At 39.0% G+C, this 512,488-nt stretch overlaps 21 protein-coding genes and 4 non-coding genes across 48 annotated transcripts in view; 7 read left to right on the top strand and 18 right to left on the bottom strand.

Annotated features, from left to right (window-relative positions):
* Positions 1-25,730: 25,730 nt before the first annotated feature.
* On the bottom strand, positions 25,731-55,064 carry tfeb (transcription factor EB). Of its 5 annotated transcripts, none has more exons than XM_077530198.1 (12): positions 54,825-55,064; positions 41,434-41,499; positions 37,005-37,109; positions 36,758-36,925; positions 35,874-35,972; positions 35,605-35,793; positions 34,870-34,959; positions 31,763-31,880; positions 30,536-30,592; positions 30,151-30,226; positions 29,738-29,885; positions 25,731-28,370 (listed from the first exon to the last, which is right to left on the bottom strand). In XM_077530198.1, exons 3-12 carry the CDS (start codon positions 37,032-37,034, stop codon positions 27,801-27,803), a joined length of 1,545 nt encoding a protein of 514 aa, XP_077386324.1. In that variant the 5' UTR covers positions 37,035-37,109; positions 41,434-41,499; positions 54,825-55,064; the 3' UTR covers positions 25,731-27,800. The 5 variants fall into 5 exon arrangements, with proteins under 5 accessions (XP_077386324.1, XP_077386327.1, XP_077386328.1 ...); XM_077530201.1 differs by having other exon boundaries at positions 30,536-30,586; XM_077530202.1 differs by lacking the exon at positions 54,825-55,064 and adding an exon at positions 43,956-44,090.
* A 733-nt stretch (positions 55,065-55,797) lies between these two features.
* tmem183a (transmembrane protein 183A) lies at positions 55,798-60,631 on the bottom strand. Of its 2 annotated transcripts, none has more exons than XM_077530636.1 (8): positions 60,413-60,631; positions 59,904-59,993; positions 59,651-59,821; positions 59,420-59,579; positions 59,049-59,229; positions 57,668-57,748; positions 57,443-57,595; positions 55,798-57,324 (listed from the first exon to the last, which is right to left on the bottom strand). In XM_077530636.1, the coding sequence occupies exons 1-8, from the start codon at positions 60,474-60,476 to the stop codon at positions 57,145-57,147; spliced, it is 1,080 nt and encodes a 359-aa protein (XP_077386762.1). In that variant the 5' UTR covers positions 60,477-60,631; the 3' UTR covers positions 55,798-57,144. The 2 variants fall into 2 exon arrangements, with proteins under 2 accessions (XP_077386762.1, XP_077386761.1); XM_077530635.1 differs by having other exon boundaries at positions 57,443-57,598; positions 60,413-60,630.
* Positions 60,632-62,526: 1,895 nt separating this feature from the next.
* ppfia4 (PTPRF interacting protein alpha 4) lies at positions 62,527-133,073 on the top strand. 6 transcript variants are annotated; one of them, XM_077528895.1, is made up of 31 exons: positions 62,527-62,854; positions 63,000-63,289; positions 106,319-106,420; positions 106,589-106,753; positions 107,998-108,072; positions 108,655-108,738; positions 110,120-110,341; positions 110,743-110,877; positions 111,967-112,101; positions 113,388-113,471; positions 114,079-114,210; positions 114,307-114,369; positions 116,014-116,111; positions 117,136-117,265; positions 117,638-117,834; positions 119,445-119,673; positions 119,741-119,776; positions 119,889-120,010; positions 120,147-120,268; positions 121,490-121,571; positions 121,677-121,758; positions 121,870-122,070; positions 123,708-123,770; positions 124,105-124,131; positions 126,331-126,506; positions 128,222-128,319; positions 129,051-129,226; positions 131,450-131,518; positions 131,599-131,785; positions 131,887-131,984; positions 132,439-133,073. In XM_077528895.1, exons 2-30 carry the CDS (start codon positions 63,032-63,034, stop codon positions 131,943-131,945), a joined length of 3,609 nt encoding a protein of 1,202 aa, XP_077385021.1. In that variant the 5' UTR covers positions 62,527-62,854; positions 63,000-63,031; the 3' UTR covers positions 131,946-131,984; positions 132,439-133,073. The 6 variants fall into 6 exon arrangements, with proteins under 6 accessions (XP_077385021.1, XP_077385025.1, XP_077385022.1 ...); XM_077528896.1 differs by having other exon boundaries at positions 62,528-62,854; positions 108,655-108,726; XM_077528897.1 differs by having other exon boundaries at positions 62,528-62,854; positions 117,659-117,834.
* A 1,432-nt stretch (positions 133,074-134,505) lies between these two features.
* Positions 134,506-136,481, bottom strand: myog (myogenin). Its single transcript, XM_077528902.1, has 3 exons — positions 135,629-136,481; positions 135,271-135,370; positions 134,506-135,171 (listed from the first exon to the last, which is right to left on the bottom strand). The coding sequence occupies exons 1-3, from the start codon at positions 136,133-136,135 to the stop codon at positions 135,053-135,055; spliced, it is 726 nt and encodes a 241-aa protein (XP_077385028.1). The 5' UTR covers positions 136,136-136,481; the 3' UTR covers positions 134,506-135,052.
* A 23,811-nt stretch (positions 136,482-160,292) lies between these two features.
* On the bottom strand, positions 160,293-167,867 carry mdm4 (MDM4 regulator of p53). The gene is made up of 11 exons (XM_077529670.1): positions 167,685-167,867; positions 166,746-166,833; positions 166,574-166,648; positions 166,243-166,376; positions 166,100-166,149; positions 165,770-165,834; positions 163,677-163,773; positions 163,434-163,594; positions 163,156-163,338; positions 162,868-162,936; positions 160,293-162,020 (listed from the first exon to the last, which is right to left on the bottom strand). The coding sequence occupies exons 2-11, from the start codon at positions 166,815-166,817 to the stop codon at positions 161,475-161,477; spliced, it is 1,452 nt and encodes a 483-aa protein (XP_077385796.1). The 5' UTR covers positions 166,818-166,833; positions 167,685-167,867; the 3' UTR covers positions 160,293-161,474.
* Positions 167,868-168,332: 465 nt separating this feature from the next.
* Positions 168,333-185,114, bottom strand: LOC144024113 (sortilin-like). The gene is made up of 21 exons (XM_077530203.1): positions 184,787-185,114; positions 179,646-179,708; positions 178,779-178,852; positions 178,584-178,686; positions 177,605-177,766; positions 177,404-177,477; positions 176,655-176,704; positions 176,459-176,586; positions 175,268-175,412; positions 175,010-175,165; positions 173,881-173,993; positions 173,699-173,801; positions 173,459-173,627; positions 173,199-173,383; positions 172,927-173,116; positions 172,607-172,723; positions 172,325-172,433; positions 170,655-170,767; positions 170,443-170,575; positions 170,331-170,339; positions 168,333-170,182 (listed from the first exon to the last, which is right to left on the bottom strand). Exons 1-21 carry the CDS (start codon positions 185,021-185,023, stop codon positions 170,177-170,179), a joined length of 2,439 nt encoding a protein of 812 aa, XP_077386329.1. The 5' UTR covers positions 185,024-185,114; the 3' UTR covers positions 168,333-170,176.
* A 1,538-nt stretch (positions 185,115-186,652) lies between these two features.
* On the bottom strand, positions 186,653-189,296 carry psma5 (proteasome 20S subunit alpha 5). The gene is made up of 10 exons (XM_077529407.1): positions 189,165-189,296; positions 188,874-188,924; positions 188,462-188,528; positions 188,171-188,297; positions 187,967-188,034; positions 187,792-187,899; positions 187,654-187,712; positions 187,467-187,569; positions 187,273-187,359; positions 186,653-186,992 (listed from the first exon to the last, which is right to left on the bottom strand). Exons 2-10 carry the CDS (start codon positions 188,900-188,902, stop codon positions 186,915-186,917), a joined length of 726 nt encoding a protein of 241 aa, XP_077385533.1. The 5' UTR covers positions 188,903-188,924; positions 189,165-189,296; the 3' UTR covers positions 186,653-186,914.
* A 337-nt stretch (positions 189,297-189,633) lies between these two features.
* Positions 189,634-200,855, top strand: LOC144023364 (matrix remodeling-associated protein 8-like). Of its 2 annotated transcripts, XM_077528682.1 has the most exons (12): positions 189,636-190,133; positions 190,879-190,905; positions 191,309-191,617; positions 192,882-192,983; positions 193,064-193,197; positions 193,364-193,543; positions 194,196-194,337; positions 199,525-199,683; positions 199,919-199,943; positions 200,044-200,132; positions 200,210-200,278; positions 200,348-200,855. In XM_077528682.1, exons 1-12 carry the CDS (start codon positions 190,082-190,084, stop codon positions 200,368-200,370), a joined length of 1,311 nt encoding a protein of 436 aa, XP_077384808.1. In that variant the 5' UTR covers positions 189,636-190,081; the 3' UTR covers positions 200,371-200,855. The 2 variants fall into 2 exon arrangements, with proteins under 2 accessions (XP_077384807.1, XP_077384808.1); XM_077528681.1 differs by having other exon boundaries at positions 189,634-190,133; positions 200,210-200,855.
* A 46-nt stretch (positions 200,856-200,901) lies between these two features.
* Positions 200,902-218,154, bottom strand: per3 (period circadian clock 3). The gene is made up of 22 exons (XM_077528680.1): positions 218,002-218,154; positions 213,594-213,990; positions 212,618-212,778; positions 212,420-212,538; positions 211,958-212,156; positions 209,875-209,926; positions 209,593-209,741; positions 209,407-209,485; positions 209,212-209,318; positions 208,980-209,136; positions 208,782-208,890; positions 207,850-207,978; positions 207,657-207,765; positions 207,450-207,561; positions 207,226-207,362; positions 206,981-207,145; positions 205,946-206,197; positions 205,009-205,856; positions 204,324-204,513; positions 203,853-204,039; positions 202,209-202,359; positions 200,902-202,120 (listed from the first exon to the last, which is right to left on the bottom strand). The coding sequence occupies exons 2-22, from the start codon at positions 213,866-213,868 to the stop codon at positions 202,007-202,009; spliced, it is 3,801 nt and encodes a 1,266-aa protein (XP_077384806.1). The 5' UTR covers positions 213,869-213,990; positions 218,002-218,154; the 3' UTR covers positions 200,902-202,006.
* A 515-nt stretch (positions 218,155-218,669) lies between these two features.
* Positions 218,670-225,715, bottom strand: vamp3 (vesicle-associated membrane protein 3 (cellubrevin)). The gene is made up of 5 exons (XM_077530299.1): positions 225,384-225,715; positions 224,066-224,144; positions 220,550-220,708; positions 220,348-220,399; positions 218,670-220,143 (listed from the first exon to the last, which is right to left on the bottom strand). Coding segments are annotated over exons 1-5 (309 nt in total). The 5' UTR covers positions 225,386-225,715; the 3' UTR covers positions 218,670-220,126.
* Positions 225,716-225,841: 126 nt separating this feature from the next.
* ccdc3b (coiled-coil domain containing 3b) lies at positions 225,842-239,803 on the top strand. Of its 3 annotated transcripts, XM_077530188.1 has the most exons (6): positions 225,842-225,914; positions 227,389-227,498; positions 227,637-227,696; positions 227,868-228,240; positions 234,177-234,351; positions 239,420-239,803. In XM_077530188.1, exons 4-6 carry the CDS (start codon positions 227,891-227,893, stop codon positions 239,711-239,713), a joined length of 819 nt encoding a protein of 272 aa, XP_077386314.1. In that variant the 5' UTR covers positions 225,842-225,914; positions 227,389-227,498; positions 227,637-227,696; positions 227,868-227,890; the 3' UTR covers positions 239,714-239,803. The 3 variants fall into 3 exon arrangements, with proteins under 3 accessions (XP_077386314.1, XP_077386315.1, XP_077386313.1); XM_077530189.1 differs by lacking the exon at positions 227,637-227,696; XM_077530187.1 differs by having other exon boundaries at positions 227,637-228,240.
* On the bottom strand, positions 227,058-227,130 carry trnar-acg (transfer RNA arginine (anticodon ACG)). Its single transcript has one exon. It is a non-coding gene; the product is annotated as a tRNA-Arg (tRNA).
* A 9,345-nt stretch (positions 239,804-249,148) lies between the features above and the next one.
* On the bottom strand, positions 249,149-285,396 carry camk1b (calcium/calmodulin-dependent protein kinase Ib). 4 transcript variants are annotated; one of them, XM_077529100.1, is made up of 13 exons: positions 281,462-281,569; positions 278,870-278,882; positions 275,809-275,922; positions 258,292-258,423; positions 254,796-254,870; positions 253,544-253,682; positions 253,255-253,381; positions 252,841-252,916; positions 252,634-252,746; positions 252,480-252,558; positions 251,798-251,885; positions 251,427-251,568; positions 249,149-251,329 (listed from the first exon to the last, which is right to left on the bottom strand). In XM_077529100.1, exons 2-13 carry the CDS (start codon positions 278,878-278,880, stop codon positions 251,235-251,237), a joined length of 1,191 nt encoding a protein of 396 aa, XP_077385226.1. In that variant the 5' UTR covers positions 278,881-278,882; positions 281,462-281,569; the 3' UTR covers positions 249,149-251,234. The 4 variants fall into 4 exon arrangements, with proteins under 4 accessions (XP_077385226.1, XP_077385225.1, XP_077385227.1 ...); XM_077529099.1 differs by lacking the exons at positions 278,870-278,882; positions 281,462-281,569 and adding an exon at positions 285,055-285,396; XM_077529101.1 differs by lacking the exon at positions 278,870-278,882 and having other exon boundaries at positions 281,462-281,618.
* nek4 (NIMA-related kinase 4) lies at positions 282,948-290,339 on the top strand. Its single transcript, XM_077529098.1, has 16 exons — positions 282,948-283,266; positions 283,954-284,220; positions 284,298-284,495; positions 284,562-284,669; positions 284,804-284,958; positions 285,106-285,250; positions 285,886-286,458; positions 286,535-286,585; positions 286,693-286,833; positions 286,914-287,045; positions 287,211-287,277; positions 287,405-287,505; positions 288,467-288,543; positions 288,639-288,856; positions 288,930-289,063; positions 289,213-290,339. The coding sequence occupies exons 1-16, from the start codon at positions 283,180-283,182 to the stop codon at positions 289,309-289,311; spliced, it is 2,553 nt and encodes an 850-aa protein (XP_077385224.1). The 5' UTR covers positions 282,948-283,179; the 3' UTR covers positions 289,312-290,339.
* On the bottom strand, positions 290,256-291,243 carry spcs1 (signal peptidase complex subunit 1). Its single transcript, XM_077529103.1, has 4 exons — positions 291,077-291,243; positions 290,740-290,799; positions 290,572-290,658; positions 290,256-290,495 (listed from the first exon to the last, which is right to left on the bottom strand). Exons 1-4 carry the CDS (start codon positions 291,110-291,112, stop codon positions 290,370-290,372), a joined length of 309 nt encoding a protein of 102 aa, XP_077385229.1. The 5' UTR covers positions 291,113-291,243; the 3' UTR covers positions 290,256-290,369.
* A 1,024-nt stretch (positions 291,244-292,267) lies between these two features.
* On the bottom strand, positions 292,268-292,339 carry trnag-ucc (transfer RNA glycine (anticodon UCC)). The gene has a single exon. It is a non-coding gene; the product is annotated as a tRNA-Gly (tRNA).
* A 676-nt stretch (positions 292,340-293,015) lies between these two features.
* Positions 293,016-297,153, top strand: glt8d1 (glycosyltransferase 8 domain containing 1). The gene is made up of 9 exons (XM_077529329.1): positions 293,016-293,302; positions 293,414-293,512; positions 293,800-294,010; positions 294,160-294,277; positions 294,353-294,437; positions 294,529-294,641; positions 294,803-294,969; positions 295,052-295,164; positions 296,218-297,153. Exons 1-9 carry the CDS (start codon positions 293,293-293,295, stop codon positions 296,400-296,402), a joined length of 1,101 nt encoding a protein of 366 aa, XP_077385455.1. The 5' UTR covers positions 293,016-293,292; the 3' UTR covers positions 296,403-297,153.
* A 104-nt stretch (positions 297,154-297,257) lies between these two features.
* On the bottom strand, positions 297,258-303,641 carry gnl3 (G protein nucleolar 3). The gene is made up of 15 exons (XM_077529326.1): positions 303,474-303,641; positions 303,290-303,348; positions 303,056-303,196; positions 302,741-302,860; positions 302,584-302,664; positions 302,373-302,508; positions 302,178-302,281; positions 301,198-301,351; positions 299,932-300,019; positions 299,639-299,816; positions 299,427-299,569; positions 299,096-299,232; positions 298,868-299,022; positions 298,629-298,686; positions 297,258-298,548 (listed from the first exon to the last, which is right to left on the bottom strand). Exons 1-15 carry the CDS (start codon positions 303,484-303,486, stop codon positions 298,448-298,450), a joined length of 1,668 nt encoding a protein of 555 aa, XP_077385452.1. The 5' UTR covers positions 303,487-303,641; the 3' UTR covers positions 297,258-298,447.
* On the bottom strand, positions 299,309-299,384 carry LOC144024593 (small nucleolar RNA SNORD19). Its single transcript, XR_013284812.1, has one exon. It is a non-coding gene; the product is annotated as a small nucleolar RNA SNORD19 (small nucleolar RNA).
* Positions 301,442-301,577, bottom strand: LOC144024595 (small nucleolar RNA SNORA47). The gene has a single exon (XR_013284814.1). It is a non-coding gene; the product is annotated as a small nucleolar RNA SNORA47 (small nucleolar RNA).
* Positions 303,642-304,315: 674 nt separating the features above from the next.
* Positions 304,316-307,623, top strand: LOC144023651 (uncharacterized). The gene is made up of 2 exons (XM_077529327.1): positions 304,316-304,555; positions 305,549-307,623. The coding sequence occupies exons 1-2, from the start codon at positions 304,336-304,338 to the stop codon at positions 306,460-306,462; spliced, it is 1,134 nt and encodes a 377-aa protein (XP_077385453.1). The 5' UTR covers positions 304,316-304,335; the 3' UTR covers positions 306,463-307,623.
* Positions 307,624-327,911: 20,288 nt separating this feature from the next.
* LOC144024012 (adenosine receptor A1-like) lies at positions 327,912-337,085 on the top strand. Its single transcript, XM_077530030.1, has 3 exons — positions 327,912-328,486; positions 331,542-331,836; positions 333,705-337,085. The coding sequence occupies exons 1-3, from the start codon at positions 328,158-328,160 to the stop codon at positions 334,095-334,097; spliced, it is 1,017 nt and encodes a 338-aa protein (XP_077386156.1). The 5' UTR covers positions 327,912-328,157; the 3' UTR covers positions 334,098-337,085.
* Positions 337,086-337,672: 587 nt separating this feature from the next.
* Positions 337,673-342,040, bottom strand: LOC144024014 (uncharacterized). Its single transcript, XM_077530031.1, has 4 exons — positions 341,701-342,040; positions 340,684-340,802; positions 339,299-339,526; positions 337,673-338,794 (listed from the first exon to the last, which is right to left on the bottom strand). Exons 1-4 carry the CDS (start codon positions 341,846-341,848, stop codon positions 338,762-338,764), a joined length of 528 nt encoding a protein of 175 aa, XP_077386157.1. The 5' UTR covers positions 341,849-342,040; the 3' UTR covers positions 337,673-338,761.
* A 10,271-nt stretch (positions 342,041-352,311) lies between these two features.
* On the bottom strand, positions 352,312-441,422 carry cpne5b (copine Vb). 5 transcript variants are annotated; one of them, XM_077529142.1, is made up of 21 exons: positions 440,944-441,422; positions 418,171-418,211; positions 417,834-417,880; positions 412,041-412,144; positions 410,772-410,811; positions 409,538-409,552; positions 407,367-407,443; positions 388,268-388,331; positions 381,602-381,705; positions 377,983-378,087; positions 370,991-371,032; positions 370,825-370,900; positions 368,829-368,882; positions 368,206-368,267; positions 366,229-366,275; positions 364,704-364,885; positions 364,489-364,616; positions 363,086-363,188; positions 358,778-358,835; positions 358,276-358,349; positions 352,312-356,659 (listed from the first exon to the last, which is right to left on the bottom strand). In XM_077529142.1, the coding sequence occupies exons 1-21, from the start codon at positions 441,063-441,065 to the stop codon at positions 356,468-356,470; spliced, it is 1,737 nt and encodes a 578-aa protein (XP_077385268.1). In that variant the 5' UTR covers positions 441,066-441,422; the 3' UTR covers positions 352,312-356,467. The 5 variants fall into 5 exon arrangements, with proteins under 5 accessions (XP_077385268.1, XP_077385269.1, XP_077385270.1 ...); XM_077529143.1 differs by lacking the exon at positions 409,538-409,552; XM_077529144.1 differs by lacking the exons at positions 409,538-409,552; positions 417,834-417,880; positions 418,171-418,211; positions 440,944-441,422 and adding an exon at positions 413,331-413,467.
* A 12,732-nt stretch (positions 441,423-454,154) lies between these two features.
* kif21b (kinesin family member 21B) overlaps positions 454,155-512,488 on the bottom strand; it is a 66,959-nt gene continuing 8,625 nt past the window's right edge. Inside the window, exons 2-35 of one of the 4 annotated variants that reach the window (XM_077528763.1) lie at positions 498,288-498,510; positions 496,227-496,409; positions 495,024-495,173; positions 494,012-494,149; positions 492,641-492,823; positions 492,433-492,548; positions 491,985-492,180; positions 489,750-489,939; positions 489,418-489,481; positions 488,135-488,365; positions 486,638-486,752; positions 486,428-486,563; positions 485,645-485,833; positions 485,358-485,557; positions 485,169-485,276; positions 484,231-484,547; positions 483,970-484,153; positions 483,674-483,877; positions 483,475-483,576; positions 482,682-482,847; positions 481,605-481,665; positions 481,465-481,513; positions 480,874-481,130; positions 480,586-480,654; positions 480,377-480,487; positions 476,121-476,159; positions 472,403-472,539; positions 472,138-472,318; positions 470,796-470,960; positions 469,870-469,987; positions 469,622-469,792; positions 462,969-463,168; positions 461,416-461,539; positions 454,155-459,693 (exon numbers count right to left, since the gene is read on the bottom strand). In XM_077528763.1, the coding sequence (XP_077384889.1) occupies positions 461,440-461,539; positions 462,969-463,168; positions 469,622-469,792; positions 469,870-469,987; positions 470,796-470,960; positions 472,138-472,318; positions 472,403-472,539; positions 476,121-476,159; positions 480,377-480,487; positions 480,586-480,654; positions 480,874-481,130; positions 481,465-481,513; positions 481,605-481,665; positions 482,682-482,847; positions 483,475-483,576; positions 483,674-483,877; positions 483,970-484,153; positions 484,231-484,547; positions 485,169-485,276; positions 485,358-485,557; positions 485,645-485,833; positions 486,428-486,563; positions 486,638-486,752; positions 488,135-488,365; positions 489,418-489,481; positions 489,750-489,939; positions 491,985-492,180; positions 492,433-492,548; positions 492,641-492,823; positions 494,012-494,149; positions 495,024-495,173; positions 496,227-496,409; positions 498,288-498,510 (5,053 nt within the window). In that variant the 3' untranslated portion in view covers positions 454,155-459,693; positions 461,416-461,439. The remainder of the gene's footprint in view (positions 459,694-461,415; positions 461,540-462,968; positions 463,169-469,621; positions 469,793-469,869; positions 469,988-470,795; positions 470,961-472,137; positions 472,319-472,402; positions 472,540-476,120; positions 476,160-480,376; positions 480,488-480,585; positions 480,655-480,873; positions 481,131-481,464; positions 481,514-481,604; positions 481,666-482,681; positions 482,848-483,474; positions 483,577-483,673; positions 483,878-483,969; positions 484,154-484,230; positions 484,548-485,168; positions 485,277-485,357; positions 485,558-485,644; positions 485,834-486,427; positions 486,564-486,637; positions 486,753-488,134; positions 488,366-489,417; positions 489,482-489,749; positions 489,940-491,984; positions 492,181-492,432; positions 492,549-492,640; positions 492,824-494,011; positions 494,150-495,023; positions 495,174-496,226; positions 496,410-498,287; positions 498,511-512,488) is intronic. The other 3 variants (XM_077528765.1, XM_077528764.1, XM_077528766.1) reach the window with 3 other exon arrangements.

Genomic DNA, 512,488 nt, shown 5'->3' with positions numbered 1-512,488 from the left:
GTCATCATTTCACTTTAGTGACCACATTCGCTTCCTTGTCAAGAAAACTTTTGTGATTCCAAACGAGAAGCTCAGAAGGCAATTTCAAATTCTAAAGAAGGTGAAGAAGCCGACTAAAGCCTGTAAAGGTAGGGGGCCTGGCTCAGCTCCCATGGTGCCCCCTGTGGCGAAAAGGACATTGCAGATAGGCGCTGGGCCCACTCTATTATTCTAATCCGTGGTTGTGTCTCGGTGACCTTTGCAGGGATGATTGTTTCTCATTTAGAAGTGTAAGGCGTGATCTTCCCACCCGTTTGATCCCGCTCACCTGACCTTTGTAAATTGCCTGTTAAGCATATCGCGCCTTGACCCTCGTGTCTCACACATTGCCTATTAATACACAGTGGCCTCGGAAGTATTTCGACACTCATACACGCCGCCCACATCAGCATGCAAGTTTCGAATTACAGAAGCGTAGATGTGGATTTTAAATGTGTTGCATGCAACATTTTGGTGCTAATATTTTGTTTATATATTATATTAATGTTACAAATAGATATGTGAGAAAAGTAGGCATTATTATTTGAATGTGGTCGCTAAAGTGTGAGCAGCACTGCATTTGGTTACAGATTGACGCACACATAATCGTGCCTTCATAAAGAAAAATGGGGGCGAAAGGAAAGGCAAAAAAAAAAAAAAAAAAAAGATGTAATTGTCCATTGTGCCCGGCACCTTTGTAGGCTTGCTTTTAATGAGGGCCGGAGCTGAAAGCAGCGAGGTGATTTTTCCATCAGGTTGATGAGAAGAGAATTAAACGCCCTCAGCTTGGTGTCTGCAGCACCATTACACAAAGAAGGTCTAAATTCATTTGGCCTGGCCACCGTTCTAATTAACAAGTCAATGCCACATAGGAAGCGGGAGAGGGAGCATATAGTGTGGATTCAACTTAGTGGAAAAATGTCAAAAAGATTGGTCAAATTCATCTTTAATCACAGAGCGTGGCGACACTCGACGAGTGCAATTTGCGCCTCCTCCTTCTTCCCCTTTCAGACTCGCGGTCTTTGTGTTCTTCCAGAACTTTCTCCTGGCCTGCCGCCGCCGCCGTCGTGGTGTCCCGTGGCTCTTTAAAGCTGTGGGCTTACCACGGACATTTCCCCCGGATTAAAAAGATGATTTCATTAGCCTCCTCTGGTGTCAGGTTTCATTCCAGGGATTAAATTCTGCAGATTAGAAGACGAGGCTATTCTCCGGCATCTCATTAATATCTAATAGCGCAGGAGATGTAATTTGGAAAGCCTGCCTTTCTGATTATTAAGCAAATGTATGCTTTGCCATTTAAGAGCATCAGTCGGGCTGAGAAAAGTGTGTCTGCCCATCGTTTGGTCCACATCCCCAGGAAGAGGAACAAAGTACATGCAAAGTACATGCGCCAACTTTTAGCTCTTTGCCTTCCAGCCATACATATTTTGTTCATTATATAGCTGCTAAATTAATCGATCGATTACTTACAATTTTATTCTGCAAAATATTGGATTCAGCAGTGGCGGCTCATTATAATAAGAGATAAATATCAATACAACTTTCATTTCAATAAATACTTGCCTGTGAGCACATTTTCAAATGACCACTACTACAACATCCCTAGGAAATCACAATTATCTCTTCACTGGTGAGCTATTTTCAGAACGGGCATAATCGCGAGCACCAAGTTGGTGACCCCTGTCCTTTCGATAATCCTGCAACTACTGTACACAATAATGAAAATGAAAATCACGATACTCGAAAACAAAAACCTTTGTTGCCTTTTAATTGGCAGAACCAAGACACGCCCCTTCCACCTCTAAGATTTTATGACTCAAATCCTGAATTAATACAACCATAAGGGCTCTGTGTTATTATTTTTGATTGAATAATTATGGAAGAGGATTAGGGCCAGTGAAGAGAGAAAAAAAAAAGTTTGGCAGGATTCTCACTCTCAAAGCCAGAATTAACTTTAAAGTGAGAATAATAGTAGCACTAATAAAGTCAGAATTCTGACTTCATTCTCAGAATACTGACTTTAAAGTGAGAATAGTAACAATTCTCCCTTTAAAGTGAGAATAATATTAGCACTAATAAAGTCAGAATTCGGACTTTATTAGTGCTAATATGTCAGAATTCTGACTTTATTCTCAGAATTCTCAATTTAAAGTCAGTATTCTGCGAATAAAGTGAGAACTTTTCACTTTAACTTCTCACAGTTAAAGTGAGAATTCTCACTTTGAAGTCAGAATTCCGAGAATAAAGTCAGAATCCTGCCAACCCTTTTTTTCTCTTCAATGGCCCTAATCCTCTCCCGTAATTATACTTTTTTTTTTTTTTACAGAATTTTTTTTTTTTTTTACATGTTTTTCGCAAGCCCAACCTAATGTGTGTCATGATTGTCATCTGACTGGCATGAGCAAAACTGTGGCTACTGCTAATGCTAGATTTGACAGACAAAAAATTAATAAACTTGGCTAATCTGATCAAATGGCTAATCAAAAATTCACAAAGCATCCTCAAGTCACGTGAACGTGTTAATGCACCTTTCAAGACACAATCCAAACTTATAGAAAACTGAATTATATATGTAACTGTGGGTCAGAAATCAAAATAAATCAACTTTGCCATAAAACAAGTTAAACTATTTTTACAAATGGCAACCGAAGAGGACCTAAATGACCACCCAAATATTGCTAAGCGTCAGGTCTCATCTGATTCCCGGGGATCCACGCAACGATCACGACCCCCCTCAGGAGGACCCCGGTCACATCAGACCCGCGCTGGCCCGGGCCGGTCCCCACAGATGGGCGCTCCGAGCGCTCGCGCGCCTCCTGTCAGTCACATGCCCCTCAGCTGCCTCCCTCCCTGATGGCGTGTGGACAATGGAGAGCAAGGTGGGCGCAAGGGGAGGCCGCTGACTTAATGAGACAATTTTGCAGATAATAAGATTGCTAGATATGCTAATATTTCTACCTTAAGGAGATAATTATGATGTAGAAGATAGAATATTTTATCTTAAAGCGACAGTACGTTGGTCCCAAACCGAAGCAGATTTTTTTTTTTTTTTTTTTTAGTGGAGGGGGATGATGTTTGAGGCGGAGTGATGCTCGGTTTTGGAGCAGTGGGACAGTGGCAAAACAATGCCAGCAGAGCCTGAATGCTTTCAGTGTGATTTTTGGGCTGATGCTTTGATCATGCTGAGCATTTGACACAAGCAGGAGAGGCAGGGGACCTTCATAAGCCTTCATAAATATTTATCTCATTACTGCGGGCCAAAAAAAATCACAGAAGAAAGGATGAGGAGATATCAAGTGATCTTTTATTGTTAATTGACCCAAAAGTATACTCATCATAGAGTGATTAAAAAAATGGAACAACAAAAACATTGTCCCCACTCTCTTGTGTCTTGCAAACTTGGTCTTTCCTCTGCAGGCTCTTGTAATTATAGTTCATAACAATTTTGTTTTGGTTTAAATTACTCATCGACAAGGCTGCAGTTCGTCAAATTCAAACACGCGCTGCCACCTTGATGGCTCGAACCGGAGGTGAAATGATTCAAGTGTGTTATTGAAGCCTGGTGATTGTGGCCCCTGCTCAACAGCCGGGGGCCAACTGGGGAGACACGCGGGGACCTTAAGAGGAAAATTGCTGCAAGTCGCTGTCACTTTCTGCACTGATTGCATTCTCTCTACCGCGCTCTCTCTCTCTGCCCTTCGCTTTACCACTTTAATTAGGCCAGAGCGAGCTCAATCATGTAATTAAGAGCTCAGCTGGACCAGAAAACAAGTCAGCCATTAGCGACGAGCAACCCAGATTATCCAGAGCAGCTGCTAAGCACACGCACGCACGCGCACACACACCTGTCACCAAAACGGAGAATTCTTTTTATGCATAAATCTTAACTTCCATCTAAAAAGAAAACAGAAAAAAAATGTCCTCTCTCACTTGTGCTTTTTGGATACATTTCAATGTCAATGACAGTGACAGGAGTCTCCTTGATGTTTTTATTTCGAAAAAGTCGAAAAGGAGAGAGTGATAGAGTGACACTTTTATTTTTTGTACAGATCCCAAACTTAAATGTCTTTATTAAGTCACTTTTTCTGTGTGCATGGCAGCTATTTTATCTATAGTGGAGCAGCCAATATCAACGTTGGAAGCTACTGTTAAATAACCAAAATGTTCAGGAAATGTCCAGTAAAACGTCAAGCCATCATCATGCTTGACATCAAATCTTATGAGGCTTTGGCACAGTGAGCAACTAAATTCCGCAGGTTGCAAAGAAGAATATAGTGTGATGGTCAAGAAATGCTGGCTTGTTGTGGGAATGCTAAAATCATCCCACATATGTTATCCTGATTTTTATTCTCATCACTTTTTTGCCGAGAAACAACTCCTACATTATACTTCCGATTTACAGCATCCAAATTTCAACTTGTTTAAAAAATTTACGCCTTCCGGGGTATATATGGCCTGATTCCACATTACTTACAGTACTCACACAATTTAACGTTAAATAACTTTTCCCCATTCATTTTCAATGGGACTAACATTGAACGTTTTCTAAGTCCCACTTTCCACGCCCACTTCCATACGTACAACTGATCATCATCAGCACTTGCTTAAGTGTTCTGTCCACCAACAAGGAGGTTCCGGGTTCAAATCCCACCTCTGACTGGACATTGCAAATATGTAAAATGGCAACTGAAATGATTAAATGCAAGTTGGCTTTCATCAGATGACTATTTTTAAAATACAAACAACATTAGCCATGAATTTGAACAAGGCAAGCTAGCTCAGTCGTTAGAGTAACTGCTTCCTCCACGGAGAACCAAACCTTGCTTGGACCACATTTTAGTGCATTCGATGGTTTGGTAGCAACTGACTATCGTATCAGGAAAATGAATTATAATTTCTCTGAAATGATTAAATCCCACCTTAGACAGATCGCAGCTCGTTTTCCTTTATTCATTTATCTTTCAACTTCAATGAAAACTGTAATTTTCACATAATTTGTCTTGCGATTTACTTCATAAGCATTCAACTTAGCATTCAGCTATTAGCATTCAGCTTTCAGCATTCCCATGCAATTTCTCCAGAAATTGCACTTAGTCTAGTTAATATTTTATTTTTCGTATTACAGTATACTGGATGTTATACAGTGATTTAACTGGCTGCACAATTAATCAAGGTTTTATTACAGTAGCAGTTGCAGGGGAAAATTGTTTTGACTTCAGGACAACTTAGTGCTGTCACTATCGAATATTTTTAGAATCGATTAATCGACTAATCAGATTCATTTTAATTTTGCATTAAAGAGTATTACAAAAGCGTTTTCCCCCTGATTCCTGTTTGGTGGTAATTCCGTACTTTGTATTCGTATAGTGAATACTATGTTACGAGTCCGTTCATTGTTTTCCAAAGTGAAAACAGAATGTGTCAATGTCTTATATTGATTAAAAACAGCAGATAATAGTCTTCTTTTATAAAAGACTACCGAAATCAGTGAACAATTTCTGTTGATATGCTGAATCAGGGGATTTGGACAATTAAAAAAAAAATATATATGGCTCAAAATGATTACCGTTACTTGATTATTAAACTAGGAGGCTCGCTAAAGCTTCTCGCATCCTATCATGTATAATAACAATAACTGCATGTGTGCACTTTATCAGAGGCAACACCTGGTGAGTGGCACAATCTGCCTAACATCCCCTCTTCAAATGCAAAGTTGATTTAGTTAGACCCCATTCAGAGCCCCTCATGTAAGCTATCATGTTGCACTGGCGTGTGAACAACTATTTCATATTCACAGAAGGCCTGTCTGGGGGAGTTGTCAATTGCACTCTCGCCGCACGCCGCATTACAATGCAAACAAGGTTAGTTTTCAAACGGCTCATTTGAATACGCTCAACAAGGAAACATATCAGGTGGTGCTGCTTCAATGGACTTTGTATTGCTTCCAGGAGGGGTGAGACGAAGGAAGAGGGATGTGTGGGGGGGCGGCTAGTCGCGATACTGGGGGCCGATAGCGGCGCAGGAATGGCAGTTCATTTGAATATGGCACCCGCAGCCACAATGATTATTATCATCACCAAATCAGGCAGATAAATGAGAAGAGGGGCTCCAAAAATAGCGCTGAGAGCCTTTTGTGCATAGCAGGTAGGCCCAGTGGGGAGGGTGAGGGGAGAGGGGCGGAGGGTGCGCGCTAGCTCATTATCCAGGGCTGGGCAGAGGGAACGGAGGGATCGAAAAAAGAAATTGCATTAATGTGACCACGGACACTCTTGTCATAAGCGCGTGCGCACGCACACACATTCTATATGTCTCCTATATGGTCTGTTTAATTTGACTAGCAGCAGGAGGTAATTTAGCCGCACTGCTGTCACCTGCAATGAGGCCACAGATCGAGGCGGGAATGGTGAGAACAGATTGAAACTAGTGAGGCTTGAGACCTTTCCCTCCATCCGTGCCCTGTGCACCTTCTTCTCACCCCTTTCCTCAATTTGCTTCCGTTTTCTTACTTTCACTTACACGTTCTGCATCCATCTTATGTGTTTCTACTCATGTCACCGTCTTCATCCCTTTCAGTCGGAAGTGTGCTGCTGCTGCCGGTGAGTCATCCCCGCCACTCATTTGATTCATGCAGCTCCAGGCTTTCATCTCCCCGGAGAAATTACCAGTCATTTTAATCGGGCCTACGTCTCTAATTCATTACACAACCGCTGTCCTGGCACACACACACAAGCTACCTGCACAGTCACCTCCGTCTTTGGTGTCAAACGCCACTTAACATCGCTGTCATTCACAAAGAGTCAGAGGAGAGCTGAAGGAGAGAATGAGAGGGCCATTTAGCCTCCAACTAATATCTCATCACTTTACCACACCAACTATTAGTTCTCCACTCTGTCTGCAGGCCTCCCTGCTTCACTTCTGCTCCGCTCTCAAGCTCGCAATAACATGCACTTTCTTTCTTGAAACCAGGGGTCGCCGAGCTTTTTGAAACTGAGAGCTCCATCATGCGAAAGGCAACAAGTTTGATACATACTTCTGTTCTGAAATAAGATATTTGCTCTAATTACCTTTAATTGTATTACTATTCATAATTAATGATGTTCATCTATGTGAAGGTACTGAGCATGTCAACATGGTCAATAGCAATGTTTAATCCCTTAAAGTATTTTTGATGCTGAGTTAAAAAATGTTTTTCCTTAACACATCAGGTTTATTATTATTATTATTATTATTATTATTATTATTATTATTATTGAAACCAGATGTGCTTGTGAAAAAAAATAATCAAAAAAAGTTTACTATCATCTCTGATTTAAAAAATATTTTATTTTATTTTATTATGTGTTCACTAGGGATGTAACAATATCCAAACATCACGATACGATAATATCGCAATATAAAGGTCACGATACAATAATTATCACGATATTGTGGGGAGGTAGGTGATACAAAAAAAAAAAGGTCAATGATGCTGCCACCTGCTGGCCATAGTTAGTGGGCGTTTTTGATTCCACAACCCATTGACCTGGCAGCGCTCCATTAGACATTGCAATAAACAACAACAACAACAAAAAACATAGTTGACATCAATTAACGTTTATAGCGGCATACATCGTGATTTTACTAAACGGTGGTTAAACAGTTAATTTTAAACATTATTAAACATTCTTGGCAGTTAAAGAGTTAATATTGAGGCACTTATTTGCTAATACAAACACACAATGAGTTCCTCCACATACTGACTCGTTTTAAAAGCAGATTATGTTGCCTTTCAACTGACCATTAGTGGGCCAAAACATGCCTTGTGAAAGTTAAACTGCACTAAAAAAAAAGAAAAGTAGCCAACAGAGGGTGCTACAACTGCACAAATGGAAATCAACCGGCCTTTTTTTTTTTTTTGATGTGCTGCTTTTAATATTGTGGCATGACGACGACGACATATTGTGGAAATCTTAATATCGCGATATCACCGTTATCGATACATCCCTCGTGTTTACCAGTCATAACAGTGACTTATCTAGGTAGGAAATAAATACATATTGAATGCAACACTTTATTTCTCCAATTCTCTGCAAATGTATAAATCTTCAAATCATTTCATCAACATCATGTCTACACTCTAAAAACAGTTGGGCCAAAAACAAACCAATTTGGGTCAAAAACGGGCTAACCTGCTTCTTGGGTTAATTTGAGTAGTGTGTACACTCTAAAAATAGTAATAATCCAATACAGGTCAAAAAGGGACTGACCCAACTTTTTGGATTTTGATTTAACCCGAAAAATTGGGTTGTTTTTTTGAGTTGTTAATTTGACCCAACTTTTATGGTTTAATGATTAACCTAAAAAAAAAGAAAAATTGGGTTGATAACTTGACCCAAATTGGGAAATCACAATATCCCATCACTGGTGAGCTATTTTTAGAAGTCACATGGTGCATAGTTGCATTACAAGAGGAATGTGCAAACAACAACTCAACAAATGTTATACAACTTGGGAAATGTTTTCCTTCACTACGTTTTGTTTGGTGTCAGCATGTTTGTACTCCATGGCAACAAAACAGACAGGCTGTTATCAGGTCATTGAGTTCACAACTGTGAGTGTGAGTTTTAATTTTCACGGACACTTTGCAGCTGTTGGGAGTCTAGACTACTTTCACAATTTTGTTAGAATACTATTAGAATACACTATTTTGTAGAACAAACATAAAAAAAAAATCTTTATAGTTTGCTCCTCTTCAAAAAAACTCAAAACAAAAACCCACCCTTCTACTTCCTTGTTTAAAGATTCCTAAGAGCAAAGCAAGGTACAGCATTGACAGCAGGCTCTAGTGATTACGTCCTTTCATTGGTTAATTAGCCCCTGCAGCGAGGCAAACAACCACTGACTCACCAAGTGATCAAAGACACAGCCTGTCAAGAGGCTCCAACTCTTGCAGTACCTGTGGGACATACACACACAAAGTTGCACCTATGGGACAGTGTCTCTGCCGAACACATGCAGCCATGTCTTCTTACCTGTGGGAGATTCCCCTGTGCTTCCTCCTGAGGTGGAGTGAGATGCCACACTTAAAGACAGACATGCAGACATGTTGGGGAGTTCGCACGTACACATCCACGCAGAACCTGCGAAGGAAAGGGGACAACAGAACCCAATCAAAGAGGGAGATTTGCCTTTTGGGAGATTGGCCTGGATAAAACTGGCTATATGTATGTCGATGTTAGGAAAGCTACATTGGGTTAAATGGTAAGCTTGAAAAAAAAAAGTAACGTTTTACTTCGGAGAAGAACCTCCACCAAGGCTGAAAACCTGTGTCCTATAGGGGGCAGTATTGATAAGCATCAGCATGCCTTCGTTTGTTTCTCTTTAGATCCGATCCTACTGGCACGGCAGGATCAGGGGCATTTTATACTCATCCGTCCTCCATGCTCCTATACTTGACAAAAGCGCAGATTGCACCATGCCGAGTGCAGTGCGAAAGAGCTTTTTATTGACTAACAAAGCAGTCGGCCAGTCATTCATTACAGGCAAAACTTGTGGCTGGGCAGTTTGTCACTTCATTTTCAATCTAGACGTTGCTTAGTAGTACCATACTTGCCAAATTTAGATTTTCATTGGCGCCCTGGCCCAAGGTTTCTTTGGCCTTGGTGCTAATGACAGAATCCTATTCATTGACGGGAAATCTCTGCAACAACTTGTCACCCACCAAAAATGGTTTGCAATTGTCAATAGGTCCCACAAGATGGTGGCAATGGTGTTTTTTTTCTAACTAAAGCTCCTCCCCTCAGTTCCATGTAGTTCCTTAGTATCAAAATGCTTGTAAATGGCACCAAAGCAATATTTTTAAATTAAACATGACTTTGGCCAGAGCACAAAAAATGTCATAGATTAAAGGGATGTTTTTTTTCTTTGATTTATTCTTTTGTTTAGGTTTACCTGTCCTTTAGATTTCACTATTTCCTTCTTGATCAACAAACCGAGGCTAACAGTATCCACAGCACAAAGAATGTCGACTTTGCTCAGAAAAAGAACAACCAAATTTGACAGCAGCAGACAAGTCAAAATGGCCCAAAGAACATAATTTCCGAGGCTTGTTGTGTTTCAGCAAAAATTAAAGACACGTTAACCCACTTTGTGTAAGATGCCGGCGGTTACATCAACGTCACCTGTGACAAATTAATGGTTTAAAACTTAAAATTTGAAGCTTGTTGATGGACACCACAAAGCGAAGGTGCAGCAGCGTGCGAGCGCTCGTGGCTGGCCCACAGCACGAAAGAGCAGTAATGGTTCTAATTCCAATAAAGAGAAAATCCAAGGTCACACTGTGAACTTCCTCGCCATCAGAAGACCACAAAGACTGTCTGGGAGAGTGCATAATATCCTCACAGCTATTTTTACCCTCAAATTAAAATCTATGACATGTTGAAATGACTGCAGTGAGCAAGAGGGGTATTCAAAGCAGACACTAATGGCGCTTATTAATGGCATGAATGAAGTCTTGACAGGTCGTGTGTCATTTTGCAGGCAATGCTCCACTGGCATAATGGCTAATGTAAGTGGGGATAATTATATATATTATACCCTGTCTTGTGGTATTTTGGCAGGAGTGTGAGGAGCCAGGCAGTTAGAGAGGAAGAGTGAAAGTACTTGCTCTTTTTTAAGATATGCACGTGTGTTTGCGGACGTGCTACATCTTCATTGCTGCTCAAGCCAGGTAATGGTAATTGTGAGACAACAGCACCAAACTGTGGCTGAACATAACGTTTGTATTTCCAATAAATAAATAAAATGTGCTTATATGGACAGACACAAATGCCCAACAGAACATTTACAGTCACATTGGAGTAGGACATGAATGGATGGCCTTGACGGACCACAGTGTGCTTATTGGAGAAGACATTATAGCACATGTCCATGATGCATCATTCTTATATAGCCATGAGATAAACAGTGAGCAGTTAAATGACACTTTAAATGGTGTGAGACTCTGATTTGTGAGGAAGATAAAATAAAAAAAATAAAAAATAAAAAAAACTTCAGTTGACTGCTTGAGTTGAGTGCAATTGTAGTCACTTCATTACATTAACAAACCTGTCACAATACAAGTAATATTATATAAGTAGCAACATTGTTTTGTTTTATTCGCAGAAAACTCATAAATGTAAAGCTCCATTAGTAATAGGCCTATTCCCAACCCGTGTTTTTTTTTCCCCGTAAATATACAATATAAACTAATAAAGAGGTGGGTAATAATCTCTGAAAAACCTGCAAAATTGCGATGTACAAGCCAAGCTAAACCCTGTAATGTATGAATTTTGTATTCAAACACAAATCCATGATATAGTGAAACCGCAAAAGGGTAGCGAGGGACCACTGTAAATAAATAGATCCCTATAGTTTTTTTTACAGCAGTTTTCCAAAATACTGAAATGTTAAATCTTCACTTTAATTTCAAACAAAAACAGACGGTGCAGAGAGTGCCCACATAGCAAATTCTGTAGAGTAAATTTGACTCTATTTAGAGTGGGACCAAATTGACTCAGTTTTAGAGTAGTATTTACTCTAGGAAGAAAGTAAAATAAAGAACTGAAATATAAATAAAAGTCACTCAAGCGTTGCGGAACAAACTCACGACCTTCAGCTTGATTTACAACCTGAGCCACGCAGCTCCTGCTGTGTGTTAGTATATCGCTCGTGTCAGGTGGAATCTTCGCAGCTCCAAGACCAAAAACAATGTTTGGTCTCCTCTTGCATATAAGCAAACAGTAGGAGGGGCATAGCTCAGGTGGTAAGTGTGGCAGTCTCCCAAGCTGAAGGTCGTGTGTTCATTCCTCAACCCTTGAATGACTAATTCTTTATTTTACTCTCTCTTCCAAGTGTAAATATTACTCTAAAACTGAGTCTATTTGGTCCCACTCTAAACAGTCAAATTTAATCAAAATAAAGTCAAATTTACTCTACAAAATTTACTGCGTAGTAGGAGTGTGAATTGCCTAGTACCTGACGATTCGATTCGTATCACGATTCACAGGTCACGATTCGATTCGATACCGATTAATCCCGATACGAATTTATAAGTCGATTGTTGCGATTTTTTTTCATTCAAATTTAGAAAATACTAATCAGTAAGCTTGTAGAGTGTAAGATTTATATGAAAATGTATTATTTATTTATCTGAAATTTCAGTCTTATAGAGGTTGTAATCTGTTTCATGTTTAAACAGCATTAAAATAAAATATTAAGGCTTAATGTTCCGTTCATATAACATTCTTCCATGCTTAAGGTGTGAATCCTAAAAAAATAAATAAAAAAAAAATAAATAAAAAATAAATTAAAAAAAAATCAATTTTGCCTATTATTGAATCGATTCGAGAATCGCGCGATGTAGTATCGCGATATATCGCCGAATCGATTTTTTTTTAACACCCAGCAGCAGCAATTTTCAGCAGCATCTGAAAATTTAAATAAATGGTTCCTTGAAAGCAGTTTCAAGTTGATCTATTTTTTTATTTTATTTTATTTTTTAAGGCCAATGGCCATATTTGCGATATAATATCGGTGCCGATAATCAGCCCGGCCGGTAATCGGCCTATCCCTAAAAGTATGTTGCGTTAAAATTACTCAAGCAAGCACAATTTGTCCAAAAAGTTGCTTAAGTAAATGCAAAGAAGTAACACATTATACTACCCACTTCTAGGATGGTGTTGTTGCTGGTAATGGTGGCAATAGTGGTGGCCGCCAATGTGGGAATGGGTGGAGGTGACGGTACTGGTGGGTGTGGTGGAGGTGGGCCGGCAGGAGCAGGCACGCCTGAGTGCATCTTGGAGGATGTCGCCTGTCTCCTATGTTGGCAGCAGAGGCGACTAATTGGAGGCCCGCTGGTAAAATATGTTCATTAACGCCTCTGCCTTTTGGTCCTCCCTCTCTCAAATACTTCCCCTCATTTATCTGCCTATTTACCCACTTCCCCCCAAAGCCGACACAGGACCTGGGAGCAGGTTCAACACCGAATAAGAGTAAGAAGCGTGCAGAGGGAGGGAGGGTTAACGTATGCTCAGTGGGAATTAACAAAGCACTGAGTAATTAAATCTAAATTGACATTCTGGTAATTAGCCCCTTGATTAGGAGCAATAACACAATTAGCCAACTAGTCTTTGCTAATTGTTAATTAGTATAAGCAAAGTTATTGTGTGAGTGCGAGAGGGAGGCATGTAAAAGAACAAATGTTAATCTGTCTCTCTTTCAACAGCCTTTCTGGCTATTGAGCTAGCTGGCAGGCGGCTTCATTGTCTTTGTCTCCATTCACAGGCGAGCGCTGGCTAATTAGCTGAAAGTCTTATCCAGGATGTGATCAGAGAGCAGGCTGGCACATCTCCACTTCTTTCTACTTTCTACCCGCATGCCTCTCCAGCGCCCGCGCCCACCGACGCACGCATCACACGGAGGCTATTTGTTCCGAATGAAGATATGATGTGGATTAAACGCAATCGAAAAAGCAAAGCGGTTGAAGCCGCTGGGCTGCAGATCAATCTGAAGGAGATGTAATTCATCTAAAAGGTTTTGGTTGATGAGGGAGAGGAACAGAACGACTCATTAAAGGACGCAGGGGGGGGGGGAAAGATGTAGGAATATTAAAGACGCTGCAGGAAGTGAGATTTAGTTGGCCACAGGTGAAACATGGGAATCTTTTTCAACAATGGTTGAGCACGGCACTCTCACAAACTTGACTAAATAATTGATATGCAATTCTGAATATGTTGTTATTGAGTTTTATGTAAATGACATCTTGGAAAGAAAACTAACTACAGTAGAATAGCAGTAGAGGTCCATTTTTTCATGTTTAATTGCAACATCTGCTGCTTCCTTCGCCACAAAACCAAATTCAGATGTTCTTTCAACCATGGCCGTGCTCTTAGGAAAAGTTTTTTTTTTAATCCATGTTGTCAAAAGTTTTTTTTTTAATCCATGTTGTCATTATGATTAATATTAAAATATATTACTGTTATAAAATGATTACTTTGAGTAGATACCGTAAATCTCCTCCATTTCTTTCGCCAGCAAACTACTTCCGATTGGATTAAGCGCTCCTTCTGTTGGTTGCAAACAAGTATTGACCTCCATTTTGCTCCCATCAGTGCCTGAGAACCAAACATAGCATTAACACAACAAATTCATTGGATTGAGCCAACTAAGGGAAAACATTTTGAGAAAATGAGGAGGGGCAAAACTGGGTGCCATCCAAAAATATTAGTGGCTTCACTTGACTGGGAGTGAGTGTGTACATTCAAACTCTCAATTTCTTCCTTAATGAAATTTGTTTTGTTGATAGAACATAAAAATGACCAAATGTGACGGTTTGTGTGTGTCTAAGTGTTATAAGGCAAGTCTTGCAGTGTCTCCTGCCGTGTCCCACCCAGTGTGCCTCTAATTGGATCCTTATTACCAGGCCAGCCTCCATCTGAGGAATGATGGATTCATACCACGCACAATTCCATTAATCATTCCTTTTTCTCAGTCCACTCGGAGGAGAGGGCAAATTCATTTCTTTGGCGCGCCGAGCGGGCCGGCATAATGAATATTCATGAAAGGAAATTTGGGGTCAGGCCTAATAAGGGAGGTAATTTGTAATTTGTCCTGTTCCCGCTCGGGTCTTGTTCGGGAGGTTAACCTATAGAATAGTCACACCCATGCAAATAGGCGCTGTCGGAACATTCAGCATTAGGGGTGTGAATTGCCTAGTACCTGACGATTCGATTCGTATCACGATTCACAGGTCACGATTCGATTCGATACCGATTAATCCCGATACGAATGGTCACGATTCGATACCGATTAATCCCGATACGAATTTATAGGTCGATTGTTGCGATTTTTTTTCATTCATATTTAGAAAATACTAATCAGTAAGCTTGTAGAGTGTAAGATTTATATGAAAATGTATTATTTATTTATCTGAAATTTCAGTCTTATAGAGGTTGTAATCTGTTTCATGTTTGAACAGCATTAAAATAAAAATATTAAGGCTTAATGTGCCGTTCATATAACATTCTTCCATGCTCAAGGTGTGAATCCTAAAAAAAAAATAAAAATAAAAAATAAAAAATAAAAATAAAAAATCGATTCTGCCGATTATTGAATCGATTCGAGAATCGCGCGATGTAGTATCGCGATATATCGCCGAATCGATTTTTTTTTAACACCCCTATTCAGCATACTGTATTCTTGCTCTGCCACAATGTATGCACATTTTGTACATTTTACAGCCCACACAATGAGGCAACATTCAAAATAAACACTTTCTCTTATATACACTGTTTGCTGAAAAGAAAGATAAATCATTTCAGTACAATAGCATAATTATCTAATATAGAGTTGAATATTTTTGTAAAAGGGGGGAAAAAAAAGTCCAGTTATCTTGATTCAAACTGCATGACTGAGAATCTACAGCCCGACACATTTCAGCAAGGACATTAAGTTAAGTTACAGTAAGTTAAAAATTGACTTGGGCAATAATGCTGTCGAAAAACATCGCAATCATTTCATTTTATGTTAAATCCACTATAATTATCCTATATTACATTTCATTTTTAAGATGTAATTCTAATTCATCAGATAAGATGTGTCCGAAAAGTTTCAGGACTGCTTAAACATTAGATGTAGGCTACTGCATTTAAAATCCAAACTATATTTTTTCCCCTTTAAAGTCCTCCGACTGGAGTCTAACACACTTCACCACTATGACTCCATGCACTCTTGATTCTTGACCCACAGCTCCATTGTCATGACCATCTTAATGGTGATATCAAAAATTCGAACCGAGGCCCAGAACCGGCCACTAAGGGTCAGAGAGAACACAACACAAAATGTCTGGTTTTCACTCAAATTAACTGTTGTTGGTAATTTTGTGAACTGGAGGACTCAGGACGCACTGACAACATTTTAAATGACATTCTGAAATTTGACTGTTAGTCAGTATTTCCTCTCATTTTTGTGAAGAATTTTCAAAATGCTCTGGAATAAGACAAGAATAAACGGGAATATTTTAAAATGTACTTGTAATTGTTTGCATCAAAAGATTATAGTTTATTAGGCCCTGGACATACTGGTGAAAGTGGCCCTTGATCTAAGATGAGTTTGACACGCTTGATCTAAAAAAAAAAAAAAAAAAATGCATGCAAAATTGCATTTAAAAAAAATCTGCGAAACAGTGAGGCCATGAAAAGTGAACCGCTTTAATAGCAAGGGAACACTTATTCATTTAAAAAAAAATATGTCCTCCTTTTTGACCTTATGAAGTAGCCAGCCTAGGAGCAACTGAGGGTTCAGTATCTTGTGCAAGGATACTTTGACGTGGTCACAATGGCATTGGAACCCACAACCTTTGGATTGCGAGACGACCACTCTACCTATGCCAAATATTTATTTTGTACCAATAAAGAAAGGCAGTTATGTAAATGAGCATCCCGGCCATTATTGTGGGAATGCTGCAGCATGATATTGTGATTTTTATTCTCCACACTTTTTTTTGCTGTGTAACAACTCCCACATAATATTTCCAATTTACACTGTTCAAATTTCAAATAGCTTAAAAAATTGACGCCTCCTGGGGTATTTATCGTCTGATTCCACATTACTTACAGTATTTACACAGTTAAATGTTTACTATCAGCTTTTCCCCCATTAATTTTCAATGGGACAGACAATGAAGTTGTTTCTAAGTATCACTTTCCACACCCACTTCCGTACGTATAACTTATCATCATGACCAGGTGTCTGATACTGCTTGGTGGCACAGTTGGTAAAGCCCCATAACCAGGAGGGCATAATTTCATAATTCATCTCTCAATTTACTTCATAAGCATTTCACATGCATTCAAATCTTAGCATTCAGCTATTAGCATTCAGCATTCTCACACAATTTCTGTAGAAATTGCACTTAGTCTAGTATACTTTGTAAATGATTGGATAGCTCAACACATGATTGACAAGAAAAGGAAGACAAAGAGGCAAAATCAGGCCTGTGAGACACACTTAAACACTCAAGTGTCATCGAAGCGTAACCGGAAAAATCATCACTTCAAGCATCACTTAAAGTCACTTAATTAATAATTGATCAGTATATTTGAAGTGATTAAAATTCATGACTTGAAAGTGAATAGTGCCCCAGTACCCTCAGGGCGTCCAATCAGTGCACTGTGCACGTCAGATCAGGAATGAATTCTTAATTGTACCTGGATATTTAGTGGGGTCAGCTAACTCCTCTGGTGTGCGTGCAGGTTAAGTGAGGCGTGCGCACGCACGCACGTGCGCACACCCCTTCCTACAGCCAGTCATAATTTGTCTGTCACCCTGTCATCACCTTCTTGTCATCACTGCCCTTCCTCTTTGTCTCCATCTTCCACCTTTGTTGGAGACAGAAAGAATCATTAAGTCATCATGATTGAGACGTCGCGCCCGAGCCCTGTCACTCACACACACACAAGCACACGCACACGCACACATTTGTACATTGTCAGGCTGCTCGCTGGTTAGCACAAGCTCGGTATATGTTCAAAGAAAGAAAATTAGAATGAATTCATGTTGTGACAGTTATCGTACATGCGTCGTATACGCTCTTTTTGATGCTGATTTTAAAGCAACATAACTAATTAAGCATTATAAGTTGCTCCAAACAAGCATTGTTATTCAAATTCATGTTTAAACACTTAGATACATTACCGGTAATTAAAATGGCCAACCAATTGTGGACTGTTATGTATTGTTGCATTTACTTAAAATATATGAATTCAGGCAAATATTGAGTTCATATTGTGTTGAAATAATACAAATGCATGCAAAAAGGACAGAGGTTGTTAACGGAATTAATACTCATTAAATAAAAATAATCAGCATGCTTTCCTATTTTTTATGTCATCATTTTCAGATATACTTTGTGTTTAAATTCTAAAATGCGTTTAAAATCGATTGATACGATTTAGGGATAATGCTATTTTCAACCGATACCGATAGACCAAAAATTCAGAAAGTTTTGACGTTGATAACTGATAAGTAATTGTTTGCAAAATTAACTTGAATACAAATATACTTTCAAGGCGTACTATAAGTCTAGCATGTACAAATACATTGAAACATTGTGTAACGCACCATGAAGCTGAATTTTATCGCTATCTCTGCTTCAAAGACAAACAGTAAACTATTTTCAGTTTGCCAAAGCAAAACAGTCATGTTTTAACAATGCAACAACTGTGAGGGTAACATTTGGGGAGACACAGTAAAGAAAATCCACACTGTTAACCGCCATGTCGCCATGATGCATCTTCTGGGAATACAAAGCCGCACACATTATGATGTCACTAATATGTGACACGACCACAGGAGAGGGGAGGGGTTGAGGAGTTGGGGACAATTTGAGCCACAACCACAACAGATGGATGTCAATTATTATCGGCAAATTTCTTTATTATCTGGTTTGTCTGTATGATGTCAATTTGGTCGATAATTGCCGATATTATGGCGCATCCCTAATGAGAATGAAAATTTAGCATCCAATAGTTCTCAATATAGAGAACCTATAACAAGGTCATGGAAATATCTATTTTAAAATGAGAAATACATCAAATGACGTATTATGTTCAAAGTTGGCCCCACAAGGATGACCTAAACATTAAAATGCTGCATCATCAATAATTTAAGAAAGAACAGTTTGTATAATGTGTGTTTTCACTTACTGCAACTCCACCCCAAACACATTAGTGTTAACTCCTATTTTTGTTACACCTTAAGCATTGGAATAGAAAACCTGGGAAAACAACGTGCGTATTACAGGGAGCACTAACTTGAATCCCGAGACACCAGAGAAGGGATTGTGCCCCCCTCCTCCCCGCCCCCACCCCTGCAATTGAAGGTCTAAACACGGAACATGATGCGTCTTTCTTACTGTGGAGGTGAGCAAAGTGGCCGGTGTTTCTCCGTCCTCTCATATATTAAACATCTCTCTCTGTGCCCCCCTCCCCAAGGTTCACAAGCCCCAAGCACCCCCAGAGACCAGCACGCTCTTTTAAAGATATGTGCTCACTTAATCACTGAAGAAAAGAGCCCCAGAGCTAGCCTAATATTATAATTAATTAATTCAACCAAAAAGGGGGTATTAAATTTCCTGCCTCTTAGGATGCCGTGTTGAATATATTGACCTTTGTAGAAAAGCCTCTCACTGAAATCACATTCACACGCACAACCTGTTTCTTTTACTTCCAGTTCCCTTGCAAAGTGCATTGTACATGGACAACATTATTATTTAAAATTGACAGTAAATGTAAATCACACATCATGTTATCTTTATTGGACAGTAAGGTCTTATTTTATTTGTGTGTGTATTTTCTTCATTTTTCTAACACATTATTACATCAATTTATTGTAAGTCAAACCTTATTATTATCAATTAATTCAATTGGAATGGGTTGGGGTGCGCGTCGTTAGTTTCCCCCAGAGTGTAAATTTCTCTACATAAACTCTCCAATTTGGTGTGTCAAGAAACAGTCGCCATGTACCCTATTTAACCTCATTTTTAGACACTGTAGTATTTTTCTGTGTGCATTTTCCAGGCGTCAAAGCAGTACCTTGAAGTCCTTTTCCATTCACCTCAATATGCCTCAACACATAATTAACACATTTCCCTTGGCAGAACAAGGCGTCCGCTGGTTGGCTCCTGGCGAGCTCGCCAATTTTATGTAACACTTCTGAATGACAATTAATTACCTCAATGGACTAGTAGGTTTGGTTGCAAAAGCTTAGTGGAGTGTTCAAATGACAAACAGAAACTAGGTGAATGATGTTTTGTGGACAAATGAAGGAAAATAGCTAACTGTGCTGCTATGTGGTGTGGAAGAATTTGAGGGAGCTGTTGTTCTCCTTTTACATCAGAACATTTTTAAAAAAAAACTAACCTGAGACATTCGCTATTAGTGTAGAAATTTCCATTCATTTTTTACTTAGTTGGAGCCATGAGGTACACCCTGGACTTGTCACCAGCCAGACTTATGGCCAGTAGGGGTGTTAAAAAAAAATCGATTCGGCAATATATCGCGATAATACAGCACAGAATTCTCGAATCGATTCAATAGGCAGCCTAATCGATTTTTTAACATCCATTTTTGATGGAAAAATATTCAACAAAACGTCTAACTTTCACACTTTAAGCATGGAAGAATGTTATATTAATGGAACATTAAGCCATAATATTTTATTTCAATGTTTGTTAAATACAGCGACTCACAGTTATAAAACTGAAGTTTCAGATCAATAAATAATACATTTTCATACAAATCTTACAGTGTACATGTATAAGTTTACTGAATTGTATTTTCTAAATTTGGGGAAAAAAATTGCAACAATCGACTTGTAAATTCGTATCGGGATTAATCGGTATCGAATCGAATCGAATCGTGACCTATGAATCGTGATACGGATCGAATCGTCAGGCACTAGGCAATTCACACCCCTAATGGCCAGTATAGACGGTTTGATGAACCAAACAGTTTTGCAACGTGTGGACAAGAGAGAACGCAAACTCCAATCAGATCGACCCAGGCCAAGATTGAGTGCCCCAACACTATAGTCCGCAAAGTGTTTATGTGAACTGGTGTAAAAGTGTATGTGATCTCCGTGCACACACAAGAAAAGAAAGTTTTCTTATTAGTGGAGAAAGTGGGGAAATAGCAGTCAGCTAAGTCTGTGTCTATCTCGACTCCCCAGTGTACTCTCAGTCTTCACTAACTCTGACTGAAGTTCAGAGGGGTTAGGTGGTATACTCAGGAGGGGGGAGACAAAAGGGAGGAGGCAGAAGGAGGGGGGTTAAGTAGGATTGGAACAGTGGCAGTTTTAAAACACAACTTTAAATCTCCACCTACGAGAGAAAGTGTAGGAGGGGTGGGTTGGGGAGGGGGGGGACAATGGCGTCATGTGGCGCGTCGTTATCTTCGGGGAGACGGCGGTATGAGACTAAAAAAGAAGCTTGAAGAAGGGCATAAATGTGATAACAGCTGTAGGCTGTATAAGCTTCTTCTCATGGAGTGATGCGGATAATAAAATGAAAATCTAATCTTTGCGACCTTCACATCATAAGTTCATTGAAACATACTCTTACTCACCGCATCGCAAATGGATTTGCAAGATGAATGGATGAGTGCCTGGTGGAGAGAAACAAACACGGCAACAGAACAAATAGATGTTAATAGGAGCTTACAGGCTAGAATGAATCCTATGTGCCACGCCATTAGCTTGCACTCTTCCATCAAGGACAATGAAATTAGCCATCATTTAGCCAGTATTTGTCCCCGAGATAAATTTATCGCCAGAAGAAGGCTGCAATCAGGAGAAGGTGCGGGTATGATACATCCCTCTCAACAGCCGGAGAAAAGATGGAGTCTGTAACCTTCAAAAGGAGACAAATTCTGCCAGATGCATTATTTATCTTAATAATGACGAACTGAAATTAGCAGCCACACAAATCTAAATGACGGCGGCATATTTGTGTTCCCTCATTGATCATTTGAACAGACAATACGAGAGCTGTCTGAACACGATGTCTTGCTTAATTTAAGGTATTGCACTCGCAGTTGCCGATTCTGGTGGCAGTTTTATGACATAATGTCATATGCCGTTTTATAGCATATATAGGGCTTTCTTAAAAAAACATCTGTCATTGTTTTCAGGGGGAATTTTATGAACTCGTGATATTCGCATTTGGTGTCGGCGACTACTCAACGAGTTAAGTACTTGAACTGGTATCGGTCCGAGGTAAAAAAAAAAAAAAGAAAAAAAAAGTGGTATTGAACATCCCTACTATTAAAAAGTCACAAAAGGTGGACACACAGGTTTCTGCCACAAAATGGAAGAGATTACCGTATATTTGTTCTGCCATAGATGGATAACCAAATACCGGCTATATTATTTGTACTAAAAAACAAAAAAACTCAGACCAATTAGGTGAAATTGCAAATCACTACAAGAAGAGCAAAGGTATTGAGATACCTGTCGACTACAACCAAAGTAACAAAAAAAAAAAAAAAAAAATAGAAGACAGGATTTTTCACCTGCGTCTTTGCAGGGCAGACTTCTTACAATATTGTGGAACGTGTATGGGATTGGGAATGCAAAAAAAACTTCATCCCAAAAGTCTTTTTGATTGAGTTCAGGTCAAGTTCTTCCACGACCTTGCTTCACGGACTGGGGCACAAAACAGTCGCCACTAAACTGTTCTCAAAAAATTGTCCAAAATGTTCCGGAATGCTAAAGATTCACATTTCAGGAGGATGTACTCTCTGACTGGTTGTAAATGTTTATTGATTGTTGTCACTGCAGCAACAAGTTTCATCAGACCTAGTTAATCATCTCCTCAATGTTTGCTTACGTGGCGGACCACTAACTCCACCTACTGGGTAAGATGAGTAAAACACCATGGTAGTAACACAAGAATGGTTATGCATGGACTTCATTTTGGCGCAAAAAAAAAAATAAAGCTATGCAAAAGTAAGTGAAAATATATATTTCCTTTCATTTTTGTCATCACTGACCAACACACCATCGGACCTCCTCATCTCATCACCTCCACATACATGAAAAGACCAACCCTTTCCTTTGCCGCTGTTAATGGCAGGGACATTATTCATCTCTCCAGCCAATTTGACTTCCTTTTTCTTTCAGGAATGGAAGCACCGGAGGTTGAGGGGAGTCAGTGAAGAGTATTAAATATGTAGAAGAAGATGGACAAAAGGAGCGGCAGAATAAAGAGGGCAGCGGAGGTGGGAATGAAGGACGGGGAGGTGTGCGGCGCTGATGTCGAGGTAGTTACAGTGAAAGAATGTGAAGACGGCAGAAAGAAAAGAGAAGACGCTTTGCCTCTCTGACGGGTGGCTGCGTCTGCTCTCTCAGTTTTGACCTTTCAGAAAAAGGACACTTCTTTTCCACATTTGAATGTAGAGCCAATGAGGAGGGCTCATAACTGACAATGTCTAATGTGGCTGCTGTCACAGTGGAACCTCCAAGGTCGAACGGCATACATTCTGCGATGATGGAATTCTTTTTGCCGTAGAAAATTTTAAAAAGTCTCCTTGAGTGGCAAAATGTATCACAATTAAGTCAAATTTTAATATTCTTAGCTGCAATCCAAGTGTAAAAAATGATAATAATGGTGTCGGTATAGTTATGCAAAATTAAAAATAGAATCGACAGTGGTGGAGGTAGAGTGAATGAGCAGTTATGACGGAAGCTTGACCTAAAAAGTTTTGTGTCATTTCATGATTATCAATTTAAAGGCTTGGCTAAAACTTGGAAACTTCAATCCACAACGGTGATGAAGAATGTCTCTCAAATCAATTTTGCTTCATTTTCTTTGGGAGGAGCCACACGACAATGTACGGCCTCAGAAGCTATAAATTGTGCCTCCAATCTTCATCATGTGGTGGGCTCCATTATTTTTGGTTGCCCAGGAGGATCGGCCCGATGCAGAGCAGATCGTAAAGCGGGCTGTGATTGACGGCAACTTAATGGAGGAAGATGGATCAATGAGTAATATCGGCAAGGCAACACACATAAAACTTACTAACTTCTCAATGTCACTCATAAAAGTTTGCTTTCATATCCCCTAAGAAAAAAAAGATAAATCCATCAAAAAAAAAAAAAGTCTTCCCGGTTTTATAGTCCTTCTTCCCGTCCTTTCATCAATCCTCCTCATCTCCATTTTGATGTCTGTCTATTAGCACGAGGTGAGGCCTTGCCTGCTCTCACATCCAGGGGCTAAATTAGCTCAATCAGCCCCCTTTCACCTCTCTTCCATGGGCTTCCAGCAAAGTGACACACTGCTCCCCTGAGGAGGAAGGAGGGAGTGAGGGAGGCGGAGGGGGGGGAATCCAAGCCTGGTGGCCAAGAGGAAGAGTGTGAAGCGGGGGAGCAGGTGTGGGCTGGATGAAGAGTGATAGTTTTAATTTTATGATGAGCAAATGACATGTTTTCTGTTTTGCCTGCAACCAATTGCTGCAAGTAAAAAGCCACACGCACGCAAAGTGCAACTAGAGTGCCAACGACTCAACTTGCTCCTTCATGTTTGATTTGTCTCAACCTTTCCCCTTGCCTCTTCTTACTAAACAGCCTCCCAAGTATCAATGGAAGTGCAAGGCAGGCACTTCTGCCACAGTAATAGCCACGCATGTGTGCGTGCGCTGGAGTGAGATCGGAGGTGGTGATCGGAGTGAACCATAAGATCTACTCTATGCAGCTCTACAGGGATTTATTAGACCGGGGAGTACATTAGCATCATAAAGACCCTGGAGAATGGGCCTGCGGATGGGCTGCACACACCACTACTACACTCTAACATGCTCTCAGTGCATGCGTGTGTGTGCATGTGTGTCTCTATGTGAGGATTAGAAATAAGATTACCTCTATTTAAGTTAAGGAGTATTAAAAAGTTTATGGTTCACCCTGAAAGAGACTAGGACTAATACATCATAAGAAGATAGAGGAAACGGGACAAAAGGTGATATTGCATTTCTGCTTGAAAGGTGTGATGTCTTGCTGCAACATTTATATTTTTATTTCAACTGCATGGCACAAAACATATAATTCAAGCATTCATTTTTGGGGTTGGGAATTAATGCACAAATGACATTGTGCATCTTTCAAAACGACCATTCTATATTTCATTATTGCATTTTAATAAAATAAATGAGTCAACAACTCACAGGTCTCTAGTGTCCCCTGGTGGGCATTAATATAACGACATGGAGAAAAAGGTCCCTTTAGAATGGTTTTATAAATTTGGTATAAATAGGTTGCGAATGACTTTACAAGCTAATTTAAAGCCAGTAAGCAGTTGTAATTGACCTACAACAGATCAGAAACAGAACGTGTTTGTTTACTCACTTTTATTTATTTATTTTGAAGAACACCAAATATTAAAGTGGTATGTAAGTGAAAGCTTATTTTGACTATTTTACCTACCTTTGACTGGAGCCAAGCACACGAAGAGTCATATCCACCTCAAAACAAGACAAAAAACTTCTTAACACAAAACCTTCACATCAAACACACCACACAATAAATCATTTTTGGTGAAGATTGCATTCTTTCATTGGACATTTACACAAGTGAAAATATACTGAAAACGTGCGTTACATTATGTAACGGGGTAACCACTCATGGTCTATCCTGTCTGTAGCTTTTCAGTAATGTCTCACAATGAGTTGCCCTGTGGATGAAATGTGCAAAACATTAAAGTTTTCTTGCCTATTATTTGCCTCAGATATATTCAACTGAATAAAAACGACAATAAAGGTTTACAACCGCAGTGTATATGTTTATCACAAAAGTAAAAAAAAAGTTAGCCTAACGTCTACGTTAAGTTCGTCTTCCTCTACTGACCGTCATTGTATTTTTGGGCAGTCTGTCTGGTTAACCTGGGCACTCTGCTACCACCCATAGGTACTACGTGGTACTACATCAGACATCTTGTGTGGCTATGACTAATTATTGTCGGTATATGTGTGGGTCATCTCAAGTACACATCATAATATAAGGGTCTCTCACAAACACACACAAAAGTGAAGATGTTTAAAATCTATATGTGTGTATTGTGCACCCCACTCCACCAAAGCATTCCATCTACACAACAGAAAAATAAACACAAACACACATAACCAGACAAACAAAACACTTGAAGCAAATTCTTGGATTCTGGTAAAACATTTTATAACTTATTTCAAATCAGGACATGTCTCCTGTGTATGTTGTGCTTCAGTGCACCCTCTAGTGGAATATTAGAGGGGTTCTGAGCGGTACTTTGGAGTGTGGGCAAGGTTGTCAATGACGGTCAAACTGTGGTTGAAATGGGAAAAGGCACAACTCTGGTGGAAAAACAAACACGGTCAGGCACTGATAACTCTTTAGCACACATTTGAGGTGAAGTCAGTCTTCCAGTTTCCATGGAAACGGCTGTTACAAAGAAAGGGAAATGGCACAGCAAAACTGACTTTCCGCTGACCAGACACTCTGGTAAACTTTGAAATTTGAATTAAATCACTTCAAAGAATCACCTTTCATCTACTATTTTGGCCTTAAAAGTAAAAAAGAAAAAAGTGAAAATAAATGCCCAATTATTATTATTATTTTTTTTTTTAAAGAAAGGGAAAAAAAAGGTATCAAGATGTACAAATGGCTCCCAAATGGCTCTTTGCTCCATCGCAAGTAACACAAAGGTGGCTTTAACTGGCCTTAAAGAGGGGTGGAAATGGTTGTTTTGGGGAGAAAATGGGAAAAAATGCATGAAAAGAACATAAACCAAATACTTAAAAGCTGCTTTGTGGCATAAAACAGCACAAAAATAATAATCATCAATTGTACAAAGTGAAAACAATAATATACTTTCCAGTGCTTTGGGAAATAGAATAAACAACAAACTACAATAAACATAACTTATTTAGGGATGGGCATAATCATGTATTGATAAAGTGACAATAATCAACAATTTGGTTGTGTGGAATTGATTGTTGACGAGTTGCGTTTTGAAATATTTGCGCTAATATTACGAATTGTAAAATTATTTATTACAATTTATAATAATAATAATAATAATAACAATAATAATAACAATAACATTATTGTAGCATTATTTGGCTAAAAGCAGCAGAGGTGCGCTGTCTATTCAGTCACAACTGGTTTGAGGGCTTAAGAACATGCCATCACTGAGCCATTGGAAACAGGAGTTCTGAACAATCAATCAATCAAGGAAATGGAGTAAAATGCCCATCCCTACTTATAATACAAAATATATCACCACATTTCCTTACCAACCATAATGCTCAAACAGCCATGACAACAAAATGAACTAAAAAGATGGCTGACATATTGCTCTGATCGATTGGACACCGATCGTGATTGGCCGATTTCTGGAAAAGTTCAAAAGGCATCCTGTGTGTGGGCTACCTTCTACCATAGAATTTTTTTTTTTACAGTATCAACTTTTGTCATGCCTTAAAAAAAAAAATCATGCTAAAATCATGGCCCAGGTTCAAGTTCCGATCAGCACTTATTTAAATTGACCCTGCTTGTGAATTCCGTTACGGTACCTGAGTATGATAGATATAGATGACATGGTTTTAAACGGCAAGGAGCACACTAACAGAAACAAGGAGTTGTGTTGAAAGATGCACTGGGGCATGTGTGAGTTAACAAAAAGTACACCGAGCGTGTGGATTAGAAAAGAAGCCCACAATGTGCATGTCAACGTGGCCACTTTAAAGACACGCTAAGCTTAGCGTGCTAGCGTATCGTGACGACAAAGTGTGTGATTACAGACATGCCGAAACAAAAACGAGACAAAGCAGCATCGCTGCAGGCTACCTGTGAATCATACAAACAGGACCATAAAGCTGCTCCTTCGGTATTTGATTCGGAATCATTCAAATCATTTATGGTGATGCGACAAATGGGACAATGTACAAGAATTTCATCGTGTGAATAAAAAAAATGACCACCACCTTCGTGAAAACATACAGTCGAACTCTCTGACCTCAGTATTTGTTTCTGCCTTGAGAATGTTCTTTGAAAGATCCTCAGTTCATGTTTTATCCGTTTTTTGGTTGTATGCGTGCAAGCTTTTTATTTGTTCAGAATTATTGGATGCATTGTGGGACTCTGATACTTGTATTGATTTCCTTTTGATGCTGTTCATAGTGGGGTTTTTTTTTTCTTTACAAAGCGTGTGCTTGCAGGAGTGTATATGCGTACGCATGCGTTTACAGTATGTCGCCATCCTCTATGCTGAAGCTGGATCTGCGACTGGAGTCGATAGAGGCCTCGGGCGACATGGTGGAAAGCAGGGGGTCGCCGCCGATGGGGGACAGCGGCTCGTCCATCATGAGGAAAGCCATATCGCTTCGACGGCCTTGCATCTCCAGCCCCCCCAGATCACCCAAGCCCGACATGCCGTCCGAGAACGCCTGCATCCCGTCGCACAAGTCCAGCGACTGGGCAAAGTCAAAGGGCTGGGAGCTGCCCACGGCTGGGTACTGGATGGGCGGCTGGGGCTGGAGCTGCTGAGGGAGCATGCCCAGCTGTCTAGGCTGTGGAGGCGGAGCCTGGCTTTGAGGGGGCAGGTGGGTCTGCGGGAGGAAGTGATGCTGCTGGGGTTGGGCCGGAGCCTGATTCTGGGTTAGGTGGTGGTGAGGGGCTTGTGTCTGGGGGTGGGCAAGGGTCTCCTCTGGGCTGGTCTCTTGTTTTATATATGGGGCCATCACGTCAACTGGGTTCAGGCCGGATGGAGAGTTGCTGGGTAGGCCATGCAGATGAGCTTGCATCTCCAACTCCTGTTATAACAGGGAAGTCAACCCCAAAACAATATCTTTACAATAATATTTTCTATGCACCTCCACTAGTCTCAACACGGAAATCTCATCAACTCATTTGCTCCCAGCCATTTTCACAGAAGCAATCCTGTGCACTCCCGGCTGTTTTACTGGAGTTTGACTGATTGTGCAAGGACCAACGAATATTGTGTTCGATCAAAAGAAAGAATTAAGTATCTTCTTTCATCAGGAAATTTTTTTTATATTTCTATCTGTTTCCGTTTTACAGCAATTTGCATTAGAATATACCTAAGTTTAATCAATTGTCAGTAATCTACTTAGAATTGTGAGTAAGGAGCTTTTTTTCCAACATGGCCCTGGTCGATCTCCTTTCGTCTGCTGCCAGCTGCTGGCCGTTTGTGTATGATAACATTTCTGCAACCGTTCTTTGCAGTTGAGAGGCTGCATCAAAGCCTTCTGTATGCTCTAGCATAGATAAATAAATAAATAAATAAATAAATAAATACCGCATAAATACGTCTTTGGGACACTTAAAACATTTTTAAAAACGTATTTATATGTTTTTGGGAGCAAATGAGTTAATATTTTGTTTGTGAAATACGTATTAATCAACAAAAGCCACCCTGTTTTTATCCATCTCAGGGGCGGACATTTAGCCACTTGCTGTCAACTGAAATTTACATCACAGATGCTCCAGGCTCAGGTAACGACCAATCACGGCTCACCTGTTTCCTCAGTTTGGTCATGTGACATTTGCAAGCTGAGCCGTGATTGGTTGTTACCAGAGCCCGGAGCAACTGATGCCAATTTCAGTTGGAAGCAAGTGGCAAAATGGCCGCGCCCAGAGAGATGGGTCAAAACAAGTATTTCTATACCCAATATGAATCATCCTGTTTTGTCTTGTTTGTAGGTGAAGAAATATGTACTTTTCCACTTTAATTTAGGAAAATATTCTTGAGAAAAAAAAAAATAATCCTATAATGTGATTTCCAAGATTTTCTCTCACAGTAAAAGTGTACATATGATGAAAATTACAGACCTCTGTCATCATTTTTAGCTGGAGAAATGTATCTCTTAAAACATTGTCTTTTGGTCTATTATTTACTTTATGTGAATTCTGGCAAAAAGATCTGCACCCAATAACCATTCACAATGTATGAATAGTGTTGGCCTTTACTAAATCGTCACTATGTGAAAAACACTTATGTCCTTTTTTTTTTCTTTTTTACGTTTTTTGGAATGTCTATATTCCGTAAAAACAAAAAAATGTAATAATAATAATCATCATCATCATAAAATGGAAATAAAAAAAAAAGACAAAATGGACAGGTTTTTCCACATAGCAGTATGGTTGGCATGTTAATTACCTGAATGCGAAACATCAGCTGTTTGTTGGCCATTTCCATCCTTCTAAAGTTAGTCTCCACCTCTCTGGTCCTCTGAACATCCTTCTGCATACGTTTGATGTAGTCCACAGACGCTCTCAGGATGGTGCCCTTGTTCCAGCGAACATCACTAAAGGCAAATGAAACGTTGAAGTAGATACCAATGACACTGTGGCTCCTGAAACTATTTATGTCCTCAAGTAAATAGGAATGTAAAATGATAATCATCTTTGATTTGACCACATGTAATTAACCCTAAACAGTATCTGATTACCTTTAAGAAAAATGGCCTTACTAACTGAACTAACATTTGATTGCTCATCTAAAGATACTTTTCTAACTTAAGTCATATAAAACTACACATGCATAACTGTAATATAGCAAAAACTACTTACAGATCATTGGTTTTGGGAATCATTGTGCCAAGCTCTTTAATACGATCATTGATGTTGAACCTCCGTCTTCTTTCAACTGTAAAGGAGGAAAGACAAAAGAGGATGAATAAAACAAACAAACAAAAATACACCATGCACATTTGCACACACTCACTCAAGCTCACCCGGTTATGGGCAATTAAATCAACTTCAGTGCCAGAAGCAGCAAAAAATTTACAGGTTCTCTATCCACCCATTCTTTGCACTATGCTAAATCAGCAAGACAGGACATAAAACTGTACAACAGTTGTTTGCATGCATGTGTTGCCCTGTATAAGATTATGCAATGCACAGTACAAAATGATTACATTTGGAGGAAAACTTGCTAGAAGCGGGAAAGACTTACTCAGATTGTGGTTGTCTTTCTTTTGTCTCTCCTTGGCCAGGGCACGGGTTTCTGTGTCTTTGCAAAAACAAAAAGTCATCAACGAGTGGCTGACGCAAACACTGTCCAAGTACAGATGGAGGTACAGATGGAGGCCACTGAGGTACTACGATTCTGGAAATGACTCAAATGTTTGGGGAGATTACGCCGCTTTTAAGTCGCACAAAACTTCAAAGTTCAAACTCTCCCTGCATGTTGTGGGAGGCCTGACAAGCATCAAAGAATTTGCCCTGTGCCTTCAGATTTTTACCTTTTATACAACACATGTTCAAAGGAAAAAATAACATAAAATCCAATCCAATGTAACCAAAGATTTTCACATTAACCTGAGAAATTGGCAAATCAACTTAACATTACTCCTCATGTACACTTTGATGAGTTTAGCAGTTTTATTTATTTTTAAAGTAGCTAACTTCATTTGCAGTTGTGTAAGAATGTAAAAATGCTAATGAATAAGACATTGCCAGGTCATGAAAATATTACGGCAACAAGTAGGCATGGGCTGAGTACCAATTGGATTGTTTAGCATGATGTTAAAAAGCCAAGGTTTCAATTACCCTTAAAACTGTCCATCACCGGAAATGAGCATTTCTTTTCTTTTTTGAGGAGACTCCAAGTCCCGCTGCAATATGATTGACTACTTGCAGAAATTACTAAACAATCCGCACTTTGAAAATAATAGGAGCAGCCAGCGGCTTTTTCCCCCTCTCCTTCTCGGCTGAGCACAGAGGGGAGGGGTGAGCAGTTGCACACAGGCGGAAGGAGTAGAGGTGGGGCAAAGACATACACGGATAGCTTTTTGCGATATGGATTATTGAGGATTGTCCAAAAACAAACAAATAAAAAATGTGGTGCCAGTGGGTACTAGTTAGCCCGAGGGCAACATAAGCAGTCAATGGGTCTGTTCTAAAAATAGTTCACCAGAAATGTGACATTGTGACTTACTAAGAAGAATTACAACTGAAAAAGGTTAATAATTTTCTTATTTTGGTACACATTTTGTAACGTACTAAAAATGCTCTATATTCTGTTTAGAAATATAAAAAAAGGCTTTTATTTACCCAAATATTAAAACAAAAATACAAAATATATAAAAAAAAAAAAAAAAGATATTTTAGAACTGTAAAATTAGTGGCGTCACAAAATTAATCATTTAACATAATCAAGAAGTATGCAAAATTCTCGCACCTGAAATTTCTCTTTTGATGGTCAAGTTGGCAGGACAGGAATTGCTGGTCATTGCAATGGCTGGCCCTTTCATCCCCGGACCTGTGTACACATCCAGGTGGTTGCTGGACAGAGGGAGCTGGGGAGGACGCACACAAATACAAACACAATCAAAAGTGGTAATTTAGCTTAACAAATACAGTCACGATCCAGTTTTGCTTAATTGGTTCCAAATATATTTGCTTACTAAAAACAATGTCATTTTGTTCAGTTATCTATGCCAACAAAATATAGGGACAGGCAGAACAATTACCTGTAAATGCTCTTCTGCTTAATAACAACTAACCTGCAAACTTGACTTTTGTCACATTTTGTGAGACTTGCTTCTAATACAAAATATGTACCTTGGCCTAATAAAGGGAAAAGCTGCTGAATACTATAATCCACATAATAGCAAACCTCCTTCCTAAATATAATGTCAATCATAAAAACTTGAAAAGTCAAACACAGGTCAAACGGGCGTAACTCCAGATGATTTCTCTATGGGTCCGAGGCGACTCATTTACGGCCTCGCTTAAGTACCTTTATGAAGTGTCCATGTTTAGTGCACTGTAAAGAACGCCTAACTAAGGATAGTGCAATATTATCACACCTAAGGACTCCCTGACAAGTGTACAGCAATGATTGACTGTCATCCTCTGGCCAGTATCTTATCTATCTCTAATGGCTTTATTCTCTCCTCGGCTGTGTGCAGACATTCCTCAATGCTCATAAAGGTTGCACTTCAACACCAACACTGACAACTGTGATCTAGCTACTTAAAAAGTACAGACTTCCTTTCAATCGATTAATCTATTGATTTTCTCCTAAATTTCTTGTTGCCTATTGTGTTTTACTCGCTGGCGCGAGGGCAAATGGGCCCGCACTAATGAGGCCTGAAAGATAAAGATGTCAAAAGGAAGCGATAGGTTATCTGCTGGCTACTGTGGGAGCACAACATCACACGCATGCACGCGCAAACAAACACACATTCCTCTGTATGTAAATTGCATGCTGTGAAATGTAAATAATGAAATTAACCAGATCCTATTCAAATTAATTTGGTCTGTTAAATTGTATGTTAAAAGGTAAGATATCCATTAAGTTGCACTGCAGAAGCATTGTAAACAGCTAAAACTCCATATCCCACAAGAAATGTCATTTCATGGGGCACTGTATGGCTTCATGTTTCAGTCCACACGTAAACACAGTGAGGTGCCTGGTATTTAATGGTGTTCCCGGCTCTTACTAAACTTTGAGATTCCAGGAATTCCAAAAGTATGCCTCTTTAATCCCCATCAGGATTAGCAGGTGAACTATTTCAATGGTTTGTCAGTGGGGAACAAAAGAAAACGTTTTTTTATGCAATGTATAATATAATATAATATAATATAATAAATATATATTCTTGTGTCTTTATTTCTTGCCAGCATGAGTTCATTCAGTGCATAGGCTTCACACCTCTCGACGCGTCAGTGTCGATCAATGTCCTAATATAATCAATCTATTGTGATGTTAGATTACATGTTGACACACAAACATATGCAGACAAATATGCTCGCTCAGATGAAACCAATCAAGGTCAGAAGAAATTTACACTACCAATACTTCATAGTGAGATCAAATCAAACAACAACATTCATGCCATGGAACCGCAGAGCGACAACCGCAAAATGCCTTCCACCCCCACACTCATGTGCGTTCACGTGTTATCAGCGACCCGAGGCTGGTAATTAAAGTCTTTCAGCGAGAACCATGAGCACCAACCAAACAGTAAAATCTTACCAACTGAATTTGTTCTCCTTCAAAAACTTCCACAATGGCATACGTCTTACTCATCTCTTTCATCCTCTAATCCGCCAGCGAGGTCGGAGGGTTCTTCCTCCTCGCTCCAAGACAGACTGTGTCGGGACGCTACCTCAGCAACACTGATCCAATTTTCGTCTAGATATTCCTCACCCCACCACCAACACAAGAGTGAACTTTCCCCTAACTGGACTTTCAGCCTGTTTTCCTTTTGCACAAATTGCCCTCATCCCCCTCCCCCTCCTTGTCCTCCTCCCATTTTCCAAATATCTTGTAAACAAGTTGAACTCTAACTCCTGGCAATTTAATTGTTAATTCTTACTTTGGCCCTCCCCCAGTCTTCAATTGACATGTTTTTTGTTGGCATGTATACCCTTGCTCAGCATGTTCAAATCAATATAACCGGTGTGCAAGGAATTGCTTGTTAAATCACAGGTTGTTGCTTGGGTCTGGACACAAGAAATTAAAAACACAAGTATGATAAAGACTTTCAATTATAGTCAAATTTAAGTCGTAATGACAAAATCACATTTTTATTGAAAACGTTTTTAACATTATTTTTTTTTTTTTTTTTTTTTTTTTTTTTTATAATTATTGTTCCTGGATAGCCCATTTATCAATAATATAGTGAAAATTAGTGGGATTAATATTTACTTTGCAAGTCAATTTACATTGTGTGTCCTTAAATCTTTTACTTGCTCCCCTAAAATTTACAATTAGGGGCCACGGTGCTCGTTGTTTAAAAAAAAAAAAAAAAAAAAAAAGTCTGGAGCCCTATTTTGTAAATATAAATAAATACAAACCCAGGAGGTTTCCTAACATTGTAAAAAAAAATATATATATATACAGTATATGTACGGGGAAAAAAACACAATAATGTATTAACTTAATGTTACTGTGCAGTAATTTGTTTTAATTTCATAATATGCTTTCAAATCATTATGTTCAAATTGTAACATTAAAAAAAAAAAAAGACACTATATGGACAACATTCTTTACGACTAGTTATTACTCATACAACACATAAAATGGAAGTTATGAATGTATAAAGGCCTCCAGTCTTTTAAGAAGGACGTCTTCAATATTTTGGAGTGAACCTTTGAGAATTTTTAGACCAATCACTCAGAAGAAAAGACATTTCAGAGCTGAAGAATGAAAAAAAAATCCTGAGAAAACTAATCAGTGTAGATGAACTCTGCACTAAATTGATGAATGAATTGATCAATAAGACTGTGTCAACACTTTTATGCAGTCATTCACTAGTTTGTTTTGGCCTGACTTACTGTGTTGGGCATCTGGACGGGATCTATGTAGGCCTGAACATCATCGTAACTGGACTGCATGCTGATGATGTCATCAATGACCTCATCCATCTGAAAAGAGACGGGAAAACGTATGTGAGTAATGAGCATTATTATAGCCTATATGCAACTGAGCCACATTGATTTACTGAAAATTCTCTTATGCTGTTTACATGTCAAGGCCTTCAGGTGAACTCACCTGTAGACGCATTTTTCATGAAGATGACTTCTCCATGGAGACTAACTGTTTAGACTACCGCTACCTCCTTTCCGTAAGACTGACAAAACCGAGGCTGAGAGCGACGCGAAGAGAGATTTTGGTCAAAGTCTGCCAGGTTCAAAGGGCCTTGGCATAGTAAACTGTTTGTCTGTCACTTGTTAAGTCGTAATTGCTGCTACAAGGCCATAATGGAGCATTTAAACTTCAATGAAAGCCAGTGTCAGTTAGTCAACACATTTATTCATCTACTGTGCGCACGACACAAATGGCTTTTGGAATGCCGCCTCAGCTTATCAAAGGCCAATTAAATCATTACGATGCTTTCATAAAATGTGACGATAATGGGGATAATATTCAATCCTCATAATGTTATATGCACGCAATAAGGTCATATTTCAGAGGTATTTGTTCAATATGGTTGTTAGTGTGAACGACACCATTTGACATGACCTACAACAAATGTTTACAGGCTTTTGCCACTCTCTCGAACTCGCTACCTCTTGCTCATGGTTGGATCCAATGTTGAGCATGGCCATTGGGCTGTTGGGTGCACTATTGCCAGTCATGAGCTGCTCAGTGCGCCTGTGTGGAGAGTGCAAGGGTGGGGGTAGAGACGCTGAACCCCCTGTGGGCCCAACGGCCGCAGGGGGTGATGGCGGCATTGGCCCTGCTACTGCGTGAACCATCTTGAGACAGAGAGAACAAGAAGAGCGGCTTAGCAACTTCCGATTAATAGTATTGATGACAGATGATGATTGGCCGATACCTGTTTGGTGGCAAAGGTAGTGGAGAGATATTCTTTCACCTGTTGCCTCCGAGACTGACGGATGTGGTAGTCTGTAGGATTCTCAAGGTGGGTCTGTACCTGTATTACAAAGGAAATTACAACTCTAGTTCTTTTTAATATTTTTTTTGTTTTGATTGTATATCGTCGCTGTCCTGTGAAAAACACTTATTTTTTTCTTGTCCGTTTTTGGGATATCTGTATTCTACAACTGTATATTTAGGATATAAATATACATATAATATATTTATACATTTTTTAAGAGGACGGGGGCAAATTCTGAGAAAAGTACTCGTAATTTTGCGACTTTATAAACTGGCAGATTTGCGAGAAAAAAACTCAAACTTACAATAAATGCATGTGCGTAGCTATCGTCTAATGTGAGGATTTGTTGGTGGTTAATGGGACACTTTTTATTAAATGAAAAGGCAGGATGGAGATGGATTCATTCTTAATTTAATCTTTACTCGTCATACACAGCAGCTAGAGGGCCAACACTTCCTGATCTCATATCAGCTGACTAACAATAACCAATCATAAGCTAGCATACTTCAGGTAAATGCAAGTGAATGACGGAGAGCAGCAGTTTGGACACTTCAACTTAGATACTTGTCCAAAAAAATAAAAAATAAAAAATACCAAAATGTATGAATGTGTAAACATAAATGTACAAGTAAATATACATTTTAACAAATTAACTTAAATGCTTAAAAATTAAAAAAAAAAAAAAAAAAAAAAAAGACAAAAATGGACATAGATGTTTTTCACCGGACAGTGCCGATATATTCATTTTAAAGAGCTCTAATAATTATAGTGTGAACTGGTATATCTACATTGAATATGATCAAATGCAGCTCTCCACTGACCTTAAGAACTTCCACGGGCACCTGCATGCTTTGGTAGTTCTGGGGGGTGCTAATGGCTGCAGTGGGGGCAGGTGGTCCAGCCATGCGGTGCTGCATGTAATGCAGAGCTGCATTTTGCTGCTGTTGCCGCTCGCGCTGCTCCTCCTGCTGCAGCTGGTCTCGCATCAGCTGAGGAAGTGAGCAAGTGCAATCACAGAGCTCTTAACAACTAATAACTGAAAAACGACAAGTCACTCGTATCGTTTACCTGCATGCGCAGACCAATGCGTGAGGCCATTGCTGGGGGGCGAGGGGGCAGGGGAGGGCGAGACGAAGTCAACGCACCGCAGTCCAGTCCGAGAGGTAGAGGATGCTGTGAGGGAACGCAGGTAGAACGAATTTATAGCAATGTAATTTGAATTGTTTCCACTGTAGCCATATAGCATGGATGGCGATAGATGCATACTGCATCTGTAGCATCTCCAAAATCCACAGCTTTATTGTTTTGACAAAGCAACCCATAAAGACTGTGTTTAAACAAAAATAATCACTAAATCATTAAAAATACAAAATACCCACCAACACTGTTTTTCAGTTGTGAAGCAAGGCCAAATGTTTGGTCAAGTAGGTGCCTCCTTCAATAAATTGTTATTTCTCCAAAGAAACAGACACCCTTGGTTACTACACTGAAAAAAAAGAAGCTAATTTTCTGCAACTGATGTAGGCCTACATGTTCAAATTACATTTTTTTTTCCAGTGTGATCTTTCTATAGTAATGTACAGAAGCCAGATTTAAATTATATAGTATGGGGGAAGAAATAAGGGAAGGGACAAATGTGTGATCAATGTGGTACTTTTATTTTGTTTGTTCACAACTGAAATTTAATTTATTTGCTCTTTCCCCCCCTTTTTCAAGACTGCAAAATACAAGAAAGTAGTAAGAAGTAAGACTATAAAAAATATTGCACAATACCTTTTGATCAGATCGTAGCACTATGAGACAAATGAGATATTGATGATATATAACATATATATGTAACACAATTCCCAATTTACACTATTTGTGAAAAAATGCCTGTCAACCTGGAATATTTCCCGAAGCAAATCACGTGTCATCGGATATGACCAAGTAGAAAGTTTCGCTTCCTTTTTTCCTCAACTTCTTTTCAGGATGATTAATAATTTCCCAAGCAGTGCGGCGTTATTGTGTTTAGCACATCTGCCACACTGTTCTGACTTTCTGCGCTCAAATATCAGCTCTTGCACGTTCTCCCTGTACTTGTGTGGGGTTTATACAGTTAATCCAAGCTTCCTGACAAGTTCCTAAAACTTGCTTGTTAGGTTAAATGAAGACTCTAAAACAGGTGTGATGTGTGAGTGTGATGCTTTTGTGTCGATACAATATGTGCCATGCTATTGGCTGGTGTCCAGTCCAGTATGTACTCCGTCTCCTGCTATAGAAAATATGGATGGATGGATGGATGGATGGATGGATGGAAAATCTCTTGGTGATCATGTTTGACTTCACAATATCAATAAAAACTCATCTGATGATGATGATGATGATGATGATTATGGGTTGCTAAAACAAGTACCACAAAACATGCTGACTCTGGTCATGTGAGCAATGGGATAATGGGGAAACACCCTGACCTCTTTACAGCACCTCCTTCTGTTTTCTCTCACGCATACAGTCTTGCAACATGCAGATACAAACATTCAGCGGGGAGTCCCAGTTCCCCTTCTGCAATGACATGTGTTCATTTCCCTGCATGACTAAGCTCGGCTGGAGTCTACAAATGGTGTGCTGGGAAGTGACTGATGGTTCCTACTTCATTTTCCTTTCTCAGTGTTGTTTTGAGAGCCACACACGCAGTCACATGAGGTTCTAAACCACCAATCAGAGCCAGACTCACACATTGGACGTTCATGGTCACGAAGAAGGGAAAGAGACAAAGAGAGAGAAAAGGTCATTGTGCGTGAGGTACAATAAGAATGGCAGCTCCTATTGAGAAAGGCTCAAGCTGCCTGTTGTCCAAAGTGTACATTTCAGCACCAGAGGGGGCATACACTGCCCGCTTTGTGCCTGTCGGATCGCCCACATGAAAAAGACACACCCATGCAGAACGACAAATTGAAACACTCACATTCAAACACATCCAAGTATATCAAAGACCCTCAGAGGACAAAGAAATGACACTATCCAACTCACACTTTCTTTCATATTTTGGCTGCTCTTTCTGTGCAACTTTTATATCTAAAACTTTGAGCTCGGACAGGCACACAAAATTACTCCCGAATTGTGTGGACTTTGGCAGTTCACAAATACTTTTGGTGCATCACCAGCGGTGGCCACAAGGTGGTGGTAATGCACCAAAAGCACCTGTCAACCAGCAAAAGAAAGTAGAAGAAGAAATTAAAGCAGAAAAAGAAGCAGTAGTCATGGCAACTAATGTGTGGTGAATAATTTAATAACTTTAGCATGTGGCTTTTTAGGCCACAACAAAGATTTACAGCACCAATATGCGCAAAAACTGACCAGGATGCACGCTGGGATTCTGTTTTCTGTTTGAGGTAAGCCATCTTTTTCATTGTTTCGTGTGTGGTTTGTTTCTTCATTTTTGACTGGTTCAACTTATACTCCAGAGTGAGTTTTTTATTATTAGATCTCTGAATTATACATACTGCAGCAAAGCCCAGAATGATTAATACCTTGTCTAAATATTTAAATTAAGTGAATTCTTATTTGTTGAATGTGTAATGGTAAGAACAGGAAATTGAAGTTATGAAAATAGAATTATTTTCATTTGTGCAGGAGGCCTAAAGTATATCACAACATCCAACATCGTTAGGACAAAATCACCACCAGAAATTAAGAGAAGCCCAGATCTGTAAATTGAGAAGTAGTTTGTTTGTTTAAATCCTGTCTTTAAAAAATGCATTTTCCTGAGTGAAACCGGCAGACTTGGCCTTTAAACTACTTATTAGTAATTAGTAGCTTAACACCTTAGCTGTTCCCAATGGGCACTCCTGCAAGCCTCTGTTAGTTTTCATACTGGTGTGTGTGTGTAGGTCAAGAAGGGAGTGTACAGTTTCATTTTTTGTCCACATGTGGCACTAGTGAAATTCAATTTCCTGTATTGAGCAGCTTTAAAGTTAGCATGATGAGACTTAAGTATGTTTTTTTAAGATTTATTTTATTGTCCTCATCCTATCAACTTTAAATGTAATCGTGCAGACTTTAAATCTCATCTTTTTTTGTGGTGGGTGACTCATTTTTGTGTCATTTTTTGACACATACCAATAAATTTTAGTAATCTCATTTATATGCATTATATGTAACAGATTGTTGTAAATCAGTCGTGACTTCTAACACGTTTACTGCTCCTACAAATTGATATCATGATGACATTTACATTCCACAGTTCTGCTGTTCGTTTGTTATTGATATGCACAATGGAAAAAAAACAGGATTACAAGACAAACAATTGTGCAGGAGAGGAAAAGAAGCCCATGGGCTTATATGAGCTGTTAAACAATTATGTAACTAGTGTGTGGCTTCCAGCTAACACACATCGACACACACAAAGTGGGCTATCACTTCCTGATCTCATATGGTGACACACGGCTACCAGGCAGTAGAACATCCCACACTAGCCTTCCCATCGCCAAGCATCCACCGGGGGAAGCAGGCATGTGTGACGCAGTGCAGGGACAGCACGGCCATTGTGTGTCCGACGCTGTGACGTCACAAGCCCCGGCACTTCAAACACCGAGTGCCAGTGGGAAGACACGGAACGGAGCAAGCCGGGCTAACTCTGCAGATTAGTCACCAACATGCATGTCAACAGAGGTGTTGACATGGACAGTTGGACACCATTCAATTATTACAAGGAGTGTTTTTCTTCCGTGGAATACATATTTGAAAGTGTGCACAGACATACACTTGGGGGCAGTGTGGGGCCATGGAACCTGTGCTCACAGATATGGTGTTAATATGTGTGTGTATTTTTAGACGTGTGCTATGCCACCCAAGGGCTTTTAGCAGCCAAAAGGCAAAGAGGTAAAAAGTGCACAGACACAAAGGTGGACCCTCTAAATAAAGACACGAGCGTAAAAGTATGCATTAATAATAATTGACGTGTCGTTTCAGAAAAGCTGCAAGTCCAAAACGCTCCCAAAAACAGAAAGATAACATTGGAGTCAATAAGCCTGCACACACAGTCACAATATGAGCAAGGACCAAAATAACATGCTTGCTTTCTCTGTTCTCCTTTTCAGGAACACGTTGCAACATTCCTTTGAAACATGCATTTGTTTCTTGTCTTACTATCGTGCACATATGTCTGTGTTTGGCTCGAGGTGAGCCTATGAGCATGAACACAAAGTGTCTTCAGTTACAGGTTATGTTTGGTAAGATTATGTGACTCGGCTGGCACGGCAAATATGACCTCACAAACACAAACAGCAATAGCCCTTGGTGACAAGAACACACCAAACATTCTGCATGCAGACAGACAGCTCATGTTCATACTGTACACGCTTCCCAATATTGTGTTGGGAATATAAATGAATTAAAGATATGGGTGATTATCAGCATTGAAAATATGCAAGCGCAAAATCAAAGAGGCCTTCTGGTCATTTTAGTCTACATTTGATGATGTTCACATATAACTCGAGAGTGCAGACATATTTACCTTGTTAGAGAGGAAAAATAAGCTTGCAAACAGGAATACGCTGCGCTTCTGCTGATGATTACATGACTGGAAGTTGAAGCATGATGACGCCGATGATGGGGGTGAGAGATGATAGGACGAAACAAGAACAAAAGGAAAGAAAAGGGCAGAAAACGTGCTTGGTTACAAAATGTAAATGTATAAATTAGTAGTTTTGTGGGACAGTACTGCCCCCTTCAAAGAACATAAAAAAATAAAACTTGGGCCTGACAGATACACTGTTACTCTACACACTGTTAGTGTTACATTAACACTATTCCTGTTGTCGCAACCCTGTGGTGTACACTAAAAGATTTTTAATTGAAAGTTTAAAAAAAACAATATTTTGCAATCAACCCAACATTTTCCAATTCTGACACTTAAGTTGCAGGATATCTTACTTAAATGGTACTTCATTTATATCGCGCTTTTCCACCTTACATTTTGATGACTCATTCGTCAACTGATGACACAGCAACTGGGGATTCGGGATCGAACCCACAACTTCATTGTTGCGAGACAACCATTCTACCACTGAGCAGGGTTGGACTGGCAAAACAACAACAACAACAACAACAACAACAACAACAACAACAAAAACGGCCCTAGCATTTGGAATTCGGCCCACCGGTCCGGCCCAGCCAGTCTTGCCTAACATGTAGTTCTGCCACGGATGTTTATTGATGATGTTTGAGTTTGCTATCGATATTCGAAATGGATGAATGGACTGGCCCTTCTAAATTGCGGGCCAGTCTCTTGTGGTCATATAATCATGAAAAAGCACTGCACCGGTGCCAAAACAGGCCGGCCCACCAAGCATCTGCCCTGTATGCCAGATGGCCAGTCCAGCCCTGCTACTGAGTCATGCTCCCTTAAGATACACTGTAAGGCCTAGACCTAATTGAAATTCAATTCTGATAATTAAAAAAATATCGCAGTGGTTATGACATTATTTCGTAGGTGTTCACCATAAATGTTTTTGCATTAATGATGCTAAATTATATCGCTGGTGTTGGGCCTTGCACCTCGAGTAGTCACTTTTCAGGAGACCCCCCCACAACAGTATGTTTGTTCAACTATGAACATTATGTCATAAAAGAGAGCAATAGAACTAGAATGGTTAATAATTTGTAAAATGAATAAATAACATTGGTGTGAAATGGACAGGGGGAAGAATTTAGTGCAATCTAATAGTGACCTTTGTAATATACATAACGATTAGACCTACAATTATAGTTAAGTGTTAGGACACTTTTTTTTTTTGCTTGCATAATACTCAAATTAATAGTTTTTTTTAAGAACAATGAAAAATCGAAATTTCTACACACTGTCCCTTTAATGAAAGGCTAGTAGAGCAGATGCAAGAGCATAGATTGGCAAAAGCATTATGAGTGAGTGACATGTTCAAATGGGGAACATAGTGCAACAGGTGCACAACCCACAGAACACTTGAAGACGCTTAACAGAGGAAGCCCGAAATCAACAGACCATGGTTTTGTACTGAGCATCTAGAGGTGCTGAACAGAGCATGTTCAAACATACGGTAAGGCAAATACAATATGAAGCTCTTTGGAAATAGTCGGAGTTAAATATAAAAGTGGCTTAGTATACATGTGAACGAGTTGCAAAAAGGTGTCTGCAGCTAGTTGAACCATCTACTTAACATAACAAATAGTCGCACACTTTCACATGCAATTATCCAGATGAGCATTTATGCTAACCAGCATTCTGAAGGCCACCACAATTAAATAGCAATAACCTGCCAACATCAGTGAATCATAATGTCACAATGCAAAACAAATGTCTATATTTAGTCCACCTCAAGTGAATGTGTAAACATTAGATCCCACTGAGGAAAAGTCAAAGATGATCATCATAGCAAAACAAAGTGCATCACTTCCCTTTTCTACTCTTCAGTTATCACAACTCCCACTTTTGTCAGAGTTGAAGCAACTTCCTCTACAGACAACACAGGAAAACAACCAAAGTTTTTATATTTTGTGTTCTAAAACAATAGAGGAACTTTTCTATATACAAACATTTTAAAACAGATAAGGTTGGGATTTTCTTTTTTGACTGTGAGCATGATTTTGACAGAATTGTGTCCAATTTGAATCCCGAAAATGAAAGCAACCATTCCTCGAGTCTAACCAAACTGGTTGGACAAAAATTATTTTGCGAACATTTTGTGCAAAGGTAGTCACACTCAGATGACGAGATATGCAACCTGTTGTAGCAAAAACGTTATCACCACACACCGTTCACTTGGGTGTAACAAACTACACGTATTCTTTTCAGGAGGCTGTTGTAGTCAAATGATAATCTTACTTACTCAATTATTACATAGGCTACCGCCACATATCAATCATTACCAAATAATGACAGGTGATTATATTGTCGTTTCTAAACGTGTTCCTGTTGTCTAGCTACCTTCATGTCACTTCACAAGTACCACAAAATCAACTTTCTTGCCAAGTGCAGAATGTAGGAGCTCAAATTCTTACCGGCAAGTGTCCAACTAGCTCAGAATGAACACATCCATGTGAACGCTTGCTCCTCCACGTGCCGGCAGATGCGGCTTTTGCTTGTCGAGCCTCACAAACTATCACTTGCAAAAGCAAGTGCAGTGGTTGTGTTGCCACCCCTCCTTCAACTGGCGGAGTTACAGTCACTATTCATCATCTTCCTCACTCAGTTTCCCCCTCCCACTCTTACTATTCCCCTAAATGTGTCTGATAGCTGGAGTCAACAGGAATAACAAGAGGAACCTTGTCTAGAGAATTCATCCCCACAGCTTTTTTTTTTTGTCTTCTGCGGAAACTTCAGCCCCATTACTTGTGTGCGCCCGATATATGCACACACCACATATAAGACATGCGCGCTACCCCGTGCTCATTTCAAGAAGCAGAGCTGTCAAAATTAATCGATTAATCGACAAGTAATCGATTCGCAAATTAATCGACAACTATTCGAGTAATTGTTTGGAGATATTTTTTCATTTAAAATAGTCCAAATCCTCTGATTTGAGCATATCAACATGTAATTGTTCAATAATTTATGTAGTCCTTCATGAAAGAAGACTGATTATCTTCTGTTTAATCAAAAATATGACATTTACAAATTCTGTTTTTACTTTGGAAAACAATGACCGAACCGGTAACATAGTACAAGATCAATCAACCCCCCCCCCACCCCGCTTTTTTTTTATTTATTTTTTTTACACTATATAAATACGAAGTACGAAATAAACACCAATCAATGGTTAACGTAATAAACAGTAATCGGGGGAAATCCTTTGTAATGCACTTTATTGCCAAATTAAAATGAATCCGATTAGTCGAAATCGATTGAATAATCGATAGATCAAAAGATTCTGGAAAAAAAATATTTTTGATAGTGACAGCACTATTAAGAAAATGTTTTTGTTCTACAGCATAGGGCAGTGAATCAGCATATTTACAGCCATTTAATTATACTTCCTGTAGATTTCAGAATTCAACCAGATGTTTTGAGAAAAATAGTGAACTGTGATCTGACAGACAGACATGTATGTATAGAAATGGCTGCTATGATGATTAATTTAGTAGTGCATGTAATCAACAGATCGGAATAAACAATGTCACACGTAAACAGTTGACCAGAGATGTTCAATGTAAACCCGGCTATAGGGGGCTTGACCAATACAGCTGAAAAAAAAAATTATGTATAAATATATTTTGCAACCCCAAGCAAGCATTGCTCAATGAGAATCATGCCACGTACAAAAGAGCTCCTAGAATGACTAAAATAAAATAAAATAAAAAAATTAAAAAATTAACATTTCCATCTTGTGCTAAAAGTAAAAAAAATAAAAATAAAAATATTTTTTTTTTTTAAATAAAAATACAATAAAATAAAATAAAAAAGGTGTTAGTGTGATATTAGCTTTAAAAAAAAACCTGCATTTGATTTGTCTATTGTAGTGACTTATGAGGAAACATTTTACGGAGAACTTGTCATTTAATGTGGCTATAAGTGATAAGATTGCATAGAGCTCTGCAAGACGGCACAGTAACTGTAACCCAATCTGAATCGTTGACTATTTGCCAGGGGGCAGTATGCCTGTGGTAACTCGGTGAGTGACAAAAGAACACTGCTTGACACCAAGATATATTAAAAGTTAAAAATAACAATGTCAAGGAGAAAAGAAAAAAAAAGCAAGGCAGTTTTACTCAATCTGATGACATTTTTTCAAGAAATCATCACCATCTGTTATGAGCAAACATCTACGCAGGACGGCTAGCTGAGTGTCATGTTAATAGAATATTTACAACAAAACTATGTAACCTACCTAACAGTATTTTGTGTCCATGAATGCACGCAAACATTGGTATCAAAGTGCCTCTCCGCGAGAGGTTGGCGCCTATCACAACAAAGGGCAACATTTATAGGCCTGCATGGTTCAGCAGTACACGGCTGACAAACATGCCTTGTTTGTACACAAAGCATTCATCAGCTGGGCCAGCTCCAGTTCTCATAGTGCCTGCAGTGTATTTACAGGGTTATTTTGGTCTTGGGGCAGGACCCCTCCAAGCCCTCATTTTATCGGCTGGGAAACCTGCATTCCTGTCAATACCAGCCAATCCTAAAAAGTAAGTGGAGGCAGAGAAATCATCACTGACCAAGACAGTCTTCTACTCTTTTGACAATGGCTCACACACACACACACATATAAAGATGTATATACTAGGGCTGGGAATCTTTGACTGTCTCACGATTCAATTCGATTACGATTTTTGTGTCTACGATTCGATTCAGAATCGATTTTCGATTCAAACGATTTTCGATTCAAAATGATTCGATTGACAAATTATTTCTGCTTCAATTTACAGGTATGCACAACATTGTCATGCTCTACTCCAGTCTGCTTTTAAGACAACATGACAAATAGAGACATTAAAGTGTCTTTTTTTTTTTTTTTAAACATTTATTAATTTTGTATTGTAAGTGCCTTTTTCCACAAAAACAGCATGTGGGCTACAACTGCCTTTTCCCCTTCTTCTTCATTTGTAATTTAAAGAAAATAGGTTTTTGGATATTAATATCAATTCGATTAATAAATGAGAATCTCGATTCTTTTAGAAATCGATTTTTTGGCACACCCCTAGTATATACACTATGCAGTACACATATAAATACAGTAGGACAAAAAATAATAATTTTGTCAACCACTGATTGTGCAAAGTTCTCCCACCGACAAAATGATGACGGAGGTCTGTAATTTTGATCACAGGTACACTTCAACTGTGAGAGACAGAATGTAGAAAAGAAATTCAATTAATAATTAGCAATTAATAGAAATTCAATTACAATTTCAAGGATTACGCTCCACAATTACAAATTCAGCATAATCGCAAAAAAAAGATTATTAATAATAATTTTGAGTCGTTTGAATTTATACATTTGCGCCTTTTTCAAATTTTTAAAATAACTAATTTAATAAACTTTCTTTCATCCAAAAGGAGCTTGCATAATTATTGTGTTTCAAAGAATTATATTTGTCTTAATATTGCTTACTTAAAAAATAAATTATTGTTCTAATCTTTTTTCAATTATTACCAAAATAATCGTGATTAATATTTTCTTCATAATCGAGCAGCCCGAAGCTCAAGTAAAGTTTAAAGGGGTTTCTCCCATTTTTGCCCTGGGCAATTTCACTCACAACATCAGGATTTAATGATGCATTAAAACTGTGAACCAAGTTAAGAATTATGGTTTCATGTTTTTGTTTTTGTTTTTTTATAAGGAAATTGCAGGTACAAGAATAAATAAGAGCGCACACACAAGAACAGGCTTTAATTAGAAATTTGCCAAATCTCATTACGTTTACTGTCAAAAAAATATATGTATTTCCATTCAGAACGTATCCGGTGTCCATTATTAACACTATGTAAACAAATGGAGAACTACGAATGAGCCGGTGTCAGAAAGAGACCACGTGCGAAAACCTGCGAAAGCCACCCTGCAGCATTTCTCTCTGCATGGCTGAGAGTCACCATGACGGCCAAATGGAATGAGAGGCATTTGTGAGATCACTTGGCAGATAAGGGTCACACAAAATTAATGCGATTCACTCTCTGCTGCTTTCAAATACGGTGTTTGCCTCTTGAACTGTTGCGAAACAAATAACTGAGAAATCTGTGTGTGTTCTCATCACAGATAGAAAGTCTTGAAATCTTTCTGCAATTAAAAGGACACATTTTGAAATGACCAACTCATTCATTCAGGTCCCAGTAGTTACTGTTTTGAGAATTACTAATGGCAGAAATAGGGCTGCACAATATATCGAGAAAATATTGATATCGCGATATTAGTCTATGCAATATGCATATCGCAAAGACATGCAATAAGTTTGATATGGAATGATATGCTTTTATCTGAATTTGACCAGGCAGACTGTCAGGTTTACCTTTTTGACATTTATTAAACATGACAAAAAATGAAAGAAGACACTTAGTTCAAAGCTCGCAAGGAGAGAGGTGAGGAACTGACTGATACAATTCACGACTGCACTCTCTGAAAAAAATCCCTTCCTCACCCTCTCTTTTTATTTGGTTTCCACGGCCCTTGTTACATGGGTGTTCCAACCCTAATAATGCAAACGCAAAACAAAGTTGGAACACAGTGTACTTAACGAAAATGTGCACTACCATCCAATAGTTGAACATTATCGAGAGGTAATTACAATTAAGAATATATTGAGTTTGATTATTTTGCCACATGAAAAAAAAATGTAATTCTTTCATGAGCTAATAAAAATGTCATTTCTTTAGGTACATTAATATCGCAATAATATCGACATCGCTATATTCAGCAACTATATCGCATATCGCATGTTTTTCCAATATCGTGCAGCCCTATGGCAGGTACATGATCATTTCCAGAAACTTTCTTTTATCATCTTTTTGATATTAGTAATGGGAAAACTAATCATGACATCACAACGTGGTCTTTTTGGAAACATTACAGGTTACTTGTGGTTCTTAGTGATGGCTTCCGTCCGATGAATATTCATCGGCCAGTCATTTCAGAAATTGCCTGAGTTAGTCTGGGGCCCATGATATGACAAGTGAAATCCAAGTATTTCCTGACCTAGCGACACACACCCATGAATCATTGGTGGATCATTTCAAAAAGTGCTGATTCTGCTGAATGCAGGAAAGAAGCGACTTTCTTTGAATCTTCAACCACTGTTAGTCTAAATTTAAAATAAAAGCATTTTTCTTCCCCTTTACACCTGTTTTAGGAAACTAGAGATTTGGCAGGGTAGCAAGAATGTAATGTAGAGAAAATAATGTTCAATGTAAGTAGAAGTACAATTCTCGAAGAATTGACGGCCTTAAATTAAATTAAAGAGAGCTACGAACACAAATCACCCCTGTGGTTCATCCAAAACAACAGGCCAGCTGCAATATGTGTGCGTGCCCCTCAGCTACAAGTCAGACCCCATCTTCGCTCACCAAAAGCAAGTTGTGTAAGGAAGAGGCTACAGTCTGCAAGTCAAAAGAGGATATGAGACAGTAGAAATGAGCTAAGATGGGGAAGTGGAGTCACACATTCAGCACATGCCCCAAAATATCCCACCCACACTCACCTCTGCTAGATCATGGGTCGTCTTGTCAAATATCACATGTCAATCTGTCATTCCGCCGGTTTCTAAGAAGCACCGTTTAGTGACATACTCCGCGCTGTTTTTTTTGGTCCTTTGTTTAAGTCAAATCCAGTAAATCACGCAAGACGCTTCCTCACCCTGTCACGAAGTGAAAGAAAACAGTCCCTATCCATATGGCAGGTGAAGTTGTATTTACACACACCTGATGCGCTTTCACACTAGAGTAGCCTCCATCGGACCAAGCTGGCCGCTGTGTGTTTGCATGGATGCTTCTGTTTACTTGAGGAAAATTAGCCCCATCACCAACACTTACAGGCAAACACAAGCCCAATGAGGCTGAAATATGACCACTCACGCAAGCACACTTTTCCACACGCATTGCACACATGCTTGCCCTAGTTTGTAAACTGTTTACATGTGTCACGCTATGACCCACTGCCTGACAACGATACAGTAGGGTCGGCATAATTTATACTTTTTCTGCCACGGACCGGCTTCCAGTCCTCCAGACATCTTGCCGACTGGCAATCATCCGTTCACTCTATGCTCCCACAACATTAAAAGAACATTAATAACGAACATGTATGCTTTACTCCAAGATATAAACCTAACCATCAAGCATTATTTGACAGGGTAGGGCGGGAGGGGCCACCTAGTGGACCCGGGCCATGGACTGGTGTGAGAATTAGATCGAGGGGTGGGGGAAAATAAAAGTCAACTAAGTCAGATAAGTCGACTTGAAAAATAGATCGACTAAAAATGTCTGCCTCGAAGCTCCGCCGGAAACATGTTTGCGCCGCTGTCCATGTTTTGGCACTGACCTTTTTTGCAGACGCATGCAGTGGACAGGAAGCTGAGCTCACTCAGACACAGTTCCACTTTTGATATATGTGTGAACTAAATGGTAGTTAGTGTTTATTTACCTTAAATGGTAATCGCTAGCACATTCATACTAATGGCGATTGCTAACTGTTTACGTTGGCTAATTTTGTTGGTGTTAAATAATGCTCATGCACAATTGCTAATAAATAAGTAGTAGTTATAGCCACTCAATTCAACTAACGTAGATATAATGATGTATGTGTGACCTAAGTGGAGTTTTATGTTTTTTTACCTTAAATAATCATCACTAGCGTGCTAATGCTAATCGGGATTGCTAATTGTTTAGCACAGGCTATTTTTGTTGTGTGTATAACAATGCATCCATCCATCCATTTTCTGAACCGCTTGCTCCTCACAATGGTCACGGGGGTGCTGGAGCCTATCCCAGCTAGCTTCGGGCAGGGCTGGTTATAACAACGCATATGTACAGAAAATAATAAATAATGAGTACTAGTGATATCCACTCAATTCAACTCACATTCAATATACTTTTTTAGGGGCGGGCGGAGGGGCGATTATTTGATGGAATAATCGATAGGGTAATTGATTTTAAAACATTTCAATAGTGACAGCACTAATAAGATCAAAGCAATACGCTGCTGTTTCTGCTGCTTAATATACTGGTCAACCTCTCACCTGTCAGACAGCGACCATACTGTCAAGTAAGAGTGTTTACCAACCCCTGACCCCTCTGACGATGCGCACTCTGCAACATCACATACAGGTCTCTGTCAGCTGCACTGGTTTTGGAAGAGAAAGGGAGTGAGCGCAATGCAGTGGAAAATCTAATCCAAATTCTAAGAGGCCAAAACAGGTTTGATGTCATCTTCGAGGAAGATTAAATTGAATTTGACTAACTCATTAAAGAATTAGACGGTAACCTGATCATCAGATGCAGATCAGCATTGTTGTGCTGAAACACTTTTTGTCAACGAAAAAACTTCAAGAATCCAAGAAATATCCGCATATCACCACAGTAGTGGGAAATAATTATAGTGGTCCCTTGATATACGAGTTTAATTCATGATCACAGTTGTAAAACAAAACACTTCTACCTCAAATAATCTTTCCACATTGAAACAAAAAGAAAATCCATTAATTTGTTCTAGCTACCCAAAATAATATTAATTAAAATTAAATGAAAACAACACTGTGATAATATACTTTATGAAATCACAGAGTAGAACTAAAACCATGACCAACAACTCTAGATGTTAGCACACCAAATAATTAGGGGTGTGCCAAAAAATAGATTCATAAAAGAATCAAGATTTCTCATTCCCAAAAATTGATTTTATTTAAATTAGACATGAAGAAGAAGGGGAAAAGGCAGTTGTAGCCCACATGCTGTTTTTGTGTAAAAAGGCACTTACAATACAAAATTAATAAATGTTTAAAGAAAAAAAAAAAAAAAAAAAAAACACTTTAATGTCTATTTGTCATTTTGGCTTGCAAAGCAGACTGGAGTAGATCATGACAATTTTTTGCATATCTGTAAATTGAAGCAGAAATAATTTGCTAATCAAATAATTTTGAATCGAAAATCATTTGAATCGAGATTCGAAAATCGATTCTGAATCGAATCGTAGACCCAAAAATCGTAATCGAATCGAATCGTGAGACAGTCAAAGAGTCCCAGCCCTACAAATAATGGCCTTTAGCATTGTTTGTTAGCATTAAGCTAAGTGGGTTTTCCTAAGTTAAAGCGATGTCGTAATTTTAAAACTGTTTGTTTTATATTTGTTTGACAGTAAACTTCAGCTGGGAGTGCCATTAAATAGCTTGAAGCGTCTTTTTTTGATGACTTGCTCAATATTTGCTAAACTGCTGCTTATTGTGAGTGAGTTGAATTGAGTTCACTGCCACTAGTATACAGCGAGTATCTCCCGTTTGCACTCACAGGTCAAAGCACAAAATTGGTCGAATGATGGCTCACATAAAAAAAAAAAAAAAAAAAAAAAAAAAAAAAACTTGTTTAAAAAAAAAAATAATAATAATAATAATTCTTAATATCTTCGACTGACCAAAAAGACTCAGAGAAATTAAAAACACAAATCTTCATATCATATTTGCTCAAATAGAAGCCAGGTATTTAATTGTACAAATGTTAGAAGTATACACCGACTGGTTGACAACTCCTTGATCCAATAATGTACACAATGCCTCACAAAAGTGTGTGTTCTTCTATTCTTGGTTCATTTCCATAGTGCAGAACAGTTGGAGATGCAAAGTAATTGGCCCTTGCTCAAGTTTTTACGCAGTCAACTATGATAGACACAACTGCCTAAATGTGATCGAAGCAGACATTGCTCTAGAGAAGTTACATTTATTCAAATTTGCTTAAATATATTTGTTTCTTTTACAACCCAGTTCAGTTTGATTAGTCTAAACAAGTACAGGCTCGGTGCGTGAGAATTACCCCCACCATTAAACTCAAAATTTTAATGGGAGTGTTGATACCATCTCTAAAACTCAGCTTCTTTTTCCCTTGAAAGTTGTCTGCTTTTCGTCTTCCGTCTCATCATTTGGCTTTTTCCCCTTTCCAAAGGCATTTGTTTATTACTCATATTTCCTAGCTTGTGGGCTTTATTTGTTAGTACTGTAATGAGACAAGCTGTACAGAGGCACCTGGTTTTAAAAAGTAACTTTTTTCAGACTGTGCTGATCAAGAAATAATTGCTTTCTTCTTTCTCTTTGCATGGCCCAGTACCAAATGCCGTAGGGACCTATGCCGATCCATGGTTTGGTGTTTGGTCACCGCTACTCTAGCAAAATAGCAAAATGAAAAGCAGCCTAATTTTTTTTAACCAACTTCATATGCACTTTTGGATTCAAGACAATTGGAGTAAATAATAACATCATAATAATTCCATACTCTAATTTGTGAATTTACTGGCGACACTGTCCTGAGCTATGATGTCATGCTATTTAAGCAAAGGCAGTACAGCAGATCATCAGCTGCACCCATTGATGGACATTTACGCTGCCTCAACCGAGCAAACATCATCATCAAGGACACCCTGGCAGTGAGCTGTTTGACTTGTTGCCCTCAGCAAGGAGCTACAGGCATACAGCAAGGACAAAGACTCAAGAACACCTAGTCTTATTTTGATGAAATACAAAAATAATCAGTCTGCTTTCATGAAGAGCTACAGAATTAAAATAATATGTACTGTTGAGAGACTGATATCAGAGGATTTGGACAATTTTAAACAATTACTCTAAACAATACAACAATTATCAAAATGGTGTCAGTTATGATGATCGATTAGTTAATTAATTGATTAACTGAGACACCTCTATTTTAACTAAAAGGACAACACAGGCATTACATAAAAGTAACAGCAAAAGTCAGTATTTGGGAAATTACAGTAATTTAGTACCTAATTTGCCTTTAGTTTTAAGCAATTCATGTTCCCACAAAACAAGAGAAACCACTAATGAAGCAAAAAAGTGACAGAGGCATGTGATATTTTGAAAATTTTGGATTTTTTTTTTCTCCTTATCAAACAAAGCATTATGAACAGAAGCACAATATGGGCATGTCTGAATTCAGTTTATATGTTCCCTGGGGCATAATTGTTCTAAGCACAGCTCTTGTGCAAGTGGATGCCAACTTTTGCCCGCAGGCCTTCAGTCAACAACAGACGGAAGTTTTAAAATCTTGTAGTTTCACATTTTATCTTTTGCCAGAAAGCATTACAGACAATGCATAAGTCACCAAAAAAACACAATGCCGCACAGTAGTCAACTGAAACTTCCCGAAAAGCACAACTTACTGTAAATACAGATTTCCTTACTACGTATTTCTGTACTGGATTTCCTTACTGCTCTCATCCATCCAACACTACAGTTTAAAACTAATACCTCATTGTCAAATCTATAGTACAACCACACATATTTACGTCACTTTTGATCCAGTTTTATACTATATGGGAGAATGCCATGATGTCATTTTTCTTGGAAACCGCAAAAGGTAAGGGCAAGAATGATATTTCCACGATGCCACTGAAACCATACCGAGTTCTCAAGAGTCTAGAATAGCTTTGTCATGTTCACAGTTATGGATCAATGTGTAATTTCAGCACAGATGAACTGTTGAAAGGGGATAAAAGTTAAACCCTTGCTGAACAATACGAGAATGCATACAAGATATTATAAATGATCCTTATTAATTGATTTTTAAAAATCACATTCCAATTTCCATGTAAATGAAAACACTCACGTCCTATTTAAACCACACTAAAAATGTATCACATTTCATTTTTGTGCAGTGATAGCAACCAGCATGACAAATTATATCTCCATTAATAATAAACACATGGTTCATGATTAGTCTGAGGTCAAAGAGGAGACCTACTGGCACCGTGCACAATTTACCTTAAGCTGCAAGTACTTGGAGTAGGCAATATAGTTTATGTAGTCACAGCTTATACATAGCAACACAGCCTGGGGTTTAGGTGTTGTTACTGATACTGAGCTGGCTTCAACTCAGAAATGGCAAGCGGCTGACTAGGGGTCATTTTCAAATGACAAAAAAAAATATTTAAGAGCCGAGTCAAAAAGAGAGTTCAACATTTAATCTATGTTCACAATAACATAGTATTACATTTAAAATTTGATTGAATAGTTTTATGAAATGTATGAAAACTGATCAGAGCATCTTAAAGTTCTTGAACGTGTCTGTCTTTTCTATGCAAATACGTGGTCTAAATACAAAGGCAAACAACATTTAAAAAAATAAACACGAACACAAATGTAACTAAAATACGTTTGGGCAGAGTTACGCTAGTGTCGGTGTTGTTTTAAAAGTGAAGTGTTGGTGAAATGTCACACTTACCAGCACTGAAGGTCAGACAAAAAAAACGCAGTTAAGAGAAGCTTGGCGACAACTTCTCTGGTGCACTCCACAGAGGGGAAACAGAAACTACCTCTCCCACATAAAACTTCTGCGTTTTATTAAGTAAACGGCGCCCCGAAAAGATTATGTTTCTCGCCACTTCCACATGTTGCTACGCAGCGTGCAATGTTTTGACCGTCGAGCTTTGGTGGCCTCTGCGCGCGCCTACTGTCACCTGTGCCGTCATCAACGGCATAGGTCTTGCGGGCTTCTGGGTAATGTAGTTCTCGCCTAAAAGAAGCCGGAAATGACTATTATTAGACAGTGACGTGAGAATTGTTGTCTACGGAACGAGGTAACAGGTCATCCAGCTAGACCAAAAACAAAAGAGGTAAATTGGTTTATATATAGCTTCTATTTTAGGTGCCTCCAATGTTATATAATCAAGACTCTGTATATATTATATTCTTCTATAGTAATAAGGTTCCCAAAGAGCTTTTGTAACAGTGGACAGTGGGATTCTTACCATATTTTAACTTCAACCTTGACTTACATCAGCTTGAATTGGTTTATGAACGGTCTTAGTGCTCATTTCATACTGCACATTTCTTTTATATGTAGGCTAGTTCTCAAAAAAAAAAAACATGGACAAACTCAAAGTTTCACTTTAGAGTGTTATGTGATATTCCATCATTTACACCTGCAATTATAGACTCAATGCTCATTAATGGGAGGCTTTTTGGCAAAAAAGTGTATGTTTTTACATTCAACAGACCGCGGTGTACCTAATGTGTAAAGCACACACTGTACTGAAACAATTATGTATGCCTGGCTGCTAGAAATGTAGAATGTCATGGCAGTCAGATGTGCTTACAGTACCACGTGTTACCACAAGAGGGAAGTAAATACTTGACGATGCACTCCTGTTTTAAATAAAATTTTGCATTAAAAAAAAATCTGTATGGCAATCAAATGGGGCATTTTGATTTTTATTGATTTCAAGACAATTAATCAATGGTGGGGAAAATAGTTGATCCCAACTAAAACACTCAGCTGTCATCTACTACCAAAGTTTGTCTCTACTGAGCATTATCAAATGAAGAGACACCATGTTTTTTGTTTTTAAAGCTGCAGAACAAATCAGATTTAATCATTTTTCTGAGGTAGCGCCTTCCCTCCACTGTACATTACGATCAAGTATGTGATATGTATCATTCAACATTCAATACACTAAACAAGAGTATACAGAGGTGGAAGGAAGAGACAAAGTTAACTTTCCAAATGTGTGTGCGTGTCTCTAAGATCAAGACATCAGATGTAAGTGTTCTTACTGGCCACATCACAACATACATTATGAGCATGTCTCCAATTAAATAACCTAATAACAAAAACATAGTTGGGCTGATAAACAAATCAATACATGTGGGTGGAAAGAAAATACTAATTCAATCCACATTGTATTGAATGTGAGTAACATCTGAAGTAAATGCAAAACATAGTACTCATACATATGGATTGGAAGGATACACAACAACTGCAATGATCCTCACATACATACATAATTGACAGAATTTAATGACCACATTAGGTTTTCAGCCAATAACAATATTGTGAAACATTTTGCCGTGCTGGTTTATTGTATGCTAATCAGTTTTACTCAACTTCATTAAAATAGCAGACTTTTTTTTTCATGCTTAATTGTAAGGCCTAATTAGCAACCACAATTAATTTAGGTATGATGTGACGGTGAACTTCACTTAAATATCCACTGCTCCAAAGCACAAGTGGTCACTACTTTCCTACCACTAAAAGGATGTGGATGGGACGTGAACTGTTTAGTGTGCATGCAGTTGCAACTTAACTGAATTCACTCTGCCGGTAATCAATTGGCCTTGTATTATGATTAGCTATTTAAAAAAAAAAAAAAAAAAAAAAAAAAAAAAAAAAAAAAAAAAAAAAAAAACTACTAGTTAAAGCGGATACTGGAGAGTGGCTCCATCTTACGTTATCTGTTGTGACTTTCAAGACTACCCAACAGTGATTCTTCTATTTGAAGTGAATTTTGGGAGGCCATCTTTATCTACAGATGAATAATGGTCAGTGCGTGTAGTCAGGAGCTTAGAACAAATTTCTATTCTGGGTGTGATGTTCTGCTGTAGTAATAGCAAGCCTTTTTTATGTAGAATGTTGATTGGTTGTGATTGTATTGTATTGGTGTTAATGTTTTATGTTTGTTTGTTTTTTGTGTTACTGTAAAGCGCTTTGTGACAGCTCAGGCTGTTTGAAAGCGCTATATAAATAAACTTGAGCTGAGTTGAGTTTAGTGTGACAAAGGGTACTGTGGATGCCACCAGTCCACAAGCCTCACACTGTGTACAGGATCCAGCACAACCTGCGTCCCGCCATGATCGCCTCTTTTCTTCCCTCTCAGGATCGGCGAGTCCTGGAACATGAGGCGAACGCGATGATGGCGCATGTCCGTGCTGACGTTGATTGTGAACTACGACAACAGCAGTAAATGTCACGTTAACGGAGTAACATCTTCCCAGGTTTTAGTAGCCATACTTTCCGAATAGCAAGAGCAAAATCTAAATATTTCAGCGGGTATAAAGACCAACCAGGGTGAGTGTCATGCCCATGACCACAGGGGTGAAGATGAAGTTGAACGTTGACACTTGAAGCATGTAACAGTCCGAGTCCGAATTTCGGTGGACGTCTTCATACTGTTTGGGCATGCGCAAGGTCTTTGCGCGCCCGTTCTTAGCGTTTCCCTGCTAGGGAGCAAAAACGATGATTAAAAACTATTGAGCATCGATGTAGCTGTTTTAGGCAACGCTCATTACCTGCTTTAAAAACTTGAAGTTGAACTCCCACAATGCTTCTGGTCGAGTCCCAGTCACCTTTTTTACCCCGAACAATAAACACTGCAGAAGAAAACAAAGTCACAAATTTACTACAATGAGATACTGTAGATCACGTGTCAAGATCCGATCCTCAAGGGCCAGAGTCCTGCATGTTTTTGAGGTTTCTCTACTCCAACTCCAACGATTCCATGATCAGGATAATTATCAGGCTCCTGCAGAGCTTGCTGATGAGCTTAAATATGAATCAGCAGCTGTGTTGAAAGTGGGGAAACCTCCAAAACGTGCAGGACTGCGGCCCCCGAGGACTGCAGTTTGACACCTATGCTGTAGATGCATCAACAATAGAAAATGTAAAGATGAAAGTGTCTTAAGTAGAATAATTCAAAAACAAAACATTGTCAGGGATACACCTGTTACATCTGCTAAAGTTAGTACAATATGACAAAATATTATTTCTATTCTTAACATTTGTTTGACATATTAACTGGAGTTAACTTCTTTCTTAGGGATGTAACGATGTCCAAACATCACGATACGATATCACGATACAATATGATAATTATCACGATATTGTGGGGAGGTTGGCGATATTTCAAACGGGCACAATATTGTAAAAAAAAAAAAAAAAAAAAAAGCACAATATCATGCTTTTGTACATAACAGCAATGCATAAAAACATCCTACAATATCTAATAGCACTTAATATTGAGGCACTTGCTCATGCTAGTACAAATTGAGTTCCTCCACATATTGACTCGCTTCACAAACATATTACTTATTATTCATCTGACCATTAACATGGATTTTAAATGTAGAAGGGCCAAAACATCCCTAATGAAAATTAAATTGCACTAAAAAACTAGCCACCAGAGGGTGCTAGAACTGCACAAATGTAAATCAACCTGACTTTTTGAACAGATGTGCTGCTCTTAAATACCGTGAACATGACAACGACAATATTGTGGCAGTTTTAATATTGCGATATTGCCCGTTACATCCCTATTCTTTTTATCCAATTGTAGAGTGCTAACAATATTAAAAGGTTTACGATGGCACCGACTTAAGAATCAGTTTTTGACAAATTGTTTTAATTTCCGTGATTTCCTGTTTAAAATTGTTTCATAATCCTAACAAGTAAGAGATTGACCAGCATTCTGCCAGGGATGAGGGTCCACCTTCTACTGTACGCCAATTTAACTTAGTAAAAGAGAGAGATAATAATAATAATAATAATAATAATAATAATAATAATAATAATAATAATAATAAATTTAAAAAATCAAATTAAACTAGAAACAGAAGTTAAACTAAGAATAGAGAAGAAAGAATTGGCTGAGAGCAAACTGACATAGCAATTTACCTTGGAATTGAGCAAAGTTGTAGGTGTAGATTCAGGCAGGGAAGGAATTTTGGATACACGTGAGCTGAATGGCTCGTACAAATGGAAGAGGGAGCGAATCACACGTGCCCTGAGATTCCACATTCTGCCAATGCAATCAGGCTGGAGACGAAATGGCAGGTCAACATCCATCTGGTAATGTCTTTCAATGAAAGAAGGGGGGGGGGGGGGGGTATCAGGTATGTTGTTATACTTGAGCCACAATGCTACACAGCCAATACTCTGTAAACAATGCCAGATAATTTAATCAACTGAAACACAAGCTTATAAAAAAAAAATAATATAACAATCAGAGACTTCAAATAGTGAATGTGCGACATAAACTAGCACACCTTCTGTATAGCCTGGTCCAAAAAACGGCAGTGCATGTGACCATCCATGCGTTCCTACAAATTAGTGAGAATCTGCAAATGTCTTCAGGTCGAATATAGGAGGAAAGCACAAGCCAGATGTCTACCGGATACTCCTGTCCATCACTGCTTTGACTGCTCTCTGAAAGTACACAACGCAAATAGAACGAGCCCACTTCTCACTTCTTCTTCCTCCACACAGTAATATCATACCCTTTCTCCTTTTGCTCTTCTTCTTGTGGATCACTTTAGTTTCACTGTCGCCATCATCCTCTGCATCTAAGTCATCACTGCTGTCCAAGCCATCTATTTTGATGGTATCAGCAGACGAAAGGACTTCTTCTACAGCACCGTGAGATGCTTCCAGCCCACACAGTAATTTGACTGAAAGGCAAAGTGCTTAAACTGATCAGTTCAGATGCAAAAGCTTGGAAAGAAATGTGTGCATCAGTCAGTGTATAATTACCTTCTTTTTCAACTGCATTTGCAACAGCCTTTTTCACCCTACCAGACTTTACAACGGCCGGATCAGCGTCAGCATAATCAGCCACAGTCACTGAGGAAGGACACAAAATTGCAGAGTCATGTTGAATATTTATTTAAGATAACATGCACAAGACCTCTGGGTTATATTTAACCTGCAAGCCACTAATGCTCTAATCCTGTATGGAAGAGAGAATGGTAACTTATAAATAATAGGTATATATAATTAATAATCAGTAACTGACGCTTTTAGAACATGCAGGCAGGTATGTCTCTTACACCATGCTATTTGTCTAACTTTCAAAAAACAACAATTGACGTTTGTATCGATGCAATGCACACTGAAAATGGTAAATTGTGCATAACTTAATTTGTAAGACTTGTCAGGATAACCTAATGGTCATAAAAACTCGGATGTGTTAAATTATTATTTCTGAACCACAGTGTAGCAGAGGACGAGCTAGCTTGTTGGCTATAATGGAAAAGACCTACCTGATTCCGAGCAAACGTCCCCAGCCCTAAATTTCAGCCGTTTTCGGTTCCCTTTCTTGGGCATGTCGACACTAAAGTTCTGTGGGCGCTTAACGTAGCTGCGAATCCAGCCATGGCTCTATGGCAAGCTGGAACAGAGAAAAAGAAAAAAGAATGAGAGAGATATTGAAAATAACCCCGCCAGGATCTTCAGCCATTATGGAATGACGAATGATGCCAAGTATCGCGAGAATACAGTTGCCTCATTCATGATGTGATGCTACTTTGCTGACCCCTATCGGCGAAATACAGCTCAAACGTTATTTAAAGTTGAAGTGTTGTTTTTATTTTTTATTTTTTTTAATGTACGTACATCAAGATATTTTGGGAAGTATTTAACGCTGGATTTCGGAGGAGGACAATGATTCACCCATGCCGGATTTCAAGGTTATTAAGTTTGGGAGAGTAATTCAAGACAGAAAAGGAGAAATTATGCTCAGTACTTTGATAATAATGGCAAAACAGTTTATTTACCGGTGTAGATGTATTAAATGTCGTCCTTTGTTTTGATTCTTTTTTTTTCTTTTTTTTTTAGAAAATTGAAGGGTTTGGAAGGACACTGAGGATGGTTAAGACAAAGCAAGCTTAGTTGGTATTAAATAACTTTTTATAGTTTTATAGAATTTATAGTCTAATTAGACCTTTTTTTGTTTTTATTTTTTGTTTTGTTTTGTCTGTGTTTTTTTTTTCTCTCTTGTGTCTTGTTCAACAGCACGGTTCTGTTTTGTGTGCTCAATTTGAATTGGAGGGTTTTTTTTTAATTAATAAAGAAAGTAAAGAAAACAAAACCTTGCCAGCAAGCTGTGGAAAAAAAGTAGCACACAGATTTAAAAAAAGTTAAAGTTATTAACCTCTTGCTCCTCACAAGGGTCACGGGGGGTGCTGGAGCCTATCCCAGCTGGCTTTCGGCAGTAGGCAGGGTACACCCTGAACTGGTTGCCAACCAATCGCAGGCCACACAGAAATGAACAACCATCCACACACGCACTTAAGGACAACTCGGAGCACCCAATTAACCTGCCATGCATGTCTTGGAATGTGGGAGGAGACCGGAGTACCCGGAGAAGACCCACGCAGGCACGGGGAGAACATGCAAACTCCACCCAGGAAGGTTGGAGCCTGGACTCGAACCCGAGTCCTCAGTACTGGGAGGCGGACGTGCGCTTGTATATCAGTGCTTCTCAATTATTTTTTGTTATGCCTCCCCAAGAAGAAAATATTTTGTTGCAATATATTCTTGCATGGATTTTTCTCCCAGGTACAGTTGACCTACTGGCTTTTTCTCACATTCCAATATAACTCAAATTAGGTTAATGACAACTCTAAATTCACCATATGTGAATGTGAGTGAATGTTTATCTCAATTATCTGTTTATGTGCAATTGGCTGAAGACCAGTACCGACTGCCTCATGCCCAGACAGCTGGGAAAGGCTCCAGCTCGACCCTCGTGAAGATAAGCAGTAGAGCAAAGCAATAGATGGATTGATGGATGAAATTGCGAACAATGTCATTTATTAGGGTTCCATTCCATTTAAGTTTAAGACAGTCAGGCCCTTGCTACTACACTATAAATACTTTACACAACTTTAGCCTAAAGGAGCTGTTTTTATTGTATTTTCTGGTTGGTTGGTGAGGTTATTGACATTGTCCCACAACACTGTATAGTATGCGAAACGTGGCACACGTTACAACAGTTAAAAACAAAATAAACTTGCAATATCATCCTTTTACGACTTTCATTACAAACGCGTGGCGTGATCTCATTTCCATTGAAGATCCTGCAGGGAGCGCTGTGCATCCAAGTGTGCAATCATGCACAGCAATAATGAGCGTGCGTGGTGATGATGGAGCAACTGGGACATATAGTCATGCAAATAGCGCTGCACAAGTATACGTGAAGCAAGCATATGTGAAGCAAAGAAGCAGACGACCAACGTGACCTTGTAGGCGAAGTGTACATCATGGTAGCCGTGTTAAGTGTAAGTGTGGATTGTACGCGTGTGGGGCGGGGGGGGGGGGGGGGGGGGGGTCGCGCGTGTGTGCGGTGGGTGGGGATGGAAGCAGAGAAGGCGGATACAGATAAGACTCCCTCTCTCACACACACAGACACGCATACACAGTACACACACATTGACTGGCTCATATGAGCAGATCAGACCTTCTGTCACGGATCTATTCTAGTATTTTGGATTTGTTCCGTACTATGATCTCCGCCTTACTCGTGGACACCGCCCCTCCGAGCGGTCGCGCGCCTGAGCTGTCAATCACGTCACGCCGGGTTTGGTACATGTGAGCGAGGGAGTGCATGGCGCACCGGTTCTGCACACGGAGAGAAACGACGGTGGTTAACGAGGATGAAAGGTCGACAGTTATTATAGCATCGTTACGATCACCCTGAATAGGTAAGATGGTCGATGCACTATATGGAAGAACGCACGCACGCGTCCCCAAATGCATGCTGTTCCTTTTTATTTCTCTCGTGGCCTCCAATCAGTTTATGCATATGTTAGTTTATATGTAATACACGGACCCGTCTTGAACCGACAGATCGCGTCGCCCCTACATCCAGCGCAGCAGAGATGATGTGCGAGGTGATGCCGACCATCAGCGAGGGGGACTCGGCCGGTCCCCCGAGAGGAGCCGGCAGCGTCCCGAATGGCTCCGAGCAGGAGGCCAACTTCGAGCAGCTGATGGTCAACATGCTGGACGAGAGGGACAAGCTACTCGAGTCCCTCAGGGAGACCCAGGAGACCCTCATCCAGTCGCAGACCAAACTGCAGGGGGCGCTGCACGAGAGGGACGTGCTGCAACGGCAGATCAACGCAGCCCTGCCTCAGGTGAGGAGCAGCCGGTCTCAGGAGGAATCCGGGTTCCATTTATATTGAGCAATTAGTTGGTACTCTGTGATAGCCTGTTTGGTTAAGCGGCTGTCATTGAGGAATTGGGGTTGGTGAATTTAGAGTTCTCATTGGCAGTCTTGTGAAAAAAAGATGTCAGTATCATGGTTGCCTTGTTTCTAAAGGATTCTGTGAATCACTTGGAGCGAGTGATCTTCAAGTTGTATGAAAATAGGTCAGAGTAAGTGAGTGGAGTCCTTCCACACAGACCTTGCAAGAGTTGACTTCCCTCCAGTGACCACCCAGGACAGTGACTATGCGGATGTTTGGCATACATATTGAAATCGAAATGTAGCTTATCATAACTAAATATTTACTATGGTTTTCTTAGAAAATAAAGCGAGCAGGGTATTGACAAACACACATTCCATTCTTATGATACAGCGAGAGTGTAACGATAGAAAAATGACAAGGCAAATATGATGTTTTCTTCTTGTATATTTAAGTAAGAAGCAGCTGATAAAGAATATAATCACATTTAAAATACAACAGAAGCTTAACACTGTCCAGTATTTACAAAGGATGTACTGAGCATGTTGAACAATATGCATTCTGTAACAATGGACAAAAGAATGCATGGCAGGTCAGTAGTGACCAAGAGCTTTTCCTCCCTCAAGAAACAGCTTCGTAGCTGTATATGTGATATGTGAATGAAGACAAACACTGCTGCAATGCTGTTTCACTCATACTATTGTGATTCATTTGTGATTGTGACATACTCAATGTGAAAAAAATAGGATTGTTTTATGGTTTTTATGTTTTATTGTGTTATGTTTAATGGTATAGAACTATATTATATTATAGTGACTGCAGTAGTAGACAGCGCATCTGCATCATGGCTCAAATTATTTTTGGAGATGAGTCCAACAAATTGACAATTTGGTGACAGACAGTCGATCTAAATTTACCCTTAATCAGACCATGTCTAAATACTGATGGAGATGGTCTACTGCAATTTTAGTGAATTTGATCAGGGCATAGGCAGACAGAATTTAAGCTCTGCTGACATTTGTGATGGATGTCAGCGTATTTCATTCATAAATATGTGAAGAGTGGGCATCAAACCTTCTGAATTACTATATTATATATTTGCTATCATCTTACTGTGCAACAAACACAGCTATCTGAGTCTAGTGTCCAAGTCTTCTTCCACCATGTCGAGGCTCTAGTCAAATGAAATGAATTAATGAGCTACCATTCAACAGTTTTCCCCTGTAATGCTATTGTGATTGCAAAGGACTACATTTAAATTTACGCATTGATCCGAGCAGCAATGAGCGTTCTCCCAGGTCAAAACATCCCTTATGAAAATTAAAATACACTAAAAAAAAAAAACAAAAAAAAAACTAGCCACCAGAGGGTGCTAGAACTGCACAAATGGAAATCAACCTGACATGACAACAACGATAATGTGGCAGTTATCCATTTTGCGATATCACAATATTGCCATTATTTTTATTATTATTATTTATGGAGTTCACAAAAATACCCTAGAGAGATACATGTGCAAGTTCAGGATGATGCAGAAGAGTTCTATACCACCGGGGGCGGTGTGGTTCAGTGGTATGGTTTTCGTCTCCCACCCCAGAGGTTGTGGGTTCGATCCCATGCGTTGTGACCACGTCGAAGCATCCTTGAGCAAGATACTGAATCCGCAATTGCTCCTGATGCTGCGTCATCAGTAGGTGAATGGGTAGTCAAAATGTAAAGCGCTTTGAGGGCCTTGTAAGGTGGAAAAGCAGTATATAAATTAAGTGCCATTTGCCACTACAACCACAATAATGAACCTACCTGACAGTGTCAATCAAAATTGAACATTATCATCTTTGTTAAGGCAAGCATATCTTGAATTAGATGCAAATATACCCTTTTAAGTAGTCATTATGTTGTTAATATTGTGGCTGCTTGGTGTATGGCAATTCTCTTTCAAATTGTATTTTTTGTGAGTTTGGCTTTACAATTCAGGTGTTCAAATGAAAAGATTTGGAAAACCTTGCAGAAATGATCTTTCTCAGTAAGAGCCTTACAGAACAGGAAATGGACAAATAAAGGTTATTGAAAGTATAGTAATGTCTACCAACAACACCAAATGCTTGTAATATGTCAGAGAAATCATCCGAAGGCAGTAATTAAGCAGTGAAAATCAGTTTCCCTGCCTGTGAGTTACTTCTTGTGATGTTTCAGATGTAGGTCGTGACTGGCATCATGTTGCCTCCTTTAATGGGTTGCTGTTTTTCAGCCCTTGATCTTGATCAGCCATGCTTGGCTAACAAGAAATATGGAATAAGTGGGGCCCACATTTTGCTTGGAAACCCGGCAGAGAAAAGCTCAAGGCCCACCTTATCATTAATGTGATTGGAACAGCCTCACGTGGTGACCTGCCTGCTCCTCAGGGCCGTTCATGTGCTTATGTTGACCTGGAATATTTCTGACGATAGCCCCGTGAGTGTGTTTGAGCGAAAGAGAGCTGAATAAGCGATGCTGCAGCCACCTAGCATGGCGACAATGAGGCCCCAGCACATAATACTGTGTTATCCTCTCCGACCCGCAGGTCTAAATGTGTGGCGTGATGTCACACCGAGCATGATGGTGTGCTGCTTGTAAGTGTGTATGTGTGAAAGGGAGGGAGCGAGTGAGAGAGAACCATGCTGGAGACGACAGCATCGCTGCAGTCGCTTGTGGGAGAAACATGGCTGCTTGCTAGTGTACATCGCCCTGGGCTGCTTGCTTCCACACATGCACTTACGTGTGTGTGCAAGAGAGAGAGAGAGAGAGAGAGAGAGAGAGAGAGAGAGAGAGAGACTGTCATGCCTGTTTGCTAATCTTGCTTCAGCGTAATATGTAATTGTAGCAGTAATGCAAGTATTAGTTATACTGTCATACACCTCAGGGACATTACACACACATTACGACTGGCATGCTTGGTTATAAGCTGACTGTGCACACATACTTCAAAACCAGGTCTTTCGCACACCAATATTAGTGCATATAGCTGGTGCAATGGGCCAGTCTGGTTTCTCAAACTCAGGTTCAGAAGAAAAAATGGGTCATGACTCAAGGGTCACTTTTTATTGGATTGTGGATTGTCAGAGTGAAATGCTGTAGGAAGCTTTTTTTGTTGATCATCAAGCAGGGACGCACTTGCTTGGCAAAGGGATTTTTGATCTATGTTTGATGATAAATTGTGTTCTTTATAAGTAGTGTATGTACAGTATACTGTATGTACATGTCATGGCAATGTGGCGTAAAATAGTTTCTTACGTTTTGGTTGCGTGAGGAACCAACTTCAAGGTCCTGAGCTGCACTGTTTAAACAAAAAAAAACAAAAAAAAAAAACGATAAATTTCCGGCAGCTGGGGCACCAAAAAAATAAATTAATAAATAAAATAAAATACAATTAAAATACAGTGAAATAACATTTATTCTTACTTACTTCTCATAAAAATCCCCATAATTAAAATACAGTTTGCCATTGTAATTTCAACTCGATTTTGCTTATTTTCAGGCTATTTTTTATGTTTAATTAGAAACATTTTCACATTTTAAAACAATTATATTACCAAGAAATATAGTGGGTAAACCTTATATTTCCTTTCAAAATAAATGTTAATACAATGTCAATGAATGTTACCCTCTAGGACATTCCAGTAACTGTAGTTATTTTCAACAATAAACATTAGTCAATTAACAAAGAATTTATTGTAAAATTACACATTTTTAATATTTAATTTCTCATTAATTTTAAATGTTTAAATTTCCTTCCCTCCTCCAGAGTTTTAAAGTTGTATTTTACAGTTTATTCCCTTAAATAACAGAGTCAGACAAATATTTGTGAAATTAAGATTTATTTTTATGATAATGATAACGTTAACATATTTTAACAATAAATGTATGCATTTCTTATGTGTGCGGGTTTTTTTTTGGGGAGGGGGGGGGACAGAAATGTTATGTTTTCATATTTACAGTGATTTCATGTTATCTTACATTCAGTATATAACATCACAGTCTATTTTTGAAAATTCAACATTTTAAAAATATAGGACAAATGTATAAAATAAAATAAAAATAAACATTAGTAAGCATTTTGTTATTTATTTATTTATTTATTTATTTATTTTACAGTGTGGAAATTTTTTGTTAAATCCTACAATGAACAATAGGTAATATGAAATATATATAATTTGGAATTTATTCCAGGTTTGGTTTGCTGTGCTCTCTTGAAGAATGGAGGAAGTCTGGCCTTGACACGTTTAAAAAGTGTAAGAAAGAGAACCGAATCACATCTTTGGATTCACTGTATTATGAGAGCAGTGTTACGCTCTTTGCTGTAGCCAGCAATGCTGTGCAGCCCTCCGGTCGGAAGTGTCTCAGTGTGTTTTTCCTCTTCTATATTCAGTTCCCTCTGTTCTTAAGGTGGTGTAGCTCAGGCATGAGTATTAGCATGGCAGGACAACATTGTTATTCCTCAAACCAAACACTAGGTCCTCTGCTGATTTTGCCAAATAAACATTTGTCTTCTAACATGCATCATCTCCACCTACAGCATGTGTGCGCGTGTGTGTGCGTGTGTGTTTGGTGTGTGTGCGCTCTGACAGTTCTGGGCCAGTGTGCTCCCAGAGAGTCAGGAAACACTGAAGACAGAACAATAAACAGGCACAAAAACACAGCGGACAAAAATATATTGTTAAATCAATACCTTTCTGATGGTGTTTATCAAAACCGAGTGTATTGTTTTGTGAAGGCTAAATTTGTCACAAAGCTCTCAATAAATTTGGCACCTCATGTCTGGTGACTTAATTCAAATGACCACTACACACACAGAGATCTCAACTTCATTGTTGTGTTCAAAAAGGGAGGAGAATATCTTTGTAAGACATAACAGTAATTATTAACATCGACAAAGTCAGAAAACAAACTGATAAGACATTATTATGCCACAAAAGAACTAACTTTTCCACATTGCATATTTTTTAAGAAATTTACAAAGGGGAAGTCAACTTCCAAATTTTCTTAACAATATGTTCTATTTGGCCCCACAAGGCTAAACACAGAATTCTTATCAATATTGCGTTTGTGGAATAATAAGCATCAAAATCAACCTATTTATATCCATCTCAGGAAAAGGCCATTTTGGCACTTGCTGTCGACTGAAAATTACAACAGAGTCGTAATTGGTCGTTACCTAAGCCGTGAGCAAATGTAATGTCATTTTCTGCCAAGAGCAAGTAGCAAAATGGCCACCAACTGAGATGGATGAAAACGGATGGATTTTGCTCCTTAAAGGGACAATGTGCATTATTTAGCACCATCTAGTGATGAATTTAATACTTTTTTTTTTTTTTTTTTTTTTATGTATTCTGTCACATCAAGGTCGTGCTGCGCATTAAAGGAGGCTGACATGTTTCACTGCCATCTTTTTGCTAAGGATGCCCAAAGGAAAAGAACTCAACAAATGTAGTTAGCCTCTGGTGGTAGCTGCAGCTCATGCCGGACCCAATGGGTCGACCACCGCTAACTTCCACAGCTGGGGCCTGCAAGTGGTTATTACTGAGTCCCGTGATTCAGACTCCCGCCGCTTGTCTCACTCTGCTTTGCTTTTGCTAGCTTCTCCTACTAGCTAGCCACTCTTGTAGGATGGTTGCTTTAAAGTGCAGTCATCCATTTTCTATAAGATGAATAGTATACAGCGTGTCCTCATTAGGGTCACGGGTGAGCTTGTGCCAATCTTAATTTACTTTGGGCAAGATTGGTACACCCTGAGCAGGCTGCTAAAGCTAGCCAATTGTGAGTCTTCAATTCACCTAACATGCAGATTCAGTGAGCATGTGCAACATCCTCACAAGAAGGCCAGAGCCAGCCAAGATCAAACCCGAAACTTCAGAACTGCAGACATGCTAACCATTAGTTCCGCATGCCTCATTTAGTTGTTCTTTCTTCGAAAAAGTAAAAGTTACGCAAGCTAGATGAAATCCTGCTCTCTTAAGATCAGCCTATATCGATATTATTGCTTTGAATATAATGTTTCCTGGCTCAGGCAGGTAAAAGTCCCTTAGTTTGTTTTGTTCCGCCATGAAGTTGAAAGTATTGCCATTTAAACTGAAAATATTTTGAGAATCAAGCCAACTGGTGTTCCTGCTGAGATTGAGGTTGGCACCCTTGCTCGAACGGCATCCATTTTTAAATTGTCCATCATTACGCTCTCAGCTACTCACCTGCATCTGTCATGATGTCAATTGTGACTATTACAACAATCAAAAATGTCCACGGACGGATTTATTAGCAAGCAGCACGTCAGTGCAACAATATTCATTTATTCATCCTATCGACAACTGCTATAGCGAAAAATTGAAAGCCATGCCCTCATGCCCTCACTTTTCAAAGCGTTTGCGCAACATTGTTTTTAACTAAAAGATTCAGTATCGGTAGGTTGTTTCCTTGGCAACAACATTTTGAGCCTGGAAACATTTGACAACAAGTATTATCATTCCTGTGCAGAAAAAAAAAATAACAGTGAAAAAGGAGAACACTCACTTTTGTGAACAGTGAATGTTCTCACGTTGTCTCCTACCTTTTTTTTTTTTTTTTTTTAACGAGATTGTTGTCATTTAAATATACTTTTAATTACTTTGGGCTCCTTCCTTCCCAAGCCATTAAAAGTGGTGCAAAAAATGTACGCTGTCGTTGATATGTGTGCTGAATTGATATTTTCATAAACCCCACAATGGGAGGTAGACACTTCAACCTTGCAGTAATTTGATACCCCCTATTAGTTTGGAGTGTAGATTATGAGGCATTAGCTGGTTTTCAAGTGTGGAGCACTGTGGGTAGCCTCGAGACAGGAATTAGCAAGAAACAGCAAGGATGGTTTTCCAAACATTTAAAACCAGCATGCTGATTTTAACTTGCTGGTTTTCACAAAGCAATAGTACAGTTGGGTGGCTTCAGCATAGGAGGCGATTTGTTTTGCGTTTCTATCGTAAAAAGTACGGTAGTGACAGGGTGAATTTGGATCACTGTGTTGGTTTTTTCCTTTCGTTTGTCAGCATCTATAGTTAGTTATTATGCCGAGCAACCTCAGAGCGATGACGGGATTGTTAGGGAATCCTGCGGCCTGTAGTTCACACTCCTTGCCATTAATTTTACAATGCCAAATCTTTTAGCGCTTGCACAGTGAAGATTTACAATGGAGGGAGGCTGTCCCGTTTTTACCTTTATTCCAAGAACAGTTATCCAGATCTCTGCATGAGGTCTCAGAAGGTTATAAAAAGTTTGCCACATTCATCTGTGTGTTTGTGTGTTGTGATGCTTGGACACCTGTTCCAGTCAGATGCAACACTGGCTATTTTTTGCTAGCATACAAATATACATAGAGGACACACACGCGTGTTGCTGCCATTCCAAAACAACAACCATCTCTTGTATTGAATTTTAGTGGCTGCAATTGATTTTGTGCTCACTCTCTTGTCTTTATTTCTCCATAGTTTATTTATATTTATAGTTGTTTATATACAACAACAACAGCGCTTATAGTTTTATTGACAGTATATAAATGCATTGCCAGTATGAATGTGTCTCCTAAAAAAGCAAAATGATTTGATGCAATATGATTTGCAAATGAGGTCCTAAGTCTGCAGTGAAATAATATCTTCTCACACCTGAAGGAAAAGCAAGTTACGTGCAATGTTGTTGCCGTGATGATGCAAAGAGAAAACCAACACATCCCCTTAGCATACTATTTTTAAGATGGTGAGGCTGGTAAATGAGGTGCATTTATTTTGTACCTTAACTGTGCTCAGAGCGCACTGAGTCAGAGCTAATTCGAATTACAGCATTTTAGCCCTGATTTTCCACTTGCCGGTAGCGTTTTGAGCTGGCAGACAGGAGGCACATTGGCCCCGGCTGCGCTGACATGAGACGAGAGGCTCGCTGATGCGTCAGTGACACAATCCAGATGTCACAAGAGGTTTAGTATCTGGATCTGAAATGTTAAGGCCACCATAAATTACGATTAACCCATGTAAGTTTTAGTGTTCATTGTGAGTAATGCATTTAGCAGGTTTTCAAATCAGCCTTGTAAAAAAAGAAAAGTACTAGTGGTATTGGTACTGGTGACTACTCAAGAATGGAGTACTCCTACGGGTATGGTTTAAAAAAAAAAATGGTGTTGAATAGTTGTTGTTTTGAGAGCTAAAGGAGAAGTCAACCTTAAATATTTCTTGACAATAATATGTCATATGTGACCTCACTCGTCTAAACATGACATTCTTATTAATATTACATTTGTGGAATATGAGTTGTGAAGCAAAATCCAGCTGTTCTTATCAATCTCAGAGGGCGGCCATTTTGCCACTTGCTGTCAACTGAAGATGACATCACAGTTGCTCAATCACAGCTCACCTGTTTTCTGAATCTGAGCTGTGATTGGTTGTTATTTGAGACCTGAGCAACTGTGATGTCATTTTCACCCGACAGCAAGTGGCAAAATGGCCGCCTTCTGCTGGATTTTACTGCTTAACTCAGACATAGTAGGGCTGCATAGAACATATATTGTCAATAATTTTTGGGGGTGTTGACTTTCCCTTTTGCTACATGTTTCTGTGACGACATGTTTTCATATTTTTATTTTTACAAACACATTTTAGTTTCGCGATTAACACTGCCAACTGCATAAGGTCATCCAAAAAAAGCTCCTGTTTGTTTTTGTAAGTTCCAACATGTTCACTTGGCGCGTGTGAAGTTTGCTATCATGAGCAGAAAAGACGCCACAGGTTGGAAGTGTTAAAATGTGGCATAGCGAAATCATAGACTTCTCATTTGGCTCAGCAAATACACTTCCTACCATTCGGATAAGACTTTGTTTTGCCGTACATTATCCAGACTCTGTCAATGTAATTCCCACAGTAGCGCGTGCTGGCAGGCATAACAGCTAGAAGCGAAGTATGGCTAACTGGAAACAAACACACATGTTGGTGCTTGGGCAGCCTGCCAAAATGCCTGACAGCTTAACAAAATTAGTTTTTCTTCATAAAGAGTGGTAAATAAACGGCAGTATTTTCAAACACTCACGGACATTTTTTTTTTTCTGTGGCAACCTAAGAGACGCAGGTTTGGGAGCCTCTGGCCACCCCCCGTGCGTGAACTAACGTCACAGAAGCATTCTGTTTCCAAATCTTGCAATGTGTTATAGATACTGTATGTCAGAGTTTGTGAGCGAGGGAGTATGCCCACAGCTAGTGTTGTTTACACATGATTGGTAGAGGCAGCCTGATAGGACAATATTGGTGAGGGTGAGTGAAGTCACTTAAAAAATGTGCCCATTCTCATTGGTGAGCTGCCGATGCCCAATCTTTTCGCTGTGTTACGTAAGCCCCAAACAGGGGAATTTGGGTTGATGCAGAGCAAAGTGGAGCGTAAAGTGAGCAGCTGAATGCCACCAAGAAACCCTGTTAGAGGAAGAGAGGGAGGCAGCGAGAAAGAAAGGACAGAACATGAGAAGTCAAGACAAAAGGACATGAAAATGTTCTCAAGGGCCTTCTTGGGATGCTATCTGCATTTTCAATCTGTTCTACCACCAGTGTTTTTAGGTGGGACTTTTGGTACTTATAGGGCACAATATATACTGTAAATATATTTTTGTGCCCCCAGTTTCCACCGAGAGTTGTTTCGTATCGTGAAGTTTCAACACATAGCAGTAAATGAATCAACATAATCCAGATTCCGTCAAGCTAAGACAGTTGGTCAGACCATTTGCCGTTGTTTGAAAATATACAAGGCGCTACTTGGTTTAAGAGAGAGCTATCTTGTGAACAAATGGCTTTGGGCTTAAAATGGGTGGGGTTTTCTTTCTATTTGGTATTTGGCGTGAATTTGTGGGATGAAAGACAACTGGCTCCTGGCCAACTCTCATTTTTCGTCGAAGCGCACGGTGTTTGATATTGCAGAAGAAGAAAATGACTCGCTGTGGCCCGTGCATGAGTTGGCCCACGCAACAGGTTACTCTGAAACAGATTATTTCGATGACCATTATTTACTATGAAAGAGTCAAGGCAAGTTTATTTATATAGCCCTTAATTACAAAAGAGTCAAAGGGCTTCACATGCCCACAGTTGACAAATATTAACGACATCCCCTGATCGAACCACAAGAGGGCAAAGGAAAACTCGAGAAAAAACAAAAAACAAAAAAAACATCAGGGGACAAATTTGAAACCTGAGAAGGGACTGCAAATAGAGAGAAAATTATATTATTATCTCTTAGAAAAAAAAAGAGAGAAAATTATAGGAGGATATAATGATACCGAGAATAAAGGAGAAAAAGCATCATATTGCACACTGTAAAAAAAATTTTTTTAAAGTAACATTTACTTGAAAAGAACTCGTAAAGTTTAAAAATAACATTTTACAAGGAGAGTTTTGACTACAGTTTACCAGTTTTCTCAGCCCTTGAGTCGCTTTTTATTTTTTTATTTTTTTTCAAATAAACTGGTAAAATGCACTCAAAACACTCCTTCTAACATTGACTTCTAATTTCTGGGTGGAAAAAAAATAACTGGGTGTTTTCAAGTTTGTTTTTTTTTTTTTACAGTGATCGGCACCAGGCACATGATACGCAACCATCGGCCAACAGATTGACATAAAATAAAATGTACATAAATTATCAGCTATTTAAAAATGTAATTACTATGCATACTGTACTATCCTTTCTTTTGGGACGCGTGCCTTTAAGGGTTGTAGCCATGTGAGTGATGAGCAACTTGTTACACGTGAGTGTCTGGGGGGCGTGAGTAGTGGCTAACAGCAGCTCCTTGAGCGTATTCTCACTTTGTGTTTGTTTGACTGTTCAATAAACGGCTGAAATTGCGCCGTTTATTTTCATTTCACTTGAGCGGGAACTTATCTGCTGCTCACTCTTAACTTGGTTCGTAACACGAAACAGAACAAAAACCTAGTGACGCTCATAAAAAAAAAAAAAGAAAGAAAAACTAAACCTAAAGCCCTTGAAATAGATAGTGATGTGACTCCTGAATACAGTATCTATGTACCTCTAGCAGAAGTCGACTAACATCACACTCTTCTCTCTCCGGCATTTTGACAGCTTTACATAATGTGTCATTCTCTTCTTCTCAGCAGCTTGCAATCCTTTTTGCTTGGTAGCTATTCGGCTTGATTCAAGACCTCCTCGAAGCTCAGCCTGACCAGGTCGCACAGCTTTTAGCCCCCTGAGTACTAATGGATTATAATTGTGCGTAGCTATCACCGCCATGCTGCCCTGTCACACCATGGCTTCGGCGCTCCATCTTTTAGTAGCATCCATCCTTCACTCTCTCCGTCCTGTGCCAGTGCCATCTGGCCCTCGGCACCAGGCGATTTAGCTCAGCGGGGCGCCAATTTGTCCCCTCCGCATCGTGGGAGATCAAGGGAGACGCGAGGACTGCGGGAGAGAGCGAAAGATATACAATATAGATTTAGAAAGGCTGAGCAGTAAGACTGTAAGTTTGAAAGGAAACAGATTCAAACTGTCTCTTTAAATATGGGACGTGCCCTGGTAAATGCTGAGAATAACTGCCATATCTTCAAACTAAGGGTGCAACCACATACTGATGCGTTGAATATAATGTTCATATACAGTTCATGCACATACACAAGGGTACATCTTCAACATCCCCCCCCCCCCCGCCCCTTTTTTTTTTTTTTTTTATCCAGCAGAGACATAAAGTGTGGCATCAGAGGCTAAAGTCCATAGTTCGACTGTTAAAGGGATTTAAGAACTTCATAATACTAAATGTGCTCCATGAAATATAGTTTGTCAGCAACTAGCCCCCATTCTGCTTCCAAACACACACACGCACACACACAAAGCTCTCTGAGACCGTGACATGCAAGTAAAATAGAGGATTTAGGAAAAGGACACACAGTTACAACACATACAGTTTAACCATGAAGCCATATGGATTTTTTGCCATTAATTATTGCTAGATACAAAAGAACCCTTAAGTAGGGTAACACGATGTATCGTTTTACACGGGACAGTACAAATTTTGAGCCTTGTGACCTGAATCCCGGTGGATTTCGCCAGCTACATTGTTTTGTACCACTTTTTTTTTTCTTTTTTTTTTTTTTTTTTTAAGTCCAGTCAGCAAGCCAATTGTTTGGGCCATGTGTATGTCAGCCACACAGTTGTCATAGCGATTCATATAATAAACCAATTTAAACAGTTAAATTCTTCTTATTCACATTTCTATTTGCGTCATACCAGAACTAAGAACTAGAACTATTTCCTGTTTTCGTGTCTAAGAATCATGGGAAACGTAGTCAGCCAGAATGCGAGCAGAGCATTACTAGCGGCACATTTCAGAAAAAAAAAAAAAGGTTGGATAATGGTGAGTATATTAACTTGTTTAGTGCTGTTGCTGTCAACCAAAATAGCATTTAGCATTAGCTAATGTGATAATCAGGATAACATTTTTAAATAGTTCCTGGTGAGAATTTATTTTATATTTACTTTTCAGTAAAATTGTAGTGTAAAATTTGGCCACCCTACCTTTAAGGCTTAACACTATCCATTTCTAGGACACTGGTCAACCGGCTAATAAATTCATATTTAGCCTATAATGCATTTTCCCATAGGATTTAATGGATATAAAACCATTTCGTTCAGGGACCAACTGTTAACATTACAAAAATGTTATCAACTGCACAGACAATGATTTAGTAGCATCTTAAGAGTCATAAAAGAGTAAAAACATGTTGAGCATCAATAAAATGTGTACTTAACTCCAACTTTTTATGGGTGATGGTCACAGTGACAAACTCTGCTCAATTTCTGATCCGATAGATCGCTTCTCCAATTCCGGTCCTCGAGGTCCGGAGTCCTGCAGGTGTTAGATGTTTTCACCCACTAGGACACCTGATTCATATAACTAGCTCATCAGCATGCCTGATAACGATCCTGATCTTTAATATCAGGTAGGCAGAGGACCGGAATTGTTGAACCCTGCTATAGATGATTTCTGATCCTGTTAGTTGTGAGTGTTAAATATTGCACATCCAAAGTAATGACTACAATGAAGAGTATGGATTGCATTTTGTATGAGAAAAAGAGTCATCATTGCTAAATTGCCCAGCCAGTGTGCAACTGGCTTGATACATCCTTCACACACAGCCGCGTGGGGATAAACACGCACGATGACTGCTGCTCGCACACTAAAGTGTCTTTCCTGATGCGAATGAGATATTAGCCACTTGAAAGCGGAGTCATGGCCGGTCACACACCAAATTAATCCATGTTCTGAGGGTCGTCGGTGATAAATACAAGATGACGTGCACTGACTTTGCTCCATAGGCCACATCATGGTTTTATTTCAAGAACTTAATACAATCTTCCAGAGTACTTTTGCTAAAAATCCCTTTTTGTCATATTTGTTAAAACTGTCAGTAAAAACCTGACAGTATTACAGTAGTGAATAATCTGTGAGGGGGGAAAAAGTCAGCCCTTTCTGGTCCCGTTTTGCAATCCTAATATGATTTTTAAGAGCCCACCATGCCACTGAGCAAAATCAACCAATCAGAGACAGAAGGCGTGACCGACGTGGTGTTTATTAGTCATGCAATTGTAGGCACACTCATAGCATAGCTTTGCCTTAGCAGGCACAAATCCGCAGCCTAACCTGACCTTGGGCTTCAGTAGCATTGTTGAAACTATACCGGAATATATAAGCCTCTGGAAAATTAAAAAAAAAAAAAAAAAAACTTATCCCTTATTTGTTATCAACTAGGAAGCAGAAGCAGAGAAAGGGACTTCGGGCAGCTACAGAATCAGAAGTAAAGTGACACTAGATTGTAATCATGCTAGCCATTTTGAAACTGATTTTGACTTGAGCTACATCAAATCATTTTTTTCCCACTTTTTTTTCTGCAGTGCGCACTAGCTAACCGATAGCTGGTCAAACACTAACTAAGCTTAATATTGGTTATATGTTTAATTTAGAAGTCATTAAAGTAATTGACAATACAGAGAGTGATTTGGGAAGATTAAAAACTAGATTGGGAATGTGTTAGCCCAGCTAACTAGTCCAAGTAGAGAGTGAAAAGTAGCTAATGTGCGAATATACTGTATATTGTGACTGAGCAAGATTGTATAACTTGACTTATGACTCAGCTTGCTCGAAATTTAGTGTGTATTTGAGTCGACTCACTTGATTGTTGCCGCAGTAGCTTAGGACTTGCTTGACACTTCAAGGGTAAGACTTGAAACTTACTTTAAAGTATGACTTGTGCACATGACTCACTCCTACCATCCTTGAGAAAATATGTCTGTTGGTATAGATGTACATCCAGCATTGCGTCCTACCGATACCCTGCTTACTTCTCACACTCCATCCATCCATTTTCTCGACCGCTTATTCCTCACAAGGGTTGCGGGGACTGCTGGCGCCTATCTCAGCTGGCTCTGGGCAGTAGGCGGGGTACACCCTGGACTGGTTGCCAACCAATCGCAGGGAAGCTTCTCACACTCGGATCTCATTTTAAAAACACGCAGCGACTTTGTGAAGATCACATCTCCACGTCAACCAACAGTGGCGTGTCCTCTCGCCATGCAAGCTTGGCTCTCCTTAGATCCGCTCTCGTGTCTCGGCGTCTCGGCTCCTCTCGCTCTCTGCCTTATCAGCGGCGTTCGCTGTAAGCGTGCGCGCTGAGAGGCCTATTAGTTAGCTATCGGCCTGTCAGATAATACTTCATATCTCTTTGCTCACTCACACAGCTTTGCTCTGACTCCATAAGGTGGGCAGTGTATGTTCGTGCGTGTATGTGCGCAAAGATGTCCTTTAGCAATTGCATGTGTGCAATGAATCGACCCAAATCAGCTCATTAAACTAAACACTACGTCTCCTTCATAGCCGGAGAGCATGATTTTTAAATGAAGGTGTATGTTGCAACCACACATACTTTCTTTCATTGGAACAAGGTAACATTTGTGGCTATGTGCCACCATTGGCACCTTTTAATCTGTATAGCCCGAGATCACATATTTTAATTGTATGAATAACTGCTGTTCACTTGACGATGAGGATGAGGGTCAGTAAGCATTGCGGCGCCCCATTAGAATACTTGGGGCTCTGGCGTGCCTCAATGCACACTGAGCTGCCCTCCTCTCCTTCCACTGTCTCGTCCTGCCCTAGTTGTAACTTCATCTGTATTAGAAGGGGGACTGTTTCCTATCAATCGGGTACACAGGATCGCAATTTTGCCCCTTCCTGACCAAGGGTGTTAAATGCATAACCATCTTATGTCTTAAGAGATTGTCTTAAAAGATTATGTCAGGTTACTAATCATTATGGAGATCAGGTGTGTGCCAGGCATTGAAAAAAGAATGAAACAATTTTACACAAGACACAGGCTCATGATGTGAATGTTGAGCAACATTATAAAGTCCATGTTCCATACTGTACACACAGCACAGCACATTTTAGAACAGTTGACATTTTAGATCAGCACTATTAAGTAATATGAATATTAAAAATATAAAACCTTTGATGGATATTGCTTGATTGTAGGAGTGGTATTATATTGTATTCAATGTACACACACAACAGCAGCTGACTCCAACCATGCTAACCGCTATTTAGCCTTGGAACAAATGTTAGCGCCTCTCCACTTTGACCATTCTTTGGTTCTTGCCCCTCAGCACATACACAATGAATGGGTTTGACGACGGCATGCTGTGCCCTGCTAAATGCAGTGTTAAAAAGGGGTTTAGACTGCCCAAAACAACACCGGTATGGAAATAGGACAGAACAACTTAGAGAATGATACTCCCTTCCCTTGTTTGCAACGCTATAATGAGTTCACCCAGGCTAATCAAGTTAGCACTCAGACTGGCACTATTAGCACAACAATAGCTGGACTGACTGTGTCAAAATTGCTTGAACTCTATGTTTGATTGTGATTTTACTGTTTCAACTAAGCACATGCTTGACTGAGAATTTACAGCAGTAACAAGAAGATGGAATTAAGCAGCTAATTGGAGCCACTCTGCTTTGACGAGTTGTTTGTTAGATATGGAGACCAAATGTCCTGTTTTGCCGGATGTGTCAACTTTTTTACATTGTCAATACATGAACATGTCCTGTTTTCATTGTGTCACAAATGGAAGGAGGTCATTGTGTTGTTACCGCAACTGGTAGACCGCGGATTTCGCACAAGTAAATTGTGAGGAGTGTAGGGGTTATGTTAGCATTTTTACATACCTCAGTTTAAATAAGGTCCTAAGGCAGTGGTCCCCAACCTTTTTTCTAGTGTTGTTCCGATACTGTTTTTTGGCCCCCGATACCGATTCCGATACCGATTCCGATACCTAGCTTTGCAGTATCGGCCAATACCGATGCCGATACCGATACCTACGTTTTTTTTTTTTCCTCAACATGAAAAAGCTGTCCTGCCATTGGTTCAGAGCATTCAAGGGCCAATAGGAAATCTTAGATGGGCATACAGTGAGCATGTCACATATTAGTGAATGTCATGCACGAACAAGACACAAGATGCTGCATCCAAAATCCTATACTAGCGTTCGAATTAATGGTATCGGCATGTTACTTGTGAGTAGTCACCGATACCGATACCACTGTTTTAATGCAGTATCGGGGCCTCTGCCGATACCACTATCGGTATCGGAACAACACTACTTTTTTCCACCACAGATCGGTTTATACAAGTCCACAACTTTGTGTTTGGTGGTGGGGTGTTGTCGGGGTGGGGGCTGGGAGGGGGGAGGGGGGGGGGGTGTTAAGGAGCCGGTATATTTCAAAATAAAACATTTTGCGAACTTATTTTTTGCAAGGGAAGCTAGCTAACTACATAGCATGACATGAGTCAGACAATTGAGACAAAAATTGAGCTCAGAATAAATTAAACTTGACAAAATGACACTATTGAAAGACAAAACATACTTATCCATGGTAGAAGAACCATGCTGCAAGTCCCAGAAATAACGGTCAAAAAGCATATCGATGTGACAACAGGTAACCGTAGCTATTGTTTACAAACGAGGACTCTCTCTATACATGGTTGTTATTGCGTGAGCTCAACTCTCCAGCGTGAACCCCTGTGATCTTGTGGTCTGGCAGGTGTAGATTTCCGGACAAGTAAGCAAGTAAGACTTAAAAAAAAGTGTTGTTTTTTGTTTTATTTTCTACACATACAAAGGAGGTATGCACTCAAATAGTTGTAATGTATGACATCTTTGAATAAATTTTGAGTATCATTTAAGTATCTCAAGGCCAGTCTGAGCATCCTCTTTTTTTTATGGAAATCAAAATGTGACCACCCTATTGTTCACCCATCTCGGCATATAAATCATGTTTTGACTCCATCAATGTGTCCACTTGCAAATGAGCACTGGGCCAAAGCGACTGTGAATGAGAGATGGAGAGGAGGGGCCTGTAGTTGCGTTACATAAAGGTCACTTGAAGCTGTGCTGCTTGCATCCCACGACGGCATCTCCAATCGCACGTCCTAAACCTCCTCCCCTCCTATCCCAGCCTCTACCACACACACTTCCGCTGCCATCTCCTATTATTCCTCCCCATCCGTATCCAGTTTCCACTTGCACCCTTTTGTCATTGTGAATTGTTCCCTTTTGCCTGCTCCAGTCTGATCTACAGTTTCGGTCTGCATGTACTGACATTTCTGCATCTTGTGTCACTCACCGGATAACCACTTTTCTCTCTCTTTCTCCTCTCGTGTCTTGCGTTAGAAGAGTAATGGGGGTGGGTACCCTGGAGGGAGCGCACACACAACGTCACAGAAATATTGTATTTTAATTGGTCTGGATTGGATTCTGACATTGAATGTGGCATTTTAATTGTCTGTAACCACGGAACGCCCTCACATGCATTGTGCAATGTTACACTGTTGATATGTAGCAATTTACTGCAGCAGATTATCCTGTTTAAACAAACCAGCCACCTGAGTCATTGCTGAGTTTCACATTAACGGTTAATGCTGCACTTTCTTGATTGCAAACCTCCTTTAAGAGCTGCTTAAGTCTGTCCAGTTTGGCTGATTTAGAGCGTTTAAAGCGACAAACCCTGGGGAGGACTCTAGAGCTCTGCATGTGTGAGTCAATTCTCTTTTGTTATATTAATTAAAATCCGCTATTTTTGTCCTAATGTGAAACATTAGCATGTGATCAAGAGGGATAAGCGCTGCCCTTGCTTCCACAGTCAAATAAAGGCCATATGTTGTGTGAATGTGTGCCAAGTCAGCACATACAGTATATTCCATCATCTGTCATTGTTGTCAGGTTATTTTTAATCCTCTCATTTGTCATGATCAACTCTTCTTTCCTCTCTGTCTCAAATTACACTGACTTATCTTGTTAGCTTACACACAAGATCCCAAAAGGAATACACCCGTCATCCAGTTGGAGCATGTTTAATGCTGACCCAGTGGGATGCAAGTCCCTTCAGAATTCACCCCAAGGGCACCGCGGGGTCGGGTTCCACAATCGCACACATTAAGCGCACACAATACACGTCAAATCATCTGGCCTCGCGCCTCCCGCAACATCAAACTGTCAAGTCAATCAGGCTCCATCAGCCGATGTGCGTCTGTGCTTGCCCGTGTGCAGACTCAGACCTTTCTCTTACCACCTCAACCTCTGAGAGCTCTGCACATTTGGTCTCCATAGAAACGGGAGGATGGGGGTGAATGTTGACTTCCTGACACCTTCTGTCTCATGGGATGCCAACTGACAGCAACACTGCGCGCATGTGTGCGCGGTTAATTGAAGCTGTAAGTAATGTGATGAGGTAACAACCAAAACCATTTTTTTTTTCTGTTTTAAAGATGCTTTAAAAGGCTGGCTGTCTCACAAATTTTGGTGTGCGTGAATCTGTCACATGCAGCTTCAACCTTGGTGGTTGGTTCTGATCGGCTGCCAAAGCTGAGCCGCTCAGTGTGTTAGTGGGTCTGGCTGAAGATCAGTGTGAAGGAATTCCCTGTTCAATGCGGTAGGAAGGATGAAAGCCGTGCTTAACCAAAGGGAAGAATAAAAAGCTTGTTTCATTTGTCTCACTAGGTGAGGGAGGCAGGAAAATTAACTTTGACTTAAACGGCGGTAATCTGGTGTTTGGTTTTGTTTAAAGGGGTCTCGATGGCTATCAAGAAGATTGTCCTTTCATGAATTCTAACTGTGTATTACCCAGTTTTAGTCTTTTATATAATAATGCTACCACCTTGAGGTATTGGCACTAAAAGTAAAATGTTGTGAAAAGTATGTACAAATGGGAAAGAGTCTGTAAAACATAAAAATAACACAGGGTGTTTTTTGTCTTTTGGTAAAGATTTAAAATGTCGCCCATTCCTGCGTCTGTCTTACAAGCTAGCTTGCGCTAAGCTAACCTAGCAGCGTCCAAGTTTGCAAAATCCATTCATTGCTAGGATGGGTTTCAGAGGCCAACCAAACTAATAACAAAATGATGATACACTTCCTAGATGAGTTTTATTGATTGGCTGCTAAAGAAGTTTAATATAATTCTCATTAGATGGCTATATTGCCACACAGGTTATTTCACCTTGAGGTTCTACTAAAAGTAATCCAGTATGAATTATATTACATAGATAAAGAAGTAAAACAAAAAAAGGCAAAATGTTCTTAAGAGAATTACTTTTCAATAAAATAAAGTTCTATTTGTATTGTGACTGTGGTAAATTTGGCAAATTGTTATATGGATTTAAGGTTACATTACTAATGCTGAAGTCACCTCTGCTTTTCTCACTTCGGCTTCCCTTGTGAATGTCAAGGAGGCGGCATGGATGCACGCTGTTGGACAAAATGCAGTTTTAACACTCTTGAGAAATAAAAGAAAAGAGGACAGGAGACGAAGAGAAGACAATAAAGGATCAAAAGGGAAGTTTGAGTCTCTGCATCACTACATACCACACCCACAGTTGCCATGGTTATTGGGCCTTGGCAGCAGGCAGCATTGTGTGAGTGTGTCCTCGTGAGTGGTGTTCCTGGATGACATCATACAGTAGCTTGCTGAGAGGTTCGACTGCAGGCATCTACAATATTTATAGACCCCCCTGAGTACAGATGAGCTCACTCCGTCACTGTGTGACTGGTCTGACTTGGCACACCCACAATGAGTAAAGTGGCACACACAAGTTAGCACGCAAGCCAGGACACACCCAAATATGGCACCTTTTGCAGGGTTTCAGGTGCAGCACGCTTCCTGACATCCGTGCCAGCAAACTCTGATGATTGAACAGTTCCATACACACGCATACACACTGTTTTTAAAGCATTTATATATCCAGGGAAAATGAGCTGCCACTGCATGAGTCATAAGGAGAAGGACTGGTTCTTTGTGAGGGATTAAACCAGCGGGAAAATAAGGGACCGCTACGGTAACTACACACACACATAAACACACGCATGCAAACACACATAAACACATTTATGCAAACATGCGCGCACTAAAATGACCTCGTTCCCCCTAAACATCTGCATACTACACACACGGGCTTTAAATCCTCATTTCTCAAAATAAACAAAATCATCTCGAGGGAGAGACGTGTGCGTTTGTGCATGTGTGTGGCATCCATCACCAGATCACAAGGACCCCGATGATTTATTTATGAAATGTGATTTTTCTTCTGCTGCTCTCTTGCCCTATAACTCACATGCACACACACACACGGCTCTAAAAAAAAAAATGATTCAACTCTAATCTGGTTCATAGTATGATGGCCATTCTGTGTCTGTGAGTGGTTGTGCTCCAAACATAATGCATCCCCTGTAGACAAATACTGTAGTAGACTCCACTATAATAGACGCCATGCGTCAAATAATTGCCACATCCATTGTCCACTTGATAAAACATCTTAAATTGACACTTTTTTCCCCTAAAAAAAAACCCCAAAAAAACACTGTCACAACTTAATTGACTTTCCTGTAACTGTTACCAGGATGTGGAAAAGGTCCTAACCCCAAAACGCACTGCCTACGGTGCAGACGTGGCATCTGTAAAGCTGAAGCTTACAGAGGAGTGTCATGAAGCCTCAAAACATTTTAACCGCTGACTTGAAAAGATTTAATGATTGAGGGAAAATGAAAGACAGATCTGATGTCCGCTCACAAGAGAAGAGCATCTTTCGCTGGAGGGGCGGGAAAGTAAGTTAGGGAAGAGTTGGACAAAAAGCTTCTAGAGTGGATTCTATTACATGAAGTACAAACGCAACAAAGTCGTATCTAGAGAAAAAGTGTTGTTTTTTTTTTTTAAATAAAGCCACAAAATCTAAGATACTGTATTATTATAAAATATGCATTAAAATATATTCATTATAATGCATATTATCTTCGATTGACTGGCAACCGGTCCAGGGTGTCCCCCACCTACTGCCCGAAGCCAGCTGGGATAGGCTCCAGTGCCCCCGCAGCCCTTGTGAGGAAAAGCGGTCAAGAAAATGGAGGGATGGATGGATGGATGGATGGATGGATGGATGGATGGATGGATGGATGGATAATGTATATCATATTTTAATAATATTACAAAATGTAATGTATTTTTTTAGATAAAAAAAAAAAAAACTTGATAATTTTGACTCATTTGTTGCCATCGTTGGGTGTACTCATCAGACCATTTTTTCCATTGGGAGGGGCAGAGGAGCCGCTGTTGTAGCTCCAAAAACCGAAATAGAGCTTAGGTATAATTTTAATGACATGCAATCGCCAGCAGACGGCAGCATTACTAATGAACGAAAAATGGTAGAATCTCTTTTATTTCCCGGTGTATATACAGTGATACGATATGTACAACACAATATTCTGTGGGTCTTGAAAATCTCTAAAAATGCTCAAAAACAGCTCGCACACAATGGCACATTGTATATGCATTCTTTTTATATAAATCTAAAATACTGTATATGTATTAATATGAAATGTGGGGATGTGTGTGATGACAGTATGAAGAGTGCGATGTGTGCAATGTTGCTCACTTTAATATGCATCCCTGTTTTTGTCTTTAATATTTGAGTCAGACGTCCCACTGAGTTTGTGTGTATGTTTATGTGTGTGTGTTTCCAATACAAAGACAAGCAGAGTATTTTAGGAACCCGTGTGTGATAGGAAGGTATTGCAGCGCGCACACAGTCGTCTGTCGCACGCTGGCTGACACTCCCTAAAGGCTGCGATGTTGAATGTGCACATTTATGAGCTTCCGCTGGCACGCCATATATTTTTAGAGGAGGCAGAGCAAAAATGAAGTAAGATCGGGGGAATACGTGATGGATAGGTGCAAATTAATTAAACAGCTCATGAGCCCCCTGCCCCCCGCCCCCCTTAGTGTGTCACTTAGAAGCAATGTCATCTAGCAACAGCCAATAGAAAAGCACATTCATTCATGTTGTTCCTAGCCGACAATTTTGCATGCTTGTCTTTTGGTTCCAATGGCTCGGCTCGCCTGCTTTATCATTTAACTCAGCTGAAATGTGACTTTAGGTAAGAAATGTGTTACTTTTTTCATTTTACCATGGTGTTTATTAAATATTGCACACAAATCATGCATTTAAAAAAATAATAATACTGAAACTAACTAAAACCAAACCAAAAACTTGGCATTTTTGTTTTTAAACTAAAACTAATAAAAATAGAACCGCCATGAAAACTAATTAAAACTAACTCAATTAAAAAAAAATAATAATAAAAAATAAAAAAAAATAAAAAAAACATAGCTCAAAACGAAATAAAAACTAAAATGAAAAATTCAAAAAGTATAACCCTGGATGGAATGCAGCCGAAGGGCGGCACGGTAGTCGAGTGGTTAGCACGTCCGCTTCCCAGTTCTGAGGTCTCCGGTTCGAGTCCAGGCTCGGACCTTCCTGGGTGGAGTTTGCATGTTCTTACCCGTGCCCGCGTGGGTCTTTTCCGGGTACTCCGGTCTCCTCCCACATTCCAAAGACATGCATGGCAGGTTAATTGGGCGCTCTGAATTGTCCCTAGGTGTGCGTGCGTGTGAGTGTGGATGGTTGTTTGTCTCTGTGTGCCCTGCGATTGGTTGGCAACCAGTCCAGGGTGTCCCCCGCCTACTGTCCAGAGCCAGCTGAGATAGGCGCCAGCAGCCCCCGCGACCCTTGTGAGGAATAAGCGGTCAAGAAAATGGATGGATGAATGCAGCCGACTCCTGGGAAATCGAAGCATCTCCCTCATTCAATGGAAGCTGGTTGACACTGAGGAAGCGGAAATTGAATCTCTGGGAGATGAGATTGGCGGGCGCAAAATGCATTTATTTTGCATTTGACGGCAATTGGAGAATGCATCTTGGGGTTCCACTAAAATATTGTTTTGATGATAATGATAGTAATTTGCTCAATGAATTAATTTCTGCGATGATTCAGAAGGATTGTCTTACACGGTTGTCATATTATGAATGCACCTCGATTAAATCCAGCCAAATTGTGGCAAAGTCAACCAAATTCACAAAACATGAAGAACTGGACTGGCAAACGGGAAACTGGGAGGACCAGACCCAGGACAATTACAGTTAAATTTGAAAAGTACAAAGATAAAATAAAAATTCTACAAAAAACAAAACATCTTAAGGGCACAAACATATACATAAATGAGGATTTTACTGATATTGTTCGAAAAAAACGGAAAGAACTTATACCAGAAATGAAAGCAGCACGGGAAAGAGGAGATATTGCCTACCTAAAATACGACAAGCTTATAATTCATCCCCGTACAAGCACACCCAGACACTTGCACCAACACAACTCATCAATAAAATGAAGGAAGACACAGTACACTTGATGACGAAAAGTTGACAAATACTAGAATGGAAAATCTATACCCAAACACAAAAAAATTACAAATATTTGATTATACGGAACATAAGACATCTGATCCAGAAAATGGCATTGATCCAGATAAATTTTTATGTAGTAACAACTATGACCTTGCCTGCGAGTACCACACTGATGAGCAATTCAATGTAAATGTAAGTAAGGATTTTCGTGCATTCTCAATCATACATTTTAATAGTAGAAGTCTATATAAAAACTTTACAGAAATTAAAAAATGCTTGAGTAAAATAAATAAATTCCAAATTATAGCCATATCAGAGACATGGCTTGATAATGAGAAAATAAGCGATATAGAAATGGAAGGATATGAATTGTTTACAATGAATAGGGAAAACAGAAGGGGAGGAGGAGTTGCAATATATGTTGATAAGGTTTTCAAATGTAGTAAAATTGAACATCTAACTACTACTGTGGATAATGTAATGGAATGTGTAACTATTGAAGTTCACATAAAAAATATATCAAACGTAATTATAAGTTGTATATATAGGACACCAGGATCATGTCTTGATACATTTAACGATAAGTTAACAGATATCCTTAGTTATACAAATGATAAAAAATTGCGAATATTGTGTGGTGATTTTAACATTGATTTATTAAATCCTAATGGACATCAGAAGACAACTGATTTTATAAATATGATGTATAGTAATAGTTTATTTCCTGTTATTATAAAACCTAGTAGAATAACAATCGATACAGCTACACTAATTGATAATATATTCACAAATAAAATTGACCTTAAAATAGAAAGTGGACTCCTTATTAACGATATAAGTGATCACCTCCCGATCTTTGCAATTTTTTATGATTATTTTGATAAAAAAATGAAGCCGACTACTTACACATTTGAAACTAGAGTAAGAACAACACGCTCCATGGCTGCCTTTAAGTTGGATTTAGAGAAACACAACTGGTCTGAGGTTTATTCAAATAACGATCCTGATATTGCATATAGTGAATTTCAGTCAATCATTATTTCTTTATATAATAAACATTGTCCATCAATTAAAATTACAAGAAAGTATAAAGGTCCAAATAAGACATGGATGACGAAGGGAATACAGAATGCATGCAAAAAGAAAAATAATTTATATAAAAGATTTATTAAATTGAGAACTGTGGAAGCTGAAACAAAGTACAAGATCTATAAAAATAGATTAGCAAATATTATTCGAATAAGAAAGAAAGATTATTACCATGAATTATTAGAACAGAATAAAAGCAATACACAAGAAATATGGAAAACACTAAATCATGTAATTAAAAAAAGTTCTAAAAAAACAAATTTTCCACAATATTTTATAAAAGATAACGATATGGTAATTGATGAAATTTCTGACATAGCTAATAATTTTAATGAATATCTAGTTAACGTGGGCAGTAACTTGGCAAACAAAATCCCAGAGCCAAGAAACAAACATGAAATAGATATGAACATTGTAAATAATTCATCCACAATGTTTCTTAATGATGTTAATGATATAGAAGTATTAAATGTTGTGAAAACATTAAAAAATAAAAAGTCTACTGACTGTCTTAACATTGATATGACATTAGTTAAAAGTATTATGAAATATATTGTACAACCTTTTACATATATTTGTAATTTATCATTTAAAACTGGTATATTTCCATCAAAAATGAAGATAGCCAAAGTCATTCCTGTTCATAAAAGTGGAGAAAGACACACGTTTAATAACTACAGACCAATATCATTGTTGCCACAGTTCTCAAAAATTCTAGAAAAATTATTTTCATATAGATTGGATAATTTTATTGAGAAACATAAGCTCTTAAGTGAAACCCAATATGGGTTTAGAGAAAAACGGACCACCTCAATGGCAGTCATGGAGCTTGTAGAAGCAATATCTACCGAAATAGATAATAAAAAATTTACTGTTGGGATTTTTATGGATTTAAAAAAAGCTTTTGATACTATAGATCATTCTATATTAATGAATAAATTAAATAAATATGGAATAAGAGGTTTAGCTTATAAGTGGATGAAAAGTTATTTGGAAAATAGATATCAGTATGTGCAGTTTAATAATGTACAATCAGAACACATGAAGATCACTCATGGAGTTCCCCAAGGGTCTGTGCTTGGCCCTAAATTATTTATACTGTACATAAATGATATTTGCTATGTCTCAAAAATATTGAAAAGTGTCTTATTTGCTGATGATACAACTTTCTATTGTTCAGGAGAAAACCTGAAGCAGCTTCTGACTACTGTGGAGTATGAATTGAATATAATAAAAAAATGGTTTGATGTAAATAAATTATCATTGAATTTAAATAAAACCAAGTTCATAGTTTTTGGCACTAGACAAATCACTCATCAAGTTAAAATTATGGTGAATTCAATTGAAATAGAAAGGGTGAATGAAAATAAATTCCTTGGAGTTATTATCGTTGATAAATTATGTTGGAAGCCACACATAGAAACTGTTAAAAGGAAAATGTCAAAAATCATAGGGATACTCTATAAAAGTAAGGATGTTTTAAACATGAAATCATTATATATATTATATAGTTCACTATTATTACCATATTTGACCTATTGTGTGGAATTATGGGGAATGGCATATAAAACAAATACTAACACCGTTTTCAAATTGCAAAAGAAAGCTATAAGAATTATTAATGGATCAAAATATACAGAACCAACACATCCACTATTTATTAAATTAAATGCAATGAAATTTTATGACTTGGTGGATTTTAAAATAGCACAAATAATGTATAAAGTTTATAACAATTTACTCTGCCACAGTACTCAGAAGTTATTTGAAATTAGACACAGTCCTTATGATATAAGGGGTACAAGTGTGTACAAAAAACCCAAAACAAGAACAAATATTAAGCAAAGGTGTGTATCTGTAAAAGGTGTTGATCTGTGGAATCATTTGGAAATTGCTCTGAAAAATTGTGACTCAATGCTGGAGTTTAAAAAAAAGTTTAAAAGTAAAGTTCAAAAAAATTATCTATGTCAGACCAGAATATGAAAAATGTACATGTGAGTATGTGTAAATGATCTAGATAGGTATTATGGTATATGTTTAGTAAATTTATGTATATATGTTTTTGGTAAATGTGAATATGTTAAGTGCACTTGTGTATATGTGTGTATATGTATGTATGTATATGTGTATATGTATATATATATATATATGTGTGTATGTATGTATATATGTATATATATGTATATATAACTTGGATTATATATATCATTTATTATTATTATTATTTTTTATATATTTTTTTTTTAATAATTAGTAAATTAAAATTGTATTAATAATGAAATAAGTTTAAATATATTGAGTAAAAGGGGTAGGACTAGATAAGTTTTTAACTTCTTCCTACTCCCTTTTGAACATGTAAGTTATGATTGATTGAATGATTATTTTATTGGGATTTTCTTCTCTTTTGATTGTTGTTGTTTTCTGTTTTATTTCTGCTGTTCATTTGTTTATATGTTCAAAAAAATAATAAAAGGAAAAAAGGAAAGGGCCCTCAGGATCAACTAAGTAAATATTAAATTCAATTCAATATTGATCAAGTGATCAAAGTGAAAATAAATGTCTTTAAAAAGCCAGCCAAATTCGAGTGAATCTCCAAATGAGGCTTCAAAATGGTGAAAATCAAGTCGTTCTCTCCAGTCAGACGCTGTGTGCATATCTGCTGAATGTGTTGAAACCATGCCCCACTCAACTGTCAATCAAATACCTCGACTACAACCTGGAAAAAGAGATGCCACTTAACTACGTTTGAGCCGTGAAAATGTATTCGCTTAAAGGGATACTTGATTCCTTGAGCCATTTTCACCAGTAAAGAAGACAATATTTTGCCTACAATTAATGTGATAGTCATTATTTTTCATGTACACTTAATACCTTTAAAAACTCATTTTGCCACTTGCTGTCAACTGAAGATGACATCACCCTTGCTTGACCAATCAAATCCAGAAAACAGATGAGCCGTGATTGGTCGTTACTTGTTTCCTCAACACAGCTGACGTCATCTTCAGTCGACAGCAACGACAAGGCCACGCCAAACCGAAGCCCCGGTCCACATCTTGGTTGTCAGGATGGACTTTTTAAGATCAATTTCCCCACTGCCGGTGCGTCCGATTTTTTTTTCTCGCAGTGTCGTGCGCGTACTCATGACCAACAACGAGGCACTCTAAGCAACCACAGCCCCGTGAAACCAAGGCCCACAATTGTTGCCTGTCAAATCAGACTTCTTTATTTTGGGTTTTTTCCCTTCAAGGCACTTCTGCTTTTTTCTCCGTGATGTGCACACACTCATGGCTTACAACGGGGCGTTCTAATGTGGCCACACCATTTTCTGAGTAACCGGACAAAGGTGGTCAAGTTCTTATAAAGTGGGGGATGGGCCCATTTTAAATGTGGATCATTTAAACAGTGAAAACAGTTTCATGCTATTGCTTCACAATTGAATCCGCAGACTTTGCATGTTTTCAGCAAATGTGTTCAAGCATGTATAATGTATTTAGAATCAAATCTTTGAATTCACTTTCATAGAGATACTGTATGTCTGTATAGTTTTGAGCATATTCTGTCTTTATAATCCCTGAGTCACCACAGTTTTACTCTTGAAGCCTTCCTGGAGACACACACACACTTACACACACAGAGTTGTGTTAAGTTACATCCTGCCATTGCAGTTTTCCATGTGAAGGTCAAGGGCAGCATGCCTGACCTTCACACAAACACAAACACACCCCTTCCTGTCGTTGCAGAGTGTGAGAGAAGATCACTGCCACACTTGGAGTAGTTTGCCTTATTTACCCTTTGATTCAAGAAAATGTCCATTAATATTAATACAGCTGTCTGCTGTTTTCCTCTGCTGACATGATCCACTTTCATCTGCCACAGCACACTGATTGGACGAGTGGGTCTCATGTGTACATGTGTGTCTTTTCGCGGACTCTTCGGTGGCTGCCGGAGACTGGTTCCTCGTGTGTGGTGTGACTGCATATTCAAGTAATCAGCCAGACTTGTTTGTATGCAACTGGGTGTCTATCAGGAACCGGTTGTTTGTAAATTAACAGAGCCTAAATTATGTAGTTTTATTTAGATGCACAACAATGAAAGATGGTTATAAATAGAAGCATTTCTGGGGCAGACTATTTTGTGAACATCTTGGCACACACATTGCTTGTGTGCATCCGTTGCGACGGCAGTGCGGCCCCAGCGCCACGCTGGGATCGAACAGAACGTGCGGGCTGAGGCTGCAATGAGGGCGAGAAGGGAGGGAAACAAAGCTGACGTCGCTGCTTTCAACAGGCAGGATGGCACTGGAAACAAATCATTCTGCTTGGTAAGAGGAAAGCAGCTACGAGTATGAGGGAAAATTACCTTGAGGTTTTCTTTTTAATGTCCTGTATTACTTAAGAGCACTTTAATAGTGATAATGGTAATGCGCATGATTTATCAGCTGTCATTACCTATATATTTCCAAATCAATAAGGGTTTCACTTTACCATAGAGATCCTCCTCACTGTCTCAGCTTGGAGTGTTTGTGTACGTCACAAGGATTTGCCCTTCGAAATCTTTTCACGGCAAACATTTTATATGGAAATGTTTTACTTGGAACATGTTCACATTTTCAGTGTTCACGTTACTATTTGGCAACGTTTAATTTTTTTTTATTTTTACAGCGGCACCTTGGCATACGAGTATAAATTGTTTCATGACCTTACTCATAACTTAAAACACTTGTACAGTATATCAATCATCTTTCCCCATTGAAATAAATGTAAATACCATTAAATTAATCTGATACAGCCACCCTAAAAAACATTTATGATGTTTTGTTTTGTTTTGTTTTTAAACAAGAAAATTGCACTCCATAACACTGTATTGTACACCCATTCAAAAAAATCTAAAGAATTATTTTTTTTTAAGTGTTAAGCTGCATTTTTCCTTCAATTCTATTGACGTTATGATGCTCTTTCCATGGCCAATAGGGGCAGTATAATACAGATTTTAGTTGTGCTTCCCAGAGGATAAAGAATATGTATCCCTATGTGTATTGTACTTGTATGAATTGTGTTCAAACAACCATTGCTTAGAGGTATTCAACACTAAATCAAATGTTTTTTGTATAAACTGGTGTCTACTAATGCTGTTGGCGCCATCTTAAGGATAAGCAGGCTATTTGTCCTCTCATTACACAAGAAATCAGTTACTATGTCACTTATGAAGTGCGACGTCGTCGCTCTGCCACCCACCAGCCAGCATTTGGTTAATTTAGCATAGTTTGCCGTAGTATAGAAATGATTTAGATCGTAGTTTTCACTGCTACTGTCAATCACAGCCAGACCACGCTTAACCCTCTCCCAATTCACAACCCAACAGTCCGCCTGGCAACACTCCCTTTGAGCGCCAATTTCAAATATTGGTGAGGGAACGCCAGTGCTATTTGATAGCTCTTCTATACCATTTGCATTATTTGTTAGCTTGAAGTTAAACAGACTTTTGGAAGGCAACCTACGTGATTGTTTTAAACACACAACAATCTCTGTTTTATCAATATTTTAACAGCAAACTTCAACTGAGAGTGGCAATAAAGAATCCTCGTTTGAAGAATTGTTCACAATCTACTAACATGCAAGCAAAGATTGTATCTCAAGTCTTTGCTTCTAAAACAAATTTAAAAAAAAAAATCAGACAAATAAAAACAAACAAGGTTTCATAATGTTTCAAATTTGCTAATGAAACTGATGATTTCTATTTCTACATTTTGTAACTCCCAAGTGTTGAAATGTGTGATACAATTGAAATAAACATGTTGTATCAAGTGGACTATTGTGGTCATCTACGACTATATATTTATAGTTTATTCATTTGTTGGGTGGTTAACTATAGTACTTGGCATATATTTGATTTATAAAAGCAAAAGTAGCATTTAATTTCGTGATAAAACTGTTTTCCCGGAAATTAGGGTGTCATTATTTTTTGCATGGCAATGCATTATAGCGTGTGGATGATGATGATGATGGGGGAAGGGTTGTGCGGGCTTGCCCTCTGCTTTGTATGTTCTGACATAAAATGGCTGCTTTCCATCAAGTAAAGCTGAGATGATTTTAACTGCTTGAAAAAAAAAAGAGTCGCTGGAGTGGATCAAGTATGAAAGAAAGATTTGTTTATGAGTGCTTGTATTTTAGAATGAATCTTCATCCTTTCTTGTTATGTCAAAACATCGGATATCCAGTAGCAATCATGTTTCCAAGATTACAGATCTGAATTGCTGTTTTGAAGTGTGGCTTATGCGCACCACGCGGCCAGTAGGGGACGCTGCATCCTCACAAAGCTGGACAGGAGTGGCGCCTGGTCCAGTCGGTTGCTGAGTGGAACCACACTGAAGCTCCAGGGTGCACTGCGATGCTGTCAGTTAATGGTGGAAGTCACCACAATCGCTAAAGGACGTTATGATGTGCGGCGACTTGTCTGTCTCGCTAATTCAACCTCTCTTGCACGAGCACACGCGTTCTTTGTGGCCAACCCTTGTTTCCGTGACAACCAGGTGCAAGCAAGTCGACTAGTTGTCATGAACTATTTTTGCTTCTTTTTCCATAGCACAACAGCAGTGTAATGATGGGCATTTAATTACAATTTTACAGATTAAACATGGAGGTGTAAAGGAAGACAACACAAGATGAATCAAGAGACAGCAACATCAGTATAACAAATCGATTGTGTTTCATCACAGAGCAGTTTTACTGCGTGGACAACACACATCTGTCATCTTTTCTCATTTACCGAAACATAATTTAATTTCATTTACTGCCAGTGAATGTACTCAGGCTAAGGCACACTGATATGGAGCAAATGCTTCCTCGAAAGATTACACCCCTCATGGCTAGTTTGAGATTCATAGAAATATATTGTAAATTTATCAGATTGAAAGCCATAAAGGTGGTACATGTTAACATGAGCCAAATGCTGAATTTGCATGATTTATTGATAATAATTCACTGAAAGGACATATTAACATCTCATAAAATTAATTGAAAAGGCCAGAGTGTTTTTTGTTGTTGTTTTTTTTGTATCTCGTTGCCTTCTGTATTTGAATGTGTTGAGGATGTGCTACAGTTGGTGTAGATTTGGTGCTTTGGAAAATCTTTTTGCGCACATCTCCTCTGAGACCTTTGAACAGTGATGTCTTTCTGATAGTGTTGAAGCTCTCTGCAGACCATGGTTTACAAAAATGTCAGCTCAAATTTATTTGGGGTTAATCAGAGGCTCTTTATTATGACGACAATTATATACTGACTGCCATTCAACATTAGTTTGAATGTGTTGGTGAATCGTAAATTCAATATGGTAATTAAATAAAAAATAAAAAAAAACTATTCTATTGAGTCATGCAGGTTACAAGTCACATTAATGTGGAAATAGATTTGAAATCACAAAATTCTGGCATGTGAGCTTCACATTAGACAATCGTCAGGGCTGGACTGACCAACTAGCATAGAGGGCAGATGCCCAGTGGGCCAGCATCAATTGGAGCCCATGTGGTGCTATTTATGATTTTCCTCCATTTCACCCCATTTCATCAATGTCAATTACATCCATTTTTCTCATACTATAGTAGGAAAACAACATGGCAGTCATGGTTTTATGCAAAACATTGCACATATATGCATAACCTTGCTCAACACATTCATAATACAAGCAGAAACAAATATGAGTCAAAAGCCTCGTTTAGAATTGTGAAGAATTAAGAGAATGTGTGTCATTGCATGCTTTTCAGATATGATTTGAATGAATGGGCCATTAAGCGCAGTATGCAAAAAGGTGCCAGCTCTGATTGGCTGTTAGCTAGCAAATGCACGAGATAAATATGACAAAGCAAGAACAAATAAAATGACATTATCTCGTAAATTAAGATCAGCAAAGCTTACTTTTTACTTATATTATTATTATTATTATTATTGTTATTATTATTATTATTATTATTGCCAAATAACTATCGTGTTCTAGCATAGGCAACGAACCAATTGTAATTTGATGTTGTGTCTCACTTTGACAGCAGTGGTTCATCAAATTTCATGCTAGTCATTCAGTTAGCATTGAATTAGGCATTAAATGAAATGTATCAAATAACAAAAAAAAAATCTCACCCTTCTGTTCATTCCAGATGGCATGTCGTGGGATTACCAAAGCTGCTCGCTTTAATTCTCCTTTTCAATGTGAACTACATTTTGTTGCACTTGAGGCATTTTAAGCAGAACCTTGCTTGAAACTAGCCAATGTCCTCTTCCCAACGAGGCTCAAAGTGACACGCGTTGTTTGCAGACATTGGCTGATTATTCTTGAGACTAGCAAAACTCCGGAAGCGCTTTCAGACTGCAGTCGTGCACTTTGAAACCCCACAGAGAGCAGAGGAACGTTTATAAATAGAAAGAATCAGTAGGCACAGCAGTGTCATAGTGGATGAAAATAGAGCTCTTGAATTTGGGTTGAGTGAGCACTGATTAGGCTTTTTATTAAGAGGAACTGGTGATGACGCTTTTTAATTATTTATTTTGTTCGCCTTCTCTGCTCTAATTCTTGGCATTCATTCATAAAACTTCACATCTACAGTAAGAAACCTCCAATGTGGGTGAAGGTCAAACCCATTTTTTTCCCACTAAAAGAAATATTGCAAATTTGTTTCAGGATTAGCGTTTTGCGGTAATAGAGCCTGCCCTTGATTAACTGTGCAAACAATGTTTTTAACAAGGATGTTCGATACTAGGGGTGTGAATTGCCTAGTACCTGACGATTCGATTCGTATCACGATTCACAGGTCACGATTCGATTCGATACCGATTAATCCCGATACGAATTTCTAAGTCGATTGTTGCGATTTTTTTTCATTCAAATTTAGAAAATACTAATCAGTAAGCTTGTAGAGTGTAAGATTTATATGAAAATGTATTATTTATTTATCTGAAATTTCAGTCTTATAGAGGTTGTAATCTGTTTCATGTTTAAACAGCATTAAAATAAAATATTAATGCTTAATGTTCCGTTCATATAACATTCTTCCATGCTTAAGGTGTGAATCCTAAAAAAAAAAAAAAAACAAAAAAAAAATCGATTTTGCCTATTATTGAATCGATTCGAGAATCGCGCGATGTAGTATCGCGATATATCGCCGAATCGATTTTTTTTTTAACACCCCTATTCGATACCACTTTTTTGCAGACCGATATTAGCACAATTACTCAACTCTTGAGCAGTCATTGATACGATGCCATTTTTACTTTTGGTACAGAAAATTTCCTCCAAAAAAAACAACCAACCATTACCAATCCTATATATCACAATATACCAGTTTTGCTTGAAATTGTGTTAAATTAATGGCAATTTTCCATTCTTCTAATTTCTAATTCTGAGTATCGATACTATGCACCATGCCATACCATGCCGATATCCATGCCGATTTGTGACCATTTTACAAGTAGGAATTAGAAATAAGAATAGAAAATTGCCATTAATTTCATGCAATTTTAAGTTAAATGCTATATCGGCCTGTCTTTAAAATTATCTACCATAAAGAAATTTTGTGTATAAAAAATACTAGTGATATTGGTGACTACTCAAGAGTTAAGTAAAATAAAAAGTGGTGTCAAACATCCCTAATTAAACTACCATATAAGTGTAAACAGATGTTGGCTTTGAAATAACTAAAAGTAAAACAATCTGATCTGATTAACATTGCATGCTATTTACATCTTCGTTATTGTCATTTTTATTTATGTATTTAAATTAGTGCTGTCAAAGTTAAAGCATTAAGTAATTAATTTCAAAAAAATATTGCATTAATAATGTATTCACGCAGATTAATCACACCATTAATTTAGACCACAGATTATCCTTTATATCAAAATATTTGTTCATGTCAAACTACTGGGGTCATTTTTTTTTTTCATTTTAAATTATGCAAGTAATTAACTGATTAGAAAGAAGAGGAGGATGAGAGCGTGCAGTGGATCAAAAAATGTTGAGGATAACAGGTGCTCTTCAAATTTGGCGGGCAAAAAACGTTAATTTAAAAATCCTTAATTAAGCGATTAATCATGATTAATCAAAATTCTAAGACGTGATTCATCTGATTTAAAAAGGTAATCATTTGTCAGCTCTAATTTATATACAGTAATTGTTGCTCGATCATATGTATTGCACACAATACAGCCAGATCCTCATTTTTTATTTTATTTTGTTTGTTTGTTTTATGGCATATATTTTGGTTGAACACCAAATTGTACCACTTTGACTTTGGCTCAACTGTGTCAGTGTACGTGTGCGAACAACACGTGTGTGATGGAGAACAGGTGGCCGCCTCCTCTGAGCCCTTCCTGTCATTTCCTCCATCAGCTGATCACTCACCTCCTCCTCCTCCCTCCATCCTCGAAATGTTGTCCAAAACCCAAATGCACCTCAATCCCATTGACTCTGCCTGCCCTTGTTCGTCTCTCTCTCTCCTCCCTCTTGCTCTGGCTCGCTCTCCCTCTCCCAGGCCAGCTAACAGAGTGTTGTTGCGGTGTCGGAGGGCAGAGGGAACAGCTCGCGAATCCACTTTTGGTCATCCTCTCCTGCTCTTTTTCTCTCTTTTCATGGGGGTTCAGTTTGAGGGATCTGCTATGTTTAGGCTCCACCATGAACCCAACGGTGAAGATCCACCTTCAGAATGGGACCCACTTTAATACCTACATGTACCAGGTAGGGAATGACGTGCAGAGAAGTGAAGGATGGTCTCCAGTGGAAATGAGTCACACGTCCTCGGTTGTATCGCTGATGACGCTTTGTTTTGGAACTTTGACATGGCCTCCTTTCGTCCTTTTCTCCCTTTCCCACTTTTCACTGCATGCTTTAGTCAGCCTGCCATGAAATGATTGATGTTTCAAAGAGATGCGGAAAGAAGTTGCTCCACTAAGGCTTCCTCTCTCGTTGATGAGGGCTCTTGTATCTTGTCGTATTCCGCTTTTACAAAACGACAAACTCAATATGTCGTGCAATGAGCGGGAATCTCTCTCTCTCCGGCTGCGCGTTTGTCGCGCACAAACTGATGCACAACAAAAAAGTCTTTGTGTTTCTCCTCTCGGCCGAGCAGAGGAAGACTTCCCCACTCATGCTCTCTTTCCGTGTCCTTCTTTACGCTGCAGGTTTTGTTTAATGAAGGAACACTGGGACACATGAATGGATGCTATTCTGGTCTCGGGCCTTCAGTGGCCGCAGAGGAGACACTTTTAGACGAAAACTTCTGTGCATGTTGTGCTTTCGGAAAAGTAATGTGTTGTTACAAGGGTAAGAAAGCTTCCAAGAATATTTTTTTATATTTTAATAATTAGACAGCCAATTACATGCAGTTTGTTTCGTATATTGTAAGAGGTTATTAAGTCAACTGTCTAAACAACCTACACTGTAAAAAATAATATAAAATGAAACTTTAAATACAAAAACAGTGAAGCATTGTATAATTTACATTAATATGATGTAAAACAATGAACCAAATGCAACTGTTGATTTGACAGTCAAATGTTAAAACTAAATAAAAAAATTAATTAAAACAAACAAACAAACAAACAAAAAACATTTTTTAGTGAATTTATGTCGCCTGGATCCCAAGCACCCGCCGTTACACGGGTGCCACATTTACAAATTACTGTAATTTAAACACATATTCATAATGTACTGTTGGAGGAAGCCGAAGTGGCTCTCGAGAAAAGTTTTTTTTAAAGTGGAAATAAACCACCTCAAAATTTCTTGTCAATAATGTTATATGTAAACTTACTCGTCTAAACATGACATTCAGATTAATATTACATTTATGAGTTATAATGTGTGTGTATATATATATATATATATATATATATATATATATATATATATATATATATATATATATATATATATATATATATATATATATATATATATAATATGTATATGTATTAAGCAACAAAATCCAGCAAATTATCAATATCAGAAGGCAGCCATTTTGCCACTTGCTGTTGAGTGACGTTGGCATCAAAGTTGCTCAGGTCTCAAGTAACAGCCAATCACAGCTCAGCTTCAGAAAACAGGTGAGCTGTGATTGGTCGTTGCCTGAGTCCTGCGCAACAGTGGTGTCATCTTCAGTCGACAGCAAGTGGCAAAATGGCCGCCCCCTGAGATAGATAAAGATGATTTTGCTTCATAACTCATATTCCACAAATGTAATATTCATCACAATGTTATGTTTAGACTAGTGAGGTCACATATAACACATTATTGCCAAGAAATGTTCAAGGTTGACTTATTAAAGTTTTAAAGTAAACATTTTTAGCAATTGGCTGGCAACCAGTTCAGGGTATACCCCGCCTACTGCCCGAAGACAGTTGGGATAGGCTCCAGCAACCCCGCGACCCTGAAAATGGATGGAAGTAAACATTTTATGTGAACATTTGAACCGCTGCATCCAGTCGCTCATCCCTGCAGAGAATACATCTCAGCAGCCTTGCGCATGTTTGCATGTGTGAACATCTGCAGTCGTTTGATAAAACTTGCTGTTGCTATCCTGCTCAAATGCTTTCCCCATGCCCTGTTGCCATGGCAACGGAAGTGTGCAAGGCGGCGTCATAGCAGCAGATAGCTCGCTACCTATTCACACCCAGGAAAAGTGTTAGGGCGCAATTTGTTTGCTGTTTAAGAACTGCTGCTGCAGAGAAGTTTCAAACTTATTTTTCTTATGGATGTGAGAGATGTGGCCTTTATTTTTCTCATCCTTTCCTCAAGTTTCGTGGGGCGTTTCTTAGCCCGTTTCACCAGCAAATCTACGTACTCTGCGCTGGACTTACTTGGTCTTAGGTGTTAGTAGGTAGTTAGGTGTTAGTGGGTGTTAGTAGACAGATTTTCTGCCACCAAATTATGAGATGCGACGGGTGCATGTCAACGGACACACCCTCGCTAGATGCTACAACGCCCAGCATGGCACAGAGCAGTCTGCCAAATAGACAAACAGGTGCAGTAAGCCTTGTGGGGGAAAAAAACAAATTGGGATATGCCAGCATTCTCGCAGGAGCTGTCTACAAAAATAGAGCCCTTAATGATATTGGTTTGAGGCTTTATTGTTGGTGAGGCTGCAGAGCTGCCCATGAGTACACAATAAATGATTGGCACCACAATAATTGCAACGGCTGCCTCTGATTGGTTCCTTTTACTTTGTGGTTTCTTGCAGACGAGAGAGAGACACAAAAAGGGGCTTGAGATGATTTATCATATATTGTGATGACAGTTAAAATACAGGGAGTCCTCGAGTTAAGCCTAAGGTGTTTTGACTTTACAACGGTTACGCCCAGTCCGCCATTTTGGCTCCTCATCCGCCATATAGCCCACAGTGTTTTCCCCTTGTCCGCTATTTAGCCCTTAGCTAGTGCTAGCGCTTGTGCTAGCACAAAGCGCTAGCTCTTGTGCTAGCGCTTGTGCTAGCGCTTGTGCTAGCGCTTGTGCACTTGTGGGAGTATCTTTGGCTTTTTCGCCCTCTTTTTTCCACATCATGGCCCCAAAGAAGAAAGCTATGTCTTCTATCAATGTTGGTTGATCCAAAAGAAAAGCAATTACCATGGAAACGATGCTATACGTCATAAAAAGATTGCAGAAAGGAGAGACGCCGACGAACATCAGCAAAGACTTGGGCGACAGTCGGACAGCGTCTTGTTTTTTTTTATTTCTATTTTAATGTAGGCCTATTTTAGATGTTTTATGCAAATTATTTTGATGTAAATATTGACTTTAATGGGGAAATTCGAAGTCGAAATTCGGGTCACATCGCTAGCGTAGGAATGGTACTGCGACGTAACTCGAGGACTCCCTGTATGACTAAAAGAGATTTGTGTTTTTTTTAAATTGCAAACCCTTCCGTTAAGTTTACTACAGCACATAAAAACAAGTTCACAGATTTTAACTGTAGTGTAAAATGTGGATGAACTGAAGCTCGGTTTATTAGCAAATATATCTTGGACTTTTCAGGAACTACCGAATGAGGTGAGGGTGACATACATTGACAACCTCTCAGCAAATGGGAAACACACAAATGCACACACAAAGGATGAGCACTTTCAGAATTTTTTTTTTTTTTTTTTTTTTTTGGAATTGCATGTGTCTGATTGAAGCTTTTTTTTTTTTTTTTTTTTATCCTGCTGCACTCCAATCTCTCTCCCTCTCTTTGCACACACACACATACACATACACTGACACACACTTTTTTGTTCATCCTTTAATCCCAAACTGCTTAAGGAAGCGAAAGAGAGCAATCCTTTTACAATGTCTGGGCTCAGCAGTGTTCGCTATCTCACAATGTGGTTGGAGGCAGAGGCCCAGAACCGTCTCTCTGCTCGGTGTGATATACCCTCTGACAGATGTCGACGTCACCTTGTCAGCCGGCTACGCTTGTTGTGAAGTAGAAGAAATAGCCTTGGATTCTTCCGATCTCACGTGGTTTGCAGGGGTTCGGATTGTATCGTGCGCACAATGACGCATGTTTGTATGGCTTTTGTGCCAGAGGGAAAACCCTTCTGCGAAATTAAATGGAGATTTGTATTCGTCCGGACAGTGATGCATCGTTTTATGTTATATAGGGGATATGCTTCCTATTCAGTTATAAGAGTGAATTGTTCATACCTTTCTGTGTGTATTAGCGTTTTGGGTAAGTACATGTGCGAAGTGGAGCGCTCCCAAAAGGCAGCAGGACGAGGGGATGAACTGGCGAGTCAGTGGCCCGTTGAGCCTTTTTGCGGTGATTGAAAGAGACGGTGAGCGCCAACATCTGTTGGTGGATTTGGCCTGAGCTGTCGTCTCTTTGTGCACCCCTGTGGAATAAGGCAAAGTCAATCAAACACGCTGACCTGTTTTCTCTCCCCAAATTCAATTCCCTCACTCACCTCATTCATCGGACTGTTTTTGAACTGAATTACGATGTGTAGTTTTGGAATTCTAAGAAAAGGGTTACCCCGGGTTTTCACTGGATGCGGTTGCGGTGCGGTTGCGGTGCGGTGCGTCTTGACTGCGTGCTCCGGACGGGTCAATTTTTTTGTCAATCCACACCGGGTCCGCACAGCTGCGGTCCGGCAGCTCCGTCGCCGCCCACTTCCCAACGTGTCTCGCGGGACCGCGCGTGCGCGATCATGTGGCATTTCACAACGAGAGGTGGACTTCTTTTGATTTAACTTTTTCTTCTTCTTCTGCTATGAGATTCCATGCAGCATCCTTTTTTTGGTTGTCCTTGTAAAGTATATTAATAACGAGAGTCGGGTCAGTGCGGGTCCACTCTTTATTTCTGTCTTCCCCGTCCGGCTGCCGCTCAGTACGGCAAGCGAGACGGGCACAACCAGCAATCGCGAACATCAAACTCACAATACATTACAGTCCTTATAAAAAGGATGTGCCGTGTCATATATTATTTTGTGGTTTTCCACCTCCAATATAAACCTCTCCTCGTCCATGTTCGCTGGTGTCTAAACCGTGAATGAGCACATGGCCCGGCGACGCCCACGTCACGTTTTGCTGAAAAACTTGCGAAATAAGAGCTGGCGAGTGTTTTATTCTGAAAGGTAACCGGAAATTTATTTTGAAACTGCCTCGGTCTTCCTGTCCCGCTCGATGTGTTTTGTGCTAGCTTGCCATTTGCCGGAGGCCTACCGCTGCGGCGTCCGGCAAAAATAGAAAATAGGTCTATCCTTGCGGAAGGCTTGCGGCACGCCGCAGGCCTTCCGCAGTCGACACGCAACGCACCCGCAAGCGGTGTAAACTGCACCATTCGAATGAATGGAATCTAATTGCTTGCGTCGCCGGACCGCACCGCAACCGCACCGCAACCGCAACCGGTGAAAACCCGGGGTTAAGTGTGACCTTTAGAAAGATAGATGGATGGATTGGATGGGTGTATAAATGTCAAACAGGCTTTTGACTCATTCATTATCACAGTTAATCATAGCGAGAGTGGAGGATACATTCTACTAGTGCCACTTTATCACATTAACATTAGATTTCAACATGCATTTCAGGGCGCATATGTTTATTATGCAGGTGGCATTTCATAGTGAAAGCCATGGCTGGCCAATTGACATTGGAACAGTGTTGCAAAATTGCCATCTGGCAAAGAGTTTTTCTGTCCTCAAGTGCAGATTAGCATCAGTTTGAGAAACTTTATGGCTGTCACACTGATCCAAGACATCGTCTTCTAATTTTTCAAAACTGGTTCTGCTGCTACCACCGCTGATAAAATAAATAAAAAAAAAAATAAATAAAAAAAAAAATAAATAAAAATAAATTAAAAAAAGCAAAAAGAAACTCCTACGGCAGCAAGATAATGTCAACAAAAGTTTGATCCAGTGGATGTTTTGTTCTCTTTTGACTTTTCTTCTGGTTTTTCAAAGGCTTCAAGTGGAAGATTATGATGCTTAACAAGCTGAAGTGTAAATTGTACAAGGCATTGGAGTAGCTAGATATCCATACAGTTTCTCATACTAGTGCTGACCTGCAGTCGGGACAGGAAAATTTCCAAAAATTTTGCTATGCGGGTAAAAGTGTTAAATTATTTGAAAGAGGAAATATACAACATTGTCACAACATGTGAACATGCGGAAATTTTTCGTTATCATAAAGTTTTAATAATTAATTTTATATTTAATGTTATTTATTTATTTATTTATTTATTATAATTTATATAATCTTATTTTATTTTAAATTATGTATTATTATTATTATTATTATTATTGTTATTATTATTATTATTATTGACAGGAGCTAAAAAAAAAGAAAAGAATCTAATAGTGAGGCAGTTACACATGCCATTGCCCCATGAGTAATAATTCTCTATTGATCAATTTGTACAAATAAAGACATCCTCTAAACTAGACACTGCTATTCTTTGCAGATGAGTAAATAAACGCTCCAGGCTACTATTGGAGGAAATATAGACACTTCGTAACGCATGCTTTGCAACTATTGAAATGGGAAATGTAAATCTATATTTGCTGCTGATACATTAGACTGAATGACTTAATGACCTGAGGCGGAAGGCAGGTCACATTGAAATAAATCATTACAATGTAGGATGAAGATATATGTAAGGTTACAGGAAGGTTAGAGTAAATTTAAGGTCTGGGTAAATTCCAGGAATTGATTGTGTAAATGTGTATGTGTGCATGTCCTGAGACAAGGAGGGAAAGCATAAGGCACACTGGAATAAAGCCACAAAAGCACAGGAAGATGAAACGACTCACTCAAACTAGACTAAGTGCAATTTCAGGAGAAATTGCGTGGGAATGCTGAAAGCTGAATGCTAATAGCTGAATGCTAAGATTTGAATGCATGTGAATGCTTATGAAGTAATTTGAGAGATAAATTGTGAAACTATGATCTCCTGATTACTGGACAATGCAGTTTACCAACTGTGCCACCAAGCAGTACCAGACAGCTGGTAATGATGGTAAGTTATATGTACGGAAGTGGGCGTGGAAAGTAATAGAAAAAGTTCAATGTCTGTCCCATTGAAAATGAATGGGGGGAAAGTTGACGTTAAACGTAAAATTTTGCAAATGCTGTAATTAATGTGGAATCAGACAATATATACCCCGGGTGGTGAGAATTTTTGAAGCTAGTTGAAATTTGAACAGTGTAAATTGGAAGTATTATGTGGGAGTTGTTACGTGGCAAAAAAAAAAGTGTGGAGAATAAAAATCACAATAACATATTCCCACAACAAATAGAAGCACATGGTGACAACCAGTGCAAATGTATTGGTAAGATCAAACTATAAAAATGATTGTTACTGCCATCTAAAACTATAACAAGGGCAGGCAAAGGGAAGGGCAAACTAATCGTCAGAGCACTTTTTTATTGTCACAACAACTGACTGGTTACATTTGATATATGAAAAATCCCTGTAGGTAAACATTGCAACACTATCAAACTCAGCTGCCAAACTCATAAAGTTCACAGTACGTCTCGTTACCCAGATGCACGAAGCTTCACGAGATGAAAGCCTGCCAGGCTGATACAACATTAACCTCAGATGCATGTTTGTGTGTGTTATGTAGGAGTTTGCCACCCTTACCAAGGAGCTGAACATATGTCGAGAGCAGCTGCTGGAGAAAGAGGAGGAAATATCGGAGCTGAAAGCTGAAAGGAACAACACCAGGGTACGTGCGCATGAGTGGACTCGTGCGTTTGTGTCTGTATGTTTCCGTCAGCACATGTCAGATTGAACATAATCTCTATGATTTAAATTTACTTTGTATGTTACGTGCGTACCTCTGTTGGTACTATAAAAAAATGTGTAATATGGATTTACTGTGTGTACTGTCTAGCTGCTTCTGGAGCACCTGGAGTGTTTGGTGTCTCGTCACGAACGCAGTCTCAGGATGACGGTTGTGAAGAGGCAACCTCCCCCGCCATCTGGAGTCTCCAGTGAGGTTGAGGTCCTCAAGGCCCTTAAGTCGTTGTTTGAACATCACAAGGCTCTCGATGAAAAGGTGAACAACTTCACAATTACCACGACACTATATCATAATAAGGGAAGCACATGAGGAGTGAATAAATTGTTAATAGTTTGTTAACTCATTTGCTCCCAATAACGTGTAAATACGTTTTTTTTTATGTTTTAAGTGTCCCAAAGACGTATTTATATGTTTTTTTTTGTTTTTTTTTTATGCTAGTGCATACAGAAGGCGTTGATGCAGCCTCTCAACTCCAAAGAACGGTGGCAGAAATGGTAGTTATTACACAAACGGCCAGCAGGTAGCAGCAGAGCAAAGGAGATCAACCAGGGCCATCTAGAAAAAAAAAAGCTAAATTACTTAGAATTGTAATAAATTTGTGAAAACTGATGAAACTTAGCTCTCTTCTAATACTAATTGCTGCAAAACGGAAACAGGTAGAAACATAGTTTTTTTTTTCCTGATAAGAGAAGAGACTTTAATCTTTCTATTGCGTTTATAGCAATTGAACACAATTTTCTGTGGGCCTTGCAAAATCAGTCAAAATTCAGTAAAACAGCCGGGAGCGAACGGGATTGCTTCTGTGAAAATGGCTGGGAGTGAATGAGTTAAAGAGGAACCCCTAAAAAAAAAAAAAAAAAATAGAAAGAAAGAAATCTTGTTTGTGTTTTATGCAGCCCAACTAGTCTTAGTAGTCTTAAATACAATATTTTGGTTATTATTGTGTTAGTGGAATATGTTAAGTTAAGCAGCAAAATCCAGCTGTTTTGATCAATGTCAGAAGGCAGCCATGTTGCCACTCTGTCGAGTGAAAATGACATCACAGTGGCTCAGGTCTCAGGTAACAACCAATCACAGCTCAGCTTCAGAAAACAGGTGAGCCGCGATTGGTCATTGCCTGAGCCTTGAGCAACTGTGATGTCATCTTCAGTCGATAGCAAGTGGCAAAATGGCCGCCCTCTAAGATGGATAGAAACAACAACAACAAAAGTAATATTATTAATCAGAATGTCATGACTAGTGAGGTCGCATATAACATATTATTGTTAAGAAATGTTTAAGGTTGACTTCCACTTTAATTGTTTGTTACTGTTTAATGTCTGGTTGGGATATGACCTACTGTTTGCCAAATATTGAACCCACCTGTAAATGGATGATTTTGTTTCTGTCATGTTGTGAACGTTAAGTTGCTTTTATTACAGTAATACAAATATAGTCTCACACTAGTCTACACTGTACAAAGTCTTGTAAGGAATCCTGCATGTGTGTTTGCCGGTCAGGTTCGTGAGAGACTTCGCGTGGCTCTGGAGAGGGTCTCCACCCTGGAAGGTCAGCTATCAGCTACCACACAAGAGGTGAGATGATGTCAATTGTTTGATCGAATGTGGGCTGTTCGGCCAACTAAAAACAAATACAAATGTGTCCAGTATGGAAGCCTCCAATTTTTATTTAGTATCTGGTAGACAGGAAGCGTGTGTCCTGATGTCACCATTGATGCCGGTTAGAATCTATGGCACGAAGCAGGAGTCGTTCAGTAAAACATTAAAGAGGTGCAATCCGAGGTCCATTATATTCTAAAGTTTGTGGTCATCGGATAAAGTGCTTTTTAATAGTGTGTCCTAAAGTGCCTGAAAGTGGAAACTAAACGAACATAAAGGTGATTCAATTACAAGATTGGCGTCAAAATAATCTAATAATAGTATTGAAATGTCTGGTTCCGGATGTGGTCTACGGTGAATGTCCTATACGAGGACTTTTAGCAAATATTTAACAGGCTCAGTCAAAGCATATTACATTAGTTTTATAAGATGTTTTAAAGTTAGAAAGGCATGCAGCTACTGAGTTTTGTTGTTGTTGTTGTTTTTTTAGTTTATGGATTCACACAGTAAGAATGAAATGTTACTTTTTTATTCATTTTTCTTCTTTTTACATTACAGCTGAGCATGGTGAAACAAAGGAAGGATGGCGACTCAGTGGAGCGGTCAGATGGATCCAAACCTCCTTGGAAGGTCTTCCTGACTGTGTGATTGTTTTTCTGCTCTGTGATTTATTTTATGACAGTCTGTCGACTGGCTTGACTTTCCATCACACTGCATCACACTCACTTTATTCCGACTTGAACTTTAACTAATAGTGATTACTGGACCATAAATCACACTTTTTTTTTTTCTTCATATTTTGGCTGGTCTTGCAACTTATACTCAGGTGTGACTACTGAATATCAGAGCTCTGTCTGGATTCGAAAATTGCGCTTCCAACTATGGAAAAGTTTTTCTTTTTAGTATAAAATGGCTTACTTTAGCTTTGAATAGAATTAGTAGAATGCTGGTTGGTTATTTCGCATTTTGCTGCTGTAAATATTAAATCCTTATTGTAGCAGATGTCTCATGCTTAAACTAGCGAAGTAGCTGGGAAGTCGCACATTATTTGCCATGACTACTTCTTCCTCTTTTTTTTTTTTTTTTTTTTTTTTTTTTTTTTTTTTGTGGCTTGCAAATATTTTTGGTGCATTACCGCCACCTTGTTTAGCATGCAGTATCTGCCACATAAATGATTTACCGTTTACAGCACCAAAAGGCCCAATAACTGACAAGGATTCTACCGACGCCACAATGTGGATTCAAGTTGTTATGTCATTTTAAACTAAAAAGAAACATTTTTCCATAATTGGAAGTGGAAATTTTGAATTCAATTGGAACTCCTTCCTTCCTCCAACACGATTAGCGAACGGTAATTTTGGGTGTGAGTCCAAGTTCAACTTGGTCGATTTTTGCAAAATAAACCTCATTTCCCGACCCCCACCCCCCCAAAAAAAATGTACTTACAGACAGTCAAGTCTGACTAAGATATGGTTTTTACTTCTTGGCCTCAGCTTCAGTAGCAGGGTGATGTCTCAATAAAAAAATATTTAAAAAAAAAAAAAAAAAAAAGAAGGAAAAAGATGAGCTAAAGCTCATGGGCATTTTAAGTCAGTTTGGAACATTTGATTCTCTAAAAGCAAAGTAGTGAGAGAATCACCTGGTGTGTTTAATTGCATGACTTCAAACAGTTCGCTTGTATTTTTATTTTTTTTCTGTGCATGACTGTTTCTGTGTTCATGATCAGGCAACAGAGTCCAAATAACTTGGACTGCCCACTGGGTTGCCTGTCTGAATATGTGTCCCTGAAGGTCTGTCCAATTAATCCACTTCACTTTGAGTTGTAAAAAGAGGAGAAACATCAAAACAACAACATGGCAGCATAACCTCAAACATCCACAGTGTTATCTAGGTCATCCATTTTCATCAGCTATCTTTGTTGTTGGCATTAACATGTTAAATTCACCACCACCTCAGACCACAACTTATTTTTGCCACCCGAATATGTTTGCATGTCCATTAATTGTGCACGTCCACCTTGCAGAGACTGCCCAATGGCTCCATCGACGTTCACGATGATGGCAGCCGCGTGTCTGAGCTCCAAGAGCTGCTGGACAGAACCAATAAGGAACTGGCCCAAACCCGCGAGCACTCCGCCTCTCTTAACGGTCGTGTGACCGAGCTGGAGGCCGAGCTGGCGAGCGCACGGCGAGAGCTGAGTCGCAGCGAGGAGCTGTCAATCAAACAGCAGAGAGAGCAGAGAGAGGTGAGAAATGTCAACATAAAATCTATAATGTTTTTGTAGTGGAAACAAGGTGAGGTGCAAGGTAAAGCAAAATCAGATAAAAGGTTAATAAAATATAATTTATTATAGTTCACAGGAGGCTAATAGCAATCAGTCCCACTAAAGTTTTGAATATTGAGAGTTGAACCTTGATTTTCTAACCTTGAAGGGCTCATTAATCTTGAGCACCATTCATCACTTAGATTAACCTTTAACTCTTCAGCCAATAACTAGAATAAATTGATATGTATAAAACAAAATAATGGGCCTTTAAATGATAGCATCCATTAAAACGTGGACATTTGAAATACTGTACATCTGAAATGATCATTTTGTCAACCATAGCTACTTGTATTTTAGCGTTTGTGTCGCTGTGCTCGCAGAGAGAAGACATGGAAGAACGAATAACAACGTTGGAAAAACGTTACCTTGCTGCCCAGCGAGAAACCACGCACATCCACGACCTCAATGACAAACTGGAGAACGAACTGGCCACCAAGGACTCCCTGCACAGACAGGTAGCATGCATGCAAATAGCCAAGCAGTACTTAATATTGAACTTTACTACTGTGTCCTAGTACATATATACTTTTAACTCACTCACTCCAAGCCATTTTCAAAGCAATCCCCTTCACTCCCGGCTGTTTTACTGGATTTGGACTGATTTTGCAAGGCCCACAGAATATTGTGTTCTATTCCTATAAAAACATGAATCCTACCAAAAGAAAGATTAAAGTCTCTTCTTTCACCAGGAAAAAAAAAGTATATTTCTATCTGTTGCCATTTTGCAGCAATTAGCATTAGAATATAGCTAAGTTTCAGCATTATTCACAAATCTATTTAGAATTGTGAGTAAATGAGTTTTTTTGTTTTTTGTTTTTCAAGATGGTCCTGGTTGATCTCTTTTGCTCTGCTTCCACCTGCTGGCCATTTGTGTAATAACTACCATTTCTTCAACAGTTCTTTTGTAGCAGTTGTGAGACTGCATCAAAGCCTTCTGTATGCTCTAGCATACAAAAACAAAAAAACGTATAAATACGTCGTTGGGACACATAAAACATTTAAAATACAACATATTTATACGTAATTGAGAGCAAATGAGTTAAAGATGAAGTCCAGAGTTTTGACTGTTTCAGTTTGCAAACAAACCGTTTCTGTTTGTAAACAAACAATTCAAAATGGACCCCTCCCATGGCTCAACCCACACGAGCTCAACGTTCACACCCCCTGCACACAGCGATCGCTGACAGGGTTAATAAGTCAAAACAACATTAGCCTTTTAGCTTAGCTTTAGCTTGTCTCCGTTAACCACATACATGTTGTAGTTGTATTTTTTAAACAGTTAACTGAGCAAAGCTAACTGTTAAATCCCTTTTCTGTTTTTAACATGCTAAACTAACAAGAAAATCTATGATTTTATGTGACACTCTTACTACTGTACTATCGAGAAGGTTCATGTGAAGTGCAGGGTGAATCTGAGTTCAGGTCTCAATAGGGAATTCAAGCAACATCCACTGCGTGAGCGTCCTCACTGGCTGCACGACTGTCTCCTGTACACCGCTGTCACACTTAGCTCCAATATGCGTGTATGTTTTTTTGTGAGTCAGAGTGAGGAGAAGGTGCGCCAGCTGCAGGAGATGCTGGAGATGGCCGAGCAGAGGTTAGCTCAAACCATGAGGAAGGCTGAGACGCTGCCAGAGGTGGAGGCTGAGCTGGCACAGCGAGTCGCAGCACTGTCCAAGGTTACACACATACACATACTATACAGGGTTATAACAATTTGTGATTTTTCACAATAGTTACTCTTTATTTTTTTTAATTTAAAAAAAAAATTTTTTTTGAAGAGGTGTCAGGCGATTAAAGTTTAGAATTATAATTAATCACATGATTTCAATAATTAATCGCAAAAAAAAAAGGTTTTGAAAAAATGTCAAGGCTGCATCTTTTAGTCATTGATACAGTAATTTCATAATAATTAAAATTAAAAAGATGTACTGTACTATTAAAAAAAGAGTGTGATATTTGATTTGTGTGGAGGTCATTTTTCTGCCACTAGATGGCATAATTACATTTGTAAGTCATTGGTGACAGCTCAGTGCATGTTTCTTTTCATATTAAGAGCTATCTAATCTTTAACATGAAGTAATTTTGCACATTTTTAAAATTGCAAAATACAACTTGACCCCAGTCTCCACAAATATATGCAATATTTATTTATTATTAAATTTATTACTTCTGAATTTTCGGTGTGTGGGGACGTGTCTGCTGGAATTCCTGCAGTACTTGCTTTCGAAGTAAGAGGCAGTCATTAATCGTGTGTTTAAAAAAAAAAAAAAGTGGCATTAAAGGAACTTTAAATTTCAAACAATTTGTATTTTTTTTTCATAATAGTTACTCTTTATTTTGTTTTGACTTTTTTTTTTTTTTTTTAGAGGTCAGGGGATTAAAATTTGTAATTTTAATTAATCACATGACTTCAAGAGTTAACGCACAATTAATCGCAAAAAAAAAAAAAAAATTCGGAAAAAAAATGTTAACCGAATAGAAATATGGCAGCATCTTTCTTGTCACTGTTACAGTAATTTCATAATAATGGTTAAAATAGAGTTAAAACTAAAAAGATGTAATGCACTATATAACATTTGATTTGTGTTAGTTATTCTTCTGCCACTAGATGGCATAATTGCATTTGTAAGACGGTGACAGCTCAGTGCATTTTTCTTTTCATATTAAGAGCTATCTAATCTTTAACATGAAGTAATTTGTGAAATTCTGCACATTTTAAAAATGCTAAAATACAACTTGACCTCATTCTCCACAAATATATGCAATATTAATTTATTATTAAATATATTACTTTAAAAAAAATACATATATATATATATATATATATATATATATATATATATATATATATATATATATATATAAGAGCTAAAGAGTTTTTAGAGCAGGTTTGTTAGTTTTTAGTTTTACTTTTAAAGAGCAACCTGTGTGCAGATGCTTGAATAAGCGTCTCCCCTTTCAGGCCGAGGAGCGTCACGGCAACGTGGAGGAGCGGCTCAGACAGCTGGAGTCACAACTGGAGGAGAAGAACCAAGAATTAGGAAGGGTGTGTATGCGTGTTTGTGTAAAAGAATGTGTGTGCGTGCCCTGCAGGATCTTTCTGACCTCTCAATGTGTGTGGGGGTGCACATGTGTGTGTGTGTGCGTGGACTGATGCTTCCTATTAGTTGGATGCCTCGCCTCTGTGTTCCCTCATGCATACACTCGCACACACATCATTTTCCTTGTTCATTGTTGCATGAATTTGAACCAAATCCACATATCGTCCCTGCGACACGTTCGCCCTCAACTCCCTCCCTCCAACTATAAAGACTGATTTGCTGCTATCTTTAGATTCGCAAGAATTCACGCTAGGCTAATTTTTCCCTGCCTATTGTTTGTCTATATTTAGTTGATGGCGTTATCTGAGAATGTGTTGTTGTGAGTCTCGCTTGATTGACTTCAATATGCATCACTTTTCATTGCCGCCAAAAAAAAGGGCTTTAATTTAAGCGAGATGCATTGTTTACCGAGCTGACCCACAGTTGATCTGGCAGCTTGTCCTCTTTGACTAAGCACGCACGTCATGTTTTTAATCCATGCAGAAAGGTCTCGATTAAGCAGCATAAACAATTAAAAGAAAATGAAGTCATGGTCTTGGCTGCGCTTCTCAGGCTCGTCAGCGGGAGAAGATGAACGAGGAACACAACAAGCGTTTATCCGACACCGTGGACCGTCTCCTCACTGAGTCCAACGAACGGCTGCAGCTCCATTTGAAGGAACGCATGGCTGCGCTGGAGGACAAGGCGAGGCCGATGCACTTTTTTTTTTTCCTTATGGCATCAAATTAATATGCGCTTTGGATAGACGTTTTGACATAACTTCATCATCTTTGTGTCTAGAACTCTCTTATTCAAGATCTGGAGAACTGTCAGAAACAGCTGGAAGAATTTCATCACACACGGGTCAGTGCGCTTGAAAGTCAATCCGAAACTGAAGTATTCAAATAATTAGTCATTTAGCCAAAGGGAGGAATGAAATACTTGGTGTTGTTTTTCTATATGTAGATTAACCAACACATCTGTTCAATTGACGTTTGTTAGGTTCTGATTTTGGATCCCAAAAGCGCAGACACAAATAAGATTTTAACTCTTTATTCGCATAACATCGAGAGGCGTAGAACAAACTTGACTAGACAAGAAACAATGAGAATGCTTCGAGAATCACGAGTCGCCAAGCCCCCTTGGGCTGTGGAGATGCACAGAGGAGGAACAGTAGCAACAGAAGCGATAATCCGACAAAAACACACTTCTCAGTTTGGCTTAGACAGTGAATCGATCTCATTGGTTGTGGATAGACATGTGGGTAACAGTACTGACATGGAAACATCTGGTTGGCTGTTCACCCATTAAAGAGATTAAAGATTCTTGACATCACATAGCTCCTGACATCACATAGCATCACATAGCCTAAAACCTGTTGAAACTAGATGCTGATTACATCAGTTCAAAACAGACACTTGTCACATCAGTACATAACAGACACTTGACCTCACGGTCATGACCCCAACATAACCCTGGCGTGACCCATTCATGACATCGTTGCTATGTGAAAAACACTTAAGTCCCATTTTTGTCTTTTTTTTTTTTTTTTTTTTTTTTTAACATTTTCATGTTTTTGGGATATCTGCATTCAGTTTCACCACCAAAACATGAATAAGGAGACAAAAATTGACATGTTTTTCACATAGCAGCGACAATATGTATTATTTTTACCAGAAAACATAAAATTAGCCATTTCCTCTGTTTTGACACGTTTTCTTCAGAGGGTCACATACAGAAAATTTGAAGGATGCCAGGGACACTTTTTATAATTTAATTGATCAAGTCAATCAAGCAATTGCATATTGTTCATATTGACAGAGTTAAAAACAAAAAAAACAAAAAAACAAACAAACAAAAAACTGCTGCCTGAACAGCTTTCTATAAGGCAAATAGATTCTGCAAGATTTTGGGGTGGTCAGTATCCAGTAAACCACCAGAAAATATCCGCCCCTGAACTGAACAGTAGCCGAATCCCATTTCTACATTCAGAACAAAATCAGGTGCAGTCTCACGTAAGATGACCATTGCTAAAGCAGCTACGTACTTGGAAATTATTTATGTGATATGGTCACCATTTGGTGAAGGAAATAGAGGAAGCCATTTTTGCTTGTGAATATTAATTATCTATTCACCATAGTATAATGAAGAGAAATGTTGTTACTTGTTTAATTGTAAATACCGTTACTTCATTTATATATTTAGGAACACTACAATATTTAAAACAAACTTATTAGCAGCAGATGTCATTTTTAGCATATGCACCGGGCCGCTTAAAAAATAGATGGTGGGCCACAAATAGCCCGTGAACTAACTGGCTAAAGGCTATAATATTTCAAAACTCACAATGAATAATGACGTTCCCCAAAACCTTTACAAAACACTGTGAATGCAGGAAACTTTGGACAAGTGTCCACTTCATTTGAAAATACTTGTATTTATGTTTTGAATTTAATTGTGTTGTTTGAAAAATTGCACTTGAAGTTAAGAAATCCTCTTTTCATGTAGGAACGTCTGATTGGTGAGATTGAGAAACTGAGGAACGAGATTGACCATTTGAAACGTCGCAGTGGGGCATTTGGAGATGGAAGTTCAAGTCACCCACGGTACACACATTACAGTATACAAAGTATATGCAGTCTGTGTACAATCTAATGGAATGATTTCCATTCACTGTGCTGTGGTACATAGTGTACCATGATAGATCATGAGTGCCACGAGAAATAATATAATTTCACTCAATTGATATGAAAGTTGTTTTTTTACCACAAATTTATCTTCATCTGTTTTATGCAGTGACTATAAAGACACAGAACAATTAAATGCTCTTCCACTAGATGGCGTAAGGAACATTAGTAGGGCTAGGTATCGATTCTAATCCCCTCAATTGAGTCGATTTTGATTCACAAGAGTTCAGTTCGATTCGATTCACTTCAATTCAATCTGATAGATTAATTATGGAACATCAATTCTTCTTAAACGTCAAGAACACAATAAAAACTCCACAAATATTAAGTTCCAAAATAAATTTTGTGGAGGCAGTAACTGCTCAAATTATTTAGTTGATTAATGAAAGTAACACGTGTTATGATCAGTTACGTGTTACACAAACATCGACATCAGCAAGGAGGAGATGAAAATATTTTCATTATTCTAATTTAATTGTAAATATAAACTTAAAATGATCAATAAGTTGGGTCTTTCGTAAATTTAAGAAAATACTTTTAAATTCATGTGAACAAGAAAACAGGAATATACAAAAAATTGGCCTTTAAAATTCTATTTTCTTAAGAATTTATGGGGGGAAAATTGATATTTAAATAATCAATTTATGGTTTTATGGAAAATTGATTCGATATTGATTTTTTGAAACCCAGCCCTAGCCAGTAGCTACTTCTTCTTGAAATGTTAGGTGTGTGCTGAGATTTTTCCAATGCACAAATATTACTTGCCAAAGTGTGAGAGGTGCTTGTACTATTTTGGTTACCCTACTTAAGAACATGATTGACAATTTGACAGAGATGATTTTGTCTGTTTGTTTGTTTGTTTGTTTGTTTGTTTTTTTTTTTTGTTTGTTTGTTTGTTTGTTTGTTTGTTTGTTTGTTTGTTTGTTGTTTAACATCACCTCAGGTCTCATTTGGGCAGTGCAAGCGACCTTCGCTTCTCGGTGGTGGAGGGCCAAGATGGCCACTACAGCACAACTGTGATCAGGCGGGCACAAAAAGGCAGACTCTCAGCACTGCGAGATGATCCAAACAAGGTGCAAAGAACTTTTTGCCAAACCATCATGATTCACCTTTGAAGGCACACTAAGCAGGGTGGCCAAAATGGAGTTGACATGCCCGTGTTTTGACCACATTTTGCTTTGCTCGTAAGCTTCTGTGCGCCGCTGGCCTATGATGAGGAGCTTCATGCAGTGATCTTCATGCCTAACTTCATTCTCTACTAACCTCTCTTTATCTGTCCCTCACCTGCTGACATGGACATGTTCTCTAATGTAAGTCTCTCGTTCATTCATGTTCATAGCTACCCTCAAGTGTGCCAGTTATTATTATTTTTTCTAATAACACGACTATCCACCCATGTTGTTGTTTATTTGCTGAATGTATTACCGCTCGTGTGTTGCATCTAGGTTTGCGGCATGTTCGAACAGGACTACCCTTCGCTGCGAGGGAGCGTCAGCCACCTCCTCGGCAGCGACATCGAGGCCGAGTCCGACCTTGATGACGACGTTAGCTCGGCCATGCTCTCCCCAAGCGGTCAATCGGACGCTCAGACTCTCGCTCTGATGCTGCAGGAGCAGCTTGATGCCATTAACGAAGAGATAAGGTGACATTATAACTCCCAAGTTTCTACCCCTTAACCGTGTCCAGTAGTCGAACTGTGTGCATGGGTTGGTATTTTCGTAGGAATTACCAATTGCACCGGTGTGGGAGTGAACACAGCCGATTTGCAAGTGACCCTATTTGAGCTCCTACATGTTTATCAGGGTTGTAACGATAACAGCAATATCGCAATGTTGCGAGATTGCCACGATATCATCGTCGTCACATCACTCACGATATTAAAATGCAGCATGTCTATTAAAAAGGCGAGGTTGTATTCAATTTGTGTAACTCTACTACTCTCTGGTGGTTAGTTAATTAGTGCAGTTTAATTTTATTTTTGGCCACTGCAGTGGTTATCACTCCATACGAGGCAGCAAATATTCAACATCTCTTAAAAAAATTTTTAAAAAAAATCATTAGTTCTTGCCCGCTTCAGCTGAACACACCTTTGTGAACTACATAGACCATGATGCTTTGCGTCATTGAGCCAATAGGAGCACATGACAATGACGTAACAAGACATGACATGGCCAAGCCTATTTTCTTTTTCCCTTATGTACAAAAACACAATATTGTTTTTTTTCCCAATGTGACCCTTTTTATTTTATTTTATTTTATTTTATTTTATTTTTTTTAATATCGTGAGTTTTATGCAATTTTGTGAGCTTTTTTATCTTTATTTTTTCTTTTTTCTTTTAAATATATCACCAACCTCCCCACAATATTGTGATAATTATCGTATCATGAGGTTCATATGGTTAATTTGAGATAGATTTATTGTCATTTATGCATAAATAAATGCAGCTTCTAGAACACGTGTCAAGGTCCTTGAGGGCCTGAGTCCTGCATGTTTTAGAGGTTTATCTACTCTAAAACACCTGATTCAGACTCCTACAGAGCTTGCTTAAATATGAATCAGCTGTGTTGAATGTGGGAAACCTCTGAAACATGCAGGATTCAGGATCTCGAGGAACAGACTTTAACACCACTGTTCTAGAAAAATAAACATTTTATTTTACAGTAATGGTAATGCATAAAGTATGAGTTCTGTTTTGTAACAATTTACTTGTATAGCAAGACCAAGGCCAAACAACCCTTAATAAAGGAGAAGTCAACCCCCCAATTTTTTTTGACAATAATATGTTCTATGCAGCCCCACTGGTTTAAATATGGTATTCTGGTTAATATTGTGTTTATCCATCTCAGGGGGCGCCCATTTTGCCACTTGCTGTCAACTGAATATGACATCACAGTTGCTCAGGTCTCAGGTAACAACCAATCACAGCTCGGCTTCAGAAAAGAGGTGAGCTGTGATTGGTCATTGCCTGAGCAACTGTGATGTCATCTTAAGTCGACAGAGAGTGGCAAAATGGCCGACCCCTGAGATGGATTAAAATGGCTGGATTTTTCTTCATAACACATATTCCACAAATTTAATATTAATCAGAAGTTATGTTTAGACTAGTGAGGTTACATACAACATATTATTGTCAAGAAATGTTTAAGGTTGACTTTCCCTTTAACCGGACCAGCACCAATTAAGTGAACACCTTGATGGATGCGAGTAAAACATCCAGTGCTAAACTAACATTTCTGGTGTCCTATGCACAGGATGATCCAGGTGGAGCGAGAGTCGGCTGACCTGCGCTCGGACGAGATTGAGTCACGCATGAACAGCGGCAGCATGGACGGACTCAACGTGACGCTTCGGCCACGGGCGCTACCCACGTCGGCCACGGCCCAGTCCTTGGCGTCGTCCTCCTCGCCGCCTACCAGCGGCCACTCAACACCTAAACACCACGCACGCAACGCCAGCCACCATCTCGGCATCATGACTCTGGTGAGAATCACACAGGTTCAGAAGAGGTGGAGCCCTTTTTTTAATCATGTGTTTAATTTATTGATAGCCAAGCGACTTGAGGAAACACCGGAGGAAAGTTGCAGTAAGTCTACAAGCATAAATTAACTTTACGCTTTCCCTTTTCCTACCACATCCATAAATCTCTTCGTCCTAAATTTCTACTTTCCTGTTGCTGAGATTTGCTACTTTTTCAGTCACCAGTGGAGGTGGACAAGGCGACGATCAAGTGCGAGACGTCGCCTCCTTCCTCGCCGCGCAGTTTACGTCTGGAAACCAATTTTGCGCAGTTCACAGGCAGTCTGGAGGATGGGCGAGGGTACAAAAACACTCTTGCATAACAGGAAGTGATGACAATGAGCTCATATTTTGCAACCCACAGGATCATGTTTGTTTCATATGGACACATTTAAGTCATAGCTGACGTTATTATGTCTCATTCAAACTGATTGCAGAAAGCAGAAGAAAGGTATTAAGTCATCTATTGGCCGGTTGTTTGGGAAGAAAGAGAAGGGCGGTCGAATGGAGCAGACCAGAGATTTTACCAGGGATGGACAACCTCTACCAGCGTTAACAGGTAGACTCACTTTGGAGTATTGCTGACACATATCATGCTAATTATTTTTCGACTATAGTGTCATATGTCATCTTACAACAATGTCCAACATCACTGGTGCAAAATATTCCTCTAGGTCAGTGGTTCTTAACCGTCAAGGCACTGAACTCCACCAATTTCCTATGCGCCTTCACCGAACCCTTTTTTGTTGAAAAATAAAATGTGATTTTTTTTTATTTTTTTTTTAAATTCAAGAAATCGGTACGGTTTACTGGTGAATAAAAGGAACAGGGAGAGTAGCCTTTTCATCAAATATCGCTCCCTTCACCTTGAATTCAGAAATCGTTGTGTTCTTGTATTCCCATCTCCATGCATTTCAAAGAGAAGTCAACCTTAAACAATTCTTGACATTAATACATTACATGTGACTGCACTAGTCTAAACATTCATTCTGATGAATATTACATTTGTGGACTAGGAGTTAAGCCGCAAAATCCAGACGTGTTTATACATCTCAGGGGCGGCCATTTTGCCACTTGCTGTCTACTCAAGATGACATCACAGTTGCTCCAGGCTCCGGCAATGCCCAATCACAGCTCACCCGTTTACTGAAGCTGAGCTGCAATTGGTAGTTACCTGCGCAACTGTGATGTCATTTTCACTCGACAGCAAGTGGCAAAATGGCCGCCTTCTGATCCTTATAGAACCTGCTGTATTTTGCTGCTTAACTCATATTCCACTAACGCAATATTAAGCACAATACCTTATCTAGAATAGTGGGGCTTCATAGAACATATTATTGTCAATAATTTTTGGGGGGTTTGACTTCCTTTAGTTTTGCTAGATAGCTAGTTGTGCTGGACTAGAATTCCTCCACTTGGCATTGCTAATGCTGACTCACATCACTCAACTCAACTACAGTATATATTTATAGAGCACTAAAAAACAACCATCGCTGTTTTCTTAACATAGAACTCAGCTGATACAATGAAAACTGCAAAGGCCCCAGAATTGAACCCTGTGGAACACCATATGTTGTGTTTTACATGTGAATTGATATTGCACATATTCGTCCAACCAATTCCTTTTTTTTGCTCGACATAGTTACAAACTCCGTCTTGGAGAAAGCCTTCCCAGAAATGTATATACATTTTTTTCCTTATTTGACTTTTCATAGGTCTGTCCCAATAATTTTGCCAAGTCACTCATCAGTGCAGACTGTTAACTGTAAATTTATTTCAGACTTTGACATGGCTGTTGGAGACACGATGACCCTGGGAAAACTGGGCACCCAAGCGGAGAGGGATCGCAGGATGAAGAAAAAGTACAAGCTTACGTTTATCTCCAGACATTTGCTTTATTTTTTTTCCAACTTGTATTTGTTGTTTAGTCACCCTGCTTTTTTCTTTGTCTTAAATTCCATCTTTAGACACGAGCTCCTGGAAGACGCCAGGAAAAGAGGTTTACCGTTTGCGCAGTGGGACGGCCCAACAGTTGTCTCTTGGCTCGAGGTTCTGATTTCATATCTTCATACTCGGGAGGCATTTCTCCTCCACCTGACATTCTTCTGCCATCACGCACACCAACGACATAACAGTATGACCTGTGGATCGTTTCTCCAGCTGTGGGTGGGCATGCCAGCTTGGTATGTGGCGGCGTGTCGCGCTAACGTGAAGAGTGGCGCCATCATGTCCGCCCTGTCGGACACGGAGATCCAGAGGGAGATCGGCATCAGTAACCCGCTGCATCGACTCAAACTGCGCTTGGCCATCCAGGAGATGGTCTCCCTTACCAGCCCTTCTGCACCTCTCACCTCCAGAACGGTAAATACGCATCTCTTGTCAAATGGGCGTAAGGACAGTAAATATGCATACAAACCACAAGTAAGATTAAGTACACAGAAAACCTCTTTTAGGTTCACCACCCCCTGCACCTTTTGGTGATAAGTTGACAACGGCTCACTTTTTTGGTCTATAACGTCACCAGGTTTTTTTTCCTGCTAACGTGAATCGCATGGAGAAGACAACAGGTTGGAAAGCCAGTTGAGCATTTATTTGATATCCTTAATTTGCAGCTTCAGGTCCATGCAGGAATATGTTTGCTAGTAGCATGACTGTGTCTTACAAGTAAAAAAAAAAAAAATCCACTAATCGTACGCAATTAAACCTTACTAGTCGACTGTGCAACACTGCTAGGCGAGCTAGGCACTATTGTTAACTCATTGACTCCCACCCATTTTCATTGAAGAAACCCCCTTTTGACAGATTTTGCAAGGCCCACAGAACATTGTGTTCTATTGCTATCAAAACATGGAACCTACAAAAAGAAACATTAGTGTTTCTTCTTTCATCTGGAAAAATGAAGTATATTTGTATCTGCCATTTTGCATCCATTAGCATTACAATATAACTAAGTTTCGTCAATATTCACATTCCTGGTGAAAACACTGACAAACAGAGGTTGTTGCAACATGGCCCTGGCAGATCTCTTATGCTCTGCTGCCACCTGCTGGCTGTGTATTTAATAACTATCATTGCTTTAAGCCACCTCTTCATGTCAGAAGCTGCATCAATGCCTTGCATTACAAAAAAAAAAAATAATAAAAAAAAGTGTAAACATGTTTTGAGAGTGAATGACAAAGTACTGAAAAACATTTTTACACGTTTTTGGGCTTGAATTAGTTAATGTTGTAACAGTATTTTTAATGTGTTCGTGGTATCAAAACTTTGAGAACTTTCGGACGAGGACTGTCAGGATTTCGGGGGAGGTTGCGGACCCAAGTGAAGGGAGGCAGAGCGAGGAGGCCGAGGTAATGTCCAAACAAAAGGGTTTTATTACTTTTACAAAAACAATGTTGGTGGAAAAGGTGCCGACAGGAAACAACGAAAACAACGAAGTCCTAAATCCAAGCAAACTCAAATAGCATGACGAGGAACTGGCAAGACGGGGAAAACAGCAAACCGTGGAAACAACAAAATGTAGAATCAACAAAGAACAACCAAAAAACATGAGACTAAATACACACCAACTAATTACACAACAAGTGACACCTGGACAGGGCACAGGGAACTGATTGGCTGAACACAAGGGTGTGGGGGTGACAATCACAGGTGTACATGATCCCACTAAACGAGAGACAAAACAAAGAAAACACAACTGAAGTGATCAAAGACAAAACATAACAAAAATCCAACCCAAACCATAATAAGGACTTTCATTTTGGATATCAAAGATATTGAATAAACGCTCAAATGGCTTTCCGTACAACACACTCGTATAGCCTGAAATACACTCCATCCCTTGGCATCACTCAACACAATAAATGTTTGTCTGTGTGGTTGTGTGTTTGTATGTGGACGGGGGTGGGGGTCATCATGTGTGGAAAAATACACACTGTGTGCGTGTCTGCGTGTTTGTTTGTGTGTGTATGCGCTGCGGCGTGTTCTCGTCCTCTGAGCAGTCCTCCGGAAATGTGTGGGTGACTCATGAAGAGATGGAGAACCTGGCTTCATCCACAAAAGCGGTCAGTACCATCTGGGTGCTCCCCCTGCCTCTACCCCACTCGCACCAAACACTCTCACACACACCCCTACTGTCTCTGCCACCACACACATATGTCCGCTCAGAACACACACACACTACTAACGCCTCTCTGTGCTTGTGCTGGCACTTGTGTGTGTGTGCGTGGTTGTGGCGTGTAACCTGTGCTTCATGTGATATGTGCGCTGGGGTTTGTGTTTGCGGCAAATCACGTCGATGTTTGAGGTAGTTCCCAGGGAAAATATGACGCTTTGTGTACAAAATGTGCTGGTTTAATCTTTCAACTTGTTTATTGTTCCTGTCATGCTGCCACTCAGGCGAATGAGGAGGGCAGCTGGGCGCAGGTGAGCTTGCTGCTCTCTCGAAATGCGTCCACAAATTTCACACTCATCTACGACCCGCACACATGAAAGCAATTTGGCACACCTCAGCTCAGTGAATGATAGTTGTCGGTTTCCTCAACGGTGCAATATGTACGGACATTTCTTCTAAATAGAGCGGCCATCAGTAAAATGGGACAAAATGTGTTGTGGGAAGTTGTCAGTTTAATGATTCTGGTTCAGAGTCAAAATGGAAACTCTTTATTGGCAATGTTTTAAGTAACATTCTAAAAAAATAAGTTAACCACGTTTAATGTTCAGACACACTTGTCATTCAATTTGAATTTAGTTGCTTGTCGCTCTCATCCCAGAGTGGTTCAAACTATCGCTACCAGAGGAAAATTCCTTGTCTGTTTTTCAAAGGGATGTTCGATACTAGGAATGTAACAATATCCAAATGTCACAATACAATATTATCACGATATACGATACGATAATTATCACAATATTTTGGTGATGTTAGCAATATACATATATTAAAAAAAAAAAAAAAAAAAAGCTCATTAGGTATATATCAACCACTTTTTTCTGCTCTATCCATACCACTATGCCAGTATGGTCGCCACCCTCCGCCATCTTGAATTACATTGTAAACTAGGGATGTAACGATAATGGCAATATCGAAATATTACGATATTAAAACTGCCACAATATCGCCGTTGTCATGTCAACGATATTAAAAGTAACACATCTGTTTAAAAAAAGTTGGGTTGATTTCCATTTGTGCCTTTCTATCACCCTCTGGTGGGTTTTTTTTTTTTTTTTTTTTTAGTGCAGTTTCATTTTCAGAAGGCATGTTTTGGCCCTTCTATGTTTAAAAATGTGGAGGAACTCAATGTGTGCTTGTATTTGCAAGTAAGTGTGTCAACATTAAATGTTATTAGAGATTGTAGGTGTTTATATGCATTGCTATAATGTACAAAAGCACAATATTGTAATTTTTATTTTTTTTAGTATGAGCTCATTTTTTGACAAAATTGTGACCCTTTTTTTGGATCGCCAACCTCCTCACAATATCGTAATGATTATCGTATCGTGACCTTCATATCATGATAGTATTGTATCATGATGTTTGGATATCGTTACATCCCTATTGTAAACAATGCACAGCATATGTTACTATTGGCTCAGCAGCATAACGTACAACAGTATATGTCGTTCATAATGCTGTGCTTGGCTGAAGGAGGTGAAAAGTAAAATTGTGATGCTGATGTGGTGCTTTAAATATCGTAGCATAGCGTAGAAACAGCCAAAAAAGTGAGTACAGATACCTTAAAATAAGTCCAGATATTGGCCCCATACTGATACCGTACTTGGCCAATAAAGACAACTCTGATTCTGATTAAAGAGTAGACTAAAGTTCAAACTGGAAAGATTCTCACATTCAACCCTGAACAAACCTGGTGGCCCTTCTATTAGGACAACTAGTGCAAAATAATGAACTGAGGTCTCGTCATTTGCGGTTCGAATTTGATTTGTGCAATGGCACAATGGCCATAGGTTGCCAATTTTTTTGTCAAATTTTAATAAATCCAAACTTCCATTGTTGCGTCAAACTTACAATGCTGAGCATTTCCCTACTGTACTTTTTTGTTAAAATCACATGTATTATGCATTTGTTTGATTTTTGCAATAAGCAAACAAAGATAATATTCATTGTCAAAATATTGTTTTGTTTAGCCTATCCAAATGAATATTTTGTATTCATGTTTATTCATTATTAATTTAACATTATTTTTAAATTAAAAAAAAATAATATAATGTTTATAGAACGTTTAAAAGCATATCGTTTTCATAAAAAGACCAAATTCCACCAACAACATTATTCATGGTTCTGTTGATTTTATGATTTCCATTCGGTCAGGACAGCAAGTCAGCATCCACACTATCTGGACCTTGAATCTGTAACAGCTAAATGGATTGCAACCATGTTTAATGCCATTTGCTACGCTTGCATTACCCCTGCTGGCGTGTGAAAATGTTTGTGACTGTAAATAATAAATCAAAGAGAGACCACACAGGGTGCTATAACCCAGATCCACATTTTGAGGTGAATCCCCTCAAGCAGTTGTTGCCAACCACACAGGCTGTGACTTATTAATCACACTTTCCCATATTGAGGTCTTGAATTGTCGAAAATCAATAACGACCCTCTCCTTGCAGACGCTGGCATATGGAGACATGAATCACGAGTGGATAGGGAACGAGTGGTTGCCAAGCCTTGGCCTGCCTCAGTACCGTTCCTATTTCATGGAGTGTCTGGTGGACGCGCGCATGCTGGACCACCTGACCAAAAAAGACCTGAGGAGCCACCTCAAAATGGTGGACAGCTTCCACAGGTGTGCAACACGGACGTGTAGCTTATTAGCGGTTAGGCGTGAGAAGGAGGTGGGGGGGGGACTATCATATGACTTGACTTGAGTCACGCTTAAAAGGGAAGTCAACCCAAAATATTTCTTGACAATAATATAGTCTATGCAGCCCTGCTAGTCTAAATGCGGTATTGCGTTTGTGAAATATGAATTAATCAACAAAATCCACCTGTTTTTATCCATCTCAGGTAGCAGCCATTTTAATACTTGCATTCAACTGGAAATGACATCACAGTTGCTCAGGTAATGGCCAATCGCGTCAGAAATTCAGAAAACAGGTGACCCTTACCTGAGCCCTGATTAACTGTGATGTCATTTTCAGTCAACAGCAAGTAGCAAAATGGCCGCCCCCTGAAATGGATAAGGTGGATTTTACTGCTTCACTCATGTTCCATAAATGCAATATTCATTAGAATACTAATATAAAATGTTTGTGAACTAGTTATAGACTAGTGGGGCTGTACAGAACTTTTGGGGGGTTGACTTACGCTTTAAATTTAGGACTTATTTGACGAAAACTTATGACATGACTTTGACTTGTTTAGGACTCTCAACATTTACTTAGACCTCAACTGCATGACTTGACGGGTTTACATTTAAAAATGTGTATCTTCAATAGAGTACTGTGGTTTTATTTTGAAAGAAAATTATTTATTTATGTATCTATTTATTTATTTATTTATTTATTTATTTATTTATTTATTTATTTGTAATATATTTAGAGTACAGAGGGCACTTCATGAAGCAAATATCATGGCAGGCTGGCCTAAGATTATGAAATTCAGATTCAAGGATATTTTTTTGCTACATTTTGAAAAAAGGAGAATGTCAACATGAGAGGTTTGCCACTTCATGATTGGAGACACAACAACTCTGATTAAGTAACTTCACCTTCAATCTAAAAGCCACAATGACAGATAAGCTACATGTAATTCACAGTATAGCTAACTAATAGCTATTCATATTTTAGCTATGCTTCATGTCAGTTATGCATTAAATTGGTGATTTAAATTAATTATTAATTAATTAATTAAAGTGGAAGTTAGCCTTAAACATTTCTTGACAACTTAATATTACATTTTTAGAATATGAGTTATCACGCAAAATCCAACCGTCTTTATCCGTCTTGGGAGGCGGCCATTTTGTTACATGCTGTCGACTGAAGATGACATCAATATTGCAGGTAACAACCAATCATAGCTCAGCTTTAGAAAACAGGTGCGCTGTGATTGGTCCTTACCTGAGCCCTGAGCAACTGTGATGTCATCTTCAGTTGACAGCAAGTGGCAAAATGGCCGCCCCCTGAAATGGATAAAAATGGCTGGATTTTGCTGCTTAACGCAATATTAACCAGTATGCCATATTTAGACTAGTGGGGCTGCATAGAATATATTATTGTCACAAAAAAAATAAAAATTAGGTTGACCCTTTAAATCATAATAGACTATTCAACAGCTGGTTTAGGATCATGGAAAATCTGTAATTGCTGATGTTTTAGTACAGCTGACAAACCAAATACAGATTTTTGACTTGACTTCTAACTTTCTAAAACCCAAGTAATGACTTGACTCAACTTTCTTGAAACATAGGGCCGTTTTAGGAAGGTGACTATACGTGTCTTCCTCCCCCCCTCTTGTATGATGATTATTATTTTCCTCCATCTGCTCGTGTGTGTTCACAAGGGCGAGTCTGCAGTATGGGATCATGTGCTTGAAGAGACTCAATTATGACAGGAAAGAATTGGAGCGCCGGAGAGAGGACAGCCAACATGACATGAAAGGTAAAATTTGCATCCAAGAGAACAATAAAGCGAGCACGTGCGCGTTTTCGCACATTGACGGGCCTCCTGGGTGCCAGCGTACCGCCTAGTGGCCGACGGTGACCAAAGCATGGCAACAGCTGCACTTTCATCTGTCCTATAGTCGAGCCAAAGAAGGCCAACAGTCTCCAGTTGTGATGCCAGACCATACATTCTTTTACTGCAGAAGTCTTCTCACTGAAATGTAATGATGTAAAAATGACGATACAGCAACTATCATTGCCATCACAATATCAGTCGACATGAAGAATTTGAACACATCTGTCAAATCTGAACGCAACCAAAAATAGACTGTTCATTTAAAAGCCTATTGTGTCCAAAACACAAAGTCACGTCGCCTGCCCTCTCACCCTTTCCGACCTTAAGCTGTGGACATGAACTTGATTCAGCTGTTGTTCAAATCAGACCCCCGCCTGGCCTGTTTAGACACGCACACGCACGCCGCCTGTTCCAGCGTGGAAAGTTTACCGACAGCTGGCCTGCAAACCAACAAAGGGAGTGTGCCAGGCACTTGACACTGCGCGGACACGCACATTATCTCTTTATCTCGCCCGCCCTCCCGCTCGCTTTCTCTCCCTGTCTCCTCCTAAGCTCGCTCCCTCTTTATCGTGGCGCCCGGCGAATTGCTCAAGCCTGTCTATGATCCTCGTTCCAGTACGTAAGCACAATGGGTTCACTCTTGTTCACTTTAGACGTGCTGGTGTGGACCAATGAGCAAGTGATCCACTGGGTCCAGTCCATCGGTTTGAGGGAGTACAGCGGCAACCTGTTGGAGAGCGGCGTCCATGGGGCGCTCGTCTCTCTGGACGAGACCTTCGACTATAGCAGCCTGGCCCTCATCCTGCAGATCCCCATGCAGAACACACAGGTGCCAACAAAAACACTCATTCAAACCCAAAAACGTCGAAATGTTTTTTAATACTTTGTCCTGCACTCCCAAAAACGTATTTATATGTTTTTTTTTTTTTGTTTTTTTTTTGTTTTTTGCTAGAGCATACAGAAGGTTTTGATACAGCTTCTGACATGAAGAGGCTGCTTAAAGCAATGGTAGTTATTACAAAAAATGGCCAGCAGGTGACAACAGAGTATAAGAGATCAGCCAGGGCCAGGTTGCAACAAGCTCTTTTACCAAAATTTACTCTCAAAAATGTAACTCTAGAATTTTAAAAACAAGTCAATTTTTGCTGTGAAGCAAAAATAACTCATTAGTTGGTGTCATTCATATGGATCAGGGACTAACATAATTTGCAATGAAACACGGTGATAATGAGTCGAGTCCCACTTTAGTTGAGTTCAACCAGACTGGATGAAGCAGCAGTATGTTTGAAACCAGTCTCTCCTTCTGCTGGCTTCATTCTGCCAGCACTTCCTTCTGCTCCAGTTGCTCTCTGATCCACAGTGAATCCACCTTAAATGATTCCCCAATCGTAGGCTGTAGAACAAATGACTCACAGGAGTGGCGTTGAAAAGAAGTTATTTAAGGACACGCTGTCATTTCAGCAGAATTTTAGTGGCTTTAATTCACAGAAAATAAAGTATTGAGACATTTATAGTTGCCATGCAATCATTTTCTAAAGAGCTGGAGCCTCTCCTAGCAAGAGGCAGGATACACTTGTCACTATAGAATCTTTTTAGAATCGATTTTTCTATTGGCTAGTCCAGGGTTTAGCAGCATTTAGTGTGAAAAGAGATATTTTAGGCCAAATAAATAACCACAAAATCTGTCTGGCGCCGTAAAATTTTTGAACATTTGAACATTGGGATGAATAAAACAGTCTGTTAATATTAGTCTAATGTGAGAGCTCAAGAGATGCATTTTTTAGATGCATTTTCTTCTACCTTTCATCTTCTGTTTTGGGATTTTGTTTTTCATGCTTAGTTATTCATACATTTTTAAACATTTCTGCCTTTCTGTAAAAATTTTGGACATTTTGGATTATTTTATGAACCTATTATGGTAATATTCTGCATCTCCTTCCTTTTATTAGACTTTTTTTTTTTTTTTATTCTGCCTTTTTGCTATCAATTTTATAACATATTTTTTTAAATTCTGTGAGAATTTTATGGTTATTTGGTTTTTGGACATTTTATTTTACATTTACTTTTTAAACTTTTTTTCTGACTTTTCTTTCTGACTTTTTAAAAATTATTATTATTATTATTATTATTATTATTATTATTATTTTTATTATTATTTGGCTATTCCAGTATTTCATGGTAATTTTCCGACTTTCTTCTTTTGTTTTTGGACATTTTATGTTTACTTTTTGAACATAATCTTTTCTGACTTTTTTTTTTTTTTTTTTTTTTTTCAATTCTCTGACATTTTTGGCATTTTGATGACCACATTTTTAGGTAATTTTTAAAACAATTTTATCTCTCTTTTTCTGACAACTGAAAATTTGGACTGATTTTTTCATTATTTCATTATTCATCATTAATCATCATTAATTAATTTAGGCAATATTTTATCTAAGAAATTAAAATAAATATGTAAAAAAAGTCATGATAATTTCTACTAATTTTTTTAGAGATCTATAGTGAGCCACAGGAGAGGTATTAAAGGGCCGCATATGGCTCCAGAACCACAAGTTGAAGACCCCTAGACTAGTCCATCGATTAATCGAGTAATTGGATGGATTTGTACCCTAACACCTCACACGTGGCTAACACCGCTGAACATCCTAACTCCCAGCCACTACCAGTTCTAAACCTCGATTAAAAATGGGTTGGTTGTATCAGGAAGGGCATCCAGTGCCAAAGATATCATCGCTGTGGCAACCCTTGACTGCAATATCAACTTTCCACCAACAGAGGGTTCAAATAGACTTCTAACAGGTAGTTTGGTTACAATAAAACGGGGGTTTATGCTGACTGGAAATGTCTGTATGAATGGCGTACAGCCATTATGAGCCACACAGATTCGCATATTTCTCTATATTTTTTTAAGCTTACCTGTTAGCATCAGGACACCAGTTAGTAAGCCAAAGTAAGTTAGCATGAGTAGGTCCGCACCGTGACGCTCAGCCGTGAAGCACGGTCATTTCACTCTTGATTCATCCAAATGTGACTGTTGTGTGTTGTTTGTCAGGCCCGGCAGGTGCTGGACAGGGAGTTCAACAACCTGCTCGCCTTGGGGACCGACCGACGACTCGAGGAGGTCACAAAACATGTCATGTTGCCGAGTGGATTCAAATGTTGTTTACCGTTGTCCAGCCTCATCTTCTCCCTGCCCCGCAGAGCGGAGACGACAAGTCTTTTCGCCGCTCTCCATCGTGGCGGAAGAGGTTTCGGGCCCGAGAGGGAGGGGCGGGGCTGGGGATGATGGCGGGCTCCATGGAAACGCTGCCCGCTGGCTTCCGCATGCCCTCCATGTCCATGCCGCCCTCCATGAACCTCATGCCCAAGAAGCAGCTCCAGCCTGAAGGTGCGGACTGATCACGTGACCGAAACGTTTGGACACGAGTGTGCATGTTGTCTCTACTAACTGCATGCTGTGTTCTCTCTTGATAACCCCTTTGTGCCAAGCTCCGCCCCCGGCATCCCCGAGGCTTGACCCCTCTACGGTGCGGACCTACTCATGCTAACTTACTTTGGCTTACTAACTGGTGTCCTGATGCTAACAGGTAAGCTTAAAAAAATATAGAGAAATATGCGAATCTGTGTGGCTCATTATTTATTTGATTATTAGCACTTGATACCTCAAGTCAATAATTATGGATGACTAAAAATGCCCAAAATAATAAATAAATAAGTACATAAACAAATAAATAAATAAATAAATAAATAAATAAATAAATACACAAATTAAAAAATGGAAATAAAAACAATACTATATATATGTATATGTGTGTATATATGTATATGTATATGTGTGTATATATGTATATATATATATGTGTGTATATGTATATGTATATATATATATATATATATATATATATATATATATATATATATATATATATATATATATATATATATATATATACAGTGCTCTGTGAGGCCATGATTGGAGGAATGAAGTATTTCTAACATGTATTCAAGTCTGACTTTCTTTTCCAATCGTCTGCCCCCCAGTGCATTGTCATTACCTGTATGGACACATGCTTGCGGCCTTTTGAGAGTGATATGCCAAATGTGAAGAGCGTGCTACCAGGGTGCCCAGTGGGGTCGGGGCTTCTCACCTCTGATTGCCAGCCCCGCCTCGCACCGTTCACCTCTCTTTCGGACACGTGCAATACCGAGGCCAGGCCTGCTGACCCTTGAACTCTTGAGAGCGGCCGCAGGGCCGCGCTCGCTGCTGTAAAGGAGACCCGCCAGCGGTCTCTTCCCAGTTTGAACCCAGTGCTCCCAGTAGCCTTGTCATCGTGGTTTTCGTGCTCCCCCGAATCTCAGCTGTGGGTCGTCGTCCTCCCGTTCCCGAAGTCTCAACATGGCCGCCTCACCACTACACATTACCCTTCTCTCGGTTATGCAAGGTATTACTCAATGATCGTATCTGTACTGTATATAGAATGGATGACTACGTTTTTTTTATAAAGTATATAAATCTATATATTGGAAATATATATGGAAAAGTGATATAATGGCTGTATGAAACTTATCTCCCTGTATTCAGTAGTGACTGTTCTCTCACTTTTTCTTTGTCTTCGTGTCGGACCTCGTGTGTCTTTTGCTGTATGATGTAAGTGTGTGAATTATCAATGGGAGGAGCTCACTCAGAAGCTTCTCGCAGGTTCATGGGTCCAATTTCAATTCAATTTGCTGCCCTCCTCTTTTGACAAAACCCCCCCCCCCCCTCCCCCTTCCCTGTATGACACTGTGTAGCGTAAAGTCGAGAGGGTGCCGTGATATGGGAAGCGTGTGTGTGCGTGAGTGAACGATACGATCATCTGGATCCGTGCTATGTGGCTGTTCGGTGTAAACACTGTAGCTCCTCTCCGCTGCTGCTCTGCATCATTTCAGTGATATCACGTGATGATGTGAATTTGCTCCAACCGATTGGCGGGTCCCGTCCAATCACTTCCTGTTTCGTTGCCATGGAGACGTGCCAGTGAGAAGTCAAGACTTTTGGCTGCCCTCATTCAGTGAAAACACAGCATACGAAGCAAGTGAAGTATGCTGGATGGGTGTGCAATCTTTTCTTTCTTTTCCTTTTTTCTTTTCTTTCTTTTCTTTTTTTTTTTTTTTTTTTAGGGTTTTCCGAGGTGTCTAAAAGGTGTAATGTGCTATGTGGCAGCTATGAGTACTGTGTCTTTATTCCAGGTGTGAAACAATGCTGACATATCAAGATTTTATTATTTGGCTATTTAAAAAAAAAAAAAAGTACTGTATCTATGACAATATATAGACATGAGTAAAGCTGTTTTTTAAAAACTTAAGTCTTGTGTTTCTTTTTCCATTGCTTTGAGTCCTCGCATGAATGTCCCTCAGAATTTAATCCAAATTATTCCGAAAAATATTAAAAGGTTGAATTGTCATCACTCACCCAATACATCAATATTTTGCTTTTCATGACTTTTTTTTTTTTTTCGCTTTTTTCTGTGTGATTTTGCCGCACCCCAATATACCAATGTGATGATAACCATAGATCCAAAAACTGAATTGACTATGTGACACCAACCGCTGTCTTGGCTTATCGTTAGAAAATGGCCAAAGGGAAAATAAGATGACATTGATTAAAAAAACAAAAAAAAAACAGAAGAATGGAATGTACCCAGAAAAGTCACCTGTGTTGAGATAAGAGGAACCTCCCAGGCACTCAAAGTCATTGTGGTCATTTTGTTTTATATTCTTTATCATATAAAGGCCCGTGCTTTATGACAGTACTGACGTATGGAATTTTGTGGTTATGGTTGTCATGTAATTGACTAGTTTGTACAGTAAAAAAATAGGCCGTCATCCAATTTAATGTGTTTTTTTTATGGCCAAGGCTAGAAGTGTTTTTCATACAAATATTTGCTGTTGCAATTGTGACTATTACTGTGGTTATTGATAGCCTATGATGCTTTCTGACTTACATACAAATTCTAATACTATACTATACAAACTAATTATTATTATTTTCATTGCAGGTTTAGCTGTATCAAAAAAAATACTGCAGTTGTATTCAAAATGGTCTTTATTGCAAGGTCTGGTCAGGAAATATCACATTTCCAAACATCTACAAATACACAACAATCATAGTTATAAAAGTCAAAAATAAGTTAGCAAAAACAAACAAACAAAATAGAAAATAAACTGGCAAAACCACTCTGTAGAAAAAAAGGAACGTATTTACATCACTAGCATTTGTAACCAGTTTAACATTAAGCAGATCTTGGTCAAAACTGCCATGGTACATGTTGGCCCCGCAAATAAACTCATGGTTCTTTGTTTGCATAAAAACACACACAAAACAAGAATGAAAGATCAGGGAAAGGTTTCGAAAAGAGGAAAGCTTAAATTAAGTAAGGAGGAAAAACTAGGCCTTGTTCATGCAAAGTTTTTTCAACTGCAATCTTCCGACTGACTCTTTGGACTGTGGCTTAAGGCAGGGAATCAAGGAAATAAGGCCAAAGGTGGAATTTGTTTTGTCTAGCAGATCTTTTGAAACATTAGTTACTGTCAAAGTGGATTGTAATTTAAATAGGAAAACAACAGCCTGTTTTTCCACTTGAGTTCTTCCTCCGGGTCCGCCCTGTGGAAGTTCTTATTTGGGAATGTCCACAGGAAAGGTCACTGCTCCGTTTGCTGCGGCCATGCCCTCCACAATGGAGCTCAGGGTTTGAATTGTGGCCTGCTCTGGAGAATTGGTGGCGCTCAGAAGCTCTGTGGAGAGTCAAACATTTGATGTGAGTTCTGGAAATTCATCATCCTAAACCTAAAAAAGACGGTTTCTGTTTATGTCTTGGCGTGAACCGGACTCACCCTCGCTGCTGTAGCTTTGCGTGCACTGCTCCGGGGTGCTGCTCCACTCGGGGCTACTGCAGCAGGTGCTGCCCGAACTGGGCTCGCTTGATGACGACACCTGTTGCCGTGGAGACGCGCACAAGCAGAAGTCGCTGTCAGTCAAAGTGTTATGACACAGATCACCAGTACAGAAACGCGAGACCCCACACGAAGGCAAATGTCGATGGTGAGGAAGTAAAAGCGTAATTTACATTTTGAAGTCCTCTCAACGTGAGACAAGATAAAACTACTGAGACTTTCTCATGTTATAAAATCTTCCATTCCATGACTTATCACTTTGTTTAGATCTTAACATCCCCCTTCTTGCGCTACTCACTCTAGGTTGGTTCTGGTAGTGTGCCATCTCGGTGTCCTGCTGGTTGAAGGAGGACACCAGGGCCTGTAGCCGTTCAATATACTGGATGGCGCTCCTCAAAATCTCCACCTTGGGCAACCTCTGGTTGGGATTCATGAGGGTGCTCCTCTTCAGCGCCTCGAAAGCCTCGTTGACCTTCTTCAGGCGTCTCTTTTCCCTCAGCGTCGCCGCTCTCCTGCGGTCCATCGTCACCGTCTTCCGTTTGCACAGTTTGCAGGCCCACGGCAGGCACTGACCCGGGCAGTGGGGCTCGGAGTTGGGCGACAGGCCGGACGGCGAGGGTTTATCCTCCGGCTGAATCAAACCCACGCCCCCGGAGAGAGTCCCGCACAAGCCCATCACTGAGTTCTTGTCCTGGAAGCCGGTTTGGTCGTAAGTACCGGGTAGACGAGTGGGGAAGTAGTTGTCCCCTCCTTCGTAAAAGCGTTGGTCTGGGAAGAAATAAGGGTTGGTCTCGAAAAGCTCCATATTGGACGTTGTGGTGCGCGAGTCTACAAGGATCCCTTGCTTCCCTTGGAAGCGCTCTAGCTAGCGTATGCGGTGTTGGAGTCCTGCGCCTGGAGCGTGTGTGTCGGAGTGTACGCGTGCGTGCGCGGCTGCCTTCGTCCTTGGCCTGTTTGTGATGAGTGGAAGACGTGTGGGGAACAACTGGTGTGGAGCAACTGTAGGCTGGCATTTAAACCCCTCTGCCTGCTGTAGGATCACCGAGATAAATTTAGCACGAGCCCCCAGAAACCTGACACGACGTTTAGCTGTTGCTGCACATCTATGCTTCATATCTCAGTCGGGCCCTGATCTCTGGAGCTTTCGAGGCCCGTGCGTGTGTGCGTGTCAAGTGGGGGTCTTTTTTGCCTGCGTGTGTCTCAAGAGCCCAACATATGATCGAGTTGCTGGGGAAATGGGAAAGATAAGCGTGCATCAAAGATGTCCGTCTTAATGAGCTAATCCCAGCCTCACGTCTCCATCCATGACACCATACATGAGGTCCGCCAACAATAGGGGCGCCGGGTTGGGGATGGACAGTCTGGTGGCAGCTGTCACTTGGACCAATGATATGCAATGACAAAAAGTTGCTTGACTAAGTGCTGTTTATACAGAGGAAATGAGGTTGCTGATTGATGTTTACCTAAAACTAGGTCAGAGATTAATAGAAGACTTTTCATAACGTCTGTAAATACAAGGCGCCAAGATACTTCGAGGTACTCTATCGCCAGAGGTGGGCAAATTACAAAATGTTGCTGGTCCGTCATCTTCCTTGGCACCTTTTTGTTATCGTCAGTCCATCATTTTTTCGAGCCAAATCAAACTGCAATCGTCAGTCCGTCATTTTATTTTAACCACGCATCCGTCATCACCTTGTCACCACTATTTTAGGACCGAAAGGCAAAAGTGAGGATTCCTTCAGTCTGTCATCCACCAATCATAACAAAGCTGCCAGATAAACCCCCACATTTCTTTTTTCTATTTAATTAAAAAATAAATAAATAAAATACAAGCAGCCGAACCTGTGGGGTGATGGGGATAAATTATGTGAATATCATAAGTTTTCATAGTTGCAAAGTGAGGATCACAAGAATATCTGATAATGTAGAAACCACTTCTAAGAGGATAAACTAAAGAAGAAGAAAAAACAAAAAACTTCCATCATAAGGTCTGCGGAAGACATTTTCTTACAGGTATGAGGTATACAAAGCTTGAAATAAGCAGTTTCACATCAGTTTGCGAGGCAGAATTTGTAGTTTGCAGCTTGTACAACTGAGTATCAACTACTGAGACAATTGCCAATAGTCCTACAAAGAAGAAGAAGAAGAAGAAGAAGAAGAAGAAGAACAAGAAGAAGAAGAAGAAGAAGAAGAAGAAGAAGAAGAACAAGAAGAACAAGAAGAACTGACAAGATGGTCCCATAAAGCTGGGTAGTCAGAGGTCAAGGGAGGTTCTGTGCTACGTATGCTGCAGCAGCTAGCTAGCAACAACTTTCATTTGCCTACTTGTTCCCGAGTTGCTCCTAATACCGTAATCATCGCCTTGAATAAGCTACATTTCTGACAAGTATCATTCTTAAAAAGGGATGCCGAGAAAATACGCAGAAACCATGCTAATTAATTGCTAAGCTAACCTAAGATTGGCACAGCTAGCACGCTTAACACCGAAATGAAGTCTTGGGTGGTGGAGTCTACTTTTCACAGCCGTCTGGCTGGAATCGCATAAAACTGCAAATTAGCAGGCAAATGAATACGTGTCTGGACTCTGGAGAGAAAATCATACTTTAGAACTGGAAATGAATTAACTTCCGTTCAGGTGAACATTTGCCAGGAGGAGCGACCTATAAGCATCTATAATATCAGTAATGCTATTTGTTTGTTTTCAGAATAGAACCCTGAATCTTGTTGTTGTTTTTTTAAGGTCTGCATAATAAATGTCCACTAAATTACATTACAGTACAAACCTTTTAATCACTTTAGGTGCTTAATAATAACGGATAACCTCTAGTTATCCATTTCACCATTAAAAGTCCATTCCAATGGTCAGAGCAGAAAAGTCAACTTATTAGCCAGTCCCTCATCATTATTTCCACCACATCTACTATTCACGTAACATCTTTTCAACTCACATTTCACACATTCAATTTATGGTGAAAGAGTACAAGGCTAAATCATCATCAAAAACCATTTAGTTGGGTTATTTTCTTAATCACTCTGCTTTGGGGGTTTGGTTTGGTTTAGTTTAGTTTAGTTTAGTTTAGTTTAGTTTAGTTTAGTTTAGTTTAGTTTAGTTTAGTTTGGTTTGGTTTGGTTTGTTTTGGTTTGTTTTGTTTTGGTTTGGTTTGTTTACTATTGTTGCCATCTGAGAAACCTCTGTCTTGTCCCAACTCAAACTAAGCTTATTATACTTAATGAAAACTTTAAAACAACAACAATAACCAAACCTTTTCAGTCACAAAATACACTTCATTTTTAATGAGTCATACACAAACAATATTTAACTTCATAAAAACATATTTGAGTCTCACTTTTGCTGTGAGACTGTAGTGACCTTGCGAGAAGCAGACAAGCCCGTGCAGGAACCGGCAGAGCTCAACGCCGAGTTGTCACCGGCTCCTCTTACTCCAGCAGATCCGGGAAGAGTGATGAAATGAACATGCAGAGGTGGAAATGTTCTTCCTTGTCCTGACCTCCTCCGGCCAGCATCGAGTGCAAATCCTTCCAGGAGATGTCTCACCTCATGGCTCATCGGCTAATTCAGACTAGCTTCCGCTGGCTTGGATTCAAACGCACACTCTACATTTAATAGTGGTTAGTGGTGCAAAGTAACAAAGTACAAATATGTCATTATTGTACTTAGGCGAGTGAATTTTTCCATGTAGCCTATATGCACTTTACTTGAGTATTTGTTTACATCCAATATTTGAAACTTTTCTGCACCTTGCTTTGTGCAAACCAGGCAGAGGTTTGAGTGGTTTCTGGCTTCTAGCTGCTCGTGTTCTCGTCAGCTTCAGGCTCGACGCAGAGCTGCAGCGGCCTGTCAGGTTAATCTGTGATGGATGGCCACTGATGGTGGAGGGAGCACAAAGACGCCTCTGTGTTGGTCCGGCAGAAGTCTCAGTCACTCATTCGCCTCTCACATCTTAACCCATTGTCAGCACAACTACGGACGCGTGTGCGTGTGTTTTGGTACGTCGGGTCGGCACACTTGTGCCTTTTGCGGGGATAAATCCCTCCTCAGCAATTTGCAAGTGAACACTTGACATGCAATAAATCGGAGCGGGGGGGTGCATGGGGTGGTGTTCGCTTACTGTTTACTTTGAGCTAGAGATGGCAAAACCGAAACAGTATTTCGGAACGTACCGAAATCTAGGCGCAGCATGTGATTCAATTAATTAAAGTGATACTTGACTCATTGAACAATTTTCTTCAGTGAAAAGTGAATATTTTGTCCAGAATGAATTTAATAACGTCATTATTTTTCATCTAGAATGAATACTTTTCAAAAGTAATTTTTCTACTTGCTGTCGACTGATGATGACATCACCTATGCTGAGGAAGTAGGTAACAGCCAATCATGGCTCACCTGTTTTCTGGGTTTGATCAGTAAACTGAGCCATGATTGGTCGTTACCTACTTCCTCAGCATAGGTGATGTCATCATCAGTCGACAGCAAGTAGAAAAATTTGTTTTTGAAAGGCATTAATGGTACAGGAAAAATAATGAAGTTACCACATTAATTAGAAACAAAATATTAACTTTTTATTGCTGAAAATTGCTCAATCGGTCAAGTATCCCTTTAAAATTGTAATTATCAAATAACAATTTTCTGTAATTAATCACGATTAATCAAAAAAAAATTAACTCCTATTTTCTCCGAAGCTTGTAACAGATATTTACTCGAAATTTTGGAATTAATATAAAACATCAAATACAAATTATATTAAGATTCAAGATTCAATGCATTAATGCATTGTGACCGGATGTATCAAATATGATACGAATCAAAAGACAAAAGTTGAAGTTGATATTCTTTTTTTTTGTTATTTGTTAAAAAGGACCAATAAATACTCTATTTATAAAGCAACAGAATTTTCTCTCATTAATGTCATAGTTCAGGCTTTAATCAGTTTGGCTGTTTAATTACATACACACTTAATGTAAATGTAATTTAGCTGTTGGTAGTGTAGTGTGTGTTGGGGGTTACCAGGGATTGCCCTGTAACTGGAAACACTGCTCCACTTCTCCTCAGTGACAAGAAGCAGCACATTGCAGGACAGCTGAGCAAGAGGATGGCAGGGGAGGGGGGGGGGGTTAAAGGCATATTAGTCCCCATCAATCCCCAAACTCGCCCTCACCCCCAACTCCAGGTTAACCTCAAGATCATCGCCGACCTGCGTGTCTGTCATGTGAGTACAGTCAGGAAATCTCATACATGTAAGTGGAGAGTAAAATAACAAAGTGGAGGGAGTGCCGATTAAAGGTAGATAAAAGCTAAATACATTGTCGCGACATACAAGACTGGAATAGATGAATTGGCCTCATTTGTCCAATTACACTGACGGAAATTATCTAAAATGTTGCGGAATCAATCACTTTTTTTGACAGATGAAACCAAGGTCAGCTTGTATCAAAACGATAGCAAGAGAAAAGTACAGAAAAGGAAAGAAGTAGCTGTAGTGTTACTTTTAAATTCAACTGGGAGTGTCAATAAACAGCTTGAAGCTAGCACGTTGACTGTTTTCCTAACTGCATGCCACACACAGAGGACAGGCTCGTATAATATATGGCACGCTGGTCAAGTGGCATCAGGTTTCTTAGCGACAAAGCATTTTTACAAGTACGGATGTATAGCATTGGTATAGATGCTGACTCCGGTACCTCTACAATTAACCCATGTCAGCACTTTTTTGGGACAATTTAGTTTGATGGTATGCCGTGAGAATTGTGTCATATACAAGATGTGCTTTAGCTCAATAAAGGTTGGGCAACAGTGAATTATTAGAGCAGCTATTTCATCTGTGTTTGCAGGTAATTAAATACACACGTGATTTTTGTAATTTACCTCTCCAGAAACCTTAAAGCTGCACTTTGTAACAATTTGCTACAAAAATATCTTTACAATAGCCTTTTTACTTGACTATTTATGACTGAAACATTTTTTTCTTATTATTAATTAATAGATTAACACCATAGCTGTTCATAATGGGAACTCCTGCAAGCCTCTGGCCAATAGTTTTCAGATTGGAATAGGGTTTGATTTTTCCACCCTCTGTCTGCGGATGTGATGTCCTGTGCTCATTGCTGTTAAAGTTTTGTTATGTTTGTTTTATGTTTCGGCAAAGCTTTGTGACATTTAAGGCTGTTTGAAAGCGCTATATAAATGCAGATGACTTGACTTGACTTGACTTGACTTGACTTGGCTTGGCTTGACTTGACTTGACTTGTGTACATGAAGAAGGGGAAATGCAGTTGCATTTTTCGGCCACAGGTGGCAGTAGTGATTTGAAATTCAATTTTCTGGATTCTCTGTATTTACCTGTAGTTTGTGTGTTACATTGTAATTTGGATTTTTTGTGGCTTTTTGTGTCAGGTTTTGTGATATTTAGTGATGTTTAGCACTGTTGCCAGTTTAATTTCAGTCTTGCTATTTTAAAATTGTCTTCCTATTTGCCAGTAGCCTATACTTAATAGGCAACTTTTGTAAACAACGGATTTTGATTGGGATCTTCTGTTAATGGTGTTATGCAGTTGGGTAAATCTGTTTGCGTTTTTTACTGAGTGAAAATGTTGACTGCTACATTAGCTTCTTATGACAGCAATAGATAACTGTAGCTACTATATGGTTGTCACTAGTTTTAAAAAGGTAAAAAGTGTTATTAGATTAGTTTGTGTGTGTAATGTTTTCCTGTTGACTCGTTTATGTGTTGTTTTTCTGCCACTTTTTGTCCTGTCCAGGGTCATTGAGATGCTGACACATACAGTATTATTATTACGCATTATGCAAATTTTCCCTTTTCAGGTCACAATGACACGATGACACAGACAAAACCGGAGATGGTTCCTACACGTCTCGCCTCTCGTGGCCCAGTATTTGTGTTGAGTAATGGTCCCTTACATAAGCTGTCCCATTTGACTGATGTCTAGGAGACGCGCTAGCTAGCTTCTACTATGGCTGGCTTAATCACAGGGAGAATACTCCCATTCATTCTTTTTTAGAATGAAGTGGCCCACCTGTGTTTTCACAAGGCTCTGGAGGCCTGGAGAAAGCTTTCTAAAGTCAGCGAGGAAACAGTAGTTGCGTAGCCCGGCCGTGCTGCTGCTCACTGGTGCTTTTATCGCACAGTAATCCCGACAACAAACAGAATGGGCGGCATGTGCATGCGCAGCTGTCGCCGTCTTAGTGCAAGTGGTGTCAGGTTAAGTCACAGGAATGGACGCCGGACCGTCCGCTGCCCTTCCCTTCTCTGGCACGCCGCTCGCTGCAAGGCGTTCGGCGCATAGGAAACAAACGCACAAACACGCGCATGCATTCATAACCCACTTCCTACAAACATGCTTTGCAGCTCAAGCATAGCACAAAAGTTTATGATAACAGCACGATATTCAAATAAGCGATACCACTTAGGTATAATCATCAGGTATAATCATGGTCACCTTGATATAAATAATAATAATAATAAGAAGAATAATAATAATAATGATAAATAAATAAATAAATAAATAAATAAATAAATAAATAAATAAATAAAAAAATAAAAAAATAAAAAAATAAATAAATAAATAAATAAACAAACAAACAAACAAATAAATAAATAAATAAAGCTATTTTGAAATAATAATCATACAGGAAAATGTCTAATTATAATTTCAACACCAAACTACAGATATGGTTTTAAATAAGTCCTAGTTTGTTACTTAAACAAATACAACTCAGATTGTTATTCTAGTCTCAGGTAACAACCAATCACAACTTAGTGGAATATGAGTTAACCAGCAAAATACAGCAGTTTTATCAATGTCAGAAGGTGACTATTTTGTCACTGTCGAGTGAAAATGACATCACAGTTGCTCAGGTAACAACCAATCACAGCTTACCTGAGCCCTGAACAACTTTGATGTCATCTTCAGTCGACAGCAAGTGGGAAAATGGACGCCCTCTGAGATGGTTAAAAACAGCTGGGTTTGCTTCATAATTCATATTCCACAAATGTAATATTAATCAGAATGTTATGTTTAGACTAGTGAGGTCACATAGAACATATTATTGTCAGAATTCTTTTTTTTGTGGGGGGAAGATTGACTTCCTCTTTGCGTTGTGTTGATATGCTGCTTCAATGCACCAGTGTAGTCAAATACATGTACTGCAAGTGAATATAGAAATGTAAACATATGATCAAGATAAAGCGCTATATAAGTGCACCACATTTATCATTTGGATCAAATTGTATTTCTTGGATTACAATGTGTTTTTTGACAAAAACACATTGAGTATCCCACACACATCTACATTTTCTGAACCGTTCAAGTTAATTTGGTCATTTGGTGGCTAATGTCAATATAGTTAGGGAATGCTCATCTTGGGTGCGAGTTAAAGCATACATACAAGTTCCAGTACATACAGTATAGTATATATACAGTATATGTCATTTATATTTTGCCTCAGAGCACAAAGGAAAAGGTCGACTAATTGACAGCCTGTAACACGAAAACCACATTGTACATGCGCTGTATTTTTGTTCCTGTCAACCATACACATTCACACTCACATTCACACCTATGAACAATTTAGTCATAAATGGACCAAAAATGCTTGAAATGCGTGAGGAAGCCAAAGTACTGTACCTGAAAATAACCCGCGCATACATGGGACGAACATGCAAACTCCACCCATCAAAGCCAGAAACTGAGGCAGATGTGCTAACTATTCCACCATACAGCCTATCGTGATTTTTAAATCATATGCTGGAAATGAGGACCCATACTGTAAATTAAAATATGAATCTGACTCTCTTTGTGCCTTACCCTGCATTCCCATCTTTGTTTTTTGTTTTTGTGTGTGTGTGTGATTCCACTGACCTTCTCCCATGTCGGCAGCGGGACAAATTTAGCAACCTGGTTTCTGGAGCGACAAAATAGACGGACACAACAGAGGGAATTCGTGTGTGCGTGTATATGCTACTTATACACTATGAATAAGAACACTAATAATATTCAGTAGTAATTCAGTACATAACTATAAAATAGTCAATCGTTTTCATGTATTTGAGGTCAAGAACTGTTGTGCAACGGCACATTAGTGAAAAGGGAGCAACCATTATGTGTGCCACATGCAAACTCCACCCAGGAAGGTCCGAGCCTGGACTCGAACCGGAGACCTCAGAACTGGGAAGCGGACGTGCTAACCACTCGACTACCGTGCCGCGCCACATGAAACCATCCAATTTATTTTAATTGTTCCAACAATAGTTTAACTACAAATAGTACGTCTTTGTTCAACTTTCCATGCCAGCGCCCCTGTCTATATAAAGACAAAGAATTAGTGAGACCATTCAGTACTTTCCCTCCTCCAAGTTTATGAAGCGAGAATATGCAAAGTTATTCTGGGATGTTGGAACGGAGGTAGTGTCACTGTGGAATCATCCAGAGAGAGAATATTACAAGGCCGCTTCTGTCAAAATTTGATGGATGACATTCTTAATTAGATTAGGGGGGTCATGTATGGGTCATGACCCCTCCCTAATGAAGATTAATGACCCTTTAATGACTTCCAGATGTCATATAATGAGGGTTAATGACCCTTAATGACTTCCTGATGTCATATAATGAGGGTTAATGACCTTTAATGACTTCCTGATGTCATTTAATGAGGGTTAATGACCCCTAATGACTTCCTGATGTCATTTAATGAAGATGAATGACCCTTAATGACTTCCTGATGTCATTTAATGAAGATGAATGACCCTTTAATGACTTCCAGATGTCATATAATGAGGGTTAATGACCTTTAATGACTTCCAGATGTCATATAATGAGGGTTAATGACCTTTAATGACTTCCAGATGTCATTTAATGAGGGGTAATGACCTTTAATGACTTCCGGATGTCGTTTAATGAGGATGAATGACCTTTAATGACTTCCGGATGTCGTATAATGAAGATGAATGACCTTTAATGACTTCCGGATGTCGTTTAATGAAGATGAATGACCTTTAATGACTTCCAGGTGTTATATAATGAAGATGAATGACCCTTAATGACTTCCTGGTCATTTAATGAAGATTAATGACCCCTTAATGAAGATGGATGATGTGTAGGTGGTGTTCCTACCTGTTTTTGCAGATATCATGGCTGACCCGGGTTCAAATGCTAATTGTTTGGTTAACTTCCGGATCCGGTGCACGCCCCCTAGATTGAGTGAACAATGAATAATAATGAGATTGAATGACGTGATCGGAGGGAGTAGTTTAGTATGGGTAAAACCGCCGGGGGGAAAAGTACTAGCCATTTCTATTATGGTGAAGGGGGAAAAGTATGCGCAAACACGGCTCAAAGATTGTATTTTAGAGGTTGTAAAACAAGAAGTATAAGGTAAGGTTAAACTGTGATACGCTGGTTGGTATTATGAAATTAAAAAACATGAAGTTATACATTATATGTAAAAATGTTGTAAGAGTCGTTCGTGACTGCTGGGGTTGAATCTGAAAATAAACGGATAAAACTATATAATTTCCCCTTACTGATATAGTTACTATCTGACATTTTTGTTCAATATTTCTGTGAGTAGGGGGAAGCATATGCAGTCAAAGATTCATGGGGAGGTCAAATGTATGTCTGTGCTTGTGTGTGCGTACGCGCATGAATGGCTGCATGGGGGTCAAAGAAGTGTGAGGACAGACGGGCGGCTGAAGAAGTGTGAGGTTAGACGGTGGCTATAATGTTGTTAGTTTGAAAAGACAACGCTTCCTAAAATATATTACAAAAATATGCATCTACTTAGATCTGATTCTATTTATAATGATAATTTTATGTAGAAATTGGTGAAAAGCCATCATCAGCGATAGTCTCCTTACCCCTGCGAGGACAGGGGTTGCTGGTCATAAAATTAAATTAGGCTGAAGAAGAACGGATACGCAGCTAATTGCGAGGGGCCATTTTTGGTCTGAGAAAGGCGATTGTTCAATATTCCTGTGAGTAGGGGGAAGCAGAGGCAGTCAAAGATTCACGGGGAGGTCAAATGTATGTCTGAGGGGCCTGTGTATGCGTGTGTGCGTTTGCATGAGAGCTGAACAGTGTAAGATTAAACGGTAACTGTAATGTTGGTTTTCAAGAAGACATTTCCAAAACTGCTTCTTTAAAAAAACATCTACACAGATATCCATTTATGATAGTTTTATGCAGCAACCGATAGTTGAAACATCCTAGCTAACATTTTCTCAAGGATTTGAAAAGTGGTGACAAGTGAAAACTAATTAAGCTTACCTATAGGCGTAACGGTGTGTGGCTTTGAGTCCATCACATACATGCTCTGCATAGAGCATATATGCGTAGCAGCGAGGTATGCGCAGCAGAAAGGGGAGATGTCCCTACACTCGTGAGAATTTTCTGAGGCTTGTTGGAGACACTAGGACTCTGTCACAGTTTGAGTGTGTGTGTTTCAATGACCATAATTGTTGGGGGGCTGGTGGATATGAGCGAGGGGGTTGGTTAGACGTCTGCCAGCGTGCTCTCCTTGGGATATTTTCTCAAATACTAAAACCCAAATGCCAGTCCTCTGAACCGAATGACCAGTTGTCTAAACACATTGAATAAATGTAACCCCTCATTTTCCAATGCCATAAAAACATTTTACATGAAGACACAATTCACAAATTGCTCTCATGCGATACAAAATGTTTACCACAAGTCAACAATATTTGAACACAACGGACTTAACTGGCGTTCACACAACAACTCAAAAATTGAATACACTTGTTGCTAATGATGTGACCACACCTATAAACTCAAGTTCAGAGTGTACAGTTTGCTGGAGAGTCCAAACAAGCGCAATGGATAGAGGCAGAGCCAGAGGAAGAGGAATTAGAGGAGGGAGAGGAGCAGGTCGAGCAATGCAAAAGTTATAAAATAGTAACATGGAATGGTAAGGGTATTCGTAAACACGAAAATAAAAATAATAATTTAACCATCTTATTACAGTCTTTCTCAATTGCTAATACACATTTCTTGAAACCTGTACCCATTTTCTCAAAACCTTAAACACAAACACAAAAATTCAAACAATTTTCACAAAAGCCGTGACTTTTCACTTCAAAACCTATTATCCGGTATTCAAATCCGAACAATATATTCAGATCATACACACAGTAAGTCAAAATATATTCACCATGAGAGCATTTGTTAGACACGACATAAAATAATCTAACACAGAGCATCCAGGGTAGGTAGTCAACAGAGGTTTATTTTACATACATCAATAAACATAGTTTTTGGCACTAGACAAATTACTAACCAAGTTAAAATTATGGTGAATTCAAATGAAATAGAAAGGGTGTATGAAAATAAATTCCTTGGAGTAGTTATTGATGATAAATTATGTTGGAAGCCACATGTAGAAAATGTTAAAAGGAAAATGTCAAAAATCATCGGGATACTCTATAAAACTAAGGATGTCCTGAACATGAACTCATTATATATATTATATAGTTCATTATTATTACCATATTTGACCTATTGTGTGGAAATCTGGGGGACTGCATATAAAACAAACACTAACTCTGTTTTCAATTTGCAAAAAAGAGCCATAAGGATTATTAATCGTTCAAAATATACAGAATCAACACATCCATTATTTATCAAATTAAATACAATGACATTTTATGACTTGGTTGAGTTTAAAATAGCACAAATAATGTACAAAGTATATAACAATCTACTCTGCTATATTACTCAGACATTGTTTGAAATTAGACACAGTCCTTATGATATAAGGGGTACAAGTGTGTACAAAAAACCCAAAACAAGAACAAATATTAAGCAAAGGTGTGTTTCTGTAAAAGGTGTTAATTTGTGGAATAATCTGGGAATTGACTTGAAAAGATGTGACTCACTTGTTGAGTTAAAAAAAAAACGTTTAAATGCAAAGTTAAAAAAAATTACTTTTGTCAAATAAGAGCATGAAAATTGTATATAATGAGTATGAGTATATGATTTATAAATGTATTACGGTATATGTTTAGGAATTTCATGTATATATGTTGCTGGATAATGCACGCATCATTTTATTTTTAAAAATATTAACCTAGTATTGTATCAATAATGAAATAAGTTTAAATGTATAATGTATGAGGGGTAGGACTAAATAAGTTAACTTCTTCCTACTCCCTTTTGAACATGTAAACTATGATGAGTTTGTTTTTTGTTTTTTCTTTTCTTCTTTTCTTTTTTAACTTTTGTTTCTCTGCTGTTTGTTTTTATGTTCAATAATTCAATCAAAAAACGTGATAGAGTCAAAATGGGTACTTTTAACAAAAAAAACATGCATTAGTCTTAGGGCAAAATAATTTAGGAATAGTGTGAAATGTGTTTAAGTTTTATCCAAAAAGAGTGGATGAGTTTTGAGAATTGGGTCTAAGCCTGAACCGTGTGTAAGGTTTGGTCAAAAAAGTGTTTCATTCCAGAAATTAGTCTCGGAAACTGATAATTTGCTTCATCGAACGGGGTTTGGTGTTTTAGCAACTGATAAAAACTGTTAAGTTAAAAGCGGACATGACAATACAATAACCACACATAACAAAATCAGAACAACCCTATCTCAATTGTAAATAATACATTCAAATATTCACACCAACTTCTAGGCCGTGGGGTGAACCCCCAAAAAGTGCCTAGAAAATGAGTTTCGCTCCACTGTCTGGGCACTACTTGTTCAATGCATTTTTTGATAGATAATACCCTTCTGAACTTTGGGTTAAATGTTCACCCAATGTTTTCCTGCCCCAATTTTGTTACAAGCCAGAAATGCATATATAGGTAAATAACAAAAAACGAAAATCTTGTGCTACAGTTTTTGGTTGTAAAACGTCTTACATTAAATTTGGCAACAGAAAATCATTCCCAGATGTTATAAATACATGTACCTAACATCAGAAACAAGTATTGGTGGTTTGGTGCAATCATGTGAATTTAGATAATTAAATATATTAAATTTGTGCCAAAAAAACAAAAAACGCTTCAACTAGAAGTGAAACCAGCACACAGATGTTACATTTAGCTATGTTTATGTTTCATATATGAAAACAATTCACAACCTATTACGTAATGAAAGGTACACAAGAAGCAGCATACATCGGCCAAAAATACTACCATGCACCACAAACCTGGAACAAGGCAAAATGGACTAGATGGAAATAGATGCATTCAGAGCCCAGATTATTATAACATATAGAATATTTATTAAAGTATCAGATTGTGTCATCACAGCATGTCATTTATACCCCCCGTCCCCTACCCAAAAAATATTAATAAAAAAAAATAATAATAATAAAATAAAAATCAAATGTGCATTCACAATAAAACCTTTGGAACTTCATTGGAACAGCTCTCTTTTTTTGGCAGACCAATTTAACAAAGGTCTGTGTTGTGGAAAAATGGAATACAGACATTTTGATTTTTGCTTGAAAAGTGTTAAAATGGAGAGTTAACATCTTGATAATGAAACAAACAAAATGGCAGATTTTACATAGATTTTACAGCCCTGCACTGTAAAGTGTCCTCGCATGCCCTGTCATTTTCCAACCTGATGTTGTACCAGCCATGTGTTAGTGTCACTTTCTTGGCTTACATCAGTAGACTCAGTAGTTGATGTATCTGATGAGTGAGGTACCCTGTCTAAAAGTTTGTCAGTTGTTGATAATGTCTCTACAAAAACCATTTCAGAGTTGTTGCTGGAAAGGGGTGTGAAAAACCAGCTGGGGGAAATCACACCTCAATCTTCGTTTCAGTATTTGCTGCCTGAAATAGAAAATTGAAGGGAAAGATGAGCACAAGATACACATATTCACATCACATTAGGGCTGCTCTATTATGGAAAAAAATAATCATCACAATTATTTTGGTAATAATTGAAATCAAGATTATTCTAAACAATTATATTTTGTTCAAATCAAGAAAATATTTCAACATTTGAAAATAAGACAATCACAATCATATGAAACTATAATTATGTAAGTTGCTTTTGGATCCAACAAAATTTTTAATATATTATTATTATTATTATTATTATTATGACGTTAGCAAAAATTTGAAGTTGGGGTGCAGTGTGTGTGTGTGTGTGCAGTAAGCTAGTTTTGACATGGGTGTGTGGTAAAATAACTCGTGTGGGCGTGCCACAACTCAAAATTAGTATTATTAGTGCTGCAGCTATCGAATATTTTGGTATTTGGATATCCTACTGAAAATTCTAGTGAATAATCGTATATTTGGATAGAAATACAAATATACCTATAGGCCTATATACTTTCTTGGTCAAAGAACAATTATAAATACAGAAGACAAAAAAAACACATTTGCATGTAATAATTAACAACCAACTGGTTTTCATTTTTAGAGAATCAATTGCATTTATTTATTTATTTTTAACTTAAATTGAGCTTGTCAGAAAACTATTTTTCTCTGAAACAGTGAGATTTTAGACAAATCTCTCCCCATAGATTTCATAAATGTGTTTCAATGTGAAGATTTATATGTTACCTGTAGTCTGAAGCATCAAGATCCCCGTGTTTATTAACACTGTTCACAAACCCCTTAGCTTGTCCATTCTCATCACATCTTTGTCAACTATAATCCTTTGACGGATTACTTGTTCACAAAAAGAATTTGTAGCTCTCAGCATTGGGTTGTCTAAAACACACACACACTCACTTAATATGTGCAGAGTCATGCTTTCTAATTAATGCTGTCTCGAAATGTAAACAGAATACAAGTGACATATTGCTGACCAATGCTTTACTTTTGAAATGTGTAATTTTAGCAAAGTGACAATGAAATAGTGCAATGTAACAACTCACATTTGTTCGTCCCTGGTTGCTGTTTCTGTTTCTGTTGACTTTAAGAACCTTGTGTAATCTCTGAAACAAAACTGCACCTCCATTGTGACACAGTCTTTTGTCTTGAATATGCAGAAGAATGGAACAGTCTTTCTTCATCTCAGCGGCCTGCAGCAACCAACCCGCTTTTAGACAAAAAAGAATTACATTATAAGTGTTATTGTCACATCACCTCTTTACAGTATATGCACATCACAGATTTAAGTAAAGTAAAGTGTTTGTTGAGGTTGATGAGAGAGAGTTTGGGCTGGCCCCGTTCTTCCAGCCATCTGCATCATTTGTAAAAATAAATTTCAAAGTAGACTCGTCTGTGATTGGAAGGCACACGGAAGAGGGATCATCTCGCCAAAGCAGAAACATTGTCAGCAGGTATGTGCTACACACACGTGTGCCCATTTCTGTTATTAATGTGACCGATATTTAGTATAGGGTTGAAAATAATTTTTTGCTATGTTAAGTTTTAAGGCTATAGTTTATTAAAAACGCGAGCTGCTGAATGATTTATCGAGTGAATCCAACAGTTGTTACCAAACTCGAGTTACCTGTGCCCATCAGTCATAATAGAGTCACAGCTACACACTCCCTTTTCCCCAAACTCTCTCTCATCAACCTCAACAAACACTTTACTTTACTTAAATCTGTGATGTGCATATACTGTAAAGAGGTGATGTGACAATAACACTTATAATGTAATTCTTTTTTGTCTAAAAGCGGGTTGGTTGCTGCAGGCCGCTGAGATGAAGAAAGACTGTTCCATTCTTCTGCATATTCAAGACAAAAGACTGTGTCACAATGGAGGTGCAGTTTTGTTTCAGAGATTACACAAGGTTCTTAAAGTCAACAGAAACAGAAACAGCAACCAGGGACGAACAAATGTGAGTTGTTACATTGCACTATTTCATTGTCACTTTGCTAAAATTACACATTTCAAAAGTAAAGCATTGGTCAGCAATATGTCACTTGTATTCTGTTTACATTTCGAGACAGCATTAATTAGAAAGCATGACTCTGCACATATTAAGTGAGTGTGTGTGTGTTTTAGACAACCCAATGCTGAGAGCTACAAATTCTTTTTGTGAACAAGTAATCCGTCAAAGGATTATAGTTGACAAAGATGTGATGAGAATGGACAAGCTAAGGGGTTTGTGAACAGTGTTAATAAACACGGGGATCTTGATGCTTCAGACTACAGGTAACATATAAATCTTCACATTGAAACACATTTATGAAATCTATGGGGAGAGATTTGTCTAAAATCTCACTGTTTCAGAGAAAAATAGTTTTCTGACAAGCTCAATTTAAGTTAAAAATAAATAAATAAATGCAATTGATTCTCTAAAAATGAAAACCAGTTGGTTGTTAATTATTACATGCAAATGTGTTTTTTTTGTCTTCTGTATTTATAATTGTTCTTTGACCAAGAAAGTATATAGGCCTATAGGTATATTTGTATTTCTATCCAAATATACGATTATTCACTAGAATTTTCAGTAGGATATCCAAATACCAAAATATTCGATAGCTGCAGCACTAATAATACTAATTTTGAGTTGTGGCACGCCCACACGAGTTATTTTACCACACACCCATGTCAAAACTAGCTTACTGCACACACACACACACACTGCACCCCAACTTCAAATTTTTGCTAACGTCATAATAATAATAATAATAATAATAATATATTAAAAATTTTGTTGGATCCAAAAGCAACTTACATAATTATAGTTTCATATGATTGTGATTGTCTTATTTTCAAATGTTGAAATATTTTCTTGATTTGAACAAAATATAATTGTTTAGAATAATCTTGATTTCAATTATTACCAAAATAATTGTGATGATTATTTTTTTCCATAATAGAGCAGCCCTAATGTGATGTGAATATGTGTATCTTGTGCTCATCTTTCCCTTCAATTTTCTATTTCAGGCAGCAAATACTGAAACGAAGATTGAGGTGTGATTTCCCCCAGCTGGTTTTTCACACCCCTTTCCAGCAACAACTCTGAAATGGTTTTTGTAGAGACATTATCAACAACTGACAAACTTTTAGACAGGGTACCTCACTCATCAGATACATCAACTACTGAGTCTACTGATGTAAGCCAAGAAAGTGACACTAACACATGGCTGGTACAACATCAGGTTGGAAAATGACAGGGCATGCGAGGACACTTTACAGTGCAGGGCTGTAAAATCTATGTAAAATCTGCCATTTTGTTTGTTTCATTATCAAGATGTTAACTCTCCATTTTAACACTTTTCAAGCAAAAATCAAAATGTCTGTATTCCATTTTTCCACAACACAGACCTTTGTTAAATTGGTCTGCCAAAAAAAGAGAGCTGTTCCAATGAAGTTCCAAAGGTTTTATTGTGAATGCACATTTGATTTTTATTTTATTATTATTATTTTTTTTTATTAATATTTTTTGGGTAGGGGACGGGGGGTATAAATGACATGCTGTGATGACACAATCTGATACTTTAATAAATATTCTATATGTTATAATAATCTGGGCTCTGAATGCATCTATTTCCATCTAGTCCATTTTGCCTTGTTCCAGGTTTGTGGTGCATGGTAGTATTTTTGGCCGATGTATGCTGCTTCTTGTGTACCTTTCATTACGTAATAGGTTGTGAATTGTTTTCATATATGAAACATAAACATAGCTAAATGTAACATCTGTGTGCTGGTTTCACTTCTAGTTGAAGCGTTTTTTGTTTTTTTGGCACAAATTTAATATATTTAATTATCTAAATTCACATGATTGCACCAAACCACCAATACTTGTTTCTGATGTTAGGTACATGTATTTATAACATCTGGGAATGATTTTCTGTTGCCAAATTTAATGTAAGACGTTTTACAACCAAAAACTGTAGCACAAGATTTTCGTTTTTTGTTATTTACCTATATATGCATTTCTGGCTTGTAACAAAATTGGGGCAGGAAAACATTGGGTGAACATTTAACCCAAAGTTCAGAAGGGTATTATCTATCAAAAAATGCATTGAACAAGTAGTGCCCAGACAGTGGAGCGAAACTCATTTTCTAGGCACTTTTTGGGGGTTCACCCCACGGCCTAGAAGTTGGTGTGAATATTTGAATGTATTATTTACAATTGAGATAGGGTTGTTCTGATTTTGTTATGTGTGGTTATTGTATTGTCATGTCCGCTTTTAACTTAACAGTTTTTATCAGTTGCTAAAACACCAAACCCCGTTCGATGAAGCAAATTATCAGTTTCCGAGACTAATTTCTGGAATGAAACACTTTTTTGACCAAACCTTACACACGGTTCAGGCTTAGACCCAATTCTCAAAACTCATCCACTCTTTTTGGATAAAACTTAAACACATTTCACACTATTCCTAAATTATTTTGCCCTAAGACTAATGCATGTTTTTTTTGTTAAAAGTACCCATTTTGACTCTATCACGTTTTTTGATTGAATTATTGAACATAAAAACAAACAGCAGAGAAACAAAAGTTAAAAAAGAAAAGAAGAAAAGAAAAAACAAAAAACAAACTCATCATAGTTTACATGTTCAAAAGGGAGTAGGAAGAAGTTAACTTATTTAGTCCTACCCCTCATACATTATACATTTAAACTTATTTCATTATTGATACAATACTAGGTTAATATTTTTAAAAATAAAATGATGCGTGCATTATCCAGCAACATATATACATGAAATTCCTAAACATATACCGTAATACATTTATAAATCATATACTCATACTCATTATATACAATTTTCATGCTCTTATTTGACAAAAGTAATTTTTTTTAACTTTGCATTTAAACGTTTTTTTTTTAACTCAACAAGTGAGTCACATCTTTTCAAGTCAATTCCCAGATTATTCCACAAATTAACACCTTTTACAGAAACACACCTTTGCTTAATATTTGTTCTTGTTTTGGGTTTTTTGTACACACTTGTACCCCTTATATCATAAGGACTGTGTCTAATTTCAAACAATGTCTGAGTAATATAGCAGAGTAGATTGTTATATACTTTGTACATTATTTGTGCTATTTTAAACTCAACCAAGTCATAAAATGTCATTGTATTTAATTTGATAAATAATGGATGTGTTGATTCTGTATATTTTGAACGATTAATAATCCTTATGGCTCTTTTTTGCAAATTGAAAACAGAGTTAGTGTTTGTTTTATATGCAGTCCCCCAGATTTCCACACAATAGGTCAAATATGGTAATAATAATGAACTATATAATATATATAATGAGTTCATGTTCAGGACATCCTTAGTTTTATAGAGTATCCCGATGATTTTTGACATTTTCCTTTTAACATTTTCTACATGTGGCTTCCAACATAATTTATCATCAATAACTACTCCAAGGAATTTATTTTCATACACCCTTTCTATTTCATTTGAATTCACCATAATTTTAACTTGGTTAGTAATTTGTCTAGTGCCAAAAACTATGTTTATTGATGTATGTAAAATAAACCTCTGTTGACTACCTACCCTGGATGCTCTGTGTTAGATTATTTTATGTCGTGTCTAACAAATGCTCTCATGGTGAATATATTTTGACTTACTGTGTGTATGATCTGAATATATTGTTCGGATTTGAATACCGGATAATAGGTTTTGAAGTGAAAAGTCACGGCTTTTGTGAAAATTGTTTGAATTTTTGTGTTTGTGTTTAAGGTTTTGAGAAAATGGGTACAGGTTTCAAGAAATGTGTATTAGCAATTGAGAAAGACTGTAATAAGATGGTTAAATTATTATTTTTATTTTCGTGTTTACGAATACCCTTACCATTCCATGTTACTATTTTATAACTTTTGCATTGCTCGACCTGCTCCTCTCCCTCCTCTAATTCCTCTTCCTCTGGCTCTGCCTCTATCCATTGCGCTTGTTTGGACTCTCCAGCAAACTGTACACTCTGAACTTGAGTTTATAGGTGTGGTCACATCATTAGCAACAAGTGTATTCAATTTTTGAGTTGTTGTGTGAACGCCAGTTAAGTCCGTTGTGTTCAAATATTGTTGACTTGTGGTAAACATTTTGTATCGCATGAGAGCAATTTGTGAATTGTGTCTTCATGTAAAATGTTTTTATGGCATTGGAAAATGAGGGGTTACATTTATTCAATGTGTTTAGACAACTGGTCATTCGGTTCAGAGGACTGGCATTTGGGTTTTAGTATTTGAGAAAATATCCCAAGGAGAGCACGCTGGCAGACGTCTAACCAACCCCCTCGCTCATATCCACCAGCCCCCCAACAATTATGGTCATTGAAACACACACACTCAAACTGTGACAGAGTCCTAGTGTCTCCAACAAGCCTCAGAAAATTCTCACGAGTGTAGGGACATCTCCCCTTTCTGCTGCGCATACCTCGCTGCTACGCATATATGCTCTATGCAGAGCATGTATGTGATGGACTCAAAGCCACACACCGTTACGCCTATAGGTAAGCTTAATTAGTTTTCACTTGTCACCACTTTTCAAATCCTTGAGAAAATGTTAGCTAGGATGTTTCAACTATCGGTTGCTGCATAAAACTATCATAAATGGATATCTGTGTAGATGTTTTTTTAAAGAAGCAGTTTTGGAAATGTCTTCTTGAAAACCAACATTACAGTTACCGTTTAATCTTACACTGTTCAGCTCTCATGCAAACGCACACACGCATACACAGGCCCCTCAGACATACATTTGACCTCCCCGTGAATCTTTGACTGCCTCTGCTTCCCCCTACTCACAGGAATATTGAACAATCGCCTTTCTCAGACCAAAAATGGCCCCTCGCAATTAGCTGCGTATCCGTTCTTCTTCAGCCTAATTTAATTTTATGACCAGCAACCCCTGTCCTCGCAGGGGTAAGGAGACTATCGCTGATGATGGCTTTTCACCAATTTCTACATAAAATTATCATTATAAATAGAATCAGATCTAAGTAGATGCATATTTTTGTAATATATTTTAGGAAGCGTTGTCTTTTCAAACTAACAACATTATAGCCACCGTCTAACCTCACACTTCTTCAGCCGCCCGTCTGTCCTCACACTTCTTTGACCCCCATGCAGCCATTCATGCGCGTACGCACACACAAGCACAGACATACATTTGACCTCCCCATGAATCTTTGACTGCATATGCTTCCCCCTACTCACAGAAATATTGAACAAAAATGTCAGATAGTAACTATATCAGTAAGGGGAAATTATATAGTTTTATCCGTTTATTTTCAGATTCAACCCCAGCAGTCACGAACGACTCTTACAACATTTTTACATATAATGTATAACTTCATGTTTTTTAATTTCATAATACCAACCAGCGTATCACAGTTTAACCTTACCTTATACTTCTTGTTTTACAACCTCTAAAATACAATCTTTGAGCCGTGTTTGCGCATACTTTTCCCCCTTCACCATAATAGAAATGGCTAGTACTTTTCCCCCCGGCGGTTTTACCCATACTAAACTACTCCCTCCGATCACGTCATTCAATCTCATTATTATTCATTGTTCACTCAATCTAGGGGGCGTGCACCGGATCCGGAAGTTAACCAAACAATTAGCATTTGAACCCGGGTCAGCCATGATATCTGCAAAAACAGGTAGGAACACCACCTACACATCATCCATCTTCATTAAGGGGTCATTAATCTTCATTAAATGACCAGGAAGTCATTAAGGGTCATTCATCTTCATTATATAACACCTGGAAGTCATTAAAGGTCATTCATCTTCATTAAACGACATCCGGAAGTCATTAAAGGTCATTCATCTTCATTATACGACATCCGGAAGTCATTAAAGGTCATTCATCCTCATTAAACGACATCCGGAAGTCATTAAAGGTCATTACCCCTCATTAAATGACATCTGGAAGTCATTAAAGGTCATTAACCCTCATTATATGACATCTGGAAGTCATTAAAGGTCATTAACCCTCATTATATGACATCTGGAAGTCATTAAAGGGTCATTCATCTTCATTAAATGACATCAGGAAGTCATTAAGGGTCATTCATCTTCATTAAATGACATCAGGAAGTCATTAGGGGTCATTAACCCTCATTAAATGACATCAGGAAGTCATTAAAGGTCATTAACCCTCATTATATGACATCAGGAAGTCATTAAGGGTCATTAACCCTCATTATATGACATCTGGAAGTCATTAAAGGGTCATTAATCTTCATTAGGGAGGGGTCATGACCCATACATGACCCCCCTAATCTAATTAAGAATGTCATCCATCAAATTTTGACAGAAGCGGCCTTGTAATATTCTCTCTATCCAGAATCCCCTTCTCACTCTTTCCCACTCCCCGGGCGGTGCCATTCTACAGATTGCCAAACTGTACCGGGCGCCAAGTCACTAGTTGCGTGCCATTCTTCTTGGATGCCATGTGACGTGTTTGACGGCGTGGACAAATCGGTCAGAATGACACGCTGTGAGGATGGTGGGGCACTGTGATGTCTGTCGGGTGAGTCATGTTGATGGGTGGGGGGCAGAAAGACCTCCACCATACCGCGCGAGGTGTTGTTTAGTGAAGTAAAATTGTTAAATCATAGTAGAAGGCATATATACAGGACTGTCTCAGAAAATTTGCATATTGTGATAAGTCCATTATTTTCTGTAATGCAATTAAAAAAACACAAATGTCATACATTCTGGATTCATTACAAATCAACTGAAATATTGCAAGCCTTTTATTGTTTTAATATTGCTGATTATGGCTTCTTTTTTTTTTTTCTTTTTTTTTACTTGGTCAAAGGAAATATTCTAATATTTTGGGATAGGATATTTGAGTTTTCTTAAGCTGTAAGCCATAATCAGCAATATATATATATATATATATATATATATATATATATATATATATATATATATATATATATATATATATATATATATATATGTGGGGTGATTGGCGATACAAAAAAAATGTCACAATATTGTAAAAAAATGAGCTCATACTAAAAATAAACACACAATACTGTGCTTTTGTACATTACAGCATATAATGCATATAAACAACCTACAATCTCTAATAACACTTAATATTGAGGCACTTACTTCCTAATGCAGACACACAATGAGTTCCTCCATATATGACTCGGTTCACAAGTTTATTACGTTCCCCCTTCATCGGATCATCAGCGTGGATTTTAAACAAAGAAGGGCCAAAACATGCCTTGTAAAAATTAAACTGCACTAAAAAAAAGTAGCCATCAGAGGGTGCTAGAAATGCAAAAATGGAAATCAACCCAACTTTTTAAACAGATATGCTGCTTTTCATATCGTGACATTTGACAACGATATATTGCGTCAGTTTTAATATCGCGATATAAGGATATTTGCTTTATTCTCATTACTATTTACATTGCAGATTCTCAGGCGTCAAAACTAAGAATGAACATGTGCAGTTGCCTACTTAACAAAAAAAAAAAAAGGTGAAATAACTGAAAACATGTTTTAGATTCCAGTTTCTTCAAAATAAGAGTACATAACTCCACGTGTTTATTGATAGTTTTGATGCCTTCAGTGTGTGTGCGTGTGTTAGGAAGGTTCAATGTGGTGCAGAGGTCACAGGGTTCACTTGATGGACGACGCCCCCTCGGAGGACAGAGCAGTGAGTAAGCAAAGAAAGGAGAGACCCAGGTGCTGCTCACCAGTCAAAAAGGAGAGGACACAGGACAGCTGGCCTGTCATACAATGACTTATTCTTTGGCCATCATGCACACACGTATGTATGTATGTATGTATATCAACTATCCATGTGGTTGGAAAGCATTAGACATAGAAAGTGAACATTTTCTATAGTGCTTGTCTTCAGTGGGGTTGTGGGTGATATGGAGCAAATGTCAACTACCCTTTGGATGAGTGGTGAGGTACCACCCTGGACTGGAATTTCTAAAATAGAACATTTATTGTGTTTACTTTCTAGAGCAACTGTACGCAATTTAAAGACCAGCCTTTTCAGTGCTGTTTTCTGTTAACTGGTAGTATGGTAGCTTCAAAGTGAACATATTTCACGCAAGCATTTGTATATATTGTTAATGTTTATTTGTCAGACGACAGCAAGCCACATTCATTTCATCTGTATTATAAACTCTAAGCTAATTTCGCTATCGCTTGCTTTCATTATGGATCTGTCATTACTATCGAAATGCATCCATCGACATTTGCTTTATGGTGTTAGTGCTAATGTACAGCTTGCCACCACCATCACGCAGGACTTATCGCCCCCTGCAGGCAGACAAAGGAAACACAAGCCACAAGCCAAATATGATAAACTTCACTGAAGCCTGGTGACATCTGTATAGATTATGTAGAAGGGTCAACATCATCACTCAAAAAGTAATGTAAGTGTGCGCGTGTAGAGTACAATCTCCCAAATATGGTAACAAAGTCTGCTAATACAAATGAAAAATGCTTACATGGCAGTGAAAAGCTCAAATCAACTCTCAACCTCCCTTTAAGCCTTTTATATTGACTATAATTCATATTTAGCCTCCTTTAGATTCCACTTTGACAGGTCTTTAACAGAACAAGTGCAGGCTTTAACTTCAATTTAAAATGATCATACATAAATTAAATACATCATCATGAGAGAAACTGTTAAAACTTGTCACATTGTTGTTACTTTGTAAATATATATATATATATATATTTTTACAAAAAAAAAAAAAAGGTTCAGAGGGGTTGGTGATATCAATTTGGACAATATTAGATGGTAATTGAAAATTCTTGGCTAACAAAGTAAGAGCTGAGACAGATGATTGTAACAAGAGCATTGTGGTTCCATCCTTCAGCTTCTACACACACCTGTGGCCCACACAGCACGCTGAAAACAAAACACAGAGTTTAAAAAATAAAAATAAAAAATAAAAATAAAAAAAATTAAAAAAATTAAAAAAAAGGTTCTTGGGCAAGGCTGAAATCTGTAGGGAAAACCAAACGAGACCAAATATATATATATATATATATATAATTTTCGGACAGCACCTTTCAAAAGATCTAATCGTTTTACAATAAGGGCACATAAAGCTGCACAATTTCATAAATAAATATATATCTCTGCTCTTATTGATCCCTTGTGAGAACATGGCACCCCAAAAAAAAAAAAAAAAAAAATCCGTCCTTCAGAGGCGCCAAAGTGCTAAACTGTGATGGTGCTAAAAACATGCACAGAGTGCATGCACATCAACACGCAGCTGGAATTCTACATCACGAATATCTTGACGACTTTCTGGATAATCTTTCCGCATCCCGGGCAAGGAGCGTGGAACTTGTGAAGCCTCCTGGCACACGGGAAGCAGGTGAGCAGATGGGCCGTGCGTCCGTGAATGATGTTGCCGTTGCGGGGTCGGACCCGGCAGAGCTTGCACGGCTCCAGCAGTGCCTCCGGTCGGCATTCCACCTCCATGCCCAGACCCTCCTGACCTTCCCCGCCCGACGCCTGCTCGCGCTTGTGGCCGATGCTGCGTCGAGCGGCGGCAGCGGGCGACGGCAGCGGTCGGTCGACGGTGGAGTGGGAGGGCAGGATGAGCGGGTCCGAGACGGTGCGGCTGCAGTCGGGGATGTCGATGCCGGCGTCGTCCTTGTGGTGCGCGCTCAGCGAGCTGAACGCTGGGATGTCCGGGACTGAGAGGGAGTGGGCGAGTCGCGGGACGTCTTTGTACCAGTTCTTGCGCAGGGCCCAGCAGCGCACGCAGTAGCGCTGCTGGGGAGAGTTGTACTTCCTGCACTCGCTGCACTGCCACGCGTCCTGGCGGGGAGAGCATAGACCACAGTTAGAATGTTTGGGATTTTTCATTATAGTTTGTATTTATTATTTTGATTGGTTTATTTAATAAAATAATTGATATTATTCTTGTTATTATTATTTATGTTTTTATCAGGTTAGTTTTATTTTTTTGAAAATGCATGATTTGAAGGGGGAGGAAACAAAAAAAAACAAAAACAAAAAAAAGATGGGCACCTTTCACATTTGAACCAGCACTGTTCCAATATTCGGTACCTGGAAATTGATATCGGTGCTCAAATGTACCAATTTTCAGTACTTCTGTACTCTCACTCCTTTTTTTTTTTTTCCCCCGCATTTGTTAAATTGTGTTCATGAATTCATTTGGGTGGTAGTAAATGTTCATCATTGTTTATTTAATAGTAAAATTTGTTACAAATCAATTTAACAATTATCTTTCAATATATAAAACTTGATAAATAAAAAAATATATATAATAATAATTTGGCATAGAGTGAATCACCAATAAGTGAACAGCAAAGTAGTGAGGGACCACTATACAGGTCTTTCTTTAAAATTGTCTTTTTTTGTGTGTGTGGAAATGTTATGTATCAAAAGTACTAGTAGTGGTATCAATATTTGTTATCGGTGACTACTCGTACTGGTATCAATAAAATAAATAAAGTGGCATCAAAAGCTAAACATACAATGTAGTTTCAGTTAGTTTTCGTTTTTATTTGATTTTGTTTAAAGTTGTTTTTTCAAATTTAGTTGTAAGCTATTTTGTTCGTTTTCGTGAACTTTATTAACCTTGGGACAGTGAAAGTCAAAAATGATGTTTGAGACGAGCAGAAGAGAAGTTACGAAAAACCTGTGTGGAGATTTCGGTGTCTGTGTCATCGCTGAGACACTGAGACTCTTCGTCTGGCTCCTCCTGCATCTGAAGACACAACCACAACAATTCATCTGCAAGACTTCCCACTAGAAATTATATCGATTATAATTAGCCGATTATTGACCTTCAAACATCGGCAAAAACAATCGGCCATTTACGTTCTCGAAGAAATGAACGGAAATGCCATTAATCTGTTACAGCCTTTTAAAAAAAAAAAAAAGTAATGTGTATTTTAATGAGAAACAATCCTTAATATACTCATACCTCTCGATCCGTCTTGTCCTCCTTTCCCCCTCCTTCCTCCTCATCAAGCGGAGCGTCACCTTCTCCTGCACTTCTCTCCTCCAGCGCCGCCTCCTTCATCTCCACACTCACTTGCTCACTCTCGCCCTCCGTCAGGAACCACAGGTCGTCCGTGGTGTCCGACACGATGGCCGTGTCCTCCTCCTGTGCAGGGAGGGGACAGACGACGCATCCGTCAGACCAACGCTGTTGCTCTTAAAAAATAACCACAAGATGACATGACATGGCGGGGTTCGTACTTGGTTGGTGTGAATATCAGTTGAGCCGTTGCTCCTGCGGCTGTCGCTACTGCGGAGATTGCCCAAAAACCACCAGGGCAAGCCAGAGAGATCCCAGTCATCAAGAGTGACATCTAATTTGGGCCGTTTGCAGGCAGAGTGGGGCAAACCTTCAAGGGAGTCTTGAATGGGTTTGGAAAAAGTTCTTTTGAGTACTTTGAGCAGTATACAGTCCAATCCTGAGCACACAAACCATTTATTTACCGTCATCAGGCTCTCGAGGTCTTCTTTGAGAAAAGGTCGGCAGGGGAGGCCTGTCACTGGCAACCTCCAGTCCTGCTTTGACCACACCCCCGCACATCTATGAGGGGCAGGGGGAGGTGGGAGGAAAAAATACACATTAGACCACATAGCTGCAACTGGTTTACTTGGAGGATTCGCAGCTCCTTGTCAAGATGGCCTCGTGGAGCATTTAGTGTGGCAGACAAGGCAGAATTTGATAACCAGGACAAAAGAAAATAAGAATGAATATGTAAGGGCACACTTGTGAATGAAGAGAACAAAAATTATAGACATGGATTTTTTTTTTTTCAAGGGAAAAAAAAAGCATCTAGTCATATTTGAGTGATACGGATATCTGAGCAGAAGTTACGCAAAGATGAGCTATGTAGACAATGTCAGTATGAAGCATGGGAGGAAATACATGAAGGAAGGAGAAGAGGTTTGTGCGGTTCTTGTTAGGCCAGTTTCTGATTGGGAGCTGCGACCCTCCATTGTGAAGCAGAGAAGAGAACTCTGAGACAAGACAGAGACAGTGACTCTGTCCCCCATCCAGAGTGGAGCTGGTGGGGCGCACAAAAGAGGCGGGGCCTTCCACCAAACCAGACCGAGGATGGGGTTGTACAGAGACGGTGCCACTCTGTACAAAAGGACACCAACGAAGACAGCAGCCCCGACCAACTCATCTCACTACACAACAGCCGACAGGGAAATTACCAACATTCTCTTAGACATCTATTTAATGTGTGTGGAGAATTTAGTAATGGAATTGATCTTCTATTTGGTTTTAATTAGGGGTGTCAAAATTAGTACATTAATTTGGAGTTCCTTTAATGCCACTAATTCTTTTTGACCAGCATGACCTGGTCCTTGGAAATTCTGTACTGGTGGAATTCCAGTCACAATGCAGGAGACACGTTCTCGGCAAGATTTTGCAGTAACACATTTAATAATAATGCATATATTTGTAGACACTGGGGTCAAGTTGTGCAGAAAAAAATGTGCAGAATTTCACAAGTTACTTCATGTTAAAAATTAGCTCCTAATATGAAAAGAAAAATGGACTGAGCTGTCACCGTCTTACAAGTACAATTATGCCATCTAGTGGCAGAAAATGACCAACACAAATCAATATGACTAGTTTTTACAGTACATATTTTTAATTTTAACTCAATTTTATGAATTATTATCAAATTACTGTATCAATGACTAAAAGATTCAGCCATATTTATATTAGTTTAACATTTTTTCCCACTTTTATGTTAACAAGAGTACGAAAACTTAGAAAAAAAATGTTAATGTCCATTTAGTACATACAATTGATACTAATATCACATCCTAAGTGGTGAAGTAGCTTGAGAGCAAATCAATGAACTATCTTTCTATAATAAACATTGAAGCAGATGTCAAGTTATTTTTTTTCTTTACAATATGTTTATGTGCACCCATTAGTCTAAATCAGATATTCTCATTAATATTTCATTTATGGAATAAAAAATAAGCAGAATAATCCACCTGTTTTCATCCATCACAGGAGGCTACCATTTTGTCTTGCACTGACACCTGCCGTACCAACGGGCTCATCTTGCAAATGTCATGTGACCAAACAGGTGAAAAAAGGTGAGCACAATCGCAAGCTGAGCCCGTGGACACTTTGATGTCAATTTCAGTCGGCAGCAGGTGGCAGTAAAGGAGAAAACGGCAGCCGCCTGAAATGGACAACAACGGATGGATTATTCCGTTTCTTCCACAAACGTGGTATTAATCCAAATACTGTTTAAAAATATGATTGCATTTTTTTTTTTGACTGGCATATTTTTAGCAAATTAATGTAGTGAGTTCAACATCTAGTCCAGATACAGCAACTCAGCTTTTGAACAGCATTCCCGTGAACTTTTTCTAGTCGGCGGTTGTAAATTTCATACTTCCCAGTTTACTGCAATGCAGCAAAAAGCCTCCTGTTTCAATCAGTCACCCTTGTCGGTATGAGCAATTTGTACTCAGGTTGCTAGTTGTGTGTAGTAAGGCGAGAACGGTTGGGGACTCCGTTTCTTCTAAGCACCATGTTTCAGTTTTACCTGACCACGATCTTCCACTCCGCCCTCAACACACTCATGGCCCACAGAAAGATTCTCTGCAGCGTCTGCATTTCAGATGAGACACAGTAACAGAAACAAGAACACCACACACTCCTCACTAAGGCCTGCTTTCCTTGATTTGTTCTTGAAATGTTGTTCTTATCCTTCTGCCCTGACCCTCAAGAGACACGCATCCATCACAAGCACACTTTTGGATGTAAAATAACCACCATAGTCCACAGGATCTAAACTTTGAATCAATTAAATATTGAGTTACAATTCAGACAATGGCAATGAGTAATCACTAATTGACATTTCTGTGTCACTTACCAGCATTATCGAGTATAACGACGTATTTCTTGAGCATTTCATACACTGGGCTGTTAGATTTAAAAAAAGCCACAATACTGTTAAAAAAATACTAACAAATGTCTAGATTTTGAACAAAAGTGAACCAAAATGTTGGTGTGTACCTTGGGTTCTTCACTGAAAAGCTCTCCACTTCCAGCAGCTCTCCCAAAGGATCATCTTGGCAGTGGACAATATGCTGCCTCTGTTTGTCATACAGCTGCTTTCCCATAATGTACTGGCCCAAGTAGTGCATCACCTGCATCAACACAAAACATTAGACACAATGGCACATGCAAGTACAGTGGAAACTCACTTCTCTAATCCTGCAATGCTTGAAAAATGTCTTTTTTTTTTTTTTTAACTTCCTGGTTGGCTGCTGAGTCAGCACTTCCAAATATGAGCAAGCTGGCAACCGAACATTTCACAATGCCGCATGCTCGCTTGACAGCCAACCTCTTTGAGTGTGAAAACATCCTCCTGGGCTCCAGCAAGGCGCAGTATTTGCAAGAGTGGGGCCTTGGGTTGAACCTGGAATACATTTGTTACAAATAAAAAATAAATAAAAATCATGTATGTATAATAATTAAACATGCAAATTTAGATTGATGTTGTTCATCCAGTGTACCTGATTTCCCTCTCCAGGCAGGGCCCTGATCGGTGTGCCTGAGGCGGAAGCCTGGGCTGATAGGGAGCTCATAGTAAACTCTTAGTAACTGAATCAATCAGAATTGAAAATTAGGTACGTCTTAGAATATGAATCATACACACCAGGGCAACTCCTAAAAATCCACAAAGTCTCCTTACAAATGGACACATTTGTTACAAAAGTAAAGGAACAGACTGGATTTTTTTTTTTTTTTTTTACTTTTGTAGGACATGCAGAGGCAGGTGCCTCGACGGCGGCAGCCATGTGGCATTTGCCGCAACATTAATTAAAGCGAAAGTGGCGTTTAAGCTGCCTAGACACATGCCACTGCCGCAAATGGCGCTCGCCCATTCTTGAACTGTATTATGAGCACCATGATTTGCATGAAGCGCATCTTAATTTATTTGTTGTCGTCTTATATCAACGAAATACTGTACACAATTGTCACGGGTTTAATTTAAAACTTTGACAATCAATGACCGAGCACATAAAACAAATCCGATTCACATCTCATCAATTGCTTTTGTGGTTTTTACGTGCACTGTCGATGCTTTTTAATAACCTACTATTGCCCTTTATCTAACAGAAATCACATGATAGAGAAGGGCTGCATATCAAAACCAATAACATTAACTATAATCCTTTGATAAAATACTGACATTTGCAAATATGCAGCGTTAACGTTACACAATTGTACCCGATTTCTGCCGCGGCAACAAATAACGTAAACAAAGCAAAATACATCACGCAAGTTAAAAATTACAGCTAGCTACTGTTGCATGAACTAGTTTATCAAGAGCTATTTTTGAACTGTTAAAAACCTGCCGAACGTTACTAACAAGCGTGTCAATAAATGTAACTAACATTTAGCCTTCGGTCCCCTTTCTGAACAATATGTTGGTTCAAAAATGGCCTCACCGATATGAACTGGCATCACTTTAAGGCCGTTACATCGCTCCATGTGTATTGTAGCTTTACGACGCAAGTAGACATTTTTGAATTTAAAAGATTGAGTCCAAATCCTGTGTTTCAGACGCTAGCTAAGTGGAAGCTAATCAGTTAGCCTAACTGCATTTCAAAACGGACGAATTTCCGGAAGTACTGTTACGTTGAGGAAGTAGCGCCGCCTAGTGTTTAGGAGACGCACTTTTGGTACGTTCGAATCATGTTGTCGCACGCTTTCTTTTCGTAAGCTACTCTTTATTTATTGTGTGTTTTTTTAGGTTACCTATTTTGTTTGTAAATGCTTTAAAATGTCGTACTCTTAATTATGTGAAGCCCAAGTTACCTTGTGTAAGAAATCCTCCATCCTATACAATATACCTTGCCTTGTGTGCCGGGAGAGATGGGGTTGGAAATTATCCACTTTCAACTAATGTGTTAAAATTTGATTAATCAATTTCCATTATAATTCTCACCTGTTCATGCAGAAATGGCGCTATACCTGCGCTAGGGGGCGCCAGAGCCCTGTCAGAAATATCTGCAGCCCCAGTTAAGCGCCTCAGACATTTAATTTTATATTTTAAAATTATTCATAAAAAAAAAAAAAAAACAGGGCACAAGATGTATGTGAAAGAGACATTTAATTTATAAACACTTTCATTAAAAAGACACATACAGATGTGAATGAAGCTCTACTATGAGATACTTTTACTTCAAATACTCTTCCTCCCCGGTCTTATTGTCAAAAAACATGACACAGATTAGTAACTCTCAACTGTCTCAAATATACAAAAACAAGAGGAGCATGGTACCATATATGTATGTGGCAAGAATGCAATTTTTCACAGATGTGTATACAGTGCAAAAATATTAATCATGATCTCCAGTAAATAGCTGTTGAGTGTATATATAGACATCAAGCATGTGTAGCTGCTCTCATACCTGACGAACATTCCTTGAGAATATGCGTATTAGTTGTACAGCGTGTAGCTTATCTGCTGGGATATTAATCAACTCTGCTCGAGGAGACAGGCCTTACATCTTGCCTGTAAGTTACGTTTCAGCTCTTATTATTTCTGTAGAAGATGCACGCATTATTAAAAAAAAATACTGGATTTAAGTGTTGTATGTATATTGTCGTAACAAACAGGTGAGACTTGCTTATTTTTTGTACCTGTATCCAACTTTATATGACACACGATGTGGGAAAATATAAAAATATGGTGCATTTTTATTTAAAAATAATTTTCAAGTCAAGTTTTTGAGTTTGCATTACCTTCATGTTTGTTAATTGCTGGGCTATGGTAGATTTATCTCTACAATTAGAAAATGCAACAATAAAAGTGCTTTGGCAATAATTCAAGTCTTTTGTTTTTACTGCACAAAATGGGGGGCGAAAATTATCTGCAACACTGTGATGCTTCACATGGCCCTCCAAATTATTTCAACTTTTACTTCAAATGTCATTTTTGATTGGCACAGTAGGATTTTTTTCCTTCTTCTTTCTATTCAGGATGGTTCACGTCACTCAAAAATGTTAGCGATTAAGAGTAAATTAAACTAAATATTTGTTAAGCATAATACTGGACAAATGAAATGTTATTTCATTCTCTGTTTTGCCTACATTTAGGGTGCATTGCTGTACGAAAGAAAAATATATGTAGTAGTTTTAGCATTATATATTACAAGCAAACAGTGTGCACTAAAAGGTTGACATCTAAAGTGCGTCCCTCAATGTGATGATTTCAAAAGCTTTAAAAAAAAAAAAAAAAGTCAGCTGTCTACAGTCAAAAGTGAAAAATCATGACTCAGTGGGAGAGGTCATTAAATGCTACTGCTTACAGATGTTATTCGAATTAAAAGTGCTAGTTTCGAGGGAAAAAAAACAAACAGAAAACAGCTTAGCTATGAACATGAAAAATAGTTTTTAAACATACCACAGCCCAATTGAGGTGAATCTGTGAAATGAAATGTCGATATGACTATATTAATGGACAAGTTTTAAATGTACAGAATAAAAATATTTTGAAGATGGCAAAATAGAAGTAATTATATTCAGGATTTTTTTTCTCCCAGCAGCTGTATTCTATTACTTGATTGTTCCATAACACTGTTAGCTAAAACATCTCAAATTCTTCTGCAGTGCATTGTCAAATGCCAAACGTTGTCTCTAAGAGAACAATTTGACACTCCGACGACCTCACGGAAACAATAAAAGCTCTGCTGGAACGTCAGAGCTTTTCTTTTGTTCTGTGCTGAGTTTTTTCGCCCCATGCCCCTCCAACGTTCCATTGGTTTGTCGCTATGCTCTTGTCTTAAGATGGGAACCTCAACCATGTGATCATTCAGCCCATTGCTGTCGCGTCATCCGGCCACCAGGGGATAGTGAAACTTGAGAAGCAGATGTTGATCAGCATGTGGGGACAAGCAGGCATCAATGCAGATTGGAGGGGGTCAAAATGTCCAACTTATTCTTTTTTTTTTTTTTTTTTTTTCTTTTTTTTTTTAAAGAGCTCAGAATTGTTCATTCGGTAGTCTTACCGATTCAATGTCTTGTCATCATTGCTCTTTAAAAAAAAAAAAAAAAAAAAAAAAAAAAAAAAAAAAATGTCCAACTTATTCCAAGAGGTCCTGTGAGGACAACAATCAAATTCCAGAAACAGTTAAAAAAAACAAAAAAAAAAACAAAAAAAAAACATGACCTAATAGGAACATTTCACATTGTCTGAGATACCTGATCTGAATCTTCATTGTACTGTGCTACATGTATTCCCGTTTCCATGTACTGAGCATCGACGTCATCAACACCTTCTATTTTGTTAGCTTCAGCGTGTTCCCTCATAACGGAGTAGCGGTGCACAAGGAACCTGACAAAGACATCAGCACATATCAGAGATGCAGTAAAATATTATTTAATGGCCTGTAGCAAAGACGTAGCTGACTGACCGTCCACCACAGACGTATTTCTTGATCACCCAGACGCCCACGACAGCACTCATCAGCAGCATGGCTATGACAACCACGGCTGTGATTGCGGCATTTGATGAGCCGCTTTCACTCTGACAGAAAGGAAGGAATAGAATGTGAATAGTGAACTTTTAATGGCATGTTGCCCTAATACTGAAAAAGTCAGGCTGAAGAAAAGTTACTGCATTTCCTCATTTAGTTATCGGGGTTTTTTATTTACTCAGCTGCAGCGCATTGACATATATATTTTGGTATTTATTTAGCAAGTACCAGACATTCACTAAAGACTTTTTTTTTTTTTTTTTTTTTTTTTTGAAGGGATGCCATTAGAAGTGAATTCTGACACTAATTGGAGTAAAATGTGCTGTATTTGTTTGTTCTTCACAAATAATCAGGGATGTTCGACAGGGTTGCTCGATTATGAAGAAAACATTAATCATAATTAATTTGGTAATAGTTGAAATCACGATTAGTACAACCATTTTTTTTTTGGACAAAACAAAAAATGTTTAAATATATATATATATATATATATATATATATATATATATATATATATATATATATATATATATATATATATATATATATTTATTTATTTATTTATTTATTAAGACAAATACATTTCTTTGAAACGCTAAAATTATGGACCAAACAAGATTTATTAAATTAGTCATATTAAAATAAAAAAAAAGGAAAATATATCAATTTAAACAATACAAAATTAGTATTAATAATCTTTTATTTTTGTTTATGCACATCCCGAATGTTTGATACCTTTTTTTTTTTTTTCAGACCAATACAAGTGCTTAAATCGAGTAGTCATTGATAACACAAAATAAAATTTAAAAAAACAACAACCCAATGATAGATCATTTTAAAGAATGGCTTATATCCTCCCGACTACCAGGGAAAAAAATATTGTCCAATCATTTTTATTGTGATATTCCCCAATCTTTGTGAAGTAACTGGAATACCACAAAATTTTTTTTTGAAAAACAAAAAAAGTTTGTATTTTTAAGCTATGATTTGTCCACTACAGAGGACATTTTGTAAAACTTAAATGCTAGGCTCAAATACAGTTAAAATAATTCAAACAATAATTTAATGTGTTCTTAAGAGTCTTATAGAAAACATGCTAACAACATTTAAAGCCGAAATTTGTTCAATAAAAAGTGTTATACACTTACTTTTCCTCTTTCTTAAAAAGTGCTTGCACTGAGGGAAGCCATTTTCTATTATGATGAAATCAAAGGCAGCAAAGCCCCAACCCGACACATTTGGTATCATTGGAAAGCTCTAAATGTCCTCTATAGAGCACAGAAGGAGTTAATTCAATCTTATGCACTGGGTGGGAGATATTCAGGGTTAAAAATGTCCACTACAGAGGACAAATTTGAAGTGCTGGTAGTCAGGAGGTTACATCTCAATATACAATTAAAACAAAACATACATATAATATGCATTTTAAAATATGTAATCAATACAGTATTTCAATTACATTGTCATACTAATATATCATAATATCAACAAATACATTGTTTATGGTATCTAACCTTGGAACAAAATAAAGTGTGGGATGATGTACCTGCTACAGATAAATCATGACAGTATTTTGATTTTAAATAAATAAAATGAGTGGCACCAACCAGAGAAAATGGATGAAGAGCATCACTGGTGCAACCTCTCCTCAAGTCAGTCTCCTTTCTGACAGGCTGGAAACCGCCCGCACACAGGTCCCCTGGAATCTTCCGGTAACTTATAATGGAAGACAATAACACAACATCAAAAGTAAAACACAAATGTGCCCGATGGTGAAGGTTGCGTATTAGAGGCAACTAATGTTTTGGAACTAGAACTCGAGTGCAGTGTAAATATGCTGCTGCCTTTTTGTTTTATTGTTAAAACAAAAAATAGGAAAAGATTCTCACCCACTGGTCTGCAACTCTTCCGTGGTTCCATTGAGACAGAACTCTAGAGGATGGCCCTTCATCTCCTCCTGCTCCACACATTCTGAGCTGTTCTCAGGTCGGTAGTATCCGAAGTCACTGTGGGGACAAAGTAGAGCAAAATGTGCTTTGATTCCCAACCACTGTGCGGCTGCACATTAAAATGTGTATCACAATTTCTATTATCAAGAAAAAACAAGGAGAAAACAGAGGATGACTACACATGACATTTTTTGAGTGATAACAAGCACCAAACTTTGGTGTAAAACATAACTTGGTCCACAGGTGGCGATGTACAGTACCATTGATAATCATCCAGTGTGCAGGCACAAGGAGACAGACGCTGCTTGCCACTGAACTGCCTCCCGTTCCAGCAGGCCGAGTCTTTCCTCAAGCGGAGGAACGTCTCCTTGTAGCCTAACACACAGCCGTCATTGGAGCTGTCAGCGTCAGCAGAGTGAGCCAACCACGGCACGTAGTCCTCGTCAACACCTGCATGCACACCAGGTGTATTCAAAAATTCTTGCCCGTGCGCAACCACCTTCTTGCTCTATCATCTCAGATAATAACCCACAATCTCGGGTGAGGAGATTCCTGAAGTCGACGGTGATCACGACCCACTTGGTAAAGTCATTTCTGTATCCCCACAGGCTGACGTTCAAGGAGCGTGAGCCCGGCTCACTGTCCATTCCGCTGAAGTGGAAGCGGTCACTGGTAAAGTTATAAGTCCGCCAGCAACGTCCTTCATCAGTGGAAAACCTGTATTGAATGGAGACGGACCTATTGTGATAAGTGTTGCAAATGACTAAAATTGCTGCACCGCATCTTCCTCACTTGATTTGATTGACGGGGAAGTTGGTGTGCTCCACAGCCACGAGAAGAGCCCCTGAGTCCAGGATAGCATAGTGATGAGGGCCAGCAAGCGACAGCAACCACGAGTAGCCACCGTCGTCAGATACATAAACGTCAGGCACCGTAGCCGACTCGGCATCCCCCACACTGCCTGAAGAGAGGAACATGTTATGGAAAACTCAAGAGGACGAATATCCATTAAGTTGTCGATGTTTTTGATACCATGAGCAAGAATAAGGCCCACTGCACTTGGCTGTGAGAGTGGCAACATGGGGACGTTCATCTTCATGGCCGTGCTGTAAGTGGCGTGGATGTGAAGTCTACACTGTAAAGACACGTGGAGGTGGAACGGGCCTAGTTGGGTGTATGTGTGCGTTATAAGGGCTGTGTTTGCGCTGTCTCACTCTGTTTGGCCTGTTAGTGGACGTCTCAATGTCGCAATGGCTGTTTTGTGGTCGACGCAGCGTCTGCCATCTCGCTCCTTGGTCAAAGGTGATCACCGTCTCGACTGTTCCGTCTACATAGACACAAGTTCACAATGCATGGTTAAGTCATGAAATACATCCATTTTACTAAAGACTTATTGAAAACTGCGGGTGGGAGTTTTTCAGCATTGGCGGAGGTCTGTAGTCTAATAATTACGGTCTCCAGGATTCTGACTGACCAAAATGGTGTTTATAGCACGACCAATTTCTATGTCATTCCCTTGACAGCCCGCGCATTGAAAAAATATCTGAAAAGGAAAATGGTTATATTTTACACAATTACTGTAAAATCTCCCATAAATAACCTCCCCCCTCCCAATTTTTATTTTTGTTTGTGTTGGGGGGATGAAATTATCCCAAATTGGTGGGGGGGGGAGCTTAAGAAGACCGTATAAAATGATAATAATCATAATAATATAATAAAAATTATAATAATAATTAATAAATACATCAATAAATAAATAATAAATAGTTAGTTAAACTTAATATATTCACTGTCAAGTCATCTTTGGATTAACTTAATCGTGTGTTGCCACTTGAAGCAATTTTATTAAGTTGGTCAACAATTCTCTGTTTAATCTTAAATTGGTTCGACAATTCTCTTTTTAGAGGGAACAATGCATGAACAACATTTTCAAAAACATGATTTTTTTTTTAAAAAGACTTTGGTCATAGGTATGGGAAAAGAGCATCACTTTTAACTAGCATGTAAAAGCATTTGAACTCCATTGGTATGCTTTGAATCTTTTTTCTTTTGTATTATTAAAAGTATACCAGCAAATCCGTGGACTGTATTATATACAAGTATAGAAAAAAAAGTCACAGGTGATTTTTTTTTTTTTTAATTGTACAGTGTTATTCACAAGATTTTACAGTAATAATTAAAATAAGCTATTTAGTTGAATTAAAAGCACAATCTTTCATTTTTTTTTCTCATTTTTTCGGGGGGGGGGGGCTATATAAAGTTTTTATGTTTGTTAGTATGTTTTATAGACCCCTGTACAAGGCAGTTTCCACAAATCTCCTCCCCAAAGGTGCTTTGGCTTACCCTCTGTGAGCACGCTGGTCATATAAACACCCCTGAGTGACGTAATGGTGGTGAAGTCAGTGTCACTTCCTGTGGTGGTGTAGAGATGGCGCTCTAGAGACTTTGAGAACACTGTTCCTCTGTCATCAGACACATACACTGTTCCAATACCTGAGTCTGGGCGACACGCGAATACATCATTTGGACACTATCCTATGTTGAATCATTCTCGTTCTGTCGTAGCAACTTGATATAATTAATCAGCAAAGTGTGTCTGACCTTCTGGGTCATCCACATGCATGAATATCATGTTTTCATTGGCTGCCAGGATGGAATAAAATTGCTCATGGTTGACTGCAGGAAGCTGGGCTATGTTCCATACTTCTCCTCCATTCACCGAAACGTGGATCATGCGCTCTGTGTCCTGATTAAAAAAAAATAATAAAATAAAAAAATAAGCAAAAACCAACTTAGGACACAAATTGGAATGGGACCACATTTGTCCACATCTTACACGCAGAAAATGATACACAACAAATCGTACAATGTTAAATTTCCAGTGTTCGATCAAAGTGAAAAGCGCCTTGAGGGCCTTGTAAAGAGGAAAAACAAACATTATATAAATTAAGTACCATGTACCAGAGTAAAGTGTAGTCTGAGTTAATTTTTTCAACACTGCCACTAGAGAAGAGTACTTTCAACACTCACTGTTTAACAGTGTAGATTTTTAACGCTATACAGATAGATTTTTAACGCTTTTTAAGGCATAAATACGTTCTATTTTAAGTATTACCATGCTCCCAAAGACGTATTTATAAAATAAAATGTTATGGGGTTTTTTTTCATGCTAGAGCATACAGAAGGCTTTGAGGCAGCCTCTGAACTGAAGAGAATGCTTGAAGCAATAGTAGTTATTTTTAAAGAAATGGCCATCAGGTGGCAGCAGAGTATAAGAGATCAACCAGGGCCATGTTGCAAAAGGTTTTCTCCCCCACTGTTTTAAACAATTAGAGAATTATGATGAAACTTAGCTATATTCTAATGCTAATTGCTGCAAAACGGAAATAGATAGAAATATACTTTTTTTTTTTCCTGATGAAAGAAGAGACTCTAATCTTTCTTTTGGTAGGTTCTATGTTTTTATAGCAATAGAACACAATATTCTGTGGGCCTTGCAAAATCAGTCAAAATCCAGTAAAACAGTTGGGAGCGAAGGGGGTTGCTTCAGTGAAAATGGCTGGGAGGGAATGAGATAAGTGTGGAAAAAGGTAACAGTTTGAAAAATGTCACATTTGCACTCACTGATGTGCACACATAAACAGTTTTCTAGTGTTAGATTTAACACTCTCAGTGTTATTCTAACACTGGTGATTTTGCTGTGTACTGTTAAAACCTTGCAAACAATCATTGTCAGGTAAAAGAAGAACTTGTGACACTGTTGACAAAGTGGCAGGTACTGCAGATGCTCACCTTTCCAGTCATGATGGATGCAAAAAGAAAGCGTCCGCCCAATACGAACGAGTAAACTCTAGTTGCGATCGTCTGGAAGCTTTTGCCGTAGTCTACCGTTTTCCTTAGCTCCAGCATTCCTTTGTCATCTGGCAGATACAGAACGAGCTTATGAAGCTTCCCTGAATGTGTGTGTGCATGTGCAACTATCACTTACTGCATGATCCGTTGTAGTTTGTCGTGAAGTATAAGCTATTCTTCGCACCCCTGCAACATGAGAACAAGGAACAGAGATTTGTCAACATGTTGTAACCTTTGGCAGATGTCTATGTTTAAATCAGAGTGATTATATTTGTGGTTTTTGTAAGACAAATAAACATTCCAAAGTGCTGTCTAAGTATAAGCAGGGGAATGGGAACCAGGATTTTCTTGGACAGTGGGCTGGATAATATTTATAAATTGCAAAACCTGTTGCTGACTCATGCTCAGTCTAACAGAAGCCTCTGTTCCCTCCCTTGGCAAACTATTTAGGGCCCAAAATGACAGCTGCGGTCAGGCAGCGCTATCGCAATGCTCCCACAAAGCAGTGAATACAACCGCAGGTTGACACCACAACCCCATGTTGACTGCGGTGCACAAATGCAACCATAGTTGGGCGGGCGGCGCAAATTGTGTGCAGCTGGAATAACAACACAGGACAAGAAACACATAAACACGAAGATACAAGAATGTCTCGAGGAAACCAACTTAAACCAGACTGACACTGTGTCAGTGAATGGATGATTACATTTTTTAAATGTGGTTTTCATTGTAGTGCAATTGAGTGGATAATTAAATATATTCTGATGAATAGAATTGAATCTGAAGAATTGTTTACACAGTTTATGTACTGATGTGACAAGCTTGTTTTTATCTGCCTCCTAATACTGTACGTGTAAAGGTGACAATTTGGAAAACAATTCTCACCATCTGACAAGACAAACGCTGTCATGAATCTTCCGCCAGGTGGCACCAAAATCCTCCGACAGCCACAAATCCCACTGGCAGGAGTAGAAATATATTGTTATATAATCAAGTGTAATCTTCTGACTTTTATTTGAAAATAAACGCATTGATCCAATTGAACACTCGTGCTCCAATTTAATATTTTGATGTGTTTGCCGCTACCTTGATGCTGAGAGTCAGAAGTACGTTGCCATCTCCAGGGTTGTACAGCATCTGAATGAGGGGCCGAAAGGGCAGTTCTGACATCTCAAAGGTATGACCGAAGGTCCGTGAACGAAATAGTCGAAATCCCCCAATTTCAGACACGTCAGCCATCAGGATCACCTGAAAGAAAATATGCAAAGGCCTATTTTTCAATTTACATTCATTTTTTTTCTGAAAGTAAAAGAGATTTTAGATGGTTGGGTTAATTCATGTAAATCCTTATAACCCAAACCATTAGTTTACATACAACTATACTATCCCAACTTAATTTGCAGGCTACAGTTAGTTCCATTCATTTTCTACCACTTATTGTGATTGGAGTCACAGGTGAGGTGAAACCATCACAGGGCATTACTTATGTTCCTTCTTGGTCAAATACAAATCTCACTAGTGACAATTTTAAATATTTAAAGGGGAAGTCAACCGATTTTATTTTATTTTTTGACAATAATAAGTTCTATGCAGCCCCACTAATCTAAATATGGTATTCTGGTTAATATTGTGCTAGTGGAATATGGGTTAAGCAGCAAAATCAGCCGTTTTTATCCATCTCAGGGGGCAGCCATTTTGCTACTTGCTGTCGACTGAAGATGACATCTCAGTTGCTCAGGCAACAACCAATCACAGCGCAGCTGCAGAAAACAGGTGAGCTCTGATTGTTTTGTGCCTGAGCCCTGAGCAACTGTGATGTCATCTTCAGTCGACAGCAAGTGGCAAAATGGCCGCCCCCTGAGATTTTACTTCATAACTCATATTCCAAAAAATCTAATATTAATCAGAATGTCATGTTTAGACTAGTGAGGTGACTGAGGTCAGATATAACATATTATTGTCAAGAAATGTTTATGGTTGACTTCCACTTTAGATCCAACACAGCGCTTCATCAAAAACTTTAATAGAAAGATAATGATTTGACAAAAAAAAAAGGGAGAAGCACCTTGCCAGAGTGATCTGGGCTGACAGCGATGCCAAACTCTGTCTGGATGAAGGTGTGGTTGATCAGGTGGGTCACGTCAGTGAACGTCTTCCCGTAGTCTTCACTGACACAGACACAAAGTTGCATTGAAATTCATTCAGTTATAGAAGGGGGCGTGGCTAATTCCTGAGTGTCCGTATTTAGTGTAGCGCTCACCTCCTGTAGAGGTTGGACTGGCCTAATCGCAACATGAACAGAGGCACCTGGAACGTGGTCAACACCAGAATCACCTGGCAGGGGAGAACATCTTGTGACATCAATGAAAAATCATTATCAATGGAAAATTTGGCGGGAGGAGGGGTTTATTGTAAGTATTGTGGAAAGGCTGAGTGATGGAAATGAGTCAGATGATAAGCAAAGAACTGGTAATAGAAATGTAAGTAAATTTCATTGTATTTTCTCAACTTCTTGTTTTACTATACAGTAGGTAGGTTCTGTTTACATTGGATGGACACTTGACAGTTAAAACAGGTGAAAAATAATTACATTACTGGTAAATTAATAGTTTAAACCCTAACTATTACCCCCCAAACTGTGATCTCAAAACACTTCTACAAACTAATCTTACTGTTACACTTAAAAATACATTATTTATATAGATTAACTTATTTTAGAAAAGTGCATTGGCGGTGCCTCACACTGGTGTACATCTTGCATTCACAACCCATACAAAAATAAATAAATAATAATAATAAGTATATATATATATATATATATATATATATATATATATATATATATATATATATATATATATATATATAAAAATAATAAGGGGGGGGGGGGGCTTGTGAATGGTGAATCGCAAATCACTGTATCATTTTATTTCATATTATCCAGCTAACAACTTCATTTTTTAATATAATGCTGTACAGTCATTCAAGGTTTTATGCTGGCAACAGTGTGACCTTGAATTTCTTGAAACAATTTTATTTTACATAATTTCATCATCTAAACTAACGGCGATTGAGCAGAATTTGACATTGTGATCATATCTAAAAGCTACACTGTAAGCAGACTCACCCCCGTTTCATCTCCCACCCAGGCAAGAGATAAAGAGCCCATGGTCCTCACTTTAAAGTTGAACTGCAGAAATAAAAAACAAAAAAACAATGTAAATATATAAATGTACAGTCATAGAAATTTGCCATTAATTTCATGCAATTTTAATGAAAAAAATAGTCTCTTTTGGTGGGAAACTTTATGTACCAAAAATCTATCTGTAACAGTCACTACTCAAGAGTTGAGTATTCGTATTGGTCTGAAAAAAAATTTTTTTTTTAAATGTGGTATCGAACATCCCTACTAAGAACATGTGTGCACATATTCCATGATAGCCCAGTGAGAATGGTCCTGGCTGTACAAAGTAACTTGGCTCGATACATGTGTTAGTGTTTGTGTATGTGCAAGTGTGCGTGCGTGCGACCTACATTCGGCTAAATGACAAAGCCGCAGCCAGACAAGGAGACAATCGGTTACGTCCCGAGCACAGCAGGAACACAGACGCACACACACGCTCCGCAGCAGGCTGCACCAATTACTATAACGTTCTCCCGAGCGAACGTAAACGTTTGCAATTCAGACATTTAAGTCAAAGAGGATTTATAGTTCTCTGAATTCAAAGCAACTTGTTGCATAACATACAGGCTAATGACCATCTTGGCAGCAAACAACATCCCCAGTTTAGTCATCCAAAGTTGTGTTCAAGTGTGTGGGGATTCAAGCAACAAATCTGGCAACGATCCAATTTGGGGTTTTTAGCAGTAGGAAGTTGCCCTCCTTACTTCTTTTGCTGGAGAGGCAACAATGTTTATGAGGTAGTCGGGCACTATAAAGCCACAGGACATATTCTGTTCAGTCTGCCGGAAATTGCCCGCAAACCGGCTTAGTGCAAAAGTGTGGTTGGTACTTTGCGTCACACATTCACTGTTGTATTGATTGAGATCACATTTTAACAGGAACAAATCAAGGTCATCGTCTTTGCGTTTGGAATATACTCATCAGAGATCCTCTGATCAGGACTGGTCGATGTTTCAGTGTAAAGAGAAAAAAAAAAGTCACCATAATTGAGGTGATTATCATTGCGATAAATAATGTGGCAATATTAATTATTCAACCCTCAAGAAATCAATTTGTACAGTTTGACTTTTTGAACGATACTGGCAAAGTAATTTCTTTTAGGTTTTGATCCCCCCCAAGGCTAGGAGACACTTTGAATACATAAAATCTATGTAAGGTGGAGCTCATTAAAAATTTTGACAGATAATGGATTGTGGCTTTTCATAGCTTGTAGAAAATCCTTAAATCCTTCTTACACAAAATTGTATCATTTGTTTGTAAAAATGTATTTCACAAAAAAACAAAACACTTATCTATCTCTCTGTCCCTCAAGCAACATGGCTCCTAAAGTATTTATTTCTACAAATCCCAAGTGAGTTTAAATGTAAACCACTTGCAGAATAAAAAAACTTCCATGTTGTAATTTGTCTTTGCTTCTTTCCCAATGTTCCTGTCTGACAGATGCTTTCACACCTGTTTTGTGTTGAACCAGCGAGGCACTTGGAAGTCACCGTGGACTAACGCTGACATCACCAGCAACAGTTCGCTGAAAGCCAAACAATGGAAATCCCTGACATGTGCTCACAAATGAGCTTGAATCCCACCGCTTCACTGGTGGTGCAGTACATGCACAACAATGCAGGTACACAGTAAATACTTGGCAGTGGGAGGGTGCCCGCTGAAGTCGTCCTTCAGAGGTCGGACGCTGACAGTGACACAATGAGCTACTTGTTCCTGCTCCCTTCGAGCGTTGACCTTTGCGCTCCGCCAATGTTTACGCACATAAAACATCAGAAGAGGAGGTCAAGCACCGGCCTCTGATCTAACACACCAACGTTCGCAGGTTGGACCACATCATAGCGAGGACGGATTGTACTTGTGTCACATCACGCAAACTTCCTGTATGAACTTAATAGTAAGTCATTCCATTTAAAATTCACTGCAAAGCAGTAAGTTGGTGTGGTTCCATCCTCAATTCATGAAATATGTTGAGTTATATTAATTTCAAACAAAAAAAATGGCTAGCCACTAGCTAACATTAAAAAACACTTTAGACATGTATCACATTTGTAAAAAACAAAAACAAAAAACATATATTTCCTTCAGGTACGACTATCATTTAAATTAAACAAAGAATGACTTTTCTTTTCTGTGCTCTTTTTTTTCCTCTCAATTCTACTGCTGTTCTTGTTTCTCCAACAGCTGGCTGCAACCCAGCTTCACCTCTCCACTGTTTTTTGTCCTCAACATTTTTCAGCTGGAGGGGATAGACGACGCGGCTTTTGGAGTGAGAAGTGGAGGGAGCAACAACAAAAGGGGGAAAAGCCAGTTAGTAGAACAGTCAGTCTTTTTAACTCTTTTGCTCCCACAAACATATAAATATGTTCTATTTTAAATGTTTTAAGTGTCCCAAAGACGTATTTATACATTTATTTTTATGCTAGAGCATACAGAAGGCTTTGACGCAGCCTCTGAAATGCAGAGAGCGGGTGAAGCAATGCCAGTAATTACAAAAACGACGAACAGGTGGCAGCAGAGTATAAGAGATCAACTAGGGCCATGTTGCAAACAAGCTGATTTACCCACAGTTCTAAACAGATTTGTGAATAATGATGAACCTTAGCTATTTTCTAATGCAAATTGCTGCAAATTTTCAACAGATAGAAATATATAAATAAAAAAATCCTGATGAAAGAAGAGACTAATTTTTCTTTGGGTAGGTTCCCTTTATGACTTTTTATGGTGTTAATGGAGACTTTTGAAGACTCCCTTCCAGATGTAGTCATATAGCAGAAGAGCTTCACCTCCTCCAGTCAAGTCAAGTCAAGTCAAGTCAAGTAAAGTCAAGTCATCTTTACTTATATAGCACTTTCAAACAGCCTTAGTTGTCACAAAGCCTTTTACATCTAGACTGCAAGTCTTACACCTTGCGGCTTTCACAGTCTCAGACTAAAAACTGCATATCAGAAGGAAGGAAGTTTTAGAGTTTTACTAGAGTCACAGGGCACTCCCGTCATCTGGATCATTTAGTATAAGATGGTAATCTCAACTGTTTTAGATCAGTCTTATCCTAGTCTTGGCCTTATCACAATATCAAATGTGTCTGATGTGATCACAAGCCTTTCAGTCTTTGCAGTTATGTGACACAACCAACACAAACCACAAGTAGAATCTGTGTGTACTTCTTCATACAGTGAAGAGAAGATAGGAATTATCCCTGTAGTGCAGGTATCCATGACTTGAATTTTGGAGTAGCAGACATAGCTCGGTCTGGAGCCTCAAGCAGGAACGGCTAAAACTCGGATCATCTGTTTGATTTGAACAAAGATCCAATACTGCAGCCAACCTCAATTTATGAGTCAGAGTCTTGTGAATATTGTGAGCTCAAATCCAATAAAATCATATTCTGGTGATTTCACTTAGCTAAAAATCAACACTGATCTATTTGTCCATGTCACAATCAGATGGAAAGTAAACATGTTTATGAATTTGTAATTTCTTTTTATGTTAAAAAGATATATCTATTCAGGACTCAAAGTAGATTTAAGATAGAAAAACATTATTCATTGTGTTTATTATTTCTATTAGATTATTTAAATGAGAGATAAATACATTACTCAACTCAACTTTATTTATATAGCGCTTTTGAACAGCCTGAGCTGTTACTAAGCGCTTTACATAAACACAACAAACAAATACAAATGTAATGTTTACTTTTCTTTCAGTAATACCATGATAATCAAGCAATGAAAACACTCACACGAGCTTGTGCAAGTGGAAGTGTGCAGCACTGACAGGGTACCATTCAACCCAAACAGTGAGCGGACGTGGGAGTGTGCAAGCTTGGCCAATTCTTTTCATGGTCAATACCAATATGTGACCCAGACAGACACATTGGTAATAGAACTCACACACACACGAGCAAACAGGAAGACAAACCAGCCGAGTTGGACCTCAAATTCCTCTGAGCACGAAGGCTATTCAGCTCGCGCTTTCCTTTGCAACACAAGACGGTGTGTTTGGCTCAGTGGAAGTAATAATGAAGGCGCATATGATTGAAGACTGAGGCTGTTAAGTTGGTTTTGGAAGTACAACGAATACCACCATGTCTTTTTGTCTCTGTCCTTCTTCCAAGAGCCTCCAATTACCAGACTGCGACAACATTTGTGTTGTCAAAACTCCATGCTTTTTGGCTGCTAATGGATGTGATGTGGACCAATGACCTACATACGCTCACTGGCTAGTTCATTAGGCATACCTGCACAACCCACACCAATATAAGTGCTACATTTGCAAAAACAAGAATTATTAAAGTTTAAATTGACACATCCAATGTTAATCACAATCCATTCTGTGACACTGGTCTGACTTGTGGGTTTATCTCATTTCAAAACAATTTTTCCACAGGATTATCTTTTAGTTCAATTATCTATACCAGCAATGTATAGTGACAAGCAGAACAATTAAATAGTCTTCCATTAGATGGCAGAAGGTACTGGTAATCGACAACAGTCACTGTTACCACTTGAGGTAGCACTGCTGTCAGTGTCAAGAGAGGATACAGTATAAATAAAGTGGAGAGTGATGCATTTTATGACAAAGATGTTATGGTCAAAATTTTCAAGTCAAGTCATCTTTATTTATATAGCTCTTTCAAACAGCCTAAGCTGTCACAAAGCGCTTTACAGAAACAATATAAAACAAACATAACATGCATTACATTAACAGCAGAAACTTAATTAAATCATTATCAATTACAAGTTGACATCTTGATAATAATAATCCTACAGAAGTTTTTTAAGGACTATAGCTCATTAAAATTGAATTTTTTTCTGAAATGGACTTTGTTGTTGATGGTTAATATTAATATTCCAAACCTTTTCAGTCCATGGATGACAAATGAGCATTATAAGAAAAAAAAAAGTGGACTTGTGCATAATTGTGACTTCTGAGTTTACAAGTTTCAAATGCATTCCAAAATAATGGACGTCATCTCTGCTCGCGCGGTCTAAAAGCATGGTTTAAAAAAACAAACAAAAAAACACTTTCCGCGGATAATTATGGCTGTTTAAAAAAAAAAAAAAAAAAAAAAGTGGTGAACTTACAGTGTGGGTGTTGTTTAACAGCGATGACTCGACTCCAGGAAAACTCGGGCATGAGTGTTCATTCAGTCCTGGCGCTCCGCGTTCCGACATCTCCAACTTCTCCCAAATGTGTCGCTCTTCATCACCGCTCAACTCCCTCCGTCGCCTCGCTACAAACGACTTTTGTCCCGCGTGGAAATGCCTCGCCAGCGCGCACGCAAACAAGCACCATGTGAAAACGTAAGTCGCAGATATCATTTTTAAATCGGCTGGTCAGTTTTGTTGGCGCTCACTCGCGGTGCCGCATTAAATCCCAAACACTGACTCCTCGTGCCCCCCCTCATCCCCCAGAAAGTATCTTTCATTAACGTCCCCTCCACTGCGGCGCGTGATTGGTCAGGACGAGAATAACCTGCATTTTCATTGGACGACAGGACTCTTCCTCGATGAGATGATATCAAATCTTTCCTGGGGTTTTAGCGCCTGTTAGTGGTCTACCGAAACCCAGCAAACCTTCATAAAGTTTCCCCCCCTTTTTCTTCCTGTGAATTAACGATTCCAGGAAGCACTAAAAATGAAGTACTCTGCAAGGGAACAAAAGTCCACTAACCTTAAAAACTGCCTCTGGTATATTATTGGGGGATATTAAACGGCAAACGCTTAATCCCAAATTTATTTGCAATTTTTGTGTGTTCACGCTACTTTAAAGTACAGTATAGTTTAATATCACTTGCTGAAAACGTAGTCCAAAAAGTAATCAAATAAGCATGGTCTTTAGTTTTTCAATGTATTTGATCAATTATAAATATACACTTTTCTATTTTTTTATCACTAATTTATCTTTTCCAACATTAATATATATATATATATATATATATATATATATATATATATATAATAAAAAAATATATATATATATAATATATATATATATTTATTTTTTATTTTTCACAGTAGTTGAGATAATTTAAACACGTAGTAATACACAGTGATACCTTATTTAAAGTTGTGAATTTTAAATGCCATTTACTTTTGGGTTCAGTCTGCACATATGATACTGGATTGCATAATACTTATGTAATCACTGAAACAAACATTTCCAATTCAATCAAAACACACAAAACTGGAGATGCATTTGTGTTGTTTGCCAACAATACGTAAAATGCTCAATTCAGCCAGCACCGTTTCAGGATTGACCGAGCTTGAATTGGTGAAGAGTGGAAACTATTAACAATTAAAAAGAACATCTGTCCAGTTTTTCCACAAGGCCTGGCCTGTTGGTTTGGTATACAGAGACATTAATGGAGCTGCTTATACTGTACTTACATTCCAAATCGTCTTTTATCCTCACAGAAAAGCTAAATATTAGCGCATGTTAACAATGCCAATGGCACAAAACTAGAATGTGCATCATGGAAAATCATAGATGCATAACGAGAACTTAGTTTCTTTTGAGTGCAGACAAAAACTTTCCACTGGAGAAAAAAATATTTGGTGCACTATAAAGGGTAAAACCTAAAATGAAGCCACACAAAAATAAACATGTTTATATGACAGGAAGAGGACGTTCAAGAGTTCATAACAGTTGTGTTGTGGGTGAATGGTTAGAAAATTAACGTACCTGTAGTATATAACCCATTATATATGGGGTATATACCACGGAAGAGGCAGGACTGTTTTTTTTGCACATCAGTTTGTTTCCGGTTCGGTTTGCGACATGTGGGGCTGCGTCAAAAATACTTGTGCTTCCGACTTTGTGCCCCTGGGTTGCGCGTTCGCAACCCGGACCGGAAATAAACTGATGTGCAAAATCACGTCCCGCCTCTTCTGTGGCATATACCCCATTATAAATCCGGAATGTGCACGGACAAACATCAGAAAAAGTCATTTAGTTGTGGAATACAACAGTTTAATTGAAGTACTGATTTGTTAAAAAAAAAAATCCCCTCCCCCGTGTTCTTCCTGCTGCTGTACAGATGCTGATAGGCAAGAAGTCCATTAGCACATCACACAGAAAAAAAACCTCTGATGCAATCCGAACAGATCTGAACGCAGCGAGTTGGATGTGCTGATGGAAAGTTGGGTTTTGTTGCTCGAATCTTGAGGCCAGGCGTACTTCCTGTTCTCTCGTGCCTGCGCTGAAAATCATCTAAATATCCTTGATCACATCCTCCAACTCTTCTTTGGTGTACATGTGGAAGGTCTTCCCTGGCTCCACCGTTGCAAGCTAAAGAGAAAAACAAACTTACTATAACTTGGGCATTTAAATCCAAACATCCAAAAGTATTGAAAAATTAAGTTAATATGGCTTGCTGTATTTTTTTTATGTAGTAGCCTGGGGCGATTCCAATTTTGAACTACCGCAAAAGTTGTGGCTTTTGGCCAGCATTTTATTGAAACACCTGTGGCTAAAGCCAAACTGAAGGTTTTTACTTTCTAGACCAGGATTTGACACCCCTCGTCAATCAGAATGGAGGAGAGCATATGATCAAATAAGGCACACACACCTCAATGTTGGTGGCGTTGAGCTTTTCCTCCATCACCTGCTTCAGAATGGTGAGTGATGACTTGATAGCATCTTTTAGCGTCATGGACTACAAGATTCAAAAACAAAAGGCAACTGAGTGATTTATGTTCAAAATGAAAAAACTCCATAGCTGGGTTAATCAATTGAATAACTGCAGCCAATTAACAGCTCTACCTTGTGGTAGACTTCTTGCAGAGAGCTTTGTGCGCCCTCAGACGCTGAGCCAATTGCCCGAGCGTCACACTGCACAAATGTTCCTGAAGGGTCCATGTGATACCTGGAATTAAAAAGAAAAAAAAAATAATCTGGCATTTTTAACATTCCGATATCTTCTTGTCCATAAACACTAAAAATGACATACAGTTGAGGTCCTTTTTCATCCACCCCTCCAAAAAGAAGTGCCACTCCAAATGGCCGACTCTGTAGAGGAAACAATAAAAGATAGAAGATTTAAAAGCATGTCTCACAGTTAGAACAGCTAAAGAGCAAAGAGACTTACCATTGCACCAGGGTCAGCGTCCTCCTCCCCGAACTGCAGCGCCAAGTTGGACACCGCCTGGGTCACACTCTCCACCGTCATGGTCTCGTCATAAGTGAACCAGTGGTTCTATGGAGGAGCAGACAATGCAGATAAGACAAAGCTGATTAACAAGGTAGGGTACAGACTTCCATACCTGTGTTTCCACTCTGGCTTTGTCAATTAGAGTCTTGGCATCAGCTATCAAGCCACTCATCGCACAACCTTTGAGGCAAGACACAAAACATTCCATTATTTCCCATTATTCTTAATTTGACCAAAAGGAACACAATACTTTCCAGTGGTTCCACACTCCTGCAAAAACTTGGTAAGTGAAAGTGACATTCATACAACTACTCACCAATGTGACTGTCGATCTCCACAATCTTCTCAATGCTGTTGGGCTCCATCAGCGGAGAGGTAATCCTCTTCTCCACAGCCAGACATACCCCCTCTAATGTCTGGATACCAATTGCTGTGGAGCCAAGCTACAAAACAAAATAAATAAACAAATAAACAAGTATAATGACAGACCAATACAAAAAAAAAATTCTGACCGTTTCCAAAGTGTTTCCGTGTCCAAAGAGACATTAGCTGTATAATATCAAAATATAGGAGGTAATAATGCAATAAATAAATAAATGTCACTTACTTTTATTGCCTCAATAGCATATTCGACTTGAAACAACCTTCCTTCAGGTGAGAATGTGTTGACACCTCTGAAAGACAATGATGCAGGAACGGTGATTATTATTGAGTGTAAAGAACGGGAAATAACATTCTGATTTACAACACACAAAAACTTCAACTTCAACATCGACAAGAAAAGATGTCTACGACGAAAGTGAAAGTAATGTGAAAGACCAGCGACAAGACAAACATTGGAACATAGAGAGACAAAGTAGTTAAGATTACATTTAACTCCATCACACTTTAACATTATGACTGTCGGTACAACACAATAAACATGATTGTGTTACTTCTTGTTTGTTTTCTAATCGTAGCGCGAAAAAGTAGCCAACAAATGACAAAGCAGTTTGTGTTGCAGCGTTGTTTTCACCAACCTGTCGTATTCCGATCTCGTCAGGAACATCGTTCAACTTTGAACAGGAGACCTACAAATAAAGAAGAGAGAAGAAATAACACTATGTAATTTAATCGTATTTAAGTTCGCCCCTGGCACCCAGCTAGCTATAGTTAGCAGTGCGCATGCTAGCAATCCCTCAAACATAATTGCAACACTGGATAAATTTAAAACCCATCATATCATCTTCAAACAGTATCGCATTTGATTAATATAATTACAAAATAACCAACGTATAACATGCTTTTAAATCAATGTTCAACTAATTTACCTAGTGTTGAACAAACCCTTGAATGAGTTCGCTAGTTTCTGGGAAGCGGCGAGTGTGTAACACCGGAAAAGGTCCGTGTCTTTACAAAAATAAAACAAGAATTCCTAGATCCATCCATCCATCCATCCATCCATCCATCCATCCATCCATCCATCCATTTTCTTGACCGCTTATTCCTCACAAGGGTCAAATACAAAAATACAAGAGTAAACGTTATCTATACAATTTTTAAATAGGTCCTTAGCTTACAACAATTGTGATATGAATACACCTCGTTGTAAGCTAAGGAGGTATTTAAAAATCGTATAGATAACGTTTACGCTTGTATTTTTATTTTTTATTATTATTAATATTTTTGGGGTCACGTCAGCCAGACCGCCACACGATGGCACTATTACTCCGAGTCCACTACTATGGGACAAGCCAAATGGGGCAGTGCTCTTTGGGAGTTTGTTGGAACCCTTTTAAAGCAGCATTTATCTTGCTGCCTCATATTTCTGTCAATAGTCCGGTAGTCGTGCTTTACAATTTATAGGCACCACAGGGAACCAGCATCACACTTCACTCATTGACCAAAAAAGGGCTTTTCATGTGTTTGACATGGCTTGTCTTACTGGCTGCTACAAAATAAACTCACTGAAACTGGTAGGATTTTCCCCCCTTTCCCCCTGGGATGTCTCGGGTAAAGTTATGAGAGGAGGGGTCTGCTTGTGTCAGGTTTCATTTCACCGGATGGGAAAGCTTCACTTTGGTTCTGCACAGAAGTCTCCACTGCAGCTGAAGCCGGGTCTCTTTTAAGACTAAAAAGAAAACGGCCAAGTTGTGTTGGTGGATGAATAAACAAGACTGATCATTTCTTTGTCTCACACGGACAGTGTTCAACTTGAAAAGCAATCTTCTTTCTAAATAGAAGCAACATGAAGAGCCACCGGGAGGAGTTCTTGTTGCAGGCTCTACTCTTAATCCACAGTAAGTTTGGCTTCTCATGTCTTAATTTCCTGTTACATTATTACTGTATATGGTAGTAATTCACATTATTTATTCTTGCAACCTATTCCTTGCCTTCTAAAGGGCATGCAAATTGTTTATTAATAGATTAATGATGGTCTACATCTTTGATATTTTTTTTATGTGACATACATTTGTACTGTTAACTATACAGAAAAAGTTGTACAAGAAAGCAAAATGTCAGTTCACTCTATGTTGAAAACAGCAGTTAGATTTTGTTGTGTTGTTTTAATAACATAATAACGTGGCATGAATTTTAACAAAATACATTTTAAGCGATTCATGATTGTAATAAATCATTGCTTAGGCATACATACTGTACATTAAAACTGAATACAAAGTTATATTGTCAGATAAATATGATTTTTTTTTTTTAATTAAGGCAAGACTTTTACCTAATGTATACATAAAAGTTACACTGATCATCCATCTTCCGCCCACATTCCAAAAAAGATGCATGTTAGATTAATTGAAGATTCTAAATGTTCCATTATGTGTTTTGTCAATAAATTGTCAATATGTCCAGAGTGTACCAAGCCTCTTTCTTGCTCACATTCTTGCCCAAATTGTGGTTCTTTATATAACTACAAAGAATGAGTATAGAGTGACTAACTAAATCAACTGTGACATTACATTAATGCCTTTCCCACGTTGCAAATAGATAATTATGGCTTTTTTATGTGATTTAACTGCGGTTGTCTTTCAGTGTCTGTGGTCTACTTCTTCCCTGCAGGTATGTTACAGCCGTCCGTGCATGTGGTTTTTACCAGAGGTTTTCAAATTGTGTGATGTGGGCGCCAGAGGACTTCAGCCGTGACACAGCAGCTTGTGAATAATAATGAAAAAATGTTGTTGTTCTTTAAACCTGCTGACCAAACTCAAGTTAAAATGAGTCATTTTTTTTCTTCTATCTCTGCAAATGCAACGGAAAATAGTCTTCAGCAAATCTTTTAAAGAGTAATAATTTACACGCAACGTTCGGACAGTAATACAAAATCATTGCTATGCAATGATTCAGACAGGACTCACTGATCAGAAATGAAATGAAGGCTCACTGTCCCACACTTTGAAAACCATTATTTTGTCCCAATTTGCATTCCTAACTTTACATTTACATGTGCTTCTGTGGCCCTCAGTTCGGGGCCAGTCAGATAGCAGCAGCAGAAGCATTGTATTGGGTGGCTACAATGTCAGCGCCCCGGCTGGCTCCAGCGTGACATTACAGTGCGTCAGTGGCCGCATGGTGTGGACCAGGGACAACCTTAGGGACAGACAGAGGGTTCTCCACTGGGACATCTACCGGGCCCATGTGGATAACGGCATGGAGAGAGTTTTGGACATGTACTCTGCAGGAGAGCAGAGGATTTACAACTCTTACAACCTGAAAAGAGTCAGCCTCAGTCAGAAAGCATTCAAGGATGGAAACTTCTCACTGGTTATCAAAGGTTACACTCATAAACTTTGTAGTTGTTGAAATATGAATCTATCTATCTATCTATCTATCTATCTATCTATCTATCTATCCATCTAGAGCTAGCAAGCTAGCTAGCTTGAGTTAGCAGGCTAACTAGCTTGAGCTAGCAATCTCGATAGTTGTCTGACTATCAAGCTAACTAGCTAGCCATTAGGCCTACATTAAAGTATAAGCTTTCCATCATTGAGCATGGTTTCTTTGCTAGGATTATAAAATTCCCAATATTCTTACAGCCTAAATAGCACCTGGCAACCATTTTAGCCTTTAAACTTCTTAGTTTATGTTGACTAAATATATTTTAGTGCCCCATTTGAAGAGATGCCTGAAGTGTTTACTTTGACAAAGATGACTAGAAAATAGCAACTGGATACATTGCCATCATGTGTACAGTGTTCCCTCGTTTTCCGCTGGGGTTAGGTTTAAAAAAATACCCGCAATAAATGAAATCCACGAAGTAGTTAGGTTTATGTTTTACATTTATTATTAGGGGTGTTAAAAAAAATCGATTCGGCGATATATCGCGATACTACATCGCGCGATTCTCGAATCGATTCAATAATCGGCAGAATCGATTTTTTTTTTTTTTTTTTTTTTTAGGATTCACACCTTGAGCATGGAAGAATGTTATATGAACGGAACATTAAGCCTTAATATTTTATTTTAATGCTGTTCAAACATGAAACAGATTACAACCTCTATAAGACTGAAATTTCAGATAAATAAATAATACATTTTCATATAAATCTTACACTCTACAAGCTTACTGATTAGTATTTTCTAAATTTGAATGAAAAAAATCGCAACAATCGACTTATAAATTCGTATCGGGATTAATCGGTATCGAATCGAATCGTGACCTGTGAATCGTGATACGAATCGAATCGTCAGGTACTAGGCAATTCATACCCCTATTTATTATGAACGTTTTAAAGCTCTAAAACACCTAACCATACAGTTTATACACTTTTCTCATACAGACATTCACATTTTCTCACATTTCTCTCTTGTTTAAACATTCTCAATGTTCAAACCTTCATAAATTTTAGAAAATCGGTACATTACAGTAAAAAAAAACAAAAAACAAAAAAAAATTGCACCAAAAAAATCTGCAAAACAGCGAGATCATGAAAAGTGAACCGCGTTATTATAGCAAGGGAACACTGCATTTGAAATTAAAGCTAGGTTTTTAGTATTTTTCAGTTTTTCCTAATACAAAAATCATCTGCTGTTGTTAGATGTGACAATGAACGACAGAGGCTTGTACTCTTGTAACCTCCACCATCTCTACTGCCACTTGTACGAGACGGTCCGAGTACAACTGAATGTCACCAAATCACGTATGTCGCCATCGCCAAGCCTGATGTGTCATGTAAAGTCGTGGTACATGACCTGTGACCTTCCTGTTGCGCTACTCCAGGTCGTAAAGAGCAGCGCTACTGGGATGGCCACAAAGCGGTGTACGTGGTGCTGTTGGGGAGCACTGTGGTGCTGCCGTGTGTCAACAGGAGAAACGTGTGGACAGACTGGAGCAATGACGAGGCAGATCAGCAGGTGGGTCTGACATCATCTTCTAGGCCAGGGGTGGGCTGAGTATTAATGCAGCCCAATGAGCATTTATGACGCGAGTCAAGTTCCAGGACTGGTGACAAAAAAGATCTTTACTTTGACATCTACAAATGGCCTGATTCATCTGACTGATAAAATTTGTGACCCACAGGTGGTCCATTGGGACCGTCAGTCCCCGGGAATCTACCACGATCGTGCGGATCGCTTAGTGGACATGTACGCCTCAGGGGAGCAGCGTAGCTACGGACCCTCGTTCCTCCAGAGAAAGATGAACATCAGCAACCAAGCCTTCTCAGAGGGAGACTTCTCACTCACCATATCTGATCTGCAGGTACAATATAATCTCACACAGAGGCAGTGTGCCTGTGCGAGTATTTTTTCTACTTGCTGTTGACGGATGATGACATCACCTGTGCTGAGGAAGTAGGTAACGACCAATCATGGCTCAGTTTACTCACCAAACCCAGAAAACAGGTGAGCCATGACTGGCCGTTATCTACTTCCTCAGCACAGGTGACGTTATCATCCGTCAACAGCAAGTAGAAGAAATACTTTTTAAAGGTATTAATTGTATAGTATAAGCATACTTGATTTATGTTTCAATACTACAGCAGCTTAATAATAAATTTTTGGCACGTGTATACAATGTTTCTACAGTCTTTTCCTTGTTTATACAGCCCTTGTCTAGTCCAATTTTGTTGCTCGATTGAGGCGGATCTTGCATTAAGTTTAATAAAGAATAAAAAGAAAAGCAAAACGTCATGTGTTTCTTCATAAAAGTCTCAATGAATAAAAAATATGGACAAAAACACCCCCCCCTCCCCGCCGCATCAAACTGGAGCATGTGTAACAAATAAATACTTTGGTACCATGACAACCACACTGATGCATTAATTAAAGTTGAAAAATAAAAATCATATGTTACCGATAATTGACATGTTGAACTAAGTTTTTAGTTTTGTGCGTGTGTGCTGACTGTTTAGGTCACTGACCAGGGGATGTACTCGTGTCACCTTCATCATCATTACTGTGGTTTGCATGAGAGGAGACAATTTCAGGTCACCGTGGAACCGCCAGTGATTCATGCCACTGTCCCAGCCAAGGCATTGCCCAGTGCAGACAAAGGTAAACTATTATTAATAAGTTAAAAAAAAAGAAAGAAAAAAAAAAGATTTTCGCACTCAAAAATTAAGTCTTTACTTTAATAAATACAGTATTTTGACATAAACCAGTCCCATACAATTCCAATGTGTTTGTTACAACAAAAAATATATATTTGATGTTGAACAGCCAAATATAGTTCAGAAAAAAAAAGTACTGTAATTGCATGGGACTGCTTGTCAGAAATATATTGAGTACTAGGGGTGTGAATTGCCTCGTACCTGACGATTCGATTCGTATCACGATTCACAGGTCACGATTCGATTCGATACCGATTAATCCCGATAAGAATCTATAAGTCGATTGTTGCGATTTTTTTTCATTCAAATTTAGAAAATACTAATCAGTAAGCTTGTAGAGTGTAAGATTTATATGAAAATGTATTATTTATTTATCTGAAATTTCAGTCTTATAGAGGTTGTAATCTGTTTCATGTTTAAACAGCATTAAAATAAAATATTAAGGCTTAATGTTCCGTTCATATAACATTCTTCCATGCTTAAGGTGTGAATCCTAAAAAAAAAAAAAAAAAAAAAAAAAAAAAAAAAAAAAAAACATCGATTTTGCCTATTATTGAATCGATTCGAGAATCGCGCGATGTAGTATCGCGATATATCGCCGAATCGATTTTTTTTAACACCCCTATTGAGTACTGTAATTTTTTTCCCATACTAACAAGTGGTTTCTTAGTTGGTGTGAGTTAACTCTTTGACTGCCAAAAATATCAAATAACAATTAGTAAAATCACGATGTATGCCGTCATAAATGTTAAATGTTGTCAACTACGTGTTGTTGTTTTTTTAAATCAATGGCCAGTGCAACGTCTAAGTGCAGCGCTACCTGGTCAATGAGTTGTGGAATCAAAAACACCCACTAACTATGGCCAGCAGATGGAAGCATGATATCTCTTTTCAATGGGCTGCCGGTGTGTGAAATTACAATGAAGCATGATGGAATCTGATGAAATGGAATGTTTTCAAGGGTGACTTGAATTATCAAACTGTTGTGGAGAAAATGTATCTTTTCACAAGAAGCTTATTTTCTCCTTATTTTTTCAATTTTCGCTAAATGTCATTCAAATTATGGAATAAGGTAGAAACATACTTTTTTTTGTTATGAAAGAATGGAATGCGATCATTCATTTGGTACCCACATTGTATATGTAGTAAAAGCACACAATATTTTTTCTGTTTGCCTTGAAAGTTGAGTTACTCAAAATCGGCTGGTACTGTGGGGACACTGGGGGTTGTTGATTTGGATAACGTGTGGCAGTAAAAGACATTTTACAGAAAAGTGTCAATTAAATTAAACCTTTTTATTTGTGCGGCGATCACAGCTAAATGACATTTTTTTTGTCCCTTAAAAAAATGACTGCTCTGGAGAAGGAAAAAAAAACATTAATTTAATTTTGTGGAGTTCACAACTAAATAATCTGTTTGTTTGTTTGTTTTTTTTTTTTTTTTTTTGGTCCTGAAAAAAATGTCTGGATAAAAAAAAAAAAAAAAGAAAAGAAAAAGATCTTAAATAACACAGCAAAGCCTGTGGTACATTTAGTTTAATTTTTTTGTATGCCCTTTCTGATTGGCCGGGACACATCCATTTTGAACTATCACTGAAACAAAAATGAAACAGCCTTTACCCTCAAACTGACCCTGAAAAACAAGTGCAGTAAAAGTGATAACTCACCAGTGTGTACTCACTCCCCCTCACTCACCAGCTCAGCGTGAGTGCTTTAACAGACTTGAACTAAAAACTATCATGAGTACAATTAGGAGCAAAAAGAAAACAAAACTTCACATCTGTTCTTCACCACATTTCCTTTCCCTGTATCAAACTGCTGTGACGACTTCACCTTCCATCTTGTCAACGTGAGAAAGCCCCTTTTTCTGTTTGTTTCATTTGTTTTTCTTGCTCTCTCAGCTTGTCTGACGCCAGAGCCCCCAAAACCGCACACGCACCACCCAGTCACCATGTCAAGCCGCCGCCAAAAATGCCTTTCTCTTTGTGGACTTTTCATTTGCCTCCTCTCATCCTGCATGAGTCTGTTTGTGTACAGTTTTTGTCTGTGTATGTTACAGGAAATGGTGATGTTTTTAGTGCATAAAATTGCGCTTTTCTGAGTTCGTATTTCGCAGTAAGAAGCGTGAATGCAGATGGTCTGTTTTGATTCATAGCTGATAATGGTAGATGTATAAATGTGGCAAAATCATTTGGAAGGTTTTGGAGCAATTCCTGTGGTTGAGCCTGTGCGTGAGCGTGTGTGCCAATATGATCTCATTCCAGTGGAATTTCATCCACAGGAGTTGAAATCCATCTCTCTACCCTCACAGCTAATCTCCTCTCTCAGATGTACAGACGGATCTCCAACCGCCCTTTAAAAACGTCTTTTTCACATATGATTTAATTATAATGGAGAAGTTTAATTTCCCCTTTAAGGATTATAAAAGTCTTCACACAATAACAAATAATCTGTTCCGGGGTCAACTTTAAACTCTTTACAGGCAAGTAAGTCGTTAACATTCTTAAGAGCCACGCAGTACAAGAGTAACAATAAGTGAACCATTGTTAATAAAAAGCAGAACCAATAATATGTGTACTGAAAATTATGATGGCTATAAAAAGTGTACACACCCCTGATTAAATGCCAGGTTTTTGTGATATTAAAAAAATGAGACCAAGATAATTTTATTTTTTTTCACCACCATTAATGTCAAAACTGCGATAAGATTGCACAAGTGTAAACATCCTCCATAACAAAATTCCCCATGTGATTTTCTTATGGTTCAATGAAAAGGTTGAGCTTCTTCAATTTAACTCATCCACTCCCAGCCATTTTCACTGAAGCAACCCCCTTCGCTGTTTTACTGGATTGCGATTGATTTTGCAAGGCCCACAGAATATTGTGTTATATTGCTATAAAAACATAGAACCTACCAAAAGAAAGATTAGAGTCTCTTCTTTCATCTAGAAAAAATATATATTTTTGTATCTGGTTCCATTTTTCAGCAATATTCACATTCCTGGTGAAAACACTGACAAAAAGAGCTTGTTGCAACATGGACCTGGCTGATCTCTTATACTCTACTGCCACCTGCTGGCCATTTTTTGTAATAACTACTACTGATTTTAGCCACCTCTTTGTCAGAAGCTGCATCAAAGCCTTCTGTATGCTATTGCATAAAAAAACACAAAAAAAAAAACATGTAGCTACGTTTTTTGGAGTGAAGGACAATATTAAAAATGCATTTACACGTTTTTGGGGTTTGAATGAGTTAAAAAGTGTGTTTGGCCCACAGCACTAGATGGTGGTGGCTGCATCATGCTTTCGGAGTGTTTTTCTTCAGTCCTTAGAAAAAGGGTGGAGAAATTATGAAGTGTTCCAAAGCAGTTAGTTTTAGCACAAACCTTTCAGGCTTTTACTGGGAAGAGAAAAAAAAATGTCAGGAAAAGTCTACTAGAAATGCTGCGCTTTATTTGGATTAATCAGTGGCATTAATAATGGGGTGTGTAGACATTTCCTATCTATCATACGCTGTTATAACTATCAACCTATGTCACATTTACACTGCACTTACCAGCTCACTCGACTCCATAATGTGAGTTTTCCACTTCAGAATCGTACCACGGGAAACTGAAGAGGAAAAAAAACAAAACGTGTTGCATTGAAGGCTCTTGTCAGAATACGACAAAGCAACAATGATTGAAACAATGATGAGTGGTTAAAGGAAACATATGCAACATTCTTTCAACAATTTAAAATAACAGCTTATTCAGAGACACTTTTTATGATATAAGCAGATGCAACAATGTGTATGTGTATACAGTACAAGCAATTAAAAACTAATTTTCCCATAATATGTCCCTCTTAACACAGCTGACTTTAAGTTAATTCTTTTATTATTATCAATAATGTTCTGACCAGATGGTTCCGAATATCATCACACATTTGTGATGGCATGTTGTTTAACCTTTAAGTTGTAGAAGCTTAATGAACGTTTCCTCAATCTTTTGGTGAAATTTCAGATTGTACAACAAGGAGGTTGCATTTATTTATATATATATATTTTTTTTAAACAATGACCCAAACGTACAGAGTGACAGAAAGGCTGATCATCTCATGTCTTCTTCTCTCCGACTGTCTGCTGCCATGTTGACTTTGGCTCACATACTTTTTTTTTTTTTTTTTTCCCCTCTCCCTGAGAGTCCCACATACTCAGGTTTATTTTCCTGTCTTCTTTATTAAGGAAAGTATTTTTGGTTGGAAAAGAAAACAAAAAAAAGGAGTGTGTTTCATGTGTCTAGCAGCTGGTGAAAAACAGACAGGGGAAAGAGAGTTGAATGAAGGAGATAATTTGATGTAGGTCAACTCTCCTTTTCTTCATCATCCCCTCAAATGAAGTAGCGGGCAGAGCAGCGGATCCACAAACACAAACATACTCTACAGTGTCTTGCTATCAGGGATCAAGTATGTAGGGAATTAGAGTAAATAAACAAATGCTCCCTCTAGACAAGACAAGCAGTTCAGTATGTCTCGAAACGCCCTTTCGTCAAAGGCTCGTCATTAAAAAAATAAATAAAAAATTATATGGCTTAACCGCAGAAAACGAGTCATATGGCGTGACTGTTTGCTTTTGGCTCACATATGCTGAGTGTAAGGTTCATAACCTCATGCCATCCGAATTTAGTCCAACTGGAAATGAACTCAACATTTTAGTACAGTACAGTCGGGAGACGTGCGTTTGCAGAGAAGACTTGATAATGCAAGTTTGAAATAAAATACACTTGTGATTAAATACTAAGTACTTAGTGTTTGCTATTCTGTCATGTTAGCATGCTACTTCCTACCATACTGGCAGGGAAACAAGATTGTACTTTTTTGTTTGTTTTCTTAGGCAAGGGGGCACGTTTAAGTTCAGTTATCACTGTGCAACTTGATAAATTTCACATTTTAACGTAAAACGTATGTTAAAATATGATAGTTTAACTTCCGGTTCCGGTCACTACCGTTTAAAAAACAAACAAAAAACAAACAAACAAACAAACAAAAAACCCAAAACAATAAGGCCAGGTTTTTAAAAAGGTTTAACTTTTACCCATTGCTTGATTGGGTGATAAGTAGCTAGCCTAAAGGTTGTTTTCGTCACCTTTCAGATACCAACAAAGTGGAGTCACCACGGATCATCAACGTCGTCCTCCCCGACCACAGACATCACTTTCTCCTGCCTCTGGGTTTCGTCCTCACTGCCTTCCTCCTTTTGGCGTTTGTCATCCTCATCATCATTCTCATCACACGCAGACGTAGAAAAACAGGTCAGAATTCAACTTGGAGTTTTAACAGGTTTTCATTTAAAACCCCTTAAAGATGTTTTGATGTAATAATATTGCTCTGACAACTCTGCTCTCAGCATTTCATGAATGGTGAAAGTGCAAATCAAAACATCTTTTCTTATGCACCATTTGTTTGTAACACATCAAACACTAATGAAGCAGTTGGTGATTGGCTACTTAAAATACAAAAACAATTTTATTATTTTTCTGGTTTCAGATTTATATTCAGTGGCGTCCACGAGGTGAGTATGTACCGGTAACATCACATAATGCACACACACACAACTTGAGGTTGAACTGATGTGACTTTTAATCCCAACTTTACACAATATTTGTCTTTAGGTCCAACAGAAGTCACAGCAGTTCAGAAGAGTTTGAGATGGATGTCGCAGAGGCAACGCTGCCCATCAGGGAGCCGGACGACAGATTCGGTGAGCGAAAAGGAACCAAGCACCAGCTTGCATTTTGAGCGAATGAACATTTACACGTCCTTTCGTGTGATTTGAAGACTTTAAGAACAACCTGCTGAAGGAGGTCAACATGAATACGCCAAGCAAAGTCATCGATCTGGATAAAGGTAAAAACAAAAAGAATGTGAACAGAAAAAAAGCCTGAAATGAATTGAGCTGTGTGTAAACTTTTGCAGAGATGCAGAAATGTCGCAAGTGAGAGAAGTGGCAAATTGGGTCACTGGCTGGTCCAGAGGCTGCGCTCGTCACACCCACATTGTTGGAAGTTCTGGCGGTGGAGACTCCACAGAGATGCGTGTCATCCAAACAGCACACAAAAACCCAAGCCCTCTAAAGACACAAACAGAAAAGAATGTTTTTTTCATCATGTCACATAAAGCCACAATACTACAAGGCACCACAGTGCCACCTTGATGTTGTTAAATGTAGGTGCAATACTGTATTTTAATGCCTGACTCAGTTGTAAATTACTGAATCTAAGTTCTATTACAGCTTTGATGTATGTCAAACTTACATTCCACTGTTTTTCCTCTAGACTAAAGCAACAATGAAGAGCTCCTTATAGTGGATACTGCTCTTCTAAAATGTAGTTGTTACACAGTATGTTGCAGTAACACAAAAACAGTTACATGCCTTACTATGCGTGGCTTGTGGATTACATGTATTAAAACTATTTTGTTTTTACTACAGGTCTTTCATTGTTGATAAGCAAATATGCATACTAAAATGCTCAGACATCATAGTTCATTTATTCATTCCTTTGTGTCACAAACAGTCCCTGAATTCAAGACAAATGGCTTTTATACACAGACGTTTTGTGTACATCTTTCCTACAAAAAACATGTTACCGTTATATATCATGTCAATCTAAAATTGGTAAGAAAACCAGGTTGGTTTCGCACAGATGGGCCGCTGTATATGGAAGATAGTAGCAGTCACGCTCACAGCAGCACATAACTAGCTACGACATTCAGAGTCGAGTGGAAACATACACGCACACACGTGAAGGAAATGTCAGTCATCCCATGATCACATGTACTTAGTACAATGACTTTAGGATAGGGCAGGATTTTTAGAGAGCGAAAGAGGATATTAAAATTGTTGAAATGATCATCATAGTGTATTTGCTGTTCTTGCGGAGTCCGTATAACTAACAGCCATCTCAACAACAGACAATCAACCGATGACACTCCAGCAGCAATTCATCCAATAAGATTAAAAGCATCATTTTACATAAAGCAGCACATCTTTGTATCCAGATAACCATCTAAAACAATCTACTGTGTATCCGCCATTGTGTGACATCATGTCACAGAAGGAGTTAACGTGTACAAAGTACAACAAGTGCTTAGTTTGTGTTGGGATTCACAAACTGGGGCAGCAATGTCATTGTGCGCACAGTGCTCATGTTCAGGGGGTGTTCAAAATGAGACCCACTTCCTGAAATAGTCTTTCAGCCTGTATTCCATTGTCAGTGAAGAGTGTCCGTGTCTTCTGATACTTGGACCGGGCCAGTATGGTCTTTGTGCTATCACACAGTCACATCTGACCTACAGGCCGAATGCAAGTGCAAAGGGTACATGTTCAGGGGGCAGGAACCATTTGAGGATATACTTTACACAACACGAAGAGTGGTACAATAGTCATGGTCCCATGACAGCAGTCACTTGAGGCTGGCTGAGCGTCAATACCTGTAAATTGAAATGCCCATCGCTCTTGCCCCCTTTCCAAAATCAAGCTAGACTAGCGTGTAGAGAACGAATCCTCTGGCCTGCTCAGACAAGATGCATGGTGGGAGTTGTCAAGGATGGATGGTAGTTTGTGGGGGTCACAGCTCAAGTGTCCACAATGGAGTCCGGCTCCAGGACCTCCAGAGGGGACGAGCTGTCGGGGTCTGGGGGCGGAGGCGAATGGGCTGCTCCAGCGCCGGAGCTGCAGGTCACACAACCCTGAGGGACACGGGGGCGGAGTCACGGGGATGTTTAGGTGAACAGTAGACATGAATGACGTGACATGAGCTCGTGCGCACATTCCCACCTGAGTGTCAATCTCTTGTGGGATGGTGTGCTGCTGGATCCAGGGATGGACGAGGGCCAGCTCCTCTCGCTGATCTTGGCTGAACCAAGGCTGGTGGGGCTGAAGCACTCGCAGCTTCTCCCTGTCCTCAGCCAACACCTCACTCTGGTCCCTGCAGGAGGTAATGCATCAAATAAATACTAGTACTATCAAAGTTAAAGCGTTATCTTATTAATTAATCACAAAAAAATATCAGATTAATCATGTATTAATGCAGATGAATCAGACTATTTAATTTTGACCACAGTTTATCCTTTAGCTTGACAGCGGATGGCTACGCTAAAGCTAGCGAAACTACATCTATTAAAAGCAATTAATAATTCAGAATATTTGTTCCTGTCAAAATATTGGGGTCATTTTTTTTTTCATTTTAAATTACGCAAGTAATTAACCGATTAGAAAAATAGGATGACCGTGTGCAGTGGATGAAAAAATGTTGACAACTTCATAACATTAAATGTCAAAAGAATTAACACATAACAGCCTAGGTGCTTTTCAAATTTGGCTGGCAAAAAATGCTGATTAAAAAAAAAAAAGCCTTTTTTATTAAGCGATTAATCGTGATTGATCAAAATTCTACAATGTGATTCGTCTGATTAAAAATTTTAGCTCCAGCATAAAACATACAAAGTCAACGCCCCCCCCCAAAAAAATCTTGACAATAATATGTTCTATGCAGCCCTACTAGTCTAGATATGGTATTTTGGTTAATATTGCATTCGTGGAACATGAGTTGTGCAGCAAAATCCAGCTGTTTTTTTTTCCCTCACGGGGCAGCCATTTTGCCACTTGCTGTGGACTGAAGATGACATCACAGTTGCTCAGGGCTCAGGCAACGGCCAATCACAGTTTACCTGTTTTCTGAAGTTGAGCTGTGATTGGTTGTTACCTGAGCAACTGTGATGTCATCTTCACTCGACAACAAGTGGCAAACTGGCTGCCCTGTGAGATGGTTAAAAATGGCTGGATTTTTCTGCATAACTCATATTCCACAAATGTAACATTAATCAGAATGTCATGTTTACACTAGTGAGGTCACATATAACATATTATTGTCAAGAAATGTTTATGGTTGACTTCCCCTTTAAAATATTATTGAGGTCTAATAGTGTGTTTTTCCAGTATTTTTGTTCATTATTCTCTAAATATTGTTTTACAACATTATTTATACTGTATATTTGTCTCATAATAAATACATTTTACATTAATTTGGGCTGCTTGAGTTACCAGTACTGCTTTTAATCAAGTCCTGATAATTTTATTTTTGTAAGTACAAATGACAGATTTTTCTTAAATGTCAGCGTCTCTATAAAACGCTTTCTGGTCTGCGGCTAAAAAAAAAAGAAAAAAAAAAAAGTGAAATTTAGAGTATACGCACTTCTCCAGGGACCACAACACGCCACTGCCTCCACCCCTACATACCTAATTGAGTTGAGTATATTTACCATTCAAACTACTAATATGGGTAATTGTAAACATTTTTAGGGAGGCCGTCAACTTTCTTCGCCATTTGCGGGGTCCCTATCCCTTCTGAATGTTTTTTTTCTTCAAATCATCACCATCAACAAGAATGAAAAGGGTCGACAACTGTTTGCATGTGTGTACCTCGTACGGATCTGGTACGTCATCATGACATGCTCCGACGTGTGCTGGATCATGCCCCACAGCGAGCTCTCCACCTGATTGTCGAAGCTGCGTTGGTGCTCTGCTGGCACTTCCTGGCTCTTGCGGGCTTTGTGTGATGTGTCGGAGGAATCGTTGCTGGCAAAGTATTTGCTGCTGTTGCTGCTACCTGTTACCAAAGAGAAAATGGGAATCATTCACCTCTACGCAGTAAATTCTGGTAGAGCAAATTTGACTCGATTTAGAGTGGGACCAAATAGACTCAGTTTTATAGTAATATTTACACGGGTTGCTCAACTGATTAATTTCCCTTTATTTTTGCAGTGGTTAAATTCTATTTATGATGTCAGTCAGCCATAATTGTTTTGAAATTAGAACAGTTTAAAAGTTCAACAGAGTCAAAGAGTTTGCGTTTTGGAACGTGAAGTTAAATCTTGTATTCAGGATTCTTACCAGTGTGTGAGGTAGAGGTTCCATTAGAGCCAGATCCAGACCCAGATCCCAGTGATCCTCCAGACTCCCCTGACCCAGACCCAGAGGCATTGGAGCCGGTCCCTGACCGTGCATCTTCTTGCAGCAGGTCGAGCAGCTCACTGGATGTGGTTTGTGCATCATGGTTCCCAGAATCACTCGGGACATCACCCTGGAGAGCGGGAACGTGTTTGGTTAGAACCTCAACTAATTCACTCCTTGCCATTTTCACTGAAACAACCCCCTTTGCTCCAGTTTACTGGATTTTGACTGAGTCTCTTCTTTCATCAGGAAAAAAATATTTATTTTTATCTATTTCCGTTTACCTGTTTCATCATTATTCACAAACCTGTTGAAAACACTAGGGAAAAGAACTTGTTGCAACATGGTCCCGGCTGTTATACTCTGCTGCCACCTGCTGGCCATTTTTTGTTATAACTACCATTGTTTTAAGCGACCTATTCAGGTCAGAAACTGCATCAAAGCTTTCTGTATGCTCCAGCATAAAAAACATGTTTTTGTGACCATGACAATATATCAAATAGAATGTTTTTACACGTTTTTGAGAGCAAATGAGTTCATGTGACTGCAACAGAGATGCATACAAGTGCCAATGACGATCTGTACTACAGGCAATCGTGTTAATCGTGAATTTCATTGCTTTCACCTCATTGACACCCTGCTCATGAAGGCTTTCTGCTAGGTTGTGCCCTGTGCTGCTCTGTCCTTCACTCGGTTTGGGAAGCTCCTCCTGCAGCAAGTTGAGCTGAAGTGGAGAGCTTGAGCGCGAGCTGGAGAATAATGCGCGCGGGTCTGCCGTCTCCTCTTCTTCCCCGACAGAAGAGCAGGCTCTGGGTGAGCCGATCAGGGGTCCGGGGGAGGTCTGAGCTTGGGGCACAGGCTGGGCTTGAAACTGGGGTTGCCGGAAGGGGGCAGCAGGGGCGAATCCTGCCATGGTGATGGGTGCCTGCGGTATCATGGAGGCAGTGGAGGGGGAGTAAATGGATGGATAAGTTGGGTAGTTGGGCAGGATGACAGCCATGACTGGTGTCATGAAGGGACTGATATTCTGGACTGGAGCCATGGGCTGCATATTTTGAAAATTGGGGATATTCTGCAGATTCTGCATGGGTTCCATCTGTATATTCTGCATGCCCGGCAGGTTCTGGTTTTGCTGCATGAGGTGGAAGTTGTAGTTGAGCTGGTCAGGGGGCTGTAGCACCATAGGAGGGGCTCCAGGTAGCTGTTGCAGTCTTGGTGGTTGCTCTGGAGCCGGTTGGGTTGCCAACATGGGAAAGAATGGGGCCTGAAGTGGAGATGTTTGACCATAGGGCATTGCCATCTGCGGCTGAGAGGATTCTGAAGAGGGCCAGGAGGAGTCCGGGACCCGACGTGGAGGTCCGGGTGGAGAGGCATAGCTGTCTGATGAGCCCACGGGTTTGGGACGCCTAAGTCTGGGTTTTACTCTTCGAGAGCGGTTAAGCCCACCGACATTCACTGGGCGTGGATATTCACCTGTTGCAAATTAAAATGTAACCACAGCATTTTAGTACACACAAAAGCTTAGTACTGTATATCATATATTCACATTTGTGAATGCAAACCTCTGTGTTGTGAGTGAGCCATGGAGCTGTTGTCCAGCTGAAGATAGAAACTGTAGGGACTCTGCAGAATGCGATTGCGGAATCGGTCCACATACTCTTGCTCCTCCTTCTGCGTGTGAGCTGAAAGCACCTCCTTGGTGAGACCAACAAACCTTCGCTCCTCAGGGGCAGGGCTTGGTGCAGGACGGACCGGGGCAGGAGCAGCGTCTGTGGGCTCGCTGCCCATTGGCACATCTTCTAGAGCTGTAGCTTCTGTTGAGAAAAACAAAACAAAAAACAAGTCAACCCAAAAATTCTCTTTTCAATAATAATGGTATATGTGCAACACTAATCAAAACAAAGCATTTTTGTTAATACTGTGTTTGTGGAGTACGAGTTAAGTAGCACAATACACCCGTTTTTATCCGTCTCAGGGGGCGGCCATTTTGCCACTTGCTGTCGAGTGAAAATGAAAACAGTTGCTCAGGGCTCAGGCAACGACCAATCACAGCTCACCTGTTTTCTGAAGCTGAGCTGTGATTGGTTGTTAGTGAGACCTGAGCAACTGTGGTGTCATCTTTAGTCGACAGCAAGTGGCAAAATGGCCGCCCCCTGAGATGGATAAAAATGCTACTTTGTGCTACTTAACGCCTATTCTACAGATGCAATTTTAATTAGGATAGCGTGTTTTGACTAGTGGGGCTGCATAGAATGTACTGTAAACATTATTAATGTCATGACAATATTTGAATTTGGCTTCCCCTTAAACAGGCAGAATTTTGAGTGTTGAAGTGAATCGGCAAAAATCAAAATCAAATCAAACTGAATGAAGTGAGGAAATTAAAATCGATACCCAGCCCTAGAACACATACATTATGTACAATATATGGATAAATATTTTGAGAAACCGCTAAAAAATATATAGAGGACTGTGTCCTAGTATGTAAAGCATTAAAACCCATCAAAGCAGACGAGAATGAGTTGAGTGTGGAAGAAAAGGAGAGCCCTGATATCGACACCACCGTTTGGATCAACTAAAACGTGTTCTGTACATGCCTGATTCAGGTTGCGGCACATGGACGATGGTGCTGCTGTATGAACACTGACTGGTGACAGAGACCACACTCATTGCCTTGGTGGACATGGTGATGTCTGTTAGAGGAGCTCCAACAACAGCTGCTGTGCTAGGCCCGATCGACACCTCACTTTCCAACATCGCCACTGGACAGAGAGCACATTTCAGGAAAAAAAAGAAGAAAAGAAAATTCATCTAACAGACTGAGACGTGTACGTGTGAATACCATCTGAAGCAGCTTGAGCTGCGTCATTGGCTCTGGCAGGTTTGTCATCTTCAGAGGTAGAGGACGAGGAAGAAGTGGCTAGGAAATGAGATTCGCTTTTTCGTTTCAGAGCTGGCCCAGTACAGCTCTCCAAATACCTGTAGGACGCCGCCAAAGACACACAGTTGATAAAGAGATGGACATGAATTTGGGCATTCAATAAAGATGACAAGAACCACACATACCTAATAATGTTGTCCACACAGTTGATCTGCTGGTAGGAGGGAATGTGTGTTTGTTTCCTGCTATCTTCAGGATCCCCCACCTCAGGATTGGATGCTACCGGAAGCAAGTGTGCTATGGGACGAGAACATCAATTCAGCCAACATTCAAATAAAAAACACTTATTAGGACTAAAGATGTTGCGTTTTGCATTTATTAGTTTACGTTACCTGAGGCTGGTTTACCAAGAACAGCAATTTTGTGGCTGCTATCAAAATAGGCCTGTTTTCCCCAACTCCTGACTCTATTCACATCTGCACAGATTTGCTGAAGAGTCATCTGGAAGGACACAAAGATGCAACGTCATTCACTTTAACTGCAGCATTGATACTTCACAGCAAATGTGATGATTACGTGACTTACGGGTTCCCGGTGAGAGTCCTCCCACAAGTTACCATTGCTGTCGCTCGAAGAAGCTACGCTGATGTAATGCTCGTGAGAACCGTTACTTCCCAAACTTCCATAACCACTGGAACCGTTGTTATGGACAGGCTGAGGGGAAAAAAAGACTCATTAGCTCATTCATTCCCAGACATTTTTACTGAAGCAACCCCAGACACTCCTGGCTGTTCTACTGGATTTTGACTGATTTTGCAAGGCCCACAGAATATTGTGTTCTATTGCTATAAAAACCTGGAACCTACCAAAAGAAATGTTAAAATCTCTTCTTTCATCAGGGAAAAAAAAGTATATTTCTATCCGTTTCCGTTTTGCAGCAATTAGCATTAGAATATAGCTAAGTTTCATTATTCATTTCATTATTTCATTATTCACAAATCTGTTGAGAACTGTGAGGAAATCAGCTTGTTTTAACATGGCCCTGGTTGATCTCTTATACTCTGCTGCCACCCGCTGGCCATTTTTAATAACTACAATTGCTTCAACAGTTCTCTGTAGTAGAGAGGGTGCATCAAAGCCTTCTGTATGCTCTAGCATAACTACAAAAACCAAAACCGTATAAATATGTCTTTGGGACACTTAAAATATTTAAAATAGAACATATTTATACGTTTTTGGGAGAATTTCTTAAGCGAGCAGTATAATAAACTCCAATATGTAGATCAGTGCTTTTCAACCCTGGTCCTCAGGGCACACTATCCAGCCTGTTTTACATGTCTCTCTATTTGCAACACAGGTGATTCCAATGACAGCTCATTAGCAAGCTCTGGAGAAGCCTGATAACGATCCATCCTCACCTGCGTTGGAATCGGGAGACATGGAAAACAGGCTGGATAGTGTGCCCTGAGGACCAGGGTTGGGAAACACTGATGTAGATGAATAGTAGCAGCAATCACCTGCAAGAAGAGCTTATAGATCTTGGCTTGCAAATCCTTAATTTCTTCATGGGTCACAGTTAAATCCACTTTACTCGGAGCAGCAAACACATCCTCATTCAGTGGAGTCCTACCCAGAAGGCAAACAAGCAAAACAGTTACCTAAGTCTACCTGAGGACATGATCGTGTGATTGCGAATATATTTTGTTGCTCCATACGTTCTGACTTTATGGCGTCCTATGATGAAGGCCACTTTGCGGCTCCAAGGGTTGATGAAGCTGGACCAGCTGGTGTCCAGTGTTATGTAGTCTCCATTCTGACAGCGCAATCGGACAGGCGAGTGTTCAAAGGGTGGCTGACCAGCATACTTCAACACTATAAAAAAAAATAGAAATAAGTTGAAGTCGTCTAGGAATTGTAAGATAGTAGATCACGCAAGTCAAACCTTACCCTTTCGGTGCATAGACAGCAAGAGGGCACGGTCTTCTGGATGAATGCTGGTTAACAACGATGTGCCAATTAGATCTTGAGGGAGGTATCCTAGCAAAGGCACAGCCCTGTGGGAGGTCACCAAATGAGTTGCATTAAATTGAAGTTTAACTGGTCAAGTCAATTCCCAACGTGCACATGTGAATTGGTAATGACCTGTCGTCCACTTCGAGGAACACACAGCCAGGTGAATGGGTGGTGGTGAAGATACGCTTGTCCATGGGGATTCGAGGTGCTGGGGGAGAAAATAATACACCACTCTTGTAGCAAATTAACTAGCTATGGACAATTATTTTGTGTATTATTATGTAGTGCATCAGGTGCTAATGATTATAGTATTACCCTCATATCCTGAAATGATGCGTTCAGCAAGTGCCAAGCAGCACAGCTCCTCCTCCACCCCACTGCTCCCCATTCCCTGCACTTTCAGCAGGTAAGGTGTGACGCGAAACGGGTTGTAGCGCATCTCCCCCTCACGATCCTTGCCACCTCTGTAACAAGTGGGAAACTTCAATGTCTTGTAAAAGTCACTATACAAAAGTTACAAAATTGTGGTTTATGTAATTTTCTACTAACGTTTTGTTATTATTTTTTAAAATCACAGATAGCAACATAAACGCTGACCTGATTCTGCAGAAGAAAGACTTCACCTGGGCAGAGTCAAATAGAACCCCCGCTGTGGAGGTAGCCACAAAGAAATGACATTTATTTGCCACTTGTCATTCAGTAAGATAGATGCAGTCCAGTACAATCACTTTACAGTACAATAGAAAACATACGTAAGAGTGAAACACTTATCCTTTCCATTAGGCAAACAACCAGAAGTTACAGAATCTTCAATATTCTGCTCAGCAACCGCATTGAGTCAAATTAAGACATTCCAACAGAGTTGAGTTCTTAAATTAAGCTTAATGGCTGGCTTATTATCCTTATTGTGTTTCAGGCAGAACATTTTGTTATTTACGTCTGCTTCATTGTTGCTTTAAATAACTGAAGGGCAAAACAATTATACAATAGCAAGGTCAACATAGATGTTAAAAAATAATGTCTCCAAGTCGAAACACATTGTTCCCACCATCATTATGATTCTACAGACTGGTAATACCGGTCAAAATGTCTCTCTTAATTAACAACCAAGGGTGGGTGCTGTAAATGAGTTTACACATTCTTTTTTTTTTGTTTCCTCTTTCTGGTCCATGGAGGATGACTCAAGCTGTTTGGAGAGGTTGTCAGTTTATTTTGGACACTGTACGATTCCATTCACGCCCTATTAAACAAACGGTAGAGTCTAAACATGGTATTCTGATTAATAGTGTTTCTGGAATACAAGTTAAACAGCAAAATCCTCTTGTTTTTTATCCATCTCAGAGGGCGGCCAATTTGCCATTAGATGTCGACTGAAAATGACATCACAGTGGCTCAGGACTCAGGTAACGACCAATGGCGGCCCACCTGTTTTCTGATGCTGAACCGTGATTGGTCATTACCTGAGCCCACAACAACTGTGATGTCATTTTCAGTTGAAAGCAAGTGGCAAAATGGCTGCCCTGAGATGGATAATAACAGGTGCATTTTGCTCTATTTTTCTTGATGATAATATATTCTGTGCAGTCCAACTAGTCTGAACATGGTACTATGGTTAATATTGCAGTAGAATACGAGTTAAGCAGCGAAATCCAGCCGTTTTTATCAGTATCAGAAGGCAGCTATTTTGCCACTTGCTGTTGAGTGAAAATGACATCACAGTTGCTCAGGTCACAACCATTTACAGCTCAGCTTGAGAAAACAGGGGAGCTCTGATTGTTCGTTGCCTGAGCAACTGTGATGTCATCTTCAGTCGACAGCAAGTGGCAAAATGGCCGCCCCGAGATGGATAAAAACGGCTGGATTTTGTTGCACAAATGTTAATATTAAACAGAATGTCATGTTTCGACGAGTGAGGTCACAATACCATATTATTGTCAAGAAATGTTTAAGGTCAACTTCCCCTTTAATTATAATTCTCAAATGCAATATTAATCAGAATGCTGTGTTTAGACTAATGGGGGCAACATATTACCATCAAGAACATTTTTAGGATAACTTCCGCTTTAATGGGTTATTCCATGTTTCACATCGCTGGTGCATTTGTGTTTGGTGGAAGTACCAGTACAAAAAAATAAAATAAAATAAAATTAATCAATTATCAACTCAATATTAATAATTAATATTACTAATAAGAATAAATAAATAAATTACCGGTAATAATAAATAAATTAATAATAATAATAATAATAATAATGATGTTAGGGCAGCACAGTGATTGAGTCCACCTCCCAGTACTGGGGACTCGGGTTCGAGTCCAGGCTCAGGGCTTCCTGGGTGGAGTTTGCATGTTTTCCCCATGCCTGCGTGGGTCTTCTCCGGGCACTGCGGTCTCCTCCCACATTCCAAAGACATGCATGGCAGGTTAATTGGGTAATCTGGATTGCCCCTAGGTGTGCTTGTGTGTGTGTGTGTGTGTGTGTGTGTGTGGATGGTTGTTCGTCTCTGTGTGCCCTGCGATTGGCTGGCAACCAGTTCAGGGTGTACCCCGCCTACTGCCCATAGCCAGCTGGGATAGGGTTAAGCACCCCCACGCGACCCTTGTTAGGAGCAAGCGATTCCGAGAATGGATGGATGGATAATAATGTTAAAAAAATAATAAATACTTGTATCCCAAGCGCACCTGTGTGCGAGTTGGTCCAGGGTGGGAGATGCGGCTGTGCCGTGTGAGAGTAGAAGACGTTGACATCCTGGGGGAAGAGCAACTCCACAAACTTGGCCGACTCAAGGAACTTCCTCTTGCAGCACAGGATGCTGGGCGCCTGTTCGGACGCATGCAGAACACGGCCGCTCGAGAGGGAGAAGACCACCACAAAGGAGTCCTACACGGGGATACAGAGGCGCACGCACACACGCAAGCCAAGTCACGCACACACAAAAGCAGTAAACACATATACACTCACACACCACCCAGTTGTAAGGCAAATATAAGGGACACATGCAAATGTGTGCTTGTATGTTTGCACCATATGCACAACTATGATGAAATTCTCAATTAAGCATCAACTTAAAAGAAATGGTCTATTGTGCAGAGTACAGACTGTGAGAATGATGACGAATGAGTGGTAAGAGTTGGCATGTGTACCGTGTTCTTAAGGGTGTGTTCCGAGGTGACTCTTTCCAGCTCTTCACGAGTACAAACGGTGGCATTACTCTTCTCATCCTGACCATTTCGCATCAGCAATTTGTAATACTCGCTATTGGCTGCAGAGAACGATAAACCCAAGTTAGAAAGGCTTTTCCTCTGATTGAGAATCAAGAGTTTTGTTAAGCAACATGCTACCTTGTACTTGCTTGACACACTTGAGGGCATAATGTAAGGCTTCTACAGTGCTGGCTTTGCTACGGCTGCGTTTGTCAGATGGAAGCCTCTTCTTCATCTCAGCTACTGCGTTTATCATCTCTTTGTGAACCTGACCTTTACTCCCATCTGCATTCACACTGCTGCATGGAGACACGTGAGCAGGAGGCGGGGTAAAGAAGCTCCTCAGATCATTCCAACAATCGCAGATGGTGTGCACAGACCAAGGTTATTTTAGTTAACAAAAACTAATGAAAAAACTAAAACAACAATTCAAAAATCTATTTTGTTAACGAAATAAAATAAAAACAAAAATGCTATTTTGTAAAAAACCTAAACTAACTAAAACTATGTTTTTTGTTTACATGGCAAAAATATCCTTCGTTTTAGTCTTTGGTAATTTATTTAGTACATGAGGCTTTGGGGATGTTTTTAAATGTAATTTAAGCATATTTGTTTAGATATTAACCAGAATAAGGACGTTGAAATGTCTGTCACACGAAAGTGACCTCATCTTACAGAAGCCAATAGAAAAGCACCTTCAGATGAAGTCGCCCCTAGGCGACAATTCTGCATGCTTGACTTTTGGCTCCAATGACTCGGCTCACCTGCTTTCTCATACAACTCAGTCGAAATGCAACGCTAGGAAAGAAATTAAGTTTTTTTTCTCTCCCATTTTACCATGGTATTTATTAAATATTGCACACAAGTAATACATTTCAAATAATAATTAAAAAATAATACTGAAACCAACTAAAATTAAGCATTTTTAAATAATCAAACTAATAAAAACTTAACAGCACCACTCTGAAAAAAGAAAAAAAACTCAAAATGAAAAATAAAATAAAATGAAAAATTCCCAAACTATAATCTGGTGTAGACAGATTTGAAAGGATGACAATGTGATTCTAAAGTATTGAGTCTTTTTTTAACTTTGATTTTGTCACTGTCATAATACCTCTTTGTGGAGGCCGAGGTGGATCCTGTGGCGCTTCCAGTGCTGTGATTGTCTGGGGACGAGAGGTCGTGCGACCCACTAGTCATCTCCTCGTCTTCCTGTCCCACCTCTCCACAGACGTGAACCCTGACGCTCGTAGAATGAGCCCGTCGGACCTTCTGCCCCGATGACATCCCGTCTTCCCTGCCACCTCCTCCTGTTGCCGATGGCATCAAGGGCTCCTCTCCATCTGGGCCGCTGTCGCCAGCGGGCATCTCTTCGATTTGGTCACACATCAGTGGTAATTCCGCCAGTCACCTTGGTCAATGGTGGTTTTCATATGATCAACAACAGGAAGTGGTTCCATGGGGTCCTTTAATTTGTGTGGAATGCCGGAGGAGGTGGTGTGTCTTCAGTACTGCAGATTTGGAGGATAGAAATTGATTTTAAGAGCAATGGTTTAATTGTGGGCAATTGGTTATGGGACACCCTATGGGACCGGCGTGTGTGTACTAAGCATTGCTGTGATGATGTATTATATTGTGAAAAATAACTACTCTCAAACTTTTCCAGTGGGATCGGCAGAATGGGGAAATGAAATGAAAAAAGTGTGCATCTCCAACAAAACAACTCTTCCAAGAGTGGAACTATTTGCAAAGGATGTTACAGGAAAGCTTCTGAAAAATATGGGAAAACTAAAAGCATAATTTATGCCCATATCTGTAGACAAAAAGTGTGATGTTAAACTGTGTTTTTTGATGTTTAAAAAAAAAAAAAAAAAAAAAAAAAAAAGAGAGAGAGAGACCAATCAAATCACCTCAAAACTTTCCCATCATTGATGTGACCTATAAACTATATAACTCAATTGGGAAAAAAAAAAAAAAAAAGACATCTTTTTGAAATGGGGAAAAAAATAAACAACTGTTTTTTACATAAGCGTGGCTACCTTTTCATAACTGGGGACGAGTTCAACGAGTCTGTGTTCTCCAGAATTAACCAATCACATTCAAACATGTTCAATGGGAGTCAGCAGCACACCTGCTAGACTGATACAATTTCGAAAGTCATGTAACAAAATCGCTGGGGTATCTGGGGCCCAGACCTTACGTCACATATTGGCAAATATCAGGTATTCTTCAAAAATCTATACTTGGTCAGTCCACATGAATTATTGACCAATCTAAAGCATTGAAAATGGCTTTTTCTATTTGATGACGTGACGTTAACAGCTAAACAAACATCCTGTTTTGGGGGTCTCCTAAAAAGTGCCGATTTTGGAGGTACAGTACAAGGCTTTTTTATATTATTTAGAACGATGTATTCTATTGATTATCCCATTGATTAATCCTGTTAATTTTTTTTTTTTCCATTACTAAACAATACCAAATTGTGCATAAAAGAAATGAGCGTTTAACAGATTGAGCAATCATTGTTTTTTATTTCTGAAAATAAAACAACACCAACCTGTGGTAAAATGTTGTGCTTTTTAGTAGGGCTATCACTCACTATTGAATATTTTCAGAAGTGAAAAAGATTAGGTATTTGGAATGGCAGAACCAGAGTTGAAACCTGAATTAGAATGAACATCTGAGGGGTCAGGGTGATCTGCAGACGGTGTGCAACCGTGCACAGGAGGCGCCCTTGCAATCGGACAGATTTGGAGCAATATTTTGTCACATTAGACGTGCCACACTGATAAATTTCTACCCCCAAAGACTGAGTGATGTAATAAATCTTAATGCCAAAAATCTGCAACAAACTTTTATTTGAGTGTTAGCATATTTATGCAACCAGGTAACTCAAAGTTTTCCTCATTATTTTTTTCTGTTTGTTTTTCAATTGAGGTGTCCAGGTTATAAGACACATTAAAAGTGGAAAAACGTTAGAAATGAATTAGCTGGGTTACACTTCTTTACATCAAAAAAAAAACCTGGCCTTTGGACAGGGGGTGTGCAGTCTTGTTAGATCAACTGAACACTGAAAAGACAGCAGCTAGTGAAAATATCCTGCACAGTCTCTGCAGGATTACATAATCAGGGAGCTCAGTTTGGAAGAGTGGAAGAGTGGAAGACATCTTGAGCTATTGGAACCCTGCTGTTTAGAACTTTTCTTTTTTTTTTTGGTGCAGGGTGGCGGAGACCTTGAGGCCTAAAGCAGGCCTGTTAAAACCACACATAAGTCTTACCTCTTCAATAAAACCACCTGTTCATATACTGTGTAATTCATGGGTTCATAACAATTAATCATAAAACTAAAACAATGACAATCACAAAACGGCATTATGGAAATCCACCATACCTATTAGCATAACCAATTTAGGATTTACGAGTCACATGACACTGTTCTTTGGCTGACTCTCTACTCATCAGTATGCTGATAATCCAGACTTCAGTGATCAGTCATTACCTTATATTAATTCCAAACATTAAAGTCACACTTTTTTTTCATAGTTTGGCTTGTTCTGCGACTTTTATCAGGTGCAACATGTATATACTTAGAGCTCAGACTGACAACACAAACCCCCATTCCCTAATCATGATTCGTGATGACTTTCGCATGGTGGTTGGCAAAACCTACAAAAGTATTTGCCAAATACCAAAATAAAGTAGTAGTAGTAGTAGTAGTAGTAGTAGTAGTGCATGATGCCATAACACCGTATTTAAAACAAAGTACAATAAGAAATGGAAGAATTAGTAGAAGTAGTCACAGCAACTAATGTGTGACATATCCCTAGGTTAGCATGCGGCTTCCACCAAGATAATGATTATTTTACAGCATTAAAAGGAGCAATAACAGACAAGGACTCTTGGCAAAAAATGCAATACAGAATTCTATGTCATTTTAAACCACCCGTGACCCTTGTGGGGAATAAGCGGTCAAGAATGGATAGATAGATGGATGGATGGATGGATGGATGGATGGATGGATGGATGTCATTAAAAAACAAAAAACAAAAAAAAGTATTAGTTAGAAGCAGACGTTAAAACCAACCGGAACTTGTTTGCTGCAGTCAGAAATATGAACTGCATGTAAACATAGTCTATGTCATAAACCAATCAGCAGCTCATGCTTGAACTGTTGTCATCTCTACTGCCAGATGCACTGTGATCCGGCGCTTCTTTTTTGGGGCACACTAAATAACCAAATGGCACATCTGAGCATCGGAGAGTTTCCAAACACACCCACGATTAGGGAACGGGGATTTTGGGTGCAAGTCTGAGCGCTAATGTTCTTGGTCTCGGTTTTTATATAAATTTCCCCCAAAATTGTGTCTTATACCCCATAGTGACTTATATATGTAATTAAAAAACGAATAATATAAAGATCTCAAAATTTTTGGGGCGCTATTATTCTCTATAGGGGTGCCCCTAAAAATGGGCTCGATACGCCTATGGTCATAACAGAAGTTCTTACTGTTGCCGTGGTTGTGAGCTCTTCCCCTTGGCATGACAGTGGGCTGTTGTTTTATGTTCATCGTTAAATTGGCCAATTGTGCTCAATACTTAATGTTGTTCGATCTGGTGCTAAAGAAGAATTCTGACAGTCTCTGATGCGAGGTCATTATCATGCACATTCAAACATGTCCCTGGAGACCTTGCAATGTATAGAAAATGTAAGGATGGAGTCAAAAGACTGAAACCAAAATTACAAGAAAAAAAATGCAAAATTACTGCCTTAATTGTGAAAATTGCAACCTGTATACCTGCTTTTTCAAAAAAAACAAAAAACAAAAACCAACAGCAGCATAATGCACTTGAGGCTGACTCAAAGCAATCCTGACCCCCTCTTTAAAGTTCAAAGCCACTTCAACACATTAACCAAGACAACCGGAAAAAAAAAAAAAAAGAAAAAAAAAAAAACTCAGTCACCGCCCAAACGGCCAAGCCCCCTCGCATTCAGCAGTTAACTAGCAATTATATTTTAATTACATTTGTTTACAACCCAACATACATACAGCATTACATTTTGAAGAGATGTTATTACAACACGGTACGCGACATATATCGTGAGGAACGTCAGATGAAAGTTTCTTGTCTACTTCATCGTCAGGATTACTTAAATTACAGTAACCAATGCATAAAAAAGTATGTTAGAGTTAGTTGACATGGTTTAAAAGTAACATCTTGCTACAACCCGCTGCGTTATGGCAGACATGTTACTCAACGTTAACTACTTATCGGCTTCACACCGAAGACAATCGACTACTGCCGCAAGAACGCGCTCGATTTAGTTAAAATGATTACTATGATTCCCGACGATAGCAACAAGATAGTTAGTTTATATACAATGCTGATCACCAGACAAATATTATTTTTCAAGATTTACTTCCTTATTTGTGTGGGGTAAGTGGACGAGATGGCTAGCTAGCTTAAACCAGTAGCAATTTCCAAAAAACATAGCCTAAACACTTTTTTGTAAAATATTTTACCTTTTATACTGCACGCGTTCCTCCACTTGAATGTATTTTGCCGTTAACGGTTCGTCTGGTCGCAATTAACCTATTTTTGATGAGATCTCAGTCACAAACGTAAATCGCCAAGTATTCCCGTGCGCTTGACACATTTGTGCAACGTGAGTCCGGTTGGGTATGGCCCCGCCCAGTACACGATGATTGGACAAATAAATTTGCATGTGTTCTTTGAATGGCTGATACATCGTTTGTGGGCGTGTCTCCAATATTGATTTGTCAAACGACTGTGGTGGTTCACGTGGACCGCCATGTTACATAACAGAGGGAAACGTACGTGCTGTACAGTGAAAATTGCGCACGCGCAAACCATCACAGGCCTTTTCATCACCGCAGGAATGAACACTTGAGACACCTCATTCATCAGATTGCTGTTAAAAACTGTTTATACATCACACATTACGTTGCAGTTAATACGTTATTTTATTGGTGTAAATCAAAATACATTTTAGTATTAGGTCCACATCTGATATTACATTAATTACTCGAAATGAGTATCAAGAATAAAAGTATAAATAATTTATAGTGTAGAAGTAGCAAATGCATGAGAATGGCTAAGATTAAAAAAATAATAATAAAAAAAAGAACTGTAGAAAAAGGGCACTAAAATATAACAGAAAGTAACAAGACACCATTTAACGCATTTTAATCAGATGCAACAGCAGGGTATGCAATCATCCAGTGTTAGCACAATACATGTAATTTTCACTGTAATTCCCCAAACTAAGTGTTTCTACAAATTCCAACAGCTGCAATGTTTAGCAGCAGTGGACATAAAACAAAAAGCATTCAAGATTAGCTCCACATTAGTATTAAAACTATAGCACAATAAAATGACATAACAGACGTGTACACTTTGATTGGATACATCAGTGTCATTATACACTCACTGAAGTTAATCTAGTATTTTGGTGCATTCTGAAGGCCCAACTGACTCCATCAGGTAGATAATTATCATTCATTATGTGGAACAAGTATCTTTTTTTTTTTTTTTTTTTACACAGCCAGGCCATTTCCATTTCTACAAAGTCCTTTGAGGGCCATACTGAATACTTATGAACTAATCTGTTTGTTGTGTAGTGTGACAATTTGTGGGTTAAATGCTAACAGTGGACATTACATTTAATTTACCTTGCCTTCTAGAACTGGTTCTTAAGTTTTCAGAATTGCATGGCGGGCTATTGTGGCCATAGGTTGCCCATCCCTGCTGTAGAAGTTGATCCCCATCGAAGCACAAATTTGTTTTAAACTACACACCAAGCACAAGTCATTCCTGAGACAGTGATGCAAATTTATGAACTGACACAAACGTGTTCCTCCTAAGATATCTTTGATATAAGATGATTAATTTAATTATGTCATATATTCACAATTGAATTCACTCCAAGTTCAATTTACTTAAGTATATAACTAACAATTGATATCTCTGCAAAACAGAAGTACATAAGCACTAAGTCGTGTATAAATAAGTTAAGGCATTGGGTCGTATTATCATACAATCGAACAACTCTTTGTCTTTTGAAGTCAGGCAGAAGCAAAATACAGTATAGGAGTACTCTTCCAAAGTTGAAAAATGCTGAAATTGCTTCAATGGTAGGCACAATACATTTCCAGAAAATTTTTAACTTTTTCTAAAGGCACATTCTTACCTTGGCACACACACTGTTGGCTAGTTGGCAAGCATAAAAACAAAATACAAGAGGATTTCACAACTATACACCATATTTTGTGTTGTATTCAAGGACAATGGGTACGTTTTGATATAAGTTACAACACGAACTGGAGAGGAGGCACCATTTTTTTGTTTCCAACATTTGACACCAATTTAGTTTTAGTTTAATTAGCTAATCATCTGTCAATATGTCTTTGGTATGTGGCACTGCATAGGAAAGGCTTGTAGTTAGCCCGTCCTTTACTGAGGCACATGCCGGCACACATAACAGGACAAGGAATGAAGACCCCCCCCTCCCGTTCCACGGACAAGAAAATGTGGAACTAAGAAGCCACTCAAATGTGACCTCTGCCTTCAAATGATGCATGTTGCTCATCTCTTCCTCACGCAGTTCCTCCTCCTCTTGATGTCGTTTTACGCTTGTGACCAAACTGAAAAGAAAACAAAAGAAGAGTAAATAGTTTGAGCATATCAGTGAAATTTCAGAAAAGAAATGCACACCTGAAATGTCATATGTGTATAGGGGTGCAAATATTTAGGGGAGGGGCAAAAGGGCATGCAGGGTGTATTACATTCTCGACGGGCAACTTCTTTCTCAACATTTTCTTGGTAATATTTTGCTACGTGATACTCACTAATAATGATGACCACGATAATCACTAGGACGGCTATCAGGATGGCCCACATCTGCAAGGCAGGTAGGCAAAGAATGAAAGAGCTCAGCTCAAATTCAAAAACAGCTGCAAGATGTTAAAAAAAAAATAAAAAATAAAAAAAAAAAAAAATAAAAAAAAAAATAAAAAAAATAAAAATAAAAAAAAAACTTAATCATTGTACCTTGCAGTTCTTCCACCAGTACTTCCTCTTCAGCTTGGCAGCGCTGGTCTCAAACTGGGATGCTCCAGCTTGGAGTGCATCTGCTCGGTCGTCCAGTTCAGATAACTTCTGGTCACGTTCCAGCACTTTGTCCACATTCACACGCATAATATCCACCACCTGGATGCAAACGCCACGTTTGATCAATTGATTAATTCTCTTAGGGCTACAAAAAAGAAAAAGTGACTTAAATCAAATGTCTGGGACCGCTTAACAACACCATATTGGAGCCAAATATTTAAATAGCAAAAAGAGAGTTCCAAATACTGTTTGCTGTGTTTACAGATCTGAATTAAGTAAGACCCATTGCACACTCAGAGACTGGGGGGGTCAGTGTGTCGGGGGGTTAATCTAATGCATCGATTTATTGCCAAAATAAATGGACAGCTTAATCGATTAAAAAAAAAAAAGTTAATTGCAGCCCTACATAAATGTCATCGTAGTACCAACTTGTATGAACAGACATCAGACAGTATCAGGAAACACCCGCACATAACCCACATGTTCCACTGATCCACAAACCCTACTAGTGCCACTCCCCTCAGACAGAGCGTGCAGAGGAGTGTGCAAGCGTTACATAACCACAGTGATTATATAAACCTCCGGCAACCAATTGGAGGCTCTGCGGACATGCTTAAAGTTACTGTTCTGTGTAGGAGGGGCTAATTTCAGCATTTAAAAAAAAAAAAAAATTGGAAGAGCATGCTGTCATACGTCATTTCAAAGCAATCTTATCACAAAGTATTCTCAGGCCAGTAAATTAACATGTGAAACGTATTTGCGGGCAACACATTTCCTTGTACTGGCGCTTCATAAGAGCAATGTCAAGGGTTATGCAATTCTGTTTGAGACACACATCAAGAAACAATGAGTCATCGGGTAGCCAGGGACAGCGAGAGGGAGGAACAATCAATGGAGGCTCTGAACTGACGTCAGTACAAGAAGGAATAATTTTGATGAAAGCAACTTTCACTAGGCAGTGATGATGTGCAAACATTTGCATCAGGCCTAAAATTATGTCATTTCATTAATGCAATGGATGGTTAAATGGGTGCTATGACTAATGTTTTTTAAACTTGGACTATGGTGAAACTCTGAGTTTGAATAAAATTAATTTCAGTAACTTAATCCCCTTCAATTGAAGGGCCAGTACCTGCTGCCCTCGGTAGTGTTGACCACGTTGTTTTCAAGTTGAACGTCTTTTCCATCTTTGGCTATTTTACTTGTTTTTGTGCATGGTATTGCATTGGCAGGTGAAATTAAAACTGCTTTAATAATGACTGAAAGTTCATGATCAGATGTTGTTTGGAGGACGCATGAAGCACTGACAAGTGGTGCCGGCTAGCGCTGCGCCGAGAAGCTGATTCCGACAGGAGGTCTGCAAAAATAGGTGGGCATGTCCAACATGGGCGATTCTCCTGCTTGCCATGATTACTTTCGAATCATTACTATTTTCAACCTGCAGTGGAGCACCTCAGATTGAAGTTTCAGGAAGCTACCCTCCATTATTTGCAGAAAAACTGGCCTATCATGAGATTTTATTAAATGGCAAAAAAAAAAAAAAAAACACTACCGCAATTAGTTTTCACCATGAAAAAATATTTTTTACATTGTATGAACCTTAGGAGAACAGTTTGAAATGACAGTGCTTAAAATTTCCTGGTTTAACAAACAGTGTCTGGATGTGCTGTCTCGGATGTGAACAGTCAGCAGCATGAACACAATGCTCAACCCTTGATAGATAAGGTCTGCACTTTATCATCAGCATTTTAATGGTCATAAAGCAAATATTTCTCAAACACATGAACATCTGCACATCATCTGTTGTTAATGTAGACGCGCCACGTTTGCTGCTCGCTTATATGTGAGGAAGTTGTCATTCTGTGCAGGAGACAGTAAGGCCCAGTATACACAAAAGGTTCCCGAATAGCCTGCAGTGTAAAAATATTAAATGCGTTTCAGTATTTACGGCTATTAATCACGGAAATTCCCTTTTCATGAAACATCCACTAACTTGAGGACAACATAGAGAGGATAGGGTCACAAAAGTTAGCCTGTTTGGGGGAGGACGGGGGGGTGCAAAGAAATTAGGGCTGCACAATATTGGAAAAACATGCGATAGGCAATATAGTTGCTGAATATAGCAATATCGATATTATTGCTATATTTAATATGTACCTAAAGACATGACATTTTTATTATCTAATGAAAGAATTACATTTTTTTTCATGCGGCAAAATAATCAAACTCAATGTATTCTTAATTCAGTGTAATTACCTCTCGATAATGTTCAACTATTGGATGGCAGTGCATATTTTCGTTAAGTGCACTTTATTCCAACTATGTTTTGCATTTGCATTATTAGAGTTGGAACATCCATGTAACTAGGGGAATAGAAACCACATAAAAAGAGAGGGTGAGGAGGGGATTTTTCTCAGAGAGCGCAGTCGTGAATTGTATCAGTCAGTTCCTCTCCTCTCTCCTCGCAAACTTTGAACTGAGTGTCTTCTCCATTTTTTGTAATGTTTAATAAATGTCAAATAAGTAGACCTGACAGTCCACCTGGTCAAATTCAGATAAAAGTATAAAATTCCATATCAAACTTATTGCATGCCTTTGCGATATAAATATTACATAGGCCAATATCGTGATATCGATATTTTTTCGATATATTGTGCAGCCCTAAAACAAATCCTGGTGGGCCGCTGCCGGGCTAATAAAATGCTAGGGGAAAGCCTGAATACTTTGACAACACATTTCTGAAAGGTCATTGCAAAGGTTTCCACAACTCATGCAGTGAACATATTGAGAAAAAGCATCACTGCAACTAGGGGTGTGAATTGCCTAGTACCTGACGATTCGATTCGTATCACGATTCACAGGTCACGATTCGATTCGATACCGATTAATCCCGATACGAATTTATAAGTCGATTGTTGCGATTTTTTTTCATTCAAATTTAGAAAATACTAATCAGTAAGCTTGTAGAGTGTAAGATTTATATGAAAATGTATTATTTATTTATCTGAAATTTCAGTCTTATAGAGGTTGTAATCTGTTTCATGTTTGAACAGCATTAAAATAAAATATTAAGGCTTAATGTTCCGTTCATATAACATTCTTCCATGCTCAAGGTGTGAATCCTAACCCGAAGTCAGACGTTTTGTTGAATATTTTTCCATTAAAAATGGAAGTTTAAAAATCGATTCACACACACACACACACACACACAAAAAAAAAAAAAGGCAATGATGATAAGACGTTGAATCGGTAAGACTACCGAATGAACAATTCTGAGCTCTTTAAAAAAAAAAACAAAAAAAAAACAAAAAAACAAAAAAACGATTTTTTTTATTGAATCGCGCGATGTAGTATCGCGATATATCGCCGAATCGATTTTTTTTTTTTTTTTTACACCCCTAACTGCAACCAATATGTCATATTTTTATATAAGTTCGACCTGTGCAGTTATCTTACCTCATCGACCTGGGCTTGGGTCTGCTGCAAGCGCTTGTTGCTTGACCCTGCACCAGAACCTTCTGGAACTAAGCCTGACCTGGAGAAGCACAATATTGAACATACATGTTATTTTTTGCATAAATCTGGACGTGGCAGACAATATTTCTAAACATAAACTGGTCATGTGTTGTGTAATGAAACCGTGAAAGAAAAATTGTCAAGTGGGAGACTATTACAGGAAGTGAACTTTTTATTTCCTTGTTTGTTATTGCTTTTGAATTGTGGTTCAAAAGAATGACTTAAAAAAAACAATTCAAGAAACAAGCCTAAAAAAAAATGCTAGAATCATTAGAAAAGACGTGTTTTTGCTACGCGTGCTTGTATTTTTTTTAATGTTGTAAATTTTATTTGTATTGGAATCCGTGATGCTGTTACCACACTTTCATATCACTGTTCGTTTAGAAAAGAGAAGGCTATTTCAAGAACAAACTGGAGAGTGACAGGGTGAGTGTATGAACATTCTGTCTGTCAAATCCCTTACTAGGCACCGTAGCACAGATTAACAAGTAAACTTGTGACACTGGATAAGGCCTACATGCAGCCAGTACCATGCTACTACATTCCAGTTTCGCATACACAAGGCGATTAGATAATTTGGCACGCCGGAAGAACACCGGAAAATAGACATTACTCAACTAAAACATTAACAGACCACTGAAAACGTGTTTGCATTCCGCAGCTCATCGATTATCTCAATATTTTTATTGTATAATTTGGCTGAAATATTTCAAATCGTTAAATACATAAATACATAAATAAATAAATACATAAATAAATAAATAAATAAATAAATAAATAAATAAATGTACCACAGCCATTCAAACAACACTTTAACCAGCAGCTGTTTAGTCTGTGTTATGAATCGACTCGCCATTTGATCATTTAATTTATTTTTTTGTGGTTAGAAAAAAAAAAAAAAACTTATGTAGTTTTGACGTCTATACGCTAACTGTTAGGTTAGCTGTTCGGGGATGCTAAATCAAACTGAAGTGAACTTCAGCGAATGTTTGAAGAACAATACAACGTATGAGCTATTAACAAAAACTAGGTTAGAGTTTACTCGGCAATGTAGAATGTTTACGGCTAACGAAAACTTATGAAGAATTCGCCTGGTTAACAAACTAGCACTTGTTGCGCGCTAACAGCTAAGTTTAGGGCGTATGCTACGTTCCATTTTTTTCCGCAACGTAACCAGATCAAGTGTTTCACACTTATTTGACCCAACAACACAATCGACCAGTAATGCGTGCATATACTGTATAGATTTAAATCTTACATCGTGAAGTGAAAGTTGCTTTATCTTGCACCGGATGCTTCTTGTTTGTAAGCGAGTTTCAGAGTTGAGCTGCGTTGCCGTTTCAATGGGAAGTTGGAAATTCGAAGTTCCCAGTCATTTAAAAAAAACTGCACCACCCACTAACCTCGGGAAACTAACTGAAAATATGACAGTTTAGCTGAAGTGAACTAATCACCAACCGTTTGGAAATTGATTAATTTAAAACCTTGATTATTTGTGAAGTTGATTCGATAGCGTCATGTGGCTTATAGCTTTGATTACTTCTGTTTACACATTTCGCATAACACCGGCATTAGTTGTACGTGCGTTAAAAATCTAGATTTAAGCAAAAGTAAGCGTTAAAAATGTTATGTGACGTTATAGTGTTGACGTAAAATACACGAAAGTGTTTTTTCCTCGATGAAAACGTCAGTCTTTGTTGTCGGATTATATTTTTACCTGGGAGCACTTGAATGCAACACTGAACAGGCTACAAAGACATACTTCCGCCAACAGTGATGACGATGACAAGTAACGGCCACATCGAAATACAATATATTTTGAAATAATAACAAATGTTGTATTGCAATGCTCTCTCACTCAAAGCAACACACATAGCATATTAAATAACTATTTGAATTGCATATGTACACCCAATTAAAGACAAGGAGAAAAGCCCCGTGATGAGCATGTGACATTTGGGGGGAAAAAAAAATAAAAATAAAATATTGACTTAAATATCCATCCATCAATCCACCTATCCATTTTCTTAGCCGCTTATTAAGAGAGAGAGAGGTCATTAATTTCCACTTAACCAATGGAAGTCAAACAAATACTAGGTTTAAAGTAATTTAATAAAAAAGTGGTGGGTCTAATCATCAAAATTCAGAAAAAGATTGTGTTGACCAAAAACTTGAAACATACATTTCAATTTATTAGAATAGAAATTATGTGAAACTGTAATTATAATTCCATTTACAGTTATACAAGCCAATGCCATACTGCCTCCATCTCATTTGACACTTATTTTATTTAAATTCCTGCCGTTTCCAGACCTTTCTTTGAAGTTTCACAAAGAAACATGCTACTCACTTTGAATTTGACACCATCGTGATGTCTTTAGTGCCTGATTTAATTTTCACATAAATTGGAAACATGTACCATTTATGCGAGAACATTTGTGTAATAAAAAACAAAACATATCAGTATTGATCTTGATGAGTAACCTCTATCGTGATTTCAAATTGTGACAATATAAAACAGCATGTGAACATTGAGGCATGAGACTCAAACAAATACTATACAATGCTTCCCCCTAGCGGTCATAGTTTAAACTGTTTAGGCTCCATTTTAGATAACAGTACATTGGATGTGATGTGAAGCGTTCAGCGATTTGTGATTTTACATCTTAACAATGCGCCTGTGTCTCCTTGCAAACGAGCATTTAAAGTAAAAATGAAAAATGAAAAAATTTTACGTAAATAATACGTCATTGCCGTTTCATTTAATCTGGCCAAAATGGGTTCTTTAAATTTTTTTAACTCATCCGTTGTCTTACATATTCCAACGTTTTTTTTGTTTTGTTTTGTTTTTAGCTACGATTATTTTGGTTGAAATTACGTCATTGCTTGTCTTTTGTTTCATTCAGTAATAAAAGAAAAAGAAAAAAATTCACGAGCCAGCCAGGAGTCGAACCTAGAATCTTCTGATCCGTAGTCAGACGCGTTATCCATTGCGCCACTGGCCCGTTGTACAACAGCACCCAGCATGTTTATATATATTAAAGAAAGAATGTCAAGGTAGCAATTTGGCTCTTGGTTTTTATTCGTGTCAAAATAATGTCTAGTTGAGAAAATCGCATTTCGAACTGCGACCAAGAATTGCCAACAATGCTTCATTTCCCTCCGAAAATTGACTAAAGACTGTGTTGCATTTGCTTTCGTGTATTACTTGCGTGTCTAAACACTGGGGAAAAAAATTGTATCACTCAATGGTCTTTCCAAAGGTTTGACTGAATAGGATTCAACAGTCTCGGACCAGAGTTGATACTACTAGTAGCACAAAACACTGCCACAAGAGGGCGCCATTACCATCTCCCCAAATCCACCTCTTACGGTAAGCGTTTTTCTTTTGTTTTAAAATCTCATCCAATTTTCTAACATCGTGTAAGAGTAAAATTATAATCACTTTTAAGGTCCAATGCGATGTTTTTAGCAGTGGTTTTGTTTGCCCCGCCTAAATTTGTGTTGAAAGGTGAGAGGGAATTGCTGCAGCTGAGAGAAGACTGATGATCCTCCTCCTTCAAAATTACAGGTATCACTTCTGCAGGCTGGAGACGACAGAAGCACAAACGAGTTAATGTTTGTTTTTATGCTTGTTTATATTTTTTCCTCACATACAAACCACCCGGATAATTCATTGAAATAGACTATGTCCACTGCGTGAGCGCATCGCTCTTACTTTGCAACTTCCATCCATCTTCAGCTCACGACTCTTTGCGTGGGATCATGTGGATTATCGTGCTTTTTCTCCTGACTGTGGCCGGTCCTGAGTGGAGCGAGGGGTGCCAGCTGCCCCACGACTGGAGACCCCAGACGGAGGCGTGCCGTGCCGAGCTGGCCGAGATCATCGTGTTCGCAAAGGTGCTGGCCCTGCACAAGGAGCCGTACAACTACCTGCCGTGGCAGAGCCACAGCGACCTGCTCTACTTCGCCGAGATCGAGCTGCTGTGTGACCAGGCGTGGGGAAGCATGCTGGAGGTGCCCGCGGGCTCCAGGTTTAACATCACTGGCCTGGGCTACTTCTCATGCTTCTCCTACAGTGTGACCCCAAATAATAATTACTACTTCTTCCTAAAGTGAGTAAACCCCCTCCCTCCTCTTTAATTGCTGAAGTAGCCTAACTGACTGACTGAATGAGTCCATCACATATCATGTAAAATGCCCACCTCATGGGTAGCCTATATCAGGGGTGAGCAAAGTGTGGCCAGTGGGCAACATACGACACGCTCCATTCTATAAGGATTTGCATGAAATATAATATAAATGTTATATGTTGCAATTTATCAATTTTCGCCCATATTATAGTTACTTATTAGACACAGGCTAATATTAGATTTAGACGGTAAAATAGCCTACCTGTGAGAAAAAATATTGCTGTAGCCTATCACAGTGAAATTGGTATTACAATTACAGCTCTAAGATGACTTAAAAAAAAAATTAAAAAAAATTGGTAAATAAAAACAGCAGATTTTTTTATTTTTTTTTGCCATTGAACACAATCAGTTTATTTTTAAACAAAACATAGAATGTTTGGTACAGAACAAACTGGTATCATGTTAAGTTTCAATTAATAAAATAAACATTCTTCTTCTGTTGTAATATTTTATATTTCATAGTAAGTCCCAGTGTCCCTGCTATTTTTTATTTATTTATTTTTTACCACAGACCCATGAGCCACTCATGTTGTCCTTGGGGCAAAGTATTGCCCGCTGGCACTATTTATTTATTTATTTATTTATTTATTTATTTATTTATTTATTTATTTATTTATTTATTTAGTCATTTATTTATTTATTTATTTATTTATAGAACAATGCACATTAATCACTGAAAAATGCATCATTGTTTGCAGTGTCTCTTTCTCTTGCTCAACCCCTCTCGCATGCATAACTGCTTTGTGCTTGCAGAGCAGGATGGGAACTATTTTTTATTTGGAGGCAATAAACTTCAAAAAGGCAGCTCTTTTTTTTTTTTTTTTTTTTTAAATGTTCCAAACAGACAATCATTTATGTCATTAGACATCCCCTCAAAAAAGAGAAGAAAAAAAAAAGAAGAGCTCATTACCGGTGACAAGCCCATATTAGTGGTTATTGAAACCTTGACTTTTTAAAATAAAGGTAAGCTGTCAAACTGGTAATCGTCCCATGCCTAATTACAACGTATTTATTGATTTTAATCATTAATTTAATCTGTTCCTTGACCAATTTACTCATACAAAAAAAGAGGGGTGGATGCCTTTTATGTCTCAGTACCCAACAAACCACCACAATTTTTAGTGATATAGCACTGTGATGTATAAAAGCATAATAACAGAGTGTAAACAAATAGTTAAAAAAAGTTATTACCGTAAAAATAAAACAAACCGGTACGTACGTTACATACCTTTCTAGTCACATACTGTAGGTGAGGCAATCTGTCCATCTTAGGCAAGGCAAGGCAAGTTTATTTGTATAGCACATTTCATACACAAGGCAACTCAATGTGCTTTACACAAAGACAGACAACACATAAGCATCAACAAACACAGTAGTTAACACTCACAGGAAGAATTTACTAAGAGAACATGCAATGACAATATTAAAACATTATTCATAAACTTTAAAACATATAGCATAAGGAAGTTTCTAATAATAATTAAAAAGGAAGGGGGGGAAATTAATTAAAGCTGTTTAAAAGTCCTTAATCAAAAGTATGAGAAAAAAGCAAAGTTTTTAACCTGGATTTAAAAAGCATTTACACTCGGGGCTGACTTCACTTCTGTTGGCAGCCTATTCCATCTGTGTACAGCATAATAGCTAAATGCAGCTTCACCATGTTTGCTTAGCTGTCGCTTTGCAAATGCAATGGGCATTGGATATGATGAGCTTTCATAGCCCTTGAAGATAACTTGTGTAAAACAAAGACACTGCAAATACTTTGGGACAGAAGGACTTCATCCAGTTTTATTGAATGTGAAAGTTGGTGGCACGTAACGCCTATAAAAGATTGAACGTTTGCTCCTTATTTTTTTTGTTCACTTTGCTCAAAAATCATCAACAAACTGTTGAGTTTGCATATTCTGTATACTTCCAAGTGTGGGATTTCTTTGGGTCCTCCCAAACGTCAAAGACATGCAAGTTAGGGTTCAGTGACGACTCTTTGCTATGCTAAGTTTCTTTCTCAACCGTTCAACTGCGTACAGCAGCACTTTCTCTTTGAACGCCACAGTGCACTTTGGGTTTACACATGTCATGTCTGCTCTCCAGGCGGCAAGTGTTATGATAAAGACATCTACTGCATCACCATGCAATATGGTCATAGAAGTAGATACACGTGTTGTTGATGTGCTTCAGTTAAATACTGATGTAACTTGAAACTGACAAAATGGAATTTTCCCAAAATCCATAATTAAAAGCCCTAATGCTTCTGGGAGAACGTCCTTTGGACAGAGTGGGCAAAACTGCACATTTTTTGGCAAGTCACATCAGTTCTATGTTTACAGATGCAAAAAAATGATGCATAAAAAGAAAATAACAGTGTCCGTTACTGTAACACGAGGAAGGCATGGTTTTATTCTGGGGCTATACTTCATCCATCTTGAATCTAAACTCGCAGGCCATTCTGGAGTGAAATGTGCTCCCCAGTGTCAGAAAGCTTGGACCCAACTGCAGGGCATCTGTCTTCCAACAGGATAATGACCCAAAACACACAGATAAAAACATCCAAGAATGACTAAGAACAAAACATTGAACTGTTCCGAAGAGCTAAATCCTGTTGAACATCTGTGGAGGGAGCTGAAACATGCAGTAGAAGAAAAAAAAAAAAAAGGCTGAGTTTCATTACCGGTAGTTAGTTTTCTGTATATTTTCTAAAAATGTATTATGAGGTTTGTCATTTATTTTACTGGCATTTGTTTGGTTTTCTTTCTATATTGGCACGGTAGCATTTTTGACTAAACCTGAAATTACTGCTAGCTAAACACCACCTGTATTTTTTTCCGCGGGGAAACGAGGGAATTTGAGGTGCTCGCTTATTTATGCAAGAATCTATGCAACTGGAGATTAATTGGGCACAGATTCAATGAGACCAGCATTTAGGGAAGTATGGTATATCAATCACTATGAAAAGTTACACGTAATTTTGTTAATATTTAGTATGCTTTGATGCAGTTGATTCATTGACTTGAACACATCTTTGGAAACTTTGCAATGAGAAATGTCTTTCTCATATCCAATAAAAAAAAAAGTGAAACACTAATACCCTAGCATGTTTACCCTTCTACGTTTACTTAATAGATGTTCTTTTGATTTATGAGACGCATGACTAGTGAAACGCATCCATTTGGACACAGCTCTTGGTCAAATCTCACACAGTGCCAGATAGTGTAACTGGGAAGAACTCAGTCGCAAGAATATCTGAAGAATGTTGTGGTATGCACCCCGAAAATTAAAAAGTATACTCCCATCAGTCCATTTGCTGGTAATTATGTTCAAGTAAGCTTTCAACAAGGGCAAAAAATCTTAAGTCTTCTGAAGTTTCTGTTCTGTTTTTCCTGTTCTGCATCAGCTCTTCAGATGTGCGCCATAAACATGAGAAAGGATTCTCAAAGGACTCAATCAGTAAAGAAACCGAAGTTCACAAAAACAAACTGTTGACGCCCACCTCCTATGTTATCCCAAGTTAATTTATGTTAACTGCCATACTTTCCATACACATTGAAAAACGTGTTCTGTACTGTATGTTCAAACGTTGCATTCATGCACATATAATTATAGAGACAATCAGAATAGCAAAAGTTTATGAAGCCCACTGTTTGTGGACCCAGCACTGATGAAAGTCTCCTTGATGATAGCGAGCATGTGCTAACAAACAGGTGTTACCAATTTTTCCTTCACATTTTTTTTTTTTTTTTTTGTACTTACACAGATGAGATGTCAGATATTGAGAAGGGGCGCTGGAAAGCATTCCTGGTGTGTAATGTTTTGCAGTCCCTCATGAGGGTCTGCACAAAGCCAACAACACCAGTGCTTTTTTTTTTTATAATGCATCTTTCAGAAAGATGTGTGGACATGTGGTTAGACAACACTTTTCTCCCTCGCTTTTGTTGGTCAAAGCATCAATCATCCGTTTCCATTTATCAGGGTTAACGGGAAGAAATTATTCAATTTCCTCTGCATAATTGCTAAACTGTAAAATATAGAAAACAATAGTTAATTGTCTTTTTTTGACAACAAGGTAACATTCACAAACAGTAACAGCAGATTAAATATTGCCTGAGAACATTTGAGAAAGCCTCAAATGTTGTGGGACAGATCAGGTTGACGTGTATCAGACTGGTGGGAGGAGAATGAAAAGAAAAGATAATGATCCAAAGCATACCACATCATGTGTTGCGACAAGCGCATAAGGTTGTTATGGGATGGCGCAACTGTTGTTTATTAATGATGTGGCTGCTGAGAAAAGTAACAGATGAGGCTTGGGCTGTCTGTGCTCAGTGGGTGGTTATATAAGAAGAATGATAGCACTTGCATGGGGTAAGAGAAGACAAGTCATTTAGTCAAACTTTAAATTGGGAACAGATTAAGTCGAAACAAAGCCTCCTTTGTTTTACCCTTGAAGTGCAAATCGGTACAAATTAAAAGGGGAAAGTTAAAGAAAAAAATCTTGACAATAATATATTCTCTGCAGCCCACTAGTCTAAATCCAAATGGAATATGAGTTAAGCAGTAAAATCCAACTGTTTTTATCAGTGTCAGATGGCGGCCATTTTGCTACTTTCTGTGAAGTGAAAATGACATCACAGTTGCTCAGGCTTCAGGTAACAACCTATCACAGCTCAGCTTAAAAAAAACTGGTGAGCTCTGATTGGTTGTTGCCTAAGCAACAGTGATGTCATCATCAGTCGACAGCAAGTGGCAAAATGGCTGCCCCCTGAGATGGATAAAAATGGATGAATTTTGTTAAACCCTGCCACAGTATGGATTTAGCCCCTAATGCTAGCTAGCTAGCTCCCTAGCAGGTAGCACTATGGGAGCTAGCTACCTAGCAAGCACCTGGGGCTAAAGACAAACTGTGGCAGGGTTTTTATTTTCTGGACCTGGATTTGCCACCTCTGCGCATAACTCATATTCCACAAATGTAATATTAATCAGAATGTTGTGTTCACTAGTGAGGTCACATATAACATATTATTGTCAAGAAATGTTTAAGGTTGACTTCGCTTTTAAAAATGGTATTTCATTTCTATACAATAAATTTTGAACTTACAAATCAAAATCAAATCGCATATTTGAGTGTGTCTAGTTAGTAGACATATCTTACGATGCTTAAGTATATATTGACACAAATATACCCAAATAGGAATGTTCAGGGCTCACATTCACATACGTTTACTCTTTGTTTCATGAGACAACAAAGATGAAGAGATGGAGTTCTCATTCTCATCGCGGTATCCAGTGGACATCCATTTCCTCTCCAACAAAACCACAGAGAGACAAAAATAGTTGTTTCAATCAATCATGAGCAAAATATTCCCAGGATAGGGCGAATGAGCAGAATATAGCGAAGAATGCAACCAGAAATCTCACATGGGATCTTAAAATGAGTCAGATTGAGTGTTAGGCTAGTTCTCATGTGCACTGGAAAAACATTAGCCTATATGCTACCCCTTAAATATTCTGTCAGAAGAATAACAAACACATCTCATACAGATGGGAACCATGCACTGACATTATGCCAGATCAAAAATGCTGATGCGATATTTTTGGGTGTTGCATTTGTGTTGTGTAGCTAATACAGCGAAGGCAATTCTTACGCATACCCACATCGTACCTTCACTAACTCTGTCACTTGTACAAACAAGCAAACTTTTGATGTCTTCTGTGGAGACGAGATGGACTCCAGATGTCCATAAGTTCTCCCTCACACGTTTCACATGACGCTATACGTTAATCACACTCATAAATCTGCCTTGGCTGGAGAGAGTTGAAAAGTGAAAATGTGTACAATATATATTTTCTTTCTTGTCATGCAGGATGGATGAAAACTACAACATGGTCCCCCATGGAGTGAACTTCCAGGATGCCATCTTCCCAGACACGGCGGACAACCATCGCATGTTTGCCAGCCTGTTCCAATTTGCCAACTGCACACCTGGTACTCAGGTCCACAGCTATACCCCCGAGTGGGAGGCTCAAGAGGACAGCAGGGTACGTAGATGGCAAAAACGCTCCCGTGTGTTTGATTTCCCATGCGAACAGTTGAACAAGAAACTCTGAATCAGCACATTGCTTTAGGGAATAGAATGCAAGAAGCCACAATTGCTTGGATTAATGTGGGGGCACACATGGAGATTCACGATTACTATATCCTTTTGTTTGAAGAGGAAGCATGCTGCAAGTCAAATAATAGTCCAAAATCTGGGAAACAGACATTTTCTGAGGTTTGGCTAGACAAAGAAGCCGCAATGTTTTATGGAAAAATCCACTTTAAGAACATATAACATCTTGTTCTTGCAACATCCATGGCTTTTTGTTTGTTCTATAGCTTCATTTTGTTTTAAGCGCAGCATGTGGGACCTCTTATGTAGGATTACATCATGTAGACAACATGCTGAATGTTCGGGTCACTATCACCATATAGGAAAGTGGCTGTGGTGTCGTCATCGCAATCAGTTCGCATGAAAATGTAGCAAAATAATAAGTGGCCTAAATTTTATACCATTTCGTTTTCATTGGGTGAAAAGTATGGTAATTTGGCATGTCTCACACACTTCCCTGCTATTATAGCGTTTGTAAAGAGTGGTTAAATAACACTAAATTTAAAATAAAAACTAAATCAAATATCCATTGGTTTTATTTTCCAGAACAAGTTATTTGATAGAATGTTATTATGATTTTCGTAATCATAATGAATATTTTTGCATGTGTCCTTGAAAGTGTTGTCCACCCTGTCATTATGGGGTAGCTGCCCTTCAGCAAACCATCTGTTGGTTTCGCTGACATTACGTGCAGCAATTTTTCTTCCCGCAGTGGCTGAAACATCAGATAGTAGCGGAATAAATATTTACGATACTTTGTTGTAATTGCCATTATATTGTGTGTGTAGTTGGATGTTGTCTCATTTAACATGTCCATTCTGTCATAGTGAAATATTAAATACTTTGTATGAAACCCTTTATAATGTGGAATGTAGCTTTAAAACTGCACACAGTCACCTTGATAACTTGATGTCCACCATGTGCTCATTATTGCTAACATTAGCCAAAAATGTCAACCCTGTCATTGTCCACCCTGTCAGCAAAGCTATACATTGTCAGCTTTTAAAGGACTTTATGGCGATATTGGCTCGTAGCCTTTTTTGTCTGAAAGTGTCAGAAGTATGAATTTGAAAAAGGTTGAAATGCTTTTGCCAAATATACAATAAACTAATTACACTAATTTGGGAAAATACACAAAATTCTGCTTGGGGTTTGCATGCTCTCTTGTCGGGTGCTTCCTCCCACATTCCAAAATCCTTAAAGGTTTATTGAAGTTCAAAATTGTCTGTTGATGTGAATGTGAGAATGATTGTTTGTATACATTTGTACTGTGATTGTATGGAGCACAGTCCAGGGTGTATTTACTCACATACTGTATTTACGTGCGACAATAGATGTTGATGTCTCTTATTGGTCGATCCACCATTAGAAAAAGACACTATGCAGAGTTGGCTCTTTGTAGATAATGCTTGAAATGAGTCCACTGTATAAATGTTATTCAAATCTCAAGTTCATTTTGGCACTGTGTGTCCCATGGAATTTGCTCAAGAATCTAAATATGGGACTCATGTATTTTGCATTTTGTAGTCTTATTTGTTATATATTTATAGTTTCCACTGACTCAACACTGCACAAACATTTGGCGCAGTCCTCCTCACTTTGGTCTTCTTCTGTCTGTTTCCAATCTTTTGCTGACTTCCCATGAAAGCAGAACTCCAGCACGGGGAAAGGGAATTACAAACACGGTTTGCATTTCCGTTAATAGCAAAGATTTGAGGTTGGATTGGCCTGTGATTGTAATTACCAAGTGATATTTAGATATCTGCTGCGGGTTCTTAAATTATACTCCAGATTGTATTTCCTCCCAGAGAAAATAAAAGCAGACGTTGTTCAGGTCACAGTTCGTACATCCAAGTCATTACAATGCCTCAAGATGTGCTAGTAACACCAAACTGCAGGACGACCAAATCTTGCAAGAGCTGCCTCGCCATACACAAAGGGAAAACTAATGGCTGCTTATGGCTTTACTTCATGTGCTTTGACTAAATTTGTCTCTAAAGCAGTACACATGTGTTTCCATTCAAAACATGTCTCTTCCCACTTAGAAAAGGCTTAAGTCCTTGAGCTAATTTGTTCTGTTCACAGTGTAATGGCATGTAAACACAGGCATGCTAAGAAGTCATTGCCCCTGTGGGATGGCATTGCAAGTAAAATCCACACATACTGTTTTCCCATCTCTGAAACTGATTTATTAAAATTTCCTCCATGTGAAATAGTGATCGACCAACATGTTTTTTTTGTGTGGTTTTTTTTTTTTTTTTTCAAGGCCGATACAATACGATTTGTAGTCAAGGAGACGATAACTGATAGTTCAAGCCGATATTCATTTGCACTAAAAGAGAAAATATTAGCGTTAAAATTATGAAAAAAAATACAAATCTTTTAATTTTAAACAAAAAATTGACAGCTTTGTTTAAAAAATATAACAAAAATTATCAGCATGTGTTAAGTTAAATTACAAGAGTAAATAGTTCTTAGTCTTCTATGCAATACATTTTTGTAAAATTTCAACACAATTTCTTTCTGTCATGACTCGAGTCATGCAGGAGGTTTGTTCGGGGTCGTGTCTCATGTCTAGGTTCACGCCTGGGTTAAGTTTGAGTTGAGTTCTTGACCTGTTGGGTGTGAGGTCAAGTGTCTGTTTTGTACTGATGTAACTATCATCCAGTTTCAACTAGTTTTAGGCTATGTGATGTCGATCTTTAATCCTTTAGGTGATGTCTGGACCTTTGTGATGTCGTTCTTTAGTCTTTTACTTGCTACAACCAATCAGATGGATTCACTGCCTGTAGAGGTTCAGTCTGAGAATTGTGTGTGTTCGCCGGATTATTGCTCGCTGTTCATCTGTGCAGCTTTTGCTGTTTCTCGCCTTTCGATGTGAATAAATAGTTAAAACCTTATTTGTGTCTGCGCTTTGGGATCCAACCCTTCAGCACATAACACTTTCTTAAAAAAAAATAAAATAAAAAAAAAATAAATTAAAAAAAGTGTAGGGAGTTCTTAGTGTGAGCATCATTTTTAGAAAGTGGAAATTTAAATAAATCCATAAATGAAAAGTTCCCTGGATCTCAGTGAGTGACAAATGCTTGTGAATGTAGTTAATTTTGAGTTTTTGTCAGGGTTTCAAAAGATCTCAAACAGTGAAAAACTGTCTGAATATGATGAAAACACTAAATTCGCTACGTTCGCGAGCAGTCACCGTTCAGTGAGATACCAACTTTATCGGCCTTCAGATTCGTAAAAAAGGCCGATGACGATATTTGTCAAAATGCCAAATATCAGCACCCATAATTGGCCAGGCCGATAATATTACAATACAATATAAGTTTCATTTCACGAGTTTGGCAAAACAGCACATTTAATGTCCAACTACGGTATTGGTTATGCCTGTGATCACAAAGCAGGGTCACCCACTGCTATTCATGACCGCCCTGTCTCTACACTTTCAACCTTTATGTTATAAAGTTTCACAGCCATTTCACATCCCAATAGGGAGTAAGTAATGCCACATGGTGTATGGCCACAGTTATATTGCAGGAGGAAATGTAGCCACTAGTGATGTGGAAGGGCCGCCAGCAGCACATTTTCAACATTTCCTCCAAACTTTCAGCAGTTGTTATTTAAGGCAATTTACATGCGGGCCCACATGGAAGCATTAGCATCTGCAGAGGAAATCCACACTCAGGCAGAATAATCCATACAGTCTGAAGCAGTTGGAGGTCTTTTGTTTTGGTACCATACAAATGGTAAGTGGTCTGTTGTGTTGACTCACATCAGATTTATCTCTACTCTCTAACCTCTGACCTACAGATCACATACTTTGCATAGCTGGCGCAGTCGGAAACAGTCAACTTTAGATTACCCCATACAGTAGTCCTAAATTTCCATTCTCAGTCCGTGAAGTCAATTCTCCTTGGGCGTTTCTGTTTTTCACCCTGCGAAACAGTAACATGTCCTATTAGTGGAAGGAGTTCCAAACAAAAAGGCCCCAGAGAGATTTGAACTCACGACCCCTGGTTTACAAGACCAATGCTCTGACCCCTCGGCCAAAGGTGCGGCCATGAGGCCTTCAGTTCCAGATTCCACCTTATCAGACCAGTCAATGGTTATCTTTTTAAACCGTGACCCAATGACTCCTGTACACTGCATGACAAGCAATAACCAACACTGTGTTCAGGAAGTGAACTAACATTTCTTTCCAAACTTATTTCATGAAGATACTTTTCCCAAATGTGGATTTTGACTCATCAAGGTCAAGATAAATCTCCAAAAGCAAAAAGAAAATTATCGGGCAGACGTGAACTCACTTCCCCTGGGTGAGAACACCAGTGCAGAAACCCCAGAAATGTAGTCCAGGAGGACTTCAAACCATAGCATGTGACACCCTCCGTGACAGTTGCCATCTTAACTCATTTGCTCCCAATAACGTATAAATGTGTTTTTTTTTATTTTCTAAGTGTCCCAAAGACGTATTTATACGTTTTTTGTTTGTTTGTTTTTTTATGCTAGAGCATACAGAAGGCTTTGATGCAGCCTCTCAACTGCAAAGAACGGTTGCAGAAATGGTAGTTATTACACAAACGGCCAGCAGGTGGCAGCAGAGCAAAGGAAATCAACCAGGGCCATGTAGAAAAAAAGCTAAATTACTTACAATTTTAAATAGATTTGTGAAAACTGATGAAACCTAGCTCTCTTCTAATGCTAATTGCTGCAAAACGGAAACAGATAGAAACATACTTTTTTTTCCTGATGGATTTGCCTGATATTGGTGCAAGTATCGTGGGTTGTGTTCCCGCTCAGCGATGTGAACGCGCGAATCAAGGGTTATTTGTCTCATAACGTGCACTGTATCTGACTGCTGTTTACAAGTTTTGGTGTTTGGTCCTAGTAGTCCATGTAAATCACACCCTGTTGACTCTAAAGCCATTTTGTTTGTTTGTTTGTTTTTTTCCCCACAGTTGTTGTGCTCCACGGTGCAGAAGGCTCTATTCGAGGAGGAGGAGAAAGTGAGTGAGCTCTCTCAGAAGGTGCGTTCGCTGGAGAAGGCCAACGGCCACCTGAGGGAGAAGGTGAAGACCATGAAACGTCTGTTGCGTCAGGCCCAACGAGAAACGGCCAAGGAGCAACAGACGCTCAACCTCAAGCAGCTGTATGAGTCGAAGACATCCCGAACGCACCCACATCAGGACACCGCCCAGGACCGGAAGGAACCCCCCCTCAAGAGGGCGCCCTCAAAAAAGTTAAAGAAGTAGAGCTGACTTCAATGCGTGCTAACGATGCTGACCGAAGTATGTCCAAAAGCTGAAATATATTTCATCACATCATATCCATATGCTAGTCCTTAAAGATGCAGCCCCCCCCCCCCCCCCCGCAATAAATAAATAAATAAATAAATAAATAAATATTGACAATAATATGTTCAATGCAGCCCCATTTGTCTAAATACAGTATTCTGGCAAATATTGTGTGAGTCGAAATATGAGTTAAGCAGTAAAATCCAGCCGTTTTTATCTATATCAGGAGGCGGCCATCTTGCCACTTGTCAAGTGAAAAGGACATCAATGTTGCTCAAGTCTCTAGTATCAACCAATCACAGCTTCAGCTTCGGAAAATAGGTGAGCTGTGATTGGTCGTTGCCTGAACCCTGAGCAACTATGATGTCATCTTCACTCGACAGCAAGTGGCAAAATGGCTGCCCCTGAGATGAATTAAAAAACAACAACAACATGCTTCATAACTCATATTCCACAAATGTAATAATCAGAATGTCATGTTTAGACTAGTGAGGTCACATATAATATTGTCAAGAAATGTTTCAGGTTGACTTCCACTTACGATTCCTCATGTAAAGTCTGAAAGCTGTCTCCGACTTAAGCACAACATGGACTTCAACCAATCAGCCTAATATGTGGATTTTACTCAGTGATATCAGAAACAGTCTTAAATAAAAATACTCTAAATGTACAATGACATAAACGTATTACTTATACACAATGTCAAAGGTCCACAATTGGATTTGTTGGTGTGGGCAGTGTTGTTGTTTTTTTAGACTCCACTAAAGCCTTAAAATTCTACTTCTACACTTAATCCATCTGGGACCAACTATGTGTCTGAGTGGCATCATATCAAATAAATATCTTCAATTCAAGTTAAAGGGACATCAAACGAGAGCATATCATTTCAGTTGACTATAACATATACAGGAAATACTCGAGTAACGTGTGTGCCAATAATACTAAAAGTGTTAACTCGAGTATGTGTATTTAGTTACGTTATTGGTCATGGCAGTATGCTGGTCATGCAAATTCATTGTATTGTTGAATTTAAAAAGAAAGTTAAATGTGTGACGTTAGAAATGTTTAGAGGAGCCCAAATGATGTTTTTTTTTTTTTTTTAACTACTTATTTTATATTTGAAACTATTTATGTTGAAAACATAAAGAAGCTTTTTTGTAAGTGTACTCATACAGTATCATTTTTATTTTTGAAAAATGGTGCTGAGCACCGAGTAACATGAACCAGTGGCTGAAGACTGTCTCTCAGTTACAAATTCTAATTTGTCATTTAAAATTTACGTTACTTTTCTGCTTTGTTTTGTGGTTGGCTTCGCCGCCAGCATCATTATTTATGAACATTACATCTGCTTTCATTGTTTAAATGAATAAATCAGCTCCAACTTCATTCCCTATGTTGTCGTTCCATTTTTCTGCCTTATACTCAATATGTTTAACTATTATGAAATATTTTGCTTTATGTCATAAACATGACATGAATAAATTAGCAGCCTTGGATCCATATTGTACACAGCTGTAAAAGCAGACCCAAGTGTCATCCTACAAAAAGAGAATATTTGCAAATAAATTGAGACTATTTAGGTCTTTTTCCACATTATACATTTTCTACAGGGCTGCCGATTTCCTGAGCGAGGCTCACTTGAATGATTTATCACTGATACACTATCATCTGTAACCTCGGTGTAATTGAGTGTGTCCTACCACATAAAAGAGTAACGGCCAAAAGGAAAACTGTGTTTAAAAGGGTCATAAATTTCTGTGAACGTTTTAATCGCTATCATAACGTCATTCCAAAAATGTCTTTGGCATGAGCAGGGTGTTGGAGCCTCTGCTAGCGTGGAAGATTTACAAATGTATGGTTCAAATATAAAACGGGAAAAAAGAACCAAGTGACGGGCAAGTAATATCAAAGAAAGACACGTTACTATTCTCTAATGTAGCACGTTGTATGAAAGAAACATGTAGAGGCGTATTTTAAATGATGAACATCATAGATGAGTTCTTAAGACACCTGGAATAGTTTGACATTTTGCAGGAAAAAAATGGACGTTGTCTGTTGATGCTGTTCCACTCCAGGCCTGCAGGTGGTGGTAATGCACATTAAGAGAGTTCAGTCAGCCAAGAAAATACATAAAAACAAGAATCACGTTTGTAAATAGTTAACAATTTTCTCACTCAGTCGTTTTGGTGGCAATAATGAAAATGTGTTTGACAACAGCCAACGTTAAATTTAAGAAGCCATAGGTATCATTTGTGAATTGAAGTTCTCCACTGGAAGAAGTTTATCTGCCGTCATGTGTAGCTAAAATGTCGACACACATATTCTACCAACAATCAGGTGATAACGTTTGTCTCATTGTGCTTGGTGGATATCAATAACAACCTATAGGTGGGTTCGGCCTTATTTTGACCTCCCCAGCTGATGATGTTTTCCACTTCAGGTTCTGTGCGCAACCACACGACCTATTGAGATTTCCAGCATGATTTTTAAGACAGTTGACGTGAACCAAATAGTTTCCATATGCCGCTGTGTACGACTGAGGGATCGAAAAATGAGAAGCAGGCTTTAAATGGGAAGAGCGACAAAAAGAAACATTTAGCAGGCTGTAGAGGGATTGTTCTCTGCTAAAGTGAGATCGGAAGGGACATTTACAAGACTATTTCTCGCTTCTCAGTGGAATCCTTGTGCAAAGATTAGAGCTATCTCTGTCTCCTGGTTGGCTCTTTGTTCTCCCTATTCCAACTTTGCCAAGCTTGCCTGCAGCCAAGTGTCAAAATCTCATGGAAGTGAGCCAAAGATGATAAACACACACAGCTTTCTCAACATAAACCAGCAGTATGCACAGCCAAGCTGCAGAACACATGTCAGCCAATACCACTCCGTGCTGGTGGTCCCTAACACTGTCTGGATGGGACAATTTTTACAACCTTGGTGATTTAGTGTGTCTTGTTTTAGCTTTTCACCTTTCCCTCTGGCTATTGAGCATGTATGGTTTGTCCTTGTGCTTTGCTTCCTCACATATTTTTTTCGAAACATATATAGTATGCCCGGAAGTGAATCATTTCATTTCTTATTGTTGTCTTCCCTCTCAAATGTCTGCGCCCCTGTTCTCATTCTGTCTACATTTCAGAAAAGCTGCCGGTTGCCTCGGCAACGTGGCTTCTGTTCTCATGGAAATCTTTCCTCATTGTTACCATTACATTTGACCTGCTGTCATTTGAGTGATGTTTCACTGTTGACGTCCAAGTTTTCTTCCATGACGATGACTGACTTGCATTTTGCCCTCCGGGACCTCTGTCAACCTTTGGTCCATAAAGGCAGACTTGATGCAGAATAATATTGTGGAAAAAGTCTAGGCTCAGTATTTAGGTTGCAATATCAGCTATAACGTTCTACATGTCTGTATGTTAAAGGAATAAAAGACGCATCGTTCTTCAATCATCTCCTTTGTCTCGTTACTTTTCAACCATCGCAAAGAGGAATGGGAGTTATGTGTTTGTTGATAGAGCTGTTGAAAATAGACCCAAGCTTAACCTTGGTTCTCTATTTAGTCTCCACTCCGTGTGTTTATTTAAAAAAAAAAAAAAAAAAAGAGTGACAAGCTGCAATAGTATCAAGACTGCACGATATTTATTGAACCGATAAAATATCGACCGATTTGGGAAAATATGACATCATTTTTTTTATCGGCCCGATAGGTCCATTTTAGCTGATTTTTTAAAGTCTGTACACTGTTTGCAACGGGAGCAGCCTACAATAGACCACGTCGCGCTGATTACGTCATCTATCACGCCTCTCGCGCTTGTAGACCAGCCGGTCTCAAAAAAAAAAAAATGCCCTGCCGGCCTCGCTTGGCATTACCGAAGCTTGAAGCTTGGCTCGCTCCACACTACTGTAGTAGACTAGCACGTAGCAATCAACATGCCCTCCTCACCAGTGTGGTCGTTTTTCTCCATAGCAGAAGATCAAAACATTTTCAGCAAGGATTCTCTCAGAGCTGTTTTGAACGAATGTGAATGAGCAACAACAAGGCTAAAGCCATTAACGGCAAAGTTATGGCATACATAGCGCTAGACAAGCAGCCGTTTTTTGTAGTTGACCCAGGTTTTTGCAAGTTAATAGCGCATTTGGAGCCACGTTGCATCCTCTGAAGGGGTCAGCTTTAACCAAGCCACAACACAACACGCAAATGTGAGCAGCTTATTTATTTATGTATTTATTTATGTGCTATTTTTTCTAAGTCTGTGTTGCCTTCATGGCCCGTCCAGACCACCGAAAACTACATAACCAATCACGCACCCACAAGGGCTGCTGCAATACCAGTAATTCTGTAAACCTGTATGCACTTTTTTGTCTATTTACTTGATTTATATATTTTTTTTAATTAAGGTTGACAATGTAAATGCATATAATTTTACCTACCGTTCACCTACATCGTGCTCATCCACTATTGCACTTGAATAAATGTTGAATAAATGCATTTCTACTCCATAATGCGATACATACACAAATGTTTTGTTTTTCCAGATAAACCATTTGTAGTTCTGTATTAATTTTAAAATTAACTTTTTATTTTGTGTAATTATGTGTTAGCCATTTCATATAGAAAATAAATACACGTTTGAAAGAGATACATTTGTTTGCTGTTCTAATCAGAGCTACTAATCAGTTTTGCCATTCCTGAATGCCCAAATTGCAGATTATATGAAGACTATTATTAAATATAAAAACATAAAATTGGTTATCGGTATTGACCATACAAAGCAGGAAATTATTGGTTATCGGTTTAAATCTTTTTTCATGCATCACTAATCAAGACCATTTGTTTTTTCTGTAACAGAGAAGCAAAACCCTTCATGCAAAAACAATCACTGACTAATATTTCTCTGGTTTACAACATTGCTCAGACTAGTCAACCTATTTCCACATGAGGCCTCAAAAAAAGGTTTTGTTTTCTAATTTATTCCAGATGCACATGGACTTCCAGAAAGTCAAAGGCTCATGCAAATCAAGATGTTACCTATCCATCCGTGTCACTGTGTTAAAATGCATGTGGACAGACATGGAGGCAACCACACTTGGGGGCAAGTTCAAGTTTCCACTTAATGTAAAGTGCATGTGTTTGGACTGTGGGAGGAAACCAGCGCACCCACAGGAAACTCAACGCATGCAAGTTCACACAGATAACCACCCCCATGACCAGTTAGGTGGGGGGGGGGGGGGGGGGGGGGAGACAACCTCTTTCACATATTTGGAATAATCATCTAAAGATGTATTTCTCGAGGCATCCCATTTCATCCGTCTCTCATCAACATACTGATCATCTGAAATGATCAATACAAATCAAATAAAGAGCTATATTGAATGGTTCTTTCATTTAAAATTTCCTGGAAATTGTAGTCTATTTTGCTTGTAGTTTTACAGGCATAAAACATTACAGAATCTTCTCTATTTGGAACAAATGTCCATTGGATGTCACATTTACAGTAATTGATGCTAATTGCTGGAGGAATTTGTGGTTCCTCTCTTGCTGCCAGCATCACTTTTCAATCCGAGTCTTTCATTATGATGTTGATTTATTCCTGCAGTTTTATTTTTCAAAACGCCAATGAGTCGTCCTTAAATAATCCGCTGCCTTGCGGTGGACTGGCGGACATGGTGAATGAATTGTTCCGAAAACTGCAAGTCACTCATCCCCATGAATTGGAAGATGATCTCACTGTATAATTTCAAGTCTCTCACCCTCTACTGTGCTCCAGCACCTCAGGGACTTTGTTTTGTTTATGCTCTAATAACCTGGTTCGAACGAGGCCACAGGATACTCTGCAAATAGAGCTGGAAAATCTGACGCCTGGCTTTCATCAGGTTCGTTTTTTTTTTTTTTTTTCAGTTTCAGCCCAAACAAAATATTGATTCTCGGAGCAATCTTTGTCTTCTCCCAATTGAGCTGCAGATAAAGGTTGGAAATACGAGTGTCGTGTTTGCTTATCAAGGATGTGAATGTGTGGGAAAGTTGATAAAGGTGTATTTATACACGTCATTTCAACCTCATAAACATTATTATTATTATTATTATTATTATTAGTAGTAGTATTTTTTTTTTTTTTTTTACTAAATAATTACAAAATGTTATGAATAAATGAATAAAATGCGTACAATTTGAATCAATGTACTCAGTTTTCTTAATTTATGACTGTACACCATGCATTGCATGACTGGAGATTGAACTAAAAAAAAGCCCTCTGACAAATACTTAATAATAATCATAATAATCATAATAATCATAATAAGGAATAACCATATCTATTATTGTACAATCATTTTGTAAAATTATCTATTGCTCCGATGACATTTATTTAAAGCTGCTGAATGCAGAAAATTAAATTTGGAATTGTTACTGCCATCTGTGGCTGAAAAATGAAACTGCACACTTCTTCACGTAGAATAGATGACGTCACACATGACGTCACATCCGCAGACAGAGAGCGGGAAATTTGAATCCGAATCCAGTCTGAAAACTCTCGGCAAGAGGCTTGCAGGAGTAGGCTTACTCATTGTGAACAGCTAAAGTTTTAGCTACTAATTAGAAGATGTCATAAATGGTCAAATTAAAAAAATATATTGTAAAGATATTTTGGGGCAAATAATTACAAAGAACAGTTATAATCTATTGAAAACAATATATGTAAAATCAATTCTAATCCTAAAATAAAATAAAATACAATTGTGCAACTGCAGAAGATCAACTGTTTCAACGTACTTGACACACCTGAAAAACCAACACCGACCTGACATCCATTTGAGATTCGGTGTCCTAAAGTCCAAAAACGATCCCTGCATGGATGTTTTGGTCTGTTTGCACTTATGAGATGTGTGAAGCAGTCAGATGTGGCAATTATCAAAGGCATTCCCCATTAGTTTGTCACTTCAATTGAGCTTGAACTCAAAACAGCAGGAAGCGAGTGGAAAAAAAAAACCCAAACACCTTGTGAAAACGCTCCATTCCTATGACAACAAACACAGCAGACACATTAACCTCCGGCGGGCGCTGACAGAATCCTGCTGACAGATGTCGGTGTCACTTCAATCTGCGTGTGCGTTCTGTACACAACATCTCATTTCAGCTCAGCAAGTATCAGTCAGGGATGAAAGTTTAGTTTGAAGAAGAGCTTTCCCCACAGAGACGTCTGTCATTTGCGCACACACGATTTCGGCTTTCTCACACTCTTTTGTTGTTTTTTGGGGAGTGAATATTTCAGATACGGCCATCTTGGAGCAGAGTGTCACATTTTTTATGCTTGGCACAAATCCACTTGTACCAACAGTATGAGTGGACTTTGGGAAAGTCTCTCTCTCTCTCTCTCTCTCTCTCTCTCTTTCTCTCTCTCTCTCTCTCTCTCTCTCTCTCTCCTCTCTCTCTCTCTCTCTCTCTCTCTCTCTCTCTCTCTCTCTCTCTGTCTGTCTCTCGCCCTGTCACTCTCCATCTTTCCTCTCTAATATTTCCTTCACCCTTCTCTCTCACACTCTCACTCTTGCCCCCCCCCCTCCTCTCTCTCTCTCTCTCTCTCTCTCTCTCTCTCTTGCGCCATCTTTCCTCTCTAAACTTTCCTTCTCACCCTTCTCTCTCACACTCTCATCCTCCCCCCCCACCCCTCTCTCTCTCTCTCTCTCTCTCTCTCTCTCTCTCTCTCTCTCTCTCTCTCTCTCTCTCTCTCTCTCTCTCTCTCTCTCTGTCTGTCTCTCGCCCTGTCACTCTCCATCTTTCCTCTCTAATATTTCCTTCACCCTTCTCTCTCACACTCTCACTCTTGCCCCCCCCTCTCTCTCTCTCTCTCTCTCTCTCTCTCTCTCTCTCTCTCTCTCTCTCTGTCTGTCTCTCGCCCTGTCACTCTCCATCTTTCCTCTCTAATATTTCCTTCACCCTTCTCTCTCACACTCTCACTCTTGCCCCCCTCTCTCTCTCTCTCTCTCTCTCTCTCTCTTGCGCCATCTTTCCTCTCTACTTTCCTTCTCACCCTTCTCTCTCACACTCTCATCCCCCCCCCCACCCTCTCTCTCTCTCTCTCTCTCTCTCCCTCTCTCTCTCTCTCTCTCTCTCTCTCTCTCCGTCTTTCCTCGCTACACTTTCCTTTCATGTCTTCCCAAACAATTGTGCTTTGTACAAAAAAATTACAAAATCAAAAGTGTTTTGTACACTTAAATAAATAAATACATGTATACATAGGAAACAAATTTTATTTTGGATAAAAAGCCAAATAAAATTGTGTTGTTTTGTATAAAACATCCTCCATCCATTTTCTTAACCACTTGCTCCTCACAAGGGTCGCGGGGATGCTGGAGCCTATCCCAGCTGGCTTTGGGCATTAGGCGGGGTACACCCTGAACTGGTTGCCAGCCAATCGCAGGGTTGTATAAAACAAGCCATCAAAAAGTGTTTTCTTTTGCAGATTATTCATTTTGCCTAATAACACAAAACGCTGGGTGTATCCCTTTTTGGATTACTTTTGAGCCAGTTTAGCGTGCATGTCTGCCACAATTTTCCCACTGGATGTCTTTTCTTGGGTGGGCAATGCACCCTGACAAGAATTTAAACCCCCACAACGGTGTCTAACAGTCAGCTGTGTTACCCAATGAGCCATCGAGTTTTTAATTATGTTACATTAAACTACAACTTCAGTTTACAGTGACAAGCTCATTTTCAGTTCAATCCGCTGGGACAAAATAATTAATACAAATGCGTGTAAAAGTAACCCAAGTGAGCAAAGAAAACAATCCAGAATTTTTTAGTGTGCTCAGTGTAATGGTGAGTTGTAGTCTTAAAAATATGTTAGAGGTTGGGGACCACTGCGCTTGAAGACCATCCATCATCTCATTGGCAGCCTTGACATTGTTAGGGAGTGCAGACGAGAAAAAAAGTTTCAGGACCCATCGGGTTAATGATTTGTGTTTCCATTCTTACATTATTTTGTCAAGTGTATGAATTGTCAATAAATATTCTAAACTGGAACATTTCATTCAAAAGATGCGTGATTTAAATGTTTGCCTTTATTTGTTTATTTCACAGGAATTCGTATCTGGTACAATGTTTGGTTTACCTCATCAACTTCATCCCCACCTCCCTTTTCCACGTCAAGACGTGACTTGCATCTGTCAGCACTCCCTTGCCGACCATCCGTGCGATTATTTGGAAGCGGCCTCGTGGTCCTCTTGTAACCGCATCATTCAGACTGTCTGTGAGGACTCCTTATTGCCCTCGCAGACGTCCGGCGGCCAAACCTCAGATGGGGGAGAGAGCTTATAGGAAGCTCTCAAATGAAGTTTCTATTGTGTTGCAGATGTTTTGAAGTATTGCAAGAGTTCTTATGTTAAAAAAAAAAAGACCAGGACAGATGATTACTGCATAGACAAGGAGTTTAATGTGTGTTTCACTTACAGCCACTTTTCCAAAGCCCATGATGCATTGATCTTTGTGTACAGTTTAAAATACTGTTCTAAAAAAAAAAAAGACAACATATTCATGGTAAAAACACTCCTTTGTATGACAAATCCATCTGGACAAGCAAAAAGAGGAGAAAATAGATAACCATGACACTAATATTTTCCCTTTATCCCGATGAATAGCAGAAAGCAGAAATAGGTATAATAACGTTATGTTTGTCCAACCCTGTTGTATACCCACCAATAAAAAGGAAAAAAAAATCCTACCACAGCAAGTTTAATGGTGAGGTAATGGCTCCATGCTTATGCATATCAGCAGCATTTGCGTCATTGACCAGGAATGTGACATTTTCTTTCCTTTTTCAGGGAGTTTTGGCCCACTTTCCAACAAGAGGACACCATGTGATCATAAAATATCAATTTTGGGTTTCTGAACATGTCATAATAATCAGTGGATTAATTGACTAATAACAATTCTGTTTGACAGTGACACAACTGAGGTGCTGTTGATTGAGTCTCTGAAGAACACGAGGATCATCCTGCACAATACGACACTGGCATGACAACAGGAGTTCAGAACATCAGAGCAATTCAAAAATAATAATTGATTAATTGTTTTTTTCCCTTTAGTCAATAGAGTAGATTGACTTAAACATCCATCTGTAATTTGATTACTTTTTATAGCTACAAAAGCGAACGATTCACTTTTGGAAACGCTGTAAAATACAGTCTACATTTTACAGTTACTGTCCAAAAACACAAGCACGTTACCTTACCTGACAGGAATGCTGACTAAAGCTAAAACATTTTCTTTTGATGCAAGTTTTCTTTTATCTGCAGTGTTCCTCACTTGTTCTCTCCAGCGCTTACCTCATTGCAACTACTCACAATGGATTTGCACACTTCCACGAGATGTATATTTATGGCGCTTTTAAACATGTGCATTAACGCTCCACAAAAGGAGGCCATTTACAGGATTTTCTACAAGAATATTCTGTAATGTTCTTTTTAAAGGGCTGCTTGTAAGATAATTGAGGGGGGGAAATTATGTATGAGTACAGTACACATTGTTGAATGCATATATATATTTTTTGTATCCATACATACTTTTTTTATCTTCACAGGCTTATGATGAAATTTTAAACCTGCCTGATTACAATTTGCCTGGATTTTACAACGAGCGCCGTCGTAGCTAATCTAGAGGGAAACAATACGTTTCAAAGCTACAAATAAAGCGATAAATATAAAACATGACCAGACTGTGCAGATAGACACACTTGAGAAGCTCCCACCCAAAACAAATCCATCATAATGTAAACCGTAAAGGCACCATAGACAAAGATAAGATCCCTGCGCTCATGTGGTTCAAGAGGTTGAAATAAGCCAAGGGGAAGCCTTTGCCACAGCTGCATGGAAAAACCATATATGTATATATACCATCGAATAAAAGGCTACATAGGAACAGATGGAGTTTTGCATAAAGTTCACAGATTATCGAAGAGCATCAAATCTGTGCTCACTTTGCAGTACTATTAGCTTAGACTCTGTTACATTCAAAACTGCAAAAAGATCTCGGAAAGGCTTTTGCTTATGGCACTCCTCCGCAACGACAGAAAGAGGGCATAATAGCGAAAACATGCTCAGGAAATCTCTCCTCATCATGCACAAATAACACAAAACAAATAGCAACAACAGCAAACACAGGCTGTGTCAAAATAATCGCCTCAACTCTGTCCTGCTTTGGAAATAAACAATCCTCCCCTCTTTGCTTTGAATTCTCTTAGCACAAACTACCCGCCCAGTCTGACAACTATATCATCATAATCATCAATCACCACTTCCCGATTTACTGAATCTGAATCGCCTTCCTTCTCAGACTGGACAGACTTGCTCCCCCTGCAGGCGAGAGGTCGGAATGACGCCTCATTCTTAACCGGACACGAGGGGTTGAGAGGGAGTCGCAACCTCTGGTTTCACCGAGGGGGTTTAAAAATGGAAAAAAAATCACTGGGGTCGACGAGGCAGTCAAGCAGCACAGGGATCACACCCGGCTAGTCGGGTGGCAGCGGTAGCTGGACAGAGGGTCCACGCCGTCCCCGTCCAGCACCTGGGAACACCCGGCCTCCCCGCAAGACTCTAAAAGAAAACAGACATCACATTAATATATTTAGATCACACTTTTGTTCAGTGCAACTGAAAAAAAAATCAAAGGACTAAAGAGCGACTTGTGTACCTCTGTGTTGAGGGTCCTCTCCTGGGAGCAACAGGTGAGCTTGGCACGGGCTCGTCAAGGTGGCTTGGTTGGGTCCTTCATGGTTGGTGCCCAACTGAAGACGCCTCATGTGGCGGACCACCGCTGTAGCATTAAATGCTTGCTGAGGAGGGTCACAAACATTAGAGACACTTACTTACTGGCAATGTAAGCTGCTATCAAAATTCAATGAACAGCAGCATTAGGACACAAACAGGAAGTAAAAAGTTGGTCCAATTTGGAAGGTATGATATCATCCAATCTAGTGGCATGATTGTTCGGATGTGTCTGCTGGAATTTTTGTGTCATGCGTAAACAAATACAATTTAAGATAATTATAGAAAAAGTCTTACTTTCCATTTACTTTTGGCAAAGTTCTTCTTGATCTGTGCACTGACAGACTCATGGATGTTCTTGTCTAGCGCAGTGTCTCCAGCAATCCTAAAAAGAGGAAACAACAAAGCACATGATTTTGTGGGTGTCTGTGTAGACAGTTGAAACACACCCATTCACGTTTCACTAATTTGCATTTTTTTTCTTGCTAAGCTAGCTTGTCAGTTATCTATCTATCTATCTATCTATCTATCTATCTATCTATCTATCTATCTATCTATCTATCTATCTATCTATCTATCTATCTATCTATCTAAGCTAGCAAGCTAACTTGTCAGTTGGCTAGCTGTTTTGCTAGCAAGCTATTTCGCTGGCTAGCTATAGCTACATATCTTTTATTATTTAAAAACTGGTCTTGAGGAAAAAAAAAACATATTTTTTGAGGGTTGGAGAATTCCTATCCTACACCCCAAAAAAGTAAAAAAAAAAGAAAAAAAAAGAGAAAGGAAAGAGGAGAGAAAATTACCTATTTATTTTCAGAAATCTATCTATCTATCTATCTATCTATCTATCTATCTATCTATCTATCTATCTATCTATCTATCTATCTATCTATCTATCTATCTATCTTAGCTAGCCAGCTAGCTCATCAGTTGGCTAGCTGTTTGCTAGCAAAAAGTGCTAGGAGGTTGTAACAAGTACCATGGGTGCTGCAGGGCCTGCTCACAAGTGTAACGTATATTGGGGTCTTTCTCCATCAGGTGGACGATAAAGTCTTTTGCTGTCAAAATAAAAATAAAAGACATCATTACATTTCAGATGTGACAGTTTTTTTTGTTTTTTTTTTCTCAGCCACCTGAATCCGAGATGTCGTCCCAGTACGGCGAATCAAACTCATATTCTGCTTTCAGGATCTGCTCAAACAGTTTGGAGTCGTTCTCGTCGTAGAATGGAGGGTAACCACACAATCTGAGAGTTGATACATTAACAGCTGCGGCTTAAAGACATAACTGGTTCAAAGAAAAAAAAAAAACAATAATGTAATAAATGTTTGTGTACGCACAGAATGTAGGCTATGACTCCAATGGACCAGCAGTCTACTGCTTTACTGTAAGGTTTCTGGGCCAGAACCTCGGGGGCTGAAATGAAGACAATGAATTATTGGAAACTAATTTCTCCCTTTCATTTTCTTCTGCACTTTCTGTCTGTGTTGATTTATTGCATTTACGGTGAAACTTCCAAGCTTGAACTCCCTTAAGCCATATAATTTGGAGATACAAGAATACCAGTGATGGGAAATGATGGAAAAGTTTGATGATTACAAAAGAACCAGAAATATAAGATTATGTATTTTAATTTTTATTTGGTATATATATTTTAACTACAATGTGGCCCTCTGCCAACATTCAGGTGTTTTAATGCATTATAAAAGAATTTTAGAATTAAAACCTACATTGAATGTGGGTGACTTATTTACCGACATATCCGGGAGTTCCGCAGGCTGTGGACATCACACTGCCAGAGCCCTCGATTTTCGACAGACCAAAGTCACTGATCATGATTTTGGAGTCTTCATCCATGCTGTAGTAGAGCAGATTCTCTGGCTGTGATGCAAATCAGACATATGGAACATTTTATTAAGTCACTCTTGTCCTGAATACATTAATAGAAAAGCAATACAGTGCGAGAATGGTGCTTTCTTAAGTACAGTTGATATATAAAACAAACAAACAAACAAACAAACAAACAATAAATAAATAAACAACCTTGAGATCTCTGTGGACGATTCCCATGTCATGGAGGTATTTGACAGCATCCAGAATCTGCTGAATGAGCTTACTGGCATCTTTCTCCGTGTAGAAGCCTTTCTCTATGATGCGGTCAAACAATTCCCCACCAGACACTCTGAATGGATAAAAGAAACAGACTCACATAATTGGACGTCACAAAGATGTTGTAACATCTAAATAAAAAGAGAAGACTTCATTTGTCGAGGGACATAACATAACATAACATAACATAACATAACATAACATAACATAACATAACATAACATAACATAACATAACATAACATAACATAACATAACATAACATGTTTGTGTTTTCTCCAGCCACTTCGGCTTGCTCCCACATTCCGAAAACATCATTGCTATGACTCTAAATTAACAAAAGCTGTTAATGTGAGTGTGAATGCTGTCTGCTGGAACTGCTATTCATATAGTTTAAGTTGTATGTCTCATTGTATCGAAAGTGAATGCAGACAAACGTAAAAAAAAAAAAAAAAAAAAAAAAAAGGGCATAGCAGTGACAACATTTTATTTATTTAGGGGAGAAAATGCCACTGATTCTAATTTAAAAAAAAAAAAAAAAAAGAGCAAAGAATCTGATGCTGCTACAACATAATGGCCACTAGATGGTGACATGACTTTGCTTGCAGGCTGCATAGTGGCATCACCTTAACAGAATATCTAATTCCTAAAAAGTGGACACAATCATTAAATATGTGAGCACTACCCTGCAAAACAGCTTCTGCTTCTTAATAATACATGAATTTTTAACTTGGCCTGATTCAGTTCAAGTAGTTAGATTCATGACTGTGCAACCAGGTCATGCTTAAATTGTTATGAGGCCAAACAAATATGACAAGGGAGTACAATAAGTACAAAAGATATCACTTCACCCTCGCCTCGTGCCTTTATCATTATTTACACATGTGATTTTGATATCTCGTATATAAATGGCGTGTATTCTGGAGGCTAATTTAATACAACTTCAGATCCTTATCCGCTCTTTGTCTTCGCCTCCCTTTCTCCCTGACATTTCATTCACTAAGGTGGGCGGCAGGCTGACAAGCTGCAGGTGTGAAGGCAAAACTCCCCGCCGATGTCCGTGAGTAAGCGATGTAAAATGTGTGCCTATATGTGTGCGTGTGCATGTGTGTGTATAACTAAGCAGTGGCATGTGACAAGCAATATGCAGGAGATGACTCCAAATTCACACATATGTGAATACTCACAGTTGCATGACAAGGTACAGGTGCGATTTGCTCTCAAAGATTTCTTCCAGAGTCACAATGTTGGTGTGTTTAATCCTGCAAGGAGAAGGGTGAAGGATTATTAAAATATAAAATAAAATACAAACCTCTTGAAGGAGAAGTCAACCCTACAAAATATTCTTGACAATAATATATTCTATGCAGCCCAACTAGTCTAAATACGGCATTCTGGTTAATATTGCATTAGTGGAATATGAGTTAATCAGGAAAATCCAGCAGTTTCTATCAATATCAGAAGGCGGCCATTTTGCTACTTGCTGTCGAGTGAAAATGACATCACAGTTGCTCAGGTTTCAAATAACAACCAATCACAGATCAGCTTCAGAAAAGAGGTGAGCTAGGATTGGCCGTTGTCTGCCTGAGCAACTGTGATGTCATCTTCAGTCGACAGCAAGTAGCAAAATGGCCGCCCGCCTGAGTTGGATAAAAAAACGGCTGGATTTTGGTTCATAACTCATATTTTAAAAATGTAATATTAATCAGAATGTCAGTGAGGTAATGTTTAAAGGAATACTTGACTCATTGATCAATTTTCAGCAGTAAAAAGTTCATATTTTGTCCAAAAATGAATTTGATAACTTCATTATTTCTCATGTACAATTTATAACTTTAAAAACAAATGTTTCCATTTACTGTCGACTGAAGATAACATCATCTGTGCTGAGGAAGTAGTTCACGACCAATGATGGCTCAGTTTGCTGAACAAACCCAGAAAACAGGTGAGGCATGATTGGTTGTTACCTACTTTCTTAGCACAGGTAATGTTGTCGTCAGTCAACAGGGATAAAATAGGTATCCCGTTGACTTCCCCTTTAATTCAGTGGTGGGCAAACTTTGTGTTTAAGGGTCATGTTTGATTTTTTGTTTTTTAATACACACGAGCCGCGTTACACCACCTGCTTTGCCACTTGGGCCTAGTTTTAGCGAGTCTAAAATCATAATTTGTTGGAGTTACCACAAACCTTTACATTGATTAATGTTTGTAAAGGGGGCGGGCGTGGCATAAGTAAAATCCATATCAAGGTTGAATCCAAAGGTTTATTATTGCATAACAAGGTCCTTCCTTCCTTATTTTATTAGATAGTATCTGTGTCTGTCACGTGGAAGGAAACGATTCAATTCCCAGATAGGTGAGTTTCGCATTTTGATGAAGTTCTGTGCTCAACCAATCTGTGTTATGGTCTGTCTAATATTTCACCCAGGTCATTTAGTCAGGAAATTGACATTTTCTAATGTTATAGTTTAAAATAGTTTAAAAGTTGGGAAACCAGTGGCAAAAAACAAACAAACCCAAATCCAATTTATTGGTCAATGTTACTGTGTCATAATTATTGTGCTAATATTCTTTTCTAATATTGTTACACTGTGAGTGTCCAGCTTGACTGAAGGACACAGCTGAGCTATGTGCCGGTCTAAACCCACGCTGGATTACGGTGCCGATTCAAACAATGCGTCTCCATTCATCTGCTTAGCAGAGCGCAGAAAGATTGATGGACCCCAGGAAGGATGAATGTCAGATTAAAGGCGCCCGGCGCTCGGACGCGTGCGAGCGTGTGCGTGCAAGCTCCATCGTGCGCATCCGCTCCCACTTTCACATTCAATCGCGGCATGTTTGTGCGCGACTTTTTATGTGTTTGTGTGGGCGAGGGATCATGTAGCGTCGGCGAGGCTGACACCGGTCACGGTGACTGGAGGAGGGGGTTGGGGGGTTGGGGGGTGTAGAAAGGCTGGTGAGTCATCTGCTGACCCCTGTCAGCACCTACGGATCTCACAGGGCGTCGGAGAGCACAAGTCAGCAAATTAGAGGAGTGGTGCCATGCAAACACAAATGGATAATCTATCCATCCATCCATTTTCTTGACCGCTTATTCCTCACAAGGGTCGCGGGGGTGCTGGAGCCTATCTCAGCTGGCTTTGGGCAGTAGGCCGGGTACACCCTGGACTGGTTGCCAGCCAATCGCAGTGGATAATCAATCAATTCGTTATTTTAGTATATTTAAAGAAACGTCGTGATTTTTGTGATTGTTGGAACCACTTTGTTTGAAAGGTGAGTTTGCAAAAAAATAAAAATAAAAAGGTCATATTATAGTAGATGGTTTAATAAAAAAAAAAATATATATATATATATATATATATATATATATATATTCATGAACATGAGGGGAAAAAATCTGCACTCTCTTGTCCATTATGTTCCTCCAATTATTTCATTATTACATGCTGCAAAGACTCTTCTAACTCTCATTAACCACCAAGGCTAAACTTATTGTGGTTCCTCAAAGCTTGTCGAAATCTATCGCTTCAACATACTTCCTTGAGACCGATTCCTAATTAGACAGGGCTTTCTAGTTGTCTTATGACATCTTATCGAAAGAGCAATTAGACTGCAAAGGAGCGAGTTTTTCAGCGAATAACAGAGGACAGATTCACAATATAACAACAACATATGGTTGTGTTGTTGATTTTATCATTCTATTATATGAGGGATATGCGAGTACCGATACCAGGAATCAGGCCGATATCAGGCCTCATTTTAAGGTAATCGGTATTTGCGATGGCGGCCGCTCTCTTGTGCCCATTTTACGATTAGGAATTAGAAATGAGAAAACTATAAAGTTGCCATTAATTTCATGCATTTTCAGAAAGAAAATGCTACTTTTTATACTTAAGTTTTTCTTTAAAATTATCTTTAATTGTTTTATTTAAATTTTTTTTAATAGTACTAATTGTCTCATTCTGGTATCGGCCTAAAAAAAAAGTGGTAACAGGTTTAATTTTACAAATGGCTTTTAATGCATTTTCAAATGACCTCTACTTATTAAATCATCCATCCATCCATTTTCTTAACCGCTTGCTCCTCACAAGGGTCGCGGGAGGTGCTGGAACCTATCCCAGCTGGCTTCGGGCTACTACCCAAAGCCAGCTGGGATAGGCTCCAGCTACCCCGTGACCCTTGTGAGGAGCAAATGGTCAAGTAAATGGATGGATGGATGGATGGATGGATGAAATGTGTGATTACTTATCAAAATATTTATTTATTTTCATCAGTTGCATTGTGTGTTTGCAAGGGGGGTAAAAAAAAAAGAGTCATTAAATCATCAATTATGTACACACAAAGTCCCACAAGGGCAAACATGTTAACATGAGTTAGCTCCATTTGATCCAAATGGTAACAGAACCACTTCGCAAGCCCCACCTGTATCCCCTCCACCATCTGTATCTCCACTACTTGAGTTGTGTGTCTGCTGTAACCCAGGCAACAACAGCTCTAAAAATAACTTGGGAACCGATGCAGAAATGCCATTTTCACAACCGTCTGTAATTTTCTCAACATTTGAAAGAAAGTATGTCTCAAGCTCTCAACTAGTCCATGGCATTTATGTGACAATGTTAGACAGCAGCGATGGGGATTGGATGAAAAGAGGTGATCACACCCAAATTAATGAAGCCCGCTTACTTGTGCAGCACCGCGATCTCATTCTCAATGCTGTTTTCCTTGCCCTCTAACGCCTTCTTGGGGATACACTTGATGGCCACCAACCTTTGGGTCCTCTTCTCCTCTGCCAGAACCACTTCAGAGAAAGCTCCCCTGAAAGACCAACAAACATTTTGATGATAAAATTATCAGATGACAAATTGACTATATGGCTGATTATGTAAGGGCCACATCAAATTTAATTCACAAGTGAAAATGTACGTGGAAAAAATGATAACTGGTACAGTCAAGGGTGCTGTCAAGGCATTTGGGAGCTGTTAAAAAAACAAAACAAAACAAAACAAAACAAAACTAACTTGGGCCCTGCCACTGTAAAGGGGAAGTCAACCCCCCCGCCCCCCAAAAGAAAATAAAAAATAAAAAATTCTTGATAATATGTTATATGCAGCCCCACGAGTCTAAATACGGTATTTTGGTTAATATAGCATTTGTGAAATATGAGTTAAGCAGCAAAATTCGGCAGGAAGTGTATAACAGTTTTTACTGAACAAATTTAGGGTTTAAACGTTGTTAGCATGTTTTCTATAAGACTCTTAAGAACACCTTAAAGTATTGTTTGAATTATTTTAACTGTATTTGAGCCTAGCATTTAAAAAAATGTCCACAGTAGTGGACACATCATAGCTTAAAAATAAAAACATTTTTTTTTTTTTCAGAAAATTTATTTTGCAGTATTCCAGTTACTTCACAAAGATTGGGGAATATCAAAATAAACATGATTGGACAATATATTTTTTTTCCTGGTAGTCAGGAGGATATCCGAAGGCGGCCATTTTGCCCCTTACTGTCGAGTGAAAATGACATCACAGTTAATCAAGTCTCAGGTAACAGCCAATCAGAGCTCAGCTTGAGAAAACATGGGAGAAGGATAAAAACGGCTGAATTTTGCTGCATAACTCATATTCTACACATGTAATATTAAACAGAATGTGATGTTTAGACTAGTGAGGTCACATATTGTCAAGAAATGTTTAAGGGTGACTTCTCCTTTAATGCCATAAATTGAAAATGCTATTTTCTAGCGCCTCTGTCAGTCCTGAGAATTGCCCTGAGTACATTCATAATGAATAGACACAGAATATCTATCAATGTAGCACCACATATAAATATATAAAAGGCAATAAATTGAGGTTAGATAGAGATAACACTGATGTAACATGTTGAAGTGCACCCACTGGATTTGTTTCCCTTCCTGCTGCATAGTAGTAGTTGAGGAAACCAACAATAACAAACAAACCAACACGACTGACAACATTTTCCCATGACCCATTAAAGAGCAAGGACACACATTCCTGGTGGCATTTTTGCACCGCTCCAAGCTTTCAGACTTAAAGATAGACATTATATTCCTCGAAAATTGGGAGTATAATCAGAGTATTTCAGAATGATAACATTTGTTGAAATTCCCGAGATAATCCCACATTAACTTCATGTTTACTATTGCCAAGGAAAACCATGAAATAAGACTTACGGGCTGGCTCTTGCTGACAGAAGACTGCAAGCCATTTCCTGACCATAATATCAATCAGCACAGGCCCAAACGGTCACGTCAACAAGAGTCAAAGGGCTACAGAAAGGCCGTTCATTTTGGCACCAATCCAGCTGTGTGGAGAGTTACACATTCCTCGGCAGCATCTGGAGGATTGAGTTGATGTTCACCATACGCCTTCTGACAGAGCAGAGAGCTGCGGCCAAGTGTCGACCAGTGGTTCACACAAACAATGGAGCCGTTTCAGAACATTGTGGTTCTTGCTTCAACAAAATGTTGCAAGTATTTACCATTATATGGTAAGCGCTTACATGACCAATATGTGGATATGCGTTGATTTTTCTCTGGCTTTTTTTGTGATTCCAAAAGAAAGAGGCTCAACAAATTGAATAGAGTAGAAAAAAAAACCACTTGATCATGTACGTCATCACTTGTTTTTAAGGTTAAGGCAGTTTTGTTGATTTAAAGTCTTGCAGTGGTTAAAACTTGTGTGATTTACTAAACATAGATTTTTTGTTTCCATGACAAATTTAATTCATATTTTTCACTGTGTAGCTTGTCCCACATTTTCCATTGATAACGTCAATCATCATTTTGGCTAACATAACGACCTTATTGTTATTAAACGGTCTACTTGGTCCAACAGCCAAAAACGATTACAGCTCACAAGGGAGACATGTTTGATACTCCAAAACCCACAGAGATCACATTATTAAATAAACCCAGTCATAAAAAGAAGATATTACAGTATAAAAAAATAACATGCAGAGGTCAGCTGAGCTTAACGAGCTGGTTACACAATGTAACCAGTGATCAAGAAAAAAATACACACAGGCAAAAATGGTAGGGTGTGTTTAAATACACATTTTATGAGTACAGTCATTATGTAAGCATGTAAATAGAGAAAGATGGTAAATATTTGATTGTGTTTTTTGTGATGTATCACTCAGGCAAGAAGACGTTTTTAATTGAACTGCTCAAAAGTACTCTCACATACTGAAAACATGAATGTTATGTTTACTCTTTAATTCTTTAAATTGCCCATAAGTGTAAATGCGAGAGTGAATGGTTGTTTATAAATGCACTGTGATTGGCTGGTGGCCAGTCCAGGGTGTGTCCCGCTTCTTGGCACTGTCATGCTCACCCGCAACCCAAATGAGGCCACTTGATATTGACATTGGATGGATGAATTCTCAAAAGCACAGACCAAAGCAAAAATAAAAAACTGCTACTGATAAAGTCATTTTTATGAAGAGTCATAAAAGCTACAGCTAATTTAAGTGACATATAATAGAGCTACACCATTAGAGCTAAAGCTTGGCAGATACAGCTCTTTTTGCTCCTTTATTTTTGAAACCAAATCCCTCGCTTTTTATTTTTTTTTTTAAACCATCTGTTCGATGAAGACCGTGATGCTGTGTCAAGATAGACTCACATGCTAAATTGAGTTTTTTTTGTGTGTTTTTTTTTTTTTAATGTGGAGATTAAATGGAAATGCGCTCTGTGGTGTCATGACAAATCTAAAACACAAAGCAAATGCACCATCTGTGCCATTGAGAAGATGGTCAAGAAGCTACGCACACAGTCGACAAAGTGTTGACTGCGAAAAGGTCAGAGAGATAGCGCAGGACCATCTGGTCCAATCAAAACTGAGAGAGAATTCCAACTGGGAAACTGGCCGTGAAACAAAAAGACCATCTTTGCTCTGTGGGCTGTTCAAATTCAAATTTAAACAACCAAACCCAAATCGCTCTCCTACTCTGACATCTCATATCAGTATCAGAAGAGCAATACATGATCTTGATTTAAGAGCTAAATACTATTTGGATCACAAAATTGCACAAAAACAACAATAAAAATGTTTTGGTGATTCCTCGTATTTGAATGTGAATGACATCCAGTCCAAGGTGTGCCCACCCCTTGCCAAAAGTCAGCTGGGATGACTGCTCATCGGTGAAAGATGAGGGCAAGAACTACAAAAAAATGGAGGGGAAAATCAATTAGATTGTTGACAAACGTGAGCAGTTTTTTTTTTGTTGATTCCCAACAGGAGGATGGGAATCTGTGGTGGCAGACACTCCCCACACTTCCCACCTCTTCTATCACAAACATATCGCTCCATCTGTAAATTTGAAAGTGAGAATAACTAACAATTTCCATGCAGACATCTGGAGTGAGGAATCTCATTACATGAGTCACTCTTCCTGTGAACACATTTGTAAATATCATCGCATATTATAAAAGTGCAAATCTGGTTTGACAGTGATAATAGCCAGCGTGACACAAATCAGGCTTGCGTGACCTCATTCTTCACATTGCAAAAGAGTCACTGGAGACGAAGGAGATCAAACTCACGTTTTAATGTAGTTAATTAGCCCTCTTTTGTCTCAAAGTCCCTGTAAAGTCAAAATAAAAATGTCTCAACTCATTTTTACTCAAATTTTCTCAACTCTCAGACGATGAATGCGCTGAAAACCGCACTAAACTTTAGAAACTGTCGGTCAATTGCGTTGGTATGTCTAGCATATGCCAACACAACCCCATACTGTATGAGCGACGTTAATATATCCGTTTAAAGCCTACAGTTGTTGGAATATACACTCAAGGTCATCGCGGCGAGGCGATAGTCACCAGCTAGCTTGCAGGTTAAAAGGCTTCATGATGCTGTGGACTGGCAGCGGTCTCATCACTGCCTTGCTTTGTGTTTTGTTAGTGTATGGGTCCACATAAAAGGGACAATTTAGGCAAAATTAACCATTTACTAAATACAGCACATGATTGACATTTGAGGTCATAATTCTTGCTTGTTCTAAATCTCATAATGCTTAAAAGATTATGGTAAACAAAGTAAAATAAACTTAGTTGTTCAAATAACAACACTGAGCTTTTTCTGGTACAGTAAATTTTTCAGGTTAGCTAGCATAGTTCGCTATAGTGAACTGGGCCAAATAATTATGACTTAGTAACTAGCAATAGAGATCTGGACGTTTACGTCACGCATCCCAAAATAGTTGTAGGTGTTAGCGCAGCCATTTTGGCATCATAAAAAAAGCGTCTGCCACTTTGAGTGAATGGCAAACACCACAGTTTCACAATGATTGACAGCTGTTGTGAACCAGCTGCAACAACGAGAAGAGGCAAAAGAAAGATCGAGCATGCTCCAGGCTACCAAAAGAGGAACCAACGCGTAGCCAATGTTGCATTTTGTACATGGTGGCTGAATCAGCAGGTGCTAACTGTTACCACGCAAAATGTGAGGTGTTTTCGTTCATTTGTGCTGCTACGGTTTAATAGATTTAAACACAGTTGAATTTAATAAGTGACCAACACCATGAAGAAGACTTTTTTTTTTTTTTTTGTCATAAATAACAGCGGCCGCAGCCAAATTAGCAGCTGCTAAGTTGCTACTTGTGCGAAACTGCTAACTTAGATGGCATTTTGACCACACATAAATGATTGTACAAACTTGTAAAACCTTTAAATGATCAGATTTGAAAGCACTCCACATCCCAGTGCGTCACTGGGTGCTGTTTGAACCCTGCCCCACCAAAAAAAAATCGAGAAAACTGAAAATGTGAAGTACAGCGCAACACTATGTCTCCACAACTGAGTACTACATATTAGCATGCAAATATATTCAAACTGCGATTGGCTGGCAACCAGTTCAGGGTGTACCCCATGGATGGATGGATGGATGGATGGATGGATGGATGGATAGATATATTCAAACGTGTATAATGTATTTAGAGACAAATGTCTTGCACAATGGTTATATTGTTAATTTAGTTTTAATCACATTGTGGTAAATATAAACATGCACTTGTGAACCAATATCATAAATGACGATCACATGTCTGTCATCCTGGGTCACTATGGCAACGATAGTGATGATGTTCTCATTGTGACAACTAAGCCAGTGTCCCATCAAACAGATTTAGAAATTGTGGCCTCAATTTAGACTGACGGCTGCTTAAAATGCACAAAAAGTGGTGCATGCATCTTTCCTGGTTTCTCAGTACAACATGGCTAAGTAGCCAAAAAGTCATTATCATATCTAATGGTAAGTAGTACTACCACTAAGTGGTTGATTAAGTGGTCTTTTTTTTTTTTTTTTTTTTGTCTATGTCCCACTTCTGGCTCTACTTCATTAATATTCTGTGCAGCATAATAATCGATACATTTCCAAGGTCTATTTACAGACGGGAGCTTGCTATGGAACAGACATTACAATACTGTCGAGTGTAATTAAGATGCAAAACAAACAGGTTTCCATTAGGATGTCCAGTACGTAAAGATTAAAGTACATTAAGAATCATTAAGTCTGTTTGCTAATAGACAGAGAGCTTGTAATGTAGGAAAGAAGGGATATAAATAACACTGATAAGGAGCGGGAGACTATGGGAAGATGTCAACCATTCAAGTGTATACTTAAAAATGTTTCAGGGATATTTTGCTGGGAGCAGATGGAGGTGCATGTGTGTGCGCGTGTTTTTGTTTGTGAGCGTGTGTTTTCCAGGAACCGGCGGCACGACCATGCTGAGCTGCACTGTGCTGAGATACAGGCTTCTGTGCGAATTAGGTCAAGGCACGGCTGAAGGACAGTGGGTGCCGTAAGCAGCGATGGATTTTCTGGTTTGGGGGCCAAATGGGAAGCACTTTCAAGTTGGATATACTTTTTGGGGGTGATAACTTAATAGATTTATCAATTCTTGCGTGTGAGTCCTGGTAGAGGAGATGAGTGGAGAGTCGCAGCCACAAGCCTAATTCATCTCTTTGGCTGAGACGTGGGATGACATGTCCTGTGCTTTGAAGTCCAGGACACTGTTTATGCTTCATACGCTTTAATGGAGGAAGGCATCCTGCAATTTAGATGCTATAAAAACTACAGCAAAGTCAATATAAGGCACAGAAAAAGAGATATTTTAGTATTGGAGTTAGGTCAGGTGTCTATCTGGGACATCAGTCTGCCAATAATGGATTGAGGACATATGAAGAAGAAATATAGTATTAAATGTTGGTTAGAGAGAAATAGGGAGCAGGAGAGAGATGAAAAATAGATGAAGAGGGACAGCTCTCATGCTGAGAGACTCATCTGCTCCATAAAGGTGTCTGCTGTTCATTTTTAGTCAAAACTACCTCATTAATGATCACTGTGAATTTGTTTGATTCGGACGTGTCACAAAAACATTGCATAATAAAACACAACAAGAATAGACCCCCACTCAACACACATTCACAAAAAAAAAGAAGCTTGAAGACAAATTTCTCGGCTCCTTCCGCACCTGCATTTACACTTCAATTAAACTTTACAATCGCAACGAGTCAGGAAATCCTGCTGACAGCGGGAGGATCGTCACACTGGCAGATTTCCTGGAAATCAGGAAGATCTCAGCTAATTTAACACTTGGAAACACAGAAAGTTACAAAGACTTTTCGTCTGTGTAAGGAACTAATTGAATCCCCACTTAGTGTTACATAAATTACTTTTTATTTAAATTTGGCTTTTTAATTTGTATGTAAATACTTGTGCCTGCCCACCCATTAAAGCGTAACTCAAATCAAACATTTTCTACACAATAACATATTCTATGCGCCCCTATTAGTCTAAAAATGACATTCAGATTAGTATTGCATTTGTGGAATTTGAATTAAACCGTAAAATCCACCCATTTTTATCCATCTCAGGGGGCGGCCATTTTGCCACTTGCTGTCAACTAAAAATGACATCACAGTTGCTCAGAGCTCCAGGAACAACTAATCACGGTTCACCTGTTTTCTGAGTTTGGCCATGTGACATTCACAAGCTGAGTCATGATTGGTTGTTACCAGAGTTCTGAGCAACTCTGATTCATTTTCAGTCGATGGCAAGTGTCAAAATGGCCGTCCCCTGAGATGGTAAACTGGGTGGATTTTGCTGCTTTATTAATATTCCACAAATACAGTATTAATTAGAATATCATGAGTAGTGGAGCTACAGAGAACGTAATATTATAAAGAAAAAGTTAAGATTGACTTCCTCTTAATTGTGAAAAAAACAACAAAGTAAATTATTGTAAAAATACATCTTTTAACAAGCAATAATCAATTGAACACACCAAACTAGCTACGGATGTTCGATACCACTTTTTTTTAGCGGTGGATTAACTGAGGAACAGATGGTTACATAAGCCACTGGTGATGTCATCCAGGTAAGCAGAGCTGTATAAAAGTTTCTGAGGTTCACAGACTTGATTGCTTGGTGAAGTTGTTGATGAGCCAGAGTTGGTGGGTGATTGTTTGGCGTGCAAAAACGTTTTCATTGTCTCGCACGCTCAACTTCTTTTCCACACTCTGAGCTGACTATTAAAAAAAAGTAAGCAGACGGCCTGTGAACATTCGCAGACGCCGGCGATATCCAACCCACTGGTTGTCATTCTAATGAAAGCCAGGCTCGCCATTGGCCCAGCAGTCTGTCTAATGTCACCTTCAAAATAAGCCATAATCAGGGTGTGAGTGAGGCGATGTGACAAATAAATGAGTGTCCACGGCTCAAAAGAAGTCCTTTTACATCGCAGTTTTCCAGTCAATATTCACATTTTACGCCTCATTAAAACATTTTGAATAGCAAAACTGAGAATCACAGATTTGAAATTGCCCCAATGAAAATGTTTTTGGAAAAGAGAATGCAGTTTTCTCCTATTTATAATGTGAATTAAAAAAATTAAAGCGATTAATTAGAAAAAGAAACCAATTGTTAATTTCTTATATTGTCATAATTTTATTTTGTATACGCTTGCTTCAGGTCCCTGCAAAAAAATTGCTCCTCAAAATTGAAAAGTTGCTCCTCAAATAAAATCAGTGATTAGCAAAACTGCTCCTCAAATTAAAAAAAAAAGAAGGTCTCTATAAGGCAGCAGCTGGATTGGCCACAATCATGAAGTGCACTTAAAGTTTGATTCAACGTCGCATGAACCATAACAAAATGATCTAAAGGCACTTCTCATATAGAGCAGTTATAGGTTGACGTTCTTTTGACATTACAAAAGCAACTATTACTGTTCCAGTGTCTCTGAAGAAGTTTAACGGCACACTGCACATGTTCATCATCTGAATGTTTGTACAGCAGTTTATTGATGACCAACATGGAAGGTAGTCTGGCCTAAATCCAGAGATCTCTGCATGGGGAACTATTTTGTTTCAGAGGAAAGCTGATGGAACAAATTACATATTGAATTGAATGGATTTCAGTTTTAGTAAGATCTATCATTAAAAGTTTTGATACTTTATTTTGGCATGAAATGCTTGATGGCATTTCATATTAATGATGACACTTAGCAATATTTTAACAAAAACAGTAGTCTCTAAAGTTTTACATAAAATCCATTCTGCAACATCTTTGATACGTCTCTGCCTCACACAGGCTTGCACAAACACTCACAAAACAGAGTGAGTTATCGAACGTCGTACTCAGAACCTGAGTGCTCTCAAAGTGCTGAATTGTTGTTGAAATCAGCGTAATAGCTGAGAGTGAACAAGTGGAGCAAAAGGTTCCTCTTTTCACAGACAGATATTCCCCACAGTACTTTCCACATCACGTTCTCGTAAACATACAGTGGAACCCCAAAGGTCAAAGGTAGTCGGTCGCTCCTTGACAGCATTAATCCGGTCAACCACTGTATTAAAACAATAACAATAGTTTTCAATATGTCCCAAATGCATCTCATGCATCTCCCTTCTGAACAATCTAATCTGATGTCAAACTCATTTTTGTCGCGGGCTACATTGTAGCTATGATTTTTCACAGAGGACTGTTATGACTGTTAAACCATATGTGTGTATAATCAATCACCTTATTATACCTGCATCATTAGGGATAGGCTGATTATCGATTGGGCCAATTATTGGCGACAATATTCAGCATTTTGACAAATATTGGCATCAGCCTTTTTGATAAATCTGACAGCTGATAAGAGATCAATTTAAAACTGTGTAACTTAAATTGTCAGTTAACTGCAAAAGAGGTGACTGCATCTTTTGGTTTTAGTATGAGATTAAATCATAGATGAGTGCAAGTTTTACATTTCAGTTATTTTGAAATTTGGGAAAACTTATCTGTACCACTCATTATTTATTTATTTTCATTTAGCCTGAGCCTTGGAGTTCCTTGAACTTTTTAGAATTTTAATTTTAAAACAAAGATGTCTATTATTGTTGATATTTAAAATAAATAAATAAATCAACATTTTACAAATCTGAAACATTCTTCAATAAACATGTTCTTAAAGACATTTCAGCAACGTTAAGGATTGGAGTTTTTATTTTTTTTATTTTATTTTATTTATTTTATTTTTTTTTAAATTTTGACGCCAATATTTCCACTTTTATCCTCCTGACTACCAGCAATTCAAATTTGTCCTCTGTAGTGGACCTTTTTAAACCTGAATATCTCCCACCCAGTGCTTACGATTGATTAACTCCTTTTGTGCTCAAAAGAGGACATTCAGCGCTGTCCAATGATACCAAATGTGTAGGGGTGGGGCTTTGCTACCTCTGACGCATTATAAAAGAAAATGGCTTCCTCAGTACAAGCAGTTTTTAGGGAAGAGAAAAAGTAAGTGTATAACACTTTTTATTGAACAAATTTAGGCTTTAAATGTTGTTAGCATGTTTTCTATAAGACTCTTAAGAACATTAAAGTATTGTTTGAATTATTTTAACTGTATTTGAGCCGAGCATTTAAGTTTAAAAAAATGTCCTCTGTAGTGGACACATCATAGCTTAAAAATAGAAACTTTTTTTTTTTTAAATATTTCTTTTGCAGTATTCCACTTCACAAAGATTGGTGAATATCAAAACAAACATGATTGGACAATATTTTTTTCCTGGTAGTCAGGAGGATATTGAAAACGTCAGCTCCAAATATAATTTATCGGACTCCTTGAATACAGGTACTAATAATCGGTATTGGTATCGACCCTGAAAAACATCTGTCTATCTTTAATTAATCTTTTATTTACTTATTATCTTTTAAAAAATGTGGTTTGTAACAAAAAAAAATAAATCAAAATCTACTTATTTATTGCAGCATTTTGTCATATCTATATTGATCGACTAAACACGTAGGCAAAAATGTACTTTTTTAATAGGAAAGTCAGCGATATAGCCAAATTATAGCCAAAAACACATTGCAAGTCAAAACAGAAAAAATAAAGGCCAACAGCCGAGGCCACTGTGTCACCATCCTACCAGAGCACCACAGACTGTCAGGGGCCGATCCATCAGAGCTAATGATTTTAGTCGATTACATCACTCTCTCCAAATTTTCCCCCTCGCTTCCTCCCATCCCATGGCCTCCACTGCTCCATCCATCCCCATGCGCTTTGCAAAGTATTCTGGGCTGAATGAAGTTGTCGCCATCCGGCGAATGGCTGAACCCAAGCGCATGTTCTCGAAATGAGAACATGTGCATGTTTCAAATGTCAACACGGCCTGTTTGTGCAGTCGGGTAGAGGAAGCCTTGATGCCGGTGGGAATAATGGGAGCAAGTATTGTAACTATGGATCAGCTGCTAGCACAATGTTGCACATGAACAAGAAAAGCAGGTTTGAAGTGAGCAGAATGTATTTTACGTATTAAACATACTGCTACAGAGAAGTTAAGAATAGCGACAACATAAATTGTTTTGCATAAATCAATAAGCTTCCAGGTGTAACAAATGATGTCATGGCATACAACAACAACAACATGCACAAAACACAACCATATTTGAAATGCTTCCAAGGGAAACACAGGAGAACCAAAAGTTCCTATGCTAAATAACCTGTATGGCTGCATTCATGCATTATATGGTTTCATCCAGATTCTTTTGTCAGATTCCCCTGAGCTTTTCTTTTAAATATTACTTGGGCCAGTACACTACAGAAGTCATACACAATCAACCAAACATGCATCACTCATGTGTAGCAGAATTGTTGTCTTCTAAGTGAAACACACGAGGACACATGAGGACGCAGCCTCCACAGAACACGAGGTGTCAAACCGGGAAACGGTCCCAGGTCACAGACACACAAAAACCAAAGAGAAATAGACGGGAATAGATTAACATAAATAACAGCAAAGAGAAAAGTGAGAAGGCCAAAGAGGATTTGAGTTGATTGCAGTGAAAGTGCTGTCGCCAGTGTGCATTATTAATCCCCATCTGTTTTGATTACAAAACCATGCAGGGGCAACTTGGGAGTCACAGTAGAAATTCCACACATGCTCGTGGAAGACAGCTAACATATTTTTTAGAAAATATTAATTTGAATAGACAAAAAATGGGTTAAAAATTGACACAGACGTTCAGAACATTTCAGGGCAGATTGTCTATTTAAAAAATGGAATAGGGCAACAAAAGATTCAGAAAGTTGAAAAATGGTTGAAAAAAAAAACTGGTTGGAAGATTGCAAGAATGGGGTGAGGTTAACCATTTTGTAAGCAACTGCGGAGAGAAAAGTCCAACAGTTATGTTTCTCAATGTACGATTGAAAGGAACGAAAGGATTTAATCATCAATGGTCCCTAAAATCATCAAACGATTCAGAGAATTGAGAGACAGCTCTGCACATAATCCCCATCGAATGTCCTCAGACGGTAGTGCATTAAAAACCGCCATCACCGTTTAAAGTACACTGCTACATGGGATCAAGAACACAAAAAAACAAAGAAAAAACAAAAACATTGCCAGTTAAAAGAGCTCATGGCTTAATCTACACTTTTTGGCCAAATTGTTACAGAGAGCAGCTTTAAATAGCTAGTCTTTTTAGTTTGTTCAATTGGAAATAGGTTAAAAAAAAAAGAGTTTCAAATCATTGTATTGTTTTTATTTATATTATACACATTGTCCCAACTACAATGGAATTTAGTTTTACTTTATTTTAGTTGTATCTCTTCTAATTGCACACTGTCTAACTTTGTTTTATATGTTTATGACAGTATAAAATGTTAAAATGTTACATCAAACATTGACATCATAAATATTGTCTGATGGCGACAGTTTAACCTTTGAAGAAATTAATTTACATTATTTCCAACTCAATTTTTGGGGGGTTAAAAGAACACGTCAACCCCCAAAATTTTTTGACAATAATATGTTCTATGCAGCACCACTAGTCGAAATAAATACGGTATTCTGTTTAATATTGAATTAGTGGAATATGAGTTAAGCATAATCCAGCCGCTTTTATCAATATCAGAAGACAGCCATTTTGCCACTTGTTGTCGAGTGAAAATGACATCTCAGTTTTAGATAACAACCAATCACAGCTCAGCTTCAGAAAACAGGTGAGCTATGATTGGCCGTTGCCTAACCCCTGAGCAACTGTGATGTCATATTCAGTAAACAGCAAAATGGACGCCTTCTGATAATGATAAAAACGGCTGGATTTTGCTTCTTAACCTATATTCCACAAATGTAATATTAATGAAAATGTCATGTTTAGACTATTGAGATCACATATTGCATATTATTGTCAAGAAATGTTTAAGGTTGACTTCCGCTTTAAATTACAGCAACTTGGAAGTCAACCAGCATCACAGACAGGATTCACGTGCAATTCCATTTCATAGATTCCACTGTAATTTAAAGCATTTTGTTAAATTATTGTTATACAGTACTTCATAAATAAAGATGAGTCGTGGAGGTGTGTCAATGCTTAGTCTTTATTTTCAGTCTAGTATTTATTTTCTGAAGGACTCTGCTTTTTCCTAAATGTGGTAGGACATACAATCTTCTACAATGTCATGTGTGTAATTAACTTAGTGCATATGTTTCATGCAAGCAACATGATCAAATTAAACTAATGGTGGGTCTAAAACAAGTGAGGCTCCTTGGAACATGTTTTTATAAAACCACAAGTGTGCCATCCACTTGTTTCCTTTTCTGTGCATGCAAGTGTGAGTCTTGCACAATCCTAATGCACACATGTGCACCCAGTGGATTATTAATAGCAAATCAAAAAACTTTGTTTCCATAGTGACTGTTTGAGTCCATTCTGGAAAGTGTCTCCAGTTGTTACCAAGACAACAATTCAGCAATAGCAAATGAAGGTGGCACACAGCTGAGTAATGCGGCGGGCCGGGAATCGCCCCACAAACAAGCTCCTCGAACCGAGACGGTACAGGTGGAAAGCTGGAGGAGGGCAATGAGAGATATTTGGGTATCTTGGGTACTTAATGTGAAGTTTACCACAAACACGAAGTACTTAATCGGTGAATGCAATCTAAAAAAATGTGACTACATGGCTTGCAGGAGTTGTAAACAGCTAAGGTTCTACTAATTAGAAAATGTTTCAGTCATAAATGGCCAAATAAAAAGGCTATTGTAAAGATATTTTTGGCCAAATTGTTACAAAGAGAAGTTTTTACGATACAGAATGAGTTTGTCACATACATTTTGCCCCTTAAAAATGGTGCCTTTATCTTAACTTATTCACTCAAACAAGCTTGAGTTTCACTTGTGTATCAGATACTGCTCACACAAAATAATCCTGGTCAAACAGAGGTGTGGGTGTGTGTAATAGGAAAAAAATAATACCTCAAGCAAACATCTTGAATAAACATCCTGGTATGTGACAATTAACAAGCATGAGAAAGAGCAGTTCCAACTCAAATACCACTTCCAACTAGAATTGGAGCCACTTAGGCAAGACTAGTGTTCGTCAACAAAAACTAAACAAAAATAATTTTGTCAACACACATTTTTCACCGGACTAATGCAAGGCTGACACATGCACAATTTTTGGCCACGATCTTGTCGTGGCAAGTCGTGCTATTTTGGGGCACGAACTGGGAGGTTCCCGCACTGTTCATGCATAGTTCACGACGAGTTTACGACGAGTTCACGAATGCGTGACCATTCGTGTCCACATTGACACTAACTGGCACGACGAGTTCGCGCATAGTTCGTGTATAGTTTGCGCATAGTTTACGCACTTCCCGCATTTGCACGACGAGTTCACGCAATTCGGACCGTGTCGTGTCGACTTGGGCACGCCATATAAAAAGGTGGCCTCCCCAACCCCTATTCGTGGCACTTCGTGACAGTCGTGGCATGGCAGTCACGACGGGTTCACGCACACTTCACGCCACTTTACGACTAGTTCGCGCACTGACACGACTCGAGTCGTGCCAATTCATGCCACGAAATCGTGCAAGTGTCAGTCTTGCATAAAACTAGACTAGACTAAAACCCTCATTAATACGCAATAACTGTAACTAAATCAGTTTGCATTTTCGTCAACTAATGAAGACGAAACAAAAATGTCCTTCACTTAATAAAAACTGGACTAAAATCTATGGACATTTTAGTTCATAAACAAAAACGAGACGAAAATTATATGATTTTGTAAAATCTTGTCTGAGCAAATAGTTATAACTTAACATATTAATCCAATGGCTATAACGTTCCAAAAATAATGTTAAATGCGATTGCTAACTAATGCTAGCTAACTTACTAGCTTATAGCATGGATAGAAGCCAGTAGCACCACTGTGAAGTTTTTCACCAAAAAGATGTTAAAATATTATGTGAAATAGTTTTAGATCCAAAAAGGTTCAATATAATCTGCTGACAAAAAAATATACAGTATTATGGTTGTCCTGACTAAAACTACACTAAAACGAGTTTTTCTTGACTAAAACTAGACGGATAAAATTACATTTTTTTTTACTAAAATTAGGACTAAAATGTTAGATTTATAGTCGACTAAAAATGTACTAAGCAAAAATTGGATGAGGTTGACTACCTGTGATAAAAACTAACAAGCGTGACTGAAACTGGACTAAAACTGAGACTAAATTTAAAAAGGGCAGACAAAATTAACACTAGGGGTGAATGACCAATACCTCAGTGTGAGAAGGAAATCAGTATCATTTGGAAACATGAACCAAGTTATCCTCAGGAGGAATTCACAAGACAGACAGTCAAACAATGTTGAAGGATTCTTTTCCATAGCTGGAAGAGACAAATTACTTTTTTGCTTTTACTGTACAGCTAAGGAGGCCCTTTTCTCACGGATAGGATACTATCATACTACACTACATTATTAGCTCGGCCTCTGAGACTCAGATGATGAGTCACTTCGAAGTATCCAAATGACATGCAGTAGATGATCCCAGCATCCACTCCAAACAACAAGCACACATGCTCACTATGGCACAGGCACACAATGTCCTCTGAAGTTAAGAGGTTTAATAGAGATTGTAATGCCTCAAGAAAAGCAAACTAGGCAAATAAGGCACACACACACACCCTCATCTCCCGGCACTAATCCATGGCCAAACGCTCCTCTCATACCGCAGTATTTAACCTTCCAATGTCTGTGGCAAATGATGTCATGCACTACTAGGTGCTAAAATGGGACTGATTAGAAAATGATTAAGATAAATGTCATAACATACATGAAGTGGCCTTACCTTCACTTCATGTCTCTCCTCAGCTGTGCAGGAAAATATTGAGAGATGAAAGTGCATTCAATTATCTACACGTACGACATCTACCAGGGCCGCTAGGCCATATGGCAGTCTATTAGCAAAGCCAAATTGTGATAAATTTCTAGCTTTCGGATTAGTGTGTATTATTTTCTTTTCATTCATTTATTAATTTACCTGTTAATTTTCTATTCATAGTTGATTAATCTCCACTGTAACGTATGGAACAACTAAACACTGATGTATCTGGTGTTTTGCTATGTTACTTTTTACGTTACAGAAGCGCTTAACATGGCTTCTCTGTTTACTCCTGTTTGCTCTTCTTGCTCAGTATGTCGCATGACTCACTGCTACTCATCCTCCTTTAGTGATAACGATACTTGTCAGTAATGTAGTTTATTCACCGCCATGGATTGAAACAGTCACAGCTGGTAGCTGGTGAAGAGCAAGTTAGCTTAGCACCTAGCAGTTCTGCACGGAGGACGGGTGATGACTGCGCGTAATGGAAAGACTGGGTCAGACTAGCTTGAAGCCATTTTTATACCGAGGCACATACGATGACATCATCACGTGTTGTTGCAATATCGTAGACATAATTTCTACCATCTACCACATCTACCACATAGCTACTGTGGTTACAAACGTGCTGCAGTTTCCTTTTGAAACTACAGAATTAGATGGTATCTCGTTTTGTAGTGAGCTTTGACACGTCACTGCTCAAAATCTTTCCATTGTTTTGGCTTGTTGCTTACACTTTATGATTGTTAATTGTTCGTAGTTTTGTGAATTTTCAGCAGAGCTACCATCTGTCCAGAAACATTCATCACACTACACTCTTTTGAACACCTGAAAAATCCATGATAATTCAATGTGGCAGCCCAGCCATAACTGTTATCCAAGTGAAGTGTATCGTGTTCACTTTTTTATTGTCACTGACGTGTCTACTCAGCTCTAGGGTGAAGAGCTGTCGTGGCTCTTCCATAACAGTTTAAAGTAACCGCGTTTCCTTAAGAGGCTTTTTCATGTTCCATCTACAATTATTTACAGGCCAACAGCAGCTCCATGTAATTCTTTGTGGAGGGTTTGTTGACATTGTGACATCTCGCAGTGTCATAAAATGGACATCATAAGCTTGATTTAGTGTGCTGCTTTTTATGACTTTAGAGAAGTCAACTTGCAGAAAATCTATCAAAAGTGAACTATTTAATGTAATATGACTTGGAAGGAGACATCTAAACAATTTGTCAATTCTAATATGAATATTTTATTAGTGGGAATGTGTGGAAAAAAATGTTATGCATAGCTACATGATGGCAAATGTTTTTCTTTTCTTTTAAGAAATTAATAAAGTGTTATACTTCATTTATAGAATAAAGACACAATCTCTGATCAGCCATCAGTGACTCTGAATTCCACCAATCTCAATAAGCTATCTTAGTTCTGTACATAAATGTTGAGACTGCAAACAACCCACACACTTAGTAGTAAAATAACAATATGAATCGCATAGTATAAACTATTACAAGCCACAAAGCACACTTACGTTCCGAGGATATCTTTGAAGTCATATTGCTCCTTCACATCTGACGTTTTCTTCTTCCAGGTATGGCAGTCGTCACCCAGCGGCATCTTCTTGTTATTACGGTCAGAAACGTTACTATAGACAAACAGGAGGAACAAGGGAAAGAAAATATATCATTACTAACCAAACTGGTCACGTCATCTCTCAAACAAAACACAGTACCGTATTTCCAAAAAACTTGCAAGTAGTTTTTTGAGGTTGTGAGGTAACGTGGGACCATGGAGGTAAGCGATTGTGACTGTGTGATGTTCACGTATGAGGGCATCGTGTATCATTCATGTGACATCATCAGTCCCATGAAATAGATGCAGTGATGTATCTTCAGCCAAATAAACGTTACTTGGCCAACTTACCACTGAATGAGTACATTATACAGCAGCAACTGCAGCTGAAGTTATGAAGTGAACAGGGTAACCAAGGAGACGACCAGCGTCAACTGAATCTGCAGATGTATGAGCTATAATTCTGAACTAAATTCCGACTACATTTTAAAACGAATAAAATCTCTGCATGATATCCTTTCTAGAAATACTCTTCCCGCTTTGCCTCCAGATAAAAACGTGTTCCATTCCTCTGGAGGCATTATGCTGTTGTTCTGTCAATAGTTAGATTTTTGGGCTTGTTGTCCTGGATTTCTGTTAGCCCACTTAGCATATATTGGAGTGCACACTTTCTGCAGTGTAATAATGAAGCCTATGTGACTGAAAGTTGTATATGGAACACCCCAGCAATCGCACAATTTCAGGAAAAAGATCCATCTGTTAAATTTGCATCATGTCAGAGAAATCTGTGCTTGCAAGTCTTTCAACATATCTCAAGAGACTTCAGCTCACTGAGCATCTAAAGGACGCGCTAAAAATAAAGAAGGCCTTATAAACAACAAAATAAAAGTGGTTGTCTTCTTATCTTTGTTCAGACACTTTATTATTGCCAGATCGGAATTTATGGTATACGAGGCAAAAAAAAAAGACCTAGACTGGGTTAATAAGTAAACTTTAGGTCACTTTGTTCAAGGGTAATGTGTGTACAGATAATTCTTTGTTTAAAATGATTGGATTTAGACATCATACCTTTTGAGTGAGAGCAATTAATCACAGAGCACTACCAGAGACATCATCATCTAAACCCACAAATTGTCTCGAACTCAAGGCCTGGCAAACTAAAATAGCCCAGTTCATATCCGCGTGCCTCACGCCTCCTCTGTGCCTGCTGCAGCAACTACTTCCCTGTCAGGCCATATAAGATGATGTAATATTCCGCTTGTTACAGACAATGAAATAGCCTCGCAAATCATCTACAATTAGCTCGGAGTCAATTATCTATACAAGTGGAATTGTGTGAAAATGAGTGGTGATTAATGTGAAGCTATGTTCTGGCATCAATAGATTATATTCTACTGTATATACTTCACGTTTGTCTCACACACGCATACGCACACATCGTGTGGCCCTCTTGCTGCCTTTGCCAGCAGCTTTATATGTGTCGTCATAGAAACCCAAACGGAGCTGCAATGGTATTTGAGAGTCCAAATTGCTTTAGTGTCTCACAGCAGGAGGCAGCTGAGATGCAAATCACGCGGTCACCATGACATAATGCTACGTTTTATACAGCACGTGGTCAAAGGAATATGAATTTGCATAAGTCACCAGAGACAACAATACAGCAATCAGTCAGTTACTTATATGGGGTATTTTGGAGCAGACATATTTGTCATGTTGTGACAGGAGCTGCAAAGTTTGATAAGAATCTAAGATAACTGTACGAGGACGTTTCTTTCAATGAAATATGAAACATGAGAATACGACATTGCCCCAGTAATGACTAAAGGGGAAACAGACAACGTACAGTATGTAACAGCGGGATCAAAAACAAGATTGTTTGCCTTATTTATCTACTAGGTCACTAAGTACAGAGCATCCATGAACAACAACCCAACATTGTTGAGCCAATACTCAACTAAAAGCTTTCTGTACAACTTCTCGTTAACTTCCCTTCATCTCTTCTTAGTAGCGGACAGTGGTCTTCACATATCTTTAATTCCTTCCATGTTTGAATGTTTAGATTATCAGATTTGTTTCTTCTGAATAATCATACTTTCTATAAAAAAAAAAAAAAAAAAAAAAAAAAAAAAAAAAACACATCAGCTTTAGAGAGGATGGATGGATATTGTATGATCCAGACATTTTTATCCATCTCGGGGGGGCGGCCATTTTACTACCTGCTGTCGATGATGATGTTGATGATGACATCACAGTTGCTTAGGGGGTCAAGCAACGACCAATCACAGCTCACCTGTTTTCCGAAGCTGAGCTGTGATTGGTTGTTACCTCAGACCTGAGCAACTGAGATGTCATCTTCAGTCGACAGCAAGTGACAAAATAGTCGCCTTCTGATATTGATAAAAACAGCTAGGAGTTTGATGATTGTGAAATCATATTCCACTAACGCAATATTAACCAAAATACCATATTTAGCATAGAAAATATTATTGTCAAGAATTTTTTTTTTTTAACTTCCTCTTTAAAACAAAAAAGGCAAGCTGGTTCACTTTTTTGTGTGTAAATTCTTAGAATTAGAATCCACTGAAAGTTGCGACACAGGAAACCCGGAAAAAGAGGAAATGACATCCAACAGAGGGCTTTTTCTGAAAATGAACAACCACATTTTTAACTTCACTTTGGAATCTGTTGAACTATTTTAATGTTATCTTAAAAAATAAAAATAAAAGTGATTTTAAATAAGGAGTAGACAGTATAAACTGAAAACATTGTAGCATACAAGATAGCCTACTAGTAGAAATATTTTTGAAAATGTGGGAAAGAAGAGGAGAAACACATGCGGGTATCATTAGAGAATTAATCATGTCCTGTGGTGACATGACCTTCGGTCTTGCTTGCAATCGGGGAAAACTTGAGGTCAGAAGATCCACAACGGCAAAAAACACAGCCTCCAAGTCCAACATACACAACATGCAGCACACAGCCTTGTTGCAGGTGGACACAAAGAGAGTGACTGTACTCACTGGTTTCCCATTCCTGTGATGAGCATGGACAGAAGAGACAAACATACAAAGTACATACACAAGAACACAATGGCGTGTGCACTGTTCGACTGCGAACATTGTTACATGTTACATCACAAATACAAAGCAAACATTCAAAAGCCAACTTGGACGGATGATACAGTATTTGTTTTTAACCAAGTACAAATATTGACTCAGGCGCACCTGTGTCCCATCTCGACAAACAATTGTGGCACATGACCAAACGGTGAGGGAGGCCGCTGCCAAGTTTCAAGAACACGTAAGTCCTAATGAGACACTTCCTGGAAGCAGATTCACTTCACTGGAAGCTAAAGAGCAATTTTAAAGTTTCCAAGTAATTATCGTCGTTTAGCGTCTCAATTATGTCAGAACCCTCATAACATCACTTCAGTGTTTTGACACCTCAGCTCTAATGTTCCATTCTGTATCTACAGTATAATGGGTAGGTATGGAATCAAAAGCCATGTTGGACGTCAACTCGACAAGCATTGTGAAGATTTAAATCCTGTAATCGTCTAACATTTAGCCTGACATAACAAACATTTCACACGCTTCATACGTTTCATATGTGCTGCACAGGCAAATTTATGCAAACAAAGATCACAGTATAATCACATCTACGACCTTGTTGAGCCATTTTTTTGCTAGCCAAAATTTGACTTCGAAGCAAGTTTCAAATATGCCGCCACTCAAGTGAAATGGAAAAAAAAGGAGAAGCACTTTCAGCCATTATTTGAATGGGACAGAGTCAAGCACAATATGAAAATGAAAACACTCTCAAGGAGCATGGAGGAGATGTTAACTCTGAACTGAAACAAGACTGGCTCCAGGTTCTTGATGTCACTCATTAGCCACGCCCCTTAAAGGGAACCATCAACACAAAAACACTATAGTGTGGGGCACATGAACAAACAGCAGGCTTGGGGAGTAGTAGGCCAAGTGAGCACCATGTTGAGACGAGTGTATAACTAGTCACAGTTAAAGGGAATAAAAGCAGCTGCTTTGATTGACCATGATATAAATCGGCTGTGACCACTACCACAACGATGCAGCCCTATCTCTCAGCTCCACTTGCTTGCACTCAGCTGCAAAATTACCAACATCTGGTCTAACCCACCTCTGCGGAGAGTTACGATGCGTGCCACACAGGATTTACACTAAACAAAATAGAGCCCAAGGCGTGTTATGCTTTTTCTTTAGCTAGTTAGCAACTATCATTCATTCATGATGTCAAATATCACAAAAACTTCACAACAAACAAACAAGAGCTCAATTCAGCCAGTGTCTAAAGATTAACCGAGTGTGTTTCGCTATTTCTTTGCTGTTTTTTGTGCACCCCCACTCAAAAACAAAAACAAAAAATCCAAAGTAGTATGAGTGTCATCAAGGGGAGTTTGACAGGAGAAGAATGTACACCGAAGACTTGAAAAAAGAAAAAGCACGTTCAGGGCAGGAATGCTCCAGCATGTGAATTGCAATAAGTGGGGTTGACTAACAAATCAGTTAGCAGCCAAAAACCACCTACTGAATGCATCGTGACTTGCCTACAAAGAATGTTTTACAGTAGTTGATTCCCTTTTACACTTGTCTGGCTGTGAAGAACGTTAGTATGCTATTTAGAACAACGTTAAACACTAATTAATAAAGGCTTTATAACGGTGATAGTTTGGCTCTGGCGTGGACTAATTCAATTTATCTTCGAGTGGATTGTGTTCTATTTTTTAGATTCCACTTCATTCATCTCTACTGTAGTTAAATGTTTCTAAGCAACAGCATTCTTACAGTACTGTATATGATATGACCAATTATCTGACTGATTACATAATGCAGAAAATGACATATTTCATAATTCTGACATATTTATTATATAAATAGAGGAGGGGTTTATGACACCGATGCTGGAATGTAAACAAACACTGACCTTTCAGTTTCTGTTGGGGGTGGGGTGGGGGGTGGGGGGTGTTGGGGGACCTTGAAGATAGTAACATCGTCTTATTGCGTAGCCAAAGTCATATTGGTGCAAAACACACAAAATTTACACTTTATAGCCAGTACAAACTTGAAATGGTCCAATGCGCACACACACAGCAACAAGCACTGGCAAGGATTTCCTGTTTGTTCACTTGTCACTCCTGTCAACAAGGCACCACCAGGGGCCCCTAAATGTCAAATTCTTGCACCACTTATACAAGCTGCAAATCTGCTTTATCAATTGATAAGACGATGAGGGAAATTGGTGGTTGGGGGGATAGTGAGTCAAGTAAAATAAAGGATACTTGAGGTCATATTTGGGGACAGCAGTAGAATAAACACCCCAGGTCATGTTTTCACAGAAACCATGTCATCTGACTCCAGGATTAATAAAGCCGCTTATGGAGATGTATGCGAGGGCTCCGTGCAACCTCTCCTGATACAGTCCACTCATTTAATGCAGAAATTAAAGCGAAATCTTCACAAGTCCCGACAGAGAGTAAATAATGAGCGCGCCTTCTTCACATGTCAATAACTGAACACGCGACATTTTTCCAGTCTACATGAGTCTAATAAAAAGTAGCAGGTAGTCTGTCCTACCTGCGGCGTGACAACGAGAGATGTCCGGTGACCGAGCTCCGCGCGCTTCTGTCCCTCGGCTGCCGCCGACTCGCCCACCGCTTCCCTCTCTCTCGGCCAAGGGGCGGAGATACGGTCGACGTCAGGAGGAAGCGGAGAGAATTGTGCACCAATCAGAGGAGCTTAAGCACACAGGTAAACGCTTGCCACGCTATTGGCCAACTCGACCTTTCCACCTGTCATTTTTATGAACCTTTATATAGCCTATTACTGCGATTGGCTGGCAATGCAGTTCAGGGTGTACCCCGCCTACTGGCCGACACCAGCTGGGATAGGCTCCTGCACCCCCGCATTTACCTACATTTACAACCAAACTTCTAACGTTTGTTCCATGAAATTGCAAACACGCTTGAAAATTGTTGGGTTGAAAACACAATTTGAATTAAAAAAATAGTCCCTTTTTGGGTTGAAACTGTAGCATCAAAAATAACCCATTTGGTCCAAAATTGGACCAACTCGCTACTTGAGTCAATTTAACCAAATTTTTGGATTGCTTTTTACAAAACATTTATAATGACGCGTTTAAAGGTGCAAAATGTTGAATGAAATGAATAACCCATAACAAAACCCTTTTTTTTTTTTTTTTGTACATGTGGGTTATTCATTTGATCCAACTTCTGGGGTAAAAAAAATAAAAAATAAAAGTTGGGTTTTCCCTTTTTGACCCATTTGGGTAATTTTTAACCCAGTGTCCAGCAGTTTATTCTCTTTTTCTACTTCCAGTAGTGTATGTGCAATTGTGCATGTTATTTATCCAATCAGGTGGAATAAGTTGGGCAAGTCTTCACTGAAGGCTCAAGTACTGCCAAAGGTAGGCTACATAATGAAGTGGTGGTGTATCTTCCTTGCATCTGCCATTTAGATGCTACTTGGTTAATGTGTAGCGAACGTTACATACTGTATGGCACTTTGTTGTCATGGATCAAGTGTCTCCATGCAGGGATGGGCAACGTTTGTGCTCAAAGATTCGATTTCTAAAAGCAGAATGATGGGCCAGTGACAGTCACTGTTGGGATGAAGGTAAAATATGTAAACTAGTTTATTTTAAAAATAAAAATACCGAATAACACACATTTTAACATTTATAATTATCGTTCGAGATGAGTAAAAAATGCATACCCTATTTATTTATTTATTTATTTTTTTGGATAAACATTTCAACTCACCTGACTTGCATTTGTCATTTCGCTTGTGCGTAGTTAATTTGTGGCGAACGTTATGTATGTCACGTTGTCATGGATCAAGTATCCATAGCATTGCCACAATTTTAATAATAGTATTAACGTAGAGTAGAACACGCTTCAATATCGGAGTTACATTTAAGAGTTGTGCTGTGTAAATTACATTGGAAAAGTATGCCACCTACTGGCTCTACAAAAAAAAGGGGAAAAAATGCTAGCAGTTTGTTTTTCATTCGGTAGATGGCAGTAGCTGCTGTTGGAGTCCTTCCTGTCTGCAGCCAGTTGCCTAGTGACTTCACTGATGGTTTACTGCTTTTCAAAATCCCATCTCCCCATTATATCACGTTCGTGTACAACTTTTATAGAACTCTTTTCATTATGATTTTTGTCGGCTTTCTAGCTGCATTATGGGTTGCATAATAAATACATATCGTATCGGAGCGAATGTTGAATAACTTTTGTGTCGTCCTGCCCGGTTATGAAGAGTCTTGACGAAAGATGGATAATTATATTTTCATCAGGGTGGTTGGGAAGGGAAGCTACGGGGAGGTGAACCTGGTGAAGCACAGAACGGATCGAAAACAGGTGAGATACGTACCTGTATGGAATCGTAATTATTGTGGCTATAAGCTGTACCAAAGACCCTTAGGGTACAGCTAGCGTCGTGTAGTAGCTAGCCTTGAAGTGCTAAGTTTGTTCACATGCATTTTGGTAAGACTATGGAGCGAACTGCGCCTATTCATATTATCAATATAAACTACAAGGCAAGTTATAAGCACTTAAAGAAATGTGATATAAAACCAATGTAGTAGCTGTTCAAGTTAAAGTAATACTTGTAGTAGTAGTACACTTCAATTGTTTTAAAAGTCATTTTGGCAGCATGACTGTTTCAAGCTGTTTGGAGCACATTATCAAACATCTACTGTACTGATAATGATTCACCTTTATTATATATCTTCATTCGCAATTTTCCAACTGCAGTTTTGTTTCAAAGCTTTAAATTATTATGCAGCCTTGAGATTACAAACGTTGTTGAAGTGTGTAAAGTATTCATACTGATAATCACTAATAAATTGAATTTACAGCAATCCGAGATAGATTAAGTGGTAAACACTTCATGGTGTACCACAGATCACCCAGGACCCTCTTGAGTATAATTGGTATATAAAATGCCTGAGTAGATATGAAGACAACCACATTTTCAGTATATGTTCACAAATATACTAAAGTATCATGATGAAATATACTTTTCTCCCGTTGCCTACCCTGCAGTATGTCATAAAGAAGCTCAATTTAGCCACCTCCTCAAAACGGGAACGCCGTGCTGCAGAACAGGAGGCTCAGCTTCTATCTCAGCTGCGCCATCCCAACATCGTAACATACAGGGAATCCTGGGAAGGAACGGACCTCCAACTTTACATAGTGATGGGCTTCTGTGAAGGCGGCGACCTCTACCACAGACTCAAACAGCAAAAGGGGGAGCTGCTACCAGAGAGGCAGGTAGTGGAGTGGTTTGTCCAGATTGCAATGGCACTCCAGGTATGTTGCATGTACATGTGAAGCCAAAACATCAACACAAGCAGGCCTGGAGTCACTTCTTCTGCATTCACTTTCAGTACCTTCATGAAAGAAACATTCTGCACCGAGACCTTAAAACACAGAATATCTTTCTGACAAGGACCAACATAATCAAAGTTGGTGACCTCGGCATCGCACGAGTATTGGAGAACCAGAATGATATGGCCAGCACATTAATCGGGACCCCTTACTACATGAGTCCAGAGCTTTTCTCTAATAAACCCTACAATCACAAGGTATCACCTTTATCTCATCTTACTGTTCTCTACTGGAAGGCTTGACAATTTGATTTACTTTTCCAGTCAGATGTGTGGGCCCTGGGTTGCTGTGTGTATGAAATGTCTACACTGAAACATGCCTTCAATGCCAAGGACATGAACTCACTGGTTTATCGCATTGTGGAAGGAAGGGTAAGCTCTATTATTATGTCTTAATTGTGGATAAGGAGATGCCGAGCTCCGACTTTTAAGCGTCAACTTTAGTTACGTGCCCTTACTACCTCTAAATCCGCAGTCTTTTTTTAATTACTGTTTTCTTCTCTCAGCTACCGCAGATGCCAAGTAAGTACGACCCCCAGCTTGGAGAAATGATCAAGAGCATGCTGTGCAAAAGGCCAGACGACAGGCCAGATGTCAAACTTATCCTGAGGCAACCTTACATCAAGCGACAAATTGCCATGTTCCTGGAGGCCACCAAGGAGTAAGTTACAAAGACAAATCATCTCCATTTGTTTGTTCATAATTTAGCTTTGTCACTGTACTTAAATCTTGTTTTCAAATAAAAATTGATAGTAACCTCTTCCAGGTGTGTTGCTTCTTCATCCATTTGTGTGTTTTTGTTCCTCAGAAAAACTGCTAAGTCAAGAAAGAAAGTTGCCGGCGGCAGCAGTGACATCAGAAGCAGCGATGTAGCCAATGTGGCACAGCCGCCGCCAAAACCTGAGCGACGACCTTCAAGTCCTCAGCTGCAAGCCATTCCCAGGTTGAAACAGGTCGGTGAATGTGTAAATGTTGTGATATTTTTGTACTATATATATTGTACTATATATGTACTAATTGCATAAAAAAAGGTGAAAAGTAGCCCATTAATAAGAAGTATTAAGGTACACATAACAAATTAATCTGATTTGTAATCCTAATCTTTCATCATGCCAAAGACATCACTGGCTGGAACAGTTTGGAGAAGAATGTCCTCTTCCCTTGCAGCATGAGGTCATAAAGGCATATTTATGTATGAATTGGATGTGCACCATGACCTCAAACATCTTTGAACTAGAACAAAGGAGTCAATTGCATCATAAAATACATAAATAAAAAGTTAAGATTTTCAATTGCGCTCCATAATCACTGTGTGAAGTAGATTGCATTTAGAAATGCATATTGGCCAAGATCCCACCTGTCAAGTGGACTGTGTGTGTACATGCGCAAAACAAGATCTGCAAGCTGTTGGACAGGGTGGACATTTATTGTTAATGTTAGCATTTAATGAGCACCTTGCCATCTATATCACTTTAGCAACAAGATGCAACAAATCTACAAGCATTCTATAACTATTTCAATTCACTAATTTGTTTTTCTCATGTAGCTATTTGTTGGTAATCCTCTTTTATGTATATTCATTTTACAGAAAGACAAACCACAACTCCCCCAGAAGCTCAATGATCCCACAAACTGCATCCCACTTCAGATAACTCCACCGCCCAGACCGTCCTCACCCGATGCTCTCAAAAGCAGCATCTCGTCCATGGCAAGCATCAGCAAAATCCAAGTTGACATGTATCCACAGGGAGATGCAGATGCGATAAAAAGGCCATTTGAGACACCTCACTTAGCTATGGCACGCCACCAGGCTGAAAGAAAGCAGCCCTCTGTCCTTCCGACGCATGTTAAGCCCCCACTAAAGCCAGCATCAGCGGCTGGCAAAAGGAGAGTAGATGAGAGAAAAGTATCAAATGGCTTTCGTTCATTGCGGGGCACCTTTTCTGTCTTTGAGAAAAAAGTGCCAGGTAATGATGAAAAGAATGACACAATGGAGCTCCTGAAAGAAGCTAACATGCCGGACCCAAAACTGGAAGTAGAGCAAGTAAGAGATTTAGAAAAGAGATCAGACACCTTGGAAAAAGTGGAGGCAAATATGGAGTGTAAATATGATTCCGTGAAACCTGTCGATGGAGCTTTAACACAATATACGGAAATACAAGTAAGTTCCGTTCTCAATTGAGATGTATTTTGGTTGTTGTAGGAGAAAATCCTCAAGTGTTTTGTTGCCTTTTTAGGATAAATTGGAATCAACGGAAAAGCTGCTAGAACCTCTCCCTCTAACAGTTGTAAGAAAATGGTCCTCATTCTTTCAGATTTTATAACTGTTAAAGGGCCTTGGGCCCATGCCTTTAAAATTCAGTCTGGAAAATGTTAACAAATTGTCTGTATTAAGGAACCTCCTGAACAAGACTTTCCCATACAAATCGAGACACAGAATGTATCCAGTGTGCCGGTTGTCACAGCTCAAGAACCTGCTGTCTCACTTGAGTACAGAGGGAGGGACACAAGACAGACAGATGGCGATCAACAGAAGGTAACATAGTCAATAAATTCCTGTCTAGAAAGTTAGTTTTTAAAATACTTTCATCATGAAATATATCTGCTATCATTTAGATTAAAGCTCACAGACCTCTGCCTTCACGACCTATCGAGCCATCATTAGAACCAAGGAAAAGAAGCACAGAGAGCAAGAAATCGAATGAGGCATCTAAATCTTGTGGAGACGGATTATTTAATCTGCCAAAGGTACAATGCTTTGTTTATTTATTTACACACTCCTAATATTGAGAACTTTTACAAATGTTCATTTTTATTCAGCCAGCATCAGGTTATCACCGGTGTCAGATTATTAAATTGATGTAATGAGTGCAGATACACATCCTGATAATAAACCTAAATGTTAATTTCCAGGAGCGTCCTCTTTCTGCCAGGGAGAGAAGACGACTGAGGCACTCGCAAGACACTTCTTGCCAATCAGGTACAATCCTAATATTGTTTTAGTCCTCCTTTGAAAGAACAACAAAATGAGAATCAGTACAATAATATTTTGCGGCATTTTCATTTGACAAAAGATGACACACAAACTATGCTAATTCTTCTTCCAGGTGCTGTACGAGCATCTCATAATGTCACCACTTCCAAGACCCAACACTACAACACTCCAGTTTCCAACTCTGCTTCAGATTTCATTACTCACACCAGTAAGGTATGAAACACCCACTTAAAGCGATATAAGATTTATAACTCATTTTAGGCATTGTGTATAAAGTATATTAGTGCAAATATCTCTGCCATCTCATTCAATGAATTTCCTTTTAAACCAATTAAGTATCAAAATAAGAACATACCGTGGTGAACACACATTATCCTGGTCACGTGATCGTGATGACGTATCCCGTGCGTTGCTGACGTAATGGGCAAGAAAAATACTGTCTACTATCTTAATTAAATACTGTGCCTGATCAGAGTAAAATCCTCAGCACGTCAGGTTTCATGTCATTCCATGTGGGGGTGTTTTTGCTTCTCCTAATGTGGGCTAAAGCGTGCTTAGCACACAACACGTAGCTTAGCCTAGCAGAGTAAAAATCACCCGGATGTTTACCGTCCAGGTTAGGGACTGTCCACAAATTACATTTCCAGAGTGAACAATGTCAATGGTGACTTGACTGGTAATTTGAGCCTCTGTGACACGCAACTTGTAGACGCTCCCTGACTTCAATTTATGAGCCTGCCGGTTGAATGACTTCTCCTTATCGGCCACTTTCATCCCCGCTTTCGGCTCCGTGGCTGTACTGCTTTTGAAGAAGTGTTTCTTTGAGAGAGGGCATAATTCCACCTTTGATGTATACCGTGGGACGCAATAATTCCTCGTGTGTGTCTTTGTTGTCACTGGCAGCCATGTCATTCAATCTGTATTTTACGCACACGATACGTCACGATGATCATGTGAGTGTCCAAAATGGATGATACTGTACTCAAATGCAAAAACATTCAGAAAAAGTGCTATAAAATCATAATTGCTCAACATAAATTGATCATTAACCATTTTACAGAATAGCTGGTTAGTTTTTCATAAGCCTTGTATGTATTCCTCTAAGGTTTCTTGTATTTTGAGGGTTTTTATAAAACCAAACGACAAATGTGAAAATTTTTGGTGTGATTCACAGAAGCAGGAAAAGGACGAAGATGAGAACAGCTCTTCCACAAGCTCCACAGAGCATGCAGAGGGAGATGGCAGGGAAAGGTGAGACAGTATAGCAGAGAGACTTCAAACCTTTTTTTTATTTTTTTATTTTTTTTTTAAGGACAATATTCACGTTACAAGATTGTTCTATGCAGGAAAGCCGAATCCACAGACATGCAGGATTTAGTCCAAATGATGACCCAAACATTGAGGATGGTTGGCGGGAATGACGTGAACGAGGTGGACAAACATGAGTTTGGCTCTACATTTTTGCCAGAATTCAAACTGAACAGGAAGTACAGGGACACACTGGTGCTCCACGGCAAGGCTCGACAGGAAGCACAGAACTTGTCACTGGGTGAAATTCCAATAGGTCAGCTATTAGGGTGAAAACTGTGCCATTGTCGCCTTTGTGGTGTGTTTAACTATATTTTCCATTCATAAAGGCTCCAAGTCAGGTCCAGCCAAGATCAGGAGGGCCATCGAGCTTCTGAGAACGGATGTCATGAAGGGCCTGGGGGTCAAGCTCTTGGACAAAGTCTTGGAGATCATGGAGGAGGAGGATGATGACAAACGAGAAGTATGCTTTTCGAAATGCTTCAAATGAGGCACACTGGCTACTGTTTTTTTTTTCAGAGTGCAAAGTTGAAAACTGATCGAATTGATGCAGATGATGTGTCAAGAAGACAAGAACATAAATCTTACTCGTTCCTTTGTCTCTCACTGCAGCTGTGCCTTCGTCAGCAAATGGGTGATGACAGGTATCATGCTTATGCTGTGATGGTGAGACAACTCAAATTCTTTGAGGAAGTCGCCTTCGAGGTTTAGAAAGAATAGTATAAAAATAAAAAAATAAAAAAAAAAGACTTCAGAGCTTTCACCAATGAAGCAAGTGCCAGGACAAGTGCCACTTCCTGTCTACGTGCCCTTTTTTTTTTTTCATCAACTCCATGTGAAACAATGAAATGTAAATAACTGTACAAGATTATTTATATCTTTAGTTTATTTTTTTTTCCTGTGTCTATGCAAACATCTTCAATTACGTTGAAAGGACTTCACTTAACTACGTGTAATGGAGTACTTAGTTTGTTAATTTATTATGTGAGCTAGAGTATCATGTATCTTTTGAGAATTACTTATTTTTGTCTAATACTCTATGTAGACATGTTGTATTATAGATGTTAACAAAATTATTTCTGATAAATATTTCCCTATAATATTCTGACATTGTCCTTCATGGTTCTTGTAGCGTTGCATTGCAATACATTTGAGCAGTGGTTAAGGTTGTGGCTATGATGCCCTTTTTTAATTTACATTAGGCATTTGGACAATGGCCTGTATTTTATTTCAAATTATTTGACGGAAACACAATATTGTGATGTTGATTCAACCTAAGATGTCTTAGCAACATTGCCTCCATTTTCTGGGGTTCTGAAGTATTTAGACAAAAACTGATATACTGCAATTGTTAATGTGACCATGATGTTGAATACAGTAATTGGATGACAACGACTGTCTATCTGGAGTACATGGACATCACAGAATTAAGTATCCTTCCTGGATATAGACATCAATCAGTCCACAGAAATACTTAAAAATATTTGATTTATTTTCCTGTACCAAAGAATCTCATAGTGTAGGGTCATTGTTCATCTGCAACATAAAAACTGAGTTGTTGCTGTTTGTAGCCACAGCATCAATAAACACCATTTAACATATTTCATTAGCATGCTGCCTCCAATAAGTTTGTAAGGATGAATAGTGACAACACATCAGCCGCACAAATTTTATTGGTCATGTATTTCAGACTGTAACGTGGGTTGTGAAATAAATCAAAAAAACATTTCCAATGTAAACAGATATACAAGTAACCGAAAGATTCAGAGTTACTTATGCTTCTTTTTCTTTTGACTCTCTTGGGGCTTTTGATTGGATTCTGCACCGTTCTCTGGAATAACAGGCTGCCACGGCAGGGGATGTCTTCTGTACATTGGCCAGGGGGGCAGGGTCAGCTTAAAAAATAAATTATACATTAGTGCATACAAATTTTAAACAACAAGTGCAAGATGGGAAGTAGTCTAAACTCACAATGCATGACACAACAAATCCAACCAGGACTATGTATACAGTGCATCCAAATTGTTGAATGATGAGACCATACACGAATCCAACCACCTAAAGAGACAAACCAAACGCACAATGTGAAAACTGGAATGCTTGATTGATCTAAATGTATTGATATAGTTGTATAGTTACCGCACAGACGAGGATTATCCCTTGGAAAATCTGTTCAGACATTTTCTGGCCTTTGTAATCCTACAACAAGGAAGTCAACATCACCGTTTATACAACCACATAACATTAAAGTAATGGTGAATCCTTAATATAACCGCTCAATCAAAATTCGCATCGATTGTAAACATTACTGTAAATAAAACAAATTACAAACGGGTGTCAGACTGGCCAACGACATGTCCATATTGCATTGAAGTTGTATCAGATGAGGGTCGTACGGTTTCGCAAATGCAAACAGGCTGACGAGCTCAGACCGGATCTTACTGTGATACAATAGCATAAACCCAATCAAATTTACCATATGCGTCGGGATGGAGTTAAATATTGACAACATATTTCTTCTTAGATCCGAACAGCCTACGCAATATAATTTCTGGCAAGAAAAGATACGTCACACGAGACATCGAAGGAGGACATCTTCTTCTTAAGAATTTTGGCCGGTTAACAGACAACGCAATGGTACATTTCCGCCACCTACTGGTTAGGAGTGTGGACCCAATATCCTCCTGGGGTGGGTCTTTGCTACCTTTGAGTGCATCATAAAAGAAAATGGCTTCCCTCAGTACAAGCACTTTTTATGGAAGAGGAAAAGTAAGTGTAAAACACTTTTTATTGAACAAATTTAGGCTTTTAAATTTAAGAACACATTAAAGTATTGTTTGAATTATTTTAACTGTATTTGAGCCTAGCATTTAAGTTAAAAAAAAAATGTCCTCTGTAATGGACATATCATAGCTTAAAAATAAAACCTTTTTTTGTTTTTCAAAAATTTATTTTGCAGTATTCCAGTTACTTCGTAAAGATTGGGGAATATCAAAATAAACATGATTGGACAATATTTTTTCCCTGGTAGTCAGGAGGATATAATAATGATAGAATAAGCACTACAATGGCTCCTAGCATCCTACATACATTCATCAGCTGTTTTTCTGAAAATGAGATATCGCTAAAAAAAAAAAAAATCCTTTTTACACTTGTTTACTGAATAGTTTTGTAGAACATATATACTGCAATTGGCTGGCAACCAGTTCAGGTTGTACCCCCTGCCTACTGCCCAAAGCCAGATGAGATAGGCTCCATCACCCCCACCCCCCCACGACCCTTGTGAGGAATAAGCGGTCATGAAAATGGATGAATGGATATATATAAATTTCAGCACACATTTTCTCTATCGAGGTCTCCTTTCCACTGCACACTACTGTCATGTCCTTGTGATTAACTGGAATCTATCTGAGAATAACTGATCATGGCATTTTTTTAAAATGACGTCACACGTTAGGGTCGTGTTTCAGTTTTATTTTATGAAATTATTATACGAAAGCACGATTTACTTTGCAGACAATTATGAGTGACGCTGAAAGATCGTAGAGGTCTTAGCTCTCGGAAGTAGTATTGCTAATTGTTAATACGGTGAAAAGAAAAAAAACTTAAAATTATATAATTAGTAGCCTCCAGTAAGGAAAGAAAAGCTTCAGGAGAGAAAAGACTTTGCGTTGGCCGGGAATCGAACCCGGGTCAACTGCTTGGAAGGCAGCTATGCTAACCACTATACCACCAACGCGTTGTTGCAACATCAATCAGTTGTACAATATATCATAACTTAATAATTAACGTGACAAGCTTACATCAGTGACATTTATCTAAGTTTCGGGCATGATTCGAATCCCTTCTTCCAAAAGACGAAACTTCCCGCGATTTAATCGTGTTTTAATTTGGTCACGAATGCAAGATATTATTAAGTTTGTCAACGCCACGGTATTTTTTTATTTTTGAAAGATATATCCAAAGCTGTTTCAAACAATTCGGGTACAACTGACATGAAACATTATACAGTGCTGAGATTAAAATAAAAAATAAAAATTAAGAAAAAAAAATACGGAACACACTAATGCTATTGTACATACATGGGCCACTTATAATTGTTATTGTTGTTTGAACTTGCACTACTTTTAATTTGATTTGTATGTACATTGCTGATCGTGCACGTTGTTCAATAGAACAAAAAACAAAAAAAACATACATGGGCCACTGATCAGTGACATGGGCTTGCTAAATCATTGCCAGTCAACATTTTGATATTTATTACAACAAATTTAAAGTAAATGAATAAAGACACACAAAATGATTCAAATTGTGGATTTGCTACGAATATGGATATTTTTTTTTTTAATTCTGATGTACTGTATTTGTTGTGTAACAATCAGGCTGGTCTTCACTTATAATCAGGCGCGCTATGGGCGACTATTTGTTTGTGCGTTAGTAGATGATGGTGGTGCGTTGGCAGTTTCGTTAGTATGTTTCTCATGCAGATGTTTCATGTAGATATAAATGTTTTAGGTTTTTCTAGTTAACGTGCACTCGGACGGTTAATTGTGCTCCAATTTGAGAATGGTTTTATTTTGCCACGTCATAGAAGTGCATTGGCTTTCCACAAAGTGAGCAAGTTATCATTGATAACGTGGCGTCTCTTGTACATAACATTGTTTGTAATTCAGCGGAGTAACGAAAGAGGCGATGAGGAAAGGTTCGTGCCGTCGTGTAAAATTGTTTCTGGCAATCAGACGTTGTTTTCCCTAATTTGATAGCAATTGCTCGCGTTTTATTCACTGCGTGTGCTTTTGGTTACATCTTCTAGTAAACGTGGTCATCCTTGTGCTACTTGCTGTGGCTTTCCTGATTATAATTCAACGCAATCTCCTCAGCCTCAGTGACTTTTTACACAAAGAAATAACACGTAAGTATTTTTCCTTTACTAGCATTTATACCATAACCTTCATATCCATCTAAGGTCCATATGTCCTACTGACCTCTTTGTCCTCAGCACTAGTAGAAGGACTGCGTCTTTGTCTTTTCCACCATCAGTACCTACCATTTTTTGCCAACTTAAACAATCTTAAAAACTAGACTAAACTAGCAATATATAGTTGTCATACTGTTGTGTAGCAATGTCGTGCAGCACTGGCATAGATGCCTTTCTGTCCTGCACACAAGTACGAAGTGAAAATCCCTCATCTCCTACAGATTCTGGGGCCATCCTTCCCTTTGAGGCGGAATTGCCTCCAGGCCTTCGGGTGGATTTGGAGAGACAAGGGGACGAGATCCCCGTGGTCATGACTGCTGCTGAGGAAAGGCTTGGTGCTGCCGTGGCCGCCATGCACAGCATCTACCAGAACACTAAAGCCAACGTTGTCTTCACAATTGTCACCATGAATGACACCGCTGATCACCTAAAGTAAGACCGTTAACGTATCCTATCAGGCTAGTTTTAATATGTCACGGAATAAAATATGTCCAGTGTTCTTGTCTTGAGGCATTAAACCAACACAAAAAGGTGGACACACTCATAGGCTTTAGATATTATCAAACTGTGTTGATCCACAGGACGTGGTTGAGTGTGCCAAGGCTAAAAAGCATCAAATATAAAATGGTTCTTTTCAAACCTGAGCTGCTGGTTGGCAAGATAGCAAAAAATCCCGAGACGATGGATGCTACAAAACCGGTGAGACAACGTTTTGTACATTTAGCGCACTGAGCATGTTGACTTTAAGTTTATTACATGCAAACCGTTTTTCAGCTGACCTTTGCCAGATATTATCTGCCTTTATACCTGCCTGAGGTGGAGAAAGCCATCTATTTGGATGATGATATTATTGTGCAAGGTAAGAATAGATACTCAGCATTTTTTTTCATAATCTATATTATAGGCCTATTTTATTGACGGGAAAAACATTATTTTCATTTTGGTATCAGGGGATATTAAAGAGCTTTATGAAACAAGTTTAAAACCTGGACATGCAGCAGCCTTCTCTGATGACTGTGAGTCGGCATCTGCGAAGGGGATTGTTCGAGGGGCCGGAACTCAGGTGAGAATCTCTCCCATTCGACATCAATAATGATAAAAATAATATTTTTGTGCAATCTCATGGAATCTTGTTTTAATATTGATGCTTTGAGACGCCAACATTGCCAGTTAAAATTTTATTGTACCCTTGTTAATGTTAAAAACATATATTTTTCCCAATAGAATAACTACATAGGGTTCCTGGACTTTAAAAAGGAGGCTATTAAACAACTAGGCATGAGAGCCAACACATGCTCATTCAACCCAGGAGTCATTGTTGCCAACCTGACTGAGTGGAAGAACATGAACATTACCGGCCAGCTGGAGCACTGGATGGAGTTGAACACGCGGTTAGTTGCTCACACTGCACAAATATGGCCGTCGTTAATATTTCTTCCCATTGAACGTGAATGCATTGCTCGTCTTTCCCAGGGCCGATCTGTACAGCAAGACATTAGCTGAGAGTATCACCACCCCCCCACTTCTCATCGTTTTTTACAAGCGTCACTCAGCGCTTGACCCCATGTGGCACGTGCGCCACCTTGGTAAGTACAGTGAAGACCCTACAGTGTATGCTGGATACAACTTGTGTGAACTTGTCTTTGCTGGAAATAATGTGCCAAGGTACAAATTCAGCATATCCCTGATACGACGCTAATGTTAGCATTTTAATAAGTACATTGACCTTTACTGAGAGACTTCTAATTATGTGTGCAAATGTTTGGCTACTCATAAAATAAAGTTTCATTCTTCTGCTACCTTTTTATGACAATGATTCTTAAGAGGCCACCAAAGGTAGTGATAAAGACCATTATTTTATTCTTATAATGTAGAGCAGTGGTTCTCAACCCTTTTTTCCAGTGATGTACTTCTTGTGAATTATTATTTTTTTCAGCCAAGTACCCCCCAGCCAGTGCAAAGCATTTTTGGTTGAAAACCAGAAATGACTTAAAATATTATTGCGTCATCATTGTCTTAAGTGTATACACAAAAAAATAGCACCATTAACTGCCCTCTTTTGGGGTCATAGTAAAGATATGTTCTCAAGAAGAATATCATGTAATTTTAAATAAAGTTTTGAAATGACTGACAGGTGGCCTATGACGGGTTGTGTCTAACCAGACTTTTTTTTTTAAATTTTTTTTTATCCCCCAGAATAGCCATTTTAAGAGTTTACATTTTTCTGAAATATTTGCATAATTTAATAATTGTTTTAAAAAGATTTTTGCATAAATGCTTTTTTTTTTAATTTATTTATTTTAAAACCTCACATACCCCCATTTGAGAACCACTGATCAAGACCAGTGTTTGTTACCTGGCAGGCTAGATTCAAGTACACTATTTACAATAGAGGACTAACATACTGTAAATTAGGGCCCAATCGGTTCAAGCTGAACACATTACAAAGGGGGAGGCAAAAATTTGGCCACTTTTCCATCTTTAGCAGTGTACTAAAGGACATATTGTAAAATAGTCCAATATTATGCCCGTAATGCTTATATAGGCTTTAAATATTAATATTACATTCTAGGCTAGCATTATATTCCTGGAACAGGCCCTACTGTAAAGGATGCTTAAACTTTTTTTTTTTTTTAAAGGTACTACTGGTGCTGGAAACCGCTACTCGCCACAGTTTGTCAAAGCAGCTAAACTCCTTCACTGGAACGGACACTACAAGCCTTGGGGGAGGACGTCCGCATTCACCGACGTGTGGGACAGGTGGTTCATTCCGGACCCCTTGGAAAAGTTTCATCCTGTGCGGAAACACGCGGCGGACAAATAAAACTGAAACGCTGTGAAATGCGGGCATCTAAGCAAGTCAGCCGACAGAAACCCGTCTCTCTCAGGACCAGAATATACACTAGGGAACAATTGTCAAGGATTACAATAGTACCACTGACAATTATTTTATTCATTCTACGGAGAATACCCTTTGAAACCATAGCAACATATTAAAAATGTACTAATGTCATCTGACATTCAGATGGCTGTCTCAGACTTAGTGTATTGAAAATATATTAGCCAACTGAAAATGAAGCAGCCCTGTGTTGTCAAACTTAGCTAAGGCCTGTTTTGCCAAATACAAACCCAACACTTAGAATAGTCTGTGCTAAAACGATGAACTATTCTTAGTTTAAAATGTTTTCGTTGAAAGGATTTTCATTGTTATAATGGTGAGAAAACATCTTGCCAAATTTATTTTGCATCATTTCAAAAAGCCACAAATGCTGTTAACTCAGTTCAATATTTCCTGTGGAAAAGTCATGTATTAGTCAAGTGTCTCAGTGTCAATTAAGTTGTACACATTTCTCCTACATGATGATCATCAACTAGCAATGACAACCTTGGATTGAACATGGTACAACATTAATTGTATTGGAATTGCAATTTCTCATGGCTCGCTGTTACAATGTGGTTTTCTCAAGGATATAATATGCAAACCACTGAGCAACCACTTGCACATATTGATTTTAATATTCTATTCCAGGCTGGTGTAAATCTATATTGAACATTAAATGTATTTTATACCATTATCTATTTTGAAAGTTTTTGGTGACAAAGACCATGTTATGCCTGTGGTGTGAAAGGTCGCTACAGTATGAAACATCTTGAAAAGCCTAATTAACTGCCCAACAGGTTTGAAGAAACTGATTTATTACATCAGTAGCATTTATGTACAAAATGTTCATGCATGTAGAGATGGTTTTAATTACATCATATGGGCCCTCACCATCAAATCTGAAATAATGGCATATGTACCATATTTTTCGGACTACAAGTCAAATCAAAGCGCACAAGTCCAGTCTGTCGAGCAGTACAGACAGTTCCCAACGTACCCAGTGTTGACAGTCGAAAACCTCAACTTCCGACGAAGTTTTTAAGTTTAAAATGACTTGCCTCAGCTAGAATCCTGTGCCACACTGGCCAAACTAAGACTCCTGGTCAGTTATTGCACCTTTAGTGCCGTACATTTTTGTTTATGTCACACATTCATTGCCTATACCACTCTCCTGCTTCCATGTCTTCTTTCTTTTGGCGGTTGGCAAATACGTAAAAAGTGTATGAACTGCCACTTTCTCTCACATGCTATAAACAAGGTGGCCGCCGCAAGCCCTGACTCCCAACTACTACTGTAATTTGGCTGTTGTAAATACTTTTGGTGCATTACCACTGGGGGACAGAAGGTGGCGGTAATGCAAATAGAATTAGGGGACGGTTACTTTTGGGAACCAGTCGTGCTCTGAATTTTTAGTGTATATACACACAAAAATATGGGTATATAAATCCAATTCTCTCAGCAGAAAGGTTGCCAGACCATTAATGAAAATGAATTATTCCTAGAGACCAAATGAGACATTGTTTTCACTTTTTTTTTTTTGATTAATACTATAATTGATGTAGCTTGTTATATAGCTGTGAAGTATCTTTATTTTGTATTAACATTTAGAATACCATCTTTTGATACGTTTACCTTCTGTGACAATTTGTTGAAGTGGTTGATATTAAAATGTGACTTCATATTTGTCTATGAACAGTCCCCATCTATGAATTGTCTTTTTGTGTGTGTGTGTGTGTCTATCAATCATCTGGGTACCGGGGGAGAAGAGCTTTCGGATCTAAATATAGAAGCACATGAATCTCTCTCTCTTTTTTTTTTTTTATGTATCCATGTCTTATTTTTCTATTTTTATGTGCAGCACTTTGGCTTCCCCTGTGGATCTCTATGTGCTATACAAATAAAAGTTGATTGATGTACAGTGAGTGGATGTTTTGCATGTTAGTAAATGAAGGCAGTCACCACCTGACCCCATGGAATCAGGCACAAGTTCATTTAAAGTAAGTGTTGAAGTCATAGGCGTCATCTGTTTCCACTGTGGAGGAGGTGACGTCCTTGGGCACCGACGTGAACTGGGCATGATTTGTTTTTTCTATAAAAGACAATATATAAAGGTCCTCAAATGGGTGTTCAACATTTTTATTTTATGTAAGGAATTGGAAACAAATGTACCTTCAGGCGAAACTTCCTCTGGTTCATCTGCATTTATCTCATCGGCTATTTGTTCAGGCTGTGAGGAAAAACAAAATTAATAGAAAGACCAGCAGAATTCTTTCATTCGAAGTTTGTTCACCAGCAGGATCAGAGTTGGATTAGAAGTCTTCATGAGTGAATTAAGACTTGCGATTTTGTCCTCATTTCCATGCTAAGGTGAAACGTCTAAAATGAAGTCAAGTGACGATAAGGAGTACCTCTTTGTTCTCCGCCTCCACCATCTTGTCCTCTTCCTCCTCTATGGCTTTAATGTCAACTTTTTCTTGAGGGATTTCACTGACCAGCAGCAGACCTTTAGTGGGACCGCTCGACATGAAGCTAATACTGCTGGACGGGGTTGGGAATTTTACACCTTCAGACAGGAAAATTGTCATTATATAACATTATAAAGTAGAGTTACTCAAACATGTATGCTAACCACATACATCTCAGAGTATTCTCATTGCCCGTTTGCAGGTGCTTGCGATCCAGGCTGCTCCACATCTGCGTGATCACGGCGTCCGTCACGTAGGCAGGGAGGCCGTGTTTGTCTGTGGCCTTGCAGTGGTAGCTCATCTTGGCCCTGGGAGAAAAATCAAAACGTGGACCGATGTGAGGATGCACTCCCATGGCTCACGCAAGTACATCTGTCAGCCTGGCACAGTGTTTGGATCAGAGTTGGATTAACAGTCTTCATTGTGAAATCTGTTGAAGTCATTTTTGTCCTCATTTCCACACTGATTGTCACTGGCTGGCCAACAAGGTTAAAAAGCTCACCCTGCCCAATCATCCAGAAACGTCGAAGCGGCCTGCGCCGTATTCACCGCTCCACCCTTTTGCAAGAAGCCACGCTTTTTGGCAAATAAAGTTAGAAACTCTGCATAGTTTCTGTAGTCAGAAATGTTGTACTGCAGAAGGATCTGAAACGATGAGAACAAAATGGTCTGAGATGACTTCAAAATGGCAGGATTGCACCCATTGGATAGTACCTGAGTCTTGTTGCATTGTTTGAGCAAAGTCCTGACAGCCTCCAGCACGTTCTCCTCACCATCCTCCACTTGCAGGCTCCTCAGAGCCATGGCGGCTGCCGGGTTGGTCGGACACGCCAGGATTCCCGGACTATCGACCAGATTCACATTCTGTGAGATTTGCACCTCCTGCATGGATCTAAAAGAAAAACACCAACACTTGACAATGAAGGTTCCTAATGCATACTAGAAAGCAGTTACTCGCATCGCAGTATTTCTTCAACACTACTCAATCGATTGTGCCAATAACTCACTTTGTGATGCCTCTCTTCATGCCAGTAATACATGCAGGACTTCCCTTCAGATGATTGATCAGGCTGCTCTTACCCACATTGGGAAAGCCTGGATGGAAATAACGTGTAATATTAAAATTGTACAACATGTTTCGCTTTTAGCATTGTTTATTTATGACTTTTTTTTTTTTTTTTTAACTATAGAGTGTCATTTAAAGAGGAAGTCAACTTTAAACATTTCTTGAAAATAATGTTATATATGACTGTATCACTAGTTAGCATTCCCACGTTGTGATTTATATGCTCCATACTTTTTGCCATGTAACAACTCCCACATAATACGTCCAATTTACATTGTTCAAATTTCAACTAGCTTAAAAAATTCACACCTCCCGGGGTATATACACCGTCTGATTCCACATTACTTACAGTATTTGCACAATTTAACACTTAATATAAACTTTTCCCCCATTCATTTTCAATAGGACAAACATTGAACTTCTTCTAAGTATCACTTTCTACGCCCACTACCATTATAAACTTATCATTACCAGGTGTCTTGATACTGCTCAGTTGGTAAAGCCCATTGTCAAGTTACCAGGTTATCATTTCATAATTTATCTCTCAATTTACTTCATAAGCATTCCACATGCATTAAAATCTTAGCATTCCGCTTTCCCACACAATCTCTCCAGAATTGTACTTGGTCTAGTTTAATAATAACATTCTGATTAATATTACATTTAATATTTCATATTACAATATGAGTTATGAAGACAATTCCAGTCGATTTTTATCCATCTCAGTCTGCTGAAGATGACATCACACTTGTTCAGGTCTCAGGTAACAACCAATCTCAGCTCAGCTTCAGAAAACAGCTGAGCTGTGATTGGTTGTTGCCTGAGCCATGAGCAACTGTGATGCCATTTTCACGCGACATAAAGTGGCAAAATGGCCACCTTCTGATATTGGTAGAAACTTGCTGGGTTTTGCTGCTTAACGCATATTCCACAAACACATTAACCAGAACACCGTATTTAGACTAGTGCATAGAACATAATATTGTCTTTTTTTCTTTTCTTTTTTTTTTTGTTGGTTGACTTCCTCTTTAAACCATTGCCTGTACAGTTAGGAGAAGTTGCACTTAATTCCTGTGGGATCAAAATCTGTGGAAAAGATTGTTTGACCTAACAGGTTCCATTATCCAACTTTATGCTCAATGAATAAGCCATGTTTGCAAATTAATGTGAAATGTTATGTCAGGAGTGGGATGGGGGATCTCGTTACCAACTATGCCCACTCGGAGACGAGAGTTGCCCTCCTTGTTCGCGGCGTAACGTGTAAGCAGCTCGGTGAGAAGTGTGCTTCCAAAGCAGGCACCTCCTCTGGATTTGTCAAAGACTTCAATGGAGGGCACGATCCTGCCTCTCCTCTTCTTCTTCTTTAAAACATAAAACAAAGGGGAGGGATCACACCACATATTAAAAATAAATCTAAAAATAAATAAAACAATGGACAATCTCACTTCACACACTTGTTCACAAACGCACAAATTCAGGTCAGCACACAGCTGAGCGACTTCGTTGAGTGGTTTGATTGTTAATATCGGAGGTTGTAACCAGTTAGGAACAGCACCACACAAGCTGCTCAACCTTCTCAGACCTCCATGGAAATTCAATGCAAATTATTCTGCTATAATCTAAATTAAATATATTTTCAACAGGTCACGTAATTTAGGTAAGTTGAACTGAAACAAAAAAATATTTACAATTAAACACCATATTTTTTTTCCATCAGTGTTATTAGGGGTGGCCACACACTTCCAACTCAGATGTATGGGGGGGGGGTAAATAATCAAGACTTGCACTTAATAATTTTAATTTTATTTTATTTATTTATTTATTTTTAACCAGTTTTCCAATAATTTTTTTCCCACCATTTCCCATGGAAAACAGCAGCGTTTTTTTTTTTCCCCCCAAAGATTTTTTTTTGGATTATTTATTTAAAAAAATCTACACCAGTCTGTCAAAATATTTCTTTACATGAAACTGGTCCATGGTGGAGATTGGTGACCGCAGCACTACAGAACTGAGCCAAATAAGATGATCACGCAGTTTCATAAAATTAATTCTCAGTGAGGAGGGTGAGCTTTGAAGAAAATGAGACGCAAGCACCAACCTTAGGGGATCCTTTAAGAACCAGACCAAAACTGTAATATCACACCAAATGACATACATGGATTACTGTTCATGCATTATGCCTCATACCGATTTTCCACATTGAGTATGTGCTGACGCTTTGAAGGCCACAACTGGAAACTCCTGCTGTAGTCGTTGCATCCACTGCTCCACATTTGCTCTTGGTACCAAATCTACGACAGAATACAAACAGACCACTCAATTTTACATCAAACAATGTGAGCACATATAAAGTAACAAGGTAATAGTGTCTTGCGCATGTACCTATTTTGTTTAAAACAAAAAGTAGTTTCTTGTTGCCCCCCTTCTGGAGTACCAACTCTTCCAGTTGGGGACACCTGCAGCCCATCGGATCACGAGCATCCAGCACTTCTAATACAACGTCAGACGCATCAATGACCTGGACAGTGGAAAATGATCTGATGAGTTCAATGAACAGCACTGGAAAACACTAACCACCAGGATGTGCTGTTACCTTGTTCAGTTCAGCACACTGAAACCTTTTAGTGTTCCTTTCTGCTGCATTCTTTCTCTCTGGATGCTGAACAGTCTTTTCCTGCAATATAGTGAACAACAGTTATATTTAATGAAAACATTGATATTATATCTGAGTCCAAATTGTGTTTTGTTACCTCACGCGCTTTTTTGGCTTTTGGTTCTTTTTCTTTACTTCCAGACTCCTTTTCCTGTTTCCGCTTCTTAGCACGTGCTTCTTTCGCTACTTGTTTTTGTCTCTCTTTTTCCTCCTCAATCTAAGATCACAGTGCGTGGCAGAATTATTGACACTGTTTAAGGCTCTTCCGCCATCATTGCCATGGCAGATAGGGGAGGTAAGCGGTTTCAGCATGCATTTGACATCCTACTTTGTCCCTAGTATGACAATTCATCACACTAGTAATAGTAGTAAGATATTGAATGAATGATAAGACGGCTTTCCATATACAAACCTGCAGTCTCCTCTGCTCGGCCTCCCGCAAGACTTCCTCTTTAAACGGAGCACTACTTGGCACTCCTGGATCTTTCTTGGGTCGTTTGCTAATTCCTTTCTTCTTGGCCTCCTTTCTTAACTTTCTGTTGTGCTCTCGGACCTAGACAAAGGAACACCATTACAGAAAAATACGTGCATAAAACCACACAAATTGTGCGGGCTCTTCTAATAACGCAAAAGATCATCATCTTACCTTCTTTTGGATTTTATACCGTTTAGCACATGATACTCGCTTGCTGGCTTTCCTTAGCTCTGAAAAAACGAGAATTTGAGAAAAAGATTTCAATCAGCCGGCATACGTACATTATTATCAGTAGCGATAAAATATATTGTAAAGTTGTGAATCTTCATTTAAAGTGACTAAAGTGTCGACTTACTTGGTCGTTTCATCTTGAACTAGCATCGATCGCTGGAAGTGCTAAACTCGTCGCTCACACCATATGCACTCACACGTGGAGGGCAAATCACACGACGTCATTTCCGCTACAATCAGCCCAATTTAATTTTATACCGCCACCTGTCGATCAGAAGTTTCATCACAATTACGAAAGTCACACTGAACTTTATACAGGGCCAACAGTAAAGCAAATCATTTATCCACTTTCTATACCTCCTACATTTTCCCGGGTCAAGAGAGAATGCCAGAAAGAAATGTGAATTCATTATATACAGACTAGGCACACAATTGTAGAAATCCTCATGGATATCATACAGAATACAGTTTGTATCTTTGCGAACATTAATTTTCAAGGATGATCAACATAAACCAAGAAAGCTGTTTGTTTGGCCTCTTATTAAGGGCGGAGTTCAAAACCTGCAGCAAGGTTAAGGACCACAAGTGAGGTTACAACATTGAGGTCAGGTTATATTTAGGAAATAAGTCGTTTGTTGCAGTTGGTGCATTTTTTCCCAACACTGATTGGTTTTGCAAAATAACAGGAATCATTTCAACATCAGCTACAGTAAACAAAACAAAACAAAACAAAACAAAACAAAACAAAACAAAACAAAACAAAACAAAACAAAACAAAACAAAACAAAACAAACAAAACAAAACAAAACAAAACAAAACAAAACAAAACAAAACAAAACAAAACAAAACAAAACAAAACAAAACAAAACAAAACGTAGAATTTTTATATAATAAACAAATTTAGTAGCCTAATTGGCCAAAATATAGACTAGAGGAAACAATGGGCGATTGTCACGTGACTAGCTACTCATCTTGGTTTCTTTTGGATGGTGGCGAGCGAGCGATCCTCCGAGCAGTCCAGGACGATGACCAAACTGCAGTTTTTGAACGTCTTCTTGACCGAGCGGCTCATGCTGGCTGCGCAGGAGATCTACAAGTCTGTGGAGGACACAATTTTGGAGTACCAGGAGGAAATCGCCATTCGGGAACGGGAGAACGACCATCTGAGACGCAGGCTGCGAGATGCTGGGATTGAAATATGGCCAGGTTAGCTCCACTAAAAGCGAACAATTTGCACGGTGCCTTTCTTAATCCAACTACATGATCGCTTTAACGTTGGGTGCTAGGGGTCAAAACACAGGGGGGGAAATAGAACTCACCTAAAAAAGAACACAAACACTCTTCACTAGTCAGCATTAGCTGCTAGTTGACATTAGCCGCTACTGTTGTTATGGAGCTGCTAGCACTTTAGCCACCTTTGTTCGTTAGCGAACATGCTAGCCGGTAAATAGTTCTGTGAAGTTTTCTACTGTGAAGGAATTTCCCCCAAATTTCAGTATAGCTGAAATGTTAATCTTTCACTTATCTTTAAGTTAAAACAAAAACTGCAGCGAGTTTCCAGCATTTTGGCTGCATCAGACCAATGTTTAAATTTTATATGAGTCAAAAAGTACATATACTTTTATCAATCAACAATATCAATGATCCTTATAAGGATGAATGATCATGATGATAGATAAGGATATTACCAGACCCAGAAATTATTAATAAATAAATAAAACAAAAAATATTCTTTATTGTTATTTACTATTACAATATCCACAATTTGACTATTATCAACAATTTATCTATAATTTAGTGCATATATTATGAAAAGCTTTTTACAATGGTTGCACCAGATGATTGTTGATCGTATATTTTCATTCATATATCCTTTATTAAAACAGCTTATCCTCATTATAACTTTTAGCGATCTAAAGTAAAACAAGCTAGGCAGCCACACAACTAAAATATCTAAAACATATATATTTGTTTGACAAAATTAACATTTTTTTAATATAGTTGTATAGCTGCTCTCATATGTTCTTGACTGTCTTGTGAATGAAACAAACTCATGTTTTGTGTTGTTTTTTTAAATGATTTTCAAAATAAAAGTCAAAAATTGTTTATTTGTTTTTGGTCGCACCACATGATAATTCATAAAATTTCTAAGTCAGTGACCCATAAGTTAACTCGGGGCTCTGCTGATTTTGCTCTCAGACCGTCCATCATTGGCGTTGCTGGAAGAGGAGGATGGCGAGCATCCACGACGCGAGTGGAGTCCCAGCATGGGGCATGAAGAGCGCATTCCAATCCAAATCAAGGATAAGCGAGATCTCCGAGCCAACCAAGGAGAGCTCCATAACCATGCATCTTGCAGCACTTCAGAAAACATGTTCGCACCTGCGCGTGTCGCAAATGAGTACGTGCAGGATGGCCCTCACACGTCCTCCCTGCCACAGAGTCGAGGCGTGGAGAACCGGGAGCAGGATCCTGCCTCTCGGGGCTCCTCGAGTCATGTGAAGGCGGAGAGTGGCGGCAGCCACAGGGGCCCCGTTTCCTCCAACAGCGGGGGGCAGCCCCTGGCGCCAGTGAACCCAAACTGCGCCAATGAGAACAACATTGACATCACCGGAGTGGAGAATGGAGGACAGATGGTTGGCGCGAAGGGAAACGCAGCCGTGGCAAACAGGGGACAGGCCTCTCATATGCGCAATCAAGGAGCCAACGCCGTGGAGTGCCCCCATCAGAAATCCCCCCTTCAAGGACACATGTCATCCTTCTGCTGCAAGGTTTGTGGCGAGGCGTTCAGTCACGTCGGCCACTTGCACGTGCACGTGCAGGTGCATACGCGGGAGAAACCGTACCGCTGCGGCGTTTGCGGGAAGTGCTGCAGCTCCTCGGGCCGACTGCAGGAGCACCAGCGCAGCCACACTGGAGAAAAACCCTTCCGCTGCCAGATTTGTGGCAAGGGCTTCACCCAGATGGCTCACCTCAAAGTGCATATGAGGATCCACACGGGGGAGAAGCCGTACAGCTGCCCCGTTTGCGGGAAGTGCTTCAGCCGTTCTGACAAAATTAAAAGGCATCTCCAGACACATACCCGTGAAGGGACTTATTTTTCAGGGCAATGATGTACTGCTGATGTTGAACAGCCCTGTTTAGAAAAGACATTCATGTGATTTTTTTTGTTTTTTAACTAAAACAATTGCTGCCGTTTAGTAAGACCTTTGTACTGACTTAGAACTTGGGCATCTGTAAATGTTTTTATACATATAAAAAAAACAAAAAAAATCTACTCCATCCACGATCCCCCTCATTGATCTGATGTAACAAAATGTAAATAATGATTAAGTCTTTCATAAATGCCTTGATACTAGAAATAAAGAAAATTGACTACATTTCCTTGATCAATTTTGGGAAAATTAATGGTCAATGAAGCATTTAATGATTTATTAATAATAATAATAATTTCTCTAGGTGTGGGTATAACAATTCAAGAAATAAGGCACCTCATTGTTACACTGGCACAGAATCAGGTCAGAACTTTTAGGAAAGAGTGACTCTTCCTAAAACATAATTTAAAATGTGCCAATTACTGATTACCTATTCCCCCCATTCTATGTAATACTTTTTTTTTTTTTTTTTTTTTAAATCAAGGAAGTTTTGTCAAATAACCATCCCTAGATGAGACAATATAGATCAAAATGATCTAATTAACATCTGTTTCAATGTCACAGGACTGCAGCTATTGAATATATTTAGTATTGATTCTTCTTGATTATCCTTTCGATCAATAATTGAGTAATTGGGAAAAAAAAAATGATTTTGCATCATTAAAAAACATCCATCCATTTTCTTGACTGCTTATTCCTCACAAGGGTTCATTAAAAAAAACAATACACTACAAATTGTGCAAGTCAAGTTTATTTATATAACCCTTAATCACACTAGAGAAAAAAAGTCCTTTATAGGCCCACAGTTGACAAATATCGACATTTTGGTTCGAATGCATGTGAAATACAGGGCTTTTTTTTTTTTTTTTTGATCTATTTTTTTAATCACCATCCTACACTGTAGTATCTGTGACGTGTGTGAGTTTAAAAGGCGGGGCCTGGCCTGATGACTAATGTGTATGTTAGTGAATGAGTGTAGTTGGCTATTAGCTCAGGTTAGCTGGTCTGCACGTTGAGTTCTTAGGAATCAGTTGTGGCTGTTGCAGCTGATGTATGAACGTCTCATACTGTGTTAATTTTCTTACCATTTGTTCAATAAAAATTTGAAATTGCACCGAATTCACCATTTGTTTTATAATACATTTTAATTAGCAGTGGTAGGCCTCATTAAATTAGCTAAAAATATTTATGGAACCTTGTTTCGGTGATCGTAGATGTGCTGCTCACACAATCCACAATCAATTCTTACTAATTAACAAGATTGCTAATTAACAGATCATAATGTCAATTTCCATTTGTCTGGGCAATGAATTTTGATTGTTGGAAAAAAATACTAGATCTTGATTGTGGGTCACGATCCATTTATATGTAGTAAAACACACTGGCCACTTGGGGGGGCAGTTAGCATTTCAATGAGGGATTAGTCAAACTCAGCAGTCATCTTTTTCTGTTTGCCTGCCGTCTGCTTTCAACATGTGGAATAGTTAGTATTAGTATTCTGCAATGTGACGGTGTCACGATGAAGACAGGAAATGAAGCAGGATGCTTCAAGATGGCAAAAGACTCTCTTAATTGTGTTTGCTCAAACAGGGCCTCAATTTTGTGGGTGATTTGAATTCAATCCCGAAAAAAGAGCTGCACACTTAATCTATTTGTAATGTTGACCTTCCTATTTGGTACAAAAAAAGTACGTAAAAGTCAAACTTAACAGGACTAAAGAATATTAAATTGTACAGAGCAGAGCCCTGAATTCAATAACTGACAAAATAATTTTTTTTATTTTTATTTTTTAAATCTGGTTGTTTTGGAGATATTACATCGTTTGGGGTACTGAGTTCATTTTGAACACCCACTTAAGTTACCAAATTATCTTGCTTGCCCTGTAAAAGGTCTGTGTGGGTGCAGAATCCTTCATATTTGATTTTAGCCTTGTAATTCAGAAAGGTCAAAGCCTGCAGTGCTAGAAAGAGATGTGGTTTTGCACTAATTAAAGTTGCCATGCCGACTAATTGCAACATTAATCTCCTGTAAAGTATTACAGTATGAGGATTACATAAAATGAATAAGTCTTTAATGGGATTAGTTGACACACATTTTCTTTTTTTTCTTCTTTTTTTTCTTTTATCCACTAATGCCCCTTGGCTTCAGGAAAAAGGAAATGCTTGGATTTATTTATTTATTTTTTTAACTTCCAAGTAACCTGATTTGAAGAAGTAAAAACATCTTCCTCCCACCCCCTCTCCTGCATCTCTCTTCATCTGTCACATCCTCCTCTGCACTCACTCTATCTGCACCTTGACAATTTTCGTCTCTTGCCATTGTATATTTTAGTGACAATGACATCATCTTCTATTTTATCTCCTTATCATGTCATGTGTTTGATCTTCTTCTATTCAAGCAAACTGCCCCCTCATCCCTCACATGTACTTGTTTCACTAAATCACTAAAACCAAATGTGAAAGAAAGGTTGACAAAAGGTTCAAATGCAAACATTGTCTCATAGCATTGGATTTTATTGGTTCTCGGTTTAAAAGCTTTTACTGGTGGACTATGCGGAAGAAATGGGTTGGATTAAACTGTGGAAAGAGGTGGAAATGTCATTATACTCTGCTGGTATAACTTGTATTCTGGCCGATACTTTGATGTGACGTGATTCAAAGAATCGGAGAGGGGAATGAGAGTGAAAGACAAATGAGAAGTCTGAGTTGGAGTCTTGGTTCATTGGACACGGAGTTTAGTGGCGCTCATTAGGGCAGAATCTTCATAAAAGAGCGTACTCGCTAACAAGCCCGCAGCTTTGACCCAAGCGGGGCAACGAGGTTCACTGCAGCAGAAAGGCTTGGATGAATACTTTGACGCTTTGGACGTTCTGGTCTCCTCTCTTGTTTCCTTCCTAGAAGTCATCAGGGATAAATAGTGAAAATCAATTAAATAATATAACATTTACCTCTGACATTCAAAGTGCACACCTCTAATGGAGAGGCTTAACAACAGTTGAAAATCCCTGCAAAGTGAAATATACCACGAGGAAAAGTGTCGTTAACAAGCCCGCCAAATTTGAACGAGATAAAAACTAAATCCAAGCGTATAAAATGACACTGAGGCTTCAAAATCATGAGAAATCAAGCCGTTGTCTCTTTTTGATGCTGTGGGCGTGTCTGCTAAATGTCTTAACTGTCAATCAAATATGTTTGTATAGCTAGCATCGTTCTTATATCCTTATATGTTATTGCCATAAAAATATATCTGCTTCAATCTCATCTTGGGGCTTTTCTGCATTGCGATGAGAGGCGCTAGGTACCAGACAACCCGCCGGTTAACAGCCGCAGACAGGCGGCAGGCTCTTCCAACATGTCACCGCCTTGCTTGTGTTGTGTTAGTGTGTGGGTGACTCCACATAAGAAAGACACTTCAGGCAAAGTTAAGATTTTATTAAATTCGTTGGCACCATAGCCAGTGACTCACACGACATGACTTTTGACCACGTGTTTCTTGCTAGTTCCACATTATACGCAGAATTTGCTTTCCAGCATATTATAGTAGCCTGAATAATGTCATATACATACCAGTTGCAAATTTAAATAACAACTCATAAGATGCTTTTTTTTCAGGGTGAAAGCATAGGTAGCTAGCTAACAGCATGCTGTAATGGTAGAAATAGGCGTAACGTCACATGACCAAACTCAGAAAACAGGCAGAAAACAGGTGAGCCGTGACGTCGTTATCTCAAGCCTTAGGCACTATGATGTCATTCACAGTCGACAGCAAGTGGCAAAATGGCTGCCCCTGAGATGGTTAAAAACGGGTCGATTTGGCTAATTAATACATATACTACAAACACAATGGCACGGAAGAGGCGGGATGTGATTTTGCACATCAGTTTGTTCCTGGTCTGGGTTGCGAACGCGCAACCGAGGGGCACATAGTCGGAAGCACAAGTAGTTTTTGACGCAGCCCACACGTCGCAAACCGAACCAGAAACAAACTGATGTGCAAAAACAGTTCCGCCTCTTCCGGGGCATATACCCCATATTAATCAGAATATCGTCTTCAGATTAGTGGGCAAGGCAAGGCAAGTTTATTTGTATAGCACATTTCATGCACAAGGCAACTCAATGTGCTTTACACAAGGAAAGACAACACATAAGCATCAAGAAACAGTAGTTAACATTCAGAGGAAGAAAAATAAATGAAAATAGGTTACAAACTAACAATCTTAAAACATTATTCAACAAACTTTAAAACATTTAACATAATGAAGTTTAAAATAATAATAATATTTAAAAAAACAACAACACCACTTAATTAAAGCTGTTAGTGGGGGCGCATCGTACATATTGTAAGGGGAAAAAATTACTTGACTTCCTCTTTAACCACTCATCTAAAATTATGAAGAAACAAGAAACGTAAAAATGATTTTAACTCTGGTGAGTTGTTGTGATCCAAAGTCAGTCAAGTCTTCACCTACACCGTCGATGATGTTCTGTTTTAAACTTGTTGAGGACAATTTACTTGTCCTGTATTCTCTTAATACCTGTTTGTTTATTTGTTTGTTTGTTTATTTGGTTATTTGTTTATTTGTTTATTTGTTTATTTGGTTGTTTGTTTGTTTGTTTGTTTGTTTGTTTGTTTGTTTGTTTGTTTGTTTGTTTGTTTGTTTGTTTGTTTGTTTGTTTGTTTGAAATCTACTTTCATTTAATATAGAATCAATATAGAATCGTTTCCATTATCAAATGCGATGTTGGTAAATAAAAAGAAACAAAGACTACATATTGACCATTTCCAATATTTTACTAGGTTTAGCGAAAAACAGTCGACCACTTACAGCAATATACACAGAATCAAGTCTTGCCTTGATTTTCTGGTCCCAATTTAGCATCGACCGATCTTCTGCTACATGATCAACTTCAGTCACATCCTCCTGCAGCATATCCTTAGTGTCAATTCAATATTAGCCCAGTCACTCACTGAGATGGGTCGATTCAATTTGTCACAGTAGAGGCAATGAAATCAACCGAAGCTGGGACATAGAGGCAGAGGCCGTCTTGGTCTCCCCCAGAGAGGAGCAGTCAGTCAGCGTTTCTGCATCACTAGACAGACAACATTTCAAGCAAATGTCACACTAAATGACACAGCTACAAGTAATAGCTTGTCACATTTTTTTTTTAGCAGTATAAATAAGATTTGACATAGACCTCGATAACAGTGCTGTGTGTTTGCTCAGGTGTGTGGATATGTAAAAACAGGATGGATTATGGATTGGCACTATACTAATACATTTCACCGATATGGATCAAAGTGACGTTACAACCAGGAGTTGGCGATAAATCTAAAATACATCACTTAGACATAATTCAGTAAGAGGCAATCATTTTATATCCCCGAATCCAATATAAAAATGCTCTCATTATGCTGTTTTCTCATTTGAGTGCTCACATAAAAAGGCAGGAATCTACAAAGTAGAAAAAGCCTAACATAGTACATTATTTTTGAAAGGCCCATGGTAGCACTTGGATCACTTCATGCAAAACCCAACATACTGAAACCAATTTCCATGAAACTTTATGGAGTGGTGGCTCATTTGCAGTGGGATGCAAATCCTGCAATTTTTTGTGCGCTATTTTCTTCTATTTGAGACACAATAGAACCTCACAGTTTAGTTGGGCAAAAACAGAATTGATTGATTCATGTCTGTTGAATTATTTTTTATTTTTTTGCGGTCTGAGTGCAGTAAGTTTGATTCATGGTCCAAAAAGGTGTCGGGAATCCTCATTTTGTCTAAGCCAGAAGCTCAAGACTGGATGTTTCGTGTGGCCGAACCTTTTGTTGAAGTGAAACTCCATACTCCAGCTTTGCCTTTATAAAGACATTATCTCTGGTAGCCATGAAATTGGTAACTGCTGCAGGGCATCACGTGACATATAATTCTTTCTTCTTCATAGGTCGGCCTCCTTGTGGGACTTTTATGAATCCGCTCTCCAGCCAAATGAAATAACCTAATAAGGAATGTTTTAGTGAAGTTTATGGTGAATGTCAAAAATGTACTTAGCTTATCAGCTGATGGCCAGGGCTCAAAGTGATCTTTAGTGGATGACATTTAGGTGTGTCCTCTGGGATAAACAATACCAGAAAGACCCATCATCCTGTTACAGAACCATTTGTATGACTTAATTTCCTCGCGTTTTCATTCTGCATAATTTATTTTTTAATTTAACCATAATAAACACACATAGCCTATCACATAATGATTACACGGCCCAGGAAGTAGTAATAAACACACACCGAGCAAAGGACATACGGTACATAGAGGTCAGTCCAGCAGTCAGGAGGAATTCTGTTTTGTTCCGGTGCTGTTGCAGGCTGCATCACAATGAGCTTCAGAGCTCAGCCTGTCACAGCGGATACGTGAGAAATGGAGAGAAAGAGGAAATGAAAAAAAAAGAAGGGAAGGTGGGAGAGGAGAAGAAACCAAGTCAAGCAGGGCAATATTGATTTGTTCAACCACAACCTGAATTTAATTCATGTATTGATTCAAATATTACTTTTGGCTTCGTAGAACATGTTGAACAACAACAACAACAACAACAACAAAACACATCTTCAATCATGTATGCATATATATTTAGCGGAGTAGTTCTTGCCATGTGTCAAAATGTTGTAACACTAGACTAAGTGCAATTTCTGGAGAAATTGTGTGGGAATGCTGAAAGCAAATTGAGAGATAAATTATGAAATTATAATCTCCTGGTTACTGGACAATGCGGTTTACCAACTGTGCCACTGAGCAGTATCAAACACCTGGTAATGATGACAAGTTATATGTATGGAAGTGGACGTGGAACGTGTACTTAGAAAAAGTTCATTGTCTCTCCCATTGAAAATGAATGAGGAAAAGTTGATATTAAATGTTAAATTGTGCAAATACTGCAAATAATGTGGAATCAAACGATATATACCCCGGGAGGCATGATTTTTTTTAAGCTAGTTGAAATTTGAACAATATAAATTGGAAGTATTATGTGGGAGTTGTTAGGAGGCAGAAAAATGTGGAGAATAAAAATCACAATAGCATATGTGGGAATGCTTCAGCATTCTCACAATAATGGCCAGTTGTTCACATGATATTTTCCTTGGATTTGTATAATTTAGCATGTCTGCAAATTCTCATAATCCTCGTTTTAAAATTATAGTTTAATATGCAGATATGACCCCACGTTTAAGGTAACTGTACTGTTTCTGTCATGACTCGAGTCATGCAGGAGGTTTGTAGTCATGCAGCAGGTTTGTTTGGGGTCTTGTCTCATGTCTGGGGTCACACCTGGGTTAAGTTTGAGTTCATTACCTGTTAAGTTGAGGTCAAGTGTCTGTTTTATACTGATGTAACCAGCATCAGGTTTCGGCTGGTTTAATGCATATGATGTTATGTGATGTCAAGAATCTTTAATCACGTTACCGGGTCAACAGCCAATCAAATAGTCCCAGGTCAGTGCTGGTGCCCACATGTTTTGCTACAACCAATGAGATCGATTTGCTGTCTATATAAGCTGTCTGAGAAATGTGTGTGGTTGCCTTGGCGTCTCGTGATTCTCGATGCATTCTTGTTGTTCCGTTTAGTCAAGTTATGTGAATAAATAGTAATAATAATACCGTATTTGTGGCTGCGCTTTGTGATCCAACCTCTTCAGCACACAAGTTTCCAAATGTAATGCAGTCTTTTGCCTCACGTTTCATTCCTCTGGTGCTCTCAACTGAATTGACCTGCTTTCCTCCTGTGCAACCATTAAAAAGGATCCGCTTTGAAGTTACAAGTCATTTCCTGAGCCTCTGCAGGCATCTAAAACTCCTCAATCCCCTTTTATGCAACGTTGACGTGCTAGGCTACAGAGAAGTATGACAAGTATTTTCATGTTGCATATCACCACAGTCATGTTACAAGCGTGAAATGACATTTTATGGTTTAATGAACATGAAACAAAGGCGCCAACTTTATAATTTTGATTTTATTACTCATTTCTGATACAAGGTGGCTGTGAAATATCAATAACAAGTTTTTTCATTCTGTTGATTGCATTTTATATTCTTTGTTTCTTTTTTCAGACGACTATTTTGACACAACTTTTGTGGCTTTCAGTGACACCAAAAAGAGTGATTCTTTTTGTCATCAGGGAAGCTGATGAGGCAGCTTCAGACAAGCAGTGAATGTGAGAATAATTTCTGTTGATTCATTATTATTGATATGAATGTTAACGCGACAATAAATGGCCCGTTTTGTTTTATGTCAGGTAAAACTACTGCTGAAGTTTGTCTAATTGTGTGCAAATGACTAATGTATCGTTTCTGTTTGAATGCCCATGCATTACCTGAAACACGCTTTGGAATGCGCAGTCAGACAACACCGCTCGGAATGCAAATTTACATCATTCCCCAATTGGCAAACATTTCCGGGCAGAGTAATCAGAGTGAAAAATGAAGGTGAAAAAGGATAATTACTGAGAGCATAAGGAAGGAAGGCACAGTGGTGAAAAAAAAAGAATCATAAATCTTGCAGCCATGTTTTGCACAACAAATGTTGTTGTAAAAACAACAATGCAATCCGCTTCATAGAAGTTCCTCATAATCTCATTTTGTAATCATTATTAAATGTCATATACCTTTTTTATTATTCTCCTCATAACTCTCAGACTCAAGAGTCGAGCCGCTGCTCCTCCGCGTTAAGAGGAGCCAGCTGAGGTGGCTCGGGCATCTAGTTCGGATGCCTCCTGGCCGCCTCCCTGGAGAGGTGTTCCGGGCATGTCCCACCGGCGGAAGGCCGCAGGGACGACCCAGGACACGCTGGAGAGACTATGTCTCTCGGCTGGCCTGGGAACGTCTTGGGATCCCGCCGGTGGAGCTGGTTGAAGTGGCTGGGGAGAGGGAAGTCTGGGTTTCCCTCCTAAAGCTGCTGCCCCCGCGACCCGACCTCGGATAAGTGGTAGTAAATGGATGGATGGAACTCTTATTCTCGAATCCTCATTCTCGAAACCCTAACTTTAATCCTCAAGTCATTTGGGATAGAATGCAGCTCCCCCTATGTTATAGAAAATGGCTGGACGGGTGGACAGTGCATTAGAGCATTGTCCAATGCCAGATTGTCAGTAAAACTCTGGATAAAGAGGCCAGATTTGCCACTGGCCACAATCCAGTGTGAACTTCTTTACTCTCTTCAATCAATCTTGACATTGATATCAAGCTAGCATACAACACTTGGATCATGGATTCAAATGTCATGAAGTTCTTGGCACTCACTTTTTGTGCTCATGTCCAGCAGAGGTTTGGAACGATACAGTTAGTGAGTTAGAGGGTACATTGGTGATATCTTTTTTTTGTGTTTTTTTTTTACCCTGCACTGAATTAACCAGTTGTCCAGCCATCTGCTTCCACTTTTGACCATTGCCACACAGATATACAATTTTAACAATCATATCCATAATGTAGACATGATTGTGACCCGATTACATTTGTCACATGTCGATGTTTCATAGCAGAAGAGTCACAATTATATCCAGGCACCACACGAGCAAGGGTAATGAAGCCCAGAAGGTTGCAGCTGATTGGCCCGAAACACTTTACCTTCATAATCACCCATGCGCAGGTGGTGTAATGAGCGCCATCAAAACCAAGTAATGTTGTTTTTCTTACATTAAATTAGATTAATTGATGATCAGGGAGCTGGTTGGTAAATGAACTGTCCCTCCTAAAGCCACAAATGGGCCACTGAATCACATCAGGAACACTACTCGGACTCTCGTGGTATGAAACGAAACTGCTGGTTGAGTAAGCCAGGTTCTGCTTCATTTGGCATGTGTGGAAACTTTACTAAGATGGATACTTTTTTACAATTACACAGACATATAGGCAGTTAGATTAAGTGGTCATTAACATACTAACATGTTTATTTTAAAGTGGAAGTCAACACAAAAATTTTCTTTACTATAATATATTGTCTCTGCCCCCACTTATCTAAACACGGGATTTTGATTCATATTGCTTTTGTGGAATATGAGTTAAGCAGCAAAATTCACTCGTTTTTCTCCATCTCAGGGGGTGGCCATTTTCTTTAAACTTTATTTAATAAATGTAATTTACATTTAACAATTAAATTTAACATTTCTAATCGCTGAACACATGAGTGGTATAAATTTTTATACATATGTTTCAAATAAAATTGCACAAACATATTATACTCAACGCAGGCAGAAATAGTCATTATTGCCACTTTTCATAGAATGTCAAATTGAAGAAATATAGAGCTTAAGTTCATTACTGAAATAAATAACATTTATATGTATGCATGTGGAATATAACCAATACGATAAGTAAATTAATCAAAAACATATTTATTTATTTTTTTCATTTTTTTTTTTTCAAGCAAAACCAGAAATAACATTCTTCCAAAATAACACAAAATATTTGTCAATATGAGTTTTGGGGCAGCCATTTTGTTACTTGCTATAATCATTACATCATAGTTGCTCTGAGCTCTGGTAACAACCAATCACGGCTCAGATTCAGAAAACAGGGCTTTGATTGGTAATTTCCTGAGCCCTGAGCACCTGTGATGTCATTTTCAGTTGACAGCAAGTGGCAACATGGCCGCCTTTGGAGACTGATAAAAAGTGGAGGATTTTGTTGTTCCACAAAAGCAATATTAATCAGAATGATGTGGGGGGAGCAGCAGAAACCGTATTATGGTAAAGAACATTTTTGGGTTGACTTCCCCTTCTGTCTTTAAGGTTCGATTCATAGAAAGTTCCCCATTACCAAGCCAATGCCAGTACCAATCACAGATAAATGGGAGGGACTCTCCAACCTCTCAGTATGGTGATGTACAATAAATACTCTTCTACATTACTGTGAAATACAACCACAATACAAACGTTAATTTAATACCTCTTTGACAGTATCACTCAAAACTCAAGTGCCATCCGAATAGTGGTCAGTCACTGCAGCTCTTTGTAGTGGTCGAGGCCATGAAACAACATTAGAGGCAACTGGCCGTCTGCCAAATGCTGCTTAACCATTAAACCAGAATAAAACAATTATTTGTCACTATAATTTAGCGACCTAATATATTTCTTATTTTCATTCCAATAGTGAGGTCATGCATCGAAAGAGGCAATTAATCATGGAGCTCAGAGACAAATATGCAATTTAACTTTCTTTTCTTCCCCCCCCCCAGAGGCTGAAAGTTTACATCCCTCTCAGCAAATTACCTGCAGAGGAAATTAGCAATTAAAAAAAAAAAAAAAAAGTTTCTCAGTGTGTGGTCCGTGGGCCATTGGTAATACCCAAGTGGTCAGAAATTAACTCACTTTTTATTATTATTATTATTATTATTATTATTATTATTATTATTATTATTATTATTATTATTATTATTATTATTATTATTGTTCGCTTTTTCTGATTCATGATTTTTGCAGGTTGTGGTAGTTGTATGTGTACATTACAAATTAAGGGTTTGCACACTATTTATTGCTTCTGACGTATTTATCTAGAACAGGGTGTCCAAACTTTTTCATTTGAGGGCCACATACAGAAAATCAGAAGGACGCAAGGGCCACATAATGTTATGAAGAGAAATTGTGTTTAGTCCTAAAAAATGTACAAATAATTTATTCGTGCTTTTACATATTTAGATAAATGCTACAATATATAAACCATTTTATTTGTAATATGGCGGTAGGGTTATTATAGTCTGCGATTGGCTGGCAACCAGTCCAGGGTGTACCCCGCCTACTGCCCAGAGCAACTGAGATAGGCTCCAGCACCCCCGCGACCCTTGTGAGGAATAAGTCGTCGAGAAAATGGATGGATGGGTTATTATAGTTTTGAATTTTTCATTTTAGTTAGTTTTTATTAGTTTTAGTTCTTTAATAAATGCTTACTTTTAGTTAGTTTCAGTATTAGTTTTAGTTTAGTTTTTTTTTAAATAATGTATTGCTTGTGCGCAATATTGAAAAAAAAACAACACCATGGGAGCGACGTCATCCGCAGATGCTTTTTTATTGGCTGCTGCTAGATGACGTCACTTCATTTTTGTTTTTATTTTATTTGAACTGATGCCATTTTTAGCATATGTCGTGGGCCACTAAAAAAATGGACGGTGGGCCGTAAATGGCCCCCGGGCCATAGTTTGGACACCACCGATCTACAAAGATACTGCAGATCAGGGATGGGCAATTAAAATGCTGGACTGGGACACAATTTCCCCCAAGTGCCACTATTTGCCCATCCCTGCTGGAGATGGTTAAATTGATGGATAGGCCCAGTAGATACAGTACATAAAGTATATAGATAGATAACAATGTATACAAATTTGAAGAAAAAGTTAAATACAAAGGATCTGTTGAATGCAATGCAGACGACTTGATTTCACAGACGACCACTGTGTAATTTCAAGGCAGACAGATTGGAATCTTTGTCGCACCGCCAGAATTCTAAATCCTCCACCTACCTCCACTGTGGGCGAGAGCGAGGATGCGTGTCTCCTCTGTTTATTTCCCAGTGCACGAAACACCTCCGTGACCTGTCAATCAATCTCCGGTGTCACGGACACAAGTAAACAACACAACAACCAATGTCGGAAAAGATGAACGTCTGATGGAGCAAGTTGCTGCTTACTTAGAACACACGTTGTGAAATATCTTCTTATCACATGCATTGTTGAACATTTTTAATTCGATATACTGTATTTTACACATTATCTAATCAGATTAATTAAACTAGAGATTGACGATTTTCTCAGCAGCAGCATTGTTAACTTGTGATTATTATTATTTTTATTATAATTCCCCCACAATCATTTGAAATCATGTATGCAATGCTAATGAGGACTGCATTTATAAATACTCGATTAGCATTCGGGTAGATCTCAGCAAGTTTCTTAGAGAAATGTAATTTATAGAACACCTTGAATGGACGTGATCCACTTCTAATACAGACGAATGATGAATGTATTTCGTATGTATTTATTTTAATTACCAGATGCCAACAATTATTGAGCATTTCAATTCCAAAATTCTAGTGGGAGAATGTGAGGCTATATAAAGAGCTTTGGGCACTATAGCTAAAAAAAAAAAAGAAAAAGAAAAAAAAAGAAAGAAAAAAAAGCACGCTATAAATAGCAGTCCATTGCAAAATTCCATAAATGGGTCCAGCGAAGCCAGCATATATAAAACAGGGAGGTTTGCGCCACTGTGGGTGTGTGCACAGATAATTTCACGAAAATCAACATATGCCGATATTTGGCCACGGTGTAGGTGTGTTGTCTATAAAATTCATTTTGTCAGAGACATTTTACTCATATTATCACATTATTTATATTCATTAGATTGTGCTAGCGTACCTAAAGAAGTGTCCATATTTTGTTAAAGAGGAAATCAACCTTAAACATTTCTTGACAATAATATGTTATATCTGACTTCAGGAACCTAAACCTTACATTCTGATTAATATTATATTTGTGGAATATGAATTATGATGCAAAATCCAGCCATTTATATCCATCTCAGGGGCGGCCATTTTGCCACTTCTTTTTGACAGAAGATGACATCACAGTTGCTCATAACTCAGGCAACAACCAATCACAACTCACCTGTTTTCTGAAGCTGAGCTGTGATTGGTTGGTACCTGAGCCCTGAACAACTGTGATGTCATGTTCGCTTGACAGCAAGTGGCAAAATGATATTGATAAAAATTTGCAGCTTAACTCATATTCCACTAAAGCAATGTGCTGCATAGAACATATTATTGTCAAGATTTTTTTTTATTTTATTTTTTTGTGGGGCAGGGGGGGAGGGGTGACTTACTCTTTTAAGTCGGAATATTTTTAACAACATTTCCAGAACATTCTTACAAAATTGGCTTCATTACTTCAACTGTATATTTTGGACTTTATCCTGCAAACGTTGAATGATATTTTCTTTTCTAAGCTGTTGAGCAACACACTTAAATATACGGCTTGGATCGATGCAGTGTCTCGTGGTTGTAAATTCCCCCAAAACATATCCAAGTTTACATTTCTGTCCATGCGAAACACAAAACAACCCCATCAACCTAAGGGAGAATGCTATCTCAACTGGAAAGCTGCGGAGGCTCACAAAAAGGGAAAAAGTCTTGGATGGATAAAACAGTCTTTGCTCCACAATCAATTTACTGATCAATTAGTATCAGTTTGAGTGATAGCAATCAAATTTTGCCAGCAAGGAAGTCGAGTTTCACTCCGAACATCACAACACATCAGTTGTGTATAAGCACCATTTCCTAGGACAAAAGACTGAAATTTAGGAAACCAATTTAAATGCAAACAGCACATCTCCAAATATGAACGCTGAAGGTCACTATTTTTGGTGCACTAAACGGCAATACATATTTCCCATAATGAAACTCCAAATGTCCTCCTTTGCTGGTAAATTCTTCCCCATCGCATTCAGGTGATGACTTTTTTTTTTTTTTTTTAAACACCTCAGCAACACGTTAGACAGCAGCTGCATGAGGATGAATAACACGTTTCTCCAGAAGAGCAAACTCCCACAGGAAGTCGGGAGATGATCAGTCACCATTGTCAAGCTGTCACTTGATGCAATCTAATGCACTGTGTGAGCTGATTGTTTGGCCTATTGTGGCTTGCAGAAATAAAGGAATAGACACATGCTCCCACCAGACACAACATTACCATCACTTGCACAATATAATGAGATAGAATAGGAGAACTGTATCAGTGGTGGAGAACTGTGCTTCATTATGAGGGCTCATATTTTTTACTCTTATTAACCAAAATATTAGCCCACTTCAAACAACTGTTTTCAACATCTTGTTAAATATACCTTTGATGGTGCCATTTTTTAAATTTCTTTTTATTGTGACAGCTCTGCCAGGAAACTCGAGAAGAGAACTGATTGACTGATCGTGTCTGTGACAGAGGAGGTGGGTGAGATGGTTACTCTTGTTAGAACCTGTAATCATGGATGGCAGCATGCCTGCCTTTCACAGCAGGTTTGCAGCAACTGAAACGTTCAAAATGGATTTCCTTCCTTTTAGGTAGGGAATGGATGGAATTGGAAATATGGTGACAAATGTGCCACTGGGGAATGGCTGTAAAGCACTTCTTTTTAACAAGTTGTGTTTTGTTAATTAAAAAAATAAAATAAAGATTGAACAGTGGTTCATCTCTGCAACCATGTCAATGTCTTCATCTGTGACATTATGCCACAATGATAATCCTTATTTTGATTGTATACATTGGTTGCACATCATTTAAATGTGGTAAAGTGATGTGATTTCCACCGCTGCTCAAAAATAATCAGAGGTGGGCATCGTCATTGACTGGAATTGAATATTGATAGAAGTGCCCACATTTTTAAAAAAATGCACAGACTGAGCACCCAGTGATATCGATCGGGTTGCATCTAGCTCATGTCTGTGTCAATACTCCACAACCATTCAATACCCACTAGGCCCACTATGAAAAGGCTACCTTGGGGTGCATTTTAGGTCAAATTCTATAACCTTGTGAATGAGAAATGAGATACAAGTTTGTCTTCTTGACATTTTAATTTTCTCACCCTCCCCCTCCGAACACAGACAGCACGTGCGACTAGTGATCCAGAGCAAACTCTTTGGAAAGGCTGAGAAATTTGAGTTTAACATCTCTGAAACAACATTCCTCACTTCAGTTGCATCATCACCGAGGGTAATCTGTGCACAGACCAGCCAAGAGAACTATTGTCTCCGAGTGCGTGGCCACAATTGGCTGACCACATGCATTTGCAGCCAGCCAGCCTTCCTTTTTTTTCTTTTTCTTTTTCTTCTTCTTCTTCTTCTTCTTCTTCTTCTCCTTCTTCTTCTTCTTCTTCCTATTCCTTCTCTTTCACCTTCTTATTTTTCTCCTCCTCTATGTCATCTTTTCTTCTTCTTCTTCTTCTTCTTCTTCTTCTTCTTCTTCCTATTCCTTCTCTTTCACGTTCTTATTTTTCTCCTCCTCCATGTCACCCTCTTTCTTCTTCTTCTTCTTCTTCTTCTTCTTCTTCTTCTTCTTCTTCTTCTTCTTCTTCTTCTTCTTCTTCTTCTTCTTCTTCTTCTTCCTATTCCTTCTCTTTCACCTTCTTATTTTTCTCCTCTATGTCATCCTTTCTTCTTCTTCTTCTTCTTCTTCTTCTTCTTCTTCTTCTTCTTCTTCTTCTTCTTCTTCTTCTTCTTCTTCTTCTTCCTATTCCTTCTCTTTCACGTTCTTATTTTTCTCCTCCTCCATGTCACCCTCTTTCTTCTTCTTCTTCTTCTTCTTCTTCTTCTTCTTCTTCTTCTTCTTCTTCTTCTTCTTCTTCACCTCCTCCATGTCACCCTCTTAATTCTCCTCCCTCTCCTCCTCCTCCCTCTCCTCCTCCCCCTTCTTCTTCTTCTTCTTAAGCGGGGGTGGGGGGTGGGGGGGTATTTATGTTGCTGACGTGATTCCTACACAGTTCCATACAGCTGAACTGGCTTTTTAAAAAGATTGTCGTGTTTATCATAATAATGTGACAAAAGCACAAGACATTTTAACAGCCATGGTGTTAATGTGCCATTTACCAGAGCATTCAATCATTTTGAGACTACACCAAAGTACCAATTTTATGCATACATTTTCGCGAGAATTCATTTTAACACCATATTGTGACCCCATGGTGACCTTTATGCATTATATTCCCCTGCACTGTTTTTGCAATCTGCTTGCTTCGGGCACAAAATATCTGATTGCATGAATATGTGTTTTTGACATCTGTTGACCTCGGCAGACAGTACAATTGTACTGAATGAGATCCAGTAAGTTGTAGCAAATAACAACTGAACAAAATATTATAGATGTGGCTATAATGTCTTATTCAGTCAGGGAAGTATTAATCTAAAAATATGATTGTCTTCTGTGGTGGTGTCCAATATTTCTATATCACTGTAAAATCCAATAATAATAATATTAATAATAATAGTAAAAGTATTTACATAGTGCAGGTGCACCAAATGTTGTGTCTTGGGATTGTCGTGCTTTAAAAGTAAACATTTGGCTGAGCTGACGAGGTTATTTACTTGTTCTTCCCCGAGGAGATCTGCAGTGCACACTTAGGACCATTGCACATTTCATCTTCACTCACGTTCTTGCACAGCCTGCAGGTCAGCAAATGAAGTCCTCGTGCTGCTCGCCTCATCCCAGCAGGGAAATTGTCGGAACAGTTCCCTTCATTAGTGCTGGGCTGCAGAGGGTTGATGAGGAGCTGCACGCCACCCCACACCTCAAAATTATCACGCCTCAACAGCTGCCGCACATGTTTAACACAGTCACAATGGGACCCAATGCAGGCTGGGGATGCATTGTGTGTGTAATGTTCATTTGATCAATCACATGACTATTAACATCACCAAATGCAATGAAACAAACTCATTTCACTCTTGGAAATATGAAGCTGGGCCTATTAGCCTTTAAGTAAAAATATCAAGCGTGCTAATGCATAGATCAATCATTTTTCACACCATCTAATAAAGAAGAAATAGAAGATGGCCTTTTCATTTTGGCAGCTCATTTATCGTCTAGGTCGTGGTCTAGACTAAAATCTAAATATTTCCGTACAAACGGCAAACTAGTGGTTAGCACGTCGGCCTCAGACTAGTGAAGCGCTTTTAAGTTTAAATCTTGCCTCAGGCCTTCCTGCATGAACTTATTTTGCTTGTGTGGTTTCTCCCATATTCCAAAGCCATGCTTTTTAGATGAATTAAAGATGCTAAATTGTCCGTATAGCCTCCTGACTACCAGGGAAAAATTATTGTCCAATCATTTTTATTTTGATATTCCCCAATCTTTGTGAAGTAACTGGAATACTGCAAAAGAAATAAAATTAAAAAAAAAGAAAAAAAAAAAGCTATAATGTGTCCACTACAGAGGACATTTTTAAAAACTTAAATGCTAGGCTCAAATACAGTTAAAATAATTCAAACAATACTTTAATGTGTTCTTAAGAGTCTTATACAAAACATGCTAACAACATTTAAAGCCTAAATTTGTTAAATAAACGTACTTACTTACTTACACTTACTTTTCCTCTTCCCTAAAAAGTGCTTGCACTGAGGGAAGCCATTTTCTTTTATGATGCAATCAAAAGTAGCAAAGCCCCACCCCTACACATTAGGTATCATTGGAAAGCGCTGACTGTCCTCTATAGAGCACAATAGGAGTTAATTCAATCATATGCACTGGGTGGGAGATATTTAGGTTTAAAAAGGTCCACTACAAAGGACGAATTTGAATTGCTGGTAGTCAGGAAGATATTTAGGGCCCTATTTTTGTATTTATTTTTCTCTCTTTTGGTATTTTGCTAGACTGGCGCCGATAGAAGGTTCAGGTATGAAGAGACCTTAATTCTAAATAACTAAAGTATATTTGTCATTTCATGCAATACAAGTTTTGTGTGTATTTGTGTCTTTGTATATATTGGTAATTGGGGGAGGCACGGTAGCAAAAAGGCACAACATAGGTGATGTGTTGATGTGAAGTAGGCATGATGACAACTCAATAATAATAATAAAAAAATCTTACAGGAACGTTTTTCATGAAAATATTGGCAGAACTTCGATGAACTGCTGTACTATTTTAATTGTAAATATGATCTGGATCTCATGGAAGCAAACAAGGCAAGTTCCTCTTCCACTGGCTTTTTCCTGAGTAATTTCATCAATGTGGTGGAAGCGGACGTAATCTTGTGGGCATGAAATAAGTAAGAGGCGAGTTCGTGACAAATGATTGAGCAAGTAGACACACATGAATCATTCCCTGCACAAGGACCTTAATGACATTCAAGGTGAGGGAAAGGAGAATCTTCATCAATCATCTTCTACACTGACTGTAATCTTCTCAGGGGTTTTGCTTCAGACTCTTTGGGAATCCTCATTTGATATTGGAAATAGTAACAGAACACCTGACCTGAATTACTTACTGCACAGAGTAGTAAAGCAACCACAAAGTTCAAGATGAGTTTTCATGTGGACTGCCGGGAGACACAACGTAAAATCTTTCCGACGATGCCTCAAACATATTAATCATCACATATAATAAAATATTGAAAATATCGCTCTGCAAATGACGTGTGCACTTACAGCCAACAGTGAGGCACTCTAAGGCAGCCACCCCAAAGCTCGGTTCACACATTGTCAAGTCAGACTTAAAAAAAAAAAAAAAAAAAAAAAAAAATCTCCCCTCTTTCTCCTTCTTTCATCGCATGACAAGCGCCCACTCACGGGCAGCAACGAGGTGCTCTAAGGCTGCACAGGAAAAATTGGTGTGAATTGGTGTGTTAACATCCATCCATCCATCCATTTTCTTGACTGCTTACTCCTCACAAGCGTCGCAGGGGGTGCTGGAGCCTATCCCAGCTGGCTTCGGGTAGCAGGCGGGATACACCCTGAACTGGTTGCCAGCCAATTGCAGGGCACACAGAGACGAACAACCACGCACACTCACAAGCACACCTAGGGACAATTCGGAGCGCCCAATTAACCTGCCATGCATGTCTTTGGAATGTGGGAGGAGACCGGAGCACCCGGAGAAGACCCACGCAGGCACGGAGAGAACATGCAAACTCCACCCAGGAAGGTCCGAGCCTGGACTCGATCTTGCGTCCTCAGTACTGGGAGGCGAACGTGCTAACCAGTTATCCATTGTGCCGCCGAGTGTTAACATTTCAGGGATAAATGTTTGGGAGTTGATTTTAACTCCTGAAATGTAATTTGAACATTTTCAGCGATGGTGTCAAAAGTATAGGTTTTATTTTACCCTACCTCCGCCTTCTCGCCTGCACTTGTCAAGTTTGAGAGACGACTTTTTTCTTACCCCTCACAAATCACTGGAATACACTGACATTCAAACAAAAGGGGTTTGGGCACATGAAGTCATTTTCCCTCACAGAAGAGCAAAAATAACTGCACAGCAAAAATTGGAGTGTAAAAGTTCTGTATTTTCTGTATTGGCCGTGTTAATGTTACACATTCAGTCGTTAATATTCACTGTATGGTGTAATATTTTCACACTACACACTAGTGTAGTGTAAAATCAACACTAGTGTTGACTTTTGTTAAATTTCTGTTACCACCAGAATTGTTTTTACGCCATCTCACTATAGTGTAAAAAAATAATAAATAAATAAATAAATAAATAAATAAATAAACACTTTAAAAAGTGTTGTTTTAACTATATTTAGTGGGGATCAATATAAACACTTTTGAAGTGTTAAATTTAACACTGAAGGTGTTGAATTAACACTGATTTTGCTGTGTACAGACGAGGGAAGTTATGATACCGGCAATATTGTGATATCAAAACTGCCACAATATCGTCGTCGTCATGTTCACAATATTTAAAAGCTACACATCTATTTAAAAAGTCAGGTTGATTTCCATTTGTGCAGTTATAGCACCCTCTGGTGGCTAGGTTTTAGTGCAGTTTAATTTTCATTTGGTATGTTTTGGCCCTTCTATGTTTAAAATACACTAATTGTCAGATGAAGGGTATTGTAAAATGCTTTGAAGCGAGTCAATACGTGGAGGAATCAAGGTGGACTTGCATTAGCGAGTAAGTGCCTCAATATTAAGCGTTATTAGAGATTGAAGGTAGTTTATGCTGCATGTATTGCTGTTATGTACAAAAGCACAATATTGTGGGTTTTCTTTTTTAAGTATGAGCTCATTCTTTTTTCTTTTTTTCTTTTACAATATTGTGACATTTTTTTAAATATCGCCAACCTCCCCACAATATCATGTTAATTATCGTATCGTGAGCTTCATATTGTGATTAATATCGTATCGTGATATTTGGATATCGTTACATAGTACCGACTGTCCAGAGGGGTAGTGTATTTTGGGGGTATATTGCTCGCTCACAAAGTGGGTTTCACAGTTGTGCTGGATTGATGTAAATTCCTGGAAATAGGAAGTACTTGTGAGAATATGCAAAATCCAAACAATATAGGGCCAGGGTCGAGATTAACGTTGAATACTGTGAGGCAGACAAACAAACCACTTCTAAAACTAAACCCTGATGTCAAATATTACAATACTAATGCATTAACTTCCAGAAAATGAACAAAAAGATATTAAATCTATGACTGATCTCAATGTAATGTGACTTTTTGTCTCAAAATTCCAGTAGACTCAACAAGAATGAGACATGATAATATCACATCAGATTAAACGTCTGCTCGATAAACTGTTATTATTACGCAACCATTAAAATGACTCACGTTTACGCGGAAAGTGTGAGCAACTGTAAAAACGCGTGTATTTTATTGCGGTTTCTCTGCGGCTCAGAATGCATAATGCAAGATTTCAAGTCAAGCGTTGTGAAAAGAGCTTTTGTGACTCATTCAGTATCCACTGGGGCTGCGGGAAGCACTCTCCCATTCTCCTCCAACACCTCCTCCCAGCATGCGCGGAGCAAGTTTCGCGTGTGGTGCGCAGCTCCGCGTCCCGCAGAGAAGACACTAGATTCAAATTAAACGGGACCACCTCAGAGTCAGAGGGATTTTCGGGGTCTACCGAAGTGAGTCGGAGGTGCGTTCCGAGCGCAGGAGTGCCCCTCCGAGCGCGTCCCCCCGAACATGTCTTGGACTTGGTTCTTGTACACCGGCATGGAGGTGCTCATCGCCGTCTCGTCGGTCGTCGGCAACGTGATGGTGGTGTGGGCCGTGCGCATCAACCGCTCGCTTCGGGACACCACGTTTTGTTTCATCGTCTCGCTGGCCTTGGCTGACATTGCGGTCGGGGCTCTCGTCATCCCCCTCGCCATCACCATCAGCATCGGACTCGAGACTCACTTCTACAGTTGTCTGTCGATCGCTTGCACCGTGCTCGTCCTCACGCAAAGTTCCATCCTGGCCCTTTTGGCCATCGCCATCGACCGCTATCTGAGGGTCAAAATACCCATGAGGTAGGTAAGACTGCACTTTTGAGTGAGCACATCCTTTTCACTGGGCGGCAGACTCCTTTGTGTCTGAAGCCCCAATCACCATGTTAGCCTACTTCATTTCCATTTCACCGTATACAGCAAGAGAACATGGGAGGTTACTTGCATTTAGTTGACAAGGATCACGTGGCTTGTCATTTCTACGCCATCTGAACGACATTGTCATTGAACTAGTATACAAAATGCCTACTACAACTCTTCAAACAACTTAAACAAAATGTAACTGAAATAATATATCACATGAGTGTAAAATAAAGATCGCAGAGTACAAGACATCCTTTTGTTGATGCCTTTCTTCAATGGAGGCCATTATTGTATACATATTAGCAATATGAACTAATATTTTCACGTCACTGAGAGTGTACACTGAAAAAAACTGCATGGGCTTAAAAACAAGAATGAAATAAGGAATACAGCATATCGTCACTTAATTTAACAAAATGATCATATAGCACAGGTATATTCCTGGCTAGATTTCTTAAATGTAAACATACAGTATAGCTATATCCCCAATACTGCCCTCTCCATGTGGAACTGAACCAAAAATGTCCTAATCGGCCTGTTTTATTCTAGTATTCTTTAATCATTTCTTAAATCTACAAACTATTATATATATATATATATATATATATATATATATATATATATATATATATATATATATATATATATATATATATATATATATTAGGGGTGTAAAAAAATCGATTCGGCGATATATCGCGATACTACATCGCGCGATTCTCGAATCGATTCAATAAAAAAAAATCGTTTTTTTTTTTTTTTTTTTTAAGAGCTCAGAATTGTTCATTCGGTAGTCTTACCGATTCAACGTCTTATCATCATTGCCTTTTTTTTTGTGTGTGTGTGTGTGTGTGTGAATCGATTTTTAAACTTCCATTTTTAATGGAAAAATATTCAACAAAACGTCTGACTTTGGGTTAGGATTCACACCTTGAGCATGGAAGAATGTTATATGAACGGAACATTAAGCCTTAATATTTTATTTTAATGCTGTTCAAACATGAAACAGATTACAACCTCTATAAGACTGAAATTTCAGATAAATAAATAATACATTTTCATATAAATCTTACACTCTACAAGTTTACTGATTAGTATTTTCTAAATTTGAATGAAAAAAAATCGCAACAATCGACTTATAAATTCGTATCGGGATTAATCGGTATCGAATCGAATCGTGACCTGTGAATCGTGATACGAATCGAATCGTCAGGTACTAGGCAATTCACACCCCTAATATATATATATATATATATATATATATATATATATATATATATATATATATATATATATATATATATATATATATATATATATATATATATATATATATATATATATATATATATAAGTAAAATGTAAGAACAAAAAAAATAATATTTTTGGCAGATATGAACAAGCATATTTTGCCCTGATTTGAGATATTCAAAAGTAGGTAGAGTTTAGTTTTTGCAAAGTAGTGTTTCTCTCATCTGACAGACAGTGTGAGTGAAGGTGTGAATCATAATGTGAGTGTAAATGATTGTTTGTCTCTACATGTGCCTCTCTGACTGACTGGAGACTATTCCAAGATTTCGCTGCCTTAAATCCACTGGTCACCGTGATCCTGATCCTGATCCTACAATATACAAAATGGATGGATGGATGTACATATTTCTTTAAAAAAATAAATAAATAAAGTCCCTAATAGATGATGATCGACAGTGTACTATAGCAGCATGGTGGGGCAGGTGGTAGCATGCCTTCCTCACTGTCAGGCGTTCTAGGTTTCAATCTCAATTGTAACATCTCTGTGTGGAGATGAGCCACGTTCCAACATGCAACCCAATCATTTGGCATCACTCTTCTAAAATAGTGTCTTTCCAATTGAAATCTTTCCAATTGTAATATTTATTGTATTGCAATGTGGCTTTCTTGTAAAATGATGCCATCCAGTCAAAAAAAAAAAAAAAAAAAAAAAAAAAAAAGAATCCACATGCAACAATAGGGCTGGAATACTCTGACAAAGGATGCATGATTGGTCAATAGACTCATGCTGGCTGCTTGCATAATTTTTCAAACTGGCAACCAGCGCACACAAATACAACAGTGGACATTATTCTCACGACTTCAACGGAATCTGGGTTTAAAATGTGGTTTTATCTGAATATTTTTTATTGTCGGGGTTATTGCTGCAAGATTTGTTTGCCTTTTTCATGAAGCATTTCCAGTGGGGGAAAAAAAAAAAAAAAGTCTACACACCACAGTTCAAATGTCAGTGTTTGTGATCTAAAAAAAAAGATAAATCATTTCAAAACTATTTTCCACTATTAATGGGAGCTATAACCCTTATATAACTCAACTGAAAATTATTTTAACAATGGCAAATATAAATAAACCGCTGAGATGATATGATTGCACAAGAGTGCTCGACTCTAATAACTGTGAATGTGGCTGATTCAGACTTCACCAATCACATTCAAACTCATGTTAGATGGGACTCAGCACACCCCTGCCACCATTTTAAGTTCTTCTGAGTAACCTCAACATTACCAAGAACTAGAGTTCCCTCCAAAATGGATAAAAGAGAAGAAGAAGTCTGGTCAGAGTAGTTGCCGAAAGGCAGAAAGTGATATTGAAGAGATGCAGGATATTTCTGGAAAGTGTTAGCTTTGTGGAAAGACACCTAAAGAGAAACAACTATTGTGGGGAACGTTCTTTCTGATTTCTGATGATATGTCTATTTATTATTACATTTTTGACAGTTATAAATGCACAAAATTAAAGCATTGTGACCTGATGTATCAAATATGACACAAATCAAAAGTCATATGTGGAAGTTGATTTTCAATTTTTTTTTGATTGTTTGTTTGTTTAGAAGGACCAGTAAATACTCTATTTACAAAGAATCTAAATTTTCTCTCATGTTTAAGGACAACAATAAAAATACTGCAACTTACTTACAGTAGAGCGACAATTCTAAACATTTTGCCCATCTCTCTTGTAACCATAGCTACAAACGAGTGGTGACCCCTCAGCGAGCCGGCTCGGCCGTGTTGCTGTGTTGGCTGGTGTCCCTCTTGGTGGGCCTCACACCTATATTTGGATGGAATAACTTGCAAAGTCTCCGTGACAACGGCTCCCTTGTCAGCGACGACCTGGTGGTGAATTGCCGGTTTGAGACGGTCATCAGCATGGATTACATGGTCTACTTCAACTTCTTCGGCTGGGTGCTGCCGCCTCTACTCCTCATGCTCGTCATCTACGTGGAGATTTTCTACATGATTCATAAGCAGCTCAATAAGAAGGTAAGAACATCTTCTCCATCGAACAGCAGCTGAATCTCATCTCCACATTCAGAACCAAAACAAGAGCAGTTACTTGAGGATCAAATAATGTCATAAATGGGACCTTGACACAAAGCATAAAGTGGAAGAAACTATTTTTGCTTCTAAAGTTGCATGATCTTTATTCACCACAGTGTTTTGAAAATAAATTATTTTAGTCCTAAATAATTTTACAAATAATTTATATATTTGCAGTTCAGCCAAACTCATTTTGAACTACATAGGCCGTGATTCTTTCCACTGCTGAGCCAATAGGAGCACATGACAAAGCATTAATGCTATTATTAGCTACAATAACAATAATTTTAATAACAATATTGTGTGCTTTTATACAGTATTGTGAGCTTTTATTTATCACCAACCTCCCCACAATATTCTGATATTTAGCGTATCGTGATATTTGGATATCGTTACATCTGTACAGGGGTACAGAGAAAAAAAAAAAAACTTTTAAAGGTTGGTTTTGGGATGACGCATTATACACAGGATTTTACGGTAATTTATTAGTGGCACCTATTTTTCAATATCCTCCTGACCATCTGCAGATATGTCAAATTTCATTTTTAGTAGGGATGGGAGAGTACCGATACCGGGTATTGGTATCGGGCCGATACCAGCCTTTTTTCAAGTAGGCTACTCGAGTACTCGTGACGCTGACGAGTACAAGCAACCGATGTCGGAGGGTGGTTAAAAAACAAAACAAAACAAATAACAAAAAACATTGAGTCCTCCTTGCCTGTAGCTGGCGCTACCCTGCAGCAGTTTAACACCATGACAAATCATGAGGATCACTTCCTGTTTTGATAACAATGAACCCACAAGTATGTCTGCGTTTTTCACCAACGCTTCACCGGTTTGGAAATATTTCAAAATTGACGAGGACGAACCACACATTGCAGAATGTGAACTTTGTGGCACAAGACTCGCAAAAGGCGGAATGAAGAGTGCATCGTTCAATGTTAGCAACTTGCTAAAACACCTCAAGGCTAAACATTTATTACAAGTGAATCCTAAACTAAAAGAGCATTTTTGTGTTTTATTTTGAGCGTTAACACTATTGAAGCTTGTGACTGTGCTGTTTTTTTGGTCAAAATTAAAGGAAATATTTATGTTTAAAAATATCTTTTAGTGATTTTTTTTATTTATTTATTTATCAAAATGTACTACTGGTATCGGCACTTGGTATCGGTATCGGTGAGTACTGAGAGTCTGAGTATCGGTATCCGTATCGGTCCGAAAAAAAAACTGGTATCGAACATCCCAAATTTTTAGTATACATATGCCTCAGGCTGCTGAAAAATGGATGGTGGGTCGCAAATGGCCCCCGGGTTGTAGTTTTAACACCCCTGTGTTAAACAGTGTAATGTATAGTGTCTCACAAAAGTGAGTACTGTGCACCCTCACATTTCTGCAGGTATTTAATTGTATCTTTTTATGGGACAATACTGAAGAAATGACAGACACTTTGACACAATAAAAGGTAGTCAGTGCATGCAACGATGTAAATGTCAAATGAAAATAACTCAAAATACACCCCAACCCTTGGTAACAAAAGCGAGTAGTGAAAATATTTAAAGTGTCGGATCTGCTCCCTATTCACACCGGAGACTTTCTAATGACTCACATGATATATTGGGAGGGAAAATGACTAACTGTTCAATTAGGACATTTTCACTTAGGGGTGTTCTCACTTTTGTTGCCAGGGATTCAAGTCTTAATGGCTGTATTTGAAGTTATTTTGTGTCAAAGTGTCATGTGTTGTTACTCACTTTTTTGAGCTACTGTATACAGAGTCTCTATATGCTGACCTTGCGGTCCTTTGTGTGCAGGTAACAGTGAGCCATGCAGACCCGAGTCATTACTTGGGCAAAGAGCTGAAGCTTGCCAAGTCCTTGGCTCTCGTTCTTTTACTGTTCGCCGTGAGCTGGCTTCCCCTTCACATCCACAACTGCATCACGCTCTTTTGTCCCAAATGCGACAAACCGCCGAGCCTCATTTTAATTGCCATCCTCCTGACGCACGGCAACTCTGCTGTCAATCCCATCGTGTACGCTTTCCGTATTAAGAAATTCCGCTCAGCTTTCTGGAGAATTTGGAATCAGTACGTCCTTTGTCGAGATCCAGTTGGTCCGCTCCCTCAAAGAGGAAGTCAGAGATTACAAAACACTTCGAGGAGGCTGAGGCACAACGATGATGATGATGATGATGATGACGATGTGTGAACTTTTTACACTGTATTTTTTTTTTTTTTAACTTCACAAGGATTACAATGACCTTATTTAAAGGATGTCAGACGGATGAAAGCTACTGAGGATCTATTCCATCCAGGACGCTCCATATGAGGATAAACTGACAAGTCAGACTTGACTCAGATGGGAATGTTTTTGTTTATGTCTCAACCGGCACCACAATTTGGTGATGATGTCATATGGGATAAGGGGCTTACTATCAATGTGAATGACTCTGTAAAGATTTTGTGACAAACATGATTTTACGCGCCTTTTAGTTATTGAGATATGTTGATGTTTTTTCTCCCCAACTGTTGAGCCACGATTGTGTGGTTAAACTGGCAAAATTCTGACGAGAAGGACAATGATGAAGGAAAGATGTAAACATAAATATAAATGATGCACTTATAGTTTGTCAAGCTTTGTTAAGGTATATCTATTGCTGTGAGAAATATCATGTCACTGTCTTCCCAAAAAGAACTTTGGGGATTTTCGGAGACTACTATGAATCTGCACTTATCTTTTGTCACTGAGCAGATTGGACTCATCTTGACAAGTGTGAGGTTGTGAGAGAATGTGCGATGGAGCACTCACAGTTGAAGCCAAAATGATTCGAATCCTGGCTTAATTTGGAGATAGAGTCAATTTGTGAGTTTTGATTGGGTATCTTCTGACCGGAAATGACACAAGAAATGGACAGAACGTGATTCATATGGGAATTGTGGGAAAATGCAATCTTTTGGACCAATCGGCAAGAGATGAGAATATTGGATTCCTTTATTGAGGATGAATACAAACAATTTTGTATTATCCCCTAATTCTAAGCCATGTCTGACAGTTGTGTGCCACTTGTATTAATTCCAGCTAAAAGATGCCCATTCACTGAATACACAGCAAATTCACTTTAAATCAAAACTTGGCCAAACTGCAAATCCATTTTGGTGTAACTGTTTATTATTGTATTTGAATGTTATTTATTTGTGGAAACAGTGGTACATATAATGACATCACTATATCGAGTAATAATGGATTTGTACAAATACCCATCCCCTCGCACCCCTAAATAACACTTTAGCCCTATATTACAGTAGTTGCACATGAGTAAATAAAAACCTTGAACACTGTATGAGCAAACATATTTTTTTCTAATAATTATCATATAGCCTACCTCAGAAAACAGTTTGTCCTCTCTGCAGTGTTTAATCATTCAGTGCAGCAAAGCATTTTGTTAAAGTGTAAAATGTAAAGTCGTGTAAAGTTACATTTATAGATAGTGACAAAACAATTAGCGCGTACAGTATTCAACAAAGGTTCGAAGCATACAACAATGTTACACATGGGAGACCGGGCGTAGTTGTATCACGGGTAAGTTGTCACGTTGAAATTTTCTTCTCCACCAGAGGGCGCAACGAAAAAGTGGAACACTAGTTTTCTTCATATAAATGGTCAGGTGTTGTGTACTGTCCGAGAAGAGAATAGCACATTGTGAGCTGACATGAATGCCAGCTATCTGCTTTGCACAACCCAAAGTAAAAATTTTCAACTTCACATTTTTTTTTAAAACAGGCGTCGTACACAGACAAATTCTAGCAGCAAATCATGTGGACTGGTTAGAGGAGAGATTCAGGCATCTTGTCATGCCTCAGTCGCTGCTCTGTTTTAAGCTATCTTTGAACTAGAGCAAGTATTAGCCAACATGGTAGTTAGCGGCAACTTGTCTCAGTCATTTTGGGGTTTGTTGTCACATGCCAATGAAAAATGTACTTCGGCCAACTCTGTTTATGTATGCCGGAATTGTTCTTCAGATGATGAGTCTGAAGAGTGAGGAAATTAGTTTGCCAGGTTAGCTGCAAAATACAATGTGACAACTTACCCATTGGAGGGGCAACATGTCACGTGTTCACTCCCTCTATTTGATGGCTAATAACTCTGCACTGACACAAAGTACGAAAATGACATGAATACAAAAAATATACCCAAGACTTTGGTCTTTCCTCTGGTATACGTTTTGTTTAGATATGATGTATTGATTCCAAGAAATATATAAAAGTATAAAAAGTGATACAACTCGCCCCGGTCTATACGCAGCCTTAAGGGATATTGGATTGAATTTGAAAGGATTTCTTCAGATTTGTATTAACAGTCCTTTGTTACGAATTAATCGAGTTATTCCCCCAAAGTGGAATGATCATATTACAGTATTTATCTACATCTTCTGGTTTTGGTATCACCAGGAAGGGGTGCACTGTTAAGACATACAGATGTTCTTTTACAGTTAATAGTGTGTGAAACTGAAGTTGTGCTTTTTCTTGGTGACAAAGCTATTTTTGGCATGTACCTTTTAAAGTGTGTCTTTTTTAAATGGATCCAGCTGGTTTCTTGCCTAATGTGCCAGCCATCCCTAATGTGTTTGTGTAAATTGCCAGACAAGAGCAGTAAGTGCAGCTTGACTACATACAGTACATTACGTTTCTTGTTAACACCAAAACAATCATATTTATCGGATTTCACGTGAAGAAGGAAATTTGACGTTTCTACTGTATGTGTGTGAGGCTTCACAGCAGAATGTTCAATAAAACAAAAACAAAAGTTATTTACTTTCTGGGAAGAAAACGTTGCCACATATAATTTTGTAATTCCTTTTCACTGGCAGACAACATCAGCAAAGTTACTTCTGCTTTCACAATTAGATGACTTGACGTTTATACGGTAGGTTGATAAAAATTTTTAATTTGTGGGCCCGTGGGGATTGAAGAACAATTCTACTATCTTGTGCTGCCCTCTGCTGGCTGTAGATTATCTTGTAAATCGGTGGTTCTTAAACGTTTTCACCCAATCACCATTATCAATAAAGTCTGCACAACGTGTTATTAATATGTTTTAATGTTGTAAAATTTGATCTTTTATTTAATCCAGTGATTCTTATAGTAGGAAGTGGTATACGTACAATAGAACACTTTTGAGTCACTGGTACTAGTAAATAAAACTAAAACATGCAAACATTCTTGCTTCTGTGTAAAACACATGGAATTTTTTAATGACAAGTATTAGTACAGTACAGCAGCTTTTCACATACTGTACACATGGATATCATCTATTTGAATAATTTGCCCTTTGACTGGAGCAAAGTATACATTGTTTTGTATCCTGGTTCTCATAATCATGTCATGTTACATCCTTTGATTATGTTTATTTTCCCCCAGTTTAGTTGCTCCCTACGCGAAAAATAATTGAGTTTCATAAAACGATATGGGCTGGGAATAATTCTATGAAGTTTGAACCCACACACATGGGATTGAATGATGAATAGGAGTAAAGCTTGAGGCAAAACTAAAGAATGTTGAAGAGGTGTTAATGGCAGTTCAGCAGTGAGAGTTTGAGGAAGTACTAAACCATTTCCTCTGGCACGATGGGAACATTGAGCCCACAAAGAGCTTTCGAGAAAAAAAAAATAAATAAAAAAAAAATGCATTACCTCAAGGGACACTTCAAATGTTAAAAAAAAATGCTACCATACAGTACATACAGAAGGGCCTACAATACACAATTACTGCACACAACACACTATGAACGGTAGATGATGTACATTTATTGTAAATGTACAATGCAGTGATCAAAACTATAGAATGAAATGTAGACGTTTATTTGGATCACAAATGGGCCTAACCGTGCACATACATAAATAAATACGTCCCCTTGATGAAATACATCCACTGGCGATTATCAAAGTGGCAAGAGCACATTCCCTGGTGTGTGCTGCCAGATCACTTCAGGGACAGGCAGAGGTTAAAAATAAAATGTTTTAAAGCTCACACCAGCAAATGCTAAAAGCAAAATTACCGATCTTGGTGCGCCATGTCAAATTAAGTCAAATAATATTAACTTGAAATTTCACTATTGTCTTACATTCGGGGTTAAATGGTTGCTAAATTTTGACTTATAGGACTAATCTAAACATTTGTGTGAATGTTGTACTATTGTGTTGTGTGTAGATATACAGTACATATGTATATGGATGGTGCTTGATGTCATTTGAACCATGTGTGAATAACTCCAAATAATTACAGGAATGTAACAAGTTTTCTATGATGTATAACTACAGTAAAAGATCATTTTTCTACCTTATGAATAATAGGTATAAGAGCATCATAAAAATTGCATTTCATATCCGGTACATATTACAGAGCATATTGAAAACATTTGATTTGAAAAGACCAATGTACAAATTTCAAGTATTTCCTTTTTTTTTTTTTTTTTAAGATAAAAAAAAAAAAAAAAAAAATTCAAGTATTTCCATTCACAGTTTAGATAAAGTCACTCAACCTGATTTAATGCTAATTGGCAAGGGGGTATGAGGCTTTGTGGCAAAGTGCAATATAATGAAAAAAAAATGGATAAGAACTACTTTGCAACTTTAGAGGAACATTAAAGCAAACACAGTGAATCATTAAAAAACATTATAAGGAACCAATGGACTTAACAGAGGTTATGTAAGGCAGCAGTTGTCAAATTTGTGTCTAAAATGGTGATTCCTTAAACATTGTCAATCATAATCAAATAAGTGTTAAGAGTCTTATTATTGTTGATAATGAGGCTCCAGAAATGCTGTTGGTGCTGCATTGTTGTTCAAGTAGGCTTCCTCCTCCATCAAACACGATTCAAATGTCTTCTATATCCTGTCTCACTTTTTCCTGCAAGAAATTAAACAAGAAGCACACTCAAACACGAAAGTGACTTTTCCATGTAAGAGCAGTTTAAAAGTTAGGCAACATTTCATCTTTCACAGATCTATGTAATATTGATAACTTGAAATTGGCAAAAGCTGCTACTGCCACTCCTCCATTTGTTATTTGTTCGTTGTGTACATCACAAATGATGTATTCAAGGAATTTTTGCAGTCTTGCGGGGGACTATTTTGAGGTGAAAAACCGACTGCTCTAAACTGAGGTGAGTAGAGTTGCAGAGTGGGGGAAAAAAAAAAAAAAACAGAACTGTGGTGGTAAAGTGACGAGTAGATTTGCGTCACACATTAGTAGTTATTCATTTAAAAGCAAAGTAAGTATTTAATAGACACAAAAATTGGGATAACTTGATAAACAGCTGACAAAACTATAACCCTACGACTGAGCTGTGGTCAACTGACTTTCTTCAGCATCAAAAAGAAAGAGAAAAAAATAAATAAAAAATCTACTCACCCAACCACCTTGCTGAGTAACCCATGTGACAACACGGCTGTTGTTGAGCAATGTGGACACCGCACTCTGGGCTTTGTTTTTCAGCTCGGGGTACGATTTCTTCACGAAAAGCCCGAAGGCAAAACAAATTTTGATGAGTTGCATTTCTGGAGCCACATCAAAAGCTTGCTGAGAGATTTGAGTCTGCACCAAGGCGTTCACTTTACAGGTAAAGGCTTCAACCGCGACCTGCAGAGAATTAAAGTATTTCTCAGAAAGCAGAAATGAAAGTGGATGTTGCAAGCTTTTTTTTGGGGGGGGGGAATATCCACACAGGTCATTTTGACTTTATATAGTCTATTTAGGAAGCTAAATTACAGTACAAAAAGAAAATATGAAGTGTGTCAGAAAGGTTCTAGGACTGGTGTCACAAAAGACGCATGACAAACTATTAACTGTGAGTTTCTCCCTTTCATTGGGCCAGAGGATCAACCTGATCAATACAAAGATTCTGAAGCATTAACTTGAGAAGTGAAAGCCAAAATTGTGGCTGTACTAGTGTTGTTCCGATACCGATACTGGTATCGGCAGAGGTGTATACAGTTAAAAAAAATTGAACAAATGACAAACAACACCTTTGTGGATAAAACTCCACTTTCACCATAGACTGACAAAAGTTTGCTTTCATGACTGCTGCTCTTCTACTGCATTGAAAGTGGTATCGGTATCGGTGAGTACTCACAAGTAACATGCCGATACTATTAATTCCAACGCTAATATAGGATTTTGGATGCAGCATCTTGTGTCTTGCTCGTGCACGACATTCACTAGTGCACGACATATTCACTGCATTCCGATCTAAGATATCCTATTGGCCCTTGAATGCTCTGAACCAATAGCAGGACAGATTTTTCATGTTGAGGAAAAAAAAAAAAATCGTAAGTATCGGTATAGTATCGGCAGATACTGCAAAGCTGGGCATCGGTATCGGGGACCAAAAAACGGTATCAGAACAACACTAATGACAGCGCACCTCTTCCCTACGTACTGACCGGACAGTTCCCGCCAAATAGAACATTGCCGTGCTGGAGCAACTTCCTTACTCACTCCATTTCTGCGTGAAGCTAAAGCAGCCATCAAGGTGACCCATTCTCAAACTAACTGATATGCACTGCAAAAAGAATAGAAGTTATTAGTGTTCTTGTTTGTCAAAGTTATAAAATGTGGAAGTGTAGCAACTGGCATTCGCAAGAAGCAGTTTGTCATGTCCTTAGTGTTGACCTCAGCAAGTTGTCATTGAAAGACAATACAATTCCCATCATCTGAGTAAAAGTGCACATAATCCCTGTAATTAATTTTTAGGGTTTAGTGAGTGGCAACAAATGTTTATTTGTGTGTGTGCCTACCTCTTTTCCTAATGCAAGCTTAAGGTCGTCCAGGGCAGCCTTAAATTTTGCATCTTGATTCAGAGACTCTGCCACTTCTTTCAGTTTATCAGCTATTGGGACTGGATCAAATGTTTCTTCTGGATAACAAAAAAGTTAATTAGATAAGATTACACAAGGACATCGAATGAGTGACAAATGAAATAATTTAAGTCTATTGCGTGTTTTAAATTAGACAAACAATAGATCACAGAATATCCTATCTTATCCGAGATTAAATTGTCAACTTTCCTGGTCGTAATTATTCGGAAATCAGTATTGCAACATTGAAAAAAAAAAAAAAAAAAAAAAATGCTATGTGTATGTTAAGAACATTCTAATACCACAATATGGGGGCCCTTGTTTTCATACAGCGTAACCTGAAATTGTACACAAGTCGGAATGCGTGTTAGCATAGTTTAACACAGTAAAGTCATTTGTATAAAGAGTATTACAGTAACTGATTGTAATTTTAATTAAAAACATGGTAAATCCCCTTACAGTTGCGCAGGTGTACCTAATCAAGTGGCCGGTGCGTGTAAACAATTTGGCATTGAGTGGTGCGTGTCGAAACGCTATCCTTTTATGTACCAATAAAGGTAAGTTTTTCTTTTTTTTTTAACGCATTTATACTGTATTTCTTTTTCTATCAGTTGTTTGTCGAAGGTGAATTGTTTCCAGGAAGGACACGCCCTTTATATTATTGACTATCCTTTACCTTTCGGTTTCCCGTAATGTAAGTGGTGGAAAACATTTCAATACTGTACTGTCGTAGTTCCCCTTTATTCACATCGTTTTGTTCATTGTGTCGACTCGACTTTCATAACTATTTGGAACCAAACACTTGACGCACAGGTGGGCGCTGTGGAAAATAAACGGACTCTGCATAACGTGTAATTAATATTTGAAAAACAACAAGAATGATTGGTATATACAGTAGATATATTTGACAAATCGTTTCCAATTAAAACATAATGATTATCTTCATGGGAAATTTACCTTCGCCCATTGGGCCGTCTGTCTCCACATCTGCAGTATAAAATTGATGAAAGCAAACTCTGTCGTCGTCGTCATCGTCCGCAAACAGACATTTGATGATCTGAGTCGTTTGACGCTGGATTTGATAGGACTGTGCTCGTCCAGTCATTGTTGATCCTTGTCACAGACTTCACGTACAGCAATCAACCTCGCAGTAGGAAATGTAAAAGACGGCAAAAGAGGCTCTCGTGTTTCGTTTCTTTATTGGCGACCGGAACTCCACACGCATGCGCACAAACCCTCTCGCGAGACTCCGCAAGGCATTGACACTGAATTACCATGTAGCTATAATATATGCACAAACATACATTTTGTATCATTATATGACAGGAAAGAGGAACTTCTTCTTCGTTACTTCCGTACACCTGGTTCTGCTAGCCTCTATCGATTGGCGTCAGTACTTCTATCCATACATTTTCTGTGCTACCGGTACTTCACCTCATCAAGTGCATTTTTATTTATGTCGCGCTTTTAATTCATAAAATGCTTCACATAGTAAGAGAACACAGTCGCAAATGCGTATCGAGCCCGTTTATAGGGGTGCCAAAGCATCCCTTAAGAAAATAAAAGCGCCCAGCAAATTTTAGGGAACTTTATATAATAATAATAATGATGATGATAATAATAATAATAATAATAATAATAATAATCATCATCATCATCATCATTTATGGGGTAGCTCTTGCCTGATCATTGATGGTTCTAATTTACACTGAATCTTTATGAAGAGAGGGTGGGAGAGTGATGATGAGACAGTGAAGTGAGAATTGCAAAAGTGAAGATGTGAGAAGACAAAGGCACAAACTTATCATTTTCTAGTTAAAAAGGCAATTTCAGCCAATAATTGCATTCATATAGTGCACATACGTAGGCTATAAAGAAAAATACTATAAACCTCTACATTTTAAATCTGCTAGTTGTGGTGGTGTAAATGAATAAATAAATAAATAAATAAATAAATAAATAAATAAATCCTATACATAATTGGTGCTAAGTGATAAACCATAATTGTAACACTTTGAGATGAGTCATCTATTTCCAATCTAGCCAACACCTTTTTTTTTTTTTTTTTTCCAGTAGATGGCGTCATCTACCTGATATGATGTTATTTCGGCTACCTTCCCACTGTATTGAACACACCCTGTGCATGTATGCATGGAAGCAAATGGTGCAGAATGATGCACACGCTCAACACAGGTATGAGGTATCACTTTTTGACAGCCACCACAGCACTATATTAGCACTTTTTTTTATTTATTTTATTTTATTATTATTTCTTCATAATGAAGGAAAGAAACATTGTCGAAATATGCGCTCATGGCGGCGCAAGTAAGTGAACAATTTAGACAAAACACATTTGACAAAAATAACATTGTAATTTAATATTTTAACTTCAATCAATATTTACTCAAGACTGGTGCAATTTAATTACTTTGCACAGCGGTGTGCTCCTCATAAATCAATATAAAGTATAAGTATAGTATAAGTAGTATAGGCTGACTTGTATTTTATGCTTAGTTATTTCAGACATATTTTATTGAAATCAAACAAACCTTTGACAATCATGCTTTTGATATTACACAAGTTGCAATCCAGAATAATTTAATGAAATGAGGCAATTTTCAAAGTGTCCAATTGAAATGAATATTAGTGACTGGTAGGCTATAAATACAATCACTATAATGTTAATAAATGACACAATAGCCATCTTTCATAAGTAAAAACTATGTATGTACGCCTGCTGTCCTGCAGTAGTGATAACTTGGATAAAATGGCGACAGAATGTGGAATTTCTAATGCTGTTTTTTTTTTTTTTTTCTTACACCAAAACGGTATGTTTACTTAATTAATCTTGCTGTTCAAGATGAATTTTCGCGGTATTTGTGAGTGAATCACAATATCAATGTGGCTATTGTCAGGTTAATATTTACTCTCCTTCAGCATCATCCCCATTTTTGGTCTCAACACTCCCCTTGTCCTCCTCTGTTATAAACCTGTGAGTCAGGCTCGACTCACACCTCTGGTTCGATACCCACATCCCTCACCTCTGTAAGGTTTCCTTCCATCACCTCAAAAACATTGCCAAAATTTGTCCCTCTCCCAACCAGAGAAGTTGGTCCATGCCTTTATATCCTCCAGGTTGGACGATTGTAATGCGCTCCACATCGGGACTCCAGACACATCACCCCGGTCCTAAAATCCCCTCCACTGGTTGCCAATTCAATATAGAATGCATTATAAAATCTGCCTTCTCACCCACAAATGCATTCATCAAACTGCCCATGCCTACCTCAGTGGATTACTCACCGTCCACAAGGCCACGCACCACCTTCGCTCCTCCTCCTCCTCCTCCACCTACTGCCTTCACCAGCATCGGTCCAGACTCTCCACCATGGGTGACAGGGCCTTCCAGATAGTGGCCCCGCGGCTCTGGAAGGCCCTTCCAGAGACTGAGGGCTCCACAAAATGTAGAAGTTTTTAAAAACAGGCCTCAACACCTTTTTTTTTTTTTTTTTTTTTTTTTTTAAAGGCCTTCTAGTGTTTTTTTTGTGTGTGCTAGATTTGATGTTTTTTTAACTGTTTTATTCACTGTAATTTCTTTTAACTCTCATCTGTAGCACTTCGAGATTTCTTTGAAACACAAAGTGCATTAAACATAAAATTTATTATTATTATTATTATTATTATTATTACTCCTCCCACATTCCAAAGACATGCATGGCAGGTTAATTGGGCGCTCTGAATTGTCCCTAGGTGTGCGTGTGAGTGTGGATGGTTGTTCGTCTCTGTGTGCCCTGCGATTGGTTGGCAACCAGTCCAGGGTGTCCCCCGCCTACTGCCCAGAGCCAGCTGAGATAGGCGCCAGCAGCCCCCGCGACCCTTGTGAGGAATAAGCGGTCAAGAAAATGGATGGATTATTATTATTATTATTATTATTATGTTAACGTTTAATTAGTAGTGGGGAGAAAGCAGATGGCAGAGAGGCTTTTAATATGTTTTTTTTTTTGCTCGATGCAATAAAAGCAGTTTCAAAAGGCAGACAGACAGATTTTTTTCTCCCCTGCTGCTACATTTTTTTATTATTATTATTATATATTTTTTTTTACCTCTGGCGTTAAAAGACATGAGATTGCATTCATGGTACTGCATCTGATATATGGGTTGTTGTACACTTGATTAAGTCTAGATAGATGAGTTGGATCGCATCAATAATTAAACCTGAGTTATTCATTTGGATGCAAATCCACTGATGAAGATGCAGTTCATAAATCATTAAAGCTGAACTAATTGACAGCGAGATTACATCACTCAGCAACCTACTTTGGATTTCAAAGTTTGTGGATCACATTATGAATGTGAACTTCGTTGATCCATTGGGAGAGCAGGCGGAATTCCAAGTTCATTGATTAATTATTACGTAGGCGACTTTTCACCTATAACATTGTTGGTCATTCCACTTCTATATATGACCACACAATGATAAACTGGATCATGAAGATGAGGTTATTTTGACTTTTGCTTCCTACTTCCAACGGCACTTCTAGACCAATTTTACAGAAGGACCTGACTTGGTCCAAGCGTTGTGTCAGAGGGGCACATTCAACCCTAACCTTACCACTAGCTGCAACATAGCTAATGTTAGCTAACCTTATTATAACAACCAAACAAAGCAGGGCTGCAACATTAATGATTTTTTTTTTTGTGTCTATAGTGAACAATGAAGCAGAAGAAGAAGACGAAGAAGACAAGGACATTATTGTATAATCTATTTCTATCCCTTAAAGAGGAATAGCAATGACAGAACCGGGTGATGGTGCTGGGAGAGCTGGCGAGAAGCAAGTTAAGAGTGTCACAGAGTGAGAGCCAAATGACTTGGAAGTTTTCAGAGACAGGATACAGAGCAGGAAAGCAAGACAGATAGATGAACGTCCTGAGTGTGAGAGACAGACACAAGATGTATAGCAGCATCCACCCGCACTGGACAGTCAGGTATGTTGAAATAAAAATAAATACTACATGGGTACTATTGGCCTCTGTTGGTGTGTGTTATAATATGAATAACGATTTCATTATCACACAGCTGTTGCCTGCGCAGTATTTTGGCAGAGAAGATGGAGCTTCACTTGACGCTGATGCCCTCATTCCTTGCCGCCAGTCACATGTTCCTCCCGATATGAATATTTTATGATTATTGGCGATCAGAATACGGTAGCCGAACTAGCAATTCTATATCCTCATCCACAGCTGCAGCAGATGGTGAGTCAAAAGTCAAGATGCCAAATTTGCGTGAGAATGAATAAGCAGGGAAAATTAAAAAAAAATGTACGCACTAGCTTTTCATATAACCAGCAAGAGAAAGTCAGATGGAAGAATAGCGGGTTAAGCAAGGTCATTTATTTTTCTGTTTCAGTGAACAGAGCAGAAACGCAATTGGTGTAGGAATATGAGTCAATATATCCATCAAACAAACACAGTGTCCTCAAATACCACCCAGTGTCTCCTGCCCTTCAACATGCAAAGTTGTTGGTCCAATGACGGATTATACGGATGATCAAATGGAAGAATTCCAAAAGAAACAGCAACATGACATCGGCCAGGTTAAGAAATAATCAAATGTATTATGATCCTATAAGGGTGAATGACATGCCAAGGTGGGGGATGACAAGGAGGACATGGGGACGTCAACAACATGGTGCTGTCCAACACACTTGAAGATGAAATTGGCATGTCCATTATAGACAATATCACCTTATTAATTTCACCCTTGCACAAAGGCAGCACAAGATCTCTTATGAATAGACATAGAGCCAGATATTTCCCATGAGCAGAACGCAGGCAGTGATCAAGCAACAACAAACATACAAACAAACAAAACGTGGGGAGGAGAGGTGGGGGATGATGTTATTGGACATAGATGCCTGTCATTTCTGCAGAATGTCAGCATAAATAGTAAAATGACCTCACCTGTGTGGCATTTTCCCAGGTAATAAATGGATAGGACTGACACGGAGCGAGAAGGTAGGACTCAGACGCAGAGTGTAAGTTGGCCAACAAGGCTGCAACTTTAATCCAATTGAACAAAAAACACCTCTCAAGGAGGGAAAAAAGGCAGAACAGAAAAAGCTCCAAACTGGAGATAAAACAAGGGCACTCAAAAACAGGGACAACTAAAGGCGCTCCGCTAGGGAGGAAAACAAGGGGCAAACTAAGGGCGCAAGACAAAGCAAGGCTAGACATCGAACGAGGACTGTGGAACAAGGACTGTGAGGACGCTTCCATGCACTGAGATGTGACACTTCGGCAACGGAGGGGAGAATGCAGGTGGCTTTATGTCCGGGTTGATTGGGAACAGGTGGTGGTGATCATGGGCGTGGACCGGTAATCAGTGAGCTGCAGGAAGGGTAAGTGACCTGGGGTGAGAGGAGAGTTAATACTTTCAAAATAAAACGGGAACCTGACTTTGAAAACAAAAGCATGAACCGCCACTCTGGTGGCGGCGTGACAGTACCCCCCCCTCAACGGCCGGCTCTCGACGGCCCAGGAATGTCAGGGTGCTCTTCATAGAAATCGTCGATGAGGGAGGGGTCCACGATGAACCGGGCGGGCACCCACTGCCTCTCTTCTGGCCCGTAACCCTCCCAATCCACCAGGTATTGGTGTCCCCGGCCCCGCTTTCTGACGTCCAACAACTTTCTTACTTTATAGACCGGGCCCCCCTCCACCATCTCCGGAGGGGGCGGCGCGGGCTCGGGCGGGACCAGGGAACTGTCCTGGACTGGCTTGACCTGGCTCACGTGGAAGGTAGGGTGGGTGCGGAGGGAACGAGGCAGGCGAAGGCGCACGGCGGCAGGGCCTATAGTCTTTGCAACTGGGAATGGCCCCACGAATCTCGGGGCCAACTTTGGACAGGGAACTTTGAGATGAAGATTTTTTGTTGAAAGCCATACCTTCTGCCCTGGCTGGTACTGTGGCGCGACCCTCCTCCTCCGGTCAGCAGCTCTTTTCACCCTGTCGCCTTGACGTTGAAGTGCCAGTCGAGCTGCTGACCAGATTCGGCGACATCGGCGGATCATGGCGAGGACCGAGGGGACTGAGGCTTCCTCCTCCAGGTCCGCGAAGTACTGTGGATCGTATCCGTGAACACATTTGAACGGCGTGATTCCTGTGGCAGAGGTGGGTAAGGAGTTATGCGCCAGTTCAACCCAGACCAAGTTCTTGCTCCAGGAGGACGGATTTTGGGAGACCAAGCATCGTAGTCCGGTCTCCAGCTGTTGGTTGAGCCTCTCGGCCTGTCCATTGGCCTCTGGGTGGTAGCCTGAGGTCAAGTTCGCCTTAGCCCCTATGGCTCTGCAGAACTCCCTCCAAAAACGAGAAACAAACTGGGGACCGCGGTCCGACACTATGTGCCGCGGGAATCCATGGATCCTGAACACCTGGTCGATCATGACTTCGGCGGTTCTTTTGGCTGAGGGAAGCTTAGGTAATGGGATAAAGCGGGCCATCTTAGAAAAGCGGTCGACGACAGTGAGTATTGTGGTTTTACCATGCGAAGTGGGAAGTCCAGTCACAAAGTCCATAGAAATCTCCGCCCAGGGCCTTGAGGGGATCGGCAGTGGTTGGAGGAGACCCATCCGGGGTTGATTTGATGATTTATTCCGGGCGCAGACTGGGCAGGCCTTGACATAATCACGTACCGAGGTCTCCATTGAAGGCCACCAAAATCTCCGGGCGACGACGTATAGGGTCCTGCGAGTACCTGGGTGGCAAGAAAGACGAGAGGTGTGTGCCCAATTGATCACCTGCGCTCGTAGACCCTCCGGGACGTAGAGCCGTCGTGGTGGACACTCCTTTGGAGCGATCGTGTCTTGGAGAGCCTCCTTGACATCCTCTTCAACCTGCCAGGACATGGTTCCGACAATGCAATCCCTAGGCAGGATGGGTTCAGGTTCGGCTGTTGTGGTTTCCGGGTCATGGATTCGGGACAGAGCATCTGCTTTGACGTTCTTGCTTCCGGGTCTGTAAGTTAGAGAAAACGAAAACCTGTTAAAAAACAATGACCATCTGGCCTGTCGTGGGTTCAGTCTTTTGGCGTGACGTAGGTATTCCAGGTTGCGGTGGTCTGTCCAGATGATGAAGGGGTGTTCCGCGCCCTCCAGCCAGTGCCTCCATTCTTCCAAGGCGACCTTGACAGCCAGCAATTCTCGGTCTCCCACGCTGTAATTGCGCTCAGCCTTGGAGAGCTTTCTGGACAAAAATGCACAGGGGTGCACCTTCCCATCTTCCTGGCTCCTTTGGGATAGGACGGCCCCGATACCCAGATTGGAGGCATCCACCTCGACCACGAACTGGCGGGTAGGATCAGGAACTCTGAGTATCGGGGCCTCTGTGAATCTTTTCTTGAGTTCCTTGAAGGCAGTGTTGGCTTCCGGGGTCCAGGTGAAGCGTTGCTGTGGCGAGGTCAAGGCATGGAGTGGAGCAGCGATGGAGCTGAAGTTGCGGATGAAGCGACGGTAAAAGTTGGCGAAGCCTAGGAATTGTTGCACCTTTTTTCTGGATTCCGGTGTGGGCCAGTCCCGGACCGCGCTGACCTTCTCCAGCTCCATCTCGACTCTGCCCGGAGATACGATGAATCCCAGAAACGAGACGGTGTCCGCATGAAAAAGGCTCTTTTCAGCCTTTACAAAGAGCTTGTTTTCTAGCAAGCGTTTCAGGACCTGGGTGACATGGTGCTGGTGGGTTTTCAAATCCGGTGAGTAGATCAATATGTCGTCCAGATACACATACACGAACTGGTCGAGGAAGTCCTTGAGTACATCATTAATCATGGCCTGGAAAACCGCTGGTGCATTAGTGAGTCCAAAAGGCATTACTAAGTATTCGTAGTGGCCTCGGGGAGTATTGAAGCCAGTCTTCCACTCATCCCCTGCACGAATACGGACAAGGTGATAAGCGTTGCGGAGATCCAGTTTGGTGAATATCTTGGCTTGCTGGAGCTGGTCGAATACTGAAGACATCAAAGGCAGGGGATAACGATTCTTGACTGTGATTTCATTCAGAGAACTGTAGTCAATGCAAGGGCGTAATGAGCCATCCTTCTTGCCCACAAAGAAAAATCCGGCTCCAGCTGGCGATGACGATGGCCGGATAAGTCCTGCTTTCAAGGAAATGTCTATGTACTCGTTTAGGGCCTTGCGTTCGGGACCCGACACCGAGTACAATCTCCCCTTGGGGATGGTAGATCCAGGAATCAACTCGATCGCACAGTCATAGGATCGATGTGGGGGAAGTGACATGGCCTTGGTCTTGCTGAACACCTCCCTGAGCGGATGATAGCAGGAGGGAACGGTGTTCAGGTCCGGGTAATCCTGGTCATTCTCGAGAGACACCTGTCGGATGGCAGCGGGAGGTGTCTCTGCCGCTGGCCGCTCCACCCCATGGTGGTCACAATCATCTCCCCAGTCCAGGACTCGCCCCGATCGCCAGTCGATGCGGGGGTTGTGCAACTGCAACCAGGGATGACCCAGGACCAGTGTGTGTGATGGGGACCGGAAGACATGGAAGCGAAGGAGTTCTCTGTGCTGCCCAATGTGGATCTCGAGTGGTTCTGTGACGTGCGTGATGAGGAATAGATCTTTGCCATTGAGCGCCCTGGCCCTCATGTGGGTAGTAAGTGGTTCCGTGCCGGCCTGCAATTTCTTCACCAGCCCCCAATCCATGAGGCTCTCGTCCGCTCCAGAGTCAATGAGAGCTAGTAGGTCTGTGGGAGTGGTATTGCAGGAAATCGTGACTTGCGTGAGTTTTCGGTTTTTGCCTTGCTGGTGAGTCGCGGTACTCACCGGAGAGCCTCTCTTGGTGGGACAAGCTACCACCAGATGGCCTTGTTCTCCACAGTAGTAGCATCGCCCCTCTTGACGACGTCGCTGGCGTTCGTGGTGAGACAATCGGGCGCGGTCCAGCTGCATCGGCTCCTCGTCACTCTCGCTGGGCCTTCCCGCGGTGGGTGACTGGGGAAGGACACCTCGCGGAGGGCCTCTTGCTTCCGGATGCCGGAAGAATCCGGAACCGTGTCCTCGTTGATGTCTGCTGGTCTGCAAAAGATCTCGCCGTCGATGATCGGTGCGAATGGCCAATGAGATCAATGAGTCCAGATCGCCAGGCAAGTCTACGGGCAATAGGAGCTCTTGCATAGTTGTGGAAAGCCCCTTTAAAAAGTGGTCAAAAAGAGCTGTGTCATTCCAGCCACTCCTGGCCGCTAGAGATCGGAATCGGATTGCGTAGTCATTCACCGATTCTCTGCCCTGTCTGAGGTTACTAAGTTCTCGAGTCTTTTCCCGATCCATGTTAGTTGGATCGAACACGAGACGAAGTGCCCTGCTAAACCCGGCTGCGGTTGAGCAAGTCGGGGAGTGCCTTGCCCATTCCGTGGTGGCCCAGTCTCTGGCTCTTCCGGTCAGATGTGAAATCATGAAGGCCACACGGGAACGGTCAGTGGGGAAAGCCTGTGGCGAAAGTTCAAAATGTAAGTCGCATTCGGTTAGGAATGCCTGACATTGTCCCTGGTCTCCCGAGTATCGCTCCGGGGGAGCCAGTCTCAAACCAGCCCCGGTCAAGGCTGGAGTCGGGATCGGTGGTTCTGCTGTCTCTGGATTCGTGATGGCCGGCGTGGAGGGTCGCAGGTGGCTCATTAGCTCCTGCACCTGTCCAACGAGCTCTCCCATGCGGGTGGCCATCGCCTGCTGGACCTCCTCCGTCTGCGACAGGCGGACGGCCTGTCGTCGAAGTGCAGCCTCCAACTTCTCCGCTGGGTCCATGCTGGCCGAAGTGTACTGACACGGAGCGAGAAGGTAGGACTCAGACGCAGAGTGTAAGTTGGCCAACAAGGCTGCAACTTTAATCCAATTGAACAAAAAACACCTCTCAAGGAGGGAAAAAAGGCAGAACAGAAAAAGCTCCAAACTGGAGATAAAACAAGGGCACTCAAAAACAGGGACAACTAAAGGCGCTCCGCTAGGGAGGAAAACAAGGGGCAAACTAAGGGCGCAAGACAAAGCAAGGCTAGACATCGAACGAGGACTGTGGAACAAGGACTGTGAGGACGCTTCCATGCACTGAGATGTGACACTTCGGCAACGGAGGGGAGAATGCAGGTGGCTTTATGTCCGGGTTGATTGGGAACAGGTGGTGGTGATCATGGGCGTGGACCGGTAATCAGTGAGCTGCAGGAAGGGTAAGTGACCTGGGGTGAGAGGAGAGTTAATACTTTCAAAATAAAACGGGAACCTGACTTTGAAAACAAAAGCATGAACCGCCACTCTGGTGGCGGCGTGACAAGGACAGGTTGGCCTGGAATTGGAGTTGGAATTTTTTTGTTTACTTCTTTCTCCTCAGTCAATTTGGATTGCTTTCACACACTTCAGAAAATCAAAATCATGAACTTCCACTGATGTGCAAGTATCACAACAATATCAGTCAGATTGCTCATGTCGCTGGTCAGCCAACAAATCAGACAAATACAAGTTTATTGGATACCCGGAAATCACAGATGCCATAAAATGACATTGCAAGTGTTGATTAGTTTTTTTGTTTAAATTGAACTTTAATTTAAGGCAATCCATTGCAAAGCATTTCACAACCAACCATTTGACAATAATCATGTACAACAAAGGAAAGCAGAGTGTCATGCAAATAAAAAAAAGAGACAAATAAATGCTTTATAAAGAATAAAAAATAAACAAACCGTAACATGCTAATTGCATGCTACAATTGAGTTTTTGACAATTGGTGAGAGAAGAAATGCTAGGAGAAGCAGGTACAACAGAGGAGAAACTGACATGCTTGTTGTCTTGTTGGGCTGGTTTCTATTCCATAACATGGCAGTAACAGTACAAAAACACGTAAGGACACATGCAGTCCATCCATATCGAAAATCCGACCCTAAAGGGAAATTATGTGGACTTGATGGCAGGAGCAACGGCCTTTCATCCAAAAAAACAAAAACAAAAAAACAAAACAGTATTCCTAAAAAAAAAAAATATCAAACTTATTCAATAAGCACTCTAATATTAAAGTGCTGTTTGGATCAATATGCAAATAAGCATTTATGTATGCTTTACATTCTCATGCATATTAATGCCCATTTTCACTGTATGTAAATGGTTTCCTTCTAACACCAAATTATTTACCTGTTGCAACCAATAGTGAAAGAATGCCAATGAAATGTAACATATGTAAGTATCTTTCTATGCTACATTCGGAAACTAAATGAATGAATCAGTGATTTGTTTCAAAGGACACCTCAAAAGCAATCATCACAGAGTATTAGGTTGGAAAGAAAAGACCCCACATGAAAAAGAGATGATAATGATGACATTGAGAGGAATGCTGACAAAATTAGCAAAAATTGTATTCAGTTACAAACAAATATATTGTTATATTTATAACAATGATTTATCACTACTTATTCTTATGCTTATAACACATGTGGTACGACATGGTTCCTTTTCATATAAAGGGCTACTTTTTCCTCTACTGACTTTTAAATTTAAACACTAAGGGCTCTATTTCTGTGACTGGCGTAAATCTGTGCAGAGGCAAGTTAGACCGAGTTTTGGTAATTTTGATGGACGCAAGCTGGCGTAATCAAAAGAGGGATGCCGCTGATGCGCAACTGTGGCCATGAAGCGACTCCTCTCATTCCTTTTAATTATAGCACAAGAACAATCTTGCATCCAAACATCTTTGTGCGAATTAGGACGATGCAAAATGGTATTGATAATGAAAGATCCAAAGAATTTATTTCTACAGTGATTTCGAAGGTTTGAGGCCTGCTGTTTACATATTTCTATGACATCTACCACACAAGTCCGCAGAACTCGCATAACTGTCTGCCTGTGCCTCCATCAAAAATCACCAAAATCTTGTTACACCGAGACTTGATCTCAGCAGGCGGAAGTTTCGACTGACTTCTTGCCACCGGCAAATTGTCACATGTCAAAGCTCTGCCGAAATGACCATCTTGTCGCAGACTGGTCTGCCAAATTGGCCAACACATACAGCGAGCTTTGCGCTTGCATGGAAATCAGGATACGTCCATATTTGTGCTCCGCCGCAAGTGCGCCGCCTACGAGAATAGAGCTCAAAGCTTGAAATAAAAGAGCTCATATACATGAAGTAATGAACCCAAAAAGAAAGAATGGAACGCAGAGCCGTTTCTGGCAATGGTGCCATGCGCTAGAACTCCTCTCTGGACTTGTATTGATCTTTGTATTCAAAAAGCAAAACATCATAAGACTGTCCCACTTTTCTCTTTGTTGTTGGAGAATGGGTCACAAGTTTGATGCCATAAAGAGGATATGTGATGTTGGCGCCAGCCGTTTTATGCTTCCCAATAGCAAAGAATGCAGTTGGCTACAGAAGAGTAATCCATATAGAAACATTGTATATTGCACGTATGATCAGAATAAAAAAAGCGGAGGACAAATATGTGAAATATTGAAAATTCACAGCGAAGAACACTGGCGGCAAGAACTCTGACTTGTGATGTGATGCCTGTGCGAATGAAGGTTACCTGACAGTTGATGCCTCACAGCTGGGGGGAAATGGATTTGCACTGATAGGGTCTCACCACTTTATGTTTAGAACTGTGACAGGTTCACATTTACTGACCGTTAAGCCTCACGGCAAAAACAAGATGTGTTTTCACACTAATCTCCATCCTCCATCAATTCCTCTTCGAGTGGGTATACGTATGGTTTGTCAGGTAGCTTTCTTGGATAAGTGTAGGCGCAACTTTAACTCCAAATTTTAAGCATCTAAACAAGCTCAAACCCAATTTGCCACACCTTGCATTAAAACTTTTTACCCCAGCAGCAACACTGTAAGTGGGTGGTCATTAGATAATATAATTAGGGTTGCAAAAGGTGGAACATTTCAATACTGTATGTATGATCTAACTGGAATTTAAAGGAATTGTTTTGAAAAACACTTACTATGACTAGGAGACCTTAATAGTCCCCCCACATATTCAATCATAAACCTTGTTAAAGCCACCACATTATTCTTTTTCAGTTGATAGGCTCAGTCAATTGCACATAGCACAAATTCTTTCATTCATTAAAAGAACTTGATTAAATTACGACTCATCTAAATAAATTCCATTTAATTTAATTAACAGTTAATCTAAAAAACATAGTTTAATGTATTTTTATTTATTTTTTATTTTTTTAAAAGCCTTGAAATATTCCGACTTTCAAAATTCCCCCAGCCAAACTTCACACGGAGTTTCCAGAATACAACATAGTGGAACCTCGAAAACGGAATGGCTCTAAAGTCAAACAACACCGAGTTCAACACAGGAAAATAATCACCTTCACATGGGACTTCAGCAAATCACATGACTTGAGCTTATATTTTTAGACTTGCATCTAAAAGTTCTACAAAAATGTGTTTTGCTTTTTCTTTGGCTTTTTTTTTTTTTTTTTTTTTTTTTTAAATGAGACCATCACAGATTAGCGATAATGTCAATGAGTAATTAGAAATGGAATGTATAATATAGAAGAACAATATAGAAGTAGCCTAGCAATGATAGCGCTACATACGTCTCTGTCGTGGCTCTTTGTTCAATATGGCTCAAGTTTCAAAAGGCCGACAATAAGAAAACAACGAACAGAATTACACCAGACGACGAGCTGCTTAACAGCCAGTGGTGTCATTTTGACCCTGTGACCGTTTTATTCAATTTTCATAATTTCCCTTTGGGAAAATGGTTTCAAGATATGAACAAACCAGTTGAATGGTCTGAGGCTGACTTTAGAGGTTCCAAAGTGGACCAGAAAATTTCGACCCTTGCAACTTTACTTCCAGTAGATACAGACATCACAAAAAGAGGTGGTACCAACCACATACGATCAACGAAGAATGTTTTCAACCAAATAATAAAAACAAATAGTTACCTTTATTGATTGTGGCATGCTAACAAATGCTAGCAAGCTAATATGACGTTAGCAAGACAACAAAAAATGGTGCGGAAAGAGACTGTTGAACATGCTTGTAAAAATAATATATCAATAAATATGCTTTATATTTCTTTGAATAAATTATTTTTAATTAAATATATTCATGTGTAACGATTAACCTGCAACCATTCATAGAATTCATTTTCTATTTATATGGGAAGCAAGTAAAAATAGGTTTAGCCTTAATTCAGTTTGATCAACTATCCATGCCACTCTGAATATTTGACAGTATAATGTAAATAAGGGGACTCTTGTACAACATGCGCTTATAAACTTTCCTCAACTTGTAATCGAAGGGCAAGGTCTGAAATACCTGATTGATGTTTGAAGAAATCAAATTGTAAACGACACGCAGGTACTTTTCATTAATCATTCCTGATGTATCATTACGTAAATATAAAAACTAATTCCAGACAAGAAAAAGGTGCCTGAAAATATTAGCGGATTAGGCAACACCAAAAACTGACAAGTCGTGCTTCACATGTCCTGAAACACTGTCAGAAACAAGCACAGACAGGCACAAGTTTTAACCACAACATGACCTTTTTGTTCAACCGACCTGCAGTCCATTTAGACGTCAAACAGTCGACGCCGCAGTTCTGATTTAAAAAAGGCTTCTGGCCGTCGAGTCCTGGAAAGTTTGCATCCTCTCAAAAGCAATCTGATGAAGATTGCTGCTTCACGCTGTCAGTCATAAATCAGACGCCGTCCGCTCAGATGTGTGCGTGGTGGGGTGTGGATCCGTGCGACGTGTACGGCGGCGGGGCCGGGTTGGGTTTAATGCCTCGACTCTTCATGTAGGAAATGAACTGGTCGGGGATCTCCGCTAGCACGTCTTTAGCTAGCCGGGCCATGCTTAGCACATGGTTACCGGTCCGGTCCATGTAGTCTCGGAAGGGAACAAACTGAGGAGGAACAAGGCAAGATGTTATTTCAAACACATTTAATATTTAATTCAACATTGTGAAAAAAAAATGGCACTTTTCCACAATGAAAAGTAGTCAGTGTACAGCTTATATAACTAAATTTATTGTTTCCTCAAAATAAATCAAAATACAGTCCTTAAAAGCACCTCAGCAACTAATGTGAGTACAAAATAGTTGTTGATTGGTCAACAAGTTGTGTTTTCATATTCAAAGACAACACATAAAAATGCTTGCCAGGCTGCCCCCACGGACCAAATGAGTAGTAACCTGCGGTTGAATTTTCAAGAATTATGAATGGAAATGCTAGAAATTTGAAAAAAGGCCTACAATTTGCAAAAAATGTTGAGCAAAAAAAAGGGGATTTTTCAGTGCATTGATAAAAGGAAAATGTGAATTTTGGCTCTGGAAACAGGTTTTGTGAATAAACGATGACAGGACTGGATACCAAATGTTGCGTCACATGTACAATGTAGTCACAAAAAATGGCGACGGATGATAAAATAAGGTGAATATTTTTGTACTTTTGTTATATTGTGTTATATTTAATAATAATTGCCTAATTCGTTTTGAACCAACAATTTGCGGGTTAATTTTTGACAGAAGTGGTGAATGCTTTTATGTTCATTATTGAATGTGTAAAAAGGGGTGGGATTAAACAAGTTTTCTTCTTCCCACTCCTTTTCAGGCAGCTTGTTTCTACATTTAACATTTACTTTTCTTTACGTCTTTGTTACCGATGTCAATTGGGATATGTTGCCTGAAATACACAAACACAAATAAATGAAAAAGGTATATTTGGGAAGATGAAGAAATTGAAATATTTCTGGAATTAATAGAAGAAGCAAACAATCTTTTGTTGACAGCCGAGTGTCTTGTCTTAGAGAGACGCTCTCCTATGACATCATCTTATGACGCGGTCTCCTCGCTTCTCAATATTCAAAAAATAGTAACACATGGAAACAGGCAAGTCACATATTCATTTTGCAATTTCACTAAATACGATTAAATTTGTTTGTAAACATTTGGATAAAAAAAAAAAACAATGTCAGTGGTGACCCCTGGGTTAGACATAGCTTTATTATTTATAGCAATGTTCTAGTACTATGACAAGTTGTGAATAGGTATACTATTCGAAGCAAACCGTTACATTAATTTCAAAACTTCCTCAAAGTAGTATAATTTCCCAAGAAACTGGATTCCAAAGCAAACAAGCCTGGATTGCCGTCATACCTGACATGTCATTTCATGAGCTCAGTTTATCAAGCATAGAGATAAACTTTGAGGGGGCGTCGTGCTTTTTCTTTGACTTTATGTGGCTCCTTGGTCAAGGGGTGTTAAAAGAATCACATTAAGCACAGTAATGTGTTGGAAATTCAACAATACTGTGTGAGTCACTGGAAGCAAAAAGCCAAACACACATGCGACTTTAAAATGAATTCATTTTGCTAAATTATTTATTTAACACCTATTCAACACATTGCATCCGTATTTGTATTCGAATGAATGGTGCGGCATGGAACTTTCCCCCCGCTTTCCCTTTTCTGACCTAGATAGTGTATCTAAAACGACAGTGAATAGACGATAAGAGCTGTTACCTGGACAATGTCTCTCTCAGCAAGTTTCCCTCGGGAAGAGACCCGAATGTCATCACCATCCAACTCCACCATAGCTGCAAGAACATAAAGGAACGAGTGGAAAGCAAAGAAAGTAAATGATTGAAATCACACCTCACAAAAAGGCGGGAATAGCTTTAAGTGCTCTGTAGCCGCATATATTTAATCAACTGAAAAGTTCTGTATTACGGCCTCTGACATTCACAATCATCTTTCCTTCTTAACGCTGCAAAGTCAGTCATTACCAGCAGCCATTATATTTCAGAATTAAGCAAATGATTCTGGACTGCAATTTCCTCACAATATTGAACTGCAATTTAAAACACCTCTACCAAATACTTGTTCACAGGTTTGTTGAAAAAGGAGTAATTCTACAGTATGAGCCCCGCAATATCTGCATAATACCGTGGCTGTGTTTTTCCTGCCTACAATTAAAGGGACGATTAATATTTATCAGCAGGCTTAAGCATGAAAGTTGCCATACCGTCAAATTCCGCCTGACCCACTCCGACGATGATGATGGACATTGGAAGCTTTGCACCCTACAGAATAATCAAAGTAGAGCAATTAAAAAATAAGCATATCCACCTTTTTTTTTTTTTTTTTTTCAGGGAGGAGGGAAGCTTGTATAATGTAACCGACATTGTGACATCAGAGCAGTTACACGCTCAACTATGCACGGTACAGCCACATTAATGTTCTGCATCGCTCTTTAACTAGCTGAATGACCTTTAAGTCCCACAAGGCTTGCATGGAATGACAAAAACTAAGTGAGAAAGTAATGTGCTACAGTAGAACATCCTCATCCCAAATCCACATTTCTTTTAGTCGAACGTTCCCTACTATCTGCTTTTGCTCACAAAATGTTTCTCTGCAATGCGGGAGGAGGTGAGATCAAGTCACAATATGAACTGCTACACTGATAAACAGCTGCTTACATATTGCTGTGGCAGAGCAAGTTCAACAGAGTCCACAGGGGAAGTTTTGGCAAAGGCCCGCGATGAGCGATAAAATATGTTGCGTGAGCTTTTGAAAAGATGGAAGCTGTTGTGAGCTGGGAGAGGGAGGGAAAGGGAGGAGATGGCAACTTCAGTTAGTACAACATCCGTCCTCGGTCACTCGCCCAGCCACTCCCAAGCCACACGTCCACGCCGATTAAAATTGTACATCAAATATTCTCATATTAAGTACCAGAAACAGAACAAAACAACACGTTACAAATTAGAATAATCTTAAAAGGCCTACTTTGCATTGACTAAAGCAAACTATTACTGTCTCTTGTCAGTCACAGATCAAAACAAAACTGTCAATATATATATATATATATATATATATATATATATATATATATATATATATATATATATATATATATATATATATCATATAGCATAGCATATCGTGTTATGAAAGTAATTATATGTATGTGATAGTGATTGCATGAACAGCGCCTAAGAAGTGAATCATTTCAAAATTCTGGTTAGATGCTATTTCCGGGGTCTTAAAAAGTGAATATGTCTGCTAAGGCAGTGATAATGGGAGACAATGAGTCAGCTTGTTTTATTAAAATCAATCACTTTAATGCGCTGTGTTCATTTGCCTATACACAGGGCTAGTCAGCTCCTTGTTTATTGAGTGAATCACTAAAATAGCTGTAAGACCTTTGAAAAAGAGTTTGGGAAGATGACATAACACAAACGTTTGAAATGACAAACTGCATATTTAACAAACCACTACTTGTGGTATGGATGAAAATGGCAGTCAAAATCAAAAATGGTAGACCACATCTGTCTGATGAGTAATGGGTGAATGGTTAACGGGTTAATACATGCTTTATTGGCGAGCAATATTATCCAAAGGCAGGCCAGCCTGACTTTTGTAACAACTGCAGCTATTTACTTTAATGACATTTGTCTGGACAATTAGAGAGCCTCATTTACAATTGCTTCCCCAACCGCACATCAACGTAATAATCAGTATTCAACACTTCTGTCAGTGGCTGTCCTCCCACACACACTCACGCAGCCCATGACATTAAAACCCAAAATAACCTGGCAGTATACCATGCCCTATTTTTTTTTCTCATGCTGCTGGAGACAGCCTGGAGTCAGTATAATGAAACAACAAAGAAACCATTCATTTCCTCAGCAACTCACTGCGGATGTGCTGCTTAAATGCAAATGTCATGCACACATTTCCTTTATTGGGTGTTTATCAAGATGTAGGTGCAAGCCGGCACACACTTTTTCAGCTAAGATGTCTATTAGGTAACTTAGAAACCACAACGCTGCTGTAATGATCTTATAATCATTTTTTTTATTTTTTTTATTTTTTATATATATTTTAAAGTGCAAGTCGACACACCATTTATTTATTTTTGACAATAATGTGTTCTATGCAGGCCCACTAAATATGTTATTCTGTTTAATTAAAAGTTATGCAGCAAAACCCAGCTGTTTTTCTTCCATCTAAGGGGGGGGGCCATTTGGCCACTTGCTGTCGACTGAAGATGACATCACAGTTGCTCAGACTCAGGTAACAACCAATCACACCGCTAGGGCTAATTTTAGCCGCCATTTTTAAATTTAGTCTCAGTTTTAGTCCAATTGCAATCACACTTGTTAGGTTTTATCCTAGTTATTCAATCTCATCCTGTTTTTATTTATTCCATTTTTTAGTCAACTATAAATCTAGCATTTTAGTCTTTATTTTAGTCCCAGAAAATTTTATTCGTCTAGATTTAGTCACCAAAAACTGTCAACATTTTAGTCTCGTTTTAGTCAGGGCAATCTTTTTTTTTTTTTTTTTTTTTTTGTCAACAGATTATGTTGAAAATTTCGGATCTAAAATTATTTCACATAATTTCTCCCTTTTTGATGAAAAACAACTCGGCACACAATTACAGTACATTATATCAACAGGTGGCACCATGCTATGAGCTAGTAAATTAGCCAGCAGTAGCTTGTGGTCGGATTAACACTATTGTTGGAACATTATAGCAGTTACGGGTAGATTAATGTTGCATTATAATTATAATTAACTTTTTTTTTTTTTTTACCGCTCACCGTGAATCCACCTCCTGTCTGTCCCATGGGTTTTTGCATGTTGCACTCGCTAGCTGCAGATTTGAAATGGGGTGTGTCACTGTGTGTCACTTAACAGTGTCACAGTGACAGATTAGCAGAGACAAGATTTTACAAAATCATATTTTTCATCTCGTTTTAGTACCTGAATTAAAATGTCCATAAATTTTAGTCCAGTTTTTATTAAGTGAAGTACATTTTCGTCTCGTCTTCATTAGTCGACGAAAATGCATACTGATTTAGTCACAGTTATTGTTTATTAATGGTTTTAGTCTGGTGAAAAATGTGTGCTGACGAAATTATTTTTATATAGTTTTTGTTGACAAAATTAACACTACATAGTGCACTTTCAGAAAACAGTTGAGCTGTGATTGGTCGTTGCCTAATCCCTGAGCAACTGTGATGTCATCTTCAGTCGACAGCGAGTGGCAAAATGGCCGCCCCCTGAGATGGCTAAAATGGCTGGATTTTGCTTCATAACTCATATTCCACAAATGTAATATTAATCAGGTGTCATGTTTAGACTAGTGAGGTCATATATTATTATTGAAGGTTGACTTGAACTTTAAGTTAGCAGTGACAGACTCCAAATAAGATTAGCAGTATTGAATATAGATGGATCATGATAGGACTTGCATTTCCCTTAGGTCTCACTTTGTTGATGCCCCCCGTGCTTTTCTTTTTTTTTTTTCTTTTTTTTTTCTGAGCAGCACCAGTTGCGCATCATCAGTCAGCCCTTGAAGTTTCATTCAAGAAAATCCTGGTTCCGATCTAAAGCGCAGCGGAGTGCTTTTGGCATATGTGGTGAGATGAAGGATAAAGACAGGCAGTTAATAAGAAGATGAGAGAGCGAAAGAAATCAAAGGCTGTGAAGGATTTGGTTCTATAGGGAAAGGGGTGACACGTCTGGCGAGAGCGGGATTTGATCCTCGAGAGGGGATGAGAACGAAAGAGACAGCACAAGTCTTTGTACGTGTGGGCGAGACAGTCCCACTTTTCCAAGGGAGGCGGCAAAGGGGCCAGAGGGAAGGTGACACTTTTTTTTTTTTTGTAGACTAGCAAAAACTGCTACAATTTGTCAACTCACACACAGAGGTTAGTGACAAATTCCAACAAAGTCATGCAACTTTTTCGCAATATGTATCAAAACGCGTCGTAAAGATGTGAAAGCGGAAGAAGTGGAAGCGGCAAGCATCAGTCAGCAGTCAGAGAAGAAACTGTGAGATAGAGCAGCAGGCAAGATCTTAAAAGGAAGGTGTGGCTGTTCTAATGTGTTGACTAACAGTCGCAAATTCCCTTTAAATCCAGTCTGCTGGGTGTTCTGAGCCCGCGGCTGGCTGCGGAGGAGGTGAGAGGTGCTTAGAAGAAGAGAACAAGGGAAAAAAAAAAGGTTCTATTCAGAGATAGAAAACATTTGGAAGGGAGAAAGCAGAATGTTGTCTGTGGAAAGAGCAAATATCCTGTTTGTACATATTTAACACACTTGTTGAATACATTCACTGTGTGGCAAATGAATTTTAGTCAATGACCATTACAAGCACACACATTTCGGAATGATAACAATAATAACCCTTCGCTTGTTCATTTAATTGGACACCTGGGGGGAATTGTGTCAAAATTAATGAATGGCCTCCATCCCCTCCTTCACGAGCAACATCGAAATGAAAGTGTGCCTTCAGCAAATGAGTCCTGGCCTTCCCCACACTTACATTCACAATGGCCTCTTTGGTTTGAGCCATGTCAGATATGACTCCGTCTGTAATGATGAGGAGCACAAAGTACTGGGAGCCGTCTTGCACTGACGCCGCGTACCTGCGTGTGCACACACCTTCGGTTAGACATGGCAGGGTTTTCAAATAGCCAAACAACGATCATAAAGTGCTTTGTCATGCGAAATGTTCATCAGATAACACTCGTCAGAGAACGTGGCTATTCCGGAGTACGGAACAAGCTGTTCCATTCACAGATTGTCATTTTGTCCCACCCATTTATAGCCGAGTACACCAGGAAAGGATGATGTTTTTAGCCAGTATTTGCATATCACATCAGGCGATGGAGATTAAAATTAGCTTCGAAGTGTATTTTGATCATGTCAAATTTTATACAGCAGCAAACTTGTTCATGATAGCATATGCCAGTGCATATTAATATTGATACAGCCTTTCTCATTTGTTCTGTATACTAAATCAAACCTCTGCTGACAGCTGTCATGTGATCTAAATTCATGTTCAAGTATGTCAAGTCCTATTTACTGAGTCTCCGCTGTTATTGGTCTAAAAAAAAAAAAAACAGATGGGAGAGCACTTGCGGACACTATTATTGGCAGTTTGGCACACTTGATTTTTTATTTTTACTTCCCATTTAGTGCTGTTACTATCACATTTTTATTTTTAGAATCGATAAATAATCTATCCATTAGTCAATTGATTAATCGACTAGTTGGATTCATTTAAATTTTGCATCGTAGTGTATTACAAAAGCATTTTCCCCCTGATTACTGTTTATTAGCCCAGTGATTAGTGTTTATTTTGTACTTCGTATAGTAATTAAAAAAAAAAAAAAAAGAAATTGATGATGTAATATGTTACCGGTTTGGTCATATTTTTCCAGAGTAAAAAAACAAAACAAAAATCAGAAGATTATTCAATTATTAAAATAGTAATAGTAAATAATTTTGACAGCACTACTTTACATATAAATTAAATGGGGTGTTTAAAGATTCTTCAGATTATATGATATAATCTGAATATATCTGAATAATCTTTAGATATGCCATCAGAATATTATAAATGAGTTTTCCAAATTAATATAAGAAAGCGAAATGAATGAACGCAGTAGAAGATCATATACAGTAACCACTTACTTTCTGCAATCTTTTGAAACCGTCAAAATAATTTTTTTTTCTCTTTGTCATCAATTAAAGTTCTTGAATGTTTGCCTGCTTTCTCACATTAATTGCAGAAGTAGGGGCCTATTTTTTGCTTTTTGCTTATGTTAAAGCATGAATAGGACACTATTTTATTATTTATTGTGAAACAATTAGGGATGAACATTTTATGTATTAGGCATTTTTCCCACATATTACCAAAAATATTCCTTAGTGTTTGTTCACCTTGCAACATGGTTCACCACGGGTGCAAAATTGGTTGGTCCATATAGTTGTACCGTCTTCAGACTCTGGTGATAGGCTTCTAAAATGCCCTCAATGCCGTTGCAGTAAGGATTCTCCGTGTTTCCGTTCTAAGGATGAGCACCAAATGACACTTGAGTATCGTAAAGCATTGAATGAAAAAAAAAAAAAGGTGTCCGAATGGAAAGCGACTTTACCAGTGGAAACTCGTGGGACACTCGTCCATCGGGAGGAAGTTTGGCTCCAAAGCCAAGAGCGGGAAACATCTTATCACTGTCATAATCCTGAATGATCTCCCCCACAGCCTTCAGTGCCATGGCGTAGGCGTTCATCTGGTACGGGTTCATGTAGTGGAGTGAGGTGGACTGAGAGGGGTTACCTGTTGGCCACACAACCGACATGCAATTTTAAGCTAACTTCTGTGCACAATCACAGTCTTTAATTAATTTTCTCATAGCTAGGGATTTTCTGTACCACTTTTTTTCCAGACTGATATCAGAATGAGTACTCAAGTCTTGAGTAGTGAGAGACCAATATGGCTTTTTTTCAGGGCTGATACAAATACCGATTATTAGTAACCAAGGAGGCACATAATCAATATTTCAAGACGATAATCATTTGCAGTAAAACACAAAATATTCGCATAAAAAAACACTTAATTAAAAGGTCTGCAGCTGCCTTTTGCCAGATGTCTTCTTACGCCACCTATTGAATCCCTCTGCCAATAATAAACATATAAAGAATAGACAATGTTGTTTACAAATTATAACAAAAATTGCAGGGAGCTTCATCATCAGCATGTGCTAAGAAAATTGAAATATAAACTGTCTGAACATGTTAAAAATGTCTTTGTGACAAGTAAAACGTGCCTGTGAACATCTTACAAATCCTGATGAAAACCCAAAATACGCAGTGAGATACCAGCTTTATCAGCCTTCAGATTCATAAAAAGACAGATGCCGATATTTGTCAAAATTACAAATATCGGCACCGATAATCGGCCCGGCCGGTAATTGGTCTATTCCCAGTTAATGATACCGTCAATTGTACCCAAAATCAAAGTAAAACAAAAATCTTATAAATAAGTTGAACAAATGGAATGAACAACTCATTAATATTGTTTAGGATTACAGTACTGTACTACTACGACATCTAAAGTTCAAACTTCATTCATTCATTACTGTGCTGTGGTTTGTTGGACAGCTTGTCAGTAACTGACCTTTCTGAATAATCCCACCAATGACATACTATTTGGTCATTCACAATTAACCCTTATTGGAAAATCAGTATATTGAATACACAAATATAAATAAGAGAGATGCTATTTTCCTTACAGGACAATGTACTCTATCATCCAAATGATATGAAATAATATGACTTTATATGGTTGTATATCAAGGTGAGCTACACCAAGGGCTCCCTGTCAGCAGAATAAAAGCATAAATGTGACAACATAGACACATTGTTGAGAGTAGCAACATCTTTTCATATAGCCTTCAGTGATTTTGTCCTCTATGTTCCCAGCCATTACCTTTATTTACCGTATATTGATAGAGCAAAGGTCATCACTTGCGGGTGACAATGTCTGTACAGTTTCCGACCGAGCCACCCGCTTGCGTGTCTGTTTGTGATTGATTCCGAAATTGGACATGCCACCGCCAAAGAGCACTTCTATCTGTTCTCGCTTTACACAACCGCACACATACACTTTGTATCACTCACCGTTAGATGCTGTGAAATCGATGGCCACGGTGAAATTGATCTGCGTCCTAGAAGGGGGTTGGAAAAGAAAACATGGGAGATAAATGTAGAGTTCGAACATGCAGCAATATGAAACGTTCCTCATAACGTTTCATAAATGATTTCCTATGGTGCCAAAGGTCCAAAAGCCATCAGTACTTCAATTTGTCAGTGCCATTTGTCATATGTAGTCAAGCATAAAGTGGTCCCTCAGTTCGCTAAGAAAGATTGAAGTGATTATACCCGTGTACTTATCCCACTTTCACATCCACTAGGAGCAGTGGAAGGCAGAAGCAACGAGTAATTAAAGTGATGGAGCACTTAAGAAGAAATCATAATCTAATTCTCCCTCGCTGATGAAGCTCTGCCTTCTTCTTGTTAATTTACGGCACAGTGACGAGATCTCGGGGGGCCCAAATGACAGCCCCTCATTACATGTGAACGGCAGCCCAGAGGAAGGCAGGAGAATGATAACCAAATGAATGACTTAAAGATTCACATTAACCTTTCAGTTTTAGGCGGAGACTGTGAATATGCCAATGCCCGACCCTGCCAACCTTAGCATTAATTACACGTGATTGTAATATTCATGAGGCCTCTTTCGACGCCGTTCGCTGCCGTGTCTGCGTGGCATGCTAGCTTTGCAAACTGTGCTGCGGGAAATGCCGTGACAGTCATGTCATTCTTTAAACTCTCCTTAGAAACGACTATTCAGTGTGTATATCTGCCTGTTTGTGCAATGTGTGTGTGTTGATTTAAAGGTCAGTGTTAGAAAAGAAGCTGTGACATCTTTTGGAGACTCTTGTCACTTTGGTGAATGCCTGTTAAATGACTGCTTTTGACACTTGTTCACGCTGCAGTCCCCGGAACACAAACACAGCAGTGGCTGCTGCACTCCTCTTTTCAGGCAACATATTTTTCCTAACTCTATATTCACCACAGCGTTCCCCTTTTACAAGAAACAGCTTCATCCTAATTCAGTTTGTTTTAAACCTTATTCAGCACAGAGCAATTGTTGGCTTCATTATATTTAGGGAGTTCATCACTCTCCATCTTGTATTCCCTGCTGAAAAAATTATCAACAGACAGACGATATTTGATTTTCTCATGGCTTGCTACGTGTTATTAATATAAACAATCTGAGTAGTTTGTATATTCATGATTACAACGGTTGCCAAATCCTGCAGTAAATTGAGCCACTTCATCACAATTAGACCGCTAACAAGTGCTTGAGCTGTTTTGTGAATATTTGGCACGTAATCCTCCACCAGTTACAAGCTGGTGAACATACAGCAGCAAACGGCGTACACATTATTGATATAATGCAGTGGTCCTCAAACTTTTACGCCAAGAACCTCTTTGGAAAGTATTGCACTTTGCTCTCAAGTACCCCCACAATGACCAACATTAAAATAGGATTCCTAATTGGCAGGGCTGGATTGATACAAAAAGTTTAGTGCTATCTAGTGGTGAACCAATAGAATGCAACGGCTATTGTGACCAATTATTATTTGGAGTTAGCAAACGAACGAGCAGCCTGGCTAGCAAGAACTAGCCTTAGCAGCTAACGAGCGGCTAGCGGGAGAAGCTAGCAAAAGCTAGCAAAAGCAAAGTAGAGGGAGACACATGGCATGAGCCTGAATCATGAGCCTCAGTGACGACCACCTACAGGCCCCAGCTGCGGAATGTAAGCAGCGGTCGACCCATTGGGTCCGACCCGACCACCAGAGATTAACTACGTTCACAATGTTCATCTCCTTCAGGTATACATAGCAAAAATATGGCGGCGAAACATGACAGCCTCCCTGTAAGGTGCGGTACAAAACCTATGTAATATATTGCGATGAATAGACTTACGATCTAATAGTGGGTTTTTAATTAATTGAATTATTAATTCACCACTAGATGGCACTAACTCCTACACAATGTTTTTTTAAAAAAAAAATTATGTGCACTTACCCTCCTTTGATGTAATCTAAGAATGTGAACTCTGACTCCACAGAGAATGACAGCAGGGTCACCTCAAAGAAAGAACAGAAAATGCTAATCAGATTGAAGAGAATCCACATTTGGTATGATGGCCAAACAACTGAAACCTTGCTTTCTATCAATGACTTTCAATGTTGAGTGAGCACTTGCCACACATGCCAGAAGATAAGCGATGGCTGCTTTTAGATGATTCATTTACGTTCCCCGAGACAAGTGTGAAGATGATTTGTATCACTTGTATTTGTATGCATTACTTGCACACGGTCACATTCGCAGGAAGGTTTTGGGGAAAATTGCTTGTTGATATCTAACGTTGTGATCTAACTTTTCGAATGTCATTCGATTTTTGTTTTTGTGACACAATTCTTGAATGCAATAATAAACAAGTAAACTACAAGGGACGAATGCACAGAATTAATGTGCACAAACTGGCGTACTGCTCATGCTGTGGCGCCATCCGTATTGTAAAAATACTCCATTTTCACAACACCCTCCATCAAATGTGATAATTGGACTGAATCAGTGAACAAGAGAAGTAACAGTGAAGCACAAAAGAGGCAAACTTCCAGCCTCGATTAGCTGCAGGCACTCACAGTTCCAGAGTTGACATATTTCTTTTTCTTCATTTTCTTCTTGGTATTTATAACCTAGAAATATAAAAGAACCAATGAAAGGAACTTCTTTGCCTCGGACTCCTATAAAAAATTCCATACATATCATTAAACTGTGGGGAAATACTTTATTCGCATGACCTTAAAGTGGCATTCAAAGAATATACAGTAATTATAAAACCCCTCCTTGATTTATTGTTTGTTCCATTACAATGGAAGACATTTAATTTCCTTATTTGCGTACTTTGCTGTTCAAAGTGGGATGTTCTCCACTTTTAATGCACTTCCAGCCAGGCGTCTGTGAAAAGTGCACATGATCACCCATGCCTTAATTCCGGTGTTAAACATGGTAGCCGTGCCAATCTAGGGCTAGCTTAGCAATTTTTCCATCTTTTCTCCTTCTTTAGAATGAAACTTTTCCAAAATGTAGCTTATTCGGCGCCATGGACGTGGTGATTACAGACTAAGGAGTGACACTGCAACGTGTTTCGGCACACTAGTGGCCAGCCTAAACTCGTTTCTGGCTAGCTGTTGTGGGGTAAGTAGCACATAGCTTCCCTCAACATCTGATTATACACGTAAGGTAGCCTTTTTGGATTGTCTCGATGGTTGATTCTGAAATTTGCTATTCAATGTGTTTAGATGAGGCACAAAATTAAAAATTTGCCTCAGTGAAAACTGATGCGAAACGCAAGCCTTGGTTTGTGAGTGAGTGTTGGTGAGCCATGAGGTATAATAATTTGAACTTATAAATGCCCAATTTAACACTTTACCCTTGGTACCCTGTGCATTCCAATCCGAGTCCAAATACAATGTGTCTTGATGGATGTAGTGGACAGCAGGCTCAAAGTGCATGACTCACGTTCGACTAGCTCAAGAACAAGAGAGAAATGTCAATTTTGAGACCAAAGACGTCTCAGCTCATTACTCTGATTCTCTAAGGATGTGAGGCATGAAAGTGACAACCCCTAATTTAACATGGAGGGATAGCAATTTGTCTGACACACTGAACAATCTGCTGATGCAAAAAGTAAAAAGGCCTTTCAGACTCCCTAGGAGGTAGAGAACAATCACGAGTAACACATAATGGAGATGACATCCAAAAGACAGGTATTTATCCTTGGGGGTGAGGCTAGTGAACCATAGCAGCAAGAAGATCTTGACATGTCTACTTGGTTGCTTTTCACCCGTTCAAATATTTGCTATTGCTATATTAAAAGAAAGAAAAAAAAACTCTCTTTGTGCATAATCTCTTTGAGCATAAATACAATTGGTAACAATATCCTGTACTCTTAAAACCGTGTGTTGTTTCCGGAAGTAGAAAGCGAGAAGAAATCTTACATTCAGAGGCACTATAAAAAAGTGGGAGTTTGGATTTAGTTAACCTTTTTCATGCAGCAGTGTCAGCAACCAGATGGTTATAGTGCCAGATTTTGCCATAAATTAATTTAAGGAAGATGGAATCAATGGAAGATTTGATATAATGTACTGTTACAGTATATGTACGGAAAGAATGTACTTCTGCCAGCTGGTCGGGCTGGACGATTATGAAAAATAAAAATCACAATTATTTTAATTGAGATTAAAATCACAATTAATAAAATCAATATTCAATTCACTGCTAAGAGTGGCGTTTTGTTGAGAGAAATAAACGGGTGGCATCCCAATCAACATTTGCTGGTGGCGTTTTTACAAAGCGTTACAATACACTACGGGGGCGGCGTGACTCAGTGGTATGGTGGTCGTCTCCCAACCCAGAGGTTGTAGGTTCGATCCCATGCCATTGTGACCACTTGAGCAAGATACTGAACCCCCAATTGGATGTTAAAATGTAAAGAGCTTTGAGGGCCTTGTAAGGTGGAAAAGCGCTATATAAATGAAGTGCCATTTATAGTTCAGTCCACGTTCGTCCAAAATATGAACGCGTTCATGGTCAGGTACAACAATGACTACAGATATAAAAATACCAATGAATTACCTCATACACATTGAACTGACTCTGCCCTCGAGCTAACTCTCGATAGCTTGTGGTGAAGTCCCCAATGAAGTCATGACTGGGGACAGGAAACAAGTGCAAGTCAGTTGGACAACCTGTGAGTTTAAAAAAAAAAATCTTACAGAAGGAAAGAATCAATTCCACTCACCCGCCGTCTCTATCCCAATCGTACACCTCCACTTTGATTGTTCTGGAGAGAGAATCAGACAGAGATAAGCTATGTAAAACAGACAGTTGTTTGGAAAGTAAGTTAAGCTTACTCACGTTATGGTCCAAAGCAGCTAAAACGTCTTGCTACTGTTTTGTTTGTCTATGAAATCCCCTTTGTGCTTAAATTCATTCCCATGTGCATCTATCTAACTTTAGTTGGATTCCTCCAGGTCCATATGTTCTCACAATAATTCATACCAACATGTTGAATGTATACAATACTGCATTTGAACAAGACTCATGCTGCCAGATTATTAAATGCAACAAGCTTGCACATGCTCAATTTGGGCATGCAAAACTCTACAGGTTGAGTAGAAGGAGGAACGTATTCAACCTCGCTGGTGAGAAGTTGGAGAGAGGGTGGTTGTTTCTCTTTGGTATTTCAGCAATGTATGCAAAACCTGTCAGCGTAGGAATCATCAGCTTAGTGCCCATTGCATGGCGGTGGGCGTGTTTGTGCAACCAACATAAGCTTTTTATGGTTGTCTGTGGGCAGATGTTGTACTCGTACTGTACTACAATACACAGTATGAAACAGATTCTTTTCATCCCTAGAGGATTGGCAGAGTGGATTTGCCTGCAGATCTCCAATTCCCAATGATGTCTGCTGTGTTTATCATGAATTTTTTAGTGCAGTTCGTGTTTGACTGTATATCATTTTCCTTTTACTCACCAATCGGAGCTCCTTTTCTCCCACTACTTCAGTCAATTAACTAAGACTTTCCTTGTGTAAATGTGGAGTGGTGTTTAGTTTACTGGTATAGCGTGTCAAGTGGAAACTGTTAAAAACAAAAATGTGATACTGTCAAAACAGGATGATGTATTTGACAAAAGGTAATTATGTCATCACATGGAAGGTGTCCATAAATTATCGTTATCATTATAAACACTCTCCGCGACCCTTGTGAGGAAAAGCAGCTAAGAAATTGGATGGATGGATTACAAACACTTTTCCTGAAATACAAGCCCCAGATGTATAATTTGACGGGCTGTGTAATGTGGTATGATGACTTATAATTTAACATAGTTAGTGGATTTTAATAAAAGAAAAACAAAAAATGTGGTGTACATTTAACACTTTTATTAGGTTCAATGAAAAATCAAAATTGTGTTAATGTGAAAGGTTGTTTGTCTACGTGCCCTGCCATTGGCTGGCAACCATTACCCAGCCTCTTGCCCAAAGTTAGTCACCTTGCAGCACCGAACTGTGATCTGCCTAGTCAACTTTGTCATCCGACCGTGTAGGACTTGCAGTTTCAAGGACTATCAGTGCATCCCTTGACTTATACAAGAAAAACAAAACAATATAATATAAATGCAAATGTTCTCCAATCTAGAATAAAATGGAGCAGAAAGAAGACAAGCCTTATTTATCTACCCCCTTTTCTCTTCCACACTTTATTCTAAAAAAAAAAAAAATGTGTCTACGTGTCTGCAAAAATACCAACATTCTGTCTAACCTGCCTCCAAGCAAATCGACAGCGTACCGCACTAGACTTGTGTTGGGCGTGAAAATATAGCTGCAAGTGTAATTAATTTTATGTAATGCACACTTAATAGGTGTTAACAGTTTGATGGAGGAGAGTAATTTTATTTCTAACACTTTCTATTGGACTTCGCCTTTGCTAAAAAACTATAGCACAAAACCATGCATCTTGTGAGTAAAAACTTTGACTTGTGGAAAATTGCCGAAAATATGTAACTTGCAAACTGTAGCAAATGTAAAAATCCATCATTCAGTAAAACATCAGAAAAGAAGTTGGTACATTGCAGTAGTGTCACAGAAGAGAAATGTTCCTGCAGAGCAAAGAGGCAGAAAAAACAACAACTTTTTGGGCACCTTCATAGCTGAGTTCCATTGATCTCATCCCAACGCTTCTCGTTCTTGCTAACTTTGCCTTACATAAGAAGTTCCAGCAGCTCAGATTCAAAGAAAGCTGTCACAGAGGACTGAGGCCTGGAATAAGCCAAACTAGTTCCCCGCCATCTGGCCTCTGTTGCTGTGTGGTGACAGGTTGTTCTTTTGAGGTTATCTTCATAAGCATGTGAGGAAGAGAATATGTGCTTGTCACATTGGTGGTGGAAACACGATGCTTCTCTCTCAGTTGCAGTGGATTAAATTAGATGGCGTTAAAAACTGAGAGAAAGTTAGAACAAGTGGCAATAACCTTTCATTAGACCACTTTGTGGACAAGAATTAAATTAAAGCTTGTGTTACACAGATTAAGGACCATTACAAAGACATTATTCTGACACGTTTTCATCGTGATTTAAAATAAAATTTGCTTAGCATGGATCATAAAACTTTCAGATCCTTTAGTGGCCGCCTTGAACTCACAGAACAATATACACTCCAGAACTAATCTGCCACTGTTCTCCTATTATTCTCAGGCTTCTTTAATGAAATGACTTATCTTCAGTAATGGAGCGACATGTGATTGTGAGAGAGTGGAAAAAAAGTGGAGTACATTTAACATTGAACTATTCTCCTGCTGTAATTACAAAAATCGCCTTGTAATATTTGCCACAGATGAAAATCGAAAACTCCTGAGTCACTGTGGATGAAATTAGCTTTGGGAGGTTTTAATTAAATCAGTAAACTACATTAATTTATTAACTGTCGCTCAAATCTCTGGGGGAAACAATCATGCATGTTTTGGGGACGTGGGAGAAACCAGAATGGAGAAAATCCACGCAGACATGAGAAGAACAGGTTTGAACTTTGAACCTCAGAACTGTGATGCAGACGGACCAACCAGTCAGCTGGTGCAGTCCATAATTGTATTAAAAGCAAATTTTCATCTCACATAACAATTCAGTATTAAGACATTTTTTATTGCAACACAGAGTAGTAAGCTAAATATCAAAATGTAAATCAAATTGATTAATCATATTCAACAGCTGGTTTTAAAAGGCATGGATTAAATGTGCAGTGGAAGTGCGAAGACAGGATTGGACTGGACTTTCAGCATCTAAGGACTCAATGTTCTCAAAATGAACAGAAATGCCACTGTCGTTACGAGTTGTTATGAGAAACGAACGCTACATTATTCAGGGCCTAGCCAAGAAGCATAATACGCCATGTCCACATTTTCATTTAGCTCATCCTGATTTCTCAGACTTTTGCCTACTATAGTCTGGAATACATTCTTTGGACTTCTGTTGTCTCTTTTGTAACACTGCACGACAGTGCCTCCTCTCTAAGACACTTTTCTCTCTCCAAATGAAGTCTATTGTCATTCTTGGATCACGTACAATGCCTACTTGAGGAACAAGGCGTTATCGATGGGCATCTTGCTGTGGAAATATCATGTTGTGAGAAGCTACAATCAATATGAATACAATACGATAAAATGTAAAAATATGAAAATATGTACCCAACCAGGTGGCATAGTTGTTGTCGTTTTTTTTGTTCGTACCATCTCCTCACAGTTCAGAGGTGTTTGGTTCAAATCCGGGCTCCGGCTTTCCAGTGTAGAGTTTGTATGTTGTTATTGTACTGGGCTTTCTCAGAGTACTTTGGTTCACTCCCACGTTCCCAAAACATGCAAAGTAGGTTAATTGAAGACTCTAAGTGGCCCTATGTTAGTTTCCTTATCTCTTTGTGCAACGATAGTCCTGTTTCCAAATTTAGGTTCATCGGGAATGTCCTTTGAACACATGCTCCATTTAAAAATCCTAGGTGTCCTGTGTGTTGACATGCCACAACTTTTTCTGTTGCCCTCTGGTGCATGAAGTCAAGCCAGGAGCAGGAACATGCCCAACTAATGCACTAATCCAATTAGAGAAAAGCACATCAGCAGAAGGCCAAGCACTGACTTCTGTGGTCTTATACTCACTCCGGTGCCTTTTCCCACTTGAGGTGAGGAAGAAGAGTGTGCTTTAAACCATAGAGACTGCAAGAGTTCAGAAATTCAAGTGGAAGGGTTCTATTTTTGTGCCAATAACAAGCATTGCACAAAACATCGTCTAATTATGCGCATGGGTGTTTTCTCTCCTTTTGCAGATGAGTGCAGTCAGAAAGGGGCGTTAGCGCCGTTATGGGCATGAACATAGCCGAGACTTATTGTACTCTATGCAAAAGAGCGAATCACGCAACGTATGTTTAGAAGGAACTGGAAGCAGTGGATGAGGTAAAGTTGGCCCGGGCGATCAAGGATCGCCGCTGTGAAGTGGACACTTGTTGTTGTCAAGTTTTTGAGACTGTGGGCCCTTGAGAGTGACATTTCGATCCATTGTTTCACACATTTTATGTATTGACAATAAAAGCATACCATTCCATGCATACTGTCGCCCAACTGCATCACCGGGCAGCTGACCTTCTTATATAATGGTGGACGGGCGACTCATGCTGGACGCCATTTTAGGCATGCTAAAAAAAATCAGGGAAAAAAAGGTGGGAAAAAAGTGTAATGCTATATCGCTATGATTGGGTACTACGTAGTAGTAGCAATTGCCTGTTGTATATTTAGAAACAAATATGTATGTATGACAAACAGCCAATGGAAATATGGATAGAAAAAACGCAAGCAAAGCAAGTGTATAACCTGTTTCTGAGCTGCCTTGGTCATATTTTAAAGACCTGCAGCATTTCAAACTGTTTCAGCTTGTGACTTGTCACATTCCATTACTCACACCATGTTTGTGAATATCTGCGTGTGTAGGTGTGCGCGCATGCATGCGGGTGTGTGTGTGCGCCTTTGATGCCCACCTCACTCCCGAGTCGATGATCGACTCTGACAGGTTAGTGACCCCTTTTGGAGCCCATGTGTGATACGCTGGCTGACACAATTTCCCCCAATGTTTTGTTACACATTACAAGCACATCTCATCCATTCTGTCTTCTTGGGTTTGATCTCACACACATCCTTTATTTTCACAGAATCCCCCTTAATTAGAGTTCAACTGGAGGCACACACACATTATGACAAAAAATAGTATCGCAGAAAAACTTTCTTACCCTCCAGAAGAAAAAATGTGCATGTCACTTCTATTTCATCACTGCTTATAGCGCCTTCCTGTTTTAGCCTGTTTTCTTTCTATCAGACTTCTAAATGAAAGTAAGACAGATAAGATAGGGGAGAAATGAGTTCTGATCCCCTATAACACAATGTGTCTTGATTCATAATGTGCCAAGTAAGACAAGCGAAATCCATCATCTGTCGCAGTGCAGTCCAACAGATGCTAAAGGTCAATGAAATGAGGAAACTATTAATTCAGTGTTACATCTCATTTGTATTCTCTAATGCCAAGCCTATCTAATTACTATGTTTTGCATAAAATAACTGACCCTGTTAAACCCTTTCACTCTTGAACTTTAACTGAAAACATGAAACTGAATAGCCTCATTTAAAAAAATGATGTATGTGTTTATATTATGGAACAAACTAAAGCAGAAGGATTCCAGGCATAAAAAACAGTGTTTAGTAGAGCTGTGCGTCAATGATTGGTAATTTGGTTATTCGTTCAAGTGGGCGTGGCAAATTATCAATTGAATCATAAGTTGACCAGAACCAGTGTTTTGGATAACTGTTGAGCACGAGTGCACTTTTGACAGTGTGACAGTTACACACTTAACCTATGTGCCTATTTTGCGCCGATTTTCATGCGAATGAGAGCAGCCGCTTCGATTGGTGGCAAATCAAGTCAGCTGTGTTCACACCCACAACTGCACAAAAAGGAAATTTTTAACCACGCCAAGCTGCCTGCATCTGCGATAATACCAATACCCAGTCTAGCCCACCCCTGCACAGATTTAGACCACACCTGCTGCTAGGCCACTTTGAATTAAGTAAAATGCCATTCGAAGCAGTAAGATGGCAGTGTGTCCCAATGGCGTTATTAAATATTTGTGCCATTCCAACCGGGGATGATACAACATAACTTAAAGACTGCTTGCAGGTCAACCAACAGAGTGGAGTATGTTCTTTTAACCTTAAAGGTTCCACTTTATGAAGAAAATTGCAAGAACTCCATATTACATAATAGTAAGTCACAGTTCCTTTAATATAACTGGGCAGTCAATTAATTTAAAGAGGAAGTCAACCCATTTTTTTTCACAATAATATGTTCTAGTCTAGTATGTAGTAGTAGTTTTAGTCTAAATTTTGGTTAATATTGCATTGGTGAAATATGTGTTATGCAGCAAAATCCAACAGTTTATATCAATGTCAGGAGGCGGCCATTTTGCAACTTGCTGTTGAGTGAAAATGACATCACAGTTGCTCAGGTCTCAGGTAACAACCAAGCAAAGCTTAGCTTCAGAAAACAGGTGAGCTGTGATTGGTCATTTTCATGATGTCATTTTCAGTCGACAGCATGTGTCAAAATAGCCGCACCTTGAGATGGATAAAAAAGGGCTGGATTTTGCTGCATAACTCATATTCCACAAATCTAATATTAATCTGAATGTCATGTTTAGACTAGTGAGTTCACATAAAACACATTATTCCCCTTTAAACACATTTGAATATGGCCCATTTATACGTGTTGTCATTTCTACATTTATCGTGCTTTAATTTTGGCAAAAGGATAGTGTTGCAAAGCACAACGAGGTATCCAGTGGCGATATAAAGGCACTCACTGAATGCTTTTCAGTAAGAATCAATATTGAGTAGTAATCTACGGATGTAAAAGTGTGACTGGGGGAAAAAAATAGTGGAACATGTTGAGACGATATTGATTCTTGCTGGTTAAACTCAAGGATGCTTGTGGTCCAGTAATGGCTGCCATCAGTACACTGGACATTGTTGGATGGATACCAATCGAGGCCGTGAAGGTCATCGATAGATTGCAGCAGTAATCAATGAGGTCAGACGATGTGGATGGGGTTATCGGGCTGCGTGTGTGTGTGTGTGCAGGTAGGTCATCCGACATGCCTATGTCGAAATCGAGAGTGGTAGCGAGAGATGTTTTGTGGGCCAGTTTTACCTGTGGTAGTCGCCATTGCAGAGCGCTCGGACAGGAATGGTAAATGGCTGCCACTCTGGGTTTAATGTGTACTTCACCACCTCTGTTTTATGGCAGATCGTAAACCTAGACAAGAAGAGTGTCGATGAGGGGACAAGAGTTAAAGTGGCAGTGAAAAGAATTTGCTCATTAATTCTCTTTATGCAGACATGAGAGATAAGTATGCAAATTAAGGGGAGGAGGAGTGTGCAATGGAAAGGACAGAGACTTCGTTGCGGAAGCCAAGTATGACACTTCAAATAGGGGCTGTGTCCAGCTTTGTTTATTTCCTGGCTACTCTCCCAGTTATATTGTTTTATAGACCCTGGAGTATTATTTCATATGTGAGTCTGACTCTCTAAACCAGGCCCTTCTGTACCAATGGATTTCTGCTATCTGGAGTGCTTCACAGAGCATAAATCCCTATTAAATACCAAACCATCCTCTCACCAAGCAACAAGGCGTGTCACTTTTATTTGGATTACTTGTGCTCCACTAAGTGCCCCGAGCATTTGAAACCCCTTTAAGTCTCGGCCCTCGAATATGGTCTTCCTTATGGCCCAAAGAAAGCTGCAAAAGTGTTAATGAGGCGTTTGCTATAGCACCTCCAGTTCGATACAAGGCTGAAGCTGAAATTCAGAAAAGGATGGTGCTATATGGTGATATACTGTACTGTTTGACGGTTAGTGTTTTGTTTTTATGTGGGCTTTTTATATTAATGACCTCTCCTGTATACAGTATGCTCTCTTGGAGACATTGCTGTTTGCAATAGTGATGTGACTATTGCCTCTGTATGCATCATGAGTTGTGTGTGACTTATTAGACACTGCAGCATGCCAATATCGTGCAGTACATGCTCATTTGGGCTCTGTTATGAATCTACTGCATCTTCTCGCTCCTCCTTTCAAGATGGTTTACATGCATATGGTTACATACTGTATAGATTTAACTTGCAGGGTAACTAACTGCTGTCATAGGGTTCGATTTTGAAGAGCACTTTTTTTTAGACCAATACAGATAAGTGTAAATAACACTTTAGTACTGTACTCACTCAAGCCGATACCATTAGTACTTTTGATACATACAATTTAAAAAAAAAAATGACAGATAATTTTAAAGAATGATCTATATCTCCCAATGTAGCAAATTTCCTTAAAATTGCATGAAATTAATTGCAATTTTCTATCATACTTTGTTTTCAATTTGTTCATAAAAGACATTTTGTATAGAACATACTGTTACGTTCTGAGGTTGGATCCCAAAAGCGCAGACAAAAATAAGATTTTAACTCTTTATTCGCATAACATCAAGAGGCGTAGAACAAACTTGACTAGACGAGAAACAACAAGAATGCATCGAGAATCACGAGACGCCAAGCCCCCTTGGGCTGTGTAGATGCACAGGGGAACAGAAGTAATAATCCAACAAACACACACTTCTCGGTTTGGCTTAAATAGACAGTGAATTGATCGGATTGGCTGTGGCTAGACATGTGGGTAGCAGGACTGACATTGAATTATCTGATTGGCTGTTGACCAAGTAAAGAAATTAAAGATTCTTGACATCACATAGCTCCTGACATCACATAGCGTTTTCCAGTTGAAAGCAGATGATGGTTACATTAGTTCAAAACAGACACTTGACCTCATGGTCATGACCCAAACATAACCCTTGCATGACCCAAACTTAACCCTGGCATGACCCAGTCATGACATATACAATATAATGAATTAAAAAATATATATATATACTAGGGGTGTGAATTGCCTCGTACCTGACGATTCGATTCGTATCACGATTCACAGGTCACGATTCGATTCGATACCGATTAATCCCGATACGAATTTATAAGTCGATTGTTGCGATTTTTTTTCATTCAAATTTAGAAAATACTAATCAGTAAGCTTGTAGAGTGTAAGATTTATATGAAAATGTATTATTTATTTATCTGAAATTTCAGTCTTATAGAGGTTGTAATCTGTTTCATGTTTAAACAGCATTAAAATAAAATATTAAGGCTTAATGTTCCGTTCATATAACATTCTTCCATGCTTAAGGTGTGAATCCTAAAAAAAAAAAAAAAAAAAAAAAAAAATCGATTTTGCCTATTTTGAATCGATTCGAGAATCGCGCGATGTAGTATCGCGATATATCGCCGAATCGATTTTTTTTTAACACCCCTAATATATACAATTAAATGAAATTAATCCAGTCCCAATCAAAATATGTGGTTGTACAATTTCTTTTGAAGGAATACGGTGAAGTGCAAAGAATAAAATTCAATACGATCGTAATTCAGTTTACAAATATCTATCATTTAAATAAAGCTGTGGCAACACACGTTTGTCACTAACTGTGGCGTCTCAGTCTGACCACTAAGTGGCACTCATGTAAAGAAGAACTAATCTGACATCATTTCAGAGTGCTCTACTTCTAAGATACAAATGAGAGGTTGGAAAGCTGCAATCTTGTTGGTGTGGAACAAAATATGGAATTTATGATTAGCTGCTGGAGACATGCGTCTCAAGTCCCAGAGTGCTGCAGGCTTGCCCTTCAGCTTTTAGTGTACTTCTGACTGACATTACTTGATCAACTTTTGGACTGTCATCGAACCAGCTCACCCTGTCCTTTTTTTAGAGTGTGGGCCAGCAAGGACATTTGCCCCAAGTTATCAACTAAAACACCATTCTGTCAACATGACTTATTTTTCTTTTCCCTCGGCTAAGAAAAATTCAACTGTAGCAACAAGTGGTTGCAATGTGACAAACACTGTACAGATTCTGTTGAACTACGTATATAGTGGTGCCTGTTAGCTAGACAGAATTAGTACATAGGGTTTTCTTGTACATAGCATACAGCTTTTGTCATCATACCATAAATACCATTGAAATCAATATAGAATGATTAAAAACAGTGATCTATTGTATGATGACAAAATGCAAAATGTATGAAAACCTACAGTCAAGAGGTTCTGGCTTCAAATTTGAGCCCAGGCCCTCCTGTGTGGAGTTCACGTTTGCCTTTTCCTTATATCCTTATATAGATTATTTTTGTGGGTACTTGTGGGTAGCATCCTCTAACCACCCCAAAATACCCACCTTCACTTATCTTTGAAGACATTGTGAATGGTTGTTTGTCTATATGCCTGATCAATTGGCTGGCCACCAATCCAGGATATACCGTTGTCCAGAGATGGATGGATGGATGGATGGATGGATGGATGGATGGATGGATGGATGGATGGATGGATGGATGGATGGATGGACATCCAGAATTTGGACATTTTCATTTAGGGCTGTCCTCACTTTTAATGCCAGGGTTTTAGCTAACTATTTTGAATCGTTTTATGGGAATAATAAATGTACACAGTACACTATTATAAAAGTTGTCCACTGGTTTCTTTTCATTGTGTCAAAATGTAAATGTCATTTCAGTGTTGTCCCATGAAAAGACATAATTTAATATCTGCAGAAATGTAAGGGGTCTACTCACTTTTATGAGCTATGGTGTAGCTAGGTAGATAGTAGCTAGTTAGCTAGCTAAGTAGCTACAGTAGACTAGACACCGTCCTAACTAGCTAGACAGACAGACAATTACTTACGTTCCATCTTCATTGCTTCTGTAGAAAACCATAAACGGGTCTGATTTCCCAAAAAAGTCCTTCTTGTCTAGCTTGTTGGCACAGAACTGCATAGTGGCGCTGTCCTAGTGAGCAGATGGGGGAATAATAATGAGAGTAAAGCAGAAAACGATAAGTACCATTAAAAACTGTGTTACAGTTTATGTCGATTATGCTGTGCAGATTTTGCATGCTGCATGCAATCGTAAGACATTCTAATAGAGTGACAATTTACAACAACAACTGCGAAGCCATTACACAGTAAAAATCACTGAGTTGAGAAATGAAAATGTCACAATAATGATAGTTTTGTATTGTTAGAAGTAATTCCATGTGAAAATTGCCCTTGCAACTGTTTTTGGTTAGCAAATTACACATGACCTCTTTTTTTATTTTTTTTTTATTTTTTTTTAAACTTGGTTCTCCTTCCTAAAGCAATCTTTATTTTATTTATGTATTCTTTTTTATTATTAGTATTATTTCTGCTCCAAAAACCACAATCAACACCACCTTACAAAGATTAAAAAAGAAAATAACATTTAAAAATCAGGCATTTTTTGGAGGAGGGAAAAAATCACTTGGTAAAATCGTGACAAAAACAGCCATACTGCTGAGAGATTAATTCATGCTGTAAGCTTTTTATCTCTCTAACAGGTAAGCCTTATTGTGCATTTTTCCACACATTATTTATCATGTAGGACTTACAGCATGTCCAAATATAAATCACTAGCAAGCCTTTAAGGCTTGAGGTACTTTCTTAATGCTCCCCTCCCAATGGCTGCCTCTTATAGTTTGCAGTCCGACTAACGCTTGGATGCACGCTGTGGCTAATCTATGCGATAGTGTTCATTACAATACTTTCACACACTTTAACAATAAATTGCTGTTGTTGTCATCATTGCCTGAGGTCGTACACCAGGCAGCCAACGCTCCACTAATGATAGCTTGATAGCTTTTTAATGTCACAGCTTGCACCTCGTGTCAGCCGGTGCGCCGGGTGGCAAATCAGTTAAGGGATGGATGTGAGGTTCCAAGTGTGACAGATTGTGTGAGTGTTTCTGTGCATGCATACCGTCGATGCCCGTTCACATTCCTGGTTCGGTTTTCTCCCACAGTGAGCCCCTGCCGGGGGGGATAAATCACTCCCAGCTAGGCACTTAGCAGCAAGCATGACCACTCCAACAGCGAAAGGAGCTTCATCTGCCTCCTTTCCCCTCACCCTGGGGGTATCTACAGTACCTACTGCACATCTGCCACATTTGACAATTGACACCGTCTTTTTGCAGAGCTCATTACATTTCATCTGAGTACCCATTCATCTCACATGCTGCTTGCTCACTGTATGACGCATTAACAGCTGTCTCATACAACATGCAAGATGATCTAAAAGTGAGGCGCATTATACTTGTAAGAGGTGTTTATATGTTTGAAAATTATTCATACTCAAGCACTCAATGTCTTTTTGTCTTTCCTTGTGGATAGCAACTGCACGTATGTCTGCAGTTGCCTGCTGTGTTTGTCATGGGCATGGAACTTCACAGGCTGAGACCCTCAAAGGCTGTCAGAGGTGACAGTTACCGGTGACTCAGAAGCATTTTGATGTATGGTATACACATATTCCAGGAATTTACAGTAAGATTAGAAATGGCACAACGATATTTGCGGTTTCACTGACATCCATCCATCCATCTACCTATCTATCTATCTACATACTTATATTTCAAACAAATATACTGTTTTATAATTATTTCATTATTTCCAAATAGGGTTCGACTGATTGAACTTTTACTAATTTTACACGTTTCCATCGGGCGACTCTGCTCGACGCACAAGGCAATTACTTCACACTTGCCCCAAATTCGTCACGGATTATGGGGTCCACGGAGGCTACATGAGGAGCGGCCAAAAATAATTTTGCACTGGGGCCTCTCAGCATGATGTTACGCCACTGCTTAGAAGATAAGATATTGCTCTACTTATGCAGAAATTAAAAATACAGAGGGTGAGCAGATGTCCTGGTTTGGCCAGGACAATTTTTTTTTTCTCATTGCGATTCATACGAAAAAAAAAACCCATTAAAATTGAACTGAACTATTTACTTCCAAATTCACATTTACATCCGCATCTAATCGATAGCAGGATGGACTTATGCATTAGGCGGTCACTGGAACCATAGACATCTATAAAGACTAGATGTCTTACGGCGCAGAATCCAAGGTCCCCACACAGCGGCCATCTTGTCACAGGCAGGCAGCATGGTCAGTTGTATTAACTGTGAGCGAAGGTGAGTGATCTGAACAAACATAAACTCTGCTGTCTCGCTTCGAACTTGACAGATTTCCACACGGTTATTTATTAATTATGTGGATTATTAAAAGAACATGTACAATAAAACACATAGTAATGAATGAGAGAGGCGGAGCAAGATGACTGTGGCAAGATGGCTGCCCCGTGCGGACATTCCATTCCATTGGCCAGCAGCGTCTTTATTGAAATCTATGACTGGAACTAGAACTACTTCCTGCTTTTGCATCTAAGTATTTTGGGAAATGTAGTCCTACTATCTACTGCAGTCGGCAGTCGCTAGTCAGACAACGTAAGTTGAGCTTTCTAGCGGTATATTTCCAATCTTACAATGTGGGCCAAAAAGGTTGGATAATGGTGAGTGCAATTACATGCTTAGCACTGTTGAACAGTCAACAAAGATCACATTTAGCATTAGCAACCCCAACAACGCTGCCCCACCCATCTAGTTTGCTAGCAACTGGGCTAATTTACATAATATGGCCCACAAACCACTGTAATTGGCCTCCATCAGTGCGAAGAGTCATCATTTTCCAGTGATGGCTGGGTAATGTCAAAGGCAGAAGTTTAGCAGCGCTGCAGTGTTTTTGGATGCGCAAATTAGTGTAAGCTAACAAGTTTATCAACGTTAGTGTCTGATTACTGACTGGCATGTGTAGTATGTTTTTGTGATTTGTCAACACTGAAATTATGATTCAGGGGTCAAAACAGTGCTGCCCCTGGTTGTCATGGTAACTCAAATCATATGCATGTGATTAACCCCCCCCCCCCCCCCCCCACTTCTTCCACGCATTGAAAGGTTTGTGTGTGTTGTTCAAGTTTGATTTTATCAGCCATTTTAAAAACACTTTTGTCTTTTTACTGTATAACACAATAGCCATGGCTTTTTCAATGAATAAAGGAACGCAAACCCTCTTATCAATTAATGCATTAAGGAGTATGTAGTCACAGAATACTTTATTCGTTCTTTTATCTTGGGGCAACTTGCAAACCCGTGTCATATTCACATGAATTAATATGGAAGCAAGTGGCATAACAAAAGCAAGACCTGCTTCTTCTTCCTCTCATCACATTATACACTTTGTTCCAGGGTTCCCATTAGTCTTCCCAAGTATTTGAACAGTTTTGTGCATTGGTGCTGCTATTACCCTGATTCAGCCAGAGTGAAAAGACGCACAAAGGAAGTACTGCTGCGATAATAGGCACATAAAAATATTTATGGCGATGAACAGTGTTGGGGATATTAAATATGCATCTGCCCCTGCCTCATTAACGTTCTGTTGCACAAACTCATATTCTTGCTAAGATTGAGGATCAACAGCATTTGTTAAAATGGAGGTAAAAACTATCAATATTTAAACCATACATGTGTGAATGTTTGTGTCCTGTACGTCAATATCTTTGAATGGAACCGACGAAACGACAATTACTAAACCCTCCTCCCCTTCAAAGTACCACATCATTATTTTTCTTTCTGTCTGAATGTTTCTTCTTATTTGGCATTTTGGCATCTTACTGCACAGAAATGTGCAAACTGTTTCCAGACAGCACTTCTTCATCTATAGAATAGTAGGTAGATGAGATCATTTTTTCTTAACACAGTAGGAACTGAAGACTTTTGTAGTGAATTTAAATTAAATTGGGTCATGATCACATTGCTTTCTTGCCAACTGAATCTCAACAAAGTTAATTTAGGACTGAATAGTCTCGGGCTTGTTGATATCACATTACCAAACGTATACTGAACTGTGGGGGGGAAATGAAGGAGATGATCCAAATGTGCTAAAGGATGAAAATAGCTTCAGATTCCAAATAGGGATTCAATTAAAGGATAATGTCTGCAAACAGTGAGGGTTTGCGTTTGTGTGTCCTATATGGCGACAAGGTCAGGCTGGGCTGAGTTTTAATTAAGCAAATCTCGGCCTCACAATGTCATTATCCAAGCTGATTCTGGAGGTACGAGCTGGTACCTGCCGGGTGTGAAATAATCCTCTATCGATTCACTTCACTGTGTTTGTTTCATTCTCTCTGACACTCACACACATGTGCACACCCCAACCTCCTTAATTCTTCATCTTTTAATTGCACATTTGCTTTTGTTTTCAATATTTCACATCTGCTCCCGCTTTCATTGCCTGTCTGCCTCTGTCTTTGCACAATTTGTTCGGTTTCACTCTCTTGCTTTCCAATATCCTGCTCTAATGTGTGCGCGGTGAGCTCAGTGGAGCATCCACAGCTTCAGACCGCAGGCTTAGTCGAAAGAATGATCAGCATTCACCTCATCATGTTGCGGGGCCATTTCATTCAACAGTGTGCCACTCCGCTGAGTGACAACAGATGTCCTGTCTGCTGTGTTGTGAGAGGGGTGAACGGGTCAGATATAGCCGCCAGCATAAACACACGACCATATACAGGTTGGGGGATAAAATAAGTAGATATCAATGAGCGGGTATTTGGGTCTGGTGATCTGTCAGCCTGCACAGATCCTCACACTAATTGGCGAGTACAATGACGACTCCACCAGTGAAAATACAGTCATTGCTTGTCTTTATTTTATTTTATTTTATTTTATTTTATTTTATTTTATTTTACCCCTTCAGACTCAGTGCTTCCGCAAATGTACACAAATAGCCACCAGCCATCTTCTCGCTCATTATTCTGTGTGTGTGAATTGGCACACTCCACATTAAAGGAGGACCGGGAGAGTTGTGGAGTTTGAGACAGGAGAGCCCCTCAAAACAGGCTGGTTTAAAAAGGTATATAAAAAGTGAGATAAGAGTGCTGTAATTATTGAACCTTCAGGAATTTTGACTAACGCATCTCATAGATATTTGATGACAACACCTGGGAGTGGTTTTACTTGGTGGAAACATTGCATAATATGCCTTCTTAGAAACTGTAGCCAAAGCATCCTCCCCCCAAGGAAAAAATAAATAAATGAATAAATTGTCAAACTACAGCTGGTCGAAGTTGATATATTTTTGTCTCTTTTTAACCTGTTTTAAGATTTTATGACAAAGATATATATATTTTTTGTCTTAGGAGCAGTCTTAATCATCCTATACTGAGCTAAGGGATATATTTTACATTCGTAAACGAGCACCAAAAAAAAATGTCACACAAAGTATATATACAGCAATAATGATGCTGTCTTCTCATTGCCGTTGTCACATTTATGAATCAAATTCACGAAGCTCAGAATCTGTCTGCCTGCGTCTCAATCAAATCCACCAAATTTGCGTCACATCATCTGCACCACAATTTAGACCGGCTTTTCGCTAGTCTAAATCTAGTCTACTTTTGGTCACTAATAGCGTTTTTCCACTGCAGCCAGCACGGTGTTAGCGAGCATTTCCATTACAGCTACCCATGTCGGAAGTGGACCGTGCCAAGCTGCTCGCGGCCCTCTCGCCTACCGGGGCCAGAGCGAGCCCAGGACATGACGTAAAATGTGGGTGGTCGATACTGTGATGTCATCAGTGGGCTTACCAGCCTCGTCTTTTTCGACAAGTGTTCGTTGTCTTCTTTGCCCTCACTGCTATCAGTGTGTATAGCCTCGAGGGCTTTCAGACGATAAAATAATAAAATAAAATATCATCCTTTTCTTCGCAGCGATCCTCCTTCCGTTGCGAGCTCTGAAGAAGCGCCACAAATAACAGAACGAGCAACCGATACCGGGCAGCGTCGTCCTCCATGGCTTCTGCGTTTTGGTTGTTTTTTTTCCCCCCGCGCTTGACTATTGTGTCGCAGCCGGTTATGCGTCACTTCCGCCCAGCGTCCCAGACGCACATTGAGGGTGGAAACGCAGTGCGTGCGTGGGTTGAGATGGGCTGGCCCGCCAGCGAGCCGACAAGCGCGGTGCTGGCCTGCAGTGGAAAAACGCTATTTATTGCCAAACTCCTCAAGGGCATGCAATAGAATACACTGGAATACCTATCAAGGCATAGAGCTGCAACCAAGCTCCAAAACAAGCTAAACTAGACTGGCGCCAGCAGGAAAATGCAGATGTGCCATTTTTATGCCGAGCGCACGGGCGTCTGCAAAAATGGTGTCACTGATGAAGTACAGTTACATTTGCCTGCCTTTAGTCCAGTTCCCACTCTGTGACTGTATGAATGTGACAGTCAATGGTTGTCTGTCTTTGTATGTGGCTGTGACTGACTAGTGACCAGTCCAGTCAAGTATTCTGGGATCGGCTCCAGCCTCCCTGTGAGCCTTAACAGGATGAGCAATAGGAAATGGACGTATGATCATAAAATATCAAAAAAAAAATGTGTACTTTCCATAATCAATCAAGCAGCTTTTCCAAACTGTCATTTGTGATAATAATGATGGTGTACTTACTCTGCAGTTGCTCAGCTCCTCTGCAGACAAGATGATGGTGCCGCATTTCTTCCCCGGGATCCCTCTGTGGTAGATTTTATGATCAGTTACAATAATTAAATAGACAATAATTCATGCTCAGCAACATTAAGGTCATATTTTGTGGCTTTGACAGTTGTGCTGTGTCAAGGTCAAAACTGTATCTATCATCTCTAGTAATATATGTTACATTCTGTCTCAACGTAAATATATCTTAGTTGCTACTATGCATTTGGAGTATGCACTTATCGGCCACAACAGTTGCGACTGGGGATGTTCGATATCACTTTATTATTATTATTTTATTTTTATTTCAGACCGATACCAGTTGAGTACTCAATTCTTAAGAAGTCACCAATACCGATATCACATATTGATACAAGTACTTTCGATACATGAAAAAAAAGACAATTTTAAAGAAAGACCTGTTTGTGCCATTATAGCATTTTTTTTTTGTTAAAATTGCATGGAATTCATGGCAATTTTCTAGTCTTTTAGTGTGTTCCTTGAAATAGGGCTATGTATCAGTCTGATGCCAATACCTGGCATCGGTACTCGCCCATCCCTAGTTGATACACTACAATCAAATGGAAAGCATGCAACACAAGGTACACGAAAACAATGTACTTTAGAAATACAAATACAAAATACAACCACATTACCAAAAAAATTCTAAAATTGTAAATACCACTCTGATAGTGTAAATCAAAACTAAGCATTTTACATTTTCAAAGGCAGAATCTTTGATCGAGCTCTCATGTTGCATTACAATTCTGCAGTGTGCAGTGATACCTAATGAAGAGTATGCAATAGTTGGGGAAGCAGTCCTATTTATTTATTTATTTATTTTGTGGCTTTTTGCATTTTTTTATTGAAAGAAAAGGATTCAGGTTTAATTTTCCTCTCGCTCTCGTATATACCTTTGTCCCATTCATAAATGCAACATGAACAAACATGAGTCTGTTTGAAGACTCATGAGCCAAGACAGTGAGTGCCAGATTGCACGTTTAACATCAAACGAGGCTTGCACTGTTATCTCATGCAAATTGAGGCCATGAGCTGCATGTGTGAATTTGCATGTTTTTAAGTTGTCCAGATCAAATGATTCTCAAAGAAAAAGAAAGATGGAAGAGCCAGAAAGTATTTTTCACTCATTTGTAGTATACAACATATAATGATCTTATATACCATGGATATTGTATTTATACTTATGTATTTATTTACTACATTTAATTATATTGCCCATGACATGGAATTTACAATGTTAGAGATTGTGAGGAGAAATGATGTGAGGACAGTAAATGCTATATAAAAACACACAAGCAAAAAAACTGTGCAGTGCGCAATATCCTGTTTACCAAAGTTAAACGCCAAATGATTTCATTCAGTAATGTAACAGACCATAATAATAATAGTCTCCAGGCGGCAGAATTCAATCTGTTTATAAATCCGTCCTCGACATTTTAGCTCTTAAACTTCCTGTGGGCCTTGATGATCAGAGTTGTTGGCCCCCAACATTACAGAGCAGCTTTTGCTTTGGCTATAATAACGCCTCCCTGGGAGACTACATTTAAATTAATCTCCTTAATAATTCATAGGTGAGTTTATTGTAACAAATATTCCCAAAGAAAACAATGTGTACAAGACTCTCCATTGTGCAACTTGCTCAAAATGTACTCAAAAAACTTTTAACAGCCTTATTAAAACTTCCCAGTGGTTTTCTTCAGAAAACGAATTGGGCTGGAAGTCAATTTTGCTCCACAAAGAGGCTGTCTGTTTCGCTGGGTCCTCGTCGTCTTAAAAGTGTATTTCCTGGCGACAAACATTTGTTGGCTGTGCCAGTGTAGATATTCATGAAAATGGTTGTTCCACTCCCGTTTGTTCTCTACTAAAAAGTATTGTCATCTGTGTTGTGGAGATTACCCCAGCTGAGTTCGACATGAACACCACCACCCCCCTGCTCCCCTTTAAATCATAACAGCCCAATCATTTTGTTGTTTCCTTGGAAAATGTAGCACTTTTGTTTTAAACAGCAGGCCATAAAAATGATTTATGTGTCTCATCTGAGGATTATTACAGTTTCTGTTGATATTTTACAAGTTGATTAATGACCTTGTTAATCACTTGTGTGTCATATTAAGAAGCAAGTGTCATATTATCTTGGAAATATCGCAGAAGGCGGGATTGTAACAGCAGGGGGGCATCTCAAGGACATGGAGGATAAGAACATAATAATGAGTCAATCTGTGGGAGGTTTGCTAACATAATTGGGCTGCAGAGTCAACGTTTTACAACCATCACCCGCAACATTTGTAAAATCCAATTAGAGCTTAATCATCTGTTTTAGAAGATATCATTTGCAAATGTGCTCAATATATACAGTAGGCCGTAGTAGTTTTACAGTCATACGTTAAACAAATTTTAATATCTCTCAAGGGGAGGCAACATATATCAGCTTTCTATTGATTCTGATGTAATTAAAGTATAGCAAATGAAACCCACTATTATCATCAGGCAAGCCCAAATTAGCATTGCCCCCCTCAGCACCTTAGTTAGTGATTGGCTCTACTGGAAGACATTAATTAATGGCAAGACATGTAATAAAGTGTAATGTTTTGCCGTTTTAATATTCTTTCTTCCTACAGAGCGGAGGATGTCCATGAATATGTAATATGTTGTTTGCATGTGTTGCTACTCCTTAACATGTAAGCTAATTTCTGTTAGCTCAGCTACAGTGTTTTGCATTACGTTCACATTAAAATGGCAGACTTTCATTAGATGATAAGGTTTGGTTGGCTGACCATTTTGGTGTTTAAATTAGGGGTGTCAAAAAATCTGTGTGTTAATTTTGAGTTAATTTAAAGTTCCTTTAGTGTCACAAATTTTTTTTTAACGTGTGATTAATGACTGCCCCTTACTTGGAAAGCTTGTACTGCGGGGGCACAGTGACATATGTGACTACCCAGACAGGAATGCCAATTTTGAAGGCCCAGAATGCTTCACTTCAAGCTGTAAGCACTGTACTTCCTCTTTCTTATGTATTGTATAATGTACAGTTTATGATGTGTCTTTATATTGGACTGGCATCTCCTCATGCATTTTATTATTTGTCAATTATTCGTTTTGTTTCACCCACACATGTGAGAGAAGACCATCACTGAAAAATATGTGATCCCTATTCAAATGTCAAATGTTACTCACTGCTGTACTTAAGATGCAGTTAATGGCACTATCATTTTCCAGTGATTGGTACTTAAGTGTCAATGAGATCGCTACAAGTTGCTTGCCAACATTGCAGAAGAGAAGTCAGGTGTGAACTTAGTTGTAATTGTAGGAAGTGGGAATTTTTGAGCAACACGTTGCTAAATCGTTACGGGCATTTACTGTACTTTTTGCTATTCTTTTGCAATGAAGAAAAAGAAGATGCAGAACTTTTAAATGACTCTGTTTTCCCTACATCTACGTCTGTATATAAATATTAATACATTCAGTGCACAACATGCAATCACAGATGTGTTAAGGTCAGACTGGTTGCACAATGGCAATCTAAGAAATTGATTTGCCTACAAATTATCTGCATGTGTGACAATTTCACTCTTGAATGAGTTAAATTGTTACCGCTTACAATTCCTCGATTAAAAATGATGTTGAAATTTAAAGCTTTCTGTCACATCTCTGCTTCCTTCTGGTTAACAGGCGCCGAACAAAGTAGTCTTTCCAGCTGTGTGCAGAGGTGAGTAGGTAAAAGTCAACTAGGAGGAGACCTTTAAGCTGCACACTGAAAGGCCTCCATCAATGTTCAACATCCCTGTCATGTGTACAAGTGATGTGAGAAGCTGTGAGTGCTTTTTGGCACCAAGGATTCAATACGAACACCCACTCTAAAACATTTCAACAGCATGTTATCAGCCACTGGCCTTGAAATGAAAAACATACTCATGTTCGTGTACAGATTTTAACAGATCTATTTGAAGGTGGTGAAATCCAAAAATCAACAAGTACGACACACAATGGATGCACGCTGTTGACAAGTAACTTCAATATATATGCTCAACCATGGATTGATGTAGTGTTTGGCAATGAAATGTTCAGGTCTGGTTGATTCGATTTAGCATTTAAACTATAATATTTAATCAAAATATTTGTCAGTCGCATTTTGTGTTATTAACTGAATTTACAGCCACAAAATTCAGCCGTTTTTATCTATCTCAGGGGGCAGCCATTTTGCCACTAGCTATCCACTGAAGATGACATCAATGTTGTTCAGGGCTCAGGCAACGACCAATCACAGCTCACCTGTTTTCTGAAGCTGAGCTGTGATTGGTTGTTACCTGAACCCTGAGCAACATTGGTGTCATCTTCAGTGGACAGCAAGTGGCAAAATGGCTGCCTCCTGAGATAGATAAAAAACAACAACTGGATATTGCTTCATAACTCATATTCCACAAATGTAATATTAAATCAGAATGTCATGTTTCGACTAGTGAGGTCAGATATAACATATTATTGTCAAGAAATGTTTAAGGTTGACTTCCACTTTAAACAACTCTGTCCCAGTTCCCCTCAAAATTCTTGTTTCACTTTTAGACACCTTAATTCCAGCTAATCTAAGAACCACTGGAAAGAGGAGATGAAAATCAAATTTGAAACTCACTATTGATTTGCAACAGCAAAACGTAATATTCCAGTTATGGAGAAGAGACCTCATGAGGATGCCACGCAAGATGATAGCACTTCCTCAAATGACCCAAAACAATGAAACAGAACATTCATCGAATAAACGCATCTAGGAGGTGGTGATAGAGCCGCAACATTAAAGAGCTCATCTTGCAATAGCTGAAGATGATGAAGAAAAGAGCTCATGTATGAGGGTCACTGTGGAGTCAGAGAAATGCTGCATGTATAATATAACCTGCCCGTCCATCAGCGCAATGCTTCAAAGACTCAGCCTTCGTTTTTGAACCTCTGACATTAAAGCAGCAATGAGGAATAATTGGCTTGTTTTGTTTTGCTTTGCCTACACTACTTATGTTGACTACTATATAGTTTTTATTTAGGCCTGTGTACTTCAAGGTAAACGTGGAAAGGCCAGACGCTAAAGATGCCATGGCAATGAATAGAAACAGCATGATTTGATTCTTTCGAATATGTCCGTTTTTCATACAGAGCAATGATTCAAGTCCCAAAGTGATATTGAAACAGCTTTGTAGGCATTGCTGACATTTACATTTGAATGTATTTAATGTCTACAGGGCACAAATTGTTGATCCCCGTGAACCCTGCCTAGCAACAAGTGACATGCAAACCTGTGCCATGACAAAAAAGTTAACTTGAGCATAGGTGTGCCAAGCCTATTTTTAGGGGTGCCGAAGGTCATTTATCTAAAAACAACACATCAAAAAAGACATTCATTCAATTGTATCAGAGCACTAGTGCAACAGTTTTGTAATGACGGCTTTTCTCAGTCAGATGTTCAAAGTCAAGTTTCGTTCACAGATAAGAAGCACTAGAGATAATCCGACCTGTTGAAAGTGAGATTGTGCTGGATGTCGTCCAGAAGTGCACATTGGCAAAAAGATCCACGGTTAGAAAAGAACCCAAAGTATCTCATTGATTCAACAGTGCGCCAGAGAACATCAAACCTGCCCAGAGAAATGAGAGGTCTGACCTAACTAAAAAGAAGTAGAGGATGAACAATGAAGTCTTTAAATATTAGAAAATTGAATTTCTTGAAGGACCTCTCAGTTACAGAAAATCTACAAATTATCTAAGACTCCAAATTTTGCTAATGAAAAGTCTTTATTTGTATATGATAGATTTGTTTTTGTTGAAAAAGGTCATCACATTTTCAGAAAAACATCCTGGATCAGAATATTACGTTCAAAGAAAGAAGCAAGTATCACACACACCTAATCCCATACCAAAGGTCAATTAGGTCAATCCATAATTGACACCAGTCATATCACACAACAGCCCCTTTTACAATTCGATATCTTTGTTTTTCCAGATCATTGTTGTGTATTAACAGCACTAACACAAAAAAGGGAGACCGAGTTGCACGTGAAGCAATATCTTCCTTTTGTTGAGTACTTTGTGAAAGGGAAGCACATTCTCCAGACTGCTTGTTTCAGCACCACCAGATATTCAATAGGATTTAGATGAGGGCACATCCAAGGTCACTTTAGAATAGTGTAATGTTTTATTCCTCAGCATTTTTTTTGTGTGTGTGTTTTAGCTGTGTGCTTGTTTTTTTTTTTTTTTTGATTTTTTTTTTAATTACTATCCTGTGGACCCATGACCTGAAGCTGAGACCAAGCTGTCTGTATAGCTGAGTGGACAGAACATTTCGCTCCAGCCTTTATTGTCTTGAGATTTCATTGTACAATGCTCAAATTCAAGAGTGGCTAGCAAGAACTTGCTAGCGTTAACAAGAGTGGCTAGCAAGAACGAGCTTGAGTGGCTAACAAGAGCGGCTAGAGGGAGAAGCTAGCAAGAGCAAAGCAGAGGGTGAAAAGCGGCGGGATCTCAAATCACGGGAATCAGCGTTGACCACGTTCGCAAAGTTCTTCTACTTCCGGTATCCATAGCAGAAAGATGGCGGTAAAGCCTATCAGTATAATTAATAGTTAATATAATATAATATGATATAATATTAGTAATTACTAGACATGAAATTATAATGCAGAATTGTGATAGAACAGACTTTTTTTGCATCTTATTTTTTTAATTAATAGAGGGTTTTTGAAATAATGAATTATTACTTCACCACTAGATGGAACTAAATCCTACACACTGTCTCTTTAAAAAAAAATGTTGTATTGCGATGTATCGGTCTTTCTTTAAATTGATCTGTCATTGTATTTTTTGGGTGAAATTTTATGTATCGAAATTACTAGTGGTATCAGTAGGCCTACCTCGTATCTGCATCAGTGACTAGTCAAGAGTTGAGTACTTGTGATAATATCGGTCTGAAAATAACATAATATTGGACATCCCAAAACTTTAATTGTATTATTCTTAGAAGTGGTGGTGTTAGTAGTAGTAGTATAAAAAAGTACTAATGTGACATATTGTATAACAAATCTCTCACTTGATTTTGCATTCAAAATTGTACAGCATCTCAGCCAAATTACTGTATATGTATTTTTTAAAAAGTCAATAAAATCCCAGTTCCATATCCATCTCATACTAGATGTGTCATTGTTATTGATTTCACTAATTCTCTACCAATTTTAAAACCATTGCTAAATAGAGTCCAACAAAATTACTGCCCTCACGTTATGAGGGAAGGAATGGATGAGAGAATACATGCACGCGCGCACACACACACACACATAATAAACTTGGAGACTCCAACCTCCTCAATTACCCACTGCAGATTCTACAGTGCCTCGGCCATTCATGACCTCATTTAACTTTATTACAACTACCAGTGAAAGTGCACCATTAATCAAATTGTACTAGGAAAGTGTTAGCAGCCAGCCACCATGAAAGTAAAGAAATGGACTCAAATGAGTGCCTGTTCTTGTGTTCAGCCTCTGGCTGAGAGAAGAAAGTGACCCAGTATCCATCACGCTCTCAAATAAAGCACATGCTGCATCAAAAGACAACACTGACTGCCGTTTTTCCTCAGAGGTTTGGTCTCACCCAGCTGAGGAAGATAATCAGTTATTATAATTCAGATTGGGCTAAATATTTCATTTGGTGACCTTCCATTGGCTACTGCATGTCCTGTCAGAAGAAACACATTGATATGGAGGCTGAAACAAGACAGGAGCGTTGAAAGAAAAAAGTGAAACGCGCATTCAACAGACTCCTTTATCGCATCCAATAGCGCTAACACTCAGTGGGGAGCAAATGACACCTTAGGCAATCAGCATCGTAACAACAGCAGCCAATTGTACGCTTTGTTTGCAATCAATGATGCTGGGCCCTCTCATTTGTTTTGGAAGGAAAAACAATTTCATTTGCTAAAACAGCCACCTCGGAGTGTTTTAAGCCTTGCGTGAGGTGTGTAGGAGGAGAACGTATTCCCATCTGTCTGCTCATTCCCAAGCAGATGACTGCAAGGTGCAGAATAACCCAATACAAGAACTCATCCTTAATGACATCCGTGTATTTTTGTATACTTAGTGCAGTGATTGAGATTTCAAATTAGATCCACAAGGGCAGAAATTTTCTAAACTGATGGTCCGGCTCAGTGAGAGACGAGTGATCGATTGTTACCCGCAGGATGAGGAAATTGACTTTAACTCAGTTTTAGGACACGATCAATGCTGGAAGATCGCACGACTTTCTGTCATGTCGCTGAACATTCAAATGCAGGCAAGACAAATTATTTTGAAGTGCAAAGGCATTTAGAACTGTTGGGTTTCCCCTCTCATCCATCTATTCATTTTCTTTTCTGCGCACAGTATTCTGTTCAAGGACACGGTCGGGGCTTCAGATGGTCCCAGCTGATTTACAGCACAAGATGGATTTTGAGCTGGACCAGTCAACTGGAGCTTTGAGTGTAATTGATCCTACACGAACGAGTAACATGAAAGTCAGATATAGACCAAACCAAAATCAGATTTTGGCTAAATTCTAAATTGAAATGAATTTTTAATGAGTGGTGCTATCTGGAAATGGCACAATACTGTCATGTAATATTGTAAAACGTTATGTTCAGAGATTTTATTTCATGAAATTCTGACTGTGGATGGTATGGCAAACCATGACTTGTTGCGATTATCTGTATGTCAGGGATGATTTTTTTTTTTTTTTTTTTGTGCTAGTGCAGCCTTGGTACAGACCTTTTATTGATCATATTTAGAATAAGCCTGTGGCTGGGCAGACTTTTTTTTTCTTGAATGAAAAGGAATTTATAGCATTTTGGATAAGGTTTGTAGTCACTAGTCAGGGAATTACAGACGGTGACCAAAGAGGATATCAATGATATCACTTTTTTGTGGTTTGCTCCTATTTATTCGGACGTAATCATCACAACGTATTTAATAATAGGAGGAATCTCAGAGGTTTGTTTGCCTTTGGTTTCTTTTTAGCAGTTGTACAGCAAATGCATCCATCCATCCATACATACATTTTCTTGACCACTTATTCCTCACAAGGGTCGTGCTGGAGCCCATCTCAGCTGAGAGACCGGAGTACCCGGAGAAGACCCACACAGGCACGGGGAGAACATGCAAACTCCACCCAGGAAGGCCGGCGCCTGGACTCGAACCCGAGTCCTCAGTACTGGGAGGCAGACATGCAGACTTAATCACCATGCTGCCCACAGAAAATGTAGCTTGAGCTTAATTTTTTGGCTCAAATTCTGTTCCTGGAATTGTATGTGAACAACTAAGATACCAATGGCCCTGTCATCGGCTTACCCGAGGTATATTTGTTTTTGATATATATTTTTTGGGATAGTTTGTTTGATTTAGATGCTATATAGAGCAAAACATAACATTCTTCATTGGCTAATAGCTGGAAGAAATAAAGGCAGAAATGAACGAACAAAAATGAAAATCTGCATGACCAGCGTGACCAACAGGAACAAAAGAGAAAACCCACAAATCTTTCTTCACTACTGACTGACTAAAGTAACGCTCATTGCATTTCAGTGTTCTTGACCAAAAAGATGGTGGCTCTTCTTCTCACTCTCAACCAGGATAAAGATTGCAGTCGTCCAAATTTTTTTCTTAATGAGCAGCCACGCAGGCACTGTGGGGATGTCAGCTCCACAAAGCCTTGTTCAAACAGTTTCTTTTTGATTCTGATCAAGGAGTTGACATTCCTGTGGGGCAGTCAGACACATTTCTACAGAGCTCAGCAGCCTAGAACCATCCGTTTCCCATCACCTAGCCCCTTCAATCATGAACTGCCTGGGGGCAATTGCAGGCGCCACTTTTCATCGTGGCATCAAGGACTTCCCAGTACATTTTAAAGATGGAGTTGGAGTGGGAAGAAGTACAACGGTCCCCTCACTCTTTCACTCAACTTCTCGCCAAGTGAATGCCGACAAAGGAAAATAATTGCTTTACGCAATTGTGCTTTAAATATTGTCAGTTGTTCCAAATACTTTTTTTTTTATTCAATTACAATTGGGAGAACTTAACTCATTCACTCCCCAGCCATATTCACTGAAGCAACCCCGGCTGTTTTACGGGATTTTGACTGATTTTGCAAGGCCCACAGAATATTGTGTTCTATTGCTATAAAAACATGGAACCTACCAAAAGAAAGATTAGAGTCTCTTCCTTCATCAAGAAAAAAAAAAAAAAAGAGGATATTTCTATCTGTTTCCGTTTTGCAGCAATTAGCATTATAATATCGCTCAAAGTTTCATCATTATTCACAAATCTGTTTACAATTGTGGGGAAATCAGCTTGTTTTCAACATGGCCCTGGTTGATCTCTTATACTCTGCGGCCACCTGCTGGACGTTTTTGTAATAACTATCATTGCTTCACCCGTTCTCTGCATTTGAGAGGCTGCATCAAAGCCTGCTGTATGCTCTAGCATAAATAAAAAAATAAAATAAAATAAAAAACTTCCAAGTTGACTAAGACCTAGTCCTTCAAATGGTCTTGGTTGACTTGTTGGGTGCACTCCAAGGTTCATATTGTAGATTACACACTTTCTCAAACAAATTGTGCAACAGAAGTTTAACCAAACCTGTGAAGTGCTAGCAAAAAACTGACATAACTGAGCAACCAGCCAGTACATGTTCACTCACAACTCCTACACATTCTATTTGACGCAACCTGAAGATGAGGCGAACTGTTCAACTGTGCCTTGGTTTTGACTGTGTGACCTGTTTACAAAGATCTAGATGCAGCCTCAAAGGTCTGCTCTAGTTAAATATTCCATGAACTGTTCCCAGAAGACAGACAGACAGCTGGAGCCTGAAACAAAACACCAGCTTCCCATCTGCCAAGGCCCTAAAGACGGATAAATCGAGCTTCAGGTAGGAGAAGAAGGAAAAGAAGCCCTCAAGTAGTAATTACACTCGTGACCATTATTCTTGTCTGACCAGCAAACCTCTCCCCAAGGAAATAACTCTGGTACTTGTATTTACTGTATGTTGAAGGAAACCTGGCACTACACTGCAGTTACTCCAAGAATACATATTAGCCTTGTATCACAGACTCAGACAACCAATGGAGAGCTTGCAAAGTGCTGCATTGTGGATTCAGTGAAATGTAGTCCAATCAGAGAAAATGAATGATACATGGTGGAATAAAACAGGGAGACAATTGTGTTTAGAAGCTATAATTAGCCTCTTAAAACCTTCGCGCACGCAAAAGCATCTAATGCATCTTTCGGTGGTGCGTGTTTATGTGGAATGTTACTTTGTAAAAGGACACCATTAGAGCCACTTCATTTATCACTTTATGCTAGAGAGGAAGAAGCAGAGAGGTGTCATGACAGCTTTATCAGTCCACTATTCCAGACTTCCATTAGCACACCTCGCTAGAGGACGACAACAGATGTATGTGAGGGTGTTTTGTGGACACGAGTACTATACAAAAATACAATTAACAGCCACTTAATGTTCTTTCACCCACAAATGAAGTTGTTTCGCGTGCTAAACGATGACTCCAACTGCTATTATTTGCATTACAGTTGTGTCACATGCACTCAACTTGGCCACTTACTGAGGTGGACATAAAATAAATGCAGTTTTTCACTATGTTGAAGGACTGCCACAAAATGATTTATTGGCATGTTTTTACATAATGTGAACAAACAAATGAACCAAGAGAAGCAGGTGATTCATAACCTCTTTGGCAGAGGCACTAACAGATAAATTGATTCCCATTTTTCATAAAGTCACAGTACACATACCTTTAACTTCGATTGTAGCGGCAAACTTTATTGTGTTTGTTGTATATGCATACTTGTATCTTTTACTCTGCAGTCAGGTCAACAGAGTTTTACCCAACCTGTTTTTTGTTTTTGTTTTTTTACCCTGATGTGCCAATCACTCTGGAATGAGGTCACTCTCATCAAAACACACAACCCAATTCCACTGCTCCAGAGTCCATATCGAAGTCTTTTTTTCCCTCGAAAATTATCTTTAATGCTTCAATTCTCTGTGTTGTTTAGAAATACATTGAATTAATATATTGTCCCGATCGATAGATGTTTTGAGGATGATGCCGAGTTTTGACAGAAAAATACAGATTACAGATTAATAAAATAATTAATTTAAAAAAAAAAAACAATGCCTAAAAAAATATTTGCAACCTTATTGTGGTTGGAGTGTTTTGGGTGTACCAGTGATCCTTGTGCCTAAGTTGTTGAGGGCATTATGTCCCTGGCAGGGACCAAAGAAAGTATGATTAAATCCTAATCACACTTTATGGAGCTCAGTTTAAAATGGCATTGTTAAATCTTATTGATAAATGAACCAGTTTAATTGTAAAGGAGCTTCTAGAAATATTCAGAAAAAAATAGTGGCATTTTTATGTTTAGCTCCAATTATTTTCTGTATAATGACATTCAGGTTTTTAGTAGGGAATGGTTTAGTTTGCCTCTTAAATTGGTAATCTGTTTTATGGAAACATATTTTTGAGAAACGGCCAGTTGTTTTTAAATCAGTCCTGATGTTTGTAACTATATGGTCCACACACAAGTGTCAACATCTCAGATTGCATATAATTGGCTTGGCTGCTGAGTTTGTTTGTCCATCTTCTGGCCTGGCCCATGGGGCTGGCAATAGCCAATATCATTAATAAATGTGAGTAACAGAAAGCTGTTTGTCTTTGCAACCCATTTTAATGAGGGAATCTCTCGCAAAAATGTTTGCCAGGTTCCAGATTGGGAAAATAGCAACTCTTACACCTGATGCTTCACCCAGAGGACTTTTTGGCAAACATTTCTAGTTGGACACACACCGCAGGGAAATACATTTCGGAATGATTCTCTGTGATTATTTCTGGTACATTCGGCGATGTAACACACAGCACAATAATTCCTGCATGTAAAAACTATGCTTTCACCGACACACCAAAGCCGGCAACAACTTTAAATCTGTGGTTCACCAAACAACCAAATCCCCGTACCTAAAACAAAATGACACCGGTTTTGTTTTGTTTTATCCCTGAGCAGCCAAAAATACACAAGAGCAATATTGCTCCGAGAACATGCCAGCTGGACCACTTTCAGCAAGCGCTCTCTCTTCCACTCGTCTGTGCTGTGGCACGTCTGCATATCCTCGATAGGTAATGATGAGCCACAGGGAAATATACAGTACGTCACTGCAAGGCACCCTTGAAAATAGTTTGATGACAACATAAGCGAATCCACTTGTCCAATATCTCAAAGCTGCAGATTTGCACAGATAAGGTGAATGAGTTGCTACTGGGCAAAGTGTTCACTTCTGTCGCTACTCGCTACTTAACCACGAAGAGCAGCTTGGTAAATTGGGGCTTCAGATCCTGTTTCAGATGTCTGACTTCAAGCAGTTCATATACTGAATCATCTGTCGGAGCATATTGCCGACAACCGCAGCTCGCACTCCCACTCCCGCAAAAAAAGGAGGGAAAAAAGTGCTTACAACTTGCCCATTAGAATATATAATTCGGTGGCAGAGGGAATGCGTGTGCGTGTGTGTGTGTGGAGGAAATATTTCTCATTGTAATTGCAAATTTAGCATATGATATCATGGTCTCCTGGAGTGGCTGTCAATCAGTTCAGGGTGTCCCCCGCCTACTGCCCGAAGCCAGCTGGAATAGGCTCCAGCACCCCCCACGACCCTAGTGAGGAAAAGCGGTTAAGAAATTGGATGGATGGATGGATATCATGTTCTCTAATTGTGATGACTATATTTTGTAATCACCTTCAATATGTGCACCTTCACATATATTCCATTCAAATGATATCAAATAAAAGAAACTCATTTGACACTGTGAGAGAAATTTTTAATTTTTTATTAATGTAAATTTGCAGAGTGGTACAGAACACTCGGTACGAGTAGTGCATTCATCCATCCTTAACCGCTTACTCCTCACAAGGGTCGCGGGGGTGCTGGAGCCTATCCCAGCTGGCTTTGGGCAGTGGAGGGATACACCCTGAATTAACCTTTTTGCCAGTCAATCGCAGGACTTGTAGTACACTTAAAAAAAAAAAAGGTAATATTTACTTGAGGTTTTTCACTCCAAAATGCTAAATAAATTTGACAAGAGTTTTTATTACATTTTACCAGTTTATAAAAATAAAAAAAAACCTCCAAGGCCTGTTTTTGGTCTCATTTTGAACACACCAGCAATGCAGTATAGGGGCAAACAGCAAGAGTGGCATGGCTCAGGTGGTAGAGTGACTGACTACCAAGCTGAAGATCATGACTTCATTCATCAATTCTTGAGTATTATTTGTTTTTTTTAATACTAAAATATAAATAAAATGCTGGTAAAATGTACTAAAAACTCTGTAAAATAACTTTACTATATATATATTTTTTTTAATAGTGTAATATTTTGGTCAGCTGATTTAGTTACATAAGGGGGCAAGATGCAACCTTGTGAGTGTAAAGGACAAAGCAGTGGATGTGGCTATTAAAATTCAACATTATGAAGTTTTCTGAGTGTTTTAAAATAAAGTGTGTGTTCAATTAGATTAGAATGAGCAGATGCCAAATGAAAGGGCCAGTAAAGTCAGTAGGGATGGGTGAGTACAGATGTCGTTTAATGATTACAGACTAGAAAGTAGAAAAATAGAAAATTTCCATTTATTTAATGCAATTATAAGAAAAATGCTATATTGATATATAAAGGTCTTTTTTTAAAGATCTGTCATTGTTTTTTGGTGGAAATTTTATGTATCTAAAGTACTAGTGGTATCAGTACCTGGTATCGGTATTGTTGATTACTCAAGAGTTGAGTACTCGTACTGGTATCAGTCTGAAGAAAAAGTGTTTCTGAACATCACTATTTGTTAGTATCCAGTTGTTCAGTTTCATAAATATTAGTGACAAACTGAAAAGAAAAATATGACTATTATGATAATTAAGCCACAGAAATATGCGCCTGAAGTTGTACAGTAATAGTATGCTTTGCTAAAAAAAAAAGTTATATGTCACTTTCACTGTTTTGTGTTTTACTAAATCATCCACATAAAGAGTTTATGATTGTTCAATACTTTCCGTTTGTCTTTTGAGGAAAAAAACAAAAAAATAAAACAAAAAAACTATGTGGACTGAAATCACCTCTTTTTGTGTCTGATTGTCACAACTACAATGGCAACCTTCTCTCCCAAGGTGACTTCACAGTGACTCAGGATCTCAAACATGTCACCACCCATGAAACTACAGAAATGAATGTAAATAAGAATATTATTCAAATATCTTGCTATGAATAGCTTCTTTTCGCATGGCCTGTAAATGCTCGAAATGATGCAGCGCCGGTTCAGAAGTTCAAATTGCCAATTTACTAAACTAATGATTGCCTTCAAATGAAACATGTTGACTGTGGCTATTTGAAACATGAACATAAGCACTTTATTAATGCAGCATGTGTCCCCTCTTCCTCAGGCATTCACTGCACACGCATTTAATTGAGATTGGAGGCTCAATTTTACACCTGGTGAGCGCCTCGAAACAAACAGCCTGCATGCAAAATAAGTGCTCGCTGTTAAAATAAAGGCAATTCCTTTACGACCATATTGCTGCGTACCCGCTGTTATTTTCAATCCTACACTTTCCTCTGGCTGTGGCCTCTCATTCTCTCTTACCTCTATGTCTGTCAAAACAGAGAAAACATGAACATCTTCAATGATAAATAAAGTTTCCTCAGCTGTAAGTGTCAGTCGGCAATGAAAAACCCAATGGATCCAAAAGAAGTATTCCTATGAAGTCTCCATCCTTCCTTTCCTTTACCAACTCAAACTCAACAGCAAAGCTTGCATATTGCATGAGGTCACATAAAAATGTCAACAAGTACAAAGATAATGCTCAAAAAGTCTATATAGAACAAAACTGTAAAATTTGAGGACACTGAAACTTACGCAGCCAAATACAATCAGCTCTATGACACTAGAAATGTAAAAGAAATAAATAAAAATCCCAATAATATGGCAGTAATTTCTTTATAATATGGTTTACATGTTTTTTTCTTACCAGTGTAGAGCAGCACATTTAGTTTCTCATTTCCATATTCAAATTTGCATTTGTCTTAATATTCATGTTTATATGATGCTGTTGGGGAAAACAATGCAGTGCACAGCTTCACGAGGAGTATAGAAATTCATTTTTAAAAAGGCCAGAAATTGTCCTCACCGACAATGTTGAACTATATTGTAATGTGGCTTTGTTTTCGGTTTCTGTTTACTAGTCAGGCAGGCAGACGTGAGCGTGAATGCGGTTGAGATACAACACAAACAAACACGCTAATAGAATGTCGGCAATTTATCGAAAATGACTTTGTGTTTACTTTGTGCTTCAGTGGTCTCGGATGAAATCTGTAAGTGATACAGTTAACAAGCCAAAGACACACAACTCATCTACTGTATTCCTTATTAGTAATTCATCTTATTCACACTAGCTGGTAATTGTCATCAGCTTCACTCTTCTTTTCCAATTCTGTGTTTGTGTCACACTCACTCTCATTCCATCTACCCCACAGGACAATTTCACTGATGAAAAAGCACAATGGCCGCTGCCTAATTAAATAGACAGTGATTAACAGCGCAGCTAATCGCCATGAAAATAGTAGAATTGGAGCACAACGAAATCCACAGGTGTTTTAGTGACCAAGAAGTTCAAATCAATCAATGAAATCCGAAATTTCCTGTTTGGGTGTGTATGCTTGTTTCTCATACCAACTGAAAACAATCATTGGCGTGTATGCTCTTCCTCATACCGAATGAAAACATTCTTGGGTGTGTATGCTTGTCGTCATACCGACTGAAAACATTCATGGACGTGTGTTTTTGTGTGCCTGTTCTAAAAACATCTCATCAACCCAGCAAGGCTCAGAAAAATGTCGTGACATTTCGGAGTAATAAGAAATAATCCTTATTTGTTACCACAGGAACATGAAAACAAACTGCTGGGTTGGAGTGCCTCTCTTCTTCAATTTCACATCACGCTTCTGTGATCTAAAATACCAAAGGCTAATGTAAGATTTAAACTGTATTTACAGCAGAATCGCACACCAAAGGCGCCAGAAAAATTATAAATATAGGCTACCTCTAAAATCAGACAAAAAAGGAAAAAAAATTAAGATGCATGGCATCACTCGAAGAAAAAAAAAACTCCAATGAGCATACCGTGTAACACTTTAGCATCTAAAGGATTAATGCTAGATTCTAGACTGCTGGAAAGCAGGATTTTGGACCTACCAAGGTCTGACCTAAAAGAGTTCTAATATCATGCACACAGTGTTGATACGATCATCCTCTTCAGGGAAAAAAAAAAAAAAAAAAAAAAATCACTGCTCATTGACTCATTACAAACAAATGTGCATTTGAGGTGGCACAAAATTTCAAGCCAAAGACAAAAATATTCATTCTTGCTAAAAATGATTCAAGGCAGCCACAAAAATAACACTTGGCAAGCACTCATGTTATCGCTCAGCTGCAGATCGTCCCAAAATATATTATTTGGCACCAATAAAAACAAAATCCCTTTCGAGCCGAGCCAAGCCGTAAACGTTCACAAATCAGTGATTTTGATATGAAAGTTGCAAAAACATTATTCAGGGCGACGCTCCCAATTAAGCCTTCTTTGGCTGTCACCGTATGTGTTTCCGTTCAGCGCAGCTTAGTCGATACACACACGATGCCGTTTTCTTTGTAACATGCTTTATTTGGAGGGGTTCCAGTAAGATATCATGTTTAGTATTTGAAGGTTCCAATTAGCTCTTAGGTTTAACTTTATAATGAGTGTAAAGACAAAGATCAGGACATCCAATTAACACAGTCATTTGACAACCATTGTAAAAGCACTAGCTAAGGACTTTAACAGTTATTTAGGCAATTTATTTTCTCTAAGTTTGGCTCTTTAATAAACATATAAGTAGACAACATTGTCTGATTTGTGGTCACATCTCATCTGGCTGTTTACTCTGTACAGCCAAGTTTTTTCCTTTTTTTTTTTTTCTTAAACTTACTAACCTCTTTTGTTCAGGCGATATGAGGTAGCACACAATGCACTGTGGTTGCTATCGTTTGAATTCAATATAGTGTACTGTTCTGAATTTAGATGAGTCTGAGATGGACTCCAAATTACATCAGGTCGTATTGTCTTGAGTTTTGCTCATGGGTCAAATGTTCCTCCTTGTGTCCCTCCATAGGGAGGCAGACGTTCATCTAGGAGGTCTTAGGCTTTGGAATCAGAGGGTTATTGTTCAACTCCCACAGCGGCGAAATTAAAATGGAAACTAGTTGCTGGAGATATGCAAATTTGATTCCTGACTACTGCTGAGGTGCCCTTGAGCAAGTAAACAATCCCACTCGACTAGCTCAAAAGCATAACGTGAGGTTAATTTCTCCCTGAGGGATTGTAATTGTTAAAAAAATAAAATAACAGGATGCCTTGAATTATTCCTACAGGCATACATTGCGTTTAGTGCATCCATCTTATTAGACCCAGACTGAACCGCAAATATATTTGACAAAACTGCAATGTCATTCATTTCACTGTAAACAAGTCTAAATTTGTAATGAAGACCATCAAATTTAAGACCAATAACTGAGAACACCTCTTCTAAAGAGAGCACTTCAAACATGTTACTGTTGACAACATTCTCGACTGGGAGTGAAAATGATTTCATGGGCCCAAACTCTTTTTTTTTTTTTTTGTTTGATTGGCAGTGTTTCCATAAGCAAGGAGGAAAGGATGAGGAAAATGGCTGACTTGTCTCTCAAACTGGACAAGTGCAGGTGCAAGGTGGAGTTAATCTACTACTCTAGGGCGTTAATCTAACTCTAGGTGATCAACTCTGTGAAGTAACATCTATCCTGAACACCATTTGGCTCTGAAAATGTTAAAATTACAATTTGGGAGTTAAAACTCGCACAAATTTAACTCTGGAATTTTAACACTGCAATTTTGAAATTGAACTGAATTGAATTAGCTGAATAAATCCACTCACCCGAGAGATTTTTCCAGTCGACTGTCCGGTGATCCAACAATCTCCCCGAGAGTGCAGTACATCTGGCCCAAAAAGTCCTAAAAATGTGGGAAAGCAAAGAAGGGAGTGAACGAGGCAGGTTGGCATTTGTCGAAATTAAGAGAAAAAAAAAATGTTTTCAAGAGAGGTCAGATCAGCAGGAATATTCCTGCTGTCTTCTTTCTACTGTGGACACCCCTGCAAAGGTCAAATTCAAGACTAAACTTCAGATCAAAGTTATTTATTGTATCAAATTCAAGTCAGTGCATTTGGATTCTTAGCACTTTTGGAAGAAACTTGTTTTGAGTGTTATGATGATTTTAGCAGCAGATTTGCCGTCTTGGCATCTTTTGTTCGACACAAATTGGAGGTGTGTCACACAGTAAGCACACTGCAGTGAGCTGTGGACTACAACAGATGGATGAGATTGAAAGCATAGTGATAATGACAAGCAAGATGATTCATGACCATTTAGCTATACATTAAAACATACTCAACAGTACTGTGCACGCATTAGTGTTTTCTCAATGCTGTCATGACTACATAAACTCAAGACCCTTTCACATTACGTTTAAAAGACAGAAATGTCAGTCTTTTTTGTTTGTTTTTTCTTCCCCCCAATGTTGCTGTTCTGTTTAAACGGCAACTTCACAGAGTGTGGGGGCAAAATCTGGATTTTTTTGGATTATGGGGTAATAGATTTTTTTTTTTTTTTTTTTTTTCCAGGTCCATACTGTGCCCACCTTTAAAGGAGCACAGATTGGGCCTTGTGTTTTTTTCCCCTCTCCACTTCCTGAAGTTAGATCCTCTTTTCCATCTAAGAAACTCGGGTGCTATGGAGCAAACCTACCGGACTCCAATTTGTGTCTCCCACTGTTGGTTTGTTTTTATTGTTCATGCTTCTCCGAAAGGTTGTTAACCTCATAAGCCAGATTGATAATTGTTATTCACTGAAGGGAGTTCTTCACATTATCAATCTGGGACTTCACTCGGCAGATCCATTCGGGAAAGGAGGGACCTGCTGTACAATAGTTTGAGCTGATTGGACGATGCGGCATCTTTGCACGTTGTTTTGACCAATCAAGGCAACAGATGAAAATGTCGTCTTCAGTCTCATCTATGCGGGCATGAAAATGTTTATCAGATAAAAAAATAAAATAGAAAAAGTAGGAAGCGCCTCTCGCTGTTCAAATACAACAAGGAAACGGTGAGTAATTCTGCAAGTACAGAATTAATTACAGTGTCCATTTGTCTGTTAGCTTGGTTTTGTTTCAGCGAGAGCGGTACAAGATGTATTCTCTGGAGTTTGTGAACTCACAAATGCAAGGTTAAAAGGTTGTGACTGTGAAAACAAATTGTGTGTTTTTACATACTTGGAAAATAAATTGATTGTGATCAGGTGTGAAATTTAACACTTTTCTTGCCCTGGTGTTTTAAAAGATATATTTCGCATTTAATATGTTCCAGGCACAGGCAAATAGATGCTGGCTCTCGCGTCCTCTTATTTGACACCAATTTTAAATTGAAGTTGCCACTTGGCAGCCTCCAACAAGAACAAAAACTGTTCACAAAAGTCAGTGTTCTATTTGTGGGTTTATTGGCCATCTGGTGGTTAGTTAGCGGCTACTTCCAGCTTTATGGAGGATGATCAACCAACAGCCAGTGCCATATGTGATTCTGAGGTTGTGAACAGTTTCAATAATGACAGTGACTCAAACTAGAAATTTTTTTTTTTTTTATCCAGGTCCTCACGAACAATATAATTCTGTCAAAAAGAAAAATAAAATAGTGGTGCCTGCACGTTTTGCACAGTACTGTATATCTCATCGCAACTTTATTTTTTTATTTTATTTTTTTTTTATCTGGAAAAGTAGTAAATGTGTTGAGCAATCCATACCAAAGAGTTCCTTCTTTGGTGTGCTGTGATGTAGTGAACATTTCACCAACCCAAGTGTGATCAAACAAAAACTAAGTCATGACTGAAAATCTAGTCCCGTTATCATGCAGCCATCTTGGAACCCTTCAAGACCGCGAGCGTGTTGAACGTTTGCACGGACTGCTGCCATGCCCTTCAGACATCGCTCTTCCTCTTGAGCCAATGAGAGACAGCGGCCATGCAGTGTCAGAGGGTGAAAAGCGATGCTAGCACCTACGTTGAGTTCTGCAGGCTTCCAGAAAGGTTGGCCAGCAGCAGCAGCAACAACAACAACAACAATAACAACAATAGAGGCCCATCATATACCATATAACATGACACTTGACCTGAACAAAGTACTACTAAAGCTGACCAAGGTGATGAGGTAAGAATGGGAAGACAACATGCTTGTGCCACAACCAAAAAAAAAAAAAAAGATGATGATGGGAAAAATGCAAACCCTCATAATCCAAATATCATCATGTGATGATTATATAAAAAAAATCTCAATGCTTCCGTCACTATAATTTCCAGATGTATGAAGAAAGCAAATAGGGCTTAATAATGAAGTTGAGAGTGCGAAAAGCATTGCATAATTGACACTTTTCATTGTGATGTCACACCACTGCCGTATGGTCTCTTCCTGGAGTTACCTTCTCTTTTACTGCCTGTATTTGACGTAAACAAATTGTACGTGAAGAATAAATTTCTATCAGAGGTGTCAAAACGGATCAATTTCAATATCCTACAACCAAGAAAATGCGTGCATGCTTATTGTAAAGTAAATACAAGTGTGCATAGAGTTCGTTTATGAGTTCTCTCGGCTAAATATTTCAGATATAAAAGTATGCGCTAGATTTGTTTTTGTTGGAGTTGAACACAAAGGCATGCATCCTTTTTTTTTTTTTTTTAACCAATAATGAGGCAGGAAAAGCCCAAGGCCTGGTTGGCAAATCAGTCTGTTAGCACATCACTCAAACGGTGTTGTGCTACAGCACATATTGTTATTCATCATTAGCAAATGCACACATTGGAAGTAAACTAACTCCAGCAAGAAAAGCAGAAGTGGTTTAAAGTCATGGTGAAAAGTACTTCTACATGGTTGAACGAGAAAAAGCAATTTAACTCAAAATGGTCTATTCATGTAAAGCTGTTTACATGATGATCAAAAGAAGAAGAAAAAAAAGAACATTCTGTATTTGGATATTGGTAAAAAGCAATCATTAGAAAGGGTTTGCCTTATTCCATCAAGTAGCAACAGGCACTCAACAGCTTCTAATTGGAAACAACACCACAGATAAAGAGGCTGCTCAGCTCATTATCAGTCACACTTTGACTTAACATGCACTATTTTATTTTGTCTCATGCATCAAGTTATCAAATGAAAATTTTGTAATTCAGCCAAAACGGGTCTGCATTTATCTGTGGTGTCAAAGGGTACACACATACAACACAGTACAATGTGCACTCACATGTTTGGACAAGTCTGGACTTTTGGAGTCAACATCATACCTGAAATGAAACCCAAAGGCAAAATGGCCATTTCTACATTATACAATTGTAATAAACACAAATGGGGATATTTAGATTGATTATAGCGGAAATTCTCTGAAGTCGATTTGGAATTAGACCAACATTTTTGGGGAAAATCATAAACCTCTACAGTCACACAAAAATCAATTCACACGTGATGCAAATCTTCTATGACTTCACCTCAGTGAGGTTTAACTCCACAAGTCAGTTTTGCTTTTTCTTGTGCTTGATTGTGATCATTTTTGGTGATGCCATCACAGAAGGGGACCAGTGATGGTAAAGAGATGAGATCAGCGTTGCTTTATTGTGCGCTTGCCATGTTCATGTTGTCATGGATTATTCGCATGCAAGTAAAAATGTGAATTAATGACAATAAAGATATAAGCAATAATGTCCCCATGCATATCTGACACCACATCAAGCAACATAAGTCATCAATTTCGTTATGGTTGAGAACGCATTTTATTATTTATGTCAGTTGACTTTTGAATTTTTGACAGCTTGGAATGTTAGTACAATTAATAAAGATTGTATGAGGTTGATAGTTATGGAAGAGTATATTACTGTTACCAGTATTTTGTTTTGGGGGAGAATTGGGTTTAAATGCGAACAAATCAGTGGTTGACCTGATTGTGTTTGACCTCTGTGGTGTATTATCAACCAAAATACTACATTTATATTTAATGTACCTGGATAACACATTGAACATTTATTGTGTCAATCTACTATGATGGGCAACTTTGCCACTTTCCTGACGTTGCCATCGGTGGGCAATGTGATTGGGATTTAGTCAGACCCTTTTTTTCTTCATCCATAATCATGAGCAGTGCTCTGGTCTAATTTGCATATAATTAAAAAGCAATGAAAGCAAGTGAAATGGTGCATATGTGATTTACTAATTAAATGTTCACCTAAACATTGATTAAGCACAATTGGACAGCAAGCAGGATTTCATTATAGTTGCGCCTTTGGCCACCATTGATGAGTGTAGCAATTTTATTGGATGTTTAACACTATGGCCTCTCAAGAGGCCAAAAATACAAAGTGTGTCAAAAAGGAATTAACATGAAAAATGATCAGTGGCGCATAGAAAGATCAAGCCTGGATGCTTCATAAAGCTAGGCTCTCAAATTCTGGAATAAAAAAAAAAAAAATGGAGAAAACAACATGTCTGCTGGAGTCGAGACTTCAAATGAAAACAGACTCACAAGTCAAAGCGAAGGTTCTGCTTTTCTTCAAAAAAGTAGTCCAAGATGTACTTCCGAACAAAATCAGGGTTCAGGGTGTTGTCTATAACTTCAGTCCGGCCAAACTGCAAAATAAAGAAAGACAGACAGATGTCAGGACATGAGGGAAGAACTTCACATGTTTTCCCTCGTCCCACACGTGCGAACACCTTCATTGTCAGAGGCCTGATTAAAGGTGCTGCATTCAGACATTGAAAAGGAAACCATGGGTATGTTTCGGGCTTCTTGATCCTCAACCTCTCCCACATTAATTACAGCAGGATAAGTCTCCCTTGAAGCCCCCAGTGGGAAAGAATCAAGATAAAGGGGCAGAGAGACTGCCTGCAAAGAAAATTAGGGGGAAACTGAAGATGTATGACCAGTTGAAACGTAGGGAGGAGAAAAGTTGTCACTGAGACTTCCTCATTAGCAGGAATCTCACCGTCAATGTGTCTAACATGATGAAAAGGTGAGCGAAAACACACCACATATAGCATGATGTATAACAACATACTGTATGTACATCAGTCAACCAAATTCAATTATATGACCAGATAATCACAAGGACATATTTTATGCTGCATTTTAAAACTTTTCAAAGTCTAGCAGACTTTTCTTGCCATAGTTCAGAACATTTTTAAGAATTTAGAAATTATAATTCAATACCAAATTTAATAATTATCATATTGGCTTTTCTTGCGTGTTTCGTATGCTGTCTGATTTTGGGTCCAATTTCTCACATGAACGTAGTAACAGACACATTTACCCTCTCATTGCTATAGCTGATGTATATGCACACTTCTATTCAAACCACATACACAATGAATTGAAAAAAAACACCCTTGGTAAAAGCATACACCATTAAATATGTTGTAATTATAATATATTAAATATGCACACACCATTTTTTTCAAAACAATAGTGCCCAAGGAGTCATGCCAATGTTACATTCAAAACAAGTTGGGATAAGTTGAGGCCCATCAAACAGTATGTAAACTTTAGTTTGTTTATTAATTTTCCTTGTGGAATTATAAATAGTGATACCGGCCACCACTATGGGCCACTTGACAATAAAAAATCTAAATGGGCGCTTGGGCTGGAATTAAACTGCATGTCTAATACATACAGCAATTTAACGCAAGTGATTTAAAGCTGTCGGTCAGGAGAAATCAAGAATACAAAATTCAAGGTGGTGAGTTACAATGACTGCAAGCAACCTGAATTCTTGAGTTCTACGCAACACAGAAAACAAAATATCTGCAAGCTTACTACCTGAATTGAATCATAGATTGGTTTCTTCAGGACTAACTAGAGCGGGGGTCTCCAAGTTGGGTCCTCGAGAGCCCCTATCCAGCCTGTTTTCCATGTCTCCGTCCTTCAGCACAGCTGAATCTAATGATCAGCTAATCAGCAAGCTTTGCAGAAGTCTGATAACGATCCCGATCATGGATCAGGTGTGTTAGCGGAGAGAATCATGGATTGGGTTTAGCATGTTTCGAATCTCTGTTCGGAACTCCTCTGTGTGGGTTTTCTTCATGTGACTCATTTTTCTCGGTCACACCAAAAAGTGCTTCTTAAATGATTGCTCTAAATTGTCCATGAGTGTAAATACTTGTTTGTTTATGGGAGCAATGTGATTGAGTGGAAACCAGTCCAGGCTCCTCCCCTGAAAATGTCTTTGCAAATGCATGTTGAATTCATTGATCATTGCGGTTGGGTCGAATTGGTCTAAATTTTCACACTGCTTTAATTTAATATATTGTGAAAGTTACTGAATGAGCAAAATATCCCGAACATTGGTATCAGGAGGTTTTGCAAGAGTTTTTCGATTTGCCAAAAGGATGCAACTGTTGCCTTTTGTCATCCGAGACAAAGATTAATTCATGAGTCCGTTTAAATAATCCAAATGAACACTAATTTAATTAGAGGTTAACTTGAATTAACAAGGCCCAGCAAACAGCTGAATAAATAGATTTGCACTCAGAGTCCTCAAGATTCGTGGTGGTATCGACCTATTTGGTGGATCAATTTCTACTATTCCTAACCTAATTTGTGTGACAAATCAACAGACAATTAGTTTCCCTGGAGGACCTTACAGAGACATTTCTCCTGCCAGTGATACTGTTTACTAATTAACCTTAGACACATTACTTGAATTTGCGTGTGATATATATTTTTTTTGCTTAACATTTTACTGTATTTACTTTCACTCCTATCCAAATTAACCATTACTTGCCTTACATACAAACTCTGCTGAATCCCTCACATTGATCAATATCTCAGCAACGAACGCAGTCATGATTCCTTCCACACGCTAATCCATGTCTAATTGAATCATGTGCTCCGTCTTCTGTCCACGGTTACATTGTAAAATCTGAAATCCACATCTGCTTGAGGCAAGCATCACTTCTTTGCGTTGTCATAAGCTGACAAGTGTTTGAGCTCAAACGATAGGCACAAGGCCATTATTTGCAAGCTGAGCGTGAAGGAGTGGATGTGCACGGATGCATGGATCTTATTCCACAACGTGGAGTGCAGGTTGTGGAGGTGGATGTGTACATGCACTAACCTTGTCTTTTCAAGATAACTTTAGGATATCAAGAGCATAGACCTCCGCCAAGGCTTGGTCAATACAAGTATTGCCTGTCACATATCGGTAGGACGTTTCTTACAATTATCATCCTTGGTAGTCAGAAGAAATATTCAAACTGGCTTAAACTTGTTCTGCTTTTCAAAGTATAGATAATACACCATGCATGACCTAATGATATTTGACAGATTTATAAAGATGTCTACCTTTTATAATGAGGTTTTCCATGTTACTTTGACATTGCTACCAAATGCAAAATAATTGGTTCCTTAATTGCTTTGACAGTCAATTTGTATTCAACTCAAAAGATTAGATGGAGATATGACTTTTAAAAAGGTTTGCCATTATTAATGTCCGTGATTCATTTGAGGGTTTTTTTTTTAATTATTTTAAATTGGAACAACTAATTAAAATCTGAGGTGAACTGTCACAAGTTGGACCAAATGGAATCATAGTCTACATAATTATCAGAATAACAAACAAAATATTCTTTAATATCCATTTGAAAGCAATGTTTTTTCTAACAAACAAAATGAACTAATCTTCTTCAGTGAGTGAGAATAGCCGATTCACAATCTGTGGGCTGGCCAGAGACTGCAAAAGGCCCAGAGGTGTTGACGAGACACAGAGCACATGCTCGTGATGAGGCAGGTGATGGCAAAGATGAGCTCCATAATGTGATTTCCCTGCTGAGTGGCAGAGACAATGCCAAGCTCCAGAGTTCATTAGATACTACTGGGCTGCTGGGGCTGGCTAATGAGAATCTGGCGGGAAGTCTCTGACTGACACCTTGCACATGTCCACACACACATATCTGTTTTCCGCACCTAGAGTCTACATTTTACTGGTGAATGCTCTTAGCCTTAACTGTGACAAAGACTTGACCAAGTCTGTGCCATTAAATGCATTGATTTATATTCAATGTAAAGAAAACCGGAATGACCTGAACTCAGGATATAGTTCAGGGAGAGTTGCAGTGTATTTATTTCAGGGATTGATATTTAACTCTTAGCAACAGACCATCTTAGCTTAGCTAGCTTAGCATTAGCTAAAATGAGGCTACAACAAGCTAGAGCCACACGATGTCAATAGATTTGAAATAGGACCAAAGAGAAAACAAGCTCATGGGTTCTGCCGTTGGCCAGCTTAAAGTTAGTTATTTGATAACCTTTCCGTGGTTTTGTACGCTACATCACAGCCAGTGTAGGCACTCACTATGAGTGAATGAGATAAGTGGCTTTGTAAACACTCAATGTGAGTTTCCACATTGTCCCAGAGCAGTTCCATTCCAACGTAGAGATTTGATGGCAAGAGTCTTCTTGCAAAGGGAGTGTCAGGTTTAGCATTTTGTGTGTGCACTATTGTGAAAGCCGTTATTGTATTGAGAAACTGTGTTGACAATCATGAAGAACTGTAGTACAATTTCAAGCACATTTAGTTTCATTTACATTTGACAGGAAATGAAAGACTGCCACAGTAGATCATCTGAAAAGTATGCAGTGGCAGACGAGGAGTAAATGTCTTAGTAAAAGACATTATTAATAGTATTTGTACAGTTTTGTTTAGACTTTAAGCACTTTATAGCTTAATTTGTTGTTTAGGACTTTGGCAATAATAGCAGTTAAACTGTTGGCTGTTACTGTGAACGCACTGTTTTTATATGTTTACATTTTTTTTAGCCACATTTAAAAATGTATTAACGGCACTCCGCCTTGGTGTCCTCTTTTTTGATGACCACAATGTAGTCACCCTACATTTACCATTTAATATTTTGATCAAATTGGATTTTTCCTCTGTTAAACTATGAAGCATATTTCGAAAAAAGTACAATAAGTAACCGATTTGAGTGAGTGTATTGTGTGCACTGATGTGCTGATTCTGACCTAGAGTCCAGATGTTCAAGTACTGTCAGTGCTACAATTCATAGGGTGTGCATCTCTCCAATAAAATTCGAGATTCAAGGATGTTTCGATTTTACAGTGGGATGATTTGATTCAGTGGGATTCAATTTGATTCAATATGGTGCAGGTTACTTTGAGAGAATATGATGCAATGTGTTTCTTGTTTTCATTTTACATACATATAAATGACCATTTCAGTGCTGTAAATGTGGCATTTCCTCCAAAGATATAGTAAAAGATGATTTGATATATTTTAAAGTGGAATGATTAAATTCGGTTAGAACTGATGCACTTGTGTCTTTAAAATTAATACCAATTTTCTGGTAATTAGTCATTTTTGTGTTTGTACTTAAAACGTCTTTACTACAATTAAGTTTATCTACATGTAAAAACCTAATTGGTAAAATCGCATGAATTTCTAGTCAACTCAGTGTATATACAGACGTAAGAGTGTACAACGTAAACTGTTCTCAAAGACACCCAACAGTACCTTAGCAGCATCTGAAAGTCAACCCACACAGCAATCTGTTCTCAACAAGTAAACATACAAGCAGGCGGGTAAGAGGTCATCCGATGCTATAAAAAAACATATGATATGCATTTAGAATACATACTGTATGTATACAGCATATTATTCTTGTGCTTTTTGAAATACATTTTTCAGGACATCCGGCAACTGTTAACAGAACATAATTAAAAGCAAGTGCATTGCGACAGTCTGTTGTCAGCCCCTCACAGCGTCTGCGTCTTGTATGTGCGAGCTTCAGCAGGCAAGGCAGTAGCGGAGAAAGTCTCACTTTTGACTGTGTTCGCTCCTTCGTGTGTCATTTTTTGAACACTCGGTGTGACCTCATTATGTTTTTGAGAATTTGAGTGCTGCTCCTTTGAAGGAAGAACTTGCGCGAGTGTTACATTTGTGTATGAAATGTGCTCAAAAGATCAAAATGTTATTTTATTTTTATAGAGCTAATTCTATATTATTAGAATCTAAGGTCAAAGTTTTTTCCCAGAGGAAATGGCAACAGTCTGAGTGAAACTGGTGCCATCATAAAACCTTTATCAACTGTCCAGGCAACGTTTTAAGTAACATTTTACATTCTGAACTGCTGACTAAATTGAGCTCTTGTGAGTTAAGCTGACGTCTCGGGAGATTTCATGCATTATTTGTGGCTTAACAGGAAAATATTAACTCCAAATTACATTGCACGGCCTCCGAGACATTCAATTTAAGAGTTTTCAGTGTATTTCGCAGTTTAAAAAGTTATAGTGGAAAAATCCACTTACCTCTCTCCACTGTTTGGTTTCCACACCTTGTGTATAGAGGACACACACTGAGAAGCGGGACAAAATCAGCAGCGAGGGAGATAAAAGATTGTGAAGGATGAAAGACAGAGAGAGGAAAAAGTCAGTCATCAATCAGAAGAAACCTGCCTCCAAATGATAAATCAATTTGTGTGTGTGCATGCGTTTGGTTTTGGAGGTTAGCTCCAGTACGGTGAACTAACAGTTATGGGAGTCAGGGAGAAACAAACAAAGACTTCCCAAAACACAGTGTGAAAATGGATTTTGTAAAGAAAAAAATAGAATAAATACACAATAAGATGAAAGACTAAACACTCACAAGGATCTGACTTGGAAAATGTGTCTTTATCCAGAAGATTTCTGTAAATTAAAAAGAAAAATGACGGTTACTTACACAAAAGAACATTTCACAGGATGACATCATGGTCATCATTTTCTCTCAAACATAAAGATTTAGGTTCACTTTGCGGGAGACGTGCGGTATTATGTTGCCTCAAGATTGAAAGTCTGTGTGGTTTTTAGACAATTAATGGTGAAAAGAGTTGTGTTCGATGCATTTAAGTAAGCCTGTTTTGTTAAAAATAGAAAGCTATAATGCTTCAGTGAAACATGCTGAGCTGAAATGATCAAAGGACTGTTTTCTGAATGTACTTATTTCAATGTCCCATAAGCTTGACATTCTGATAAGCAACTCAACAACAAGTTCAACCACTAGACTCACCCTGAGCCTTTGTGTAGTTATTATCAAGCTACCAATTTCTTGTATCTGTATAAGATTGTATTCTGCACACGCTCATTCACATCTTGGAAATTCAGGATGGTAGCAATCTCTCTGAAAATTGTAGGGTTTGCTATCAAGAACAATAGCAGCTTGATTGTCAGCATCACGATCTCTGCCCACCAAACAATCAATGACGACAGTGCACCTGTGCAGTTAGGGATTCTACAAATACAAGATCATATTACCTCATAGTTTTATATTAATATTTTATGGCTTAAATGTATCATCCTGGATATTTTTTCATCATGGGAAGTCAGGCTGTGATTGGCTGGCAACGACTCCAGGGTGTGGCTTGCCTTTTGCCTGAAGTCAGCTGGAGACTTTATTGCAGATGAAAACTTGAACTTATGTGATACCGACCTTCATCAGGAATGGATCGTGATTAGCATCAGCGTTAGATCCAGCTGTATAATTTTGTTCCCTCCAATCCAGAACAAATTCTGGTGTGTGGCTGTAACTATCTCTGAGCTATGAAGATTGTAAATGGTCCGCAATCACTCAATGTTTACGCCTTGGCAAAGGGCTGCACTCTCTGAGTGCACTTGAGCATCTCAGAACGATTTGCTTCAGCCAGTGAGTCAGATCATCTTGATAAAAGATGATCATTTTATGAGGACCTACTGGCATTGTTATTGCTTCCACCTGATCTATATTCATGTCCATGTTTTTAGCACTTCTACATTCTTACACTTGTGTGACTAATTCACCAGTGGTTATTAATTTTGCCAGTCCATAATCGAGTATGTACCTCATTAGGTAGCCTTTGTGATCAAAAAGTGTTTGGAAAATTGCACCATTGTATAAGTTGAACTTATAATGAGTTTTAAATAATAGAATGGGAACTCTAGTTGTAACTTCAAGACAATTTGAAGTGAAGAATAATCTGTAATATTTATTATCTTTTGTGTCTTTGTCTCATGGTCCTGTTACATGGTTGAATCCATCATTATTCCTTTTTCATTATTTTCAGACATCACAAGCAGAGTAATAGGCTTGATTTGAAAAAATCAAAACAGTTGCGTATGTTTCCATTGATTCACTTTTTTACTTTAATGTTGTTTCAAAGAATTGTACCTAAAATCCTTGTTTTATGAATGTAGCAATCACCAGAGGCTGTATAATTAGTATTCTCATTGGGGGCTGTGCACCCTTGAAGCTCAAATCCTAAAAATTCCGCTGGTCTAACTGTACTCAAGCCAGTTTCTAGCAAGCGATGCATTTCAGCATGGTGCAGCTTGGAACAGCAAACCTTGATCAGCCATTGAAAGAAAAAATGAATCACCGGAAAGAAAACACTGGACAATGAAGTTCGCTTTTGTTCTTTCCGGCAAACTCTCTTTCAACCAATCTGACAAACTGCAGTTTGTCTACCCTCCTCCAAAGATGTACTGTATTGATATTTTAGTGCTCATTTGATCATCCATCCATCCATCCATTTTCTTGACTGCTTATTCCTCACAAGGGTCGCGGGGGCTGCTGGCGCCTATCTCAGCTGGCTCTGGGCAGTAGGCGGGGGACACCCTGGACTGGTTGCCAGCCAATCGCAGGGCACACAGAGACGAACAACCATCCACACTCACACGCACACCTAGGGACAATTCAGAGCATCCAATTAACCTGCCATGCATGTCTTTGGAATGTGGGAGGAGACCGGAGTACCCGGAGAAGACCCACGCGGGCACGGGGAGAACATGCAAACTCCACCCAGGAAGGTCCGAGCCTGGACTCGAACCGGAGACCTCAGAACTGGGAAGTGGACGTGCTAACCACTCGACTCCATTTGTTCATTCTTGACAATAAAATAAAATGAAAAGTCAACTTCAATCAAACTGTATTCCTTTGAAGGAGTTTTGTGCGTTTCAGTATTTCTGTGATTTCAATGTATATTGCAAAAGTTCCTCTATAAAAACTGTGTACACTTCCATTTCACTTTTGTGTCTGAGCTACACTTGTGTTTTACTTGCCTGACCTTTTCATAAGGCCTGCCCGAGGCCTGTGTGCACCCTACCTACATGATTACCCTTCATGTTTTTCTTCCGTTGGCTTGCTCGCCATATTGACATGAGAACCCCTCACTCGAGATGCTGTCCCTGCTGTTCTCTGTCTTTCTACCTTCACTTCCTGTCTTGTTTCATTTGCTGTTTCAGTTACTGTAATCGTGTACTGTGTCCTTTCATCAGCCTCAATCAAGATTGATCTTTTCTCTGCTCACTACATTTCTGCTCCTAAGCCCCGGGGAAAACCATCAAATATAACCTCCATTATATTTCATTCATAAATATGAAAAAGCTACACATGGCACCCTTGAATCATTTAACATCATCACTTCACAGATCTGTGATCCCCTTATAGCCAACTTTACTGTATATCAAGCATCAGGCCGGCTTGCAGTTTCTTATAAATGATGTACTTTGCGTGCCTCTGGATGCCACAGTACTCAAGCAGATCAGTAGTGTCTTCTTCAACCATATCACGGACTATCAAAAGGCTTGAGAAGAGGCGCTTCGATTGGTGGTGAAGCAAGTCAGCTGTGTTCATGTCCACAATGGCACAAGGTAACCTTTTTTAAAAACCACCACACTGTGCTGGTGTGCATGGTTATGCAACAATACCAAAACTTAGTCTAGCCCACCCCTGTGCAGATTTACACTACGCCTCACGCCAAATTTGCACTGGACACGAAAAGGAGCCCTAATTCCTATATATATATATATATATATATATATATATATATATATATATATATATATATAAAAAGTGGAAAGTACAAATAAAGACGAAAGTTAGTGAAACTGTTGTAACAGGCACATATTTTTCTAATAATGATAAGTAGTATAGAAAATGGAAGGATATACTATTATAATAGCGGGCTCACACTGAATAATATTACAAATATTTTTATTTGGATGGTTTAGTTTGCATGGCACTACACTGCAACACAGGCTTTACGATAACATAATATTAAGTTGCATTATTAGTCATCTGTTTCAAAAGAAGCGTGCCCTATTTTTAGTGTCTTCGAAATGTGTCTATATGCTAACAAATGGTCTATTTGGCTCAATGGAGCTTGAAATTGGAATTATCAAGTGATTATGCAAAAATAAAAAAAAACATTGAATTTAATGTCTGGTTAAAAAAATCCATTAAAACATCCTCCATTTCTGCGCTGTTATTTTTCTTTCTTTTCAATTAAATTTGTAAAAAAAATAAAAAAAATTAAAAAAAACATCCTTGGTCACATGCATGGAATATATTTCTATGAATAAAGACATGCTGTGGAGTAAATTGAGCTTAATCTAAAAATTATACTGACCCAATGGAGAGCATGTAGAAGTTTGACCTTTCATTTAGTCTCATTTTCTATTTGTACATGAGTGCTGAAATTCCGGTACTTTTATCAAAGATGAACAAAGGTCGGGGGGTTTTTTCCACATTTTTTTTTTTCCCCATTTCTGAAAAGTCAGGTAAGTGTGAGCTGGTGAATGTCAAAGATATTTTTACTGAGTCAGACTACACACCAAAACGTGTCTGTCGGAAAGGCTAATGTAATATTTGCCACAGTGAGCTCACGTCTAGAGATGATGTGAGAGAATTCACTGCTTTTAGATCATATAAACATGTATTTTGCAGTTGAATATGGTATTTTAATGCTCTGTAGGAGGGGGAATTACAAAAACTGTTATTTATACTCTTAAAAATATTGTTTATACTTAAAAAAAAATGTGAATATTCTGATTAAGAGCACTTTGCTGTCTGTCTCCCCTGCTCTAGTGTATCCAATCGGACGGGGTGTTGATGACGGACATGCGGCAAATCGTATTCGTTGATGTGGGCGTCCCAGCAGCCGACATTCAGCAATTACTATTCTTTACTATTTATCGCTGAGAGGCGACCAGTCGTTCCGGAAACTCACGAAATTCCCGATGTCTCGTCGGCGCCTGCGACTGTTTAAGCAATGTTGATATCATTAGTTTAGTTTATTGCCCTTGTTCTTAAAGGAACACCATGCTGAGTATCTTGGGCATGAAATACATATCATTCAATGTTACTATTTGAAGCTTGACTTTATCAACATAGTGATGTAAAAGACAAGCAGAAAAGATGAGCAAAGAAGAATATGTGTCTAATCTGATGAAACATGGTGGAAATAGCTCGTGACAGTTCACAAATCTAACAAAACAGCATGCCTGGGGGAGACAGTAATACAGTATGCTCGCTCGTGTTTGCTTGAAGCAAAGGTGCTTTATAACTGTGGTTTTGGCCTTTAACCTTGAATTTGTTGATTTACTTAACAAATTCAAAATGCAACCCTTTACCAACCCCAAGAAACCTCATTTACACTAAGTCCTGTGCCTTTAAAAAATAAATAAATAAATAAAAAGTAATATATCACATTAGCAGAAATGTAAAGATGGAGTCTGATAACGTCAATGTCTAAGTGATTACTGTAAAATACTATAGCTCTCATTTCTTTGTTTGATACCCCCCCCAAAAAATAAAATATATAGTGGGGGGTATTATTCAAGGGGCTTCATAATAAATTACATTTATTTTTCCACATTGTTTTAGATATTTACCAGTACCTAGGGGTAGCTTAAAAACATAACAGAGTTAAAGAAATGTATTAATTAATTTATTTAATTTTTGAAAACATGATCTTTAAAATATGTTGAAAAATCTTAATCATAGTAATGGGGAAAGAACATCGTTGTTAGCCTGGATTTAAAAGCATTTACACTTTACTGGTATGTTTTGAATCTTTATTCATTCACAAATTGGGGTACCATATTATACACAAGTACAGAGGTGAAAAAAATGCTTTTTAAGGATGAGTTGGGGCGGGCGTATGATACACAGGCGCATGTTGTTTACTGGATTTTTTTTTTTTTTTTTTTTTGTCATTACATAAAAAAATAGTACTTTTCTGTAAATTATATTAAATTGTTAACTAAGGATATTAATCAACCTTAATTATTTTCAAATTGGATTCTGAGAAGAGCAATTCTCTCCCACTGATTTTATGATGAACTAATTAAAAAGAAAATAGTTCTAATTGTGCCTTGATTGACACCCACAGCTTTGAGAGGACATGCATGCATGCACAGGAGAACACAAAGTGCATAATGTGCCCATGTCAGTGAGTCCTGTCAATGAGGCTAGAAGCCCCTTAGAAACTCTTCTAATGGATAAGTAGACATTCAGCGTCAGGCAGTCATCGTATACACACATCAATACCTGTTGGTGAAAAGGCCTCTCGGGTGGTAAAAGCAAAAGATGACATCAACCAAAACTTCAAACACAAGCACCCAGCAAGCAGGCGTCGCTCATCTATTCAGAAGCAGATCTGCTGAAATGAATTCTCATCAAAGCGATTCTTTTATTACCCTGTGCCGAGTGTGGCCCCCGTAGTGTATGCTTAGCAACACGCCAACCCCACATCAACAATGGTCCTGCCCTAAATTCTGAGGCAACCTTTCACTTCCCAAATGTTACCAAGTACAATGCTCAACAAAGTACAGAGGCTTGCATGAAGCCAGTTAAATCACTGACTTTAAAGGGCCTGTCTGCCGGTTTCACTCAGGAAGATTCACTTTTTAAATACAGGATTTAAACAAACAAACTACTTCTCAATTTATAGATATGGGCTTTTCATAACGTGTTGGGGTGATTTTGTCCTAAACCCCCACACCCCCAGCCTGTATTTTGCCATTTTGTGTTTGTTTTGTAAACAGCGGGCCGTTTCTGTGGAAAGACAGTGTTTACACCCCTCCAGCCAATCGCAGAGCGGGGGGGCGTGTCGTAAACGGGGCCGGGCGAACGTGTCAGCTGCGTGACGTCACTCCCGCGGCAATTTGAAAGCACTCACGGGTTATTATTATTTTTTTCATTCACTCACTCACAGAAACTTACATGTGTGAATGAGTGAGTGGAAAAAAAAAATCCGTCAATTGGCTGGTCTGACTCCAGCTCTTCCACAGAATGTAGTAGTCCAGGGGTCGACGTGAGCGGTGAAACAAGCTGTGAACACTGCAGATCATCGCTTGACAGCTGCTTGATGCGTTTGCTTGGCGAATGAAGCATCATTCCTTGACGTGCCGTAAATCGATCGCCACCATCATGCTTTTATGAGATGATGAGGATGCTTTATTTTTTTTAAGCCAAAAAGGCAATCCTCTAGGGTTAAGTGTTTTGTTCTGCCGGAAGCTTATTTTCTACTTCTTCTCCGCTGCTCTACACCACGCAAGTGACGATGACACTCCCAACCTACACTTTATCCTTCTCTTCTTCTGCAACAAGATCCTTGCGTGATACTGGCTCATCTTTACATGCTGCCACCTGCTGGCCGTTTCTTTTAAATAACATTGCAGTCAGGCCTTCAGTCAAAAGCTGTGCCAGACCCTCCTGTACACGTGTGCATGAAAAAACGCTTATATGACATATAGATACGTCATATGTACGCGGCAACTATGACACTTGTGACGTATCAATACGTCATATGTAATTAAAAGTTAAAAAGGGTTAGGGGTAAGATTTTAAAACAAATAAAAGAATGTTGCTGAACTCTGGTGAAGCGAGGCCAGAATTGAAGTTTTGTGCTCCCTCTTACGAGCTACAGTTAGGAGGCGAGCAGCAACTGGACCAACTGGAGATGCTTGAGGGAGGGCTGGCTGACTCCAAAATAAAGCTCATTACATTACATCTGAGATTAAACTAAGGCATACTTTTTCTAAATATTATTACTACGGTTGCAAATATGATTACTATTCTAGATATGTTAACAAATACTGTAAATAAGCTGCAGTAGTGGCTGTAATTCGTTCAAAGCAATGTATATCAAGATATTCTACTACTACTGTCTATTATGTGATTGTTCATTCATCTTTGGTAATATCAACTCTTTTCTGCTTGAAGACACTTTTCCAAAAGTGAAGTCAAAGCCTGAATTAATTTTCTAAATTCTAGTTACATAAAGGAAAAGATATCTTTCATTGAATAAAATGAGCTACCTTCAAAAGTCCTGACAACAAACAAGTATGTCATATTAACTAATTCTAAGATGTTCCAAATTTCAAATATGTCATCAGATTTGCATTTGGGTTTCATGCAATCTACTGGCAATGCTACAGGGGCTTCAAACAAACTTCCCTGATGTAAATGAGGTTCTAAAAAAGATCTGAGATTCAGCCGAGGCAGTATTCGTACGTGTGCTTGTGTGTGAGTGTGTGTAGTATGCCCCACATGCGCTAGCAATTGTCTGTATACAAGATAATATTGTGGAGTGAAGAGAGCAGCAATGTAACAGAAAATCAATCACAAGTGGAGAAGAACAGACAAACGCGTCACAGAGAATGCGTGGATATGTGAGAGAGAATATGAGAGCGAGGGTAGGGAATGAAGATTCAAAACAGAAATTGTTGTGGATGAGATCAGAAATAGACAAGAATAACAAAGCTTCTTTTGTGCATGCTGGAGAACCAAGCCCCAGTTATGCAGTCACCAAGTTAACCGACTTTATTTATATAGTGCAAGTCTACTCTACCACCATTCCTGGTAATTAGACAGATGCTTCTTTTAAGCCAACGGGAGGCTTTGTGTGCCTCTCCCACTCTAACTGCTCCGCTCAGCCAGTGCAAACTGAGGAGGAGATAATAAATATCAAGGGATCAGTGCTTCTGTTTGAAGAGGCATGCAAATTTGAGATGATGTGATTTGGGGACTTGGACTAGACTAAAAAAGTGAGCATACATTTATCTTGACAGACTCTAAGGTTCTACCCGTGCAGCCTTCTACCCACTAAAGATGTGTCGTACATTATAAATGAACTGAATTTATAGGACACCACTCTTTCTCAATGACCTTTAACGGTGCTTTATAGTATTCACTCTCATTTTTTACATTGCGCATGTCAAGTATTTATTAATATCTCCAGCATCTTATACCTTGGCAATGCACGTCAAGAAAGCATAATATTGTATGTGTAGATTGAGGGTGAGCGGTTCACACAGTGAAGGCGTTTTTCTGATGCTGTAGTGGGTGTAGTGGGATTCTTTACTCTATGGTTCCAGCATGAGCTTTACCTCTTGGGTGCAAACCGTAGTTGCGTGTATGTGGGGGCAGGGGAATCAGCTATGAACATTTCATATCATGATTACAGTGACTACGTTTATATGCGGTCACTAACTCTTTCAAAACCAAAATATTGGCAATAGTTGCGTTTTGTAAAGGCCTGTAAACACACAAAACCCCAAATATGCTCTTATTCTATATTGTTCTGTTTTTTAAAAACTCAAATAAGACTCCTGGGTGCCTCTTTTCCAGCTTCAATTGGCTAAATGAACGTAATCGAATTATATTTGAAAGGATCAGTGGTTTGTGTTCTGCACACTCTATTCGCAAGGAATCTACTACTTGCGGCCATCTTACGTTGCCATTCGCTAAGTGAGCGTAACTTGAATACATTGATTTCTCCACGGCATTTTCTTGTTATTTTCTGTCTCTCTGGCCAAAATGCCACAGCGTTTGTCTGTACATCTGCCACGCAACCCACCCAAAATACACAAGCACTTTTGGAGCAAAGAGGAAACTCACTACTTTATTAGGGTGGTGAGTGACACAAATATAGTGTCTTTTATAGACCATAGAAAATACAGTAAGAAGCAAACATGACGTCTATTTGTGTAATGACGTTGCCCGCTCGTCACAGTTTAGTTCGGCATATGTATACGGTAGTAACTCTGTCTGCATGTAAACGGATGATCCCAAATATTTCACCAGAATTTTGATCTTAACCTGAAGATTGACTTTATGCAAAGAAAGTCAGTGATTAAAATGATCACCTTTATCAACATTATGACCCATTTCTATTAGAAATGTAAACAACAAAATACACATCTGCAGTGTTATAAAACACAGGTAAAGTTTTCCCCTCAACTTGGACTGAAAGCACAGCTAACTTGAAAATAAATGATGAGAAAAGTGTGAAGAAGACCTTGCAACATGTAATCCTAAGCATAACACCATGCATTATCCAAAATGAAAACACAGTCATTGTTTAAGTACTTGGAGCTTGAGCCCCGAATCTGTCTGCCTAAATAAACTAAAATCGCATTACACCGCCCATACCACAAGTCAGACCTGGTTTTAGTGAGTCTAAAATCTTGGCGACTTTTGGTCACCAATAGCATTGGAAAATGCTGGAACGCCTGTCAAGGCGTAGAATGGTTTACCAGATTCCCAAACACACGAGACTCACCCTGGCATGGAAATGAAGATGTGCCCGTTTTTACACAAAAGCCTGTCTATGAAAATAGGGCCCAATGTCTTTGAGTGTTGTCTTGTAACAGTCAGTATCCCATGTTAAATTATCATCTTAGACTATATTTGCTCTCATTCAGTGATGTACTGTTCATGTTTAGGCAATCACATGGCAATAGATCATATTTCTAGATTTAAGTGTGTCTTCTTCATAATGGATACTGCATACTCGCTATGAGGCAGTAGAATAATGATTTATTTTTTATTTTTTATTTTTCCCCCCTCGAACAGAAAAAGAATGACAATGTTTACATTTGGTATTGGAATGATGCAGTATTATAATACAATAGGGAAAAAAATGCCAGCATTGACAGCCATATAAAATGATACATTCATGCTCACCATTGAAAATAGAAAGAACGCTTTGAGACTTTTGACCTAGTTTTCCAGTTGCGAGCCTTTCCAAATCAATTTTGGACAAGAACGTGTGAAGGTAGCAGTTCATTGAGCAATGATGTTTTCATTCAGCAATAACGGCCCAAAAAAAGTGTTTCCCTCAAGGATATTTAAGCCACGACTGATAATAACAAGAAGGTGATACACACTCACCCTCCCAGAAAAAGCAATGTCAGTGTGACAAAATGAAAGGGATGGTGTGCATGGTAACCGTGATGACAGAGCTGACTGGGGAGGGCACAATAATTGAAAAAGTAAGACAAAGAGGAGGGAGCAAAAGGGAGGGAACAATTGGAAACTACAAGTGAGATGAAAAACGGAGCACAGATTGAGAAGGAAGTTTTATAGGAAGAGGAGCAATCTGTTTGAAATGCTGGGTGAGCATGGAGGGGAGTATGATAAATGATAACCAAAAAATAATAATAATAATCTCATATTGCTGCAAAATCATCTCTGCTTTAATATCCAACCGATTTGAATAACAAAATCCTTCTTTTGCAATACAAGAGTAAACATCATTCATCTTCAAAAGATCATGTATCAACTATGCAGGAATTTAATTGAAATCAACAACACCTGAGTCCAACTGTAATGCTGGCATTACTTGAGTGTCAAATCGATGGCAGACCCAAGCAGGATCATTCCTCCCACCAGCTGTTGAATTATTCAGGCCAGAACTTCCTCTGGGGAGAATCCAAGTCAGTGTGCCAGACAGTCGCAGTGAGCTCGCTCGCTGCCTGGCGTGAAGGCTTAAGATCATCCCGTAAGTCCCAACGGGGAAAATTGCGCTGCTGGCCGACACAACAGAGGTCAGCCATCAGGCATATGTGCATGTTGTTTAATTAGGAGAATGGCTAATTGCGCATCGCTGATAGGTGATATCAATAATCAACCAGTGGTAATGCCATACACAAGTAGGCCAAATTGTTGGTACGTGTCTGATTAAGAAAACCAGCAGTGAATGATGAAATAACTTGAAGCTTCCAAAGTAATATTACATACAGTATAATGTGATTTTTTTTTTAAATTTTTTTTATAAATAGTTATACAAGTCAGAATTTGAGTTTGGGTGAGCTTCAGATGCATCACCACTGTCTTGAAACAAGAAAATAAATAAATACATAAACAAATAAATACATAAATAAATAAAGTTCATCTCTAATGAACTTTTAATTATTTATTAAATGGTCCAAAAAGCAGCCATGTTCCTGATAACACCTGCTAGGCCACGCCTCTTAAAGGGAAAGTCCAAAAATGTCTTTACAATAAGATGTGCCCCCACTAGTGTAAACAGTAAAACAGTATTCAGATTACTTTAATTTCCGAACTATAAGGTGCACCTGATTATAAACCGCACCCAGTACATTTCTAAAGGAAAAAGCATTTTGTACATACATAAGCTGCATCTGACTGTAAGCCGCATGTGCCCACATTGAAACATGAGATATTTATAAAGAAAGACGGTACACAGAAAGAGTTTTCAAAGGTTTAATAATATAATTTAGCTTTTCTTTCCAAACAGTGCCTGTGACGCAGCAGCAACACAGCAGCAATACGGTAGTAACACACCACTAACAGGTCTGGTTAAAAATAACATGCGGATAAAAGTCACTGAGACTGAGACTTCTTGTATTTTCCATGATGAGGGTCTGATCATTTTAATTTTATTCAAGGACAAAGCGCCAAGTTACATTAAACTTGCGTCTTCCTTGACACATATATTCCACCTGTCTCACTCTTACCTTTTCTGCTCGAGCGCCCCGGCGTCCGTCAGAAAAAATACATATATTAGCCACATCATTGTATAAGACGCAGGGTTGAAAGCGTGTGAAAAAAGTCGCGCAATATAATCCGGAAATTACGGAAATATTGTGTTTGCGGAAGAAGAATTAAGTAGCAAAATCCACCTGTTTTTATCCCTCTCAGGGTGCGGCCATTTTGCCACTTGTTGTCGACTGAAAATGACATCACAGTCAGCTCAGCTTGGGTCACATGACCAGACCCAGAAAACAGGTGAACTCTGATTGGGCAGTAGCTGTATGTTTCTGTGGCACAATTAACTGAAAAGTTGGTGCTTCAAGCCCTCTGACCAGTTTTTCCCAGTTTCATTGTATATCTGTTGCACAATGACACGAAAGGCATTCTATTCTATCAATGACAATGAATTTAATGTATTCATGAATATAATTGTAAGGAAGAACACCTAAAATATGGAATGAATAGAATTTACAGTGTGTTAAGTTTGCCCTGGAGCGCTTATAAAACTGCTTGTGAGAACGGGCTGTTTTATTTGAACGCAAGATTAAAAGGATAAGGAATAAAAACGATTTTTTCTTACTGAGCGAAAACAACTTTTCTAAAGTGGGTCAATTCAAAAAGTGCAACTAGAAACGATCAGTAAAATACATCAAGAACCTTTGGCATTGTGTAATCTGAGGCCAAAAGAAGAAAAATGTTTCACTATCATACTTTATAGTCTGATTTGTTTCGCCCTGAAGCAAAATGCATTGAATCATAGAAATAGATGGAGAGCAAAACAATTACCTACAATTTCAGTAAAAATGAATAGCAAATTAGAAAATATGCTTATATTTTCTAGTATGAGCATATATGACTATAAAAGCACTAAGGAAGTTTGCTAAGAAAGACTTTTTAATGGATGTGCCAGTGGATATTTTTAAATGGATGAACCACCATATGTTATACTTTAATATACTTTGCATATTTCCATGGTAACTGCTACAGTCTCTATTATCTAAACCGTTTTTCTATATCAAGTCTACAGTATGTTAGTATGCCAAAAGTGACCTGTTTTCGTTGGCTGACATATGCACCCAGGCTCATCCAAATTTGAAATTAAAATGAGCTTTTTTAAGAAGCATAAGTGTAGCTGGTTGCAGATCGCGACAGTAGCACAATCTCAAATGGTGCTTTCCAATCTCATGGTGGTGAAAAAGGGGCATGAGAATTTTAACCTCAGAAAAACCTTAACTCATTCACTACCAGCCCAGTAAAAATGGATCTTTGACGTGTATAGCCGTCAATGGCACTGAATGAGTTAAATGTGTCCAAAAGACAAATGTCACACCATATGGTGCAAAGATGCTGAAATCACGAGTAAATCTATAAATTCTTGAATGAAAAGAAAAAAAAAAGAAAATGTCCTTGGAATTTCCCCACATCAGAATGGGAAATTTATTTACAGCTTTATTTACAGCAGTTTCATTGAATTCAACAACAACTCTCATAAGCCCTCATGTATAAAATGACATCCTTATGAATATAATGAGTAGAGGAAGCAATACACCAACACACATAAACGCACACATTTTTTTCCACTCATCCATTATCCATTTCCCCTCAGGGTGTCAGCAGCTCTATAATCAAATACGCTCATCTTACCCACACATTTTTTCACACATATCCAGCTTTGCTGTCCCACTCGGGACCATCTTGCCCAATCATCCCATCCCGCAGCGAGGGGCACACCGCCAAAGCTGAAATAGCAGCACGGGCTCAGAATAGGCACCGAAACGCATGACAGTCATGCATCGCGCACTACAAGATGCTAGATGACATTTGCAGTGTCTTCACTCTATTGCGAGCGGTGTCAAAATTACAGGAGTTGTCATATCATATCAATCAATCGACTTAACTTGTCTCAAGTGATTACAGTATAATGTAATAAAAACAGCGCCCAGTATGAGGGACACCCTCCACATGGATGCAATATGTCCGCGTGAGCTTGACATAAATGGGTTGAAAATAACCATGACTTCACAAAACAATGACAGCATGTAATTTGCAGGTGGGCAGACACCACTAAAATCAATTAAAGTGAATTAATTAGCGTAGAAGTAAGATGAGGTAGAGGAGGTGGAGTGTTGGCGGAACTAGTGGAAACATTTGTGTTCATCTTCATTTCCTCAAAATTGCTCCTCTACCGAAAATTTTATTGTATCATATTGAGGGGTTAAGACGAGCCACTTGTGTGGATGTGAACCTGATGACAGCAACAATAGTTGCGTTAACAACTGTAGGTCACTCCTAACCCACAGCTTTTCAACTAAAAAGTGCTTTTAAGCTTTTAAAAGTGTCACTTAGGTGGAGGTCTGCCCCTTCTGACTCAGCTCAATAGATTCAAACAGCTAATTGTCTTTCTGGGAAGGTTGATAGGCCGTACATTTTGATGTTGTTTTATATGTTGGTGTAGAACAAATGTATGGAGGACCAAAATTGCCAAAATTAAAAATAAATAAATGACTAAATAAATAAATGCCTAAAGGCGAAAATAAAAATGGATATAAAAAATGTAATTTGAAAATTATATTAAAAAAAATACATATAAATGGAAATAAAAAGAGCAAAAATATATATACACAAATAAATACATTTGTATTTAACTTTTTGAATTATGTTTTTTATATCAATTTTTATTTGCACTTTTAGTCATTTATTTATTTATTTATTTAGTCATTTAGTCATTTTTTTTTATTTTTTATTTTGGCTGTTTTGGGCCGTACTGCCAAGTCGAAATGTTGTTCAAATAAGGGGGCGGTCCTAATCGTGTCTTGGCTTGTAATGGAGAGCTCCAGCATTGGATGACTATCTTGTCCACTGCCTGCTCTCACTTGTTGTCTAGCAACTTAAGTCGCAAGTTGATGTGCCAGTGGACAAGATAGTGGTCCAATGCTGGAGCTCTCCATTGCAAGCCGGCGAGACTTGCTTGTACTTATCGCAACATACTAAATAAACATTAATTTAAATTACAAGACTGTATTTTATATTGTTTTTTTAGCTGCACATTGAAGCATCCGGGTCATTGACAAATGTTTTTTTTTTTTATGGATTATAATGTGCCAAAAAACAAATAATGTGGAACTTTTATTTTGAAATATATTTAAAGACAGTAGTTTGTATCATCCACAAGACAAGTCAAAAACACACCGGGGTAGTTATCAGGTTCGTACGGTCTCATAACACGTAAAAAAAAGTAGTGGTTATCTTATGACATATCTGGAAAAAAAAAAAAAAAAAAAAAAAAAAAAGACCAAATTGTGATTTAGGAGGTTTCGACCCGACGTCAGCACTATATTTAGTGCTGCTTGGTAGGCTACATTTTGAGTTTGTATGTTTCCTTGGCTGGTGTTCGTCAGAGAAAAAGCAATTGATCAAAACCTCTTCGACCCCCTTTTTAAGTCAGCGCCATCAATACACACCTCCTCTTCTTAAACAGCACCTACTTTCCATTGAATTGCTGAAACAGCCTCTCTCGTGTTAATGTGCAGGAAGACATTCTGTAGGCTTGATCCAAAACATTTGATAGATATCAGACAATTCCTTCGCAGAGAAGATTAATGTTGAAGCGTGAAGACGCTGACAGCTGAACAGTGTTACTGACAGACCCGGGAGGGGGATTATGGAATGCAAAACTCAACATAAGAATAAGCATCTCTCTATTATCATAATGGTTAGGATTGAATTGAGGCTGTTGCGGAGCGAACAAGAAAGATAAAGGAAAATCTGTGCTGCAGAAAGTTTTATGGGGACATTTTGAAATGTAAGGCCGCTCAACAGCAATTGTCAGCTTTGGTCACCAAATGTTCCTTAAGCATTCAGTGAGAAAATGTACATTTAGATATTTAACTCTTTGACCGCCAAAAACGTTTAATAACGATCAGTAAAATCAAGACGTATGCCGCCATAAACGTTAAATGACGTCAACTAAGTTTTTTTTATTTTATTATTTTTTCTCAGTGCTCAGCGCTGCCTGGTCAATGGGTTGTGGAATCAAAAACACTCTTAACCATGGCCAGCAGATGGAAGCATTGTATCTCTTTTCGTGAATGATCAAAGCCTTTGTCATATCAGAGTTTGTTTTGTTTTGTTTTGTTTTGTTTTGTTTTGGGGGGGGGGGGGGGGGTGATAACGTGTGGCAATAAAAGAGTTAAGGCAACATTTTGGTGCCCATTGCAAGTGCAGTCTAACTGTGTGCATGGATGGCATTTTCTTTCTTTTGGTATTTCCGTAACGGGTGCAGTTAGAAAGGGTTATTCGCGCTGTTGTGCGAATGAACACAGTCTGACTTACAGTATTTCCAAGCCAATGAAATTGTCTCCACTTATTCTCTTCCATTTCAAAACAGGAGCGGTTCACAGTGGGGTTCATGCAGAAGATCAAAGTGCAAAAACTGTATTCACAGTAAAGAACTGCAAGCAGACCTCCACTTGCAAATGAGGTCAACTTGGCCAGCGTTATAACAGATCACCATTGGTGAAGAGAATCAGAGCGCTTTCCAACCTCAGAATCCTCCGCCTATTCACACAAACACCACATCACATGAAAAACGTTTGTTTCTGCCATTTGAATGAAATACGATGATTAATCCATCCATCCATTTTCTTAACTACTTGCTCCTCACAAGGGTCGCGGGGGTGCTGGAGCCTATCTCAACTGGCTTTGGCCAGTAGGATACGATGATTAAATTCACCAAAACCGTATTGCGCCACAACTTAGACCTGCTTTAAGCTAGTCTAAGGTCTAGTCTACATGTGCTCTGGGCACGTGTAATATAAAATGCCCTGGGTCCACCGGAATACTCAGCATACCTGCCCAATTTCCCAAATATGGTAAGTCATACTTGTCCCAGCACAACAATGACATTTCACCAGTTTTTTACACCGAGCGCACGTCCACCTGTCTGAGGAAAGAGAACCCGATGTGTTCAACTAAATGGGCCCAAATTTCACACAAAGTAAATTTGTGAGACAACTGAAATGATATTGACATTGCGATTACTAGCTTTCTTTGCTGTTTGGCTCTGACAACTCACACGGTTCTATTGCCTTCTTGCAAATGTGTGCTGTTTTTATACTGCCAAATATCCTTCTCACTCTATAAAGGATTACACTGTACAGTGTGTGTCTTGTGGGCAAAATCAAGAGGAACAGAAGAAGAAGAAAATGCGCATTCATATTTAATAGGGAAGCTTTATATTGTCCTTATACAGGCGTGTTGCTGCAGTGTATTGCAGGAAGAGAACAACTGATGAATTCTCTGATCAGGAAGATGAGAGGATGTACATAGTTGGAGGTGCAACCATTGAAGTTTGTGTGAAGCCCCCCAGTGAAGAAAACGGAGGCTCCACTGGCTTCACTGTAGTAGGTGTGAAAATTGTCTTGCCACTTCACACACGCCAGCTCATGTGTGGCAAGGAAATGTTATAATGTATATCCATGTCAAGAAAAGGAAGGGGGAAAAATCGAAGGTTGACTCACTCTTGTAACCTCATAGCATGACGAGGTGCACTTATACACGAGTAGTAACGAAATGAAATCAAATTAAAAATATATTGCTATGCTTTTCCAGTCACAATTGAAACCTGCCCTCAAGACACTGAAAGGTGTTTTCTATTGGATTTCGTCAACTTAAACAGGTATACAAATGTAGATTGCTTTTCTGTATGATTAATTTGCACCAAATCTCTTTATATGGTGCAGGAAATATTCCCATCACAAGTGCTCTACCCTAAAGAGATGTGACGTGAAAGCGAGTGAGGGGGATGAGAGTGATGATAAGCCTCGGCTGTGGATCTCCCCGGGGGCTTTTCTACACCGAGTGCAATGCTTTCATATCTGTCCCAGATTCATAAAGGCACCTATCGGAACTGGAAACCAGGCTTCTCATAAACTCAAATCTCTATGCAAATGTCGACCATCCAGATATTTAGCACAGGAATCTAATCAAAGCTGTGTGATGCTTGCGTGAAGGAAACAAGTCGAGAAATTCCACTTCCCACCCCTCTTGGGGAAACACGGCGCTCGAGAACAGGAACGGTTTCCTGTGTCATTAAAACGCGTGACGAGCACGATCCCCCAATTAGAGTGGGATTTATCCGCTATACTGTATGATCAATCTACACCATCAGAAGGAGGTTGATTGTGATTAGGTCTCACGTTCAAGAAAAGGACAATCCATTACATGTATTGGCTTAATTGGCTCTGCTTTGCATTCAATCACTATGAACTTTGATCCAAAGCTTGTTGACAAACAAACTACAAGATAACAAAGCACAGTTGGTCCATTGGAACTACTGATTTGCTGAAACATATGTTGGCATCACAAATTACCGTAGAAGTATAAATAACACTGGAAACACAATTATTGTTGAGCAGGTCTGATAGCTATTTCAGTTTCTCTATCATGTTGAGTTTTTTAGCTATTGTATCCCTGTTTTCTTCAAGAATGTAAAATAAATAATTGTATGTAAATAAAACACTAAAACTTTGAAATAAACACATAAAATGAAATAAAACTGACAACGGTATGCCCATGGTCACAAGGTTAAGAGAAAAGTCAGTACTAATCTTCTTAATTCCTACAATGTTAGACATTTGTTTGTGCTGACTAATTGGGAGCTGCACACACCTCGAACCACACTGTCTCAATTGTGACTGCACAAACAAATTCCCACGTTGCTGTAGATGAGTCCAATCATAATAAATTATTTTTACTACAGTCTTACTACAGCTAATCTGTGGAATTTTGTTTACCAGGAGGGGTAAATTGTTCAGGAAAAGAACTTGACGTGCTAGAAAAAAAAACTGTTTGCAATTTTGGAGTAAGCAATACAATTGTAGTTTTAATCCGAATAAAAATCTCAGCAAAAAAAAGTAAACTTGACTTAACTTGACTTAATCCATTCCAGGACTGTCCCATTTCTCGCAAAGAAATGGCAGAAATATAATCATTCGTTTCCAAATTTAAAGTGACAGTGTGTGATAAGTGACCACTAGATGTCGCTCCATCATAGAATGCAACTGAAGCGCGCACACTCAGAGACACCACACTTCGCAAGCCTACAACCAATTCTTATTTGATCGAATGAGCATCTTGGCAAGTGACGGCGACTTGGCAGCCGGTGAGCATTAGCCGGAGCAGCAAACAAGAGCGGCTAACGGGAGAAGCCAGTTTAAAAAAAAAAAAAAACTAGTAAAAGCTTGCACGAGCAACGGAAAAGGTGACAAGGGACAGGAGCCCATATCACAGGACTCAGCAACGGCCACCTACAGGCCCGCTGTGGAAGGTAAGCGGCGGTTGACCCATTGGGTCCGACACTAGATGCAAGCTAACTACGTTCGCATGTTGACATCTGTACCAGGAAGATGGTAGCAAAAACTATCAGCCTCTTGTAAGGTGAGGCTACAGCCATGTCATATAATTAGTGATGACTAGACCTACGATTATGTTGATGTGACAGAACATATTGTTTTGCATATTATTGAAATCAACAGTGTTTTTTTTGTTTTTTTTTAATTGAATGGATTATTGATTCACTACTAGATGGCGCTAAAATTTACACACTGTCACTTTAAGCCATCAACTTGTTTTTTTGTTTTCTTCACAGCTTTTCGCTATTCACGGTCATCATTTTGGATGATGCTTTGGCGCAGGTTTTACAGATGAATCCCCTTCCTGACGTCAACCCTCCTTATTCATCCAGGCTTGTGACTGGCACTAACTAAATTGACAGGCTTGCCCCTCCCTCCTGAGGCTAGGTAAGCTAAATTATGGCAATCAAAAGAAGGGCAAGAAGGACAAAAACATTTTTGCTCGATAAAATTCAATCATTTATGTATCTGTAATTATGTAACGCCTTATAAGTCTTCCTCTTTGAAAAGTGAATGCATCCTCTTAACTTCTATATTGTACTGATCAGCCAGGACAGGGACATGTAAGAGAACATTAATAGGAGCACAGTGAGAGGGTGAGGGAGGCAACTGTTGTAAAGCGCACGGATGCAATTGTAGCTGACAGCTAATTTGAGATGTGCTGGTCACTATTACAGGAAACAAATCCCCTCTATCAGATTGATAACTTGTGGTTAAGGGTTGCCATTGAGCTGATGACTTGCGTGACTTCACGTGTGATTTGATGTTTGACCTCTGAAGGCTGGAGTATTCAAATCTAGAGGATAATATAATGGATAAAGAGGATAAAGAAAATATTCAAAATCTTGCCATGAAATACAATTTGGAATATTTTCTTTGTTTCTTTGTTTTTTTTTGTGATGCTACATTTACAAATGTATATTTGTGAGCCAACTGAGGTTTGATGTAAGGACTACTCGCACTGTTGAAATAAAAACAGCGTTTAATTGAATACGAATATAATCCACCAAATGAATACCACATCCTGCGCATCCTCCCTGGCTTGAAGATCAACAAATTCGTACTATTATCTCGGTTGATTTTACTTATCCCCTGTCCACCCACTTTCTCCGTCACTAGTCCTGATAATAATATGTTGTCAAAAGCAGGGGGTGTAATTTGTAATAGGGGGTATTAACCAAAAGAGGGAACAGCTATCATCATGCTTGCAGAGCTTCTAGACAACATGACACAAATGCGCAGGAGCCTCCTTTTTTTTTTTTTTTTTTTTGACAATTCGTGACTCATCCAACATTCGCACAAAAGCTCTTAGATGACTCTGAATGGCACACAGCAACAGCACTTTTATTCAGCTGTGATTCAAGGTGCTATGTCAAGAATGGGCAGGTAGGGCAAGGCCACCCATGACTTGAAAAAAAAAACTGTATAGGACTCCCAGTTGTCATATTAAAGTTCCTCACCTTCTACAACCTCCTTCCAGGTTCTGAATTTGATTTCAGTTATTATTGAATCCTTGTCAGTTTTACTTACATATTCAAGTATGTGCGCATATTTGTTTCCTTCTGACCTTTTCCTTGGTTACCATTCGGCTATTTATATTGGACCACCGCATGGTAGCCAACGGAGGTGCCCAGGTAAAGGTCATTGTCATTCTGCTGACCCTGACTCATCGTCTTGTTACGTTGTTCTGCCCCAGTTTTCTCATCATCACGATTGTTTACAGCACCAAAAGGCGCAATAAGTTTAACCAGCCAAGACTCTATTACTGGCCACGATTAGAAGCGAGATTGTAGTTCAGGTAAACTATTTCAAACTAAAAAGAAAAACTTTTTCGTCATTAGAAGCAGAAGTTTACAACCCAATCAAAATTCCTTCAACGCCCGGATCCACGTCATGTCATACCATGCCTGTATCTCATGCTGCATTCGAGGAAAGTGTGAAGTCAGAATTTACAGACTTCAAACCAGGAAGTGTGTACGGGAACGCCCCTTTGAACTCGCAAAGTCAGGGGAAATTAACGATCCTAACTTCGCCGAGCGACTTCAATGTGACGTCGATCTACAATGGCGACCCCTTTGGAAACGCAGACCGTGAATGGTAAAACGCAATATTTACTTCATTCGTCATTTGTTCTTCTTCCGTTTGATTTATTGCGAGAAGGCAAGTGGTCAAAGTGTGTTTTGAGGACCAGAAAAAAACAAAACCCAATTTATTACTATCCACCATTTTGCTTGTTTACTTTCTCATCAAATGCTTTCAAGCCTGAACTAAGAAAATCCAACTGGGATAATTAATTCTGACCTTCCTCGAATGCAGCATAAGTCACGTTGAACCCACCCCCAAGTCACCTCATTCCATACCTGTTTCATCACCTTCCATACCCAGCATTTGATCTTTTTTAGTGCCCGCACAGCCTCCCAATCTACATGGTGGCAGTCTGGTCGTTACCTTGAGTTACTTTGAGATATGTCAATTCAGTATTTTCGATGTACCTTTTGCCTGCACTCCACCACAACACTCCAACACCCTCCCAATACATGACAGTATGTTTCAATTGCCATGAAAATGTATGACTTATTTATCACAAAAAGTGGGATTCCAGCAGCAAATGTGCTTTCCCGATATAATATCACCTTCTTGTTCCATCTCACAATCAGGTGTGCGCAAAAAAGGGCAATCTGGAAAGAAACGGCACTCATAATGTAACTGAATTCTTCTTAATTCTGCAATCAGATGATACATACAAAATCAAACATCTCAAACCATTGAAGCCTTGTAAATTGAGAGCCCCATCCACTCCTTTTTTCTCCTCAGTGCAAGACTACAGCTTATGTCCACTCATTAAAATGAAATTTCGAGCTGTTTTTTTAACCACTCTTTGCTGAGCGATGTGGCACAGCGTTCTCTGTATGTCAGACAGTACATCAATAATGCACGTAGAGCTCAAACTGGCTCCCTTGAATGGCTCAACAACCTAAAAAAAAAAAACATCATGAAAGGATGCAAGTGTGTGTGCTGAGTGCATGCAAGTCGGGAGCCTTGACTTTCAAAACCTTTTGAATATTGAAAGCAACATTTATTCTAACTGAACACGTGTTGTTTGGCAGATTTAATTTCTGCCTTCACATTTAACAGGCTGCCTGAATAAAAACTGATAAAGGCTGCATGATAGTGAATAGGTCAGGTGAAAACACTGTGCAAACATTAATCAGTCACCACACATGCAGATTTAAGTTGATTTTAAATGATATTCATTTTTTTTTGTTACATTCTTGCACCGTAAGAAACACGTAAAACGTATGTCTTTAAACAAGCAAATAGCCTTAAAAAGAATGGAAAGAATTGAAGGCAAAAGTCCGAGAGTGGGTGCGGCACCTGCCGCGCAACTTTCCCCGCGACTTTGCGCCCCCCAACCGGCGTTGAAACTCACCTGCAGGAGACGGTGACTTCCACCTTGGTGGCGGGGATGTTGCCGGTGATGGGGTCGAAGTCGTACACGAATGGCATGTCCTCCTCCAGCTTGCCTCCGACCTCCCTCTCCATCACGTCCATCTCGAGAGCGCGCGGTGGCTCCGGTCTGATCCGGGAGGTGGACAGCCTGGCCCCGATGGAGCGCGTCGAGCCTCTCCCGACTCCGGAGACCAGGTCAGAGACCGGGTGGCCTCCGGTCCGACCCGGTGAGGCAGCCACTTCAGAGACGTTGAGTCAGGAAGATGAAGGTGAGAAAATGTGCTGGTGGACGCACCGCGAAGAGAGACGAGCAGTTGGTTATGTGTCCATGCAGCCGGGGAAGTTTTTGCAGAGTGGTTGTGCGCTGAGATGATGACTGCTCTTCTCCCGCTCCGTGTGCACAGTGGAGCATGTGGAGAGGAAACGCAGCAGATGCACTCGAACGTATCGTCCTCCTCCCTGAATGAATCACACTCAAGTGTTGGCGACCCTACCCATGCAAAGCCCACTGCTGCTGCTGCGAGTGTGCGCGCTTTAGTAGTTCGGTTATGACTTCTTTGATGAGTTGACGTTATCAAAAAAAAAAAAAAAAAAAAAAAAAAAAAAAAAAAAGTGTTTGTCAATAGGCTTTAAAAGCGGTTCAAAAGGGATTCCCTAGTAGCGCCAGCTGGTAAAATGGTGGAACTAGCTTAGAATGAAGAGCTAAACGGCTTGGCGTGTATTTTGTTTGCCTTTGTCACATAATGAATTTCTGTTAAAATTATGGTATTTTAACAGTATTTTATTGTATGTATTATATGATGGATACATACAATCTATTTAAGAAGCTACCCTCAAACATACTGAGCAAAAAATACAGTATGACAAACACTGTACTAGTACTACCTCATTGTATACACTTTCACAATCTAATGAGACTTCTAAAGATACTTCCACCATCCACCACTTAATGTCACGTGAGCTGGAGCCTATCCCAGATGACTTAAGTGGCGAAGTACGCCAGCCAATCAGAGTTCAATCTGAATTCAAACCCCCAACCTCAAAATTATGAACTAAACTGACCATGCCAGTCAGTAAAACAGGAGAAGCTTATTTGTACCACACCAAAGTCATATCAGTAGTGCTTTAAAGTGGACGTGAACAAATGATTAGACACATTTGATGAAAAGATGATCAAGATACATTTCCAAAATAAAAATCACTAAAGACATACAAATTTGAAATCATAAATTTATGGATTTTTCTTTGTGTCCTCCTCTTTGTTGATTGTTTGAACTATTGTCCATCAAGTGAGTATACATACATGCTACGCCTTTTTGGACTGAAAATGACATACCCGTGTGTTGTTAATGTTCCTATAAACATGAAATATATCAATATAGAGATGTTTTTTTTTTTTTTTTATTCTTGCACATTTTCCCAAAGCTAAATGTTAAAAAAAAAAAGACAAGCAAAAATATTGTTTGCCTCATAGAAAAAACTACCTAAGTCATATTTAACTTAATGTCACAATACGCATTAAAAAAACAACAACTATGTGCTTGTTAAAAATCTGTTAGGTTTCATGTGGATGTGGAGCCAAATGCTGGGAAACAAGGCAAGTATGTTCACGAAAAGTAATTAATTTAAGAAAAACAATAAGGCCACACAAGCTAATTGTGCGTACTCCCCATAAACCAAAAATCAACAAAGTCAAAAAACAAGAGACAAAGTACAAACAAATGCTTGGAAACAAACTACACATAAACGGATATGGCAAACGAACAACACAATGTGACATGGACAAAAAAATAAATAAAAATAAAGCATCAAGGACTGAACGAAAGCAGTGAATTAATCGGGATCGGGTTGAAAAGCACAGGTGAACACAAAATTTAAAGAGACAGACATTGACAAAAAAAAACAAAAAAAACACAAGAACTACACATGACATGAAAATTGTCATTATTAAATCAACAAAATACAAATCATGACATAATTGATGTTTTTCCTTTATATGTAAGTACATTTTCAGACATCCCAGTCATGGTAATCTGCAACAATTCAAGCAAGGCAACTGTACTCACTCTTTCTGTTTGTTAAATGTTGCGTTTCTCTTGTTTTCCAAAGACTGGAAATACGACTTGGGCAATTATGCTATTTATAGACTAACGATATTAGAAACAGTTCACCCTACAATGGACTGCATTTACACCCACAATAACAAACATTATCCATCCATCCATTTTCTTGACCGCTTATTCCTCACAAGGGTCGCGGGGGGTGCTGGCGCCTATCTCAGCTGGCTCTGGGCAGTAGGCGGGGGACACTCTGGACTAGTTGCCAGCCAATCGCAGGGCACACAGAGACGAACAACCATCCACACTCACACGCACACCTAGGGACAATTCAGAGCGCCCAATTAACCTGCCATGCATGTCTTTGGACTGTGGGAGGAGACCGGAGTACCCGGAGAAGACCCACGCAAGCACGGGGAGAACATGCAAACTCCACCCAGGAAGGTCCGAGCCAGGACTCGAACCGGAGACCTCAGAACTGGGAAGCGGACGTGCTAACCAGTCATCCACCGTGCCGCCCACAATAACAAACATTAACGTATATATTTCTCTGAAAGTGCAAAAATTACTGTCTAAAGATGGAACTCACGTTCCAGACACGACCATGCAGTTTTAAGACGTGCAGTTACAAATTAAAATATGTTCAAGCAGGCTGAGGTAAAATCAATATTAATTACACGGAGGGGAATTACATATTTAATGGCACGCATCCATCATTAGCCTGTTGTTTGCTGCGAAGACTTTGGACACAGTAAACTATTGCAATAAATATGCAAAACTGGTGCATGCGCCTGCCAATAATGAGATGGGTTTGTTATATTGGGCTAAATACACTTCCCACATGCAGCCAGTCTGCATTTAGCTTTTGTTAACTCACTCACTCACTCGCAATCTCTTGGGCGAAAGCATCACATTTGAAGGAGTACGCAGAGCACAGCTGGCATTTTGCGTTTAATATGGCAGCAGAGACCACACATCCGTAGTTTGTCTTGCTTCTCGAGCTTCTTTTCTTGCCGACATGTACACACACACAGCTTTGCACAGTTTTCACTCATAAATGGATCGAGAAGCACACGGCTTTCCTGCAAAAAGCAGCTTGAGTTGTCTGGATTCTGGAAATCAATTTATGCCGGCAAAGGATGCCTCTGCCCACACAGCCCTCCAGCTTAACATCCACAACACACATACACGCACATAAAAACAATTTATCTTCTGGCATGTCACCGAACAACCCATAAAGAAGTACACACATCTACGTGCACACCTTTTTTCCACAAACACCATGTGGCGGGGGGGGAATTAAATAAAGCAATTAGCAGCTTATTACAGCGAAAGTGAAAGCAAAATGCAGATAGCAATTCCCAACGGGAATCAAGGCGAAGCAGTTCTGTTGTGTAATCGATCATACAGATCAACAAAATGCCGGATTCCTCCTTGAAATGCTTTTGCTCGATTTGGTTGCGATGGCGCGGGAGGTGGTCAATGCTTTGTGCTGGTGGTGACATTAATAACACCGTAGGGGATTCAAATGCCCCCTTCCCTCCATCTATGTCTTATTTCCGCTTTCCTGCAGCTTTGTAAGCGATAATTATTGTGTTCAGGCTTTCTTGCGTCACGCTGTCCAAAAATACTGTCTTTAGTTTGTCCAAGGACACAAACTGATGAATATCCTGTCAAGCAAGATACAGTCTGTTCAAAGATGCTTATTTGAGTAGATTTAACATGTGAATTAAACTAATTATACTATTTAAAGTACATGTTAAAATACTAAATGTAACATTTTGGGCAAAATGTGTCATGACTTGGTCATGCCAGGGTTATGTTTTGGTTCATGCAAGGGCATGACAGGGTTATGTTTGAGTCATGCAAGGGTTATGTTTACTGTCGTGACTAGGGCCATGCAAGGGTTATGCTTACTGTCATGACTAGGGTCATGTAACGGTTATGTTATGCTTACTGGTGTGACTAGGTTCATGCAAGGGTTATGTTTACTGTCATGACTAGGGTCATGAAAGGGTTATGTTTAAACGTAGGGGTCTGCCAGGAGGCGTCCTAGGGTCATGTAAGGGTTACGTTTACTGTCATGACTAGGGTCATGCAAGGGTTATGTTTGGGTCATGACCGTGAGGTCAAGTGTCTGTCTTGAACTGATGTACCCAGCATTTAGTTTCAACTGGTAAGACGCTACGTGATGTCAGGAATCTTTCATCTCTTTATCTGATCAACAGCCAATCAGATAATTCCATGTCAGTCCTGTTACCCACATGTCTAGCCACAACCAATCAGATCGATTCACTGTCTATATAAGCCTGTCTGAGAAGTGTGTGTTTTTGTCGGACTATTACCTCGGTTTCTCTGTGCACTTCTACAGCGCAAGTTAGCTTAGCGACTAGTGATTCTCGATACATTCTCGTTGCTTCTCGTCTAGTCAAGTTTGTTCTACGCCTCTCGATGTTATGCGAATAAAGAGGTAACACATTCATTGCCAGACCAGCAAAAAATGCATCATTTGCATCGTCTTTTTCCGTCAATGGCAGTGAATGAGTTAAAATCTTATTTGTGTCTGCGCTTTTGGGATCCAGATCCAGAACATAAAATGTACAAAAGCAGGTACTTTTGACCAGTGAGACGCACACGTTCAGAAGCGGAACATTTGACGTCAGGCACGTAATTGTTTGTCCAACCGAATTTTGTAGCTGCAGATGTTAATGAAGCAGCTCACCCGTCGGGGAGGGAGGTATAGTTTTCTTGTAATCAACTGTGAGCTCCCAGGAAGGATTTCACATTTTTTATGTTACTCAACCTTTATTGAGCACAAATTTCACGTAAAAAAAAAAATAAAAAAAACTCACGGGACCCCATCAACAAAAAATGTCACTGACTTGGTGACTTGGTGTGAAATCTGGGCCTGTTTAGTCAAACTCAAAGCTACAAAGCCTTTTTCACACTGCACTTACTTAGTGTGAAAGAGTCTAGTTCGAGCTGCAACTAACACGAGAACGTGCAAACTTCACCCAGACGTATTCAAATCAAACTATCTAGACTAGTGGGCCAGTGATCAAGATTAAACCTGTTGACCATGATTGCAGAAACAACATACCGAATGACACACCATTGCTGAATTAATTTCAAGCATAGTGGAGGGGAACTATGAGTGGCTCTAAATATCCCTCAGGTGTCCGCTAAATAAAAAAAAAATCAACATTTTGTGATGACCTCGGACCTAAATCCAATCGAAAACGTGATGTGTCATCTCAAGGTGGCTGTACGGAGCAGCTATCCTTGCAATCTGACAATTTGTGAAAGCTTTTGTGAGAAAGGACTTTTACTAGAAAGTCAAAATGAGCCATCCTGATAGATTCCAAACAGCATAACACAGGCCTGATCTCAATTTTTCATGCACCAAAAAGTTTATTTTCATCAAGTACACCTAAAAAGCGAGCACCACCGGCTTGTCAATGGACTTTGACTGAAACGCGCTGCTGTCTACCCCCGTTGCTTGACATAGAACCTCCGCAGAGAAACACGGGGTTCGATAAATCTCCCTTCAATGAGGCCGCACGTTCCATCCTCGCCACCTCTGGGTGTAATCCCGCTCTGCGGTGCTGTTGTTTAATCCGGAATCAAACGTCTCCCGAGGTGGCTAACATGAAAGAGGAACGTTTTCTGAATGATTACCCGTTGACTGGCAAGCCAACAGAAGGGAAATACGCTCACGCACAGCGTGCGTACAATATTTGTGGCTGATTGACTGGCCGGGGGCCCGGCGCTCCCTCAGACTGCAGCAGTGCACGGTTAAGCAGCGTGATGTTGGATGAGTGAAGAATAACAGCAACTGATGTGAGAAAACTAATCAGGAAGCCGTGATTCAACACTTTTCGCTGTATCTAGCCTTTCTCCAACTTTTCTGATGCAGCAGGAAGAGCATGTTTATAAGCTGATGATGTTACGATGCTCAACTGCAAATAGAAACCATTCCCACTGATAAATGAACTGCATTTTGAGCAAATTGACATCTGGGGACTGGTTAGAAACCCACAGAGATGTTTATGGCGGTGGCTGCTCTAAGTTACTGCTGGCATTTAAATTGATTATATGATGGTGAACAGCTAACGGGGCTGCGATTGCTTGTATGTTTACAGAAATTTACTCTATTCAGGGGACGGACATGGCCATTTGGTATACAGGGCCGATGCCCAGTAGGCTGGCGTCTTTTGGGACCGATGTGGTGCAATTTCTTTTTTGGATTTTCCCAACCATAAGGCGCACTTTAAAGTCTTAATTTTTCTCAAAAATCGACGGCGCGACTAATAATGAGGTGTGTCCGAGTTCCAAAATCTGTAAATGTTGTCGTGCGACTTTGGTAAGCGCTCCACTTGACTGTGTGAGAGCATTTCCAGTTGACACATTGTTTATAAGCAGGACAGGCGGAACTGGGTGTGGACAGGTAGGAATTATGAGAAAGCGAAAGACTCAACTGAAAAAAAGACGGCATGCAGACACTCAAGACACGCCCCCAGTAGTGCCGGTGTTGTGCCAAAACATACCCCTGTAAAAATTGTATCCCCTGCCGCAGGATTTGATAACAGTTACCACAGAAAAGTGGAGAGTCTTTGAAAAGATTCCTTGTAAACAGGTAGTTAAACTTCAAACATCTGGAACAAAACCGAAAAACAACAACATTCATAGATTTCCTACTGCGTGTGGTCATTGAACAGCATTGAACATCAATTTTCTTAACCGCTTACAACCATGTTTCAAAAACTGAAAAACACAGGTGTGATATTAAAAATCGTGAGTTGTATCAGCAGATACATTTTTTTTGTTTTTTTTACAGGGGTAAGTATACTTTGGCACAGCACCGTAAGACAAAGAGAGTGACTGACAATGACGAGTTTGTTGGAGAACTTGCCCAGCAGCTAATTTCGGATACAGAAGATGAGGACTGAGTGATTTATGGATGAGGATTGATCAAAAGTAACACGAGTACATTGCTAAATTCTTCAATAAAGTACAACCGAGCTCAGTTTTGTTTAGCATGCATGCTCGCGTATGTGTTAGCATGAAAGCATGCTACCGTATGTTTTAAGCTAGCGAATGTCTTGCCATACCTGCGCCCAATAATATGATGCGCCTTATGGTCGTGAAAATATGTATATATATTTTTCCCATTTTACCGCAAGATTTGCCCTAATTGCCCACAATTTAGATGAAGTGGCCCATTAATGCATTTACAATATAGACAGAAAACTGAACCAATCAATGTCAGCGGCAGCTACGTGGTAGCCAGGTGTCATCAGGAGTCATGTTGGAATACAGATTTGATCAGAATTTGGCTTTAGAATAGAATGCTTGATTCTTGCCATGTGAATTATATCCATTACTTTCACACCATAGCAAGCAAACAACATGGCTGAGAAGTCATTGTTTATCATACCACCCACTGTCGTGGTTTCATGAAATAAAATGCGCACATATCCAGAACCTTACTCAACACTTTCATTATACATCTGAAATGTGTTCAAGCCGGTTTTATTGACATCTAATCTTTTTCCTGCTTATCACTGCCTGTCGACACAAGTGTAACACCAATAAATGTGCATCTCAGTGTTTTTAATACAACTGATATGGAAAACTATATTTGGCTTCAGCCATCTCCCAGTAAGAATAAGAGCTGCCAATCTTCTCTCTCAATGTGAACCCTTTTGATTCATTTCCACCATGCACTCGACTAAATTCCAGATAAGGATGCTTCCAATATCCCGGTGTATTTTGAAGGTAACACATATCAAGTGGGCTCATAAAGAAGATAAGACGGAAGGTGGGTAAATGTTTGATGGACTGTTGCTGTGATAGGATGACAGCTCAAAGGTCTAAGTCTACTTTTTGATCCACCTTCACGCTTCACAGACAATTCTCAGAGTGAATCGAAATCTTTTACTGGTGAGTGTTTTATTTAACTTCTCCATTTCTACGTTGGCATGTTTAAATCTCAAGAGTTTTTCTTACTGGGTGTCTTGTCCTTAGCGCCATGGTGGAGCTGGCTTTCTATCCAGGGGTGGCCCTTATGTACTTTTTTTGCGGTGATGAACGCCACCAAGTCAGATCGGATCGAGCTGGACGAGCGGGCGTCCGTCAACGTCTTCTGTCTGTTTGTATTGATGCAGCCGCTGTGTTTGGTACTGGGAGGCTACACAGGCATGGCCATGTACCTCCTGACTGCACTCGTCTCCTACAACTTCCTGCCATGGAAGAAGACAAAACAGGCAGGCAAAGAAGCAAAGAAGACAAAGTGAACACAAACATTGAAACTGACTTTTTGCTTTAGTTGAATGACGACAACAACAACAAAAAAATCTGTCCTTTTGAGTGTATTTTTTTTAATATTGTTTTTGTTGTTGGTACAAAGGTAAATAGCACAAAAAAAGAACACATATTGTTGAAACCAAACTCAAATGAATATTGCATATCAGTATTTTTGCAAAATAAAAAAAGTACTAAAATCGACACCTTATTAAAATAATCGGCTAAGTTATTTTCAGGAATAAAAAAATGAATCTGCAGCATGAGATGATTTAGGCAAAATGATTAAATAAATAATGGTTGCAAAAAATTACATAAGTAATTATTTTTAAGAGGGTGATGGAATGTATAATTCACCAAGCTGGTTAAAATTGTTTTGTTTTTTCTTAGTGTAATCAAAATGAATGTATTTTTCAAATAACGTAAACAAACTTGGCCAGACGTAGTGAAACCAGACGTAGAGTAACTTGACCGGAACGTGGAATCAACTTGACAAGACTCAGACAACTTGACCAGACTTAGAAAACTTGACCCGAACGTAGAGAAACTAGCAACACAGCTGACAAGACAAGACAAGACAAGACAAGACAAGACAAGACAAGACAAGACAAGACAAGACAAGACAAGACAAGACAAGACAAGACATAATGCTCCCACAACCACGTGAAACAAACACCACTCCCTTATACTAACACTAACGAGCCACTAACACTACACAGCTGGGAAACACAGCAGGCAGAAGGAACCAATTAGCAACACACAAAGGTGGACCTACTCAGACATAAACGAGACAGGGGAAACACACCAGAACACCAGACAACAAACACTCTCACCAAAATAAAACAAAACCCAACTCAAACAAAACTGAAACATGACCCGCAAATTCAATAGACTTCGGTTCCATACAGTGGATTTGTGAATACTGTCTCGACATTCCTCTGCATTGGCATTTTGAGCTATACATTTTATATCCACTGAAATAAGCAGTTTGGCACTGGCAACATATGTATTCGGTTGCACTGCGCATCCCAAAAATGCATGTACCCGCCTTATGCGGCATCATGAAAAAGAAAATAAGCAGGCTTTCTGAGAATCATTATTTCAACTAAAAAAATAATAATATACCCACCAAAAAAAATAAAAAATCCTTGGCTCTCCTTGCTTTATGGGTAATTTTAAATTCGACGCTTGTTCGTGAGTGCGTGCGTGCAGAACAAGCTGGTTAATAGTCTGGCTCTCTTCCACAGACATACAGATGCTCACAATCTGACAATGGGAATATTTTTGCAGACACTCCTCATCATTAAAGTCCTCTTCGGAGGTCATTTACAGTCCCAGAATGCTTTGCTCTACTCACAGCATCTCATGGTATGTACAAGTTGAACAAAACACTGATTTATAGCGTCAGGCCACGTACCATTAAGGTTGTTTTTGTAATATCATATTTTCCATCAAGGTTATGCACTACCATGAGAAAATTGTTAATCATTTGGCATTGTTTACCCTTTCTCTTATGGCAGTAAATGTGAGGTATGTTCTCATTTACGCCCCCTAATTGGGACATCAGCAATGCTGCCTTCTGCATCATCCATTATTTAAAGCAGAATAAATATTCGCGGCCCTCAGGTATACTGCTCATTTATTGCTCTTTCGACAAGCCTGCTCATTTTCCCTCCACAAGGTCCTTTTAGCTGAATGACTTGCTTTGGTTGCTCACCATCCGTCCAGCACATCTCCTCAAGCAGCTTTGTTTGCCGCCAATTAGCACGCTGGTGGCTTTATTTCACAGTTGGGGTTGACTTTGTTTGGGTGTTTTCATCCTCAAGAACATGGAAAGGAACTTTTAATGATCGTCACATGATTGTGGTTTTAACTTGGGACGGTGTACTTGTACTTTCTTCAACTGTGCTGAAGATCTCGAGGACACACGTAAGATGGTATTTCTGTGAAGGAGGAGGAGTGCCACAGTAACAAGAGCAAAAATAATAATGATGCTACTACTAAGAAGTTGAAATATTACCTGGAAAAAAAAAAAGACGATTCTGAGAGAAGAAAAAAAAACATTGTAGCAGTTAAGATGAATCATAGACCTGACACTCACAGAAATATTTCAAGCCTAACTTTAGATTTATGCAGTTTTTTTGCATACCAAATTATTATTTTATTTACAAAAATCTACCAAATACAATTTGTATGATAAATAATCATTAGTCTAATAAAGCCTATTTATTTAAAATGCATAATCCTCATGTTTATGTATTTAGTATTAATAAAGTATAATTACTTTTTTTTTTTTTTTTTACGTTTTTGGGTTGTCTGCATTCAGTTTCATCCCAAAAAATGTAAATAAAATGTAAAAAAAAAAAAAAAAAAAAAGGACAATAGTTTTTACATATCGGTATATTTATCGTATATAAGTAACCTGCCCAGCTCAAGTCTAACTGTGTACATGGGTGGAGCTTTCTTTCTTTTGGTTATTTGCTATATACGAGCGCAGTGGGCCTTTGTGCTATTTTGCGGCATTGTGGGAGGGAACACAGCCGACTCCTGGCCTATCGATTTTTGATTTTAGTCTTGACTTCTTTTTTTTTTTTTTTTACACAATTTTTACATCATGTGTCACTGCTTAGACCTGGTTTTAGCAAGTCTAAAATCTAGTCTGTTTTATTATCATCGTTTTCATTTCATCAGCATGGTCTACCAAATTCACAAACTGAATTAGACTTGCCGCGACACGAAAATGAGGTTGTGCTTGTTTTTAGGCCGAGTGTGTGGGTACCTGTCTTTTTTATAATCCTTGAGAATGATTATTTCTTTGCAATAACGTCATTGTCCAATGAAAAGCATTTATTACCACCTTTTGCAACGTTTTTATTTTTATGGGAAACATAATCACTGTGAAAGGCAATTCAATCTTGGGCAGGTGATTTAATTACAGTTACATGTATTAGAGTGCACATGTCCGCATGCCAAAAAGATAAAAGGCACCAAAACTGAAGATAAACGCAATATAATAATTATTTGTCAACTGTCAAGGGAGGGAAATAAGTTTTTCATTGGACAGCGCCAAGATTCTTATAATTATTAAATAAAAAAATATACAAATAAAATGGGTTTATTCAGTGATGGCTTGGTATAATAATATAGTTTAAGCACTGTGAATGTGATTCCATTCATTTTGTTGGCCTGTGTAAGTTGAAGCCTCTGGAGTCTCTGTACTGGTCCTTTTATTGCCAGTGCATCGCAATGGGATACAGTGATGGATGAGCGAGTGAGAACTTTCATTTCCAGCGATAACCACTTGTTATTAATGTTTACACTCACAGACATCTAAACAGTGTAAGGGCTTTAATATTCACTGCAGGTATTTGCCTGAATGTACTCCTTAAGTTGCAGGGTGATTGATGGCCCACAAGGACAAAGATCAATGGATCAGCAAGTAAGAGCAGACTTGGCTGAAATGTTGCAATGTAATCAAACTGAAGACGACACCGGAATCAAATTCCTGCAGGAGTTTTTTTGTTTTTTTTTGGGATTTTCATTTTTATACGGTGCGAGCAGATGGAACGCGTCCTGCTGCGATGTGACGGCTGTGCTGTGGATATGGATATCCGTTTGTGACTGGCATCCTCAAATGGCTTTCGCCTCCTCCGAGGCGTTAATGGCCGTCATACATCACGACGTTTGTGTGTCCCGACGAGACCGTGGCAAGCGTTGGCCCGCACGAGTTAATGATCGCCGTTCGCAAAGGGAATGCAGACGCAGACAAAAATGAATAAAACATCTAACCAGGTGTCCATTCTTTTATTTTCAACTATTAGCATGTTTATTTGTTAATTACACGCATAAAAGAAATAAACATCCTCACTTGTTAAATGTGTTTACAGTTGACATATTTTGATTCTTTTCGATGCGTGTGGTAAACCACCTTCCGTTTACGCTTGAGATTGCAAGTGCGTTGGTATGCAGAAGATAATCTTTCCACCTTCGTGGAGGTCTGTGCTCCACTGGGTGCATTTTACTTCTATTTAAAGCCACTGACATAAATGCAGGCTGACAATATGTGACAAGGGGAGAAAGGGAAGGAACGCTATTGATAATGAATATGGACATTCACGACTCGACTAGCAGCTAAAGGAAAACTATGCCATGGACTATGTTTTGTTAATTGAGTTACAAATTCACATTTACTTTGTATGATTGCTCAACTACTTCAAGAAAAGAGAATATGAACAAGTATAGTAGACATCGTCACAAGCTAATAAAGTTAATCAAACACAGTGTTGCTTTGTTCCAGACTGTTGGGAAGTTGCAAAAAATGTAGGGGTATCAAAATTAGTGCCGCCAATTGTTCAAAATCTGATCACCTTAACTCAAGTACGGTGCTTTCTGAAAGTGATCCCTGCGCTTCACTTGTCCACGTTATTTTGATTGTACTATAATGCGTCTAGTTTGACACACCTGCGGTCTCTTTCGGCGGGTGCACGCATTCCTCTTTCTCAAGTCCAAAACATTCTCACAGAGCTGTCCTGAAGCCACCATCGCCACAGTCTGAGGTCAGGAGTGCTCTGGAACAGATTGTCATCATTTTCAAAGAGAAGAGCAGGAAAGTATGACATGTTTACATGAAGTACATTCATATAAGGTGGGGAAGAACAATAATCAATTTTATTTTTTTTAATATGGCTCTGAGATAAAACTATGGCAACTTTCACTCGATCCAGGGGTTGCCACGGAAATGACAGAAATGCCATTCTCAAGTTAGCTTATCACATATTGCTTTAACTGACGGCATTTGAAAAAAATCTGAAAGCAGTTCAAACAAAGTCAATCATGTTAACTTATTTATTCTGTTCAGGGAACATTGTATTTGTCATTAAATATTTACTTACATTATATACATTGAAACGTGTTTGTACATGGCTTGGTCACATGCAGATTTTCATACAAGAAAAAAACTGTACACACATTTACACTCATTTAAGAATGAGAAGTCTGTGCAATAAAAGGCACAAATGACCTTTGACCCTGCATTCATGTCACATCAAGTATTGAATTCACAGACTTTGCAACGTGTATTATTACGAGATGTGTGACAGAGAGCTGGCAGCTAGCAGCAAACAAGTACAGTGAGCAACCCTCTCGACTGTGCGCGAGTGCGATCCCGTCCCATCAGCAGCCGATGATGAAAAGACGTCTCAGCCGTTAATAATCGAGCGAGCTGAGGCATCCGCAGACCTAAAACAGGATCCCAATTTGCAGGACGTTTCTGCTACACATACGTTGTGATTGTGTAAGGCCTGTCGGCTGAGGCACAAGGCTGAATGAAGTCGAGCTAGCGACTGGGCATCGATTTCTTGACAGTCACACGATGGGCGGGGCTTGGTGGGAAGTGCTAATCGCGGGCTAGCTTGACTGGCCGCTTGATGACGACGCGGTCTATGGGACGATATTGTGGAAAGACTCCATGTAATCAATTCAAATTTGGTGGCAACTCGTCAAGAATTTGGTACTTGAATTTTCCTTGCACATTTGCACATCTTGGTTTTACAGAGTCTGATATTAGCTGTTCAAAAAATATTGGGCTTTGGTACAGTTTGATTTTTTTTTCTTCAAACGTTTGGCTGCATAGTGCCTCCAGCCGGTTAGAAGCTCAATTTTACATTAACGTATTCACTGCCAACCCAGTTAAAATCGATCTTTGACGTCTATAGCCGTCAACGGCAGTGGATGAGTTCATCTCTTAAGAGTATTTTTACTGCTACTCTGCTAACATTGTTTTAATCTTAATAAAATGAAAGCAATAAAGGTGCCAGTAAAATACTAGACTTATATTAATACGGGTCTGCATGCTGCTCTCTCAACATTTACAATACAGGCCTGCAAAAGGCTGACAAGTGTCTTTCTATGCCTGCACATTTGACAAATAGCAAATAAAAACATCTTGCTAAGATTGAAAACGATGTTTTCTTTGCAGGAAGAGTTCAGTGCACCGTCAATGCTCAGCCTAAGACTACGTTTCATACAGTACATATCTGGACTATTCACAGCAATGCCTACTATCTAAAAAGAATTTTAAGTCTATGAAGGAGTATTAGGGCCACTCATGAAAAGAAAAACAGAACAATGAAAAAAGTAAAGAAGTAAAAGTAGAACAAAATGGTTTGAAAGGAATAAAGTAAGACAGAGAATGGAATGAATTAAATCGTTTGTGATAAAGTTATGTTATACTATGATGACTAAAAAGGCATACAGTGTACCTGTACTTTTTAGAGGTGGGTGGGGGTGTTTGCAGGGACTGGGCCTGCCCCCGAAAATCACAAAATTACCCGTATAATCGACGCCCATTTAAATGAAATTGGGGGCTTAAAAAACGCTGATATACATTCAATGGATGTTTTATATGAAAAAACGGGTTGTAAAAATAAAAAGGAAACAACAAAGACAGTAAAAATAAATAAATAAATACTGAGAAATCATGATTTTTTTTTCATCCACAAATATGTAAATCCACGCACGCCAAAACACAAGTGGGCAGCCACTGTATTTTGAAGCAAAACTTGTAATCTGACAAGGTTTAAGCTTTAATTAATTACGTGAATAAAGTCACTGAGTCGTAATATTACTACAAACAAAGCAATTCAAATTTGTATTTTTTCAGGCTGAGGAATCAATAAATTCCTTTAGATATTACTTCAAAAACAATTTCTGGTTTAGTTTATGGTTTGATGATCAGGAAAGAACAAAAAAAAAAAAAAAAAAAGTTTATTTTTTATTTTTTTTTGGTCAAAGTTGTCCTCAAAAAGATCCTCAACAGCTTTCATTTTAATACAGAGTACATTTTTTGTTTTTTATTCTATCAAAATTAGAAAAATGAAAATGACTTTTTTTTTTTTTTTTTGCCGTAGAATTCCACAACTTCATCCTTGAGGCCTTAAAACTCCTTTCGAAGCAGTGACTATGAAGTGGATGTATGAAGAAAGTGAAGTCAGTTTGTTAACATGAAAGTTATGGCATGACTATTTACACAGCATCGAGCGCTACAGTTGGACTCACTTTTCTTTAGAACTACCAACAACTTTGAAGATAACGATGGCCAGATGAGAAGATTATCATGGTGCGAAGGAATAGCAATAACTTCCAGAGCTGTGAAATTTCTATAGTGAGTGAACTCTTACAGGTTTTAAGCACTGATGCTGATCATTATAATTTCCGCAGATGTGCAATCATTCAGTCAGCATCACAAACATGTTGAAGCAGGGGGCCGCTCACAGCGTGATCCTATCCTCACCAGATATGACCAAGAAACATGAAAAGGTGGCAACTGGGTTTGTTTGGCTAATTGGCACAGACTAAAATGCAGTAAAGGGTCCACTCAGCGCCCTTGAATTGAAATAAAATAAAAGCGTCTAACGAGTGCACCACCCACTCCAACGCCTCAAGCAAAATCCTGTACAAACACCTTTGCCCTCCAATTTACACACTTGGGCACATTATGAAAACGTCAACATTTTTTCAACAAAGTAAGACTATATACAAAAACGTGTGTAGATAAAATAAAAATGCAGAAGTAGTATGAATAGGGTGATAAACGAATAGTACCCTTTTTCACAAACAAGGCATTTAAAAATGTGACCCAAAAATCACTTCAAGTGATGAGTTCAATACAAACGAAAATGATCCTTCAACGTGTACCTGAGTTGCTCATCATAGCAAAAATATAGAAATCAAGAACACCCCGGTCTGTCACGTCGGTCCACATATTTGCATACATAAAAACAAAACAAAAAAACTATCATTGCTTTTGGAGTGTGTAAGCAGCGTCTGCAGAAATTCAGTGTAACACAAGCACCACCTATTCGACATCCTTGCATCATTTTAAAGGACAAGTCTCATGTACAGGGCACAGGAGGTTGGGGATGGATTATTGTGATTGCCTGAAAAACCTGGCAACATTTGAACATACATGCAAGAAAGTCTATCATACCTATCAGGCAAATCAGCACAAAAAAGGAGAATATCCAGTGGACATTTATGTATGGAAACTGCGCCCGTTTGCTTCACGAAGAAATGTCATTTTAAGTGAGCAGCAGAAGGATGGAAGGAGATTTCAACATCCCTCTCAGTTGTGACCTGCTTTCCAGCACAAAGTCTCTTCCGCGGAGCAGCCGGGAGAAATGTGAGAGCGAGAGCGAGAATTAAATTGGCTTCACGCAGACTTGGGCTAGCCAGGAGAAGGGGAGAAGCCTTCAGTGTGAGGACCGCCAGGATTCGTAAGCGCGGGAGGGAAGCTCAATTACGTGGACAAACTGATTTCAAGTTCTGCTAGCGTAGGCGGAGATACGCCCGCCTTTCGCCTCTTGGCTTTTTCAACTTCACATATTGTATTACTCATACGACATGTAAACAAGCTAGCAGGCAAACATGAGCCTACATTTGATTTTGCACATGAAAAGTGAGTGAAGTAGGCTGAATTGGTTCATTCTCATCGTGGACTACCGGCATCAAGTACAGTGAAACCTCTGCAGTTGAATGATAATTTGCAGTACATTAAAACAAAATATGTAGTACCACACAAAGTAGAATACAGCTAAGGAATAATTCTGGATGTGGGTTTTGCTTTTGGCTTTTTGATGTCAGATCTTAGTGGCGCTTTCGTATGAAATCACACCACACAAAAGGAGAACAATTCCGAGCAACAATTAAAAGATTAGTGGCTCATATTTTTCTTTGGCTTTTTCTTTTTTTTTTACACTCCTATACAATAAAGGGGGCTGAGTAAGTCAGTCTATAAGGACTTTGGAAACCGACGTTTGCAATAAGAAGCAAAATTTACCTGGCTTTATCCATCTCAGAAGGCGGCCATTTTGCGACTAGCTGTCGACTGAAAAATGACATCACAGTTGCTCAGGTAACAACCAATCACAGCTCACCTGCTTTCTGAAGATGAGGCGTTATTGGTTGTTAACTGAGCAAATGTGACGTAATTTTCAGTAGACAGCAAGTGACAAAATGGCCGCTCGCTGAGATGGAGAAAAACGGGTGGATTTTGCTTCTTCACTCATATTCTACAAAAGCAATATTAATCAGAAGTATGGTGTTATGATTATTGGGGGTTGACTTCCTTTATAAAAGTATACAATTTAGTGTAAATTGAATTTTAAGTCAAGGTTCATAGTTACTATAAATCTATTTTTAAAAATGCACGATATAATTAGACCATCTTTAAGGTATGGAAGACTGTTTTTATTTTGTTTTTTAGGTACCTTCATCATTCAAGTGTTTGACATTTTTACTAAGCGCAATGTTAACATGTTAAGGTTCCACTGTAATTGACTTCTGAGCATGCCCAGAATTGTGTCGTTTACATGCTGCAATAGTTTGACTGTAACTTTATGAACCATGTGTTTAATTGGCATGATTGGACCCAAGCCAGTTACTGAAGTATTGTTGGTGGTTATGTAAGAAACATGTAGGGCCCACGTACTGTATGGGGTGCGACCGTCTTTCCCTTAATGAAAGTACTGTAGTCTGCAGGGGGGCGTTTGGTATTTCTGCTGTCGTCAGGACTTTTTTTTTTTTTCTCTGCACAAGATAATGAAGTCGAGCGAGCTCCTCCAGGGGCAGTATCACCTCGCTTGTGCTACTGGATGTGTGCTTTCCTGTTTGCAAGGTCAGCAGCGAGACGGGCTGAGCCAACAGAGGACGCATTTACAGACATAAAGCGGCAGACGAGACCAGCACCAGATTTTTGTGCAAAGAGACCCATAAATGTGAGTTCTCGCCCACGCAGAAAGCGCAGTCCAAAACAGATGAGGTAGGGAAAATGAAAATTAAACAACACTTGTTGATCGCCACAGAAACTCAAAAAAAAAAAATTGAGATGTCGAGTTGTGTAACAGTTGGATAAAAATGATGATGACCTGGAATGATGATTGTCCAGTAAGTGAAAATCCTTTTTGGAGGAATTGAAGGTGTTTACACAAATGTTCCATAAGTATTCCACTTTTCATCCCCCTTAAAAACAGGGGAAACAGCAGGGCTCTCATCATGTTGTTCGGATGAGCGAAATGGTGCTGCCAGATGCGTCTGCAAGATGCATTTGGCTTGTCCGAGTGGCATCACAACAAATGGCACTTTCAAATTTCAATTGGGGGGAAAAAAATGAAAGGAACAATTGTTTATTATGCCTTTCAGGGCAATGTTCCATTTTTCACAGTGACAAATCAAAGCGGGATTGCCTTGGTGGTGGACGGGTGGCCACAGATCACAACTGAAGCCACACGAAAAAGTGGTCCAGCGTTGTCCGTCACACGAGGCGTCACCTCTTCCTCCACACCTTTGACAGCCAGATCTTCACCGTCTTGTCACTGCAGACGGGAACAGTGGGGGAGATATGGGGGGATTTTCAGAAAGGGGAGGGTGAGCAAAGGGAAGTCAGGAAAACACATGAAGAGAAATAACATCAGTGAGGTCTCCATAGACACCTCCGCTTGTTGCACTTTTCCAAAGCTACTTTTCAAACGGATGACTCAAAGTTGCTTGCGTGCCAATGTCGACGTTTTTCAATTCTCTTTGTGAATTACCACCCACTTCAAATACATGTGAGATTAATAGGCAGTGTTCACAATTGCCAAGTTTGCTTTTGTTAAAATAAACTGGTGTGAATGCTATCATTTGAACGAGGGGTACATCAAAAAGCAGTTTGAGACGGCGCAAGATGCCTGCAGCACCAACCATGGTTTTAAATAAAACAGCATAAAGCAGGGATGGACAACAAACGCTGGAGGGGGGCACAATTTTTCAGAGGTGCTACTGGGGGGCCACATCGGACCACACACATCCTAACCAGATGTACATTTGCAAAACACATGCTCACAACATATTTATAAAAGATCCACTTCACAACAACATAGGATTTGAGGCAAACAAAACAGCCACGTACGTTTTCTTGTCTAGTAGAAAAGGCTCTCTTGCATAAACATTACCATTCAAGGATGGCACAAAATTGCTGAACAACATTGCAAACCAACATCAAGTGCCATAACTTTTTTTTTTTTTTTTGCATTCCCCACCACCCCATCCCCAAAAAATCAACTCACGTAAAAGTTTAATGTTATTATTGTTTGCCCTGCGTATCATTCCAAATCTGCAAAAAAAATTATGAGACCTACTCACATTGTAGGATAGGGCAGTACTGTACTGTGTAAGACAATTAAGCAACTAAGCCATGTCTGTCATCTAGTGGTGAATGTTGATATTACAACTATAACCTTTAAGGTGGAATCTCACTATTCACGGGGGGCAGCGACTGGGCGGGCCAACGAATAGCAAAAATCTGCGTATAATTGATGCACATTTAAATCAGATAGATTGAAAATGTTTTTGCAAACCCATATTCTAATAACCATCAAATTCTATTAAAAAAAGCACTGACAAACCTCCATTAATATAGGTCCACTGTAGCAGATGAAATGTGTTTATACCTCCCCACCACAATTTTTTTTCTCTGCCCAAAATATAGTGCGGAATGGATTGTTTTTGCCAATATCTCCCTCTTGAAAGTTTTCTCATGGTCAACTACAGCATCCGTGATTGGCTGTAGGGTGAGGGGCAGGGCGGGACTACTGAATCCCAGAGGCTTAAAAGTTTCACTGCAGTGCATATAGTATGTTTTATTTCTATTACAACTTTCAGATTTCACAGCTGTTACTTGAGAGATTCATTTTAAGTGATTATCACTTTTTTCAACTACGAGTAATAATTCTCTGTTTTTTGATCCAGGGCTCTCTCCACACTTGTATAATTGGAATGTAATAAAATGACTGCAATGTCTGTAGAAGATTGACGATAATTCCAGATAATTGGTGGGGAAAGACGGGCTGACAACAGCAGTTAGATTAGTGTTGAAAACAATTAAAATGTGCCAGAGGGAAGCCCAACCCTTCACAGTTCATTGTTTGACTGCATGGATTGTATCACACAGTATGTTAGTTTAGTGACTTATGCAGCAGCATGAGCCTCTTGCGTAATGGCAGGAGAGCAGAAATAGGTCAACGAAAAGGAAGGAAAAGGAAAGGAAAAGAAAGTACCAGAGGAAGGAGGGAAGGTGGTAATCATGGGAGGCTGGTGGCTCGGCCCTTGATGGCGAGGACCCGGCGAGGAAGACACGGGGTCAAGCCAGGCACATAGTTCCATAATTTCACCCTGCAATCACTGGGGTCATCCCGGAGGAGGAGTTTGAGACAAACAGGTTGTTGTCCACGAGGAGTAAAGTGGCAGAAGAGAGGAGGAGGAGAACGAGGACAAGACGGAAAGCAGAAAGGGAGAACGTTAGTCAGGTTGCTTGTGAACAAAAGTGAATGAATCATCGTCTGGTGTGACGTCTTCTGCAGCAATGATGACACTTTTAAACATTATTAAAGGTTTCTAACCTTTCAACACAAACCAGTGTTTTATTTTCTATAGGGGCTGATATTATTTTATTGATATCCTTTACAGTCATTGAGGCACATGGAAAACACCAATACATCATTCTGTCTCATGATGCGTTTTCATAAATCCTCCAGCTGTCACCACCGGCAAAAAATTATTTCCTCACTTTTATGAACACCCTGGTGACCACCCCGCGCTATTTTGTATTGTGTATGATAAACTACATTCACCATAGCTAAGTTCAGGAGTCCATAAAAGAAGTGAAAGATAACTTTTATCAGTAATAACGTTTAAAACAGATAAACTCAAGTGTTAAAGCTGTATAAATACAGCATAAGTTGACAATAGGACTTTCTTCACTAAGATGATCTTCATTTTTCACTCTTTATTTAATATTTAAAGGGATACTTCACTTATTTAGCCATTTGTGGCAGTCATAATATTTTGTCCATAATAAATTTGATATTTTCATTATTTTTCATGTACAATTAGTACCTTAAAAAACACATTTTGCAACTTGCTGTCAACTGAAAATGACATCACAATGTGCTCAGGTAACCAATCACAGCTCAGCTTGTGAATGTCACATGACCAAACCTAGAAAACAGGTGCGCTGTGATTGGTCGTTGAGTACTGTATGTGATGTCATTTTCAGTCGAAAACAAATGGAAAAAAATGTTTTTTTTAAAGTATTAATTGTACGTGAAAAATAATGAAAGTATCAAATTAATGAGCCAAAATATTAACTGTGGGCTAAATAAGAGAAGTATCACTTTAAGATACCACCATGCCCGAGGAAAAGACAACCAACCAATCAAGAAACAGTAACTATGATTGATGAGGGCACACTCACAGCAGGTAGAGCCTTGCGCTGTTCCGCTGTTTCTGGTTTGGGCTTGAGGAGCTTTGCTCAAACTATTGCACAATATCCACCTCCCATTAGCAACATTTGAATTTGACAAAACCCTTTACCTTCTTTTTACACAGTGGTGGGTATCACCATTGACTGGAACTGAAGATTGATGGACGTGCCCACCTTTTTGCCCACCCGGTCCTTCTTAATCCATGTATTTTTGTGAGGCTTTGCACTATCAAGCTACGCCAAAAGGTGGGCACTTCCATCACTCATCAATTCCTGTCAATGACGATGCCCACCTCTGTTTTTACACTTATACACCAATAAAGATGTTAAAGTATGACATAAAGTTACCTGGACGCAGTGAAAATCTGCTTGGAGTTGGTACATATGGCATTAATCGGACTGTCATGTCCTTTGACTTCTCCGATGGGAGTGAAGTTGTCGACGTTCCACACCTTCAGCATGCCTCCCCGACAGCCGCTGAGCAACAGCGGCCTCGCCGGGACGTAAGCCAGGGCGCACACCCAGTCTTTGTGGGCGATGGGGATTTGCTGTTATGTGAAGGGATAGAGATGCTGAGTCAGCAAAAGGTTTCTTAGGGGACAGTTCATGATCAACATAGAGGCAAGGTATCATTTCTAAGGCGCAATGATGTCCAATGACAACAATGTGTGAACCAAAGGGATTGTATATTTGACAAAAACAGAAATTATAATTGAAATAAGAAATCTATAGACTGGCAATTTCATCACAATTGCTTTAAAACATTATTGGATATCGACAGATGAATCAAAAAGTTGCAGACAGGATGGAAAAGTTAGGCAAAAAAAAAAAATCAATAAAAAGGTAGGAAGAAAAAACAACAACAACAACATGGTTACTGGGCAACATATAAGCACAGTTTGAGATCCACAGGCAGTTATTCCGAGCACAATTGAGTCAAGAAACCACACGAGCAGCCGTAAGAAAAGATAATCCCAATGACACAAACCTCAAAGTTGCAGGTGCAAAAACTAAATAAATAATAGCAGCTAAAAATGTACGCACTTCCGGATAATATATTTGTGTTCTGTTAAACCACATTGGTGCTCAATTGTCAAACTTTCCCGTCTCTTTGCACTTTCAAAAACTCAAGCTCTTCTGCTTTTCAACTAAGCATTATAACAACATTGTTTCATTTTTCTATGCAACGATTACAGACAGCCCATGAACTGTGTATGTGTGCCTTTTTTTTCTTCTCTGCATGGTCTCACACACTGTCAAGAACAAACTACCACACGCTGACAAAAATACCTGGCAAATGGCATGAATGTAGATATAATGCCATCCCTGGGGAGCTTTTAAGTCAAAGTGGTAGGTACAGAGAGAAATGGGTGAACCATGCCTGAGCCCAAAATGGAACTAGATACAAACATATAAAACGCAGGCTTCAAAAGGCCATACAGTATTATGGAAATTTGGCTTTTTAATTTCTTTCAGAAAAATAGTTGGCTCTGTCCGTCCATAAAGTGTCAATTTAAACAACCAATTCAATCTTTTGTGAACGGCCCATTTCTGAAAACATTTCAGTATGATGAATTAAGCAGCTTACAGTAGATGCGTCAGTGATGCCTAATACAGTAACGGGGAACCTCTCAGCCGAACGCGACAAAAGATCAAGTTTGAATTCAACCAAAATCTTTGGAAAGATGCTGCTCATATCACTCACGTACAATTTAGCATTCCAAATGATGTCTTGCATGACATCATACAAGACCGTAGCAAATCTTGTTAGTCTTCAAATAAGCATTGTTTTTTCCGTTTTTGTTTTTTGTTTTGGGGGGAGGAGCGTGTCCACCACAAAAGGGTAACACTGATAAACGTGTAACATAACAGTCTCAAATGTTAGAAGTAGAATCTTAATCTGTGTTGACTTGCCACCCAAGCATAGTGTTAGAGAACACATTACGCAGAATCCTAAACAGTGGTTAACAGATTTTTTTACACTCGTACGTATGAATGATGTTACTTAGAAAACATTGCCTGTACAGTTTCAGTGTACTTTTTTTTTTTTTTTTTTTAAATGATTGTGACCCTGAGATGTGAGGTTTATTTCAAACTACTGTGTAACGTACTGTGGGTCTTGAGGTGCACTCTGTAAGTGGAGTTTTTTTTTTTTTTTCTCTGTACTCACTGAACTCATTATTGGGGTCAGCAGAGGTTTGTCAGTTCGAGATGGGATCTATAGGTCAGTAAAGGGTCAGTGGTTCTCTCAGTACATAAATTAAAGAAACTATTAGAGGTGAGGTAGTGCCAAAACCAAGAAAACAGTTATTTCTTGGTACACGAAATGGGAAAACTTTTTAGACCACTTCCCAGCTTTTGTCACAGATGCCGTTTTATCAACAAAATTAATAAGTTACAAAATAATTTACTAGGCTCATGTAATAGTTTAATACACAAGTGAGTTGAAGGTCTTTCAACAGAATTGTTTTACTTTTAAAATCTAAATTATTTTTTCCTGAATGTCCAAATAGACTTATACATTTTTATATAAATTCATTTATTTTTATGACTTTTTAAAATTATTATTTATTCATTCTTTTTATTTGTATTATTTATATTATTCTACATTATTCTTAAATAATAATAATAATAATAATAAAACATTATTTCTTCATGCTCTGAACAGAAAAGGAAATAGTTGTAGCAGTTGAAATGTTATGCTTGATTCATTTCTGACCTCTCAGAAGCTCACTGAGCCGATTGGATGTAAAAAGGTGAATTCAGTTTGAAATGTCTGTTTCCTGTAAGTGCTCAACATAGTAACACAAGTGTCAAGAGTTCGGGGAAATTGAAAAAGCGTACATTAAAGTACTTCACGATGCTTGATGGTCTCTTATTTTCAGGACCGATGGTCTACTACATTTGTGATGCACAGCCAAAAGTTGAAACAAACTTATTTGTTTTGATCTGGAAAGATAGCAATGCTTCTTGCAAAACATTGCTATTTAAAATTACAACAAACAACAACAACAACAACAAAAATCATTATCTGGATGCTTCATTGACCAGTGAGTGGAAAAATTAACTGCTTGGCCTGGTGGGTGAAATGTTTGCTCTGACAAATTGACTGCACAGAAAACATTAGATGGTGTAATGGTTTCAATAAAAGATGCCAAAGCGATGTTGCGTAATCCCGCTAACCAACTCGAACTACATCGTGTATGCAAACAATTGTTTTGTAAGGTATATTTACACTTTTACTCAGCATTTGGGAAGAGCGGACACACTGTGTACATTAATTCTAAACAAAGTGCTCCACTGATTCCCACGAGGTTGTGCTCTATGCTTTTCCACAGAAAGGTTGAGAACAAAACGGCTCCTCAAGGAGGAAATGTTCCAGAGCTGCAATATACGATATCATTTTATACCCCGTGCTTGCATTCGGATGCAACTTCATAATTAGACTAGAGGCTGTAAAATAGATTGTATTGGCTCTTTGGCAAATGAGGCAGAGGTGAGACTCCACGGACCGCAGCACAAACTCGGATTTAAATGAGTCTTACAACAGCGCCTTATTTTCTTATTTGGTCTGCTGGGAGAAATAGGAAGAAAATGATTGAAGATGGAAGTAAAAATAAAAAATAACTTATTAATACTTGACAACGTGCTGCTTAATATGCAAATGAATGTGCATGCAAATGAAATCTACCCACAAGGTGCAACATTATGCATTTTTAACATAGGCAGGCAACAGTGGATACACAAGAGACGCCGCAGAAGTAAACACATGCACACAAAACACACACTTTCCTTTGCTCTGAATCTTATGCCCTGATGTTGACATACTTTCCTCCCACTTTGCACATGACGCACAGGCGCCACAGAGTGAATCCCGCGTAAAAATTAGGAAATAAAGGAAGCGGTGCCGTGACAGGGAACTGTCCAACAGCCATTGACACGTCTCACATATCCCATGAAAAGAAATGAGTACAAGCAAGTGTTTGTTGGTGAAACACGTGAGGCCCAAATATGACACAAACACGCCTGATGGGCATGTTGTCAACATTGTGTAGTAACGGGACTGAATGATGTGAGCTCCTGCATGAGGTCATCTTTGGGATCAACTCTACGTCCAGTCGGGCTGCATCTAATTAACCCCGTAGCCAGACAAAAGTGTAATTTTGGCAGACTTCAGTCATTCAGCCTGACCTACTGGCCCTTTGATATGAAAGATGTGGAAGCGTCTCGCACAAAGCGCGGCTTTAATACCATCTGAGACAATCTGAAACAAGTGTCCTCTATTCTTGAGGCTTTTGCTTCACCAAACACACTAACTGCTAGGTAAATTTTTCCACGCCCACTTCCATACATATAACTTATCATTATTACATCTTACATTGCTTGGTGGCACAGTTGGTAAAGTGTATTTGTCCAGTAACCAGGAGGTCATAATTTATCTCTCAATTTACTTCATAAGCATTCCACATGCATTCAAATCTTAGCATTCAGCTATTAGCATTCAGATTTCAACATTCCCACACAATTTCTCCAGAATTTGCACTTAGTTTAGTTTATATAGCGCTTTCAAACAGCCTGAGCTGTCACAAAGCGCTTTACAGAAACACAAAAAACAACCATAACATAACAGCGTACATTATCAATTCAGATATGTGTGAGTTGTTCTGTGGAGTGCCCCAAGGAACTAATCTAGTCCCTATTTGATTGGTCACCAACACGCTGTCATTGGATGAACAGGCTTTACACACAATACCTACTATTAGTTACAATGATAAGCCTCATTAAAAATTAGAAACCAATTAATCTACTAGTTGAACAAATAAATATCACATCAGTCAAAAAAAAAAAAAAAAAAAAAAAAAAAAAGTCATATGCATGGAAAAATCAAAATGACTTATTTTCTCGTTATTGTTGAGTGTCTGAAATGTGATGGCAATTTCTCCTCTTGGCCATCTCAGGTTAAAACAATTACTGAGGCATGTGAGGAGCTGAAATAAGTGATGCCAAAAAGCTGCGTGGATATTGCGTAATATTCCGAACCAGCAGACTAAAAAGCAATATGAAAGATGAATGACACTAAAATAGATTTCTCAGGCATATCTGAGGTGATAAATATACATGTCATCTTTGCTCATCAAATTACTTTTAAATTATTTTGTTTTACAATAATTCTCAACTAATTAATCAACACATTTCATCATAGAGGCGGTGAGGCAGTTTTATATCTGGCAGCAATAATCCATCACATGCTTAGATTGCATATACCTCCAGCAGAAAGACTGGATACTGTTTTTGCACATTAAAATGAGTGTCAAGAGGTCATTTATTAACAACTGCAGGGGAAAGCGAGACAGAAAATTTCATCAGGTGCATTAAACACTGAAAGAGGCTCCATATGCACAAAGGCTATACATCCAGTACAGCACAGACATCAACAACTCTTTGGATCTGGACCAAAAAGAACATTTTCAAAGACCCACCCATATTTTGGAATCGCATCTTTAACATTCATGCATTATTCGGTGAGAAAATAAAGAAAATATTGTTTAATGCAATCTTTTGAAATGTTGGTTTTGTAATAATGTGCATTGGCTCATGCCAGCTAACCAAAATCAAATAAGTAAGATCACTCAGAGCACAACCCTCAGCCAAGGTAAAGCAGCAGCCATCTTCAGCAGCAGCAGCTGCCCCCACTTGAATGAAAGATGATCATACTTTATCCAAATCCGCACCATCAATTCTCCCTTGGCCCATGTGCTTCCACTGCCCTACTTCGAAGTTTTACGCAACAGCCTGTGTTGGACAGCAGCAAACACCTAAATACAGATGTAATAAACAAGAGTTCTCTGGGAGCACTGACCTCGATCAAGGTGGAAAAAACTACATTAGCCACCTTTGATCCAGAGTATAGAGTCTAAGATCTGCACCACAACTGAATGGAGTTTTCTCTGGGTGGTTATCTAACAGATCACAAAAGTTCCATCAACGTTGGCCAGATTAACTTCCAGATCAGTTGATCTGTAGCGAGTGTGCTGCATAATACATGGTGTTCACAAAAACACTCACTGATTTCATGGCGTAATATTGGAAGCGTATACGCATATCAAAAGGCAACGCATACACGCTTCCGATGTTAAAATAATCCAAAATATGGCGGGTTTTGTAATATTTTCAAATGATATGTACACAAGACATACATTTTGGTAAAAATGTATCATGTTTTTCGGGCATTAAGTGACGTAATGTTTTTTGTCTAAGAATGTTCCACCATAATGGATCGGTTGCACACTTTTTTTTTTTTTTTTACTTTTTTTTTTTAGCATGTACTGTGTAAAGTACATTGGTTGGCTGTGTTCGCCACTTCCGCACTTTTTTTTTTTCTTTGTCAAAGGAAGAATATGAAACCTAAGATGGTTAGGAGTGCCATCTAAATTATGGCAGTAATTGACGACACCATACAGCATTTTTATTAGGACTGGTTTTCCAAATAATTGAATTGATTCGAATTGATTTTCCGTTTTGAACGTGACATGGATTAGGGGAATCTGAATCACTTGGTTCATATTGGTGAAAATCAGCTAGATGTATTCTTATTCTTGGAGTTTTTCAACTCACAAAGACTGCGAGAATTCATCTGGCAGAGCAAGATTAGAGTACAGGGTATGTCATTATTTTGATACTCAAACCTTTTTTTTTTTCAGGGACTCAGATGGTAATGCGATTGATGTTTGCACTTTTAATGTTCATACACGGCCTAATATAATGAAGGCAAATGAATTTTGAATTGTGTGTTCCTTTAAATGTGCCAGAATATCAGTTACATCTCATATCCATCAGGTTGTCTTTTTTGTTGACACTGTACATCAGTCAAATGTGACCCAGATTGTATCACTTGTTATAAATCTTGAGCGACGGCATATGTGCCTACATGGTGCAAGAGCCATTCATTATTCAGCTGGCATTCTTCTGAAACAATAGGCCGGAACACACACAAGGCACACCTGACTGAGCTCCTGCTGCTCCAAATCCCATTTTTTGATGCCGTTGTCTCTCGATCCGCTGAACAGTACGTCTCCCTGCACAGCCAAACACTCGATGCCGTCGTAATGCGGAGGCTCAAAGTTATGAGCTGGGCCGACGTTACCCGGCGTCCCCTCTGCCACATCAAATACCTGAAGGATGGAAGCAAAAAACTTGTTACTCAAAATCAGATGTGGTCTAAAAGTGTGTCTTCAAGATAACTACCTACCTTCACATAATGGTCTTTAGAGCCAGTGATGACTTGGTCTTTGCCCTGCAGAGACTGACCCACCGTCAAACACATGACAGAGCCAATGTGGCCTGTCAGCTTGCCCATAGCTTGCATCCTAAACACACAAGCATAAAACAAGTTGAAGCAGATTTTCAAAGAGCCACTTTCAAGTGAATGAAGACATTTTCCATTTCACCAATAAAACTGCTGAGCCAAAGCTCTGTCGTAGAGACCGAGATGATACTAACAGGGTGTTTATTAAATGCATTTTCATCTTGGCAGAATTCCTACGCATCAATAAATGGTACGAGATTTTCTGTCTGGATTCCCCGTGTCCCTCTAGAACAATAAAAATGAAAAGGAGAATGCTGACACCTTGCCAAAACTGCTCATGTGTATCGTTTTACTAATAATCTGCAGCTTTTTAGTATCTTCTATAACATGTTGAAACATAATTGCTTGCAGTTGATGTCTGATTTCGTTGACATCATGTCACATTACAGAAAAAAAGGTTAAGGAATACATGAATTAATGGTTAAGGGGTCCACACGTGTATTTGTAATTTAAAAAACAAAACAAAACAGTCAATCCACATCAAAATGCATTGGAAAGGGAACATGTGTCAGCATAACATGGGTGGTCTGGTTCATTTGTGGTGTAAAGCGTGCAATATGAAAATATGCAGCATGTGAAGTCAAGATGAGTGAAATGGGGAATCATATGTTGAGTATAATTTCTTCTGAATATCACAATTAAATATACACATACAAACAGCACAGGGAAGCTGTTAGTGCACACTGCAAAACATATTTGATATTTTAGTCTGCACACAAAATACAAAACAATTTTTACAAAGAGATAACACATCCATGGCTGAATAGCACGCAGCCAATAAACAAACCTCAGAATGAATGCACTGTTACCTGTTGAGATCCCAGATGCGAACAGTGTTTCCGGTAGCGGCATACAAAACAGATCCTGATGGGTTGAGTGCAATCTGGTTGATCTGACATTCACCATGTGCAAATGTTATTGTGCGGGTGGTGGCGCCTGCACACGTGTCACCTGACACTACTTGTCCTGATGAACTGCAGGAAAGTTCAGAAAAAAAAAATCAATGGGGGAAAGAAAAATGGTGCAAACAGAAGACAGGTACATCTGCATAATGTAGTGATAGCACATTTATATCAAGGAGTTTTGCCTTTATAAAGATAATAATGCACACTCTGCATTAAAAAAAATCTACTCTACTTTTGACTGTCGTACCATAATAATGATTATTAATCAATTGTATGTCTGTTTGCTCAAAATTGAGTATTATTACCTCTGTTAATGGTGAGTGATATCGATATGATCGTCAGGTTGTAAGGATTACACAAAACGACATGACCAATTTTCATGTGCGTCACTTCTGCGAAATGGTGAAAACATACTGAACCCACAAAATTAAGGTACAAATTCTAGATAAAAATGCAGAAAAGTTATTTTCTATTAATCCATTTAAATTTCGTTTGGGACGTCAAGTCAAAAATGTTCTTTACAAAAATATGTTGTATGCGTTTTCAGTCTAAACAATATTGCGTGTGTCGAATATGAATTAAGAAGAAAAAGACACCTGTTTAAAAATACGCCCTCTCAGTTGGTGGCCATTTTGTCTTGTACTGTCACTTCCTGTTGACTGAAAATGGCATCACAGCATGCCTAAGGGCACAGGTAACGACCGCCACAGCTCACCTGCTTGTGACATAAGCAAGCTGAGCCTTTAGGAACTGTGATATCATTTTCACTCGACAGCAAGTGGCATTACAAGGCAAAATGGCCTTGAGATAGGCCAGTTAGTACTTTGACTTGAAATTCCCAAAAGGTTTTGTTTGGAGAATTATATTTCTTCCTCTTCTTGGTCATGAGCTTGACAGAACCTTTTCTTCTCACCCCAGAACCACAAATGTTGTGGTTGTAGCCCTTTGCCCATGATCATCCGTAAACTAGGAAGTGGGCCGCTAACATAACTTCATTAATGTATTTTTTTTTTTTATTTTACATTTTTTGCTGTTACCGATTCATGATGGAAACACTCATTAAAAGTCGAGAAACAAAAATGGTTGTCGTCTTATGCCATCTTCTATTAATCAGGAAGTAGCCTCCTAACATACAAGTTATAAATGAACAAATACTTGTTCCACTTTCAGTAACTGTCAAAGCTTGGCTATTTCATTACACTTTACTGAGCCTTGTTTCCTCATTATACGAGGGGAGGTCACTTACGTGAGGGTGCGGACGCACTTAGCCGAATCCCGTATGTCCCACACCTTGATGTAGGATGTAGAAACGGAGAAAACCAGACCCGAGGGGGGACAATATTTGACTGAGACCACATTGTTAGGATGGCCTTTGAGCGTGGCAATCTCCTGACCCGTCACCAGGTTCCACATCTTACAGGTCCGATCTGGAGGAAAAGTATGCATATGACGGTGCTTCCAATGGACTTCCGATCAGTGCCTGTTTGTCAATGCCTTAGCCAAGTGTGTACCTTTGGATCCGGTAAACAGAAGCTCATCTGTGGCGTCCACACACAGGACGGGCTTTGAGTGGCCCTCGGCTACAGACATACACTGCAGGGGGGCTGTCCGACCCCCCTTCACGCCACCGATTGGATTGATCACACCCCTGAAGAAAAAACAATAAATCATTCGCCACGTACTTCCTTTAGGCAAAATGAGAGCATTATGCTTGTGATTACATTTCTACAGTTGGAAGCACAACCACAGGCAAACATGCTTACTCAAAAAATAAATCAAGTATAAATTATAGACTTGCACTCAATTAACACTATTGACAGCCAATATAAGGACTGTATCAAAAATTCTGCTTCCAAAACTATAATGCTCAGTTTGGGCACTTATGTTTATGATTGTAGTTTGTGGTTTAGTGTTGCTACACCTCTTGCATTGACACTCATTATTTTGTGCAGGTGCACCTAATGATGCGGCCACTGATAGCAAACAGTACTTGAGGCCGATCTCATGTTGTGTAAAAAAGTCAAATTTGAGTGTTATATCTTTTCTAGCCACTTCTTCGCTCATACGCAACCATGCCAATTAGGGGTGTTTAAAAAAAAATCGATTCGGCGATATATCGCGATACTACATCGCGCAATTCTCGAATCGATTCAATAATCGGCTGAATCGATTATTTTTTATTTTATTTTTTTAAAGAGCTCATTGTTCATTCGGTAGTCTTACCGATTCAACGTCTTATCATCATTGCCTTTTTTTTTTTTTTTTTTTTGTGTGTGTGTGTGTGTGTGTGAATCGATTTTTAAACTTCCATTTTTAATGGAAAAATATTCAACAAAACGTTAGAATTCACACCTTGAGCATGGAAGAATGTTATATGAACGGAACATTAAGCCTTAATATTTTATTTTAATGCTGTTCAAACATGAAACAGATTACAACCTCTATAAGACTGAAATTTCAGATAAATAAATAATACATTTTCATATAAATCTTACACTCTACAAGCTTACTGATTAGTATTTTCTAAATTTGAATGAAAAAAAATCGCAACAATCGAGTTATAAACTCGTATCGGGATTAATCGGTATCGAATCGAATCGTGACCTGTGAATCGTGATACGAATCGAATCGTCAGGTACGAGGCAATTCACACCCCTAATGCCAATCATACACACCGCATAAAACATACACACACTGTATGTTATATGCACTTAACCCTCCCCTATGTAATGCTGACAGTGTCCAGAGTCGAAGAGAACCTGGAAAGCAGTCAGCAGAGTGAGACAAGTGCAGGGAGATGGTGAAGGGGAAGTGGGGGGGCATTGTGAGAAAATTGGTCTCTGGTGGGCTTGCTAATAACACTAGTGGGGCCTGTGTGTGTGTTAAGTGGATGAGGATGAGGGAAGTAAACAGCGCCAGCGAAGGAAAAAGTGAACAGCGGAAGTCATTCTAATATGTGTTTTTTTTTATTTATTATCTTGAAATCTTCATTAGTGTCTGTCAGACTTCATGCTCCCGCTGGCTTTTTTTGAGTGGGCTAGGGGGCTGGAGATCTACGAATTCTGCCCAGCAACAACCGGCAAATGTTTGATGAAACCAGGAATACAAAGTGTACGTCTCTGTGAAGAATGATTTGTGTTATTTGACATATTTGTGTTGCATAAAAAATGGAATATGACAAAAAAAAATGTTCATTAAAAAGTAAGAGTGATAATCATACTTTCCCTGCTATGTATTCCATTCAAGTGGCTGGTGCAATATTTTTTAATATGAAAACGCAGCTGGAAGAACAGCTTTTGAGGGAGTGACAAACATAATTGTCATAAACCACGAATGCACACTCATTACTTTCTATTACATTTAACATACCAAATAAAAAAGTTAGTCATCACCCAACAAAATAAAAGCGGAACATCAAACAAATTAAAATTATAAAAGTAAAAAAAAAAAACAATGCAAGAGCAAAAATTACATAAGGTGACATCATGCAGCATCCAGTCAGCACCATCACTCGCCATCACTTGCGATTCCTATGAGCACCACCAATGCATGTATAGTATAGTCGGTATGGGAATTGAGAAACATTGCAAGAAAGCAACTACTGTACTGCCTTTGTAAACAAACAAATTAATTAAATGTAACTTACTAAACTAAAAAATACAGTGAGTCCTCGAGTTACGAACGAGTTCAGTTCCTATGCTGGCGATATAACCCAAATTTCCGTCCAAGTCGGATTTCACCGTTAAAGTCGAAATTTACATCAAAATACTTTGTGCAAAAAAAAAAAAAAAAAAAAAAAAAAACATTAAAATATCGCTAGAAGACCCAGCTTTCTTCTCTGGGGCCATAATGTGGGAAAAAAAAAAAAAAAGAGGGCGAAAAAGCAAAAGATACTCCCAGTGCACACAAACAGACAAGCACTATGGAGGACGAGGGACAAAATGGTGGACAAGGCACGGCTGTCGTAAAGTTGAGGGCTCCCAGTACTATTAGGAGAGAGGGCGAAGACTACAATAATTATAAAAGCTAGGTAGTGAAAATAGGTAGGTGCACCTCCTTGCTGTCCGTTGTCAAGGCTACAAGGAGCTCATTGCTACTGCATAGAATGAGACTTTTTTTTTTTTTTCCCCCCCACTTAAAAAATGTAATATTTTTACACCATGAATCAGCCCTTTTTTAAATGTTAAGATGCAAACTGGGATAAAGCTTCTCTCAGCACTGCACTGGTCCAAATAGCAGCAACTGCTCCCGCTCTATCAGCATGAACGATATCATAGTGTGCAGAGTTATGAAGTATGTAAGAGCAGCTAATGGATGTTGCCGTGCCGAGCTCGGGGGACCAACAGACTAATGAGAAATGTGGAGGCAGATCAGTGTGTGTTCTCTGCATCACACTGAGAAACGGACAGAAGCGCCTCTGTGAAAGCCGCGTCAAGTTGTGAGTTAGTGAGAAATAGAAAGAGATATAGCGAGGAGAGAAAAAAAAATGTGTATATCATTATAAAATGAAAGCATTTGTGTTACACCTACTCTGTGCAAAACATGAAACAATTCTCCCCCCAAAAAAAGATCCTCTAAAGCTCACCAATTAGCATGTGTTATTGTCTTTCACTGGTATAAACTCTCACGGCTGAAAGAACATGAGTCCGCCTGCTAGCACAGAAGGATGTCAATTCTTTGGTTTGGAAACAGTGTGGAAGGTGCTAATTAGTGAGCTTCAAAGGCATTAGGATGCCATTGTTTTTGTACTAAGTTTTGCTTTTTTTTTTAAAAAAAAAACACATTTTAACATGTTTGCAATCATTGTTTTACCTACACATTTTTTTTTTTTTTTTTTTTAAATTGATTTTACTCAGTTTGATTCTGGAACCAGGCATCCATTTTCTATACTGCTTCTCATTATGGTCAGGAAACTGGCGCAGTGGGGAAAAACTGACAACATGATCAAGACTTGCCTGACTTTTATGAAACTGGAAACCTTTCTCAAATCATATTTGCCCAATGTGAGGAGTCCATTAATGGACTGAGGGTCATTCAGGTTTTGCGTACTGACAACACCACAAAGAAACCACAAACACACGCGGGTGGAGAGGCTGGTGGGTGGCGGAAGGAAAGGTGGTGAAGAGGCGGCCGCTGACGACCAAAGGGACCGCAATGGCGTCATGGTGAGTGAGTTTACAAGTACATGGAAGGCACAGGCAGAGGAGGAAAAGACACAGTTTGGTCTACCTGAGCACCTCGGAGAGCGAGGAGTCGCTGTCATCCGACCTGGAGGCAGAAGAGGAAGGAGGAAGGTAGGGTGGGGTGTCAGGGAGAGGAAAGGTTAATCACACTAAGGAAAGACAGAAGGGTTACTGGCAATGGATTTACAAAAGGAGGAGGGACTCGGGAAAGGATTTCGATATAAAGCAGTACACAAAGCTTTTTCAGTCATGAGTAAACACTGAATAAGCTCCATGCTTGACTGATGAAAGATGTCATGTTTAGGTGCACACAGGCTGTTTTAGTTGACGGTTCACTCAGACGGAAAAAAAATACAGCTCAACATCTTTGGGGAAATTCGATGGAAGAAGGAAAATTCTGTATATGTTGGAAACAGACACTTTCAACCATCAGTAGGTTACATTCGCAAGAGATGCCGAAAGACTACATTCGTATACCGTATATACAACCCTAACCGACATTTGTGAAAAAAATGCTTGAAAAAAATGGAATTGAAAGCAAATTCAACTACACACAGAAATAACTCAATTTAAACTGTAAATAGAACAAACCTCATTCCAAGACATAGACAGTCATCTTTAATAGGTGACATCACAAAAAGTGGTGTTTTAATATAACCATATTGCTGACTTAAGTATGTACTGTGATAATACAGTTTTGTAGCATTATGAATGCAATAACAGTAGTGACAAACTTAAACTAAAGTAAAATAGTACTGAATGTACATGTTATGCCTGTAAATACGTATTGTGATATTGTCTGTCTACATGTGTTGCCAGACTGGATCGTTTAAAGGTTTATACATAACACAGCAACATACCGTAGATCAGTGGTGTCCAAACTACCACCCGGGGGCCATTTAGGGCTTGCCATCCATTTTCTAGTGGCCCTCAGCATATCAAAAAAATTACTTTTGACACAGTCTGCTGTTCTAGATATACAAAAAAACTATTTAAATCTAAAACAGAAATATTTCTCTTTGTAATTTAATGAATTAAGTCAGATATTTCAGTTCCAGGAGCAAAAATGTTTTCTTTCCGCTGTCTGTGTCATGGTCTAATTTGTGAATATATCACATCAATGATTAACTAAGATCCTCAAGTAAAAACTGCTTTTATTAACAATTACTCTTCCTTTGATTTTGATTGTGGAGATTGCTTCAGGTCTGGGGCGGATCTATTCTTGTAGGATACAGGGGTGTGGGCCACCCCAAAATCAAGAAAAATCCCAAACTGGCCTGTTTAAAAATAACTTGGGGGGGAAAAAAAACAAAAAAACAAACAAAAAACAGCTAATCTACAGTACATTGTTTTACCGTGTTAAATATCCATCCGCCTGTCGATCGACAGGCGGATCGGTGCAGCGTCTGCAGTGATGCGGACTCTGTATCGGTCCGTCGTGGTGAAGAAAGAGCTGAGCCAAAAGGCAAAGCTCTCGATTTACCGGTCGATCTACGTTCCAACCCTCACCTATGGTCACGAGCTGTGGGTCGTGACCGAAAGAACGAGATCCCGGATACAAGCGGCCGAAATGAGTTTCCTCCGCAGGGTGTCCGGGCTCTCCCTTAGAGATAGGGTGAGAAGCTCGGTCATCCGGGAGGGACTCAGAGTCGAGCCGCTGCTCCTCCGCGTTGAGAGGAGCCAGCTGAGGTGGCTCGGGCATCTGGTTCGGATGCCTCCTGGACGCCTCCCTGGGGAGGTGTTCCGGGCATGTCCCTCTGGCGGGAGGCCCCGGGGACGACCCAGGACACGCTGGAGAGACTATGTCTCTCGGCTGGCCTGGGAACGCCTTGGGATCCCGCCGGAGGAGCTGGTTGAAGTGGCTGGGGAGAGGGAAGTCTGGGTTTCCCTCCTGAAGCTGCTGCCCCCGCGACCCGACCCCGATGATGGATGGATGGATGGAATATCCATCCATCCATTTTCTTAACCACTTTTCCTCACAAGGGTCGCTGTGGGTGCTGGAGTCTCAGCCGGCTTTGGGCAGTAGGCGGGGCACACCCTGAACTGGTTGCCAGCCAATCAATCGCAGGCATGTTTAATAAAGTCAGACAATTTCAAAATGGCCCTAGCATCCTTCAATTATTCTGTATGTGGCCCTCAAAAGAAAAAGTTTGGACACCCCTTACGTAGATGATAACCGCTAGCTTGTGCTATTGCCCATTATGTTAGCATTAATCTTTATGGCTATCCATTTATGGCAAAGCTAATTTTTGTTATAAATATACAATTTTAATTAACAATACACAATGTGAGTGCTTTTTCCTTCTCAGTGAATGATTTAATGCAGTGAGTGCAGTGTGCAGGAATGCAGGTTCAGAGCAATAAAAGCAATTGTGAGCAAGTTCAACATAATTGAGAAATCAGGGGTTGCTTCAAACAAAACTGTCACACTTGCTTATACTGTTGCAGCCAAACACTGCACACCAATTGTCTTTTTTTTTTTTTTTTTTTTTTTTTTTTTTTTTTTTTTTTTTTTTTTTTACAATGGCTATCAAATTCATTTGTTTAAACATTCACGGAGCACTGTAACAATTCATAGACCTCCTGTAAGGCGCCCATGTCCAGGTGCGTAACGTTATAGGAAAACCAGCATCATATCCACAACAGATGTGACGTCACGGCATCACGTGTAAAGAGCCCATTGCAAAATAGCTGAGGGGAGCTATCACTTAAGACAAACTGAAGCAACTATCCTTTTGATCCAAGACAACATATATTGACTTCAGAAAAGCAAAAGAAGTGACACAGCTGTATATAGGGAGAAGCAGACAATAACATAAGAGTAGGGAGGTGCAAAAACGGCATTATTTTTGTGTCGATTATTCTTTGTGTACAAGTTCCACATTGCCGGCGTCCTGTGCTCTTTCTGGTTATAATTAGGCAGAAGGAATAATAATCATTAATCTCATCGCCTGCTGGGCAAACGGCTGTTGAGGGAATTTATCCTCACCACGCCCTAATATCCACATAATCTCAGAAAGAAAGGCCCATACGTACAGTATGTGCGTTTAATACAGCAATTAACTTTTTATATTATATATATTGTTTATATATTACATTTGTATGACTTTTGTTTGTCACACATAGTTCTAGATGGAAATGTATAAACCTGCTCAAATTATTTATTAATGCTGGTGTGGCTGGTATTATAGTGGCATAATATTTTACAACATATATTATAGTAACTTGTCATAATTAAGACCATAATCAAAGATACCCCTTTTTACAGAGAGGTGGCATTGTGTGTAAAGATCAATTTGAGAATGGAGCCAAAGATTGTTTGCACAGAAAAATGTCTCCATCTTTTCCATTGAATTCATCAATACAGCTGCTGCAGGATTGTCAAACAAAACCGACACATGCACACAAACACGCACACACACAAGCTAAGAGACTTGAGATGAAGTCTCCAGTGAGGAGCTTATAAAAGCCTATGAAGAAAATCAACCTCCCACATCATGTAGCGGCGTCCATTCAAAATGGCTACAAATGACAACAGCTGCATTGAAAGATTATGAAAAGCAACCCATTCACCTACGCCGCCTTCATACGATGAAGAACCACCAGCTCTGAAGCACAAAAACATTCATGTGTCAGACATCCGCAGAAAATGTCACTTCTCTGACAATGCGTCAAAATACAACAATTTGATGAAAGTTGCGAAAAAAAAAAAAAAAAAAAAAGTGTAAAGAACGTGAAAAAGCAGCCTGAAATTTGTCCTTACTAGATTTTTTTATCCTATATGCCACCAATGTTGCAACTCAATATTGCTGGTCGACACATTACGACTGAAAGTTTTCCTCACTTTCTTAACACACCTTGTGAATTGATGGGGAGACAAAATAAACCAACATAAAAACAGAAATAAAAACAACTCTTCTATCACAAATATACATTACGTGATGGGCAATTCTGTTGAACATATTTTATAACATTACTCCATAACTCAATACACGCATCTAAATAACAGATTTTCATGTACCATATATGAGTCACACCAGTGTATTGTACAGTAAAACTACAAAATGTATATTTAAAGGGAAATGCCCACAATTTACCCCCCCAAAAAATTAATATCATAGCGCAACATAGCATCATATAACACAATTTAAATTTGCTGAAAAAAAAAAAGTACACAGTTTCACATATTTGCAGATTTTTTTATGTAGTTTTTTCCTCCCCCAATATTCTAATAACTTTGGCTGAACGTATGAGTATGTTAGCGAGAAAAAGGGGGGGGAAACATGGTTTTATTGTACTCACTTGTCCAGAGCAGAACCTTGACTTTGGTTGCTCGTGAGCCTCGAGAATACATTGCGGTCATTCCTGGTCCTCAGAGGAGGGGATGAAGGGGGTGTATAGCCATCAGTGGGCCTGACAAATAGAGGAAAAAATACATATGAATAAGTGTGAGTTAAAAGCAGCACAATGACACCTTGATGGATGCGACTATATAATAGATGTGCATGTACCTGTACGAACGATCATAAGATTTCCTTCTGGTGATGGGAGAGGTGTCGTAGCCTCGTGACTGCCTGGGACTGACACACAAATAAAGTAAACTAATACAGCTACACTGTTATATAAGCTGTACATTTCCTACTTTTAAATTGTGTCGAAATGTCATTTCTTATGTGTTATCCCATGAAAATATATAATTAAATATCTGCAGAAATGTTAGGAGCGTACTTACTTTTGTGAGAAACCGCACCTATTTTAATTACCAATCATCATTTTGGTTGTGTACATTTTCAACTTACAAGGTGTGTCCTCTGACAGGCAAGCTGATGGTGCGTGACGCTCGTTCTCGAAGGCACGGGTCGCGCGGAGAGAGGCTAAGGCACAGACTGAAGCCCAGGCTGGCCTTGACCGTGCTCAGACAGTCCTCCTGGATGTCAGTGAGCGAGGCCAGAGACTTAGTGATTTGCTGCTGCTTGCAGCCTGCCAGATGCTCCAGGGCAGGACCCAGATACTCGACCGACGCCGCCTTCATCTGAGCTGAGAGACGAGGTTCCAGCTGCGTGGGAAGTGTGAGGACGGCAATGAACAATAAAGGATGGAAGAGACTGTGCTACCAGGAGAAATCACAACTGTGTAACATAATAAATTATATCACACTAAACATCAGAGGCAAGTCAACTTGTAATTGTTAGCTTATACTGCCACCTTGTGGTTGATAAAAGGAAACATGCTCGAACAAAAATGGAACACATCACTAAATATTCACATTTAATCTAGTAATTGATTTGTGGGTAATTAAGGCTAGACAGGGGTTAAAGTATTTTACACACAACATCAATGAATGCTACAAGTAAATAAGATTTTTTTATTTATTATTCTTTTTTTTTTACCTTTAGCTTGAAATCATCTTGGCTGTTGGATTCTTTCATGAGAGAGACACTGCAGGAGGCAAACGGGAATTCAGGTAAATAGATATTGTCAAAAGATTACAGTAGGAGGATGTTTGTTTGTTTTTTTTCTTTTTCTTCACCTGTTGTCTGAGGCTTGGCTGAACTCGGATGGCTCTTCATCTGTGCTGGCGTAACCGTTTTCTGAATGCGTGGGGGGGAGGTCAAATCAGTCAGTAAATTCACGAAACAGTGAATATGCACAAATTTATGCTTAAATTGTGTGTGCGCGTTTAATGCACAAATTAGTGATTCATCAAAAATGTTCATAGTTGTATTTGTGCGTAGTCTGTGAACAAAATTTAGAACTTCCTCAGACCATCTGAATGCACAAATAATGAAGGATCAGCTTTTTAATAAAAACATCTTTTACCCAAGTTAGTCATTGATTAAAAAAAAAAACGAAAGCAAAACAAAACGTAAAGATAATGACTGAAACACGAAATGTGCTATTTCAGTTTTTAACAATCCAAATTAATATATTGTCTTGCAACTACAAAAACTGATCAAATAGTGTAATACAAATTTTGCCGCGATTGCTTGTTATGTGACATTACTCCAACTAGAATATGGCTCATCTAATTTTGGTTGCTTTCAATGCTAATTTTATGACTTATCAGCTGCAAATGTCACTTTGCTGTGCTATACTTAGTCTTCTTTACATATTTTAACATCTTATGTTGTGTTACTGTTATAATGTTATAATAATAATAATAATAATAATAATTTTAATTGTTTTTTGTTTGTTTTTTCATTGCATATTTTCAGTGCCACATTCTCAAATGTAACTTTTAAATTGAATAAAAATAATTCATATCATTATTACATATTGCCAGTTTTTGTTTTTAGTAAGCTTTCCAAGTATCCAGGACAAGGATTTACAGTTTTGAAAGTTTTGGGTTTAAAACTTTTCAGAAATAGGGTGCAGTTTATGCAGACCGCAGCTGGTGGGCACAAGCCCATAATTTATCATGAATTCTGATTCACTAACATTGGCACGGGGGCGAGAAGAAAATTGGCCAGTGTGCAGGTGTCATACGCTGAACTTGTGCAGAGTTAGAACAGTCTAACGCAATCATGAGTGAATGAGGTCCAATCAAAAGCAATCAGCTCATCTATTCATTTGGCTTTTACATAAACACACCGAGTGCTCCTCTCACCCTGCTGTACGTTGTGGAGGAGAGCCTGCAGTTCAGGGATGCATTCTGCCTTTTCCCGCAGAGCGTCAAGGATCATGTGATTTTGGGATGAACCAATCACATCTGTCTGTCTCAGCTGACCCTCCAGTAATCTGATCTGAGCTTCCTTCTGTGCCACCTGTAAGCTCTGCACATAAACACGCGTGATGAGTGCTTTCATAACAGAAAGGACTCATAGTCACAATTGTCAATTACATACATTTAAGTGCAAATGTATTAAAATAATGGTGTTACAGTGAGTGCATTATGTTGAATAAAGGATATAAATATTGCATTCATATATGTATAAACTGATGTACATGCTGTGCAATACACATTTATACTTTCAGTCCAGAGTTACAATGGTGAAAAGTAAACTCTTTTTTTTTTTTTTTTTTTTCCCCCTCAAGCAAACTTGGCCAAAGCATTTTGGGACAGGCTGTTCCAAATACATACGCTTGAGGGAACAGAACCAGTTTGAGGATCATATTTTTACTGCAAGCTGCAGGTTCATTTAAAGTTGGGGGGGGGAAGTGAATAAAATGTCACACTGGCCTAAAAACCAAACTGAGGTTTTTTTTGTTTGTTTTTTTAATAAAATACAGTATAATATGCAATAACAAGGACATTACTGGACCAAAATGTGAATTTTTTCCCAAAATTCAAGGTAACTAACATTCTTGATTAAAATTAGACAAAACAGACTCTCTTTGGTAGAGCTTTTTTTAATTCGATCAATTCTCGAATCATTTAGTGGCTCTTAATATTGACTCACCTTGTCAATGGAGGCCTTGAGAAAATGGTCCAGCAGGTGGCGTGCTTCAGCCAAAGAACATGAGCTGATTACCACTGAAGTATCCACTGAGTCCAACTCATCCTGTAACAGAAATAGGAATCAGTGTTGTTAAGTTGTTTTTTACAAACAGTACATGGATGTGCATAGTTTTTATCTTTGTGTCTACTTGTGTTCATACCTTTGTCTCCTCTATCTGCACAATGGTTGCCTGGCAATCGGACAGACTGTCATTTATGTAATCGATGTTAGCGTTGAGAACCTCAATATCCTCACTAATCTCCAAAAGCAGTCTGTCCTCTGCCTCTGGACCCTCGCCATCCGCCATTAGTACCGCTCTTTTGTGTGAGAGCGCCTCCTGCTGGGCTGTCAGCTCCTCTCGTTTCTGACTCAGGGGGAAAAAAAACATGGAAAAAAAAAAAGATGAGTTTATATCTGGAAAAATAAAAGTCGTATAAAGATCAGTGCCTCCCCAACCTTGATGAGTCGATCCATGTCAGCTTCGACATTGGCAATGGTCATTCTCTGCATGACGATGTCCATAATACGATGCTCCAGAGTTTGCCACTTCTGACGGGCCGACTTGGAGAAAGTTACAGGTCGGCCCGCTGCTGCGGTATTGCCAACGCCCGTTGGTTTACGCTGCAGCTTCTTCCTGCTCCTGAGGTAAGAGAGGTGTGAAAGATTAAGACACCACATGCACAGTGCATGTCAAGCACATAATTGAGGCCATCTTACCCAACGACCCGCGTTCCATCCATGCTGCCTTCACTTTCTCCCAGGTATCCATACCCGTTGTTTTTGTTGTTCCACTGCCGCACTAATCCGCTCACAGTCTTCCCGCTCTCGGGTTCGGAGCTGCTTGCCGTGGTGCTGGCGGACAGCTCTGCGCCAGAGTCGGTAACCGGCGGGGTCTGGTTCCAGCGGGCCACCCGACCAGCTACGCGGTCTGACATGGGCTTGGCCAGCCTGCGGAGGGCGGTCACCTCCTGCGTTTTCCTGCGCAGGACCAGCTCCTGTTGTCGCTTTTGAGACTCCAACGCTCGGATTTGAAACTGATGAGAAGGAACAGGGAGAAGGGTCTTGAGTTTCAAGTTGACGTATGACTATGAGAATTTGTCCGTATCGCCTAGCCCAGGGGTCAGCAACCTTTACTGTCAAAAGAGCAATTTTAGGCCAAATAACAAAAAAATCTGTCTTGGGGCACAAAATTTTGAACATTATGATGAACGAAACTGTGTGTTAGTGTTAGTCTAATGTGCTGAAGGCCCAAGAGCTAATTAAAGCTGTATCAGCATCCAATACATACAGATTAATTTTCTTCTCCCATTCTTGGAATTTTTTTGTGCGTGTATAATTTTCAGACTTAGTATTACATTTTTAGACTTTTCTGCCTTTGTCAAATTTGTGACATTCAATTTTATGATATGTATATATATATATATATATATATATATATATATATATATATATATATATATATATATATATATATATATATATATATATATATATACACACATACAGAAATGTAATTATTTATATTTATTTCTACAGGGTTTTTTTGTTTTTGTTTTTTTTTGACAGATACACAGCAGAGGGACTAAAGAGCCACATGTGGCTCCAGTTTTCAGACCCCTGGCCTCGCCCCACTAACTGTTCTGTCATTATGTAACCTCTTGTCTTCGCTGCTCCTTCTTGAGCTGAGCGATTTCACGGGTCCTCTTAGCCTCCACTAGCCTCCTCCTCTGCTGCTCCTCCTTCATCTGCTTCATCACCGCCACCTAGAGCAGACAGAGAGGTGAGACAGGTGAGATGGCGCCCAGCTTCATCTCTCCAATCTGTGGTCTCACTTGTTCTCTTACCTTGGCTTTCTTCATCTCATTGACCTCCGCTTGGAGTTTCTTCAGCTCCCGTTCGTACCTGCCCTGGTTCTTAAGGAGACGCGCGTGTTCCTTCTGTGCAGCTTGGAGCTTCAAAAGGTCTCGGTTCATCTCTTTAAGACGTTTCTCGTACTCCTGCTTGATACGGCTAGCCTTCTCCTCCGTGTAGTTCTCCATTGACACTGTGGAGCCATGTCGTAACTAACGTTAATGCCGTACGTCACTTTTTTAAGAGAGAGGGGGAAATGGTTGTTAGTGAGTGGACTCACTGAGGTTCTGAAGCACACGGTCCCTCTCCAGCTGGGTGTCTCGGATCTTGTTCTGCAGCAGAATGAGCTTCTCCTCGTACTGAAGCTTCAGCATCAGCAGCCTCCGCTGGCTGTTTTCCAACTCGTCTATTAACTTCTGCTTGATTTCAATCTCACAGGTCAGGTCGGCAAGGTCGGCCTGGAAGTTGGCTGACAGTTGGAGGACAATTTTCAGAGGGCAAAGCGGAGAGAGAATCAAAAAAAGGAGCATACCTTGGAAAATGTTCTGAATTCTAGCATGCAAGTGTCTAAATTCAATTTCCCCTTGAAGGACTATGATCAAATGGATTAAATATTATATTAAATATTTGTTGTTTGATGGCAACCCCAAGCCCATTTGTTGACAAATTTCACTTTAACGTTATTAATCCTAAGCTCTTTTTTGTTCTCTCATTAATAGGTGGCCAGAGAAACAACAGAACGCAATGTTTTATTAGGTCACATTTTAAAGACCTCTGTTGACTGTTAGAAGTTGTTTTGGGCTGTTTTAAATTAAATCTCTGCAATTCTATGTTGTTTGCACTTACTATTGTAAAGTATTATACTTTTTTAAACCACTGTGGTGTACAGTGACTTTTCCTTATGCAAGAAATGTGCTTAAAAAATAAAAGTTGACTGACTGCATTGATAGATGTGTCCATAAAAAAAAAAAAAACTCCAGATGACATTCACTCAATTGCTATTTGTTGTTTTAAACAAAACTATTCTAAAATACCAAGTGCCGACAACCATAAAGAAGCACACCTTTCTCATCCGAGTCTGAGTCAGAATCCACCAGGCTCTCATCGCTGTCAAACTCGTCATCTTCCTCCCTTCCTTCCTCCTCATCCTCCTCCTCCTCATCGCAGCCACTTTCTTCCTGCAGTGTAAACATGATGTCCTGCCCACAAAGATCAAGATATTAGGCATTCTTCTTTTCATCCCAGTTATCCACAGATCACTTTTAAGTTTTACCTCGGCATGACTGTCATCCGAATCAATCTCTCCGTTCAGTCCGTTTTGCCCATTGTCGCCATTCTCGTGGTTGTGTAGCTTAACGCGTTTTTTCAAACCTTTCTCCAACTCTGGACTGGAGGAAGGTTAAAAAAAAAAAGTGGTCAAGCAGAAGTGTCAGCAAGCTAGGTTTTCCCTTGCACATTATCAAAGGGGTGTGGATGAGCAAGAGTCCGTATCCTCTTTCCACAATGGATAGATCGCTAGTCAATATGCAGGATTATTACACTCATATCATACTTTACACATTCTGCCGTTAAAATTAACAAAAGAATAAAAACAAAAAACACAAAAAAACAAACACTTATTCGATTAATTGATGAGGCCAGCATGGTGGTCCATGTGATTTACATATCTGCTTCATAGATTTGAGTTTGGAGGTTCAAATCCGGGGTCCAGCCTTCCAGTATAAAAGTTGCATTCTCCCCGTGCTCGGGTTGGTTTTCTCAGCATATTCAGTTTCCTTCCACATTCTGAAAACATGCGTTTCAGGCTCATTAAACTCTTAAACTTAATTGTCCAGACTACAAAGTTGTGAATGTTAATGGTTTAATGGTTTGTCTGTAATATGGACGATCATATAGATGCTATATGAATGGATTCATTGAGCTTTCATTTCTTGATCAGTAGACAAATACTGATAAAGGTGTAATATAAAATGTGTAATATAAACTAGCAGGGACTAGGGACGAGCAGAGTGAGTTATTTTAAGGTATCAGTGGGCTGCCCTCATGTGGCCATTTTATAGTCAGGAGCTAGAAATTAGAAATTAAAATAATATAAAATTGCCATTAATTTCTTGCATTTTTTTTTTAAATGTGCTATATTATGATATATAGGTCTTTAAAATGATCTGTCATTATTTTTTGGGGGGATTTTATGTATTAGTCGTAGTATCGGTGACTGCTCAGACTGGCATTGATCTGAAAACAAAAAAGTGGTTTTGGAACATCCCTATAAAATAGATCGATCAGTTTTGAGCATGCAGTAATCCTCTCCATTAGTGCTTTGAAAAAGTTCCTAAGTCATGTGCTCAACATAAAAACCCGACTCATTAGCAGTCTATTTTTTTATTTTTTTATCTCATCACATTTGCTTTTAGCACTGTAGATTTTACGATCATTTTTACCCTCCCCTTTGCTCTGCGTTTTACAACCATGCATCTTATCAAACGGCCCATCTTAAAATTCCCATCTACTTCCATCTATATCCCATTAAATCCCAATTAGCCTTTTGGACTGTGCACTCTACTCTCTCACAACCCAGTGGCCAGCTGAATGAGACCATTCTGAGCCAAAGCCAGTTTTACTCCTGGCTGCATCCCAATTCCATTCGGGGAACGGCTGCCTAAATGACCTATAATGCACCTCTTAAGCTCAAGTAGATAAGCAATGGGAAGGGCAGAGTTTCACGGGAGTTATGTAAAATGGGATGAATATGAGGCGATTATCTCCTCACCTCATCCTCCTCTGCCTCCTCTCCTTCTTCTTCAGCCTCTCGATGTCCAGCTTGGCTCTGCGCAGCACGTCCGTCATTTCGGCCTCCATGGACATGGTTACAGGGGAGGAGCCAGGGGGGTGTCCAGGGTCCAGGCTCAGACAGGAAGAACCGAAGGGTCCACGAGAGGGCAGCCGAGTGGCTTGACGTCGCAATGATTCATTCATGGCCTCACTCTCCAGCAGCTTGGATCTGAGTAAGAAAGACAGGTGATGTTTTCTGATGTTTGGTTTACAGGAATTAATGGTTATTAGGACTGCATAGAAATTATTTCTAAAAAGTTCAGAAAATAAAGTTGGAGTGTTACATGAAAAATCTCATAGCTTCAACTTGAACATGCTAGAATCCCCACAGAAATGTAAATGCAAAATTCTGCGACCTGCTGCTGTGACATCACATCAATAACAAACATTTGTTTAAAAAAAAAAAAAAAAAAATTACCGTACTAAATAAAAATTCTAGTCAGATTTGCATGTAGTTCTTTTCTCAAGAACAGTCAAAAACATTTGCACAAATACATTCAATGTTCATATTGATGAAGATATTGATATCATTAAATACTGATTGCATTGTTGGTCAAACTAAAAACAACTAAACTACAACTTGCCAGGATCCTCACAATTCCCTCCTTCAATGCAGGTTAAAAAATATGATTGTAATATTACAACTTTGCTGTTATATTCTATAAACATTGTTATTTTTTTTGTGCTGCAAAGGCAGTGACAGGAAAGTCCTTTTTACATTTATTTTTTGAATAACCAAAAATTAAGAACCACTTTATTTTAATGATAGTATGCACAGTATATCGTCTGCAAATATTATTAGCTGCAGTAATTTGGGAGGTGCCTTGATCAAGAGTCTTTCAATTGCATAATTTATTATCTGACATCAATCTTTCACCTTATACAACTTCTAACAGTTTATCAATTATTGAGCTTTGCCCAAAGTTTTACTGATATGCAAGATGCTGGCCATAACTTAGCTATCTCAAAAGTTCCGCCTTAACAAACGCTCGGTTTTGATTGACAATCTAAGAGAAGTGCATATTAATTGAAGACTGTTGATTATTACGGTTTCATTTTTTTAATTGTAACACATTTGCATGTTTTGAAGTTGTGGCCATGATTTTGAGCAGCTTTGCAGAAAGTCACTTGCAAGTTGCAACTCTCAGCAAGTGATATTTTGTGGTGTAAAAGAGTGACAACTGATCTTTAAAGTCGGAATTGAGCGTGAAAAGCTCTTACCTGAGTTCTTCAACTTCCCGGATGTAGTTCTGAATCAGAGCCCCAATCTCCTGGTTGCCCTCACCTGGAGGCAAAGTAAGAGGTTTGGGTCAGACGGAAGCAAATACTAAAAACGTGTGTGATTACATACATTAAAAAAAAGGTACAAATTACTTTTTTAAATTTTGGTTCCCTACATGAAAGTAGAGAGAACAATACAAAACAATTTTACACCCATCTTTACGTTTTTTTTTTATGATTGGAAAGGAGGAAACATCAACAACGAAAATAAGTGTTAATTCAGAAGACCAAAACAACTCAAAGCGAAGAAAAATCCAAAGTAGCACACGTACTTGATTTGGAGAGCAGCACGCTGACCTCATTGGCCAGCAGGTGTGTAACTCGGGTGTTCAGGTGGTCGATAGTCTCCTGCATGGCCTTGACCCTGAGGCGCAGTGTGTCATTCTCCCTTTGGAGCATGGCGTTCTCCTGATGGAGGTCGCTGTAACCCTCCGAACCGTCCTCACATGCCACTCGCTTCCCCTGCATGCCAAGAGAGTCCGTCCACATGAGCGACAGGAGACAAAGAGTATTTGAGGGCAGAGATTCCTAGTGTTCCATGGCACATTAGTGTGCTGTAAAATAGCGTCAGATCTGCCACAAGAAGTAATATGATGATTATAAATGATGCTTATGTATCAGCATCTTTTGGTGCTGCTCCAAATTAGAATTGTCCGGCCTTGGCGGAGGTCAGCGCTGCAATACGTGCATTCTAGGCTAAAACATGTTTTAAAACAATGTGTGACTTATTCGAACTGGACAAGGCTGGTTGGTGTGTCGATGGCTCTTCCAGTTGTCATTGTCCAACTCTGAATGATAAACACTAGAAAACTCGATTGCATAATCTATGAACAAAGAGTCCCTGTCTAATCCGGTCACAGCACGCAAACATCATTACGTCCGGTGGCAGAAGCCTGTCTTACTTGCAGTCACATCTCATCCGGTAACCACATCCAGGCCAAGTCGCATTCACTACCCTCGAGTCACCACAACAGCTCACTTAATCACTTTGTATGTGGACAAGCAAGAGGTCAAAAAGTGGAAACTACTTTATGTCATAAATACTTCCGCTACAGAGGTTTACATTTCACTGCTGCGGGTTTGTTTTTAATTGGTTTATCTAATATAAAGTAGCAACCAGTATATATTTTTTAATAATAGGTACATAATTGTTACAAGAATGTTAAAAAAAAAAAATACAAATTCACACAAGATATGATTTGTTTTAAATGAAGTTTGTCATACAGGGTCAAAAGTAGTAAAGGTAAATCAAGTTTCGGTATTTGCAATGGAATATGGAAAATAGCATTTAAGCCTTTTAAGGGACACTCATTGAAATGCTTTATAATTATCTTTTATTGTTAGGAGTTGTGAAGTTCGACGCACTTTTTTTTTTTTTAAGACTGATACGAGTACTCAGCTCTTAAGTAGTCAACAATACCGATACCAAGTACAAATACCACTAGTACGCTACTTTAAAAAAATTCCACAAAAAAAGAAACTATAGATAATTTTAAAGAAAGACCTCTATATCCCAATATAGCATTTTTCTGTGTTAAAAAAAAAATAATAAAAAAAAAAATAATAATAAAAAAAAATAAATAATAATAATAAGATGGTCGATATTGAGTATCAATACCATGAAGTAAGGCCGGGTATCGGCCCAATACTATTACCTGAATCGGCACTCGCCCATCCCTAGTTATGAGACATTTCATTTTACCTAAGTAATGTCATAAAAAAATGTAAATGAAGTAATTATATACCACTATAATATACTTTAGTTTCATTACATTTTAATTTTAAATTATTTTTTTAAATGATCTTCACTTATTTGGCTGGAATAAATCACAATCAGTTAGAAAGTATAATAGTTATTTGTATTATACCTTTCTTTGATTATATTATATTACATTACATTTTATCATATTATAAAATATGGTGAGTAAGCATTAAAGTTACAAGACACTGTGCTTGTTTGGCTTATGTTAAAAGGCCAAGACCGTTGCTCATTAAGTCCAGCTCAATATTCTCTCACAAGTCCAAGTCAAACTAGCCCTGCTTATTGTCCTTCACAAATAACAAAAATCCAAATACTTTTAAGTCTGAAGATTTAAAAGGCCTCACTCTATAAATTAGCTCCTTTTAGCCATGAGGGTAGATGCTAGCTGTTCACTCGCAAACATTAAGATTTTGTGGAGTCTGTTCCTTTGCTCGTTTTAGTCAAGTATTGCACTCAGCGATCTTCATCCTAAAAGGGATTACATAAAGGTAAATATAGAAATTCTTGATACTTCTGTTCAATTATATCCAGCCTGTCTGCTCTTCCATCAGTGCCTTAGCAAACAATTGCATCAGTTCGATGGAGGACTGAGTGCAATAGCTCCTTTCTTTTACCTAACACTTTCCTCATCTCAGCCCTTCTATCATCCACCATTCTCATCAAAATGTGCCACAATTTCCTGTCGCCCCCATCTCCACTAAAAGTCCCCCCCCCCCCCCCCCCCCCCCCCCCCAATATCACGCACCGCCTTATACTCCATCAACTCCATCTGGAGGCGGGCTATCTCGGCACGCAGGGCGGTGATCTGCTGGCTGGTCTTGTCTTGGTTCACCACCACCTTGTTCTTGATGTTCCGGGCACGGTTGGCATACTTGAGCGTGTTCAGCGTCTCCATGAAGTCACGGTCGGAGGGACTGACGCAGGCAATCATCACAGTGCGACTGGAGAGAATCATTGAAGACATTGCTATAATGGGGACGTTTTTAATGCGCATATCGGCGTACCGCAGTATCATACATTTGTGTTCATTGTCAAGTCAGAGGGAGTCTGTCGATTAAGTGGGTTTGATTGATGTCTTAAAGCAATGGTGGCAAAATGATTCAGATTATAATTATTCTCAACTAATTTACAGTCAGTTTAGACTTGACAATGAGGTGAAGTTTTAGCTTTAGCCTGGGGTGAACGCCATGTACCTGTTGCCGCCTAGCGAGTCCTGTAGCAGGCGAGTGAGTTTGGAGTCTCTGTAGGGGACGTGTCCGCCTTTCTTGGTTTGATCGCCTAAAGCGCTGATGACATTTCCTAGGGCCAACTACAACACATACACACACAAACAACCTATAACAGGCCAATATGAAACAAAAGGTGTTTACGGTCAGTGTAAGCAGTCTGCTTCCGCCTCACCAGTCCACAATTAATGGAGATTCCCTCACGGGCTCGCTCTCCAGTGGCTCCTGTGCGTTTGAGCCTCTCCGAACCAGCCAGGTCCACAAAGTGGAACTTGGCCATCAGTGCCTCATACTCGGGCTGCTCGATGGCACTGGAGTCCACACCATTTAATTCCTGAGTGCCTCCATCCCCATTAGGCTAGCAAGGAGGTTGGACGAGAAACAAATACAGCACATTAGAAAGTAGGAAAATAGTTCATGGGAATATGATAACAAAAAAAAAACTTGTGCAGCAACATATAGCATAGATCATATATTTATATAGCCATGTTCTTATTATTCTACTTCACAACAACATGGTATTATGCTGTAAGCAAGCAGTTGAGTTTTGTAATAGCAGAGAGAGACAAGATTTGATAGATAATATACAAACCTTTAATGCACAGTTAACCCCCCAAAAAATTGACAATAATATGTTCTATGTAGCCCAACTAGTCTGAATACGGTATTCTGGTTAATATTGTGTTAGTGGAATATGAATTAATCAGCAAAATCCAGCACTTTTTAATCAAAATAAGAAGGCGGCCACTTTGCCACTTGCTGTCGAGTGAAAATGACATCACAGTTGCTCACATCTCAGATAACAACCAATTACAGCTCAGCTTCAGAAAACAGGTGAGCTGTGATTGGTCATTGCCTAAGCCCTGAGCAACTGTGATGTCATCTTCAGTCGATGGCAAGTGGCAAGATGGCCACCCCCTGAGATGGATAAAAATGTTTTGATTTTGCTTTATAACTCATATTCCACAAATGTAATATTAATCAGAATGTCATGTTTATACTAGTGAGGTCACATATCATTTATTATTGTCAAGAAATATTTTATAAGGTTGACTTCCCCATGGGAAAATAAATAAACAGGTGAGCTGTGATTGGTCGTTGCCTAAGCCCTGAGCAACTGTGATGTCATCTTCAGTCGATGGCAAGTGGCAAGATGGCCGCCCCCTGGGATGGATAAAAACGTCTTGATTTTGTTTCATTACTCATATTCCACAAATGTAATATCAATCAGAATGTCATGTTTTGACTATTGAGGTCACATATATCATAATATTGTCAAGAAATGTTTCAGGTTGACTTCCTCTTTAAGTAACAAAATAGAGGGATTAGATTTTTACCATATTTATACTTTCCTACCCTTACCTGCCTTTTCCATCCTCTCAGTAATCCTAATCCCCCTTCCTCCGCCTACCGAGAGATTTGTGCGTAAAAGCACATTATGATGAAATTCTGATAAGACTCCCAATGAATCTCTCTCTCATTCTGAGTCTTTTGTCTCTATTCATTTCCCACCCCCCTGGTCCCTTCATCCTGGAGCAGGGCTCACCAATTCTAACGACTGTTGGCAGACTCTCATCTGACAGAGGTGGATGGTGAAGATGGCGTGTGAGCGTGAGCTCTGAGCGTTCATCTGCGTGCTGGCAGTGGTGCGGGACAGCGCGCCCAGCTTCAGACACTGCAGCAGCTGCACACACACAAAATATGACACGCAGCTACTACCGGTACTTATAATTTGAAATGAAGACAAGACAACCTCGTGCAATTTGTCCTCACTACAACCACACTACTTTCCGTCACTCTGCAATGCCTCCACACAAGAACAATTTCTGTCCTCATGTAGGAAAATTTCAGCTGTTTATAATTTTATATGTTTGGAATAAAATATTCTCCTGCATTGATTTTTTTTCTTTTCAAATCCATTCTTGCTACAGATAACTGTCAATATACAAACCAGTAGTGATGGAAAAATAAATAAATAAATAAATAAATAAATAAATAAAAATCACCAACAGATCAATCAAACTCAGTGAAGCTGAAAGGCAAGCTTGCAGGAGCACTCTCTTTTGTTAAACCTGACCTCATTGTAGTTTTTGACAGTGGAGCAGCAGACAGTTGTTGACTTTTGGGAGTGACCGCCCCCTGTAATAGGAGCTCACTAAACTGTCAATGTAACCAACCTCAATTTAGATTTCAAATTTAGAGCACATGCACAATCAAACAGCATCCAAATTCCAAAACAAGAGCCGTCAAAAATGCTGCTTTTTCAAGTCACTGTTTTGATTGACACTGGGAGAAGTATTCATTCAACAGTGTGCATAATAATGCGCTCATTTAAATATGTTACCCCTCTCTCATGGCTCATCAAAATCAGGAATTTTAGCAACACAACTGTCAGTATGATGGACTGTACTTCAACACTGCAACTATAATAATTTATTCAAATTAATGCCTCTCCGACAGCATCAATAAAAACTTGATTATCATTCCAAAGGCTGAATTATTTGACAATCTTTTGCCAACTGCTAATGTAGTTTAAAAAAAATAAAAAATGGTCTGACCTCCTCTTCTGATTGGACAAGTCTGGAAGTGACCCCAGTGGTGTAGATGCTGCCACTCGCATCCTCGTGGATTTTTATGTTGGACTTGCGACTCCGACTCTCAGGATCCCTCGCACCATCAAATAAGTCCAGAATTTCTTCATTGTAAAGCTAAAAGTGATCAAATAAAACATGTTACATCGCATTCTAGCTTCATAAATCAAAAACAAAGTAAAAAACAGAGAATTTTTTATCCATAACTATTTAGAACCATAAATAAATAAATAAATAAGACTAATAAATAAATAAATAAATGTGTAAATATGCCAATATTTAGTGTATAAAACCTAGGGAGTGAGGTTCCCCAAGCTGAAGAATTTAGCTAATCAATAACATTGTTGAGTATACTTCTCTACAAGAATTGTTAAAATTATTTCCCATACTTTTTCTACACGTATTTATTAAATACAGCTCCCTGGAGTAAAGACTTATATGTAGAAAAAAATATTCGCTATTCGTTACTGTATTTTGTGATCTAGAAACTTAATTAATATTTAATTAGGTTTCCTAATTATCCTTATCAAAAAAAAAAAACTAAACACATTTAAACAGCCCATTTGCCTAATGGATCATATGAGTGATGACTGAGGTCAGTGAGGTCAAGGGTCACAGAGTGTAAACTGAATGCTCAGCTTTTCCCACTTACTACCAAACACACACACGCGCGCGCACCCCACACACGTGAAGCTATTGGAAGACACCAACAACTGAATTACCAACAAGCAACCCATATTATTGAGTAGAAGTAGACTAATGCAATTATTTTAAGCATAATCAAATCATCCACCCGCACTTCCACAGTCATTCAGAGGAAGTGAAAACATCCAGCAGAAACCTTAGCTGGCTTTTTATCTCGTTTGCTTGCACACATGCTCCCTTCTTTCCCCACTCATCTCTTGCTCTTATCCATCTTGCAGCCCACCGTGATTAAGACTAATGTCAGTTGTAATGGCCAACATTCAGTGGGACAAAGCACAGAAGACGCTCCTGCCCATCTGTCATCAGATTGTCACTTCCTGTTTGTGGAAAGGGGTCTGATTCTCTCGTTTCCCCTTTTTGTCCCATCTGGTTAGAGTTAATAAGGCCAGTAACCATCCCATCTCACACACACGCACACGCACACAAACACACACACCCCCATCCAATTCCCTATACATCACGTACCTCAAGAAACTGGGCGCTGACTTTAAATTCAGGGGGCTGGGTGCCAGCTTCTTTGGCTTGCTCCTTCCTGTTCTGGATCCCTTCAAAGAGCTGGTGAACAGCTCGCGGGATGATGCCCTGCTCCAGCAGGGCCAGACTCACATCGAAACCGGTCCCCATGGTGTAGGTCTTCCCAGAACCCGTCTGAATGAAGGACAGTCAAACTGGTATTTATCGTCAAAATATAGCAGAACCGACAGTTTTACACTTACAAAATAATCTGGATTTTAATAAACATGATACAATGTGATACAATGATGTCATTTTCCCCTCGTCACCTCGAAAATAATACACGTCAGAGTTTAGTGCATATGTAGTAAATGGAATAAAATATTTTAATTATGTGCAACAGTGCAACCAATGTACCAAAATTCAAAGCATATTGCTTTTCAGTGCAGCAACATCCCCGATTATTTGTGTGTCACTCTGTGTAAGCGCACACCCACGCCAATACGGTAGCAGCAATGTTGCTGTTCACAATTCTTTCATTTCACCAGCTACCCTCCACCATGTTTTTTTTTTTTTTTTTATATGTGGCCAAAGCCACCAAATATTTATAGGAAATAAACCACTGTCTTGTATATGATGAGCATTTAGGTCAACTACGCTAATGTATTTTAATTTTGGTCATTAATGGTGATATTTGGGGAGCCGAGTAATTTTGAGCCATTTTTATGTCAAAAGTTCAAAAACCACTCATCTAGAGTATGATCTTCAATTATAAATTGGATGTGCATGTACTGAGAAAATCATAGAGGGACACTATATCCTAAGTATTTCTTGAAAATGTAAAAAAAAAAAAAAAAAATTATTAAATTAATCCTAATACGGCTACTTTTTTGTGTCATTTCATACCAGGATATTAATTATTTTGGTCTAAACTACAATACAATTTATGTTGTGGCCATTATAGACAAACTTTTTAGAGGGTGTGAAATATCCCCTGAAATCCCTGCTAAGTATATTAAAGTGGAAAGACAGCAAAATGCCGACAGTGTGTTGAACAACTATGGATTTACAAATAAATAGCACCTGTACAAACAGAAATGAATAATCCAAAATAATCCCAGGCATAAACCCTTTTTGGATAAACACACATCCTGGGTGAGCCAATCACAAACTGGTGGGACTAGAGTGAAGGAATTGAAAGATAACGTTGTTCTCACGCACAATTTGCTGAGCTACAAACAGTGCTGTGAAAAAGTATTTGCCCTCTTCATACTTTTCTGCATAGTTCTTCCCGCTCTTTTAAGGTCATCAATATCAGATAAAGTAAACATAAAATCCATTTTATAATGGTGACTTTATTAAAGGGAAAAATTATTTAAAGCTACCAGGCCTTGCAGAAAAAGTAGAAACAAGTTGAATTAAGCGTTTCCCATAGCACATTTTCACTCAAAATCTTCTGTGAAAGAGCAGTATTCATGATTCCATCAATCAGCAAGTTATCCATGTCTTGAATTAGCAAAGCAGTTTAGGTACATTCCTTGGAAGGTTCAAAACAGTTTTCTTCATTTGTGTATAAAGGCTCTCACCATATTTCACTGGAGTACTAAAGCTTTTAGCTTTAGTAACCCTTTACAGACTGATAGACGTCGGTTACTTTATTTCACCTGTTGTTGAGCTTATTTGGATCGTGGCATTTTGTCGCAGCTTTTGAGCTCTTTTGGCAGACTACGTTTTGACAGACAGGTTCTATTTAAATGATTTCTTGCTTGAACAGGTCTGGAGGTAATCACACTTGGGAGTTGTCTGATCTCAGTTCCATAAAATGTGATTACCCACAGTTAATTTGTGATTTCACAAAAGGGACCTAGTACTTTTTCACAGGTCGCCAAGTAGCTTTGAATAGTTTTTTTTTGTTATTAATTTTTTTTTTTTAATAAATAAAGCAGTCCTTTAAAAAACGCATTTGTTACTGGTATCTTTGTCTGATGATATTAACCACCATTAAAGTGGAGAAACTGCAACAGGAAACAGTTCACACCATACAAGACTGTTGTTAAGACCTCGGCAACATACCTGGCCATAAGCAAACACAGTGGCGTTATAGCCCTCAAAGCAGCCCTCTATAAGCTTGTGCACACACGCTTGGTAGATGCTCTGCTGTTGTGAGTCGATGTCGAAAACAAAGTCATAGGTGAAGGCCTTGTCTTTCCCCAGGAGGACTTGCGGCTCTCCGGGTGTGACCAATGTACACACGTGGCAACCTTCAATCTTCTCTTTGGCCATCTGAGGACGTATCCTAGGAAATGACAGAAAACATACATTACTTGCAGAGATTGAAGTATTTGCTCTCAACAAAAATCAAATCAAATATTATTCACGGGCTGGAGTTGAGCTCTGGTGTGCACAAAAGGCCATACAGACTAATTCTATAAACTTAGAGTGTATGTTTGCTTCAATCATTTTGTTTTTGTTCTTTGTCTGTATTGATTATTTTTGTTATATTCATATCCATGTGTAATGTTATTCCGCCTTTGTCAGAAATATCTTGCAGGCTTATGATTGGATCATAAGGCTTAAGGGGGGGAATTCCTGACAACTTGAGTATGCACACGTAGACATAAAACCGTAATCACAACATGCTAAATGAAGAGAACAATTTTGTAATCAGAAGTACCTGTTGTAGCTGCTAAGTGTACATGAGAAGTTATGGATTATTAACTCATTCACTGCCATTGACGGATATACACGTCAATGGGAACGGAATTGACTTAACTCATTCACTGCCATTGACGGATATACACATCAATGGCAGTGAATGGGTTAAAAGCTGTTATTATGTTCTGTTCCATCCAAATGTTTTTGTGAGTCGTAATTTTCAACAAGTGTCAGAATGCTGGATGGGTGGTTTACGAGACATGTCTACAATAGCTAAAATTACTTAATTGTGGCATTTAAGCACAAACTATGAATGTTAATTTTATGTTAAAACTGATTTATGAATCAGTATACATTATTGGTGACTGAACGTTTTGCACAGGAATTATTTTTTAATAAATGAAACCATTACACAAATGTTTGTTGGGTTTCAATCAAATAAAATCTTAATCATCCTGAATGACTGGAAAAGGGGGGGAAAAAAAGTCACGATTTTATTTTTTGACCATATCGCCCAGCCCTATGAGAAGATATAAAAAAGACGAAGATCAGACATCCTCATAAGTTCTTAATGCACCATCCTTAAATCACTGGCTTAAAATTTCTACTTCTGACAGCTAGTCCACTGTAATTCATTTCTTTAGTCCGACTTCCCAAGGTGTGAAATAATCTTGGATTTGATGAGTTTGAAACAGTGCAAACTCACTGGCAGAACGAGGCCAAAGTCATTAAAAATGTGGATAATTTTACATCTTTGCAGGCAGAAAGAGGGAGACAGCTGCAATATGGTGATACAGCTCTGTACTGCTATTTGCCTAAGAGGCACCACTTGAACTAATTTGTATCGGAAAAGAGCAGCGCAAGTTCAATTTATGTGCGTGTATGTTAACTTCCTGGCAAGGAAAACACTCTCAGACATTGCATGTACATTAAACATCAGATCTGTCGCACAGTCATGTGGTCAGGTTGGTCTTTTTGTGCAGGGAAGTAATCACTTAAGGATGCAGAGAACATGATGAGCAAACACTATTGGAGCACTGTGTCCACCACTACACATGTTAAACCTAGAATCAATCCTAAGGGGATGCAAATCAACTCGCTTTCACTGAGACCAAAAGCCCATGGGATGATGCAACCCCCCCCCCCCCCCCCCCCCCCCACACACACACACACACACACGCGTACAAATATCAGTGATACGGTAATAAAAGTAATAGTGTATCATTTGATGCTGTGGCAAGAGTTGCCGCATCACAAGGACACATGCAGGAACAAATAGTGTGCCAAAATAGGGTAAAAACAGGAATCATTAATGGCAAATGGCTGTCAAAATATCTAATTCTAATCTATCTAATTCCTTAATTTTCTCTTTATTTCTCAATTTGTCAGATTTAACTAGAATTAAAGAAAGATCAGCACGTTATCACATTGATTTTTTTTTTCTTCCTTTTTTTGGTACAGTTTTATAACTAAATTTAGTAGTTCTGCTTGCAGTTTATTTTTGATGTAATTCTGCTGTCAGCCACTAGATGGCAGTGCATCATGTTTTTGTACTGTGTAAATTTTAAAGATTTACAGTAAAAACAGGAAGCATTTCAAGATCGGTGCAGTTTTTGCTCATTGAGGTAGGGTTATGGCATGAACATGGGGGTAATGGCAACACCTGTTTATTGATGACTAAATTGTGAGTTTTTAGGCAATATTGTTTGCTCACAAGCAACTTTTTAAAAAGGCAAATAAATGTAATATTGTTTTTCCATTTACCTAACGTCAGTATGAGTGATCTGCGGTCACTTTAAAACAGTGACCGTCAGGGTTTATGCCGCATGGCCGCATTTTGCACTCGTCAGCGGTTTGCCCATTAGGATAATTAGTTTCCATTGTCATTTAAAAGACAATATCTCTGCAACTTCATAATTACACTCTGCTCACGAGTCATTCAAGTATCATACACTAAGACAAAATGTTATTTGTGCACTGTCATTTTCAATATCACTTATCCTGTTGAGGGTCACAGTCAATCTTAGCAGACGTCAGGAGAACGGCAGACTCGTCAACCACAGGGCGCGTACAGAAACACTGCGGTTTTAACCCTGTGAAGCGCTTTGTGACCTTTTGTCTGTGAAAGGCGCTATACAAATGAAGGTTACTTACTTACTTACTTATTCAAATTCACACAGTCAAAGAGTGGGAGCCAAAACCATGCTGACTACATGGAGGTCAGGCGAGGGAACGTCAGTGTCATTGTCATAAGGGGGATGGTTAATGAAACAAATTATTAAAATGCATAAAATGAGTATAAAATGGTAATTGCAATTACATGCCCTATACTTGACAGTCGTTAAGATGGTGTCTGTATAAGCTCTCCATACAAGACCCACCACACACACAGACAAAGGGAAACAAAACACACTGATGAAAGTCAGTGTGTCCACGGGGAGGGAGAGGAATGGAGCGGCTATTTATACTCATTTCAGACACTCACTCAAGCCTCAGCTGCAATGACAAAAGACTGGATCCATAACATTGATTGGGACAGCAAATGTCTTACACTCTCTCCATTCTCTCTCTCTCTCTCTCTCTAAAGGACATTTTGCAACAAGAAATAGCCCAAAACCTCCCAATTAAAAGTTTGGATGAGATTAAGGCTGTGAAAAACAGAAACATTTGAAGCACTGAATTTGGATTCCTCATAGTGCAAATCATCTCATCTCTGCAGATAACGGATTACATATCCTCTTGCGGATAGCTTGAACACACACACAAACAGGCGCACCCCTGCACACACAGAAACTCATTTCACACAAGCGCCGAGGGAATTCCCTTATCAGACTAATTATCAAACCCAATAGTGCTAATTAGGAATAGTCCGGAAAAGGCAAACAAACAAACACCCACAGTCACATGCACTAATTGTGCCTTTTCAAACCTTGACAGCAGTGAAAGTCAAAGATGCCAGACGGAGGTGTATCATGTATATTCAATATTGTTTTGTTTTTTTTAATATATACAGTATTCTACAGTTCCTTTTTCATTCAGAATGGCATTCACAGGGTTGTGAGGTCAAAGCATGCAATGAACCACCCTCAGACATGCATTGTATTAGTGACTTTTCCAGTAAAAACAAATTTGAATATTACAAATGTTACATTGTGTGCATTGTCTTCATTTAAAGCCTCAGTCAGACTTGTGGAAATGTAGTATGGTATGACAATTGCACCATTCATGTTTAGCGTCTGTAGCTTATGCTGATACCAATGCACCCAAGAAGCATTTTTCAATTATGAGATATATTATATTGCATTTTATTATGCTGGTTGGGTTAAAACAAAAATCCTGTAGGAAATAATCACAATGTAATTATTCTGTGCCAGGACAAAGAGCTAAAAAAAATAAAATGCAATTTTGTGTTCAACATAGAGCCCCAAAATAGCATTGATTCCAGCAAATCATTCACTGAATTGAAACAGTGTACAGAGGTATTAATTTATTTGCTTGCAGTAGTCTCGAAACACATTCCATCATGCCTTCATTTAATTGTGTTGTAGCCTCTTTGACGTAGCTAACAACAAAATATGAGAAACACCTCTTCATAAGATTCCTTGCAGCAAAAAACATTTTTTTTCCCGATAGTCACAAAGAGTCCCATGAGCATCAATAGACTTTATAATCATTACTTTGAGCACACTAACATATAAACCAATGCTATGAATGCTAATGTAGCCTTGATTACGCATTTCCCCTTCAGCTGGGCTGGTTCAGGAGGGTCCAGTTGCCTTAGTAACACCACAAGCCACTCAGGGACTGCTAATGTGTATTGACCATATCAGTGTGCACATTGTGTTTGCATTACACCCCCACACCCGCTAAAATACAATCGTCTTCCAGTGGGGCACAAATTACAACATATCCAATTGTGCGGTAATCCTCACACGCGTGTCCAATCAGGAGCCACAGAGTAACCAAGATCCAAGTCGGTCACCAACGATCCCAGTAGAGCCATATCAGACTGCTGTTGACTGTGTGTGTGTGTGTGTGTGTGTGTGTGTGTGTGTGTGTGTGTGTTCACGTCCATTCAACCTTCAAAACAGCAGTGGTTGTAACCAAAGAGTTCTTTTCCCTAGTGCAAACAGTTTAGTAAAGACCAACATGCATAAACATGCACACACGCACACAGAGGCAGAGTTAATCGTATTCACTTGAGCTGGAAGTGTTTCAGGGCTCTGTTGTTTGTCAGCTGGCACAGGAAGCCTGCTACTGCTTCATATAACACTCGGCCCATTTATCCGAAAATAAGACCCAGAAACATGCTCACGTAAATAATTCCATTCAGCTCCATTGGAACAACCGTTCTTCATTTCCTTTCCCAATCTTTTTTCTAAATGTTATTCTTAAAGTCTCATTCTGGTGCTCCGATTTTATTCATCTAGTCGTGTCTTCACACCCCCTGCATGATCCTTCCAAAAACACAACAGGACAGGACCAGTTCCATTTCTGTTCCTTCTGATAACAGCAGAGACCAACGTGGTCTTTTCCTTGGTGTGTCAGTTTCTGTCACCCTGGCTTGCTTTCCTCCAGACCATCGAGTGTCATTTTTCTTCGCGGAAAGGGGGAAAGACGACATTTGGCGAGCAATGAAACACTGAGCAAACAAAAAGGAGGATAAATATGGACAGAGTGGGAGCTCAGGCTCAGTCTGCTATGCAGGTAAAGAATGAAAACATTGATTTGTGTCAGATAACGTCCTCCAAAATATTCGCTTGCTGAACAAGAGCACCTAACTCAATTTTTTTGACTGCCAATTCAGCTGAAGAGGATACGTTTAAAGTATGGTCATAAAACAGCATGCAGGAAAAAAAAAAAAACTATTCAATGCAAAAAAATATAGCTTCTACAACGATTTTGAAACTCCGCTACAGTTCCATAAAAATAATACATATTAATGTGTTTTAACTAGGGATGTTCGATACTACTTTTTTCCCAGACCGTTACCAGTATGAATACTCGAGTCTTAAAAGGGATACTTGACTCATTGAGCCATTTTCAACAGTAAGAAGATAGTATATGGTCTGTAATTAATGTGATAACTTCATTACTTTTCATGAACAATTAATTCATTTAAAAACTCATTTTGCCACTTGCTGTCGACTGAAGATGACATCACCTGTGCTGAGGATGTAGGTCATAACCAATCATGGCTCAGTTTGTTGACCAAACCTAGAAAATAGGTGAACCATGATTGGTCGTTACCTATTTTCACAGCACAGATGATGTCATCTTCAGTCGACAGCAAGTGGCAAAATGAGTTTTTAAAGGAATTAATTGTTGATGAAAAGAAATGAAGTTATCACATTAATTATAGAATGAGTCAAGTAAGTACCTCTTTAAGCAGTCACTAATACCGATAACAAAGATAAATACCACTCGTACTTCTGATGTATAAAATTTCCACACAAAAAAACGATGCCAACTTTCTACTCCTTTTATTCTTAATTTCTAGTTCAATGCGTTCCAAGTACCGGTACCGTGAACTAAGGCCTGGTATCGGTACTCGCCCATCATTAGTTTAAAAATTTATTTTTCTGGTGTAAAATTTTCAAATTTGTATAAAGTGTAATCTGCTTGCTTGGGACCCAGCAGGAGAGAGCAAAGCAACATAACATATCTTCCAGAAAATGCTTTTTTAGCAATAAATGTTGCCACTGCATGAGTTATTTGCCCGTTTTTGTTTTTTTTCTTCATCAGCACAGTCTGTGTGTTCAAAAGCATTCTCAATAGACCCTTGTGGTTTTGCTGGTGTTACTTTTTCAAATCGCTTCAGTCTTGCATTCAGTAATCATTATATCTGGATATGGATGAGGTTGGTCATATTTCCTTAAAATTAAGGACGTTTCAAACAACACTTTCAGTAAAATGTCTGTCAGGAGTTTGCACGCCATCATCACTGTGCTTAATTGTAAAAATTAGTCATGCAAAGTTTGCACATAGTTTAAATCTTTGAGACATATTTTGCAAACAGAGCTCAGCTGACATCCGTGTTTGATTAAATTTTATGCATGTCTTCAGTAACAAATGGCAGCAGTCTCTTTTTTTTTTTTTTTTTGCCAACCACATGTCGTCAAATAAGTCAAAGCCTGTTTCCACCTGTATTAATCCTAAACAAGAGACTGAGGTTTATACTTCACACATCTTGAAATCACATGCATGTGGAGGCGTGAGAGGGCTGAATAATGTGGAGCACTCAGCACTCTCCGCTGATGTGAATCTGCATATTTATTTTCTCAAGCAAAATGCAAGATGACAGCTACAAGTATAACAGCTCGAAATATTAAAGCTAAGGTACTCTGATTTATCCCAACACAACAAGGTATCAAGTGAAGGTGGTTGGTCACCCATAGCAGCAAACACATCAAACCCATCATAGTCTGACGTCAACTCATTGTTTTGGTTGGCACGGCCCACGACTTAGATTCAACATGCCCAGCTCCCATTAGCGTCCTTCCCAAAATAGTTAAGGTAGTGAATCTAAAAATAAAGTTCTGCCCAGAAGACAAGTGCAGACAGAAAACATTAGCAAGAAGCCGGTGGATACTAAAAAGAATTACAGTGCAAAAATTTCTGAAACAAGACATCAAATCACAGCTGAGAATGGTCAACATTCCAATTGCTCTTAATGGAGTGAAGAAGACATCCACTACGGCTGAGCAATCCAAAATTGGATCAACATATCAAGTGCAATTCCCTAAATTAATGAAACATGGCTAGGAATATTGTAAGGGTAATTGTGAAAATATTCAAAGCCTGACGTATTTTACATCATTTATCCTGACCAAATACAAATCACAGAGTACATTCAGCTCCATAATGTGCTATTCTGCAAGAATATCATGGTAAATTAAAGTTATTCTGTGATAAATGCAAAGTTGTGGATGTGTTTGTGCTTACAAGATAGGGTTTGACACACTATACACTCACACAGTGCTACTGATATAAATTAATGTGTGCAAAGTGATTGTACAGACTTGACTAATATGTCTGTACTAATAATCTAATCTCTGTATTGTGATAACTGAATGTGCCTATATACTAAGGGTGTCACGATTTCGATTTTTTATCGAAATCGATCGAAATTACGTCACGATTTCGAGCATCGAAATAGAAGAGAGGACACACGATTCGATGCATCTGAGTAGTTTTAATTGAAATTTCAGGCAGGGGTTTGACAAGGGAGTGAAAGTGGAAGGTGAACAAATAATAACCGCATTTGACAGAACTGACAGAACGGAGGAGAAACAACAATAACCAATAGGGGTATAATACACGGATACACAATAGCGTCGCGCTGGCACAGTCGTCCAATCGGAGTGTCGCGCTGGCACAGTCGTCCAATCGGAGTGTCGCGCTGGCACAGTCCTCCAATCAGAGTGTCGCGCTGGCGCATTCAAACTGAAGTACCATTATACGGGCACCAGCCGACACAAACACACACATACATACTAGGGGAGCGGAGCCGGCGGCGGGCCCGAGCCGCCAGCCGTAACAACGGGAAACACGACAAACATGACGGGACATTTACGCAGGCATCACAAAGATTTAGATTTATCAAATTCAACTAGAAGTGGGAAAACAACGGTCCAACCAACTATTTCATCCTCATTTACAGTGAAACTTCCACACACTTCAGCTCGCGCGAAACGCCAGATCCATAGGTCTATTTATAGCAGCAGACCTGCAGCCTTGGAAAACTCTGGATTCAAACATTTAATTAGTGTACTTGAACCACGCTACAGTATGCCCAGCAACTGTAAATGTTGGGATATAGTTTGTTCAGGCTGTATTTGTTCCATGACTTTGGATACAATATATTTTTTGTTGTTGTTGCACATTATTTTAAGAGGAACGCACAGCACACTGTTGTAACCAAAAACAGTCAATAGATGGCAGGCACCCACTGTGACTTTTTGTTTTTGTTTTTTTATTTTTTATTTTACACTTCAGTAAGAACAAGACGGTTAACTTTATATTGTAAATAAATTCTTTGAATTTGATCATTCCTGCCTAATGTCAATTATCATATATTACATAAATTTACACAAAAATAATATGGAAATTGCATCACCTATATGTAGCCGATCTTTTGAAATAAGATTTACTGTACAATGAATAGAACCAATGATCATAGACTAGCCTTAGCCTACAGAAGCATATGCCTCTGTGTTATAAAGTGGGGGAGCGGAAAAAAAAAAAAAAAAAAAAAAAAAATCGAAAAAAAAATCGAATCGTGACCCCAAAATCGAAATTTAAATCGAATCGTGGAGTTGGCGAATCGTGACACCCCTACTATATACAGTGGGAGAGAGAGAGAAAAGAGGGAAAGCCAAGGACAGAATGTGGCAATTGATGCACTGTTTTACATGAAAAGACGTGCGACCACAGAAAATTGGCTTTGGCCTATTTTAGGTGTTTATGATGAGGGCATATTGATGACGGAGGGATGAAACTGGAGAGCCCCTAAGGTGCACTATAGTGGCAAGTGGCTCACTACTGAGGTCAAAACTGTAGGAGTAAAAACATTTACCGAAATGAATTATGGAACGGTCACTGATGGCGTAGTAGTAGTTCACTCCATTTTGGTGCAAAAAAAACCCCAAAACAAAATATTTTTATTCATCATAAATAATGCGTGTGAACATGATTCAATTAAAACTGAGAGCTGTAGTCCACGCATAACAAATTCTTAGTAAGAGTGAATATAATTATATTCAATTAGTTAGATCTTTAACAAATGGGCCTTTAAACAGATTTAATGACATACGTTATAAAAATTAGTGTTTTAATACTAATTATGAAGTTAACTCTCCTTGTGCAGCAAACTTGAATTTAGCCCGAATAGGTCTGGTTACTACTTTCATTAATTAAAGATTGTTCACTAAAGGCACCTCCTTCATTTGTAACTAAACCGTTTCCCGTCCTTTCTGCCCATTTCATCAGTCCTGCATTGATTCCTGGATCATCGCTCTGCTGTGAGTGCCAACTTAAACCTGCTTCCCACCTCTAATTGACTTCCTACCAGTGTCTCTGCATTTGTTTGGATGTTGTTAGCTTCACTGAAAATTTGTTTTATGTGTACGAGTCTAACAGATGCAAAGTGTCTTAAGTTTGTCTTCACTCATTTAAATGGAAACATATGTACACTACAAGCAGGAGAAAAAAAAAAAAAAAAAAGATGTTCCGAGAATTATTTGGCCCATACTAACAATAAAAATAAAAATCTGTATAAATATGAAGCACACATTCAAGGCAGAACACGGCAGATGCAGGATGTTGACAGCTGGCCTGCCCAGTAGTTGGCAGGTAGTCTCATAGTAGCGTCCTCCTGCCACCCCGTTTTGCATCTGTCTTGCTGCACTGAGGCACATATGCCAAATTTTAGGCCATTCAAGGCCTTCTCAAGGCCAATATAACTAATGCAAGCAAAGTCAAAATGAAAATGAAAGAAAGAGAAAGAGACAGAGAGACAGAGAGAAAGAGACAGAGAGAGAGACAGAGAGAGAGACAGAGAGAGAGACAGAGAGAGAGAGAGAGAGAGAGAGAGAGAGAGAGACAGAAGCAATGAGTGTGTGGCTATCGGCTTTGAACTCATGAAATGTCAAGAACAATTTAAGTCAGTCATTAGAAACAAAACATTCAGTGCCACCAACGAGTTTTCTTGTTTTTTTTCCCCCATTCGGAGTGGCAGACAAAAGTCTGATGCTGTTCTCCTTTAAATTACAAGCACTTGAGGAATGGTAATGAAGCGAAACCGTTATTACCCCCTGTGTAATAGTGATGCACTATTTTAGATTTAAAAATCGCCTGTTTCTCAACAGTTTACAGTGTGGTTGCACGTGGTGGTACTCAACAACGGCTTTCAGTCGGGTAACCTGAAGCATACACTTGGAACGGCAAGGTAGGCATTCCGTCAGTACTGTACAATACAGTACCATTAGTCCGTCACTGACGGACGCCCGTTTAGTTGACGAATGACGGACTGAAGGACTTACCACCTCCGTCTGTCAGTCCTAAAATAGTGGTGACGACGTGTTGATGGAAGGGTGGTCAAAATAAAATGGACTGACGATTACAATTTGGTCCGGCCTGAAATAATGACCAACTGACGAATGAGAGACCAGCAAAATTTTGTAATATGCCAACTTCTGCGAAACGGGAACATGTACGTACAGAATTCAGAATATGTTATTATAGCAGAGGTATGTGTATGTCAAAACTGAAACAAAGTACACCGATCTTGGAAATGTGACTAGGATGACAAAGCTGTCACGTCAACAGCCGCCATGTTAATGGCTGAAGTGCTAATCTGATGAGTTGACATCACTCACAGATATTGTATATTACTAAACAGCCATCTTTAAATATTGTTTACCTGCTTTATAGAATGAAATAATTGTTCAGATGTTAGAGGTGTAACCTAAACAAAAACATTAGCAACAAAGTCAACAAAGATTTTGTGTAACAGTACAGTACTATTTGCACATTTGGGTTTGCAGAGCCTTTACATGAAAATGATACACTAATTCAGCCCAAGCATCGATCTGCAATTTTTTACCTCTAAAAGCACAGATGAGACACTTTTTGTGAACTATCAATGATGCTAACCTCCCAGACGGGCAGCCTCAGGCACTCTTGGCCATTGGCAACAAGCGATAAGAGATAGCAGTACTCAAATTCTTTGTGCTCATTGATTTGACTGCTTGTGTTGGCGTGAAGTGTCGCTTGCTGGAGCACAAACCAGTGAACTGGTTCATCGACATCAACGCGAGATTTTTCTTAACCAAGCCAGACTTCGGGGCCAGGGTTGTCCTACATTGTGCACAGAAGTCTAGGTCGAGTGTTCAACACAACTACATTTGCACACCATCCCCTTCAGTCAATTTATTTCTAAAGGACACAGTCTGTCAAGTTAAGTTTAAGGGCTTAATGTCTTAATGTACCACGTGGCTCATTTCTTTCAACGCTGCATGTAATTAAAATAACAGAGGGCCCGTCCCTGTCGCGTGACAACATTGAGGACATGAAAGCTCAAATGAGAAAGAAAGAAGACGATCTGAGGGAAGGGTTTCAAATAACCCATTTTTGCTAATAATGCACAGGACAATAGTGAGTGCAACCTGAGTTGGGTTACGTTGGGATATAATAAAATGTGACCTGCAGTGGACTGAAGACAACAAATCCAATGTACCCCCCACATGGAATACAATCATTTTGAAAGAGCTCTTTACGTACATTCATTGTCATCACACTTCATCATCATCATCATCATCATTAATACCTGTACTTTATTTGTCCTGACAATTTTTACTCCTCCTCCCTGGATTTAAAATCTTTGAAATTTGATCTGTACTTTCTACTCCTTACTGTTACTTTTACTTTTACTTTTAACATCTGCGGCCGACAAAACGACGTTAAAGAAAAGAAAAAAAAAAAAGAAAAAAAAAAACATGAGTGGGAAAGTCAACCATAGTTGACAGATCACTAAGCAAATTTAGAGAATCAAGATAGCCACAACAGTGGCCTTCTTTAATAGAATTGTTTCATTTTGATGTAAAATAATTGAAAAAACAATTTTTAATACAACTAAGAAAATTACCTAACCTATCATAAGGTTAGTGGTTAGCACGTCTGCCTCACAGTCGAGAGGTTTTGGGTTTCAAATTCCGATTCAGATTAATTTATTGATCTCGAAAAGGGCAATTCCCTCAGTCACAACGAGAGTTGTTCCTGATCAGGCCAATCACATGGTTTTCAGGTGATCGGTAACCTGGCAATAGCCAGATTGATATTGCGCTTCACTCAAGGGAGTTCTCCGCAATATCCAACTGGTACTGTTCCACGGTAATTTGTTCGGGAAAGGCGGAATATTATGTACAATACTTCGAGCTGGACAATAAGGCATCGTTCACGCTTGTTTTGACTTTTGACCAATTACCACCACGGATGAAAATGTCATCTTCATTCTCAAACAAGGCTCAAGCTCTGCCCCTTTAAAAGGGGGCACAATATGAACCTGGAGAGTCAGCTAGACTAGACTCTAGCTCAACAACCCTAATAACTAAAAGTGCAACAGGTGAAGTGTAATAGGACAGGTGCATAAAGGCATCTTTTATGCATGTGATCATCCATCCATTTTCTTGACCGCTTATTCCTCACAAGGGTCGCGGGGGGTGCTGGAGCCTATCTCAGCTGGCTCTGGGCAGTAGGCGGGGTACACCCTGGACTAGTTGCCAGCCAATCGCAGGGCACATGTATGTGATAATCTAATATTAAATATGAACATCAGTTGTCAGCTAGTCAACAAATATTGATGCTATTTCACTTATGGGTAAAAACAACAATTGGCAAAAAAAAAAAAAAAAAGTCATTTAACAAAATAATTACTACCAATACTGAGTTTCATGATAACTATAACTATTCATGAAGTGATGGAAAATGTGTGTCACACATCACAAACTGGTTCCTACTGTCCAATTCTAGTAACCATCAATCAATTGGATGATCATCGCTCATTGTTACACGAGCACATCAGTGCGCATCATCTGAGCTGATTCTGGGTCAATCCCCCTCATTTCCGCTGAATCTCCCCCACCACCACCACCACCCTCTTGTCAGTCCCGTCTGCTCCCCCACTGGAGGAGGAGGGACAAGGAAAATTCAAATTAGCATCCTTTCCGACATTTTCATGACAGATGGCCTTGTCAAGGTCAGAGAGGTGTGAGCCTGCTTGATTCCAATTAACTTCAACATGTAACACATTCGCAGACTATACTATCGCTCAGTTAGCATGTGTAGGATTAACACGTCTTTTGTTTTTATTTGTATTTTTTAAGCGAAGAGGAACATGAGTTGAAAATGTTAGTTAAAATACTGTTCAGTTAAAGTTTATAAATTCTCAAAATAGAATAGTATTTCATGTACACGATGAGCATGAAAACTCAACAAAAACCCAACTAAGGTACATATTAAGTCATGATATGATTTTTATTTAAATGTGGTTTTGAGTAAGAGAGTTTGTTTAAATTTGACAAAGGGCAAATTCACAAAATAGGTGAAGCACGTTTTACATATTTGTTCACAAGAAAAAGGCACCTGTCTGGGCTAAAATAATCATGTTAGGTCACATGTAGATGGGGAGTATAAACATTTTAAAATGGACATGGAATTTCAAACAACAATGAAAAGATGACTTGGCAGAATGATTTAAGTGTAGCGCTTGGCTAACTATAAAGTTCTGTGTTAAAAAAAAATAATAATACTCATAAGCCACCAGAAGAAAGACCAGACAACTCAACAAAAGTGAAGTCGATGGCTTGAAGCTAAAATATGACTCTCTGCTTGTGGACATTCAGGTTCCTGCACCAAGAAAATAAAACGTGCATTTTTGAAGCTATTTACAAGACACTTAAGATGGAGGAAAACAAAACTCCCTTTAGGAAAACCTCTCGACGGCCAAAGACAATGTTCTCCAAAGAAGATGAAAGCATGAAATCTTGAGACAAGATATACAGCAGCTTATGAAGGGCAACAAACAAAAGTCTGGAAACATTCTATGCCTCATGACTGGG

Source organism: Festucalex cinctus, chromosome 8 (genome assembly GCF_051991245.1).
Source record: "Festucalex cinctus isolate MCC-2025b chromosome 8, RoL_Fcin_1.0, whole genome shotgun sequence".
NCBI classification, from domain to species: domain Eukaryota; kingdom Metazoa; phylum Chordata; class Actinopteri; order Syngnathiformes; family Syngnathidae; genus Festucalex; species Festucalex cinctus.
Note: the sequence above shows the minus strand (reverse complement) of the source record. Positions and strands in the feature narration are given on the sequence as shown.

Excerpts from the sequence above, each read along its gene's own strand:
- tfeb (XM_077530198.1), bottom strand. The coding sequence starts at position 37,034 with ATGGCCTCACGCATTGGTCTGCGCATGCAG. Across the intron at positions 30,593-31,762 it reads CATCAAAAGAGAAATTTCAG|ACACAGAAACCCGTGCCCTG; the intron begins GTGCGAGAATTT and ends GTTTTTGCAAAG. Across the intron at positions 30,227-30,535 it reads GAAAGACAACCACAATCTGA|TTGAAAGAAGACGGAGGTTC; the intron begins GTAAGTCTTTCC and ends CCTCCTTTACAG.
- tmem183a (XM_077530635.1), bottom strand. The coding sequence starts at position 60,476 with ATGCCCAAGAAAGGGAACCGAAAACGGCTGAAATTTAGGGCTGGGGAC. Across the intron at positions 59,230-59,419 it reads TGGACCAGGCTATACAGAAG|ACATTACCAGATGGATGTTG; the intron begins GTGTGCTAGTTT and ends TTTCATTGAAAG. Across the intron at positions 57,599-57,667 it reads ACTTCAAGTTTTTAAAGCAG|CAGGGAAACGCTAAGAACGG; the intron begins GTAATGAGCGTT and ends TTTGCTCCCTAG.
- ppfia4 (XM_077528895.1), top strand. The coding sequence starts at position 63,032 with ATGATGTGCGAGGTGATGCCGACCATCAGCGAGGGGGACTCGGCCGGT. Across the intron at positions 106,754-107,997 it reads ACAAGGCTCTCGATGAAAAG|GTTCGTGAGAGACTTCGCGT; the intron begins GTGAACAACTTC and ends TTTGCCGGTCAG. Across the intron at positions 110,878-111,966 it reads AGGACTCCCTGCACAGACAG|AGTGAGGAGAAGGTGCGCCA; the intron begins GTAGCATGCATG and ends TTTGTGAGTCAG.
- myog (XM_077528902.1), bottom strand. The coding sequence starts at position 136,135 with ATGGAGCTTTTCGAGACCAACCCTTATTTCTTCCCAGACCAACGCTTT. Across the intron at positions 135,371-135,628 it reads ACTACCAGAACCAACCTAGA|GTGTCGTCATCAAGCGAGCC; the intron begins GTGAGTAGCGCA and ends CCACGGCAACAG. Across the intron at positions 135,172-135,270 it reads GCAAAGCTACAGCAGCGAGG|AGCTTCTGAGCGCCACCAAT; the intron begins GTGAGTCCGGTT and ends GACTCTCCACAG.
- mdm4 (XM_077529670.1), bottom strand. The coding sequence starts at position 166,817 with ATGAGCTCCCTATCAGCCCAGGCTTCCGCCTCAGGCACACCGATCAGG. Across the intron at positions 166,150-166,242 it reads TTTTCAGTGAAGAACCCAAG|CCCAGTGTATGAAATGCTCA; the intron begins GTACACACCAAC and ends TAAATCTAACAG. Across the intron at positions 162,937-163,155 it reads AGGACAAGACGGATCGAGAG|ATGCAGGAGGAGCCAGACGA; the intron begins GTATGAGTATAT and ends TTGTGTCTTCAG.
- LOC144024113 (XM_077530203.1), bottom strand. The coding sequence starts at position 185,023 with ATGATATCTGCGACTTACGTTTTCACATGGTGCTTGTTTGCGTGCGCG. Across the intron at positions 177,767-178,583 it reads GCCCAGATCACTCTGGCAAG|GTGATCCTGATGGCTGACGT; the intron begins GTGCTTCTCCCT and ends ATTTTCTTTCAG. Across the intron at positions 175,166-175,267 it reads GCATGTGGATGACCCAGAAG|ACTCAGGTATTGGAACAGTG; the intron begins GTCAGACACACT and ends CGTGTCGCCCAG.
- psma5 (XM_077529407.1), bottom strand. The coding sequence starts at position 188,902 with ATGTTCCTGACGAGATCGGAATACGACAG. Across the intron at positions 188,529-188,873 it reads ACGAGATCGGAATACGACAG|AGGTGTCAACACATTCTCAC; the intron begins GTTGGTGAAAAC and ends ATTGTCTTTCAG. Across the intron at positions 187,900-187,966 it reads AAGCCAGAGTGGAAACACAG|AACCACTGGTTCACTTATGA; the intron begins GTATGGAAGTCT and ends GCTCCTCCATAG.
- LOC144023364 (XM_077528681.1), top strand. The coding sequence starts at position 190,082 with ATGAAGAGCCACCGGGAGGAGTTCTTGTTGCAGGCTCTACTCTTAATC. Across the intron at positions 190,906-191,308 it reads GGTCTACTTCTTCCCTGCAG|TTCGGGGCCAGTCAGATAGC; the intron begins GTATGTTACAGC and ends TGTGGCCCTCAG. Across the intron at positions 191,618-192,881 it reads CTTCTCACTGGTTATCAAAG|ATGTGACAATGAACGACAGA; the intron begins GTTACACTCATA and ends TGCTGTTGTTAG.
- per3 (XM_077528680.1), bottom strand. The coding sequence starts at position 213,868 with ATGTGTGACCAAATCGAAGAGATGCCCGCTGGCGACAGCGGCCCAGAT. Across the intron at positions 212,157-212,419 it reads AACACACCCTTAAGAACACG|GACTCCTTTGTGGTGGTCTT; the intron begins GTACACATGCCA and ends ATCCCCGTGTAG. Across the intron at positions 204,040-204,323 it reads AACCTCTACCTCACACACTG|GTAGCAGCAACAGCAGCAAA; the intron begins GTAAGAATCCTG and ends CTTTGGTAACAG.
- vamp3 (XM_077530299.1), bottom strand. Across the intron at positions 220,709-224,065 it reads CCCAAGCCCAGGTCGATGAG|GTGGTGGATATTATGCGTGT; the intron begins GTAAGATAACTG and ends GTTTGCATCCAG. Across the intron at positions 220,400-220,549 it reads ACTGGTGGAAGAACTGCAAG|ATGTGGGCCATCCTGATAGC; the intron begins GTACAATGATTA and ends CCTGCCTTGCAG.
- ccdc3b (XM_077530189.1), top strand. The coding sequence starts at position 227,891 with ATGTGGATTATCGTGCTTTTTCTCCTGACTGTGGCCGGTCCTGAGTGG. Across the intron at positions 228,241-234,176 it reads AATTACTACTTCTTCCTAAA|GATGGATGAAAACTACAACA; the intron begins GTGAGTAAACCC and ends CTTGTCATGCAG. Across the intron at positions 234,352-239,419 it reads AGGCTCAAGAGGACAGCAGG|TTGTTGTGCTCCACGGTGCA; the intron begins GTACGTAGATGG and ends TTTTCCCCACAG.
- nek4 (XM_077529098.1), top strand. The coding sequence starts at position 283,180 with ATGGATAATTATATTTTCATCAGGGTGGTTGGGAAGGGAAGCTACGGG. Across the intron at positions 284,221-284,297 it reads AGATTGCAATGGCACTCCAG|TACCTTCATGAAAGAAACAT; the intron begins GTATGTTGCATG and ends ATTCACTTTCAG. Across the intron at positions 287,506-288,466 it reads TCATTACTCACACCAGTAAG|AAGCAGGAAAAGGACGAAGA; the intron begins GTATGAAACACC and ends TGTGATTCACAG.
- camk1b (XM_077529099.1), bottom strand. The coding sequence starts at position 285,080 with ATGAAGAAGCAACACACCTGGAAGAG. Across the intron at positions 253,382-253,543 it reads TCGTCCACAGAGATCTCAAG|CCAGAGAATCTGCTCTACTA; the intron begins GTTGTTTATTTA and ends TTTGCATCACAG. Across the intron at positions 252,747-252,840 it reads GGAGTCATAGCCTACATTCT|ATTGTGTGGTTACCCTCCAT; the intron begins GTGCGTACACAA and ends ATCAACTCTCAG.
- spcs1 (XM_077529103.1), bottom strand. The coding sequence starts at position 291,112 with ATGTTGTCAATATTTAACTCCATCCCGACGCATATG. Across the intron at positions 290,800-291,076 it reads ACTCCATCCCGACGCATATG|GATTACAAAGGCCAGAAAAT; the intron begins GTAAATTTGATT and ends TCCTTGTTGTAG. Across the intron at positions 290,496-290,571 it reads GATTTGTTGTGTCATGCATT|CTGACCCTGCCCCCCTGGCC; the intron begins GTGAGTTTAGAC and ends TTATTTTTTAAG.
- glt8d1 (XM_077529329.1), top strand. Across the intron at positions 294,438-294,528 it reads TGATGATATTATTGTGCAAG|GGGATATTAAAGAGCTTTAT; the intron begins GTAAGAATAGAT and ends TTTTGGTATCAG. Across the intron at positions 295,165-296,217 it reads GTGGCACGTGCGCCACCTTG|GTACTACTGGTGCTGGAAAC; the intron begins GTAAGTACAGTG and ends TTTTTTTTAAAG.
- gnl3 (XM_077529326.1), bottom strand. Across the intron at positions 301,352-302,177 it reads ATACTCAATGTGGAAAATCG|AAGAAGAAGAGGAGAGGCAG; the intron begins GTATGAGGCATA and ends TATGTTTTAAAG. Across the intron at positions 299,023-299,095 it reads CAATGAGAATACTCTGAGAT|GTGTAAAATTCCCAACCCCG; the intron begins GTATGTGGTTAG and ends TCCTGTCTGAAG.
- LOC144023651 (XM_077529327.1), top strand. The coding sequence starts at position 304,336 with ATGGTGGCGAGCGAGCGATCCTCCGAGCAGTCCAGGACGATGACCAAA. Across the intron at positions 304,556-305,548 it reads TGGGATTGAAATATGGCCAG|ACCGTCCATCATTGGCGTTG; the intron begins GTTAGCTCCACT and ends TTTTGCTCTCAG.
- LOC144024012 (XM_077530030.1), top strand. The coding sequence starts at position 328,158 with ATGTCTTGGACTTGGTTCTTGTACACCGGCATGGAGGTGCTCATCGCC. Across the intron at positions 328,487-331,541 it reads AGGGTCAAAATACCCATGAG|CTACAAACGAGTGGTGACCC; the intron begins GTAGGTAAGACT and ends TTGTAACCATAG. Across the intron at positions 331,837-333,704 it reads ATAAGCAGCTCAATAAGAAG|GTAACAGTGAGCCATGCAGA; the intron begins GTAAGAACATCT and ends CTTTGTGTGCAG.
- LOC144024014 (XM_077530031.1), bottom strand. The coding sequence starts at position 341,848 with ATGACTGGACGAGCACAGTCCTATCAAATCCAGCGTCAAACGACTCAG. Across the intron at positions 339,527-340,683 it reads AGCTTGCATTAGGAAAAGAG|GTCGCGGTTGAAGCCTTTAC; the intron begins GTAGGCACACAC and ends AATTCTCTGCAG. Across the intron at positions 338,795-339,298 it reads TTACTCAGCAAGGTGGTTGG|GAAAAAGTGAGACAGGATAT; the intron begins GTGAGTAGATTT and ends AATTTCTTGCAG.
- cpne5b (XM_077529142.1), bottom strand. The coding sequence starts at position 441,065 with ATGGACGTGATGGAGAGGGAGGTCGGAGGCAAGCTGGAGGAGGACATG. Across the intron at positions 364,617-364,703 it reads TGTCCCACGAGTTTCCACTG|AACGGAAACACGGAGAATCC; the intron begins GTAAAGTCGCTT and ends GCTCATCCTTAG. Across the intron at positions 356,660-358,275 it reads CTGAGAGAGACATTGTCCAG|TTTGTTCCCTTCCGAGACTA; the intron begins GTAACAGCTCTT and ends GTTCCTCCTCAG.